A 552,785-nucleotide genomic window follows, 5' to 3' on the forward strand; every position below is an offset into this window, starting at 1 on the left:
TAAATTAACTAATTTTTTTAATTGAATTTCACATGATTTCTATGTTTAGGTTTTATATAAAGATGGATTAAACCATATTAACCACATATTAATTGTGTTTGTAGCTGTTAATTATCATAATAATGGGCATTTGCTATGATTTTCTTCTTTTATTAGGAAGGAATATTGGAAAAAAAAATGGGAACCAAAGGAAAGTACTTGAATTAAATAGGGGAAAATTAATTTGAAAATAGAATTATAATTTTTATCCAAATGGCAAGCATAAAAAAAAAATAGGGCAAATTCATGTGACCTGCACAATACTTATCTTTCTGTTCTGTATTTCCTCACTTTTTCCACTGGCATCAAAATTTTCTACTCATTTTCAATATCTCGATTTTCCGTTCACACTTAAGGGTCATAGTCCTTATTATTAGAATCCGTACAGTCAATGACTGGACTCGACTTCTAAGCAGACATCTAGTTAATCTACATTAATTTAAAAATATTTTATTTTAATTTTCTTGAAACTATATCAGAACATATTTTATATGAGTCAAGTCAATCAGTGAGATAATTTATTAGATTAATCATATTATTATTTTGAAATAAATAATACTATATTGATAATGCAATTATTTGTAATATTAACAATTATTTGTAATTCAATTTTTGTGCTAAGATTTAAATTTTTTTTATATATTTTAAATCATTTTGATGTACAAATCTTAAAAATAATTTTTTTTAAAAAAATATTATTTTAATATATTTCAGTATGAAAAACATTTTAAAAAATAACCGTAATTATACTTCCAAACAATAATTTATCACCATCTTCTTTAGAAGCCTAGAGAAATCCAAAGTATTGACAAAACATATGAAAAAAATTCAACTTATTTTTTTTATTAGACTTAAATTAAAATTGATCGTTATGGAGTTTAGATTAGAAAAAAACATGTCAAGTTTAATTACAAATCATATAGCCAAAGATTCATGCTTTTCAGTAAACGATAAAATATAAAAATTAAAATCCAAACTTGCATAAATTAGATAAAAATTAAAACAAGTTTAGTTTTTTAAGCATGAAGCTCCCGATCTAATGTTTTTTTTTTCGTTCATCTATTTCCTTTCCATTTCTTGTATGAGTTTATTTTAATATTTTATCCTTTACTGAAAAGCATGAATCTTTTTGGCTATATGAAACTGCGCTGCCCTTGTGCTCAAACCTTGTCTCGCCTCAAAATCTACTGCTTCGGAAAGAAGGAATGTAACAGAAAAAGCACACCGCCTTCCCAAAACTTTTCTACAAGTTTCGGAAGCCCCACCATCTTCTTTCTGTGTGAGGGTCAAGCAATTGCTAAGAGAATTTGAAAAAGAAAAGAAAAGAAAATTAAATGATAACTTTACGAGTTTCTAATTTTTAATCGTGCCAACTTAATTATTATTCTTAAATAAGTGAACTTTTTTAATTTTTATTTTTATTTTTCTATCTAATTTAACAAAATAATTATATAATTTATATATGAGGTATTTCTTTTTATCGTCTTTTTTAAATGCTTGTTTAAAAGCGCAGAAGAAATTAGTTTTTAAAATATTTTTTTGTTAAAAATTATATTAAAATAATATTTTTTATTCTTAAAATTTATTTTTAATATTAATATTTTAATACGATATAAAAATATAAAAAATTAATTTTAAAAAATAAAAACAGTCCAACGGCAGTTTCAAATTGTTAGAGTGATCTAGACTCCAGAAATCAAAATTTTTGACAAGACATGAGGACAAAATTCAACTTTTTTTGAATCGGATTCGCCCATGACAGTATTTATAACTATGGGATCATATTTCATCAAATCATTCAAGGCGTTTGAGTCACTTAAGAAAACAGCTAAATATTAAATCAATAACTATTTGATCATATTCATCAAATCATTCAAGGCATTCAAATAAATGTAGATGAACAATTTCAATGTATAATTAAATTAACAAAATAAAAAACTAAAAGATATCAGAAATTAATCTCTGTAGATTAAGAGTGTTTTTCCTATGGATTTAAGCAGTGTTTTTCTTCTCTTTATTTCTTTGACTTCTTGACGATATGGCTTCTTTGCTATCATAATTCTTTCACTTTTATGTGTTTTGGTCTCAAGATAGGGTGAGAGATAGACACCTGCGTACAACTTTCCTATCTTTTCCACGAAATTCCATCAAACTTCTTGGTGGGGGTGGGGGGGTCTCTCTTTTATCCAAGAACATTGGTTGTCAGCCAAAGAACAAAGGTTTTTGATCTCTGCTTTGCTTTTCTTTTAGTTTTTTAGGGTTAATTGACACAAATAAACTTTTAATTGTCTTTTACAGTGTGTGCCCTTTCTCTTTCTGTTTTGAAAATCACTCCAAATTTTCCTTATGGTTTTTAATATTTGTTAACCAAATAACACTATAATAATAAAAATAATATAAATTATATCTTGTGATCTTAATTAATAATTTAAGTTTTTAAATTAATATAATTTTTTAATATTATATTAACGCTTTCATGACCAAATAATAATATAAAATTAATAATACAAAATAATATGAGTATATTATTAATTAAAATATTTTATATATTCTTTATAGTTTTTTGATATTTAAAGAAAAAATTATTGACCTACAGTGGAGCACAGAGTAATTATAATTAGATATGCACTAACAATTTCATTTTTTATTTTTTTTTCTTTTCAAAAACTAACGATTTGATTTCTCTTCAGCAACGACAACATTGGAATGAAGCACCCAAGAAAACTCCAACGAAGTCTTGAGAATCAAGTTTGCTTTAAGACTATTATTCTAGGTTTTAGTGGAAAATGAAAAGTACCGACACCATACTGTCCCGACATTGGCTTGAAGTTCTGAGGAATTCAATTGCCAACTTACTTGAAAAGCTTGTCATAATTTAATTTAAAAGAAAACATATTATATTCTAAAGATATATGCATACAATTTATAAAAATATCTCATGCTGTAAATCCAGCAGAAAACATCACATTAGTTTTATATCATTAATTGATGACTAAATAGGAGAGAAACTTAGGAGTAATAATCACAGTTTTTAAACCTGGCCTGGTAACTAGCCCAGTTCAAGGTTTGGGTTTCAGGTTTTAACCGGATCATCCAAGTTAATTCTGATTTAAAAAAAAAATTAAAATGATGTTATTTTAGAGAACCTTCACTGGAGGGCAACCATCCTTTTTCATATTTCAGAAAGCTTTCAATGCTTCATCTAGCAGCCCTTCTTTGCAAAGTGCATTGCTATTGTAGTGTATATCCGAATATTAGGCTGCAACCTTTCAACGTTAAGTTTTGAAAGCAATTCCCTCCCTGACTTGCATATGGCATCAATCAAGATATTATATGACGTTGGTCACATTCTTTATTATTCTTGGCATATTTATGTTTATTGTATTATTTCCTTCATTGTTAAGATTTTGAGGAGTTTGAAAAAATCCAGAATGCATTTTGGTAAATCCAGAATGCAGCTTTAAATGGAATCACCTGCATATTGCTATGCTCTTCCAGCTCAGCTTCAAATTGTACACAGAAGTGGGCATAGTACATATTTCATACCTTCATTTTGTTGTTACGGGGCATCTGAAGCAGAGATTTGTCCAGTTATAGAACGAATTGCGCCAGCGGTTGCCAACACAAATACTAGGAAATTGTTCCGACAACAATATTTTGAAATGGCGTGTCCCCTGAATTCCAATTTTGAACAAAACACTAAAAATTGTAGCCGTGCTTAAGGAAATTGAGTTACTGTTCGCTTAAGGATATGAAGTACATGCTGACGACAATGTATAATGGCATATGACAATTTTTAGTGGAAAAGCTAAAAGCAAACCATGAGATAAATGACGATTTCATTTGCCCTTTTGAGCTTCAAATTGTACAACCTTCAAATTTTCACACTTTTGAATGCAGGGAAATATAAATTTCCTGAATCTAACCTCTTTTTGAGGTATCAAATAAAAAGCCTATGATGTGAAGAGCATAAGATTTTACATCAGTCTCTGCAATCTCTATACTGCTATATAGTTATCTAATTCATCTACCTGATTTCATAACTTGTATGTGATTGAGTAGAATAAGGCACAAGACCTGTGACATGATTCCCTTGCTGGAGCAATCCCACACCACAAATGAGCCCCCCCCCCCCACAGAAATTAAAACATTGGACAGAACTTCTTAATTTCACTGCCGCTACAAACACAATTCCGTCAATCATCGATTTTGTAGGGTAAATCCCTGGATTCTGGCCAATCTGCACGATTGATCAGTTAGAATTCTGTACGTTGACTCCCTTTCCCATGGAACAATCCCATAATCAAAACTCGTCCATTCCGTCAACAAACAACTGCCAGATCAAAGCACCGGCTCCAGCCTGCTTTTGTCTTTGCAGATTTATATATGATATCTAAAATGGTTTTGTAAAATCGGCCCTGCTGGGATGGCTGGAAGTCCTTGTGCAGGTTAAACAACCACATTCAGTGAAGACAAGTTTATTTAGCTCATAGTGGCCATCTTCAATATGAGATCAGAACCATTCATCAAGATGAACTATCATTTTTCTGGCTACTGGAAACATAATATAGAAATCTGATTCAATGTAAGACCAGAACCATTCATCAAGATGAACTATTAGTTTAGCAATTCCAATGATTTGGTGGCAGGTAACTGGCGCCATTGTTCAGATGTTGACAAGATTGAACTAAAAATAACTTCCATGTTGAGGAAAAATTACTTGATATTTTCCACATGAATTTGCAGCATCGAGAAATAAAAGTTTGCATCACCTTTTCACCCTGACAAACTTCACGTAAGCCTAGATACTTCTTCAAAACAAGATTGTCTTCATTAGACAACAGATCTTCTACGAGGTTGTGGTCCCACATCCGCAATGAAACCTCTGTCTCTCATTTCACCAATAAGTTGCATTGCCATTCATCCTTGTGCTGGAGAAATCCTTGGATAATAACATTATAGGAAAATTCATCTGGAGGGCAGCCATCCTCTTCCATATTTCAGAAAGCTTCCAATGCTTCATCTAACAATCTTTTTTTACGAAGTCCATTTATTATTGTAGAGTATATCTGAACACCACACTGCAACCCTTTGACAAAGAGTTCTGAAAACAGTTCCCTTGCATCTCTAAGATTCCTGAATTTGCACATGGCATCAACCAGGAAGTTATACATCACTAGAACAGGCTTCAAGCAATTACTTTTCATTGCTCGAAACAGTCTGAGCGCCTTATCATATTACCCTTGTTTGCAAATGCCATCAAGAAATATTCTAGGAGTTTGCCACTAGTGTGCATGTTCTTGAAAAGCTCTTGTGCTTCCCTAACTCTCCCTAATTGGCAAAAGCCATCAATAAGAGTGTTGTGACTGACATTGTTTCGAGTTAAGCCTTGACGAATCATTTCATTCAAAAGTTGCTAGGCCTCATGGCCTTACAATATCCATTAATTAAGATTTTATAACTAAGAACATCAAGTTTAGAGCCCATGGTTATCATGACATCAAATAGATTTCTAGCTTCAAGAACTTCTGTTCGCAAGGAATATTAACTAAAGTTGTTAGGCTCCACACCCATTTCAGTCATTGTTTTGAACACTCCTTCAGCCTCTGAAACCTTGCCTTCTTTACATTGTATCAATCAATCAACAGGCAGAAGATGACAATATTCGGAATGATATTCAAACTCCTTGTTTCATTTAGCATTGCCGAAGCCTCCTTCCATCGGCTGAAATTGCATAACCATGTATTAAAGAGGTGTAACTGACAACGTTGGGGGGATGCCTTTAGCCTTCATCTTGGAGAAGATATCGAAAGCCTCATTCACCAGCCTATCTTTGCAAAGACTGTCAACGAGTATACTGTATATCACCACATTCGGCTGGCAGCCTGCCTCTTCCATTTTCTTAAACAATCCAGCAGCCGCAGCAGTTTCCCCAAAATCTTACATAAGCCATTGATAATTGTATTATAGGTGTGGACATCAGGTTGACACCCTCTTGCCACCATGTCATCAAAGAATTCCACGGCTCGGGCTATTGTACCCACTTTTCAGAGCAGATTGATTGAGGTAGAAAATGTGACAATATCGGGTTGAAAACCAAGTTCAATGATTTTGGACAAGACAGAGAACCCAAGATCCACACGTTTCAAGCAAAGCAATTAATAGTAAAAACTTGATTGATTCCTCCCAATTCCATTTGTCTGGACAGAGAAAGCACATTCTCATAATGTCTCATTCTAGCAATTGCAGACAATAGTTTGTTGAATTGATCAATACAAGGCCGGGGTTTCCTATGAAGCATGTGATTGAAAGAAGCAAGGGCATCATCAATGTTTCTAAAAGAAGAAGAAGCATCATGATTTTTGGGCTTCCTACTGCTAGTGCTAGAAGAAGAAATGGATTTGGAGTGGTTGCTAGACAACAGTGACGAAGTAGTTGGAGATAAAAGAAACATACCCATTATTTTTATTTGGCATCGATGAATTTCGGACCCAGTAAAAAAGGCTTCTGAACCTCTTCTCACTTCAGCCGCTGCCGCCAACATCGATTACTCTTATGTATTTCCTTCTCCTAGTGGTTCGGTTTTCTTTTTCGGTGAATGTTGGACCAAAACAACAGACATAAGCACTTGAAATTCTTCGTTGATGCTCGACAAAGGATCGAAAAAAAGCCTAGAGCTCATTGTGGCTCAGTGCAACAACAACAATAGCTTATCACAAATTCACATATACATAATATAGAATCTTACTGAAGTAATCACATACGGCTCTTTGCCACCAATTTTTTTGACTATTTCCCTACGCCTCACAGAGCCTTCTAGACAAGGATACACCGGTGCATACATGTCAAAGCAATAGATGAGAAAAATTGTATGAAAACCATTTATCAAAGAATTCAAAGTGAAGTTACCAAAACAAGGGAGGGACTTGAGACAGAACATATAAGTTCAACTCCATGTCCATGTTAATTTTTAAAGATGATTACTTGGTCAGACTTGGGCTTTGTGACAGCAAGCCCTAGAGGTCTTTATCATTGGATTGTAATTTTCTAGCCTTTTCACTTTCTTTACTTCAACAACATTCAAGGCTGAAAATCGACTAAATCTGAGGTGCAATTGAATCCAACCTGAATATATGACCTTCTTCATAAACAAACTAAATTGAAATCCAATTGATTTAATATATTCAATATCATAACTTCATTACTGTGATATACCAAAAATCTTGGAGTTTAAAGAATCATACCACAAACAATGACTATTATATAATTGGCATATGGTGTACGATACAATGCAAATGCATGTTTGATTAGTTGATGTGGTTACAACTCAAATTGGATATCTTTAAGACTTCTATGCTGATTGCTCTCGTGTAGCACAAAAATCTATGGACTTTTTTAGAAACATATTTATGTTATCTTTATTTTTTTTTGGGGCCTAAAATTAATATGATGATAATTGAGTTCAAATCCTATGAAAAGATCCACTTCCTACTCTTAATTTGGCTGATCATATGTTTAGCAGAATGAGGGTAGAAAAATGCCACAATCTTCTTCGTGCCAACAGAAAAATCCCTTGAAATTTGAAGGGAATGTGAGCTTTGCTTACAACAGAAAGTTAAAATGTGAACGGTGAGACTTTCTTGGGATAATAAGAAATCAATTTACCTCACCTACAAGGCTACAACCTACATCGACATGACATAACCAAGCACAATGAAATCAATGTAAGGTTATTCCTCACCTCTACAGAAAGATCTAGATCAATCATGCATCGCCTCTCAGACCCTCCTGCAAAAGGGGCATGCTTTTGTTTAAAAAGAGCGTTTGGTTTTGACTTGAAAGTCCCAATCGTAGTACCATATTGCATAAAAACTAGCTTGAAAGCAAGCAAGTCTGAACGCATAATGGAGCCTATAATGTATGAATAATTCGCTGGTTAGTCATAGTCAATCTACCTATATCATAAGCTAACACCAAACGTTCAATCTATTGACTACACACTAAAAAAACAAAGAACATATGGTTAAATACAGTTGATGCACTTAAACAGAGGAAGAAAATGTACATTCTCTACATAGCATGCAGTGCGAGCAACTGTGATAGCGGAATTTTGATCACGCTCTCGGAACAAAATATAGCAAACTCACACAGTTGCAAAGGTTTGGGAGGATCTGATGTGGTTGGGCTCTTGGTTGTTCAAATTCTTCAATAGCAATCTTAATCCCCATGGAAGTCGTGTCAAGGTAGATAAGGAATAAGTTACCATAAAAAATAATATAAATTATATCTTGAGATCTTACTTAATAGTTTAAGTTATTTGATTGAGATGGTTCTTTGACATAGTATTAGAACCTTAATAATCAAACGGTTACGAGTTTAAATCTCACCATTTCCATTTATATGATAAAAATCAAGCACAAGATAGGTTGAGTTTGTGCAAATTTCAAGCCTAAAAAGCTTTCATTTAAGAAGGTGTGTTAGAGAATAATATAAATCATATCTCAAGACCTTACCTAACAAATTAAATTACTGAGTTGAGATGATTATTTCACAGTTACTACTTTAAACAACAAATACATATAGATAAAATTGTTCAGGAATTGAAGCATTTTCTAATTCATGCATTCAACATCGACACAAAAAAGACTTGCAGAATTAAGACAATGGCCAATGTCATTTAAAAAACTTTTAATACAAATTGAGGAGGAATATCAACCAAAACTAACTGAAAGAGAAAAGTATTGCTAATGAACCGTCTAAAAAAATTAAAGAACAAACAATAAATGCTTAAAACAAGGGAACTATCCGAAGAGATTACCTTTCAACTATAATTCTGTTCTCGAGAGGGATCACCTCCCTGAAAGAAAGAACAACCAAACCTATAAATTTATTGATGATGACAAGGATTATATAAAGACCCAGATGGACCAACAAGAGAAACAAAGAAAAAGTTCCAACCTTTATAGCCAAGATCAAAATTTTCATGTTCTAATCCAGTTTAGTATATAACATGAAAGTTTCAACATCATCCAATTTTCATGTCTAATGTTTAGCAAAGAGAAATGAAAAATGTTGATTTCTTTAGCTAGGAGTTGTTAAAGACACTTACAGAGAAAAGCTTGAGAAGAGGGAAAAAGGAAAGACAAGAAAGTAGTTGTTGATGATGTCGAACCATCACTTGAAACTGAGACACTTTCTTTTGTATCAGAGTTAGGAGATTTGACATGAAATTTGTTTCTGCAGACTAGTGTTTGCCCTTGATGATGGTGGAAGGCCTGGGTGTTTTGTAAGGTTATTTTAGGGTTCTTACCTGTCTTTTGTTTTTTCTTCCAGAGATTTGGCTGTCGAGTAAAAATTGTCATTCTGTAGATGCTGAATTTGGAAATAAAAAAACTGTTTTCATTGATCGAGAACAGTTGAGTAGTGCTAGTTTTTTTTTGTTTTTTCTTGCCACTTACGGTTTCTTTGCTCTTCAATTTTATCTTTTCAAATTCAGTTTATTTGAGACCAGGCTTGATTCTCTACTTTAATTAGCTTTGTATTGGGTTGTCGCAGCATTGAGAAAAAAAATTAAATACTCAGTTGATATTCAATTTAAAAATTAAAAAAAAATGATTTCATTAATTTATAAAAATTAAAGTTTTAAAATAAAATCTAAAATACATTATGAATTATAATAGAACTATTTTTTGTTTCCACTCAAGTTCTTTGCTATTCAATTTTATTCTTTCAAGTTCAGGAAAAAAGTCTTACATTTCATTGATGCTTGCTTTCATGTCTAACTCTCTCTCAAAAAAAAAAAAGAGATGTTATTTTATTTTTAAATGTTAAATGTTAAATTTAATTTTAATTTTTTAATTATATTTTTTAATATTAGAATGGTTAAAAATTGAGATTTATAATTTTTTTGTTTTATTTTTTATAAAATTAATCTCAGTATCAATTATATGTTTATTGGTAAATCAAGGTAGATTTGAGTTATTTTTATTTTTTTAATTAAATTTATTTTTTAATTTTGAATTAATTGATAATAAGAGTTAGTAATTGTTTTTACTATTTCAAGGCGCATTAAAATGTGTCTTGTCCACGGTACTTTTCCCACAATCTTCTGTTAATCCAATAGTTTTCTTAATCAGTGTCTTCTTACCATCAACAGGTTTTCACGCACCATAAATCTATTTTTATTTTTTTTTCAATCTCTCAAGTCTGATCTCGATGACAGAATGCAGGACTGCTTGGTCTCCACCACCTTTTTTTACTTTTTTTTTTTTTTTAATTTGGTAGATAAAAACATGGAAAAACTGGTGCACTTTGAATGCTCTTTTGAATTAATAAAGTGAGGAAAAGGGTATGGAGAAGAAGAAAAGTGAGAATGAAAACCATGGATGACGAGGCCTTGCTCTCAAATCTTATGAGAGAATGATGGGTGCTTCTTCTTAACAAGTTGATGGGTTTGATGAAGATCAAGTAGTTGAATGTGAGCGTTAAAATTTGAATTTTAATGCAAAAACAAGTTTTCTAATGAGTTTAAAGGACCCTCCCTCTAATAGTTAAGCAACCACTAATGTAAATGAAGAAAAGCATTTAAAATTATAATCTCGTTTGTTTGTTTTATAAGAAGTGATTTTATGAAAAAAAACAAAAAAAATTGTGTTTATTTACTATTAAAAAAATTGATCAATAAAAAATATTTTTTAGTCAAAAAAAATTTAACTTAAATTTCAAAAAAATATTTACAAAATAACATCTAAAAAAACAAATAAACAAAAGACCAAACTAATTAGTCAAGTTTAGAACACATTCAAGATTTCTAATCAAATCAAACCCTGTGTAATTAAAATTTCTAGCTAAGAATTTTAACAAAAAACTAACGTTAAAAGATAAGATATATAAAATATCACATCTCAATCAAGAGTTTTGATTAAAAAATGAGTCGATTGCAAGCTAACCAAATAAATCAATAAAAATCTTTACAGAAGAGTAACAGTCTAACATTGAAAGTTGTCTCTACCCAATCTGAACCATTTCTAAAGATTTTGATTGAGATTTCTAAATAAACAACTTAAATACTCGAAATAATAATATAAATCTATCACAAAAATTTCACATAATAGTACAATAATGAAACATAATTAATAGTATCAATTTAATCACAACAAAAAAGATAAACAACAAAAAGGATTTCACTGTACAAGGATCACTAGCATTACATTTAAGTACCAACTATATAAAAGGTTGGTGAGTTAAGTGACTCAAAAAGCTAAATCTAGACAATCTTACCCGAACCCAACTAGAAGAAGGCCTTAAGATGGTCTTAGGTTCTCCCTTGTATTGTGATATACCTCGTGGAGCGTGCTCAAGGGTTAAGGACCCTTGAGCCCTATCTTTAACCTAATGCTCATAGCATGTATAAATAAGAGAGATTAATTTAACTTATACCCATTGATTGCTTATTCCTGTATGTTTTGCTTTTCCTAAAAAGTACTTTCATCATTCATTGCATAATAAGAGAGATTGTTACTTTATGGATTTGATCTAAATGGATTAAACCAATTTATTTCTAAAAGATGCAAAGCTTTATTTTCTTTGGAAGTCTCTTTTTCATTAATCACTTTTTTGGAAAAAAGAAACATATTTTGTGAGCAAAAAACTATTATTCAGGATTAATGATGCATTTCGCTTTGTTACTTTTTTTTTTCTTGTGAATTGTTTTCCTCCATATTGTTTTTTTATGAATTTTGTATTTAAATCAAGAATCACTTTTTTAAAAGTTTATCTCTTTTTTCTAATTCAAGATTTCTTTTTTTTCCAATTTTAATAAATGGTTTTTTAGATAATAATCTTATTAATCAATGCATTGATTTTTGATACATGTCACACAATTTAATAAAATTATAAGAAAATTAAAGCACAAACACAATAATTTGTTTTTAAAACCACACAAAGTACTAGTGTTTATTTAAACCAACAGACACAAAACCAGCTACTATATTTATAGAATCTCTAACCAACCACCAACAACTCCAACATTAACTAGAAAATAAACTTTAATAAATTTTATATCAACAAAAAAACCTAAACCTACTGGGAGATGAAATCCTTAAACTATAAGGATTAAAAATTAATAACAACTTTGTTTAATTCCAACACCTTTTCCTTAAACAAATCTCGTTATGTCTGTATTTTTCTTAAATTTCAAAAACAACTCTGCTTTTAAAACCGGTTTTATGAAAATATATTTTTATTTTTAACTTTAGACGAATAATAATTGATTTGGAATCCAGTTAGCCAAGCTACTAGCTCAAAACAAATCTTAAAAAAAATAAAGATAAATCAAAGTTAATTTAATGAATCAATCCATAATACAATTAAAACCTGATTTGTTTTTTAAAAATTAAAAAATATTAAAATTAATTACAGGAAAAATAAAAAGAAAGAAACCAATCTTGAAGTTTCCATTTTCATAATTGAGCTTGAAAATGAAATGGAGCCCCGTTAATGATTTTCACCGAAAGAGAAACGAAAACCACTTGAGCCCCTTGTATTGAGCTTGTCTTAATCCATTTAACCAGAACGCCATGTGCACCTTTAAAATGACAAACAAGTTTCTCTTATCCATTTAATTAACAACTAGTTCAGTTTGTTTGGGACTAAACATTTATTTTACATTCAATTAACGTCATTATGCTTTCAATTAATAATCGGTCGAATTCCTTTAAAAACATTATATTAATTAAATGTCCATAAATGAATGAAGTAAAATGGTTTATTAATTAAAACTGCTTTTTTGTATTGCCTAATCATTGACCCTAAACTATACGGCCCTATCTTAGGTACCACGAGTATTTTTACTAACTCCACCTTGAAAAAGTTAAAATAACTCAGTTTTTATTTTTTAATGTGTTATTTTATCCTTTTTTTCATTTTTTAAAACGTGTTATTTTTCTAGATATTTCTTATGAGTTATCTTATTTGTTTTTAATTTTTAAAGTGCTAAAGTATAAAAAACACTATTAAAACGCGTGGGGTGATTACTATACATAACTCTGATTATTTGTTTAAAATTCATTTTAATCCTCAAAGTTTTATTTTAGACGATTTGATCTTGATTGAAAGCTAATTAATTTGGATTTCTTAGGTGGAGGTAGAATTGAAAAACTAAGAATCAAAATTAAAAAGATACCAAATATGGATGGCGTGCTAGAAATTTCAGGAAAAATACACTTTAATCCTCTAACTTTAAAAATAATACAAATTATATGATTTTAAGGCCTCTATTTTTTTTCAAATTTAATTTTAGTACAAATATTTATTTTTGTTATATTTTTTAATCCATAGTTGAGAAAGTATTGAGAGAGGTAGCTGAATTATGGTGGTAGAGAGAGAAAAATATTGTCGACATCGATTTAGACCACTAAAATGGTAGATGTTTGTTTCAAATGGTTCCATTTGATGAGGAAAGTTCATATTAGGTTTTTTTACCTTTAAAGCTCGTGAAAAAACATATCTAACATCGGTTTGATTTTTTATTTCAGGTTAATTTTGGTTTTTTAGATGGTTATTTGGTGCTTTTAGACTATGGATAGGTTTATCATGGTTCCTAAGATGTTTTGGGTTGAAAAACAGGTTTTTGGTTAAAAAAAACATAAGCCCTAATTTTCTGGTTATCACAAATGTCAAGAAATTAGTCAAATTAGACGACATGTCGTCTAATATTTTTTAAAAAATGTTGTCCACCCTAGTTGCAATGAAAAAAAATAAAAGCCTAGTCGTGTGGGCCCAAATAAAATGGCCTAGGTGGGCTAGGTTTTTTTTTTCTAAATTATTATTTTTTCTAATTCTTTTTGAAATTAATGCTTTTGTATTTTTTTTCTAATTTGTTTTATTTATATTTAGAATAATACTCTTTCTCTCTTTCATTTTGTTTAGAGAGTCTCTTTTAAATTATAATTATTTTTTTTGCTATACATTTAAATTTTGAAGAATTTTTTTAATTCATCTATAATTTGTTTTTCTTTAGTATAGATGAACTTTATTTTTGAAAATAAGAAAATTTTATTTTCAAATAATATTACTAATATGCACAACATTGCATAATGTTTTTTTATCTTTTATTTTATTCAATCAATTTATTTTGTGTTTTTATTTTTATTATTCTTTGCTTTAATAAAAAAAATTAATAAAATTTTTTTATCAAACATAACTGGGTAAATATCTCGGCTTACGAGATTAAATATCTTAATTTATATTTTTCTTTCAATTTGTTTTATTTTTACTTTTAGTTATCATTTATGAGTTTTTTTTTTCATTTAATAACATATATAGTTCTCGATTTATTTGATTATATGTATATATAAATTGTTTTATTTTCATTTAAAAAATTTTTAACTACAAAAACATGTTGAAAAAACCAGTGTATTCAATTCTTTTATTTTAAAAAAAATATCTAACTTGCAAAAATTCACGACTCAAATATCTATTGTTATCTATCATTTTTCTAGGTAGATAAATATAGAGTAATGGTGTGTTTATTTTTGTAATTTAGCTTGTCAAAGTATATTTTAAATTGGTTTTTTTACTTGAAAAAGTATCAAATTTATAATTTTTAGATTTTTTTTTATGATTTGATATACTTATATAAAAAAATAAAAAAATATTTATTTAATATATTTTTAATTAAAAATATATTTTTAAAAAAACATTCACGTGTTACCAAACACAATATAAATAAAGAAAACTAAATTATAGAATATCCTAGTAAAAATATCCTTATATCCCCTTGCAAGTAGCATTATGCATAACCTGATGGCATATGCCAAGACACTTCATCATGGTTCCTAGACCCCCACATTTGGATTAACCCATTAAAAAAAAACCCTAAAAAATGCCATGCCAAAACTCCTTCCCCACACGGCAACTTTCTATTTGTCTAATTTAATTATAACAGACCCCACAACCTCCTATTATTAGGATAAACCCTCAGAAATTTTCAAAGTAGTTAATGATCACTCCTTGTGTGATTATCTTAATAAACTTGACCAACACTCTGTAACATAATAGTATCTCATGATAGAATATTTTGAGCATATCCAGAGTTATCCAGCTAAACAATTATTGCTCAGACTGACGTGGATCACAGCTGCCACTGTAATAAACTTGCTCATGATCCAATGAATACTTGCCACATAAGTCACAGACAACCTTCATGTATGCGGCATATAGTACGTCCACCGAGGACTCAAAATCTTAATATAAATACGCCACTCTTTCAGGGACTTTTTCAAACCACAACCGAAACATTTCTTTCTTTGAAGCCTTGTTTGTTTAAGAATTACATGGCTCAAGTCATAGCCAGAATACCTTTAAACTACCGGGGTTTTGAGGAGGATGTCGGATTTTCTGATGATCCGGCGTATTTTACTGACATTGTTTTCGGATCTTGGGAAGAACAGGAGGTGTCACGTGAGAGTTCATGTACCTCAGGTGATTATAATGAGGGTGATGATGATGATGAGATTAGTCCTTGTAATGTTGAAGAGAACAACAAATTTTGGGAAACACAAAACCAACTTCTTCAGGTGAATTTTCATTTTCTTTTCAATTTACAATGTGCCAAAGGTACTTTGAGGTCACTGTGAGATTAAATTGTGCGTAATGGAAATTAGTATTGATTATTTACGGTTGCTTTTGCAGGGAACATTGTATAGAACAAGTTCTCTTGAGACCAAAATTCGTCAAGCTACAAAAGAAGCTATGAAGGAAATTGATGGGGTTGGCATGTATTGTTTGTGTGGGAAACCGATGGCCGGAGCTTGCCGGAATTGCTTGCAAAGAGAAATTTCAATTCGGCTTCAAAATCAAGGCTATAATTGTGCCATTTGCAAGTCCAAGTGGAAGAGATCTGAAGAAATTCCTTCAGGTTCAACAAATAAATCATTTCTTTCTATCTTCTTATGACAAAAATGTTCATCACTGTTAACCATAAGATGATAATCATGAAATAATCAGTATTGATCAGGATGTTATTAATGGAGCTATATAGACATGGATGATCTAAGTGACTGCTGGGGTTAAACATTTTTCTGCAAATTTATGCAGGGGAACACACTTTTTTGGAAGTGGTGGACAAATTAAATTCAAAGAAAGGAGAAGTGAGAGTGGTAATTGAGTTGAATTTTCGAGCCGAATTTGAGATGGCGAAAGCAAATCAAGAATACAAACAACTAATTAACCGGTTACCGGAGGTATATGTAGGCAAGACGGAAAGGCTAAAAGCCTTGATCAAGATATTATGTTCAGCAGCTAAAGAGTGCATGAAGGAGAAGAAGATGCACTTGGGTCCATGGAGGAAGCTTAAGTATATGCAATCTAAGTGGGCAGGCACATGTGAGAGAACAACACCAGCACCATATTTTCCTGGTGGATTTTCGGACCGGCCGCCTAAGTCTAGGGCATCCATGTTAACTTGTGATCTATCGGAGACTTTGCCTGTCTGGCACTGTACAGCAGTTCAAGTTTTGTGACTCAAATTTCGGAAGATTATGCCTAAAGGGATTCCTGCAATGGAGACCTTGGAGACAGCTTAATTATCCATTTCAATATCCATGCATGTAAACTTGGCTTGATGATCTTCCTTGACGAGTACTGAGACTCAAAAAAAAAACGTTTGACATGTTCAAGTTCAGACACTTGTGCGGCGCTAAATAACCCCAAGTTTTGCTTCTGTAGAGAAATAAAGTTAATTTGTCCACAGTTTAGTTTAGTCTATGTTTAATTGTAAATAAATACTAGCATTTGTGTTGGGTTTGAGAGTTAGGTGATTGAGTGGGGTTGGTTGATTGTATGATAAGGATACATAAAACTTTTTCTCTTAAAAGGAGATTTGTCTTACTTTTGCATATATTTTTAAAATGATTGTTCAAAAGCATGTATTTTCTTGTGATGTAATCATGGGTTATTTCTTCCGTCTAGACTTTTATTTTTATTTAAGTATGGATCCAAAAAATGCTCTAAGATTAGGGGAAAAAACCCTCTTGAACTCGGGCTTGGTAGCACGAACTTAAAGTATAGCGAAGGGTCAAGAAAAGTGGGAGCCCAACTCCCTAGAAGGCATGGGCTTGAGCTTCTCGTTTGAGCCCATGCTAACCTTGTTGGGTGTGTTGCCTAGTATACTTGGTGCGGGGACAAGTTTCCATGCTCAAATTCAATATGTTTGGATCTAAATAGCTTGTCCAGATTTTTTTTTTTTTATCTTTAATGGGCCTAAGCCCAAAACTTGCTAGAGATTTTTTTGATACCTCATGTGAGTCTTTTAATATTTTATATTAATCTAATATATATTATTTTGAGTAGAATACAACTTAAAATATCACAGGGATAAAATTATATTTTGTTCCTTCTCTCCATAACAGGACAAGATTCATAAGCTATAAATACACTATGAACCCTTTAAGTTAAAGATTCATAATCTCTTTAGTTTTATTATATTAAGCATACATTTTTTCAGAGTCTATCTCTCTAAAATATCATTGCACTTTCTTTCTCTATAAATTTACTAACTTTATGCTCGGAGAGTCCTTACATCCATCAAAGAGTGTTAGAGAATAATATAAATCATATCTGGGAACCTCACCTAACAACTTAAACTATTGGATTAAGATGATTTTTTGACAAAAAAGACTTTTTACAGATACTAACTAACAATCACGTGGCTTACCAGACACCACCTGCTACTACCACAGCTACCGGTAACCTTAGTTTACCAGTCATCACTTGCTACTAGTTATCAACCCCGTAAGCTTTTTATATCAAATACCTTAACTATGAAAAATTAATCAAATTACTTGAACTAAAATATTAATCAATTATTCAATACATCATTTTTATTTTTAAGTATCTTGAATTTTAGAACTTATCATTAAGTAAGTTTGTAAAGTTTTTAATTTATCATTTAGATGAAATTTTCAAGTCAGTTTATCAAAATCAATTACATGATTTGCACATGATGATAAGTTTAATTATACTTTAACATATATTAAGTTTATAAGTCATGTGTTTCTTATATGCAAATAACTTAACTAATTTCAATATGCTGATCTAAAATATCATAGAAGAATATATAAGAAACTTTATGTATACTCAAGGATAAAATTAACTCAATTAAAAATATAAAAACAAGTTAAAGAAATATCACATATTATATATATATATATAACGATAAATTTTTTTAAAATATAAATAAATAAAAAGTGATGATATAACATATTAATTAATAACAATCTTAGTCTCTATAAAAAAGTTAAACATAACGATATTTATAAGAATATAATTACTTGAGTGATGAAAAAAGAAGAAGCTATGGCTTGCTTTTGTATAACTAAGCTAAATATCTTGGTGGTAACATTTTAGATAAGTAAATTTTCTAAAACTATTTTCTAGGAATATTTTTTTCTTTTGAATCCAAAATCATAAATTATATTAAAAAAAAAACATTATTGTTCGAGCTAAATCCACTATAACAATAACTATCATGTACTCTCCTGGGATTGATCAACCATATCTTTTCGTTCAAAAGCTCTTTAGAAACTTGGTGACCAATCATTGTCCTAGCCTAGCACTGAAAATTCTGTAGCCCATAATCGATAGTCGATGCCATGAAAGGGATTGATAAAGTTCAAAGAGTTTCCTAGTGATCGGTAGGGAGGGGTTTGAGATTCAAAACTCCCCATGAGAAAAACTTGATAAAAATAATTATATTATTACAGTTAATAATGCCCACATGTGATGTCCCATGAGAGATTTCCATGTCTGTGTAGTGGTCGAGTCAGGACATAAAAGTCAGGACATCTCATCCAATTCTTTTGATGCCAAGTGTATAGTTTTTATCCTTGTTACTTGTCCCCTATAAATTTTTAAAATGAATGTAATTTAAAATAATTAATGCTATGGTTATGATGTATAGATTGCTTATGAATCAATATAAGTAAGTTTTAGCCAATAAAATTAAACATATATAATGGGTCCATCTTAAGTATAATGTATGCAAATAAAAATAGAAAAATCAAAATATTATATCAAGTCGGAAAAAAGAAGAAGAGAATATGCTAAATATTTTTAATCACAATTTTTTATCGTAGATTTATTGCAAGTTATTTTTCATTAAACAAATAGAAAGCTCGTACCATAAATTTTAGTTTAATTAAGATGCATATTATATATTTTTGGTAAAATAGAAAAACAAACTCATATATATTATATACTAGATCAACCAATATCAAAATAGTTCAACAGTTTTTGACAATATAGAAATTCAATTGTGTATTATTTGATTTCTTTTTTTAATAATTAAGCTCCTTTTCAGTAAAATAACAAAATCAAATGATACAATAGTATTTCTTATGAAAAAAATACTTAGAAATTTAAATTTGATATGAATAAGGAAAATAAAATATGTCATATATTTTTAAAAATACTTTATTACCTTTTGATTTTAGTTTGAGAAAAAAAATTCTAAATTTAATTTCAAAAAATAAAAAAATAAAAAGTCGGGGAAAAAAATAATACCCTATAAAAGTTATGAGATCTACTATTACTTGTGTTTAAATACACATAATTATAACAACTATAATAACACATAAATAAAATTATAATAATAGAATCAAATTACTTAATAACTGATTAGATATAAATAGTCACATAAATAAAAACGTATCCCATAATGCAAGACATACAACTAATTTAGTGTGTGTGTGTATATATTACTTAGTTCATATATTGTTTTTCCAACTTTAGAGCATATTATCTAAATAGAAAAATAAATGGTTTAATTATTCTTTTTCTCTTAGTTCAATATACATTAAATAAAATTATCGATCACACGAGTAACCATTAATTATTGTTAAAAAACTCTTATTCCATAAAATTTCAAGAGAAGCTAATTTAGATTTCTAAGGGACATGATTACATAATTTATATAAATATAAAAACCAAAATAAATCTTGGTGAGGGGGTGGAGGAACCCTTCCGCCCATGTTTATGAGACATTAGCAATTTTTTCATTTAAATACATAAGTTGGTCTAAATATCCATATTAATATATATAAAAAAAACTTAAAGATAAAATCAGCAATCCTAAATTTCGAACCTTTGAGTAAGTTTGCAATGGCTTTACATAGCGGGTCAAGTGAGTAGTATCCCATCATATAGTTCTTAAATTATTAAATTTTTTTAGTCCAATCCAAAATCCAATTCAAAGCTTAGTTTATACGTTAAAAAAATTAATCTGAGTTAATCAAAATAATATTACTTTAAAATAATATTATTTTAAATTTTTAATAAAAAAAATTAAATTAAATTTAAACCTAATCAAGAATAGAATTACCAAATCATCTAGATTTATTTAAATAAATTTTTATATATCTTTAAAACTTGACTTAGAATAGAATGTACCTGCTAATCCGGCTGGAGTTTAGTAACATTGCCTCTCACTTCGGAGTTGAATAGGATTAATTTAATAACTCTTAAAGTAATTCTATTAACTTAAATGATCCACTGAAAAAATAAAATAAAAAATAAAAACCTTGCATTACGCCACAAAGCCTAATATTTAATTTTCTCTCTTGTGATCTCTTTTCCCCCCGATGGAATGAGTGGTTTTGTCTCATATAGACAAGTAGTAAAATAAATGTAAACTTTTTGAAAAAATAAAAATAAATTCTAGTGCATAGAAACATAGACATCAATGGTCTTGTAGTGGTTTGATTTTCTTTGGATATAGACTCTTGAAGTCAAGACCTTACTTGGAAGATAGGAGCACCCGAGAAACAATTCACCATTAGTCTCATGTTAAAACAAAATGCATGACATTTCTCTTGCCCATTTATATTAAAAGATGAAAAGGTAAGGATAGTGGCGGAGACAGGGGGGCTGATAGGGGTCGGGTTCTGTAAAAAAATTGTTTTTCCAACTTTTTTTTAATAATATTTATAATTTTAACTAAAATAATAAAACAACTGAAATCTTGGCTCTTTTTAATTTTATTTTCTGGCTCTGGAAGGACCACAAAAAATATTGTGAGTACCAAATAATGCATTCGTGGCTAAATTTTTATATTTTGACAATGATAGAACGATAGAATTTTTGTTATGAATGAAACATTGTGTAGAAATATGTTAAATTTTGTAGCACCTTTAAAATCCAGGTCCTTAATTCGACCTTTATTGATCATGTGAAAATTATTATATAGAAAGTAAAATGATCCATTAGAAAAAGAAAAAAAAAGGACACGAATGCAAGAAAAAAGTTGAAGTTTGTTAAACGAAAAGCAAAAGGATCCAATTAAAAAGGGACTTGAATAAAAAAATCCAATAAAAAAAGGAACTCGAATGGAAAAAATAAAATTAAGGTGGAAAAAAGATTCAGGTTTTTTAAATGGGAAGCAAAAAGGACCCAATTAAAAAAAAACTTGAATGGAAAAAAAATCCAGTAAGAAAAAGGACTTAAATGAAAAAAATAATGTTGAGGTGGTTCCCTTTTCATATCAATAGTGATTTTTAACGGTGATTTTTTTTTCTGTATGAAAAAAGAGCATAGAAGGAATATATGCTTCCATGCCCGCCGGCTAATTCTTCGATGCGAAGAAATTAGTAGGTTTCTATGGTTCAGAAAGTTATGCGTGGAGTTCAAAGATACAGGCAAATATAAATCCTTTGAATTACCATAAATTCACATTCTATTTTTTAAAAGTAAAGAATAGAATTTTTGTTTTGGAAGAAGCTTTGTGTAAGAATATGCCAAATTAATTCTTTACATCTTTAAAATCTAAGCCCTTGGTTGATCATGGAGAAATTAAAAGGGAAAAATTCCAATATTCTTTCTTTTGTGAGAGATGCAAATCAATTTTTAGGCATATTTATGCTCTTGGTCTAGTCGGATAAATTAATATAAAACCTAGTTAACCCAGGTTAAATATAACAAACAAAACATAAAATTTATCTAGCGTGACCCAATTGATTCAGTAGATTAACTCATAATCTAGTTAAATTTTGATTTGATATTAAATTTTTTAAAAAATAATATTATTTTAATTTTAAAAATTAATTAAATATTATTTTAATCAACTCGAATTAACCTAAATTAATCCACTCAATCCTATAAATTATGTTTTGGATGAAGCTCAGACATAGCCAAGCTCAATTAATTATAGGTATAAGGTATAATTTTTCGTATACTAACTAGAATCGATGAAGGAAATTATCTTAATTGACATTTATAACATATGCTTCTCTTTTTCAACGATAACAAAATTCGTACGTCGTTTAAACGATGTATATTAAAATATTTTATGACAATAAATGCGTCGCTAAATCTTCCCATAGTTGTATTGTATTTTTATGAATGAAAAAAACAAAAAAAAAAAAACGATACAGAGATTTGCATCCAGAAATTACCACATTAATTAGAAAGAAAGGGGAGATAATGAGATTTGATTGAGATATTACAATGAGTTTTGAATTTGAATTAGGGATTGATAGAGATATTTTAAAATAATTAAAATTCAGTCTGATATAAATATTTATTTTATATCTTGTCTCTTTTTCTCTATCAAAAGTTTTCAGTATAATAGCCATTTGTGCAGCCCGTTCTTGACGCCAGAGACTATAATTTATCAGCGGTGGAGATATTTCCTGGATATGGTGAAGGATAAAAAAGTTTATATGCACCAATGGTTCTCTATTTCTTTGATGTTCTTTGGAAAGCCAGAAGGGCCCACCTTAAAGTCAGAACTTGACTTGGAAAGAAGGGAGTGCCCGAGAGACATTCCATGATTGTCTTGAACACAGATGAAAACATCTCATCTTTAATATTATTTAAATTAAAATCGTGGAGAATATTTCTCCTGCCCATTTCCATGAAATTATGAAGAGTTCAAAGCACAAAGGCCAGAACTAATTCGTGGTCGGTTCACGACAATATTATTATTTTCCTATTCTTTTTTCCATGGTTGTTTTGCCCAGTTAAGATATTTGATCTCTTATGTTAAACTTAAATTTTTAAGAAAATGATATCGTAAATTATTTTTTTAAGAAATTAAAATGATGTTATTTTATATAAGATTTAATTTATTTTTTTAAAAAATTAACTAGATTATACCTCACTCAAATTTAACCCGACAATATCCAAAATAGTTATATGAAAAACCTAATCCCAAACGTAAGTTTTGGATCGACAAATAAAGTCACTGAGACACAAAATCAACCCACTCTCAAACAATTAATGAGAGTTTAGCAATATGCTTTTGACAACGACGACAACACTTTACCACATATGTGCCCACTTTTATTTGGAAACCCAGTCTTCTGTGAGAACACTGAAGCCGCAATTTGCACAGTCAATTTCCATTGAAGGACCTCAGGCTTTCTTTGACAAAGTATACTACTGATCCTTTCCTATCCACATTGCGGGGCCGAGATAGGTACAGCAAATTTCCAAGAAACATTCAAGTATATTAAACAGTGTTCGGTATTATAGAATTGTCTGTGAGAAAATTTAAAAAAATATATTATTTTTATTTTAAATTAATATGTTTTTGATGTTTTTAAATTATTTTAAAAAATAAATAAAATATTATTTTAATATATTTGAGAATGAAAAATACTTTAAAAAACAACCATTATCTACTCCAAATACCTTATCAAATGATTTAGAATCATGTTAGGAGTTGTTTTAATGAATAATAAAAAATTAAAATGATTTAAAAATATTAGAAGAATTATTTTAAAGTAAAAGAGAATTTAAATTTTAACAAAAAAAAAACAAATTAAAATTGCCTTTTAAACATCTCTTATGTGAAGTCAAGAACATAGGAGCAAGTTTCGTCTATTTGCCACATGCCGCATTATTTTTATTCTCTTTGACCCCTTCGTATGATCCAGGAACTTGCCCTACGTACAACGTAAAGGGATTAATGGCGTTTCTCATGAATTGAAATAATAGATGGAAACACTCCATAACTAATATCATGCACCCTTCATATCAAGACAAACACGGAACATACAAAGGGACGAAGTTAACCTAATTACAAAAGTGGATGTTTTTCCTTACAAGATTGTAGTTTCAAATTACTTTAATTTGCAATAACTATTAGCGTTTGGAAATGCGTTTGAAAAGTGTTTTTTAAAAAGTTAATTTTTTTTTAATTTAAATTTATATATTTTTGATATTTTCAAATCATTTTGATATGCCGATCTCAAAAATACTCAACATCTTGTTTTTTGACATATCTTGAAATTGTTAGAAAATAATGTAATTTTTAAGTGGCAGCATCCTCTTTTCTCCTAATTAAAATAAAAATTAGTGTGTTTATAATAAATATTAGTATATGTTGAAGAATGACAATGATAAGAAGTTACTGGAAGAAAAAGGATGATCGTTTTCTTTTAGTTTCTGCTGTTAGTCTGTTATTCTTTTCCTTTCTGTTATTTTCTTCTTTTACTTTTCTGTTAGTCCTTTCTAACCTTACGTACAACTAGTGCAATGTGGGCAGTAGGTCATTCATTTCTCGTGAGATAGCAGCCCTGAGGTGTATATATATATGGTTGCGTTCATCTTGTAAAAGATATAACAAGAGAATAAATATATTATTGAATGAGCAGTGCTCTTCAGTAGAACAATCAAACTATCTCGTTCTCTAATTTTCTTCCTTCTGCAACTTTTATCGTTTCTCACATGGTATCAGAGCTTCTGGTTCTCTAGATAACTATGGAAACAGAAAACCAACAAACACCAACCTCAACTATGCATTCAACATCACGCTTCCACAACCTATCAGATCAAAATAACCCATATCAACTTGACAACAGTGATACATCGGTTCTCAGTCTGGTGATCGATCTACTAACTACAAAAAACTATGTTACTTGGGCAAGAGCCATGAAAAGGGCCCTTAGAGCCAAGAACAAGCTGAGTTTTGTTGATGGCAGCATAACAAAACCAACAGATTGTAACGATCCTCTTCTGGATGCTTGGGAAAGATGCAATGATAGGATTGTCTCCTGGATTCATAACTCTGTAAGTCCCTCAGTGAAATCCTCCTTCATCCTTGTAGATAATGCATATGAAATCTGGAGGGAACTCTGTGAGAGACTTACTCAACAAAACGGACCACGAATTTTTCAATTAAAAGGAGCTCTAGCGAATTTAACACAAGGAAATGATTTAGTCAACATCTATTACGGATAACTTAAATCAATTTGGGATGAGTTAGCATTGCATTGTCCCATGCCCGAATGTTCTTGTAGACAGATGAGGGTCTTGACTGATCGGTATCAAAAAGACTGTGTAATTCAATTCCTCATGGGATTGAATGAAACATACTCCAACATACGGGATCAAATCATGCTGATGGATCCAATACCACAAGTCAGCAAGGTTTTCTCTCTCGTTCAACAACAGGAAAAACAACATCAGATGTTACTTTGCACATCTACCCCTGATTCAATGGCCCTTTTCACCAAAAACATATCCACAAACTTCAAGACCTTCAATAGACCCTATTGCCCCCATTGCAAGATCCAAGGACATTCTTTAAAAGATTGTTTCAAAGCTGTAAATGCAAAACCTCATGTTTGCAGCCATTATAATATGAGTGGTCACTTGGTCGAAAAGTGTTACAAGCTGGTGGCATACCCTCCAGGACACAAGCTAAACAACAAAGGGAAGAAACCGAATATTCATACCAGACAAACCAACATGATCATAGCAGAAGATTTTCCAAAGCACCATGTTGACAAGATGGATTTGATATCAAATCAATATTAGAAAATCTTACAATTACTCCATGAGAAGCACAACTCAACAAAGACTCATTCCTCTATGGCTCCACATTCAACCGTTCCTATGGCCAACTCCACAAGTCTTCCATCTATGTCTGGTATCGCAACTTGTCTCTCCACTTCTGCACATAAAGTTTTTTATATTACTAACGTTCCTTGGATTATCGATACAGGAGCTACAGATCATATGATCTGTAGCTCTGTATTTTTTACACAAATTACAGCCACTGTGTCCTACAATATCAAACTTCCCAATGGATAAGAAATCCCAGTCACACACATAGGCACTGTTAAACTTTCAAATTTGATCACTCTTGAGAATGTTTTGTGTGTCCCTTCTTTTACTTTCAATCTTCTTTCTGCGCCAACATTAACTAAAAGCATCTGCTGCTGTTTTATTTTCCTATCCAATGTTTGTTTTCTGCAGGACCTTATGTCATAGACAACGATTGGATTGGGTGAAATGAAGAATGGTTTATACCAATTTCAGCACATTCAAGTATCTCCTACTGCCTTGATGTGTAAATTATCCAAGTATTTTGATACCCATTGTCTGCATTCTGCTTGTACCACAAATACTAGTCCTGTTTTTCATTTGTGGCATTACCGTTTAGGCTATATTTCCAACTCTAGATTGTAATTGATTAGAGATCCTATTGTAATAAAAAAAACTCATATTCTACTAAAACTCCTTGTTATGTTTGCCTCATGGCCAGACAACACAAATTTCTTTTTAATCACAACTTACACAAAACTTCTTTCAACTTTGAACTTATACACTATGACTTATGGGGACCATGTACTGTGACTGCCTATGATGGGAATAGATATTTCTTAACAATTGTTGATGATATGTCTCGTAGCACTTGGGTTTATTTGCTCAAAAATAAGTCAGACACACAAAGATCCATAGAGTCATTTTATAACCTTGTTAACACCCAATTTGGAACTAGGATTAAGTACCTAAGAAGTGATAATGGAACAGAGTTCCAGCTGACAGATTTCTATCGTAAAAATGGTATCATCCACCAAAAGACTTGTGTAGAAACCCCACAACAAAATGGGATAGTGGAGAGAAAACACCAACACATCTTGAATGTTGCTAGAGCCCTTAGATTCCAAGCTAATTTGCCCTTATATTTTTGGAATGATTGTGTTCTTACTGCAACTTATCTTATAAACCGCATCCCTACGCCTCTACTATAAAATACAACATCTTATGCAGCTATAATCAAACATGATCCTACCTATGATCACTTAAGAGTCTTTGGGTGCCTATGTTTTGCCACCACTTTAAGTCAGGGAAGAAGAAAATTTGATTCTAGAGCAAAAAGATGTATTTTCCTTGGTTATCCATTTGGGGTGAAAGGTTACAAGTTATTAGACTTAGAAACCAATGACACTTTTCTATCCAGAAACGTCACCTTCCATGAGTATGTTTTTCCTTTCCACACACCTGCAACTTTTTCTTCTGGTACAATTTCTCCCCTAGTACAACAACATAATCAACCTTGCTACTGCTCTACCTTAGACCCTTTGAGCACCATTCACACCTCATTTGATCCAATAACTCACATTTCTTATTCACCCTTCAAATCTGCTGACCTATCTCCAACTACAGCTATTTTGCCTGAAATGTGTGACACAAGCATTCCATCTCACCATTCACCATCAGGCCCTTCATTCTCAGATCACTCACATTCTCCCATTTCCACATCTTCATCTCCTCCTCACATTCCTATTCGTAAATCTAGTAGAAGGACACAGGCTCCCAAGTATTTACAGGATTTTCACTGTCAGCTGATCTCTCTCAATTCTCCCAATCCAATTCAGGCCACAACAGTTGAGGTTCTTCCTGGTAAACAATTTACCTTGAGTAACTTTCTTTCATACACACAATTCTCTTTACCTTTTCAGGTATTCGCTGCATCGATATCTTCTCATACCGAGCCACAAACATATGCTCAAGCTGTCCTCGAACCTCACTGGCGTACAACCATGCAAATTGAGTTGGAGGCATTGGAGTCTAACCAGATATGGATATTGACTGACCTACCTCCTGGCAAAAGACTTATTGACTGCAAATATATCTATAAGATTAAATACCATGTAGATGGTAGCATTGAAAGATTCAAAGCAAGATTAGTTGCCAAGGGATACACACAGCAAGTGGGTATTGACTACCACGAAACATTCTCCCTTGTTGCCAAGCTAGTCATTGTGCGTTGCCTCTTAGCCATTGTTGCTGTTCAAGGCTGGGGTTTGTATCAATTTGATGTCAATAATGCATTTTTACATGGATATTTGCAAGAAGAAATATACACGAGGCGTCCTCCTGGATACACCCAAGGATCACCTCACCAAGTTTGCAAACTGCTTAAAAGTCTCTATGGTTTAAAACAAGCATCACGACAATGGTACTCAAAATTCTCTACTGCCCTGCTTGATTTTGGCTTCTGTCAATCCAAGTCTGATTACAGTTTATTCATCAAGCGGGATACTTACTCTTTCACAGCACTGCTGGTATATGTCGATGACATCATAGTGGCAAGTGACTCCCCTACTATTATCGAAGAAATCAAGGTCTTTCTTAATAACAAATTTAAGATCAAAGACTTGGGAACATTGCGCTATTTTCTTGGGCTTGAAATAGCCAGAACAGCACAAGAAATACAAATATGTCAGAGGAAATATGCTCTGGCCATCCTAGCCAGCTCAGGTACTTTGGGGTCTCGGCCTTCCAAACTCCTCATGGATCAAAATCTGCGAGTTAGCAAAGACAAGGGTGACATCCTATCTGACCCTACCTACTACAGGAAGTTAGTTGGAAAACTTCTATACTTAACGATTAATTACCAGGCCAGATATATCTTATAGTGTGCAGATTTTAAGTCAATTCATGGACTGTCTCACTAATCTTCACTTAACAGCTGCATTCAAAGTCCTGAAATATCTTAAAGGAGCTCCAGGGCAGGGTCTTTTCTTCCCTTCTATCAACACTTTGGATCTCATCGCGCATTGTGATTCCGATTGGGTATCATGTCCTGACACCAGACATTCTGTTTTTGGTTTTTGCATATTTCTTGGTTCATCTTTGATCTCTTGGAAATCCAAGAAGCAATCAGTTGTATCTCGATCTTCAGCAGAGGCTGAATACCGTGCCATGACCACCACTGGTTCAGAAATTACCTGGCTACGTTATCTCCTCACAGACCTACAAGTTTCTCACCCTCATGCTGCTGCATTGCATTGCGATAACAAAGCTGCATTACACATTGCTTTGAACCCAGTATTCCACGAAAGGACCAAACATATCGAGATAGATTGTCACCTTATCCGTGACAAGATTCAAGAAGGAATTCTGAAGACTGCACATATTTCCACAAAGTTTCAATTGGCTGATGTATTTACAAAAGCTCTCCCTGCAACATTGCTCTTTTCTCATATATCCAAGATGGGCATCGTAAACTACTATGCTCCATCTTGTGGGGGGCTGTTGAAGAATGACAATGATAAGAAGTTACTAGAAGAAAAAGAATGATCGTTTTCTTTTAGTTTTAGCTGTTAGTCTGTTATTCTTTTCCTTTCTGTTATTTTCTTCTTTTACTTTTTTGTTAGTCCTTTATAACCTTACGTACAGCTGGTGCAACGTGGGTAATAAGTCATTCATTTCTCGTGGGATAGCAGCACTGAGGTGTATATATATATGGCTGCGTTCATCTTGTAAAAGATATAACAAGAAAATAAATATATCCTTGAATGAACAGTGATCTTTAGTAGAACAATCAAACTATCTCGTTCTCTAATTTTTTTTTTCTGCAACTTTTATCGTTTCTCACAGTATGTGTGAAAAGAAAAAAAAAACTAAAGTTGAATGGTTCATGTGTTTACAATCTAATTAGTGTGTTTACAAGCTACTTAGTGTGTTTATAATGATCCCGAAGCCAAGGAAGTCGACCCCAGTGGGAATTCTCATGGAACCCAAGACCGTGAGGCTTCGACCAAGGTGCATGGTGCATGTGAAATGGGTCCCGTGGGACCTCGTCCAGGAAAATTAGAAACAACAAAAGGTTAAATGTCTCAAGACAAAATGTTTGATATATATATATATATATATATATATATATATATATATATATATATATCAAACATTTTTAGAATTAGATAAAATTGGATAATGTTCTAATAAGAAAATACGGTGAATTCTAAATTATAAATGGTTTCTCTCTTACATTATCGAAATCATGTTCGTCATGCTGTGTTTTTAAAATAAACTTGAAATTAAAAAAAAACAAATTTTATATTTTTAAATTATTTTAACATGATAATAAAATCAAATTAAAAAAACAAGCATAACCAAAATCAATAAAAACCCCATCCATTAAAGTAAAAAATAGACAGGTAAAATGCTACTCTAGATTCCAAATTGGCAGCTGATGATGTAGAGGATGACTAGGCAAAGTGATGACCATTACGTGACGATTGCTTTGATGACCTCAGTCCAAATTATTATTTTTTTCTTGGACTTTTCGGGACCTGTCTAGATGGTGTCTATAAAGATATGCCAAGTAAATGGATCTGCCATCTTCACACGTCTGTTCTGAGGTTTCCGAAGGGAGTCATGGTTGCAAACACTGGAGGGACAATAATGCAGAGTAGGAGTAAGAGGTCTAATATTTCTTCTACAAAAACAGAGAGGAAAGTCGTTGAGAGAAATAGGAGAAATCAAATGAAAAGCCTTTACTCCAGTCTCAATTCTCTCCTCCCTAATCAAAACTTCAAGGTTCTCCATCTTTCACTCTCTCTAAAATCATGTCTTCTTGTATTATTTCATTCTAGCTTGCTGTCTTTAACCTCCCATGAAGAGGCCAAGCAGTCCTTGCTCTCATGTTATTGCAGACAGATTATTGCGTTTGGATTAGAAAGATTTGGGATTTACAAGTTGCGTTTGGATGATATTTCTTGTTCTTTTTTGTTTCTTGAATTGGCAAAATTATTGAAAATATTTTTCCTTTTGCTGTGGGTATATATGCAGGAAGCACAACCTCTGCCTGATCAGATAGATCGAGCAATAAACTATATAAAGAGTCTGGAGGAAAAGTTGGAGAAAGCCAGGGAAAAGAAAGAAAGCTTAGCAAGAAGCAGAAAAAGATCATATACATGCACTTTTGATCCGATATCAAGTGCTGCATCAAAATCACCTCAGCTAAAAATCCATGAAATTGGTTCAGCTCTAGAGATAGTTATGACAAGTGGGCTAGATAATCAGTTCTTATTTTATGAGATTATTAGCATTCTTCATGAAGAAGGTGTAGAAGTTGTCAGTGCTAATTTTCAAGCTCTTGGAGATTCCTTTTTCCATATAGTCCATGCACAGGTAATAATTATATTTGATCCATTATGCTGATTCATTTCTAATCCTCAACGTGTTTTCTTGACAATTGAATGATCAATTTGAATTTATTTTGCTCAGATGAAGGGATCTGCTGATGGTTTTGGAGCTGCAAGAGTAACTGAGAGACTGAACAGGTTTATTAGTGGATCCACAAGTGAAATAGAGTTGGATTCAGAGCTATGGGATTTTGCAGTTCATCATCCTCAGACTAATTGGGAATTCTAAACAGTACTAAAGCACCAAACTTAGCATAAAATGATAGTAAGACATTTGGCACTACAGTTTGGAATCTGAGTTCAATTTCTTGAAATCTGTAAGATATATAGATGTTAATTAGAAAGAGGTTTACACATGTATGGTAATATCCTGTATAACAACGAAGGCTTGTTCCTTGTTGGTTTTCCATTCAAGTTTGATACCACTTTACACTTTCTTTTGAATTTCTTTAGAGCAACATATTTCATTCTGATGAAACTGATATGATCTCTAGAATTACTTGGTGAAATCATTCTAGAGAAAGTAATGTTTGAGTGCAATATGGGAAACACTTAAATGGCATCAATATATATTGGTGGATTGTATCTTCCTCAGTTCTATAGGAGGAATTGTAAGAGAAGAAATCTGTGTGCATGTAACATGTTTTGGCTGTTCGTCATCTGATCATGAGCATTGTGTGTTCTAGAACCATGAACTTTCAGATAGTCATTTTATGTATCAAAAATGTGTTTCTTGCATTCGTTTCTTCACGAAAAAAATTTCAAGTTCTTGGAAAACTGATTTTAATTGCAACCATAGAACTCAAGTCTTCATATATGCATAATCTAGAGTATAATTTTGTTTCAACTAATACTCTACTTTGATAGCAGTGTATAGTTAATTAGCAATGGGAATTGGCCTAGGTAGGTTGATTTTTGTTAAATATGCCTTGAAGCTTTTTTAAAAAAAAAAACAAGATGAGACTCAATAAGGGTAGAAAGATGAGATTCATATGAAGAACATGTTTGTTTTTGTTCTAATATATTACCAGAAAATTAGCTAATAACAATAGAAATACCAACATAATTTTTTATAGAAATAAGTATGGAAAGTCTTCCTCGTGACACAATATTTTATTTTGTCTGTAATTTCTGATAAAATAAAAATAAAGATAAAAAATTAATAAAAATTCTGCCGGGAATTTTGTTGATATTATTTCAAAAATTAATAAAAATCTTGGGCCCTCAATGATGGAGGATCGGAAGCTATGAAACCAAGCTTGAAACAAGGAGACGAGTCACATATTAATTGGATAAGAAAATTTAGGAATTTAAGACCTTATATATAAGGATATAATATTTTTTTTATTCAAATTTAAAAATGATGTTGGTTGAAGATGTGGATTGCAATTAAAAAAAAATGGATACCAAGTTAAAATAAAAAAATGACTAAACTAAAAGAGAGGTTTTATATATATATATATATAATCCAAGTTGATTTGGTCAAAATGAGGTTGATTTTTAATTATTATTTTTTTAAAAAAATTATTTTCATATTTAAAAGAAAAAATCATAACCTAAATTAATCCACCCAATATATGATTCGAACTTAACATCGAGTCAGATTTAATAACTATGACTTTTTAGGCAAACAAACATAAAATTTTTATGATATAATTTGCACTTTTCCAAGTTTTTGGTATTAGATAAAATTGGATAATATTATAATAAAGAAATAAGATTAAAAAAAACAATTGGGGTAATGTGGATGAGAATAGTGTAATTATCATTTTTCCATTACAAGAGGAAAATTTTGTAAACTCCCATGTAAACATAAGATCAAAGGTAATAAAACTATGATGAGTAATAGAAATTTAGGATGAAAATAAATACATAAATGATGGAAATAGTAATAAACGAGATGTACATATAAATAATTTTAAAAATGTATTATCGAAGTTAGAATGAGGATCTGGAAAAATAGTTGAAAATTCATAATAAACTTGAGAAATCAGTAATAAGTTTCGACAAATAGAAGAATAAGAAAAATTTCAAATAAATGTGTTTTAAGAATGAGAATATAATTTCAAGGAATGATAATGAAAATGAGAAATAAAAGTTATGAAAGAAATGCACGAAAAAGTATTGGTGTAAACCCTAGGTAAAAAAATCGATAATGTTATTGTGAAACGATAATAAGTCCGTAAATGAAATAAATGATGAAAAAAATAAAAATAAGAAAATGGTCTCAAGGATTTATGAAATAACCAATATCATTTATGTAAGGATTTAACAAGAAAACTTAGATTTTGATGTAAAATCACCAATTATCTAGTTTTACAATATTAAGCATAACTCTCAATCCAATCATTGAATCAGGCTGGAGTTTTACATGGAGTCTTTTAATATATTGTTCTACCTTGGGTTAAAATTGTAAGGCAACCACAGTTTAGGAAGGCGTTGCGACTATTGGTCAAACATAAATATAGAAAATTATACATGAATTTAATGAGGGTTTTTTTGGTAAAGTGACCATAAAATTCCTTCTTTTTTCCTTTATAAGCTTCAAGCCAAGGCATGATAGAGGGAGATGGTTTAGAGAGAAATTAGAGAGAAAACATATTAAGAGTAGTACTTACAGTAGCTATATCTCCACTTTTCACCATTGGATTAGATTGCTTTTTGTGTATGTTGTTCTTATCAATGTCAAATGAATTTTGACCGGGTGGATTTTAAATATCACACTTCATTTCTGAGATGTTATTAGCCAAAAATATCTAGAAAAAAGCCATTTGGGAGAGTCTCAGTTGTCGGTTGTTTTCTCCTCCATATACCATTGGATGGTTCTAGATTTTCAATAAGTTATTCATCTAGGCATGCTCTAAATTCTATATGGTGAAGATATGAAACAAACACTCTGGAATAAAAACAATTCTTCCTAAACAGTAAGTTTTTAATTTTTAGGTTAGTTTAATTTTTGTTTCGATCTAAAGAGATTTGACCATTGGATTTATTTGAAAATTTGGATATGTTATGTTAAACATGATGATTTATAACTTTATTGTTGTGATTGATTGCATATTTAGTTTTCAGAGAGGAATGGTGGTTTGAATGTTTGCTTACAAACTCATTATGCATTGTTTCAACTCATTAATTACTATTTTGACTCATTACTATAGCAACTCAGGAACTATTATTTCATAAGTGATTTTTATGATTCATCGAAAAAAATTTTATTTAAGATGGTAAATGTGTTAATAAAGATGTTAAATGAATGAATTTAGTTAAATTGTAAAAAAAATAAAAGGAAATTCATACGTTCTTTTAACATCTTCATTAACACATTTACAATTTAATTGTTAAAAAAAGTGTTAAAGAAAACATGATTTTCCTTTCATTCTTTTTCACTATTTAACTAAATCTATTTATTTAACACCTTTACCACCCTAAACTAGAATTTTTCAGATGAACCATAAAATTCACTTCTAAAATAACAGTTCCCAAGTTGCTACAATATCGAGTTGGAATAATAATTTATGTTGTTGGAACGATGCATAATGCGTTTATGAGCAATACATTCAAACCATCATAACTCTTTGCAAATTTAATATTTGAGCATTCCAACGATGAAGTTATACATCATCATGTTTAACATAACATATCAAAAATTCAAATAAATCCAATGGCTAAATCTATCTAGATCAGAAAACAAACTAAACTGACCCGAAAATTAAAAACCTACTATTTAGAAAGATCAATTTCTGGCTGGATTGTTTGTTTTAGAACTTCACTATTCAGAATTTAGAGCATGTCTGAACGAATAACTTATCCAAAATTCAGCAAAATCCAGTGATGGACGTAGGAGTAAACGGTCGATGACTAAGACTATCTTAAAAGGATGTTTTTATTAATATTTTCCACCGGCAATATCTCTCATGTGGAATATGATGCTGACATTCCCTCTTATCAAAATGTAGAATACATTGAGAAGAACAACATACTAAAAAATTAGCTTAATCCAATAATAAACGATAGAGATATGGTTATTGAAGTTCTTGCCCTTAATGTGTTTTCTCTCTAAACTCACCCCCTATATCCTTCATTGGACTGAACTTTATAAAGGAGAAAAAAAAGATATTTTCTAGTCATTTTACCAAAAAACATCTATGTATAATTTTATGTAATTTTATTGAACCAACAATATTTTTGCGATGCCTTCCTGAACTTTGATTGCCTTGAAATTTTAACCCAAGGTAGAACCATGTATTAGAAGACTACGTGCAAAATATAAGTTTGGTCTAATGATTGGATTGAGAGTTATACTCATTATCATAAAACTAGTCAGTTGGTGATTTTATGTCAAAATTTGAATTTTTTTGTTCAATCCTTGCACACAAATCATATCAATTTTTCCACTAAATTCATGGGACCATTTTCATATTGTAGAATTTTTTTTCTTTTCATCATTTATTTCATTTAATATACTTATTATCATTTCACAGTAATGTTATCGATTTTTTACCTGGGATTTACACCGATACTTTTTCATGTAATTTTTTTTTTAACTTGAATTCCTCATTTCCATTATCATTCCTTAAAATTATTTTGTCATTCTTAAAACATATTTATTTTAAGTTTTTCTTATTCTTTTATCCATCAAAACTCATTAATGATTTCACCAACATTATAAATTTTTAACTAAAATTCCTAATCCTCATTCTAACTTCAATAATACCTTTTTAAAATTATTTATGGAAATCATCCCCTCTATCATACATTCTATTTATTATTATTGCCATCATTTATTTATTTATTTTCAACTCAAATTTTCATTACTCATCAAGATTTTATTACCTTATATCCTATGTTTACATGGAGGTTTACATTCTCTCCTCCTTCCAAATATTTTGTCCCTGTAATCTCAATGTGTGTGTTGAGCTTCATTGACTCTTTCTTTTATCACTTCCATTTTATCATTAGTGTTTTTCATCTGTTATTGCACCACTCCCTCATAGTTCGTAAAACAAAACAAGTTAAATCAATTCGTCTTTTTTACATGGATTAATTACTCCTTTATTCTTTTTTTACCTTTCAAAAGACAAGCTGTTAAATCAATTTCTATACTTATCTATACATGGAAAAATTGAATTGATTGTAACAGCAAGATTTTTTACATGACCTTGAATTTATCTGCAATGACAGAATTTATTATGTAAAGAAATAAGGGATCATCATGGAAAAGTTTAAAAAAAGAAATTAAATATACCACAATAGCAGAAATTTAATTAAAAAAAATGACTTGACTATAAATATATAATTTATTAAGTGACTTTGAATTTGTTTGCGATAACATATGATAAGGATTATTCAGTTTTTTTTATATTTAAAATACAGTATAAAGTTTATAATGATCAAAGCAAGATTTATCATGCTTGCATCGAAGTTTTTTTTAATGTTGTTTATTTTTTTATCAATTTATTTATTTTATTTATATTATTTAAATTAGCTAAATTTATTAAATTAAGTCAAGTAAATAATTTAATTTTTAATTTTTTTTTAAAAAAACCTCTTACATTTTGTCGATATCTTTTTTTGTTATGATTGAAAAAAACAAAGTACCCAAGGTATGAGTCAGCTCTAGATTCTAAATGATTTTTCTCTCGCATCATCAAATCAATCAAAACTCCTTCCATTAAAATGAAAAGGAGACAGGTAAAAATCTACTCTAGGATTCCGAATTGGCAGCTTATAATAGAGAGAGGATGACGAGAGGATGACAACACAAAGTGATGTCCAATACGTGACGATTGCGTTCATGCCCTCAGTCAGTCCACTGCTTTCTTACTTTTTCTTTTTTTCTTTTTATCTTCAACTTTTCGTTTCTTTTCATGGAAGCTGGGATGAAATATTCATTATTTTTTAAAGTATTTTTATTAAAACATAAATTTAAATAATATTTTTTATTTTTAAAAAATTAATTTTAATACTAGTGTGTCAAAATAATTTATATATATATATATATATATAATTTAAAAAGAAATTAATTTTTTTTTAAATTGAATTTTCATAGAATATTGTTTAGATGGTGTCTATAAATATTTGTCAAGTAAATGAATCTGCCATCTTCACCCTTCTGTTCTGAGGTTTCCGAGGGGAGTCATGGTTGCAAACACTGGAGGGACAATAATGCAGAGTAGGAGTAGGAGGTCTAATATTTCTTGTACAAAAACAGAGAGGAAAGTCGTTGAGAGAAATAGGAGAAATCAAATGAAAAGCCTTTACTCCACTCTCAATTCTCTCCTCCCTAATCCAAACTTCAAGGTTCTCCATCTTTCACTCTCTCTAAATTCATGTCTTCTTGTATTGTTTCATTCTAGCTTGCTGTCTTTAACCTCCCATGAAGAGGCCAAGCTGTGCTTGCTCTCATGTTATTGCAGACAGATTATTGCGTTTTGGATTAGAAAGATTTGGGATTTACAAGTTGCTTTTGGATGATATTTCTTGTTCTTTTTTGTTTCTTGAATTGCAAAATTATTGAAAATATTTTTCCTTTTGCTGTGGGTATATATGCAGGAAGCACAACCTCTGCCTGATCAGATAGATCGAGCAATAAACTATATAAAGAGTCTGGAGGAAAAGTTGGAGAAAGCCAGGGAAAAGAAAGAAAGCTTAACAAGAAGCAGAAAAGGATCATATACATGCACTTTTGATCCTATATCAAGTGCTGCATCAAAATCACCTCAGCTAAAAATCCATGAAATTGGTTCAGCTCTAGAGATAGTTTTGACAAGTGGGCTAGATAATCAGTTCTTATTTTATGAGATTATTAGCATTCTTCATGAAGAAGGTGTAGAAGTTGTCAGTGCTAATTTTCAAGCTCTTGGAGATTCCTTTTTCCATATAGTCCATGCACAGGTAATAATTATATTTGATCCATTATGCTGATTCATTTCTAATCCTCAACGTGTTTTCTTGACAATTGGATGATCAATTTGAATTTATTTTGCGCAGATGAAGGGATCTGCTGATGGTTTTGGAGCTGCAAGAGTAACTGAGAGACTGAACAGGTTTATTAGTGGATCCACAAGTGAAATAGAGTTGGATTCAGAGCTATGGGATTTTGCAGTTCATCATCCTCAGACTAATTGGGAATTCTAAACAGTACTAAAGCACCAAACTTAGCATAAAATGATAGTAAGACGCTTGGCATTACAGTTTAGAATCTGAGTTCAATTTCTTGAAATCTGTAAGATATATAGATGTTAGAAGGAAGTTTACACATGTATGGTAATATCCTGTATAACAACGAAGGCTTGTTCCTTGTTGGTTTTCCATTCAAATTTGATCTCACTGTACACTTTGTTTTGAATTTCTTTAGAGCAACATATTTCATTATGATGAAACCATACTTTTAAGGTCTGGTCAAGTGCGGTTTGAGTCCCGAGTTCTACGTTTTGACTGGATCATCAGGTCATTTAAGTCAATTTTTCTTTTAGAAAATCAAAACAGCGTCGTTTTAGTAATAAAACAAAAAATAAACAAAGATCAATGGGTTGCAACCGAGTTTTTAACAGGATTTTGCCGGGTTAACCGGGTCGCCGGATCAACCTGCCGGGTCATACCGGTTTTTTCTTTTCCTTGTTTTTTCTTTAACTTAGCTCTGTTCTAGTTCTGGATCGGTCTGTAAGGTCAAACCGGGTTAAAACTATAGATGAAACTGATACATTTGTTAAATGGTCCGAGTGAAATCATGCAAGAGAATGCGATGTTTGAGTGCAATGGGAAACGCTTAAATGGCATCAAGGACTATATATCTTCCTCAATTCTATAAGAAGAATCTAACATTTTCTAGTAAGGAATTCTTACAAAAGGATCCATTTGAGAAATCCAGATTTTATGGAGACAAAACTGATATAAAAAATTGTTTGGAGGAAAAAGTAATACTACCGAAATATTTTGGACTATGTTTGAGGTTTCCCTACTGCTAATCATTGAAGCTCCAGAAATGACTTGTGTGTTCAGAGAAAGCTCCGATCACTCTCCGATTACTTGATTAGGATGCTTAGAAGCGTATTTGTTGTTATTTTTTAAAAGATTTTTTATTTATAAATATATTAAAATAATATTTTTTAATTTTTAATATTTTTAATATTAATGCATTAAAATAATTTAAAAACATTAAAAATATATTAATTTAAAGTAAAGAAAAAAATTAAAAAATTTCAAAAGTTTTTAAATATATTTTTAAAATATAAAAACAAATAAAACCGAAATGAGCTCTTGAAATATCGATATAAGGTTTTATAAATTGTTTGTTCTACGTAGAAATAAAATTCCTTGCTTAATTTTGAGTTACCATTTTGAAAGCAAAAGCAATTGTTCTACTTTAGCATCATAAACTTATATTTAGATGACCAGATCATCCAATTCAATTTTTGAATAATACTTTTTTAAAAATAAAATCAGCACCAATCAAATTCCAGATCAATTCATAGAGGAGACAGGTTTAATAAATATACTACATGGTTTATTTATAACCTCATTCTCGCTTGATTCTATATTTATTATTGAGGTGACAGGTTTAATAATTATGTTTTATTTATGATCTATCATTTTATTAAGATTTGTTTTGTTTTGAAATCAAAACATGTTATACTTTTTTTCAAAGCAATTTATTACAGACTTCAGTATTTTTTAAATAAAAAATAATTGTTCGAAATACAAAAAATATTAGAAATTTAAAACGCGTGGAAAATTTATTGCACCAATCTATAGTGGAGTTGTTTTACAATTTAGTTCTCAAAGTTTATTTCTCTTCAATTGCATCCTTTTATGCCTTCCTTCATTACCAATTTTATCAAAAAAATGTTAAGCATGCTCATAACTGGGGAAAAAAAGGATACAAGGTGTAAAACAAGGAGAAATTGAGTGGTAATTTCAAAAATGGGTTGAAAACTTTACTTTGGTCATCTTAGTTTTTAAATGATAACAATTTGGTCCCTCAATATTTCAAAAATTCAATTATGGTATAAAACTTTATTTTTTTTAATTTTTCAGTTCCTAATTTAATAAAGAAGAGAAAAACTTGTCAAATTTTAATTGTAAGGAGGGAGATTGATTTTAGTATCAATGAATTTTATTTGAAGATAAGAATTTATTCTGGATTATTTTTCCTTCACTTTACTTGAGATGGTTGATTCGAACATGGAAAAGTTTTTAGTTTTGGATTGAATTTGTTTTGGATTATTTTATGGATTATATAAGGTCATTGATAGGATATATATATATATATATATATATATATATATATATATATATATATATATAATGTGTTTGAATTAAACTTCTTTTTCCACCACAAGTATTGAAACTCTATATTTGTGACTCCTCAATCAACTCAAAATACTATTAAAATAATTATTTTAATCTTCCAAGCAATATTTTAATATCTAAAACTATTTTTGAACAAAAATCAAAATTAATAATCTGGTTTTTATTTTTTAATTTAAAATTTCTAACTCTTAAAATAGTCAAATTTAGTGATGATTAAGATTAAAATTGATACAAATAATAAACTCATATTGCTAAACCCTTTTAATTAGTTTAGTGATGGTATCATTGTTAATATTGGTTGAAACCTAAAAGAGAGATCCCTCATCATAGTTCATATATTAAATTCAAAAAAAAAAATATATATATATATATAAGGGATGTCAATTAAAATTAAAATTAAAATATAGGGTCTATATATTAATTGTTTCATATAATAAAAGAGATGTTCATCTAAAAAAAAAGAGTCTCTATCTAAATGATCTATAATTTAAGATGTTAATTAATTTGTATGATTCACCTAAAAATAAATTAGTCATCAAAATTTACAAAATAACTTTGTTGCAACTGCACATTGAACAATTCATTAGAATTGAAATATTGAAAGGGTGGGAGAAATACCTTTGATTATTATTTCTTTTTTACTTATGTTTTATGATATTTGTGTATTTTTCAAAGAAAAAAAATCATTTCTTAAACCATTCATGTAGTTTCTTAGATAAGATTTTTAATTTCTTTAAAAGATTATTTAATTTAAGCTATGTTCTTAATAATAATTATAATTTGAGTGATTTTACTAACAACAAAACTTACGATTGATTACTATATAATTGGATGCTGGATGCCGGTAATGTTAATCTAGTATTAATTTTTAATTTTAAAATTTAAGTTTAACCCCTCGAAGAACTAAATATTTTGTAGTGGTATTTCTTCCTGCTCAGCTAAGTGTTTGCAAAGAATTTCTGGGCTAAAGCTTGGTAGTCTTCCTGTTAGATACTTGGAGACTCTCTCATTTCATGAAAACTTGACTTCATTAATAATGAATTCGTCAAAAAACTTCATATAAAAATATTAATTTTATTTGGCCGATAATTTCTGTACTTGTGTTGATCCTAATAAAGAAGTCCCTTGAACAATAAACCTTCAATATTTTTAAATGACAAATGCATAAAATTCAATAAAAAATAAAATAAATTTTTTATGTGTTGAGAAGAGATTCGTGTTATTGTGTTGGTGAGCCTCTCCAAACTTGATTGGATTCCACGCTTAAATCAAGAAATTATTCTTTGATTTACGCTACTGTAGCTTAGCGATAGGATATCGTAGCTTAGCTTTTCAGCTGATAGGGTGATGCTTTATACTTTATTTCTCCAGTGTGAACTAGAGAGCGATAAAAATAGATTCAATAATGTAAAATAATATTTTTAGTATAACACGCGTGTATCACAAAAATAATACTGAGAGGGGGCTGCTTGTGCGGCCCTCGTTTCTGGGCTGCAAGCAGCCTGCAGCCCAGACCGCAGACAAAAAGTTGTCTGGAGCCCAGACCGAAGACCTTTCTTTTTCTTTTTTCTTTTTTCGGTATCGTCAGTTGATTGCAAGTCTCTCGCGGATAAAATTTATGTGAAGCTGCAACGTTAGGCCTAAAAATGTTTTCTTATGTAGGAAGATTACAGTTGATCTCTTCAGTAATTTTTAGTGTTCAAAATTACTAGAGCTACATCTTTGTCCTTCCATCCAAGGTGGTGAGGCTTGTCGAAGAAGTGTAATTCTCTTTTCTAGAAAGGTAAAGATGCTTCTGCTCGTAGTGCCAAAGATGCTTGGAGCATTGTTACTCTCCCTAAACAAGAAAGAGCATTGGGATTGTTAAGGATACTGTATAAAAGCTGCTGATTGGAGTTCACCCACCCACGGCAGCAGCTGTGTTTAAGCCTTTGATATAAAGAAAGGTATATATATGGAGAGAGAGAGAGGGAACCTTACTGTTACGTTTTGACAGTATGTTATTTCACTCAATACCTTTCTTTATAGAGATTAAAGAAATTAAAAGAATGGAATGTTGCTGTTTTTCTAAGAAACATTTTGTATATTGTTTTCAATTATAGATCCTTGTGGGTGGCCTGGATGCAGTCTTACAAACTCAAGGGTGTCTGTGTTCGGAGTTTAAAAATCCTTGCTGATTGTTCCTGAATGTGGGGACAATTGCTGGAATTAAGAAGTACTGCTTGGTGTTTAATTGAGCATATTATTGGTAATTAAAAAGACACTCATCTTTGGTAGGATTTCTAGCATCTTTTGGGCCTTAAGAGAAAAATCTTGGAGCGAGACTTGCTAATGAATCGAGAGGTCCTTTGATGCCACGGTGGTAGTTGTTAATATTGCCCACAATGATTGGTTTTGGCCTCCTACAAGATCTGATGCTATGGTGGCTGTGTAGAGTGCCATTTGCAGTGCTGTTTATCCCTTTAAATTCGATGATTATATCATTTGGAAATGGAGTGCAGATGGAAACTACTCTTCCAAGAATGCTTGAAATTTTGTCAGAAGCAAAGGAGTTATAATATGTTGGTATAAACTAATATGAGCCCTTATGATGAAGTCGGAAAAGGATAAAAATAGGATTTTTCATGGTGGTCTCTTGGACGGTTGGTGTGGCTGAGCTTGATTGTAAGTTCACGAGCATTCTGACAAAACAAGATTTTTGTTGAAACATAAGACCCTTTCATGTTTTAAGTCAGTTAAGTATAAAAGGGGTATAGTGTGTATGAAAAAAATTACATATTTAAAAAAAAAAATTATAGGCTAGGCTTAGAATGACATGGCTTAAATATAAGTGAATGTTCCTAGTTTTCAATGGCTAAGTGAAATTTTGGCCAAGAATGGGATCTAGATTTTGTCATATGACTAGGTGTATTTTATACACTTAGTTCCCGAACTTCTTTATATATATATATAGGGAAGGAGATGTATCATTGGTAGTGAAATTAGTGTGCTATCATTTGGTACTTGTTCTTCATAGTAAAAGTTATGTGTGCGGAGGAAAATTATATGAAAGAAAAGTTTATGAGCGTGGCTTCTAAAAACAAAAAAAATAAATACATAAAAGAGCATACCCAAGTAGGATTTAACAGACCAAGATCGGTATTGTTCTCGTACTGAAATTCTAACTATTCAGGCTGGAAAGCCAGATTAGAAAAAGTCAAGCTGTTTGGGTTGACCCAAAAAGCTAAATTATTATTATTATTATTTAATGTGCACACTATCATTTTTCTTCTAGATCTTTTAAATAATTATGTTTAAAAGACTTTAACGAGCAATAGTAGAAGAAGAAATTGTTTATTATATAAACTTTATCTTTATTTGCATGAAAAATATTATCTTTATGATCTTTATTAACATGGGAGTTTTTTCCTGCAAAGAAATGAGATTTTATCAGGTTCTAGTAGAGAAAAATTTTATTTAGAAAATGAAAATTACTTTTGTAATCATGAAAGCATTGTTAAAGTATTGAGTATGGAGCTGTTATATTTTAATACATAACTTGCAATTGAGATTTTCCATGGAGTCATGTATTGAGATTTCAATAAAGACATGGATATATGGAGAATTCAATGAAGATTTGAGGATTTTACCATGAATAATTTTCATGGAGTCATGAGATTTTAATGGAGAAATTGAGATTTTGCAATAGAGATTCTTTATAGAGTCATGTATAGAGAAAGTCATTGTTTTTATTCAGAAAATTTAAAAAATGAAAATATAATTTTGAAAATTATTTTATCTTGGTTTATATATCAGGAAGATCTTTCTTTATTTGTTCATGTTGCATATCTCTTTCCTCGTAAACTATTGAAGGTATCATCTGTAAATAAATATTTCAAATCTTCTTTTTTAGGACATAGCATTTAATTATTAGTGTCATTATTATGATAACGGTGAAAGTGAAAGAACTTGGTATGATTTGTCGTGTTTGTGCCACACTTCATTGAATGTGAATACCACACAAAATTATTGGTGGAGAAATTAGTTTACCATTGGCTGGTCATCGTGATTTTATTGGTTGTTGTATCATGCAATGATTGTATCATTGGTGGAAATAATTATGATGGTCATTGTCATTGCATAAAATATCTGCTTTACCTAACAGAAATTGTGTTCATGAAAAGTTTCCAGGAAAAATACATAGAAGGATGCCTCCAGACACGACAGGCTAAGGTTGGTGTCAATCTCACACTAAAATTCCAGTCGTTTGGGATCGAACTTGAGCTCAAATTTTAGCCATTGAAGCTAGAATTCCAGCCATTGAAAACGCCAACCAGGTTGGAAAAAGTCCAACCGTCTGGGACATGTCCAAACATCCGGAATTATTATTTTTTATTTTATTTTTTTTCAAATCTGAGCATTGTCCATTTGGTTAAATGTAGATAGCATAAGTCCAACATCTTGCAAAAAGATATTAGCAACTCCCAAGTGTAAGTGTGTGTGTGTGTGTGAGACAGCAAAGGAGAGAAAAAATCAAATAAGAATCAATTAATCATTTGATTAAATTATTAGAATGATATATGGATTGTTGATTAAAATAAGCATTAAACGACAATATTGTTAAAGACGGAAGCTTTCATATTCCGAAGACAAGCTTGACAATGATGTCTTGATGTTTTGAGTCGGCCATGATAGCCACTGCACAAACACTTGCCATTATTTCGTTCTACTACTGGTTGTTGTCCACATTTTCATTTTCTAAAGTTGAGATTTTTAAAAAAGTCAGAAGACAGTTTAGTAGAATAAAAATAAAAAAAATCTTTGACTTTGATTTTATGTATCCCGATCGAGCACCACAAATGTGGAAAAATGGCCCCTCCCACTCTTTCAATTTTCTCTGCGGGGATCCGTTTCTTAACTTTCAATTTGTCATTTGAAAATGAAAGTTGTAAAATTCTAACATCATAAGTCTATGTGATTATCACATGTGTGACTTTTCAGCCTTCCTAGCACATGAAACCTAAGTGTAACACCAATTAGAGTATAGTTACAATCATAACAAAAATAATATATAGGTACAATATATTTTATTTATTTTAAAATTATTGTAAAAATAAATTTATTTTATATTTCTATTTTTATCTTTCCAATCAAACATATTTCTGTTATTTTTGTATGTCTTTTAATTTTATCTTAAAATATTAATCAAACACAAAGCACTTGTGACTTGTACTTGCTTCAGCCCACCTAAATCAATAGCTTTGTAATTTAAAAACCAAACCTTAGATATTATTGTTAATCCTAATGCGCATTTTAAACCAACCTTATATATTATTGTTAATTTTAATGCACATTTTAAACCTTTGAATCATGGTTATCAAATTTAGCTTGGATGGACTGGTTGATCTGATGATATGCTGATTCTAGACCTGATTTATTAAAAAATAATATAAATTATATTCTATGAATTTACTTAACAGCTTAAGCTTTTGGTTTAATATGGTTCTTTAACATAGTATCAGAGCCTTGACGATCAAGCGGTTACAAATTCGAATCTCACCATCTCTATTTATTTTATAAAAATTCAGCACAAGGTAATATGAGTCTGTGCAAGTTTTAAACTTAAAGGGCTTTCACTTGAGGGGGTGTGTTAGAGAAAAATATAAATCATATCTTGTGACCTCACCTAACAGTTTAAGTTATTGGGTTGAATTGGTTCTTTAATACGACTCGAGTCAGGTTTTATTTTGAATTAATTATGGAGTTAATATGGTTAAATCTGAGTGACTTGATGATCAATCTGCGAAAAGTGACCCAATTATTTTTTTTTTGTAAAATTTATCCAAAACAATATTATTTTAGATTTTCTTTTAAAAAAAATCAAAAACACATTATTTTAAATTTAAAAAAACCCTAATAAACATCCACAGGTTGGTACCTAATCCGTAACGCCAACCTTGTATCAATATGGTTGTTATAACTATACTTTGAAGCCCTCGTCTACACACTAGCTCTAGTCATTTCTTGGATCATGATTAGGTTCTCAAGAAATGACTTTTTATTAATATTTGGGTACACAATACTCGTTCTCGGTAATAGATAATTTAAGAAAATAATTGTGGTTAAAAATGATTTACACTAGCCTCAGAAGTTGATTGACGGTAATAGAAGTTACATTGTTAAGGATAAATACACACACAAGTTGTGGTCCTCAGCGGCACTTTACACCGTTACGGTTCCTCTACTTGCAAACCAAGATTCACAAGCTCTCCTAAAGTAAGTGTGTGCCATGGCGCGGAGGAGATATCAAGCCTTGAAATCGATACCTCTTGAGAAACCTGAGGCATCGTGGGGCGAGATTTTGGATCGGCATTGATGCATGTGAATCCGAGCTTGATAATTATGGCAACTTGGACAGCCAATTCACGAGCAGGAGTTTCTAGGCGTTTGTCCAACAAATCTTTCAACAACGTAGTACTCCCGGGATTCCATTCCGAAGATGTTGACAAAGTTGAAAGAGAACCTATTAGTTCACCAGGATGATGCCCCATAATTATTTCCAGTGCAACAACTCCGAAGCTATATACATCGCATTTCTCAGTGACCTTCATCGTGTAAGCGAGTTCTGCAGACCCACGATTTCGAAGAGAAATGAACCGTTAAAAATAGGAAAATAACGAGGGAAAATTAAGTTTGCATTTCAAGACTTATGATAAGATTCATGTTACCTGGTGCAATGTATCCGTAAGTGCCAGCAAGCCCTGTCCAGTTCGAAGAATCAAGCTTTATAAGTCTAGCAGTGCCAAAATCAGACACCCGAGCTTCATATTTGCGATCCAACAATATGTTGCTACTAGATATGTCACGATGAATAATAGGCGGCTTGCAATCGTGATGCATGTAACAAAGAGCATTCACAACCCCTTTGACAATATTGATTCTCTTAGACCAATCCAGCTCTTTAGCCTGTTCTACATTATCCAGGATCCGAGCTAAGCTTCCCCTTTCCAAGTACTCATAAACCAAAAATGATTGCTTGGCATGCAAGCAGAAACCATGAAGCTTCACAATGTTTCTGTGTCGAATTTTATTCAACGCTTGAATTTCACTCTCAAATGTCTTCAGATCGTCCGATCTTGTATACTGCAATGGGTGAAGCTTCTTCACTGCTACAATCTGACCTGTTGACAGCTTGGCTTTGTAAACACTTCCATGTCCTCCCACTCCAATGCAGTACTTGGCATTAAAACCCTCAGTTACTCCATTGATGTCTTCATATACTAGCTTCCCATCATAGCTCCAGATAGTAAACAAATTTCCTTGCTGTGAATCAATGAGCTTGTTTCTCATGCTCTTCCTCCATTCTTTTCTTAGAATACAGACAAAACCAATAAGAATGGTCAAGAAGAATGAAGCTCCAGAAACAGGAAGGACGATCAGGAGTAGTAGATGCTTGCGGTCTTTCGTGGTGTTTACGGGAGGAGGACAATTCATCAAGCTAGTACGGTTGCCACACAAGCCTTTGTTGTGTGTAAATGCTTCTGGTGGTGCTTCTTGGAAGGCTTTGCTTTTTGGAATTGGACCTTCCAACTCATTGTAGGATAGGTCAACTATTCTCAAACTCTGCATCTGGTCCATTGTGGATGGAATGAAACCAGTGAAGTTATTGTGAGAGAGTACCAAAACTTCCAATTTGATCAAATTCCCAAGTTGCCACGGAATTTCCCCAGAAAGCAAGTTTCTACTAAGATCTAGCAGAACTTGCAGAGACACCAAATTCCCGATTTCAGCAGGAATGCCATCATGAAAACTGTTGTTGCTCAAATTTAAGTAAAGCATCTTTGAGCATTTACCAAGTTGTTTGGGTATGGTGCCACTTAGATTGTTTGCTGCTAGATCAAGATAGGAAAGATCAGGCAACGATCCAATTTCAGGAGGAATCTTGCCTGAGAGACTATTGAAACTCAAAGTTAGATTGAACAGCGACTTCAGCTTTCCTAACTCATTTGGTATTCTGCCTTCAAGTTTATTTGAAGAAAGGTCTAAATAGTGCAGAGCTGTTGACTCTCCGAGCTCTGGCGGTATCACACCAGTGACATGACAGTTGGATATTTTCAAGCTTGTGAGCCGCTGGCATTTTCCCCAATTTGGTGATACTTGTCCATGAAAATTATTGTAGCTCAAATCAATGTAATCAAGATTTGGGTACACACCAAAGTCTTCTGATATGTTTCCAACGAGGTTGTTCCTGTCAAGTCGAAGTCTAGATAAGCTTGTGCAGTTCTTCAGACCTTTAGGAATAGTACCCGTAAAGCGATTGTTACTTGCACAAAAATCTTCGAGTATGCCTCCATGACAAATTTTTTCAGGTAACAAACCAGAAATGCTATTGTTTGACAAAAAGAACAACGTCAAATTGGTAAGCTTGTTGATCTCTGGAGGTAGTGGACCAGACAAGTGGTTTCCATAGAGAGACAAAACCTTGAGGCCTATGAGATCACCTATAGAGGCAGGGATTGCACCCGTCAAGTCATTTAAATTCAAGCGAAGCTCACTGAGGGATTTCAACCTTCCAAGCTCCGGTGGGATTGAGCCGGATAGGCGATTGTTGGCAAGGTTTAGTACTGAAAGATTGGATAAGTTTTCAACAGTAGCAGGAATAGAACCCAGAAGAAGATTGTTTGAGAAGCTCAAGACATTGAGTTTCGTCATAGTTCCTATATCCCGAGGAATATATCCGGTGAATTGATTATAACCCAGATTGAGAATGGTAAGCTTGGATAGATTACTGATATGAGGAGGGATATTTCCTTTGAGGGAATTGTGTTGGAGATCAAGACAAGACAGATTATGGAAGGATGAGAAGTTGAAGTCATCAAGCGTGCCTTTCAACTGGAAATTGGTTAGGTTTATGGTGAAGACACTTCCACCATCATTGCAGTGGATCCCAGACCAAGTGCATGGGCTCATGTTTGATCCGGGAACGGGTTTCCATGAAGAGAGAACAGATTGACCTTGGCCACTGAGGCTTTTTCTCCATTTGAGTAATGCCTCCACTTCTAGCACTCCTCCAGCAGCTTGTTGATGATCAGTACTTGAAGCAGAAACATGTTGTGAAGTAAGCATTAACAAAGTAATTAGAAACAACGACATGGTTTTAAGATTCTTCTTGATGGAAGAAGATAAAAGTTGAGCAAAGTTGCTTAATCTTGAGGGAGCAGGATTCATAGAATAAATCAATTGAGAGAATTGAAGAACATACAAACATAAATACTTGTGTGTGTAAACAAGCATGGTAGAATATGCTAGCATCTCACTTGATCAGTTAAGTCTCTTTCAAAGTCGCCGTAGACTTGGATATTCAAAGAGACTACTCGCCTTCTTATTATAGACTTGAAACTTTGCTAGACAATTGCTCACGACTTGAAGATCTTGTTGCCTGGGCTACACGTCAAGATCTCTATCGGTTATTGAATATTTCAAAGCAGTGTTTGATTGCTACTTGATGTAGCTATTGAGCATATTGCAAAGTAGTATATTATTTTCCAAATAAACTAATCCCCCGGCGATGTTTCAAGATGTATATTTCTATTTATTGTAATAGTATAATTACTATTTTACCTTTTCATCATTAGTCTTTTCACTATTTTGCCTCTTGTCATTTTATACGAAGGATTAGCCAGAATTAATTTTCATTTTCTAAAAGTGTTTTTTAATATTTTTTTTACTGATATTTTTTTATTTTTCTTTTTTTTTTAAATTCTTTCAATTTTATGTTATAAGTTATATATTTGATTTGTTGTCCCGGTCAAGTTCACTCAAAGTTTTTTTTGTTATTTTTTTTTTCTTCATAAGTTTTTTAAATTTATATTTTAAACTGATTTATAATAAATTTCTTAATAGAACCTGAATCCATGGTTTCATAAGTTGCGAGTTTTTTAAGATTTGATCATACTTAGGATGTTTGTTCAAATTTACTTGGTTTTTACAGATGTTTTCAATTTCATCCCCTATAATTTTTTTAATCTTTAAATTTTAGTTCTTATTTTTTTAATTAATATTTATTTTATTTGAGATTATTTTTATTTTTTTCATTAAATTGCATCCTCCTTTGGTTTTTCTTATCAAGTTTTATCCTTATTCTTTTTGTTGCTTTTACATGTTTTTTTATTAATATTTTTCTACTGATCCCATCCTTCAAAATTAAATTAGTGGAGAATTATACTTCTTGATTAAATCCAGGTAAAAGATTTCACAGGATTCAATTTTTAAATATTAGACTAGGTTTAAGAGGTTTACTTTTTTTTTTCTTTTTTCTGAATTGATAGGCTTAATTTTTATCCTTTTTTTTAACTTTTATTTTGTTATTGTTTTTCGGTTTAATTCTCTTTTTTTAACTTTTGGTTTCTTGTTTTTTTCAATTTGATTTTATTGGGTTAGCCCACAACAATTTTTTTTCTATTTCACCCCTACCGTTTTTCAATCTATAAATAATTTATCATATTACAAATAATTTATCATATTACAAATATTTTTAGTTTGCGATAATTTTTTTTAGATTTCATCCTTATTGGGTCTTTGCTTGTCAAATTTTAGCACCATTTTTTTTTTGTTGTTCCTTTTCTTTTGCAAGATTTTTTTTAATAGTTTTTTCAATGATTTTATCATTTAAAATCAAATTGAATGACATTTAAGTTTCTTAATTGAACTCGGGTTCATGATTTAATAAGTTGTATTTTTTTAGATTAGACTATGTTTAGAAAGTTTGTCTAGGTTTGCTTGGATTTTTTTCTCTATTTTTTAAGCTGATGTTTTCTATTTAGTTTTAGAAGTTCGACCTTTTTTTTTTGTTTTTCTTTAGGTAAGTTAGCATTGAGTTGTTTAATAATCCAAATAGGGTTGGGTATGGTTTTTGTTTTATTGATTTTTTTAGTTTATTTATTTTTATCTATTAAATTAGATTTAATAACACAGTTAAAAAATTATTCATGTTTTTAATATTTTTTAATATTTTAAAAAATTGATCCGCTCTGTGTCAGAACACAATCAACTGGTGATTTGGAGAGGAATTAATGAAAATTATGTTTTGGAAAGGAAAAAAAAAGAAATTGTCAATTGTCTTTTTTAAGAAAAACCTGGAGGCCCCAGAAAAGAATATTAATTATTTATAGAAGTAAATTACTGCAACAAATGGGAGGAGGGGCAGAGCAAACCAATGCAATCTGTCAGACTCATGAAGCAACATGAAGACAGAACTTAGGAAGCGGCATGATGAGACGTATAATCAACTCCATGTGATGAGTTAGTGCTACTTGAATATGAATATCTTTTACTCTCAAATAATGCTAGAAAACTAGCAAAAAATAAATATTTTGCAACCTCTAAGTGGTGATCATAAGAGAATGGTGTAGTCGAGGGAGAATACTTGAAAGACAACAGATATGAATATTGTTTGTGTAATTTATTATGCAATGTGATTGAATCTTTATGTGCTTGTTTGAAAACAGTTAAATAAGCAATTCAAAGTCGTAATTTCGATTCATGATACATATTGAACATAAAAAAAAACCTAATCTAGACCATGTGGACAAGGCATTAGAATCTGAAACAAAGTAAAAGATGTTTGCTTCAACATAAGCCAATCTACCCAGATCCCCACGAAAACTACTCATGAATATCCAAAATGAAGAGCAAGCAAGGAGTGCAGAGAGCTGAGTAAGCATGTCAAGAAAAGGTAGAGGATGAATGAAGCAGAACCAAGAGAAGATAAACATATTATAATAGTGTAAAAGAGACAACTTAATTGCTTGCTCATTGATAATTTTTCAATGCTTGACTTGCAATGAGTTTAGCCTTATAGATAGCTTCATTAAAAGGGACAAACATCCAAAAATTAAAGATAGCAAATGAGATATGTTTACCAGCATGAGTTTCTACCATGTAAATGATGGTAAAACAAATGATGGGTATGCATCATATTTGGATGCAAGGGCCTGCACAGAAGATAAAGCTGCTTCTTCTCCAAAACTATTGACTCCAAGTTCAGTTGCATGAATCCCACCAGTTATAAATGCTGACCGGATCCCAGAAGCATTTGCACCTTTGATATCATGGTGAAGAGAATCACCCACAGCTATAGAATCAAAAGCATCAACACCAGCCAATTCCATAGCAGATTTATAGATTATCTGCCAAAGAGTTGATACAGTAATCAGAGCAGCCAAAGGAAATGTATAACCAAGAAAGAAAAAAAACAGCAATGATATGATAAAGAAAGTGATAACAACAGCTTTTCCATAAGGGAATACACTAATTATATAAAATATGAGCAAAATGTAGATCATTCCTGAACATCTCAAACTAAAAAGTCAAATGCCAGTGAGTGATTTTAACCGCTTAATCTGTATTTCGTATAGAATATTTAAAAATAAAGGAAATAGCAGTAGTTCATAGCACAAAAATTAAAAATTCAATGCTAGTTTGTACTTGCAATTTGAGGCAAATACATTGTTGTCCCTATCACCAAAGGATATGATAAGCATTTCCGAATTAAGAGTAAGAACTAACAAGAATAATATGCAGAAACATCACCTTATCTGGCTTGCCCATCCATTTCACTTCACCACCAAGCTTCTCATACTTGGCAGCCAATGTACCTAACAAGATAGCACAACTTGTATCACAAGAGTTAACAAAATAAATCTCTCCATATTTTTATTTTTTTTAGTTTTTCTTACAAGTTGATCTATATATAAGGGGTGAGAAAATGAGAAAGAATGCAAAGAGTAGCTAACTCCTAAATTTATATTATTATTCAAGCAATAAATAGAGGAGTAGTTGTTCATATTTTCTTGACAAATTGATCACAAATTATCAAAAAAAATTGAAATTTTCCTATTAAAATCATATGCCAGACAAAGTCAATCAACCGCAATTTGTTCATTTCATCATAGAACATTAGGTTTATGGCTATGCATTTTGCTGCTTTATTTAGATAAAAGAAGAAACTAACGAAAGGAAAGGAAATACACTATGGAAGAGAAAGGATCCCCCAAAAAATATACCATTGCTACTAGATTACCAAGAAACATCTTCAAGGGAATTTTAGTAGAAAAGCCCATCTCATTTAATAAAGATTTCATACATGGCTTCTCTAATTTCACAAGGGCATTGGGATTTTTGGAAAAAAACCAAACATTTAGGTTATTAGAAACTAAACAAGAAACAGAACTACATCTCCATTGAAATGAGACTTCCATGCTAAGCTCCCATTCACAGAGACAGTCATTTCTGATTAAGAATGAATTCTGTAAACAGGAGGATAAGACGACTCAAAATATTTACCAGGCATGACTCGCAAGTCTCTAGCTTCAACAGTTACAAAGTCTGGATTGGCTACTACCATAGGAATTTGTTTAGCAGCACAGCGCTCCAATACTTTCTCAAGCTCCTCAAGAGTCATAGAGCAAGAAGCACCAGAAGACAGCCCCAATGCTTCAGTGCCATGAGCCAAAAGAAACTCAGCTTCTTCAACCTTGTCAACAACTTGTAAGCCTAAGCCCTGCAAGGAAAAAATGGGCATAAAAGCAGAGTATTAATTATGAGTCTGACTCTGAGTGTCTAAGGTCTTCTGACACTTGAATAATCAAGATTATCAACTGTAAGTCTGCTAATTAGATCCAATGGATCATTCATGGCTCTTGACACAATCACCTAGCATAACTAGAGAAAATGCAGTGATCAGTAGATTATCTACTCAAAGATAGTTCAGGTTGAACAGAAATCTATTCCAAAATTCTGTTCAGAGCCAAAGAAAAGAAAAATTACAGATGGAGAAATTGCCTACAAAAAGAGTTGCAGAAGATCTTGTGATCACGTAATGGGTGCTTCCTGGTTTGTTTAGTCATGTCCAATGTCTTTGTTTACTTAGGAAGAGAGAGAAGGGAAGGAGGAGAGAGGGGGCGGGGGTAAGGCAAACTAGAAGTGTAAATGAAAAAAAGAAACCAGAGAAACAGTGTGGAAAAGAATTCAACCAAACCACACACCTCAAGAGATATGGCACCTCTGCCCTTCCAAGTCATGTGAATGCAAGATTTTCCTAATGCTGCAAACCAATCATCATCTCTCCTATCAATTTCAACATTTGAATCAGGAAATCTATATGTATTTACGTGCATTTAAAAGATGTATAAACCATAAACTATGGCATAACTAAGTCAAAAGGAAGAAGCTTGGCTTATAAAATGGTTTTTTTAAAAAAAACAAAATCTTTCCCATTTTAGAAATGCCATTGATATCTTCCCTAAATGGCAGAATTATCAATCACTTTGAAGGATGGATCCTGGAGGAGGAGGGTAGAGATAAGTGTTCCCATCATTCTGTTTTTCAATCATTGAAGATGGATTCTTTTTCACAAATTTTCACAAATAAGGATATTGCAGGGTTTCAAACCAATCAACATTTCTGTAATAGTATTAGATATAAAGTCCACTTCTTTTCAACAAAATTTGGTACCCTATATGTAAGGATATTAGTGAAAATACATGAAAATTCAGTACACAAAATTGATACCGCATAAACACAAAAAAGCAACAGTCTTTTCAATCACCAAAACAACACCAAACATTGAACATAATTCCTCAACTCCATAAAGCTGAATAACTAACCTCTGCAAATATTGATGTGTTAATTCTCCACTGGTAATGGCTCCGAGAAATAAAGAAGTATCAAATCCAAGACTCTTCATTTTCTCCATTGTTGTAGATGCACGCCGCGAAGAATTACTTATAATCACCATTTTGGCACCGGTAGTAGCTAGCTTTTGCACTGCCACCAATACAAGAAATAGAAACCACTTTCAACATAAAATTTTATAGCAACATCAGCAAAGTACTGATCCAGATGCCAAAACTAATGAATAAGCACATACATGTTGAAATTGCACCAGGATAAGGTTGTTTTCCATCATGAAGTACTCCAAATTGATCTAAAAACCATGCCTGTGGTACACATTACCAAACTAATAAGCAAAACTTCTACTTCATGTACAATGTAATCCAAAAACAATAAGAAAGACCAACTGGCCAAGTTCTAAGCTTTATATAGAATTCAACGCAATTCAAGCAAACCGATTTGAACCCGGATCCTAAAAAATATTAAACTGTAAGATATAGTAGTATTTTGTGAAATTAACAAGAAACAAACTGAAATTAATCTTTGAAAGCATATAAAACATAAACACCAAAATCTGCAGAATTGACACATCTACAATCATGGTAAGTTTGGTTACCTTGAACTGATGGGTTTTAGCAATGCGTTGGAGGCCATTAAAGGTCTGGAAAAGCTGTAGTTCAGAGGACTGTAGCATTATCTTTCTCCTCTTATTCTTCTTCTTCTATCTTTTGAAATTGAAGTCAAAATCTGTTTTCATTTTTATCTCTATGGAGGGACAAATAGTCCTAGTTTGGTTATTTTACTAGATAATTATAACTTAATCCATGTAGTTTATCAAAATCAATTATTTAGTCCCTGTGGTTTTAAAATTAATTAAATAATTCATTTGCCTTCTTCGACTTAATAAGTCATCAAATTAACTCTTCGAGTTAGAGATTTAAAAATTGTGGCTTTTGAAAAGGTTACAAAACTCAAATTAGTTCTTACAAAACTCAAATTAACTCTTTGCATAGAACACAACTAGGGTCCAAGAAATGGAGCACAACTTTTTCATTAAATCAGCAAATAATTTTTCACGAAAAAATAAAAATATAAAATATTTATCACAATCTATAGAACGATAAACAAATTGAATTTTTGAACTCATTTTATATGATTTTTTTTGTTAGAAATTTGAAGTTTAATTGAAGAAAACATGAATTGATAGAAAGGCTGCTTATGAAGTTTGCTTATCTAAGAAAAGACTTATCTATGAGGAAATGAAGAAGAAAATACAAATGAGGATATATATAATTAAAAATAATTAAAAAAAAGTTATGATTTCTTAAATCCAAGTCAACATATCTTAAAATCCATGAAAAAAATAATGAATAATGCATGAAAGTGATGACTATTCATGGACTGTTCAATTACTTTTTTTTCTTTTTTTTTTGGGATTTAAGATTTTTAGTCTTGGATTTTAAGGGATTCCATGAAATCTTAATTCATTATATAGATAAAGGAAAACTCTTCAGAAATCAATGGATTACATTTCATGTGAATATATAAACACTCCAAGCCATAATAGTGTCTATAAAATTGAGTTAAATTTATGCTCAAAATCCAATCATTGAAAAAGTAGGATAAAAATAAAAAAATCCTAAATAATAGAAATTTTAACCAAATTTTAAATAACATATTTTTTCCATTAGTTTTTTAAAAAAATATCAAGTTTTTGTCAAAATAACTGCATTTATTGGACAAAAAATGCACTCCAAAATGGGTAAGGGATACAAAATGCATATTTTAGAAATCCAAATTGAAAACTGTTTTCTTTTGACAACTTAATTGATATGTAATTTATCATCAAATGTATGAATATGATTCATGTATGTTATTTCTAAATTGGAGCTAAATATATTTAGAAAATCTTCATCAACTCTCAACTCGAATCAAGAAATTAATTGGTCAAATCTTTAATCAATCAGTTAGATCGGGTCTAGTTTACCTATTTTTATAATGTCAATTTTATGTGAGAGTGAGGAATTTTAATGTGGTTTGATAATATATCTCCGTCCGTGAAAAAGAGAAGTTATTTCATTGTATGTTAAATTAGAGTTCCAATAATATAAAATTAGGTTTCCATAATATATATTTATAGTAAACCTTGACCATACAAGAGATATTAGTGATTTCCAATAATACCTCTTTACCTCTTTATTTGAATATATGAATATTACTCCTTGTCTTTCTCCCTCTCATCATCTGTCTTGGTTATGATGCAATAACAAAATGAATGACCCTTGTTGTGTTCTCACTCGTGCATTTGTTTCCCCTTCTTGTTTTCAAATTTCTTATAAAGCTATACGACATTATATACAATAATTTATCGTGGCCTGCCAACTGAAACATGCTAAACTCCTCCATAAAGCTCAAATGTTAATTAGAGCACACATTTTCCTCTCAACTCAAAGAAAATTTGGTAGATGATCGGAAAAGAACAAAAGCGGGGTGTTGTTTTTATTACTATTCAGATGGTTCGTTTATTGCCTTTCCTTTCTCTCTTAGTTTGGCCGCTGGCGGTGGAGGTGGTGGCCTTCTAGCTGCATTTGCATCCCAACCACCAATGTTCAAGCCCAGTGTCATTGGCCGGCAACATGGAGGCATGAACCCCCATGAAATATAAAATGCTAAGCAATATAATATCGGTGTACATTTGGCTAAAAGTATCAGCAAACTCATATTTCATTCAAGTATTTAGTGAGACTTGCAAGTATGTTAGCAGTTGTTGCACCAAATTCATCATATAGAAAACGTAGATTCATCTACATTATACAAAGGCTTAAATCAAGAGAAAGATGCCCACCTGCGATGAACAAGTTTGTTATCTGAAAATGGCTTTGAATCTCCATGGCAAGCAATCGTTCTTAGAAAGCCTAGAGATGGAAGAGAAGATCTTAGAATTGGCTGAAATTGGTGTTATTGTGGTCGCTGGTGTTGAGGTTAGTGAACGAGTCATGACTGCATCTCATACTCAAGAGGATTGATCGAATTCGGGAGGAAAAAATTGAAAGGCAAATTTATCATGTCAACAGTGCGTGGCATGAAATTATAAGTCGATCGTATTTTGAGCTCTGGTTGTAATGGGAAGTGGAAATCCGTTGGCTGACGGTTTTATTCTTGTGCTCTTTGGTTAGCATTGATATCCACGACACCCTTCTATGTGACTCTGGCTTGTGGCTTTGTGCCGAGGTAAAGGCTTAAAATTGGCACACAGGCATATTTCTAGCATTCGGGAGCTAATTTCTAAAATCAAATAGGGGTCAAGATTCTACAGCACAAAATCACGACAGTAAGCGAACCCTAGGGTACTCACAGCGTCAGTTTCATACTACACAAGTAACATCTGTTTAAAAAATATGCTTCCCATTTTACTTGAGCAATAGGATGATTCCCAGTCAGGAATGATTCTTAACAATAGATTATTAATACTATCTTAACACCTTGAATTTCAAAGTTACATTCTAGCGTAAATCCATATTCCAACAAGGGGAACCTCTTGTTCCTTCAAAATCTAAATTTTTTGATCAAGTTTTACAACATCAAAACGAATGATCACCAGCTTCATATCCACATAGCAATTATTTCAACAAACAAAAGTAATCCGGCATTTAATCAAGCAAATTATAATTAGCCAAGTCAAATTTGAAATTGCATTCAATATCAAGTTTTAAAAAAATCACAATCTTGTAATCTAAGAAAATTATACTTAAGGAGACAAAAATGGAGCCATAAGCAAAAATAATCTGAAGGACATAACTAGGTTTCAAATAAAAACTCAAAAGTAGCCTGTGTGCCACGGAAAACTGACATTAGAGCTCATGCATCAATGTTTCACTCATCATCTTCATCGTCAGCGGCTGAGTTGAGAGCATTCAATCGCTCAACCAACTTGGCTTTCCTTTCCTCATAGGTTAGCTTCTTCAAGTTGTACCTGTGATACACAGAAACAATTTGAAGGAAAATACTAAATATATAATTTCAAGTAGCTCCATGCAAAAATGGCATGAGAAGATGGACTTGCAACTTACAGGTAGATGGAAGTGGTGATTTACCATACAAACAAATAAGCTATCACAAAGTTGTGTGGGGTGCGTGCAAATAGTTATCAATTAAATAGCAACAAACCTCTTGTGCTCCTTGGGTGGCTGCTTCTCTGATTTCTTTGCAGTTGGATCAGCGCGAATGGCAGCATGAACCTTCTTGTACAATGCCTCCATACCATCAGCATCAATTCCTCTCTTGAGGTACTCACTAAAGTGGGATTGGTATTTCTCAGGTTCATCCTCCATCAATGTCTGGGGTGAAGAAACACAATAAATATCTGAAAATTATAATAGACAATATACAAGCACATTTTTTTACAGATGCAATTAAAGACGCGGAAACAACAAAATATAACAAATTGTGTTCATTAAAGCTAGCCACATTTACCCTCATGTATGCAGCAACATGGCCTCCATAAATATATTTGCGGTGAACTTCAGCATCAAGCTGCTTATTGTCCTTTGCAAAGCCAGCAAACCTCTTGTCACTGTGGGGAATATCTAAACCACCATCTAAAGCTCCCTACAAAAGAAAACAGAACGAATTAGTTCAATGAAACACATCAACGGCACCAATCTAACTATCATAATTCTCAAGCATAAATAATATGATAGGTGAATGGTGTTGTGCATTCAGATGCTGAATATTGAAATTCAAAGATAATGCAACTAATGTAAACTAAAAAGAAAAAAAAAAGAACAAGACCATAAATATTTGTTTAATGGATAAAAAAGGGCAAAAGTAAAACCACCAAACTGGTTTTATAGTGAAAATATCACTAGCAACTTCTAATGCATTTCAGATACAACGTGGCAATGACAGCAATAATCCAAATATCATTGCATGATAACATTTACAAAATAATTGATTGAATTGCATGCATTGGTGCTTTAACAAAAAATATACTACAATGAAGAATCATTTTATGACAAGCTTCCCAGAACAAACATAATGGAAAAGGATTTTGCAAAATTAATTGTCTTAATATACCTTGAGGGCACCAAACACACGGTTTCCAGTAGTGGTTCTGAGCAGACCAACATCAAGTAGGGCACGGAATGGCCTCCTGCTATCAGCTGGTTCAACAGAGAAATCCTCTCCAGTAGCCTGATATTCAAGTTCATAAGCCAAAAACTGTGTAAGACAGCTAATTTTTTTGAGTTAAGTTGTATCATGAAGAGTTAAAATTGGTTGTCAGAGAAGGTGAATCCTTTATCCCCACAATATACCTCCACATTTCCTTCATATTCATCATCCATCTCAAGCATTTTCAATACACGACGAGCCAAGAGAAGTCCAGTGCAGTAAGCTGAACGTGATTCCAAATCAAACAAAAGGTTAGAATAACATATTAGGTAAGCTCATAGTTTCCAGACCAAAGGATTACCTGCTGCATAGTTTGTAAGACCAGCTTCAAGCCCATATCGAGGAAGCTCATGAGCATAAGCAGAAGCAAGGACTATATCTCCAGCAATGCTTGCAGATGCTATTTGTGCAATAATGTCCTTGTTGGTCTAAAAACACAACGTTAAGGTGCAAAACATGTAGAACACAATCTATAACGGTACATAAATTGTTTTTTAAATGCCCTATTGAGCAGGAGCAGTACCCTACACCCAAAGTACACACCAAAAGCAGTTGCACCTTGAATAACATCTCAAGACCTAATGATTCAATTCAAACACAAAAACATCAATTCAAGTCAACATTCATGCACAATCCATAGCCTTATTTAAAAGCAAATGCAGTAATACTAATTATATTTCTACTGTTTTATAGCATATAGCAAATAAAGATCCAAAAAATTAGTGGCTAACAATGCTAACAAAAACGCAAAAAAAGAACAGAGTAACAAGAAATGAATATGACAACACGTTAAAGAACAAACCAATCAAAAGGATACAAATCGGACAACGAATCGGTACTTAGGCGTATTGTACTTGTTCTTGTCCTGATTAATCAGGCGAATCCTAGCCCTGTAGTCAGTCTTCCCAGCTACAAGAAAAGAATTCTCATCCATTGATCAAAAAAGGAAAAATCACCAAAACTCATTGAGAAGAATGAACTTTATCAGCAGACAATACATCTAATTAACCAAAAAGTTGAAATCTTTACCTCGCCTTCTCTTAAACTTGACTTGATACCTCTTGAAGTATGCCCTGCTTTTCTGCGACTTGGCAAAGGCCTGTCAAGCAAACAACAGAGAAAAACATACATATTAGCACAAGCCCATTTCTAAAAATTCAACAAAACCCTAATCTCTACTTAATTTATAGCTTTAAACAGAAAAAAAAAATGAAATTTCTATCGTAACCAAAGCTTTTTAAGACTAATAAAATAAAATCTAAAAAACAGTTCGTGTTTTTTTTTAAGAAGAAATGAAAGAACACATGTAATGTAGTTGAAAGCTAGGGTTTTGAGAGTCACCATTGTAGAAGCTTGATCTGGGAGAGGCTAGACGGCTGGTAGGGTTTGAGAGAGAGGTGTGAGAGATATAATGGAACTTGTTATAAACCCTATTCCCTAGTGACTGGCCTATTGGCTCCTCAGATGAACGGCTGAGATTAGATTTTTTGTAGCAGCAAGGGTTTTGTTGTTAAGCATACAAAGCCCAATTCGTTATTAAGGCTGAAGACCCAAAGTCCATGGAGCCATTAAAAGAAACAAAATTTCTTGGATGAAATAGAACATTGGAATCATAGTGATGGTGACGATAAAAGGAAATAATTTTATTTTATTTTTTATTAATATAAATATTTGGATTAGTTTGTATGTATCTTGACTAATTTCAAAGGACCTGAACTTAACAACCATATAAGCCTTTAGTGGTCTTGAGATTTATAAGACTCGAACTGGTGATCTTTAAAAAACAAATTTAAAATCTGACCAATTAAGTTACACCCCTTAGAGTTGATATAATATATTATTAAGTTATTAAGATGGTGATTAATATTACAGTTGTAATTATTTAAAAAAAAAATTATATTAAAATATATTAAAATATTTTTTTATTTTTTAAATTTATTTTTAATATTAACCTATTAAAACAATTAAAAAATATTTAAAAAAATTAATTTAAAGTATAAAAAAATTCAAAGGGCAGTTTAACTATAAAAATAAACAATATCTAGGTTAATTTATGGGGTTGCTGAATCATTTTTAATTAAAAAATAATTTTTTAGAATTAATCAAAATAAATCAATTATGTTATTATAAATTTAATCTGATGAATCAAATTTTACCAAATTAATATTTTTACCTTTTCAAATAAAAACTTAACTCGCATCAAACTTCTCATCACGGATTTTCAATTCAACCCGCTAAGAAAAGTGGGGTTTAATAACTATAATAAATGCATTTCTATTATGCAACCAAAACTTCAACGTATTCTTGAACCAGCCTGGGAAACCAAGTCCTCCTGTCATGATTTTAAATACACTTCTCTCAGTGGCATGACCTTGCAAACTAGTTTATTTCTGAATTTTTTAATTTTTTTAAAATGAAAGACATGAGGACATCTCTCCTTTTTCCCTAATGTCTCCGTCACCTCATAAGAATCACTGTAACCGAGAGCCTGTAGTTTTCACGTTAAGTGACTGTAATGCTATAAGCGTAGATCGAGTGAAGAGAAATGCAGACACAGGGTTAGCTATGGCAACACAAGAGGGACATTTTCAGGACTTCGTATTGTATCATGTGATCAGAATACAGACTCTGCAGACATTTTTAACTGCCATCTAATTTAACAGCAAGCTTCAGTTCTGTAGAATTAAGACTGCCATATACAAGAATAAATACACGGCTTAAAAATCCGCCGGTCGGGACTTTGAGACCATGTATTGGCAGCCACAAGGTAGTTCCATGCTTCATGTTTGAGCATCATCTCCCATGATGACTAGGAATTCGTAGTGAAGGGGAGGGGGAGGGGGAGATAGTGAAATTTAACATGTCTATATATGGAGGATAGAGATCCCAACCAAATGGGAAAAATTGAAATCTACAAAAACAAAGAATTGCTGTGTTCTTACAGAATTTATCAAGGCCTTTTGACAACTTCACGGTTGCTCCATAGTCCATTCAGAAGCCAACGCTTTTTAGAATTCTAGTCTATTTGGTATTTGGTAGGAGGAAATTATCAGAGGAAAATGTAAAACAGCAGGGGTAGCGAAACGAAGGAAAAGTTCTTGGTCAAAAACAAGGATAGAGAAGAAAGGAAGCCAAAAATCCAATGGCCGCACTCAATTTCCTCTCTCGTAGAGTAGAAAGAACATGAAAAGAGAAGAAAAAAACCTAGAAGAAGATTTTTCAACTTGAAAGATATTGTGTGAGTTTCATAACTTGCATATCATTTACTTGTGATGCAAAGAATAAGCAGATAATTACCCATATCAAGTCTTTTCTCTTGAAACTCAGAGGACTTGATCCACCATTGGAACTTGGACTCATGTTAGGAACTGGCTTGAGAAGGAAACCAGAAGGCCGAGAAGGCACCAAACCATGAATTGGATTTAATACACAACTAAATTGAGTACTTTATGAGCTGATTGATAGAGATCTTGGCACCAAACTATGAATCTGATATTTGCATTACAGGAATGTTTCCAACACAAGTTTTGAGGTAAAATAGAATGATAAGACATATGAGCACATCCTAGTTAAAGAACATGGAGTCAACGGAAAGTAAATGAACGAAAACATCAAGTGTCAGACATGATAATGTTATCAAATTCGAAATGCTTTGGGATTTAATTGCGAGGTGCTCTAAGCAAGGGTTATGGATATAAAGGTGCACAAAAGAAACTCCTTCCCTTCAAGAAAACAAAGATAACGAGGAAGAGAGCAGGCATGAAGAATAGAGCTAACCAACAAGTGACTTTATGGTCCTAATGAAACTGGTATTGCTGCTTTGGCAGGAGCAAAGAATCTACAAAAGAAAACATGGGTTGCGTGAAGGAATCCCGGAATAAGTAGCTGATATTGAGAATACACAACATACATTTAGAGGTTGAACTGGAACTGATGGAAGATGCTGGAAAAGTCTCATCCCAAGAAACATTTCCAGCTGCTTCTGACGAGAGCTATCTACAAAGTAACTGATATTGAGAATACAATACATGACATGTTATAAAAATAAAATAAATTAAAAAGTGTATCCTTTTAATTTGATTAAGAAAACCATCCTACAACTATTTTACATTTATTTAAAGCAAATTACAAGACATACATAAACTCTTTTGTAAAGTTGCAGGTCTCCATTCGGCCAGCCCAGAACGGTGAGAACCGAGAAGTGTGACTGTAAAACTTTTACGTGAAAAATTATAAATTGACTAGTTTCATGTAAAATAAAAAGAAAAAATTTGTAAATCTTGATCAGGTTATCAGAAAATTCTGAAAATTTGTGTGGAGCCTTCTAATATAATTCTTTAGCTTGGGTTAAAATTTCAGAATTTTTAGAGAAATTCAGAAATTTGATGAAAAATCACAATTTGACTAGTTTTACGTTATTGGACGTAATTTTAAATCTGACCATCAGATTAAGCTGAAATTTTATGAGGAACCTTAAAATATATTGAATAAAATCTGGTTAAAATTTTAGGATGAACGAAGCTCGGTGGTGCTATAAAAAAATAAGGACCGTCAAATGAAAGCAAAAAGACTCATTAAAGGTAAAACAGTAATTTGCTATTAAAAATAAAACAAGGCAGCCCCTTTTCTGTTATGAACTGCCAACTGGGCAGTAACAAATGTGGACAGAAAAAAAATAAGAGAAGAACATGAGAAGTTAAGAGAAAAACAAGAAAAAGTGAGAGAGAGCTTTGAAACTTGTAAGATTCAAAGGCTTAGAACATTAAATTAAGGAAGAATCAAGGGAAGGAAGATATAAGAAAGGTGAGGAGGGCTGACCACACTAGGAGGAGAAGAAAAGTTGGGAGAACTTAGATTGGTAAGCATGAAAAGTTTAGATTCTTACTTGAATGAAGTGTTTTTGGGTGTATTTGAGTAAGTTATCAAACAATGACAATTACATTTGATTTAATTTCTCATAATCTTGATTTTTTAAAATTAGGGTTCTTATGAGAATTTGGGGATTTTGAGAAAAATAGTAAGCATGATGTAATTGAGGTAGAATAGTATAAAAATAGTGAATGTAAGTAGTAATTAAGAAAGAAATTGAATAATGTTGAAGAAAAGAACTTGTAATTAAGGATGAGGAAATATAAGAATGAGGTTTTGATTGTTTTATGTTTGAGAAATGATGTTCTTTATCTTATTTTTATTTGAAGTATTCAAAATATAAATAAGTGAAGAAACATCATAAGAATATGAAAAAAAAGGAATAAATAAATGGTAGGAAAAGTTCATGGGAGAATTCGTTAAGTGAGTTAAAAGAAGAAAATTGATTAAAACTATATGTTGAAAATGAGGTGACAAATGAATGAAAATTTTGGTGTAAACCCCAATTTAATAAAAGATATTACGTGCTTCAAATTTAGGCACGTAGGAGAAATGATAATGGATTAATAATGTAGTGCAATCTGATTGATTCAGGAGTTGTACCGGGAGTAGAGCATCAGGCAGGAGGAGCTGGGCCATCACGAGCAGACGGTAAGTGATTCATCACTTTCTTTTAAAATTCAAAGTTTCATTATTAGTTATGAGTTGTTTATGACATGTTGATATGAAAGAAGTAGATGAAGAAATTGTTGGTATTATAATGGAATTACCGGTTGGTATGGAATTACCGGTTAGTTAATATAGAATTACCAGTTGGTTGGTATGAATTACCGGTTAGTATAGAAGTACCGGTTGGTTAGTAGGAATTACCGGTTAGTTAATATAAAATTACTGGTTGGTTAGTATAGAATTACCGGTTGGTATGGAATTACCGGTTGTATTGGCTATTGATAGAGAATAGCCAGATGTTAGGTAATTCGTATGGAATTACCGGTTGTATTGGCTATTGATGGAGAATAACCGGATGTTGGGTAATTCGTATGGAATTACCAGTTGTATTGGCTATTGATGGAGAATAGTCAGATGTTGGATAATTTGTATGGAATTACCGGTTTGATAGTTGGCTACTTAAGAGGGTTAGCCAGGTTTGAGGTAAAATTGAATTACCAAATTTAAAATTAAGCAATGAGTGTTGGTCATAGAGGTCCTATAAGTATAGGATTAATAAATTATGAATGAGTTATTAATGTTGATATATAGTAAGTTGGTGATGAAAGATAATTTGATATAATTTTGAAGAATTGTGAACATAATAGTTTTATCATCTTTAATGTGTTATCTTCCTTATTTCTTATTAATGTTAAGTATACAGATTTTTCACGAGATGATGCGGAGCTTTAAATATGGGCTTTGTGATTTAATCTGTTTATTTTGTGGAATGTAACATATTTGGTTTATATGTAATTTGTATTTTATGTAGATTGTAATATATGTATCCTGAATATGTTTTGCTTTTGGAACTAATATTATTAAATTATTAAGAAAATTAGTAATTATAATCTTGTATGTGTAGAAGATGAATGCATCTTAATGTAATAATTAGTTCAATATGAATCTTTTGAGTTTATAATTGTTTGTAGTTAATGTGTTATTTGTTGATGATGTAAAGTTGAGAAAATACAATGAAGTATAGTTATGTGAAATATTATTTGATGAGATGGGATATGATCCAGGATGGTTGGATCAAAGTGAAAGTTTTGAGTATTGTGATTGAATGAAGTCTAGTTGATAACTTGGTAATATAAGAAAATAAAGGAAACTCTGCTGAAATTTAAAAAAAAATCTCATAATCTTAAATATATTATTCAATACTTGATATTAATAAATAAATGTTTGAGATTTCATAACACTAGAGGGTGTTACAGTCACAGCAACTTGTAATTTGACAACAAAAAGAAAATTAATTGTAATTTGCTTGGTGACTTACAATTAACTTGGTGGACTCTTGACGGAGTAATTGGGGACTTCTTGACTCAAAATGTAATTTGGGTTAGAATTTTTTTTTTTTTTGCCAAATCAAAATCAATGTTAATCTGGTAAAATTAGAGTGGATCAATATATCAATTCATAATCTGATTAAATAACACTCAATTAAGTCAGTTTTAATGATTTTTTTAATTAATAGAAACTATAGAACATGTTACCAAAATACTATAGAAAACACTGCACACACAAAAAAATATTATTGCAATAGTTTAATTATATATATTTTTTCCCTTTCCCGGTCTTTTTAAATCGCCAGTGGTCATTTATTATTTGAGTGGGGGCATATGTAACCAAAGGCTTATGACTTAAGGATAATTTTTTGACTGGAGATACGTGACTTTTTTTATATTTTTTATGCATAGTAAAATAATTTTTTTAGCCTTTATATACAAAAATATAACGTTGTTAACAGTGAGTATTTAGGTCGTTTATTTTTTAAAGCAGTAAAAAGACATATATACTGCTTTTTAGGCCACACGTATTGACGTATCTAGTGGTTAAATTTTATCTTTTTAATGGAGGTTTGTTGGTTTGTGATCAGCGAGTAATTTTTTTTTTTAATTATAGGTTGAATTTTTGTTGGATGATATTTCAGTTTTCTTCCTTATTTTTTTTAATTATTTTGTAAAAATTTTTATTTGTTTTCAATGTAATCCTTTAATTTTAATCTGTCACATATTATTTTTTTCAAATTAATCCTTCAATTTCAATTTGTCATATATTTTTTTTTTCAACTTGATCATTGTTCTTTAATGTCTATTTTTTTTTCTTGCCCCATTTGTGAAAATTTTATTATTTTTTAATTTCATCATTCAATCAAATTTTATGGTATATTATTTTTCTAGTTTGATCCTTATTCTTCTAATTTTTTTCTTTTTATTAAAAATATTTTTATTTTCAATTTAACCCTCTAATAAAAAATTTTGTTTAGTCTTCTAATTTATTTTTTATTGCAATTTTCACCCTCATTTGTTTAATTACCATTTTTAATTTTTTTTATTCTTTTGCATTAATAATTTTTTTATTTATTCAATGTTTAATTTTTTGAGGATAAGGCTTCGTGATTTTTTTATGTATGGTACTTCTGGTCTAATAACTTAGATCATGAGTTTGAAAAGCTAACATGAGATAACAATTTTTTTTTGCTTATTTTTTTCTGATATTATCATTTGACATTAGTTTTGTTTTCGAAAAATAAAAAATAAAAAATTCACTTTTATTTTTTTTATTGCTATTTGGTTTGTTTTTTAGCTTCTTTTGATTTATTTTTTTCTTCAATTTCATTCCTAATTATTTGGTTTAATTTAATTTTTATATTAAATTTGATCTTCATTGTTTAATTTTTTTTATCCTTTGATTAAATGAGTTTTTTAGTTTTATCCCTATTATTTGATTTCAAATTTTTTATGTTGAATTTTGTCCTCATGTTCTTTGTTTAGGGTCCTCCTTTTTTTATTGCATTTTTCTTTGTTAATTAATCTCTCATCATTTTTTATGGAAGATTTTGCTTCTTCTTTTTTGACCTTCTATGGGGTTAATTTCAGCCTTTTGAGCAAGATCACAAATTTTGAAAGTTGACACAAGATGACTTTAGTTTTTTTATATCCCTCGACGTTTTGTTTTTTTAAATTGATCTTCGTGTTTTTTTTATATATAGGATTATCCTATTCTTATGGTTACAGTCACAAGGTTAACGTGTTAACTCGAGCTATCTTGAATTTTTTTTTCTTTGTTTTTTTTTAAGTTCTATTTGAGGTATCCTTTTATTGCAATTTTTTATATGTTGTTTATTAAGGTTTATCTTCTAAGTAGTCGATCTTTATGATCTCCATATCATAACCATGATCATGAATTTCAAATGTTTACACGAGTAAACTTTTATTTTTTTGTTTTTTTTTAATTTCATCTGTAATATTTAATTTTAAAGAAATGATCCTTGTACTTTTTTCTACTTTTCCTTTCACATTTTTTTTAATCAAATATCTTATTTCTATTTAGTTAATTATTAATCAAATATTAATTTATTCAATTTAATGCATACATAAAAATTTGAATTTATAATTAAAGTTTTTTTATATTAAAAAAACTTATGAAAAAGCCCATTTATCTATTTATTTTTATTAAACAAAATCTAATTCACAGCAAAATAAAAGTCAGATATCTAGTTTTTATTTATTTATAAAAAAATATTGTTTTTAGTTAAAAATAAAACACTAAAACCACTTAGTTTTGAAATTGACTTTGCTCAATCGGTTAATTAGCGAATCGGGTTTTGGATTCGATCAGACCCCGGGCCTGTATGATATCTGTAGTCGGTCCCCACCTGAAGAAACGAGAGGCGGAGAGAAACCAATATTCGAATTGGTTTCAGTTTCCTAGATTTTGAGCAAGTTTTAGTCCTTTTTTGCAGTGGGTGGTATGATTTAGCCTAGCTTACCGTGTTGTAAATTGTCATCTTTTTTGTTGAATGCTGTACTTCGACGTCACTTTTTGTAGTATCATGGTGTTAGTGATTGTATTGTGAGGAACCCAATTGGGGAATTGGTTTATTTGTTCTGAATCCACTCTGGTTTGGTTTGTTTTAGCTTAGTGTGTTTTACTTGTGAGTTATACACTTGAATATGTTGTTTTGTGGAACGAGTTCTTTGTTTTTCATTATTTTGTTTAAAAATGGAGCTCAAACTTGAGTTTTTAGAAGCCAACTTAAGGAGGGTTCATCTTGGTATAATGAATTGAAGCGGTCATGGTTCAGTTTTGCTTATGTTGATCCATTTCTCACTTGTCTTTCATAGTTTTGATGCACATTGATGCCATTTGTTTTCACTATTCGAGAAAGAGGTTACTTTTGTTTTATGAATTTCAAGGAATCCTCTTATAAGTTGATTGCTTGTCGGAAATGGAAATAACCCTTATTCAACTTAGCTTGGTTTAATTACTGCTCTTTTTTCCATGGGCGAATTTGGAGATTGAACTGCATTTTAATTGTAAAGTTTTACTTTCATGCAGAACATGGAAGCTTGGTGATTTTGATAACGTTTATATTGAGTTAACAAAAGATGTTGCCTGTTTGTTCTGCCACTCAGTGTTGTTCCTCTCATTCTCAGGTGAGTTTCACTTCCTAGACTGTAATTTAATTCGTGTTGTTGCCAAGTTTCTATCATCCCTGTACCTCGGATTTCATCTATGCCCTTAGTTTTGGGGATGCATGACCTCTAATTAGGTGGAGAACAAGCCGGTACTATAACTGAACTTTCGCTAAAGAGAAAAATTCTGGTGTCAAAAAATAAAAGAAATTTTTTTTTTGGTGTAACTAGACATGTCTGCCTCTTTATAAAATATGTTTGATGTATTTGAGTTGAAAAATCTGGGGTGCCTAAGTGAAGGTTTTGAATGAAGGTATAAATTGAGCTTCAACTGTTTAAGCATAAAGGTCAGTATGACATCATGTAGAGCTTATGTGCCTAAGTGAAGGTTTTGAATTGATTCTCATGCTCTAGCATGGTATCATCGTCCAGTGCAGCTTTCTCCTTCCTTCTAGGCCTACACATCAGAGGGATGCTGAGTAAATCCCTTAACAATCTAGCAGAAAGTTTTGCATGGCCTAATAATCTGCTTGTACATCTCCTTTTAGTAGTTTAAGCTTCTGGGTGTGATTCCCTAGCACCAACTTCCTTCTCATGTGCACTGGATTATGATGGCATTTTCTCTCCACTTGGAGGGTGTTTAGCATTGCTGTCAAAACACCGTTTGTCAAAAATATAATTTTTTTTGTTTAAAATTATTTTTTTGATGTTTCTGGATCGTTTTGATATAATGATATCAAAAATGTATTTTAAAAAATGAAGAAAACATTATTTTGATGTGTTTTTGAACGAAAAACACTTTGAAAAGCAACCGCTACTGCAATGTTAAACACGCTCTTAATCTGATTACTTACATCAAAATAGAAAATTAAGATATGAGGTCTGTGAGACTCTTCAATATACAAATTCTTTGTCCACCTTTAAAGAACAGAATTTGACAATTTTCAGTGAAGCCCTGCAGGTAGTAACTTCCATGCACATCGGTTATTAATTCGCCAAGTTTTGTGTTATCATGTCACATCTTTCTTCATATACCTATGGAATAGTATTTCTATTGTCAAAAATTTCGTTCATGTATTTGAAACCACAACTACTGCAGATAACATTCCATGGAGGTCTGCGACCATTTTGCTCAGTGTGGAAGGATTTCGAGTCCCAATGTAATGTAGAAGACAGGGTTCTTTCAGGAATGTCAAATATAACACATCACCAAAAAATTTCCTTCAAAACACAAGCTATAAAGTCTTTCTACTCCAATTTTATTGAAAGCTTTGCTTTCATTAATGATCATTCCTGCCCAAATGAACTAGGCAACATTAATTGCAACTTTTATAAGGATTGGGATTCTTCAGTGGGAGTAATAGATGAACTGCACCTACACCCTATGAGAGGGGGTAAACTGAAATTCTTAGAAAGTTATAACATATCTGATGTTGGAGAATGTTGAATATTAAACTCAATCTAGATGGTCAAGGAAGGCAACCACCAGCTGCCACCGACCAGCCGCCAGCCACCAGCTGCATGCCGCCAGCCGACTTCACACCACCGTCCACAGCCGCCTTCACACTTGAAGGTTGAATTATCTTGTTTTGAATTCGTGTATAAATAGCTAGCTAAGCTTATGTTATTTTGTATGGGAGATTAGAGAGAAACACTAGAGAGAAAAGAGAGGGCGTGTATTGTAAGCTTTTGTGTTAATTAATTGTAAGCTTGTGTTTTTGTAATAAAACTTTGTGTTTTATCCCCTCTGAGTGTTTCAAAGCCACCACCAGTGGTTCCTCCCACCAACAATTGGTATCAAATCCCCGTTCGTCAGGAAAACAGAAGTGTTTTGGGAGATATTCGAATTTTCAAAGTTGTCAAAAAACAAGTTTTGATTATTCCACCGTGTAGAGCTCATCCATACGAACTCACTGCCGCAAAGCTCAGCTCAATCGGACACTGGGTTGAGCAACACGCGCCGCCTGAAGATCCGGTAACTGTAGCCCAGTCGCACCCACGCGCGCCAGAGGAAGAAGACGAGTGACGTCCACGCGCGCCATATTTGAGCCGTTACGCCGAGCCCAGCCGAGCCGTAAGCCGCGCCTCCAGCCGAGCCGAAGAATATTCCCGAGAATATTCCCTTTCCAAGCCACGCCGTATGTCGCGCCGCATCCAAGCCGAGCCGAGCCGATATAATATTCCACAGAATATTCCCGGTTCAACCTAGAGAACCGCCCGACCCCCAGAATTGGTTTTTTTACCGGTTCACCCATTTTCGGACCTGATTTCTACAAAGTCAGACCGGTTCCCGACTATTTCTACCATTCCGGATCGATCTACAATGTCTGTTTTGCCAAATTCAACTTCCAGAAGGAGATATAGGCATTCAAAGAGCAAAATGACTACAGAAAGTACACAAACACTCATCCCGAAGCTGACCAAAGACAACTATGATAGTTGGTGCATCAGATTAAAGGCATTCCTTGGTTCACAAGAGTGTTTGGAGATTGTTCACTATGGTTATGATGAACCAGAATCCAAAGAAGAAGAAGATGCTTTACAAGAGGCACAGAAGCTAGCCCTGAAAGTCAACAGAAAGAAAGACAACAAAGCAAAGACGATCATCTATCAAGGTCTTGATGAAGACACGTTCGAGATCATTGCTTCCGCTGAAACATCACATGACATATGGGAGGCTCTCCAACAAAAATACAAAGGTGCTGACAGAATCAAGAAGATTCGTCTTCAATCTTTGCGAGGTGAATTTGAGTTATTGCAAATGAAGTCCTCAGAGTCTATTTCTGATTATCACACAAGAATTATGGTGATAGTCAATCGGATGAGGAGAAATGGAGAAGCCATCGTCGATTCTCGAATTACTGAGAAAATTTTGAGATCCCTAGATCCAAAATTTGATTTTGTTGTTGTCGCTATTGAAGAGTCCAAGGAAGTGGACAAGTTGACAATTGATGAGCTTATGAGTTCTTTGCAAGCTCATGAGCATAAGATTATAAAGCGAAATGGAGATAAGGCCATCGAGCATGCCTTACAAGCAAAGTTGTCTCTCAAGGACAGATATGAGCAAGGGAAGACTTCAACAAGTGGATATACCACTCAAGCAGGAAGTCAACAATCTAGAGGAGGATTCTAGAGATTCCAAGGAAGAGGTTCTTGGAATACAAACTTTAGAGGAAGAGGTTCTTGGAATACAAACTTTAGAGGAAGAGGTTCTTGGAATACAAACTTTAGAGGAAGAGGTGGTAGAAACACCACCAGAGGAGGTCGAGGACAACAAGCATTCACTCCTAGAGGAAGAGGAGGCGGTTACAATAACCGTGACAAGAGAAATATCCAATGTTATAGTTGCAATCAATTTGGGCACTATAGCACTGAATGTCAAAGGAAAGCTCCGTTGGAGATACGTGAGCAAGCCAACTATGCAGAGAAGGATGACAGAGAAGAAGCTGCATTTCTTGTCCAATAAGAACTTAGCGAGAAACAGGAAAATATATGGTATCTAGATACTGGAGCCAGCAATCACATGTGTGGCTACCGAGAGTTATTTGGTGATCTAGATGAGACCAAGCAAGGTCTAATTACTTTTGGAGATACCACAAAGGTTCCATTCAAAGGTAAAGGCAGCATCCCAATCAAGTTGAAGAACGACGATTCCAGCCACATTGCCAATGTCTATTATGTCCCAGCTATAAAGCAGAACCTGATCAGCTTAGGTCAACTTATGGAGAGAGGTTATACTTTTTACTCGAAGAATTGTCATCTGACAATTAGAGACAACAATTGGAGATTAATTGCCTATGTGAAAATGTCCAAGAATAGGATGTTTCCTTTGAACATCCAGTATGATGCAGCAAGGTGTTTGAGTGCCATCACCAACAGTGAAGAATGGCTTTGGCACATGAGGCTTGGACATCTGAATTTCACAAGTCTGAAGATGCTAGCAAGCAAGAAGATGGTCAAAGGTTTGCCCCACATTGATCATCCAGATGAAGTCTGTGAGAGCTGTGTCCTCAGCAAACATCACAGATCCAGTTTTGCCAAAGAAGTCAACTGGAGAGCAAAGAGGCCACTGGAGTTAGTGCACACAGATGTGTGTGGCCCAATAACGCCTATGTCGACTAGACAAAATAGGTACTTCCTCACTTTTATTGATGATTTTAGTAGAAAGACGTGGATATACTTTCTGAAGAGGAAGTCAGAAGTATTCAATTATTTTAAAGATTTTAAAGCAATTGTGGAGAAGCAAAGTGGCTACATGATCAGAACCGTGAGATCTGATCAAGGTGGAGAATATACAGCAAATGACTTTGAAGCCTATTGTACACAACAAGGCATCAGACATCAGACAACACCTGCGTATACACCACAGCTGAATGGTGTAGCTGAAAGGAAGAATCGCACGATTCTTGACATGGCAAGAAGTCTGCTCAAAGCAAAGAAGTTGCCCAAGCAATACTGGGCTGAAGCTGTATCATGTGCAGTGTATCTACTGAATCGCTGCCCAACCAGAAGTTTGCAAGGAGTCATTCCAGAAGAAGCATGGAGTGGTCACAAACCAAGTGTTACTCATCTACGAGTCTTTGGTTGTGTGGCATATGCAAAGATCCCAGATGCAAGAAGGAGAAAGCTTGATGATAAAAGCGAGAAATGCATCTTTGTCGGATATGGTGAAAGAAGGATGGGATACAAGCTGTATAATCCCATCACGAAGAAGGTGATTATGAGTAGAGATGTTATCTTTGAAGAAGATAAATCTTGGGAATGGAATGATGATAAAGAAGCAGTCAAATGGATCAACATTGATTTGATCCTTGAAGGTGAAGAAGTACCAATAGTACTTGTCGAAGAACCGATTGTGCCAGCAGCTGAACCACAAAGTCCGGTACACAGATTCCCTGTATTCAACAGGAGGAACACACCAGGAGCATCATCATCAACACCACCATCAACATCCTCATCAGAAGAACCAAGAAGGATGAGAAATCTTGAAGAGTTGTACGATGCCACTCAAGTAATGGAAGATACAAATTTGTTTTGTTTCTTTGCAGATAGTGACCCATTAAGCTTCAATGAAGCTGTCACAAAAGAGAAATGGATTAAAGCAATGGATGAAGAAATACATGCCATTGAGAAGAATGATACCTGGAAGCCGACTCATCCACCAGAAAACAAGAAAGCAATAGGTGTCAAAATGGTCTACAAGACGAAAGCCAAATTAGTGGATAAAGGCTACAAGCAGAGAGAAGGCATTGAAAGGAGAAGTGTTCATGCTTGGCATGACATCCCTCGATTGAGTTTAAAGGGGAGATTTGTTGAATATTAAACTCAATCTAGATGGTCAAGGAAGGCAACCACCAGCTGCCACTGACCAGCCGCCACTGACCAGCCGCCACCGACCAGCCGCCAGTCGCCTTCACACCACCGTCCATAGCCGCCTTCACACTTGAAGGTTGAATTATCTTGTTTTGAATTCGTGTATAAATAGCTAGCTAAGCTTATGTTATTTTGTGTGGGAGATTAGAGAGAAACACTAGAGAGAAAAGAGAGGGCGTGTATTGTAAGCTTTTGTGTTAATTAATTGTAAGCTTGTGTTTTTGTAATAAAACTTTGTGTTTTATCCCTTCTGAGTGTTTCAAAGCCACCACCAGTGGTTCCTCCCACCAACAGAGAAGGACCTTTGAACTCTGCACACCAGTTTGCTGATAATACAGATAGTTTAATATGACTTGTGGAACCTGAAATAACATCAACTATTTGATATTACACCAGAGAATCCCGCTTTGGGATCTGATTCCTTGGAAATGGGTAACGATTAATTATCTAGTGCATAAGGCTGGTTTTGATGATTTTTTGGGCGAGGTTAGGGACTCTATCAACACTTCAGTAAATAAGGGAGGAAATGTTGTGCAAAGCTCACTAGACACAATTACTTCTTCAATAACATCGATTAAGGAAGGTGCTTCAGAAGCAGTAGATGGTGCCTTGAGTAAAGTATTCTCAACTTTTGATCAAATAGGAGAATTAGTTGGTGATAGATTGACTAGCTTTTCATCTGGTTTGAGTGAAGCCACACAAAAAGCTACTGGCACTTCTGTTGATGTGCTCAGAGTGGGTAGATTTTCATCAAAGTGCAGATACACCCCACAGCTTTTCAACTTGAAAGGCCTTTGGATCTCATTACCTACCTTCCTCGCCATGTTGACCACTTCATGGTGGTAGAATTTAAATGTAACTTCATTGCCGGAATATTTACGTAAACGATTTACCAATTCGAGCTGGTAACGTAGAGCCATGTAATGTAGAACCATGTGATCCGAGTCACATGTCTTCATTTGAGATGGTAGATGACATCTTTCCCCGGAAGCTAAGACGACTTCATCATCACCATCATGCTCACCGTTTTTACTCTTAACATGGTAATCAAGATATAAATTAACATCAATATCATCATCGACTTTATAAGGCATGTCATGGGAGGGAAGAGGGAGTAGAAAGACAAGGCAGAAAGCAATTCCCTTGAGCTGATGACAATTGGACGGCAACTGCATGGTGAGTGAAGATCCAATTCCTTTGTCACCGAACCATTCTGGAATTTCACTCCCCGGTAGTACCATTTGAATACCGCCATCTGGGATCTCCTCTCCGGACTGTAACACAAAAGTCACATTTCGAAAATGTGATGAAGCAAGCAAGAAAGAGAGAAGAAAGAAAGACAAGGGGGTTAAGAGAGATACCTGAATTTTCAAATGCATTGCTGCTACCAGTGGTTTCTGATCCAATTTGAAGCAATTTGTAAAATCCAATCCTAACTCTAATCTACCGATATTGATGCTTGATGTCACGGTTTCTAGTGATGCACAGTCATGTGTTGTTAGATAACGAAGCGAAGGGGGAAGCTCAGGTAACGCTTTAATCGGCGTTCCATCTAAATTTAGAAACGTCAAAGATATCATATGCTTAATTAATGATGAGGGTATCTCTTTAATGCCTGTTTTACTCAACTTAAGGCTATGCAAAGATTCCATAGGCACTGTGATTTTTGGGAGGCTCTCAAGTTTTGAGCAACCACTCATATCCAACACTTCAAGTCTTGTGAGAAACTGGATTGACGAGGGCACCTCTTTAATAGCAGTTCCCCTTAGATCTAATATTTCTATATCCCCTGAAATCTCTGGAAACTTGGTGATCTCTGGGCAACCACTTAGACAAAGACGTTCCAACTTGCCAGTAACTGATTGTGGAACTTCTTTGATTGAAGTTTGTTCCAACCATAACCATTCCATATTTTGTGAAATCGTTGGACACGTGGTCACATCTAGGCACCGACTTATAAGAAGGAATCTGAGAACCTTTGAATCAAGCATTGGAAAACTTCTAAGATTATAGCAACGAAAGAGATAAATTTTTTCCAGCTTGTCAAGATATTGAAGAGATGACGGAACCTCGGTTAAACTTGGACAGTCCGTAAGATCTAAGGACACTAAATTTTTGGCCATTGATAGATCTGGCAATTCCGTCAAATGTGGAGAGTCAGATAGGTCAATTCTTCTTAAATTCCCAACATCCTGTCAACAGAAAAAGGCATGATTAGAAAGTTAGCACCTCCAGCTTCATATTTCTGATCATAATCTGTAGCTATTAAATCATACCTTTACTCCTGTCCAAAGTTTTACAAGCTTGCTTTTGCTTAGGTGAAGCTCGACAAGGTGTTCAGCACGAAAAGATGGCGGCAAGGATTTCGAAGGGAATCTAGACCATAAAAAATATCTCAGCTCATTAGGAAGATATTCAAGGCCAGTAGGAGGAAGGTGCAATATTTTATCTTCTTTGGAGTAACGACTGAAATAGATATTGAGAAATCGAAGACCATCCATCATTGCGAATGCATCAGATTTCAAGTGTATCTGTCTCGATAACATGGACATGTCCAAAGATATGCCTTTAATTTTTTGAGTTCCCTGTTAAACAAGAATAAAGAATAAACAAACAATAATACAATCTACTCAAACACATCAACTTTTGAGCAAATACATGAACGACAGTTAATGGCTGTAGCTTTAACCTTATTTTCCTCCAATACTTGAACGACATCAGGAGGATGACTTAACCTGCTACGTTCGCCAGGAAAATCAGATTCTGCACGAACAATGTTAAATGCCATTTCTTGTAGTAAATCATGCATTTCTAGCTTGTCACGATGAAAGTAATCCTTTGCAGTACTTATGAGACACTTATCAATAAGCGTGCTTATATCAAAATTCACAGATCGACCATATAAGCAATCTAATATTCCTGTTGCTTCGCCTTGCATCCGTCCTTTGAAGAAATGTGCTATGTCAAGAAATATGGGTTTTTGTTCTAAATCCAACCCATCGTAACTAATTCTCAATGCCCTTTCGATTTGAGGGTCCAGAGCTAGTTTCTTCAATGCACTGCGCCATTCTTCGATGCTTTTATCATAGAGAGAGGAACCCAAAACTTTAAGAGCCAACGGATTGCCTTGTACATGCCTTACATTCTTTATTATCAAGTGTCTTTGATCAATTGTGGGGATGCAATTCTTCAAGGCTTTTGAGCTAAAGAGTTGAATAGCGTCTGCATAGTTCAACCCCTCAACCTCGTATGTCTCATCAACTACATTCTTAAGCAGTTGCTTGTTCCTACTTGTTATGAGAACTTTACTGCCCGAACCAAATGAACTGTTTCGTCCATCAAGCAAATCTCTCCATTCATCCAAACGCATTGAATCATCCACGTCATCCAGAACAATGAAAACCTTAATTCGACGAAGTCTATCCCTCACAAAAGAATCTAGAAAACTCAAGGAGCCCATAGTGTTCAGAGTTTCTTGGCCAAGCAGCCGTTTAAGAAATCTTCTTGGCAAATCAGATTGTTGCCTACAGTTTGCAAAAAAGATTCTTTCAAATCGAGAATGAACCTTGTTGCATACAGCTTCAGCAATCGTTGTCTTACCGATACCACCCATTCCCCATATCCCTACAATGAGAACATCTGGAGATTCCATATTTAACAAAGACTCAACTTTGCTAACACGAACATCAATTCCAAATAGACCCGTCGTAGTGTGACTTGAAGACATGGCATGCAATTTTTTCAAAACATCTCCAACGATATTCTTAATAAATTCGGACTCCAGCCTGGCAAATAAGAAGAACACATAGAAACATACTCACTCCTTAGTAGCAGGCACGCATGAGTAATTGAGCATCATTATTGGCAATGGATAGTGCTAATGGAACACATGAATCGATGATAACATTGAGTTCAGTGATATGTAAAAATACATGACATTCTATATTAATCAAGCGTACGTTGAAAACTGGAAACTACATGTAATCAATTAAATGCAAATGCATATGATATTGTTTTCTCATATCATCCTTTTCACCTCAAATAAATAGAATATTATTTAACGACAAAAGAAAACATTGTCTGTCCTTGTAAAATTTACCGTAAGGATCAAAAAATATTTTTCAAAAATATATTATTTTTTATATAAATACATCAAAATAATCTTAAAAAACTAAAAAAATATTTAAATTAAAAAGAATAATTAAAAAAAACATTTTGAAACATAAAACAAACAACCACTTAATATATATCAATACAAGCCTTAATATTTATACCAGCGTTTCGCTACAAATAATATATTTTTTTTAAATCATTTTTAATATAAACATATTAAAATAATTTAAAAACACTAAAAATTAATTTAAAATAAAAAAATAAAGTTTTTACAAAATATTTTAAAACACAAAAACAAACAACCACTTAATATCTATACAAACATTTCGCTATAAATAATATTTTTTTATTGTTTAAATATTTTTTTAATATAAATACATCAAAATAATCTAAAAATATAAAAAAAAAATTAATTTTAAAAAAAACATTTTAATACACAAAACAACCAACCACATAATATCTATATAAGTGTTTCGCTATAACGTTTTCAAAATCAAATAAAATAAATATGGATTCACAGAGCTCATCATTCTCAATAATTTTAAATTAAATTTCAAATCCTCAACAAATGAACGAATATTTTCTCATGGGATATATTTCAAGAGCTTACTCAGAATTCCCTAAGCTCCATCCAGATAGATTGGCTGCAGCCGTCAAAGCGTCTCTGAAGCTCTGCTCTTTGTCCATCGTCAAAGCTTTCTTCTTTATCAATCTAGCCAATGCATCTCCAAAGCTTCGTGTTTGATTTCTTACATGGGATGGATCCACCTTGTAGAATACTGGAATAACTATCTGTCCATTATTTCTTCTACGCTCAATAATCTTTGCAAGCTCCTCCAAGCACCATTTGGAAGATGCATAGTTTTCAGAAAAAACAATCACAGAAAGCTTGGCCTCTTCAATTGTTCTCAGAAGTGATGCCGAAATCTCATCTCCTCTCCGAAGCTGATAATCTATGAAAGCTCGGATTTGTTTCCGGTCCAAAGCAGCATAGAGGTGGCTGGTAAAACCACCACGGGTGTCTTCTCCCCTGAAACTAAGGAAGACATCATGTTTAATTACTTGTGGCTGGGCGGTGGTTAAGGTGGAAGGAGTAGATGGCGATGGAGAAACATGGGGGTTTCGTATGATGAATCTCCAGATATAAGCAAACACTTCGAAGAAACAAGACATCAAATCCAATAATGGAAATTTTCTTAGGCTTTACGTGTTTAAGACCCTGGCTTAGGCATATTTATAGTTACAATAATGGGGGCATCAAATCCAAGAATTTTCTTAGAACATTACAAAGATTGCACATTGTTGATTCCATTGTTAAAAATCAAAAGCATATATATATATATATATTCTTGTTTATCATCTCACAGCTGTGGCCTGTGATAGATAACTTTTTTAATATTTCAAATGTATTAGGTATTCACTTGGCGGAGTAGCAGATCTTCTCTTTAACTTTTTTATTATATATTTTTTAAAAACACTAAACACTTCTGTCCCACGTCATTCTTTAGTCTATTAATTTTTACTTCAAATTCTTTTATAATTTTCCTGGAAATTACGAATTTCTTGTCAAAATGTGTCAGAACACTTTTTAGAAATATACTGTTTTTTTTTAATTTAATATTTTTATATTTTTAAATTGTTTTGATATACTAAAATTAAAAATAATTTTTTAAAAGATAAAAATAATATTTTAATACATTATAATTTCCCGTAGCAGCCCAGTGGAGCTGCCATGCACATGGAAGGAAAGGCGATTTTATCTTTGCCTATAAACAATGTTAATTTTTATAAATTTTGATTTTTTTAATTTTTTATTTAAGATTAATTTGTTTTAGTTTTTTTCGGTTTGTTTTAATATGTTGGTGTTAAAAATAATTCTTTAAAAATAAAAAATGCATTATCTTAATATATATTTAAATGAAAAACATTTTAAAAAACAATTCTACCATATCCGTAAACACCTTTTATATCTTCAGTCCAAGTATTTGCCTTGCGGAGGACTCTTTCGCCTTCATATTACATTATAATGGTTATGATGATTTAATTGAAAAGAACTTGTTAGAGAGCCTATTTCATATTATATTAATGGTTGTTTTTCAAATTGTTTTTTATTAAAAATACATTAAAATAATATTTTTTATTTTTTAAAATTTATTTTTGATATCAGAAAGTCAAAATAATATAATTAAAACACACACAAAAATTAATTTAAAGTAAACAAAAAATTAAAAAAATAATTAAATTCAAGTATTTTCTCAGGGCATCACAGAAGGTGAACATTGTTAGCTTCCTGGAAAAGGCTTACAGAGGGTGCACATCTACTTGGTAATTTTTTATTCAGTCCATTGAAATGATATAAAAATAATTTAAAATAAAAAAATCAAATCCTTTCTTGGACGTTACAGTGGGTGCACATCTACTTGGTAATTTCCCGTATATAAAAAGGCTTCAGGTCTTGTTCTGTGTTTATTTGTGATTTGGTAGGAAGGGCATCGAGTGTTCCTTAAGTCATCTGCCGATGATAGATTGTGTGTAATGAGCTGGAAGGAATCATGTAAAAAGAAGAAGTAATTATTGATGGGGACGACGACTTGATCTCAAGTCTTCCTTAAAAATTGAAATTACGTGTTTCCTTTTTCCAAATATTTTCTCATGTACAGAGGTGTTGACTTCCCGGAAATTTCCCAGGTACAAGAAGGCTTCAGCCTTCAGGTCTTGTTCTTTGTTTATTTGTGATCTGGTAGGAAAGGGCATCAAGTCTTCTACACGCAACAATCAAGTGTTTGTTCTTTGTTTTTTTTTTTTTTTTTTTATCTGCATCGGTTAAAAACCAGACCAGCAATTAGCCCAGCAAACCCGTTTTGTATATCCTGGATTTGATTTAATAATTATAGAGGATACATTCCTATTAAGACTAAGCTACTTTGATAGGCTCGAAACAATTGAACTCTTAGAGCAATTGTTTTGTCTGTTTTTATATTTTCGTTATGAAAAATTTAAAAATATTATATTATTTGTTGATTATATTAAATTTGGTTCTTAAACTTTTTATTGTTATATATATTTTGTTTTGAATATTTATTTTTCAATTTCATCTCTTAAAATTTAATTTTTATATTAACTTTGGTCCTCATTTTTATAATTATTATTTGCTTTTTTCCTTATTATTTTTTTATTAAATTTTTTTATTTATCAAATTTGATCCTCATTCATTCTTTTGATTGTTACTTATTTTATTTAAAATAATTTAATTAAATGTTAATTATTATTATTTTAATTTCTTCATCTTTTATTTTTTTTATTTTTTAGATTTGATCTCTATTATTTTGGTTATTATTTATTTTATTTGAGATAATTTATAAAATTATATTTTTTTAATTTTATTTTCATTCAACTTTTTAATTTGTAAGATTTGCTCCCTTGACCCTAGAAAGGCTAGGTCCACATGTGGAATTTTTTCATTGAGGGAATGACATGCATCCATTTTTATTTTTTATATAGCAAACTTGTTATTTTTTTGTTTAATTTTAACGTGTTGATAACGTAATGAAATGACTATAAGTGTTATAATCTTTTAACGTTTTGATTATGTAATGAAATGACTATATTGCTCGTAAATGCAAAAAAAATAAAATTAATATCCAAGTGTTTTTTTGTATATTTTTTTCATGGCTTTTTAGTTACAATCCATATGAAATCAAGAAAATTTAGTCTTTTATCACTTATAAATATAATTAGAGGCATATGTACAATTATAATAATAGAGGCATCAAATCCAAGTATTTTCTGAGGACATTAGAGAGGGTGCACACTGTTGACTTCCTGTAAATTTCTCATGTACAAAAAGCTTCAGGTCTTATTATTTGTTTTTCTGTGATGGGGAACAGGGGAAGGAAAGCGCATTTAGGTTTTGTTTATCTCTGTGGTATAAATAATATTTTAATAAATCTTGACTTTTTTAAATATTTTATTTGAGATTAATTTTTTTATTTTTTTCTATTTATTTTGATATATTAGTGTAAAAAATAATTCTTTAAAAGTGAAAAGATATTATCTTAATATATTTTCAAGTAAAAAATATTTTAAAAATTAATTATTATTACACTTACAAACACCTTCTATATCTTTAGTCCAAGTATTTGCGTGTGTTAAAGATTTTTTTTTTCTTTACATTATACTATAATGGTTATAATGATTTGATGGAGAAGAAATTGTTACAGATCTGTTTAGTGTTGTTGTAATACTTATTTTTTAAAATTTTAGTTTTGATATCGTTATATTAAAATGATATAAAAATATAAAAATTAATTTAAAATAATATGTGTGAGAGGAAAAAGGAAACACGTAACTTCGAAAAGGCATCTATTAATTTAAGCATCTAGGCATCCATCAAATTCACAAACAGTCAGTCAAATTCACAGTCAAGGCAGATGATAAGGTTTTTGTAAAATTTTGAGGAAGATGGCAATGATGATGTCTCAGACTCCAGAAAATACAACATTAAAAGAAGCAAAAACCTTATCATGAAATTCGTTTTCCGAACTGAAACACCCTAATTTTCAACTGGAAATGAAAACTATTAAATCAATTAGGAGGGGCAAGAACAAAAGGAAAGGTTGAGGTACTCTAGGCGTTTCCTACGATTGTTAAAAGTTGAAAAATATTTTAAAATAACTTTTTAAACTTCAATGTTTATAATATATATAATCCATTCATATAAATTGTTTTTTAAATTTTTTATATAAAATATTAAAATTCCAGATAAATTTTTTAAATTTTTTTTAGATTAACTTAACCAATATAATCCAAAACACTGCCTTTTGACCAAATCAACCTTAGATTTGGTTTCAAATCCAAATATTTTCTCATGTACAGAGGGTGCACATTGTTGACTTCCTGGAAAATTCCCCATGTACAAGAAGGCTCCATGTCTTGTTCTTTGTTTATCAGTGATGTGGCAGGAAAGGGCATCAAGTCTTCGACCCCGGAGGAATTATTTGCCTTCACATTATATTATTATAATGGTTGTCTTTGTTATTTGCTTTTTTTTTTTTATTTGTTTGGTGACATGTGGCCTTTGGCTGGATCTGTATCAATTAAAAATTAAACCAGTAATTGGCTTAACAAAACCCGTTTGACCTACCGGGTCAATCAAGAATCTGGATGACCCGGTGAAATTTAACCCATGAAGACTTTTTTATTTATTAAGAACCAGCCGATAAACAAGCGAACTGAAACACTAAATCCACCCCCACCCTAAATTTCAATTGGAAATGAAAACTAAACACGCGTCCATCTTTTATCTCTTATGCATGATAAGACCCATCAAAATTGAAATCATTGCTTTGTCTATTAAAAAAAATAACAGCTTAGTAGTTTATTGTACATTAAAGACACATATAATTGTGAAATAATGACGTCACTATTTTGCTCTTTTAAAATAAAATCATTTAATCAGTTATTAAAAACAATATATTTTTTTTATGTGATCCGTTTATTATTACCGTATTCAATGAAGATAAATAAGTTTTTAAACATTTTAAAAATATAGTAAAATAACTTAAATATCTTTAAAAACAAAATTTTTAAAACTAGGATTCATAGGTGTTTCATTCTTTTAATATTTTGAAAGTACAGTAAAATGACTATATTATTCTTAAATGTAAAAAAATTAAAATTGATGTTGAGGTTTTTTTTTGTATTTTCATTATGGCTTCTTAATTATAATCAATGTGAATTAGGGGCATTTTAGTTTTTAAAAAATATAAATATGATTAAAAAATAAAAAGTGGTTGATGCTAGTGTATGGAAGGTGCCCGCACTCTTTGAACAGCTCATGCAACATCTATCAACGGACAAACACTACCTTTTTGTGATGACGTTAAAAGCTTCACAACATCCTTTTTCTAGTGATCAGGTACATGTGCAAGGCTTTTTTTCGTTTCCTCCCTCTTCTCTGTCTCCTAACCTCAAGTTTCATGTCAACTTTTTTAAAAATTTAGTGGCGTATTCAATTTGTATTTTTATCAATTTTATTCCCATTATTTTAATTATTATTCTTTTCCATCCTCCTAGCCTTGAACACTCAGATAACCTTATCATCCGAAATAGAAGACGATGACGAAGAGTATGTTCTTGACACCCCACTAGAAGATTTCAGATCAAGAAGCCGGTTCTTGGCAAGTGTAATAAAGAAAGGTACACGATGCAACGCTGAGCGTAATAACATATGTAATGGCGTTTCAGCTAACAAGGGCACGGGCCTCCTTTATTGTTGCAAGAAACATTGCCGGAATGTTCCTGGAGACAAGAACAACTGTGGAATATGTGGTAACAAGTGCAAATTTGGAGAGTAGTCTTGCTGCAATGGAAGATGTACAAATATCATTTATTTCCAACGTTAATCATTGTGGAAAGTGCACCAAGAAGTGTGCTCCGGGGGTTAGATGTCAGTATGGAACATGTGGGTATGCTTAAATGTATTTAATTAATGGTACAAGCACAAGAATTCCTGGGCATCACAGTTGAAGTAAACAATAAATGGAAGTTTTTTACAATTAGAGACTAGTTTATATGGTTTTGGCAGTATTTTCTTTTGCTTTATTTTCACAAAGGGAATTAGTGGGTGCATGTTTTGTACTTTATGGTATAAACAATGTTTTTATAATTTTTTTTTTTATCTTTTAAGAGGGTGCACTTTGTTGACTTCCTGGAGATTCCCCTAGAGGACTTGTTCTTTATTTTATTTGTGATTTGGGAGGAAAGGGCACAAGTCTTCGACCCTAGACGCACCAATTAAGTGTTTGTTATTTTTTTTCTTTTTTTCTTTTATTTGTTTTGTGATGTGGAGCTTTGGCTGGGTTTGTATCGGTCAAAAACCAGACCAGTAATTGCATAGCAAAACCTGTTAATTTGCCGGGTCAACTTGGAATCTAGTAACCAACGTGATGAATCGTATTCCCGTGAGAAGTCATTTTATCGGACTGGAGACCCTGAGAAGTCAATTTTGATTATTACACTGTGATGAAATGTCATTATTTCTTACTGGATTTTATCTTAATTTTAGTGACAATTGTGATACAAATACCATTAAATAGCATATAAAACATATACCTTTAAGGTTGATGTCGGCAAAATCATGTTTTGTAGTTATTGTTATTTTTCAAAATATTTTTTATTTAAAAATGTATTGAAATAATATTTTTTTAATTTTTTTAAAATTTATTTTTCATATCAGCATAATATCAAAACAATCTAAAAAGATAAAAAAATAATTTAAAATAAAAAAATAAAATAAAATAAAATTTAATATTTTTAATACACGAAAGCAAATTGGCTCCAAGCAAGACAAATGCAGATTTTGGAGCTCGGGAAATGTGACTTTTGTGTTTTTTTTAGAGGTGGTTGTTCCATTAGAACTTATTTGAGAATTTTCAATGATAACTTAAAAGGTGGATGTTGGATCATAACTTTCATTATTGTTTAGCGAGAAATTTGTCCGATATTGTTTAAAAGAGATCCCAATTGTATAACAACGTGAAAAACATTAAATCAATTAGGAGGGACAAGAACAAAAGTGAAGGTTGAGACAGTATAGGCGTTACCTGAGATTTTTAAAAGCAAAAATATATTTTGAAATTTTATTATTTATACCATATATAGTTCATTCATATAAATTGTTTTTTAAAATTTTTATGTGGAATATTAAAACCCCAAATAAATTTTTTTAAAACTTTTTAGATTAATCCAAGCCAATTAATATAACCTAGACCTGATCTTTTAGCCAAATCAGCCCGTTGATTGGATTTGATAACAACATGATAGACTACCATTAAGAATTTTTTAGGCAGCGCATGCAACATCTCTCTTAACAAACAAACACTGCATTTTATGACGACGTTGAAAACATCACAACATCTTCTTTCCAACAGTCAAGTACGTGTGCATGGTGGCATAGCAGTTGGGCTATTTCTCTCCTTTCATTTCATCCCTCTTTTCTTTCTTTTAGCCTTGAGTTTCATGTCAACTTTTTCAAAAATTAAATATATCATGTTCAATTTGTATCTATATCAATTTTGTTTTTATTATTTTAATTATTATTTATTTTATTTTTGATGCTTTTTAAAGTTGATTTTTTTTTCAATATCATCTTTCGACATTTTATTTCATTTAGTTTTTGTATCCAATTTGGCCCTCGTTTTTTTAAATGCTATTTTTTTTTGTTTTTTATACTTTCCTTGATTTGTTTTTCAATTTCATCCCATGAAATTTATTTTATTTAATTTTTGTATCCAATTTGGTACTAATTAATTTGATTGCTATTTTTTTAATTTATTTTATTTCTCAATTTAGTCTCTCATTATTTTATTTCATTTTATTTTTATATAAAATCCGGTCCTCATCCTTTTGATTACTATTTATTTTGTTTTTTAATCTTGAATTATTAGGAATTTGGCTTCGTAAAATTTTCGTGTTTACCTTCTATATGATGATCCTGGTCTCATGACTTACATCACGAGTTTCAAATATTAACCCGATTTAACTTTAATGTTTTTAGGTTATGTTTTAGATTTTTTTTTTTAATTTCATCATTTGACATTAGGTTATTAACCCTTAAAATTCATGATTGTTTTTTGCTTTCTTTTCTGTGGGGTTAACCCGATCTCATATCACGGGTTAGTCAAATTAACCCGGATTGGCAAAAAGTGAACAGATAACTCTGTATGGCTATCAGCAGCAACAATTCTGTAAAATGCCTTGTTTTTGCATCCCAGCCTATGAAAATAAACGAATCTTCACCGCCATTTTCTTGGGCTGATCTTCTTCAAGTGAGAAATGGGAGAGTGAATTGCAGAGGGAGGGAGGGACGCAGTGTTTGTGGATATGGGTTTTTATCCGGATAAGGAGGGTTGGATGGTTTGCGGATATGGGCTTTTGTACTTCTTTCTTGTCAAAACTATGCCATTTTTATATATCAGCTGCCACATTGCGCCTAATTGATCCCTCTTTTTTTTAATAAAAAAAATTGGCCCTTTTGCAATTGTTCGTTTTGGTTCCCAAAGTGTTTTCATTTCAATTTCATCTTTATATTATGTTTGCAGGTTTAAAACCTAATAATTACTTTCAATTTGTTTGACACGTTGTTTTGTAATGTCAAAATAATTCTATGCTTGGGATTGAAATCTTTATCTGCCTAATCAAATTTTAAGTTTTAGAAAATGACCAAAATAGGTCATGCCTTTGAATTGAATGTTTGATTTTTAAGTTAAATAAAAAACAATTTAAAAAAAAACAATTAGCAAACCTAGTAGAGCATATAACTCGGATCGCAAAGTTATGAAAAATTTAATTGATTAACTTAAATTATTTGTAAATTAAATTTTATAATTTATTACATTTTAATATTTATGAAATTATCATGAATTTAAATAAATTAATCCACCTACTTTGAATGTGATATGGATACGATTGAGATTTATTCACTGGCTATAAGTAAAAAGCTGATGAAGTTAAATGGGAATAATTCCTCAATCCATCCTTGGATGGAAACCTCCGCATCACACGTCCTCGCGATTGGCAGATATCGAGATTTTACCATAAAGCGTCGGCTGGTTCTGCTTTCACGTTGAGATTGCAGAAGAGGGTTTTTTCATTTTAGTATTCCAAAGGAAGGAGATTGTCCTGAACGATGCAGAATATACTTCCAACCATCTGGCTTCAAGAAGCCAGCTTGAAGCTATTCATTCCTTGTGCTGTCAGTCATCATTCTTGCAAATCACCAAGTAAAGCCTTCTTATCAATTTAGTGCTCCAACCACATGTCCTGGGAAACGTTACAGCTCTTTCATATTTAGGTAGCGAGAAAAATCCAAAACTTTGAGGTTGAGTTTTTGTACAAGAAATATACTACATGTGTGACTGTACATCTGTAGTATTTCTTTCTTTCTTTCTTCAGACTCGGCAGAAACTAATCAACACTTCCTATTATTGCTTTCGCCGGTGTCTGTAAAAAGAATACTAAAATCATTGCTTTGTCTGTAAAAAAAAAAAAAAAAACTAACAGCTTAGTAGTTTATTATACAGTAAAGACACGTATAATTGTGGATTAAAATAATAACATCGCTATTTTACTTTTTTAAAACAAAATCATTTAATCAGTTATTAAAAACAACGTTTATTATTATCATGTTAAATGAAGATAAATAAGTTTTTAAACATTTTTAAAATATAGTTAAATAACTTAAATATCAAGCAAAATTTTTAAAACTAGGATTATGGGTGTTTCATTCTTTTAACATTTTGATCGAATAGTGAAATGACTATATTGCTTTTAAATGCAAAAAAATTAAAAATCATGTTCAGGGTTTTTTTGTATTTTTATCATGGCTTTTTTTAGTTATAATCAATGTAAATTAGGGTATTTTAGTCTTTTTAAAATATAAATATAATTAAAAAATAAAAAGTGGTTGATGCTGGTGTCTGGGAGGTGCCGCACTCTTTTGGCAGCACATACAATATCTATCAGCAGACAAACATTGCCTTTTATGACGGCGTTGGAAGCATTACAACATCCTTTTTCTAGTGGTCAGGTGTATGTGCATGGCTTTTTTTCATTTCCTCCCTCTTCTCTTTTTCCTAGCCTCAAGTTTTATGTCTGTTTTTTCAAAAATTAAATGTGTCATGTTCAATTTATATTTGTATCAATTTTGTTCTCATTATTTTTAATTACTATTTATTTTACTTCAAATGCATTTTAAAGTTGATTTTTTCTTCAATTTTTTCTTTTAATATTTTATTTCTCCTAGTCTTTCAAACAATAAAGTTAGGTTGTCTTTATGGTATAAAAAGTGTTTTTTATAAATTTTTATTTTTTTAGTTTGTTTTGATGTGTTGTTGTAAAAAAATAATTCTTTAAAAATAAAATAATTATATTAATATATTTTTAATAAAAAAACACTTTAAAAAATAATTATTAGTTGTTTTCATGTTATATTGTAATGATTATGATGATTTGATCGAGAAGAACTTGTTAGACACCTAATTTGGTAGTGTAATTATAGTTATTTTTTAAAGTATTTTTTATTTAAAAATCTATTAAAATAATATATTTTTTTATTTTTTAAAATTAATTTTTATATTAGAACATCCAAATATTTTCTCATGTACATAGGTTGCTTGACTCCTGCGAATTTAATATGGACAAAAAGCTTCAGGTTATTATGATTTCATTGGGAAGAACATGTTACTCTGCCCGAATAATAGGAATTGTTTTTTATGATACAGTTAAAGAAATAATACGGTTTAAATTGTTTTTAGAATAACAACATATAGTTTTAAAAAACCTGCTATTTTAAATCACGATTTTAATATATCCGTGATTTTGCAGAATCACAATCTATCCAACTAATTTGGCCTAAAATAGATGTTTAGCAATTAAGAATCAAAAACTAAACATGTTTATCTTACTAAACCTCCAGCATTACCCACGACACCTTAAATAGGAAGTGATCCTCTCATAGCATTGCCTTTAACTTAAATTCACTCAACAACCTGGAAAGGAAATTTAGCTCTCAACCCATTCAGTTGAGAGAAGAAACATAAAAGCAGCAGAGATGGTAATTTTTACAGGATAATTGATATCAGGAGATCAAAATAATATAAAAAATAAAAAATTAATTTAAAATAAAAAAATTAAAAAAAATTCAAATCCAAGTATTTTCTCACAAGATTGTAGAGGGTGCACATTGTTGACTTCTTATAAATTTCTCATGTACAAAAGGTTTAAGGTCTTTTTATTTGTGATGTGGTAGGAAAAAGCATTTAGGAGCTGTTTGTTTTTATGACATAAACAGTGTTTTTATAAATTTTTATTTTTTGATTTTTTTGATTAGTTTTTTTAGTTTGTTTTAATGTGTTGATATAAAAAGTAATTTTTTAAAAATAAATAAAATAATATATTGATGTATTTTTAATCGAAAAACATTTTAAAAAGTAACTGTCATGACACTCATAAACACCTTCCATATCTTGACTCCAAGTGTGTGTGTGTCGATGACATTTTTGCTTTCATATTATATTATAATGATTATGATGATTTAATTGAGAAGAACTTGTTTGAGAACTTGTTTTGTATTGTGTCAACTTACATGAAAATATATTAAAATAATAATTTTTTTTATTTTTAAAAATTTATTTTTGATATTAGTACATCAAAATAATATAAAAACAAAAAAAATAATTAAAAATAATTCCAAAAAATATTCCATGTACAAATGCTTCATGTCTTGTTATTTGTTTTTTTTTTATTTGGTAGGGAAGGGCATCAAGTCTTCGATCAAAGTGTTTGCTCGTACTGAGTGCTCTGTCGACTTCACATTATATTATAATGGTTATTATTATTTCAATGGGAAGAACTTGTCATGCATAACTTTTGAACCTGCATAAAGTGTTGCGTGGATATCGCCGGCGAGAAGGAAAAGATTAGCCAGCGGAGATAAAATTGTTGATCTCTTGAGCTCGTCAAATACCATGTCAAATCTCTTCCAAGGCTTATCTGGACATGGATGATTCCAGGTTGTAGTTCTAGTGCTGTGATCAATATAATACGTTTCCCCTGTTGCTGCGTCAGATCGCCTCTCCCAGCCTGGTGGCAATGGAGCAGTATATCCATCACCATAGTTATTGACTGACTGATATATAACAGTAAGCCAAATCACTATCAAGTGATATGGCCAACCTCCTGCGTTACTCCACAAAACATTGCAGAGCACCAAAATAACTAGCAGCATTCTAAGGAATCTGGAAAAATTAAAACGAATGACTCCATTTTGATGTGATCTTATGCAGAAAGCACCAGCAAAATCATCGGTGTAGATGATTTCACCCCTGCAATCCTATTTTTTAAATCATAAATACATGACATGCTATAAAAATAAAATAAATTAAAACTTTTATCCTTTTAATTTAACTAAGAAAATCATCCTACAACTATTTTACAGTTATTTAAAGCAAATTACAATATGATTAATTAATAGAAACAATTAAAACGTTACCAAAATACTATAGAAAATACTACGCATATAGACTCCAAAAAACTATTTATTGCGACAGTTTAATTATATTTTTCCCCTTCTAAAAAAATAACTGAAAACTCTTTATCTTCTATGCAGTCGAATTCCGCCTCATAGTCATCACGAGTTTTAGAATTTCACAAGGTAGAATTTTATCTTTTTAATTTTTTTAAAATTTTATTTTTCAATATTTAATTTTAAAAAAAATAATCTTCATATATATTTTACTTTTTATTTTGAATTTTATTTTCTTTTGGAATCAAATATCTGATTTATTTATTTTAATGCACATATATAAGTATTTTAATTTATAATTAAAAATTTATTTATATTAAAAAATACCTATATATTTATTTTTCTATTAAAAAAAACTAATTCAAAACAAAATGAAAGGCAGATATCTAATTGTTTTATAAAATAATATTATTTTAGTTTGAAAAAAAAACAAAACTAAAACCACTTTGTTTCGAAATTGGCTTTGCTCAATCGGCTAATCAGCGAATCGGGTTTTGGATTTGATCAGATCCCGGGCCCGTATGAAATCTATGGTCGGTCCCCACCTGAAGAAACGAGAGGCAGAGAGAAACCAAAGAGATGAGCTAACGGCATCGACAAGCCACACGATTTGATTCTCTACCATGATATATATATTGTTTCCTTTGACAAATCGCAGCACAAATTCCAATACCCATTTTCAGTTTCCTAGATTTTGAGTAAGTTTTAGCTCTTTTTCGAAGTGGGTGGTTTGATTTAGCTTAGCTTACCGTGTTGTAAATTGTCATCTTTTTTGTTGAATGCTGTACTTGGACGTCACTTTTTGTAGTATCATGGTGTTAGTGATTGTATTGTGAGGAACCCAGTTGGGGAATTGGTTTATTTGTTCTGAATCCACTCCGGTTTGGTTTGTTTTAGCTTAGTGTGTTTTACTTACTTGTGAGTTATACACTTGAATATGTTGTTTTGTGGAACAAGTTCTTTGTTTTTCATGATTTTGTTTAAAAATGGAGCTCAAGCTTGAGTTTCTAGAAGCCAACTTAAGGAGCGTTCATCTTGGTATAATGAATTGAAGCGGTCATGGTTCAGTTTTGCTTATTTTGATCCATTTCTCACTTGTCTTTCATAGTTTTGATCCACATTGATGCCATTTGTTTTCAGTACTCGAGAAAGAGGTTACTTTTTTTTTTTTGATTTTCAAGGAATCCTCTTATAAGTTGATTGCTTGTCAGAAATGGAAATAACCCTTATTCAGCTTAGCTTGGTTTAATTACTGCTCTTTTTTTCATGGGCGAATTTGGAGATTGAACTGCATTTTAATTGTAAAGTTTTACTTTCATGCAGAACATGGAAGCTTGGTGATTTTGATAAGGTTTATATTGAGTTAACAAAAGATGTTGCCTGTTTGCTCTGCCACTCAGTGTTGTTCCTCTCATTCTCAGGTGAGTTTCACTTCCTAGACTGTAATTTAATTCGTGTTGTTGCCAAGTTTCTATCATCCTTGTACCTCGGATTTCATCTATGCCCTTAGTTTTGGGGATGCATGACCTCTAATTAGGTGGAGAACAAGCCGGGACTATAATTGAATTTTTGCTAAAGAGAAAAATTCTGGTGTCAAAAAATAAAAGAAAAATAAAATGGTGCACCTAGACATGTCTGCCTCTTTATATAATATGTTTGATGTATTTGAGTTGAAAAATCTGGGGTGCCTAAGTGAAGGTTTTGAATGAAGGTATAAATTAAGCTTCAACTGTTTAAGTATAAAGGTCAGTATGACATCATGTAGAGCTTATGTGCCCAAGTGAAGGTTTTGAATTGATTCTCATGCTCTAGCATGGTATCATAGTCCAGTGCAGCTTTCTCCTTCCTTCTAGGCCTACACATCACAGGGATGCTGAGTAAATCCCTTAACAACCTAGCAGAAAGTTTTGCATGGCCTAATAATCTGCTTGTACATCTCTGTTTAGTAGTTTAAGCATTTGGGTGTGATTCCCTAGCATCAACTTCCTTCTCATGTGCAGTGGATTATGATGGCATTTTCTCTCCACTTAAGAGCGTGTTTAGCATTGCTGTCAAAACACCGTTTGCCAAAAATATAATTTTTTTTGCTTAAAATTATTTTTTTGTTGTTTTTGGACTATTTTGATGTGTTGATGTCAAAAATGTATTTTAAAAAATAAAGAAAACATTATTTTGATGTGTTTTCGAACGAAAAACACTTTGAAAGCAACCACTACCGCAATGTCAAACACGCTCTTAATCCGATTACTTACATCAGAATATAAAATTAAGATATGAGGTCTGTGAGACTCTTCAATATACAAATTCCATGTCCACCTTTAAAGAACAGAATTTGACAATTTTCAGTGAAGCCTTGCAGGCAGTAACTTCCATGCACATCGGTTATCAATTCACCAAGTTTTGTGTTATAATGTCACATCTTTCTTCATATACCTCTGGCATAGTATTTCTATTGTCAAAAATTTCATTCATGTATTTGAAACCACAACTACTGCAAATAACATTCCATGGAGGTCTGCAACCATTTTGCTCAGTCTGGAAGGATTTCGAGTCCAGATGTTATGTCGTAGACATGGTACTTTTGGGAATATCAAATATAGCACATCACCAAAGAATTTCCTTCAAAACACAAGCTATAAAGTCTTTCTACTCTAATTTTATTGAAAGCTTTGCTTTCATTAATGATCATTCTTGCCCAAATGAACTAGGCAACATTAATTGCACCCACACCCTATGGGAGGGGGTAAACTGAAATTCTTAGAAAGTTATAACATATCTGATGTTGAAAAAGGACCTTTGAACTCTGCAGACCAGTTTGCTGATAATACAGATAGTTTAATATGACTTGTGGAACCTGAAATAACATCCACTATTGATATGACACTAGAGAATCCCAGTTTGGGATCTGATTCCCTGGAAATGGATAACGATTCATTATCTAGTGCAAAGGCTGCTTTTGATGATTTTTTGGGCGAGGTTAGGGACTCCATCAACACTTCAGTAAATAATGGAGGAAATGTTGTGCAAAGCTCACTAGACACAATTACTTCTTCAATAACATCGATTAAGGAAGGTGCTTCAGAAGCAGTAGATGGTGTCTTGAGTAAAGTATTCTCTACTTTTGATCAAACAGGAGAATTAGCTAGCGATAGATTGACTAGCTTTTCATCTGGTTTGAGGGAAGCCACACAAACTGCTACTGGCACTTCTATTGATGTGCTCAGAGTTGCAATCACTGCAGTGGAGGAATCTATAGCAAAAGGGGCTTCTTTTGTTGTTTATTCTTATGGGCCTGCCAAGGATTTGCTTCCTCCAAAGATCAGAGGTGCACTGAATCTGTCTGAAGAAAGGGTAACACAGATTTTAAGGCCAATTGGTGCAACTTTTCAACAGGTACATTATGCTTGGCACGTTTTACTTTGATGGCCGTTGTACTCTCATTTAATTGTGTGGACTTGAAGAAAAAAAAATCTCCTGCAAAGATATATTTGGATTATTTTAGAAATCTTTTTGTTAGAGACATCAGTCACTGCTTTCAGCTTACAGGACTTCTAGTTGAAAACTCAATTGCGTCCATCTCTATTACACTGCTTAATTATGTGCTGGTCTAACTAATTTATGATCCAAAACCAAAGCTGAATTTCCTAAACCTGCTTTTACACCTTAAGCAGGTTTACATTGCTATTGAGGGGTTGGAGAAAAGGCTTGGCTTGGATCCAAATGATCCAGTTGTGCCTTTTGTTCTTTTCCTTGGAACCTCAGCCACTTTGTGGTATGGATGTCCTTTTGTGCATAAAGGATTTGTTTATTTAATCTGCATTACATGGGAAGCTTAAGTTTTCTACCAGATTTGTGCTCGGGTTTTTATAGGGTGTGGGTATATGGTGGTTACTCTGGAGATTTGTCTCCGTAATTAACTTTGGAGCTCTTGGCAGGGAAGGAAGACGCCATACTTATTGATGTTCGGCCTGAGGCAAGAGAGTAAAAAAATAAAACAAGAATTGGAGCTTGGCTGTATCCCTTTTTCATAACTATGGCTTATATTCTTCAACTTTATTCAGGTTGATGGCCAGTAGGGAAGCTTTTAAAGGGTGGACGGATCTTGATGACATCTTAACTGCTGCAGTCATTCGAAACTTGAAAGCTGTACATGTATAGCTTTATGTTTTAAGAGCTTTGATATAACTATTGTTTATGCATGCCGTCATTGTTTCGAGACATTCAGAAAAAAGAGAATTCTGAGTAGTGCAAGAAAGAAAGGAAATTCTCGGGGGGAGGGATTTGGGCTTGGTTTAATCAGTGTTGTGTGTTTTAGCATTTTAGCATCAGTGGCCTCTGAGGACACAAGAAATTGTTTTGGTATTACCATATGCAGTACAGTTGCTACATCACAATCTCCTGAGTGTTCCATTTTTAAATCCTGAAGCAGGAACATTGTCTCAAAGATTTTTTTTTTCTTATACTGTAGGACAGGTACCAGGTAATGGTTATGGATGCTGATGGTTCTCGTTCTAAAGGCATCGCAAGATACTTGAGAACGCTTGGGGTTAAGGCAAGTATTTGGAATCTCTAAGATTTTTTTTTTTATCACATAAAAGCCTAAACATCTAATTCATCATGGAACTAGAAGGGCAAAATGAATTTATCCACTCTCCCTTAGTCAAGTTTCTTTGGGATAAAAAACATTTCTGAAAGTTTTTCAGCATCAGTAACCTTAGAAACAAATAACAATATCCATATTAACCAGATTTGGGAAGAGTACATTAATGTCTTCTGTGCATTTACAATGTTGTTAAGTCAAAAACCGTTACTCCTTATGCATGTTTTTCTGTCGTATAAATGCTATAGATAGAACCCAATTTTCAGTCCAGTTGTTCTCAAGTAGTATAATTCAAAAAGCACATTAGTATTACATCTAACTTGTGCCCTTAAAATATCTCTCTCTGTCAAAAAAAAAAAAATGTCTTTACCTTGCTTGAATGGGAAGTTGCAATGTATTAATCAATGTCAATATTCTTTTATTTCACTCCATAGATTGCTGTAAATGGCTTGCAGAGAAACAAGTTAAATGCATGAATTCTAGATGATATCATGGTTCATTCCTGGACTAATCATATAATTTAGATAGAGAAGATAGTAGAATTTTGCAGAATTAAACCTTGTGACCTGCATTATAAGAAAATTTGAACTGCCAGGTTAGTTTATTGTTAATCTGGAACCACAACCTATTGTATCATATTGCTAATTGTTTGTTTGCATTTTTATGTGACAGAGACCATACTTGGTCCAACGTGGCTTCCAGTCTTGGGTAAAACAAGGTATCCAAGCCAAGGAGCTGAAACCTGAGACCGTGCTAACCATACTTAATGAGGTAAGGTTATTGCATGACTTGCATATTCTCTTAACTAGTATAAATTTCTAGAAATACAAAATTCTATTTGCCGAAAGCCATTGATAAACTCAAAGTATATGTGTGGACAATGACAAGCTGTAGATTATACAATAATATATTCGGCTAGCTGAGATAAACCTAGAGAGTTGATTAATTTGATATTTATTTCAAAAACATATGAAAAGAGTGAAATTTCTTTGCTGGGTGCACATTGGTGCACAATGGATACTATCAAAATGGTATCCACACCGCACAGAACAACATGCACACACAGAGGCATATGAGATGTACTTGTGTCTGTGCAGTGCGTGTGTAAATTTACGTGGAGAGACTTATTTCAAAAACAAATAAAAAGAGTGTGCTATGCAATCACACTTGTATGAACATGTGCATAAGGAGTGTTTGTATATATGTAATTGATGGGCTACCATAAACTGGGTATGCAGGCCATAAGAATTGTGTATGTTTCGACACACGATGGTTTTCTTTTTCTTTTCTTTTTTGTTGCTGTCCTCACATTCTTCTTGTCAACCAAGCTTGAACTTTGTTTCAAAGTGGGAGAAGACCTTACAATTTATTGCCATCATTGGCCTCAGTCAGGTATACTTTTATTTGTTATAGTGCTCTGGTTAATGTTTCTTTCACACACGCATATATGTCGATTGCTGAGCTGATAATGGTTAAAACAAACTTCACACATTCTGATACTGTGCTAGTACTCAGATCCTTTGATGTATTCTGTAAAAATAGCATGTATATGACTATTAAGCTAGATTCCCTTTGTCTATTTTGCATGTGTCCTAGGGAAAGGTTTATGTCATTGATAAATTTAGTTAAGTGAAACTTGAGTTTCTCTAATTATTGGTTTCTCACACTCTGCCAAACTATTTATCAGCGGGTTGCTTCTTACAATGGCCCTGAAGATTTTAAGCAAGATGTGAGGTATAACCTACTCCGGAAATCTTTTGTCCTTAGTGTATTTATGGTGTAATTGGCATAATTTTGTAAATCATAATGGAACCAGGTCTAAAATCAAGTCTATGTTTATTCATGCGCAATGAATTATATAAGACGCACCTAGTAGATAGATAGGTGTCATATGTTAGCACAACATTAACAAAATGAACCTTGGTGTTTGCACAGTAAAGGGCACGGAAAAATTTATATATGGCAAATCTCTTCTATGTCTAAATGTTCTTTCAACACTAGGTTCTTGACCATGTTCTGATCATGTTAAAAGCCCGAGTCGTGTTGATAAGCAAACTGCCTATGACATTATCAAGGTTCATATTTCCTAACCTCCATTAGACTTTTAGAAGTTATTTAATTATTTTTCACAGTTAGATTCTTTTCAGTAGTTGGATCATGTTTAATCAAGTTTTTGGATTGTTGAGATCTTTGATTAACTGAGATCTCAAATGCTTCTTTAAAGGCGTTTGCAATTAGTTTCTTTTCAGTAGTTGGATCATGTTTAACCAAGTTTTTGGATTGTTGAGATCTTGATTAACTAGGATTTCAAACGCATCTTTGAAGGCGTTTGCTCTCTCCTGTTAGACTTGGAGTCCAGACATTTTCATGGGCAGCAAGAAAACTGGAAAACAACCGCATTGGTTTACCTACATGACCTTCATCTTCAGATGTTCAAAACCGGGTGCTGCAAGCTGCTGCAAAGAATGAATCCCAACCATCTGAAACTGAAGTTCCGAATCCATCACCTGAATCAGTGACTCCATTAAGGCCATGTTTGTTTCCCGGAAAGTAATTTCCGGAAAACCACTTTCCAAACTTTCCCGTGTTTGTTTGTCATTAGAAAAGTTGGTCAACAGAAAACACTTTCCGGTCAACTAAAAACACTTTCCGGTAAAAAAAAAAATTTGGCTTGGTTTTCAGGAAAGTGTTTTTCTTTTTGGCTGTGTTTGTTTTCTGGAAACTGGTTTCCGGGAAATCACTTTCCAAACTTTCTTGTGTTTGTTTGCCATTAGAAAAGTTGGTCAACGGAAAACACTTTCCAGTCAAAGGGAAATTTGGCTTGGTTTTCAGGAAAATGTTTTCCTGGAAAATTTGGGCGGAAAACACTTTCCGGAAGTTGTGAAAAATTTAGAAATGTCATTATTTGCTGATTATATCAAATTTGATCCTTAAACTTTTGATAGCTATATATATTTTGTTTTGAATATTTATTTTTCAATTTCATCTCTTAAAATTTAACTTTTATATTAACTTTGGTTCTTATTTTTATAATTGCTATTTGCTTTTTCCTTATTATTTTTTTATTAAAATTTTTTATTTATCAAATTTGGTCATCATTTTTTTATTGTTACTTATTTTATTTGAAATAATTTATGAAATGTTGATTATTATTATTTTAATTTCTTCATCTTTTATTTTTTTTTTAATTTTTTAGATTTGGTCTCTATTATTTTGATTATTATTTATTTTATTTGAGATAATATATGAAATTATATTTTTTTTTCAATTTCATTCTCATTTGACTATTTAATTTGTAAGATTTGTTCCTTATTATTTTAATAAACTTGAGAAAAATAAAATATTAATAAGTTATTTTTCAGCTCATTTTCTATGACATAACCAAATACTAGAAACTGTTTTTCAATTTATTTTCATTACACTACCAAACATCAAAAAATAATTCACTTTTCTGGAATTTATTTTTAAAAAAATAAAAATTACATTCCAGCAAACAATCTAAATGAGAAAGTAGATCTTTCAGAAGCATAGTCATCGAGGCGGCATTTATTGGAGTGTGGGGTGTATAATTATTGGAGGCCGCATTAAATCTAAGAAGATCACTTGGCTAAATCTAAGAAGAGGTCTAGGTTGTGGCGAGTAATTAATCTCGTAAACACACTTGTAACTTTCAGAGGCCTTAAATTTTGTCAAGAGATTCTATGGATCCAATTTTATAATGAGGTTGGTTAGCTGTAAAGGTCCCCAATTCGGTTCAAAAAATTTTGTTTGAATTAATTTTGTTACTTTTTTTTTATTTTTATATTTCTTAGTTTTAAGTTTATTTATTTATTTAAAGAGTTATAATATATGCAATAACAGAATCTTGAATACTTACTGTTTTTCTTTTGTTGTTAGTATTCATTAGTTAGATGGTTGTTAAAGTTAGTTGAGGAATTAGTTGAATAACAGAGAGTTGGTTCGTTAGTCAGTTGCAAGGGAATAACAATATTTACAGCTATCTTGAAAACCAAGTAATAATTGAAAGATCAATTTGCAGTAATTACAGAACTCTCTCTCCCTTTCAGTCTCTTTTATTTCTCCCTCAATTTATTTTCTTCTGAACTTTTATCTCTCCCGTTCAATTTCTTTTATATCTCCAAAAATTTTCTTTTGAACTTTTTGTCCGCCCGTAGATTTTCATCAAAGTGCAGATACACCCCACAGCTTTTCAACTCGAAAGGCCTTCGGCTCTCATGATCTTCCATCCTTCCCCAGTAGAATTTAAAAGTAACTTCATTGCCGGAATATTTACGTAAATGATTTACCAATTCGAGCTGGTAGTGTAGAATCATGTGATCTGAGTCACATGGAGTCAACCAACGTAATAGAAGGCTTTTCTGGGAATCTAAGACGACTTCATCATCACCATCATGCTCACTGTTTTTACTCTTAACATGGTAATCAAGATTTAAATGAACATTAGGATCATCGACTTCATAAGGCATGTCCTGGGAGGGAGGAGGGAGTAGAAAGACAAGGCAGAAAGCAATTCCCTTGAGCTGATGACAGTTTGAGGGCAACTGTATGGTGAGTGAAGATCCAATTCCTTTGTCTCCGAACCATTCCGGAATTTCACTCCCTGGTAGAACCATTTGAATTCTGCCATGTGGGATCTCCTCTCCGGACTGTGACACAAGTCACATTTCGAAAATGTGATGAAGCAAGCAAGAAAGAGAGAAGAAAGAAAGACAAGGGGGTTTAGAGAGATACCTGAATTTCCAAATGCATTGCCTCTATCAGTTGTTTCTGATCCAATTGGAAGCAATTTGTAAAATTCCTTCTAAAATGTAATCTCAGCGAAGAGGGAAGCTCAGGTAACGCTTTAATAGCCGTTCCATGGAAAGTCAGATGTCGCAAAGATACCATATCTTTGATTGACAAGGGTAGCTCTTTGATAGGCGTTCCATCTAAAAATAGACACCTCAAAGATGTCATATGCCTAAATGATGACGAGGGTATCTCTTTAATGCCTGTTTTACTCAAGTCAAGACTCTGCAAAGATTCCATAGGCACTGTGATTTCTGGGAAGCTCTCAAGTTTTGAGCAACCACTCATATTCAAATAACGGAGTCTTGTGAGAAACTGGATTGATGAGGGCACCTCTTTAATATATTCCAAACATACCATATCTTTGATTGACAAGGGTAGCTCTTTGATAGGCGTTCCATCTAAACATAGAGTCCTCAAGGATATCATATGCTTAAATGATGACGAGGGTATCTCTTTAATGCCTGTTTTACTCAAGCAAAGAAAGTCCAAAGATTCCATAGGCACTGTGATTTCTGGGAAGCTCTCAAGTTTTGAGCAACCACTCATATTCAATATGCGGAGTCTTGTGAGAAACTGGATTGATGAGGGCACCTCTTTAATAGCAGTTCCCCTTAGTTCTAATATTTCTATATCCTCTAAATTCTCCGGAAACTTGGTCATCTTTGAGCAACCATCTAGATGAAGATATTTCAACCGGCCAGTAACTGATTGTGGAACTTCTTTGATTGAAGTTTGTTCCAACCGTAAGTATCCCATATTTTGTGAAATCGTTGGACACGTGGTCACATTTAGGCACCGACTTATAGAAAGGGACCTGAGAACCTTTGAATCAAGCATCGGAAAACTTCTAAGATTATGGCAAAGAAGGAGATTAATAGATTCCAGCTTGTCAAGATATTGAAGAGATGACGGAACCTCGGTTAAACTTGGACAGTCCATAAGTGTTAAGGACACTAAATTTTTGGCCATTGATAGATCTGGCAATTCCGTCAAATATGGAGAGTCAGATAGGTCAATTATTCTTAAATTTCCAACATCCTGTCAACAGAAAAAGGCATAATTAGAAAGGTAGCACCTCCAACTTCATATTTCTGATCCTAAATCTGCAGCAATTAAATCATACCTTTACTCCGGTCCAAAGTTTTTCAAGCTTGCTTTTGCGTAGGTGAAGCTCGACAAGGTGTTCAGCACGAAAAGATGGCGGCAAGGATTTCCAAGGGAATCCATTCCATTGCAAATAGCTCAGTTTATTAGGAAGATATTCGAAGCCAGTAGGAGGAAGGTGCATTGTAGCTGCGGTGTGAGAGAGACACAGAAATCTAAGACCATCCATCATTGCGAAGGCATCAGATTTCAAGTGTATGTGTCTCGGTAACCACTTCAAATACATGCCTTTAATTTGTTGAGTTCCCTGTTAAACAAGAAAAAAGAATAAACAAACAATAATACAATCTACTCAAACACATCAACTTTTGAGCAAATACATGAACGACAGTTAATGGCTGTAGCTTTAACCTTATTTTCCTCCAATACTTGAACGACATCAGGAGGATGACATAACCTGCTACGTTCGCCAGGAAAATCAGATTCTGCACGAACAATGTTAAATGCCATGTCTCGTAGTAAATCATGCATTTTTAGATCGTTATGAGCAGAAGTAGTTATGAGACACTTATCAATGAGCGTGCTTATATCGAAATTCACAGATCGACCATATAAGCAATCTAATATTCTTTTTACTTCGTATTGGTCCCATCCTATGAAGAAATGTGCTATGTCAAGAAATATGGATTTTTGTTCTGAATCCAACCCATCGTAACTAATTCTCAACGCCATTTCAATTTGAGGGTGCTGAGCTAGTTTATTCAATGCACTGCGCCATTCTTCGATGGTTTTACCATAGAGAGAGGAACCCAAAACTATAAGAGCCAACGGATTGCCTTGTACATGCCTTACAATCTTTTTTATCAAGCGTCTTTGATCAATTGTGGGGATGCAATTCTTCAATGCTTTCGAGCTAAAGAGTTGAATAGCTTCTTCATCATTTAACCCCTCAACCTCATATGTCTCATCAACTACATTGCTAAGCACCTGCTTGTCCCTACTTGTTATGAGAACTTTACTGCCCGGACCAAATGAACTGTTTTGTCGATCAAGCAAATATTTCCATTCTTCAAAACGAATTAAATCATCCACATCATCCAGAACAATAAACACCTTTATTCGACGAAGTCTATCCCTCACCAAAGAATGTCGAAAACTCAAGGAGCCCATAGTGTCCAGAGTTTCTTGGCCAAGCAGCCGTTTAAGAAATTTTCTTCGCAAATCAGATTGTTGCCTAAAGCTTTCAAAAAATATTCCTTGAAATCGAGAACGAACCTTGCTGCAAACAGCTTCAGCAATCGTTGTTTTACCGATACCACCCATTCCCCATATGCCTACAATGAGAACATCTGGAGATTCCATATTTAACAAAGACTCAACTTTGCTAACACGAACATCAATTCCAAATAGACCCGTCGTAGTGTGACTTGAAGACATGGCATGCAATTTTTTCAAAACATCTCCAACGATATTCTTAATAAATTCAGACTCCAGCCTGGCAAATAAAAAGAACACATAAAAACATACTCACTCCTTAGTAGCAGGCACGTACGAGTAATTGAGCATCATTATTGGCAATGGATAGTGCTAATGGAACACATGAATCGATGATAACATTGAGTTCAGTGATATGTAAAAATACATGACATTCTATATTAATCAAGCGTTGAAAACTGGAAACTACATGTAATCGTTGTTTATCTAAGAAAATCAATTAAATGCAAATGCATAAGATGTTTTCTCTATCAATATTATTTTTTAATATAGCATTATCCTTTTCACCTCAAATAAATACTCAAATAAATAGAATATTATTTAAGGACAGAAGAAAACATTGACTGTCCTGGTAAAATTTAAAGTAAGGATTCTAAGTATCTACTTTTTATCTCCTAAAACTCAGGTATTCAAAAAAATATATAGTAATGATTACATTTTAAAATAAATTAAAATAATATATTTAAAAAAAATATTATTTTTGATATAAATATATTAAAATAATCTGAAAATACTAAAAACCATAGTTTAAAATAAAAAAAATTATTTTTAAAAATATATTTTTAAAAAACATTTTGAAACACAAAAACAAACAACCACTTAATATCAATACATACAAACCTTAATATTTATACAAGCATTTCACTACAAATAAATTTTTATTTATTTTTTTAAAAAATTATTTTTAATATAAATATATCAAAATAATATAAAAACACTAAAAAAATTAATTTAAAAAAATTAAATTTTTTTTAAAAATATTTAAAAACACAAAAACAAACAACCACTTAATATCTATACAAACATTTCACTACAAATAATATTTTTTTATTTTTAAAAATATTTTTTAATATAAACACATTAAAATAATTCAAAAACACTAAATTTTTTTAAAAAACATTTTAAAACACAAAACCAAACAACCATTTAATATTTATACAAACATTTTGCTACAAATAATACTTTTTTATTTTTTTTAATTTTTTTCTAATATAAACACATTAAAATAATCTAAAAACACTAAAAAAATTAAATTTTTTTTAAAACAATTTTAAAACACAAAACAACCAACCACATAATATCTATACAAGCGTTTCGCTGCAACATTTTTCAAAATCAAATCAAATAAATATAGATTCATAGAGCTCATCATTTTCATTAATTTTAAATTAAATTTCAAATCCTCAACAAATAAACGAATATTTTCTCATAGGATATATTTCAAGAACTTACTGAGACTCCCTTAAGGTACATCCAGATAGATTGGCTGCATCCGTCAAAGCGTCTCTGAAGCTCTGCTCTTTGTCCATCGTCAAAGCTTTCTTCTTTATCAATCTAGCCAATGCATCTCCAAAGCTTCCTGTTTGATATCTTACATGGGATGGATCCACCTTGTAGAATACCGGAATAACTATCTGTCTATTATTTCTTCTACGCTCAATAATCTTTGCAAGCTCCTCCAAGCACCATTTGGAAGATGCATAGTTTTCAGAAAAAACAATCACAGAAAGCTTGGCCTCTTCGATTGTTCTCAGAAGTGATTCCGGAATCTCATCTCCTCTCACAAGCTGATAATCTATGAAAGTTATGATTTGTTTCCGGTCCAAAGCAGCATAGAGGTGGCTGGTAAAACCAACACGGGTGTCTTCTCCCCTGAAACTAAGGAAGACATCATGTTTAATTACTTGTGGCTGGGCGGTGGTTAAGGTGGAAGGAGTAGATGGCGATGGAGATATATGACGGTTTCGTAGGATGAATCTCCAGATATAAACAAACAAAAAGATGGAGAGAAACAAGAAAAACACCGCCATTGTTATGTGGAGAAGCAGTCGAAAGAAACAAGAGTAATTAGACTCTGGTGGTAAGGTAGGTCTGGAGGGAGAGAGCGGAAGTAACTCAAAGGAAAAAAGATGAGGCATATGTATAAATTTATAATAATGGGGGCATCAAATCCAAGAATTTTCTTAGAACATTACAAGATTGCACATTGTTGATTTCCTGGAAATTCCCCAGTTACAAAGTGATGTGATAGGAAAAGGCATTTATACATTGTTTTGTTTTTATGGTATTGACAATGTTTTTATAAATTTTAATTTTTTAAAAAATTAAAATTTTTAGTTTTTTTATTATTTTAATTTACTGATATAAAAATAATTTTTAAAAATAAAAAAAATATATATATATATTCTTGTTTATCATATCACAGCTGTGATAGATACCTTTTTTTAATATTTCAAATGTATTAGCTATTCACTTGGGGCGGAGTAGCAGATCTTCTCTTTAACTTTTTTATTATATATTTTTTAAAAACACTAAACACTTCTGTCCCACATCGATCATTCTTTAGTCTTTTAATTTTTACTTCAAATTCTTTTATAATTTTCCTGGAAATTACGAATTTCTTGTCTTTGTTCTTTAAGGAACGGTTGCTTTTGATAATGGTCATATCAAAACCTGTCAGAGCACTTTTTAGAAATATACTGTGTTTTATAAAAAAATTAAATTTTTAATTAAATTTAATGTTTTTAAATTATTTTAATATACTAAAATTAAAAATAATTATTTAAAAAATAAAAATAATATTTTAATACATTATAATTTCCCTAGCAGCCCAAGGGAGCTGCCATGCACATGGAAGGAAAGGCGCTTTTATATTTGCCTATAAATAATATTTTTATAAATTTTGATTTTTTTTTATTTTTTTTCTGAGATTTGTTTTTCAATTTGTTTTAATATATTAGTGTCAAAAATAATTCTTTAAAATAAAAAATACATTATTTTAATATATTTTTAAATAAAAAACACTTTAAAAAACAATTATTACCATACTCGTAAACATCTTCTATATCTTTAGTCCAAGTATTTGCCTTGTGGGAAAGTTTTTTGCTTTCATATTATATTATAATGGTTATGATGATTTAATTAAAAAGAACTTGTTAGAGAGCTTGTTTGATATTGTACTAGTAATTATTTTTAAAATTATTTTTTTATTATAAATGCATCAAAATAATATTTTTTAATTTTTAAAATTTATTTTTGATATCATAACATCAAAATAATATAATTAAAATATAAAAAATTTAATTTAAAGTAAACAAAAAAAATAAACAAAATTCAAATTCAAGTAATTTCTCTCAGCATTACGGAGGTTGCACATTGTTAGCTTCCTGGAAATTTTCCATGCAGAAAAGGCTTCAAGTCTTGTTATTTGTGATGCGGTAGGAAAAGGCATTTAGGCTTTTGTTTGTCTTTGCTATGTAAACAATGTTTTAATAAATTTTGAAATTATTTTATATTTTATTTTAGATTAATTTATTTTAGGTTTTTTTTGTTTGTTTTGATGTTTTGGTGTTAAAAATAATTCTTTAAAAGTAAAAAAAAAAACATTATCTTAATATATTTTCAAGCAAAATATTTTTTAAAATCAACTTCTACTACACTCATAAACACCCTTTATATCTTCAATTCAAGTGTTTGCACATGCCAAAGACTTTTTTGCATTCACATTATTGTATAATGGTTATAATTATTTGATTGAGAAGAACTTGTTAGAGAATTTATTTGGTATTGAGGTAATAATTGTTATTCAAGATAATTTTCACTTGAAAATACATTAAAATAATATATATTTTTTATTTTTTAAAATGTATTTTTAATATCAATACATTAAAATAATAGAAAAAATTAATTAAAAATAAAAAAATCAAATCCATGTATTTTCTCAGACGTTAGAGAGGGTGCACATCTACTTGGAAATTTCATGTGGACAGAAAGGCTTCATGTCTTGTTATTTGTTTTTTCTTTTTGTGATTTGGTAGGAAGGCCATCGAGTCTTCCATACAAGTGTTTGCCCCGAACTAGTATGGTGCGTGTAATAAAAAAAAAGTGTTTGCGCGGACTTTGTTGACTTCCAATTATATTATAGTGATTATAATGATTTCATTGGGAAAAACTTGTTACTCTGCCCCAATAATATGAATTTAAAAAAAAACAAATTGATACAGTTAGAGAAATATATAATATGGTTTAATTTTATTTTAAAAAAAAACATAGTTTTAAAAAAACTGCTATTTGAAACTAAGATTTTAATATAAAAGCTATTCAAAATCACAATAGTGATTCTGTTTACTGCTTCAGGCAACACAATTGGCGTGCAGCCATGTAATTATAATTACTTCTTTTTACATGCTTCCTTCCACCTCATTACACACAATCTATCCAAATTAGATGACATATACTTGCAATACCGCGGGCTTGTGGTATATTTGTGTATTGGATTTGTGAATATATATATATATATATATATATATATATATATATATATATATATATATATATATAGTCCTGTTTCCAAAAAAAAAACTACAAAGCTAAATTTTTAACTAGATTAATATTTAAAAAATAAAATAAATAAAAATTTTTTTATAAAAAATCTTAATAAAAAAACCAAAAGAAAACAAAAACCATGCAGAGAAACACTGTAGCAATCTATAGTGTTTCATGAAAAAATTTACAGTTGTAATTTTCAACTAGCTCAATATTAAAAATAATAAAATCGATGAAGATAATTTTGAAAAACATCATAACAAAAAAAAATCATATTGGGAAACATTATAACAATTCACAATGTTTTAAATAAAAAAATTACGAAGCTAAATTCTCAATCAGCTTAATATGAAAAAAAAAATCGACAAAGACAATTCTGGACAAAAAACAAAAAAAATCATAAAAAAACCATGTGGGGAAACATTGTAGCAATTCACAGTATTTTAAAGAAAAAAATCACAAAGCTAAATTTTCAACTAGCTCCATATTAAAAAAATAAAATCAACAAAAAAAATTCTGAAAAAAAAACAAAAAAATGAAAAAGAAGAAGAAGAAGAAGGCAATTTTGGAAAAAAAAAAGAGCAAAATAATTGGAAAAAAAAACATGTGGATGAAGTTAAAGTTGAATTCTCAACCAACTCAATATAAAAAAAAATTAACAAAGATAATTTTGAAAAAAAAACATGTGAGAAAACACTGTAACAAAATAAAAATCATGTGGGGAAACATTGTAACAATCCACAGTGTTATATAAAAAAAAACAACGAAGCAAAATCGACAAAAACCATTTTGAAAAAAAAAGAAAAAAATTCATAAAAAAAGGAAAAAAATCCATATAGGGAAACATTGTAATAATTCATAATGTTTTAAAGAAAAAAACTACAAAACTAAATTTTCAACCAGTTCAATATTTAAAAAAAATCAACACAGATAATTTTTTTAAAAAACACAAAATTAAAAAAGAATAAAAAAAAATAAGAAGATAATCTTAGGAAAAAAAAGAAAAATATATGTAAAGCAAAAAAAAACGAAAAAAAATGTTGGAAAAAAAAAGAAAGACAAAAAAAAACAAACAAATAAAAAAAATAAAAAAATAAAAAGCATATGGCGTGGAAAAAGCTAGTAATTTCATCATGCTTTTTAGAGAATTAGTTAATAAATCGGCAGATGCCTTTTCCTTTTTGCTTTTATATATATTTATTTATTGTGAAGAAGAAGAAGTCGTCTTGAAGGAGAGAGGAAGGGACGGGTGATGGGGCCAATCCTCTTCTTCATATTGACGGGGACGCCGACTTGACCTTAAGTACTCTTCCTGGCTAGTGCTTGGGCAGCGTGTTCGGGAAGCTGAGTTTGGAAATTACGTGTTTCTCATGTTGACGAGAAAAAGAAGAAGAAGAAGAAAAAGAAACAGTAAAATAATTATTTTTTATCATTTAATTAGTTATTGAATTTTTTTATAAGATTCATTTATTATTATCATTGTTGTAATTATTCAAAACAAAATAATTTTTAAACATTTTAAAAGTACAAAAAAATAATTTAAATATTCTTAAAACAAAGTTCTTAAAACTAATATCTATGAGTGTTTTGGTCTTTTGAACATTTTTATAACAGAAATAACTATATTACTCTTGAAAAAAATAAAATAAAGAAGTCGTCTTGACCTCGACTCTTCCTGGCAAGTGCTAGGGGCCCAGTGTGTTTGGGAAGCTAAGTTGCCTTGACATTACGCAATTATGTATTTCTTGTCCTAACGGTGGCTTTCGATAATTAATGGTCATAATGATTAGAGACAAATTAATTTTTAACCGTTTTAGAAGCACTGAGGAATGTTTCAAATATTCTTTAAAGTAAAATTTTAAAAACTAGGATTCATGGGTGTTTCGGTAAAATAATTAAAGTAAAATTTTTAGTTATAATCAAAGTGAATTAGAGGCATTTGCATCTTAAAAGCATCCATGTTTTTTCAGACAGCACATGTGACATTTCTCCGCAGACCAACACCACTATTTACGACTGTATTAAAGCATAACGACGTCATTTTTTTATGGTTAGACACGTGTGCATGACTGCGTAATAGTTTGCCTCCAACAATTATTGCTGTAATTAGAAGAAACATATATTATCATCATTGTTGGCTTCCTGGGAATTTCCCATGTACAAAAGGCTTCATGTCTCGTTAATTATCAAAACAAGACAAAAGAATGACGGGCAATAATTCTCCGTGTGAAGAAGAAGAACAAGTCGTCTGGAAGGATAGAGGAAGGGAACGGGGATGGGCCAATCCTCTTCTTCATGCTCCTGCAATAATTGCTATATTCATGGGGACGATGACTTAAACTGTTTGGAAGTATAATTATAATTTTTTTTGAAATGTTTTTATTTTAAAATAAATTAAAATGATATTTTTTTAATTTTTTTAAAAATCATCACATCAAAACGATCCCAAATATATAAAAAATATTAATTTTTAATAAAAAAATTAAATTTTTTAAAAACATAATTTTCACTACGTTTCAAACAGTGTCGGCAGATGCAGATGCCTTTTCTTTTTTCCTTTTTTATCGGCATATACCTTTTCCTTTGAGATGCCTTTTCCCTTTTCCTTTACATATATAAAGGAAAAAAGAAACAAGTAATTTCAAGGAAGACTTAAGGTCAAGTCGTCGTCCCCATCAATATGACTATTATTGCCCGAGCATCAAGAAAAGGATTGGCCCATGCTTTGGCAACTTGATAGAATGTTTTTGAATTTTGACCTATTTTCATGATGTGAGCTTGCATCTCATTTCTGGCCTCCATCCAACCTTATGCGGAAAAACGAAAGAGGAAAGAAATACTCCTTCTTAAAACCTTGATCCAGTGACCTTAGTTTGGACTAGATTTAAATTAAAATAGATGAAAATTAACCCACAAAACTACTATAACTAAGAACTATGAACATATTTTTGAGACTTTAACTGATGACAGAATGAACTATGAACCATCAGTGCTATCAATGGTCATATTAAACTACATATACATAAGAAAATAAAATTACAAATGCATTATCCCACAAAGTTTAAGTCTCGAGTAACAAAGTTATCTACACATACCATGCATTGATGATGTGAGAACCTGAAAATAAACCCAATAAGCCTTCAAAGTCCAGGTCTTTAAAATTAGAAAAAAAAAAATCTTCATGCGAACTGAGCATATGAAAATAATAAGAGTAGGGTGAGAAGAAGAGGGAACCTGTTAAGGGGTCGTAGAAACCAACAACTTGAAGGTGTTTGCCATCTCTTAGAGTATGACTATCAGCAGCAACTATTATGTAAAATGCCCTGTTTTTGCATCCCAGACCTGCTAAACGAATCTTCACCGCCATTTTCTCTATTAAAATAAATATTTTAGTATTGGGTTGTGACTGATTTTAAAAGCTTTTTTATTATCATATAGAACCAATGATATAAATTTATGTTTTCCATATTTTTTTTCTTTTCCTTTTCGTTGCTTTCCTCACATTCTTCTTGCCAACCAAGCTTGAACTTGATTTCAGAGTGGGAGAAGACCTTATAATTTACAATTTATTGCCATAATTGGCCTCAGCCAGATATACTCTTATTTGTTATAGTGCTTTGGTCAATGGTTCTTTCACACACATACATAGATGTTGATTTCTAAGCTGATAATGGTCAAAACAAACTTCATACTTTTCTGATATTGTGCAAGTACTCAGATTCTTTAATGTATTCCATAAAAATGGCGTGCATTCGACCATTAAGCTAGATCCCCTTTGTCTACTTTGCATGTGTCCTGGGGAAAGTTTTATGTCATTGTTAAATTTAGTTTAGTGAACCTTAAGTTTCTCTAATTATTGGTTTCTCACACTCCACCAAACTATTTATCGGCGGGTTGCTTCTTACAATGGCCCTGAAGATGTGAGTATAACCTACCCCAGAAGTCTTTTGTCTTTCATGTATTTATGGTGTAATTGGCACAATTTGGTAAATCATAATGAAACCAGGTCTGAAACCAAGTCTATATTTATCGTTCCGCATTAGTTTTCCAGGAAACTTAGATTTTACATGAACAATGCTAAATGCCATTTCTAGCATGTTATGAGAAGTAGTTATGAGACACTCATCAATAAGCGTGCTTCTATCGAAAATCACAAGCTGACAATAAAAGCCATCTAATATTCTTGTAGCTTGGTTTTGCTCAAATCTTCTAAAGAAATGTGCTATATCAAGAAATATGGATTGTTATTCTTGATCCAACCCATTATAACTAATTCTTTACGCGTTTTCGATTCGAGGGTTCTGAGCTAGTTTATTCAATGCACTGCACCATTCTTCAGTGCTTTTACCATAGAGAGAGGAACCCAAATCTATAAGAGCCAACGGATTGCCTTGTACATGACTTACAATCTTTTCTATCAATTCTCTATGATCAATTGTGGGGTTGCAATTCTTCAAGGCTTTCGAGCTAAAGAGTTGAAGAGATTCTTCATGGTTCAACCCCTCAGCCTCGTATATTTCGTCTACTACATTCTTAAGCACTTGGTTGTCCCCACTTGTTATGATAACTTTACTGCCCCGATCAAATGAACTGTGTCGTCCATCAAGCAAATCTGTCCATCCTTCCAAAGGCATTGAATCATCCACATCATCAAGAACAATAAAAACCTTTTTACGACGAAGTCTCTCCCTCACAAAAGAATCTCGAAAACTCAAGATGCCCATGCTCATAATTTCTTGGCCAAGCAGCTGTGAAATAAATCTTCTTTGCAAATCAGCCATGGAACCTGTTTCTAATTCTTGCCTAAAGTTCGCAAAAAAGATTCCTTCAAATCGAGAACGAACCTTGTTGCACATAGCTTGAGCAATAGTTGTCTTACCGATACCACCCATTCCCCGTATCCCTACAATGAGAACATCTGGAGATTCCATTTTTAACAAAGACTCAACTTTGTTAACACGAACATCAATTCCAAATAGAGCCGTAGTGTGACTTGAAGACATGGCTTGCAATTTGTTCGAAACATCTCCAACGATTTTCTCAATAAATTCAGACTCCAGCCTGACAAACAAGAAGAACACACCTAATTGTTAGTCAAAATGGACAGGACAAGAAGAAACATATAAACATACTCACTCCTTTAGTAGCTACATCTATACATAGTAGACACGTACGAGTAATTGAGTATCATTATTGGCAATGGATAGTGCTAATGTAACACATGAATCATAAACCTGGACAAGATTCTCTTACTTGGCCTCTCCAGAGAATGCATTTGAGTTCAGAAATATGCAGCAGCTGCCTACTTATCTCAAGCTACAGTTAATCAATCCTTGAAATTGGAAACTACTGTATATCTAAGAAAATCAATGAAATGCAAATGCATAAGATGTTTTCTCAAATCATCATATCATAGAATTATTTCAATTAAAAAAATTTAAGTTGTTAGGAGAAAATCTCAAAAAATATAATTTATATAATTTTTTAATGCATCATGATCTTTTTCACCTCAAATAAATAGACTATTAATGACCCGATTTCAAGTGAAACAATCGAAGAAAACATTGATTGTCCTAATAAAATTTAACATAAGGATTCCTAAGTATCTTCTTTCTGTCTCCTAAAACTTAAGATATGTACAAGTGTTTCGCTATAATGTTTTCAAAATCAAATAAAATAAATACGGATTCAAAGAGCTCATCATTGTCAATAATTTTAAATTAAATTTCAAATACTCAACAAAAGAACGAATATTTTCTCATGGGATATATTTCAAGAGCTTACTCAGAATTCCCTAAGGTCCATCCAGATAGAGTGGCTGTATCCGTCAAAGCGTCTCTGAAGCTCTGCACTTTGTCCATCGTCAAAGCTTTCTTCTTTATAAGTCTAGCAAACGCATCCCCAAACCTCCCTGTTTGATTTCTTACATGGGATGGATCCACCTGGTAGAATACCGGAATAACTATCTGTCCATTATTTTTTCTACGCTCAAAAATCTTTGCAAGCTCCTCCAAGCACCATTTGGAAGATGCATAGTTTTCAGAAAAAACAATCACAGAAAGCTTGGCCTCTTCAATTGTTCTCAGAAGAGATGCCGAGATCTCATCTCCTCTCACAAGCTGATAATCTATGAAAGTTAGGATTTGTTTCCGGTTCAAAGCGGCATAGAGGTGGCTGGTAAAATCAAAACGAGTGTCTTCTCCTCTGAAACTAAGGAAGACATCATATTTCATTCCTTGCGGCTGGGCGGTCGTTAAGGTGGAAGGAGTAGATGGCGATGGAGATATATGATGGTTTCGTATGATGAATCTCCAGATATAAACAAACAAATAGAGAGAAACAAGAAAAACACCGCAGTTGTTTTGTGGAGATACAGTCGAAGAAACAAGAGTAAGACTCTGGTAACAGGGTAAGTATGTAGGGATAGAACAGAAGCAACTCAAAGAAAAAAGATGTTGACTTCCTGGAAATTTCCGGTCTTGTTCATTATTTATATGTGATATGGTAGGAAAGGGCATCAAGTCTTCGACCCCAATAAAGACACGCAACAATCAAGTCTTCGACCCCAATAAACCAGTCTTAGCCGGGTTCGGTTAAAATCTGGACCGTAAAACCCATCAAAAACTTTTTTTATGAACCAAAAAATAAAACATCAAATCCACCACACCCTAATTTTCAACAAGTGAAAAATATTGGTTAAACGATCCCAATTGTATAACAACGTGAAAAACATTAAATCAATTAGGAGGGGCAAGAACAAAACTGAAGGTTGAGATAGTATAGGCGTTACCTGAGACTTTTAAAAGTAAAAAATTTTTTTTAAAATTTTTTTAAAATTTATTATTTATAACATATATGTTTTAATCATATAAATTGTTTTTAAAACCTTTTTATATACAATATTAAAATCCTAATTAATTTCTTTTTAATTTTTTTAATTAACTTAAATTAACCAATATAACTCGAGACACTGTTTTTAGTCAAATATACCCCTGAATTGGATTCCATAACTATGGGATAGACTGCTACTTAGATTGGCTAGAAACAATTGAACTCTTATACATGATAAGACCCATGAAAAGTGTTGAAAAGTACTGAAAACTACTACTTAGACAACTTGCTATGTCTTTTAATCAAAATTAAAATTAATAAAAAAAACTAACAGCTTAGTCATTTATTGTACATTAAAGATACATATAATTTGGATTAAAATAATAAAGTAATTATTTTACACCTCTAAAATAAAATTATTTAATTAGTCATTAAAAACAATACATGCAGTCTTTTCATGTGATCTATTATCATTGTCATATTAAATAAAAACAAATCAGTTTTTAAACATTTTAGAAACAAAGTATAATAATTTAAATATTCTTAAAAGTAAAATTTTTCAAACTAGGATCCATGGGTATTTCAATCTTTTAATTTTTGATAGTATAGTGAAATTACTACATTGTTCTTAAAAGCAAAAAAATTAAAATTGATATTCAGGGTTTTTTTTTTGTTGTATCTTCACCATGGCTTTTTAGTTATAATCAATGTAAAGTAAGGACAATTTAGTTATAATTATGCCTTGAAATTCGTGATTTGTTTCGGTTTTTTTTTCTGTGAGGTTATTCCAATCTCATATCTCAAATCACGAGTTAATCAAGTTAACCCGGATTGACTTGGTTTTTTTTTCAGTTTTGTCTTTAATCATTTAGTTTGTTTGAAAGTTAGTTTCCATTATTTTATTCAATTTGTTTTATATGAAGTTATCTCTGTCTCATAACTAAGTTATGAATTTGACATGTTGACTCGAGTTAGGATTTTTTATTCTTTTTTAAAATTAATTTTTTTTAGTTTGTCCTACAATGTTTGATTTTCTGGTAATTGAACTTCATTTTTTTTTAATGAGGTTATCTCGTTCTCTTTCAATTTTTACTTTGTTATCAAATAAAATCGTTGACACTTGTCGCAACCGACATCTCGGCGGCCCTAAAAATAATTCTTGATTTATGGAAAAAGAACAGATTTCTGGCATCTTGTTTTTTTGGGGGGAAATGTCTTGTTTTAGGAGTCGCCACCTAGTATTATGGTCACTAGAAACCCTAACTGGTCAACAGAGATTCTATGGTTCAGGACTGGTTACGTAAAAGGGAGATATTATCACCCCTTAAACGTTCTGCCTAAGGCAAACTGCATTGTTTTTTTTTGTTTTTGTCTTAAATTGCTAAAAATTTTATTGGTTTACGTTCTGATGATTTATTCACAATATTCCAGACTCTGGCGTCAGTGAATATTCGACCACGGATAATTCCAACTCTGGCGTTGGTAACTATTACGTAGTCATAAAATAAATTTAGATTAATATTTTTTATTCCTGACTCTAACGCTAGTAAATAAACAAATAAACTAAATTCATTTTATTACGCGTTCACATATTTTTTATATAGTTAAATAATAATAATAAAAAAAACTTAAATCAGTATTTTCGTTCCCGACTCTGGCGTCAGTGAATGAATCAATAAAAATAAAATAAGAAAATAAATAAATAAATTTTATTTTTTCATACATGCACATATATTTTTTTGCTAAATAAAATAAAATATAATAAAAAAAATAATATAAATTTAAACCAGTATTTATTCCCGACTCTGGCGTTGGTGAATAAACTAGTAAATTTATATTATTTTTATTCATGCATACACATATTTTTTATTTTTATTATTTTATTATTTTATTATTTTTTTTCTATTTTTTTCTATTTTTTATGTTTATGTTTTTGAGGCTGGGCGAGACCCAGCCAGCCCAGCCTGGTCACTGGCCCAAGCCAGTGACCCGGCTGGGCCACATGAGGTACGCGTGATCCAAATCACGTGTGCCTGGACTTTGTTAATTAATTCAAAACAAGCGGCGAAAACGAATTAACAAAACGCAAGGGAAAACAGAGTAGACTTACCTGATTCTTTTGCAGGGAATTTGCGCGAGGTTGCCGAAGATGACGCTTCTGTTTTCGAATTGCCTCTTACTCCTTATGCTTGTATCTCACGTTGTATTCCTTTCCTGGGTCTTCTGTTTCGTCTGCTCTCGTCTGAAAAACTATTCAAGTGCTCTGTTTTTTAAACTCTCTCTACTCTCTCCCGGTTTGTTTCTGTTTTTGTTGTTTTAAGGCCGATATTGGTAAGGGAAGGGTTCACTTCTGGTATGGGGTTCTAAAAAACACACTTAAAAATTCGGCTGGTATCTTTAGGTTTCTCTCTTCTGGTTTCGTTCGTCCTCTCTCTCTCCCTCTTCTGTTTTTTTCTAACCCCTTGCTCTTAGGTGCTGCTCGGTTTATATAGGGCTCAGCGGGTTGATAACGGTCGGTAGGCCAACGGTCGGCCATCATCAAGGTGCTCATAACTGAAGCCAACGGACGACGATTACTGCTGCAACGCACCTCCCTCCATTCCTGCAGAAACGGTCACTGGTTTAAAGGAGAAGAAGATGAACAACGTCCCTTTCAAAACGACACCATTTGGAGATAAAAGGTGGTATTTTACGTTTTGACCCCTGCAGTTTCAAAAGTCTCGTAATTAAGCCCCTGGTTTAAACTGTAATTGGCCCTGCATTTCGATACCTTTTACAAGTTAGTCCTTGGACTTTAATTTTGCAATTTTGACCCCCAATTAACCCCAAACTTTGCTATTTATTCAATTAAGTCCATGATTTCATTAATTTAATTAAATTCAAGTCCAATTAAATCTCAAAACTTATCAATTATCCAATTAAACCCTTGATTGGATTAATTAAATTAATTTCAAGCTTAATTAAGTCTCAGAACTTATCAATTCTCCAATTAAACCCTTGATTGGATTAATTAAATTAATTTCAAGCTTAATTAAGTCTCAAAACTTATCAATTCTCCAATTAAACCCTTAATTGGATTAATTAAATTAATTCCAAGCTTAATTAGATTAATTCCAAAGTTTAATTAAACCCCAAAACTTCCAATCATTTTGCCCTTAACCCAAATTTTAATTCATTCTTCATTTACTTGTTTTTCCGACATTATTATTTTTTTCATCATTCATTTTTTGTTAGTAAGTAAAATAATAATAATAATTAAAATAAAATAGTCAAAAATTGGGTTATGACAACACTTTTCAAGAATATATAGAGGGAATATTTTCATAATATTAGCAAATGTTTTTTTTTATTAATCTTCTGTGACTTTTTTTTTATTGTTGATTTTTTTAATTATATTATTAAATTAATCGAGATTATTGAAAGCATTTACAATGTTGTCAAGTCAAAAACCATTAGTCCTTATGCATGTTTTTCTGTCGTATAAATGCTATAGATAGAACCCAATTTTCATTCCTGTTGTTCTCAAGCGGTATAATTCAGAAAGGGCATTAGTATTACATCTAACTTATGTCCTTAAAATATCTCTCTCTCTCTCTCTCTCTCTCTAAAAAAAGTCTTTACCTTGCTTGAATGGGAAGTTGCAATGTATTAATCAATTTCAATATTCTTTTGTTTCACTCCATAGATTGCTGGGCTGTATTGTTGTGTAAATGGCTTGCAGAGAAACAAGTTAAATGCACGAATACTAGATGATACCATGGTTCATTCCAGGACTAATCATATAATTTAGATAGAGAAGATAGTAGAATTTTGCAGAATTAAACCTTGTGACCTGCATTATAAGAAAATTTGCACTGCCAGGTGAGTCTATTGTTAATCCGGAACCACAACCTATTGTATCATATTGCTAATTGTTTGTTTGCATTTTTATGTGACAGAGACCATACTTGGTCCAAGGTGGCTTCCAGTCTTGGGTGAAACAAGGTATCCAAGCCAAGGAGCTCAAACCTGAGACCGTGCTAACCATACTTAATGAGGTAAGGTTATTGCATGACTTGCATATTCTCTTAACTAGTATAAATTTCTAGAAATACAAAATTCTATTTGCCGAAAGCCATCAATCAACTCAAAGTATACGTGTGGCAAATGCCAAGCTGTAGATTGTACAATACTATATTCAGCTAGCTCAGATAAACCTAGAGAGTTGATTAATTTGACATTTATTTCAGAAACACATGAAAAGAGTGAAATTTCTTTGCTGGGTGCACAATGGTGCCCAATGGATACTATCAAAATGGTATCCACACAGCACAGAACAACATGCACACAAAGGCATATGAGATGTGTTGGTGGGAGGAACCACTGGTGGTGGCTTTGAAACACTCAGAGGGGATAAAACACAAGGTTTTATTACAAGAACAAAAGCTTACAAAACACAAAAAGCTTACAAATACACACCCTCTCTTTCTCTCTAGTGTTTCTCTCTATTCTCTCTACTCTCCCACACATAATAGCATAAGCTCAGCTTGCTATTTATACACGAATTCAAAACAAGAAAATTCAACCTTCAAGTGTGAAGGCGGCTGTGGACGGTGGTGTGAAGGCGGCTGGCGGCTGCGGATGGTGGCTGGCGGCTGGTCGGTGGCAGCTGGTGGTTGCCTTCCTTGACCATCTAGATTGAGTTTAATATTCAACAAATCTCCCCTTTAAACTCAATCGAGGGATGTCATGCCAAGCATGAACACTTCTCCTTTCAATGCCTTCTCTTTGCTTGTAGCCTTTATCCACTAATTTGGCTTTCGTCTTGTAGACCCTTTTGACACCTATTGCTTTTTTGTTTTCTGGTAGATAAGTCAGCTTCCAGGTATCATTCTTCTCAATGGCATGTATTTCTTCATCCATTGCTTTAATCCATTTCTCTTCTGTGACAGCTTCATTGAAGCTAAGTGGGTCATTATCTGCAAAGAAACAAAATAGAGTTGTATCTTCGATGACTTGCGTGGCATCGTACAACTCGTCAAGATTTCTCATCCTTCTTGGTCCTTCTGACGATGAGGATGTTGCTGGTGGTGTTGATGATGATGCTCCTGGTGTGTTCCTCCTGTTGAATACAGGGAATCTGTGTACCGGACTTTGTGGTTCGGCTGCTGGCACAATTGGTTCTTCGACAAGTACTGTTGGTACTTCTTCACCTTCAAGGATCAAATCAATGTTGATCCATTTGGTTGCTTCTTTATTATCATTCCATTCCCAAGATTTATCTTCTTCAAAGATAACATCTCTACTCATAATCACCTTCTTCGTGATGGGATTATACAGCTTGTATCCCATCCTTCTTTCACCATATTCGACAAAGATGCATTTCTCGCTTTTATCATCAAGCTTTCTCCTTCTTGCATCTGGGATCTTTGCATATGCCACACAACCAAAGACTCGTAGATGAGTAACACTTGGTTTGTGACCACTCCATGCTTCTTCTGGAATGACTCCTTGCAAACTTCTGGTTGGGCAGCGATTCAGTAGATACACTGCACATGATACAGCTTCAGCCCAGTATTGCTTGGGCAACTTCTTTGCTTTGAGCAGACTTCTTGCCATGTCAAGAATCGTGCGATTCTTCCTTTCAGCTACACCATTCAGCTGTGGTGTATAAGCTGGTGTTGTCTGATGTCTGATGCCTTGTTGTGTACAATAGGCTTCAAAGTCATTTGCTGTATATTCTCCACCTTGATCAGATCTCACGGTTCTGATCATGTAGCCACTTTGCTTCTCCACAATTGCTTTAAAATCTTTAAAACAATTGAATACTTCTGACTTCCTCTTCAGAAAGTATATCCACGTCTTTCTACTAAAATCATCAATAAAAGTGAGGAAGTACCTATTCTGTCCAGTCGACATAGGTGTAATTGGGCCACACACATCTGTGTGCACTAACTCCAGTGGCCTCTTTGCTCTCCAGTTGACTTCTTTGGCAAAACTGGATCTGTGATGTTTGCTGAGGACACAACTCTCACAGACTTCATCTGGATGATCAATGTGAGGCAAACCTTTGACCATCTTCTTGCTTGCTAGCATCTTCAGACTTGTGAAATTCAGATGTCCAAGCCTCAGGTGCCAAAGCCATTCTTCACTGTTGGTGATGGCACTCAAACACCTTGCTGCATCATACTGGATGTTCAAAGGAAACATCCTATTCTTGGACATTTTCACATAGGCCATTAATCTCCAATTGTTGTCTCTAATTGTCAGATGACAATTCTTCGAGTAAAAAGTATATCCTCTCTCCAAAAGTTGACCTAAGCTGATCAGGTTCTGCTTTATGGCTGGGACATAATAGACATTGGCGATGTAGCTGGAATCGTCGTTCTTCATCTTGATTGGGATGCTGCCTTTACCTTTGAATGGAACCTTTGTGGTATCTCCAAAAGTAACTAGACCTTGCTTGGTCTCATCTAGATCACCAAATAACTCTCGGTAGCCGCACATGTGATTGCTGGCTCCAGTATCTAGATACCATATATTTTCCTGTTTCTCACTAAGTTCTTGTTGGACAAGAAATGCAGCTTCTTCTCTGTCATCCTTCTCTGCATAGTTGGCTTGCTCACATATCTCCAACGGAGCTTTCCTTTGACATTCAGTGCTATAGTGCCCAAATTGATTGCACCTATAACACTGGATATTTCTCTTATCACGGTTATTGTAACCGCCTCCTCTTCCTCTAGGAGTGAATGCTTGTTGTCTTTGGCCTCCTCTGGTGGTATTTCTGCCACCTCTTCCTCTGAAGCTGGTATTCCAAGAACCTCTTCCTTGGAATCTCTGGAATCCTCCTCTGGATTGTTGACTTCCTGCTTGAGTGGTATATCCACTTGTTGAAGTCTCCCCTTGCTCATATCTGTCCTTGAGAGACAACTTTGCTTGTAAGGCATGCTCGATGGCCTTATCTCCATTTCGCTTTACAATCTTCTGCTCATGAGCTTGCAAAGAACTCATAAGTTCATCCACTGTCAACTTGTCCACTTCTTTGGACTCTTCAATAGCGACAACAACAAAATCAAATTTTGGATCTAGGGATCTCAAAATTTTCTCAGTAATTCGAGAATCGACGATGGCTTCTCCATTTCTCCTCATCTGATTGACTATCACCATAATCCTTGTGTGATAATCAGAAATAGATTCCGAGGACTTCATTTGCAATAACTCAAATTCACCTCGCAAAGATTGAAGACGAATCTTCTTGATTCTGTCAGCACCTTTGTACTTTTGTTGGAGAGCCTCCCATATGTCTTTTGATGTTTCAGCGGAAGCTATGATCTCGAATGTATCTTCATCAAGACCTTGGTAGATGATGGTCTTTGCTTTGTTGTCCTTCTTTCTGTTGACTTTCAGGGCTTGCTTTTGTGCCTCTTGTAAAGCATCTTCTTCTTCTTTGGACTCTGGTTCATCATAACCATAGTGTACAATCTCCAAACACTCTTGTGAACCAAGGAATGCCTTTAATCTGATGCACCAACTATCATAGTTGTCTTTGGTCAGCTTCGGGATGAGTGTTTGTGTACTTTCTATAGTCATTTTGCTCTTTTAATGACTATATCTCCTTATGGGAGTTGAATTTGGCAAAACGGACACTGTAGATCGATCCGGAATGGTCGAAATAGTCGGGAACCGGTCTGACTTTGTAGAAATCGGGTCATAAAATGGGTGAACCGGTCCAAAAACCAATTCTGGGCGTCGGGCGGTTCGCTGGGTTGAACCGGGAATATTCTGTGGAATGTTCTATCGGCTCGGCTCCGGCTAATAGCGGCTCGGCTTAACAGCTCGGCTTGAAAAGGGAATATTCTCGGGAATATTCTTCGACTCGGCTGGAGGCTTGGCTTGCGGCTCGGCGCGGCGCGGCTTAAACGGCTCAAATATGGCGCGCGTGTGGCTCAGTCGTCGTCTACCTCGGGACGCGTGGGATGCGCGTGGGCAAACAGTGCCGAATATTCAGGTGGCGCGTGTGGCTCACCCCGGTGTCCGATTGAGCTGAGTTTTGCGTCAGTGAGTTCGTATGGATGAGCTCTACACGGTGGAATGATCAAAACTTGTTTTGGACAACTTTGAAAATTCGGCTATCCCAAAAAATACTTCTGTTTTCTGACGAACGGGGCTCTGATACCAATTGTTGGTGGGAGGAACCACTGGTGGTGGCTTTGAAACACTCAGAGGGGATAAAACACAAGGTTTTATTACAAGAACAAAAGCTTACAAAACACAAAAAGCTTACAAATACACACCCTCTCTTTCTCTCTAGTGTTTCTCTCTATTCTCTCTAATCTCCCACACATAATAGCATAAGCTCAGCTTGCTATTTATACACGAATTCAAAACAAGAAAATTCAACCTTCAAGTGTGAAGGCGGCTGTGGACGGTGGTGTGAAGGCGGCTGGCGGCTGCGGCTGGTGGCTGGCGGCTGGTCTGTCATAGCTGGTGGCTGGCTGGTCAGTGGCAGCTGGTGGTTGCCTTCCTTGACCATCTAGATTGAGTTTAATATTCAACAAATCTCCCCTTTAAACTCAATCGAGGGATGTCATGCCAAGCATGAACACTTCTCCTTTCAATGCCTTCTCTCTACTTGTAGCCTTTATCCACTAATTTGGCTTTCGTCTTCTAGACCCTTTTGACACCTATTGCTTTCTTGTTTTCTGGTGGATGAGTCGGCTTCCAGGTATCATTCTTCTTAATGGCATGTATTTCTTCATCCATTGCTTTAATCCATTTCTCGAAGCTTAATGGGTCACTATCTACAAAGAAACAAAACAAATTTGTATCTTCCATTACTTGAGTGGCATCGTACAGTTCTTCAAGATTTCTCATCCTTCTTGGTCCTTCTGACGATGAGGATGTTGCTGGTGGTGTTGATGATGATGCTCCTGGTGTGTTCCTCCTGTTGAATACAGGGAATCTGTGTACCGGACTTTGTGGTTCGGCTGCTGGCACAATTGGTTCTTCGACAAGTACTGTTGGTACTTCTTCACCTTCAAGGATCAAATCAATGTTAATCCATTTGCCTGCTTCTTTATCATCATTCCATTCCCAAGATTTATCTTCTTCAAAGATAACATCTCTACTCATAATCACCTTCTTCGTGATGGGATTATACAGCTTGTATCCCATCCTTCTTTCACCATATCCGACAAAGATGCATTTCTCGCTTTTATCATCAAGCTTTCTTCTTCTTGCATCTGGGATCTTTGCATATGCCACAAAACCAAAGACTCGTAGATGAGTAACACTTGGTTTGTGACCACTCCATGCTTCTTCTGGAATGACTCCTTGCAAACTTCTGGTTGGGCAGCGATTCAGTAGATACACTGCACATGATACAGTTTCAACCCAGTATTGCTTGGGCAACTTCTTTGCTTTGAGCAGACTTCTTGCCATGTCAAGAATCGTGCGATTCTTCCTTTCAGCTACACTATTCAGTTGTGGTGTATACGCAGGTGTTGTCTGATGTCTGATGCCTTGTTGTGTACAATAGGCTTCAAAGTCATTTGCTGTATATTCTCCACCTTGATCAGATCTCACGGTTCTGATCATGTAGCCACTTTGCTTCTCCACAATTGCTTTAAAATCTTTAAAACAATTGAATACTTCTGACTTCCTCTTTAGAAAGTATATCTACGTCTTTCTGCTAAAATCATCAATAAACGTGAGGAAGTACCTATTTTGTCCAGTCGACATAGGCGTTATTGGGCCACACACATCTGTGTGCACTAACTCCAGTGGCCTCTTTGCTCTCCAGTTGACTTCTTTGGCAAAACTGGATCTGTGATGTTTGCTGAGGACACAACTCTCACAGACTTCATCTGGATGATCAATGTGGGGCAAACCTTTGACCATCTTCTTGCTTGCTAGCATCTTCAGACTTGTGAAATTCAGATGTCCAAGCCTCAGGTGCCAGAGCCATTCTTCACTGTTGGTGATGGCACTCAAACACTTTGCTGCATCATACTGGATGTTCAAAGGAAACATCCTATTCTTGGACATTTTCACATAGGCCATTAATCTCCCATTGTTGTCTCTAATTGTCAGATGACAATTCTTCGAGTAAAAAGTATAACCTCTCTCCATAAGTTGACCTAAGCTGATCAGGTTCTGCTTTATGGCTGGGACATAATAGACATTGGCGATGTAGCTGGAATCGCCGTTCTTCAACTTGATTGGGATGCTGCCTTTACCTTTGAATGGAACCTTTGAGGTATCTCCAAAAGTAACTAGACCTTGCTTGGTCTCATCTAGATCACCAAATAACTCTCGGTAGCCACACATGTGATTGCTGGCTCCAGTATCTAGATACCATATATTTTCCTGTTTCTCGCCAAGTTCTTGTTGGACAAGAAATGCAGCTTCTTCTCTATCATCCTTCTTGTTGCTACCCAATTTTTGACCCATGTTTTAATAAATTTTCAGAAAAAATCCAAAAATAGCGAAAAGCATTGAAAACCCAAAAAATACATTTTTTAATACATTTGCATCGTTTTTAGCTTTTTCAGCGTCGTCTAAAAAGAATTTAAATTTTCAAAGGTCTTTCGAACGCGTTCAACTTTTAACGCGTTAATTTTAAAATCATTGATTTTCCTCATTGAGTCGACGTTGATATTTGCTCGCTTTCAAAAATACAAAAAAAATAAGAAAAATCAAAATTTACAAAAAAAAAGAGGAAAAGAGAAGGAAAGGAAAAGTTGAGGGACTAGTTTGAAAACCTAGCAAAATTTTTCCTATAAATACCATGCTATACTGAATTTTCAAAAAGGGGGGGGCAATTTTGACAAGTAAAAAGGGAAAGAAAAACCCTAAACCTATCTCTTTCACACCCAGCCGCCAGCCTTCTCCGACCCCTACCCCTGTTTTGATTTTTTTTTCTCTCTTCTTCCCTCTCAGCCGTCCCCTCAATCTTCAACCCTACAGCCCCCACATTTTGCTTTCCTTTGGACAGAATCCGGGAGGTAAACCTTCACCCCCGGCCAATTTCATCTTCTCCACTCAACCTCCACACCGTTCCCCATCTTCTTTTCCTTTTCCAGCCAACAACACATAGCCAAGGACCCCCCTTTGCCGTTTCAGCTCCACCAGACCTCTCCACCCTCACAGCAGACCACCACAACTTCTACCCACAAACCAGCCACAAGCCTCACGTCTGCCCCTGACATCTCCTCCCTACGTTTCCTTCTCTTCCCCAAATCAGTTCTTCCCTCTCAACACAGAACAGCCTTTCCCTCATCAACAACCGCCTTCAGCATTTCCTTCCTTCAGCAGCCCACAGGCGGCTCCCCCTCACAGATCGTCTCCTCAGACCCACGGTCTCCCTCACCGGCCAGCAGCAGTCCTTCTTCCTCCACCAGCAGACCCCACGGACGACAGCAACAAGGCCAACCACCGCTGCCACCAACAGGAGCGATGACCACCGACGCGCCACCAACCCCGACAGCTTCTCTTCCGATCTTCAACCATCCAGATGGCAACAAGCAACGGCGGCGTTGGCCCCAGATGAAGAAGGGAAGAGTAGAAAATCAAGAGGAAGAAGGGAGGCCGAGACAGATCTAAAAAAAAAGGAGAACCGGAAACTGTTTGTGTTGATTGGGTTGCTTTGCAGGTGATTGGGAGATGCACCGCCGGTACGGACGGGAAGAGAAGAAGGAGACGATCCCGATCCAGCAGCTTGCTGGTCTTCGCCGGCGGCGGCGCGTGGGTCCACGCGCAGCCGCTGTTCAGACGGCACCAAGGCTGTGCAGCACTGTTCCCGATGATTTCTTTGTGTTTTTGTTGTAACTTTCAGATGATGTGTATATTTAGATATTATTATATTTGATTTATTTTGAATTTTTGTTATCTGTTTTACATGTAAAAATGGTGTATGTAAAAAAAAAAAACAAAAAAAAAGAAAAGGAAAGGAAAAGAAAAAGAAAATATAATGAAAGTGTATAGGTGTGTTTGTATTTGTTTCATGGATGTTTTATTTTTATTTCAGATAAAATTGTAAAGATTAAAGAAGAATTTAATATTTTGATTGGATCACGGTTAAGATTTATTAACTTACATGTAAGTTGTATTTCTAATATCCGATGAAAAGACAATTATTAAAACTTCTTTGACACGTCAAAGCCACGAAGCAGCTTACCTCAGGTAGGGTGCGTTAGGAGTGCTAATACCTTTCCTAACCACAACCAGTCTCTTACCTGCGAATCTCTGACATGACCAGTACATCCGGTTTCCTAGTAGCCTTGAATAAATTACTAGGTGGCGACTCCAACGAACCAATCAAACGCAATAACAACGATAAAATCGCCAGCCGACGCCGCGCGTGGATTTTCTGACGTGCGACAGAATGGCGACTCCACTGGGGAAGGTATTGTTTCTAACAATATTGGACTAAGCTTTGTGTAATTGATGTGTTTAAGTTTTTGCATTTTTATCTTGTTTTATTTTTGTCTTATCCATGCATTTTTAGAATTGTTTCATGCATCACCTGTATTTATTTTTGAAAGCACACACAAGCTTCTAAGTTAGGTGGTGAATTAGCGATCTGCCCTATGACTATTGGTCAGGGTTCAGATGCGTGAAAAACCGAACTCATATCTGAGTGCCTGCTTGGTAATGGTGGGTAGACGTACCTTAACTATTCCTTGCAACGCCCCCATACTGTCTTTACGAAGAACGTCACTGGGCAGATATGAGACCCTTTGGAGACCAGGTAGAGAACCTACCCATGTTCACATAGTGAATAGAACCTGTCCTTAGGTTGTATGTGCTATTTTTATTTGCATCAGGGCAAACCCTTCTTGAAGCATCTTGAACTCAAGACTTGTGGGTGACCCAATGGCCGTCACTCAGAAAATTTTTATTGTAGAGTTTGGGCAAGAATCAAGATTCCTGTTTCATCATACAAGAGTTACGACCATATGTCACCCCTCGAAGGGCAAGTTCTTCATATAGATTACATGTTCATACATTTATCATGCATGTACTGGGAGGAAAAATAGGTTCCCCTATCCAAGCTGTGCTACACGCGATTGAAGATGGAAGCAAAGAAAGATATCAAATAGAGGCTCATTATCAAAATGAAGTTGAGAGCATCAAAGGGGAAGTAGCTAGGCTCAGATCTGCCTGAACAAGTGTTAAGCGTCAAATTGAAATCTGCACAGTCTTCCGTGGGAACAATGCTTGTCCAGTCCAATTAAAGCTGCACCTCTCCTTTTCACTAATGAACAACGCCAACAATGCCTTCAGTCATCAGCTAATGACAACCTCTGTTCTTGTTCAGTTGTACTGTTAATTGTTCATCGCCTCCACATCTTCCAATGACACCAAATAACTGCTAGCCTTCTGTGCATGGTGCATTAGCCTTCTTTGATGTTACCCCAACTGTTATCTCAATTCCAGTTCAGCGGCACAAGATGCAAAAAAAAAAAAAAAAAAAAAAAAAAAAAACAAAAAAAAACCATGATTTGACCCTGAACTTCTACGTTGCAGAGCTCTTTGTAGAGATTTGTTTGTGGATCTGCCAGTGGGGAACGCAAGAGGGGGTGTAGTGGTTTCATATGCTTTAAAACTTTCTCTCACCAGTGGCACCAGCAAAACATTGTAGTAGGCAGAAGAGTGAGGCCTGGTCTGAAAATGTTAGCAGTCATCAAACTTCAATGTGGCAGAGCTCTCTCTACAAAAATCCGTTTATGGCTCTGCAAGTTGGGAATGCAAGAGGGGATTTATTAGTTGCATATGCTATAAAAATCTATCATCAGTTTCAGCACAAAGACACTGTGGTAGGTTGAAGAGCCAAATCTGGTTTGAAAAAACATGACTAGACACTGAACTTCTACATGGCAGAGCTCTCTCTATAGAGATTTGTTTGGGGATATGCTAGTGGGAAATGCAAGAGGGGATGCAGTACTTTCATACGCTATAAAAATTTGTCTCATCAGTTTCAGCACTGAAACACTGGAGTAGGCCGAAGAGTCAGACCTAGTCTGAAAACATGAGCAGTCGTCGAACTTTGACATGGCAGAGCTCTCTTCACAAAAACCTATTTGTGGCTCTGCAAGTGGGGAATCCAAGAGAGGATGTAGTAGTTTCAAACGATATGAAAAGTTACCCCACCAGTTTCAGTATCGAAACACTATAGTAGGCAGAAAAGCCAGACTTGAGCTAGAAAACAGGAGCAAATATAGAACTTCACCGTGGCAGAGCTCCCTCTACAGAAATCTGTTTATGAATCTGCAAATGGGAAATTCAAGAATGAATATAGTAGTTTTAGATCCTCTATGATTTTCCTCCTTACAGTGTCAGTATTAAAATGCAAAAGTAGAGAGAAGAGACATGCCTAGACTGAAAAACATGAAGAAGACTGAAACTTCAACAGAGCAGAGCTCCCTCTACAGGTGTCTGTTTGATGCACCGTCAGTGAGGGATCGAAGAGGAGACAAAGGAGTTTCAGATTCGTCAGTTTCTTCTCCAATAAAAACAATGCATCATTTCACACATTGACAGTGATAGCGCTGCATGATTCTATGCGCTGACAAGATTACCTAGCTGTTGGAAGGTTTCCAACAATCCACAAACGACCACAACAACATGGGGAGATTGACATGATGTTGTGAAGATTGTTGAAAGAATTGAACGAGCCATGAAGAAGTGAAAGATTGAAGGTTCTGCCATGAATTCCAGAACAATGAAGAGAGATGAATAAGAAGATAACTTTGAAGGCGGACAACCTTATTCATGTGGTTTAGCCAGGTCTCACTGTAGCATCCACTGCTCAAGTACTTTTGTCAGGATTGATTTCCCTTTGCCATTTGAGTTTATTTACCAGCATCTGCCAGATTCCAGACTTTTGCCTGACTCTGACAAATCTCATGCAACCACCGTTTTCTAGGTGGTATAATCCAGACAAGAGATGTGATGTCATGGTGGGATCCTCGACCATTTCAATTGAACAGTGGCAAGAATTTCAAGAATCAAGTCTAGAAGTTGGTAAGTAAGAGACAAGTAGAGTTTGTGAAGGAGGTTTGTCGTTGGTTATATTGTCACAGAACATTCTCAGAATGACAAGAGATTGAAATTGCTCGGCGAAACACAGATATTGCCAGAATAGTTGATCCAAGAAGGGCGTTGAACTGTCAATCATGTTGTTATGGAATTTTTGCCATTTTGTTTCGGGATCACATCCCACCCTTCAACGAAACATGTCTTTTCATTGTCTCTTTGTTGTTATGAAATCATGAGATGCTTCTTTCAAAGGGTATTTTGACAAAATATGTTGATCAAACTCCAACATGCAAAGTTTAATCATGAACATTAAAAGTGTTTTGATTGCAGAAATGACTTGATGCTTGAAAATGACATGAGGTGACCAAACAATTTTGAACTCATACCTCCTGAAACTAAACCACACATCATATAGCTAGTTTTAGCAGTATGCATAATGACATGTAGTGGATTCAATAGTTATGGACTCGTGAATCATGATTCTTACAAGTCCAAATCATTACACTGGACGAGGTCAAAATTTATCGGTTCTAACCGACCTTGCTTGAAATGAGAAAAGGCCATCTTTGTTATCCCTTCACTTTCTAAAGATTATATCCCTTGCAGTCCCATTTTGAGCCTGATAAAATATTTTCTTTCAAAAAGAAACCTTGACTAGGATCACACCCCACACTGGGGGCAATGAGAGATATGTTATTAGGAAGGATGAAGACACTGATAGAATCAATGATAAAAGAAAGGCTTAGAATAAAAGCCCAATGATTGAGAAAGGGAAGACAAGAAAAGCCATAGATTGAGGGCCATCCAAGAAAACTTTGAGGAAGGTTAGGTAAAAGCAAAAAAAGTGAAAATGAAGGAGAATGCCTATCAATTCTAATAGGGGCAAAAGGGGTTTCAATTGAAGAAAGACACAACAAATGTCAAAAGTCAACACAAAAAATCAAGTTTCATGTCTTTTGGTGTGTCTAGGATAAAGCCTTTAGTGTCTTCCAAAGGATTAGATTGATTATTCATCAAAGAAAAGTTGGATTAGCACTATGACTTATGTTAAGAGAAGTCTGATCTTTGATATTAACAAGGTTATATGTCACTTTCTCCACAAAGACAACAATAGAAAAGGAGTTGATGAATAGTGGATGTTGATCCTAGGTCTTTAAAACCCTCAAACACCTTTTGAGCCTGTGAATTTCCTTTCTTTCATAGCCATGAACCATAGCCTGCATTACGTGCTTTTAAAAGCCCTTTTTGATCAAGTAAGCAATTTGAACTGATAAATGGCGCTCTCAAAACTTGAAGAGCCTTTCCATAAGAGTCGTGGCTTCATGGATTAAGCTACTTGTTATTATGCATGCTAATAAAATTGGTGCTAAAAAAAGAAAACAATCTTTCTTGATGAATCCTCAAGTTTTGACTTGAGCCTTTTGTTTCTTGAAATTCACAGAAGGTCACCTCATCATAGACCATCAAAAGATATACCGGAAATCAGAGTCTAAAATGGATACAAAGAACCATGAAAAAAAAAAAACATTTTAGTCTTACAACGGGTCAATTTCTGTTTTCAAAATACATGACAATCAAAGGACTGTATATTTCGAATAACGTGTGTTGGATCTTTGAAAAAAAGCTTGATTTTCAAAAGGTCTTTTCAAAAAAGGACATCTCTGATTTCATTTCAACAAACTAGACTTTGAATATGACATGATCTTTGAAGTATGAGAGTTGATTCCAGAATAGAAAGATTGTCAAACAAGAAGAATATCGATCGAGTTTGCAAAATCCTTAACAAGAATGACGTCAACACTTCTTGACACTCCTTGAAAAGTTGACCACCTAGGGGCAATACAGTGGACCCTGAGAAGGAAAAACAAGCAGTATTCAGATCAGCTATGAGGCAATGAAAGATGATTAAATGATGAATCAATGCACTGAGGACAATGGTGTTTAAAGAAAGCTAATCAGCAGAACGAGCACATTCAGATCATTACCGGGGGAAATGTTGTTCAAAGATATGTCCATGATCTAGTGAACCCCGTCAACAATCAGGAAAGCAAAGATATACTTGAAGGATGTGGGCATACAATTGCATTTGAATGAATATCGAAAAGATGTGCACACCACCAAGACTGACGGTGGATCAAAGCTGCACTTAAAGGAGAATCTCATATTGTCATCTTTTGAAACATGGTTATCGACAGATGTTATCACACAATTGCATTGAATGAATGTCGGAAAGGCACCCACCCCGAAGACTGACTGTGGGACCATCTATTTTGAAGCCAAATGCGCACTTCACCATATGAATATGGGGGATAACATGAACATCATTGATGATGTCAAGACATTTCTTTCCACTATCTGATTTGACAAGCTAAGAGGAATCCATGAGAAAGAACATTGAGCATACAATGATGAGTCTTTCACTGCAAGCTATGAGATGCATGTGTGGACGACTGGATGATTTCCATGAAGACTGGTGATAACATATACTTGAAGAGTATTGTTTCAACTTTAGGCAAGTTCATGACTGGTTGACAATCTTGATGGGTGTTGGCATGATGCACACAATCAATCAGAGGATAATTCTCAGAAGAATCCAAAAGACAAAATCCTTCATGATGAATCAAGCAACACCGCACTTGGGGGCAGAGTCAAGCTTGATAAACAACAAGAGCAGTAACCGTCGAAGACAGCCCAGGATGGGCACTGCACTTACAACTGAGTGAATGGCTAGCACATGAATGAGCCAATGCATCGAAAGAACCAATAAAGCTTTGGAATGCAAACAAAGGCACCCTATGACGATGGAACATCGAAGAGAGGGGGACCTATATTTCAAATCAGGTAAGGATGCATGCATGTCATCTAACGTTAAAACATTGCACATATTTTTTATTTTTGTTGCAGGAAAAATCCTCAATGTAGTTTAGCAAGATTGGGGAACAAAAAAAAAAAACAACAAAAGAAAAAAAAGGGAGAATCATTGAGCTGATAATAACAGAGAATCATGGTTGTGACCTTGAAACGGGAAGAAGATGAGATAAACCTCTCTGTTAGGAAAATCTCAAAGAAATGAAAAGATCAACCTTGCAATCAGGAAGCATTGAGTTTTCGAAGTCCTGCGATCAGGAATTATCAAGAAGCACCAAGTTTTTTCGGCCCTTCTTCTATCATCCCTTCAGGACTTCGCCAGGTAAGTCCCATTTTTCACACTTGTCACATCACATCTTTCATTTGGGTAGGTCACCCATTACAATGAGACCATTCTCCATGTTTTTTATCTGGGTAGGTCACCCATTACAATGAGGCCATTCTTCCACTTGGGTAGGTCACCCATCACAATGAGACCACCATCTTCCATTTGGGTAGGTCGCCCATTATAACGCGACCACTTCACATTTTTTCCTATCTTCCACTCGGGTAGGTCACCCATTATAACGCGACCACTTCACATTTTTTCTATCTTCCACCTGGGTAGGTCACCCATTATAACGCGACCACTTCACATTTTTCTATCTTCCATCTGGGTAGGTCACCCATTATAACGCGACCACTTCATATTTTTTTTCTATCTTCCATCTGGGTAGGTCACCCATTATAACGCGACCACTTCATATTTTTTCTATCTTCCATCTAGGTAGGTCACCCATTATAATGAGACCGCACTTCACATTCTTTCCACCTGGGTAGGTCACCCATAACTATGAGACCACTTCATATTTTTTCTATCTTCCACCTGGGTAGGTCACCCATAACAATGAGACCACTTCATATTTTTTCTATCCTCCACCTGGGTAGGTGACCCATAATAATGAGACCACTTCATATTTTTCTCATCTTCCATCTGGGTAGGTCACCCATTACAATGAGACCACACTTCATATTTTTTCTATCTTCCATCTGGGTAGGTCACCCATCATAATGAGACCGCTTTCCATATTCTTTCCACCTGGGTAGGTCACCCATTACAATGAGACCACTTTTTACACATTTTTTTAGTTCCACTTGAATGAGGTCGCCAGATGGGATCTCATGTAGCTTTGGTTAAAGGGAATTGCCAGATGGGATTTCAGGTTGACCGAGCTACCACACTTTTTTCTAAGTTCCAGTTGAATGAGGTCGCCAGATGGGATCTCATGTAGCTTTGGTTAAAGGGAATCGCCAGATGGGATTTCAGGTTGACCGAGCTACCACACATTTTTTAGTTCCACTTGAATGAGATTGCCAGATGGAATCTCATGTAGCTTTGGTTAAAGGGAATCGCCAGATGGGATTTCAGGTTGACCGAGCTACCATATTTTTTAGTTCCACTTTAATGAGGTCGCCAGATGGGATCTCATGTAGCTTTGGTTAAAGGGAATCGCCAGATGGGATTTCAGGTTGACCGAGCTACCACACATTTTTTAGTTCCACTTGAATGAGGTCGCCAGATGGGATCTCATGTAGCTTTGGTTAAAGGGAATTGCCAGATGGGATTTCAGGTTGACCGAGCTACCACACTTTTTTCTAAGTTCCAGTTGAATGAGGTCGCCAGATGGGATCTCATGTAGCTTTGGTTAAAGGGAATCGCCAGATGGGATTTCAGGTTGACCGAGCTACCACACATTTTTTAGTTCCACTTGAATGAGATTGCCAGATGGAATCTCATGTAGCTTTGGTTAAAGGGAATCGCCAGATGGGATTTCAGGTTGACCGAGCTACCACATTTTTTAGTTCCACTTTAATGAGGTCGCCAGATGGGATCTCATGTAGCTTTGGTTAAAGGGAATCGCCAGATGGGATTTCAGGTTGACCGAGCTACCACACATTTTTCTAAGTTCCAGTTGAATGAGGTCGCCAGATGGGATCTCATGTAGCTTTGGTTAAAGGGAATCTCCAGATGGGATTTCAGGTTGACCGAGCTACACACATTTTTTAGTTTTGGTTTAATGAGGTCGCCAGATGGGATCTCATGTTGGTTCTGGTTAAAGGGGATCGCCGGATGGGATCTCAGGTTAGCCCAACCACGCAGATTTTGATTTTGGTTCAAGGAGATCGCCAGATGGGATCTCAAGTTAACAAAAAAAAAAAAAGAGAAAAAAAAAAGAGAGTGAAAGAAAGAAAGAAAGAAGAGGAAGAAAGGAGAAAAAAAAAAGGAAAAAAAAAAAAAAGAGAAAGAAACAGTTAGAGTTTTTCTTTACAAAGTTTACTACGCAAAACATTGAGGAGTTTTGTTTCGTAAGCATTGTAAAGAGGGGGCATCTGTTGCTACCCAATTTTTGACCCATGTTTTAATAAATTTTCAGAAAAAATCCAAAAATAGCGAAAAGCATTGAAAACCCAAAAAATACATTTTTTAATACATTTGCATCGTTTTTAGCTTTTTCAGCGTCGTCTAAAAAGAATTTAAATTTTCAAAGGTCTTTCGAACGCGTTCAACTTTTAACGCGTTAATTTTAAAATCATTGATTTTCCTCATTGAGTCGACGTTGATATTTGCTCGCTTTCAAAAATACAAAAAAAATAAGAAAAATCAAAATTTACAAAAAAAAAGAGGAAAAGAGAAGGAAAGGAAAAGTTGAGGGACTAGTTTGAAAACCTAGCAAAATTTTTCCTATAAATACCATGCTATACTGAATTTTCAAAAAGGGGGGGGCAATTTTGACAAGTAAAAAGGGAAAGAAAAACCCTAAACCTATCTCTTTCACACCCAGCCGCCAGCCTTCTCCGACCCCTACCCCTGTTTTGATTTTTTTTTTTCTCTTCTTCCCTCTCAGCCGTCCCCTCAATCTTCAACCCTACAGCCCCCACATTTTGCTTTCCTTTGGACAGAATCCGGGAGGTAAACCTTCACCCCCGGCCAATTTCATCTTCTCCACTCAACCTCCACACCGTTCCCCATCTTCTTTTCCTTTTCCAGCCAACAACACATAGCCAAGGACCCCCCTTTGCCGTTTCAGCTCCACCAGACCTCTCCACCCTCACAGCAGACCACCACAACTTCTACCCACAAACCAGCCACAAGCCTCACGTCTGCCCCTGACATCTCCTCCCTACGTTTCCTTCTCTTCCCCAAATCAGTTCTTCCCTCTCAACACAGAACAGCCTTTCCCTCATCAACAACCGCCTTCAGCATTTCCTTCCTTCAGCAGCCCACAGGCGGCTCCCCCTCACAGATCGTCTCCTCAGACCCACGGTCTCCCTCACCGGCCAGCAGCAGTCCTTCTTCCTCCACCAGCAGACCCCACGGACGACAGCAACAAGGCCAACCACCGCTGCCACCAACAGGAGCGATGACCACCGACGCGCCACCAACCCCGACAGCTTCTCTTCCGATCTTCAACCATCCAGATGGCAACAAGCAACGGCGGCGTTGGCCCCAGATGAAGAAGGGAAGAGTAGAAAATCAAGAGGAAGAAGGGAGGCCGAGACAGATCTAAAAAAAAAGGAGAACCGGAAACTGTTTGTGTTGATTGGGTTGCTTTGCAGGTGATTGGGAGATGCACCGCCGGTACGGACGGGAAGAGAAGAAGGAGACGATCCCGATCCAGCAGCTTGCTGGTCTTCGCCGGCGGCGGCGCGTGGGTCCACGCGCAGCCGCTGTTCAGACGGCACCAAGGCTGTGCAGCACTGTTCCCGATGATTTCTTTGTGTTTTTGTTGTAACTTTCAGATGATGTGTATATTTAGATATTATTATATTTGATTTATTTTGAATTTTTGTTATCTGTTTTACATGTAAAAATGGTGTATGTAAAAAAAAAAAACAAAAAAAAAGAAAAGGAAAGGAAAAGAAAAAGAAAATATAATGAAAGTGTATAGGTGTGTTTGTATTTGTTTCATGGATGTTTTATTTTTATTTCAGATAAAATTGTAAAGATTAAAGAAGAATTTAATATTTTGATTGGATCACGGTTAAGATTTATTAACTTACATGTAAGTTGTATTTCTAATATCCGATGAAAAGACAATTATTAAAACTTCTTTGACACGTCAAAGCCACGAAGCAGCTTACCTCAGGTAGGGTGCGTTAGGAGTGCTAATACCTTTCCTAACCACAACCAGTCTCTTACCTGCGAATCTCTGACATGACCAGTACATCCGGTTTCCTAGTAGCCTTGAATAAATTACTAGGTGGCGACTCCAACGAACCAATCAAACGCAATAACAACGATAAAATCGCCAGCCGACGCCGCGCGTGGATTTTCTGACGTGCGACACTTCTCTGCATAGTTGGCTTGCTCACGTATCTCCAACGGAGCTTTCCTTTGACATTCAGTGCTATAGTGCCCAAATTGATTGCACCTATAACACTGGATATTTCTCTTATCACGGTTATTGTAACCGCCTCCTCTTCCTCTAGGAGTGAATGCTTGTTGTCTTTGGCCTCCTCTGGTGGTATTTCTGCCACCTCTTCCTCTGAAGCTTGTATTCCAAGAACCTCTTCCTTGGAATCTCTGGAATCCTCCTCTGGATTGTTGACTTCCTGCTTGAGTGGTATATCCACTTGTTGAAGTCTCCCCTTGCTCATATCTGTCCTTGAGAGACAGCTTTGCTTGTAAGGCATGCTCGATGGCCTTATCTCCATTTCGCTTTACAATCTTCTGCTCATGAGCTTGCAAAGAACTCATAAGCTCATCAACTGTCAACTTGTCCACTTCCTTGGACTCTTCAATAGCGACAACAACAAAATCAAATTTTGGATCCAGGGATCTCAAAATTTTCTCAGTAATTCGAGAATCGACGATGGCTTCTCAATTTCTCCTCATCTGATTGACTATCACCATAATCCTTGTGTGATAATCAGAAATAGATTCCGAGGACTTCATTTGCAATAACTCAAATTCACCTCGCAAAGATTGAAGACGAATCTTCTTGATTCTGTCAGCACCTTTGTACTTTTGTTGGAGAGCCTCCCATATGTCTTTTGATGTTTCAGCGGAAGCTATGATCTCGAATGTATCTTCATCAAGACCTTGGTAGATGATGGTCTTTGCTTTGTTGTCCTTCTTTCTGTTGACTTTCAGGGCTTGCTTCTGTGCCTCTTGTAAAGCTTCTTCTTCTTCTTTGGACTCTGGTTCATCATAACCATAGTGTACAATCTCCAAACACTCTTGTGAACCAAGGAATGCCTTTAATCTGATGCACCAACTATCATAGTTGTCTTTGGTCAGCTTCGGGATGAGTGTTTGTGTACTTTCTGTAGTTATTTTGCTCTTTTAATGACTATATCTCCTTCTGGGAGTTGAATTTGGCAAAACGGACACTGTAGATCGATCCGGAATGGTCGAAATAGTCGGGAACCGGTCTGACTTTGTAGAAATCGGGTTAGAAAATGGGTGAACCGGTCCAAAAACCAATTCTGGGCGTCGGGCGGTTCGCTGGGTTGAACCGGGAATATTCTGTGGAATATTCTATCGGCTCGGCTTCAGCTAATAGTGGCTCGGCTTAGCGGCTTGGCTTGAAAAGGGAATATTCTCGGGAATATTCTTCGGCTCGGCTGGAGGCTTGGCTTGAGGCTTGGCTCGGCTTGGCGCGGCGCGGCTTAAACGGCTCAAATATGGCGCGCGTTGACGTCACTCGTCTTCTTCCTCTGGCGCGCGTGGGTGCGACTGGGCTACAGTTACCGGAACTTCAGGCGGCGCGTGTAGATCACCCCGGTGTCCGATTGAGCTGATTTTTGCGGCAGTGAGTTCGTATGGATGAGCTCTACACGGTGAAAATACTTCTGTTTTCTGACGAACGGGGCTCTGATACCAATTGTTGGTGGGAGGAACCACTGGTGGTGGCTTTGAAACACTCAGAGGGGATAAAACACAAAGTTTTATTTCAAGAACACAAGCTTACAGGAGCAAAAATAAATACAACAAGCTTAACAATACACACCCTCTCTTTCTCTCTAGTGTTTCTCTCTATTCTCTCTACTCTCCCACACATAATAGCATAAGCTTAGCTAGCTATTTATACACGAATTTAAAACAAGATAATTCAACCTTCAAGTGTGAAGGCGGCTGTGGACGGTGGTGTGAAGGCGGCTGGCGGCTGCGGCTGGTGGCTGGCGGCTGGTCTGTCATAGCTGGTGGCTGGCTGGTCAGTGGCAACTGGTGGTTGCCTTCCTTGACCATCTAGATTGAGTTTAATATTCAACAGGGTTTACATTCAATATGCTTTGTCAATCTGTGCTATTCTTTTCATGGATTGAAAATTATAATTACAAGTATTTTCTGGAAGTGCTTGATTTTCTTGTGCCAGTTCTAAGCTTTTCAAAATATACTTGTGAGTTGTGACAACTTGGCATCATTTCAGGAGGCTGAAGCAATTCTAGAAGATATCAGACCTTCGCCAGTGCAAACACTTGGGTATGGTGTGGTAAGAAATCAGATTGCTTTTTGTGATACTGCACTATGATTAGTCTATTTCAATCATTTCTACACTTGGATTTCTTTTCCCCAAAATTCATCTTTTTTTTAAAAAAGGATATCTTGTATCTAGAGAGACGTGTTTATGGGATGGGAATGATCTTCTTATTTTGTAGCAAGGACATAAAATAATTACAGGTTGATTTCTCTGTTTTGAATGTATGCTTCTGTATGGTCTAGAGACATGCTTCCACAAATATGTGTACATGATTAACTAGAACTATTCATGCTGTTTACATCAGGTCTTCATTAATCATCAATCCATGATTGATAAATATCTATTGCTTACCATGCAAATGTCCAGTGCATCCTTTACTTATACTATATTGACGCTGTGGACAGGGTTTTGCTGCAGCATCATATGCATTGCTAGGTTTGTACATTTTCTTCCTCATGGACAGGCTCTCTATTACTTTTCAAGAACAACTCCCCAAAATGTTGAAGAGTTTGAAATACTTCAGTTGTATTATATAGAACCAATGATATAAATTCTGGTTTTCTTTATTTTTTTCTTTTCTTTTTTGTTGCTTTCCTCACATTCTTCTTGCCAACCAAGCTTGGCCTCAGTCAGGTACACTTTCATTTATTATAGTGCTCTGGTTAATGTTTCTTTCACACACACATAGATGTTGATTTCTAAGCTGATAATGATTAAAACAAACTTCACACATTCTGATATTGTGCTAATACTCAGATCCTTTGATGTAATCCGTGAAAATAACATGTATACGACCATTAAGCTAGATTTCCTTTGTCTATTTTGCATGTGTCCTAGGGAAAGGTTTATGTCATTGCTAAATTTAGTTAAGTAAACGTTGAGTTTCTCTAATTATTGGTTTCTCACACTCTGCCAGACTATTTATCAGCGGGTTGCTTCTTACAATGGCCCTGAAGATTTTAAGCAAGATGTGAGGTATAGCCTACTCCAGAAATCTTTTGTCCTTAGTGTATTTATGGTGTAATGGGCACAATTTTGTAAATCATAATGGAAACCAGGTCTGAAATCAAGTCTGTTTATTCATGCTCAATGAATTATATAAGACGCACCTAGTATCATGTTAGATAGATAGGTGTCATATGTTAGTACAACATTATTTAGCAACCCAAATCACATGTTTACTGGGACGATGAGTTTTTATTAACAAAATGAACCTCGGTGTTTGCACAGTAAAGGGCACGGAAAAATTTATATATAGCAAATCACATCTGTGTCTAAATGTTCTTTCAACACTAGGTTCTTGACCATGTTCTGATCATGTCAGAAGTCTGAGTCGTGTTGATAAGCAAACTGCCTATGACATTATCAAGTTTCATATTTCCTAACCTCCACCAGACGTTTAGAAGTTATTTAATCATTTTCACAGTTAGATTCTTTTCAGTACGTAGTTGGATCATGTTTAACCAAGTTTTTGGATTGTTGAGATCTTTGATTAACTGGGATCTCAAATGCTTCTTTGAAGGCGTTTGCAATTAGTTTCTTTTCAGTAGTTGGATCATGTTTAACCAAGTTTTTGGATTGTTGAGATCTTGATTAACTAGGATTTCAAACACTTCTTTGAAGGCGTTTTCTCTCTCCTGTTAGACTTGGAGTCCAGGCATTTTCATGGGCAGCAAGAAAACTGGAAAACAACCGCATTGGTTTACCTACATCACCTTCATCTTCAGATGTTCGAAACCGGGTGCTGCAAAGCATGAATCCCAACCATCTGAAATTGAAGTTCTGAATCCATCACCGGAATCAGTGACTCCATTAAATGAGAAAGTAGATCTTTCAGAAGCATAGGCATCAAGGCGTCATTTATTGGAGTGTGGTGTATAATTATTGGAGGCGGCATTAAATCTAAGAAGATCACTTGGCTAAATTTAAGAAGAGGTCTAGGTTGTGGCGAGTAGGGGTGTTCACGGTTCGGTTCGGTTCGATTTAGACTCAAAAAACCGAATTATAGTAACTTTGTAAAATATTAACCGAACCGGACCAAAAACCGGTTCAAACCGAACCGGTCCGGTTCGGTTAAATCCGGTTTTTTGGCAAAAAACCGGGAAACCTAATCCCATTTTTTTTGGATTTTTTTAAAGCTTACATTAAATTGAGCTTTTACAACTTTGAATTCACATATTGTTGCCATAACTTGATGCAATGAAGAAACCCATATATGATGAAAAAATACCTTGCCAACTTGAGAATTACAAAACTCTTACAGATTAGCAACACAATTGTAGGTTTCAAGAATATCATTAGAAGCACTTAACAGAGAGTCTTGCTCGTAGATGGACATTTTTTTCAAACCTGGGTATAGGATCCATCCCAACTGCCTTCCAGTTAAGCATTACATTATGCATAAATTGCTAGCCACTGAAGAATACCCCACCAAAAATAGATAAAACCAAAGAGAAATTGTAAATAAATAATTCTCACAACATCCGTTACAGTAATCGCAACATGAGCATACTATGACAAATCAACAACCTTGTAAATAAATATAGGAAATGAATACATAATAGATCTACAGAAATCAGAAAAAAAGAGAGTAAAAAGGGACAAAAAATTAAGAGATAAAGATTGAAGAGAGGGGGGCTCCAGAGCTGCTGTTTGGTTGTTAATCCATGAGCTTAGTCGGCTATGCTTAAAAAAAAAAACAAAAAGATGAAGAGATGAGAGATAAGGATGGTTTGTTCACCAGATCTACTTTGAGGGAGGAGGGGGGTTGTGCTTAAAGCCTTAAAGAAAGGTTGAGAGAGATGAGAGATGAAGATGTTGGGTGGAAGGGGGGCTGTGAGAAAGGTTGAGAGATGAAAATGAAGATGGGGGGCTGTGAGAACGGTTGAGAGATGTGAGAAAGGTTGAGAGATGAAGTGGGGGGTTGTGCTGAGATGAAGATTGTGAAACATGGGTGGTGGCTAGGGTTTAGAATGTATCTAGCGGAGAGTAAACTGGAGAGAAGAGAGGGATGCAATGCAACTTTTTCTATTTATACTAGCCTAGCCTAAGTATCCTTTTTTTTAACCGGTCCGGTTAACCCGGTTTTTGCACTACAAAACCGAAAACCGAACCGAACCGGGGTTTTATGTCATTAATAAGTTTAGTTTAGTGAACCTTGAGTTTCTCTAATTATTGGTTTCTCACACTCCCCCAAACTATTTACTCAGTGGGTTGCTTCTTACAATGACCCTGAAGATTTTAAGCATGATGTGAGGCATAACCTACTCCACAAGTCTTTTGTCCTTCATCTATTTATGGTGTAATTGGCACAATTTGGTAAATCATAATGGAAACAAAATGAACATGTTGACTGGGACGATGGATTTTTATTAACAAAATGAACCTTGGTGTTCGCACAGTAAAGGGTATGGAAAATTTTGTTAATAGCAATTCTCTTCTACATCTAAATGTTCTTGATCATGTTTTGATCATGTCAGAAATCTGAGTCGTGTTGATAACCAAACTGCCAATGACATTATCAAGGCTCATATTTAGAAGTTATTTAATCATTTTCACATTTAGATTGTTTTTAGTAGTTGGATCATGTTTAACCAAGTTTTTGGATTGACTGGGATTTCAAATGCTTCTTTGAAGGCGTTTTCTCTCCCCTGTTAGATCACTTGGAGTCCAGGCATTTTCATGGGCAGCAGGAAAACTGGAAAACAACCGCATTGGTTTACCTACATCACCTTCATCCTCAGATGTTCAAAACCGGGTTCTGCAAGCTGCTGCAAAGCATGAATCCCAACCATCTGAAACTGAAGTTCAGAATCGATCACCTGAATCAGTGACTCCATTAAATGAGAAAGTAGATCTTTCAGAAGCATAGGCAAGGAGGCGGCATTTACTGGAGTGTGGTGTATAATTCTGAGAACTTAACTGAGCTGTACAAAGAATAAGAAACATTCTATCATTGCTGACATCTTGGAAAACAAATTTTGTATGTTAATACCAGATAAAGGAACAAGATTTGTACATTTCTCTAATCAAGGGCATTGATATCATGTGCTCAGGAACGCCAACACAGGATTGCAATTAATAATTTAATGAATTAGGAAAAGAGAATGTTTGCCTAATTCATTCCCTAATTTTCCTTGCCTTGCCGTCACTGAATCATACCGGAATCGGCAGTCTATCCAACAAACTATCAAGTTCGAAGCCTGTCAGCACTTCAGCCTTCAACCAGCACTGGATCACTTGGCTAAATCAAAGAAGAGGTCTAGATTGTGCAGAGCAATCAATAATTTAGTTAAAAAGCTCATAACTTTCAGACTCCTTAAATTTTGTCAGTATAATCAGCTGAGGTCTAAAATTTATAATAAGATTGGTTAGTTGTAATCAGCTGAGGTCCAGAATTTTTTTAAATTAGGTTTAAAAAATGTTGTTTGAGCTAATTTTATTACTTTTCATTTTTATTTTCATATTTCTTAGTTTGCTTAGGCAAGTTTTGAGTTTATTTGAAAGAGTTACAAAATATACAATAATAAAATCTTGAATTTAAAGTTTTTATGTACTTACTGTTTTTCTTGTAAATGGAAATCAAAGATCCAAAACATGACTAAATGTACTTATTCTGCATGTGCAAGAATAAATGCGCACATGATTGATCATTAGTTAGATTGTTGTTACAGTTAGTTGAGGAGTTGGTTGAATAACGGAAAGTTAGTTCGTTAGTTAGTTGCAAGGGAAGAACAATATTTACAGCTATCTTGAAAACCAAGTAATAAATGAAGAACAATTTGCAGTAATTACAGAACTCTCTCTCCCTTTCAATTTATTTTATTTCTCCCTCAATTTTCTTCTGAACTTTTGTCCGCCGGTAGATTTTCATCAAAGTGCAGATACAGCCCACAGCTTTTCAACTTAAAGCAGTCCACTCCATTGTAGAATTTAAATGTAACTTCATTGCCAGAATATTCACGTAAATGATATACCAAATAGAACCCGGGCTCGTAGTATAGAATCATGTGATCTGAGTCACATGTCTTCAAGTTATATGTTAGAGCACCGTAAGGCATGTCCTTAACATGCTCACCGTTTTTACTCTTTAACATGGTAACCATAATATACATTAGCATAAGAATCATCATAGACTTCATAAGGCATGTCCTGGGAGGAAAGAGGGAATAGAAAGACAAGGCAGAAAGCAATTCTGATGAGCTGATGAAAATTTGAGGGAAACTGTATGGTGAGTGAAGATCCAATTCCTTTGTCATCGAACCATTCTGGAATTTCACTCCCCGGTAGAACCATTTCAATTGTGCCATGTCGGATATCCTTTCCGGACTGTAACACAAAATTCACGTTTCGAAAATGTGATGAAGCAAGCAAGAAAGAGAGAAGAAAGAAAGAAAGACAAGGGGGTTAAGAGAGATACCTGAATTTTCAAATGCATTGCTGCTACCTGTTGTTTCTTATCCAATTTGAAGCAATTTGTAAAATCCAATCCATCCCTGTCGATATTGATGACTGATGTCACGGTTTCTAGTGATGCACAGTCATGTGTTGTTAGATTCCTCAGCGAAGGGGGAAGCTCAGGTAACGCTTTAATCGGCGTTCCATGCAAAGTCAGTTCTTCCGAACATACCAATAATTTTTGATCGACAAGGGTAGCTCTTTAATAGGGTATCATATGCTTAAATGATGATAAGGGTATCTCTTTAATGCCTGTTTTACTCAAGTTAAGATGCTGCAAAGATTTCATAGGCACTGTGATTTCTGGGAAGCTCTCAAGTTTTGAGCAACCACTCATATCCAACACGTAGAGTCTTGTGAGAAACTGGATTGATGAGGGCACCTCTCTAATAGCAGTTCCACTTAGATATAATGTTTTTATATCCCCTGAAATCTCTGGAAACTTGGGTCATCTTTGAGCAACCATTTAGAACCAGACTTTCCAACGTGCCAGTAACTGATTGTGGAACTTCTTTGATTGAAGTTTCCTCTAAACATAAGTTCAGATTTTGTGAAATCGTTGGACACGTGGTCACATCTAGGCACCGACTTATACGAAGTACTTCGAGAACCTTTGAATGAAGCAGTGTAAAACTTCTAAGATTATAGCAAAAATAGACATCAAGTTCTTCCAGCTTGTCAAGATATTGAAGAGATGACGGAGCCTCGGTTAAACTTGAACAGAACACAAGTTTTAAGCACTCTAAATTTTTGGCCTTTGATAGATCTGGCAATTCTGTCAAATATCGAGAGTCAGATAGGTCAATTTTTCTTAAATTTCCAACATCCTGCCAGCAGAAAAAGGCATAATTAGAAAGTTAGCACCTCCAACTTTATATTTCTGATCATAAATCTGCAGTAATTAAATCATACCTTTACTCCTGTCCAAATTTTTACAAGCTTGCTTCCGCGTGGGTCAAGCTCGACAAGGAGGTCAGCACGAAAAGATGGCGGAAAGGATTTTGAAGGGAATCTAAACCAGTGCAAATATCTCAGCTTACTAGAAAGATATTCGAGGCCACTAGGAGGAAGGCGCATTTTAAAAGGAAAGATCATTTCATCTTTGTCATCATAGAATTTGAGAAATCTAGGACCATTTATTATTGCGAAGGAATCAGATTTCAAGTGCATATGTCTTGATAACTATATTGTTAATTACTTATTTGTCCCTACTTGTTATGAAAACTTTACTATCCGGATCAAATGAACTGTTTCGTCCAATACAAAATATTTTTTTCAGAGCAACTATTAGTATTGTTGCAGCTATTATTTTTTAAAATATTTTTAATTTGAAAATATATTAAAATAATATTTTTTTTATTTTTAAAAATTTATTTTTAACATAAAAAACAAAAAAACAAAAAAATTAATTTGAAATAAAAAAATTAAAAAACTTCAAATCCAAGTATTTTCTCACGACATTACAAAAGGTGCACATTGTTGACTTCCCGTAAATTTTCCATGTACAAAAGGCTTCAGGTCTTTTTATTTGTGATGTGGGAGGAAAGACCATTTAGGAGCTGTTTGTCTTTATGACATAAACAATGTTTCTATAAATTTTGATTTTTTTTATATTTTTTTAGATTGATTTTGACATAAACAATGTTTTTATGTTGGTGTAAAAAAATAATTTTTTAAAAATAAATAAAATAATATATTAATATATTTTCAATCAAAAAAACATTTTAAAAATTAACTATCATAACACTTATAAACACTTTATATATCTTCAATCCAAGTGTTTGTGTGTGCTGATTTGATTGAGAAGAAGTCCTGCGTTGCTCCACAAAACACCCAGAGCACCAAAATAACTAGCAGCGTTCAAAGGAATCTGCAAAAATTAAAACGAATGACTTCATTTTGATGTGATCTTATGCAGAAAGCACCAGCAAATTCATCAGTGTAGATGATTTCACCCCTGCAATCCAATTTTTTAAATCATAAATACATGACATGCTATAAAAATAAATAAATTAAAAACTTTATCCATTTAATTTGATTAAGAAAATCATCCTACAACTATTTTACATTTATTTAAAGCAAATTACAAGACATACATAAACTCTTTTGTAAAATTGCAGGTCTCCATTCGGCCAGCCCAGCACTAGAGGATGGTGAGAATTGAGAAGAGTCACAACAACTGGGACAACAAATAGAAAATTACAAAGAATTGAAGGGGTTATGGCTAATTCCACAAAAATAAAGAGCCACCGCAAGAAAATAATACTATAAAAGAATCAAATTAAAAAAATTGATCCCTCGCACATATATTAAACTTGGTGGACTCTAGACGGATTAATTGGGGACTTCATATGAAAAAACACTAATGTTTTTTATTAAGGGTATTTAAGTTTTTTAAATACAAGCAAAAAAAATATATTTGCTTTTAAAAATCAAGAAAAAATCAATCATTAGTCTAGAGATTTTTTTGTTTGTTGACATCGGTTTTTTTTTTTGTTAATTCCAAAACTATAAAGGGCAATTTGGTTATTTTAAGATGATTAATTAATTTTTAAATTTAAAAAATTATTGACGCATGCAGTTCACACGTCATCGCATGAGAGACACTTGTGCTCTTTGGGCGATGTGTGCATGCCTCAGATGGTCAAATTTGTCTTTTTGATGGAGGTTGGTTGGTTTGTCGCTAATGAGTCATTTTTTTTCTTCTTTCTTCTCTTTCAACAGTTACAAGTTAGTCCTTTTTATTATTGATATTTCAGCTATGATCCTTATTCTTTCGATATTTAATTCTTTTCTTTAACCATTTTGTAAAAGTTTTATTTGTTTTCAATTTAGTTCTTCAATTTCAATTTGTCATATATTTTTTTTTAATTTGATCATTGTTCTTTGATTTCTAAATTTTTTTCCTTGCCCTATTTTTCAATTTTATTATTCAATCTAATTTTATGGTATATTATTTTTCTAAATCGATTCTCATTCTTTTGATTTTTTTCCTTTCGTTAAATTATTTTTCTTTTCAATTTAACACTTTAATAAAAAACAAATTGGTTTCACCTTCTAATTTATTTTTTATTTCAATTTTCTCTCTCGTTCTTTTAATTATCATTTTTTAATTTTTTTTTTCCTTTTGCGTTAATGATTTTTTTATCTCATCATTCAATATTTAATTTGTTGAGGATATGGCTTCATGATTTTTTCATATATGGTACTTTTGGTCTAATGACCTAGATCATGAATTTGAAAGGTTAACATAGACTAACATTTTTTTTTAACTTATTGTTTTTCTGATCTCATTGTTTGACATTAGTTTTGTTTTCAAAAAATAAAAAATAAGAATTTCACGTTCGACATTAGTTTTTTTCTTTCTTTTATTTTTTTATTGTTATTTGTTTTGTTTTTTAACTTCTTTTGATTTATTTTTTCTTCAATTTTTCTTCTAATTATTTGCTTTAATTTAATTTTTATATCAAAATTGATCTTCATTCTTTAGATTTTTCTATCCTTTTATTAATTGAGTTTTTGTTAGTTTCATCCTTAGCATTTGATTTTAATTTTTTTATATCGAATTTTACCTTCATTCTTTTTATCAATATTTATTTTGTTTAGGATCCTTATTTTTATTGTATTTTTCTTTGTCAATTTTATCCCTCATCATTTTTTTATGGAGGGTTTTGCTTCTTCTTTTTTTTTCCACCTTCTATTATGTTAATTTTAGTCTCATGATTAGGATCATAAGTTTTGAAAATTGACATGAGATGATTTTGGTCTTTTTTATGTCCCCCAGCGTTTGATTTTTTGATATTGATCTTCATACTTTTTTCTTTTCTTTTATTTATGTGGGATTATCTCATTCTTATGCTTATGGTCACAAGGTTAATGTGTTAACTCGAACCACTTGAAATTTATTTTTTTTCTTTGTTTTTTTTTATTTTTTTTCAGTTTAATTGGAAGCATCTTTTTATTATAAATTTTGCTTTGTTATTTTTTAGTGTTTATCTTCTATGCAGACGATCTTTTCAATCTTCGCCTCATAGATGATCACGAGTTTCAAAAGTTCACACGTGTAGATTTTTATCCTTTTTAGTTTTTTTTTAATTATTCTTTTTAATTTCATCTTTAATATTAATTTTTTTAGGAAATGATCTTCGTGCTTTATTTTTTTTAACATTTATTTGTGGTATCAAATATCTTAATTTTATTTAGTTATTTATTGATCAAATATTAATTTATTTAACTTAATGTATATTTAAGAATTTTAATTTATAATTAGAAGTTTTTTATACTAAAAAAATAATAAAAATCCTATATATTTAATATTTATATTAAAAAATCTAATTTATAGCAAAACACTAGTTAAATATGTAATTTTTTTTTTAAACAATATTGTTTTAGTTTTAAAAATAAAACTAAAAACAATTAGTTTGATGTATTTGAGTTGAAAAATCTGGGGTGCCTAAGTGAAGGTTTTGAATGAAGGTATCAATTAAGCTTCAACTGTTTAAGCATAAAGGTCAGTATGACATCATGTAGAGCTTATGTGCCTAAGTGAAGGTTTTGAATTGATTCTCATACTCTAGCATGGTATCATAGTCCAGTGCAGCTTTCTCCTTTTTTTTAGGCCTACACATCAGAGGGATGCTGAGTAAATCCCTTAACAATCTAGCAGAAAGTTTTGCATGGCCTTATAATCTGCTTGTACATTCCGTTTAGTAGTTTAAGCTTCTAGATGTGCAGTGTGATTCCCTGGCACCAACTTCCTTCTCATGTGCAGTGGATTATGATGGCATTTTCTCTCCACTTAGAGTGCGTTTGACATTGTGGTCAAAACACTGTTTGCCAAAAATTTAATATTTTTTGCTTAAAATTGATTTTTTTTTGGTATTTTTGAATCGTTTTGATGTGCTGATGTCAAAAATGAATTTTAAAAAATAAAAAAAACGTTATTTTAATACGTTTCCGAACAAAAAACACTTTGAAAAGAAACTGCCATCGCAATGTCAAACATGCTCTTAATCTAATTACTTGCATCAGAATAGAAAATTAAGATATGAGGTCTGTGAGACTCTTCAATATACAAAGTCCTTGTCCACCTTTAAAGAACAAAATTTGACAATTTTTAGTGAAGCCTTGCAGGTAGTAACTTCCATGCACATCGGTTATCAATTCACCAAGTTTTGTGTTATCATGTCAAATCTTTCTTCATATACCTCTGGAATAGTATTTCAATTGTCAAAAATTTCTTTCATGTATTTGTAACCACAACTACTGCAGATAACATTCCACGGAGGTCTGCGACCATTTTGCTCAGTCTGGAAGGATATCAAGTCCAGATGTTATGTAGAAGGCAGGGTACTTTTGGGAATGTCAAATATAACACATCACCAAAGAATTCCCTTCAAAACACAAGCTATAAAGTCTTTCTACTCCAATTTCATTGAAAGCATGGCTTTCATCAATGATCATTCTTGCCCAAATGAACTAGGCAACAGTAATTGCAACTTTTATAAGGATTGGAATTCTTCAGTTGGAGCAATAGATGAACTGCACCTGCACCCTGTGGGAGGGGGTAAACTGAAATTCTTAGAAAGTTATAACATATCTGATGTTGAAGAAGGACCTTTGAACTCTACAGACCAGTTTGCTGAAAATACAGATAGTTTAATACGACTTGTGAAACCTGAAATAACATCAACTATTGATATTACACCAGAGAATCCCTGTTTGGGATCTGATACCCTGAAAATAAGGGAGGAAATGTTGTGCAAAGCTCACTAGACACAATTACTTCTTCAATAATATTGATTAAGGAAGGCGCTTCAGAAGCAGTAGATGGTGCTTTGAGTAAAGTATTCTCAACTTTTGATCAAACAGGAGAATTGGCTGGCAATAGATTGACTAGCTTTTCATCTGGTTTGAGGGAAGCCACAAAAAAAGCTACTGGCATTTCTGTTGATGTGCTCAGAGGTACAATCGTTGCAGTGGAGGAATCTATAGCAAAAAGGGCTTCTTTTGTTGTTTATTCTTATGGGTCTGCCAAGGATTTGCTTTCTCCAGTGATCACGGGTGCACTGAATCTGCCTGAAGAAAGGGCAACAGAGATATTGAGGCCAATCGGTGCAACTTTTCAACAGGTACATTATACTTGGCATGTTTTACTTTGATGGCCGTTGTACTCTCGTTAAATTGTATGGACTTGAAAAAAAATAATCTCCTGCAAAGATATATTTGGATTATTTTAGAAATCATTTTGGTGGAGACATTAGTCACTGCTTTCAGCTTACAGGACTTCTAGTTGAAAACTCAATTACGTCCATCTCTGTTACACTGCTTAATTATGTGCTGATCTAACTAATTTATGTTCCAAAACCAAAGTTGAATTTCATATGCCTTCTTTTACACCTTAAGCAGGTTAACATTGCTATTGAGGATCCAAATGATCCAGTTGTGCCTTTTGTTCTTTTCCTTGGAACCTCAGCCACTTTGTGGTATGGATGTCCTTTTGTGCATAAAAGATTTGTTAATTTAATCTGCATTACATGAACTTGAGTTTTCTATCAGATTTGTGCAGGGGTTTTTATAGGGTGTGGGCATATGGTGGTTACTCTAGAGATTTGTCTCGGCAATTAACTTTGGAGATTTATCCACTATCCCTTGGTCAAGTTTCTTTGGGATAAAAAACATTTCTGATTGTTTTTCAGTACCAGTAACCCTTAGAAACAAATAACAATATCCATATTAACCAGATTTGGGAAGAGTACGTTAATGTCTTTTGTGCATTTACAATGTTGTTAAGCCGAAAACCGTTACTCCTTATGCATGTTTTTCTGTCGTATAAATATTAACCAGATAGAACCCAATTTTGATTCCTGTTGTTCTCCAGTGGTACAAATCAGAAAGTGCATTAGTATTACATCTAACTTATGTCCTTAAAATTTCTCTATCTCTTTCTAAAAAAAACAGTCTCTACCTTGCTTGAATGGGAAGTTGCAATGTATTAATCAATTTCAATATTCTTTTATTTCACTCCATAGATTGCTGGTGTGTATTGTTGTGTAAATGGCTTGGAGAGAAACAAGTTAAATGCATGAATACTAGATGATACCATGGTTCATTCCTAGACTAATCATATAATTTAGATAGAGAAGATAGTAGAATTTTGCGGAATTAAACCTTGTGACCTGCATTATAAGAAAATTTGCACTGTCAGGTGAGTCTATTGTTAATCCGGAATTACAACCTATTGTATCATATTGCTAATTGTTTGTTTGCATTTTTATGTGACAGAGACCATACTTGGTCCAAGGTGGCTTCCAGTCTTGGGTAAAACAAGGTATCCAAGTCAAGGAGCTTAAACCTGAGACCGTGCTAACCATACTTAATGAGGTAAGGTTATTGCATGACTTGCATATTCTCTTAACTAGTATAAATTTCTAGAAATACAAAATTCTATTTGCCAAAAGCCATCGATCAACTCAAAGTATATGTGTGGCAAATGACAAGCTGTAGATTATACAATAATATATTCAGCCAGCTGAGATAAACCTAGAGAGTTGATTAATTTGACATTTATTTCAAAAACACATAAAAGGAGTGAAATTGCTTTGCTGGGTGCACATTGGTGCCCAATGGATACTATCAAAATGGTATCCACACAGCACAGAACAACATGCACACACACAGGCATATGAGATGTACTGTGTCTGCGCAGGGCGTGTGTAAATTTACATGGAAACACATAAACATGTGTGAGAGAGAGAGAGATACTTATTTCAAAAACTCATAAAAGAGTGCTATGTGCACTCACACTTGTTTGAACATGTGCACCCTGAGTGTTTGTATATATGTTTTTTTTTTAGAAGTATATGATTTCATTGAACGCCATAACCTGGCGGCATGTGAAATTACAGAGCCTGCAGCATATCAATTTTGCAGGAACTACCAAACAAATTAAGCAAGGTCCATACAAAGAGGACAAAACAACAGATATAGCCTAAGAAAGCAACATTGGAATCTACACAAGATAACCATCACAACAAAATCCAGGGGAAACTTCCAAGAGTCTTCAATTCATCTCTCTAGTGAATCTGAACCTCTGAAGTGGAGCACCTTTAGCAGCCTGATAGACATAAGTTGAGAGAGAGATCAAAACCAAGCAATGAAGTCACTGGATCTTCGCACTTCCTGCTTAGCCATACAATCTGCCAGACTATTGCTCTCACGATACACATGAGAAAAAGTAATTGAGCCAAAAAATCTAGTCAATCTCTGAACTGTGGAGAAGAGCTCTCGGTGCATCCATGGCCTGTTATGAGGATTGTGCATCCAACTGATTACATTGGCAGAATCAGATTCAATAGTAATATGTTTATGATGAAGAAGACAATTTGAGGCTGAGAGCTCAACAGCTTTGACAACAGCTCTCAATTCAGCTATGTTCGAATCTAGTATCCCTACTGGCAAGGAAAATATACCAAGGAGATGATCATGGTGGTTTCGCAGGACACCACCTATACCTGAGTGTCCAGGCTTTCCAAGAGAAGAGCCATCCACGTTCCACTTGAAGCTGTCAATGGTTGGAGGAGACCATATCACACCGGTTCTAGTAATCTGAATATTGGACCAACGAATCAAACCTTCTGCCGATCTTAACAGGTCTGAAGGGGAGTAAGGAAAGTTAGGATGAAGTGCTTTCAACCATAAGCATAACTGAGTGATGATAAGGAAGAAAACTGAATCATAGTTTGGTGACTTTTGTTGAAAGATCAAGTCATTTCGAAGAAGCCAAAGGGACCACGCCACTGAGAAAAACAACATCAACCATGCTTTCTTTTGAAATTTACCATGGACCATGAAAGTCCACTGAGAGAATAAGCTTGACAAATTCTTTGGGCAACACCATGATAATCCCCACCACTTAATGATTTTGGACCAGATAATCCAATGCTTATGGCAATGTAAAATTAAATGATCAACCGACTCTTCCTCAACTAAACAAATAAGACAGTTAGAGTCTGAGCTATCCAAAACACCTCTTTTAACCAGCACACCTCGGGTGTTGAGTCTGTTAATAATAGCCATCCAACAAAAGATCTCCACTTTAGGAGGGACTACACCTTTCCAGATCCCAGCAAAAAAGAAGCCATTGTTAGGATAATGAGTGGGACTTAACAGCCCACATAGAGATTTAACGAAGAATCTTCCTAATTTGTTGTCCTTCCATATTAGTCTATCATCTGCCTCATTGTCTAAGTGCACCGTTGAGAGAACAACATATAGTTGTTCTAACAAGCCAATGTTTCGACCCCTCAAAGGTCTTGTCCAGGAAAAGAACCATGTCCATTCAAAACCATCCCACATTCTCATCTTGTCAATGCTGGCATCTTTATCATTGGATAAATGGTAAAGAGTAGGGAAACGATCTGCAAGACAATAATTGGCAAGCCAAGTATCATGCCAAAACACTGTGCTCTTGCCATTTCCAATAAGAACCATAGATTGATGAGACACAATCTCTTATAACCTGTTGTCTTTAACACAATGGTTGATCATACGCGTCCATGTGCTTCCAGCTCCTGAAATAGGGGCTTGCGGCAGGAAACTAGAGTAGTTAATGTTGTGTATGAATTTGACCACTTCCTTCCACAGGCTTGTGTCCTCGGAGCCCAACCTCCATAGCCATTTACACAACAGAGCTTTGTTTTTATCCCTTAAAGATCCAATCCCAAGACCCCCAATCCTTTTCGGAAGAGTAACTATTGTCCAACTGACATTGCATAATTTCCTGCTTTCCTCTTTTCCGGACCACAGAAAAGCTCTGAACTTCCTCTCAATTGCTGTTGCAACTGTTGCAGGCATGAGAAATAGAGATAAATAGTAGATGGGCAGGTTACTTAGGACAGATTTAAGTAGACACAATCTACCCCCAATGGATAGGGATCTGCCTTTCCATGCAGCCAACCTGCAGCTGATGTTGCGGATAATAGGCTTCCACATTGAAATTCTGTTCATATTTGCACCGATGGGGAGACCAAGATATGTGATGGGGAGTTGTTCTTGCTTACATCTAAGGATCTGCGCTGAGTGGCAACATACATGATCTTCAATACCCACTCCAATAATACTGCTTTTATAGAAGTTAACTTTCAGCCCCAATATAAGTTCAAAGCATAAAAGGATACGCTTTATGTTCTGTAAACTAGATAAGGAAGCTGAACTGAATATAAGGGTATCATCCGCAAACTGCAGGTGAGATAGGGTAGGACCAGTCTTGCCAAAATTTAGTCCCTCAATCAGTCCCATACCACAACCACGCTGCAGCATACAACTCAATCCCTGAACTGCAATATTAAAGAGAAAAGGAGAGAGAGGATCTCCTTGGCGTAATCCTTTTTCCAAACTGAATTCCTTTGTGGGAGAGCCATAAACAAGAACAACCATCTTTGCTGTGGAAATACATTGCATAATCCACCCTCGCCATCTAGTTCCAAAACCCATACTAGCCATGACTTCATTAATGTATTCCCATAGAACAGAATCAAATGCTTTGTGAAAGTCAAGTTTGAAGAGATAAGTTTTATCTTCGGTGTCGCGGGGTGCGCGACGTCGCGGCGATAGTCCACCCTCAAAGTGTGTACGGGGGGATATATCTGGTAAATATGGAGAGACAAGGAGTTCTTTGTCTCTTAGCAATAAAAAATGGTGTGGGAGTCGCCACCTAGTATTTTGGTCACTAGGAACCCTAACTGGTCTTAGAGATCGGGCACGGGGACTGGTTGCGTAAAGGGAAGGTATTAGCACCCCAAATACGCCCTACCTAAGGTAAGCTGCTTTGTTTGTTTGTCTGATAACATCAAGGTCTCGTTGTGCTTCCTAGTTGTTGGTTCGTCTATGGTTCAAGAAAAGTCCTCCTCAATAAGGAGGTCCTTATCTTATCGGGTAAAACCTAATCGTTCTAAAAATCTATGTAAAAACCATATTTTTAATATCAGGAAAAAAAACATTTTATGTATAAATTCGTAATCCCGAATACTAAAAGAAAACAAAAAGATTTTTTTAGAATTTTTGAAATATTGGCCTGGTTTTTCTTGTGCCAGATCTAAGCTTTTCACAATATACTTGTGAGTTGTGACAACTTGGCATCATTTCAGGAGGGTGAAGCAATTCTAGAAGATATCAGACCTTCGCCAGTGCAAACACTTGGGTATTGTGTGGCAAGAAATCAGATTGCTTTTTGTGATACTGCACTATGATTAGTCTATTTCAATCATTTCTGCTCTTTTGGATTTCTTTTCCCCAACTAAAGCCTTCTTTTTCAAAAAAGGATATCTTGTATCTAGAGAGATGTGTTTATGGAATGGGAATGATCTTTTTATTTTGTAGCAAGGACATAAAAGAATTACAGTTTGATTTCTCTTAAAGACATGCTTCCACAAAGATGTCTATATGGTTAACTAGAATTACTCATGCTGTTTACATCACGTCTTCATTAATCATCAATCCATGATTGATAAATATCTATTGCTTACCATGCAAATGTCCAGTGCATCCTTAACTTGTACTATATTTATGTCGTGGACAGGGTTTTGCTGCAGCATCATATGCATTGCTAAGTTTGCACATTTGCTTCCTCATGGACAGGCTCTCTATTACTTTTCAAGAACAACTCCCCAAAATGTTGAAGAGTTCAGTTGTATTATATTGAACCAATGATATAAATTCTGGTTTTCTTTTTTTCTTTTCTTTTTCGTTGCTTTCCTCACTTTCTTCTTGCCAACCAAGCTTGAACTTTGTTTCAGAGTGGGAGAAGACCTTACAATTTATTGCCATCATTGGCCTCAGTCAGGTATACTCTTATTTGTTATAGTGCTTTGGTTAATGTTTCTTTCACACACACATAGATGTCGATTTCTAAGCTGATAATGGTTAAAACAAACTTAACACTTTCTGATATTGTGCTAGTACTCAAATACTTTGATGTATTCTGTAAAAATGGCATGCATTCAACCATTAAGCTAGATCCCCTTCGTCTATTTTCCATGTGTCCTAGGGAAAGTTTTACGTCTTTGCTAAATTTAGTTGATAACCAAACTGCCTATGACAGTATCAAGGTTCATATTTCCTAACCTCCACCAGACATTTAGAAGTTATTTAATCATTTTCACAGTTAGATTCTTTTCACTTGTTGGATCATGTTTAACCAAGTTTTTGGATTGTTGAGATCTTGATTAACTGGGATTTCAAATGCTTCTTTGAAGGCGTTTGCTCTCTCCTGTTAGACTTGGAGTCCAGGCATTTTCATGTGCAGCAGGAAAACTGGAAAACAACCGCATTGGTTTACCTACATCACCTTCATCTTCAGATGTTCAAAACCGGGGGCTGAAAGCTGCTGCAAAGCATGAATCCCAACCATCTGAAACTCAAGTTCTGAATCCATCACCTGAATCAGTGACTCCATTAAATGAGAAAGTAGATCTTTCAGAAGCATAGGCATCGAGGCGGCATTTTCTGGAGTGTGGTGTATAATTCTGATAACTTAACTGAGCTGTTCATGTACAAAGAATAAGAAACATTCTATCAGTGCTAACCTCTTGGAAAACAAATTTTGTATGTTAATACCAGATAAAAGAACAAGTTTTGTACATTTCTCTAATCAAGTGCATTGATATCATGTGCTCAGGAACGCCAACACAGGAGTGCTATTAATAATGTAATGAATTAGGCAAAGAGAATGTTTGCTGATTAGTACTTAAAAATGCATTCTCATTAAGGCTTTATATCATCGTATTGCACTAAAGTATCGTTAAATTCCCTAACTAAAGCATGTTTTATAATAACAAGTCTAATAATATAATATATCTTTAATTTATGATAAATGCTTGTTTTGAATGCAGGTATATCTCACAATTCAAAGGATTGATTGATGTGATTAACAATTCAAAGTGAAGAGACAAAAGGAGGACTAGGCTAGGAGAAGAGATGCTGATTCAATTCTAAACTGGAACACCATTCGGTTATTTGATCATAACGGGAGTTGTAGAACTCGGATTTAGGTCCACTTTATATCGATGGAAAGGTAAAACATAGACCTAAAACTTTCATGAAGAGTCCAAGACTCAATTCTGCCTTTTTCAAGTTCAAATCTTAGCAACAACGGAGACATCGGAACCTGTCCTGCAGCTCAAACACTGTTCGGTTTTCAGCTCATATCTTGAGTTCTAGAAGTCCAAATGAGCTCTGGTTTTTTTGTTGGAAAGCTGAGACAATTGTCCACAGCTTTCATGAAACAAAGGGCTCAAATTCTGATGTTAGCAATGACGTTTTGGCCAGCCAACAATTTCAAGAACCAGCAGCCAACAATGTCAAAAACCAGCCACCAAATCAATGGTTGGCCACCAACTATTTCCTTAGTCCACCAATCAATAGTTCTGAATCTTAGCCTATAAAAAGAGGCATTTGCCATGTATTTAGAGATATTATTTTTCAGATCAAAATCATGTTCTTGCTTTCTCTCTTTATATCTTTGTAATGTTCAAGTTTTCTTTCATGTTATATTAATTTCTTATTTATGCTTTTTCATTTCCTTTCATATACTTAGTTAATTTATATCATAACCATGTTCTTATCTTGTTTATTTATGTTTTTCTTCTTCATTATGTTTAGCTAAGTTAATTATGTCAAGGTGAAAAGGTTTTACTAATGATGTTAGAATAGGTATAATATAAACTCAACATGGACTTTAATGTTTATATCCAAGATAAATTGTTATTAGCATGTCTTATCTTTTTATCTTACTAATTCTTAATACCTTACTTGTTAAATGGTTAATCTAGATTTATGTTGTATAACACTTGGTACATCGAATGCTTGATCCTTCATAGTTTTCGGCCGACATCGTTGTTATGATAGGAACTTGATTTGTTGTTAACATAAGCTAGCAACATGAATGCCTGATGATATTTATAAGTATGGTGTTACTTAGACAAGATAATTAATATGATCATGTTAATACTTTATAATGAGCCATTAATGATAAATCATCCGATTAGAACCTCCTTTGTGTGTGGTTTCTAGTTGAGTAATAAAAAGAGTTTATATTATATTTATTTGAAATACCATTAGTGAATCCTCTAACCTTGACATTTGTTTTTATCATTGTTTAATCCTTACATTAATCTTCCATCTCAAAGTTCTCATTAATTTCTTCCTCTTCTTCTTCTTATTATTATTACTACTACTACTACTACTACTACTACTACTATTACTACTACTACTACTATTATTATTATTATTATTATTATTATTTACATTCTTGTTATATGTTATATACGTTAAGTATGCTCTGTGTTTGATCAAGGATCCTGACATTGTTGGTCTTGCCTTGTTCATTCGCATCAGAAATCTGTTTATATTATATAATATATCTCTTTGATCTTTTCATAAAATCAGTATATAGGCTGGAAACCTGTGACCCGATCTTTTAGATCATTCTCAGGTATAACAACGCCACGTACTGAGTATTATTATTATTGTTATTGTTGTTGTTGTTGTTGTTGTTGTTGTTGTTGCATTGTTATTTATAATTTATACAATTAACCTCTCTGTGGTTCGACCCCGGTCTTGCCGGGTTATTTATTACTTCGACACTCCTGCACTTGGGAGAAGACATCAATCTTTTGGTCGTGTTATTTGCCTTATTCATTCCCTCATTTTCCTTGCCTTGCCGTCACTAAATCATGCTTGGGCCTTCACCAAGTTGGACATGACCATGGTAACTAGTGAAATGAACATAAACAAGACATAAAAGCTAGACTAGCTACCGGAATCGGCAGTCTATCCAACAAACTATCGAGTCCGAAGCGTGTCGGTAATTCAGCCTTCAACAAGCAATGGATCGCTTGGCTAAATCTAAGAAGAGGTATAGGTTGCCCAAGTAATCAACCTGGTAAAAAAGCTCTTAATTTTCAGACTTTTTAAATTTCATTAAGAGATTTAAGCATGGTTATTAAATTCGAACTCGCCCGGCGAATTAACTTGACACCTGGTTTACTTGGTGTTTAAACTAGTCTGAGTTAGATGAAAGATCAAAAAATTACAAAAAACTAATAAAACTCAGTTGACCCGGGCGAGAGCCGGCATATATGTGTGTGTATTAACATCACTAACAGCAAAAGAAAAGAAGTAAATAACCATGTATTATATGTGTGTGTATTAACATCACTAACATCAAAAGAAAAGAAGTAAATAACCATGTATTCTGCCCTAATTTCTTTCTTTGAAGTTTGAGCTAATTTTATTACTTTTCATTTTTATTTTCATATTTCTTAGTTTGCTTAGGCAAGTTTTGAGTTTATTTGAAAGAGTTATAAAATATACAATAAAATCTTGAATTTAAAGTTTTTATGTACTTACTGTTTTTCTTGTAAATGGAAATCAATGGTCCAAAACATGACTAAATGTACTTATTCGGCATGTGCAAGAATAAATGCGCACATGATTCATTAGTTAGTTAGATGGTTGTTACAGTTTGTTGAGGAATTAGTTGGATAACAGAAAGTTTGTTAGTTAGTTGCATGGGAAGAACAATATTTAATTACAGGCAGCTATCTTGAAAACCAAGTAATAATTGAAGAACAATTTGCAGTAATTACAGAACTCTCTCTCCCTTTCTAATTTCTCCCTTAATTTTCTTCTGAACTTTTGTCCGCCGGTAGATTTTCATCAAATTAAGTGCAGATACTGTTAAAAGGAAATGAATCTCATTAAGGAGAAAATTGTGGATCGGGATCAATGCACCAGATCAGCCTAGCATGATCTTAGGATCATTTTAATGTATAGTTGACATTCCTAGAATAGTTCGAATCTGTCTCTATATAATGGCTAGCCATTCTGTACAAATACACTCACTGCAATATACAACCCCTTTTTCATTACTCTGTTATTTTCAATTATTATTCTGCTATTTCGTTTATGGTATCAGAGCGCTGGTTCTGGTGTCTCTAGCCTAACATCTTCCGCTACAACCAAATCACAAACACCATTGTATTGACAACATGGCCAACACAGGAATCAACACAACTGAAATCCTAGACAAATCCACAGATTTCACACCACAAAACAGAGAAGAGAGAGGAATTTTCTTACCTGACCCTTTGGCTCTACATCATTCAGACACACCAGGACTCACCCTGGTCAGCACACTTTTGAATGGACGCAACTATGGGGAATGGTGTCGTTCAATGCGTCGCAGCCTCAGCGCCAAAAACAAACTTGGTCTCATCGATGGATCCATAGAAGCTCCACCAACAAATGATGCAAAATTTCCATTATGGCAATGCTGCAATGATCTGGTGGTGTCCTGGATCCTCAATTCTGTTCAACCAGAGATAGCTCGTAGCGTCATCTACTCAGATGCGGCAGCCGTAATTTGGAACGACCTCAAAGACAGATTTTCCCAAGGAGACGAATCCAGAATCTACCAAATACGACAAGAAATTGTTGAATGTCGTCAAGGGTCCCTCTCCATATCTGCCTATTATACGAAACTCAAAGGGCTTTGGGATGAATTAGGGTCTTACCAGGAACCCATCCCTTGCTCTTGCGACATGCTGAAAAAGCTTGCTGACAGAGAAGAGAAGGAGAAGGTGATGCAATTTTTAATGGGGCTTAACGAACCCTATTCCCAAATCCGTGGGTCGATCTTGATGATGAACCCCCTACCCGATACACGAAGAACCCATGGCCTTATTCTCCAACAAGAGAGGCAAATGGAGGTAGCAGCACGCAATTCCATTGTGCCGGCCTCCCATGCGATGCAGGTTGCACGACGGGGAGGATCACAGACGGTGACTTCGTTTGGCAGCAGGAAGTTCTGCACTCACTGTGAGCAAGGAGGACATTTGGTTGATCAATGTTATTATCTAATTGGGTTTCCAATTGGCCACAAATGGCATGGAAAAAACATGAAGCCAAGAAACAAGAAGACAACAATCAATAACATTGAGATGAAGAGGGAATCGACTAATGAAAGCCCAACCTTCACAGCTGAAGAGTATAAGCAAATCATGGCATTACTGAAAAACGGTAACAATCAACCATTTGCAAACGCAACAGGTATCGCTGCACCCAATTGTGATAATTTTAATACACATTCAACTTTATATTGGATAGTGGACAGTGGAGCCACAGATCATGTATCACAATTACCACCAACGCACAACAAAAAGAAATTGATTCATGACTTTGTTGGTTTACCTAATGGAGAACAGACACGCATCAACAGTATAGGGTCTATTCAATTGTCATCAGACTTATCTCTTGATGGAGTCCTCCATGTGCCTAATTTTCGTGTGAACTTAATATCTGTAAGCAAATTAACACGGGCTTTGAGATGTATAGTGATATTTTACCCAAATTTTTGTGTTGTGCAGGACGTGGATACGAGGAGGACGATTGGCCTGGGCAAGCAATTTAATGGCCTTTACTATCTCACCCCAGCCCAAAATCCTTGCCTCATCAATCACATCACTTGCACTTCAAACCTTTGGCATCAACGACTCGGACACCCATCTGCTGCTCCCCTCCACCATTTATCCCAATCTTTCCCTGATATTGTTTTTAATAATCAACATGTCTGCGAGATTTGTCCTCTGGCAAAACAAACTCGTTTATCTTTTCCTACCAGCTCAATAAATACCATTGCACCATTTGATTTAGTTCATTGTGATGTTTGGGGACCACACAAAATCCATACACATTCTGGGGCTCGTTATTTTTTAACAATTGTTGATGACTTTACTCGTTTCACCTGGGTACACCTCATGAGTCTTAAATCCAATACCCAATCATTGATAAAGTCCTTTTTCTCTTGGGTAAAAACACAATTTAATAGGGACATCAAAATTTTACGTGCAGATAATGGGGGTGAATTCACTTCACTACGTTCTTTTCTTGATGAACGTGGTACCATTTTCCAACACACATGTGCTTATACCCCTCAACAAAATGGAGTGGTTGAGCGCAAACACCGTCATCTTCTAAATGTAGCCCGAGCCCTTCGCTTTCAAGCCAATTTACCACTACAATTTTGGGGGGAAAGTGTCCAAACATCTTGTTACCTTATCAACCGTCTACCTACTCCCCTGCTTTCTCATAAATCCCCATATGAACTTTTATACCACACTCCACCCAACTACTCTACTCTTCGGGTTTTTGGTTGCCTATGTTATGCCACAAATCTCACCCCTGATCATAAACTTGATTGTCGTGCTCGCCGTTGCATTTTCATTGGATATCCCCATGGCCAAAAAGGATATCGTGTTTATGATCTTGAAAGCAAGAAATTTTTTACCTCACGAGATGTCACTTTCCATGAACATACATTTCCCTTCACTAAGCTACCACCAGAGAATCTAGACGACAACCCAGTTTTGCCTATCCCCAGTAGCCTAGCCACATTACCTGAGATCATCACCCATCCTCAGCCCACACTATCTAATCAGCCTTCCATCCAACCAAATCTTGCACCACCTTCCCCCTCCCACAATACATCTCCTCTCCTTGTTTCCCCTCCGATGGTTGCCACTCCTCACCCAACCCCACTCAAAGTTTACTCTCGTCGCCCTCACACCACAACCACTGTCCCATTAGAACCTCCTATGACGACACCACAATCATCTGTCCCGTCAACATCCATTGATCCATCTGTGTCCTCCTTAACCAACGTCACCGAACCCCCCATGGTCGACCCAATACAAACTCTCCCCGAACCTCGCCATTCCACCCGCCTTCATCGGCCTCCAGCTTACCTCCAAGATTTCCAAACCTATCATGCTACTGTCCTTGGCCATGATGTCTCCTCTGCATCCATGTCTGGCACACGTTATCCACTCCAACGGTATGTCTCCTACTCTAGCCTCTCTAGTCCATATCGTTCCTTTGTGAGTAATATATCTCGCCTGGTTGAGCCAGCCACTTATGAGCAGGCTCGTCATGATCCCCAGTGGGTTGCCGCCATGACTGCTGAAATTACAGCTCTTGAGGAAAATCACACTTGGTCCACAGTTCCTTTACCCCCTGGCCAACGACCCATCGGTTGCAAGTGGGTTTTTAAGATCAAATACAGAGCTGATGGCAGTATCGAGCGTTACAAAGCCAGGCTTGTTGCAAAGGGGTTTACACAACGCGAAGGTATCGATTACAAAGACACCTTCGCCCCAGTTGCCAAAATAACCACCGTCCGCTGCCTCCTCGCAGTAGCTGCTGTTAGGCACTGGCCATTACATCAGATGGATGTCCAAAATGCTTTCTTACATGGAGAGCTCAGTGAAGAAGTATATATGCTCCCACCTCCTGGTTATCGTCGACAGGGAGAGAATACAGTTTGTCGACTCCATAAGTCACTTTATGGCCTTAAGCAAGCATCTCGTAGTTGGTTTCGCAGATTCTCATGTGCAATCCAAGAAATTGGATTCCAACAATCTCGTGCTGACTATTCACTTTTTACACAGGTCCGTGGGGATTCCATTACAATCATATTACTTTACGTCGATGATATGGTTGTTACTGGGAATGATGAAAAGGCTATTAATGATCTTAAGGCGTTTCTCAACAGTTGCTTCAAAATTAAAGATCTTGGACCATTAAAATACTTTCTTGGGATTGAGGTAGCACGATCCAAGACAGGGATTACAGTATGTCAACGAAAATACACGTTAGACATATTAGAGGAAGCTGGGTTACTTGGAGCAAAGCCAGCTAAGGTACCCATGGAGCCTGACTTAGTATTAACAGATACAGGGAGTGCGGCACTTAAAGATCCTACTAGATACCGACATCTAGTTGGAAAATTGATCTACCTCACAATTAGCAGACCAGAAATCACGTACTCCGTGAACACACTAAGTCAATTCATGCAGGAACCAAAACTACATCATCTCAAGACTGCTCATCGACTCCTCCATTACTTGAAAGCAGCCCCAGGACAAGGGTTATTATTTCCTTCAGATAGCCCGCTCCACTTAATAGGGTATTGTGATGCAGACTGGGCAAGGTGTCCAATTACACGACGATCTGTAACAGGATATTGCACCTTCCTTGGAAAATCACTTGTGTCTTGGAAAAGTAGAAAGCAGACAACAGTATCAAGATCATCAGCGGAGGCGGAATATCGCTCCATGGCTGCAGCTGCTTGTGAGCTTACCTGGTTGAGGTACTTATTGAAAGATTTGGGAGTATCACACCCTGGACCAGCAAAGTTGTTTTGTGATAATCAGGCAGCTTTACACATTGCCGCAAATCCAGTTTATCACGAACGAACAAAGCATATTGAACTAGATTGTCATACAATTCGAGAAAGAATTCAAAGAGGAGAAGTCAAGACAGCGTATGTTCAAACTGGAAAGCAAATTGCAGATTTATTCACAAAACCATTGAGATCGCCAGCGTTTCATACACATCTCAGCAAGTTGGGTGTCATAGACATTCATACTCCAACTTGAGGAGGAGTGTTAAAAGGAAATGAATCTCATTAAGGAGAAAATTGTGGATCGGGATCAATGCACCAGATCAGCCTAGCATGATCTTAGGATCATTTTAATGTATAGTTGACATTCCTAGAATAGTTCGAATCTGTCTCTATATAATGGCTAGCCATTCTGTACAAATACACTCACTGCAATATACAACCCCTTTTTCATTACTCTGTTATTTTCAATTATTATTCTGCTATTTCGTTTAGATACATCCCACAACTTTTCAACTCGAAATTAGGCCTTTGGATCGGCCTTTGGATCGGCCTTTGGATCTCATGACCTACCATCCTTGCCATGTTGTCCACTTCATGGTGGTAGAATTTAAATGTAACTTCATTGCCAGAATATTCACGGAAAAAATATACCAATATGTTCTCGACATCGTAATGTAGAACCATGTGATCCGAGTCACATGTCTTCATGTAATATGTTAGAGCACATTTTTCCATGGAAGTTATATGCTCACCGTTTTTACTCTTAACATGGAAATCAAAACGAAATTCAACAGGAAAAAGATCATCGACTTCGTAAGGCATGTCATGGGAGGGAAGAGGGAGTAGAAAGACAAGGCAGAAAGCAATTCCCTTGAGCTGATGACAATTGGACGGCAACTGCATGGTGAGTGAAGATCCAATTCCTTTTTCACCGAACCATTCTGGAATTTCACTCCCCGGTAGAACCATTTTAATTCCGCGGTGTGGGATCTGATCTCCGGACTGTAACACAAAAGTCACATTTCGAAAATGTGATGAAGCAAGCAAGAAAGAGAGAAGAAAGAAAGACAAGGGGGTTTAGAGAGATACCTGAATTTTCAAATGCATTGCTGCTACCAGCGGTTTCTGATCCAATTTGAAGCAATTTGTAAAATCCAATGCACCCCATAAACTTATGATTTTGATGATTGATATCGCGGTTTCTAGTGATGCACAGTCATGTGTTGTTAGATAACAAAGCGAAGGGGGAAGCTCAGGTAACTCTTTAATAGGCGTTCCATCTAATTGTAGACGCTTCAAAGATTTCATATGCTTAAATGATGAGGGCACCTCTTTAATAGCAGTTCCCCTTATTTCTAATTCTTCTATATCCTCTAAATTCTCCGGAAACTTGATCATCTTTGAGCAACCACTTAGACAAAGACGTCTCAACTTGCCAGTAACTGATTGTGGAACTTCTTTGATTGAAGTTTCCTCCAACTGTAACCATTTCATATTTTGTGAAATCGTTGGACACTTGGTCACATCTAGGCACCGACTTATAACAAGTTTTCTGAGAACCTTTGATTCAAGCATCGGAAAACTTCTAAGATTATAGCAAGAAAAGAGATCAATTTCTTCCAGCTTGTCAAGATATTGAAGAGATGACGGAGCCTCGGTTAAACTTGAACACTTCGCAAGTCTTAAGCACTGTAAATTTTTTGCCATTGATAGATCTGGCAATTCCGTCAAATATGGAGAGTCAGATAGGTCAATTGTTCTTAAATTTCCAACATCCTGTCAAAAGAAAACGGCATAATTAGAAAGTTAGCACCTACAACTTCATATTTCTGATCATAAATCTGGAGCATTTAAATCGTACCTGCACTCCTGTCCAAAGTTTTACAAGCTTGCTTTTGCATAGGTGAAGCTCGACAAGGCGTTCAGCACGAAAAGATGGCGGCAAGGATTTCAAAGGGAATTCATACCATTTCAAATATCTCAGCTTATTAGGAAGATATTCGAGGCCGGTAGGAGGAAGGTGTATTTTATCTTCTTTGGAGGGACCATGGTGATTGAAATCGAGAAATCGAAGACCATCCATCATTGCGAAGGCATCAGATTTCAAGTGTATGTGTCTCGATAACTTATACGTGTCCAAATATATGCCTTTAATATTTTGAGTTCCCTGTTAAACAAGAATAAAGAATAAACAAACAATAATACAATCTACTCAAACACATCAACTTTTGAGCAAATACATTAACGACAGTTAATGGCTGTAGCTTTAACCTTATTTTCCTCCAATACTTGAACGACATCAGGAGGATGACATAACCTGCTCCGTTCGCCAGGAAAATCAGATTCTGCACGAACAATGTTAAATGCCATTTCTCGTAGTAAATCATGCATTTCTAGCCTTTTATCATACTTGTTAGTAGTTATGAGACACTTATCAATGAGCGTGCTTACATCGAAAATCACAGACCGACCATAAAGGCAATCTAATATTCTTGTTGCTTCGTCTTTCTTCATTCTATTGAAGAAATGTGCTATGTCAAGAAATATGGATTTTTGTTCCGAATCCAACCCATCGTAACTAATTCTCAACGCCCTTTCGATTTGAGGGTCCTGAGCTAGTTTCTTCAATGCACTGCGCCATTCTTCGATGCTTCTACCATAGAGAGAGGAACCCAAAACTTTAAGAGCCAACAGATTGCCTTGTACATGCCATGCAATCCTTTTTATCAAGTCTCTTTGATCAATTGTGGGGGTGCAATTCTTCAAGGCTTTTGAGCTAAAGAGTTGAATAGCGTCATCATAGTTCAACCCCTCAACCTTGTATGTTTCGTCTACTACGTTACTAAGCACTTGCTTGTCCCTACTTGTTATGAGAACTTTACTGCCCGGGCCAAATGAACTGTTTCGTCCATCAAGCAAATCTCTCCATTCTTCCAAAGCCATTGAATTATCCACATCATCCAGAACAATAAAAACCTTTATTCGACGAAGTCTATCCCTCACAAAAGAATCTCGAAAACTCAAGGAGCCCATAGTGTTCAGAGTTTCTTGGCCAAGCAGCCGTTTAAGAAATCTTCTTCGCAAATCAGATTGTTGCCTGCAGTTTGCAAAAAAGATTCTTTCAAATCGAAAACGAACCTTGCTGCACACAACTTCAGCAATCGTTGTCTTACCGATACCACCCATTCCCCATATCCCTACAATGAGAACATCTGGAGATTCCATATTTAACAAAGACTCAACTTTGCTAACACGAACATCAATTCCAAATAGACCCGTCGTAGTGTGACTTGAAGACATTGCATGCAATTTTTCCAAAACATCTCCAACGATATTCTTAATAAATTCAGACTCCAGCCTGGCAAATAAGAAGAACACATAGAAACATACTCACTCCTTAGTAGCAGGCACGTATGAGTAATTGAGCATCATTATTGGCAATGGATACAGTTAAAATCAAGCGTTGAAAACTGGAAACTACATGTAATCGGTGTTTATCTTATCCTTTTCACCTCAAATAAAATTCAAATAGATAGAATATTATTTAAGCATAGAAGAAAGCATTGACTGTCCTCATAAAATTTAACGTAGGGATTTCTACGTATCTATTTTTTTAAAATATACTGAAATAATATATTTTTAAAAAATATATTACTTTTAATATAAATACATTAAAATAATATAAAAACACTAAAAACAAACAACCACTTTAATTATATCAATAGAAACCTTAATATCTATACAATCATTTCAGTGTAAATATTTTTTATTTATTTTTTAAAAAAATTATTTTTAATATTAATATATCAAAATAATATAAAAACACTAAAAATATTTTTTAAAAAAAATATTTTAAAACACGAAAACAAACAACCACTTAATATCTATACAAACATTTCGCTACAAATAATATTTTTTATTTTTAAAATATTTTTTAATACAAATATATCCAAATAATCTAAAAACACAAAAAAAAATTAAAAAAAAAACATTTTAATACACAAAACAACCAACCACATAATATCTATGTAAGTGTTTCGCTATAATGTTTTCAAAATCAAATAAAATAAATATGGATTCACAGAGCTCATCATTCTCAATAATTTTAAATTAAATTTCAAATCCTCAACAAATGAACGAATATTTTCTCATGGGATATATTTCAAGAGCTTACTCAGAATTCCCTAAGCTCCATCCAGATAGATTGGCTGCATCCGTCAAAGCGTCTCTGAAGCTCTGCTCTTTGTCCATCGTCAAAGCTTTCTTCTTTATCAATCTATCCAATGCATCTCCAAAGCTTCCTGTTTGATTTCTTACATGGGATGGATCCACCTGGTAGAATACTGGAATAACTATCTGTCCATTATTTCTTCTACGCTCAATAACCTTTGCAAGCTCCTCCAAGCACCATTTGGAAGATGCATAGTTTTCAGAAAAAACAATCACAGAAAGCTTGGCCTCTTCAATTGTTCTCAGAAGTGATGCCGAAATCTCATCTCCTCTCACAAGCTGATAATCTATGAAAGTTAGGATTTGTTTCCGGTCCAAAGCAGTATGGAGGTGGCTGGTAAAACCAACACGAGTGTCTTCTCCCCTGAAACTAAGGAAGACATCATGATATTTAATTACTTGTGGCTGGGCGGTGGTTAAGGTGGAAGTAGTAGATGGCGATGGAGAAACATGGCGGCTTCGTATGATGAATCTCCAGATATAAACAAACAAAAAGTAATTGAGAAACAAGAAAAATACCGTCATTGTTTTGTGGAGAAACAGTCGAAGAAACAAGAGTACTTAGACTCTGGTGGCAAGGGAGGGGAGAGAACGGAAGTAACTCAAGGAAAAAAGATGAGGCTGATTTTGAATCAGTAGCTTAGGCTTTACGTGTTTAAGACCCTGCCTTAGGCATATGTATAATTTATAGGCATCAAATCCAAGTATTTTCTTGGAACATTACAAGATTGCACATTGTTGATTTCCTGGAAATTCGCCAGTTACAAAGTGATGTGATAGAAAAAGGCATTTATACGTTGTATTGACAGTGTTTTCATAAATTTAAAATTGCAAAGATTTTATTTTTATTTTTTGAGAAATTGTTACGGGTATTCAAGATGTCTTTCTTTTATTCTTTATAATAAATTATTTATATATGCCCCTTCAAAATAAAAATACAAAAGTCAAAACTAAAATAACTTAAATGGCGGAGGTAAATTCTGCAGGTATAATGAAAAAGAAAATGTGTGACAGACAAACAGATGCGAAGAGGTAAGGTCGGCGTACGATCATATTATAAAATATAATTAACGAAGGTAGACGGTAAAGAAAATATAAAACAAATAACTTTGTTTATACATTAACCGTCTGGATCCTTGAGAAGACATGGTAAAAGAATGGTTTGGCATGCCAACGTCACCGCGTCCGACCCCTTCTTTTTGCCCTTTTAGCTTAGCCAAGGATGCTAGGAGAGTATTAATTTTTAAATTATTTTTTCTTTAATAATATATTAAAATAATATGTGTTTTAATTTTTAAAAATTATTTTTAATTACCTGAATGAAAGATACGATGCTGTACCGCCATAAACACACCTTGCTCAGTTAAAAATCCCGAGTGAAAGTCCCCGGAGGGTAGGCGGGTGGGGTGCTAGCTAGCTAGCCAAAATGCCACGACATAATTTTATCCTATAAAGACTTGGTAAATCTTGAAGCACGTTTTTTGGCATGTATCAAGAGAAATTACTGTATGCTTCCGCTTTTTCTTTTTCTTTTTCTTTTATATATATATATATATATATATATATATATATATATATATATATATATCAAATCAAAAGGCTAAAGATATTACAAGTTTTTCGGCAATTTAGTTGCAACTTGCAAGTGTCAGCTATTAAAATATAAATAAAAAAAAATATTAAACTAAAATCCCTTTATGGAATAAAGATTATGGAAAGCATTTTGGAAAATCATCTCTAATTGTGTGTGTTACCATTCATGCTATAAAAGAGTCCAAAGAGAATCAAAATTCCCTAGTTATAAAATTTTTTATTTTTTAAAATTTATTTTTGATACCAGAAAATCAAAATAATATAATTAAAAGACAAAAAAAATTAATTTAAAATAAACAAATAATAAATTCAAGTATTTTCTCAAGGCATTACAGAAGGTGCACATCTACTTGGTAGAGAGTGTTTGGTTGTGTGGTTGCTTTTGCGTTTGAAGCAACCACAGCAACTCACCCGTTTGGCAATACTTCCACAGCAGATTTCTACTGGTGGGGCCTACTGTTAATTGTGGCACGTCCACAAGTTTGAAGAAGCAATTTGTTGCTTCTTGAGCTAGAAAACTCATGAACAGTGGAGCTAGCTCCACTGTTCATGGGTTTCCTTTAATGAACAGTGGAGCATGCTCTACTGTTCATAGGTTTTTTCCATGGACAGTGAAGCATGCTCCACTGTTTCGGTCAGACCGGTCCGGTTCAACACTAAAAATACATTGAACCGGGTCCGATCTAACAAAATAAAAAAAATATTTTTAATTGTGTTGTATTCGAAAAAATAGTGTTAAACATTATTCAATGACACTATATAAATTAGACGGAGCTCGCTTGATGACGTAATATTTGCAGAATTTGATCGCAATCCCAATTTTATTTCTGATTATATTTTACATATGTTGTTGCGCTCTTAAAAAAATTAATGGAACTCATGATATAATAATAATAGTTAAATCTATAATATTTAAATTAAAAAACATCAATATTAATATATATTTTTAAAATTATTTTATAACCTTAATTTCAAAAGCAGTTTTAACCAAACACCTATTTTTTCAAACCAAGCTCAACTAAAAGTATTTTTTATAAAACAATTTTTTCAAACCACAACCACAACAGCTACTGCAATACCAAATACACTCGTAATTTCCTGTGTATAAAAAGGCTTCAGGTCTTGTTCTTTGTTTATTTGTGATTTGGTAGGGAGGGAAGGGCATCGAGTGTTCCTTAAGTCATCTGCCGATGATAGATTGTGTGTAATGAGCTGGAAGGAATCATGTAAAAAGAAGAAGTAATTATAAGCCATATTGATGGGGACGACGACTTGATCTTAAGTCTTCCTTAAAAATTGAAATTACGTGTTTCCTTTTTCCAAATATTTTCTCATGTACAGAGGTGTTGACTTCCCGGGAATTTCCCAGGTACAAGAAGGCTTCAGCCTTCAGGTCTTGTTCTTTGTTTATTTGTGATTTGGTAGGAATGGGCATCAAGTCTTCTACACGCAACAATCAAGTGTTTGTTATTCGTTTTTTTTTTATCTGCATCGGTTAAAAACCAGACTAGCAATTAGCCCAGCAAACCCGTTTGACCTACAAGGTCAACTCCTGGATGTGATTTAATAATTATATAGGATACATTCCTATTAAGACTAAGCTACTTTGATAGGCTTGAAACAATTGAACTCTTAGAGCAATTGTTTTGTCTCTTTTTTACATGCTCCAAAATGCTATTTTATCATTTAAGATCATTGCTTTGTCCATGACAAGGGTTTAGAACTTTAGACAACTTGCTATGTCTTCTAATTAAAATTTTTAAAACTAGGATTGATGGGTGTTTCAGTCTTTTAATTTTTTTAATAATACATTGAAATAACTACATTGTTCTTTAAAAAAAAATTTGATATTCAGGGGTTTTTTAATATTTTTTTCAAGATTTTTTAGTTATAATCAATGTGAATTAGAAGCAATTTAATCTTTTAAAAAATAAAAAATAATTTAAAAATAAAAAAATAATTAATGTATGCGTCTGGAAGGCGTCCATACTCTACGAGCAATGCATGAAACATCTCTCAACCGACAAACACTGCCTTTTGTGACAGACCTGAAAGTGTCACAACATCATCTACTTGATAATGACAGAACAATCAGCAATAAATATTTTCTCTAGTACAAGGACATGCAGGAACAACAATCAGCAGATGTTCCAGATTCTCTCACACATTTGAAATGTATGCAGTCCTTTTAACAGTTAATCTGCATTGCATGGAACATGGAAAGTGAGCTCAGAATAGGAAAAAGATGCGCAGCCTATCATACTAGACTGGGCAATATTAAGCTGTACAACAGGAAATGATCATCTCAAAGCATTGTCTTTAACAGGTGGGTGGACATAAGCATAAAGAACAAATATAATGAACACAATAATGAATTAAGAGAATTTTAAACTTAAACTCATTCAACAACCTGGAAAGGAAATTTAGCTCTCAACCCATTCAGTGCTGGATCAAGCATACAGGTACAAAACAGAAGAAGCATAAAAGCAGCAGAGATGGTAACTTTTACAGGGTAATTGACTTCTCTGGATTCGAGGTCTCACCAGCTGGTCCCTTTTTCTGCCCCATAACAACCATCGGTGGTGGCGATATTAAACCAGCTCTCATAAGAATGCCACGCATGGTTTCTGTAGGGTGAGTTGTTAGGTTGGTTGCCATTGCATGTGCAGCAAATGGTTGGCACCAACCATTGACTATTGGCAGCCACCTTTGTTGAGAAGAAGAGGAGTTGGCAGCCATCTTTGTTGAAGAAGAGTAGGAGTTGGCAGCCATCAATGTTGACAACAAAGCAAGAAGGTTGCCATGAAATGCCTATAAATAGAGGCATTATGTGAGAGCAAAATGAGAGAGTTGTGAGAGTTGTAAGAAATGTAGAGAAGAAGAGAGAAAGTGAGGAGCTGCAATGGCAGCAACCTTGCTGCCATTGCAGCAGCTGCAAATGCAGCAAGAGAGTTGATGAGTTGAGTAGAGTGGATGTAATCCTCCTCCTCTACATGTATTTATTGTATCCTTTCTCTATCTCTAATAAAATGAACCTCTCCCGTGGATGTAGGCGGTTTTGCCGAACCACGTAAAATATTGTGTCAGTGTGCTTAAGCCTCCGATGAGCAACTATCAGAACATCACCGGTCGGAATTCCCAACATGAGCACCGACAGATAACCAATACCTGCAGAAGCAAGTAGAAGAATAACCAAAATCAACTAAACAAGATGAAAGACATTGCGCCAACCCATTTAATCAAACAGGCAAATAGAAGCAGCCATACAAGAGCTTCATGCAAACTAAAGATTGATCCATCAGTTTTCTCTTCCTTTAATTCAAAATTGGCAAAAAGTGAACAGATAACTCTCTCATTGTGAAGTTATCTCCTGCCTAAAATAGATGCTTAGCAATTAAGAATCAAAAGCTAAACATGTTTATCTTGCTAAACCTCCAGCATTACCCACGACACCTTAAACACCAATCTCCAGGTTAAACTTAGATACTAGGATAAATTTTTATTACCCCAAATACCAGAAACACAAACACAAACACAACAGAAACAAGGAGTGAAAGCATATAACTTAAAGAAGTAATACAGAATAAAATTGAACGTAATCAGAAAAAGAAAAAAACTTACTTTACAAGGTCAACATTAAGACCCAATCTTCTAGCATCGCCTTGGCTACCAAAAAGATAAGCAAAAAAGCAAAAATAATTAAGCAACTTCCAATATTCAAGCCACTGCAAAAGCTAAGCTCACTAATCAACATATATATCTTCCCCTAACAGCAAAGCTAAAAATTAAGCATGATCAGTGCTTCAGTGACGAAAGGGAACGAACTTTGTTTCGTTTCCGGGTTTATGGATTGGATTCAGTCAGCATTACAACATAATCAAAAGGAAGGAGTGAAGCTTTGGTTACCGGAATATAGACTAAATACAGTTATTTCACTTGATGATACATAGGCAATAGTATTAGTCCTATCAATAATGTTGGCCTAAACCCAAAACATTCTAACTAAAAATTATTTTTCCCTATTCTTGATGACCTTTGTGCTTTAAAAACATATTTTTGAGACTTTAACTGATGACAGAATAAACTATAAACAATCAGTGCTACCAGTGGTCATATTAAACTACATATACATAAGAAAATAAAATTACAAATGCATTACCCCACAAAGTTAATCATTCATAATTCGTATAGTAAACTGAATCCTTCTCAGAACTACTTGCTTCAAATCCTCATCAATAAGTGTGTTACAAATTGCAGGGTAAGGTCAAAGTTAGTTAGTCATAGAGAAGGATTACAACAGCAGAAAGTTAGTAGTACCAGAAGAAGCAGCTAGTACAGGTATCTTGAAAACTACTTGAAGAACAATTTGCAGTAATTGCAGAACTCTCTCTCTCTCTCTCTCTCTCCCCCTTTCAATTTCTTCTATTTCTCCCTCAATTTTCTTCTAAACTTTTGTTTGTTAAGGAAGATCCTTAACAAAGTGCCGGCCTGTAGATTTTCATCAAGGTGCAGATATACACCACAGCTTTTCAACTCGCAAGGCTTTCGAATCTCATGACCTACTTTCGTACTCCCGTTGTCCACTTCATGGTAGAATTTAAATGTAACTTCATTGCCAGAATATTTACGGAAATGATTTACTAATTCGAGCTCATAGTGTAGAAACATGTGATCTGAGTCACATGTCTTCAAGAAATTGAACATACTATAGCTTTTCTTGGAAACGAAGACTTCTTCATCATCACCATCATGCTCACCCTTTTTACTCTTAACATGGCAATCAAAATATACGCGAACTTCAGGATGATCATCGAATTCATAAAGCATCTCATGGGAGGGAAGAGGGAGTAGAAAGACAAGGCAGAAAGCAATTCCCTTGAGCTGATGACAATTTGAGGGCAACTGTATGGTGAGTGAAGATCCAATTCCTTTGTCACTGAACCATTCTGGAATTTCACTCCCCGGTAGAACCATTTGAATTCTGTCATATGGGATCTTATCTCCGGACTGTAACACAAAAGTCACATTTCGAAAATGTGATGAAGCAAGAAAGAAAGAGAGAAGAAAGAAGGATGGGGTTAAGAGAGATACCTGAATTTTCAAATGCATTGCTGCTATCAGTGGTTTCTGATCCAATTTGAAGCAATTTGCAAAATTCAATCCATCCCATAATCTGCCGATATTGATGGTTGATATCATGGTTTCTAGTGATGCACAGTCATGTGTTGTTAGAGACCTCAGCGAAGGTGGAAGCTCAGGTAACGCTTTAATATGTGTTCCATGCAAAGCCAGATATCTCAAACATACCATATCTTTGATTGATAAGGGTATAGCTCTTCAATAGGCGTTCCATCTAACCCTAGACTTCTCAAAGATATCATATGCTTAAATGATGAGGGTATCTCTTGAATGCCTGTTTTACTCAAGTTAAGATCCACCAAAGATTTCATAGGCACTAAAATTTCTGGAAAGCTCTCAAGTTTTGAGCAATCACTCATATCCAATACGCGGAGTCTTGTGAGAAACTGGATTGATGAGGGCACCTCTTTAATAGCATTTCCACTTAGATATAATGTTTTTACATCCCCTGAAATCTCTGGAAACTTGGTGATCTTTGAGCAACCATGCAGACCAAGATTTTCCAACTTGCTAGTAATTGATTGTGGAACTTCTTTGATTGAAGTTTCCTCTAAATATAAGCTTTTCATATTTTGTGAAATCGTTGGACACTTGGTCATATCTAGGCACCGACTTATAGAAAGTACTTTGAGAACCTTTGAATCAAGCATTGAAAAACTTCTAAGATTATAGCAAAAATTGAGATCAAGTTCTTCCAGCTTGTCAAGATATTGAAGAGAAAACGGAACCTCGGTTAAACTTGGACAGTCTACAAGGCGTAAGGACACCAAATTTCTGGCCTTTGATAGATCTGGCAATTCCGTCAAATATGGAGAGTAAGATAGTACAAATTTTCGTAAATTTCCAACATCCTGTCAACAGGAAAAGGCATAATTCGAAAGTTAGCACCTCCAACTACATATTTCTGATCATAAATCTGCAGCAATTAAATCATACCTGTACTCCGGTCCCAAGTTTTTCAACCTTGCTCCTGCTTAAGTTAAGCTCGACAAGATGTTCAGCACAAAAAACATGCGGCAAGGATTTTGAAGGGAATCCATCCCAGTGCAAATATCTCAGCTTATTAGAAAGATATTCGAGGCCAGTAGGAGGAAGGTGCATTTTATCTTTGTTATCTTGGGACAAATGACCGAAAAAGAATTTGATAAATCTAAGACCATCCATCATTGCGAAGGCATCAGATTTCAAGTGTATCTGTCTCGATAACCTGGACATGTCCAAAGATATGCCTTCAATTTCTTCAGTTCCCTGTTAAACAAGAATAAAGAATAAACAAACAATAATACAATGTACTCAAAAAATCAACTTTTCAGCAAATATGAAACCTCTCAGTTAGTATGTCAGAGCAGAAAAAAGAAGATATCTAAAGACTTCAACTTTAACCTTATTTTCCTCCAATACATGAACGACGTCAGTAAGATGACACAACCTGCTACGTTTGCCAGGAAACTTAGATTCTGCACGAACAATGCTAAATGCCATTTCTTGAACAAGTTCTCTGAGAACCTTTGAATCAAGCATTGGAAAACTTATAAGATTATAGCTAAATTCGAGATAAATTTCTTCCAGCTTGTCAAGATATTGAAGAGATGACAGAACCTCGGTTAAGCTTTGACAGCTCCCAAGCCTTAAGCACACTAAATTTTTGGCCATTGATAGATCTGACAATTCCGTCAAATATGGAGAGTCAGATAGGTTGATTGTTCTTAAATTTCCAACATCCTGTCAACAGAAAAAGGCATAATTAGAAAGTTAGCACCTCCAACTTCATATTTCTGATCATAATCTGTAGCTATTAAATCATACCTTTACTCCTGTCCAAAGTTTTACAAGCTTGCTTTTGCGTAGGTGAAGCTCGACAAGGTGTTCAGCACGAAAATATGGCGGCAAGGATTTCGAAGGGAATTTATGCCATCGCAGATATCTCAGCTCATTAGGAAGATATTCGAGGCCAGTAGGTGGTTTAGAGAGATACCTGAATTTTCAAATGCATTGCTGCTACCAGCGGTTTCTGATCCAATTTGAAGCAATTTGTAAAATCCCATTTGAAGTGATTTGTAAAATCCCATAAGCTGCCAATATTGATGATTGATGTCACGGTTTCTAGTGATGCACAGTCATGTGTACATAGACGGCTCAGCGAAGGGGGAAGCTCAGGTAACGCTTTAATAGGCGTTCCATCTAAAAATAGAGAACCCAAAGATATCATATGCTTAAATGATGACGAGGGTATCTCTTTAATGCCTGTTTTACTCAAGTGAAGACTCTGCAAAGATTTCATAGGCACTGTGATTTCTGGGAAGCTCTCAAGTTCTGAGCAACCACTCATATCCAACACTTCGAGTCTTGTGAGAAACTGGATTGATAAGGGCACCTCTTTAATAGCAGTTCCCCTTAGTTTTAATTCTTCTATATCCTTTAAATTCTCAGGAAACTTGGTCATCTTTGAGCAACCATCTAGAAAAAGACGTTTCAACTTGCCAGTAACTGATTGTGGAACTTCTTTGATTGAAGTTTCCTTCAAATTTAAGGTTTTCATATTTTGTGAAATCGTTGGACACGTGGTCATATCTAGGCACCGACCTATAACAAGTTCTCTGAGAACCTTTGAATCAAGCATTGGAAAACTTATAAGATTATAGCAACGAATGAGATAAATTTCTTCCAGCTTGTCAAGATATTGAAGAGATGACGGAACCTCGGTTAAGCTTGGACAGCTCCCCAGCCTTAAGCACACTAAATTTTTGGCCCTTGATAGATCTGGCAATTCCGTCAAATATGGAGAGTCAGATAGGTGGATTGTTCTTAAATTTCCAACATCCTATCAACAGAAAAAGGCATAATTAGAAAGTTAGCACCTCCAACTTCATATTTCTAATCATAATCTGTAGCTATTAAATCATACCTTTAATCCTGTCCAAAGTTTTACAAGCTTGCTTCCGCGTAGGTGAAGCTCAACAAGGTGTTCAGCACGAAAAGATGGCGGCAATGATTTCGAAGGGAATCCATACCATCGCAAATATCTCAGCTCATTAGGAAGATATTCGAGGCCAGTAGGAGGAAGGTGCATTTTATCTTCTTTGGAGGGACCATAGTGATTGAAATCCAGAAATCGAAGACCATCCATCATTGCGAAGGCATCAGATTCCAAGTGTATATGTCTCGATAACATGGACACGTCCAAAGAGATGCCTTTGATTTTTTGAGTTCCCTGTTAAACAAGAATAAAGAATAAACAAACAATAATACAATCCACTCAAACACATCAACTTTTGAGCAAATACATGAACGACAGTTAATGGCTGTAGCTCTAACCTTATTTTCCTCCAATACTTGAACGACATCAGGAGGATGACATAACCTGCTACGTTCGCCAGGAAAATCAGATTCTGCACGAACAATGTTAAATGCCATTTCTTGTAGTAAATCATGCATTAGTAGCCTTTTATGAGAAGATAAACGAGTTGCAGTACTTATGGGACACTTATCAATGAGACACTTATCAATGAGACACTTATCAATGAGCGTGCTTATATCGAACTTCACAGACCGACCATAAAAGCAATCTAATATTCTTGTTGCTTCGTCTGGCTCCCGTCCTTTGAAGAAATGTGCTATGTCAAGAAATATGGATTTTTGTTCTGAATCCAACCCATCGTAACTAATTCTCAACGCCCATTCGATTTGAGGGTGCTGAGCTAGTTTATTCAATGCACTATGCCATTCTTCAATGCTTTTACCATAGAGAGAGGAACCCAAAACTTTAAGGGCCAACGGATTGCCTTGTACATGCCTTTCAATCTTTTCTATCAAGTGTCTATAATCAATTGTGGGGATGCAATTCTTCAAGGCTTTCGAGCTAAAGAGTTGAATAGCGTCTTTATAGTTCAACCCCTCAACCTTGTATGTTTGGTCAACTACATTCTTAAGCACTTGCTTGTCCCTACTTGTTATGAGAACTTTACTGTCCGGACCAAATGAACTGTTTCGTCCATCAAGCAAATCTCTCAATTCTTCAAAACGCATTAAATCATCCACATCATCCAGAACAATAAAAGCCGTTATGCGACGAAGTCTCTCCCTCACAAAAGAATCTCGAAAACTCAAGGAGCCCATAGTGTCCAGAGTTTCTTGGCCAAGCAACCATTTAAGAAATTTTCTTCGCAAATCAGATTGTTGCCTAAAGTTTGCAAAAAAGATTCTTTCAAATCGAGAACGAACGTTGTTGCACACAGCTTGAGCAATCGTTGTCTTACCGATACCACCCATTCCCCATAACCCTAAAATGAGAACATCTGGAGATTCCATATCTAGCAAAGACTCAACTTTGCTAACACGAACATCAATTCCAAATAGACCCGCCATGGTGTGACTTGAAGACATGGCATGCAATTTTTTCAAAACATCACCAACGATTTTCTCAATAAATTCAGACTCCGGGCTGACAAACAAGAAGAACACATATAAATATATTCACTCCTTAGTTAACCAATCCTTGAAACTGGAAACTACTTGTAATCGGTGTTTATCTAAGAAAATCAATGAAATGCAAATAAATAGAATCATCTCAATCAATATTATTTTTTAATATAGTGTTATCCTTTTCACCTCAAATAAATACTCAAATAAATAGAATATTATTTAAGGACAGAAGAAAACATTTACTGTCCTAATAAAATTTAACATAAGGATTCCTAACTATCTACTTTTTATCTCCTAAAACTGTAGGATATTCAAGAAAATAGTAATGATTATTTTTTAAAATAAATTAAAATAATATTTTTTAAATAATATTTTTGATATAAATACATTAAAATAATTTAAAAACACTAAAAACAATAGTTTAAAATAAAAAAACATTTAAAAAAAATTTTAAAAAACATATTATTAAAAAACATTGTGAAACACAAAAACTAACCGCCACTTAATATCAATACAAACCTTAATATTTATACAAACATTTCACTACAAATAATTTTTTAAAAAAATTATTTTTAATATAAACATATCAAAATAATATAAAAACACTAAAAAAATTAATTTAATTTTTTTATAAAACATTGTAAAACAGAAAAACAAACAACCACTTAATATCTATACAAACATTTCGCTGTATATGATACTTTTTTATTTTTTAATATAAACACATTAAAATAATCTAAAAACACAAAAAAAAAAATTTAAAAAAAACAAATATTTTAATACACAGAACAACCAACCACGTAATATCTACAGAAGTGTTTCGCTACAACGTTTTCAAAATCAAATAAAATAAATATGGATTCACAGAGCTCATCATTCTCAATAATTTTAAATTAAATTTCAAATCCTCAACAAATGAACGAACATTTTCTCATGGGATTTTCAAGAGCTTACCCAGAATTCCCTAAGCTCCATCCAGATAGATTGGCTGCATCCGTCAAAGCGTCTCTGAAGCTCTGCACTTCTTCCAACGTCAGAGCTTTATTCCTTATAAGTCTAGCAAATGCATCCCCAAAGCTTCCTGTTTGATTTCTTACATGGGTTGGATCCACCTTGTAGAATACCGCAATAACTATCTGTCCATTTTTTTTTCTACACTCAAAAATCTTTACAAGCTCCTCCAAGCACCATTTGGAAGATGCATAGTTTTCAGAAAAAACAATCACAGAAAGCTTGGCCTCTTCAATTGTTCTCAGAAGTGATGCCGAAATCTCATCTCCTCTCACAAGCTGATAATCTATGAAAGTTAGGATTTGTTTCCGGTCCAAAGCAGCATAGAGGTGGCTGGTAAAACCAGCAAGAGTGTCTTGTTCGCTGAAACTAAGGAAGACATCATGTTTAATTCCTTGTGGATGGCCGGTGGTTAAGGTGGAAGGAGTAGATGGCGATGGAGATATATAAGCAAACATTTCTAAGAAACAAGAGTAAGACTCTGGTGGCAAGGTAGGTCTGGAGGGAGAGACCGGAAGTAACTCAAGGAAAAAAGATGAGGCTGATTTTGAATCAGTAGCTTAGGCTTTACGTGTTTAAGACCCTGCCTTAGGCGTATGTATAATTTATAGGCATCAAATCCAATAATTTTCTTAGAACATTACAAGATTGCACATTGTTGATTTCCTGGAAATTCCCCAGTTACAAAGTGATGTGATAGAAAAAGGCATTTATACGTTGTTTTGTTTTTATGGTATTCACAGTGTTTTTATAAATTTTGATTTTTGTTATTTTTTAAAAATTAATTTTTTTAGTTTTTTTATTATTGTAATTTACTGGTATAAAAATAATTTTTAAAAATCAAAAGCATATAGATTCTTGTTTATCACGTTTTAGTCTTTTAATGTTTTAAACTTGTTACTCTACTCCAATAATAGGAATTTTTTTTAAAACAAATTGATACAGTTAGAGAAATATATAATATGGTTTGATTTTATTTTTTTTAAAAAAAAACATAGTTTTAAAAAAACTGCTATTTTAAACTACGATTTTAATATAAAAGGGATTGAAAATCACAATCGTGGTTCTGTTTACTGCTTTAGGCAACATAATTGGCATGCAGCCATGTAATTATAATTACTTCTTCTTCTTTTTACATGCTTCCTTCCACCTCATTACACACAATCTATTCAACAGATGCCTTTTCCTTTTTCCTTTTTCCTTATATATATATTCAACGTCCACAAGCTCCAAGTCTCTTCACACTTTAATCCTATAGCTAGCTAGCTAGCTACGTACCCTTTTAATATTTCCCATAATATATGCTTTAATTTTATATTTTCCCAAACCAATTACAAATGGAATTAAAGGAATAGCCTCGATTGCGAGTTATTAAACCATTAAGTACCCTTGTGTATGGGTAAATGGTTTATATATTTCAAATTAAATTAGTATCAGCAATTAATGGTCTCAATTATGTAATTAATTACCACTAACATAATCACACAGATATGTTATTATATGTTTTGAAGGCAGAGTTTAACGTGACAAGTGGAGCAAAGATCACGGAGATAAAATCGGCTGCCTTCCTTTAAGTTCTTACTGCCTTAAATCATGGTGTCTTCCTTCAATTACTCCATGTAATTTATTGCCTTGACATTACGTGTTTTCTGGAAATTACGTTTTTCTTGTCTTAACGGTGGCTTTCGATAATGTTCATAGATAAATATTCTTAAAAGTAAAATTTTTAAGGATTCTTGGGTGTTTTTATTTTTTAATATTTTGATAGCTAAAATGACTATATTATTTTTTAAAATAAAAAAGTTTAAAAATTTCAAATTCAAGTATTTTCTCGGGATATTATAAAAAAATATTATTTTAATGTATTTTTAATTAAAAATAATTACAATATTTTTACTATCACATTATATTATAATGATGATGATGATTTGATTGAGAAGAACTTGTTAGAGAACCTGTTTAATATTATGGTAACAATTGTTTTTTAAAGTGTTTTTTTAGAAATACATTACATTAAAATAATATATTTTTATTTTTAAAATTTTATTTTTGATATTAACACATCACAATAATATAAAACTAAAAAAATAATAATTTAAAATAAAAAAATAAAAAAACTCAAATCCAAATATTTTCTTATTACATTACAGAGGTTCACATTATTGACTTCCTAGAAATTTTCATTAACCACAAAAGGCTTGTTATTATTATTATTATTTTGTAATTTGGCAGGGAAGGGCGTCAAGTCTTCCATTCAAGTGCTTGCGCGTAAAAGGAAAAAATATTATGTAATATTATTTTTTTTATCATTTTAATCAAGTAATTTTTTGAATTTACTAACTTCATAACATTTTTAATGTGGTCTTTTTGTCACGATATCAATATTTTTCTATTTATATTGTAATCATACAATATTATGTAATCTCATTAAAATAATAAATATTTTAATTGTATCAATAATTTATTTATTGGTTTAAATTAATTATAAAATCGTTTTCAGTCTTTATATAGATTACTTACCATGAACGAAACCAGTTTTTCTTAAAATAATTTATTTTAGTTTTTTTATAGGCATATATTAATTTTAATTTAAAATATTTTCATCTATAAAAAATAATCTTATTTTTTAGGGTACTTTTAATAATAAAAAAAACCATATTTGAAAATGAAAAATTCAATAAATTTCTTGATTGGAATAGTAAAAAAAAGAAGGTATATCTAAATAAATAAATAAATAAAGATTAAAGTGTATGCATTAACATTTGATCTCCTGCCTAAAATAGATGTTAAGCAATTAAGAATCAAAAGCTAAACATGTTTATCTTGCTAAACCTCCAGCATTCACGACACCTTAAACATGAAGTGATCATCTCATAGCATTGTCTTTAACATTAACAGGTGGTTGGACACGAGCATAAAGAACAAATATAATGAACACAATAATGAATTAAGAGAAAAAAAACTTACTTCACAAGGTCAACATTAAGACCCAATCTTCTAGCATCGCCCTTGGCTACCAAAAAGAAAAGCAAAAAAGCAAAAATAATTAAGCAACTTCCAATATTCAAGCCACTGCAAAAGCTAAGCTCACTAATCAACATATATCTTCCCCTAACAGCAAAGCTAAAAATTAAGCATGATAAAAATTGAATTTTTTGAGGTTATTGGGCCATGATCTTCGTATTTTATTTTTATTTTTATAGGATTATCTTGATTTCATAACTTATGATCACGAGTTAGTCAAATTAACCTGGATTGACTTGATTTTTTTAAAATGTTTTTTTAATTGATTATTTTTGTAATTGATTATTTTTTTAAAATTTTGCCTTTCATTATTTAGTTTACTTGAGAGTTAACCTCCTTTGTTTTATTCAATTTTTTCTATACATAGTTATTTTAGTCTCATGACAGAAACATGAATTTAACATGCTGGCTCGAGTTAGGTTGTTTTTAACACTATTTTTTATTCAGTATGTCATTCATTTGATTTGTTGGTAATTGAACTTTAATTTTTTTTTATTTATCTTTAAATGAGGTTAACTTGTACTCATTTAGTTTTTACTTTGTCATCAAATAAGATCATAGAAACCTTTAAAAAATATTTAAATGATATATTTTCATAATATTATTAAGTGGACAAAGTGATTTGGAGGAAAGGGCATTTAGTTGGTGTTTCTCTTTTTTCTATTGACAGTGTTTTTATAAATTTTATAATTTTTTTATTTGAATATTTTTAAATTTTTTTTAATGTGGTAATATAAAAAATATTAAAAAAAACAAAAAAACAGTATCTTTATATATTTTTTTTAAAAAAACAATTATTACTGTAATTAGAAGAAACATATATTCTTGTGTATCATCATATCACAATTGTGATAGATAACTTTTTTTAATATTTCAAATGGATTAGCTGTTCCCTTAGCGCATTAGCAGCTTTAGGATCTTTTGTTAATTTCTCTTTAATTTTTTATTATTATATAAACACTTCTGTCCCACATTGTTGACTTCCTGGGAATTTCCCATGTAGAAAAGGATTCATGTCTCGTTAATTATCAAAACAAGACAAAAGAATGACGGGCAATAATTCTCAGTGTGAAGAAGAAGAAGAAGTCGTCTTGAAGGAGGGAGGAAGGGACCGGGGATGGGCCATCCTCTTCTTCATGCAATAATTGCTATATTGAAGGGGACGATGACTTAAACTAAGTATCTTTTGGAAGTATAATTGTAATTTTTTTTGAAGTGTTTTTATTTTAAAATGAATTAAAATAATTTTTTTTATTTTTAATTTTTTTTTAAGATTAGCACATCAAAAATAATTCAAAACATATAAAAAATATTAATTTTTTATTAAAAAATTTAAATTTTAAAAAAATATGGTTTCCACCGCATTTCCAGACAGTGTCGGCAGATATTGATGACTTTTCTATTTTCTTTTTTTATCGGCAGATACCTTTTCCTTTTTAGATGCCTTTTCCCTTTTCCTTTACATATATAAAAGAAAAAGGAAACACGTAATTTCAAGGAAGACTTATTTTTGAGATTAGATTTAAATTAAAATAGATGATAATTAACCCACAAAACTACTAAAACTAAGAACTATGAACATATTTTTGAGACTTTTAACTGATGACAGAATGAACTATGAACAATCAGTGCTATCAATGGTCATATTAAACTACATATACATAAAAAAATAAAATTACAAATGCATTATCCCACAAAGTTTAAGTCTCGAGTAACAAAGTTATCTACACATACCATGCATTGATGATATGAGAACCTGAAAATAAACCCAATAAGCCTTCAAAGTCCAGGTCTTCAAAATTAGAAAAAAAATAAAAAAATATTCATGTTAACTGAGCATATGAAAATAATAAGAGAAGGGTGAAAAGAAGAAGAGGGAACCTGCTAAGGGGTCGTAGAAACCAACAACTTGAAGGTGTTTGCCATCTCTTGGAGTATGGCTATCAGCAGCAACAATTCTGTAAAATGCCCTGTTTTTGCATCCTAGTCTTGCTAAACGAATCTTCACCGCCATTTCCTGGGCTATTCTTCTTCACTGTCATTTTATCTATTAAAATAAATATCTTAGTATTGGGTTGTGACTGATTTTATGAGCTTTTTTATTATCATATAGAACCAATGATACAAATTCATGTTTTCTATATTTTTTTTTCTTTTCCTTTTCGTTGCTTTTCTCACATTCTTCTTGCCAACCAAGCTAGAACTTGGTTTCAGAGTGGGAGAAGACCTTATAATTTACAATTTGTTGCCATCATTGGCCTCAGTCAGGTATGCTATTATTTGTTATAGTGCTTTGGTCAATGGTTCTTTCACACACACAGATGTTGATTTCTAAGCTGATAATCTATGAAAGTTAGGATTTGTTTCCGGTTCAAAGCGGCATAGAGGTGGCTGGTAAAATCAAAACGAGTGTCTTCTCCTCTGAAACTAAGGAAGACATCATATTTCATTCCTTGTGGCTGGGCGGTGGTTAAGGTGGAAGGAGTAGATGGCGAAGGAGATATATGACGGTTTCGTATGATGAATCTCCAGATATAAACAAACAAAAAGATAGAGAGATACAAGAAAAACATCGCCGTTGTTTTGTGAAGAAACAGTCGAAGAAACAAGAGTAAGACTCTGGTGGCAGGGTAAGTCTGTAGGGAGAGAACGGAAGTAACTCAAAGAAAAAAGATGCTGACTTCCTGGAAATTCCCGGTCTTGTTCATTGTTTATATGTGATATGGTAGGAAAGGGCATCAAGTCTTCGACCCTAGAGGACTTCTTTGCCTTCATATTATAGTGATGATTTGATTTGGGAAGAACTTGTTACTCTACCCCAATCAAATGTTTGTTAATTTTTTTTTTATTTGGAGACGCAGGGTCTTAGCCTGGTTTGTATAGGTTAAAATCTGGACTGTAAAACCCATCAAAAACTTTTTTTTATGAACCAAAAAATAAAACCCTGGCTTAGGCATATGTACAATTCTAATAATGGGGTTTCAAATCCAAGTATTTTCTCAGACATTACACAGAGGGTGTGAAAGATTGTACACACACGGTCTCTACGTACGTTGATCAGCCGATGATAGTTCTAATCTCTAAGTTGTCTTGTTTAACAGGGTGCACTTTGTTGACTTCCTGGAAATTCCCCATGTACACAAAGACTTCAGGTCTTGTTCTTTGTTTTATTTGTGATTTGGGAGGAAAGGACACAAGTCTTCGACCCTAGAGGACTTCTTTGCCTTCACATTATATTATTATAATGGTTGTGATGATCTGATGGGGAAGTTCCTTGTTACTCTACCCCAATAATAGACACGCAACAATTAAGTGTTTGTTATTTTTTATTATTATTATTATTTGTTTGATGACGCGGGGCCTTGGCAAAACCTGTTTAACCCAGCAAAAACTCTTTTTTTATGAACCAAAAGATAAAACATGAAATCCCACCCACCCTAATTTTCAGCTGGAAATGAAAACTAAAAACGCGTTCATCTTTTATCTCCAAACAGGCTGAGTCAAATCAAGCGAAAAATTTGTCCGATATTGTTTAAACGATCCCAATTGTATAACAACGTGAAAAACATTAAATCAATTAGGAGGGGCAAGAACAAAAGTGAAGGTTGAGAAGGGTAAGAAGAAGAAGAGGGAACGTGCTAAGGGGTCGTAGATGTTAAATTAATTGAGATCAAATAGAGAAAGGAGGCTAGAATTCTGAACAATCTGTATATTATGAATGCTTAGTCTTAACCTAAATACAAATAGAGTATATATAGGTCAAACTGAAAGTACTATTCTACCCTTAATAAATAAGACCACATAAATATTATTTAACATCTCCCCTCAAACTCACGATGCGGCAGCTACAAGCATCGAGAGTTTGCCAACCAGAAAATGAAAACGAGAGATGGAATGCGCCTTAGTAAAGAAATCTGCAATCTGCAAGGAAGAAGGAACAAAAGGCAAAGCAATGGTGCCATGTTTGAGATGATGACGAGTAAGATGACAATCGATCTCAATATGCTTAGTGCGCTCATGAAAAACCGAGTTATGAGCAATCTGAATAGAACTCTAGTTGTCACAATACATAGGAGTAGGATGAGAAAAGGAAATTCCCATATCAGCAAGTAACCAACGTAACCAAACAATCTCTTTGGTAGTAGATGCCATGGCACGATATTCTGCTTCGGTGGATGATTGAGAAACAATAGATTGTTTCTTGCTCTTCCAAGAAATAAGAGAATCACCTAAAAAGATACAGAACCCGGTAACAGACTTGCGATCTGTGGGATCACTACCATGATCAGCATCAGAGTATGCACGCAACTCCAAGGAAGAGGTGGATGAAAGTAAAAGACTCTGAAAAACTGTACCCCGAAGATATCGCAAAATACGAAGAACAGCTGCCCAGTGAACAGTAGTAGGAGAAGCAACAAACTGACTAACAACATGAACAACATATGCAATATCTGGACGAGTAATGGTGAGATATACCAAACTCCCAACAATAGTGCGGTATAAAGTAGGATCTGTCAAAGGTAAACCATCAGAAGAAGAGTACCTTGCGTTAACCTCAATAGGAGTATCTACAGTTTTGTTATCAGTAAGTCTAGCCCGCTCAAGAATATCTGCAACATATTTCGACTGAGAAAGAAGGTAACCTCTAGGTGAGTATGCTACCTCAATACCCAGAAAATATCGAAGATAACCCAAATCCTTCATTTCAAATCGTCTAGCCAACTCTGTCTTCAAAACTGAAATACCATCAATATCATCACCAGTAATAATCATGTCATCAACATATAAAGACAGAATGATACGACCTGCATCAGTGCACTTAATAAAAAGAGCAGAATCATGACTGCTAGAAACAAAGCCAAGAGACGAGATCACAATAGAGAATTTCTCAAACCAAGCACGAGGTGCTTGTTTGAGACCATATAATGCTTTCTTAAGCTTACAAACATATCCAGAGTCATGTGAAATACCAGGAGGGGGTGCCATATAAACTTCTTCTTGAAGATCTCCATTCAAGAATGCATTTTTAACATCAAGCTGAGAAATATGCCACTGACGAACCGAAGCTACGGCAATAAGAGTGCGGATAGTAGTCATTTTTGCAACCGGGGCAAATGTCTCCTCATAGTCCATACCATACTGTTGAGAGTATCCTTTTGCAACCAGCCTAGCTTTGTATCGCTCAATAGACCCATCAGAATTAGTCTTGATCTTATACACCCAACGACAACCAACAACACTCTTACCAGGAGGTAGAGGAACCAGATCCCAAGTATCTGTCTTATGCAAAGCAGAAAGTTCCTCATCCATAGCTTGCTGCCAAAGCGGATCAAGAATTGCCTCTTTATAGGAAGAGGGCTCAAAGAGACAATGAATAGAAGCTAAAAAGGAAGTAAATGATGAAGAATAACAAGAATAAGCAAAATCTGGTAGTTTTGTGGACTTACGAATGCGGATGGACTGACGTGGAGGTGGATCAACAATCTCAGATGAAGCTTGAGGGGCTGTAGATGAGAATGGAGCTTCAGATGTGCTAGAGAGTAAAGTACCAGTACCTGCAGAGTTATGAGTACAAATTGATCGAACATAGGGAGAGGTATCATTACCAGAATCCTCAGAAAAAGGATCTATATGAATAAGATCAGATTTTGTCAGGCTATGAGTAGTGGATGGAATAGAAAAGAAAGGTATATGCTCAAGGAAGACAACATGACGAGACACATAAAGTTTCTGAGTTATTGGATCAAAACAACGATACCCCTTTTTACCTTCACCATAACCTAGAAAGACACAAATAGCGGATCGAGAGGATAACTTACTGCGTTCTACATGAGGACGAAGAACGAAACAAGTACAACCAAAAACTCTAAATGAGGAATAATCAGGGACATGCCCATATAACTTTTCAAAAGGAGATAGACCCAAACTATGAGAAGATGGAATTGTATTAATCAAACTTACAGCAGTAAGAACAGCTTCTCCCCAAAACTCACTAGGAACAAAGGTAGACAACAAGAGAGAACGAGCAGTTTCAACAATGTGCCTATGTTTTCTTTCAGCTACACCATTTTGTTCAGGAGTATCTGTACATGAAGTTTGGTGGATGGTTCCATCTAAGGCAAGCATTTGACAAAATTTATTAGAGGTGTATTCCCCACCCAAATCACATCTAAAGCATTTGATCACAGCAGAATGTTGAGTTTTGATAAGAGCTCGAAAAGCTGCATATATCTCAAAGAATTCAGAACGATGTTTCATTAAATAAACCCAACAATAACGAGTATGATCATCAATAAAAGAGACATAATATCGAGACCCTCCTTTTGTGGAAACAGGAGAAGGTCCCCATACATCAGAATGAATCAAATCAAATGGTGAAGATGAAACAGAAATACTTCGATTAAAAGGTAAAGCAGAAAATTTTGCCAATTTACATCCACTACAATCAGAAATGTCACAAGTTTTCAAATTTCCTAAAGCTCCTGTGGATGCCAAAAATCTCAAACGAGAAGATGAAACATGACCTAGACGGGAATGCCATAAATAAAAACTAGAAGATGAAAGACTCAAACGAAAAGAAGACAAATCAGCAGTAGCAGCAGCAGCGGTAGCAGCAGCAACTGGCACTTTTAACTCATCCAAAATATATAGTCCATTCTCCCTACGGCCTGTCCCAATCAGCTTCTGAGACTGCAGATCCTGTACACAACAAAAAGAACCAGAAAACATGACTAAATAATCACCAGAATCACATATTTGACCAACAGACGCAAGATTCAATTTGAGTTTTGGAATAAGATAAACATTAGGGAGAGACAAGTGAGGTGTGACAACAGAACCAACACCTGCTAAGGGCATGGGAGTGCCATCAGCAGTCATAACAGGAATGGAGGACAAAGGGGACACTGAGGTAAAAGATGAGGAATCTGGAGACATATGATGGGAAGCACCAGAATCCAAGACCCATTCAGAATGTGACATACCTGAGGAATTATGAGGCAACTGACCTATGGAAGAAGCGGACATTGCTTGTGGCTGCAAGGAGAGAAACTTCTGAAATTGCTCAGCCAAAGTATTAGGATCGGTAATAGAGCCTGGGGAAGCTAATGCTGCAGTATTGTGGTGTGGTGGTTTATAACCCTGAGGTGGTCGATGAGCATTAGATTGTGACTGACTGCTAGACTTCCAAGCTTGATTCTGCTGTCTCAACTTAGGACACTGAGCCTTCCAATGACCTTTCTGCTTACAGAAACTGCACTCATCAAAGCCAACCCTTGTGTAAGGCTTGTTCTGATGATTAGAGAATGGCTTAGAAGGTACTGCTAGTACAGAAGGATTTGAAGCAGAAAGAATTCCCTTTTCAGAATAAGACTGAAGACGTATTTCTTCATCCAATAACTCACTGACAACAGAGTCAACAGAAGGCAGTGGAGTACGATGCAGAATTGAACCTCTAAGTCCTTCGAAGTCACTGCGAAGCGCTGTTAAAAACTGTACCAATCGTTGCTGCTCTCTACGCTCAATATAGGCACCACATGCCTTTAATTCTGCTGATTCTGTAAGAGCCAATTGATCTCAAAGATCTGTCATAGCAGAATAAAACTCTTGAATACTCATATTCTTCTGATGAAGAGCTCGTATGCCATTCTCTAATTGGTACTGTTTTGCAAAATTTGATTGCGTGAATAACTTTTGCAGATGATCCCAAACCTCTTTTGTTGTCTCATACTTCGCCAACTGCGTACCTATCGAATGCTCAACAGAATTGTTGATCCAAGTAATGATCTTTGCATTATTTGCTTCCCATGTATCTATCAAAACAACATCCCCCTCCTCAATATTCTTAGGTATTATATAAGTTCCACTAACATACCCCCACATCTTCTTACCCCCGGCAGGGGCGCGCTGCCCCCTGCAAACCCCCAGCCAACTCACCGCAGAGTTGGATCCGCGAACTTGTGCTTGGGATTAAGCCTCGTTTCATAAAACCAGCTCTGATACCATGTTAAATTAATTGAGATCAAATAGAGAAAGGAGGCTAGAATTCTGAACAATCTGTATATTATGAATGCTTAGTCTTAACCTAAATACAAATAAAGTATATATAGGTCAAACTGAAAGTACTATTCTACCCTTAATAAATAAGACCACATAAATATTATTTAACAGTAGAAACCAACAACTTGAAGGTGTTTGCCATCTCTTGGAGTATGGCTATCAGCACCTACAATTCTGTAAAATGCCCTGTTTTTGCATCCCAGTCTTGCTAAACGAATCTTCACCGCCATTTTATGGAGCCATTCTTCTTCAAGTGAGAGATGGGATAGTGAATTGCAGAGGGAGATAGCAACACTGTTTGTGGATATGGGCTTTTGAACTTCTTTCTTGCCAAAACTATGCCGTTTTTATATATCAGCTGCCACAATGGGCCTCATAAATTCCTCTTTTTAAAAACAAAATTGTCCCTTTTTCAATTGTCCCTTTTTTCTTTTATTTTTTTCTTTTAATTTCTTCCTTTCATATTATATTTGTATAATTTAAAACCTAATAATTCCTTTCGATTTGTAAGACACATTGTGTTTGTGATGTTAAAATAAGTCCCTGCTTTGGAATGAATGCTCGATTAGCTAAATTAAATTTTAAGTTTTAGAAAATAGATCCTAGCTTTGAATTGAATGCTCGATTTTCTAAATTAAATTTTAAGTTTTAGAAAATATTTCCTAGTTTTGGATTGAATGCTAGATTTTTAAGTTAAATAATAAATAATTTTAGAAAAAAAAAGTATTTTAGTAGAATACATTACTTTGAATCATGAGTTTGATTGATTAACTTAAATTATTTAATAATTGAATTTCATAATATTTTTTTCAGATTATTTTTTATAAAGTTATCATGATTTTAAACAAATATTACAATATCTAGTTGATGATTGATTTTGTGAGTTTTTATTTTTATTATTATTATATAATTAAGTAAAAAAATCTTAAATTTTTTTTAAAATCCAATAGAATTCATGATTTAAGTTACAGGTTTGACGAATTAATCCATGAAACCAGGTCTTAATAAAAAATAATAATATCATCTTGAAGCTTTTTAAAATCAAATCAAGTTTTTATTAGTCATCCAAATTACTTTTGGATATGCTAAATCAACTAGGTTATATCAAGATAATTTTTGTAAGGTTTAATTTAAGAACTAGGCTAGATAAGAAGTGAAGTCATAAAGTTTAAGGTTACTTGTTGTGCCTAGTTTAATAATCAATTAGTTCTCCGCAGTCTTATCATTCTATTTTTACATTCAATATTTTTTTTATCTAAACCATAGCAGAACACGACACAAACCAGTTATCTATTGTAAATTAAACCAATAGTTATTATTAATTTTAATTTGATTAAGAGTCTACGCGTTCTCTTAAATTTTTATTTTTTTATGTTTTTGATTGTTTTCATATACTGATATAAAAAATAATTTTAAAAAAATAAAAAATTATTTTGATGTATTTGTTAATAAAAAATATGTTAAACCGCAATCGCTATCACAATCTCAAACACACCCTAAATTTCATCATTAATTGTGTAAAACAACTATATTACGAAGCAAAATGAAAAGTTATTTAGTGTCACTATACATTAAGCATCGAAAAGTCGGTTTTTCAACATTCAAATAAGCCAATTGAATTAATCTACCTGCTTTGAATGTAATATGGATACGATTGAGATTTATTCATTGGCTATAAGTAATAAGCTGATGCAGTTAAAGGGGAATAATTCCCCAATCCATCCTTGGATGGAAACCTCCACAACACACGTCGTCGCGATAGGCAGATATCAAGATTTTACCATAAAGCGTCGGCTGGTTCTGCTTTCACGTTGAGATTACAGAAGAGGGTTTTTTCATTTTAGTATTCCAAAGGAAGGAGATTGTCCTGAACGATGCAGAATATACTTCCAACCATCTAGCTTCAAGAAGCCAGCTTGAAGCTATTCATTCCTTGTGCTGTCACTCATCATTCTTGCAAATCACAAATGTTTCATGCCAAGTAGAGCCTGCTTATCAATTTTGTGCTCCAAGCACATGTCCTGGGAAACGTTACAACTCTTTCATATTCAGGTAGCGAGAAAAATGCAAAACTTTGAGGTTGAGTTTTTGTACAAGAAATATATAGATGGGTGAATGTACATCTGTAGTATTTCTTTCTTTCTTTTTTCAGACTCGGCAGAAACTAATGAACACTTCCTGTTGTTGTTGTTTTCTTCGGTGTCCATCGAATTGTTTCAAAGAATATCATGTTCAGGGGATGAAGAAGAACCTCATCCTCATTCCTTCTCCGCAATTACCACGAATACATCTTTCAGTGACCACCTACGTCAATCACTTTTGGCAGGCGGATTGATAACAGCCTTTTCAGCATTATAGCTGCACGGTAACCAATGACTATCTCTCTTCTCTGTCGGGCGCGTAATAGCACTTCATAGAAACTCAATTCCTCGCCTTCACTGAGGTAATGATCTGCTTGCCTTATTTGTAGCTCATTTCCCTGATGAAGGCAAAATGTTTGTGAATGATGAGTTTAACTGATTAAAGGATCTTAAATTCCAACATCATCAATAGGAACAATTTCACTAACACAACAAAGGAATCACTCTGATCAATGCTAGAGGGTTGTTCTAAGCAGTAAAGAGAGAACATGCTAGCAAACCCTTTGCTGTTGTGGTCCAACATATTAACTAGCTTAATTTATCACAACAATAATAACAAAATGATTATTTGGATGCAGGGCTCACGCTATGCCACTTTCTCAATATAAGAAGCAGGGCATCAAAGTCATTATAATATATGATTTAAAGGAGTGACCAACTAGATGCACTAGGGAACGAAGCTAATGATCACCTGATGTGTTTAAGATTTCGTCCTTTAGTTTAGCTAGCAAAGTTTCATGGGCTCTATAGTATACATGATGCAGATGGCTTTTTGTGTGTGAGAGAGAGGATTATGTGATTGTTAAAAGTGCTTTCAATATCTTCCCTCAAGCAAGAGGTGGGCAAAAAACTAGAGCAATCCTGTAAAGAACATCGCATGATAGTGCTTGTCAAACTACCTCCTACTGATCAGAACTTTCCAAATTTCTGCTGAATTGAGGAAAGCTATGGCACCTCATTTGTTTATCTTTTAACCTTTCACGTATGTTCATTCGAATTAAACATATAGATAAGGTACGTAGGCAAGCTATGAGAAAAGAAAACATTGCATGCACTTGTTGGAATTTTCTATTGCAATTTTGTAAGCCTACTTCAAAGAAATGTAGGGAGAAACAAGAAAAACATTGCTATTGTTTTCTATTGTTTTTATTCTAAATTAATAATTTTTAGTATTTTCATATCATTTTAATATGTTGATGTTAAAAATAAATTTTTTAAAATAAAAAAATATTTTTTTAATATATTTTTTTATTAAAAAACAATACACTTCATAATTGAATCCCAAAAAAAAAAATGAAAAGGTAATTCAGTACTGAGCCGAGGGTGAGACTCTAAGTTAGAAGGATCACACACTCTTCCTTACCTTCACATTATAATCATTGATTTGATTATGATTTGTGTTTGTTATTTGTTTGGTAACCGGGACATTAGCTAGGTAATTGGTGCAGTGAGTTTATTTGAAATTATCATATTCGTAATGGTTCAAAGTGTTTTTTATTTAGAAATATATTAAAATAAAATTTTTTATTTTTTTAAATTATTTTTTATATCAATACATCAAAATAATATAAAAACATAAAAAAATTATTTTAAATAAAAAAATTAAAATTTTTAAAAATATGATTTTCACCACGTTTCGTAACACACTCAAAATCCACTTTACCGGGCTAGTAAACGTGCCAACTGAAACACCCTAATTTTCAACTGGAAATGAAAACTATTAAATCAATTAGGAGGGGCAAGAACAAAAGGGAAGGTTGAGGTACTATAGGCGTTTCCTTCGATTGTTAAAAGTTGAAAAATATTTTAAAATAACTTTTTAAACTTCAATGTTTATAATATATATAATCCATTCATATAAATTGTTTTTTAAATTTTTTATATAAAATATTAGAATTCCAGATAAATTTTTTAACTTTTTTTTAGATTAACTTAACCAATATAATCCAAAACACTGCCTTTTGACCAAATCAACCTGAGATTTGGTTTTGAAATCCAAATGTTTTCTCGTACAGAGGGTGCTCATTGTTGACTTCCTGGAAATTCCCCATGTACAAGAAGGCTCCATGTCTTGTTCTTTGTTTGGACATCTAAATTTCACAAGTCTGAAGATGCTAGCAAGCAAGAAGATGGTCAAAGGTTTGCCCCACATTGATCATCCAGATGAAGTCTGTGAGAGCTGTGTCCTCAGCAAACATCACAGATCCAGTTTTGCCAAAGAAGTCAACTAGAGAGCAAAGAGGCCACTGGAGTTAGTGCACACAGATGTGTGTGGCCCAATAACGCCTATGTCGACTAGACAAAATAGGTACTTCCTCACTTTTATTGATGATTTTAGTAGAAAGACGTGGATATACTTTCTGAAGAGGAAGTCAGAAGTATTCAATTATTTTAAAGATTTTAAAGCAATTGTGGAGAAGCAAAGTGGCTACATGATCAGAACCGTGAGATCTGATCAAGGTGGAGAATATACAGCAAATGACTTTGAAGCCTATTGTACACAACAAGGCATCAGACATCAGACAACACCTGCGTATACACCACAGCTGAATGGTGTAGCTGAAAGGAAGAATCGCACGATTCTTGACATGGCAAGAAGTCTGCTCAAAGCAAAGAAGTTGCCCAAGCAATACTGGGCTGAAGCTGTATCATGTGCAGTGTATCTACTGAATCGCTGCCCAACCAGAAGTTTGCAAGGAGTCATTCCAGAAGAAGCATGGAGTGGTCACAAACCAAGTGTTACTCATCTACGAGTCTTTGGTTGTGTGGCATATGCAAAGATCCCAGATGCAAGAAGGAGAAAGCTTGATGATAAAAGCGAGAAATGCATCTTTGTCGGATATGGTGAAAGAAGGATGGGATACAAGCTGTATAATCCCATCACGAAGAAGGTGATTATGAGTAGAGATGTTATCTTTGAAGAAGATAAATCTTGGGAATGGAATGATGATAAAGAAGCAGTCAAATGGATCAACATTGATTTGATCCTTGAAGGTGAAGAAGTACCAATAGTACTTGTCGAAGAACCGATTGTGCCAGCAGCTGAACCACAAAGTCCGGTACACAGATTCCCTGTATTCAACAGGAGGAACACACCAGGAGCATCATCATCAACACCACCATCAACATCCTCATCAGAAGAACCAAGAAGGATGAGAAATCTTGAAGAGTTGTACGATGCCACTCAAGTAATGGAAGATACAAATTTGTTTTGTTTCTTTGCAGATAGTGACCCATTAAGCTTCAATGAAGCTGTCACAAAAGAGAAATGGATTAAAGCAATGGATGAAGAAATACATGCCATTGAGAAGAATGATACCTGGAAGCCGACTCATCCACCAGAAAACAAGAAAGCAATAGGTGTCAAAATGGTCTACAAGACGAAAGCCAAATTAGTGGATAAAGGCTACAAGCAGAGAGAAGGCATTGAAAGGAGAAGTGTTCATGCTTGGCATGACATCCCTTGATTGAGTTTAAAGGGGAGATTTGTTGAATATTAAACTCAATCTAGATGGTCAAGGAAGGCAACCACCAGCTGCCACTGACCAGCCGCCACCGACCAGCCGCCAGTCGCCTTCACACCACCGTCCATAGCCGCCTTCACACTTGAAGGTTGAATTATCTTGTTTTGAATTCGTGTATAAATAGCTAGCTAAGCTTATGTTATTTTGTGTGGGAGATTAGAGAGAAACACTAGAGAGAAAAGAGAGGGCGTGTATTGTAAGCTTTTGTGTTAATTAATTGTAAGCTTGTGTTTTTGTAATAAAACTTTGTGTTTTATCCCTTCTGAGTGTTTCAAAGCCACCACCAGTGGTTCCTCCCACCAACAGAGAAGGACCTTTGAACTCTGCACACCAGTTTGCTGATAATACAGATAGTTTAATATGACTTGTGGAACCTGAAATAACATCAACTATTTGATATTACACCAGAGAATCCCGCTTTGGGATCTGATTCCTTGGAAATGGGTAACGATTAATTATCTAGTGCATAAGGCTGGTTTTGATGATTTTTTGGGCGAGGTTAGGGACTCTATCAACACTTCAGTAAATAAGGGAGGAAATGTTGTGCAAAGCTCACTAGACACAATTACTTCTTCAATAACATCGATTAAGGAAGGTGCTTCAGAAGCAGTAGATGGTGCCTTGAGTAAAGTATTCTCAACTTTTGATCAAATAGGAGAATTAGTTGGTGATAGATTGACTAGCTTTTCATCTGGTTTGAGTGAAGCCACACAAAAAGCTACTGGCACTTCTGTTGATGTGCTCAGAGTGGGTAGATTTTCATCAAAGTGCAGATACACCCCACAGCTTTTCAACTTGAAAGGCCTTTGGATCTCATTACCTACCTTCCTCGCCATGTTGACCACTTCATGGTGGTAGAATTTAAATGTAACTTCATTGCCGGAATATTTACGTAAACGATTTACCAATTCGAGCTGGTAACGTAGAGCCATGTAATGTAGAACCATGTGATCCGAGTCACATGTCTTCATTTGAGATGGTAGATGACATCTTTCCCCGGAAGCTAAGACGACTTCATCATCACCATCATGCTCACCGTTTTTACTCTTAACATGGTAATCAAGATATAAATTAACATCAATATCATCATCGACTTTATAAGGCATGTCATGGGAGGGAAGAGGGAGTAGAAAGACAAGGCAGAAAGCAATTCCCTTGAGCTGATGACAATTGGACGGCAACTGCATGGTGAGTGAAGATCCAATTCCTTTGTCACCGAACCATTCTGGAATTTCACTCCCCGGTAGTACCATTTGAATACCGCCATCTGGGATCTCCTCTCCGGACTGTAACACAAAAGTCACATTTCGAAAATGTGATGAAGCAAGCAAGAAAGAGAGAAGAAAGAAAGACAAGGGGGTTAAGAGAGATACCTGAATTTTCAAATGCATTGCTGCTACCAGTGGTTTCTGATCCAATTTGAAGCAATTTGTAAAATCCAATCCTAACTCTAATCTACCGATATTGATGCTTGATGTCACGGTTTCTAGTGATGCACAGTCATGTGTTGTTAGATAACGAAGCGAAGGGGGAAGCTCAGGTAACGCTTTAATCGGCGTTCCATCTAAATTTAGAAACGTCAAAGATATCATATGCTTAATTAATGATGAGGGTATCTCTTTAATGCCTGTTTTACTCAACTTAAGGCTATGCAAAGATTCCATAGGCACTGTGATTTTTGGGAGGCTCTCAAGTTTTGAGCAACCACTCATATCCAACACTTCAAGTCTTGTGAGAAACTGGATTGACGAGGGCACCTCTTTAATAGCAGTTCCCCTTAGATCTAATATTTCTATATCCCCTGAAATCTCTGGAAACTTGGTGATCTCTGGGCAACCACTTAGACAAAGACGTTCCAACTTGCCAGTAACTGATTGTGGAACTTCTTTGATTGAAGTTTGTTCCAACCATAACCATTCCATATTTTGTGAAATCGTTGGACACGTGGTCACATCTAGGCACCGACTTATAAGAAGGAATCTGAGAACCTTTGAATCAAGCATTGGAAAACTTCTAAGATTATAGCAACGAAAGAGATAAATTTTTTCCAGCTTGTCAAGATATTGAAGAGATGACGGAACCTCGGTTAAACTTGGACAGTCCGTAAGATCTAAGGACACTAAATTTTTGGCCATTGATAGATCTGGCAATTCCGTCAAATGTGGAGAGTCAGATAGGTCAATTCTTCTTAAATTCCCAACATCCTGTCAACAGAAAAAGGCATGATTAGAAAGTTAGCACCTCCAGCTTCATATTTCTGATCATAATCTGTAGCTATTAAATCATACCTTTACTCCTGTCCAAAGTTTTACAAGCTTGCTTTTGCTTAGGTGAAGCTCGACAAGGTGTTCAGCACGAAAAGATGGCGGCAAGGATTTCGAAGGGAATCTAGACCATAAAAAATATCTCAGCTCATTAGGAAGATATTCAAGGCCAGTAGGAGGAAGGTGCAATATTTTATCTTCTTTGGAGTAACGACTGAAATAGATATTGAGAAATCGAAGACCATCCATCATTGCGAATGCATCAGATTTCAAGTGTATCTGTCTCGATAACATGGACATGTCCAAAGATATGCCTTTAATTTTTTGAGTTCCCTGTTAAACAAGAATAAAGAATAAACAAACAATAATACAATCTACTCAAACACATCAACTTTTGAGCAAATACATGAACGACAGTTAATGGCTGTAGCTTTAACCTTATTTTCCTCCAATACTTGAACGACATCAGGAGGATGACTTAACCTGCTACGTTCGCCAGGAAAATCAGATTCTGCACGAACAATGTTAAATGCCATTTCTTGTAGTAAATCATGCATTTCTAGCTTGTCACGATGAAAGTAATCCTTTGCAGTACTTATGAGACACTTATCAATAAGCGTGCTTATATCAAAATTCACAGATCGACCATATAAGCAATCTAATATTCCTGTTGCTTCGCCTTGCATCCGTCCTTTGAAGAAATGTGCTATGTCAAGAAATATGGGTTTTTGTTCTAAATCCAACCCATCGTAACTAATTCTCAATGCCCTTTCGATTTGAGGGTCCAGAGCTAGTTTCTTCAATGCACTGCGCCATTCTTCGATGCTTTTATCATAGAGAGAGGAACCCAAAACTTTAAGAGCCAACGGATTGCCTTGTACATGCCTTACATTCTTTATTATCAAGTGTCTTTGATCAATTGTGGGGATGCAATTCTTCAAGGCTTTTGAGCTAAAGAGTTGAATAGAGTCTGCATAGTTCAACCCCTCAACCTCGTATGTCTCATCAACTACATTCTTAAGCAGTTGCTTGTTCCTACTTGTTATGAGAACTTTACTGCCCGAACCAAATGAACTGTTTCGTCCATCAAGCAAATCTCTCCATTCATCCAAACGCATTGAATCATCCACGTCATCCAGAACAATGAAAACCTTAATTCGACGAAGTCTATCCCTCACAAAAGAATCTAGAAAACTCAAGGAGCCCATAGTGTTCAGAGTTTCTTGGCCAAGCAGCCGTTTAAGAAATCTTCTTGGCAAATCAGATTGTTGCCTACAGTTTGCAAAAAAGATTCTTTCAAATCGAGAATGAACCTTGTTGCATACAGCTTCAGCAATCGTTGTCTTACCGATACCACCCATTCCCCATATCCCTACAATGAGAACATCTGGAGATTCCATATTTAACAAAGACTCAACTTTGCTAACACGAACATCAATTCCAAATAGACCCGTCGTAGTGTGACTTGAAGACATGGCATGCAATTTTTTCAAAACATCTCCAACGATATTCTTAATAAATTCGGACTCCAGCCTGGCAAATAAGAAGAACACATAGAAACATACTCACTCCTTAGTAGCAGGCACGCATGAGTAATTGAGCATCATTATTGGCAATGGATAGTGCTAATGGAACACATGAATCGATGATAACATTGAGTTCAGTGATATGTAAAAATACATGACATTCTATATTAATCAAGCGTACGTTGAAAACTGGAAACTACATGTAATCAATTAAATGCAAATGCATATGATATTGTTTTCTCATATCATCCTTTTCACCTCAAATAAATAGAATATTATTTAACGACAAAAGAAAACATTGTCTGTCCTTGTAAAATTTACCGTAAGGATCAAAAAATATTTTTCAAAAATATATTATTTTTTATATAAATACATCAAAATAATCTTAAAAAACTAAAAAAATATTTAAATTAAAAAGAATAATTAAAAAAAACATTTTGAAACATAAAACAAACAACCACTTAATATATATCAATACAAGCCTTAATATTTATACCAGCGTTTCGCTACAAATAATATATTTTTTTTAAATCATTTTTAATATAAACATATTAAAATAATTTAAAAACACTAAAAATTAATTTAAAATAAAAAAATAAAGTTTTTACAAAATATTTTAAAACACAAAAACAAACAACCACTTAATATCTATACAAACATTTCGCTATAAATAATATTTTTTTATTGTTTAAATATTTTTTTAATATAAATACATCAAAATAATCTAAAAATATAAAAAAAAAATTAATTTTAAAAAAAACATTTTAATACACAAAACAACCAACCACATAATATCTATATAAGTGTTTCGCTATAACGTTTTCAAAATCAAATAAAATAAATATGGATTCACAGAGCTCATCATTCTCAATAATTTTAAATTAAATTTCAAATCCTCAACAAATGAACGAATATTTTCTCATGGGATATATTTCAAGAGCTTACTCAGAATTCCCTAAGCTCCATCCAGATAGATTGGCTGCAGCCGTCAAAGCGTCTCTGAAGCTCTGCTCTTTGTCCATCGTCAAAGCTTTCTTCTTTATCAATCTAGCCAATGCATCTCCAAAGCTTCGTGTTTGATTTCTTACATGGGATGGATCCACCTTGTAGAATACTGGAATAACTATCTGTCCATTATTTCTTCTACGCTCAATAATCTTTGCAAGCTCCTCCAAGCACCATTTGGAAGATGCATAGTTTTCAGAAAAAACAATCACAGAAAGCTTGGCCTCTTCAATTGTTCTCAGAAGTGATGCCGAAATCTCATCTCCTCTCCGAAGCTGATAATCTATGAAAGCTCGGATTTGTTTCCGGTCCAAAGCAGCATAGAGGTGGCTGGTAAAACCACCACGGGTGTCTTCTCCCCTGAAACTAAGGAAGACATCATGTTTAATTACTTGTGGCTGGGCGGTGGTTAAGGTGGAAGGAGTAGATGGCGATGGAGAAACATGGGGGTTTCGTATGATGAATCTCCAGATATAAGCAAACACTTCGAAGAAACAAGACATCAAATCCAATAATGGAAATTTTCTTAGGCTTTACGTGTTTAAGACCCTGGCTTAGGCATATTTATAGTTACAATAATGGGGGCATCAAATCCAAGAATTTTCTTAGAACATTACAAAGATTGCACATTGTTGATTCCATTGTTAAAAATCAAAAGCATATATATATATATATATATATTCTTGTTTATCATCTCACAGCTGTGGCCTGTGATAGATAACTTTTTTAATATTTCAAATGTATTAGGTATTCACTTGGCGGAGTAGCAGATCTTCTCTTTAACTTTTTTATTATATATTTTTTAAAAACACTAAACACTTCTGTCCCACGTCATTCTTTAGTCTATTAATTTTTACTTCAAATTCTTTTATAATTTTCCTGGAAATTACGAATTTCTTGTCAAAATGTGTCAGAACACTTTTTAGAAATATACTGTTTTTTTTTAATTTAATATTTTTATATTTTTAAATTGTTTTGATATACTAAAATTAAAAATAATTTTTTAAAAGATAAAAATAATATTTTAATACATTATAATTTCCCGTAGCAGCCCAGTGGAGCTGCCATGCACATGGAAGGAAAGGCGATTTTATCTTTGCCTATAAACAATGTTAATTTTTATAAATTTTGATTTTTTTAATTTTTTATTTAAGATTAATTTGTTTTAGTTTTTTTCGGTTTGTTTTAATATGTTGGTGTTAAAAATAATTCTTTAAAAATAAAAAATGCATTATCTTAATATATATTTAAATGAAAAACATTTTAAAAAACAATTCTACCATATCCGTAAACACCTTTTATATCTTCAGTCCAAGTATTTGCCTTGCGGAGGACTCTTTCGCCTTCATATTACATTATAATGGTTATGATGATTTAATTGAAAAGAACTTGTTAGAGAGCCTATTTCATATTATATTAATGGTTGTTTTTCAAATTGTTTTTTATTAAAAATACATTAAAATAATATTTTTTATTTTTTAAAATTTATTTTTGATATCAGAAAGTCAAAATAATATAATTAAAACACACACAAAAATTAATTTAAAGTAAACAAAAAATTAAAAAAATAATTAAATTCAAGTATTTTCTCAGGGCATCACAGAAGGTGAACATTGTTAGCTTCCTGGAAAAGGCTTACAGAGGGTGCACATCTACTTGGTAATTTTTTATTCAGTCCATTGAAATGATATAAAAATAATTTAAAATAAAAAAATCAAATCCTTTCTTGGACGTTACAGTGGGTGCACATCTACTTGGTAATTTCCCGTATATAAAAAGGCTTCAGGTCTTGTTCTGTGTTTATTTGTGATTTGGTAGGAAGGGCATCGAGTGTTCCTTAAGTCATCTGCCGATGATAGATTGTGTGTAATGAGCTGGAAGGAATCATGTAAAAAGAAGAAGTAATTATTGATGGGGACGACGACTTGATCTCAAGTCTTCCTTAAAAATTGAAATTACGTGTTTCCTTTTTCCAAATATTTTCTCATGTACAGAGGTGTTGACTTCCCGGAAATTTCCCAGGTACAAGAAGGCTTCAGCCTTCAGGTCTTGTTCTTTGTTTATTTGTGATCTGGTAGGAAAGGGCATCAAGTCTTCTACACGCAACAATCAAGTGTTTGTTCTTTGTTTTTTTTTTTTTTTTTTTATCTGCATCGGTTAAAAACCAGACCAGCAATTAGCCCAGCAAACCCGTTTTGTATATCCTGGATTTGATTTAATAATTATAGAGGATACATTCCTATTAAGACTAAGCTACTTTGATAGGCTCGAAACAATTGAACTCTTAGAGCAATTGTTTTGTCTGTTTTTATATTTTCGTTATAAAAAATTTAAAAATATTATATTATTTGTTGATTATATTAAATTTGGTTCTTAAACTTTTTATTGTTATATATATTTTGTTTTGAATATTTATTTTTCAATTTCATCTCTTAAAATTTAATTTTTATATTAACTTTGGTCCTCATTTTTATAATTATTATTTGCTTTTTTCCTTATTATTTTTTTATTAAATTTTTTTATTTATCAAATTTGATCCTCATTCATTCTTTTGATTGTTACTTATTTTATTTAAAATAATTTAATTAAATGTTAATTATTATTATTTTAATTTCTTCATCTTTTATTTTTTTTATTTTTTAGATTTGATCTCTATTATTTTGGTTATTATTTATTTTATTTGAGATAATTTATAAAATTATATTTTTTTAATTTTATTTTCATTCAACTTTTTAATTTGTAAGATTTGCTCCCTTGACTCTAGAAAGGCTAGGTCCACATGTGGAATTTTTTCATTGAGGGAATGACATGCATCCATTTTTATTTTTTATATAGCAAACTTGTTATTTTTTTGTTTAATTTTAACGTGTTGATAACGTAATGAAATGACTATAAGTGTTATAATCTTTTAACGTTTTGATTATGTAATGAAATGACTATATTGCTCGTAAATGCAAAAAAAATAAAATTAATATCCAAGTGTTTTTTTGTATATTTTTTTCATAGCTTTTTAGTTACAATCCATATGAAATCAAGAAAATTTAGTCTTTTATCACTTATAAATATAATTAGAGGCATATGTACAATTATAATAATAGAGGCATCAAATCCAAGTATTTTATGAGGACATTAGAGAGGGTGCACACTGTTGACTTCCTGTAAATTTCTCATGTACAAAAAGCTTCAGGTCTTATTATTTGTTTTTCTGTGATGGGGAACAGGGGAAGGAAAGCGCATTTAGGTTTTGTTTATCTTTGTGGTATAAATAATATTTTAATAAATCTTGACTTTTTTAAATATTTTATTTGAGATTAATTTTTTTATTTTTTTCTATTTATTTTGATATATTAGTGTAAAAAATAATTCTTTAAAAGTGAAAAGATATTATCTTAATATATTTTCAAGTAAAAAATATTTTAAAAATTAATTATTATTACACTTACAAACACCTTCTATATCTTTAGTCCAAGTATTTGCGTGTGTTAAAGATTTTTTTTTTCTTTACATTATACTATAATGGTTATAATGATTTGATGGAGAAGAAATTGTTACAGATCTGTTTAGTGTTGTTGTAATACTTATTTTTTAAAATTTTAGTTTTGATATCGTTATATTAAAATGATATAAAAATATAAAAATTAATTTAAAATAATATGTGTGAGAGGAAAAAGGAAACACGTAACTTCGAAAAGGCATCTATTAATTTAAGTATCTAGGCATCCATCAAATTCACAAACAGTCAGTCAAATTCACAGTCAAGGCAGATGATAAGGTTTTTGTAAAATTTTGAGGAAGATGGCAATGATGATGTCTCAGACTCCAGAAAATACAACATTAAAAGAAGCAAAAACCTTATCATGAAATTCGTTTTCCGAACTGAAACACCCTAATTTTCAACTGGAAATGAAAACTTTTAAATCAATTAGGAGGGGCAAGAACAAAAGGGAAGGTTGAGGTACTATAGGCGTTACCTACGATTTTTAAAAGTAGAAAAATATTTTAAAATAATTTTTTAAATTTCAATATTTATAATATATATAGTCTATTCATATAAATTGTTTTTTAAATTTTTTATATAAAATATTAAAATTCCAGATAATGTTTTTAAATTTTTTTTAGATTAACTTAACCAATATAATCCAAAACACTGCCTTTTGACCAAATCAACCTCAGATTTGGTTTCAAATCCAAATACTTTCTCATGTACAGAGGGTGCACATTGTTGACTTCCTGGAAATTCCCCATGTACGAGAAGGCTCCATGTCTTGTTCTTTGTTTATTTGTGATGTGGCAGGAAAGGGCATCAAGTCTTCGACCCCAGAGGAATTCTTTGCCTTCACATTATATTATTATAATGGTTGTGTTTCTTATTTGCTTTTTTGTTTTTGTGATTTGTTTGGGGACACGTGGCCTTGGCTGGATCTGTATCAATTAAAAATTAAACTAGTAATTGGCTTAACAAAACCCGCTTGACCCACTGGGTCAATTAGGAATCTGGATGACCCGGTGAAATTTAACCCATGAAAACTTTTTTTTTTATGAACCAGCCGAGAAACAAGCGAACTGAAACACTTAGAGGCTGTTTGGTATTGTGTTTGTAACTGTGTTTCATCAAATTTTAAAATTTTTTTTTTGCTAAAATTGAGTGCGGTTTGTACTTTTTGGATCGTTTTGATGTGCTGATGTCAAAAATAATTTTTAAAAAATAAAACAACATCATTGACATGTATTTCAGCATGAAAAACTATTTGAAAAGCGACCGTTACCACATTAACAAACACCCTCTTCACCCCACCCTAATTTTCAATTGGAAATGGAAACTAAACACGCGTCCATCTTTTATCTCTTATGCATGATAAGACCCATGAAAACTGAAATCATTGCTTTGTCTATAAAAAAAAACCACCAGCTTAGTAGTTTATTGTACATTAAAGACACATATAATTGTGGATTAAAATAATGACGTCACTATCTTCCTCTTTTAAATTAAAATCATTTATTCAGTTATTAAAAACAATATTTTTTTATGTGATCAGTTTATTATTATCGTATTAAATGAAGATAAATAAGTTTTTAAATATTTTAAAAATATAGTTAAATAACTTAAATATCTTTAAAAGCAAAATTTTTAAAACTAGGATCCTCGGGTGTTTCAGTCTTTTAACATTTTGACAGTACAGTGAAATAACTATATTACTCTTAAATTCAAAAATATTAAAATTGATATTTAGGGTTTTTTTATATTTTCATCATGGTTTCTTAGTTATAATTAATGTGAATTAGAGGCATTTTAGTCTTTTAAAAATATAAATATAATTAAAAAATAAGAAGTGGTTGATGCTGGTGTCTGGGAGGTATCCGCACTCTTAGAGCAGTGCATGCAACATCTATCAGCGAACAAACACTGTCTTTTGTTACAGCATTGGAAGCATCACAACATTCTTTTTCTTGTGGTCAAGTACATGTGCATGACTTTTTTTCATTTCCTTCCTCTTCTCTCTCTCCTAGCCTCAAGTTCCATGTCAGTTTTTTTTTAAATTAAATATATAATGTTTAATTTATATTTATATCAATTTTGCTCTCATTATTTTAATTACTATTCTTTAACATCCTCCTAGCCTTGAACACTCAGATAACCTCATCATCCGATATAGAAGACGATGACGAAGAGCATGTTCTTGACACCCCACTAGAAGATTTCAGATCAAGAAGCCGGTTCTTGGCAAGTGTAATAAAGAAAGGTACACGATGCAACGCTGAGCGTAATAACATATGTAATGGCGTTTCAGCTAACAGGGGCACGGGCCTCCTTTATTGTTGCAAGAAACATTGCCGGAATGTTCCTGGAGACAAGAACAACAGTGGAATATGTGGTGAAAAGAGCAAATTTGGAGAGTAGTCTTGCTGCAATGGAAGATGTACAAATATCATTAATTTCCAACGTTAATCATTGTGGAAAGTGCACCAAGAAGTGTGCTCCGGGGGTTAGATGTCAGTATGGAACATGTGGGTATGCTTAAATGTATTTAATTAATGGTACAAGCACAAGAATTCCTGGGCATCACGGTTGAAGTAAACAATAAATGGAAGTTTTTTACAATTAGAGACTAGTTTATATGGTTTTGGCAGTATTTTCTTTTGCTTTATTTTGACAAAGGGAATTAGTGGGTGCATGTTTTGTACTTATCTCGTTTGAATTTCTCAAGTTGAGTATACAAAATCATCAGTTTGTGCCACCAATAAAGAAAGCCTGTATGGAGGTGATTCTCTGCTCTTCGAGATCGTTTATCCATACGTATGTAGTTACCATAATTCAAAGTTCAAACCAGAGGGAACATTGATGTTTGATAATTGATAATTTCATTTGCCATTATTTTCCGTTTTTACTTGTTATCTCATTATCAATTTTATTTTCAATTTTATTTTTCAACATTTTATTTTTTTTAATCTTTCAAATAATAGAGTTAGGTTGTCTTTATGGTATAAACAAGTCTTCGATCCAAGTGTTTGAGCGTACAGAGGACTTTGTTGACTTCACATTATATTATATTGGTTATTATGATTTCATTGGGAAGAACTTGTTACTCTGCCCTAATAATAGAATTTTTTTTAAAAAAAATGATAGTATTAGAGAAATAAAATGGTTTAATTTTTTTTAGAAAAAACAACGTATTTTTTAAAAACCTACTATTTTAAATCATGATTTTAATTTAACCATGATTTTGCAAATCACAATGTATCCAAATAATTTGGCAGATGCCTTTTCTTTTTATATATATACAAGCATCAATAATAAATTTTTTTTTGAATTGTAAAAAATATAAAGAATAAAGAGAATATATTAAGTGTCTTAGATCTGATAGCAACCTAACTCTATGTGGTCCGGATGGCAGCAAAGCCAAACCCTATTGGGTCCTAACAGAGATAAGGCCCAACCTTATTGGATCCCGTTTTATAGCAGGGGCTAATGCTATTAGGTCTTGCTAGGCAGCAGAACCCAACACTGGCAGAAAAAAATTGAACCAACCCAATCTTAAATGAAAAAAAAATATATAATCACCAAACTTTTGTACAATATATAAAAAGTCTCATTAATTTATTTTAATTTTACAATATGAAAAAAATTACATAAGAAAAAAATTTAAAGAGGCAAAAAATTAAAATTGGTTATATCTAGGTCTGGCTAAGAGCCAGACCCAATAAATATATATATTATAAATAATTAAGTTTAAAAGATTATTTCAAAAGGTTTTTATACCACATTGAAAAGAAACTATCTTATTCTTCTAAGTTGAAGTACTTAAACCAAAAAAGTTTATTATCCCACGTTGAAAAAACATAATTTTTTTCTTGTGAACATAGAGTATATATACTAAAAGGCTTAAAATCTCACATTACAAAAATAAAACATTCTTCTAGCATTTATATAGTGAACTTTGAAATGAGTTAATAATCAATTGAAAAAAAATATAAAAAAAGGCATCTCTAGGTAGAATGAACTTTATTTTTGAAAATAAAAGGAAATTTATTTTCAAATAATATTTATAATATGTATACCCTTGCATATTATTTTTTCTTTTTTATTTTATTCAATCAATTTAATGTATGTGTTTATTTTTATTATCGTTTGATTGAATAAAAAAATTATTTTAACTAACAAATTAGCAAATACAACCGTGTAAATGTTATATTTTGTGAAATTAAATATTTTGATCTATGTCTCTTGATTTTTCTAATTTTTATATTTAGGCATCGTTTATGGATTTTTTTCACTTATTAACACAAATAGTTTTTAATTTATTTGATTAAATGTACATATAAGTTTTTTAATTTTCACTTAGATTTTTTTTAAAATACAAAAATATGTTGAAAAAGTCTATATAAATTTTTTATTGAAAAAAAATATCTAAACCATAATGAAACACGGGTCAAATATGAAGCACAAACTAAAGATCGATCCATTAGTTTTCTCCTTCTTTAATTCAAAATTAGCAAAAAGTGAACAGATAACTCTCTCATTGTGAAGTTATCTCCTGCCTAAAATAGATGTTTAGCAATTAAGAATCAAAAGCTAAACATGTTTATCTTGCTAAACCTCCAGCATTACCCACGACACCATAAACACGTAGTGATCATCTCATAGCATTGTCTTTAACTTAAATTCACTCAGCAACCTGGAAAGGAAATTTAGCTCTCAACCCATTCAGTTGAGAGAAGAAACATAAAAGCAGCAGAGATGGTAACTTTTACAGGGTAATTTACATGATCAAAATGATATAAAAAAATGAAAAAATTAATTTATTCACGACATTACAGAGGGTGCACATTGTTGACTTCCCGTAAATTTCTCATGTACAAAAAGCTTCAGGTCTTTTTATTTGTGACGTGGTAGGAAAGGGTATTAGGGAGCTGTTTGTCTTTATGGCATAAACAGTGTTTTTATAAATTTTGATATTTTTATTTTTTTTAGATTATTTTTTTTAGTTTTTTCGGTTTATTTTGATGTGTTGATATAAAAAGTAATTTTTTAAAAATAAATAAAATAATATATTGATATATTTTTAATCCAAAAACACTATACAAAGTAATTGTCACAACACTCATAAACATTATTTGAGTCCATATCCTGACTCCAGGTGTGTATATGTGTTGATGATATTTTTGCTTTCATATTATATTATACTGATTATGTAGATTTTATTGACAATAACTTGTTAGAGAACATGTTTAATATTATGATAATAATTATTTTTTAAATTTTTTTTACATGAAAATATATTAAAATAATAATTTTTTATTTTTAAAATTTATTTTTGATATTACCACATCAAAATAATAAAAAAATAAATTAAAAATAATTCCTATAAATATTCCATGTACAAAATGCTTCATGTCTTCTTATTTGTTTTTTTTTTATTATTAATATTTGGTAGGGAAGGGCATCAAGTCTTCGATCAAAGTGTTTGCTCGTACTGAGGACTTTGTTGACTTCACAGTTCACACTATATTATTATTTCATTGGGAGGAACTTGTTATGTATGGCTTTTGAACCAGTATAAGTGTTGCGTGGATATCGCCGGCAAGAAGGAAAAGATTAGCCAGCGGAGATAGAGGAGATAGAATTGTTGATCTCTTTAGCTCGTCAAAAGCCATGTCAAATCTCTTTCAAGGTTTTTTTTTTTTGGTTAATTCCAGAACAATAAAAGGCAATTTAATCCTTTTAAAAAAATTAACTAATTTTTAAATTTAAAAACTTATTGATGCATGCAGTTTACACGTCATCGCATGAGAAACACTTGTACGTTTTGGACGACAAGTGCGTGCCTCTGGTAGTCAAATTTGCCCTTTTGGTGGAGGTTGGTTTGTCGCTGACGAGTTATTTTTCTCTCTCTCATCTTTTAAAAATTATAGGTTGGTCCTCTTTATTGTTGATATTTCAGCTCTGATCATTATTCTTTCGATATTTAATTCTTTTCCTTAACCATTTTGTAAAAATTTTATTTGTTTTCAATTTAGTTCTTCAATTTCAATTTGTCATATATTATGTTTTTCAATTTGATCCTTGTTATTTGATTTCTAAATTTTTTCCTTGCCCTGTTTGTGAAAGTTTTATTGTTTTTCAATTTCATCATTCAATTCAATTTTATGGTGTATTATTTTTCTAGTTCGGTTCTCATTCTTTTGATTTTTTCTTTTTGTTAAAATTATTTTTCTTTTCAATTTAACCCTCTAATAAAAAAATTGGTTTCGCCTTCTAATTTATTTTTTATTTCAATTTTCATCCTCATTCTTTTAATTACTATTTTTTTAATTTTTTTAATATTTTGCATTAATGATTATTTTATTTCATCATTCAATATTTGATTTGTTGGGGACATAGTTCATGATTTTTTCATGTAACGTACTTTTGGTCTAATGATCTAGATCATGAGTTTGAAAGGTTAACGTGAATTACCATCCTTTTTAAAGCTTATTGTTTTTCCTATCTCATCGTTTGATATTAGTTTTGTTTTTAAAAAATAAATAATAAAAATTTCATGTTAAACATTAGTTTTTTGTCCTTTTATTTTTTTATTGCTATTTGTTTTGTTTTTTTAACTTCTTTTGATTTATTTTTTTATTCAATTTTGTTTTCTAATTATCTAATTTTATTTTTATATTAAACCTATTTTTCATTGTTTAGAATTTTTTTTATCCTTTTATTAATTGAGTTTTTTTTAGTTTCATCCTTAGCATTTGATTTCAATTTTTTATGTCAAATTTTCTCCTTGTTCTTTTTATTGATGTTTATTTTGTTTAAGATCCTTCTTTTTTATTGCATTTTTCTTTATTAATTTTATCCCTTGTCATTTTTTATGGAGGATTTTGCTTTTTTTTTTTCTCACCTTCAATGAGGTTAATTTTAGCCTCATGACTAGAATCATGAGTTTTGAAAATTAATATGAGACGATTTTGGTCTTTTTTATGTCCCTCAACGTTTGATTTTTTAGAATTGGTATTCATGCATTTTTTTCCTCTTTTTTTTTTTATGTGGGATTATCTCATTCTTATGCTTATGGTCACAAGTTTAACGTGTTAACCTGAATTAACTCGAATAACTCAAATTTTTTTTTTTCAGTTTAATTGGAGACATCATTTTATTGCAAAATTTGCTTTGTTATTTTTTAGTTTTTATCTTTTATGCAGTTGATCTCATCAATTTTCGTCTCATAGCCATGATCATGAGTTTCAAAAGTTCACACATGTAGGTTTTTATCTTTTTAGTTTTTATTTTTTTTAATTTCACCTCTAATATTTATTTTTTTAGGAAAAGATCTTTGTTCTTTTTTTACTTTTTTTCACATTTAATTTTTTATGTTATCAAATATCTTAATTCTATTTAGTTATTTATTGATCAAATATTAATTTATTTAACTTATTGTATATATAAACATTTTAATTTATAATTAGAAATTTTTTATATTAAAAAACTAATAAAAATCCTATATATTTAATTTTTTATTAAAAAAATCTAATTCATAGCAAAACATGAGTGAAATATCTGATTTTTTTTAAAACAATATCTTTTTAGTTTTAAAAATAAAACTAAAAACAATTAGTTTTGAAATCGACTTTGCTCAATCGGCCAATCAGCTAATCAGGTTTTGGATTCGATCAGACCCCGGGCCCGTATGAAATCTATGGTCGGTCCCCACCTGAAGAAACGAGAGGCAGAGAGAAACCAAAGAGATGAGCTAACGGCATCGACAAGCCACACGATTCGATTCTCTACCATGATATATATTGTTTCCTTTGACAAGTCGCAACACAAATTCCACTACCCATTTTCAATTTCCTGGATTTGAGTAAGTTTTAGTTCTTTTTCGAAGTGGGTGGTTTGATTTAGCTTAGCTTACCGTGTTGTAAATTGTCATTTTTTTTGTTGAATGCTGTACTTGGACGTCACTTTTTGTAGTATCATGGTGTTAGTGATTGTATTGTGAGGAACCCAGTTGGGGAATTGGTTCATTTGTTCTGAATCTCTGGTTTGGTTTGTTTTAGCTTAGTGTGTTTTACTTACTTGTGAGTTATACACTTGAATATGTTGTTTTGTGGAACGAGTTCTTTGTTTTTCATGATTTTGTTTAAAAATGGAGCTCAAGCTTGAGTTTCTAGAAGCCAACTTAAGGATCGTTCATCTTGGTATAATGAATTGAAGCGGTCATGGTTCAGTTTTGCTCATTTTGATCCATTTCTAACTTGTCTTTCGTAGTTTTGATCCACATTGATGCCATTTGTTTTCACTATTCGAGAAAGAGTTTACTTTTTTTTTTTGAATTTCAAGGAATCCTCTTATAAGTTGATTGCTTGTCAGAAATGGAAATAACTCTTATTCAACTTAGCTTGGTTTAATTACTGCTCTTTTTTTCATGGGCGAATTTGGAGATTGAACTGCATTTTAATTGTAAAGTCTTACTTTCATGCAGAACAAAGAAGCTTGGTGATTTTGATAAGGTTTATATTGAGTTAACAAAAGATGTTGCCTGTTTGCTCTGCCACTCAGTGTTGTTCCTCATTCTCAGGTGAGTTTCACTTCCTAGACTGTAATTTAATTCGTGTTGTTCCCAAGTTTCTATCATCCCTGTACCTCGGATTTCATCTATGCCCTTAGTTTTGGAGATGCATGACCTCTAATTAGGTGGAGAACAAGCCGGGACTATAATTGAACTTTCGCTAAAGAGAAAAATTCTGGTGTCAAAAAATAGAAGAAAAACATATTGGTGTAACTAGACATGTCTGCCTCTTTATAAAATATGTTTGATGTATTTGAGTTGAAAAATCTGGGGTGACTAAGTGAAGGTTTTGAATGAAGGTATAAATTAAGCTTCAACTGTTTAAGCATAAAGGTCAGTATGACATCATGTAGAACTTATGTGCCTAAGTGAAGGTTTTGAATTGTTTCTCATGCTCTAGCATGGTATCATAGTCCAGTGCAGCTTTCTCCTTCCTTCTAGGCCTACATATCAGAGGGATGCCGAGTAAATCCCTTAACAATCTAGCAGAAAGTTTTGCATGGCCTAATAATCTGCTTGTACATCTCGGGTTTGATTCCCTAGCACCAACTTCCTTCTCATTTGCAGTGGATTATGATGGCATTTTCTCTCCACTTAGAGTGTGTTTAGCATTGCTGTCACAACACCGTTTTCCAAAAATATAATTATTTTTGCTTAAAATTATTTTTTTGTTGTTATTGGACCGTTTTGATGTGCTGATGTCAAAAATGTATTTTAAAAAATGAAGAAAACATTATTTTGATGTGTTTTCGAACAAAAAACACTTTGAAAGCAACCGCTACCGCAATGTCAAACACGCTCTTAATCTGATTACTTACATCAGAATATAAAATTAAGATATGAGGTCTGTGAGACTCTTCAATATACAAATTCCTTGTCAACCTTTAAAGAACAGAATTTGACAATTTTCAGTGAAGCCTTGCAGGCAGTAACTTCCATGCACATCGGTTATCAATTCACCAAGTTTTGTGTTATCATGTCACATATTTCTTCATATACCTCTGGCATAGTATTTCTATTGTCAAAAATTTCATTCATGTATTTGAAACCACAACTACTGCAGATAACATTCCATGGAGGTCTGCAACCATTTTGCTCAGTCTGGAAGGATTTCGAGTCCAGATGTTATGTTGTAGACAGGGTACTTTTGGGAATGTCAAATATAACACATCACCAAAGAATTTCCTTCAAAACACAAGCTATAAAGTCTTTCTACTCCAATTTTATTGAAAGCTTTGCTTTCATTAATGATCATTCTTGCCCAAATGAACTAGGCAACATTAATTGCAACTTTTATAAGGATTGGGATTCTTCAATTGGAGCAATAGATGAACTGCACCCACACCCTATGGGAGGGGGTAAACTGAAATTCTTAGAAAGTTATAACATATCTGGTGTTGAAGAAGGACCTTTGAACTCTGCAGACCAGTTTGCTGATAATACAGATAGTTTAATACGACTTATGAAACCTGAAATAACATCAACTATTGATATGACACCAGAGAATCCCAGTTTGGGATCTGATTCCCTGGAAATGGATAACGATTCATTATCTAGTGCAAAGGCTGGTTTTGATGATTTTTTGGGCGAGGTTAGGGACTCCATCAACACTTCAGTAAATAATGGAGGAAATGTTGTGCAAAGCTCACTAGACACAATTACTTCTTCAATAACATCGATTAAGGAAGGTGCTTCAGAAGCAGTAGATGGTGCCTTGAGTAAAGTATTCTCTACTTTTGATCAAACAGAAGAATTAGCTGCCAAAGATTGACTAGCTTTTCCTCTGGTTTGAGGGAAGCCACACAAAAAGCTACTGGCACTTCTGTTGATGTGCTCAGAGTTGCAATCGTTGCAGTGGAGGAATCTATAGCAAAAGGGGCTTCTTTTGTTGTTTATTCTTATTGGCCTGCCAAGGATTTGCTTCCTCCAGAGATCAGGTGTGCACTGAATCTGTCTGAAGAAAGGGTAACAGAGATTTTGAGGCCAATTGGTGCAACTTTTCAACAGGTACATTTTGCTTGGCACGTTTTACTTTGATGGCCATTGTACTCTCATTTAATTGTATGGACTTGAAAAAAAAAAATCTCCTGCAAAGATATATTTGGATTATTTTAGAAATCTTTTTGTTGGAGACATCAGTCACTGCTTTCAGCTTACAGGACTTCTAGTTGAAAACTCAATTGCGTCCATCTCTGTTACACTGCTTAATTATGTGCTGATCTAACTAATTTATGATCCAAAACCAAAGCTGAATTTCCTAAACCTGCTTTTACACCTTAAGCAGGTTTACATTGCTATTGAGGGGCTGGAGAAAAGTCTTGGCTTGGATCCAAATGATCGAGTTGTGCCTTTTGCTCTTTTCCTTGGAACCTCAGCCACTTTGTGGTATGGATGTCCTTTTGTGCATGAAGGATTTGTTAATTTAATCTGCATTACATGGGAAGCTTAAGTTTTCTATCAGACTTGTGCAGGGGTTTTATAGGGTGTGGTTATATGGTGGTTACTCTGGAGATTTGTCTCCGCAATTAACTTTGGAGCTCTTGGCAGGGAAGGAAGACGCCATACTTATTGATGTCCGGCCTGAGGCAAGAGCGTAAATTTTCTGGCCTTTTATGTTCTTAAGTTTCTTTTTTGTTAGAAATTTTAGTACCTCAATGAAAGACACTAAAGCTGACTGCTCAGACATTTTTTACATCACAGTAAAAAAATCTCAAATCTGGCACCCTCATTAATTTCCTTTTTTTGCCCCTTAACTTGGCATTGAACTTGGTGGACATTGTTTATATGAAGGTTCTCAGAGAAAGAGATGGCATTCCTGATCTTAGGCGAGCAGCTCGGTTTCGCTATGCAATTGTAACTCTACCAGAGGTTGGTTTTATTTGATAATACTATTCAAAAGCTATGAGTGGAGAGGTATTGCTATTTGGTATGAGGATGATAGTTTAGAACAATTACTTTGTTTCTAAATGTCAAATAACTCTTTGAACCAACAATAAAAAATAAAAAAAAAACAAGAATTGGAGCTTGGCTGTATCCCTCTTTCATAACTCTGTCTTATATTCTTCGACTTTATTCAGGTTGATGGCCCAGTAAGGAAGCTTTTAAAGGGTGGACGAGATCTTGATGACATCTTAACTGCTGTAGTCATTCGAAACTTGAAAGCTGTACAGGTATAGCTTTATGTTTTAAGAGCTTCGATATAACTATTGTTTATGTTTATGCATGCCGTCTTTGTTTCGAGACATTCAGAAAAATGAGAATTCTAAGTAGTGCAAGAAAGAAAGGAAATTCTTGGGGGGGGGGGGGGGCTCTTAATCAATGTTGTGTGTCTTAGCATCAGTGGCCTCTGAGGACACAAGAAATTGTTTTTGTATTACCATATGCAGTACAGTTGCTACATCACAATCTCCTGAGTGTTCCATGTTTAAATCCTGAAGCAGGAACATTGTCTCAAAGATTTTTTACCAGGTAATAGTTATGGATGTTGATGGTTCTCGTTCTAAAGGCATCGCTAGATCCTTGAGAAAGCTTGGGGTTAAGGCAAGTATTTAGAATCTCTTAGATTTTTTTTTTATCGCATAAAAGCCTAAACATCTAATTCATCGTGGAACTAGAAGGGCGAAATGAATGTATCCATTCTCCCTTAGTCAAGTTTCTTTGGGATAAAAAACATTTCTGAGAGTTTTTTCAGTATCAGTAACCTTAGAAACAAATAACAATATCCATATTAACCAGATTTGGGAAGAGTACATTAATGTCTTTTGTGCATTTACAATGTTGTTAAGTCAAAAACCGTTACTCCTTATGCATGTTTTTCTGTCTTATAAATGCTGTAGATAGAACCCAATTTTCATTCCTATTGTTCTCAAGTGGTATAATTCAGAAAGCACCTTAGTATTACATCTAACATGTGTCCTTAAAATATCTCTCTCTCTCTCAAAAAAAAAAAGTCTTTACGTTGCTTGAATGGGAAGTTGCAATGTATTAATTGTGGAAATCAGTCTCAAAATCAGTTAGGATCTTAGAGAAATCTTAGTATATATGGTTTAGGAAAGAGAATCTGGTATTAACTATCCAGATTCTCTAGATTATTGTTTTCTAGTTTAGTGTAGGATACTTTCCTATCTAGTATTTATTTCTTGTTTTGAGGGTCAGTAGGTTAGCTTCTCTTCCCTATTTATTGTACAAACATACTGCTGGAAATATTAAGAAAAGAGAAAGACTTCTCTCAAAATTCTTCATGGTATCAGAGCCTACTCTTGAACCCTAATCTACTTCTCTAAGGCATGGCAGCAGCAGGACAAAGCTCTCTCTCTGAGGTGACCTCACAGCCAGGAACAACCTCTCATGGTAGCCTTTCAGGAGGCACTGAAGGCACATCACACCAAATCACAGGACACAAACTCAATGGATATAATTATCTTCAATGGTCATCATCTGTCATGATGTTTATTTGTGGAAAGGGCAGAGATGACTACCTCACAGGGGATATCATCATACCAGAAAAGAATGATCCCATGTTCCGAACATGGAAGACTGAAAATCATATGGTAATGTCATGGCTGATCAATTCAATGACCAACGAAATTGGAGAAAATTTTCTCCTATATGGAACAGCAAAGGAAATTTGGGAAGCAGCAAGAGAAACCTACTCAAGTTCTGAAAATACATCAGAACTATTTGAGATTGAGGCAGTGTTACATGATCTACGCCAAGGAGAACTTTCTATTACTCAATACTTCAACACTCTCTGCCGTCATTGGCAGCACCTAGATATGTTTGAAATTCACAGCTGGAATTGTTCTGAAGACACAGTCCTATATAGAAGAATTGTTGAGCAGAAAAGAACTTTCAAGTTTCTTCTTGGGCTCAACAAGAACCTTGATGAAGTCAGAGGAAGAATAATGGGAACCAAACCTCTTCCAAATCTCAGAGAAGCATTCTCTGAGGTTAGACGTGAAGAAAGTAGAAAGAAAGTAATGATGGGACCTCACAACTCAGCTCATATAATGGAAGGATCTGCCCTTGCTGCTCGAGGCTATTCAAACAGCAACTATGATAATCGACAGAGGAAAGGAAGACCCTGGTGTGATCACTGCAACAAACCAGGACATGTCAAGGAAAACTGCTGGAAGATTCATGGCAAACCTGCTGATTGGAAACCATCAAAATCAATAAATGACAAAGACAGACGTGCCAACAATGTTATCTCAGATAACAACCGAGATAAGAACACCACTCTGCCAACAGAAACAAGTCCTTTCAGCAAGGAACAGCTTGAGATCTTACAGAAACTCTTCAGTCAGAATTCACTATCTCAACCAAGTATGTCAGCCTCTGGTTCTGGATCTGGACTGTTAGCACAAAAAGGTAAATTTTCAACAGCCCTTACTGTTAGTAAGAAACACTCCAGCCCTTGGATCATCGACTCTGGAGCATCAGACCATATGACAGGAGATGCCACTCTTCTTAATGAATACAATCAGTGCACTAATAATTCTACAGTCCGTATAGCTGATGGGTCTTCCTCCCAAGTTAAGGGAATAGGCCTGAGTAGACTCTCAAGGGACATGATCCTAAACTCTATTCTCCATGTTCCTAACCTAGACTGCAACCTACTCTCAATTAGCAAATTGACTCGTGACCTGAATTGTGTTGCTAAATTCTTTCCTCATTTGTGTATATTTCAGGATTTGGATACGGGGAAGAAGATTGGCAGTGCTAAGATGTGTTCTGGGCTCTATCTACTCAAAAGTGAGATTCCTCTAAGGCAAACTCAAAACAGAAGCTATGTATCATCCAAGGGTCAGTCAGCTTTAAATTTTCATGTCAATAAAGATAGTGAAGTTCTATTATGGCACTATCGTCTAGGTCATCCAAACTTCATGTACCTTGAAAGGCTATTTCCATCCTTCTTTTCCAATAAAAGCTCACAATCCTTCAAATGTGAAATATGTCAACTCTCTAAACATGTTCGCAGTAGCTATCCCACCATTTCATATAAACCATCACATCCATTTGCAATGATTCATAGTGATGTATGGGGCCCCTCACAAGTGCACAATATAACTGGAACTCGATGGTTTGTCTCCTTTGTTGATGATCACACTAGATTGACTTGGTTATTCCTTATGAAAGAAAAATCTGAAGTCGGCCAGATTTTCCAAAACTTCCATGCCATGATACAAACCCAATTCCAAACTAAAATCCAAATCCTAAAAACTGATAATGCCAAAGAATATTTCAATTCTAGCCTTAATACTTATTGTCTAAATCAAGGCATTATCCATATAAGCTCTTGTGTTAACACTCCACAACAAAATGGAGTGGCTGAAAGGAAGAATAGACACCTATTGGAAGTTGCTAGATCCCTTATGCTTTCTACTCATGTGCCAAAACAATTCTGGGGAGAAGCTGTACTCACAGCAACCTATCTCATCAACAGAATGCCTTCCAGAGTTCTAAACTTCAGAACTCCCAGCCAAGTCCTTCTACAAGCCTTTCCACACACCAAACTACTCTCTTCCTTAGACCCTAAAGTATTTGGCTGCTCAGTATTTGTTCATATACACCATAGAGGAAAATTAGACCCTACCTCTCTCAAGTGCATTTTTATAGGATACTCTCCACACCAAAAGGGTTATAAATGTTACTCTCCTGTTCTCAAAAAGGTCTATACTTCTATGGATGTCACATTTTTTGAACATCAAGCATACTATCCCAAGTTTGATCTTCAGGGGGCAACCATGAGAGAATATCAGAATTGGGATATACAATCTGATCATGTAATTAACTCAGGAGACAACCCGCAGAATCTTGTCCAAAGTCATTTGAGTCCTTACACTACACCTCCAGCCTCAATCCAATCAGTCCCAGCACCACCAACCTCAGTCCAATCTCCTGACCAGATTCATCCTACACCAAAACAGATCACAAATCATGAGCTTCTTACTTATTCTAGAAGAAAAAAACTTGGAAAGGAGATAGAGCACACAATACCTCTTGCACATGACCAAGATTCAGAACCAAGTCCAGATTCTGCCCCAATATACTCAGGTATGGAAACTTCTGACTGTGAGAATACTGCCTCTGTTATTGATGATTCAAATATTCCAATTGCTTTGAGAAAGGGTGTTAGATCATGCACAAGTCATCCCATCAGCAAATTTGTTTCATATGAAGGGTTATCACCAACCTATCATGCATTTGTTTCAGCCATTGACAGTGTACAGATTCCTAAGTCTATTGAAGAAGCTCTCAAAGATTCAGGGTGGAGAAAGGCAGTGAGTGATGAAATCAGTGCCTTAAACAAGAATAGAACTTGGGAAATTTCTGAACTTCCACCTGGAAAGAAACCAGTTGGGTGTAAATGGTTATTTACTATCAAACATAAGGCTGATGGAAGTATTGAAAGGTTAAAAGCTCGTCTGGTTGCAAAAGGGTTTACTCAGTCCTATGGAATAGATTATCAAGAAACATTTGCTCCAGTGGCCAAACTTAATACAATCAGAGTGCTTCTGTCCCTAGCAGCTAACAAAGACTGGCCATTACATCAACTAGACATCAAAAATGCTTTCCTTAATGGAGACTTGGAAGAAGAAGTATACATGGAGATTCCTCCAGGACTAGAAACATCCTCCAACGTCAACAGAGTATGCAGACTGAAAAAATCACTATATGGACTCAAGCAATCCCCTCGGGCATGGTTTGACAGATTTACAAAGACAGTAGCACAGTATGGATATTCCCAATGCCAAACAGATCACACACTGTTTGTAAAAACCTCTCCAGAAAAGGAAATAGCAATCCTAATAGTATATGTGGATGACATCATCTTAACTGGGGATTATGAGGAAGAACTGGTGAGACTGAAGAAACTTTTAGCCAAGGAATTTGAGATCAAAGACCTTGGGTATCTCAAATACTTCCTTGGCATGGAAGTGGCACGGTCAAGGAAAGGTATATATGTTTCTCAACGAAAATATATCTTGGATCTGCTAAAAGAAACAGGAATGCTTGGATGCAAACCTGCAGACACTCCAATGGATTCAACAAAGAAGATAGGAGCAGAAAATGAGAGTATACCAGTGGATAGGGGGAGATATCAAAGACTTGTGGGTCGACTCATTTATCTCTCACATACCAGACCTGATATTGGCTTTGCTGTCAGTTTTGTAAGCCAATTCATGAACAACCCGACAGAAGATCATATGGCAGCAGTTAATAGAATCTTGAGGTACCTAAAAATGACTCCTGGTAGAGGCCTTCTATACAAGAAATGTGACAACAGAAATATTGAAATCTACACAGATGCAGACTGGGCAGGAAACATTATAGATAGGAGATCTACTTCTGGATATTGCTCCTATGTTTGGGGAAATCTAGTAACTTGGAGAAGCAAGAAACAACATGTGGTATCTAGAAGCAGTGCAGAATCTGAGCTGAGAGCTCTAGCTCTTGGTATCTGTGAAGGGATGTGGATACAAAGATTACTTAAAGAACTTGGCATGGAATCATTGACACCTATCCAAATGTATTGTGATAATCAAGCAGCCATAAGCATAGCAAAGAATCCAGTTCATCATGACAGGACAAAGCACATTGAAATAGATCTACACTTCATCACAGAAAAAATTGAGAAGAACATTGTTCACCTCATCTACACTCCAACAAAATCTCAGATTGCAGACATCCTCACCAAAGCTCTACCAAGAACTAATTTTGAAGAATTGAGTCACAAGCTGGGCATGTATAACATATACAACCCAGCTTGAGGGGGAGTGTGGAAATCAGTCTCAAAATCAGTTAGGATCTTAGAGAAATCTTAGTATATATGGTTTAGGAAAGAGAATCTGGTATTAACTATCCAGATTCTCTAGATTATTGTTTTCTAGTTTAGTGTAGGATACTTTCCTATCTAGTATTTATTTCTTGTTTTGAGGGTCAGTAGGTTAGCTTCTCTTCCCTATTTATTGTACAAACATACTGCTGGAAATATTAAGAAAAGAGAAAGACTTCTCTCAAAATTCTTCATTAATCAATTTCAATATTCTTTTATTTCACTCCATAGATTGCTGGGCTGTATTGTTGTGTAAATGGCTTGCAGAGAAACAAGTTAAATGCATGAATTCTAGATGATATCATGGTTCATTCCTGGACAAATCATATAATTTAGATACAGAAGATAGTAGAATTTTGCAGAATTAAACCTTGTGACCTGCATTATAAGAAAATTTGAACTGCCAGGTGAGTTTATTGCTAATCTGGAACCACAACCTATTGTATCATATTGCTAATTGTTTGTTTGCATTTTTATGTGACAGAGACCATACTTGGTCCAAGGTGGCTTCCAGTCTTGGGTAAAACAAGGTATCCAAGCCAAGGAGCTTAAACCTGAGACCGTGCTAACCATACTTAATGAGGTAAGGTTATTGCATGACTTGCATATTCTCTTAACTAGTATAAATTTCTAGAAATTCAAAATTCTATTTGCTGAAAGCCATCGATCAACTCAAAGTATATGTGTGGAAAATGACAAGCTGTAGATTATACAATAATATATTCAGCCAGCTGAGATAAACTTAGAGAATTGATTAATTTGACATTTGTTTCAAAAACACATGGAAAGAGTGAAATTTCTTTGCTGGGTGCACATTGGTGCCCAATGGATACTATCAAAATGGTATCCACACAACACAGAACAACATGCACACACAGAGGCATATGAGATGTACTTGTGTCTGTGCAGTGCGTGTGTAAATTTACGTGACTTGTTTCAAAAACAAATAAAAAGAGTGTGTTATGTGCAATCACACTTGTATGAACATGTGCATCATGAGTGTTTGTATATATGTAATTGATGGGCTACCATAAACTGGGTATGCAGGCCATAGGAATTGTGTATCTTTCGAAGCATGACGGCGCAGAGAGAGAGAGATTTCAAAAAAAAAGAAAAAAAAGAGCATGCTATGTGCACTCACACTTGTATGAACATATGCATCCTGAGTGTTTGTGTATATGTAATTGATGGGCTACCGTAAACTGGGTATGCAGGCCATAGGAATTGTGTATGTTTCGAAGCATGACGGTGCACAGATTTATAAAGTGAAATTATGCACAGTATCCAAGTGTTGATTCTTGAGAAAAATGATTACTTTGTCTTTATGCAATCTAATGGTGTTAGAATTGGCATCTCTTGTTAAAGACTTTTGGTTCAGATTGAATTATTTCCTTGGTGCACCAGATTGAATTATATGGAATTCAGTTGGAGAAGTGATTGTTAGTCGAACTGTAGTTTTCGTAAATTTTCCGTTGGGTGCAACTGATTAAAGAACTCTTGAAGCTGTTGTGCAGATAATGTAGTAAGAAATCAACAAGAGGTTGTGTCCCAAGTATCTGAGCCCAAGTCTACATGAACGTTTTGAAACATTCAATCAAACAAGTTGATATGATTCATTACAACTCAGAAAGTTATTTTGGTATATGCAACAAGCTGACTTGTTGGATCATTTTACAATCTGGGAGGAAGGTTGTTCTCCTTGGTCATACAAATCAACAACCTTCACATTTCAATCAACATTTTTCTTGTTGCTAAGACCATTTGGTCGTGTAGGATTTACATTCAATATGCTTTGTCAATGTGTGCTATTCTTTTCATGGATTGCAAATTATAATTACAAGTATTTTCTGGAAGTGCTTGATTTTCTTGTGCAAGATCTAAGCTTTTCACAATATACTTGATAGTTGTGACAACTTGGCATCATTTCAGGAGGCTGAAGCAATTCTAGAAGATATCAGACCTTCGCCAGTGCAAACACTTGGGTATGGTGTGGTAAGAAATCAGATTGCTTTTTGTGATACTGCACTATGATTAGTCTATTTCAATCATTTCTACACTTGGATTTCTTTTCCCCAAAATCCATCTTTTTTTTAAAAAAAGGATATCTTGTATCTAGAGAGATGTGTTTATGGGATGGGAATGATCTTTTTATTTTGTAGCAAGGACATAAAATAATTACAGGTTGATTTCTCTGTTTTGAATGTATGCTTCTATATGGTCTAGAGACATGCTTCCACAAATATGTGTACATGATTAACTAGAACTATTCATGCTGTTTACATCAGGTCTTCATTATTCATCAATCCATGATTGATAAATATCTATTGCTTACCATGCAAATGTCCAGTGCATCCTTTACTTATACTATATTCACGCTGTGGACAGGGTTTTGCTGCAGCATCATATGCATTGCTAGGTTTGTACATTTTCTTCCTCATGGACAGGCTCTCTATTACTTTTCAAGAACAACTCCCCAAAATGTTGAAGAGTTTGAAATACTTCAGTTGTATATATAGAACCAATGATATAAATTCTGGTTTTCTTTATTTTTTTCTTTTCTTTTTTGTTGCTTTCCTCACATTCTTCTTGCCAACCAAGCTTGAACTTTGTTTCAGAGTGGGAGAAGCCTTACAATTTATTGCCATCATTGGCCTCAGTCAGGTACACTTTCATTTGTTATAGTGCTCTGGTTAATGTTTCTTTCACACACACATAGATGTTGATTTCTAAGCTGATAATGATTAAAACAAACTTCACACATTCTGATATTGTGCTAATACTCAGATCCTTTGATGCAATCCATGAAAATAGCATGTATACGACCATTAAGCTAGATTCCCTTTGTCTATTTTGCATGTGTCCTAGGGAAAGGTTTATGTCATTGCTAAATTTAGTTAAGTGAACCTTGAGTTTCTCTAATTATTGGTTTCTCACACTCTGCCAGACTATTTATCAGCGGGTTGCTTCTTACAATGGCCCTGAAGATTTTAAGCAAGATGTGTATTTATGGTGTAACTGGCACAATTTTGTAAATCATAATGGAAACCAGGTCTGAAATCAAGTCTATGTTTATTCATGCACAATGAATTATATAAGATGCACCTAGTATCATGTTAGATAGATAGGTGTCATATGTTAGTACAACATTATTTAGCAACCCAAATCACATGTTTACTGGGATGATGAGTTTTTATTAACAAAATGAACCTTGGTCTTTGCACAGTAAAGGGTACGGAAAAATTAGGTTCTTGACCATGTTCTGATCATGTCAGAAGTTTGAGTCGTGTTGATAAGCAAACTGCCTATGACATTATCAAGGTTCATATTTCCTAACCTCCACCAGACGTTTAGAAGTTATTTAATAATTTTCACAGTTGGATTCTTTTCAGTAGTTGGATCATGTTGAGATCTTTGATTAACTGGGATCTCAAATGCTTCTTTAAAGGCGTTTGCAATTAGTTTCTATTCAGTAGTTGGATCATGTTTAACCAAGTTTTTGGATTGTTGAGATCTTGATTAACTAGGATTTCAAACGCTTCTTTGAAGGTGTTTTCTCTCTCCTGTTAGACTTGGAGTCCAGGCATTTTCATGGGCGACAGGAAAACTGGAAAACAACCGCATTGGTTTACCGGGTGCTGCAAGCTGCTGCAAAGCATGAATCCCAACCATCTGAAACTGAAGTTAGTTGAGGAATTAGTTATAACTTTCAGACTCCTTAGATTTTGTCAAGATCCAGTTTTAAAATGAGGTTGGTTAGTTATAATCTAGATTTTTGAGTTTATTTATAATCAGCTGAGATCTAGAATTTTTCTAAATTAGGTTAAAAAAATATTGTCTGAGCTAATTTTGTTATTCTTCATTTTTCTTTTCATAGTTCTTAGTTTTGAGTTTGTTTAGGCTAATTTTGAGTTTATTTAAAGAGTTATAAAATATACAATAATAAAATACAAATTTTGAGTTTAGTTTTGAATACTTACTGTTTTTCTTGTGTTGTGTTGTTAGTTTATGTAATCAAAGATCCAAAACATGACTATAGTATTCTGCATGTGCAAGAATAAATGCGCACATGATTCATTAGTTAAGGTGGTTGTTACAGTTTGTTTAGGAATTAGTTGATTAACAGAAAGTTAGTTGCAAGGGAAGAACAATATTTACAGCTATCTTGAAAACCAAGTAATAATTGAAGAACAATTTGCAGTAATTACAGAACTCTCTAACCCTTTCAATTTCTTCTATTTCTCCCTCAATTTTCTTCCCAACTTTTGTTTGTTAAGGAAGATCCGTGTCCGCCAGTATATTTTCATCAAAGTGCAGATACACCCCACAGCTTTTCAACTTGAAAGGCCTTCGGATATCACGACCTAACTTCCTCCCACTGGCGTCCACTTTAAGGTGGTGGAATTTAAATGTAACTTCATTGCCAGAATATTTACGCAAATGTTTTACCAATTCGAGCTCGTAGTGTAGAATCATGTGATCTGAGTCACATGTCTTCAAGGAAAATAATAGAGCGAAGCGGGAACCGAAGACGACTTCATCATTACCATCATGCTCACCGTTTTTACTCTTAACATGGTAATCAAAAAATACAAGAACTTGAGAATCATCATAGACTTCACAAGGCATGTCCTGGGAGGGAAGAGGGAGTAGAAAGACAAGGCAGAAAGCAATTCCCTTGAGCTGATGACAATTTGAGGGCAACTGTATGGTGAGTGAAGATCCAACTCCTTTGTCACCGAACCATTCTGGAATTTCACTCCCCGGTAGAACCATTTTAATTCCGCCATCTGGGATCTCCTCTCCGGACTGTAACACAAAAGTCACATTTCGAAAATGTGATGAAGCAAGCAAGAGAGAGAGAGGAAAGAAAGACAAGGGGGTTTAGAGAGATACCTGAATTTTCAAATGCATTGCTGCTACCAGCGGTTTCTGATCCAATTTGAAGCAATTTGTAAAATCCCATTTGAAGTAATTTGTAAAATCCCATAAGCTGCCGATATTGATGATTGATGTCACGGTTTCTAGTGATGCACAGTCATGTGTACATAGACGGCTCAGCGAAGGGGGAAGCTCAGGTAACGCTTTAATAGGCGTTCCATCTAAAAATAGAGACCCTAAAGATATCATATGCTTAAATGATGATGAGGGCATCTCTTTAATGCCTGTTTTACTCAAGTGAAGACTCTGCAAAGATTTCATAGGCACTGTGATTTCTGGGAAGCTCTCAAGTTCTGAGCAACCACTCATATCCAACACTTCGAGTCTTGTGAGAAACTGGATTGATAAGGGCACCTCTTTAATAGCAGTTCCCCTTAGTTTTAATTTTTCTATATCCTTTAAATTCTCCGGAAACTTGGTCATCTTTGAGCAACCATCTAGAAAAAGACGTTTCAACTTGCCAGTAACTGATTGTGGAACTTCTTTGATTGAAGTTTCCTTCAAATGTAAGGTTTTCATATTTTGTGAAATCGTTGGACACGTGGTCATATCTAGGCACCGACCTATAACAAGTTCTCTGAGAACCTTTGAATCAAGCATTGGAAAACTTATAAGATTATAGCAACGAATGAGATAAATATATTCCAGCTTGTCAAGATATTGAAGAGATGACGGAACCTCGGTTAAGCTTGGACAGCTCCCAAGCCTTAAGCACACTAAATTTTTGGCCCTTGATAGATCTGGCAATTCCGTCAAATATGGAGAGCTAGATAGGTCGATTCTTCTTAAATTTCCAACATCCTGTCAATAGAAAAGGCATAATTAGAAAGTTAGCACCTCCAACTTCATATTTCTAATCATAATCTGTAGCTATTAAATCATACCTTTACTCCTGTCCAAAGTTTTACAAGCTTGCTTCCGCGTAGGCGAAGCTCCACAAGGTGTTCAGCATGAAAAGATGGCGGCAAGGATTTCAAAGGGAATTCATCCCATCGCAGATATCTCAGCTCATTAGGAAGATATTCGAGGCCAGTAGGAGGAAGGTGCATTTTATCTTCTTTGGAGGGACCAAAGTTATAGAAATCCAGAAATCGAAGACCATCCATCATTGCGAAGGCATCAGATTCCAAGTGTATATGTCTCGATAACATGGACGTGTCCAAAGATATGCCTTTAATTTTTTGAGTTCCCTGTTAAACAAGAATAAAGAATAAACAAACAATAATACAATCTACTCAAACACATCAACTTTTGAGCAAATACATGAACGACAGTTAATGGCTGTAGCTCTAACCTTATTTTCCTCCAATACTTGAACGACATCAGGAGGATGACATAACCTGCTACGTTCGCCAGGAAAATCAGATTCTGCACGAACAATGTTAAATGCCATTTCTTGTAGTAAATCATGCATTTGTAGCCTTTTATGAGAAGATAAACGAGTTGCAGTACTTATGGGACACTTATCAATGAGACACTTATCAATGAGCGTGCTTATATCGAACTTCACAGACCGACCATAAAAGCAATCTAATATTCTTGTTGCTTCGTCTGGCTCCCGTCCTTTGAAGAAATGTGCTATGTCAAGAAATATGGATTTTTGTTCTGAATCCAACCCATCGTAACTAATTCTCAACGCCCTTTCGATTTGAGGGTGCTGAGCTAGTTTATTCAATGCACTATGCCATTCTTCAATGCTTTTACCATAGAGAGAGGAACCCAAAACTTTAAGGGCCAACGGATTGCCTTGTACATGCCTTTCAATCTTTTCTATCAAGTGTCTATAATCAATTGTGGGGATGCAATTCTTCAAGGCTTTCGAGCTAAAGAGTTGAATAGCGTCTTTATAGTTCAACCCCTCAACCTTGTATGTTTGGTCAACTACATTCTTAAGCACTTGCTTGTCCCTACTTGTTATGAGAACTTTACTGTCCGGACCAAATGAACTGTTTCGTCCATCAAGCAAATCTCTCAATTCTTCAAAACGCATTAAATCATCCACATCATCCAGAACAATAAAAGCCGTTATGCGACGAAGTCTCTCCCTCACAAAAGAATCTCGAAAACTCAAGGAGCCCATAGTGTCCAGAGTTTCTTGGCCAAGCAACCATTTAAGAAATTTTCTTCGCAAATCAGATTGTTGCCTAAAGTTTGCAAAAAAGATTCTTTCAAATCGAGAACGAACGTTGTTGCACACAGCTTGAGCAATCGTTGTCTTACCGATACCACCCATTCCCCATAACCCTAAAATGAGAACATCTGGAGATTCCATATCTAGCAAAGACTCAACTTTGCTAACACGAACATCAATTCCAAATAGACCCGCCATGGTGTGACTTGAAGACATGGCATGCAATTTTTTCAAAACATCACCAACGATTTTCTCAATAAATTCAGACTCCGGGCTGACAAACAAGAAGAACACATATAAATATACTCACTCCTTAGTTAACCAATCCTTGAAACTGGAAACTACTTGTAATCGGTGTTTATCTAAGAAAATCAATGAAATGCAAATAAATAGAATCATCTCAATCAATATTATTTTTTAATATAGTGTTATCCTTTTCACCTCAAATAAATACTCAAATAAATAGAATATTATTTAAGGACAGAAGAAAACATTTACTGTCCTAATAAAATTTAACATAAGGATTCCTAACTATCTACTTTTTATCTCCTAAAACTCAAGGATATTCAAGAAAATAGTAATCATTATTTTTTAAAATATATTAAAATAATATTTTTTAAATAATATTTTTGATATAAATACATTAAAATAATTTAAAACACTAAAAACAATAGTTTAAAATAAAAAGAATTATTTAAAAAAAAATATTTTTAAAAAACATATTATTAAAAAACATTTTGAAACACAAAAACTAACAGCCACTTAATATCAATACAAACCTTAATATTTATACAAACATTTCACTACAAATAATTTTTTTAAAAAATTATTTTTAATATAAACATATCAAAATAATATAAAAACACTAAAAAAATTAATTTAATTTTTTTATAAAACATTGTAAAACAGAAAAACAAACAACCACTTAATATCTATACAAACATTTCGCTACAAATAATATTTTTTTTATTTTTTAATGTAAACACATTAAAATAATTTAAAAATATATAAAAAAAAAATTTTAAAAAATATTTTAATACACAGAACAACCAACCACGTAATATCTACAGAAGTGTTTCGCTACAACGTTTTCAAAATCAAATAAAATAAATATGGATTCACAGAGCTCATCATTCTCAATAATTTTAAATTAAATTTCAAATCCTCAACAAATGAACGAACATTTTCTCATGGGATTTTCAAGAGCTTACCCAGAATCCCCTAAGCTCCATCCAGATAGATTGGCTGCATCCGTCAAAGCGTCTCTGAAGCTGTGCACTTCTTCCAACGTCAGAGCTTTATTCCTTATAAGTCTAGCAAATGCATCCCCAAACCTTCCTGTTTGATTTCTTACATGGGTTGGATTCACCTTGTAGAATACCGGAATAACTATCTGTCCATTGTTTTTTCTACACTCAAAAATCTTTACAAGCTCCTCCAAGCACCATTTGGAAGATGCATAGTTTTCAGAAAAAACAATCACAGAAAGCTTGGCCTCTTCAATTGTTCTCAGAAGTGATGCCGAAATCTCATCTCCTCTCACAAGCTGATAATCTATGAAAGTTAGGATTTGTTTCCGGTCCAAAGCAGCATAGAGGTGGCTGGTAAAACCAGCAAGAGTGTCTTGTTCGCTGAAACTAAGGAAGACATCATGTTTAATTCCTTGTGGATGGCCGGTGGTTAAGGTGGAAGGAGTAGATGGCGATGGAGATATATAAGCAAACATTTCTAAGAAACAAGAGTAAGACTCTGGTGGTAAGGTAGGTCTGGAGGGAGAGAACGGAAGGAACTCAAGGAAAAAAGATGAGGCTGATTTTGAAACAGTAGCTTAGGCTTTACGTGTTTAAGACCCTGCCTTAGGCATATGTATAATTATAGGCATCAAATCCAAGAATTTTCTTTGGCATTACGGAAGTAACCATTTGTTGATTTCCTGGAAATTCCCCAGTTACAAAGTGATGTGATAGAAAAAGGCATTTATACGTTGTTTTTTTTTTTTTTTTATGGTATTCACAGTGTTTTTATAAATTTTGATTTTTGTTTTTTAAATTAATTTTTTTAGTTTTTTTATTATTGTAATTTACTGGTATAAAAATAATTTTTAAAAATCAAAAGCATATATAGATTCTTGTTTAAAAATCAAAAGCATAAGAAAAAAAAAAGAAGGTATATCTATATAAATAATAAAAAAAAAGATTAAAGTGTATGCATTAACATTTGATCTCCTGCCTAAAATAGATGTTAAGCAATTAAGAATCAAAAGCTAAACATGTTTATCTTGCTAAACCTCTCCAGCATTACCCACGACACCTTAAACAGGAAGTGATCATCTCATAGCATTGTCTTTAACATTAACAGGTGGCTTGAAGGAGAGAGGAAGGGACGGGGGATTGGGCCAATCCTCTTCTTGATGCTCGGGCAATAATAACCATGTTGACGGGGACGGCGACTTGACCTTAAGTCTTCCCGGCGAGTGCTTGGGCAGCGTGTTCGGGAATCTGAGCTGCCTTGACATTACGTGTTTTCTGGAAATTACGTTTTTCTTGTCTTAACGGTGGCTTTCGATAATGTTCATATTGATAGGAGATAAATCAATTTTTAAACGTTTTGAAGCACTTAGGAATGATTTAAATATTCTTAAAAGTAAAATTTTTAAGGATTCTCGGGTGTTTTTATTTTTTAATATTTTGATAGCTAAAATGACTATATTATTTTTTAAAAAAAAAAGAGTTCAAAAATTTTAAATTCAAGTATTTTCTCGAAATATTATAAAAAATATTATTTTGATGTATTTTTAATTAAAAAATAATTATAATATTTTTACCATCACATTATATTATAATAGTAATGATGATTTTATTGAGAAGAACTTGTTAGAGAACCTGTTTAATATTTTGATAACAATTGTTTTTTAAAGTGTTTTTTTTAGAAATACATTACATTAAAATAATATATTTTTATTTTTAATATCAACACATCACAATAATATAAAACTAAAATAATAATAATTTAAAATAAAAAAATAAAAAAACTCAAATCCAAATATTTTCTTAGTACATTACAGATGGTTCACGTTATTGACTTCCTCGAAATTTTCATTAACCACAAAAGGCTTGTTATTATTATTATTATTTTGTAATTTGGCAGGGAAGGGCGTCAAGTCTTCCATCCAAGTGCTTGCGCGTAAAAGGAAAAAATATTATGTAATATTTTTTTTTATCATTTTAATCAAGTAATTTTTTGAATTTACTAACTTCATAACATTTTTAATGTGGTCTTTTTGTCACGATATCAATATTTTTCTATTTATATTGTAATCATACAATATTATGTAATCTCATTAAAATAATAAATATTTTAATTGTATCAATAATTTATTTATTGGTTTAAATTAATTATAAAATCGTTTTCAGTCTTTATATAGATTACTTACCATGAACGAAACCAGTTTTTCTTAAAATAATTTATTTTAGTTTTTTTATAGGCATATATTAATTTTAATTTAAAATATTTTCATCTATAAAAAATAATCTTATTTTTTAGGGTACTTTTAATAATAAAAAAAACCATATTTGAAAATGAAAAATTCAATAAATTTCTTGATTGGAATAGTAAAAAAAAGAAGGTATATCTAAATAAATAAATAAATAAAGATTAAAGTGTATGCATTAACATTTGATCTCCTGCCTAAAATAGATGTTAAGCAATTAAGAATCAAAAGCTAAACATGTTTATCTTGCTAAACCTCCAGCATTCACGACACCTTAAACATGAAGTGATCATCTCATAGCATTGTCTTTAACATTAACAGGTGGTTGGACACGAGCATAAAGAACAAATATAATGAACACAATAATGAATTAAGAGAAAAAAAACTTACTTCACAAGGTCAACATTAAGACCCAATCTTCTAGCATCGCCCTTGGCTACCAAAAAGAAAAGCAAAAAAGCAAAAATAATTAAGCAACTTCCAATATTCAAGCCACTGCAAAAGCTAAGCTCACTAATCAACATATATCTTCCCCTAACAGCAAAGCTAAAAATTAAGCATGATAAAAATTGAATTTTTTGAGGTTATTGGGCCATGATCTTCGTATTTTTTTTTTATTTTTATAGGATTATCTTGATTTCATAACTTATGATCACGAGTTAGTCAAATTAACCTGGATTGACTTGATTTTTTTAAAATGTTTTTTTAATTGATTATTTTTGTAATTGATTATTTTTTAAAAAATTTTGCCTTTCATTATTTAGTTTACTTGAGAGTTAACCTCCTTTGTTTTATTCAATTTTTTCTATACATAGTTATTTTAGTCTCATGACAGAAACATGAATTTAACATGCTGGCTCGAGTTAGGTTGTTTTTAACACTATTTTTTATTCAGTATGTCATTCAATGTTTGATTTGTTGGTAATTGAACTTTAATTTTTTTTTATTTATCTTTAAATGAGGTTAACTTGTACTCATTTAGTTTTTACTTTGTCATCAAATAAGATCATAGAAACCTTTAAAAAATATTTAAATGATATATTTTCATAATATTATTAAGTGGACAAAGTGATTTGGAGGAAAGGGCATTTAGTTGGTGTTTCTCTTTTTTCTATTGACAGTGTTTTTATAAATTTTATAATTTTTTTATTTGAATATTTTTAAATTTTTTTTAATGTGGTAATATAAAAAATATTAAAAAAAACAAAAACACAGTATCTTTATATATTTTTTTTAAAAAAACAATTATTACTGTAATTAGAAGAAACATATATTCTTGTGTATCATCATATCACAATTGTGATAGATAACTTTTTTTAATATTTCAAATGGATTAGCTGTTCCCTTAGCGCATTAGCAGCTTTAGGATCTTTTGTTAATTTCTCTTTAATTTTTTATTATTATATAAACACTTCTGTCCCACATTGTTGACTTCCTGGGAATTTGCCATGTAGAAAAGGATTCATGTCTCGTTAATTATCAAAACAAGACAAAAGAATGACGGGCAATAATTCTCAGTGTGAAGAAGAAGAAGAAGTCGTCTTGAAGGAGGGAGGAAGGGACCGGGGATGGGCCATCCTCTTCTTCATGCAATAATTGCTATATTGAAGGGGACGATGACTTAAACTAAGTATCTTTTGGAAGTATAATTGTAATTTTTTTTGAAGTGTTTTTATTTTAAAATAAATTAAAATATTTTTTTTATTTTTAATTTTTTTTTAAGATTAGCATATCAAAAATAATTCAAAATATATAAAAAATATTAATTTTTTATTAAAAAATTTAAATTTTTAAAAAATATAGTTTCACCACGTTTCCAGACAGTGTCGGCAGATACAGATGACTTTTCTATTTTCCTTTTTTGTCGGCAGATACCTTTTCCTTTTTAGATGCCTTTTCCCTTTTCCTTTACATATATAAAAGAAAAAGGAAACACGTAATTTCAAGGAAGACTTATTTTTGAGATTAGATTTAAATTAAAATAGATGATAATTAACCCACAAAACTACTAAAACTAAGAACTATGGACATATTTTTGAGACTTTTAACTGATGACAGAATGAACTATGAACAATCAGTGCTATCAATGGTCATATTAAACTACATATACATAAAAAAATAAAATTACAAATGCATTATCCCACAAAGTTTAAGTCTCGAGTAACAAAGTTATCTACACATACCATGCATTGATGATATGAGAACCTGAAAATAAACCCAATAAGCCTTCAAAGTCCAGGTCTTCAAAATTAGAAAAAAAATAAAAAAATATTCATGTTAACTGAGCATATGAAAATAATAAGAGAAGGGTGAAAAGAAGAAGAGGGAACCTGCTAAGGGGTCGTAGAAACCAACAACTTGAAGGTGTTTGCCATCTCTTGGAGTATGGCTATCAGCAGCAACAATTCTGTAAAATGCCCTGTTTTTGCATCCTAGTCTTGCTAAACGAATCTTCACCGCCATTTCCTGGGCTATTCTTCTTCACTGTCATTTTATCTATTAAAATAAATATCTTAGTATTGGGTTGTGACTGCTTTTATGAGCTTTTTTATTATCATATAGAACCAATGATACAAATTCATGTTTTCTATATTTTTTTTTCTTTTCCTTTTCGTTGCTTTTCTCACATTCTTCTTGCCAACCAAGCTAGAACTTGGTTTCAGAGTGGGAGAAGACCTTATAATTTACAATTTGTTGCCATCATTGGCCTCAGTCAGGTATGCTATTATTTGTTATAGTGCTTTGGTCAATGGTTCTTTCACACACACAGATGTTGATTTCTAAGCTGATAATCTATGAAAGTTAGGATTTGTTTCCGGTTCAAAGCGGCATAGAGGTGGCTGGTAAAATCAAAACGAGTGTCTTCTCCTCTGAAACTAAGGAAGACATCATATTTCATTCCTTGTGGCTGGGCGGTGGTTAAGGTGGAAGGAGTAGATGGCGAAGGAGATATATGACGGTTTCGTATGATGAATCTCCAGATATAAACAAACAAAAAGATAGAGAGATACAAGAAAAACATCGCCGTTGTTTTGTGAAGAAACAGTCGAAGAAACAAGAGTAAGACTCTGGTGGCAGGGTAAGTCTGTAGGGAGAGAACGGAAGTAACTCAAAGAAAAAAGATGCTGACTTCCTGGAAATTTCCGGTCTTGTTCATTGTTTATATGTGATATGGTAGGAAAGGGCATCAAGTCTTCGACCCTAGAGGACTTCTTTGCCTTCATATTATAGTGATGATTTGATTGGGAAGAACTTGTTACTCTACCCCAATCAAGTGTTTGTTAATTTTTTTTTTATTTGGAGACGCAGGGTCTTAGCCTGGTTTGTATAGGTTAAAATCTGGACTGTCAAACCCATCAAAAACTTTTTTTTATGAACCAAAAAATAAAACCCTGGCTTAGGCATATGTACAATTCTAATAATGGGGTTTCAAATCCAAGTATTTTCTCAGACATTACACAGAGGGTGTGAAAGATTGTACACACACGGTCTCTACGTACGTTGATCAGCCGATGATAGTTCTAATCTCTAAGTTGTCTTGTTTAACAGGGTGCACTTTGTTGACTTCCTGGAAATTCCCCATGTACACAAAGACTTCAGGTCTTGTTCTTTGTTTTATTTGTGATTTGGGAGGAAAGGACACAAGTCTTCGACCCTAGAGGACTTCTTTGCCTTCACATTATATTATTATAATGGTTGTGATGATCTGATGGGGAAGTTCCTTGTTACTCTACCCCAATAATAGACACGCAACAATTAAGTGTTTGTTATTTTTTTTTTATTATTATTTGTTTGATGACGCGGGGCCTTGGCAAAACCTGTTTAACCCAGCAAAGACTCTTTTTTTATGAACCAAAAGATAAAACATGAAATCCACCCCACCCTAATTTTCAGCTGGAAATGAAAACTAAAAACGCGTTCATCTTTTATCTCCAAACAGGCTGAGTCAAATCAAGCGAAAAATTTGTCCGATATTGTTTAAACGATCCCAATTGTATAACAACGTGAAAAACATTAAATCAATTAGGAGGGGCAAGAACAAAAGTGAAGGTTGAGAAGGGTAAGAAGAAGAAGAGGGAACGTGCTAAGGGGTCGTAGAAACCAACAACTTGAAGGTGTTTGCCATCTCTTGGAGTATGGCTATCAGCACCTACAATTCTGTAAAATGCCCTGTTTTTGCATCCCAGTCTTGCTAAACGAATCTTCACCGCCATTGTATGGAGCCATTCTTCTTCAAGTGAGAGATGGGATAGTGACTTGCAGAGGGAGATAGCAACACTGTTTGTGGATATGGGCTTTTGAACTTCTTTCTTGCCAAAACTATGCCGTTTTTATATATCAGCTGCCACAATGGGCCTCATAAATTCCTCTTTTTAAAAACAAAATTGTCCCTTTTTCAATTGTCCCTTTTTTCTTTTATTTTTTTCTTTTAATTTCTTCCTTTCATATTAAATTTGTATAATTTAAAACCTAATAATTCCTTTCGATTTGTAAGACACATTGTGTTTGTGATGTTAAAATAAGTCCCTGCTTTGGAATGAATGCTCGATTAGCTAAATTAAATTTTAAGTTTTAGAAAATAGATCCTAGCTTTGAATTGAATGCTCGATTTTCTAAATTAAATTTTAAGTTTTAGAAAATATTTCCTAGTTTTGGATTGAATGCTAGATTTTTAAGTTAAATAATAAATAATTTTAGAAAAAAAAAGTATTTTAGTAGAATACATTACTTTGAATCATGAGTTTGATTGGTTAACTTAAATTATTTAATAATTGAATTTCATAATATTTTTTTCAGATTATTTTTTATAAAGTTATCATGATTTTAAACAAATATTACAATATCTAGTTGGTGATTGATTTTGTGAGTTTTTATTTTTATTATTATTATATAATTAAGTAAAAAAATCTTAAATTTCTTTTTAAAATCCAATAGAATTCATGATTTAAGTTACAGGTTTGACGAATTAATCGATGAAACCAGGTCTTAATAAAAAATAATAATATCATCTTGAAGCTTTTTAAAATCAAATCAAGTTTTTATTAGTCATCCAAATTACTTTTGGATATGCTAAAATCAACTAGATTATATCAAGATAATTTTTGTAAGGTTTAATTTAAGAACTAGGCTAGATAAGAAGTGGAGTCATAAAGTTTAATGTTACTTGTTGTGCCTAGTTTAATAATCAATTAGTTCTCCGCAGTCTTAACATTCTATTTTTACATTCAATATTTTTTTTATCTAAACCATAGCACAACACGACACAAACCAGTTATCTATTGTAAATTAAACCAATAGTTATTATTAATTTTAATTTGATTAAGAGTCTACGCGTTCTCTTAAATTTTTATTTTTTTATGTTTTTGATTATTTTCATATGCTGATATAAAAAATAATTTTAAAAAAATAAAAAATTATTTTAATGTATTTATTAATAAAAAATATATTAAACCGCAATCACTATCACAATCTCAAACACACCTTAAATTTCATCATTAATTGTGTAAAACAACTATATTACGAAGCAAAATGAAAAGTTATTTAGTGTCACTATACATTAAGCATCGAAAAGTCGGTTTTTCAACATTCAAATAAGCCAATTGAATTAATCTACCTGCTTTGAATGTGATATAGATACGATTGAGATTTATTCACTGGCTATAAGTAATAAGCTGATGCAGTTAAAGGGGAATAATTCCTCAATCCATCCTTGGACGAAAACCTCCACGTCACACGTCCTCGCGATAGGCAGATATCGAGATTTTACCATAAAGCGTCGGCTGGTTCTGCTTTCACGTTGAGATTGCAGAAGAGGGTTTTTTCATTTTAGTATTCCAAAGGAAGGAGATTGTCCTGAACGATGCAGAATATACTTCCAACCATCTAGCTTCAAGAAGCCAGCTTGAAGCTATTCATTCCTTGTGCTGTCACTCATCATTCTTGCAAATCACAAATGTTTCATGCCAAGTAGAGCCTGCTTATCAATTTTGTGCTCCAAGCACATGTCCTGGGAAACGTTACAACTCTTTCATATTCAGGTAGCGAGAAAAATGCAAAACTTTGAGGTTGAGTTTTTGTACAAGAAATATATAGATGGGTGAATGTACATCTGTAGTATTTCTTTCTTTCTTTTTTCAGACTCGGCAGAAACTAATGAACACTTCCTGTTGTTGTTGTTTTCTTCGGTGTCCATCGAATTGTTTCAAAGAAGATCATGTTCAGGGGATGAAGAAGAACCTCATCCTCATTCCTTCTCTGCAATTACCACGAATACATCTTTCAGTGACCACCTACGTCAATCACTTTTGGCAGGCGGATTGATAACAGCCTTTTCAGCATTATAGCTGCACGGTAACCAATGACTATCTCTCTTCTCTGTCGGGCGCGTAATAGCACTTCATAGAAACTCAATTCCTCGCCTTCACTGAGGTAATGATCTGCTTGCCTTATTTGTAGCTCATTTCCCTGATGAAGGCAAAATGTTTGTGAATGATGAGTTTAACTGATTAAAGGATCTTAAATTCCAACATCATCAATAGGAACAATTTCACTAACACAACAAAGGAATCACTCTGATCAATGCTAGAGGGTTGTTCTAAGCAGTAAAGAGAGAACATGCTAGCAAACCCCTTTGCTGTTGTGGTCCAACATATTAACTAGCTTAATTTATCACAACCATAATAACAAAATGATTATTTGGATGCAGGGCTCACGCTATGCCACTTTCTCAATATAAGAAGCAGGGCATCAAAGTCATTATAATATATGATTTAAAGGAGTGACCAACTAGATGCACTAGGGAACGAAGCTAATGATCACCTGATGTGTTTAAGATTTCGTCCTTTAGTTTAGCTAGCAAAGTTTCATGGGCTCTATAGTATACATGATGCAGATGGCTTTTTGTGTGTGAGAGAGAGGATTATGTGATTGTTAAAAGTGCTTTCAATATCTTCCCTCAAGCAAGAGTTGGGCAAAAAACTAGAGCAATCCTGTAAAGAACATCGCATGATAGTGCTTGTCAAACTACCTCCTACTGATCAGAACTTTCCAAATTTCTGCTGAATTGAGGAAAGCTATGGCACCTCATTTGTTTATCTTTTAACCTTTCACGTATGTTCATTCGAATTAAACATATAGATAAGGTACGTAGGCAAGCTATGAGAAAAGAAAACATTGCATGCACTTGTTGGAATTTTCTATTGCAATTTTGTAAGCCTACTTCAAAGAAATGTAGGGAGAAACAAGAAAAACATTGCTATTGTTTTCTATTGTTTTTATTCTAAATTAATAATTTTTAGTATTTTCATATCATTTTAATATGTTGATGTTAAAAATAAATTTTTTAAAATAAAAAAATATTTTTTTAATATATTTTTTTATTAAAAAACAATACACTTCATAATTGAATCCCAAAAAAAAAATGAAAAGGTAATTCAGTACTGAGCCGAGGGTGAGACTCTAAGTTAGAAGGATCACACACTCTTCCTTACCTTCACATTATAATCATTGATTTGATTATGATTTGTGTTTGTTATTTGTTTGGTAACCGGGACTTTAGCTAGGTAATTGGTGCAGTGAGTTTATTTGAAATTATCATAGTCGTAATGGTTCAAAGTGTTTTTTATTTAGAAATATATTAAAATAAAATTTTTTATTTTTTTAAATTATTTTTTATATCAATACATCAAAATAATATAAAAATATAAAAAAATTATTTTAAATAAAAAAATTAAAATTTTTAAAAATATGATTTTCACCACGTTTCGTAACACACTCAAAATCCACTTTACCGGGCTAGTAAACGTGCCAACTGAAACACCCTAATTTTCAACTGGAAATGAAAACTATTAAATCAATTAGGAGGGGCAAGAACAAAAGGAAAGGTTGAGGTACTCTAGGCGTTTCCTACGATTGTTAAAAGTTGAAAAATATTTTAAAATAACTTTTTAAACTTCAATGTTTATAATATATATAATCCATTCATATAAATTGTTTTTTAAATTTTTTATATAAAATATTAAAATTCCAGATAAATTTTTTAAATTTTTTTTAGATTAACTTAACCAATATAATCCAAAACACTGCCTTTTGACCAAATCAACCTTAGATTTGGTTTCAAATCCAAATATTTTCTCATGTACAGAGGGTGCACATTGTTGACTTCCTGGAAAATTCCCCATGTACAAGAAGGCTCCATGTCTTGTTCTTTGTTTATCAGTGATGTGGCAGGAAAGGGCATCAAGTCTTCGACCCCGGAGGAATTATTTGCCTTCACATTATATTATTATAATGGTTGTCTTTGTTATTTGCTTTTTTTTTTTTATTTGTTTGGTGACATGTGGCCTTTGGCTGGATCTGTATCAATTAAAAATTAAACCAGTAATTGGCTTAACAAAACCCGTTTGACCTACCGGGTCAATCAAGAATCTGGATGACCCGGTGAAATTTAACCCATGAAGACTTTTTTATTTATTAAGAACCAGCCGATAAACAAGCGAACTGAAACACTAAATCCACCCCCACCCTAAATTTCAATTGGAAATGAAAACTAAACACGCGTCCATCTTTTATCTCTTATGCATGATAAGACCCATCAAAATTGAAATCATTGCTTTGTCTATTAAAAAAAATAACAGCTTAGTAGTTTATTGTACATTAAAGACACATATAATTGTGAAATAATGACGTCACTATTTTGCTCTTTTAAAATAAAATCATTTAATCAGTTATTAAAAACAATATATTTTTTTTATGTGATCCGTTTATTATTACCGTATTCAATGAAGATAAATAAGTTTTTAAACATTTTAAAAATATAGTAAAATAACTTAAATATCTTTAAAAACAAAATTTTTAAAACTAGGATTCATAGGTGTTTCATTCTTTTAATATTTTGAAAGTACAGTAAAATGACTATATTATTCTTAAATGTAAAAAAATTAAAATTGATGTTGAGGTTTTTTTTTATATTTTCATTATGGCTTCTTAATTATAATCAATGTGAATTAGGGGCATTTTAGTTTTTTAAAAATATAAATATGATTAAAAAATAAAAAGTGGTTGATGCTAGTGTATGGAAGGTGTCCGCACTCTTTGAACAGCTCATGCAACATCTATCAACGGACAAACACTACCTTTTTGTGATGACGTTAAAAGCTTCACAACATCCTTTTTCTAGTGATCAGGTAAATGTGCAAGGTTTTTTTTCGTTTCCTCCCTCTTCTCTGTCTCCTAACCTCAAGTTTCATGTCAACTTTTTCAAAAATTTAGTGGCGTATTCAATTTGTATTTTTATCAATTTTATTCCCATTATTTTAATTATTATTCTTTTCCATCCTCCTAGCCTTGAACACTCAGATAACCTTATCATCCGAAATAGAAGACGATGACGAAGAGTATGTTCTTGACACCCCACTAGAAGATTTCAGATCAAGAAGCCGGTTCTTGGCAAGTGTAATAAAGAAAGGTACACGATGCAACGCTGAGCGTAATAACATATGTAATGGCGTTTCAGCTAACAAGGGCACGGGCCTCCTTTATTGTTGCAAGAAACATTGCCGGAATGTTCCTGGAGACAAGAACAACTGTGGAATATGTGGTAACAAGTGCAAATTTGGAGAGTAGTCTTGCTGCAATGGAAGATGTACAAATATCATTTATTTCCAACGTTAATCATTGTGGAAAGTGCACCAAGAAGTGTGCTCCGGGGGTTAGATGTCAGTATGGAACATGTGGGTATGCTTAAATGTATTTAATTAATGGTACAAGCACAAGAATTCCTGGGCATCACAGTTGAAGTAAACAATAAATGGAAGTTTTTTACAATTAGAGACTAGTTTATATGGTTTTGGCAGTATTTTCTTTTGCTTTATTTTCACAAAGGGAATTAGTGGGTGCATGTTTTGTACTTTATGGTATAAACAATGTTTTTATAATTTTTTTTTTTATCTTTTAAGAGGGTGCACTTTGTTGACTTCCTGGAGATTCCCCTAGAGGACTTGTTCTTTATTTTATTTGTGATTTGGGAGGAAAGGGCACAAGTCTTCGACCCTAGACGCACCAATTAAGTGTTTGTTATTTTTTTTCTTTTTTTCTTTTATTTGTTTTGTGATGTGGAGCTTTGGCTGGGTTTGTATCGGTCAAAAACCAGACCAGTAATTGCATAGCAAAACCTGTTAATTTGCCGGGTCAACTTGGAATCTAGTAACCAACGTGATGAATCGTATTCCCGCGAGAAGTCATTTTATCGGACTGGAGACCCTGAGAAGTCAATTTTGATTATTACACTGTGATGAAATGTCATTATTTCTTACTGGATTTTATCTTAATTTTAGTGACAATTGTGATACAAATGCCATTAAATAGCATATAAAACATATACCTTTAAGGTTGATGTCGGCAAAATCATGTTTTGTAGTTATTGTTATTTTTTAAAATATTTTTTATTTGAAAATGTATTGAAATAATATTTTTTTAATTTTTTTAAAATTTATTTTTCATATCAGTATAATATCAAAACAATCTAAAAAGGTAAAAAAATAATTTAAAATAAAAAAATAAAATAAAATAAAATTTAATAATTTTAATACACAAAAGCAAATTGGCTCCAAGCAAGACAAATGCAGATTTTGGAGCTCGGGAAATGTGACTTTTGTGTTTTTTTTAGAGGTGGTTGTTCCATTAGAACTTATTTGAGAATTTTCAATGATAACTTAAAAGGTGGATCATAACTTTCATTATTGTTTAGCGAGAAATTTGTCCGATATTGTTTAAAAGAGATCCCAATTGTATAACAACGTGAAAAACATTAAATCAATTAGGAGGGACAAGAACAAAAGTGAAGGTTGAGACAGTATAGGCGTTACCTGAGATTTTTAAAAGCAAAAATATATTTTGAAATTTTATTATTTATACCATATATAGTTCATTTATATAAATTGTTTTTTAAAATTTTTTTAAAATTTTTTAGATTAATCCAAGCCAATTAATATAACCTAGAACTAATCTTTTAGCCAAATCGGCCCGTGTATTGGATTTGATAACAACATGATGGGCTGCGCATGCAACATCTCTCTCAGCAAACAAATACTGCATTTTAATGACGTTGAAAGCATCACAACATCTTCTTTCCAACAGTCTACGTGTGCATGGTGGCATAGCAGTTGGGCTATTTCTCTCCTTTCATTTCATCTCTCTTTTCTTTTTTCTAGCCCTGAGTTTATGTCAATTTTTTCAAAAATTAAATATATCATGTTCAATTTGTATTTGTATTAATTTTATTTTTATTATTTTAATTACTATTTGTTTTGTTTTTGATGCTTTTTAAAGTTGATTTTTTTTTTCAATATCATCTTTCGACATTTTATTTCATTTAGTTTTTGTATCCAATTTGATCCACGTTTTTTTAAATGCTTTTTTTTGTTTTTTATACTTTCCTTGATTTGTTTTTCAATTTCATCCCATGAAATTTATTTTATTTAATTTTTGTATCCAATTTGGTACTAATTAATTTGATTGCTATTTTTTTAATTTATTTTATTTCTCAATTTAGTCTCTCATTATTTTATTTCATTTTATTTTTATATAAAATCTGGTCCTCATCCTTTTGATTACTATTTATTTTGTTTTTTAATCTTGAATTATTAGGAATTTGGCTTCGTAAATATTTCGTGTTTACCTTCTATATGATGATCCTGGTCTCATGACCTACATCACAAGTTTCAAATATTAACCCAATTTAACTTTAATGTTTTTAGGTTATGTTTTAGATTTTTTTTTTAATTTCATCATTTGACATTAGGTTATTAGCCCTTAAAATTCATGATTTTTTTCGCTTTCCTTTCCGTGAGGTTAACCCGATCTCATATCACGGGTTAGTCAAATTAACCCGGATTGACTCATGTTTTTTTTTCAATGGTTTTTTCAATTGATTTTTTTTTTAGTTTTGTCTTTTATTATCTAGCTTGTTTGAGAGTTGGTCTCCATTATTTTATTCAATTTGTTCTATATGAAGTTATTCTACTTTCATGACTTAGCTATAAATTTAGCATGTTGACTCAAGTTAGGTTTTTTCATTCTTTTTTAAAATTGATTTTTTTAATTTGTTTTGAGCTTTTTTTTTTTATATATAAGATTATCTTGTTTTGATTTGATTTTTGTTTTGTTATCAAATAAGAATATATTCTCTGTTAAGAAAAGGAGTAAAGTTGAAGTATTAATACTGCAGTCATCTAATTGCTAATGACACAACAATCAGCAATAAATATTCTCACACATTTGAAATGTATGAAGCCCTTTTAACAGTTATTCTGCATTACATGGGACATGGAAAGCGAGCTCAGAATAGGAAAAAGATGTGAATTTAAGAAGATGCGCGGCCTATCTTACTAGACTGAGCAATTTTAAGCCGTACAACAGGAAATGATCATCTCATAGCATTGTCTTTAACAGGTGGTTGGACATAAGCATAAAGAACAAATATAATGAACACAAGAATTAATTAAGAGAATTTTAAACTTGAATTCATTCAACAACCTGGAAAGGAAATTTAGCTCTGAACCCATTCAGTGCTGGATCAAGCATACAGGTACAAAACAGAAGAAGCATAAAAGCAGCAGAGATGGTAACTTTTACAGGGTAATTTACTTATCTGGATTCGAGGTCTCACCAGCTGGTCCCTTTTTCTGCCCCATAACAACCATCGGTGGTGGCGATATTAAACCATCTCTCATAAGAATGCCACGCACGGTGTCTGTAGGCTGAGCTCTCATAACCAATACCTGCAGAAGCAAGTAGAAGAATAGCCAAAATCAACTAAACAAGATGAAGACATTGCGCCAACCCATTTAATCAAACAGGCAAATAGAAGCAGCCATACAAGAGCTTCATGCAAACTAAAGATTGATCCATCAGTTTTCTCCTCCTTTAATTCAAAATTGGTAAAAAGTGAACAGATAACTCTGTATGGCTATCAGCAGCAACAATTCTGTAAAATGCCCTGTTTTTGCATCCCAGCCTATGAAAATAAACGAATCTTCACCGCCATTTTCTTGGGCTGATCTTCTTCAAGTGAGAAATGGGAGAGTGAATTGCAGAGGGAGGGAGGGACGCAGTGTTTGTGGATATGGGTTTTTATCCGGATAAGGAGGGTTGGATGGTTTGCGGATATGGGCTTTTGTACTTCTTTCTTGTCAAAACTATGCCATTTTTATATATCAGCTGCCACATTGCGCCTAATTGATCCCTCTTTTTTTTAATAAAAAAAATTGGCCCTTTTGCAATTGTTCGTTTTGGTTCCCAAAGTGTTTTCATTTCAATTTCATCTTTATATTATGTTTGCAGGTTTAAAACCTAATAATTACTTTCAATTTGTTTGACACGTTGTTTTGTAATGTCAAAATAATTCTATGCTTGGGATTGAAATCTTTATCTGCCTAATCAAATTTTAAGTTTTAGAAAATGACCAAAATAGGTCATGCCTTTGAATTGAATGTTTGATTTTTAAGTTAAATAAAAAACAATTTAAAAAAAAACAATTAGCAAACCTAGTAGAGCATATAACTCGGATCGCAAAGTTATGAAAAATTTAATTGATTAACTTAAATTATTTGTAAATTAAATTTTATAATTTATTACATTTTAATATTTATGAAATTATCATGAATTTAAATAAATTAATCCACCTACTTTGAATGTGATATGGATACGATTGAGATTTATTCACTGGCTATAAGTAAAAAGCTGATGAAGTTAAATGGGAATAATTCCTCAATCCATCCTTGGATGGAAACCTCCGCATCACACGTCCTCGCGATTGGCAGATATCGAGATTTTACCATAAAGCGTCGGCTGGTTCTGCTTTCACGTTGAGATTGCAGAAGAGGGTTTTTTCATTTTAGTATTCCAAAGGAAGGAGATTGTCCTGAACGATGCAGAATATACTTCCAACCATCTGGCTTCAAGAAGCCAGCTTGAAGCTATTCATTCCTTGTGCTGTCAGTCATCATTCTTGCAAATCACCAAGTAAAGCCTTCTTATCAATTTAGTGCTCCAACCACATGTCCTGGGAAACGTTACAGCTCTTTCATATTTAGGTAGCGAGAAAAATCCAAAACTTTGAGGTTGAGTTTTTGTACAAGAAATATACTACATGTGTGACTGTACATCTGTAGTATTTCTTTCTTTCTTTCTTCAGACTCGGCAGAAACTAATCAACACTTCCTATTATTGCTTTCGCCGGTGTCTGTAAAAAGAATACTAAAATCATTGCTTTGTCTGTAAAAAAAAAAAAAAAAACTAACAGCTTAGTAGTTTATTATACAGTAAAGACACGTATAATTGTGGATTAAAATAATAACATCGCTATTTTACTTTTTTAAAACAAAATCATTTAATCAGTTATTAAAAACAACGTTTATTATTATCATGTTAAATGAAGATAAATAAGTTTTTAAACATTTTTAAAATATAGTTAAATAACTTAAATATCAAGCAAAATTTTTAAAACTAGGATTATGGGTGTTTCATTCTTTTAACATTTTGATCGAATAGTGAAATGACTATATTGCTTTTAAATGCAAAAAAATTAAAAATCATGTTCAGGGTTTTTTTGTATTTTTATCATGGCTTTTTTTAGTTATAATCAATGTAAATTAGGGTATTTTAGTCTTTTTAAAATATAAATATAATTAAAAAATAAAAAGTGGTTGATACTGGTGTCTGGGAGGTGCCGCACTCTTTTGGCAGCACATACAATATCTATCAGCAGACAAACATTGCCTTTTATGACGGCGTTGGAAGCATTACAACATCCTTTTTCTAGTGGTCAGGTGTATGGGCATGGCTTTTTTTCATTTCCTCCCTCTTCTCTTTTTCCTAGCCTCAAGTTTTATGTTCCTTTTTTCAAAAATTAAATGTGTCATGTTCAATTTATATTTGTATCAATTTTGTTCTCATTATTTTTAATTACTATTTATTTTACTTCAAATGCATTTTAAAGTTGATTTTTTCTTCAATTTTTTTTTAATATTTTATTTCTCCTAGTCTTTCAAACAATAAAGTTAGGTTGTCTTTATGGTATAAAAAGTGTTTTTTATAAATTTTTATTTTTTTAGTTTGTTTTGATGTGTTGTTGTAAAAAAATAATTCTTTAAAAATAAAATAATTATATTAATATATTTTTAATAAAAAAACACTTTAAAAAATAATTATTAGTTGTTTTCATGTTATATTGTAATGATTATGATGATTTGATCGAGAAGAACTTGTTAGACACCTAATTTGGTAGTGTAATTATAGTTATTTTTTAAAGTATTTTTTATTTAAAAATCTATTAAAATAATATATTTTTTTATTTTTTAAAATTAATTTTTATATTAGAACATCCAAATATTTTCTCATGTACATAGGTTGCTTGACTCCTGCGAATTTAATATGGACAAAAAGCTTCAGGTTATTATGATTTCATTGGGAAGAACATGTTACTCTGCCCGAATAATAGGAATTGTTTTTTATGATACAGTTAAAGAAATAATACGGTTTAAATTGTTTTTAGAATAACAACATATAGTTTTAAAAAACCTGCTATTTTAAATCACGATTTTAATATATCCGTGATTTTGCAGAATCACAATCTATCCAACTAATTTGGCCTAAAATAGATGTTTAGCAATTAAGAATCAAAAACTAAACATGTTTATCTTACTAAACCTCCAGCATTACCCACGACACCTTAAATAGGAAGTGATCCTCTCATAGCATTGCCTTTAACTTAAATTCACTCAACAACCTGGAAAGGAAATTTAGCTCTCAACCCATTCAGTTGAGAGAAGAAACATAAAAGCAGCAGAGATGGTAATTTTTACAGGATAATTGATATCAGGAGATCAAAATAATATAAAAAATAAAAAATTAATTTAAAATAAAAAAATTAAAAAAAATTCAAATCCAAGTATTTTCTCACAAGATTGTAGAGGGTGCACATTGTTGACTTCTTATAAATTTCTCATGTACAAAAGGTTTAAGGTCTTTTTATTTGTGATGTGGTAGGAAAAAGCATTTAGGAGCTGTTTGTTTTTATGACATAAACAGTGTTTTTATAAATTTTTATTTTTTGATTTTTTTGATTAGTTTTTTTAGTTTGTTTTAATGTGTTGATATAAAAAGTAATTTTTTAAAAATAAATAAAATAATATATTGATGTATTTTTAATCGAAAAACATTTTAAAAAGTAACTGTCATGACACTCATAAACACCTTCCATATCTTGACTCCAAGTGTGTGTGTGTCGATGACATTTTTGCTTTCATATTATATTATAATGATTATGATGATTTAATTGAGAAGAACTTGTTTGAGAACTTGTTTTGTATTGTGTCAACTTACATGAAAATATATTAAAATAATAATTTTTTTTATTTTTAAAAATTTATTTTTGATATTAGTACATCAAAATAATATAAAAACAAAAAAAATAATTAAAAATAATTCCAAAAAATATTCCATGTACAAATGCTTCATGTCTTGTTATTTGTTTTTTTTTTATTTGGTAGGGAAGGGCATCAAGTCTTCGATCAAAGTGTTTGCTCGTACTGAGTGCTCTGTCGACTTCACATTATATTATAATGGTTATTATTATTTCAATGGGAAGAACTTGTCATGCATAACTTTTGAACCTGCATAAAGTGTTGCGTGGATATCGCCGGCGAGAAGGAAAAGATTAGCCAGCGGAGATAAAATTGTTGATCTCTTGAGCTCGTCAAATACCATGTCAAATCTCTTCCAAGGCTTATCTGGACATGGATGATTCCAGGTTGTAGTTCTAGTGCTGTGATCAATATAATACGTTTCCCCTGTTGCTGCGTCAGATCGCCTCTCCCAGCCTGGTGGCAATGGAGCAGTATATCCATCACCATAGTTATTGACTGACTGATATATAACAGTAAGCCAAATCACTATCAAGTGATATGGCCAACCTCCTGCGTTACTCCACAAAACATTGCAGAGCACCAAAATAACTAGCAGCATTCTAAGGAATCTGGAAAAATTAAAACGAATGACTCCATTTTGATGTGATCTTATGCAGAAAGCACCAGCAAAATCATCGGTGTAGATGATTTCACCCCTGCAATCCTATTTTTTAAATCATAAATACATGACATGCTATAAAAATAAAATAAATTAAAACTTTTATCCTTTTAATTTAACTAAGAAAATCATCCTACAACTATTTTACAGTTATTTAAAGCAAATTACAATATGATTAATTAATAGAAACAATTAAAACGTTACCAAAATACTATAGAAAATACTACGCATATAGACTCCAAAAAACTATTTATTGCGACAGTTTAATTATATTTTTCCCCTTCTAAAAAAATAACTGAAAACTCTTTATCTTCTATGCAGTCGAATTCCGCCTCATAGTCATCACGAGTTTTAGAATTTCACAAGGTAGAATTTTATCTTTTTAATTTTTTTAAAATTTTATTTTTCAATATTTAATTTTAAAAAAAATAATCTTCATATATATTTTACTTTTTATTTTGAATTTTATTTTCTTTTGGAATCAAATATCTGATTTATTTATTTTAATGCACATATATAAGTATTTTAATTTATAATTAAAAATTTATTTATATTAAAAAATACCTATATATTTATTTTTCTATTAAAAAAAACTAATTCAAAACAAAATGAAAGGCAGATATCTAATTGTTTTATAAAATAATATTATTTTAGTTTGAAAAAAAAACAAAACTAAAACCACTTTGTTTCGAAATTGGCTTTGCTCAATCGGCTAATCAGCGAATCGGGTTTTGGATTTGATCAGATCCCGGGCCCGTATGAAATCTATGGTCGGTCCCCACCTGAAGAAACGAGAGGCAGAGAGAAACCAAAGAGATGAGCTAACGGCATCGACAAGCCACACGATTTGATTCTCTACCATGATATATATATTGTTTCCTTTGACAAATCGCAGCACAAATTCCAATACCCATTTTCAGTTTCCTAGATTTTGAGTAAGTTTTAGCTCTTTTTCGAAGTGGGTGGTTTGATTTAGCTTAGCTTACCGTGTTGTAAATTGTCATCTTTTTTGTTGAATGCTGTACTTGGACGTCACTTTTTGTAGTATCATGGTGTTAGTGATTGTATTGTGAGGAACCCAGTTGGGGAATTGGTTTATTTGTTCTGAATCCACTCCGGTTTGGTTTGTTTTAGCTTAGTGTGTTTTACTTACTTGTGAGTTATACACTTGAATATGTTGTTTTGTGGAACAAGTTCTTTGTTTTTCATGATTTTGTTTAAAAATGGAGCTCAAGCTTGAGTTTCTAGAAGCCAACTTAAGGAGCGTTCATCTTGGTATAATGAATTGAAGCGGTCATGGTTCAGTTTTGCTTATTTTGATCCATTTCTCACTTGTCTTTCATAGTTTTGATCCACATTGATGCCATTTGTTTTCAGTACTCGAGAAAGAGGTTACTTTTTTTTTTTTGATTTTCAAGGAATCCTCTTATAAGTTGATTGCTTGTCAGAAATGGAAATAACCCTTATTCAGCTTAGCTTGGTTTAATTACTGCTCTTTTTTTCATGGGCGAATTTGGAGATTGAACTGCATTTTAATTGTAAAGTTTTACTTTCATGCAGAACATGGAAGCTTGGTGATTTTGATAAGGTTTATATTGAGTTAACAAAAGATGTTGCCTGTTTGCTCTGCCACTCAGTGTTGTTCCTCTCATTCTCAGGTGAGTTTCACTTCCTAGACTGTAATTTAATTCGTGTTGTTGCCAAGTTTCTATCATCCTTGTACCTCGGATTTCATCTATGCCCTTAGTTTTGGGGATGCATGACCTCTAATTAGGTGGAGAACAAGCCGGGACTATAATTGAATTTTTGCTAAAGAGAAAAATTCTGGTGTCAAAAAATAAAAGAAAAATAAAATGGTGCACCTAGACATGTCTGCCTCTTTATATAATATGTTTGATGTATTTGAGTTGAAAAATCTGGGGTGCCTAAGTGAAGGTTTTGAATGAAGGTATAAATTAAGCTTCAACTGTTTAAGTATAAAGGTCAGTATGACATCATGTAGAGCTTATGTGCCCAAGTGAAGGTTTTGAATTGATTCTCATGCTCTAGCATGGTATCATAGTCCAGTGCAGCTTTCTCCTTCCTTCTAGGCCTACACATCACAGGGATGCTGAGTAAATCCCTTAACAACCTAGCAGAAAGTTTTGCATGGCCTAATAATCTGCTTGTACATCTCTGTTTAGTAGTTTAAGCATTTGGGTGTGATTCCCTAGCATCAACTTCCTTCTCATGTGCAGTGGATTATGATGGCATTTTCTCTCCACTTAAGAGCGTGTTTAGCATTGCTGTCAAAACACCGTTTGCCAAAAATATAATTTTTTTTGCTTAAAATTATTTTTTTGTTGTTTTTGGACTATTTTGATGTGTTGATGTCAAAAATGTATTTTAAAAAATAAAGAAAACATTATTTTGATGTGTTTTCGAACGAAAAACACTTTGAAAGCAACCACTACCGCAATGTCAAACACGCTCTTAATCCGATTACTTACATCAGAATATAAAATTAAGATATGAGGTCTGTGAGACTCTTCAATATACAAATTCCATGTCCACCTTTAAAGAACAGAATTTGACAATTTTCAGTGAAGCCTTGCAGGCAGTAACTTCCATGCACATCGGTTATCAATTCACCAAGTTTTGTGTTATAATGTCACATCTTTCTTCATATACCTCTGGCATAGTATTTCTATTGTCAAAAATTTCATTCATGTATTTGAAACCACAACTACTGCAAATAACATTCCATGGAGGTCTGCAACCATTTTGCTCAGTCTGGAAGGATTTCGAGTCCAGATGTTATGTCGTAGACATGGTACTTTTGGGAATATCAAATATAGCACATCACCAAAGAATTTCCTTCAAAACACAAGCTATAAAGTCTTTCTACTCTAATTTTATTGAAAGCTTTGCTTTCATTAATGATCATTCTTGCCCAAATGAACTAGGCAACATTAATTGCACCCACACCCTATGGGAGGGGGTAAACTGAAATTCTTAGAAAGTTATAACATATCTGATGTTGAAAAAGGACCTTTGAACTCTGCAGACCAGTTTGCTGATAATACAGATAGTTTAATATGACTTGTGGAACCTGAAATAACATCCACTATTGATATGACACTAGAGAATCCCAGTTTGGGATCTGATTCCCTGGAAATGGATAACGATTCATTATCTAGTGCAAAGGCTGCTTTTGATGATTTTTTGGGCGAGGTTAGGGACTCCATCAACACTTCAGTAAATAATGGAGGAAATGTTGTGCAAAGCTCACTAGACACAATTACTTCTTCAATAACATCGATTAAGGAAGGTGCTTCAGAAGCAGTAGATGGTGTCTTGAGTAAAGTATTCTCTACTTTTGATCAAACAGGAGAATTAGCTAGCGATAGATTGACTAGCTTTTCATCTGGTTTGAGGGAAGCCACACAAACTGCTACTGGCACTTCTATTGATGTGCTCAGAGTTGCAATCACTGCAGTGGAGGAATCTATAGCAAAAGGGGCTTCTTTTGTTGTTTATTCTTATGGGCCTGCCAAGGATTTGCTTCCTCCAAAGATCAGAGGTGCACTGAATCTGTCTGAAGAAAGGGTAACACAGATTTTAAGGCCAATTGGTGCAACTTTTCAACAGGTACATTATGCTTGGCACGTTTTACTTTGATGGCCGTTGTACTCTCATTTAATTGTGTGGACTTGAAGAAAAAAAAATCTCCTGCAAAGATATATTTGGATTATTTTAGAAATCTTTTTGTTAGAGACATCAGTCACTGCTTTCAGCTTACAGGACTTCTAGTTGAAAACTCAATTGCGTCCATCTCTATTACACTGCTTAATTATGTGCTGGTCTAACTAATTTATGATCCAAAACCAAAGCTGAATTTCCTAAACCTGCTTTTACACCTTAAGCAGGTTTACATTGCTATTGAGGGGTTGGAGAAAAGGCTTGGCTTGGATCCAAATGATCCAGTTGTGCCTTTTGTTCTTTTCCTTGGAACCTCAGCCACTTTGTGGTATGGATGTCCTTTTGTGCATAAAGGATTTGTTTATTTAATCTGCATTACATGGGAAGCTTAAGTTTTCTACCAGATTTGTGCTCGGGTTTTTATAGGGTGTGGGTATATGGTGGTTACTCTGGAGATTTGTCTCCGTAATTAACTTTGGAGCTCTTGGCAGGGAAGGAAGACGCCATACTTATTGATGTTCGGCCTGAGGCAAGAGAGTAAAAAAATAAAACAAGAATTGGAGCTTGGCTGTATCCCTTTTTCATAACTATGGCTTATATTCTTCAACTTTATTCAGGTTGATGGCCAGTAGGGAAGCTTTTAAAGGGTGGACGGATCTTGATGACATCTTAACTGCTGCAGTCATTCGAAACTTGAAAGCTGTACATGTATAGCTTTATGTTTTAAGAGCTTTGATATAACTATTGTTTATGCATGCCGTCATTGTTTCGAGACATTCAGAAAAAAGAGAATTCTGAGTAGTGCAAGAAAGAAAGGAAATTCTCGGGGGGAGGGATTTGGGCTTGGTTTAATCAGTGTTGTGTGTTTTAGCATCAGTGGCCTCTGAGGACACAAGAAATTGTTTTGGTATTACCATATGCAGTACAGTTGCTACATCACAATCTCCTGAGTGTTCCATTTTTAAATCCTGAAGCAGGAACATTGTCTCAAAGATTTTTTTTTTCTTATACTGTAGGACAGGTACCAGGTAATGGTTATGGATGCTGATGGTTCTCGTTCTAAAGGCATCGCAAGATACTTGAGAACGCTTGGGGTTAAGGCAAGTATTTGGAATCTCTAAGATTTTTTTTTTTTATCACATAAAAGCCTAAACATCTAATTCATCATGGAACTAGAAGGGCAAAATGAATTTATCCACTCTCCCTTAGTCAAGTTTCTTTGGGATAAAAAACATTTCTGAAAGTTTTTCAGCATCAGTAACCTTAGAAACAAATAACAATATCCATATTAACCAGATTTGGGAAGAGTACATTAATGTCTTCTGTGCATTTACAATGTTGTTAAGTCAAAAACCGTTACTCCTTATGCATGTTTTTCTGTCGTATAAATGCTATAGATAGAACCCAATTTTCAGTCCAGTTGTTCTCAAGTAGTATAATTCAAAAAGCACATTAGTATTACATCTAACTTGTGCCCTTAAAATATCTCTCTCTGTCAAAAAAAAAAAAATGTCTTTACCTTGCTTGAATGGGAAGTTGCAATGTATTAATCAATGTCAATATTCTTTTATTTCACTCCATAGATTGCTGTAAATGGCTTGCAGAGAAACAAGTTAAATGCATGAATTCTAGATGATATCATGGTTCATTCCTGGACTAATCATATAATTTAGATAGAGAAGATAGTAGAATTTTGCAGAATTAAACCTTGTGACCTGCATTATAAGAAAATTTGAACTGCCAGGTTAGTTTATTGTTAATCTGGAACCACAACCTATTGTATCATATTGCTAATTGTTTGTTTGCATTTTTATGTGACAGAGACCATACTTGGTCCAACGTGGCTTCCAGTCTTGGGTAAAACAAGGTATCCAAGCCAAGGAGCTGAAACCTGAGACCGTGCTAACCATACTTAATGAGGTAAGGTTATTGCATGACTTGCATATTCTCTTAACTAGTATAAATTTCTAGAAATACAAAATTCTATTTGCCGAAAGCCATTGATAAACTCAAAGTATATGTGTGGACAATGACAAGCTGTAGATTATACAATAATATATTCGGCTAGCTGAGATAAACCTAGAGAGTTGATTAATTTGATATTTATTTCAAAAACATATGAAAAGAGTGAAATTTCTTTGCTGGGTGCACATTGGTGCACAATGGATACTATCAAAATGGTATCCACACCGCACAGAACAACATGCACACACAGAGGCATATGAGATGTACTTGTGTCTGTGCAGTGCGTGTGTAAATTTACGTGGAGAGACTTATTTCAAAAACAAATAAAAAGAGTGTGCTATGCAATCACACTTGTATGAACATGTGCATAAGGAGTGTTTGTATATATGTAATTGATGGGCTACCATAAACTGGGTATGCAGGCCATAAGAATTGTGTATGTTTCGACACACGATGGTTTTCTTTTTCTTTTCTTTTTTGTTGCTGTCCTCACATTCTTCTTGTCAACCAAGCTTGAACTTTGTTTCAAAGTGGGAGAAGACCTTACAATTTATTGCCATCATTGGCCTCAGTCAGGTATACTTTTATTTGTTATAGTGCTCTGGTTAATGTTTCTTTCACACACGCATATATGTCGATTGCTGAGCTGATAATGGTTAAAACAAACTTCACACATTCTGATACTGTGCTAGTACTCAGATCCTTTGATGTATTCTGTAAAAATAGCATGTATATGACTATTAAGCTAGATTCCCTTTGTCTATTTTGCATGTGTCCTAGGGAAAGGTTTATGTCATTGATAAATTTAGTTAAGTGAAACTTGAGTTTCTCTAATTATTGGTTTCTCACACTCTGCCAAACTATTTATCAGCGGGTTGCTTCTTACAATGGCCCTGAAGATTTTAAGCAAGATGTGAGGTATAACCTACTCCGGAAATCTTTTGTCCTTAGTGTATTTATGGTGTAATTGGCATAATTTTGTAAATCATAATGGAACCAGGTCTAAAATCAAGTCAATGTTTATTCATGCGCAATGAATTATATAAGACGCACCTAGTAGATAGATAGGTGTCATATGTTAGCACAACATTAACAAAATGAACCTTGGTGTTTGCACAGTAAAGGGCACGGAAAAATTTATATATGGCAAATCTCTTCTATGTCTAAATGTTCTTTCAACACTAGGTTCTTGACCATGTTCTGATCATGTTAAAAGCTCGAGTCGTGTTGATAAGCAAACTGCCTATGACATTATCAAGGTTCATATTTCCTAACCTCCATTAGACTTTTAGAAGTTATTTAATTATTTTTCACAGTTAGATTCTTTTCAGTAGTTGGATCATGTTTAATCAAGTTTTTGGATTGTTGAGATCTTTGATTAACTGAGATCTCAAATGCTTCTTTAAAGGCGTTTGCAATTAGTTTCTTTTCAGTAGTTGGATCATGTTTAACCAAGTTTTTGGATTGTTGAGATCTTGATTAACTAGGATTTCAAACGCATCTTTGAAGGCGTTTGCTCTCTCCTGTTAGACTTGGAGTCCAGACATTTTCATGGGCAGCAAGAAAACTGGAAAACAACCGCATTGGTTTACCTACATGACCTTCATCTTCAGATGTTCAAAACCGGGTGCTGCAAGCTGCTGCAAAGAATGAATCCCAACCATCTGAAACTGAAGTTCCGAATCCATCACCTGAATCAGTGACTCCATTAAGGCCATGTTTGTTTCCCGGAAAGTAATTTCCGGAAAACCACTTTCCAAACTTTCCCGTGTTTGTTTGCCATTAGAAAAGTTGGTCAACAGAAAACACTTTCCGGTCAACTAAAAACACTTTCCGGTAAAAAAAAAAATTTGGCTTGGTTTTCAGGAAAGTGTTTTTCTTTTTGGCTGTGTTTGTTTTCTGGAAACTGGTTTCCGGGAAATCACTTTCCAAACTTTCTTGTGTTTGTTTGCCATTAGAAAAGTTGGTCAACGGAAAACACTTTCCAGTCAAAGGGAAATTTGGCTTGGTTTTCAGGAAAATGTTTTCCTGGAAAATTTGGGCGGAAAACACTTTCCGGAAGTTGTGAAAAATTTAGAAATGTCATTATTTGCTGATTATATCAAATTTGATCCTTAAACTTTTGATAGCTATATATATTTTGTTTTGAATATTTATTTTTTAATTTCATCTCTTAAAATTTAACTTTTATATTAACTTTGGTTCTTATTTTTATAATTGCTATTTGCTTTTTCCTTATTATTTTTTTATTAAAATTTTTTATTTATCAAATTTGGTCATTATTTTTTTATTGTTACTTATTTTATTTGAAATAATTTATGAAATGTTGATTATTATTATTTTAATTTCTTCATCTTTTATTTTTTTTTTAATTTTTTAGATTTGGTCTCTATTATTTTGATTATTATTTATTTTATTTGAGATAATATATGAAATTATATTTTTTTTTCAATTTCATTCTCATTCGACTATTTAATTTGTAAGATTTGTTCCTTATTATTTTAATAAACTTGAGAAAAATAAAATATTAATAAGTTATTTTTCAGCTCATTTTCTATGACATAACCAAATACTAGAAACTGTTTTTCAATTTATTTTCATTACACTACCAAACATCAAAAAATAATTCACTTTTCTGGAATTTATTTTTTAAAAAATAAAAATTACATTCCAGCAAACAATCTAAATGAGAAAGTAGATCTTTCAGAAGCATAGTCATCGAGGCGGCATTTATTGGAGTGTGGGGTGTATAATTATTGGAGGCCGCATTAAATCTAAGAAGATCACTTGGCTAAATCTAAGAAGAGGTCTAGGTTGTGGCGAGTAATTAATCTCGTAAACACACTTGTAACTTTCAGAGGCCTTAAATTTTGTCAAGAGATTCTATGGATCCAATTTTATAATGAGGTTGGTTAGCTGTAAAGGTCCCCAATTCGGTTCAAAAAATTTTGTTTGAATTAATTTTGTTACTTTTTATTTTTATTTTTATATTTCTTAGTTTTAAGTTTATTTATTTATTTAAAGAGTTATAATATATGCAATAACAGAATCTTGAATACTTACTGTTTTTCTTTTGTTGTTAGTATTCATTAGTTAGATGGTTGTTAAAGTTAGTTGAGGAATTAGTTGAATAACAGAGAGTTGGTTCGTTAGTCAGTTGCAAGGGAATAACAATATTTACAGCTATCTTGAAAACCAAGTAATAATTGAAAGATCAATTTGCAGTAATTACAGAACTCTCTCTCCCTTTCAGTCTCTTTTATTTCTCCCTCAATTTATTTTCTTCTGAACTTTTATTTCTCCCTTTCAATTTCTTTTATATCTCCCAAAATTTTCTTTTGAACTTTTTGTCCGCCCGTAGATTTTCATCAAAGTGCAGATACACCCCACAGCTTTTCAACTCGAAAGGCCTTCGGCTCTCATGATCTTCCATCCCTCCCCAGTAGAATTTAAAAGTAACTTCATTGCCGGAATATTTACGTAAATGATTTACCAATTCGAGCTGGTAGTGTAGAATCATGTGATCTGAGTCACATGGAGTCAACCAACGTAATAGAAGGCTTTTCTGGGAATCTAAGACGACTTCATCATCACCATCATGCTCACTGTTTTTACTCTTAACATGGTAATCAAGATTTAAATGAACATTAGGATCATCGACTTCATAAGGCATGTCCTGGGAGGGAGGAGGGAGTAGAAAGACAAGGCAGAAAGCAATTCCCTTGAGCTGATGACAGTTTGAGGGCAACTGTATGGTGAGTGAAGATCCAATTCCTTTGTCTCCGAACCATTCCGGAATTTCACTCCCTGGTAGAACCATTTGAATTCTGCCATGTGGGATCTCCTCTCCGGACTGTGACACAAGTCACATTTCGAAAATGTGATGAAGCAAGCAAGAAAGAGAGAAGAAAGAAAGACAAGGGGGTTTAGAGAGATACCTGAATTTCCAAATGCATTGCCTCTATCAGTTGTTTCTGATCCAATTGGAAGCAATTTGTAAAATTCCTTCTAAAATGTAATCTCAGCGAAGAGGGAAGCTCAGGTAACGCTTTAATAGCCGTTCCATGGAAAGTCAGATGTCGCAAAGATACCATATCTTTGATTGACAAGGGTAGCTCTTTGATAGGCGTTCCATGCAAATACAGATATTCCAAACACACCATATCTTTGATTGACAAGGGTAGCTCTTTGATAGGCGTTCCACCTAAACATAGAGTCCTCAAGGATATCATATGCTTAAATGATGATGAGGGTATCTCTTTAATGCCTGTCTTCCTCAAGCTAAGATGCTCCAAAGATTTCATAGGCACTGTGATTTCTGGGAAGCTCTCAAGTTTTGAGCAACCACTCATATCCAAATAACGGAGTCTTGTGAGAAACTGGATTGATGAGGGCACCTCTTTAATAGCAGTTCCCTCTAGTTTTAATTGTCTGATATCCTCTAAATTCTCCGGAAACTTGGTCATCTTTGAGCAGCCACTTAGACAAAGACGTTCCAACCGGCCAGTAACTGATTGTGGAACTTCTTTGATTGAAGTTTGTTCCAACCGTAAGTATCCCATATTTTGTGAAATCGTTGGACACGTGGTCACATTTAGGCACCGACTTATAGAAAGGGACCTGAGAACCTTTGAATCAAGCATCGGAAAACTTCTAAGATTATGGCAAAGAATGAGATAAATTTTTTCCAGCTTGTCAAGATATTGAAGAGATGACGGAACCTCGGTTAAACTTGGACAGTCCATAAGTGTTAAGGACACTAAATTTTTGGCCATTGATAGATCTGGCAATTCCGTCAAATATGGAGAGTCAGATAGGTCAATTATTCTTAAATTTCCAACATCCTGTCAACAGAAAAAGGCATAATTAGAAAGGTAGCACCTCCAACTTCATATTTCTGATCCTAAATCTGCAGCAATTAAATCATACCTTTACTCCGGTCCAAAGTTTTTCAAGCTTGCTTTTGCGTAGGTGAAGCTCGACAAGGTGTTCAGCACGAAAAGATGGCGGCAAGGATTTCCAAGGGAATCCATTCCATTGCAAATAGCTCAGTTTATTAGGAAGATATTCGAAGCCAGTAGGAGGAAGGTGCATTGTAGCTGCGGTGCGAGAGAGACACAGAAATCTAAGACCATCCATCATTGCGAAGGCATCAGATTTCAAGTGTACATCTGTCCAGAACCAGTCCAAAGATATGCCTTTAACTTTTAATTGAGTTCCCTGTTAAACAAGAAAAAAGAATAAACAAACAATAATACAATCTACTCAAACACATCAACTTTTGAGCAAATACATGAACGACAGTTAATGGCTGTAGCTTTAACCTTATTTTCCTCCAATACTTGAACGACATCAGGAGGATGACATAACCTGCTACGTTCGCCAGGAAAATCAGATTCTGCACGAACAATGTTAACTGCCATTTCATATAGTAAATCATGCATTTCTAGTCTGAACTGAGAAATAGTTATGAGACACTTATCAATGAGCGTGCTTATATCGAACTTCACAGACCGACCATATAAGCAATCTAATATTCTTGTTACTTCGTATGGCTCCCATCCTATGAAGAAATGTGCTATGTCAAGAAATATGGATTTTTGTTCTGAATCCAACCCATCGTAACTAATTTTCAACGCCATTTCAATTCGAGGGTGCTGAGCTAGTTTATTCAATGCACTGCGCCATTCTTCGATGGTTTTACCATAGAGAGAGGAACCCAAAACTATAAGAGCCAACGGATTGCCTTGTACATGCCTTACAATCTTTTTTATCAAGCGTCTTTGATCAATTGTGGGGATGCAATTCTTCAATGCTTTCGAGCTAAAGAGTTGAATAGCTTCTTCATCATTTAACCGCTCAACCTCATATGTCTCATCAACTACATTGCTAAGCACCTGCTTGTCCCTACTTGTTATGAGAACTTTACTGCCCGGACCAAATGAACTATTTCGTCCATCAAGCAAATTTTTGCATTCTTCAAAACGAATTAAATCATCCACATCATCCAGAACAATAAAAACCTTTATGCGACGAAGTCTCTCCCTCACAAAAGAATCTCGAAAACTCAAGAATCCCATAGTGTTCGGAGTTTCTTGGCCAAGCAACCATGAAAGAAAGCTTCTTCGCAAATCAGATTGTTGCCTAAAGTTTTCAAAAAATATTTCTTGAAATCGAGAACGAACCTTGCTGCAAACAGCTTCAGCAATCGTTGTTTTACCGATACCACCCATTCCCCATATCCCTACAATGAGAACATCTGAAGATTCTATATTTAACAAAGACTCAACTTTGCTAACACGAACATCAATTCCAAATAGACCAGTCGTAGTGTGACTTGAAGACATGGCATGCAATTTTTTCAAAACATCTCCAACGATATTCTTAATAAATTCAGACTCCAGCCTGGCAAATAAGAAGAACACATAGAAATATACTCACTCCTTAGTAGCAGGCACGTATGAGTAATTGAGCATCATTATTGGCAATGGATAGTGCTAAAGTAACACATGAATCGATGATAACTGTAAAAATACATGACATTCTATATTAATCAAGTGTACGTTGAAAACTGGAAACTACATGTAATCGGTGTTTATCTAAGAAAATCAATTAAATGCAAATGCATATGATATTGTTTTCTCATATCATCCTTTTCACCTCAAATAAATAGAATATTATTTAACGACAAAAGAAAACATTGTCTGTTCTTGTAAAATTTACCGTAATGATAAAAAAAAATATTTTTCAAAAAAATATTATTTTTTATATAAATACATCAAAATAATCTTAAAAGACTAAAAAAATATTTAAAATAAAAAGAATAATTAAAAAAACACTTTGAAACATAAAAACAAACAACCACTTAATATCAATACATGCCTTAATATTTATACAAACGTTTGGCTACAAATAAATTTTTTTTTTAAAAAATTATTTTTAATATAAACATATTAAAATAATTTAAAAACATTATAAAAATTAATTGAAAATAAAAAAATAAATTTTTTACAAAACATTTTAAAACACAAAAACAAACAACCACTTAAATATCTATACAAACATTTTACATTAAATAATAATTTTTTATTTTTTAAAATATTTTTTAATATAAACACAAATAATATGAAAACACTAAAATAAAATAATTTTTTTTAAAAAAACGTTTTAAAACACAAAACAACCAACCACATAATATTTATATATACAAGTGCTTACGCTACAACGTTTTCAAAATCAAATAAAATAAATATGGATTCACAGAGCTCATCATTCTCAATAATTTTAAATTAAATTTCAAATCCTCAACAAATGAACGAATATTTTCTCATGGGATATATTTCAAGAGCTTACTCTGAATTCCCTAATAAGGTACATCCAGATAGATTGGCTGCATCCGTCAAAGCGTCTCTGAAGCTCTGCTCTTTGTCCATCGTCAGAGCTTTCTTCTTTATCAATCTGGCCAATGCATCGCCAAAGCTTCCTGTTTGATTTCTTACATGGGATGGATCCACCTGGTAGAATACTGGAATAACTATCTGTCTATTATTTCTTCTACGTTCAAAAATCTTTGCAAGCTCCTCCAAGCACCATTTGGAAGATGCATAGTTTACAGAAAAAACGATCACAGAAAGCTTGGCCTCTTCAATTGTTCTCAGAAGTGATGCCGAAATCTCATCTCCTCTCACAAGCTGATTATCTATGAAAGTTAGGATTTGTTCCCGTTTCAAAGCAGCATAGAGGTGGCTGGTAAAACCAACACGAGTGTCTTCTCCCCTGAAACTAAGGAAGACATCATATTTAATTCCTTGTGGCTGGGCGGTGGTTAAGGTGGAAGGAGAAGATGGCGATGGAGACATCATATTGTTTTGTGGAGAAACAGTCGAGGAAACAATAGTGAGACTCTGGTGGTAAGGGAGGTCTGGAGGGAGAGAACGGAAGTAACTCAAGGAAAAAAGATGAGGCTGATTTTGAAACAGTAGCTTAGGCTTTACGTGTTGAAGACCCTGCCTTAGGCATATGTATAATTTATAATAATGGGGGCATCAAATCCAAGTATTTTCTTAGGCATTACGGAAGTAACCATTTGTTGATTTCCTGGAAATTCCCCAGTTACAAAGTGATGTGATAGCTTAGGATTTATACGTTTTATTGACAGTGTTTTTATAAATTTAAATTTTTTTTAAAATTAATTTTTTTAGTTTTTTTTTATTTTAAATTATTGATATAAAATAATTTTTAAAAATAAAAAACATATATATATATATATATATATATATATATATATATATATATTCTTGTTTATCATATCACAACTGTGATAAATACCTTTTTCTTTTAATTTTATCATTTGACATTAGATTATTGAGTCTTGAAATTCATGATTTTTTTTGTTTTTTTTTTATGGAATCATCTTGATCTCATATTTCAAATTACATGTTAGTTAAATTAATCCAGATTGACTCAGTTTTTTTATCAATAATTTTTTTTAATTTATTTAAGAGTTGTTCTCCGTTGTTTTATTCAATTTTTCTTAGAACATTACAAGATTCCATTGTTGATTCCATTATTAAAAATCAAAAGCATATATATATATATATATATCTTTCGTTGTTTTCTCTTTAACTTTTTTATTATATATTTTTTAAAAACACTAAACATATTTGTGTCAGAGCACTGTTTTTTTCAAATGTAAGGAACGGTTGCTTTTGATAATGTGTCAGAGCAATGTTTTTTTTTTTTAATGCAGATGTCATTAGCTTGCATTTGTTTATTAATATATCAGAGCACTATTACTTATTGCTGCTGCTGCTATAACTGCCGAGGGCTTGTTTAGAAATAAATATACTGTGTTTTTAAAAATTTTAATTTTTTATTTTAAATTTTAAATTTTAAATTGTTATAACATACTAAAATTAAAAAATATATTATTTTAATATATATTTAAATAAAAAACACTTTAAAAAACAAGTGTTACCATACTTATAAACACTTTTTATATCTTCAATTCAAGTATTTGCGAAGGACTTTTTTCCCTTCATATTATATTATAATGATTATGATGATTTAATTAAAAAGAAATGGTTAGAAGCCTCTTTGATATTGTACTAGCTGGTGGTTGTTTTTTAAATTGTTTTTTATTAGAAATGTATCAAAATAATATTTTTTATTTTTTAAAATTTATTTTTGATATCATAATGTTAAAATAATATAATTAAAATAAAAAAAAAAGCAAAATTCAAATTCAAGTATTTTATCAAGGCATTACGGAGGGTGCACATTATTAGCTCCCTGGAAATTTTCCATGCACAAAAGGCTTCAAGTCTTGTTATTTGTGATGTGGTAGGAAAGGGCATTTAGGCTTTGTTTGTCTTTCCTATATAAACAATGTTTTAATAAATTTTGAAATTATTTTATATTTTATTTTAGATTAATTTTTTTAATAGGAATTGTTTTTTTTTTAAATTGATACAGTTAGAGAAATATATAATATGGTTTAATTTTATTTTTTTAAAAAAAACATAGTTTTAAAAAAAATGCTATCTTAAACTAAGATTTTAATATAAAAGCGATTCAAAATCAGAATAGTGGTTCTGTTTACTGCTTCAGGCAACATAATTGGCATGCAGCCATGTAATTATAATTACTTCTTCTTTTTACATGCTTCCTTCCACCTCATTACACACAATCTACTCAACAGATGCCTTTTCCTTTTTCTTTATATATATATATATATATATATATTGTGGAGAAGAAGAAGAAGAAGAAGTCGTCTCGAAGGAGAGAGGAAGGGACGGGGCATGGGCCAATCCTCTTCTTCATATTGACGGGGACGACGACTTGACCTTAAGTAGTCTTCCTGGCGAGTGCTTGGGCAGCGTGTTCGGGAAGCTGATTTTGGAAATTACGTGTTTCTCGTCAACATGACTGTTGACGAGAAAAAGAAGAAGAAGAAGAAACAGTAAAATAATTATTTTTTATCATTTAACTTGTTATTGAATTTTTTTTATAAGATTCATTTTTCATTGTCGTTGTAGTAATTATCAAAGACAAAATAATTTTTAAACATTTTAGAAGTACAAAAAAATAATTTAAATATTCTTAAAACAAAGTTCTTAAAACTAATATCCATGTGTTTTGCTCTTTTTAACATTTTCATAACAGAAATAACTATATTATTCTTGAAAAAAATAAAATAAAAATAAAATAAAGAAGAAAACTTCATTATTTTTTAAAAATTTTCGGGTTGAACCGAGTTGACTCATGAAATCCGGAACTCGACCTCTTAGCCGGGTCAACTTCCAGTCCAGGTTTAATAACTATAGTTTTTGCATGTCGATAACATTTTTGCCTAACATTATATTATAATGGTTATCATGATCTGGTTGAAAAGAATTTGTTATAGAAAATGTTTATTATTGTAGTAATAATTATTTTTAAAGTGTTTTTAACTTGAAAATACATCAAAATAATATTTTTTTTATTTTTTAAAATTTATTTATGATATCAGCACATTAAAATGATATAAAAATAAAAATAAAAAATTTCACTTGATAAAAAAATTTTACCCCCATTATTTTCATGATGTGAGCTTGATTGTCATTTTCGGCCTCATCCAACCTTAAGCAGAAAAACTAAAGAGGAAAGAAATGCTCTTTCTTAAAACCTTGATCTAATGACCTTAGTTTGGATTAGATTTAAATTCAATCAGATGAAGATTAACCCTATTCATGAAAATTTAAGATTTAAATTATTAATCAGATGAAAAATTAAATTATTCTAGTGTTAGTGTAGGGTTTAAGTAATAGACTGCCACTAAACTAAGCTACTTAGATACGCTCAAAACAATTGAACTCTTATTCATGAAAATTTATATATTCTCGTGTATCATCAGATCACAACTGTGATAGACAATTTTTTTAATATTTCAAATGGATTAGCTGTTCCCTTAGCGTATTAGCAGCTTTAGGATCTTTTGTTAATTTCTCTTCAATTTTTTTTTATTATTATATAAACACTTCTGTCCCACATTGTTGACTTCCTGGGAATTTCCCATGTAGAAAAGGCAATAATTCTCCGTGTGAAGAAGAAGAAGAAGTCGTCTTGAAGGAGAGAGGAAGGGACCGGGGATGGGCCAATCCTCTTCTTCATGCTCCTGCAATAATTGCTATATTGAAGGGGACGATGACTTAAACTAAATATCTGTTTAGAAGTATAGTTATAATTTTTTTAAAATGTTTTTATTTTAAAATGAATTAAAATGATAATTTTTTATTTTTTATTTTTTATTTTTTTTAAGATCATCATATTAAAATGATGTAAAACATTAAAAAAATTAATTTTTAATAAAAAATTTTAATTTTTAAAAAATATGGTTTGCATGACATTTCAGAAAGCGTCGGCAGATGCAGATGCCTTTTCCTTTTTCTTTTTTTATCGGCATATGCCTTTTCCTTTTTAGATGCCTTTTGCCTTTTCCTTTATATATATAAAGGAAAAAGGAAACACGTAATTTCAAGGAAGACTTTTAAGGTCAAGTCGTTGTCCCCATCGATATGGCTATTATTGCCCGAGCATCAAGAAGAGGATTGGCCCAGGCTTTGGCAACTTGATAGAATGTTTTTGAATTTTGTACCATTTTCATGATGTGAGCTTCATCTCATTTCTGGCCTCCATCCAACCTTAAACGGAAAAACGAAAGAGAAAAGAAATACTCCTTTTTAAAACCTTGATCCAGTGACCTTAGTTTGGACTAGATTTAAATTAAAATAGATGAAAATTAACCCACAAAACTACTAAAACTAAGAACTATGAATATATTTTTAAGACTTTAACTGATGACAGAATGAACTATAAACTATGAACAATCAGTGCTATCAATGGTCATATAAAATTACATATACATCAGAAAATAAAATTACAAATGCATTATCCCACAAGTCTTGAGTTATCTACACATACCATGCATTGATGATATGAGAACCTGAAAATAAACCCAATAAGCCTTCAAAGTCCAGGTCTTTAAAATTAGAAAAAAAAAATCTTCATGTGAACTGAGCATATGAAAATAATAAGAGTAGGGTGAGAAGAAGAAGAGGGAACCTGTTAAGGGGTCGTAGAAACCAACAACTTGAAGGTGTTTGCCATCTCTTGGAGTATGGCTATCAGCAGCAACAATTATGTAAAATGCCCTGTTTTTGCATCCCAGACCTGCTAAACGAATCATCACCGCCATTTTCTCTATTAAAATAAATATTTTAGTATTGGGTTGTGACTGATTTTAAAAGCTTTTTTATTATCATATAGAACCAATGATATAAATTCATGTTTTCTATATTTTTTTTCTTTTCCTTTTCGTTGCTTTCCTCACATTCTTCTTGCCAACCAAGCTTGAACTTGGTTTCAGAGTGGGAGAAGACCTTATAATTTACAATTTATTGCCATCATTGGCCTCAGTCAGGTATACTCTTATTTGTTATAGTGCTTTGGTCAATGGTTCTTTCACACACATACATAGATGTTGATTTCTAAGCTGATAATGATCAAAACAAACTTCAAACTTTTCTGATATTGTGCAAGTACTCAGATTCTTTAATGTATTCCATAAAAATGGCGTGCATTCGACCATTAAGCTAGATCCCCTTTGTCTACTTTGCATGTGTCCTGGGGAAAGTTTTATGTCATTGTTAAATTTAGTTTAGTGAACCTTAAGTTTCTCTAATTATTGGTTTCTCACACTCCACCAAACTATTTATCAGCGGGTTGCTTCTTACAATGGCCCTGAAGATGTGAGTATAACCTACCCCAGAAGTCTTTTGTCTTTCATGTATTTATGGTGTAATTGGCACAATTTGGTAAATCATAATGAAACCAGGTCTGAAACCTGTTAACCACCTATTGCAACTTGGCACTGCTGGCACTGCCAACAATTGTGAGAGTCAATGGAGAAATAAGGATACACGAGATTCTTGAAGAAAAAAGGGTGGTGACTCTCACAATCTAGCATCAATTACTGGAGAGAGGTTGAGTGATCTTGGAGCTCTAACGACAATATTTTCAAACCAAGATGACAATCCAATCGAGCCTATAACTTCGGCAAGTTCAAACTTACAGTAACTCTGCATGGTAGTTCAGCAAACTTACAGGGATACTCTGCTGTCAAATTCCCTATTATCAAGCTATTATCGTAACAAACTCCTCTGCCATGAAGCTGTCATCACAATAAATCAGCACTGCCATCAACCAGATTTCATGGGATTTTTAAGTTTAAATACTTCACTTGTACAACCTAGTTGTTTACGTTGAAAAACAAACTGAATATTCATTTACAAAACACTCTGTCAGCTCAGTTTATTTTTTTCTTTATGGTATCAGAGCCTTTGTGAACACTAGGCACAACCTATCACAGATACTACAGCTTATCCTCTCTTAATCTTCCTTCTTATCTTCCGCTCATTTATTCCACAATGACTACCTTGTCACTCAATGTTGGGAACTTCATCACCCTCCGACTCACTCCAAACAATTACCCCTTGTGGCGTGAACAAGCACTGGCTCTTGCTGAGAGTCAAGAAATGGTCGGGCATCTCACAAATGAAGATCCTGCTCCAACAAAATACACAAATATAGAAAACTCAACCCCACAATTAACAGATGCTTTTATAGCATGGCGTAAGTCAGATCGTCTCCTTCAAGGGTGGATCATTGGAACACTCTCAGAGGAAACTCTCAGACTCGTTGTTGGTCTCGACACAGCTCATGCTGTTTGGGAGGCTCTCAAAAATGCATATGCGCAAGACTCACAAGAACGTGAGTTCACATTGCGACAACAAGTAACCTACCTTCGAAAGGAAGACAACACAACAATCATAGAACACATTCGAACCTTCAAAGGACTCTATGGCAACTTATCAGCCATTGGAAAGCCCGTACCAGACCAAGAAAAGGTCTTCTGCTTCTCACCAGCCTTGGTCCTCATTATGAAACATTCACAACAACCATGTTGAAACCCCCCAGGCCATCATACTCTGAGTTGGTCTCACAACTCCAAAACTTTGATCAAAGGCGTAATTGGTTCTCTAATCACACAGACATCACAACTCCTTCTCTCACTCATCAATTGGCTTTTTATGGACAGCAGCAACAACGTTCACAATCAAACTCTTCAGGCTATCGTGGACCCTCACAAAAATTCACTTCTAATGGTCGTGGATTCCAAGCTCAACAGCGAAGGGACTCCTCTTCATCAAACTCACAACGTAGACCTCCACCACCTGGTGAGCGTCGCATGACACCAGCAGAGAGGGACAAATACCGTGATCAACAATGCCAGTATTGTGGGATGACAGGCCATGTTGCTAAAATATGCTGGTGGGTGCCAAAGAAACCTGCTCAACAAGATGAAATTCCACAAGCACTTGCAGCACTCACTTTGGACACCACCATTGCTGACACCGAATGGACAACGGACACTGGAGCTTCCAACCATATGACAGGTAAGCCAGGTATGTTAACAAACATTCGTAAATACTCTGGTGCTGACTCTGTGCTAATCGGAGATGGGTCTTCCATGCCAATTCTTGCAATTGGTGATACTTGTATAAAACAAAAAGCATCTGCCTTACCTCTCAATGATGTTCTACTGGTTCCAAACTTAACAAAAATTTACTTTCCGTAAGCCAACTAACTAATCAATTTCCTGTTAATTGTGAGTTTTCTAATGTTGATTTTTATGTTAAGGAACGGGAAACAGGACAAGCAGTGATAATAGGGAAACGCAAGGGTGATCTCTACGTACTACCTGCTTCACCAGAATTGTATTTCTCTCATCGGTTCAAATCAGGCACAGCAGAAGTTTGGCATCAACGTCTAGGCCACCCACAGTCTTCAGCATTACAAATGCTAAAAAATAAAGGACTTATTGATGTCGTAGGGACAATAAAATTACAACATCTTTGTGATAGTTGTCAACTAGGAAAACGTAGTCGTTTACCTTTCTCTAAATCAGAACATACAAGTACTGGTATCTTTGAAAAAATTCATTGTGATTTATGGGGACCAGCACCTGTTTTATCAATTGCAAAATTTAAATATTATGCTTGTTTAGTAGATGATTTTTCTAAGTATACTTGGATTATTCCCTTGCGTAACAAATCTGATTTTTTTAATGCATACTTAGCTTTTGAAAAATATGTTACAAGACAGTTTAACAAGTAAATTGAAATATTTCATTCAGATGGAGGTGGTGAGTTCATCAATTCAAAACTACTGACTCATTTTCTTTCTACAAGCATTGTTCATCAGATATCATCACCATATACTCCTGAGCAAACTGGTATAGTTGAGAGGCGCCATAGGACCATAAGAGAATTAGGAATGACTATGTTGTTTCACAGTGGAGCACCCTTATTCTTATGGATAGAGGCCTTCACCACGGCAGTATATCTTATGAATTGCTTACCTTCTTCTGCTCTCAACTTTGAAACACTATATTTTGCACTTCATGGGACACACCCAAATTACTCCTCACTCAGAGCATTTGGATCTAAATGCTTTCCCTACACTTGGGATATACGAAAACACAAATTTGATCCAAAAACACTTCCATGCATTTTTGTAGGTTATAGTGAAAAACATAAAGCTTATAAGTGTTTTCATCCAACAAGTAAAAAAATTTTCATCTCTCGTCATGTTGTCTTTGATGAATTAATTTTTCCATATAAGCCTATTAAAAAATCTTGCAAGACAGCCAATCAACCACAAGTAATTAGTATTTTTTATTCTTGGTTACCACATACTAATATCTCTTCCTCTGCAGGAGCAATTACGGGCTCTGCCTCACCTCCATGTCAAAGTTTGTTACTGCCAAATGACATTAGTACTCCACAAAACTTCTCCCCATCTGCAAATCCCACAGAGTCACAACAGCAATATCCTATTGTTGCGTCACATGCTAGTCCAGAGATTGATGCCGATAATGGGTTTGCTCACAACACAATTTCACCAGACACATCTCTATCACAAGGATATCAAGAGTCTCACGGGTTAGCACAAGAAATTCCTCCTCTGATTATCAGTGAAACATCAGAATCCTCCCCACAAAATCTTGGTTCTTCAGCACCGCTGGCTCATTCCATGGTCACTCGGTCTAAACAGGGTATAGTAAAGTCAAATCCTAAATATGCCTTAACCACCAGCACCTCAGCTAATATACCCCGTGAGCCCCAGAATATTAAAATTGCACTGGCACATCCTGGTTGGAGAGCAGCAATGGAGGAAGAGCTGGCAGCACTATATCAAAATCAGACCTGGAAATTGGTTCCACGAACACCCAAAATGAATGTCATTGGTTCCAAATGGGTGTTTAAATCAAAGCTCAAACCAGATGGTTCTCTAGATCAACTCAAAGCACGTTTAGTTGCAAAAGGGTATCATCAAATTGATGGAGTAGACTACACCGAAACCTTTTCTCCGGTTATCAAACCAGGAACAATACGCATGATAATTACTGTAGCTCTTTGTTCAGAAGTGGCCCATTCGACAATTGGATGTAAAAAATGCTTTCTTGCATGGCTTAATTTCTGAAGATCTTTACATGCAACAACCACCAGGAATGGCAGACTCTCAACATCCGACACATGTCTGCAAACTTCAAAGAGCTCTTTATGGCCTTAAACAAGCACCACGTGCTTGGTTTGATCGTTTCAGTGCATTTCTTCTTAAATATGGTTTTTTCTGTAGTTTATCTGACCCTTCATTGTTTGTTCTCCATTCAGATTATGGCTCACTGATTTTGCTCCTTTATGTAGATGACATGCTGCTCACAAGATCAACTCCAGCACTGGTATCCAATTTTATTATGGTGCTAAGCAGTGAATTCGCAATGAAAGACTTAGGACCTATACACCACTTTCTTGGAATGGAAATCACACCAACAACAAGTGGCCTTCATCTATCCCAGTCACATTATGCATTGACAATACTTGAACGATCAAATATGGTTGACTGTAAGCCCATGAGTACTCCTCTTGAAGCTAAAACAAAAATATCTTCCAATGATATTCTCATGGAAGACCCAAGTTACTAACGAGGAATTGTTGGAGCTTTACAATATCTTACACTCACTCGTCCTGATCTATCATTTAGTGTTAATTATGTATCACAATTCATGCATGCTCCCACAATGACACATTTAAAAAAGGTTCGACACATTTTACGATATGTCAAAGGAACAATTGAAATGGAATTACATTTTTCTTCACACACTACACTTGATCTATTTGCTTTCTCAGATGCAGATTGGGCGGGGTGCACTATAACGAGACGATCCACTACTAGCTATTGTACATTCCTTGGAGGAAATCTTATCTCATGGTGTGCAAAAAAACAACACACAATTTCTCGATCAAGCACAGAAGCAGAATATCGTGCAATGGCTAACACAACGGCAGAACTCACATGGCTGGCTTTCATTCTCAAAGATCTTCGCATCACATTATCATCTCCTCCCATACTTTACTGCGACAATCTAAGCGCACTTCACATGACAGTAAATTCGGTATTCCATGCCCGAAGTAAACATATCGAGTTGGATTATCATTTTGTGCGCGAACGTGTTGCCCGTGGACTGCTTGTCACTCAACATATCTCCTCAGTTAATCAAGTTGCCGACCTCTTCACCGAACCAATGTCAAAAGCGGCTCTTCAATATTTCTGCAACAAACTTTGCCTCCAGCCCCGACAAAGTTTGCGGGAGGGTGTTAACCACCTATTGCAACTTGGCACTGCTGGCACTGCCAACAATTATGAGAGTCAATGGAGAAATAAGGATACACGAGATTCTTGGAGAAAAAAGGGTGGTGACTCTCACAATCTAGCATCAATTACTGGAGAGAGGTTGAGTGATCTTGGAGCTCTAACGACAATATTTTCAAACCAAGATGACAATCCAATCGAGCCTATAACTTCGGCAAGTTCAAACTTACAGTAACTCTGCATGGTAGTTCAGCAAACTTACAGGGATACTCTGCTGTCAAATTCCCTATTATCAAGCTATTATCGTAACAAACTCCTCTGCCATGAAGCTGTCATCACAATAAATCAGCACTGCCATCAACCAGATTTCATGGGATTTTTAAGTTTAAATACTTCACTTGTACAACCTAGTTGTTTACATTGAAAAACAAACTGAATATTCATTTACAAAACACTCTGTCAGCTCAGTTTATTTTTTTCTTTAAAACCAAGTCTATATTTATCGTTCCGCATTAGTTTTCCAGGAAACTTAGATTTTACATTAACAATGTTGCTACCCAATTTTTGACCCATGTTTTAATAAATTTTCAGAAAAAATCCAAAAATAGCAAAAAGCATTGAAAATCCAAAAAAAAATACGTTTTTAATACATTTGCATCGTTTTTAGCATTTTCAGCGTCGTTTAAAAAGAATTTAAATTTTCAAAGATCTTTCGAACGCGTTCAACTTTTAACGTTCATTGATTTTCCTCATTGAATCGACGTTGATATTGCTCGTTTTTAAAAAATACAAAAAAAATTAAGAAAAATCAAATTTTACAAAAAAAGAAAGTTAAGGGACAATTTTGAGGCCCAAACAATATTTTTACCTATGTATAGAAAATTTTGAATATTGGAGGGAGAGGCAACACAAAAAAAAAAGAGGAAAACTAAGAACTTTTTTTCTTCACCCGAAACTAGCCGCTCCCCCTGGCCCAAGACCATTTGAGCCCTCTCTTGCGGCTGAAAATGAGGGACTCAGCCCCCCCCCCCCCACCCACTTTCTTTTCCATTTTCCAGCCGACAGGAGGCCCCTCCCTTTGGTTTTTTCTTCTTCCCCACAGCAGCTGGCAACAGGACTGATGGTCCCCGGTCCCTCTTCCTTCCCCGCTGCTCCCTTTTCCTTCATATATGCAGACCTGACGTATGGGACAGGGGAGGGGGCAAAGAGAGCTGATTCTCTTCTGGTTTCTTCCCCAGCAGCCCCCTCCCCATTGGAAAATTTTCTCTTCTTCTGGCCAGCCAAGAGCTTGGCTCCTTTCACTGCTGACATTGTTCCCCTCTCCATCTCACTTCCTTGTCCCACAGCCAACAGACCCAGCAGCCCCTCCCATCGCCATTTTCCCTGCAGAATCAAGGACCACTCACACCGAAGCCTTCCCCAGCAGGTATTTCCTTCCCCAGCAGCCGGCAACAAGGGACAGCTCCCTCTCTTTCAAAACCAAACCGGGGCAGCCCCCCTCCCTTTCCTCTGATCTTCAACAACAGCCGCAGTAGCTCCCTGTCACAGAAACCAAGCCGGCCGTCCCCAATGACTCCAGCCTCTCCTCTCATAGCCAAACACCATAACAGCCGCCTCCAGCATTTCCTTCCCTCAACAACAGCACCAGCACCAGCATCGACACCCACCAGATCTGCCAAGAGGAGTGAAGATCAGACAGCCTTCCCCATCTCAAGAGCAGCTTCAGCTGCCACGGACGACAGCACCACCGGCCGGATCTGTCAACAGCAGAGGAAAACAAACCGAGAGGAAGAAATAAAACAGAGGATAATCAGATCTGTAAAGGAAAGAAAAATTTAAACCGACTGCCTTGTGTGTTATCTTTGGGTTTTTACAGGTGACGGTGACTCCCACCACCGGCGTGGGCTTTTTTCCCTGCACATTAAATTATAATGGTTATGATGATTTAATTGAAAAGAACTTGTTAGAGAACCTGTTTTATATTGTACTAGTGATTATTTTTTAAACTGTTTTTTGATTAAAAATACATCAAAATAATAATTTTTTTAAAATTATTTTTAATATTAGAACATCAAAATAATATAATTAAAATAAAAAAATTAATTTAAAGTAAAAAAAATAAATAAAATTCAAATTCAAATATTTTCCCAGGGCATCACAAGTCTTGTTATTTGTGATGCGGTAGGAAGCTTTGTTTGTCTTTGCTGTATAAACAATGTTTTAATAAATTTTGAAAATTTTTTATATTTTATTTGAGATTATTATTTTTTTTAGTTTTTTTTATTTGTTTTGATGTATTAGTGTAAAAAATAATTCTTTAAAAGTGAAAAAACATTATCTTGATATATTTTCAAGAGAAAAACATTTTAAAAATCAACTGCTACTACACTCACAAACACCTTCTATTTCTTTAGTCTAAGTGTTTGTGTATGCCGAAGTTTTTTTCGCCTTCACATTATATTATAATGGTTCTGATAATTTGATTGAAAAGAACTTATTAGAGAATTTGTTTGATATTGTAGTAACAGTTGTTTTTCAAGATAATTTTCACATGCAAATGCATTAAAATAATATTTTTTTATTTTTTAAAATATATTTTTGATATCAATACATTAAAATGATATAAAAATATAAAAATTAATTTAAAATAAAAAAAATCAAATCCATGTATTTTCTCGGAGGTTACAGAGGGTGCACATCTACTTGGAAATTTCATGTGTTGAAAAAGGCTTAATGTCTTGTTATTTGTTTTTTCTTTCTGTGATTTGGTAGGAAGGGCATCAAGTGTTTACACATCTACTACGACTTTCTTGACTTCACATTATATTATAGTGATTATTATAATGATTTCATTGGGAAAAACTTGTTACTCTGCCCCAATAATATGAATTAAAAAAAAAAACAAATTGATACAGTTATATTGAAGGAGAGAGGAAGGGACGGGGGATGGGGCCAATCCTCTTCTTGATGCTCGGGCAATAATAACCATGTTTGTTGCTACTCAATTTTTGACCTATGTTTTGATAAATTTTCAGAAAAATCCAAAAAATAGTAAAAAACATTGAAAATCCAAAAAAATACATTTTTGATATATTTGCATCGTTTTTAGCATTTTCAACGTCATCTCAAAAGAATTTAAATTTTCAAAGGTATTTGGAACGCGTTCAAGTTTTAACGCGTAAATTTTATGATCACTGATTTTCCTTGTTGAGTTGACGTTGATATTGCTCGCTTTCAAAAATACAAAAAAATAAGAAAAATCAAAATTTACAAAAAAAAGGAAAAGAGAAGGAAAAGAAAAGTTGAGGGACTAGTTTGGAAACCTAGAAAAACTTTTCCTATAAATACCATGTTACACTGAATTTCCAAGGGGGGGAATTTGGCAATTAAAAGGGGCAACAAAAAGAGAAACCCTAAAAATTTTTATCTTCTCTGCAGCCGCCCCCTTCTCCTTGAAGAAAAAAGACCTAAACCTAAAAGGGGAGGGGCTGCTGCCAAAAGAACCAAAGACTGCCCCCTCCCTTGGCCACAAAAAGGAACCAAACCAGCCCCTCCATTTTGATTTTCTTCTGTTGGGAGCTGCCGAGCGCAAACTCTCAGCCACTGCCCGCTGAGATTTTTCTTCCTTGCACACCGGCCTCTACTCCAAAACAGCAGCCCACCCCCTCTCATTTTTTGTTGAAACGCTGTGCCATTTCAGACTCCCCTTTATCCCTTTTAAGCCGCCTGAACACAGAGCATTCCCCTCAACCAAGGCAGCGGCCCTTTTTCCTAAAAAAAAAACTGAAGCCACACGTCCCTTCCCCTGCCATTTTCAGTCTTCCCTATTATCCCCATCTTCTTCTCCACCGAGACAAACCAGCACCGTAGCCTCCCTTCTTTTTTTTTCCTCTCCATCGTTTTCTCCTCCAAAAAACAGAGACCGGCCACTCCCCTTTGCCCTCTGGTTTCTTCTTCTTCCAGCAGCGACGGCCCCTCCCCGTGAAGCAGCACTGTCTTCCTCCAGCAGACCCGGTTGCTCCACCCAACAGCCTCCACAGCGGCTCCCTTCTTCCGCAGCTCCGACCCAGCTCCAGCAGCAAAAAAACCACGAACAACAGCAGCGAAGGAAGACCACCAGCAGCCCCGTTCTCACTAGTGAGCCAGCAGCCCACACACGGCAGCGCCGGGGCAACACTTTCGTCATCTCCTTCAACCGGTCAGCAGCAGCCCTTCTCCAGCAGCGGCACCCACAGACCCACGACTTCCTTCTTCAGCTGCAGAAGACCATTTCTTCTCTCAACAGTGACGGACAGAAGCCGACCCACCTCCAGCAAGCACCTTCAGCAGTTCGCACAGACCGACCACCAGAAGCAGCAGCCGATCTCCTTCACCACCGGTCGCCAGCCTCCAGCACTCCTTGCTGCCAGTACATGGAACAAGGGAGAAGAGGATGAGCAGTAGCAGCTGATCTGCAAAGAAGCAGACCCCAAAAGAGGCTGTGGTAGATCTGAAAAAAGGAGAGCCGGAATTGTTTGTGTTGTTGGTTTACTTTGCAGGTGACTGGGAGATGCACCGCTGGTACGGACGAGAAGAGAAGAAGGAGACGATCCCGATCTACTAGCTTGCTGGTCTTCACCGGCGGCGGCGTGTGAACCCACGCGCCGCCACTGTTCCTGCGGCACTGTTCCGGCTTGCAGAAGTCCTTCCATGCAATTTCTGAAGTTTTAGGGACTATTTTGTAATTTTAAATTATGTAATGTAATTTTTGTTTAGTGTTTAATTTTTTATAATTTTGTAATGTGATGTATAAAAAGAACAAAAAAAAAGAAAAGGAAAAGAAAGAAAAGAAAAGTATAGTGAAAAGGAAATGTGTGATTTGTATTTTGTTTATGGATGTTTTTTTTGTATGATAAAATTGTAAGAATAAAGAAGAATTTAATATTTTGATTTGATCACGGATAAAGAATTATGAACTTACATGTAAGTCGTATTTCTAAAATTCGATGAAAGAACAGAATTTTTAAAACTTCTTTAACACATCAAGTCCACGAAGCAGCTTACCTCAGGTAGGGTGCGTTAGGGGTGCTAATACCTTCCCTAACCACAACCAGTCCCTTACCCGCAAATCTCTGATAAGACCAGTACTCAGGTTTCCTAGTAGCCTTCAATAAATTACTAGGTGGCGACTCCAACGAACCAATCAAAACAATCAACATAACGAAAAATCGCCAGCCGACGCCGCGCGGATTTTCTGACGTGATAGTGATTATTATAATGATTTCATTGGGAAAAACTTGTTACTCTGCCCCAATAATATGAATTAAAAAAAAAACAAATTGATACAGTTATATTGAAGGAGAGAGGAAGGGACGGGGGATGGGGCCAATCCTCTTCTTGATGCTCGGGCAATAATAACCATGTTGATGGGGACGACGACGACTTGACCTTAAATCTTCCCGGCGAGTGCTTGGGCAGCGTGTTCGGGAATCTGAGCTGCCTTGACATTACGTGTTTTCTGGAAATTACGTTTTTCTTGTCTTAACGGTGGCTTTCGATAATGTTCATATTGATAGGAGATAAATCAATTTTTAAACGTGTTGAAGCACTTAGGAATGATTTAAATATTCTTAAAAGTGAAACTTTTTCAAACTAAGGATTCATGGGTGTTTTTATTTTTTAATATTTTAATAGCACAGTGAAATGATTATATTATTTTAAAAAATAAAAAAATTTAAAAATTTCAAATTCAATATTTTATCAGGATATTATAAAAAATATTATTTTGATATATTTTTAATTAAAAAATAATTACAATACTTTTGTCTTCACATTATATTATAATAGTTATAATAATTTAATTGAGAAGAATTTATTAAAGAACCTGTTTAATATTATGATAATGATTGTTTTTTAAAATATTTTTTTTTGAAATACATTATATTAAAATAATATATTTTTATTTTTAAATTTTATTTTTGATATCAACACATCAAAATAATATAAAAATAAAAAAATAAAAAAACTCAAATCCAAATATTTTCTTAGTACATTACAAAGGGTTCACATTATTGACTTCCTAGAAATTTTCATCAACCACAAAAGGCTTCATGTCTTGTTATTATTATTATTATTATTATTATTATTATGATTTTGTAATTTGGTAGGGAAGGGCATCAAGTCTTCCATCCAAGTGTTTGCGCATAAACTTTGTTGACTTTCACATTATATTATAATTTGGTAGGTGTTAAATTAATTGAGATCAAATAGAGAAAGGAGGCTAGAATTCTGAATAATCTGTATATTATGAATGCTTGGTTTTAACCTAAATACAAATAAAGTATATATAGGTCAAACTGAAAATACTATTCTACCCTTAATAAATAAGACTACATAAATATTATTTAACATCTCCCCTCAAACTCATGATGCGGCAGCTACAAGCATCGAGAGTTTGCCAACCAGAAAACGAAAACGAGAGATGGAATGCGCCTTGGTAAAGAAATCTGCAATCTGCAAGGAAGAAGGAACAAACGGCAAAGCAATGGTGCCATGTTTGAGATGATGACGAGTAAGATGACAATCGATCTCAATGTGCTTAGTGCGCTCATGAAAAACCGAGTTATGAGCAATCTGAATAGAACTCTGGTTGTCACAATACATAGGAGTAGGATGAGAAAAGGAAATTCCCATATCAGCAAGTAACCAACGTAACCAAACAATCTCTTTGGTAGTAGATGCCATGGCACAATATTCTGCTTCGGTGGATGATTGAGAAACAATAGATTGTTTCTTGCTCTTCCAAGAAATAAGAGAATCACCTAAAAAGATACAGAACCCGGTAACAGACTTGCGATCTGTGGGATCACTACCATGATCAGCATCAGAGTATGCACGCAACTCCAAGGAAGAGGTGGATGAAAGTAAAAGACTCTGAAAAACTGTGCCCCGAAGATATCGCAAAATACGAAGAACAGCTGTCCAGTGAACAGTAGTAGGAGAAGCAACAAACTGACTAACAACATGAACAGCATATGCAATATCTGGACGAGTAATGGTGAGATATACCAAACTCCCAACAATAGTGCAGTATAAAGTAGGATCTGAAGAAGAGTACCTTGCGTTAACCTCAATAGGAGTATCTACAGTTTTGTTATCAGTAAGTCTAGCCCGCTCAAGAATATCTGCAACATATTTCGACTGAGAAAGAAGGTAACCTCTAGGTGAGCATGCTACCTCAATACCCAGGAAATATCAAAGATAACCCAAATCCTTCATTTCAAATCGTCTAGCCAACTCTGTCTTCAAAACTGAAATACCATCAATATCATCACCAGTAATAATCATGTCATCAACATATAAAGACAGAATGATACGACCTGCATCAGTGCACTTAATAAAAAGAGCAGAATCATGACTGCTAGAAACAAAGCCAAGAGACGAGATCACAATAGAGAATTTCTCAAACCAAGCACGAGGTGCTTGTTTAAGACCATATAATGCTTTCTTAAGCTTACAAACATATCCAGAGTCATGTGAAATACCAGGAGGGGGTGCCATATAAACTTCTTCTTGAAGATCTCCATTCAAGAATGCATTTTTAACATCAAGCTGAGAAATATGCCACTGACGAACTGAAGCTACGACAATAAGAGTGCGAATAGTAGTCATTTTTGCAACCGGGGCAAATGTCTCCTCATAGTCCATACCATACTGTTGAGAGTATCCTTTTGCAACCAGCCTAGCTTTGTATCGCTCAATAGACCCATCAGAATTAGTCTTGATCTTATACACCCAACGACAACCAACAACACTCTTACCAGGAGGTAGAGGAACCAGATCCCAAGTATCTGTCTTATGCAAAGCAGAAAGTTCCTCATCCATAGCTTGCTGCCAAAGCGGATCAAGAATTGCCTCTTTATAGGAAGAGGGCTCAAATAGACAATGAATAGTGTCATAACCCAATTCTGGGTTATTCCCCAAAATTTCTTTTTCAAAACGAAAATAAAAAAATAAAATAAAGGCTGGCGATGCGGAGAAAGCTGACCAAGAAAGGCTGCAAAAATAGGCGAAAATCAAGCTGCAATTTTCGGAAGAATTTCAAGGCCCAAGTGTACGCTGTTATGCCCAAAAATAGAAAAATACAAATTCAAAGGTCAAATTAAATGAGTATTGGACGAATTTGCATAAAAAATTAAGTCCAATGACATAATTAAATTTTTAATGGGTCAATTTGATTTAATCATGGGCCAAATTGAATTTTAATTATGTTTAAGAATTAATTTAGGTCCAATTGAAGGAGTTAATTAAGTGCAAGGACTTAATTATACTTTAAGCGGGTCAAAATTAATTGGAGGGCTTAATTGGTGAAAATTAAGTTTGGGAGCTTAATTTGAACTTAATTGAAAAATCAGAATTTTAAGAGATCCAATTTAATTTTTACCAAGTGAATTGATTGAAATTACGGGCCAAACACAAAACTTGAGGGACCAATTTTGAAGCCCGAAAAAACTATTTTGCCTATAAATGGCCTTCATTTTCAGCTAAATAGAGGGGGGCAATTTTGACAATATCAGGAAAAAAATACAAAAAAACCCTAAACCAAAAAAAAACCCTAAAACCATCACTCTCTTCTCCATTTTTGGCAGCAGCCGCCGCCCCCCACCTGGTGGTTTCCATTCTTCTTCTCCCCTCAAACCAGCGCCACCATCTTCTTCTTCTTTCAAATCCACGCCATTTCCTTTCTCCTTCTTCTTCCCTCTTCGGCAACAAACCAGCCATTTCACCCCATGTTCTTCTCCTCTCCTTCGGCCAAAAACACAACCGGCTGATTCTCCTCATCCCCCTTTTCCAGCCGCTGACCAGCCACGGCCTCACCTCCGCCGACCAGAGGACGGCAGAGTCTTCATCATCTCCTTCGGCCGGCAGAAGACCCAGCTCACTGCTTCCAACAGCCCTCATCGTCTCCTTCGGCACCGTCTCCAGCTCCTCCACCAAGAGCAGCGGCAGCAGCACTCAACAACAGGAGCAAACACCACCGACGCGCCACCAGCCTCGACAGCTTCTCCTCCAACAGCAGCAATCCACAGGCCAGCGAACCCAGCTCACCGCCTTCAGCAGCGCCGCCAGTGGCGGTGGCGCGTTGGAACACGCGCCACAGCTGTTCCCGCACACCTTCCTGCATTTTCAAGGGTTCCTTTGCAATTCTGGAGTTTTGGGGGACTGATTTGTAAATTTTGTTTAATTTTGAATATTCTGTAATTTTTATTATGGATGTAAAAAAGGGAGAAAAAGAAAAAAAGAAGAAAAAGCAAAAAAAGAAAAAAGAAAGAAAAAAGAAAACAAAAGAAAAAATATAATAAAAAAATGTGTGTTTGTGCTTGTTTTTTTTTATTATGTTATAAAAAATAAAAAAAACAAAAACAAAAAACAAACAAAAAAAAGAAAATGCATGTTTGTATTTATTTCAGGGATCTTTTTATAACAAGACGGCAAAAGAATAAAGAAGGATTTAATATTTTGATTGGATCACGGTGTAGAAGTACAAACTTGTACGAAAGTTGTATTTCTAAATTCCGATGAAAAGACAAAATTCTTAAAACTTCTTTAACACATCACAGCCACGAAGCAGCTTACCTCAGGTAGGGTGTGTTAGGGGTGCTAACACCTTTTCTAATCACAATCAGTCTCTTACCCGCGAATCTCTAACAAGACCAGTCAACTTGGGTTTCCTAGTAACCCTCGTTTAAATACTAGGTGGCGACTCCTAAAAAAATCAATTCCAATAAAAGAGAGCAAAAACCGCCAGGACGGGACGCCGCTGCGCGGGGTGTTATCCGACGTGCGACAAATAGAAGCTAAAAAGGAAGTAAATGATGAAGAATAACAAGAATAAGCAAAATCTGGTAGTTTTGTGGACTTACGAATGTGGATGGACTGATGTGGAGGTGGATCCACAATCTCAGATGAAGCTTGAGGGGCTGTAGATGAGAATGGAGCTTCAGGTGTGCTAGAGAGTAAAGTACCAGTACCTGCAGAGTTATGAGTACAAATTGATCGAACATGGGGAGAGGTATCATTACCAGAATCCTCAGAAAAAGGATCTATATGAATAAGATTAGATTTTGTCAGGCTATGAGTAGTGGATGGAATAGAAAAGAAAGGTATATGCTCAAGGAAGAAAACATGACGAGACACATAAAGTTTCTGAGTTGTTGGATCAAAACAACGATACCCCTTTTTACCTTCACCATAACCCAGAAAGACACAAATAACGGATCGAGAGGATAGCTTACTGCGTTCTACATGAGGACGAAGAATGAAACAAGTACAACCAAAGACTCTAAATGAGGAATAATCAGGGGCATACCCATATAACTTTTCAAAAGGAGATAGACCCAAACTATGAGAAGATGAAATTGTATTAATCAAACTTACAACAGTAGGAACAGCTTCTCCCCAAAACTCACTAGGAACAAAGGCAGACAACAAGAGAGAACGAGCAGTTTCAACAATGTGCCTATGTTTTCTTTCAGCTACACCATTTTGTTTAGGAGTATCTGTACATGAAGTTTGGTGGATGGTTCCATCTAAGGCAAGCATTTGACAAAATTTATTAGAGGTGTATTCCCCACCCAAATCACATCTAAAGCATTTGATCACAGCAGAATGTTGAGTTTTGATAAGAGCTCGAAAAGCTGCATATATCTCAAAGAATTCAGAACGATGTTTCATTAAATAAATCCAACAATAACGAGTATGATCATCAATAAAAGAGACATAATATCGAGACCCTCCTTTTGTGGAAATAGGAGAAGGTCCCCATACATCAGAATGAATCAAATCAAATGGTGAAGATGAAACAGAAATACTTCGATTAAAAGGTAAAGCAGAAAATTTTGCCAGTTTACATCCACTACAATCAGAAATGTCACAAGTTTTCAAATTTCCTAAAGCTCCTGTGGATGCCAAAAATCTCAAACGAGAAGATGAAACATGACCTAGACGGGAATGCCATAAATAAAAACTAGAAGATGAAAGACTCAAACGAAAAGAAGACAAATCAGCAGTAGTAGCAGCGGCGGCGGCAGCAGCAGCAACTGGCACTTTGAACTCATCCAAAATATATAGTCCATTCTCCCTACGGCCTGTCCCAATCAGCTTCTGAGACTGCAGATCCTGTACACAACAAAAAGAACCAGAAAACATGACTAAATAATCACCAGAATCACATATTTGACCAACAGATGCAAGATTCAATTTGAGTTTTGGAATAAGATAAACATTAGGGAGAGACAAGTGAGGTGTGACAACAGAACCAACACCTGCTAAGGGCATGAGAGTGCCATCAGCAGTCATAACAGGAATGGAGGACAAAGGGGACACTGAGGTAAAAGATGAGGAATCTGGAGACATATGATGGGAAGCACCAGAATCCAAGACCCATTCAGAGTGTGACATACCTGAGGAATTATGAGGCAACTGACCTATGGAAGAAGCGGACATTGCTTGTGGCTGCAAGGAGAGAAACTTCTGAAATTGCTCAGCCAAAGTATTAGGATCAGTAATAGAGCCTGGGGAAGCTACTGCTGTAGTATTGTTGTGTGGTGGTTTATAACCCTGAGGTGGTCGATGAGCATTAGATTGTGACTGACTGCTAGACTTCCAAGCTTGATTCTGGTGTCTCAACTTAGGACACTGAGCCTTCCAATGACCTTTCTGCTTACAGAAACTGCACTCATTAAAGCCAACCCTTGTGTAAGGCTTGTTCTGATGATTAGAGAATGGCTTAGAAGGTACTGCTAGTACAGAAGGATTTGAAGCAGAAAGAATTCCATTTTCAGAATAAGACTGAAGACGTATTTCTTCAGCCAATAACTCACTGACAACAGAGTCAACAGAAGGCAGTGGAGTACGATGCAGAATTGAACCTCTAAGTCCTTCGAAGTCACTGCGAAGCGCTGTTAAAAACTGTACCAATCGTTGCTGCTCTCTACGCTCAATATAGGCACCACATGCCTTTAATTCTGCTGATTCTGTAAGAGCCAATTGATCCCAAAGATCTGTCATAGCAGAATAAAACTCTTGAATACTCATATTCTTCTGATGAAGAGCTCGTATGTCATTCTCTAATTGATACTGTTTTGCAAAATTTGATTGTGTGAATAACCTTTGCAGATGATCCCAAACCTCTTTTGCTGTCTCATACTTCGCCAATTGCGTACCTATCGAATGCTCAACAGAATTGTTGATCCAAGTAATGATCTTTACATTATTTGCTTCCCATGTATCTATCAAAACAGCATCACCCTCCTCAATATTCTTAGGTACTATATAAGTTCCACTAACATACCCCCACATCTTCTTACCCTTAAGAAAATTTCGCATTACATAGCTCCAATACGAATAGTTCTTCCCATCCAACCTCACACTCACAGACTGAAGCGAATCATCTCTTTCAGTAGCCATAATTAACAATCACAAAGAACCAAAATGCAAAAGCAACGGAAAACAAAATACCAAATTGCAGAAACTGAACAGAGATTGCAGAAACTAAACAAATATCTTCTCAAAATTATACGATTACTCCAAAACACAAAACCAATTTGCAGAAACTGAACGCAAATACTAAATTGCAAAAGCTGAAGGGTAGACGAAATACCAAAATAATTGCAGAAACTGACGAAATATCAAATTTTGCAGAAGCGGAAGACAAAATCTCACTCCAAAAAATTTTCGGGGCTCTGCTTTTGCAATTTGGTATTGCCCGCCATTCTTTTATCTCACCCATCATTGTTGGCTTCCTGGGAATTTCCCATGTAGAAAAGGCTTCATGTCTCGTTAATTATCAAAACAAGACAAAAGAATGACGGGCAATAATTCTCCGTATGAAGAAGAAGAAGAAGAAGTCGTCTTAAGGAGAGAGGAAGGGACCGGGGATGGGCCAATCCTCTTCTTCATGCTCCTGCAATAATTGCTATATTGACGGGGACGACGACTTAAACTAAGTATATGTTTGGAAGTATAGTTATAATGTTTTTTTTAAATGTTTTAATTTAAAATAAATTAAAATGATATTTTTTTATTTTTTTAAATTTTTTAAAAATTATCACATCAAAACGATCCGAAACATATAAAAATATTAATTTTTAATAAAAAAATTAAATTTTTTAAAAACATAATTTTTACTACGTTTCAAACGGTGTCGGCAGATGCAGATGCAGATGCCTTTTCCTTTTTCCTTTTTATCGGCATATGCCTTTTCCTTTGAGATGCCTTTTCCCTTTTCCTTTACATATATAAAGGAAAAAAGAAACACGTAATTTCAAGGAAGACTTAAGGTCAAGTCGCCGTCCCCATCAATATGATTATTATTGCCCGAGCATCAAGAAGAGGATTGGTCCATGCTTTGGCAACTTGATAGAATGTTTTTGAATTTTGACCTATTTTCATGATGTGAGCATCTCATTTCTGGCCTCCATCCAACCTTATGCGGAAAAACGAAAGAGGAAAGAAATACTCTTTCTTAAAACCTTGATCCAGTGACCTTAGTTTGGACTAGATTTAAATTAAAATAGATGAAAATTAACCCACCAAACTACTATAACTAAGAACTATGAACATATTTTTGAGACTTTAACTGATGACAGAATGAACTATGAACAATCAGTGCTATCAATGGTCATATTAAACTACATATATATAAGAAAATAAAATTATAAATGCATTATCCCACAAAGTTTAAGTCTCGAGTAACAAAGTTATCTACACATACCATGCATTGATGATGTGAGAAACTGAAAATAAACCCAATAAGCCTTCAAAGTCCAGGTCTTTAAAATTAGAAAAAAAGAAAATCTTCATGTGAAATGAGCATATGAAAATAATAAGAGAAGGATGAGAAGAAGAAGAAGGGAACCTGCTAAGGCGTCATAGAAACCAACAACTTGAAGGTGTTTGCCATCTCTTGAAATATGGCTATCAGCAGCAATAATTCTGTATAATTAGCTGTTCGGTTAGCGTATTAGCAGCTTTAGGGTCTTTTGTTATTTTCTCTTTAACTTTTTTATTATATATTTTTTAAAAACACTAAACACTTCTGTTTGTCCCACATCGATCATTCTTTAGTCTATTAATTTTTACTTCAAATTCTTTTATAATTTTCCTGGAAATTACGAATTTCTTGTCTTTGTTCTTTAAGGAACGGTTGCTTTTGATAATGGTCATATAAAAACGTGTCAGAGCACCATTGATTATTGCTACTGCTGCTACGATTATTGAGGGCTTGTTTAGAAATAAATTGTATTTTATAAAATTTTAATTTTTTATTTTAATTTAACTTTTTATATATTTTAAATTGTTTTGATATACTACAGTTAAAAATAATTTTTTTAAAATAAAAATAATTTTTTAATATATTTTATCTCTATTATACTCCAAAATACCATCAAATTATTATACAAGGCCTATAGATAACATGTCATTCATAAGCCATTAGTCATTAATTGTAAATTAAGATACATGTTATGTGAATTGAAATCATGACAACCAGCTCTGATACCATGTTAAATTAGTTGGATCCGCGAACTTGTGCTTGAGATTAAGCCTCGTTTCATAAAACCAGCTCTGATACCATGTTAAATTAATTGAGATCAAATAGAGAAAGAAAGCTAGAATTCTGAATAATCTGTATATTATGAATGTTTGGTTTTAACCTAAATACAAATAAAGTATATATAGATCAAACTGAAAATACTATTCTACCCTTAATAAATAAGATTATATAAATATTATTTAACAGGAAGGACATGATTATTATGATTTCATTGGGAAGAACATGTTACTCTGCCCCAATAATAGGAATTTTGTTTTAAAAAATGATACAGTTAAAGAAATAATACGGTTTAAATTGTTTTTAGAATAACAACATATAGTTTTAAAAAACCTACTTTTTTAAATCACCATTTTAATATATCCGTGATTTTGCAGAATCCCAATCTATCCAAATAATTTGGCAGATGCCTTTATATATATATATATATATATATATATATATATATATATATATATATTGAAGAAGAAGAAGAAGAAGAAGAAGTCGTCTTGAGAAGTGTGTTTGGGAAGCTGAGTTGCCATGACATTGAGTATTTCCTGGAAAATACGTATTTCTTGTCTTAACGGTGGCTTTCGATAATGGTCATAGCACTGCTGCAAGGCCGGAAAATGAACACATTTTACAACAACAGGTGATTTTGGGCCTGCTTTGGCAACTTGATAGAATGTTTTTGACCCTCACCATTTTCATGATGTGAGCTTGCTGTTAACTCTCAGCTTCTGATAATGGACAACTCTCAGTATTTAAAAGAATAAAGCATATTTTATTTAGTCACTAATGTATATATAAGCCTTTACATAAGAAAACAGAAAAAACAAACTTCACGTTATTACTTTCTAAAAACATGGTGAGAAATCTAGACCAATTCAAATGTTATTCTGCACTAACAGATTACCCCAACATCAGGGAATTATTAACTAAAAAACATTAAAACTTAATGCATGCTTCAACATATCCTCCCTTAAACTGAATTGCAGAATTGCAATCAGTTTACCAACTTCAAACACATACCAAGTCTGTCACACAACTTTAAGAACACTTTCAATTTGAGAGGCTTTGTCATTATATCAGAAAGTTGTTCTTGTGTGCTGCAGTGCACCAGTTCCACAGTTCCTTCTCTTGTCAAGTCACGTAAGAAATGAAACTTTACATCTATATGTTTGCTCCTCCCATGCATGACTGGATTTTTTGACAGTTTTATGACTGAACTGTTATCACAAAAAATGGTTGTGCATTTACTTTGAAAGTGTCCCAGCTTTTCAAGAACTCGTCTCAACCAAACTCCCTGGCATGCACAGTATGCTGCTGCAATGAATTCAGCCTCTGTAGTGGACAAGGTTACAACTGGTTGCTTCTTTGAAGACCAAGAAACTGGTCCAGTTCCAAGCATGAAGATGTAGCCAGAAGTGCTTTTCCTATCATCAATGTCTCCTGCATAATCACTGTCAGCAAACCCCACCAATTCTTCTTCTCCTCCTATTTTGTAAGCAATCCCCAGCTCAGCCGTTCCTTTCAAATATCTTAGAATCCTCTTTGCAGCTTGCAAATGTATTTCAGTAGGCCTCTTCATATATCTACTGATTAAGCAAATAGAGTACATTAAGTCTGGCCTGGTAGCAGTTAGATACACAAGGTTGCCAATCATTTGTTTGAACATTGTTGTATCTACAGCAGCTCCTCCCTTATTCTTTGACAATCTGGAACCTGGAACGATTGGATTCTTTACTGAGTTGCTATTCAGCATCCCAAACCTCTCCAGCACTTCATAAGCATATTTCTTTTGATTGATAAATATTCCATGATGATCCTGTATGACTTCTACACCAAGGAAATACTTCATTTTGCCAAGATCAGACATTACAAATTCCTTCTTCATAGACTCCTTAAATCTCTCAAACATATCCTCATTGTTTCCAGTAAAAATCAAATCATCTACGTAAAGGCTTACAATGAGAATCTTACCTCCATCTTCAGTTTTCACAAACAGTGTGTGTTCACAGTAGCATTTCTCAAAACCCTCTTTAATGAAGTACCCTTCAATTCTGTTATACCAAGCTCGGGGAGCTTGCTTGAGTCCATACAAAGTTGTTCTAAGTTTGTAAACCTTATGTTCTTCTCCCCTCTTTGTGAACCCTTATGGTTGATCAACAAATACATCTTCATTTAATTCTCTATGCAAGAATGCACTTTTCACGTCCAATTGATACACACACCAGCTCTTTTGTGCTGCAAGAGCAAGAACCATTCTAATAGTATCCCATCTGGCCACCGGAGCAAACACCTCATTGTAATCAATATCATGCTGTTGTGAATACCCCTTTGCCACAAGACGAGCCTTAAACTTGTCAACCTCACCCTTCTCGTTAAGTTTGGTCTTATACACCCATTTCACTCCTATTTTCTTTGCTCCTTCTGGTAATGTTGTTAACTCCCAGGTCTCATTCTCTTTGATGGCTTTGATCTCTAATTTCATTACTTCTCTCCACTTCAGACTTTTGAAAGCATCTTCGAAGCACGCAGGGTCTTCTGAAGCAGTGAACATCACAAAATTTTCAGTCTCATCTTCTTCTAATAACCCTTCACCTGACACATAATCTTGCATCCAAGAAGGCTCTCTTCTGTTCCTCACTTGGGCTGGATTTAAAGAACCTTCTGCATTTGCATTTAAGTCTCCAGATGGAGAATTAAAACCTCCTCTTTCTACTTCTTCAATCTCTGCATTCACACCATCTACTTCTTCAATCTCAGCATTCCTACCTTCTTCAGATTCTTGAGTCCTGATTTCTTCTTCATCACCCCACTCTGATACATCAACTTCTATCTCTTCATTGCTTCTTTTCCATTCCCATTTTTCATTTTCGACAAATACCACATCTTTACTAATTATCACCTTCTTTGAAACCGGATTGTATAGCCTATATGCTTTTGACTCCTCACTTACACCTAACAGGATACATTTCTCACTTTTATCATCCAACTTTGATCTTCATTTGTCTGGAATATGGACATGAGCAATGCATCCAAATACTCTAAAATAATGCACAGAAGGTTTGTTACCACTCCAGGCCTCTTCAGGTGTTACCTCTTTTACAGCTGAAGTTGGACTTCGATTCAATATATGTATCGCCCAGTTGATAGCCTCATACCAAAACTCCTTAGGAATCTGTTTTCCTGACAGCATGCTGCGTACCATGTTCATGACAGTGCAATTCTTTCTCTCAGCCACCCCGTTTTGTTGGGGTGTGTAAGAGGTAGTGAGTTGCCTAGTTATTCCATTTGTGCTGCAAAATTGATTAAACTCCAACAAGGTGAATTCTCCACCTCTATCAGTACGTAGGCAACAAATAGAATTACCAGTTTCTTTTTCAACAAGTGCTTTGAACTTCTTAAATACATCAAATGCCTCAGATTTATCTGATAAGAAATAAACCCAGGTCTTCCTACTATAGTCATCAATAAAATTGATTAAGTACCTTTTATGACTATGTGACTCAGGCTTGATAGGTCCGCAGATATCAGCATGAATTAGTTGAAGACGTTGTGAAGCTCTCCATAGGCTCATCTTGGGAATAACCTCACGATGTTGTTTTCCCACCATGCAGTCTGAACACACCTTTGATGAAGCTTGGAGATTTGGAAGTCCTCTCACCATTTTCTTGTAGATAAGAGTTCTCAATCCCTTGAAACTAAGATGTCCAAATCGACAGTGCCACAAATGTGAGTTGTCTTCAGTCACAGTTTGAAAACATGTTGTAACTTGAGGCATTACCGAAGCCAACACAACAAACATTCTATTTGTTGACATTCTGGACTGCATAATTAATCCCCTCCTTGGATGATAAATATTACATATCGCTTGTTGAATAAGAATTGTAAGACCTTTTTCTTGTAGTTGGCCAACACTCAGAAGATTATTTTTTAATTCGGGTGCAAAGTAAACTTCAGTAATTACCTGAGTCATGCCACCCACTTGAAGTCTGATATTTCCTTTCCCCATCACCATCATCTTTGAATTGTCTCCAAGTTTCACAGACTGTCTGAACTTTTCATCAAGGTTTGAGAAAAAACTTTTAATACCACACATGTGGTTACTGCACTCGGAGTCTGAATACCATACATTCTCTTGTGCTGTTGAATTATTCATCTTAATGTATGACATTAACAACATCTCCTCATCTTCATCTAACTCAGCGTAGTTTGCAGCATTTCTCAAATGAGGACACTCATATTGATAATGACCAAGCCTGTGACAGCTGAAACATTCCACAAGAGCTTTATTGAAAGGCTGCCTACCCCTGCTTCGACCTCTTCCTCTAAAATTCCCACTAGCTCTGCCTCTTCCTTCAAACTTGTATTCACTTCTTCCTCTATTATTTTCTGAATTAAAGATATTCAGAACATGTTCTTCCTCCTTCTGTCCATGCATTCTCTGTTCGTGGACCAACAGACTGCTCTGAAGTTCATCTATGGTCATAGCAGACAGATCATTAGACTCTTCAATCAAACACACAACATAATTGAATTTAAGAGTCATTGATCTTAAGATTTTTTCAATGATCACACTCTGCTCCATTTTTTCTCCATGTGTTTTCATCTTATTGGCAATGATCAGTGTTCTGGCAAAGTATTCATTGACCTTCTCACCCTCCTTCATGCCAAGAATCTCAAATTCTCTTCTCAAAACCTGTAACTGAGCACGTTTCACCTTTGTAGAGCCTTGATACTTTAATCTCATCGAATCCCAAATAGCCTTTGCAGTCTCCTTATTGAGAATGGTCTCAATAATATGTCTATCTATAGCTTGGAATAGATAGTTCTTGACTTTTAAATCTTTTAGTTTCAAATCTGCAATGAGCTTACATTGTGTTTCTGTTGCTGTAGGTATCTCGTTTTCTATCAAATCCCAATACTCCTTTGACCTGAGAAAGTTCTCCATGAGCATAGCCCAATGATCATAATGACCATTGAACCGTGGAATCGCCGGTTGAACAAAACTGTTGTTTTCTGTTGCCATAATTCTCCACTCTGTCTTTTGTTTGATCACTCACTCACTCTTGCTTCTTCCTTAAGAAACTGTAGTTTCTTAGAACACTCAATCAGGCTCCTGTGATGGTAGCTCTGATACCACTTGTTAACTCTCAGCTTCTAATAATGGACAACTCTTAGTATTTAAAAGAATAAAGCATATTTTATTTAGTCACTAATGTATATATAAGCCTTTACATAAGAAAACAGAAGAAACAAACTTCACGTTATTACTTCCTAAAAACGTGGTGAGAAATCTAGACCAATTCAAATGTTATTCTACACTAACAGATTACCCCAACATTAGGGAATTATTAACTGAAAAACATTAAAACTTAATGCATGCTTCAACACTTGCATCTCATTTTACGCCTACATCCGACCTTAAGCGAAAAAACGAAAAAGGAAAGAAATACTCTTTCTTAAAACCTTAGTTCTGACTAGAACTATAAACATATTTTGAGACTTCAACTGATGACAGAATGAACTATGAACAATCAGTGTTATCAATGGTAATATTAAACTACAAATACATAAGAAAATAAAATTACAAATGCATTACCCCCACAAAGTTTAAGTCTTGACTAACAAAGACATCTACACATACCATGCAATGATGATATAAGAACCTGAAAATAAACCCAGTAAGCCTTCAAAGTCCAGGTCTTTAAAATTAGAAAAAAATGTCTTCATGTGAACTGAGCATATGAAAATAATAAGAGAAGGGTTAGAAGAAGAAGAGAGAACCTGTTAAGTGGTCGTAAAAACCAACAACTTGAAGGTGTTTGCCATCTCTTGGGGTATGGCTATCAGTAGCAACAATTCTGTAAAATGCCCTGTTTTTGCATCCCAGTCTAGCTAAATGAATCTTCACCGCCATTTCCTGGGCTATTCTTCTTCACCGCCATTTTTTCTATTAAAATAAATATCTTAGTATTGGGTTGTGATTGATTTTATGAGCTTTTTTATTATCATATAGAACCAATGATATAAATTCATGTTTTCTATATTTTTTTTCTTTTCCTTTTCGTTGCTTTCCTCACATTCTTCTTGCCAACCAAGCTTGAACTTGGTTTCAGAGTGGGAGAAGACCTTATAATTTACAATTTATTGCCGTCATTGGCCTTAGTCAGGTATACTCTTATTTGTTATAGAGCTTTGGTCAATGGTTTTTTCACACATACAGATGTTGATTTCTAAGTTGATAATGGTCAAAACAAGCTTCACATTTTTCTGATATTGTGCTAGTACTCAGATCCTTTGATGTATTCCATAAAAATGGCGTGCATTCGACCAATAAGCTAGATCCTCTTTGTCTATTTCGCATGTGTCCCGGGTAAAGTTTTATGTCATTACTAAATTTAGTTTAGTGAACCTTAAGTTTCTCTAATTATTGGTTTCTCATACTCCATCAGACTATTTATCGGCGGGTTGTTTCATACAATGTCCCTGAAGATGTGAGTATTATAAGAGTAAAGGAATAAGTTCCTCGTATGTATCAAATACATCCACATTAGCTGCAAATCTCCATCAGCTATGACTCCACGTATAGTTAGGATATCTGTTTCCTTATTCTCAGGACATTCGGTTTCCTTCTTTGTGTGTAATTCTTCTTTCCTATTCTGATTGTAATTCTCATTGTAATCTCTATATAAAGCACACTGCAATACAAGCAATGTATCTTTTCATAAAACCCTACATGGTATCAGAGCCGTCACGCTCCCACGAGCATCTAGTTTCACAGGTTACTTTCATGGCAGAAACCTCTCAAGAAAACGCAGCTACTGTTGTGTCTAACCCTGCTATCACAGCACCAAATTCATTGATTGCTATCAATGCTACAGCACAATTACCCCTCAAACTCACGCCAATAAACTACTTGACATGGCGTGCTCAATTCAAGGCCCTTCTCATTGGCTATGATCTCCTGCGATATGTGGATGGCTCTTATCTGGAACCACCCAAACTTTTGCATGATGCACCTAATCCTGCTCACATGTTCTGGGTTCGCCAAGATCAGCTTCTGTTGCACTCCATCATCGCCTCTGTTTCAGAACAAATCATGCCACTCATTGCGTCTGCAACAACCTCCTGTATGGCATGGGAGAAACTTAACACTCTCTATGCAAACCGCTCACGAACACGATCACGAGTAATGAGTCTCAAGGAACGACTCACTGCTACCACTCGTGGCTCCAACTCTGTGGGTGAATTTCTTAATACCATGAAAAGTATATCTGATGAACTTTCAATCATTGGTGAGCCTCCCAGTGATATTGACTTGGTAGTTCATGTTCTCAATGGTCTTGGTCCAGCATTCAAAGAAATCGCTGCAGCCATTCGTGCTCGTGACAACCCCATCAGCTTTGAAGACCTTCATGATAAACTTGTTGAATATGAAAATTTTCTCAAACGTGAAGAGGTACGTGCTGTGTCTCCTCCAATCACAGCCCATGTCACTCAACGATCTGGCCACTCCAGCACCTCTACTCACAGGCACTACAATAATAACAAAGTCTCCTCCAACAGTCGTGGATATCAGTCATTCTCCAACTCTAATCATGGCTATCACGGCTCATATCAGCCTCCACGAAAACGCCCAGGCCAAGGATACAAAGGATTCTGTCAATTATGTGATCAACAAGGACATAGTGTCAAACGTTGTCCTCGTGTTCGCCCTGTTATCTCTACAGCTCCTACTGCCAATTACACTGCTACTGCTTCTCCAAAGCCACCAAACTGGCTTCTTGATTCTGCAGCATCTCATCATGTCACCGATGATCTCAACAATCTCTCCCTCACCTCGGCTTATGAAGGTTCGGATGCTATTGTTATAGGTGACGGCACAGGTTTGCAAATAACTCATGCTGACCATGCAACTCTTCCAACTCCCTCCAAAGATTTTGCCTTATCTAATGTTCTGTGTGTTCCTTCCATCAAGAAAAAATTGCTTTCAATTTCTCAATTTTGTAAAACTAATAATACCTCCATTGAATTCTTTCCTGCTTATTTTTTGGTGAAGGATCTTCGCACGGGGGCGACTGTCATTCGCGGCCGGAATAAAAATGATGTGTACGTGTGGCCTGAATCTTTGTCTCCTCTGACATCATTCCATGCTTTTGTTGGTGTTAAAGCCCCACTGATAGACTGGCATAGACGGATTGGCCACCCCTCTTCTCGTATCCTGCATCATCTTGTTACCTTCTGTACCCTTCCTCTATCTACATCATCTAGTAACGTCACTTGTGACTCCTGTCTCTGTCATAAAAGCCAACGACTACCTTTTCATGTATCCTCTCTAAAGAGTCATGGTCCATTAGATTTAATTTACACTGATGTTTGGGGCCCAGCTCCAATTTCTTCCACTGAAGGTTATCGATTTTATGTCATTTTTGTTGATCATTTTACAAAATATATTTGGTTCTATCCTATCTGTCATAAATCTGATGTTTCTCTCATCTTTCCCAAATTCAAAGTCATTGTTGAAAATTATTTTAAAAAATCAATTGTTTCCATGTACTCTGATAATGGGGGTGAGTACGTCAAACTTAAAGAATATTTTGCTACTCATGGCATCACCCATCTCACTACTCCCCCCCACACTCCTCAACATAATGGTACTGCTCAACGCCGTCATTGGCACATTGTGGACAGGTCTCACCATGCTCCATCAAGCCTCCCTTCCTCTTTCTTTCTGGTCCCATGCTTTTCAAGCTGCCACATTTCTCATTAATCGTTTACCCACTCCCATTCTTCAACTTAAATCCCCATTTGAATCTCTCTTTGGTCATTTGCCTAATTATCTTAAGCTTCATGTCTTTGGGTGTTTGTGTTACCCATGACTACGACCATATGCCAAACACAAAATTGACCCCCGCTCGTGTCCTTGTGTCTTTCTAGGATATTCCCTCACTCAGAGTGCCTACAAGTGCTTTGATCCAACTACTCAACGTTTATTCATCTCCCGTCATGTCCGCTTTGTTGAAACTGCATTCCCATTTGCTGCCTCCCCCCATGCACGTCCATCCTCTCCTTCTCTGCCCAACTGGGCATTATCATTTGACATTCCTTCCCCACCTCCAGTTCCTCCTTCATTATCTTCCCCTCCTCTCCTCCAGTCGGCCATGCCAGTCTCGTCACCTGCAGCACTCTTGCCCCAGCTCCAGCAGGCCACCGTGCACTCATACCAACCTTTGCCCCTGTGTGATGATCGCTCTTCCAATCCTGCCCATCAGTCCTTGCCACCACCATCACCATCCCTCGCCCTCGCCCCTCCACCGCCCCTTGTACCAAATCATCCCATGATCACTCGTTCCAAAAACCATATCTTTAAACCTCGCCAGCTCAACCTCACCACTAAACATCCCTTACCTGTCACTCTTGAACCATTCTGTGTGTCTCAGGCACTTCAACACCCAGAATGGAGAGCTGTCATGTCCGCTGAGTTCACTGCTTTAACCAGTAATGGCACCTGGGAATTGGTCCCTCCTTCTTTGCACTAGAATCTGGTAGGCTGCAAGTGGGTCTTTCGGCTCAAAAGAAAACCAGACGGCTCCATTGGCAGGTATAAAGCTCGCCTTGTAGCAAAAGGCTTTCATCAACATCCTGATCTTGATTATACTAAGACGTTCAGCCCCGTTGTAAAGCCTACCACCATCCGCATTGTTCTTTGTCTAGCCCTTCAGCATGGTTGGCCTATTACACAACTTGACGTTAATAACGCCTTCCTTCAAGGTTCTCTTTCTGAAGAAGTCTACATGGCTCAACCCCGGGGCTTCATTGATGCTCAGCTGCCTCACCATGTTTGTCGTCTCCGCAAAGCCATCTATGGACTTAAACAAGCTCCCTGAGCTTGGTATAATGAGCTGGCCACGTTTCTCATCTCACAGCAGTTTGTCAACTCCAAAGCTGATACATCTCTGTTCATCTACAATCATGATGGCATAATTGCTTATTTCTTGGTCTATGTTGATGACCTCCTTCTTATTGGCAACAATGGCAGGTTCTTATCTTCTTTTATTGCTGCACTGTCCTCTCATTTTTCTGTCAAAGATATGGGTTCTCTCCACTACTTCCTTGGGGTTGAAGTATTGCCCACCTCCACTGGCCTCATCCTGTCCCAACACAAATATATATATATATATATATATATATATATATATGATCTACTTGTCCGCACCAACATGGCTGGTGCAAAGGAGGCAACTACACCACTCTCCACAACTTCCAGTCTCACTCTAACTGACGAGTCTGCCTCCATAGATGCCAGTGAGTTTTGCAGTATTGTTGGGTCTCTCCAGTACCTCTCTCTCACCTGTCCAGACATCGTTTTTACAGTGAATAAACTCTCCCAGTTCATGCATAAACCCACTCAGCTTCATTGGCAAGCAGTTAAGCCTCTGTTACGTTATCTCAAGGGCACCATTTATCATGGCCTCTCCCTCACCCGCGGCACTTCCACTACATTATTTGTTTTCTCTGATTCTGATTGGGCAGACAATCCTGATGACCGCACATCCACTACTGCATATATTTTATTTTTGGGAGGTAATGTTGTCTCTTGGGCCTCTCGCAAGCAGCGTTCTGTTGCACGCTCTTCTACAGAAGTCGAATATCGGGCTGTTGCTGCCACTGCCGCTGAGTTATCTTGGGTTTAGCAGCTCTTACGTGAGTTGCATGCATCTCCTCCTGCTCCACCGACTGTTTTCTGTGACAATGTGGATGCAACTTACCTCTGTGCCAATTCTGTCTTCCACTCTCGCATGAAACATATAGCCATTGACTTCCATTTTGTACGTGATCATGTCAGCAAGGGTTTGCTTCGTGTCTCTCATGTTTCTACTACAGACCAGCTAGCTGATGCTCTCACCAAGCCTCTCTCTCGCCAACAGTTTACTCTTCTTCGGTCCAAGATTGGTGTCTCTGATGGAAGCACCATCTTGCGGGGGCGTATAAAAGTAAAGGAATAAGTTCCCCGTATGTATCAAATACATCCACACCAGCTACAAATCTCCATCAGCTATGACTCCACGTATAGTTAGGATATCTATTTCCTTATTCTCAGGACATTCGGTTTCCTTCTTTGTGTGTAATTCTTCTTTCCTATTCTAATTGTAATTCTCATTGTAATCTCTATATAAAGCACACTGCAATACAAGCAATGTATCTTTTCATAAAACCCTACAAGTATAACCTACCCCAGAAGTCTTTTGTCTTTCATGCATTTATGGTGTAATTGGCACAATTTGGTAAATCATAATGAAACCAGGTCTGAAACCAAGTCTATATTTATCGTTCCGCATCAATTTTCCAGGAAACTTAGATTTTACATGAACAATGCTAAATGCCATTTCTAGCATATTATGAGTAGTTACGAGACACTCATCAACGAGTGTGTTTCTATCGAAAATCACAACCTGACAATAAAAGCCATCTAATATTCTTGTAGCTTGGTTTTGCTCAAATCTTCTGAAGAAATGTGCTATATCAAGAAATATGAATTGTTATTCTTTACGGGTTTTCAATTCGAGGGTTCTGAGCTAGTTTATTTAATGCACTGCACCATTCTTCAGTGCTTTTACCATAGAGAGAGGAACCCAAAACTATAAGAGCCAACGGATTGCCTTGTACATGACTTACAATCTGCTCTATCAAGTCTCTATGATCAATTGTGGGGTTGCAATTCTATCAAGACTCTGGTGGCAAGGTAGGTCTGTAGGGAGAGAACGGAAGTAACTCGAGGAAAAAAGAGGAGGCTGATTTTGAATCAGTAGCTTAGGCTTTACGTGTTTAATTAAGACCCTGCCTTAGGCATATGTATAATTTATAATAATGGGGGCATCAAATCCAAGAATTTTTCATGAGATTCATTTATCATTTATCATTGTTGTAATTATCAGAGACAAGATAATTTTTAAGCATTTTAAAAATACAAAAAATAATTTAAATATTCTTAAAACTAATATCCATTAGTATTTTGGTCTTTTTAACATTTTCATAACAGAAATAACTATATTATTTTTGAAAACACTAAAAAAAATATGCTTGATGAGGGCTCTAAATTTAGAGTCATCAAAGATATCGAAGGTATCTTTTTAATGCATGTTTTACTCAAGTTAAGAAACAGCAAATATTTTATAGGCACTGTGATTTCTAGGAAGCTCTCAAGTTTTGAGCAACCACTCATATCTAAATAGCTGAGTCTTGTGAGAAACTGGATTGATGAGAGCACCTCTTTGATAGAGGTTCCACTTGGATAAAGACGTTTCAACTTGCGATTAACTGATTGTGGAACTTCTTTGTTGGAAGTTTGCTCCAAATGTAAGCGTGTCATATTTTGTGAAATCGTTGGACACGTGGTCACATTTAGGCACCGACTTATAGCAAGTTCTTCCAGCTTGTCAAGATATTGAAGAGATGACGGAACCTCGCTTAAACTTGGACAGTCCTTTAGTCTAAATACATTAAAATGATTTGAAAAGTTAAAAAAAATATTAATTTTTTTTTTTAAAAATTAAATATTTTTAAAATTAATTTTGAAACGCGAGCGAAAACAAACAGGACGTAAGATTACAGCACTCTAAATTTTTGGCCATTGATAGATCTGGCAATCCCGTTAAATATGGAGAGCCAGATAGGTTAATTTTTCTTAAATTACCAACATCCTGTCAACAGAAAAGGGCATAATTAGAAAGTTAGCACCTCCAACTTCATATTTCTGATCATAAATCTGCAGCAACTAAATCATACCTTTACTCCGGTCCAAAGTGTTACAAGCTTGCTTCCGCATAGGTCAAGCTCGACAAGGTGTTCAGCACGAAAAGATGGGGGCAAGGATTTCGAAGGGAATCCATCCCATCGCAAATATCTCAGCTCAGTAGGAGGAAGCTGCATTTTATATTCTTGGGAGGAACCACCGCGATACAAATTGAGAAATCTAAGACCATCCATCATTGCGAAGGCATCAGATTTCAAGTGTATATGTCTCGCTAACATGGACGTGTCCAAAGATATGCCTTTAATTTTTTGAGTTCCCTGTTAAACAAGAATAAAGAATAAACAAACAATAATACAATCGACTCAAACACATCAACTTTTGAGCAAATACATGAACGACAGTTAATGGCTGTAGATTTAACCTTATTTTCCTCCAATACATGAACGACGTCAGGAGGATGACATAACCTGCTACGCTCGCCAGGAAACTCAGATTCTGCACGAACAATGTTAAATGCCATTTCTTGTAGTAAATCATGCATTTCTATGTTGTCACGATAAAAGCAATCAGCTGCAGTACTTATGAGACACTTATTAATGAGCAAGTTTTTATCGAAAATCACAGACCGACCATAAAGGCAATCTAATATTCTTGTTGCTTTGTCTTGCCGCCATCCTCTGAAGAAATGTGCTATGTCAAGAAATATGGATTTTTGTTCTGAATCCAACCCATCGTAACTAATTCTCAACGCCTTTTCGATTCGAGTGTCCTGAGCTAGTTTACTCAATGCACTGTGCCATTCTTCGATTCTTTTACCATAGAAAGAGGAACCCAAAACTTTAAGAGCCAACGGATTGCCTTGTACATGCCTTGCAATCTGTTCTATCAAGCGTCTTTGATCAATTGTGGGGATGCAACTATTCAAGGCTTTTGAGCTAAAGAGTTGAATAGCGTCTTCATAGTTCAACCCCTTAACCTCATATGTCTCATCAACTATATTATTGAGTACTTGCTTGTCCCTACTTGTTATGAGAATTTTACTGCCCGAACCAAATGAACTGTTTCGTCCATTAAGCAAATCTTCCCATTCTCCCAAATCATCCACATCATCTAGAACAATAAAAACCTTTTTACGACAAAGTCTATCCCCCACACGAGTATCTCGAAAACTCAAGGAGCCAATTTCCAGAATTTCTTGGCCAAGCAGCTGTGACAGAAATCTTCTTTGCAAATCAGCCATGGGACGTGCTTTTATTTCTTGCCTGAAGTTTGCAAAAAAGAATCCATCAAATCGAGAACGAACCTTGTTGGACACAGCTTCAGCAATTGTTGTCTTACCGATACCACCCATTCCCCATATCCCTACAATGAGAACATTTAGAGACTCCATATCTAACAAAGACTCAACTTTGCTAACACGAACATCAATTCCAAATGGACTCGTAATGTGACTTGAAGACATGGCTTGCAATTTGTTCGAAACATCTCCAACGATTCTCTCAATAAATTCAGACTCCAGCCTGACAAACAAGAAGAAACAAATAAACATACACACTCCTTAGTAGCAGGCACGTATGAGTAATTGAGCATCATTAATCAATCCTTGAAACTAGAAACTACTGTAATCGATGTTTATCTAAGAAAATCAATGAAATGCAAATGTATTATGTTTTCTCATATCATCTTATCTTATAGAATCATCTCAATCAGTATTATTTTTTAATATAGCATTATCCTTTTCACCAAATTAAATACTCTAATAAATAGAATATTATTTAAGAACAGAAGAAAACATTGATTGTCCTCATAAAATTTAAAGTAAGGATTCCCAAGTATCTACTTTTTATCTCTTAAATCTCAGGGTATTTAAGAACATAATAATGATTACTTTTTAAAATAAATTAAAATAATATATTTTAAAAAAATATTATTTTTGATATAAATACATTAAAATAATTTAAAAACACAAAAAATAATAGTTTAAAATAAAAAGAATTATTTTTTAAAAAAATATTTTAAAACACAAAAACAAACAACCACGTCAATACAAACCTTAATATCTATACAAGCATTTCACTACAAATAATTTTTTATTTATTTTTTTTAAAAATTATTTTTAATATAAACATATCAAAACAATATAAAAACAATAAAAAAATTAATTTAAAAAAAAAATTATATTTTTTTTAAAAAAATTTAAAACACAAAAACAAACAACCACTTAATATCTATACAAACATTTCGCTACAAATAATACTTTTTTTATTTTTTAAAATATTTTGTTAATATAAACACATCAAAATAATTTAAATACACTAAAATTAATTTAAAAAATTAATTTTTTTTAAAAAAAATTTTAAAACACAAAAACAAATAACCACTTAATATCTATACAAACATTTCACTACAAATAAAATTTTATTTTATTTTTTTAAAATATTTTTTAATATACACACATCAAAATAATCTAAAAACACTAAAAAAATTATTTTAAAAAAACATTTAATACACAAAACAACCAACCACATAATATCTATACAAATGTTTCACTACAACGTTTTCCAAATCAAATAAAATAAATATGAATTCACAAAGCTCATCATTCTCAATAATTTTAAATTAAATTTGAAATCCTCAACAAAAGAACGAATATTTTCTCATGGGATATATTTCAAGAGCTTACTCAGAATTCCCTAATAAGGTACATCCAGCTAGATTGGCTACATCCGTCAAAGCCTCTGTGAAGCTCTGCTCTTTGTCCATCGTCAAAGCTTGGATCTGTATCAATCTAGCAAATGCATCTCCAAAGCTTCCTGTTTGATATCTTACATGGGATGGATCCACCTGGTAGAATACTGGAATAACTATCTGTCTATTATTTTTTTTACGCTCAAAATTAATCTTTGCAAGCTCCTCCAAGCACCATTCGGAAGATGCATAGTTTTCAGAAAAAACAATCACAGAAAGCTTGGCCTCTTCAATTGTTCTCAGAAGTGATGCCGATATCTCATCTCCTCTCACAAGCTGATAATCTACGAAAGTTAGGATTTGTTTCCGTTCCAAAGCAGCATGGAGGTGGCTGGTAAAACCAACACGAGTGTCTTCTCCCCTGAAACTAAGGAAGACATCATATTTAATTACTTGTGGCTGGGCGGTGGTTAAGGTGGAAGGAGTAGATGGCGATGGAGAAACATGGCGGCTTCGTATGATGAATCTCCAGATATAAACAAACAAAAAGTAATTGAGAAACAAGAAAAATACCACCATTGTTTTGTGGAGAAACAGTCGAAGAAACAAGAGTACTTAGACTCTGGTGGTAAGGTAGGTCTGGAGGGAGAGAGCGGAAGTAACTCAAGGAAAAAAGATGAGGCTGATTTTGAAACAGTAGCTTAGGCTTTACGTGTTGAAGACCCTGCCTTAGGCATATGTATAAATTTATAATAATGGGGGCATCAAATCCAAGTATTTTCTTAGGCTTTACGGAAGTAACCATTTGTTGATTTCCTGGAAATTCCCCAGTTACAAAGCGATGCGATAGAAAAAGGCATTTATACGTTGTTTTGTTTTTATAGTATTGACAGTGTTTTTATAAATTTTGAATTTTATTTTATTTTTTTAAATTAATTTTTTAATTGTTTTTTAATTTTAATTTACTGTTATAAAAATAATTTTTAAAAATCAAAAGCATATATATTCTTGTTTATCATATCACACGTCATTCTTTAGTCTATTAATTTTTACTTCAAATTCTTTTATAATTTTCCTGGAAATTACGAATTTCTTGTCTTTGTTCTTTAAGGAACGGTTGCTTTTGATAATGGTCATATCAAAATCTGTCAGAGCACTCTTTAGAAATATACTGTGTTTTATAAAAATTTAATTTTTTATTTAAATTTAATATTTTTATATTTTTATATTTTTAAATTATTTTGATATATTAAAATTAAAAATAAATTTTTTAAAAATTAAAAATAACTTTAAATACATTATAATTTCCCTAGCAGCCCAAGGGAGCTGCCATGCACATGGAAGAAAGGCGTTTTTATCCTTGCCTATAAACAATGTTTTTATAAATTTTGATTTTTCAATTTTTATTTTTTTTTTGTTTTAATACGTTGGTTTTAAAAATAACTTTTTAAAAATAAAAAATATATTATTTTAATGTATTTTTAAATAAAAAATACTTAAAAAAACAATTATTACAAACATCTATATCTTTAGTCCAAGTATTTGCCCTGCGGAGAACTTTTTACTTTTATATTATATTATAATGATTATGATGATTTAATTGAAAAGAACTTGATAGAAAACCTAATTGATATTATACTAGTGATTGTTTTTTAAATTGTTTTTTATTAGAAATATATTAAAATAATATTTTTTATTTTTTAAAATTTATTTTTGATATCAGAACGTCAAAATAATATAATTAAAATATAAAACAATTAATTTAAAATATACAAAATTCAAATTCAAGAATTTTCTCTTGGCATTACGGAGGGTGCACATTGTTAGCTTCCTGGAAATTTTCCATGCACAAAAGGTTTCAAGTCTTAGTATTTATAATGCGGTAGGAAAGGGCATTTAGGCTTTTGTTTGTCTTTGCTATGCAATCAATGTTTTAATAAATTTTGAAATTATTTTATATTTTATTTTAGATTAATTTTTTTAAGTTTTTTTTATTTATTTTGATGTGTTGGTGTTAAAAATAATTCTTTAAAAGTAAAAAAAAAATTCTTGATGTATTTTTAAGTAAAAAACATTTTAAAAATAAACTGTTGTTACACTCACAAACACCATCTATATCTTCAATCCAAGTCTTTGCACATGCCGAAAACTTCTTTACATTCACACTATATTATAATTGTTATGCTAATTTGGTTGAGAAGAACTTGCTAGAGAACTTGTTTGGTATCGAGGTAACAATTGTTTTTTAAGATAATTTTTATTTGGAAATACATTAAAATAATATATATTTTTTATATTTTTATATTTTATTTTAAATATTAGTACAATAAAATGATATTAATAAACAATATTTTAATAAATTTAATGTGAAGGAAAGGGCATTTAGGTTTTGTTTGTCTTTGCTGTATAAACAATATTTTCATAATTTTTTTTAAGAAATCATATAAAATCTATCGGCAGATGCACTTTTTAGATGCCTTTTCCTTTTTCCTTTTCTATCGGCAGATGCCTTTTCCTTTGGATAGATGGGGACGACGACTTGACCTCAAGTCTTCCTTGAAATTACCTGTTTCCTTTTTCCAGAGATATATCCAAAAGATCCTAAAGCTGCTAATACGCCAAGCCAAGGGAATAGCTAATGCTTTTGAAATATTAAAAAAGTTATAATACAAATAACACTAATTATTGGGAGGCAAAAAAAGGTCCTCGACACGCGCAAACACTTGGACTGAATACATGGAATGTTTCTTCTGTAAGTGTAGTAGGTAGTTCTTGTTTTTTTTTATTAAAACAAAATATATATATTATTTTTTATTTTTTAAAAATTATTTTTGATATTAGTACATACAAATATTAAAAAATAAAAAATAAAAAATTTATAAAAACACTATTTATACCAAAAAGACAAACAGCAAGTGTATATATATATATATATATATAAGGAAAAAGGAAAAGGCATCTGTTGAATAGATTGTGTGTAATGAGCTGGAAGGAAGCATGTAAAAAGAAGAAGTAATTATAAGCCATATCGATGGGGACGACGACTTGACCTCAAGTCTTCCTTGAAATTACGCGTTTCCTTTTTTCAGATATCCCCGAGCATCAAGAAGAGGATTGGCCCAGGCTTTGGCAACTTGATAGAATGTTTTTGAATTTTGTACCATTTTCATGATGTGAGCTTGCATCTCATTTCTGGCCTCCATCCAACCTTAAGCGGAAAAGCGAAAGAGGAAAGAAATACTCCTTAAAACCTTGATCCAGTGACCTTAGTTTGGACTGGATTTAAATTAAAATAGGTGAAAATTAACCCACAAAACTACTATAACTAAGAACTATGAACATATTTTTGAGACTTTAACTGATGACAGAATAAACTATGAACAATCAGTATCAAGGTTGTTAAAATCGCGATTCAACTTGTAAAATCGTACGTTTTTACGAGTTGAATCAGGCTTTACGTGCTAAATCGTTTACGAAACTCGAAACTGAGTAAAATCAAGTTAAAATCGGGTAAAATCGTTAAAATCGGGTGAAATCGCTTAAAATCGCGATTTCACTGCCGATTCAACGATTTTGCCCGCGGGAAATTAAATACAATTCAGGAGCCACGTGTCGACCGCGTATTGGATATACCAAATCAAATGCATCTCATTATTCTCTCTTCACCGAATCAATCAGTCACTTGTAAGGCGCATAACATGGTCCGTGTTGAAGGGGGTGTGCTTTGTCTGCCCTAAACCCTATAAACTAATTAATTAATAGCATACAGATTAGGGATTTGTTCACCTGCTTAGTCAAATCATTTAATTTATTGTTATTTTCAAAATTGGACATGAAACGGTCTTCAAAGGTAATTACATAAGTACTTCCTGTCATAAATTAATTCTCCTATAATATTATTGCATGTCTGCTCCTTGTTAGGTACTAAGTTATCTTATTACTTGTTTTGCAGGAACACCAAGAACTCATGCCCATGGAAATTATATGATCTACTGATCTTTTCCCTTTTATTTATTGCTAACGTGATCTTCTAATTACTTGTTTTGCAGGAACACCAAGAACTCATGCCCATGGAAATTATATGATCTATTCTTAGGTAAAAGCAGTTCAATGATCCAAATGAATATATCATCAGCTAGCATAGAAGATTGTAGTGAAGGATGGGACATTCCCATCGGGGGAACTATCCTGATCTCAGCATCCATCTTGACAAGGTAATTCATCGTATATAATTTATTTCAATTCAAATTCTAAGATAAAATAACTTGAAGTTATATAATTTAAATTTTAAATACAAATAAAAAGTGGAAGTTTAACCGATATGATTCAATTGACTCAACGAGTCCAAAGACAACCTGGACGACTGGTAAAAATATTATTTGACTCAAAAAAATTCACGGAAACATCTTTTTTTATATAAAATTATTAAGACGACAACATATTGGTGATATTGGTGTTGGTACTAGTAGTAGCACTAATGTTCATAATATTGGTGTTGGTACTAGTAGTGATACTAATAATCCTTTTGATGCTAATGATATTGATGAATGCTTGAGGAATGATAAGGAAGATGAAGGGAATGAAGCTGGTTTTAGTTTACATGACACACCAGCAGATTGTTTGTTTTAAGTTTGTTAATTATTAGTTAATGAAAAGTTATTTTAAATTATGTATGACTTTTATTTGAACCATGTATTTTAAGATGTTTAAACTATGTATGAATTTTTATTTGAAGGCTTGAAATATGTATGAATTTTTATTTGAAACATGTTTTGTAAGGTGCTTGAACTATGTATAAATTTTTATTTGAAGCATGAATTTTTTTTTTAATGTATTTTAAAATTCCTTACGATTTTACGATTTTACGATCCGTTTTTACGATCCGAGTTTGTATGTAGCTTTCCGTGCCGTGTTAAAATCACGATTTTAACAACCTTGATCAGTACTATCAATGGTCATATATATTAAACTACATATACATAAGAAAATAAAATTACAAATGCATTATCCCACAAAGTTTAAGTCTCGAGTAACAAAGTTTTCTACACATACCATGCATTGATGATATGAGAACCTGAAAGTAAACCCAATAAGCCTTCAAAGTCCAGGTCTTTAAAATTAGAAAAAAAAAATCTTCATGTGAACTGAGCATATGAAAATAAGAAGAGAAGGGTGAGAAGAAGAAGAGGGAACCTGCTAAGGGGTTCGTAGAAACCAACAACTTGAAGGTGTTTGCCGTCTCTTGGAGTATGGCTATCAGCAGCAACAATTCTATAAAATTCCCTGTTTTCGCTTCCCAGTCTTGCTAAACGAATCTTCACCGCCATTTTCTCTATTAAAATAAAAAACTTAGTATTGGGTTGTGACTGATTTTATGAGCTTTTTTATTATCATATAGAACCAATGATATAAATTCATGTTTTCTATATATTTTTTTCTTTTCCTTTACGTTGCTTTCCTCACATTCTTCTTGCCAACCAAGCTTGAACTTGGTTTCAAAGTGGGAGAAGACCTTATAATTTACAATTTATTGCCATCATTGGCCTCAGTCAGGTATACTTTTATTTGTTATAGTGCTTTGGTCAATGGTTCTAAGCTGATAATGTTCAAAACAAACTTCACACTTTTCTGATATTTTGCAAGTACTCAGATCCTTCGATGTATTCCATAAAAATAGCGTGCACTCGACCATTAAGCTAGATCCCCTTTGTCTATTTTACATGTGTCCTGGGAAAAGTTTTATGTCATTACTAAATTTAGTTTAGTGAACCTTAAGTTTCTCTAATTGTTGGTTTCTCACACTCCACCAGACTATTTATCGGCGGGTTGCTTCTTACAATGGCCCTGAAGATGTGAGTATAACCTACCCCAGAAGTCTTTTGTCTTTCATGTATTTATGGTGTAAGTGGCACAATTTGGTAAATCATAATGGAAACCAAGTCTATGTTTATCGTTCCGCATCAGTTTTCCAGGAAACTTAGATTCTACACGAACAATGCTAAATGCCATTTCTAGCATGTTATGAGAAGTAGTTATGAGACACTCATCAATGATCGTGCTTCTATCGAAAATCACATGCCGACAATAAAAGCCATCTAATATTCTTGTAGCTTGGTTTTGTTCAAATCTTCTGAAGAAATGTGCTATATCAAGAAATATGGATTGTTATTCTTGATCCAACCCATTATAACTAATTCTTTTACACGTTTTCGATTCGAGGGTTCTGAGCTAGTTTATTCAATGCACTGCACCATTCTTCAGTGCTTTTACCATAGAGAGAGGAACCCAAATCTATAAGAGCCAACGGATTGCCTCGTACATGACTTACAATCTTTTCTATCAATTCTCTATGATCAATTGTGGGGTTGCAATTCTTCAAGGCTTTTGAGCTAAAGAGTTTAAGAGATTCTTCGTAGTTCAACCCCTCAACCTCGTATGTTTCGTCTACTACATTCTTAAGCACTTGCTTGTCTCTACTTGTTATGAGAACTTTACTGCCCGAACCAAATGAATTGTGTCGTCCATCAAGCAAATCTTTCCATTCTTCCGAAGGCATTGAATCATCCACATCATCCAGAACAATAAAAACCTTTTTACGACGAAGTCTCTCCCTCACAAAAGAATCTCGCAAACTCAAGGAGCCCATTTTTAGAATTTCTTGGCCAAGCAGCTGTGAAAGAAAGCTTCTTTGCAAATCAGCCATGGAACCTGTTTCTAATTCTTGCCTAAAGTTTGCAAAAAAAATTCCTTCAAATCGAGAACGAACATTGTTGCACACAGCTTGAGCAATCGTTGTCTTACCGATACCACCCATTCCCTGTATCCCTACAATGAGAACATCTGGAGATTCCATATTTAACAAAGATTCGACTTTGTTAACGCGAACATCAATTCCAAATAGACCCGTAGTGTGACTTGAAGACACAGCTTGCAATTTGTTCCAAACATCTCCAATGATTTTCTCAATAAATTCAGACTCCAGCCTGACAAACAAGAAGAACACACCTAATTGTTAGTCAAAATGGACCGTACAAGAAGAAACATATAAACATACTCACTCCTTATATAGTAGCATCATTATTGGCAATGGATAGTGCTAATGTAACACATGAATCGATGATGACATCGAGTAGTAAAGACTAGTGACTCATCCAATAACAAATATAGGATCTGAATTATACGTTGGGAAAGAAAGGAAGAGCCTCTATCTATATTATGCTCTTTTATAAGGTGAGCATGTATTCATAAACCTGGACAAGATTTTCTTACTGGGCCTCTCGAGACAATGCATTTGAGTTCAGAAATATGCAGCAGCTCCCTACTTATCTCAAGCTACAGTTAATCAATCCTTGAAATTGGAAACTACTGTATATCTAAGAAAATCAATGAAATGCAAATGCATAAGATGTTTTCTCATATCTTATAATCAATTCAATTAAAAATGTTTAAGTTGTTAGGAGAAAATCTCAAAACATATGATTTATATTATTTTTTCAACGCAAGATATTTTCATCTCAAATAAACAGACTATTAATGACCCAATTTCAAGTGAAACAATAGTAGGAAACATTGATTGTCCTAATAAAATTTAACATAAGGATTCCTAAGCATCTTCTTTCTGTCTCCTAAAACTTAAGATATGTACAATGTTTCGCTACAACATTTTCAAAATCAAATAAAATAAATACGGATGCATAGAGCTCATCATTGTCAATAATTTTAAATTAAATTTCAAATGCTCAACAAAAGAACGAATATTTTCTCATGGGATATATTTCAAGAGCTTACTCAGAATTCCCTAAGGTCCATCCAGATAGAGTGGCTGTATCCTTCAAAGCGTCTCTGAAGCTCTGCTCTTTGTCCATCGTCAAAGCTTTCTTCTTTATAAGTGTAGCAAATGCATCCCCAAAGCTTCCTACTTGATTTCTTACATGGGATGGATCCACCTTGTAGAATACCGGAATAACTATCTGTCCATTATTTTTTCTACGCTCAAAAATCTTTGCAAGCTCCTCCAAGCACCACTTGGAAGATGCATAGTTTTCAGAAAGAACAATCACAGAAAGCTTGGCCTCTTCAATTGTTCTCAGAAGTGATGCCGAGATCTCATCTCCTCTCACAAGCTGATAATCTATGAAAGTGAGGATTTGTTTCCGTTTCAAAGCGGCATAGAGGTGGCTGGTAAAATCAAAACGAGTGTCTTCTCCTCTGAAACTAAGGAAGACATCATATTTCATTCCTTGTGGCTGGGCGGTGGTTAAGGTGGAAGGAGTAGATGGCGATGGAGATATATGATGGTTTCGTATGATGAATCTCCAGATATAAACAAACAAAAAGATAGAGAGAAACAAGAAAAACACCGCCGTTGTTTTGTGGAGAAACAGTCGAAGAAACAAGAGTAGACTCTGGTGGCAGGGTAAGTCTGCAGGGAGAGAACGGAAGTAACTCAAAGAAAAAAGATGTTGAATTCCTGGAAATTTCCGGTCTTGTTCATTGTTTATATGTGATATGGTAGGAAAGGGCATCAAGTCTTCGACCCTAGAGGACTTCTTTGCCTTCATATTATAGTGATGATTTGATTGGGAAGAACTTTTTTTTATGAACCAAAAAATAAAACATCAAATCAACCCTAATTTTCAACGCGTTCATCTTTAATCTCCAAACAGGCTGAGTCAAAGCAAGCGAAAAGTTTGTCCGATATTGTTTAAACAACGTGAAAAACAACGTGAAAGACATTAAATCAATTAGGAGGAGCAAGAAGAAAAGTGAAGGTTGAGATAGTATAGGAGTTACGTGAGACTTTTAAAAGCAAAAAATAATATTTTAAAATAATTTTTGAAATTTTATTATTCATAACATAAATATTTTATTCATATAAATTGTTTTTAAAACTTTTTTATATATAATATTAAAATCCCAATTAATTTTTTTTTAATTTTTTTAATTAACTCGAATTGATCAATATAACTCGAGACGCAGTTTTTTAATCAAATATACCCCTGAATTGAATTCGATAACTATGGGATAGACAGCTACTTAGATAGGCTAGAAACAATTGAACTCTTATGCATGATAAGACCCATGAAAACTGAAATCATTGCTTTTTCTGTAAAAAGGGTTTAGACAACTTGCTATGTCTTTTAATCAAAATTAAAATTAATAAAAAAAACTAACAGCTTAGTCATTTATTGTATATAATTGTGAATTGAAATAATAAAGTAATTATTTTACACCTCTAAAATAAAATTATTTAATTAGTCATTAAAAACAATGCAGTCTTTTCATGTGATCTATTATCATTGTCATATTAAATAAAAACAAATCATTTTTAAACATTTTAGAAACAAAGTATAATAATTTAAATATCCTTAAAAAAAATTTAAACTAGGATCCATGGGTATTTCAATCTTTTAATGTTTTGATAGTATAGTGAAATTACTACATTGTTCTTAAAAGCCAAAAAAATTAAAATTGATATTCATGGTTTTTTTTTTTTTGTTGTATCTTCACCATGACTTTTTAGTTATAATCAATGTAAATTAGGGGCAATTTAGTTATAATCATGCCTTGAAATTTGTGATTTGTTTCGTTTTTTTTTTTGTGAGGTTATTCTAATCTCATATCTCAAATCATGAGTTAATCAAGTTAACCCGGATTGACTTGGTTTTTTTTTTCAGTTTTGTCTTTCATCATTTAGTTTGTTTGAGAGTTGGTTTCTATTATTTTATTCAATTTGTTTTATATGAAGTTATCTCCGTCTCATAACTAAGTCATGAATTTGGTATACTGACTCGAGTTAGGATTTTTTATTCTTTTTTAAAATTAAATTTTTTTAATTTGTCCTAAAACGTTTGATTTTCTGGTAATTGAACTTCAATTTTTTTTAATGAGGTTATCTCGTTCTCTTTTAATTTTTACTTTGTTATCAAATAAAATCGTTGACACTTTTCAAGAATATATATAGGGCATATTTTCATAATATTAGCATATGTTTTTTTTTATTAGTGTTCTACGACTTTTTTTTTATTGTTGGTTTTTTTAATTATATTATTAAATTAATCAAGATTATTGAAAGCATTCAAATCTATAACTTAAGTCCCAAAATGTTTTTTTTTAATACTAATATTGTTTGAGTTTTTTTATCTTAAAAACAATTTGACGGCTCACGACTTAGCACAAGCCATCTATCTAGTTGGATGCTAAATGAGATGCTTGCAACTTATAGCACATTATAAGAATATTGGTTAACAATTTTTTTTTTTATCATTTTAATCAAGTAATTTTTTAATTAACTAAGTTCATAATATTTTTAATGTGGTCTTTTTGTCACGATTTCAATATTTTTCTATTTATATTTTAATCATACAATATTCATTAATCTCATTAAAATAATAAATATTTTAATTGTATCAATAATTTATTTGTTGGTTTAAATTAATTATAAAATCTTTTTCAGTCTTTATATAGATTACTTACCATGAACTAAACTAGTTTTTCTTAAAATAATTTATTTTAGTTTTTTTACATGCATATATTTTAATTTAAAATATTTTCATCTATAAAAAATAATCTTATTTTTTATGGTACTTTTAATAATAAAAAAAAACGATATTTGAAAATGAAAATTTTAATAAATTTCTTGATTGGAATAGTAAAAAAACTAAGGTATATCTAAATAAATAAATAAAAAAGATTAAAGTGTATTCATTTGATTGACATAAAATAAAATTTAAAGTACCAATAGTGATTTAAAGGAAAATAAGGCATCATTAAATAACAGGAAAATTGAGAAAAAAAAAAAAACAAAGTTCATATGCTCGATTAAGAAAAGGTGTAAAGTTGAAGTATTAATACTGCAATCATCTAATTGCTAATGACAACAATCAGCGATGAATATTTTCTCAAGTACTAGGATAGGAACAACATGACGCAGATGTTCTAGATTCTCACACATTTAAAATCTATGAAGCCCTTTTAACGGTTAATCTGCATTACAGGAAAGTGAGCTCAGAATAGGAAAAAGATGTGAATTTAAGAAGATGCGCAGCCTATCTTACTAGACAGCAATATTAAGCTGTACAACAGGAAGTGATCATCTCATAGCCATTGTCTTTAACAAGTAGTTGGACATAAGCATAAAGAACAAATATAATGAACACAATAATGAATTAAGAGAATTTTAAACTTAAACTCATTCAACAACCTGGAAAGGAAATTTAGCTCTCAACCCATTCAGTGCTGGATCAAGCATACAGGTACAAAACAGAAGAAGCATAAAAGCAGCAGAGATGGTAACTTTTACAGGGTAATTGACTTCTCTGGATTCGAGGTCTCACCAGCTGGTCCCTTTTTCTGCCCCATAACAACCATCGGTGGTGGTGATATTAAACCAGCTCTCATAAGAATGCCACGCACGGTGTCTGTAAGCTGAGCACCGACAGATAACCAATACCTGCAGAAGCAAGTAGAAGAATAACCAAAATCAACTAAACAAGATGAAGACATTGCGCCAACCCATTTAATCAAACAGGCAAATAGAAGCAGCCATACAAGAGCTTCATGCAAACTAAAGATTGATCCATCAGTTTTCTCCTCCTTTAATTCAAAGTTGGCAAAAGTGAATAGATAACTCTCTCATTGTGAAGTTATCTCCTGCCTAAAATAGATGTTTAGCAATTAAGAATCAAAAGCTAAACATGTTTATCTTGCTAAACCTCCAGCATTACCCACGACACCTTAAACTCCAATCTCCAGGTTAAACTTAGATACTAGGATAAACTTTTATTACCCCAAATACCAGAAACACATACACAACAAAAACAAGGAGTGAAAGCATATAGCTCATAGAAGTAATGCAGCATAAATTGAACGTGATAAGAAAAAGAAAAAAACTTACTTCACAAGGTCAACATTAAGACCCAATCTTCTAGCATCGCCCTTGGCTACCAAAAAGGAAAGCAGAAATGTAAAAATAATTAAGCAACTTCCAATATTCAAGCTACTGCAAAAGCTAAGCTAACTAATCAACAAATATATCTTCCCCTAACAGCAAAGCTAAAAATTAAGCATGATTAGTGCTTCAGTGACGAAAGGGAACAAACTTTGTTTCGTTTCCGGGTTTATGGATTGGATTCAGTCAGCATTACGACATAATCAAAAGGAAGGAGTGAAGCTTTGGTTACCGGAATACAGACTAAATACAGTTATTTCACTTGATGATACATAGGCAATAGTATTAGTCCTATCAATAATGTTGGCCTAATCCCAACAAATTCTAACTAAAAATTATTTTTCCCTATACTTGATGACCTTTGTGCTTTAAAAACATATTTTTGAGACTTTAACTAATGACAGAATACACTATGAACAATCAGTGCTACCAGTGGTCGTATTAAACTACATATACATAAGAAAATAAAATTACAAATACATTACCCCACAAAGTTAATCATTCATAATTCGTATAGTAAACTGAATCCTTCTCAGAACTATTTGCTTCAAATCCTCATCATAAGTGTGTTACAAATTGCAGGGTAAGGTCAAAGTTAGTTAGTCATAGAGAAGGATTGCAACAGCAGCAAGTTAGTAGTACCAGAAGAAGCAGCTAGTACAGGTATCTTGAAAACTACTTGAAGAACAATTTGCAGTAATTGCTGAACTCTCTCTTTCTCTCTCTCTCCCTTTCAATTTCTTCTAAACTTTTGTTTGTTAAGGAAGATCCTTAACAAAGTGCCGGCCTGTAGATTTTCATCAAAGTGCAGATATACACCACAGCTTTTCAACTCGCAAGGCTTTCGAATCTCATGACCTGCTTTAGTACTCCCGTTGTCCACTTCATGGTAGAATTTAAATGTAACTTCATTGCCAGAATATTTACGGATATGATTTACTAATTCGAGCTCATAGTGTAGAAACATGTGATCTGAGTCACATGTCTTCAAGAAATTGAATATACTATAGCTTTTCTTGGAAACGAAGACTTCTTCATCATCACCATCATACTCACCCTTTTTACTCTTAACATGGCAATCAAAATATACGCGAACTTCAGGATGATCATCGAATTCATAAAGCATCTCATGGGAGGGAAGAGGGAGTAGAAAGACAAGGCAGAAAGCAATTCCCTTGAGCTGATGACAATTTGTGGGCAACTGTATGGTGAGTGAAGATCCAATTCCTTTGTCACTGAACCATTCTGGAATTTCACTCCCCGGTAGAACCATTTGAATTCTGTCATATGGGATCTTATCTCCGGACTGTAACACAAAAGTCACATTTCGAAAATGTGATGAAGCAAGAAAGAAAGAGAGAAGAAAGAAAGATCGGGTTAAGAGAGATACCTGAATTTTCAAATGCATTGCTGCTATCAGTGGTTTCTGATCCAATTTGAAGCAATTTGCAAAATTCAATCCATCCCATAATCTGCCGATTTTGATGGTTGATATCATGGTTTCTAGTGATGCACAGTCATGTGTTGTTAGAGACCTAAGCGAAGGTGGAAGCTCGGGCAACGCTTTAATATGTGTTCCATGCAAAGCCAGATATCTCAAACATACCATATCTTTGATTGATAAGGGTAGCTCTTCAATAGGCGTTCCATCTAACCCTAGACTTCTCAAAGATATCATATGCTTAAATGATGAGGGTATCTCTTTAATGCCTGTTTTACTCAAGTTAAGATCCACCAATGATTTCATAGGCACTGCGATTTCTGGGAAGCTCTCAAGTTTTGAGCAGCCACTCATATCCAATACGCAGAGTCTAGTGAGAAACTGGATTGATGAGGGCACCTCTTTAATAGCAGTTCCACTTAGATATAATGTTTTTACAGCCCCTGAAATCTCTGGAAACTTGGTGATCTTTGAGCAACCATGCAGACCAAGATTTTCCAACTTGCTAGTAATTGATTGTGGAACTTCTTTGATTGAAGTTTCCCCTAAATATAAGCTTTTCATATTTTGTGAAATCGTTGGACACTTGGTCATATCTAGGCACCGACTTATAGAAAGTACTTTGAGAACCTTTGAATCAAGCATTGGAAAACTTCTAAGATTATAGCAAAAATTGAGATCAAGTTCTTCCAGCTTGTCAAGATATTGAAGAGATAACGGAACCTCGGTTAAACTTGGACAGGCTACAAGATGTAAGGACACCAAATTTCTGGGCTTTGATAGATCTGGCAATTCCGTCAAATATAGAGAGTAAGATAGTACAAATTTTCGTAAATTTCCAACATCCTGTCAACAGGAAAAGGCATAATTAGAAAGTTAGCACATCCAACTACATATTTCTGATCATAAATCTGCAGCAATTAAATCATACCTGTACTCCGGTCCAAAGTTTTTCAACCTTGCTCCTGCTTAAGTTAAGCTCGACAAGATGTTTAGCACAAAAAACATGCGGCAAGGATTTTGAAGGGAATCCATCCCAGTGCAAATATCTCAGCTTATTAGAAAGATATTCGAGGCCAGTAGGAGGAAGGTGCATTTTATCTTTGTTATCTTGGGACAAATGACCGAAAAAGAATTTGATAAATCTAAGACCATCCATCATTGCGAATGTATCAGATTTCAAGTGTATCTGTCTCGATAACCTGGACATGTCCAAAGATATGCCTTCAATTTCTTCAGTTCCCTGTTAAACAAGAATAAAGAATAAACAAACAATAATACAATGTACTCAAAAAATCAACTTTTGAGCAAATATGAAACCTCTCAGTTAGTATGTCAGAGCAGAGAAAAGAAAGATATCTAATGACTTTGGCTTTAACCTTATTTTCTTCCAATACATGAACGATGTCAGTAAGATGACACAACCTGCTACGTTTTCCAGGAAACTTAGATTTTGCACGAACAATGCTAAATGCCATTTCTTGTAGTAAATCATGTATTTCTAGCATGTTACGAGAAGTAGTTATGAGACACTTATCAATGAGCATGCTCATGTCGAAAATCACAGGCCGGCCATAAAAGCCATCTAATATTCTTGTAGCTTGGTTTTGCTCAAATTTTCTGAAGAAATGTGCTATATCAAGAAATATGGATTGTTGTTCTTGATCCAACCCATTGTAACTAATTCTCAATGCATTTTCGATTCGAGGGTTCTGAGCTAGTTTATTCAATGCACTGTACCATTCTTCTGGGCTTTTACCATAGAGAGAGGAACCCAAAACTATAAGAGCCAACGGATTGCCTTGTACATGACTTGCAATCCTTTTTATCAAGTCTCTATGATCAATTGTGGGGATGCAATTCTTCAAGGCTTTTGAGCTAAAGAGTTGAAGAGCTTCTTCATAGTTCAACCTCTCAACCTCGTATGTTTCGTCTACTATATTATTAAGCACTTGCTTGTCCCTACTTGTTATGAGAACTTTACTGCCCGGACCAAATGAACTGTGTCGTCCATGAAGCAATTCTTTCCATTCTTCCAAAGGCATTAAATCATCCACATCATCAATAAAAATAAAAACCATTTTACGACGAAGTCTATCCCTCACAAAAGAATCTCGAAAACTCAAGGAGCCCATTTTAAGAATTTCTTGGCCAAGCAGCTGTGAAAGAAAGCTTCTATGCAAATCAGCCATGGGACGTGCTTTTAATTCTTGCCTAAAGTTTGCAACAAAGATTCCTTCAAATCGAGAACGAACCTTGTTGCACACAGCTTCAGCAATCGTTGTCTTACCTATACCACCCATTCCCCATATTCCTACAATGAGAACATCTTGAGATTCTATATTTAACAAAGACTCAACTTTGTGAATGCGCACAGCAATTCCAAATAAACCCGTAGTGTGACTTGAAGACATGGCATGCAATTTGTTCAAAACATCTCCAACGATCTTCTCAATAAATTCAGACTCTAGACTAACAAACAAGAAAAACACACACATATTTGTTAGTCAGAATGGACCAGACTAGAAGAAACAACAAACATATAAACATACTCACTCCTTAGTAGCTACATCTATACATAGTAGGCACGTATAGGATCTGAATTATATGGTGGGAAAGAAAGGAAGAGCCTCCATCTATATTCTGCTCTTTTATAAGGTGAGCATGTATTCATAAACCTGGACAAGATTCTCTTACTAGGCCTCTCGAGTGAATGCATTTGAGTTCAGAAATATGCAGCAGCTCCCTACTTATCTCATGCTACAGTTAATCAATCTTTGAAACTGGAAACTACTTGTAATCGGTGTTTATCTAGGAAAATCAATGGCATGCAAATGCATAAGATGTTTTCTCATATCATCGTATATAGAATCATCTCAATAAAAAAAAAATCAAGGAAATCTCAAGATATAATTTATATTATTTTTCAAGAAACCATAATCCTTTTTCACCTCGAATTAATAGACTATTAATGGCCTAATTTCAAGTGAAACGATAGAAGAAAACATTGATTGTCCTGATAAAATTTAATATAAGGATTCCTAAGTATCTGCTTTCTGTCTCCTAAAGCTTAAGATCTGTACAAGTGTTTCGCTACAACTTTTTCAAAATCAAATAAAGTAAATATAGATTCACATCATTCTCAATAGTTTTAAATTAAATTTCAAATCCTCAACAATTGAACGAATATTTTCTTATGGGATATATTTCAAGAGCTTACTCAGACTTCCCTAAGCTCCATCCAGATAGATTGGCTGCATCCGTCAAAGCGTCTCTGAAGCTCTGCTCTTTGTCCATCGTCAAAGCTTTCTTCTTTATAAGTCTAGCAAATCCATCCCCAAACCTCCCTGTTTGATTTCTTACATGGGATGGATCCACCTGGTAGAATACCGGAATAACTATCTGTCCATTATTTTTTCTACGTTCAAAAATCTTTGCAAGCTCCTCCAAGCACCATTTGGAAGATGCATAGTTTTCAGAAAAAACAATCACAGAAAGCTTGGCCTCTTCAATTGTTCTCAGAAGTGATGCCGAAATCTCATCTCCTCTCACAAGCTGATAGTCTATGAAAGTTATGATTTGTTTCCGGTTCAAAGCAGCATAGAGGTGGCTGGTAAAATCAGAACGAGTGTCTTCTCCCCTGAAACTAAGAAAGACATCATATTTAATTACTTGTGGCTGGGCGGTGGTTAAGGTGGAAGGAGTAGATGGGGATGGAGAAATATGACGGCTTCGTATGATGAATCTCCAGATATAAACAAACAAAAAGATAGAATGAAACAAGAAAAACATCGCCATTGTTTTGTGGAGAAACAGTCGAAGAAACAAGAGTGAGACTCTTGTGGCAGGGTAAGTCTGTAGGGAGAGAACGGAAGTAACTCAAGGAAAAAAGATGCTGATTTTGAATCAGTAGCTTAGGCACATGTATAATTGTAATAATGGGGGTTTCAAATCCAAATATTTTCTCATGTACAGAGGGTGCACATCGTTGACTTCCTGGAAATTCCCATGTACAAAAAGGCTTCAGGTCTTGTTCTTTGTTTATTTGTGATATGGCCCTAGAGGACTTCTTTGCCTTCACATTATATTATTATAATGGTTGTGATGAATTGATTGGGAAGAACTTGTTACTCTACCCCAATAATAGAGACGCAACAATCAATTGTTTTGTTATTTTTTTTCTTTTTTCTTTGATTTATTTGGTGATGTGGAGCCTTGGCCGGATCTGTATCTGTCAAAAACCAGACCAGCAATTGGCCCAGTCAACCTGAAATCTGGATGATCCAGTGAAAGCTGACAAAGTTATCTACACATACCATGCAATGATTATTTGAGAACCTGAAAATAAACCCAATAAGCCTTTAAAATCCAGGTCTTTAAAATTAGAAAAAAAAAATCTTCATGTGAACTGAGCATATGAAAATAATAAGAGAAGGGTAAGAAGAAGAAGAGGGAACCTGCTGAGGGGTCATAGAAACCAACAACTTGAAGGTGTTTGCCATCTCTTGGAGTATGGCTATCAGCAGCAGCAACAATTCTGTAAAATGCCCCGTTTTTGCATCCCATTCTTGCTAAACGAATCTTCACCGCCATTTTCTTGGGCTGATCTTCTTCAAGTGAGAAATGGGAGAGTGAATTGCAGAGTGAGGGAGAGAGGGAGGGCGTGTTCGTGGATATGGGTTTTTATACGGATAAGGAGGATTGGATGGTTTGCGGATATGGGCTTTTGTACTTCTTTCTTGTCAAACAGTGCCGTTTTTACCACATTGCGCCTAATTGATCCCTCAGTTTTTTTAAAAAAAACAATATTGTCCCTTTTGCTTTATTGTCCCTTTTGCAATTGTTCGTTTTCGTTCCCAATGTTTTTTCATTTCAATTTCATCTTCATATAATTACTTTCAACTTGTTTGACACATTGTTTTTGTAATGTCAAAATAAGTCTCTACTTAGGATTGAATAATTCCCCAATCCATCCCTGCATGGAAACCTCGCGACAGGCAGATACCAAGATTTTACCACAAAGCGTCGGCTGGTTCTGCTTTCACGTTGAGATTATAGGAGTGTTTTTTCTTTTTAGTATTCCGAAGGAAGGAGATTGTCCTGAACGATGCAGAATATATATACTTCCAAGCATCTAGCTTCAATTATCATGCTATAACATGCTTCTGCGAAGCAAGAAGCCAGCTTGAAGCTATTCATTCCCTGTGCTGTCAGTCATCATTCTTGCAAATCACAAATGTTTCATGCCAAGTAAGCCTTCTTATCAATTTAGTGCTCCAAACACATGTCCTGGGAAACGTTACAGCTCTTTCATATTTAGGTAGCGAGAAAATCCATTACTTTGAGGTTGAGTTTTTGTACAAGAAATATACTAGATGTGACTGTACATCTGTAGTATATATTTCTTTCTTTTTTCAGACTGGCAGAAACTAATGAGCACTTCCTATTGTTGTTTTCTTCGGTGTCCGTCGAACTTTTTTCAAAGAATATCATGTTCAGGGGATGAAGAAGAACCTCATCCTCATTCCTTCTCCGCAATTACCACGAATACATCTTTCAGTGACCACCTAAGTCTCTCACTTTTGGCAGGCGGATTGATAACAGCCTTTTCAGCATTAGCTGCACGGTAACCAATAACTATCTCTCTTCTCTGTCGTGCTCGTAATAGTACTTCATAGAAACTCAATTCCTCGCCTTCACTGAGGTAAAGATCTGCTTGCCTTATTTGTAGCTCATTTCCCTGATGAAGGCAAAATGTTTGTGAATGATGAGTTTAACTGATTAAAGGATCTTAAATTCCAACATCATCAATAGCAGAAATTTCACTAACACAACAAAGGAATCACTCTGATCAATGCTAGAGGGTTGTTCTAAGCAGTAAAGAGAGAACATGCTAGCAAACCCTTTGCTGTTGTGGTCCAACATATTAACTAGCTTAATTTATCACAACCATAATAACAATACGATTATTTGGATGCAGGGCTCACGCTATGCTACTTTCTCAATATAAGAAGCAGGGCATCAAAGTCATTATAATATATGATTTAAAGGAGTGGCCAACTAAATGCACTAGGGAACGAAGCTAATGATCACCTGATGTGTTTAAGATTTCGTCCTTTAGTTTAGCTAGCAAAGTTTCATGGGCTCTATAGTATACATGATGCAGATGGCTTTTTGTGAGAGAGAGGGAGGATTTAACATAGCGTGAGCTATGAGAAAAGAAAACATATAGATAAGGTGCTGACAGGCAAACTATGAGAAAAGAAAACATTGCATGCACTTGTTGGAATTTTCTATTGCAATTTTGTAAGCCTACTTCAAAGGAATGCAGGGAGAAAAAGAAAAACATTGCCATTGTTTTTATTCTAAATTAATATTTTTTTAGTATTTTCATATTATTTTAATATATTAATATCAAAAATAAAAATTTTAAAATAAAAAAAATATTATTTTAATATATTTCTTATTAAAAAAACACTTTAAAAAACACCACACTTCATAATTAAATTCCAAAAATAAAGAAAATAAAAAGGTAATTCAGCGAGCCGAGAGTGAGACTCTAAGCTAGAAGGATCACACACTCTTCCTTGCCTTCACATTATAATAGTTGATTTGATTATGATTTGTGTTTGTTATTTGTTTGGTAACCGGGACTTTAGCTAGGTAATTGGTACAGTAGGTTTGTTTGGAATTGTGAAAGCTATAACGGTTTAAAGTATTTTTCATTTAAAAATGTATTAAAATAAATTTTTTTTTATTTTTTTAAATTATTTTTTATATCAGTATATAAAAACAATTTAAAAACATTAAAAATACATTTTAAATAAAAAAAAATTAAAATTTTTAAAATTTTTAAAAACATAATTTTCACCACGGACACACTCAAAATCCACTTTACCGGGCAAGTAAACGTGCGAACTGAAACACCCTAATTTTCAACTGGAAATGAAAACTATTAAATCAATTAGGAGGGGCAAGAACAAAAGGGAAGGTTGAGGTACTCTAGGCGTTACTTACGATTTTTAAAAGTTGAAAAATATTTTAAAATAATTTTTTAAACTTCAATGTTTATGATATATATAGTCCATTCATATAAATTGTTTTTTAAATTTTTTATATAAAATATTAAAATTCCAGATAATGTTTTTCAATTTTTTTTAGATTAACTTAACCAATATAATCCAAAACACTGCCTTTTAACCAAATCAACCTTAGATTTGGTTTCAAATCTAAATATTTTCTCATGTACAGAGGGTGCACATTGGTGACTTCCTGGAAAATTCCCCATGTACAAGAAGGCTCCATGTCTTGTTCTTTGTTTATTTGTGGTGTAGCAGGAAAGGGCATCAAGTCTTCGACCCCAGAGGAATTCTTTGCCTTCACATTATATTATTATAATATTGGTTGTGTTTGTTATTCGCTCTTTTTTTTTGTGATTTGTTTGGTGACAAGTGGCCTTGGCTGGATCTGTATCAATTAAAAATTAAACCAGTAATTGGCTTAACAAAACCTGATTGCCCTACCGGGTCAATCAGGAATCTGGATGACCCGGTCAAATTTCACCCATGAAGACTTTTTTTTTTTTTTTATGAACCAGCCGAGAAACAAGCGAACTGAAACACTAAATCCACCCCACCCTAATTTTCAATTGGAAATGAAAACTAAACACGCGTCCATCTTTTATCTCTTATGCATGATAAGACCCATGAAAACTGAAATCATTGCTTTGTCTATAAAAATCATAATAAAAAAAAAAACTAACAGCTTGGTAGTTTATTGTACATTAAAGACACATATAATTGTGCATTAAAATAATGACGTCACTATTTTGCTCTTTTAAAATAAAATCATTTAATCAGTTATTAAAAACAATATTTTTTTCATGTGATCCGTTTATTATTATCGTATTAAATGAAAATAAATAAGTTTTTAAACATTTTGAAAATATAATAAAATAACTTAAATATATTTTAAAAGCAAAATTTTTAAAACTAGGATCCTTGGGTGTTTCAGTATTTTAACATTTTGATAGTATAGTGAAATAATTATATTGCTTTTAAATTCAAAAATATTAAAATTGATATTTAGGGTTTTTTTGTATTTTCATCATGGCTTCTTAGTTATAATCAATGTGAATTAGGGGCATTTTAATCTTTTAAAAATATAAATATAATTAAAAAATAAGAAGTGGTTAATGCTGGTGTCTAGGAGGTGTCCGCACTCTTTAAGCAGCGCATATAACATCTATCAGCGTTATATCAATATATTTTTAATAAAAAAACAATTGTTATTTGCTTTCGCGTTATATTATAATGATTATGATGATTTGATTGAGAAGAACTTATTAGACAACTAATTTGATATTATAGTTATAGTTATTTTTTAAAGTACTTTTCATTTAGAAATTCATTAAAATAATATTTTTTTTATTTTATAAAATTAATTTTTATATTATAACATCAAAATATTTTCTCATCTATAGAGGGTGCACATGGTTGACTCCTGGGAATTTTATATCTACAAAAAGCTCTAGGGTTTTTTTTTTATGGTGATTTGGTAAGGAAGGGCATCAAGTCTTCGATCCAAGTGTTTGAGCGTACAGAGGACTTTGTTGTCTTCACATTATATTATAACGGTTATTATGATTTCATTGGGAAGAACTTGTTACTCTGTCCTAATAATAGGATTTTTTTAAAAAAATGATACTATTAGAGAAATAAAATAGTTTAAATTTTTTTTAGGAAAAACAACATATTTTTAAAAAACCTGCTATTTTGAATCATGATTTTAATATAACCGTGATTTTGCAAAATCATAATGTATCTAAATAATTTAGTAGATGCAATTTCTTTTTATATATATACAAGCAGTATACGCTCCTCAACATATCAATAACAATTTTTCTTTTAAAATGTAAAAATTATAAAGAATAAAGAAAATATACTAAGTGTCTTGAGTCTATAATAACCCAACTCTATGTGGTCTTGACAATAACAAGGCTCAATTCTATTGGGTTCTAACAAAGATAGGGCCCAACCTTATTAGATCTCGCCTTACAGCAGGGGCAAACAATATTGGGTTCTACTAGGCAGCATGACTCAACGCTAGTAGAAAAAAATTCAACCAACCCAACCTCAAATAAAAAAAAGTATAATTACCCAACTTTTGTACAATATACAAAAAGTCTCATCAATTTATTTTCATTTTACAATATGAAAAAAATTACACAAGTGAAAAGAAAAAAAATCTAAAAAGACAAAAAAATAAAATTGGATATATCTAGGTCTGGCTACAAGTAAGACTCAATAGCTATATATGTTGTAAATAATTAAGTTTAAAAGATTATCTCAAAAGATTTTTATACCACATTGAAAAGAGACTATCTTATTCTTCTAAGTTGAAGTACTTAAACCAAAAAGATTTATTATCTCACGTTGAAAAAACATAACTTTTTTCTTGTGAATATAGAGTATATATACTAAAAGGCTTCAAATCTCACATTATAAAAATAAAACATTCTTCTAGTATTATACAGTGAACTTTGAAATGAGTTAATAATCAACTGAAAAAAATAAAAAAAAACATCCCTGGGTAGAATGAACTTTATTTTTTAAAATAAAAAGAAATTTATTTTCAAAAAATATTTCTACTATGTGTAGCCTTGCATATTATTTTTTCTATTTTATTTTATTCAATCAATTTAATGTGTGTGTTTATTTTTATTATCGTTTGATTGAATAAAAACATTATTTTAACTAACAAATTTCGCAAATACAACCGCTTAAATGTGATGTCTTGTGAAATTAAATATCTTAATCTATGTCTCTTAATTTTTCTAATTGTTATATTTAGTCATTGTTTATGGTTTTTTTTTACTTATTAACATATATAATTCTTAATTTATTTAATTATATGTACATATAAGTTTTTTAATTTTCACTTAAATTTTTTTTAAAATACAAAAACATGTTGAAAAAGTTTATATGTAAATTTTTTTATTAAAAAAAAATATATCTAACCCGTGGTGAAACACGGTCAAATATGTAGCGCAAACTAAGGACTGATCCATCAGTACTTTTCTCCTTCTTTAATTCAAAATTGGCAAAAATGAACAGATAACTCTCTTAATGTGTTATCTCCTGCCTAAAATAGATGTTTAGCAATTAAGAATCAAAAGCTAAACATGTTTATCTTACTAAAAACCTCCAACATTAGCCAAGACACCTTAAACTGCAATCTTATTGTTAAACTTAAATACTAGGATAAATTTTTATTACCCCAAATACCAGAAACACAAACACAACAAAAACAAGGAGTGAAAGCATATAACTTATAGAAGTAATACAGAATAAATTTGAACGTAATAAGAAAAATAAAAAAACTTACTTTACAAGGTCAACATTAAAAACCTGCTATTTTAAATCATGATTTTAATATAACCGTGATTTTGCAAAATCACAATGTATCCAAATAATTTGGCAGATACCTTTTCTTTTTATATATATACAAGCATACAGATATACGCTCCGCAACAGATCAATAATAATTTTTTTTAAATATAAAAAATATAAAGAATAAAAAGAATATATTAAGTGTCTTGGATCTGATAGCAACCTTACTCTATGTGGTCCGAACGGCAGCAGAACCCAAACCTATTGGGTCCTAACAGAGATAAGGTCCAACCTTATTGGATCCCACTTTGCAGCAGGGGCTAACGCTATTGGATCTTGCTAGGCAGCAGGACCCAATGCTGGCAGAAAAAAATTCAACCAACCCAACCTCAAATGAAAAAAAAAAAGTATAATCACCCAACTTTTGTACAATATATAAAAAGTATCATTAATTTATTTTAATTTTACAATATGAAAAAAAATTACATAAGTAAAAAGAAAAAAAATCTAAAGAGGCAAAAAATTAAAATTGGTTATATCTAGGTCTGGCTACGAGCCAGACCCAATAGCTATATATATATATTATAAATAATTAAGTTTAAAAGATTATTTCAAAAGGTTTTTATACCACATTGAAAAGAAACTATCTTATTCTTCTAAGTTGAAGTACTTAAACCAAAAAGGTTTATTATTCCACGCTGAAAAAACATAATTTTTTTCTTGTGAACATAGAGTATATATACTAAAGGGCTTCAAATCTCACATTACAAAAATAAAACATTCTTCTAGCATTTATATAGTGAACTTTGAAATGAGTTAATAATCAACTGAAAAAAATATAAAAAAAAGGCATATCCAGGTAGAATGAACTTTATTTTTGAAAATAAAAAAAATTATTTTCAAATAATATTTCTAATTTGTGTAGCCTTGCATATTATTTTTTCTCTTTTATTTTATTCAATCAATTTAATGTGTGTGTTTATTTTTATTATCGTTTGATTGAATAAAAACATTATTTTAACTAACAAATTAGCAAATACAACCGCGTAAATGTCATGTCTTGTGAAATTAAATATCTTGATCTATGTCTCTTGATTTTTCTAATTTTTATATTTAGTCATCGTTTATGGATTTTTTCACTTATTAACACAAATAGTTCTTAATTTATTTGATTAAATGTACATATAAGTTTTTTAATTTTCACTTAGAATTTTTTTAAAATACAAAAACATGTTGAAAATGTCTATATATAAATTTTTTATTGAAAAAAAAATATCTAAACCGTGGTGAAACACGAGTCAAATATGTAGCACAAACTAAAGACTGATCCATCAGTTTTCTCCTTCTTTAATTCAAAATTGGCAAAAAGTGAACAGATAATTCAAAAAGGCCTAAAATAGATGTTTAGCAATTAAGAATCAAAAGCTAAGCATGTTTATCTTGCTAAACCTCCAGCATTACCCACGACACCTTAAACATGAAGTGATCATCTCATAGCATTGCCTTTAACTTAAATTCACTCAGCAACCTGGAAATGAAATTTAGCTCTCAACCCATTCAGTTAAGAGAAGAAACATAAAAGCAGCAGAGATGGTAACTTTTAAGAGGTAATTGAAATCATGAGATCAAAATGATATAACAAAATAAAAAAATTAATTTAAAATAAAAAAATTTAAAAAATTTAAATCCAAGCATTTTCTCACGACATTACAGAGGGTGCACATTGTTGACTTCTCATAAATTTTCCATGTACAAAAGGCTTTAAGTCTTTTTATTTGTGATGTAGTGGGAAAGGACATTTAGGAGCTATTTGTTTTTATGGCATAAACACTGTATTAGAAATTTTGATTTTTTTGATTTTGTTGGATTAACTTTTTTTTAGGTTTTTTTGTTTGTTTTGATGTGTTGGTGTAAAAAATAATTTTTAAAAAATAAATAAAATAATATATTAATGCATTTTCAATTGAAAAACACTTTTAAAAATAACTCTCATAAAATATCTTGACTCCAAGTGTGCGTGATGATGACATTTTTGCTTTCACATTATATTATAATGATTATGAAGATTTGATTAAGAAGAACTTGTTAAAGAATCTGTTTCTTATTGTAATAATAATTATTTTTTATAGTTTTTTTATATGAAAATATATCAAAATAATAATTTTATTATTATTTTTTAAAATTTATTTTTGATATAACCACATCAAAATAATATAAAAATGAAAAAATAAATTAAAAATAAATTAAAAATAATTCCTAAAAATATTCTATGTACAAAATGCTTCATGTCTTGTTATTTTTATTTATTTATTTATTTGGTAGGGAAGGGCATCAAGTCTTCGATCCAAGTGTTTGCTCGTACTGAGTACTTTGTTGGCTTCACATAATATTATAATGGTTATTATATATTATTTCATTGGGAAGAACTTGTTATGTATAGCTTTTGAACCAGTATAAAGTGTCGCGTGGATATCGCCGGCAAGAAGGAAAAGATTAGCCAGCGGAGACAGAGGAGATAGAGTTGTTGATCTCTTGAGCTGGTCAAATGCCATGTCAAATCTCTTCCAAGGTTTATCTGGACATGAATGATTCCAGGTTGTAGTTCTAGATATAATACGTTTTCCCTGTCTCTGCATCAGATCGCCTCTCCCAGCCTGGTGGCAATGGAGAAGTATATCCACCACCATTGTTATTGACTGACTGATATATAACAGTAAGCCAAATCACTATCAAGTGATACGGCCAAACTCCTGCATTGCTCCACAAAACATTGCAGAGCACCAAAATAACTAGCAGCATTCCAAGGAATCTGCAAAAACTAAAACGAATGACTCCATTTTGATGTGATCTTATGCAGAAAGCACCAGCAAAATCATCGGTGTAGATGATTTCACCCCTGCAATCCTATTCTTTAAATCACAAATACATGACATTAATCTGGTAAAATTAGAGAGTCAATTTTAATAATTTTTTAATTAATAGAAACAATAAAAATGTTACCAAAATACTATAGAAAATACTATGCATATAGACCAAAAAAAAACTATTTATTGCGATAGTTTAATTATATTTTTCCCCTTCTAAGAAAAACCCAAAAGCTTATGAGTTAAGGGCAATTCAATTTTTTGGCATCGGTCAATTAATTATTTGACCGGGAAACATATATATATGTAACCAAAAGCTTACGAGTTAAGAGTAATTTTTTGACTAGGACATATGTAACTTTTCTATTTTTTATGCATGCTAAAATGATTTTTTTAAACCCCGTATAAAAAAAAATATAATGTTGTTTATTAAGGATATTTAGGTTTTTTAGATACAGTAAAAAAACATATTTGCTCTTGAAAATCAAGAAAAAATCAATCATTAGTCTAGAGATTTTTTTTTATTCACATAGGTTTTTTTTTAATTCCAGAACTATAAAGAACAATTTAGTCCTTTTAAAATAATTAAATAATTTTTAAATTCAAAAACTTATTGATGCATACAATTCACATGTCATCGCATGGGAGACACTTGTACTCCTTGGACGATATGTTCGTGCCTCTAGTGGTCAAATCTGTCCTTTTAGTGGAGGTTAGTTTGTTACTGATAAGTCATTTTTTTTTCTTTTAAAAATTACAGGTTAATCATTTTTATTGTTGATATTTCAATTTTGATCCTTATTCTTTTCATATTTAATTCTTTTTCTTTAACCATTTTGTAAAAATTTTATTTGTTTTCAATTTAGTTCTTCAATTTCAATTTATCATATATTAGTTTTTTTCAATTTGATCCTTGTTATTTGATTTCTAAATTTTTTCATTGCCTTGTTTGTGAAAATTTTATTGTTTTTCAATTTCATTATTCAATCCAATTTTATGGTGTATTATATTTCTAGTTTGGTCCTCATTCTTTTGATTTTCTCCTTTTATTAAAATTATTTTTCTTTTCAATTTAACCCTTTAATAAAAAAAATTGGTTTCGCCTTCTAATTTATTTTTTATTTCAATTTCATCCTCATTCGTTTAATTACTATTTTTAAATTGTTTTTAAAATATTTTGCATTAATGATTTTTTTATTTCATCATTCAATATTTAATTTGTTAGGGACAGGGTTCATGATTTTTTCATATATGATACTTTTTGTCTAATGACCTAGATCATGAGTTTAAAAGGTTAACGTGGACTAACATCTTTTTTTTTATTTTATTGTTTTTCTTATCTCATCGTTTGATATTAGTTTTGTTTTCAAAAAATAAATAATAAAAATTTCACATTCAACATTAGTTTTTTTTCCTTCTTCTATTTTTTTATTGCTATTTGTTTTGTTTTTTAACTTCTTTTGATTTATTCTTATATTCAATTTTGTTTCTAATTATTTGGTGTAATTTGATTTTTTATATCAAACCTAGTTTTCATTCTTTAGAATATTTTATCCTTTTATTAATTGAGTTTTTTTTTTACTTTCATCCTTATCATTTGATTTCAATTTTTTTAAGTCGAATTTTATCCACGTTCTTTTTATCGATGTTTATTTTGTTTAAGATCCTTTCTTTTTATTGCATTTTTCTTTATTAATTTTATCCCTCGTTATTTTTTATGGAGGATTTTGTTTCTTTTTTTTTTCCACCTTCTATGAGGTTAATTTTAGCCTCATGATTAGGATCATGAGTTTTGAAAATTGACATGAGGTGATTTTGGTCTTTTTTATGTCCCTCAACGTTGGATTTTTTAAAATTGGTTTTCATGCCTTTTTTTTTTCTCTTTTTTTATGTGGAATTATCCCATTCTTATACACATGGTCACAAGGTTAACATATTAACCCGGGTTAACTCGAATCACTTGAATCTTATTTTATTTTAATTTATTTTTTTTCAATTTAATTGGAGGCACCTTTTTATTTCAAATTTTGTTTTGTTATTTTTTAGTGTTTATCTTCTATGTAGTCGATCTCCTCAATCTACGCCTCATATCCATGATCGCGAGTTTGAAAAGTTTACATGTATAGATTTCTATTTTTTTAGTTTTTTTTATAATTATTTTTTTTTAAATTTCACCCCTAATATTTATTTTTTAAGGAAAAGATCTTTGTTATGTTACTTTTTACTTTTTTTCACATTTAATTTTTTTGTGTTATCAAATATCTTAATTCTATTTAGTTATTTATTGATCAAATATTAATTTATATAACTTATTGTATATATAAACATTTTAATTTATAATTAGAAATTTTTTATATTAAAAAACTTTAATTTTTTATTAAAAAAATCTAATTCATAGCAAAACATGAGTGAAATATCTCATTTGTTTTTTTTGAAAACAATATTTTTTTAGTTTTAAAAATAAAACTAAAAACAATTAGTTTTGAAATTGACTTTGCTCAATCGGCCAATCAGCTAATCGGGTTTTGGATTCGATCAGACCCCGGGCCCGTATGAAATCTATGGTCGATCCCCACCTGAAGAAACGAGAGGCAGAGAGAAACCAAAGAGACGACATAACGGCATCGACAAGCCACACGATTCGATTCTCTACCATGATATATATTGTTTCCTTTGACAAGTCGCAACACAAATTCCACTACCCATTTTCAAGTTTCCTAGATTTGAGTAAGTTTTAGTTCTTTTTCGAAGTGGGTGGTTTGATTTAGCTTAGCTTACCGTGTTGTAAATTGTCATCTTTTTTGTTGAATGATGTACTTGGACGTCACTTTTTGTAGTATCATGGTGTTAGTGATTGTATTGTGAGGAACCCAGTTGGGGAATTGGTTCATTTGTTCTGAATCTCCGGTTTGGTTTGTTTTAGCTTAGTGTGTTTTACTTACTTGTGAGTTATACACTTGAATATGCTGTTTTATGAATTGAAGCGGTCATGGTTCAGTTTTGCTCATTTTGATCCATTTCTCACTTGTCTTTCGTAGTTTTGATCCACATTGATGCCATTTGTTTTCACTATTCGAGAAATAGGTTAACCTTTTTTTTTTTGAATTTCAAGGAATCCTCTTATAAGTTGATTGCTTGTCAGAAATGGAAATAACCCTTATTCAACTTAGCTTGGTTTAATTACTGCTCTTTTTTTCATGGGCGAATTTGGAGATTGAACTGCATTTTAATTGTAAAGTCTTACTTTCATGCAGAACAAAGAAGCTTGGTGATTTTGATAAGGTTTATATTGAGTTAACAAAAGATGTTGCCTGTTTGCTCTGCCACTCAGTGTTGTTCCTCTCATTCTCAGGTGAGTTTCACTTCCTAGACTGTAATTTAATTCGTGTTGTTGCCAAGTTTCTATCATCCCTGTACCTCGGATTTCATCTATGCCCTTAGTTTTGGACATGCATGACCTCTAATTAGGTGGAAAACAAGCCGGGACTATAATTGAACTTTCGCTAAAGAGAAAAATTCTGGTGTCAAAAAATAAAAGAAAAAATATTGGTGTAACTAGACATGTCTGCCTCTTTATAAAATATGTTTGATGTATTTGAGTTGAAAAATCTGGGGTGCCTAAGTGAAGGTTTTGAATGAAGGTATAAATTAAACTTCAACTGTTTAAGCATAAAGGTCAGGATGACATCATGTAGAGCTTATATGCCTAAGTGAAGGTTTTGAATTGATTCTCATGCTCTAGCATGGTATCATAGTCCAGTGCAGCTTTCTCCTTCCTTCTAGGCCCACACATCAGAGGGATGCTGAGTAAATCCCTTAACAATCTAGCAGAAAGTTTTGCATGGCCTAATAATCTGCTTGTACATCTCCGTTTAGTAGATTAAGCATCTGGGTGTGATTCCGTAGCACCAACTTCCTTCTCATTTGCAGTGGATTATGATGGCATTTTCTCTCCACTTAGAGTGTGTTTAGCATTGCTGTCACAACACCGTTTGCCAAAAATATTATTATTTTTGCTTAAAATTATTTTTTTGATGTTTTTGGACCTTTTTGATGTGCTGATGTCAAAAATGTATTTTAAAAAATGAAGAAAACATTATTTTGATGTGTTTTCGAACAAAAAACACTTTAAAAGCAACCGCTACTGCAATGTCAAACACGCTCTTAATCTCATTACTTACATCAGAATATAAAATTAAGATATGAGGTTTGTGAGACTCTTCAATATACAAATTCCTTGTCCACCTTTAAAGAACAGAATTTGACAATTTTCAGTGAAGCCTTGCAGGCAGTAACTTCCATGCACATCGGTTATCAATTCACCAAGTTTTGTGTTATCATGTCACATATTTCTTCATATACCTCTGGCATATTCTTCAATTCCAATTTGTCATATATTATTTTTTTTCAATTTGATCATTGTTAGTTGATTTCTAAATTTTTTCCTTGCCCTGTTTGTGAAAGTTTTATTGTTTTTTAATTTTATCATTCAATCCAATTTTATGGTGTATTATTTTTCTAGTTCGGTCCTCATTCTTTTGATTTTCTCATTTTGTTAAAATTATTTTTCTTTTCAATTTAACGCTCTAATAAAAAATTGGTTTCGCTTTCTAATTTATTTTTTATTTCAATTTTCACTCTCATTCGTTTAATTACTATTTTTAATTTTTTTTTAATGTTTTGCATTAATGATTTTTTATTTCATCATTCAATATTTAATTTGTTAGGGACAAAATTCATGATTTTTTGATATAGGGTACTTTTGAACTAATGACCTAAATCATGAGTTTGAAAGGTTAATGTGGACTAACATCCTTTTTTTAGCTTATTGTTTTCCTTATCTCATCGTTTGATATTAGTTTTGTTTTCAAAAAATAAATAATAAAAATTTCACGTTCAACATTAGTTTTTTTTTCTTTTTCTATTTTTTATTACTATTTGTTTTGTTTTTTTAACTTCTTTTGATTTATTCTTATATTCAATTTTGTTTTCTAATTATTTGGTTTAATTTGATTTTTATATCAAACCTGGTTTTTATTCTTTAGAATATTTTATCTTGTTATTAATTAAGTTTTTTTTTAGTTTCATCCTTAGCATTTGATTTCAAATTTTTTATGACGAATTTTGTACTCATTCTTTTTATCAATGTTTATTTTGTTTAAGATTCTTCCTTTTTATTGCATTTTTCTTTGTTAATTTTATCCCTTATCATTTCATTTTTTATAAAGGATTTTGTTTCTTTTTTTTTTCCCACCTTTTATAAGGTTAATTTTAGCCTTATTACTAAGATCATGAGTTTTGAAAATTAACATGAGGTGACTTTAGTCTTTTTTTTTTTATGTCCCTCAACGTTTGATTTTTTAGAATTGGTCTTCATGCCTCTTTTTTTTTAATGTGGGATTATTTCATTTTTATGCTTATAGTTACAAGGTTAACATGTTAATTTAGGTTAACTCGAATCACTCGAATCTTAATTTATTTTATTTTTTCAGTTTAATTGAAGGCATCTTTTTATTTCAAACTTTGTTTTGTTATTTTTTAGTGTTTATCTTCTATGTAGCCAATCTCCTCATTTTTCACCTCATAGCCATGAATATAAGTTTCAAAAGTTCACACGTGTAGATTTTTATCTTTTTAGTTTTTTTAATTATATTTTTTAATTTCACTTCTAATATTTAATTTTTTTAGGAAATTATCTTCGTGCTTTTTTTTCACATTTAATTTTTTATGGTATCAAATATCTTAATTTTGTTTAGTTATTTATTGATCAAATATTAATTTATTTAACTTAATGTATATATAAGCATTTTAATTTATAATTAGAAATTTTTTATATTAAAAAACTAATAAAAATCCTATATATTTAATTTTTTTTATTAAAAAAATCTAATTCGTAGCGAAACAAGAGTGAAGCATCTCATTTGTTTTTTGAAAACAATATTATTTTAGTTTTAAAAATAAAACTAAAAACAATTAGTTTTGAAATTGACTTTGCTCAATCGGCCAATCAGCGAATCGGGTTTTGGATTCGTCAGACCCCGGGCCCGTATGAATCTATGGTCGGTCCCCACCTGAAGAAACGAGAGGCAGAGAGAAACCAAAGAGATGAGCTAACAGCATCGACAAGCCACACGATTCGATTCTCTACCATGATATATATATATATATATATATATATATATATATATATATATATATATATATATATATATATATATATATATTGTTTCCTTTGACAAGTCGCAACACAAATTCCAATACCCATTTTCAGTTTCCGAGATTTTGAGTAAGTTTTAGTTCTTTTTCGAAGTGGGTGGTTTGATTTAGCTTAGCTTACCGTGTTGTAAATTGCTATCTTTTTTGTTGAATGCTGTACTTGGACGTCACTTTTTGTAGTATCATGGTGTTAGTGATTGTATTGTGAGGAACCCAGTTGGGGAATTGGTTTATTTGTTCTGAATCCACTCCGGTTTGGTTTGTTTTAGCTTAGTGTGTTTTACTTACTTGCGAGTTATACACTTGAATATGTTGTTTTGTGGAACGAGTTCTTTGTTTTTCATGATTTTGTTTAAAAATGGAGCTCAAGCTTGAGTTTTTAGAAGCCACCTTAAGGAGGGTTCATCTTGGTATAATGAATTGAAGCGGTCATGGTTCAGTTTTGCTTATTTTGATCCATTTCTCATATATCTTTCATAGTTTTGATGCACATTGATGCCATTTGTTTTCACTATTCGAGAAAGAGATTACTTTTGTTTTTTGAATTTCAAGGAATCCTCTTATAAGTTGATTGCTTGTCAGAAATGGAAATAACCCTTATTCAACTTAGCTTGGTTTAATTACTGCTCTTTTTTTCATGGGCGAATTTGGAGATTGAACTGCAATTTAATTGTAAAGTTTTACTTTCATGCAGAACATGGAAGCTTGGTGATTTTGATAAGGTTTATATTGAGTTAACAAAAGATGTTGCCTGTTTGCTCTGCCACTCAGTGTTGTTCCTCTCATTCTCAGGTGAGTTTCACTTCCTAGACTGTAATTTAATTCGTGTTGTTGCCAAGTTTCTATCATCCCTGTACCTCGGATTTCATCTATGCCCTTAGTTTTGGGGATGCATGACCTCTAATTAGGTGGAGAACAAGCCGGGACTATAATTGAACTTTCGCTAAAGAGAAAAATTCTGGTGTCAAAAAATAAAAGAATTTTTTTTTTTGGTGTAACTAGACATGTCTGCCTCTTTATAAAATATGTTTGATGTATTTGAGTTGAAAAATCTGGGGTGCCTAAGTGAAGGTTTTGAATGAAGGTATAAATTAAGCTTCAACTGTTTAAGCATAAAGGTCAGTATGACATCATGTAGAGCTTATGTGCCTAAGTGAAGGTTTTGAATTGATTCTCATGCTCTAGCATGGTATCATAGTCCAGTGCAGCTTTCTCCTTCCTTCTAGACCTACACATCAGAGGGATGCTGAGTAAATCCCTTAACAATCTAGCAGAAAGTTTTGCATGGCCTAATAATCTGCTTGTACATCTCCTTTTAGTAGTTTAAGCTTCTGGGTGTGATTCCCTAGCACCAACTTCCTTCTCATGTGCACTGGATTATGATGGCATTTTCTCTCCACTTGGAGGGTGTTTAGCATTGCTGTCAAAACACCGTTTGCCAAAAATATAATTTTTTTGCTTAAAATTATTTTTTGGGTGTTTTTGGATCGTTTTGATGTACTGATATCAAAAATGTATTTTAAAAAATGAAGAAAACATTATTTTGATGTGTTTTCGAACGAAAAACACTTTGAAAAGCAACCGCTACCGCAATGTTAAACACGCTCTTAATCTGATTACTTACATCAAAATAGAAAATTAAGATATGAGGTCTGTGAGACTCTTCAATATACAAATTCTTTGTCCACCTTTAAAGAACAGAATTTGACAATTTTCAGTGAAGCCCTGCAGGTAGTAACTTCCATGCACATCGGTTATCAATTTGCCAAGTTTTGTGTTATCATGTCACATCTTTCTTCATATACCTCTGGAATAGTATTTCTATTGTCAAAAATTTCGTTCATGTATTTGAAACCACAACTACTGCAGATAACATTCCATGGAGGTCTGCGACCATTGCTCAGTGTGGAAGGATTTCGAGTCCCAATGTAATGTAGAAGACAGGGTTCTTTTAGGAATGTCAAATATAATACATCACCAAAGAATTTCCTTCAAAACACAAGCTATAAAGTCTTTCTACTCCAATTTTATTGAAAGCTTTGCTTTCATTAATGATCATTCCTGCCCAAATGAACTAGGCAACATTAATTGCAACTTTTATAAGGATTGGGATTCTTCAGTGGGAGCACCCACACCCTATGGGAGGAGGTAAACTGAAATTCTTAGAAAGTTATAACATATCTGATGTTGGAGAAGGACCTTTGAACTCTGCACACCAGTTTGCTGATAATACAGATAGTTTAATACGACTTGTGGAACCTGAAATAACATCAACTATTGATATTACACTAGAGAATTCCGCTTTGGGATCTGATTCCCTGGAAATGGGTAACGATTCATTATCTAGTGCATAAGGCTGGTTTTGATGATTTTTTGGGCGAGGTTAGGGACTCTATCAACACTTCAGTAAATAAGGGAGGAAATGTTGTGCAAAGCTCACTAGACACAATTACTTCTTCAATAACATCGATTAAGGAAGGTGCTTCAGAAGCAGTAGATGGTGCCTTGAGTAAAGTATTCTCAACTTTTGATCAAATAGGAGAATTAGCTGGTGATAGATTGACTAGCTTTTCATCTGGTTTGAGTGAAGCCAAACAAAAAGCTACTGGCACTTCTGTTGATGTGCTCAGAGTTGCAATCGTTGCAGTGGAGGAATCTATAGCAAAAAGGGTTTCTTTTGTTGTTTATTCTTATGGGTCTGCCAAGGATTTGCTTCCTCCAGAGATCAGGGGTGCACTGAATCTGTCTGAAGAAAGGGTAACAGAGATTTTGAGGCCAATTGGTGCAACTTTTCAACTGGTACATTATACTTGGCACGTTTTACTTTGATGGCTGTTGTACTCTCGTTTAATTGTATGGACTTGAAAAAAAAATTTCTCCTACAAAGATATATTTGGATTATTTTAGAAATCTTTTTGTTGGAGACATTTCTGAGAGTTTTTCAGTATCAGTAACCCTAAGAAACAAATAACAATATCCTTATTAACCAGAATTGGGAAGAGTACGTTAATGTCTTTTGTGCATTTACAATGTTGTTAAGTCAAAAACTGTTACTCCTTATGCATGTTTTTCTGTCGTATAAATGCTATAGATAGAACCCAATTTTCATTCCTGTTGTTCTCAAGTGGTATAATTCAGATAGCGCATCAGTATTACATCTAACTTATGTCCTTAAAATCTCTCTCTCTATCAAAAAAAAAAAAAAAGTCTTTACCTTGCTTGAATGGGAAGTCGCAATGTATTAATCAATTTCAAAATTCTTTTATTTCACTCCATAGATTGCTATTGTTGTGTAAATGGCTAGCAGAGAAACAAGTTAAATGCACAAATACTAGATGATAACATGGTTCATTCCTGGAATTATCATATAATTTAGATAGAGAAGATAGTAGAATTTTGTAGAATTAAACCTTGTGACTTGCATTATAAGAAAATTTGCACTGCCAGGTGAGTCTATTGTTAATCCGGAACCACAACCTATTGTATCATATTGCTAATTGTTTGTTTGCATTTTTATGTGACAGAGACCATACTTGGTCCAGGGTGGCTTCCAGTCTTAATGAGGTAAGGTTGTTGCATGACTTGCATATTCTTTTAACTAGTATAAATTTCTAGAAATACAAAATTCTATTTGCCGAAAGCCATCGATCAACTCAAAGTATGTGTGGCAAATGACAAGCTGTAGATCATACAATAATATATTCAGCCAGCTCAGATAAACCTAGAGAGTTGATTAATTTGACATTTATTTCAAAAACACATGAAAAGAGTGAAATTTCTTTGCTGGGTGCACATTGGTGCCCAATGGATACTATCAAAATGGTATCCACGCAGCACAGAACAACATGCACACACAGAGGCATATGAGATGTACTTGTGTCTGTGCAGTGCGTGTGTAAATTTACGTGAAGAGACTTATTTCAAAAACAAATAAAAAGAGCGAGCTATGTGCAATCACGCTTGTATGAACATGTGCTTCATGAGTGTTTGTATATATGTAATTGATGGGCCACCATAAACTGGGTATGCAGGCTATAGGAATTGTGTATGTTTCGAAGCATGACACAAGAGGTTGTGTCCCAAGTATCTGAGGCCAAGTCTACATGAACGTTTTGAAACATTGATATATGCAACAAGCTGAGTTGTTGGATCATTTTACAATCTGGGAGGAAGGTTGTTCTCCTTTTTCATACAAAATAATGCTTACTGTTTTTGAGTTTATCTAAAGAGTTATAAACTTCTCAGGATAGATTACAAAATATACAATAATAAAATCTTGAATTTAAAGTTTTTATGTACTTACTGTTTTTCTTGTAAATGGAAATCAAAGATCCAAAACATGACTAAATGTACTTATTCTGCACGTGCAAGAATAAATGCGCACATGATTCATTAGTTAGATGGATGGTTGTTACAGTTAGTTGAGGAATTAGTTGAATAACAGAAAGTTAGTTCGTTAGTCAGTTGCAATGGAAGAACAATATTTAATTACAGCTATCTTGAAAACCAAGTAATAATTGAAGATCAATTTGCAGTAATTACATAACTCTCTCTCCCTTTCTATTTCTTTTATTTCTCCCTCAATTTTCTTCTGAACTTTTGTCCGCAGGTAGATTTTCATCAAAGTGCAGATACACCCCCCAGCTTTTCAACGCCAAAGCCCTTCGGCTATCCACATCATGGTAGAATTTAAATGTCACTTCATTGCCAGAATATTTACGAAAATGATTTCCCAATCCCGGATCGTAGTGTAGAATCATGTGATCTGAGCCACATGACACCAAGTGATGTAATAGAGAGAATCTTTTCCGGGAAGCTAAGACGTCTTCGTCATTTTCACCGTTTTTACTCTTAACATGGTTCTCAAAATATACATCAACAAGAGAAAAATCATTATTGGAGGGAATAGGGAGTAGAAAGACAAGGCAGAAAGCAATTCCCTTGAGCTGACGACAATTTGAGGGCAACTGTATGGTGAGTGAAGATCCAATTCCTTTCTCACCGAACCATTCTGGAATTTCACTCCCCGGTAGAACCATTCGAATTTTGTCATATCGGATCTCCTCTCCGGACTGTAACACAAAAGTCACATTTCGAAAATGTGATGAAGCAAGCAAGAAAGAGAGAAGAAAGAAAGACAAGGGGGTTTAGAGATACCTGAATTTTCAAATGCATTGCTGCTACCAGCGGTTTCTGATCCAATTTGAAGCAATTTGTAAAATACAATGCATCCCATGATCTATCGATATTGATTGGTGTCACGGTTTCTAGTGATGCACAGTCATGTGCATGTAGAAACTGCAGCGAAGGGGGGAGCTCAAGTAACGCTTTAATAGGCGTTCCATCTAAACATAGACATGTCAAAGATATCATATGCTTAAATGATATCAAAGGTCTTTAATGCCTGTCTTACTCAAGTTAATAACCTTCAAAAATTTCATAGGCACTGTGATTTCTGGGAAGCTCTCAAGTTTTGAGCAACCAATCATATCCAACTTTTCGAGTCTTGTGAGAAACTGGATTGATGAGGGTAGCTCTTTAAGTGGCGTTCCACTCAAGTGAAGAGACTCTAAAGATTTCATAGGCACTGTGATTTCTGGGAGGCTCTCAAGTTCTGAGCAACCACTCATATCCAAATAGCAGAGTCTTGTGAGAAACTGGATTGATGAGGGCACCTCTTTAATAGCAGTTCCGCCTAGATTTAATTTTTCTATATCCCCTGAAATCTTTGGAAACTTGGTCATCTTAGAACAACCCCATAGATCAAGGACTTCCAACTTGCCAGTAACTGATTGTGGAACTTCTTTGATTGAAGTTTGTTCCAACCGTAACCATACCATATTTTGTGAAATCGTTGGACACGTGGTCACATCTAGGCACCGACTTATAGTAAGGAACCTGAGAACCTTTGAATCAAGCATTGGAAAACTTCTAAGATTATAGCAACCATAGAGATCAATTTTTTCCAGCTTGTCAAGATATTGAAGAGATGACGGAACCTCGGTTAAACTTGGACAGTCCACAAGTCTTAAGGACACTAAATTTTTTGCCATTGATAGATCTGGCAATTCCGTCAAATATGGAGAGAAAGATAGGTCAATTTCTCTTAAATTTCGAACATCCTGTCAACAGAAAAAGGCATAATTAGAAAGTTAGCACCTCCAACTTCATATTTCTGATCATAAATCTGTAGCAATTAAATCATACCTTTACTCCTGTCCAAAGTTTTACAAGCTTGCTTCCGCTTAGGTGAAGCTCGACAAGGTGTTCAGCACGAAAAGATGGCGGCAAGGATTTCGAAGGGAATCCATCCCATCGCAAATATCTCAGCTCATTAGGAAGATATTCGAGGCCAGTAGGAGGAAGGTGCATTTTATCTTCTTCGGAGGAACCATCGTGATCGAAATTGAGAAATCGAAGACCATCCATCATTGCGAAGGCATCAGATTTCAAGTGTATCTGTCTCGATAACATGGACATGTCCAAAGATATGCCTTTAATTTTTCGAGTTCCCTGTTAAACAAGAATAAAGAATAAACAAACAATAATACAATCTACTCAAACACATCAACTTTTGAGCAAATACATGAACGACAGTTAATGGCTGTAGCTTTAACCTTATTTTCCTCCAATACTTGAACGACATCAGGAGGATGACATAACCTGCTACGTTCGCCAGGAAAATCAGATTCTGCACGAACAATGTTAAATGCCATTTCTTGTAGTAAATCATGCATTTCTAGCCAATATATTTCATAACTGTTGTCATCATAACCGTTACCAGTAGTTATGAGACACTTATCAATGAGCGTGCTTATATCGAACTTCACAGACCGACCATAAAAGCCATCTAATATTCTTGTTGCCCTGTCTTGCTCCCATCCTATGAAGAAATGCGCTATGTCAAGAAATATGGATTTTTGTTCTGAATCCAACCCATCGTAACTAATTCTCAACGCCATTTCAATTTGAGGGTGCTGAGCTAGTTTATTCAATGCACTACGCCATTTTTCGATGCTTTTACCATAGAGAGAGGAACCCAAAACTATAAGAGCCAACGGATTGCCTTGTACATGACTTACAATCTTTTTTATCAAGCGTCTTTGATCAATTGTGGGGATGCAATTCTTCAATGCTTTCGAGCTAAAGAGTTGAATAGCTTCTTCATCATTTAACCCCTCAACCTCATATGTCTCATCAACTACATTGCTAAGCACCTGCTTGTCCCTACTTGTTATGAGAACTTTACTGCCCGGACCAAATGAACTGTTTTGTCGATCAAGCAAATATTTCCATTCTTCAAAACGAATTAAATCATCCACATCATCCAGAACAATAAACACCTTTATTCGACGAAGTCTATCCCTCACCAAAGAATGTCGAAAACTCAAGGAGCCCATAGTGTCCAGAGTTTCTTGGCCAAGCAGCCGTTTAAGAAATTTTCTTCGCAAATCAGATTGTTGCCTAAAGCTTTCAAAAAATATTTCTTGAAATCGAGAACGAACCTTGCTGCAAACAGCTTCAGCAATCGTTGTCTTACCGATACCACCCATTCCCCATATGCCTACAATGAGAACATCTGGAGATTCCATATCTAACAAAAACTCAACTTTGCTAACACGAACATCAATTCCAAATAGACCCGTCGTAGTGTGACTTGAAGACATGGCATGCAATTTTTTCAAAACATCTCCAACGATATTCTTAATAAATTCAGACTCCAGCCTGGCAAATAAAAAGAACACATAAAAACATACTCACTCCTTAGTAGCAGGCACGTACGAGTAATTGAGCATCATTATTGGCAATGGATAGTGCTAATGTAACACATGAATCGATGATAACATTGAGTTCAGTGATATGTAAAAATACATGACATTCTATATTAATCAAGCGTTGAAAACTGGAAACTACATGTAATCGTTGTTTATCTAAGAAAATCAATTAAATGCAAATGCATATGATATTGTTTTCTCTATCAATATTATTTTTTAATCAAGCATTATCCTTTTCACCTCAAATAAATACTCAAATAAATAGAATATTATTTAAGGACAGAAGAAAACATTGACTGTCCTGGTAAAATTTAAAGTAAGGATTCCTAAGTATCTACTTTTTATCTCCTAAAACTCAGGTATTCAAAAAAATATATAGTAATGATTACATTTTAAAATAAATTAAAATAATATATTTAAAAAAAATATTATTTTTGATATAAATATATTAAAATAATCTGAAAATACTAAAAACCATAGTTTAAAATAAAAAAAATTATTTTTAAAAATATATTTTTAAAAAACATTTTGAAACACAAAAACAAACAACCACTTAATATCAATACATACAAACCTTAATATTTATACAAGCATTTCACTACAAATAAATTTTTATTTATTTTTAATATAAATATATCAAAATAATATAAAAACACTAAAAAAATTAATTTAAAAAAATTAAATTTTTTTAAAAAATATTTAAAAACACAAAAACAAACAACCACTTAATATCTATACAAACATTTCACTACAAATAATATTTTTTTATTTTTAAAAATATTTTTTAATATAAACACATTAAAATAATTCAAAAACACTAAATTTTTTTAAAAAACATTTTAAAACACAAAACCAAACAACCATTTAATATTTATACAAACATTTTGCTACAAATAATACTTTTTTATTTTTTTTAATTTTTTTCTAATATAAACACATTAAAATAATCTAAAAACACTAAAAAAATTAATTTTTTTTTAAAACAATTTTAAAACACAAAACAACCAACCACATAATATCTATACAAGCGTTTCGCTGCAACATTTTTCAAAATCAAATCAAATAAATATAGATTCATAGAGCTCATCATTTTCATTAATTTTAAATTTAATTTCAAATCCTCAACAAATAAACGAATATTTTCTCATAGGATATATTTCAAGAACTTACGGAGACTCCCTTAAGGTACATCCAGATAGATTGGCTGCATCCGTCAAAGCGTCTCTGAAGCTCTGCTCTTTGTCCATCGTCAAAGCTTTCTTCTTTATCAATCTAGCCAATGCATCTCCAAAGCTTCCTGTTTGATATCTTACATGGGATGGATCCACCTTGTAGAATACCGGAATAACTATCTGTCTATTATTTCTTCTACGCTCAATAATCTTTGCAAGCTCCTCCAAGCACCATTTGGAAGATGCATAGTTTTCAGAAAAAACAATCACAGAAAGCTTGGCCTCTTCGATTGTTCTCAGAAGTGATTCCGGAATCTCATCTCCTCTCACAAGCTGATAATCTATGAAAGTTATGATTTGTTTCCGGTCCAAAGCAGCATAGAGGTGGCTGGTAAAACCAACACGGGTGTCTTCTCCCCTGAAACTAAGGAAGACATCATGTTTAATTACTTGTGGCTGGGCGGTGGTTAAGGTGGAAGGAGTAGATGGCGATGGAGATATATGACGGTTTCGTAGGATGAATCTCCAGATATAAACAAACAAAAAGATGGAGAGAAACAAGAAAAACACCGCCATTGTTATGTGGAGAAGCAGTCGAAAGAAACAAGAGTAATTAGACTCTGGTGGTAAGGTAGGTCTGGAGGGAGAGAGCGGAAGTAACTCAAAGGAAAAAAGATGAGGCATATGTATAAATTTATAATAATGGGGGCATCAAATCCAAGAATTTTCTTAGAACATTACAAGATTGCACATTGTTGATTTCCTGGAAATTCCCCAGTTACAAAGTGATGTGATAGGAAAAGGCATTTATACATTGTTTTGTTTTTATGGTATTGACAATGTTTTTATAAATTTTAATTTTTTAAAAAATTAAAATTTTTAGTTTTTTTATTATTTTAATTTACTGATATAAAAATAATTTTTAAAAATAAAAAATATATATATATATTCTTGTTTATCATATCACAGCTGTGATAGATACCTTTTTTTAATATTTCAAATGTATTAGCTATTCACTTGGGGCGGAGTAGCAGATCTTCTCTTTAACTTTTTTATTATATATTTTTTAAAAACACTAAACACTTCTGTCCCACATCGATCATTCTTTAGTCTTTTAATTTTTACTTCAAATTCTTTTATAATTTTCCTGGAAATTACGAATTTCTTGTCTTTGTTCTTTAAGGAACGGTTGCTTTTGATAATGGTCATATCAAAACCTGTCAGAGCACTTTTTAGAAATATACTGTGTTTTATAAAAAAATTAAATTTTTAATTAAATTTAATATTTTTAAATTATTTTAATATACTAAAATTAAAAATAATTATTTAAAAAATAAAAATAATATTTTAATACATTATAATTTCCCTAGCAGCCCAAGGGAGCTGCCATGCACATGGAAGGAAAGGCGCTTTTATATTTGCCTATAAATAATATTTTTATAAATTTTGATTTTTTTTTATTTTTTTTCTGAGATTTGTTTTTCAATTTGTTTTAATATATTGGTGTCAAAAATAATTCTTTAAAATAAAAAATACATTATTTTAATATATTTTTAAATAAAAAACACTTTAAAAAACAATTATTACCATACTCGTAAACATCTTCTATATCTTTAGTCCAAGTATTTGCCTTGTGGGAAAGTTTTTTGCTTTCATATTATATTATAATGGTTATGATGATTTAATTAAAAAGAACTTGTTAGAGAGCTTGTTTGATATTGTACTAGTAATTATTTTTAAAATTATTTTTTTATTATAAATGCATCAAAATAATATTTTTTATTTTTTAAAATTTATTTTTGATATCATAACATCAAAATAATATAATTAAAATATAAAAAATTTAATTTAAAGTAAACAAAAAAAATAAACAAAATTCAAATTCAAGTAATTTCTCTCAGCATTACGGAGGTTGCACATTGTTAGCTTCCTGGAAATTTTCCATGCAGAAAAGGCTTCAAGTCTTGTTATTTGTGATGCGGTAGGAAAAGGCATTTAGGCTTTTGTTTGTCTTTGCTATGTAAACAATGTTTTAATAAATTTTGAAATTATTTTATATTTTATTTTAGATTAATTTATTTTAGGTTTTTTTTGTTTGTTTTGATATTTTGGTGTTAAAAATAATTCTTTAAAAGTAAAAAAAAAAACATTATCTTAATATATTTTCAAGCAAAATATTTTTTAAAAATCAACTTCTACTACACTCATAAACACCCTTTATATCTTCAATTCAAGTGTTTGCACATGCCAAAGACTTTTTTGCATTCACATTATTGTATAATGGTTATAATTATTTGATTGAGAAGAACTTGTTAGAGAATCTATTTGGTATTGAGGTAATAATTGTTATTCAAGATAATTTTCACTTGAAAATACATTAAAATAATATATATTTTGTATTTTTTAAAATGTATTTTTAATATCAATACATTAAAATAATATAAAAAATTAATTAAAAATAAAAAAATCAAATCCATGTATTTTCTCAGACGTTAGAGAGGGTGCACATCTACTTGGAAATTTCATGTGGACAGAAAGGCTTCATGTCTTGTTATTTGTTTTTTCTTTTTGTGATTTGGTGGGAAGGCCATCGAGTCTTCCATACAAGTGTTTGCGACTTTGTTGACTTCCAATTATATTATAGTGATTATAATGATTTCATTGGGAAAAACTTGTTACTCTGCCTCAATAATATGAATTTTTTAAAAAACAAATTGATACAGTTAGAGAAATATATAATATGGTTTAATTTTATTTTTAAAAAAAACATAGTTTTAAAAAAACTGCTATTTTAAACTAAGATTTTAATATAAAAGCTATTCAAAATCACAATAGTGGTTCTGTTTACTGCTTCAGGCAACACAATTGGCATGCAGCCATGTAATTATAATTACTTCTTCTTTTTACATGCTTCCTTCCACCTCATTACACACAATCTATCCAAATTAGATGACATATACTTGCAATACCGCGGGCTTGTGGTATATTTGTGTATTGGATTTGTGAATATATATATATATATATATATATATATATATATATATAGTCCTGTTTCCAAAAAAAAAACTACAAAGCTAAATTTTTAACTAGATTAATATTTAAAAAATAAAATAAATAAAGAAAATTTTATAAAAAATCTTAATAAAAAAACCAAAAGGAAACAAAAACCATGCAGAGAAACACTGTAGCAATCTATAGTGTTTCATGAAAAAATTTACAGTTGTAATTTTCAACTAGTTCAATATTAAAAATAATAAAATCGATGAAGATAATTTTGAAAAACATCATAACAAAAAAAAATCATATTGGGAAACATTATAACAATTCACAATATTTTAAATAAAAAAACTACGAAGCTAAATTCTCAATCAGCTTAATATGAAAAAAAAAATTCGACAAAGACAATTCTGGACAAAAAAAAAATCATAAAAAAACCATGTGGGGAAACATTATAGCAATTCACAGTATTTTAAAGAAAAAAATCACAAAGCTAAATTTTCAACTAACTCCATATTAAAAAAATAAAATCAACAAAAAAAATTCTGAAAAAAAAACAAAAAAATGAAAAAGAAGAAGAAGAAGAAGGCAATTTTGGAAAAAAAAAAAAGAGCAAACAAATTGGAAAAAAAACATGTGGATGAAGTTAAAGTTGAATTCTCAACCAACTCAATATAAAAAAAAATTAACAAAGATAATTTTGAAAAAAAAACATGTGAGAAAACACTGTAACAAAATAAAAATCATGTGGGGAAACATTGTAACAATGCACAATGTTATATAAAAAAAAAAACAACGAAGCAAAATCGACAAAAACCATTTTGAAAAAAAAAAAGAAAAAAATTCATAAAAAAAGGAAAAAAATCCATATAGGGAAACATTGTAATAATTCATAATTTTTTAAAGAAAAAAACTACAAAACTAAATTTTCAACCAGTTCAATATTTAAAAAAAATCAACACAGATAATTTTTTTAAAAAACACAAAATTAAAAAAGAATAAAAAAAAATAAGAAGATAATCTTAGGAAAAAAAAGAAAAATATATGTAAAGCAAAAAAAAACGAAAAAAAATGTTGGAAAAAAAAAGAAAGACAAAAAAAAACAAAAAAAATAAAAAAATAAAAAGCATATGGCGTGGAAAAAGCTAGTAATTTCATCATGCTTTTTAGAGAATTAGTTAATAAATCGGCAGATGCCTTTTCCTTTTTGCTTTTATATATATTTATTTATTGTGAAGAAGAAGAAGTCGTCTTGAAGGAGAGAGGAAGGGACGGGTGATGCGGCCAATCCTCTTCTTCATATTGACGGGGACGCCGACTTGACCTTAAGTACTCTTCCTGGCTAGTGCTTGGGCAGCGTGTTCGGGAAGCTGAGTTTGGAAATTACGTGTTTCTCATGTTGACGAGAAAAAGAAGAAGAAGAAGAAAAAGAAACAGTAAAATAATTATTTTTTATCATTTAATTAGTTATTGAATTTTTTTATAAGATTCATTTATTATTATCATTGTTGTAATTATTCAAAACAAAATAATTTTTAAACATTTTAAAAGTACAAAAAAATAATTTAAATATTCTTAAAACAAAGTTCTTAAAACTAATATCTATGAGTGTTTTGGTCTTTTGAACATTTTTATAACAGAAATAACTATATTACTCTTGAAAAAAATAAAATAAAGAAGTCGTCTTGACCTCGACTCTTCCTGGCAAGTGCTTGGGCAGTGTGTTTGGGAAGCTAAGTTGCCTTGACATTACGCAATTATGTATTTCTTGTCCTAACGGTGGCTTTCGATAATTAATGGTCATAATGATTAGAGACAAATTAATTTTTAACCGTTTTAGAAGCACTGAGGAATGTTTCAAATATTCTTTAAAGTAAAATTTTAAAAACTAGGATTCATGGGTGTTTCGGTAAAATAATTAAAGTAAAATTTTTAGTTATAATCAAAGTGAATTAGAGGCATTTGCATCTTAAAAGCATCCATGTTTTTTTAGACAGCACGTGTGACATTTCTCCGCGGACCAACACCACTTTTTACGACTGTATTAAAGCATAACGACGTCATTTTTTTATGGTTAGACACGTGTGCATGACTGCGTAATAGTTTGCCTCCAACAATTATTGCTGTAATTAGAAGAAACATATATTATCATCATTGTTGGCTTCCTGGGAATTTCCCATGTACAAAAGGATTCATGTCTCGTTAATTATCAAAACAAGACAAAAGAATGACGGGCAATAATTCTCAGTGTGAAGAAGAAGAAGAAGTCGTCTTGAAGGAGGGAGGAAGGGACCGGGGATGGGCCATCCTCTTCTTCGTGCTCCTGCAATAATTGCTATATTCATGGGGACGATGACTTAAACTGTTTTTTTGAAATGTTTTTATTTTAAAATAAATTAAAATGATATTTTTTTAATTTTTTTTAAAAATCATCATATCAAAACGATCCAAAACATATAAAAAATATTAATTTTTAATAAAAAATTAAATTTTTTAAAAACATAATTTTCACTACGTTTCAAACAGTGTCGGCAGATGCAGATGCCTTTTCTTTTTTCCTTTTTTATCGGCATATACCTTTTCCTTTGAGATGCCTTTTCCCTTTTCCTTTACATATATAAAGGAAAAAAGAAACAAGTAATTTCAAGGAAGACTTAAGGTCAAGTCGTCGTCCCCATCAATATGACTATTATTGCCCGAGCATCAAGAAGAGGATTGGCCCATGCTTTGGCAACTTGATAGAATGTTTTTGAATTTTGACCCATTTTCATGATGTGAGCTTGCATCTCATTTCTGGCCTCCATCTAACCTTATGCGGAAAAACGAAAGAGGAAAGAAATACTCTTTCTTAAAACCTTGATCCAGTGACCTTAGTTTGGACTAGATTTAAATTAAAATAGATGAAAATTAACCCACAAAACTACTATAACTAAGAACTATGAACATATTTTTGAGACTTTAACTGATGACAGAATGAACTATGAACCATCAGTGCTATCAATGGTCATATTAAACTACATATACATAAGAAAATAAAATTACAAATGCATTATCCCACAAAGTTTAAGTCTCGAGTAACAAAGTTATCTACACATACCATGCATTGATGATGTGAGAACCTGAAAATAAACCCAATAAGCCTTCAAAGTCCAGGTCTTTAAAATTAGAAAAAAAAAAATCTTCATGCGAACTGAGCATATGAAAATAATAAGAGTAGGGTGAGAAGAAGAGGGAACCTGTTAAGGGGTCGTAGAAACCAACAACTTGAAGGTGTTTGCCATCTCTTAGAGTATGACTATCAGCAGCAACTATTATGTAAAATGCCCTGTTTTTGCATCCCAGACCTGCTAAACGAATCTTCACCGCCATTTTCTCTATTAAAATAAATATTTTAGTATTGGGTTGTGACTGATTTTAAAAGCTTTTTTATTATCATATAGAACCAATGATATAAATTCATGTTTTCCATATTTTTTTTCTTTTCCTTTTCGTTGCTTTCCTCACATTCTTCTTGCCAACCAAGCTTGAACTTGATTTCAGAGTGGGAGAAGACCTTATAATTTACAATTTATTGCCATAATTGGCCTCAGCCAGATATACTCTTATTTGTTATAGTGCTTTGGTCGATGGTTCTTTCACACACATACATAGATGTTGATTTCTAAGCTGATAATGGTCAAAACAAACTTCATACTTTTCTGATATTGTGCAAGTACTCAGATTCTTTAATGTATTCCATAAAAATGGCGTGCATTCGACCATTAAGCTAGATCCCCTTTGTCTACTTTGCATGTGTCCTGGGGAAAGTTTTATGTCATTGTTAAATTTAGTTTAGTGAACCTTAAGTTTCTCTAATTATTGGTTTCTCACACTCCACCAAACTATTTATCGGCGGGTTGCTTCTTACAATGGCCCTGAAGATGTGAGTATAACCTACCCCAGAAGTCTTTTGTCTTTCATGTATTTATGGTGTAATTGGCACAATTTGGTAAATCATAATGAAACCAGGTCTGAAACCAAGTCTATATTTATCGTTCCGCATTAGTTTTCCAGGAAACTTAGATTTTACATGAACAATGCTAAATGCCATTTCTAGCATGTTATGAGAAGTAGTTATGAGACACTCATCAATAAGCGTGCTTCTATCGAAAATCACAAGCTGACAATAAAAGCCATCTAATATTCTTGTAGCTTGGTTTTGCTCAAATCTTCTAAAGAAATGTGCTATATCAAGAAATATGGATTGTTATTCTTGATCCAACCCATTATAACTAATTCTTTACGCGTTTTCGATTCGAGGGTTCTGAGCTAGTTTATTCAATGCACTGCACCATTCTTCAGTGCTTTTACCATAGAGAGAGGAACCCAAATCTATAAGAGCCAACGGATTGCCTTGTACATGACTTACAATCTTTTCTATCAATTCTCTATGATCAATTGTGGGGTTGCAATTCTTCAAGGCTTTTGAGGTAAAGAGTTTAAGAGATTCTTCATAGTTCAACCCCTCAACCTCGTATGTTTCGTCTACTATATTATTAAGCACTTGCTTGTCCCTACTTGTTATGAGAACTTTACTGCCCGAACCAAATGAACTGTGTCGTCCGTCAAGCAAATCTTTCCATTCTTCCAAAGGCATTAAATCATCCACACCATCCAGAAGAATAAAAACCTTTTTACGACGAAGTCTATCCCTCACAAAAGAATCTCGAAAACTCAAGGAGCCCATGTTCAGAATTTCTTGGCCAAGCAGCTGTGAAAGAAAGCTTCTTTGCAAATCAGCCATGGAACCAGTTTTTAATTCTTGCCTAAAGTTTGCAAAAAAGATTCCTTCAAATCGAGAACGAACCTTGTTGCACAAAGCTTCAGCAATCGTTGTCTTCCCGATATCACCCATTCCCCATATCCCTACAATGAGAACATCTGGAGATTCCATTTTTAACAAAGACTCAACTTTGTTAACACGAACATCAATTCCAAATAGAGTCGTAGTGTGACTTGAAGACATGGCTTGCAATTTGTTCGAAACATCTCCAACGATTTTCTCAATAAATTCAGACTCCAGCCTGACAAACAAGAAGAACACACCTAATTGTTAGTCAAAATGGACCGGATAAGAAGAAACATATAAACATACTCACTCCTTAGTAGCTACATCAATACATAGTAGACACGTACGAGTAATTGAGTATCATTATTGGCAATGGATAGTGCTAATGTAACACATGAATCATAAACCTGGACAAGATTCTCTTACTTGGCCTCTCCAGAGAATGCATTTGAGTTCAGAAATATGCAGCAGCTCCCTACTTATCTCAAGCTACAGTTAATCAATCCTTGAAATTGGAAACTATTGTATATCTAAGATGTTTTCTCAAATCATCATATCATATAATCATTTCAATTAAAAAAATTTAAGTTATTAGAAAAAAATCTTAAAAAATATAATTTATATTATTTTTTAATACATCAGGATCTTTTTCACCTCAAATAAATAGACTATTAATGACCCGATTTCAAGTGAAACAATCGAAGAAAACATTGATTGTCCTAATAAAATTTAACATAAGGATTCCGAAGTATCTTCTTTCTGTCTCCTAAAACTTAAGATATGTACAAGTGTTTCGCTATACTGTTTTCAAAATCAAATAAAATAAATACGGATTCAAAGAGCTCATCATTGTCAATAATTTTAAATTAAATTTCAAATACTCAACAAAAGAACGAATATTTTCTCATGGGATATATTTCAAGAGCTTACTCAGAATTCCCTAAGGACCATCCAGATAGAGTGGCTGCATCCGTCAAAGCGTCTCTGAAGCTCTGCTCTTTGTCCATCGTCAAAGCTTTCTTCCTTATAAGTCTCGCAAATGCATCCCCAAAGCTTCCTGTTTGATTTCTTACATGGGATGGATCCACCTGGTAGAATACCGGAATAACTATCTGTCCGTTATTTTTTCTACGCTCAAAAATCTTTGCAAGCTCCTCCAAGCACCATTTGGAAGATGCATAGTTTTCAGAAAAAACAATCACAGAAAGCTTGGCCTCTTCAATTGTTCTCAGAAGTGATGCCGAAATCTCATCTCCTCTCACAAGCTGATAATCTATGAAAGTTAGGATTTGTTTCCGTTTCAAAGCAGCATAGAGGTGGCTGGTAAAATCAAAACGAGTGTCTTCTCCCCTGAAACTAAGGAAGACATCATATTTAATTACTTGTGGTTGGGCGGTGGTTAAGGTGGAAGGAGTAGATGGGGATGGAGAAATATGACGGCTTCGTATGATGAATCTCCAGATATAAACAAACAAAAAGATAGAGAGAAACAAGAAAAACATTGCCATTGTTTTGTGGAGAAAAAGTCGAAGAAACAAGAGTGAGACTCTTGTGGCAGGGCAAGTCTGAAGGGAGAGAACGGAAGTAGCTCAAGGAAAAAAGATGAGGACGATTTTGAATCAGTAGCTTAGGCATATGTATAATTGTAATAATGGGGGTTTCAAATCCAAATATTTTCTCATCTACAGAGGGTGATCGTTGACTTCCGTTCTTGTTCTTTGTTTATTTGTGAGTGGCAGGAAAGAGCATCTGATTATATTATTATAATGGTTGTGTTTGCTTTTTTTTATTATTATTTGTTTGGTGAAGTGGGCGTTAGCCGGATCTATATCAATCAAAAACCAAACCAGCAATTAGGACAGTAAAACCCACTTGACCTTCATCTCGGAATCTAGATGTTCCAGTGAAAAACAACCGATAAACAGGTGAACTGAAACACCGAAACCACCCCACCCTAAGTCCATCTTTTATCTCCTAACAAGGTGAAAAACAAGGTGAAAATTGCTTAAACGATCCCAATTGTATAACAAGGTGAAAAACATTAAATCAATGAGGCGGGGCAAGAACAAAAGGGAATGTTGAGATAGTATAGGCGTTACCTAAAACTTTTAGAAGAAAAAAATATATATTTTAAAATAATTTTTAAAATTTTTTATATATATAAATTGTTTTTTTTAACTTTTTTATATAAAATATTAAAATTCAAACAATTTTTTTAATTTTTTTTAAATTAACCCAGACCCATCAATGTAATTCAAGACCTGGCTTTTTTGGCCAAATAGACTCTGGACTCTTATGGCTTGGATTTAATAAATATGGGATAGACTACTACTAAGACTAAGCTATTTAATTAGACAACTTTTGGAGCCATGTGGTTTCTTATACGATGGCAATTGAAGGTTTACATGGTCGTTAACTTTGGGGCCCGTGAGATTAGTCGAGGTGCGCATAAACTGGTCCGGACACCCACATTAATAAAAAAAAAATAAACAACTTGCTATGTATTTTAATTAAAATTAAAATTAATAAAAAAAACTAAGAGCTTAGTCATTTATTATACATTAAAGACACCTATAATTGCGGGTTAAAATAATGAATGATTATTTTGCTCTTCTAAAATAAAGTTATTTAATTAGTTATTAAAAGTGATTTATTGTCATTATAATAGGACAAATCAGTTTTTAAACATTTTAGAAATAAAGTAAAATAAGTTAAATATCTTAAAAGTAAAAATTTTAAAACTGGGATCATGGGTATTTTAATCTTTTAATATTTTGATAGTACAATGAAATGACTATATTTTTTAAAAACAAAAAAATTAAAATTGATTTTCAAGGGTGTTTTTATATTTTTATTATGGCATTTTAGTTATAATTAATGTAAATTAAAGGCAATTTAGTCTTTTGAAAAATATAAATATAATTAAAAAATAAAAAGTAGTTGATACATGTATATGTATATAGGAGGCAATATGTGCACCATCTCTCAGTGAACAAACATTGCTTTTTATGATGGCATTGAAAGCGTCCTATCATTTTATTTTTTTTATTTGTACAGCAGCACAGAGCGCAAGCATGTTATCTATTGTAAATTATTATTTTTAATTTGATTAAATTTCATCATTATTTGTGGAAAACAACTATATTATAAAGCAAAATGAAAAGTTATTTCGCGTCGCTATACATTAAGCATCGAAAAGTCGGTTTTTCAACATTCAAAGAAGCCAATTTAATTAATCTACCTACTTTGAATGTGATATGGATACGATTGAGATTTATTCATTGGCTATAAGTAATAAGCTGATGAAGTTAAAGGGGAATAATTCCCCAATCCATCCTTGGATGGAAACCTCCACAACACACGTCGTCGCGATAGGCAGATATCAAGATTTTACCATAAAGCGTCGGCTGGTTCTGCTTTCACGTTGAGATTACAGAAGAGGGTTTTTTCTTTTTAGTATTCCAAAGGAAGGAGATTGTCCTGAACGATGCAGAATATACTTCCAACCATCTAGCTTCAATTATCATGCTATAACATGCTTCGGCGAAGCAAGAAGCCAGCTTGAAGCTATTCATTTCTTGTGCTGTCAGTCATCATTCTTGCAAATCACAAATGTTTCACGCCAAGTAGAGCCTTCATATCAATTTAGTGCTCCAAACACATGTCCTGGGAAACGTTACAACTCTTTCATATTTAGGTAGCGAGAAAAATCCATAACTTTGAGGTTGAGTTTTTTTACAAGAAGTATACTAGATGTGACTGTACATCTGTAGCATTTCCTTCTTTCTTTTTTCAGACTGGCAGAAACTAATGAACACTTCCTATTGTTGTTTTCTTCGGTGTCCATCGAAATTTTTTCAAAGAATATCATGTTCAGGGGATGAAGAAGAACCTCATCCTCATTCCTTCTCTGCAATTACCACGAAGACATCTTTCAGTGACCACCTACGTCTCTCACTTTTGGCAGGCGGATTGATAACAGCCTTTTCAGCATTAGCTGCACGGTAACCAATGACTATCTCTCTTCTCTGTCGTGCTCGTAATAGTACTTCATAGAAACTCAATTCCTCGCCTTCACTGAGGTAAAGATCTGCTTGCCTTATTTGTAGCTCATTTCCCTGATGAAGGCAAAATGTTTGTGAATGATGAGTTTAACTGATTAAAGGATCTTAAATTCTAACATCATCAATAGCAACAAGTTCACTAACACAACAAAGGAATCACTCTGATCAATGCTAGAGGGTTGTTCTAAGCAGTAAAGAGAGAACATGCTAGCAAACCCTTTGCAGTTGTGGTCCAGCATGTTAACTAGCTTAATTTATCACAGCCATAATAACAATATGATTATATGGATGCAGGGCTCACGCTATGCTACTTTCTCAATATAAGAAGCAGGGCATCAAAGTCATTATAATATATGATTTAAGGGAGTGACCAACTAAATGCACTAGGGAACGAAGTTAATAATCACCTGATGTGTTTAAGATTTCATCCTTTAGTTTAGCTAGAAAAGTTTCATGGGCTCTATAGTATACATGATGCAGATGGCTTTTTGTGAGAGAGAGGGAGGATTTAACATAGCGTGAGCTATGAGAAAAGAAAACATATAGATAAGGTGCTGACAGGCAAACTATGAGAAAAGAAAACATTGCATGCACTTGTTGGAATTTTCTATTGCAATTTTGTAAGCCTACTTCGCCCTTCAAAATTTGGTTTTCCATAGAGTGCAATAAGATCTCAGAATTTAACAGAAGTGAGACAAAAGAATACCTCATCTGCAAAGAGCTCTTCTAATACATCATTTATTTGTTGATCTTCTGCAACCATGGCCAATGCCATGCTGACAAGTTCATTTGATAAAACATAATCACTGATCTTCGACATGGATAATAAATTTTTAGTTCTTGGGTCCAGAATTTCACTTATTATTACAGATTTATCTGAAGCCTGCTGCATCTCCCCAATCCACGAACCTTGAGAGAAGGTTCCTCTGCGAACCTGGTTTACCATTGGGAGACGCTTTGACTGCATGGATCATGAGAATAAGAACACATGAATACAAAGGATCGAAAAGCACTAAATTGCACCATTAACACCTGGATCCTGTACAATTATCTTCTTGGGTTCAGGAGAAAATAAACAAAATCTTTTTGGCTTTTCCTTAAAGTTGAAGAGGAGTTGGCCAAGTACTCTTCAGAAAAGAAAGCAAAAGGCTATTCTAAACCTAAGATTACAGGGCATCTTGGAGGATGGCGTGAAACTTCAAAGAAGGCTGAAAGGTGAAGAGCCCATCTCGAGTCAAAGTAAATGTAAAAGAATCTCTCTACACCCCCCCACCCCCCCCCCCCCAAAAAAAAAAAAAAAAAAACCCCAATAAAAAAGACAAAAAAATGTGTTTTTTGAAACCCAAACAGACTGTCTCTTCAAACTACACTTATCCTACTTGGGAAGCCCCCCAAACATTAATTCACTTTCACAAAGCTTACATTGCAGTAGCTGCGTGGCAGAAGCCAACTGTCATGGATAATAAATAAAGGTTTCAGTTGTCAGTGTGAAATGTCTTTTTAAGTCGTGAAATTTATACTGGTTAATCAATAGAACTTATGTTGTATGAATGAGTAATAGCCTATCCACCAGAACTTTAGTTAGATCAAGTACCTGAATATCACGAATCAATAATAATGTGGCAAGAGATCGGGAGTCGGCTTGAATGGCTGAATCTTCCACTGACTCATCAGCCAAAATTAAAATCTAGACACACCAAATACTGCATCAAAATCTTTTTAACTAAGAATAAGGATAATTACATTCAAAAAATACAATCCCAAATGTCATATAGTTTGATTCAACCCACTACTATTTTAGTATTATTCACTTACTGAATCAAAAGATTGCAAAGGAAGGCTTTCTAAATGACGTCTTATGACCGCATTTCCCTCTCGATTGACAAGTTGTATATTTTCCAATCTACTTAAGTCTAGACCACCATCAATGAGCTTCTTTTCCCTCTCATTTTCGGGAACATCATTGAACATCCAGAGCTCTGAACCTGGTGCTAGAAATGCATCCAACACCTAAACATGAAGAGATGAGTAACTGATAATTACTTTTGTTATAGAAATGAAATAGTCTAAATGAGACAAAAAAGAGAGCTCATTGTTGCCCAAAAAAAAGTACATGTAGAAACTGGAAAGAATGGTTTCAATAGGCACACTTGTTGCAACTACAACTGAAAATCCTGCAATAATAACACAGAAGAATTCTGAAATGTCTACCACCACTTTGCCGCAACGGAGAAGTTATGATTTCATAATCCTTATAACATTACCATAATCATATCTTCCATGTCACGTCTCCAACCACAGAATAATATCTTTTCTGCAGACTTTGGACCAATAAAGTCTTTGGGTAGACTTCCTCTCCATACCTGCAGCATCCAGGCGAAGAAAAGAAAGATTAGGGGCTTCACAAAAGAGCTTACCACAATCATATCATCAATGTCCCTCCTCCATCCACAAAGTAGAATCTTCTGTGGCATTCTTGCAGGTCGGGCAATGTGCATGAATGATGCCTCTTTGACCTGAATGATGAAATTTATTATATTATGTAAGTTCTTCTTTTATGGTGCATCCACTTACCTAATTTCCACTGAAGGCATCATTCTAATGTTCACAACTGAACTTGTCCTTAACCAATCCGAGCATGATCTGCTATTTTCACTTTCATTTTTTCCCTTATCAGTTTTATCAGCCCCTTTACATCATGTATTATTTTTTATTATTTTTTTTTGATAGTCTTACATTATATCAAAAGCTATATCCTTTACTAAATTACACAATTTAGTAATCAGAGAAAAGAACCATCCATAAACGGTCTATGGTAGACACATCAGGTCCAATGTGATAGTTTTCACCAACCACACAGCATCATGTACAGCACCAAAGACTTCATGCATATCTGTGCAATAACATACTTTGCTAAAACTAAGAAACTATTTATCTATGGGTATGCATTGGTGCCTATAGCTAGGACGTTGTTTTCTTTTGTATACAGATATTTGCTGCCTTTATCAAGGCCTTTTCATTTTCATTTTGTAATTTATCTCCAATAAATGAGCATCCTGGATCTGGTAAGGGAAGACGACTTTCTTTTGCACTGGGTCAGGTGTAGGTCCCGTCTCTTATCATGCACATACAACCTAGGATGACAGAACAAAGACACAAGCTAGGGAAAAGAAAGAAGCATGCAATCTATAAGAAATCTTTATTTATGAAGGAAAATGAAAGCACCGTAGGTAATGCTGCTGGAGCATAGCTATCATCATCTTCCGCAATGACAAGGATTTCATCATCTTCTTGAAGAACATACGAGTCTTCAGGATTTAAGATAATTTTACCATCACAAGAAGCAACCTTGATCCCACAAGGTATAGCGTCGGGAAAACTGATTAGTATGTCCTCGAATTGCATGCCGTGCAACTGCGGCCATCTTTTGATGTAAAACTCACAATTTTCAAACCCAAGTATGTCTTCCCATATCTGTCATAACCAATCCGTAATTGATCACATGCACAAGCAAGCAGGAAAGAGTTTACAGCAGAATAATAAACAGCGGTAAAAAATCATTGTGAAATAAATCAGCCAGGCAATAACGCTTACAATGATGTTAACAGAACGTGACAAGAGTTTTAAGAGTGCAGAATTAACCTGTGCAAGTCCTGGCTGCCGAGCACATTGAATCATCAAGCGGCCAATAACATCATGAGCTACAACAGTTTTGACAAGATCTCCACCAACAAGTTTCACAAGAACCTCATTGTCAAGATCACTTAGCTCCACCACAATGTGCCCTTTTAGACCTTCTTTCACTCCTGTAAGACTTAAGACGGTTCTCAATGCGCGAGCATCACTCTGTATACAACCATAAACATCAATGGCTATCAATGCTTGTCAATACCATACATGAAGAACATTACTTATGCACTCAAGTAGCTGACCTGGTCAGCATTTCCATCTTCAGCAAGGACAACTATTGCACGGGCCTTGGAGACAGATACCTGAAACTCAGGCATTACCATATCAAGAAAAGCAACAGATAAAATAATGGTTTCACCACTCATGACAAGGTAGATACTAACATCATTAAAACTGCTAGCTGCAACAACTTCACAGAAGCCCAAACACAGGCAAGTTGCACCATAGAATGATTGTGGGAAAGAAGATTATAACAAGCCAGTGTACTTGGGAAAACAATAGCCATTAGAAACACCCCCCCCCCCCACCAACCCAACCCCAACGCAAAAAGAGAGGGAAAGGAAGTAGAAGGTGGACTCAAAGAATGTACAGAGAAATAATATTCATAGCAGAAATCATGACAAGAAATGCTATGTGCAATCTTCAAGAATATGAAGTAACATTGTACAATAAAATGCTTAAAGCAAAATTTTAATCATAGAATTCTTTCTTGGGAACTGCCATGCTTTAGCTACCACATAGTACAACTGAAGAAGACCGAATCCATCCCGCTACCACAGCTTTTCAGTAGATAAGACATCTCTATGTTACAACTTATAAGCAATATCACAGAAACTATGCATACCTTTTTTAGGTCAGCCAGAATTAGGGGGCTCCCACTTCTGCATATGACAGATGTTCCTTTGAAGTCGAACTCCATTTTAGCAATATCCATTTCCATCTCTTCTTTGTCTCGTTCAGCCATCACTACTACAATTCCTCCACCCAAACTCTCATTGGCTATTCCAAGTTGATTCAGCAGTGATCCCTAGTTTCAGAACAAATTACTTGGTTATTGAGGAAAATATTGCAAAAAGATTCTTCAAGTACCTAAATATATTTGTTTCGTTATCCACGCCCTTTTAGGAATTTCTTCAGAGATTTTTAAATTAGGATGGAGATTATTGTTCCCAGATTATATTAAGGTTCTCTTTGAAATGACCTGCCTTCACTACTCACAACTAAGTCGTTTTAAAAAGTGCGAGCACACGTATGCTCAAAAACAAGCTTCATCACACTGAAAAGCTGTGTAATCAGAATCTTACTAGTTTATCGCTCCAGCCAAGAATTAGAGTATGGTTTTGCTCAACCACTTCGCTTCTTCCTTTCCTTAATGAATCAAACTTCTCAGAAATAGCATCAGACACAAGTCCAAGCATCATAGCAAAAATAAGCATCCCACCAAAGCTAATAGAAACAGAAACAAGCCTTGGACCAATCCCCTCGGTATTAGCATGATTGCCTGAATCCGCTACAAACGTCCAAGACAACCAAAGACAATCCGCTAAATTATCATCTGTCACACCAAACAACGCCAATCCACCAAGGCAAATAACCAGCAATGTCGCAACCAACAACGCCAAAGGCTTGGCATATGGATGAACTGATAAAAAAATATCCACCCGATATGCAAGCTGCTTATTCAACAACGCCTCTTCCGAAACACTATCCGATGATCTGGATTTCGATACAAAATCAATGTACTTGAAAGCAAGAACCGGAATAGACAATAGCGTAACTGAAACAATCAAAGCCAAATTCTTTAACCCGTTATCACTACCATAACCAATATCATCAAGCTCCTGCATAACTGAATCAAAAGTATCTACATTGGATAACAAATTACACGCTCGTAATCTAACATTTAGTTTCAGTATTTGATCCTGCAATCCGACAAATAAAAAATCCCAGTTAACTAACAACAAAGCCGTGCATTAAGGTCAAAGTCAACTAGTAAATACTTTAAATGATCAATAAAACTACATACAGATTTAAAATCACCAATCTTGATAATAAAAATCAAAACTTTTAAGTGAAAAACTCACCTGCAAAACAATTACTTGGTTATGTAAAGTAAAATTCTTGTGCACTAATGAAGTCAAAGCTGTAATCACAATCTGCAACAGCCCAAAAACAAAACCCACTTCAAAAAACAGCTTCTTCTTTTACTTTCACACAATCAAGTTGTCAGAAACATTACTATATAAATACTCACAGCTACTGTAATGGCCAAATTCCATCGGACTCTGACCCGATGGCCCAATGATCCAGAAGAAACCTTCACAGTAGACTGCTTCTTCTCACTGGAAACAACAGGTTTGCGGTCCAAAACGGAGTCATTTTGGTGTTGTATTGAATATTTATCAGGTGGTCGAGGTAACTCCACGCGCCGGCGAAGTCTTCCATATTTAGAAGTGGTGGTGGGAGAGAGAGAGGGTGATGAACGAAACGAGGGAGGATTGGAGATGTTGGAACCTGGAGAATGTTTGGAAGCAGTGGAGAATCTGCGGTGGGGTTTAGGAGGTTTAGGAGGTGATTGGTGGATGAAGGAAGGTGAAGGGAAGAACCAGTCCCTGTTGAAGGAAGGAGAAGTAGAGTCTTGGGAGTCAAGGGACATGGTGGGGCTTTTTTGAAATGCTTTCTCAGTTTCTCTCTTTGTGTTTGATTAGTGATTAGAGATGCTTTTAGGAAGGCTAATGTTCTCTTTTTCTTTTTTTCTTTTATTTATTTATTTTTTAGTGTTTCTAACCATAGTTACAAGTCTTTACCCGTGAGTTGACTTGCTTCAAAGGCTGGTTGTTTTACAGAAGAGTTAAATCTATTTTTTTAAAAAAAAATTAATGATATTATTTTAAAAAAATCAGGTTTTTTTTTTAGTAAGTTGACCCAAAACAAGCGTTAATATGAGTCGAAACTTGGATTTCTAACTCGTTCTTACTTGAATTTACTTAAATGAAAACTTTCTATTTTTTTTATTTAAATGCATTTTTGATTTAATTTCATTTTATTTATATAAATTCAAATGGTACTATAATTAAATATTTTTATATTAAAAACATAATAATTAAATTCAATCCAAATCACAAGTTTAGATGCAATTTAACAGCAATTTTAATTTAAAATTGATATGGGTTAATTTTTTAAGTTAAATGATATTGTATTTTTTTAAATCAATTTAATTTTTATTAAATTTTAATTGAGTCAATTTATTCATAATGATTATAAGTGTAAGTTAACTCCATTAAATTAACTTGTTTAGAAGGGTGGTTGTTTTTCAAAGTGTTTTTCATTTAGAAATATATTAAAATAATATTTTTTTTATTTTTAAAAAATTATTTTTGATATCAGCACATCAAAATTATCTAAAAATATTAAAAAATATTAATTTAAAGTAAAAAAATAAAAAATTAAATTTTTTTTAAAATATTTTTAAAACACAAAAATAAAAACAATCAAGAATATATTTAAATTAATTTTACCGGCCACTTGACCTGGTTAGAATGTGAATTAGTTAATTTTAAGGTTGAGTTAACTGGGATTAATGAAGGAGACTTAATCAAATGATTAGGAGCGTTGTATTTAATAAAACTTAATGTTAATATTTTAAAAAGTTGATAGTGAAAGAGGTTGTTTGTAGTGATTAGTTTTGTGGTTTTAAAAATAATTAATGTGTGCAAATTTGTCCTTAGTAAGTTGTCTGTAAAGTAAGTGCCTTCTAAAGTCAAAAGTAAACACAAAGAACAAGTTTAAAATTTGGAACTTGATTATTTTCTTAATCATTCTCCTTTTGAGCTATAATACTTCATATTTATTAAACTTTCTTCTAATTAGATTTGTTTTATTCAAATATAACTTGATTTAGGTTAAAAAAAAGTTGACTTGAAGGATCTAATAAACTGATTTATAATTTGATTTGTTTAATTAAAACCTAATATTTTTTAAAAATAAAAATAATATTATTTTAATTTATTCAGATTAACTTGTCACTGCATAATTTAAACTTTAGATTGAAATTTTTTATTTTCTGTGATTGTATTATATTATATTATATTGCTTTACCATAATCAAATTAGATTTTATTAGATCATGGTTCTAAGCCAATCTTCCATGATTTTATATATATATTTTTTGTTTCCCTATAACATTTTATGTTATAGTTATAAAATTTAGTTTGGTAAATTAATTTAGGACCTCCGGATTTGAAAGCTATATTAGGCTGATTTCATGGCAAACTAAATTATTTTTTATTAAAATGATTTAATTTTAATAATAATAAAAAATTGCTGGATTAGCAGCTGACAAGCCACCCATGTTTTGGGCTTAGGGCTCATGATTCGATACTCATATACTAAGCTCTGACCCAAAACATGAGGCTTGGGTCAAACAGCCTTGTCAGTGGCACTTCATTAAAAAGAAAAAAAAAAGAACAAAAAAAAAGGGGCTCATAAAGAATAGATCGCCTCCATTCCAGGCCAGGGTTTAGCAGAGAGAAGAGAAATCTCTCACCGTCATCACAAGGTACTCTCCTCTCTTGTTCTCGCTCTCAAAGCTCTGTATTTCACCGAAAGAAGAACCCTTTAGCCGTAGAAAAGATTATTTGCCTTCCTTTTTTTTTTTTCCTGTTTTGATAAGTTTCGAATCAAATCACACTGTCCTAAAAAACTGATGGGATTCTTCATATTCTGTTTTGACCTAACTTAGCTGCCTAATTCGGGGGAGCCCTCTTTTCTCTTTTAGTTTAAGAAACCCTAAAAATGTTAACATAAAAAAGTCTTCGTTCTTGATACATTGTTCCTGTCATTTGCTTGTTTTCTTGAATTTCACAGTGTAAATAATATTTAGCTTGATTGATAGATATATTATTGTTTCTTCATTTAGTTTAGGATGGATTATAGGGGAAAATTTATTATTTACCTATTAAACATGAGACATCTCGAATCTCACCCCACCTAGCAGCTGGTGATTGATTATATTTCAAGATGAAGCTGAAATGTTTCTATGTTTTTCGAACACAAAATGCTTGTTGATTTTCTTTTTATTCACACCATAAAGGAAAAGGGAAACATGTAAGAGTCAAGTTTTTTTTTTTTTTTTTGATGAGTCAAGTATGGTTTCCAATAGCTGTGATTAGTGTTTAGCCCAAGTTCTTCTTTGAGCTGTTGCTCCAGTTTTTGTTCTTGCTTGTCAATTGTAAGTTGTGAGATTCCACTGTGTTTCATTGGGCGGGCTTTGTTTTTAAAAATCTCATGCTGTGTTTTTTGGAAGAATAACACTAATTTAGGCTACTGAAGTCTCTATCTGGGAATTAGAAATGGATTGTAGTGTGGATTTTGTTTTTTTCACTTGTGCGATTCATTTCCATTTTGCTATTTCACTTTTTGATTTTTAGCTCTAATGCACTAGTTGTTACTTGTTACATGTCTCTAACCCTGAGGCCTTGACTGGCTTTATTTTTCACTCTCTGGCTCTTTTTGTCTTGTGCTAACATGTGACTCTGTCATTAGTTGAACTTCATTATGAGATTACTTGGCTTGCATTTGATGCGATTTTTATGTCTTTCATTGCACTCATAGGATTTCTTTCAACTTCTGAAACTTTGTAACTCTTATTCTTTTTCCCTACCTGGTATGCAATTGCAACAAGATATTCTAAAACAGCATGCGAATTGATTTTGTCTTTTTAATGTACAGGCTAGAAAAAAGAAATATGGAAGGGTCTAGTCAATATCTTTTCTTTCAATGGGTTAAATGTGGCTTATGTTAGTTGTTATTAATGTATGGTACTGATCTTCTCTTTTCTCATGTTTGGTGAGATGGTGGTTCTTGCTGGTCACTGGCAAGCTGAGTCATGCTTGTTTTGGTCTGAGCATTACCTGCTTCACCATTTATGAGTGTAAAGATCACATCCTGCAAGTGTTTATGTTACTCTTGCCTTGTTGAAACTTTGTACGGTACATTACCCTGTCTTTGGTTGGTAGAGGGGGGTTTTAGATTGCATCGTGTTATCTTTATGTGAGATTCATGTTCATTTTGCGATTTAAATCTTTCTCCATTTCATTAGGTCTGGATGTTAAATGCTTTGAGGCCTTAGCCTCCTCTCCCCTCCGGAGTCATATTTATCTTTTCAGTAGTCAACTTCAGTAGGATATCAGTGGGTTTGCAGTTGATGTGACATGCCGTTTGTTATACGCCATTGGCTCTTATGATCATTTTGGAAACAAGCAAGAAAGGGGGATTTATCTACTTCTTAGTCTGAAATGTTCGTAAACCTTAGCTAAGAGTCCCATAGATCAGAGTGTTTAGGCATGCCTGGTTTGCAATTGCAATAAGATGTTTCTCCTATTTCATATTACTTATTTAATTTGGCACTGGATATTAACTTTATGCTGTATTCCCATTCAGGATTTTAGTTCTTTCATATAGCAGAAGTCAAGATGCAAGTTGTGCCTAGGGAGAGTGAAAGTGCTTTGTCTGTCTCCGGTCCAAGGCCAATGGAGTGGTCTACTGTTCCATATACAGGGTCACAAGGACCTGGACATAATGGTAAGCAGCGTAGATCTAGCTTGGAATCACCTATCATGTTGCTTACTGGTCACCAGAGTGCTATATATACTATGAAGTTCAATCCAGCTGGAAATGTCATTGCATCGGGATCTCATGACAAAGAAATTTTTCTGTGGTACATGCATGGGGAATGCAAAAACTTCATGGTTATGAGAGGGCACAAAAATGCAGTTTTAGATCTTCATTGGACTGCTGATGGGTCCCAGATAATATCAGCCAGTCCTGACAAAACTGTCAGGGCATGGGATGTCGAGACCGGAAAACAGATAAAGAAAATGGCAGAACACTCCTCTTTTGTGAATTCATGTTGCCCTTCCCGTAGGGGGCCTCCACTTGTTGTAAGTGGATCTGATGATGGAACTTCAAAACTTTGGGATTTGCGCCAGAAGGGTGCCATCCAAACATTTCCAGATAAATACCAAATCACAGCTGTCAGTTTCTCTGATGCATCGGATAAGATATTCACAGGTGGTATAGATAATGATGTCAAGGTATGGGACATCCGCAAGGGTGAAGTGACCATGACACTAGAGGGCCATCAAGATATGATAACAAGTATGCAGTTGAGTCCTGATGGCTCATATCTGCTTACGAATGGCATGGACAACAAGCTTTGCATTTGGGACATGCGCCCCTATGCACCACAAAATCGATGTGTAAAGATTTTTGAAGGGCACCAACACAACTTTGAAAAGAACTTGTTAAAGTGTAGCTGGTCACCAGATGGAAGCAAGGTCACTGCTGGTAGTGCAGATCGCATGGTTTACATATGGGACACAACTTCTCGACGCATCTTGTATAAGCTTCCTGGTCACGCTGGATCTGTCAATGAGTGTGTCTTCCACCCTACTGAGCCTATCATTGGATCATGCAGCAGTGACAAACAGATTTATCTTGGGGAAATCTGATCACTGCTTTGTCAGCCTGTCCAAAATGAGTTGTTAGTAACGGGGAAGATATTTTGGGGCCTGCTTGTCAGTACCCAACTAAACGATTGAATAGGTTGTACTACTTATGTAGCTTTTGAGCTGAATTCAACTTATGTGATGTTGATGTATGTTTTACTGATCTTTCTTATATCTTGCTGACTTGTTTGTAGTCCTTATTACTTGCTGGCTATCTTGTTCTACTGAAGTATCAATGAATATGCGCACAGTGAGTGTTTGTTGGATATGAAATAAAGTTTTTGGACTTGTATGTACTCTTTGATCTAAGCAAGTTTCCAACTATTTTCACTGTCCAAGCATGGTGATATAGCTGCAACAATTTGTATCTTACAGTTTTGTCAGTCTCCCTGGAATGATTTGTTGGCAACAACGAGAGCATTTCCTTAGGAGCATTTCTGGAATGATTGCCTTGTCGGCTGGAGTATGATAATACCGTTAGGTATAAGACTGGTCCCAGCCCGGTCTAGTCAGCTCGGGTCCATGATTTGCTTACTTGGGGTCTGACCCGGATGAGGTCAACCTAACCAACCTACAACCCAGACCTTGGGCCAGTTGACCCATGGATCGGGTCATATATCTGTGCTTAAAACTAGCCGTTGATAAGCAAACCACCCTGCTAGAATTATTGGTGACCAATGAAATCACAGTAGGAAAACTAGCCGATGGCAAACCCTCTTTTAACGGTCACTTCCCTGCTGCACCAGCTTCTACCCCTTGCATATATATATACTTGCCATCCCATTTTCGTTTCAACAAATCAGTCACAATCTCAACAAAAAAAAAGAGTTGTATTTCGATCTTCAAAATCCAGCTTCTCATTACAGCAAATCATCAGTTTTCTCAAATGGGTCTCATTAACAATCACAAATCTTGTCCAGTGACTGAATCCCACCACTCAACGCATATATTCTTCACCATATGCAACTACATTCTCTTGTGTGCAGCCTCTAGTTGCATATTCCTCACTCTTTCTCTCCGTTTATTCCCTTCCCTCTGCGGCTTCTTTGTCGTTCTCCTCCACATGTTCACCATCATTTCAGCTGTATCTGGCTGTTCTGTGGCCTTATCTGGATCCAACAAATGGTATGCAGCTCACATGATCAGCACCTCTCTAACAGCAATATTTCAAGGATCAGTTTCGATCCTTATCTTTACACAGACTGGTGATTTCTTGGGGTACTTGAAGTCTTACGTGAGAGAGGAAGATGGTGCTGTTATCTTAAAGTTGGCTGGTGGGCTTTGTTTGCTGATCTTTTGCTTGGAATGGGTTGTGTTGGTTCTTGCTTTCTTGTTGAGGTACTATGCTTTTGCAGAAGGAAATGGGAGTGGCGCTGGTTCTTTTGATAGAAATGGAAAAGTTCAAGAAGAGGAGTTGAAAAACTGGCCTTGGCCTTTGCAATTTTAGAGATTCGCTTACTTTTAATTTTTTTCAATTTGATTTGTACTTGTCATGTTCTTACAGTGGAAGTTCGTTTTTTAAGCAGAAATTTTTATTTTTTTTAAAAAAATACTTCTTTTATTTGAAATTATTTTTTTAATTTTAAATATTTTTAATGTACTAATATTAAAAATAAATTTTTAAAAAGTAAAAAGAAAGTAAACTCACAATGTAAACTATGCTGGGCCAAGTTTAACAAATCCTCAATCTAATTAAAGGCAAATTCATGCTTCGGGCTTCTGATAAACCAGCACCAAAAAGAGGAGGCCTAGTAACAGATTCGCAGCCCATAGCCCATCTCGATCTTATAACTGGCCCATATACCATTATAGCAGGCCCAACAATGGCAAGCAGATTACATGCCGTGTTTGTCGGTATTCTGTAGCCACCACCTGTTGTCGTTCGCAATTCTCAAGAACCCAAGAAATCATAAAAAGACAAAAAGAAGTCACAGTTCTTAGGGTTTATTAAAGGGTTTTGAGCTTCACAGAAAGAACTCCACGATTTCAGGTTCGTTTTTAATTTGCAAGGCTGTAACTTATTGATGTTCGAATTCATTTTCTTGATGGTATTTTGTTTGGTTGCTTATTTTTCTACTTTAGTTTGATTTAGCTGTCTGGATTAGTAAAATTTCATCTTCAGCTGCTGGGAAGTTAAAAGTCAACATGATGTTCAAAACCCAGATTTTTTTTCTTCATTTTTCTCTGGTTTGAGGTGCCAAACTGTGGATTAAGTGTCATTCTAGTGTTGGATTGATGAGTGTTTTATTGAATTTTGGATTCCCTGATTTTTACATGGTGTGATCGGGTTTTTTATCGTTAATAGTAGGCCGATGAGTTATTACTTTACTATTGTTGTGAAGAGGAATGAGTGTTTATGTTGCATTTCTGCCAAGGAAAGAAGTTGAATTGGGGTTTTGGTTGTCAAATGGTGATTCATATAGTTGAATGAAAACTTTAAATTTTGAGAAATCAAATCATATTTGTATTGAAAATTCCGAAAACAATTGGAAAGGACATATATGTGTGTGTGAGCAATGATAAGTGTTGAAAGAACAAACTATTTCTTTACCAAGTAGGGCCTTTGTCTTTCTTGTTTATTCCAGAAGCTAGACTGATCAGTAGGGCCTTTTTTTTTCAGTGTCAACTTTCAAGGTATTTTTACATGTTGCTAGCAGGTGCATTTTTGAAGAAAAAAATACGTTTCATGTTGAATTTCAAGGTCCTTTCTTTTTCTTCAATGCACTGATGGTTGATGAAGGAGATTAAGAGAGAGGAGAGCTAGATTAGTGAAACAGAAAAATAACAGTGCAGGTGTAGAGCTGATGATAGCAATGTACTTGTGAGGGAGAGAAACTATCGAAAACATTTCTGAGTTTCATGTTGAATTTCAAGGTCCTTTCTTTTTCTTCAATGCACTGATGGTTGATGAAGGAGATTAAGAGAGAGGAGAGCTAGATTAGTGAAACAGAAAAATAACAGTGCAGGTGTAGAGCTGATGATAGCAGTGTACTTGTGAGGGAGAGAAACTATCGAAAACATTTCTGAGTTTAATTGCATGAAGTTTTAGGATTAGTGAGATTTGTTTAGTCCATGGGTGCAATTCAATGTGCAATTCAATTGGGTAATATCTTCATTAGCAGTCGAGAATACCTCCTGTAATATTTTCCATTTTTGCCAATGAAAGAATTTGAATCCGGTGCTATAATTCCCTTCCATGGAAGCATGTTTTGTTTGCCACAAGATGCCTAGAAAAACAGATTAATTCATATATTTCCTTTCCTACTTCTGCAACTTTGGCAGTATAACACATTTTCTGCTACAAGTTTCGGTTACAAGATGGCTGGATTCAGTAGCCTTGCACCTAAGACCAAGAATCTGGTAGTTGCTGGAGGCTTGTCAGCATTTGTTTTTGGGGTTTATTTCTACACCATGAGAGCTGTTGGAGGGACAGACGAACTTCAGACTGCTATTGATAAGTTTGAACAGCAGAAAAGCAAGGAAGAGTCTGAGGCAACCATCCCATCTAAGGCTTGACCATATGATGCATGGTGTAATAATGTGATCAGAAACAAGAGAGTGGTTAATTTGTGAATGTGCTGTTTCTACTTTTGATTTTGCACTTTTACTGTACTTGATAGGCATTAGAGTCTGAGGCAACCATCCCATCTAAGGGTTGACCATATGATCCTTGGTGTAATAATGTGATCAGAAACAAGAGAATGGTTAATTTGTGAATGTGCTGTTTCTACTTTTGATTTTGCACTTTTACTGTACTTGATCAGCATGATAATGAAAACACGGGAGAGTAACTTTAATCTGAATTCGCATGTCAGTCATCATTTGCCTGGAAAATATTTGAGTACATGATACAAATAAGGTCATCAGAATGATGATTGCTTTTGTTGCTTAACTCTTCAATTTTGCAGTCTTTTGTTGTAAAATATTGTATATTTTCCCTTAAAAATAATTTATGACAAATTGGTTATATCAGCGAAGGCGGTTCTATACCAATTAGGAGAGGGTAGCAGGTTTAACTCTAGCCTATTCTACCTTCCCTTCATTTGACAGAAAACAAATTTGTACACATTTTTTCCTGGAGTCCATGTGTATTGAATAAATTGTATATGATACTGCTGTATAGAACTGCAAGTCCATTTACATGATTTGCTGATGTTCCTACTTTTATCTCGGTTCTTATTTTGCTTAGCAAGCATGGTTATGTGAAGCAGAGTAACTATAAAGTCTTAATCTTCAATGAGAATGTTCCTACATTCAAACTCAAATATGTTCTTTGCCGCTTACTTGTTTCAGCTGTTCCATAATGCCACGAAGTTTCACTTGTAGAACTCTACTGCTCTCGCTCCTCTCCAGTCTCAGTTAAGCCGTAGGTAGGCTATGCACAGTGGGAAATGCCAAAATCTCTGTAACTAATCCCCTTTCCTTTCAAATTGGATGCCCCATGAGACATTGCTTGATGAATTCAGCGTTAGAGTGTAGACTAATCCAATAACAATAAAGTTAACACATTTTGACTGGTCTCTTGAGACCATGGAGATGGTGCGAGCAGCAAACTCATGCCAGACATGACAAATGGTTGATTTGATACCAATTCCACGGTGCCTGCCAAACACATCTACTTAAACGACACAGCAAGTACTGGAAGGGGATATTTGGAAAGGAACTTCCCAACTTCAATATATAGCAGATCCTCAGCCAAACTAAATCCTATGCATGTGCACTTTCTGTTATGTGAGCCCGCTTAGCTCAGAGGTTAGAGCATTGCATTTATAATGTCATGGCCATCGGATCGCGTTACTAAGAAGAGACAGCATGTAGCCACGTTGCAACAATTTTCTACCTTGCTCTTCTTGTTCTTGGCAGCAACCAGTTGCATTTTCGCTTGAAAAATTGCAGGAACAAGACCAAAACTCCGAGCAACTTTTTGTTTGGAAGCAATCTGAACATCAAGACATGAACTTCTTTTCTTTTGAAATCTTACAAGCCCTGCATAAACCTCCATCAAAACTATAAAAGAATTAAAACCCAAAAATCCATCAGATCTTATCAGACAAAAGAACCCATAGAAGAAATTGCTCTGGTTTTTTTTTTTCCCTGATACCAAGGTTTTGATGACAGATCTCATAACTCTGAATTTGATCTCCAAAACGTCAGGCAACTCATTATACATCTTTTGACATTCCACATCAATCTCAAATGTTCCATTATTATAAACCCCATTGTTCCCAGCTTCCGGAATTGTATGACCCTTTATCATCCCTTTCACCCCAACCCCATAACCACTGCATTCCTCCCTCAACAATATCCTGGTGCCAATTTTCCTCACAACTGCGTTGTCAGATTCTGCAATGCATCCTGGCTCTAATACCACAAAAGAACGGGTTTAATACCAAGGAAAGTCAAAAGGAACCCATCAAAGACATCCTCTTGCTTTCCTAGTCCAACACCCTCACTCTTCATTTCATTACTTAATCTGCTAAACAATACCAATAAGCTAAATTCTCTACCTTCTCTGACCCTGTATTAATCACATTCCTCAAGTGGAAATGTATTCTACGAAAAAAAAATTAAAGGGCACCACCACACGAGCATTATAAAGATAACTTTGATGAGGATGTCCAACATAGAAGATCAGTACAGCATGAGATAGCAGAGTAGGAAAAACAATTAGTGATCCCAAGCTTAATAGAATCAGTATAAAGGGATTCAATTAATAATTATTCAATATAAAAGGTAGTTGTTAAACAAGAAAATTAAAAATAAAAACTAGTTTCTGGATAATTAAAAACAGTATAGATCAAATATTTTCCATCAGAACCTCCTCCACTAGTAGCGCACCTTGACCAGCTGCAGACAAGTTTCTCTTTTACTTAATCGCATGTTCCAATGCAGCATTACGCATCCAAAATCTAAACCTCCATTGCAGCCACTGCAGTGACAGTGGATGTGTTCTTGTCCACGGTATTTGACATCGAACGCTTAGTTATGGGCAGGCTCCATCTTATGCATATTTCCAGTAGTAGCGTGACCAGTAGCAAAGTTAGTATTATACCACTGTAGGTAAGCCTCCAAAATCTTGCGGCGTGCAATATGTCAAATCCTTTGTATATGTTGAATATGCTTAGGATAAGTGTTGAGCAACCCGCCAGGAAGTGGAACCAGTTGAAGAAGGGACGATACTTGCTATCTTTGTCAGGTCTGACCAGACCACCAAACACCTGCGCTGTTGCAAGACAGAAGAGGACAATGCCGATGATTTTGTGACAGCTATGTTCGATACCATGAGACCTTATGCCAAGAAATATTCCAGTCCCAAATCCAGACAGACCACCAAGAATATAGGCCAGCAGTTGACAACTGACATGCAAGTAGAACCATAAAGGGCCTGCAGATTCGAACCTCTTCAAGTATCTTGCAATGACGGCCCCAACAGGCATTAGAATACCCCAGCTTACTGTGTTCAACGTTCCATGGACATTTTTCAGTGTTGTTGAAGAACTTCTTGTCGCTTTAATCCTTCCTGAAAGGAAGTCCAAACTCCCCATGGATTTAACGTTGGGACTGGATGGAGCAACACTATGCATCATTGGAGTGTTTTCAGACATTGGCCCTACTTGCCAGAGATGATTCACTGTGCTGATGTTTCCATGGAGCTCCAAGCTTGCATAGATTATCATCTCATTGTTCTGATTAGTAGCGGACAAGTCCAAGACAGGAAAGCTAAGATTTCCTTGTTCCAATCGCGTTCCATAACTTGTTATAGGCGAAGTATAGACTGCAAGACTTCCATCCTTTCTTGGAAAAGAAACGATTGCTTGCGAACCAATCATCCCTCCTGAAGTTGGATTGATAGCCCAAGCAATCCATCTGCGATCGGTCACGCCAGTATGCCTGAAGGCAACCTCAACTCTGCTGGATAATGGATGGTAGTTCCAGTGAAGAGAGGAACTCAAAACAGGCAAGTCGCTGCAAGAAGAGAACTGTTTGTTGTTTGAAAATTTATAGGTGGTGCATGGTTGTTGTTGTGCTATGCATGACAGTGCGCAGAAAGAAAGAAAGAAGGCGACCAGAAAAATCACAGAACGGGCCATGTTTATGCAACAAATTAAAGGGATTGAAAGAAGAAAGATCGGTGATGACTCGAGACTACGGAGAACGGAGAAGGAATTGTTTTTGGATAGAGAATTGTAAGGCTGGTTGAGTGAATATATAGGGATCTTGTCTTCCGTTTGCGACTCGGAAAAATATTTCGATTGCTTTGGTTTCTTGAAGTAGTTAATGTCCGTCTTATATTCTTAAAACCAATAGAGATATATTTCAGTAGCCGGTCTATCTTTTTTTTCCAATCGGATTAGGATGCAATTTATTATTTTAATTAGTTTTTTTTTTCATTTGACTTTGCCCAAATAAAGGAAAAGTATAAAAAGTCCTGGATGTTAGTTTGTTTATTTTTTTTGTTATTAAAAGTATCAATATAATTTTATTGTGTGTATAATATTAAAAAAAGTCCCCAGACAAAAGATATATATTTTTGTGCTTTTAGGGGCAACAAACTCATTTTATTGTACTAAAAAAAAGTGTTGACCAATTTATCTCTAATTCATTTTCTAACGCCTAATTAATCCATTGAAAAAGATAATTTTACTTTCCCTTTGTTAGATTTTTTAAAAGGGCAAAAGCGTTATTTTAATGTTCCAATATACAATGAAATATATCTTGATTTAAAGTGTTTTATTGTTGACTTTTAGTTTTTTTTTTATAATTATTTTGTTTTCAAAACACATAAACAAAACATAGTGAAAATAATAATTTTGAAATTTTATAGGGGATAAGGATCCCTTTAAATAATTTAAAACTCTTTATAATTTATATAAATATTACTTGAAGATCAAATATTCTTTCTAGTATTTGATCAACCATTAAAAATTATAAACAATTTTTTCAACCAAAATATTATAATTGATTTATAGTGACTAATTAAAGAATGATAATGATAAAAATTAATTCTTATTATGATCATAATAAATTCTTTAACCATTTAACTTTCAAAATTCATTATAAAAAAAGGATTGAAGAAAGAGTTTTTACAGTGTTTTTTTTTTAGAATTTTCCACACTCTTCATCACCTCATTTTTAGTATTATCCGTCTCATTTTATCTTTTGTTTTCCTGTCAAATTTGATAATTGTTCTTTTAATTACTATTGTTTTTACTTTGTTAAAATTTTTAAATTTATATTTTTTTCAGTTTTATCTTTCAACATTAAATTAGTTGAGAACTGAGCTTCTTGATTAAGCTTAGATTTAGGATTTCTCAAGTTATAATTTTGGGAGATTAAACTAGGTTTAAGAGATTCATTAGAGTTTGCTTGGTTTTTTTTCTTTTTTCTAACTTTTTTTTTTAATTTTATCATTCATCATTTATTTAATGAAGATTGAGTTCCATTTTTTTTTTTTATCTTCTATTGAGTTTCTCATTGATTTTGAAAATAATCAACGTTTGTCTCACTCTTCAACATTAATTGGATTGTTTGATAATTAAGTTTTATAGTTTTATTACATTTGCTTTCGACAAGGTTACCTCAATAACACAACTAGATCACAAATTTTACATTCTAACCCGGGTGAACTCAGGTCAGAGTTTTTTTTTAATTATATTTTTTTTTCAATTTCTTCCTTCAATATTTTATTTGGAAATTGAGTTTTGGATTTTTTTTCATTGTACTTTCTACGAGGTTATTGTGTTCTTAATTAGTTTTTTTTATTCATTATCAAAGAAGATCCTTCAACATTTAATTTTTTTTTTAAAAAAATCAATTTTATCCTACAACATTTGATTGATTGAGAATTGGTCTTTATGTTTTTCGTTTTTACTTTTCTTTCTATGGAGTTATCATAATCTTATTCTCATGGTCGCAGGATTAGCGGGTTAACCTAGTTTGACTTCATGATTTTATTCAATTTTACTTTTGAGGGGTTTATACCTCAGTGTCACGACCACGTCGTATATTTGACATATTAACCAGGATAAGCTTGAGTTGAGTTCTTGACTTGTTTTTTATTTTATTTACCCTTTTTTTAGCTAAGTTTATAAAATTCAATCAAGTCAATGACTCAAATCTTATATTTTATTTTTTAAAGTGTTTTTCATTTTATATCGATTTAATGTTTTTTATATATAAAAAAATTAGAACGACTTGTAGGCTGCGTGAACCACTAGTTTGCCTCTGATAAATATTTAAAGTGTAGTAGTAGTTGTTTTTAAAGTGTTTTTTGTTTAAAAATATATTAAAATAATTTTTAAAATAAAATAAAAACAAAAAACAAATTTTATCCCATCTCTATTTAGCCAACAATAACATGAAAGGGATATAAATAACATGATGGTCGCCTAATCTATCTACCACACTTCTTGTTGAACGTAGAGATAGGTTTTGATATTGTTGTTTGCTAGTCTAATAGCTTTCATAATTATTATCAAATTAATTAATAGATTATGAACATTAATAAGATCGAGACAAGACAAATGGGACCCAAAATAAATCTTGATTATGATTTTAGGTTAAAACCACAACATAACACGAACAAATTCTTGTGAATAAATTAATTTATATGTAGATAGTTAATTTAAGATTTAATTTAAATACAGAGCTAATAAAAAAAATATCACAATTACTAAAAAAAAAATTGCTTATAAATTATTTCATTAGGTACTAGCTCTAATTTATTATTACTTAGGTTAAAGTCTCCCCAACCATAAATCCTACACGTAAAATATATATCATGGAACTATCTAGGTGATGGCCTAGTGATAAAAGCTTGAGACCAAGGGGTTTGCTCCCTCTGTGGTCTCAGGTTCGAACTCTGCGGTTGCTCATATGATGGCCACTGGAGGCTTACATGGTCGTTAACTTCAATACCCGTGGGATTAGTCGAGGTGCGCGCAAGCTGGTCCGGACACCCACGTTAAACTAAAAAAAATATATATATCATGGATTCGAGTTAAGCAATCTTGAACTCATCTCCCCCAAGTTTAGTCTAGGTTATTGTAACTAGAAATCCTATCACACCATGTCTCCTATATTTATAATCTTCATTTATTATATCTGCAATGAACAACACACATCTTTCAAGGCAGCATTTCTCCAACATTTTTACCGACTTAAACATTGAAAGATTTCCCTAAATCATACGAAGAACTTTTTTTTGTAGGAGTTCTATCAACCTTCAAAGCCCAATAACCCATTACATCATATCCTTGAAACCAGTTTCCATTATCAAGCCCATAATTAATGACACCTGGGCCCTTTCCCTTTTCAGCTCTTTCCTCAAGTTATGTCTTTGGGTGCTCGTCATCGGAGTGCGGTTTAACTTTTCAAATCATGAGTGTCGGTGAAAATTCGGAATACAATTGGAAAGGACATGTATGTGTGAGCAATGATAAGTGTTGAAAGAACAAACTATTTCTTTACCAAGTAGGGCCTTTCGTCTTTCTTGTTTATTCCACAAGCTAGACTGATCAGTAGGGCCTTTTTTTTTTTCAGTGTCAACTTTCAAGGTATTTTTACAAGATGGCTGGATTCAGTAGCCATGCACCTAAGACCAAGAATCTGGTAGTTGCTGGAAGCTTGTCAGCATTTGTTTTTGAGGTTTATTTCGACACCATGAGAGCTGTTGGAGGGACAAACGAACTTCAGACCGCGATTGATAAGTTTGAACAGCAGAAAAGCAAGCAAGAGTCTGAGGCAACCATCCCATCTAAGCCTTGACCATGTGTAATAATGTGATCAGAAACAAGAGAATGGTTAATTTGTGAATGTGCTGTTTCTACTTTTGATTTTGCACTTTTACTGTACTTGATCAGCATGATAATGAAAACATGGGAGAGTAACTTTAATCTGAATTCGCATGTCAATGGTCATTTGCCTGGAAAATATTTGAGTACATGATACAAATAAGGTCGTCAGAATGGTGATTGCTTTTGTTGCTTAACTCTTTAATTTTGCAGTCTTTTGTTGTAAAATATTGTATATTTTCCCTTAAAAATAATTTATGACAAATTGGTTGTATCAGAGAAAGCGGTTCTATACCAATTGGGAGCGGGTAGCAGGTTTAACTCTAGCCTATTCTACCTTCCCTTCATTTGACAGAAAACAAATTTGCACACATTTTTTCCTGTACTCCATGCCTATTGAATAAATTGTATGTGATACTGCTGTATAGAACTGCAAGTCCATTTACATGATTAGCTGATGTTATGTGAAAGCAGAGTAACTATACAGTCTTAATCTTCAATGACAATGTTCCTACATTCAAACTCAAATATGTTCTTTGCAGCTTACTTGTTTCAGCTGTTCCATAATGCCACGAAGTTTCACTTGTAGAACTCTACTGCTCTCGCTCCTCTCCAGTGTCAGTTGAGTAGTTGGTAGGCTATGCACAGTGGGAAATGCCAAAAGCTCTGTAACTAATCCCTTTTCCTTTCAAATGGATGCCCCATGAGACATTGCTTGATGAATTCACCGTTAGAGTGTAGACTAATCCAATAACAATAAAGCTAACACATTTTGACTGGTTTCTTGAGACCATGGAGATGGTGCGAGCCACAAATTCATGCCAGACATGGGTCCTTACCCTTTATCACTGAGGAAAAACCCAGAGTAAAATATTAGTACAAACATATTCTAAACCCGAAATAGATACATAAATTATAATGAAGAAACACAATCCCAAGTACTGTTCTATCATTATAAGCTCCATGGATCCCAGCTACCTGAATTGTGTGCCCCATGATCATTCCCCTTCATCCATGCAGCAAACGTAGACACATGTTCAAGAGAAGAACAGTCACAAAGCTTTTCCACCGCATCCGAAAATTTCCTCTACCAAGCCACTGCATTCCTCCCTCTACAGCACCCCACAATTCAAACTACCAAACCACCATAATCAAGTTCTTAGTCAAAATCGAACTCCATCAATTAATTTTTTCTTTTGGTCCTCTATCTGGAATCAACAACTCAAGCCATTCCTAACTGTTTTTTTTTTTTTCCTGATACCAAGGTTAAGGTTTTGATGACAGCTCTCATAACTCTGAATTCCTGTTGATCTCCAAAACGTCAGGCAACTCATTATACATCTTTTGACATTCTACGCCAATCCCAAATGATCCATTATTATAAGCCCCATTGTTCCCAGCTTCCGGAATTGTATGACCCCTTATCATACCCTTCATCCCAGCCCCATAACCATTGCATTCTTCCCTCAACAATATCCTGGTTTCAATTTTCCTCACAACTGCGTTGTCAGATTTCGCAATGCAGCTATCCTGGCTCTAATACCACAAAAAACGGGTTTAATAGCAAGGAAAGTCAAAAGGAAATCCATCAAAGACATCCTCTTGCTTTCCTAGTCCAACACCCTCACTCTTCATTTCATTACTTAATCTGCTAAACAATACTAATAAGCTAAATTCTCTACCTTCTCTAACCCTGTATTAATCACATTCCTCAAGTGGAAATGTGATCTCCCAAAAAAAAAATTAAAGGGCACCACCACACGAGCATTACAATAAAGATAACTTTGATGAGGATGTCCAACATAAAACAACAGTACAGAATGGGATAGCAGAGTAGGAAAAACAAATAGAGATCCCAAGCTTAATAGAATCGGTATAAAGGGATTCAATTAATAATTATTCAATATAAAAGGAAGTTGTGCATCAATTACAGTTAAACAATGAAAATTAAAAAGAAAAACTACTTTTTGGCTCATTAAAACAGTGTAGATCAAATATTTTCCATCAGAACCTCCTCCACTAGTAGCGCTCCTTGACCGGCTGCAGACAAGTTTCTCTTTTACTTAATCGCATGTTCCAATGCAGCATTACGCATCCCAAATCTAAACCTCCGTTACAGCCACTGCAGGGACTGTGGATGTGTTCTTGTCCACGGTATTTGACATCGAACGCTTAGTTATCGGCAGGCACCATCTTGTGCATATTTCCAATAGTAGCGTGACCAGTAGCAAAGTTAGTATTATACCACTGTAGGTAAGCCTCCAAAATCTTGCGGCGTGCAATATGTCAAATCCTTTGTATATGTTGAATATGCTTAGGATAAGTGTTGAGCAACCCGCCAGGAAGTGGAACCAGTTGAAGAAGGGACGATACTTGCTATCTTTGTCAGGTCTGACCAGACCACCAAACACCTGCGCTGTTGCAAGACAGAAGAGGACAATGCCGATGATTTTGTGACAGCTATGTTCGATACCATGAGACCTTATGCCAAGAAATATTCCAGTCCCAAATCCAGACAGACCACCAAGAATATAGGCCAGCAGTTGACAACTGACATGCAAGTAGAACCATAAAGGGCTTGCAGATTCGAACCTCTTCAAGTATCTTGCAATGACGGCCCCAACAGGCATTAGAATACCCCAGCTTACTGTGTTCAACATTCCATGGACATTTTTCAGTGTTGTTGAAGAACTTCTTGTCGCTTTAATCCTTCCTGAAGAGAAGTCCAAACTCCCCATGGATTTAACGTTGGGACTGGATGGAGAAACACTATGCATCATTGGAGTGTTTTCAGACATTGGGCCTACTTGCCAGAGATGATTCACTGTGCTGATGTTTCCATGGAGCTCCAAGCTTGCATAGATTATCATCTCATTGTTCTGATTAGTAGCGGACAAGTCCAAGACAGGAAAGCTAAGATTTCCTTGTTCCAATCGCGTTCCACAACTTGTTATAGGCGAAGTATAGACTGCAAGACTTCCATCCGTTCTCTGAAAAGAAACGATTGCTTGGGAACCAATCATCCCTCCTGAAGTTGGATTGATAGCCCAAGCAATCCATCCGCGATCGGTCACGCCAGTATGCCTGAAGGCAACCTCAACTCTGCTGGATAATGGATGGTAGTTCCAGTGAAGAGAGGACCTCAAAACAGGCAAGTCGTTGCAAGAAGAGAACTGTTTGTTGTTTGAAAATTTATAGGTTGTGCATGGTTGTTGTTGTGCTATGCATGACAATGCGCAGAAAGAAAGAAAGATGGAGACCAGAAAAATCACAGAACGGGCCATGTTTATGCAACAAAAGGGATTGAAAGAAGAAAGATCGGTGATGACTAGAGACTACGGAGCACGGGGACGGAATTGTTTTTGGATAGAGAATTGTAAGGCTAGTTGAGTGAATATATAGGGATCTCGTCTTCCGTTTGCGACTCGGAAAAATATTTCGATTGCTTTGGTTTCTTGAAGTAGTTAATGTCCGTCTTATATTCTTAAAACCAATAGAGATATATTTCAGTAGTTGGTCTATCTTTTTTTTCCAATCGGATTAGGATGCAATTTATTATTTTAATTAGTTTTTTTTTCATTTGACTTTGCCTAAATAAAGGAAAAGTATAAAAAGCCTGGTGCTAGATTTTTTTTTTCAAGGCCGTGGTGCTAGTTTATTTTTTTTTTTGTTTGCTTTTAAGGTATCAACATAATTTTACTATACAAATAATATTAAAAAGAAAAAAAGATATATATTTTTTTGTTTCTAAGGCAACAAACTTATTTTATTGTGCTAAAAAAAATGTGTTGAGCACTAATCAATTTTGTAACGCCTAATAGATCCCATGAAAACCATGGTTTTACCTCTCATTGCAAGCTTTGTTAGTTTTTATAAAAGGGTAAAGGTGTCATTTCAATGTTCAAATGAATTATGAAATATCTCTTGGGTCACTTAGTTTTATTGATGCCTTTTAAATTTTTTTTTCTTGTAATTGTTAAGTTTTTTTAAAACATATAAATATAGTGAAAACAATAAATTTGAAATTTTATAAGTGTCTCAAGGACCCCTTTAAAGAATTTAGGACCTTTTAGATTTATGCGAAAATTACTTGAAGATCAATTCTTCTTTTTAAGATTTGATCAACCCTTCAAAGATCTGAATAATTTTTTCAACAAAAAAATTATGATTGATTTATAGTGGCTAATTAAAGATTACTAATGGTGAAAATTAATTCTTATTATGATCATAATAAATTCTTAAACCTTTTAACTTTCAAAATTCACCATAAAAAGAGGGTTGAAAGAAAAGTTCCTATAGTGTTTTTTTTTAAAAAAAAATTACATACTCTTCCTCACCTTATTTTTAGTATTTTCCTTCTTATTTTATGCTTTTGTTTTCCTATCAAATTTGATAATTGTTTTTTTAATTACTATTGTTTTTACTTTGTCAAAAATTTTAAACTTATATATTTTCCAGTTTCATCCTTCAACATTAAATTAGTTGAGACCTGAGCTTCTTGATTAAGTTCGAATCTAAGATTTCACAAGTTGCAATTTTAAGAGATTAACCAAGGTTTATTAGTGTTTGCTTGGTTCCCCCCCCCCTCTTTTTAAGCTTTTTTTTTCAGTTTCATCCTTCATCATTTATTTAATTGAAGATTGGACTCTGTTATTTTTTTATTTTATTTTCTATTAGGTTTCTCACAGATTTTTGAAATAAACAACGTTATCTCACTTTTCAACATTAATTGGATTGTTTGATAATTAAGTTTCATAGTTTTATTCAATTTGCTTTCAATGAAGTTACCTCAATAATATAACTAGGTCACAAATTTTGCATGCTGACCCGGGTAGACTCGGGTCGGGGTTTTTTTTATCTGTGTTGGATCATATATTTTCTTTAATTTCTTCCTACAATATTTTATTTATAAATTGAGTTTTGGATTTTTTTTTCATTGTACTTTCTATTGAGCCATCGACAAAGTGAAAAACACATTGTCCAAGAAGATATGGCTTCATCTACATTCACCAATAAAGATAGTTGGTGGTCATAAGCTTCAATGAGACCACTTGATAAGTGTTGGACAACACAACGATAAAAGGAGTTGTTGTCCCCATGACGACATAAACATGGGAGAAGGAACAATAGTTCTACGCTGTAAGATGGGGCTGCTGCTGGTGGGAGAAGGAACCAGCGGCAACAGCTTCTGAATGGCTGGCCAGCTGGGCTGGACCGCCGATTTGGTGGGGGGAGAAGGTGGCAGTAGTAGCAGAGTCCATTTAGGAGAGGGAGAGAGGAGGCTGGCTGCATGTGGGGAGAGGGAGAGAAGAGTTCTGACAGCAGAAGACTCTGATACCAAGTTGAAAATAATTGGGTGGCTTAACCTATTGGTTAGCCAACCTTTTTTATATATATGTGTAGGGCAATATACAATAGTAATGGTGGAGATTACAACACAAGAGTATAACTATAATATTTTCAATATAGTATACATTCTATAATAGGAAGCAGCATACAATTGCTGACAAAATTCAAAGGAGAAATGCAAGATGTATTTGAGATGTCTGACCTCGGCATCATGAATTACTTTCTTGGGTTGGAAATATATCAATGCAGGACATGTATCTCTATCTCACAACCAAAGTATGTTGTTGATATACTCAAGAAATTCAAGCTTGAATCATGCAAAAAAGTAGCAACTCCAATGGTAAAAAATGAGAAGATTTTAAAGAATGATGGTGAGAAACTTAAGGAACCCTCTGCATATAGAAGCTTAGTAGGTAGCCTACTATACTTGACAACAACCAGACCTAACTTGATATTTCTAGCTTGATATTTCTAGCTGGTTTGATGTCAAGGTTCATGAGCTCACCTAACAATGTTCACATGGGAGTTACTAAGAGGGTGCTGAAATACATTAGAGAGACAACTGACCTTGGCATCTAGTACTCAAAGGCAAGAGGAATTAAATTAAATGAATATGCAGACAGTGACTAGACAGAGAGTGTTGATGATATGAAAAACAATTTTTGGATATGTTTTCACAATCAGTTTAGGTGCAATTTGTTCGAATGCAAAAAAGAAAGAAGTGATGGCGCAATCAACTGCTGAAGCAGAGTACATCTTCTTAGCAGCTGCTACAAATCAAGCAATATGATTAAACAAGTTGCTTGCTAATCTGGGCCAAGAACAAAGCTCACCAACTGAGCTTTATTATAATAACAAGTTTGCCATTGTCATTGCTCAAAATCCAGTTCAACATGGTAGGACAAGACAAAGCACATTGATGTGAAATTTCATTCCATAAAAAAAGCTGAGAAGAATTTACTTATAAAGCTTCATTATTGTCCAACTAATATTCAACTTGCTGATATAATGACTAAAGCACTTTCCTAGATCAAGGCTGGAATTTCTAAGGATGAAACTTGGTTTATCCGAGATAAATCTCAAAGAGGAGTGTTAGAATCTATTTATGAGAAGCTGCCTTGAAAATAGAAGATAGAGATAAGTGCACCAATTTTTTTGAATCAGTCTTTAATATCATTGTTTTTCAAATCAGATTCTGTCGCGAGATTTGCTGCAGATTCTGTTGTTTGAAGTCCAATAATCTCTCATGTTTGTTGAGAGTTTTTATCACTTTCAAGTTGTTTGTAAGCCTTTGCATTCTCAATTAATAAAAGTATTGATCTTTTCTGATATAACTCATCTCTTAATAATTTTTCCTACTCTTCTCAAAATAAGTAAACTGTAAAACTGGAGAGCTAAAACATTGTTACTTGTAAACTTCAATTTCTATTAGAGAATACCTCTTGTAATATTTTCCATTTTTTCCAATGAAAGAATTTGAATCTGGTGCTATAATTCGCTTCCATGGAAGCATCTTTTGTTGGCCACAAGATGTCTAGAAAAACAGATTAATTCATATATTTCCTTTCCTACTTCTGCAACTTTGGCAGTATAACACATTTTCTGCTACAAGTTTCGGTTACAAGATGGCTGGATTCAGAGCCTTTCACCTAAGACCAAGAATCTGGTAGTTGCTGGAGACTTGTCAGCATTTGTTTTTGGGGTTTATTTCTACACCATGAGAGCTGTTGGAGGGACAGACGAACTTCAGACCGCGATTTATAAGTTTGAACAGCAGAAAAGAAAGGAAGAGTCTGAGGCAACCATCCCATCTAAGGCTTGACCATACGATCCTTGGTGTAATAATGTGATCAGAAACAAGAGAATGGTTAATTTGTGAATGTGCTGTTTCTACTTTTGATTTTGCACTTTTACTGTACTTGATCGGCATGAGATTCTGAGTCAACCATCCCATCTAAGGCTTGGCCATATGACCATTGGTGTAATAATGTGATCAGAAACAAGAGAATGGTTAATTTTTGTGAATGTGCTGTTTCTACTTTTGATTTTGCACTTGTACTGTAATTGATCGGCATGATAATGAAAACATGGGAGAGTAACTTTAATCTGAATTCGCATGCCATGGTCATTTGCCTGGAAAATATTTGAGTGCATGATACAAATAAGGTCATCAGAATGATGATTGCTTTGGTTGCTTAACTCTTCAATTTTGCATTCTTTTGTTGCAAAATATTGTATATTTTTCCCTTCAAAATAATTTATGACACTGCTGTATAGAACTGCAAGTCCATTTACATGATTTGCTGATGTTTTTGGTTATTATTTTGCTTAGAAAGCGTAGTTATGTGAAAGCAAAGTAACTATAAAGTCTTAATCTTCAATGACAATGTTCCTACATTCAAGCTCAAATATGTTATTTGCCGCTACTTGTTTCAGCTGTTCCATAATGCCACGAAGTTTCACTTGTAGAACTCTACTGCTCTCACTCCTCTCCAGTGTCAGTTGAGCCGTAGGTAGGCTATGCACAGTGGGAAATGCCAAAATCGAACGTCCTGACTCTTCATTTCATTACTTAATCTGCTAAACAATACCAATAAGCTAAATTCTCTACCTTCTCTAACCCTGTATTAAGTGTTAAATTAATTAAGATCAAATAGAGAAAGGAGGCTAGAATTTTGAATAATCAGTATATTATGAATGCTTAGCATTAACCTAAATACAAATAAAGTATATATAGGTCAAACTGAAAGTACTATTCTACCCTTAATAAATAAGATTACATAAATATTATTTAACATCTCCCCTCAAACTCACGATGCGGCAGCTACAAGCATCGAGAGTTTGCCAACCAAAAAACAAAAACGAGAGATGGAATGCGCCTTGGTAAAGAAATCTGCAATCTGCAAGGAAGAAGGAACAAAAGGCAAAGCAATGGTGCCATGTTTGAGATGATAACGAGTAAGATGACAATCGATCTCAATGTGCTTAGTGCGCTCATGAAAAACCGAGTTATGAGCAATCTGAATAGAACTCTGATTGTCACAATACATAGGAGTAGGATGAGAAAAGGAAATTCCCATATCAGCAAGTAACCAACGTAAACAAACAATCTCTTTGGTAGTAGATGTCATGGCACGATATTCTGCTTCGGTGGATGATTGAGAAACAATAGATTGTTTCTTGCTCTTCCAAGAAATAAGAGAATCACCTAAAAAGATACAGAACCCGGTAACAGACTTGCGATCTGTGGGATCACTACCATGATCAGCATCAGAGTATGCACGCAACTCCAAGGAAGAGGTGGATGAAAGTAAAAGACTTTGAAAAACTGTACCCCGAAGATATCGCAAAATACGAAGAACAGCTGCCCAGTGAACAGTAGTAGGAGAAGCAACAAACTGACTAACAATATGAACAACATATGCAATATCTGGACGAGTAATGGTGAGATATACCAAACTCCCAACAATAGTGCGGTATAAAGTAGGATCTGTCAAAGGTAAACCATCAGAAGAAGAGTACCTTGCGTTAACCTCAATAGGAGTATCTACAGTTTTGTTATCAGTAAGTCTAGCCCGCTCAAGAATATCTGCAACATATTTCGACTGAGAAAGAAGGTAACCTCTAGGTGAGTATGCTACCTCAATACCCAGGAAATATCGAAGATAACCCAAATCCTTCATTTCAAATTGTCTAGCCAACTCTGTCTTCAAAACTGAAATACCATCAATATCATCACCAGTAATAATCATGTCATCAACATATAAAGACAGAATGATACGACCTGCATCAGTGCACTTAATAAAAAGAGCAGAATCATGACTGCTAGAAACAAAGCCAAGAGACGAGATCACAATAGAGAATTTCTCAAACCAAGCACGAGGTGCTTGTTTGAGACCATATAATGCTTTCTTAAGCTTACAAACATATCCAGAGTCATGTGAAATACCAGGAGGGGGTGCCATATAAACTTCTTCTTGAAGATCTCCATTCAAGAATGCATTTTTAACATCAAGCTGAGAAATATGCCACTGACGAACCGAAGCTACGGCAATAAGAGTGCGAATAGTAGTCATTTTTGCAACCGGGGCAAATGTCTCCTCATAGTCCATACCATACTGTTGAGAGTATCCTTTTGCAACCAGCCTAGCTTTGTATCGCTCAATAGACCCATCAGAATTAGTCTTGATCTTATACACCCAACGACAACCAACAACACTCTTACCAGGAGGTAGAGGAACCAGATCCCAAGTATTTGTCTTATGCAAAGCAGAAAGTTCCTCATCCATAGCTTGCTGCCAAAGCGGATCAAGAATTGCCTCTTTATAGGAAGAGGGCTCAAAGAGACAATGAATAGAAGCTAAAAAGGAAGTAAATGATGAAGAACAATAAGAATAAACAAAATCTGGTAGTTTTGTGGACTTACGAATGCGGATGGACTGACATGGAGGTGGATCCACAATCTCAGATGAAGCTTGAGGGGCTGTAGATGAGAATGGAGCTTCAGGTGTGCCAGAGAGTAAAGTACCAGTACCTGCAGAGTTATGAGTACAAATTGATCGAACATAGGGAGAGGTATCATTACCAGAATCCTTAGAAAAAGGATCTATATGAATAAGATCAGATTTTGTCAGGCTATGAGTAGTGGATGGAATAGAAAAGAAAGGTATATGCTCAAGGAAGACAACATGACGAGACACATAAAGTTTCTGAGTTATTGGATCAAAACAACGATACCCCTTTTTACCTTCACCATAACCCAGAAAGACACAAATAGCGGATCGAGAGGATAGCTTACTACGTTCTACATGAGGACGAAGAACGAAACAAGTACAACCAAAGACTCTAAATGAGGAATAATCAGGGGCATACCCATATAACTTTTCAAAAGGAGATAGACCCAAACTATGAGAAGATGGAATTGTATTAATCAAACTTACAGCAGTAAGAACAGCTTCTCCCCAAAACTCACTAGGAACAAAGGCAGACAACAAAAGAGAACGAGCAGTTTCAACAATGTGTCTATGTTTTCTTTCAGCTACACCATTTTGTTCAGGAGTATCTGTACATGAAGTTTGGTGGATGGTTCCATCTAAGGCAAGCATTTGACAAAATTTATTAGAGGTGTATTCCCCACCCAAATCACATCTAAAGCATTTGATCACAGCAGAATGTTGAGTTTTGATAAGAGCTCGAAAAGCTGCATATATCTCAAAGAATTCAGAACGATGTTTCATTAAATAAACCCAACAATAACGAGTATGATCATCAATAAAAGAGACATAATATCGAGACCCTCCTTTTGTGGAAACAGGAGAAGGTCCCCATACATTAGAATGAATCAAATCAAATGGTGAAGATGAAACAGAAATACTTCGATTAAAAGGTAAAGCAGAAAATTTTGCCAGTTTACATCCACTACAATAAAAAATGTCACAAGTTTTCAAATTTCCTAAAGCTCCTGTGGATGCCAAAAATCTCAAACGAGAAGATGAAACATGACCTAGACGGGAATGCCATAAATAAAAACTAGAAGATGAAAGACTCAAACGAAAAGAAGACAAATCAGCAGTAGTAGCAGCGGCGGCAGCAGCAGCAACTGGCACTTTTAACTCATCCAAAATATATAGTCCATTCTCCCTACGGCCGATCCCAATCAGCTTCTGAGACTGCAGATCCTGTACACAACAAAAAGAACCAGAAAACATGACTAAATAATCACCAAAATCACATATTTGACCAACAGACGCAAGATTCAATTTGAGTTTTGGAATAAGATAAACATTAGGGAGAGACAAGTGAGGTGTGACAACAGAACCAACACCTGCTAAGGGCATGGGAGTGCCATCAGCAGTCATAACAGGAATGGAGGACAAAGGGGATACTGAGGTAAAAGATGAGGAATCTGGAGACATATGATGGGAAGCACCAGAATCCAAGACCCATTTAGAGTGTGACATACCTGAGGAATTATGAGGCAACTGACCTGTGGAAGAAACGGACATTGCTTGTGGCTGCAAGGAGAGAAACTTCTGAAATTGCTCAGCCAAAGTATTAGGATCGATAATAGAGCCTGGGGAAGCTACTGCTGCAGTATTGTGGTGTGGTGGTTTATAACCCTGAGGTGGTCGATGGGCATTAGATTGTGACTGACTGCTAGACTTCCAAGCTTGATTCTGCTGTCTCAACTTAGGACACTGAGCCTTCCAATGACCTTTCTGCTTACAGAAACTGCACTCATCAAAGTCAACCCTTGTGTAAGGCTTATTCTGATGATTAGAGAATGACTTAGAAGGTACTGCTAATACAGAAGGATTTGAAGCAGAAAGAATTCCCTTTTCAGAATAAGACTGAAGACGTATTTCTTCAGCCAATAACTCACTGACAACAGAGTCAACAGAAGGCAGTGGAGTACGATGCAGAATTGAACCTCTAAGTCCTTCGAAGTCACTGCGAAGCGCTGTTAAAAACTATACTAATCGTTGTTGCTCTCTACGCTCAATATAGGCACCACATGCTTTTAATTCTGCTGATTCTGTAAGAGCCAATTGATCCCAAAGATCTGTCATAGCAGAATAAAACTCTTGAATACTCATATTCTTCTGATGAAGAGCTCGTATGTCATTCTCTAATTGATACTGTTTTGCAAAATTTGATTGCGTGAATAACCTTTGCAGATGATCCCAAACCTCTTTTGCTGTCTCATACTTCACCAACTGCGTACCTATCGAATGCTCAACAGAATTGTTGATCCAAGTAATGATCTTTGCATTATTTGCTTCCCATGTATCTATCAAAACAACATCCTTCTCCTCAATAATCTTAGGTACTATATAAGTTCCACTAACATACCCCCACATCTTCTTACCCTTAAGAAAATTTCGCATTACATAGCTCCAATACGAATAGTTCTTCCTATCCAACCTCACACTCACAGACTGAAGCGAATCATCTCTTTCAGTAGCCATAATTAACAATCACAGAGAACCAGAATGCAAAAGCAGCGGAAAACAAAATACCAAATTGCAGAAACTGAACAGAGATTGCAGAAACTAAACAAATATCTTCTCAAAATTATACGATTACTCCAAAACACAAAACCAATTTGCAGAAACTGAATGCAAATACCAAATTACAAAAGCTGAAGGGTAGACAAAATACCAAAATAATTGCAGAAACTGACGAAATACCAAATTTTGCAGAAGCGGAAGACAAAATCTCACTCTAAAAAATTTGGATCCGCGAACTTGTGCTTGGGATTAAGCCTCGTTTCATAAAACCAGCTCTGATACCATGTTAAATTAATTAAGATCAAATAGAGAAAGGAGGCTAGAATTCTGAATAATCAGTATATTATGAATGCTTAGCGTTAACCTAAATACAAATAAAGTATATATAGGTCAAACTGAAAGTACTATTCTACCCTTAATAAATAAGATTACATAAATATTATTTAACATTAAGCACATTCCTCAAGTGGAAATGTATTCGCTGAAAAAATAATTAAGGGGCACCACCACACGAGCAATACAATAAAGATAACTTTGATGAGGATGTCCAACATAGAAGATCAGTACAGCATGGGATAGCAGAGTAGGAAAAACAAATAGTGATCCCAAGCTTAATAGAATCAGTATGAAGGGATTCAATTAATAATTATTCAATATAAATGGAAGTTGTGCATCAATTACAGTTAAACAATGAAAATAAAAGAAAAACTACTTTTTGGCTAATTAAAAACAGTGTAGATCAAATATTTTCCATCAGAACCTCCTCCACTAGTAGCGCACCTTGACCAGCTGCAGACAAGTTTCTCTTTTACTTAATCGCATGTTCCAATGCAGCATTACGCATCCCAAATCTAAACCTCCATTGCAGCCACTGCAGCGACAGTGGATGTGTTCTTGTCCACGGTATTTGACATCGAACGCTTAGTTATCGGCAGGCACCATCTTGTGCATATTTCCAGTAGTAGCGTGACCAGTAGCAAAGTTAGTATTATACCACTGTAGGTAAGCCTCCAAAATCTTGCGGCGTGCAATATGTCAAATCCTTTGTATATGTTGAATATGCTTAGGATAAGTGTTGAGCAACCCGCCAGGAAGTGGAACCAGTTGAAGAAGGGACGATACTTGCTATCTTTGTCAGGTCTGACCAGACCACCAAACACCTGCGCTGTTGCAAGACAGAAGAGGACAATGCCGATGATTTTGTGACAGCTATGTTCGATACCATGAGACCTTATGCCAAGAAATATTCCAGTCCCAAATCCAGACAGACCACCAAGAATATAGGCCAGCAGTTGACAACTGACATGCAAGTAGAACCATAAAGGGCCTGCAGATTCGAACCTTTTCAAGTATCTGGCAATGACGGCCCCAACAGGCATCAGAATACCCCAGCTTACTGTGTTCAATATTCCATGGACATTTTTCAGTGTTGTTGAAGAACTTCTTGTCGCTTTAATCCTTCCTGAAAGGAAGTCCAAACTCCCCATGGATTTGACGTTGGGACTGGATGGAGCAACACTATGCATCATTGGAGTGTTTTCAGACATTGGGCCTACTTGCCAGAGATGATTCACTGTGCTGATGTTTCCATGGAGCTCGAAGCTTGCATAGATTATCATCTCATTGTTCTGATTAGTAGCGGACAAGTCCAAGACAGGAAAGCTAAGATTTCCTTGTTCCAATCGCGTTCCATAACTTGTTATAGGCGAAGTATAAACAGCAAGACTTCCATCCGTTCTCTGAAAAGAAACGATTGCTTGGGAACCAATCATCCCTCCTGAAGTGGGATTGATAGCCCAAGCAATCCATCTGCGACCGGTCACGCCAGTATGCCTGAAGGCAACCTCAACTCTGCTGGATAATGGATGGTAGTTCCAGTGAAGAGAGGACCTCAAAACAGGCAAGTCGCTGCAAGAAGAGAACTGTTTGTTGTTTGAAAATTTGTAGGTGGTGCATGGTTGTTGTTGTGCTATGCATGACAGTGCGCAGAAAGAAAGAAAGAAGGCGACCAGAAAAATCACAGAACGGGCCATGTTTATGCAACAAATTAAAGGGATTGAAAGAAGAAAGATCGGTGATGACTCGAGACTACGGAGAACGGAGAAGGAATTGTTTGTGGATAGAGAATTGTAAGGCTGGTTGAGTGAATATATAGGGATCTTGTCTTCCGTTTGCGACTCGAAAAAATATTTTGATTGCTTCGGTTTCTTGAAGGAAGTAATGTCCGTCTTATAGTCTGAAAAGCAATAGAGATATATTTCAGTAGTCGGTCTATCCTTTTTTTCCAATCGGATTAGCATGCAATTTATTATTTTAAATAGTTTTTTTTTTTACTTTGCCTAAATAAAGGAAAAGTATAAAAAGCCCTCGTGATAGTTTTTTTTTTCAAGTCCCTGGAAAGTATCGAAATAATTTTACTATATAATTAATATTGAAAAGAAAACGATACTTTCCAGATATATATATTTATTTCTTTTAAAGACAACAAACTCATTTTATTGAGCTAAAAAAAAAGGTGTTGACTAATTTATCTCCAATCAATTTTGTAACACCTAACAAATCCCCTGAAAAAAATGGTTTTACCTCACATTATAAGTTTTGTTAGTTTTTATAGAAGGGCAAAAACATCATTTCAATTTTCAAATTAACAGTGAATTATCTCTTCGGTCACTTAGTTTATTGATGTCTTTTTTTTTTCTTGTAATTGTTAGGTTTTTTGAAACACATAAATGTAGGGAAAACAATAATTTTAAAATTTTGTAGGGGTCTCAACGATCTCTTTAAACAATTTAGGATCCTTTAGAATTTATGCGAAAATTTCTTGAAGATCGATTCTTCTTTCTAAGGTTTGATTAACCCTTCAAAAATCTGAACAATTTTTTCAACAAAAAAAATTATGATTGATTTATAGTGGCTAATTAAAGATTAATTATGATAAAAATTAATTCTTATTATGATCATAATAAATTCTTTAACCTTTTAAATTTCAAAATTCATTATAAAAAAGGGGTTGAAAGAAAAGTTTTTGTAGTATTTGTTTTTTTTAAAATTTACATACTCTTTCTCACCTCATTTTGAGTATTTTCCTTCTCATTTTATGCTTTTGTTTTCCTATCAAATTTGATAATTGTTTTTTTTAATTACTATTGTTTTTACTTTGTAAATTTTTTTAAATTAATATGTTTTCCAGTTTTATCCTTCAACATTAAATTTGTTGGGAATTGAGCTTCTTAATTAAGCTCGGATCTAGGATTTCACAAGTTGCAATTTTAAAAGATTAACCCAGGTTTAAGATATTTATCTGGGTTTGCTTGTTTTTTCTTCTTCCTTTTTTAAGTTTCATCTTTCATCACTTATTTAATTCAAGATTGGAAACCGTTATTTATTTTTTTTTTTCTATTGAGTTTCTCACTGATTTTGAAAATAAACAGCGTTATCTCACTTTTCAACATTAATTAGACTGTATGATAATTAAATTTCATAGTTTTATTTAATTTACATTCGATGAAGTTACCTCAATAACATAACTAGGTCATAAATTTTGCATGCTTACCTGGGTGGACTCGGGTCGGGTTTTTTTTTCTGTTTTGGATTATATTTTTTCTTTAATTTCTTCCTTCAATATTTTATTTAGAAATTGTGTTTTGGAATTTTTTTTCCATTGTACTTTATACAGGGTTATCGTGTTCTCAATTAGTTTTTTTTCATTATCAAAGAAGATCCTTCAACATTTAATTTTTTTTAAAAAAAAAATTTAATTTAATTTTTCAATATTTGATTGATTGAGAATTGGTCTTTGTGTTTTTTTTTTTGCTTTCTTTTATATGAAGTTATCTCAATCTTATACCCATTATCATAGGATTAATGGGTTAACCTAGTTTAACTTCATGATTTTATTCAATTTACTTCTGACATGTTTATACCTTAGTATCACGACCAAGTCGTATATTTGACATGCTAACCTGGATGAGCTCGAGTCAAGTTTTTTGACTTGTTTTTCATTGTTGGTTTTTTTTTCATTTTTTTTACCTTTTTTTTAGCTAAGTTTATAAAATTTAATCGAATCAATGATCCAAATCTTTTTTTTTTACTTTTTGAAAAATATTTGCGTCGATTTAATAATTTTTTATATAAAAAAATTAATCAGCTCATGGGCTGCGTGGATCGCTAGTCTGCCTCTAACAAGTGCTTGGAGTATTGTAACAATTGTTTTTCAAGTACTTTTTGCATAGAAATGCATCAAAATAATATTTTTTTAATTTTATTTTTAATATCAACACATTAAAATAATCTAAAAAATAAATAAATAATTAAAAAAAATAAATCTTAGCTGTTATTATTTAGGCCACAATGCCATACAAGGAATATGAACAACTTAAAGGTCGCCTAATATATCTACCACACTACGTGTTGAACATAGAGATAGGTTTTGATATTTTTTTTATTAATGTGGGTATCCAGGCCAGCTTACATGCACCTCGAATAATCCCACGAGTCCTAAAGTTAACGACCATGTAAGCCTCTAATGGCCCTGAGAGTACTTAAACTCGTGATCATTAGAAAGTAAACTCAAGACCTGACTAGTTGAACAACCCCTTATGTTTAGGTTTTGATATTGTTGTTTGCTAATCTAATAGCCTTTATAATGATTAACAAATTGATTAATAGATTCTGAACATTAATAGGATCGAGAGAAGACAAATGGGACCCAAAAAAGAATCTTGATTATGATTTTAGGTTAAAACTACAACTTGAACAAATTCTTGTAAATATATCAATTTATATGTAGATAGTTAATTTAAAATTTAATTTAAATGCAGAGCTAATAAAAAAAAACGCAATTACTAAGAAAAAAATAAACAAATTTGCTTATAAATTATTTCACCAGGTACTAGCTCTAATTTGTTATTGCATAAATGTTAGGTTAAAGTCTCCCCAACCATGAACCCTTCACGTCAAACATATATCATGGCTCCGAGTTAAGCAATCTTGAACTCATCTCCCCCAAATTGAGTCTAGGTTATTATAATCAGGAATCCCACCACTCCATGTCTTCTATATTTATCATCTTCATTTATTATATCTGAAATGAACAACACACATCTTCATTTATTATATCTTAAACATCGAAAGATTTCCCTAAATCATACAAAGAACTTTTGTTTTTTTAGGAGTTCTTGGACTATAAGCTAATCTCTTCTTCTTCAACCTTCAAAGCCCAATAACCCATTACATCATATCCTTGAAACCAGTTTCCATTATTAAGCCCATAATGACACCTGGGCCCTTCCCTTTTCAGCTCTTTCGAAAATTCGGAAAACAATTTGAAAGGACATGTATGTGTGTGTGAGCAATGATACGTGTTGAAAGAACAAACTATTTCTTTACCAAGTAGGGTCTTTGTCTTTCTTGTTTATTCCACAAGCTAGACTGATCAGTAGGGCCTCTCTTTTTTCAGTGTCGATTTTCAAGGTATTTTTACATGTTGCTAGCAGGTGCATTGTTAAAGAAAAACATACGTTTCATGTTGAATATCAAGGTCCTTTCTTTTTCTTCAATGTACTGATGGTTGATGAAGGAGATTAAGAGAGAGGAGAGCTAGATTAGTGAAACAGAAAAATAACAGTGCAGGTGTAGAGCTGATGATAGTAGTGTACTTGTGAGGGAGAGAAACTATTGAAAACATTTCTGAGTTTAATTGCATGAAGTTTCAGGATTAGTGAGATCTGTTTCGCCCATGGGTAAAATTCAATCGGGTAATATCTTCATTGGCATTAGAGAATACCTCCTGTAATATTTTCCTTTTTTGCCAATGAAAGAATTTGAATCTGGTGCTATAATTCGCTTCCATGGAAGCATGTTTTGTACTTCTGCAATTTTGGCAGTATAACACATTTTCTGCTACAAGTTTCGGTTACAAGATGGGCTGGATTCAGTAGCCTTGCACCTAAGACCAAGAATCTGGTAGTAGCTGGAAGCTTGTCAGCATTTGTTTTTGGGGATTATTTCAACACCATGAGAGCTGTTGGAGGGACAAACGAACTTTCAGACCGCGATTCATAACTTTGAACAGCAGAAAAGCAAGCAAGAGTCTGAGGCAACCATCCCATCTAAGCCTTGACCATATGATCCTTGGTGTAAGAATGTGATCAGAAACAAGAAAATGGTTAATTTGTGAATGTGCTGTTTCTACTTTTGATTTTGCACTTTTAGTGTACGTGATCGGCATGATAATAAACATGGGAGAGTAACTATAATCTGAATTCGCATGTCATTGGTCCTTTTCTTGGAAAATATTTGAGTACATGATACAAATAAGGTCGTCAGAATGGGGAGTGCTTTTGTTGCTTAACTCTTCAATTTTGCAGTCTTTTGTTGATAAATTGGTTATATCAGGAAAGGCGGTTCTATACCAATTGGGAGTGGTTCGCAGGTTTAACTCTAGCCTCTTCTACTGCTCTCGCTCCTCTCCAGTGTCAGTTGAGTCGTTGGTAGGCTAGCACAGTGGGAAATGCCAAAAGCTCTGTAACTAATCCCTTTTCCTTTCAAAATGGATGCCCCATGAGACATTGCTTGATGAATTCACCGTTAGAGTGTAGACTAATCCAATAACAATAAAGCTAACACATTTTGACTGGTTTCTTGAGACCATGGAGATGGTGCGAGCCACAAATTCATGCCAGACATGGGTCCTTACTTATTATCACTGAGGAAAAACCCAGAGTAAAATATTAGTACAAACATAATCTAAACCCGAAATAGATACATAAATTGTAATGAAGAAACAGAATCCCAAGTACTGTTTTGCAACATATATACTTTGAGTTGATCGATGGCTTTCGGAAAATAGAATTTTGTATTTCTAGAAATTTATACTAGTTAAGAGAATATGCAAGTGATACAATAACCTTACCTCATTAAGTATGGTTACAGAGTCTCAGGTTTAAGCTCCTTGACTTGGATACCTTATTTTACCCAAGACTGGAAAGCACCTTGGACCAAGTATGGTCTCTGTCACATAAAAATGCAAACAAACAATTAGCAATATGATACAATAGGTTGTGGTTCCGGATTAACAATAGACTCACCTGGCAGTGCAAATTTTCTTATAATGCAGGTCACAAGGTTTAATTCTGCAACATTCTACTATCTTCTCTATCTAAATTATATGATTAGGGAATGAACCATGGTATCATCTAGTATTCGTGCATTTAACTTGTTTCTCTGCAAGCCATTCACACAACAATACAGCCCAGCAATCTATGGAGTGAAATAAAAGAATATTGAAATTGATCAATACATTGCAAATTCCCATTCAGGCAAGCAAGAGAGAGAGAGAGAGATATTTTAAGGACATAAGTTAGATGTAATACTAATGCGCTTTCTAAATTATACCACTTGAGAACAACAAGAATGAAAATCAGGTTCTATCTATAGCATCTATACGACAGAAAAACATGCATAAGGAGTAACAGTTTTTGACTTAACAACATTGTAAATGCATAAAAGACATTAACGTGCTCTTCCCAAATCTGGTTAATATGGATATTGTTATTTGTTTCTAAGGGTTACTGATACGGAAAAACTCTCAGAAATGTTTTTTATCCCAAAGAAACTTGACTAAGGGAGAGTGGATAAATTCATTTTGCCCTTCTAGTTCCATGATCAATTAGATGTTTAGGCTTTTGTGTAATAAAAAAAATATTAGAGATTCCAAATACTTGCCTTAACCCCAAGCTTTCTCAAGGATCTAGCGATGCCTTTAGAACGAGAACCATCAGCATCCATAACTATTACCTGGTACCTGTCCTACTAGTATAAGAACAAAAAAATCTCTGAGACAATGTTCCTGCTTCAGAATTTAAACATGGAACTCTCAGGAGATTGTGATGTAGCAACTATACTACATATGGTAATACCAAAACAATTTATTGTGTCCTCGGAGGCCAGTGATGCTAAAACACACAACATTGATTAAACCAAGCCCAAATCCCTCCCCCCAAAGAATTTCCTTTCTTTCTTGCACTACTCAGAATTCTCATTTTTCTGAATGTCTCGAAACAATGACGGCATGCATAAACAATAGTTATATCAAAGCTCTTAAAACATAAAGCTATACCTGTACAGCTTTCAAGGTTTGGAATGACTGCAGCAGTTAAGATGTCATCAAGATCTCGTCCACCCTTTAAAAGCTTCCTTACTGGGCCATCAACCTGAATAAAGTTGAAGAATATAAGACAGAGTTATGAAAAAGGGATACAACCAAACTCCAATTCTTGTTTTATTTTTTTTATTGTTGGTTCAAAGAGTTATTTGATATTTAGAAACAAAGTAATTGTTCTAAACTATCATCCTCAAACCAAATAGCAATACCTCTCCACTCATAGCTTTTGAATAGTATTATCAGATAAAACCAACCTCTGGTAGAGTTACACTTGCATAGCGAAACCGAGCAGCTCGCCTAAGATCAGGAATGCCATCTCTTTCTCTGAGAACCCTCATATAAACAATGTCCACCAAGTTCAATGCCAAGTTAAGGGGGGGAAAAGGAAATTAATGAGGGTGCCAGATTTGAGATTTTTTTACTATGATGTAAAAGAAATGGGGTTGCAAGGTGGATGGTAAATAATATTTCCTAGTGAAAAGAAATTAAATATTGAAAATATGAAACGGGGTAGCTAAAAGATAGAAGGTATTAATGAACAGAGTTGAAAAAACAGTACTGACCCTTCAGTAAATGTCTGAGCGGTCAGCTTTAGTGTCTCTCATTCAGGTACTAGAATTTCTAACAAAAGAAACTTAAGAACAAAAAAGGCCAGAAAAATTTACTCTCTTGCCTCAGGCCAGACATCAATAAGTATGACGTCTTCCTTCCCTGCCAAGAGCTCCAAAGTTAATTGCGGAGACAAATCTCCAGAGTAACCACCATATACCCACACCCTATAAAAACCCCTGCACAATCTGATCCAAGCCAAGACTTTTCTCCAGCCCCTCAATAGCAATGTAAACCTGCTTGAGGTGTAAAAGCAGGTTTAGGAAATTCAGCTTTGGTTTTGGAACATAAATTAGTTAGATCAGCACATAATTAAGCAGTGTAACAGAGATGGATGCAATTGAGTTTTCAACTAGAAGTCCTGTAAGCTGAAAGCAGTGACTGATGTCTCCAACAAAAAGATTTCTAAAATAACCCAAATATATCTTTGCAGGAGATTTTTTTTTCAAGTCCACACAATTAAACGAGAGTACAACAGCCATCAAAGTAAAACGTGCCAAGTATAATGTACCAGTTGAAAAGTTACACCAATTGGCCTCAAAATCTCTGTTACCCTTTCTTCAGGCAGATTCAGTGCACCCCTGATCTCTGGAGGAAGCAAATCCTTGGCACCCATAAGAATAAACAACAAAAGAAGCCCCTTTTGCTATAGATTCCTCCACTGCAACGATTGCAACTCTGAGAACATCAACAGAAGTGCCAGTAGCTTTTTGTGTGGCTTCCCTCAAACCAGATGAAAAGCTAGTCAATCTATCGCCAGCTAATTCTCCTGTTTCATCAAAAGTTGAGAATACTTTACTCAAGGCACCATCTACTGCTTCTGAAGTAATTGTGTCTAGTGAGCTTTGCACAACATTTCCTCCCTTATTTATTGAAGTGTTGATGGAGTCCCTAACCTCGCCCAAAAAATCATCAAAATCAGCCTTTGCACTGGATAATGAATCGTTATCCATTTCCAGGGAATCAGATCCCAAACTGGGATTCTCTGGTGTAATATCAATAGTTGATGTTATTTCAGGTTCCACAAGTCGTATTAAACTATCTGTATTATCAGCAAACTGGTCTGCAGAGTTCAAAGGTCCTTCTTCAACATCAGATATGTTATAACTTTCTAAGAATTTCAGTTTACCCCCCTCCCATAGGGTGTGGGTGCAGTTCATCTATTGCTCCAACTGAAGAATCCCAATCCTTATAAAAGTTGCAATTAATGTTGCCTAGTTCATTTGGGCAATAATGATCATTAATGAAAGCAAAGCTTTCAATAATATTGGAGTAGAAAGACTTTATAGCTTGTGTTTTGAAGGAAATTCTTTGGTGATGTGTTATATTTGACATTCCCAAAAGTACTCTGTCTTCTACATAACATCTGGACTCAAAATCCTTCCAGACTGAGCAAAATGGTCGCAGACCTCCATGGAATGTTATCTGCAGTAGTTGTGGTTTCAAATACATGAAAGAAATTTTTGACAATAGAAATACTATTCCAGAGGTATATGAAGAAAGATGTGACAAGATAACACAAAACTTGGTGAATTGATAACCGATGTGCATGGAAGTTACTACCTGCAAGGCTTCACTGAAAATTATCAAATTCTGTTCTTTAAAAGTGGACAAGGACTTCGTATATTGAAGAGTCTCACAGACCTCATATCTTAATTTTCTATTCTGATGTAAGTAATCAGATTAAGAGCGTGTTTAACATTTTGGTAGCAGTTGCTTTTCAAAGTGTTTTTCGTTCGAAAACACTTTAAAATAATTTTTTTTCATTTTTTAAAATATATTTTTGACATTAGCACATCAAAACGATCCAAAAACAGCAAAAAAAATATAATTTTAAGCAAAAAAATTATATTTTTGGCAAACGGTGTTTTGAAATCAATGCTAAACACACTCTAAGTGGAGAGAAAATGCCATCATAATCCACTGCACATGAGAAGGAAGTTGGTTCTAGGGAATCACACCCAGATGCTTAAACTACTAAACGGAGATGTACAAGCAGATTATTAGGCCATGCAAAACTTTCTGCTAGATTGTTAAGGGATTTACTCAGCATACCTCTGATGTGTAGGCCTAGAAGGAAGGAGAAAGCTGCACTGGACTATGATACCATGCTAGAGCATGGGAATCAATTCAAAACCTTCACTTAGGCACATAAGCTCTACATGATGTCATACTGACCTTTATGCTTAAACAGTTTAAGCTTAATTTATACCTTCATTCAAAACTTCACTGAGGCACCCCAGATTTTTCAACTCAAATACATCAAACATATTTTATAAAGAGGCATACATGTCTAGTTACACCAATATTTTTTCTTTTATTTTTTGACACCAGAATTTATCTCTTTAGCGAAAGTTCAATTATAGTCCCGGCTTGTTCTCCACCTAATTAGAGGTCATGCATCTCCAAAACTAAGGGCAAGGATGAAATCCGAGGTACAGGGATGATAGAAACTTGGCAACAACACGAATTAAATTACAGTCTAGGAAGTGAAACTCACCTGAGAATGAGAGGAACAACACTGAGTGGCAAAGCAAACAGGCAACATCTTTTGTTAACTCAATATAAACCTTATCAAAATCACCAAGCTTCCATGTTCTGCATGAAAGTAAAACTTTATAATTAAAATGCAGTTCAATCTCCAAATTCGCCCATGAAAAAAAGAGCAGTAATTAAACCAAGCTAAGTTGAATAAGGGTTATTTCCATTTCTGACAAGCAATCAACTTATAAGAGGATTCCTTGAAAAAAAAAAAAAGTAACCTCTTTCTCGAGTAGTGAAAACAAATGGCATCAATGTGGATCAAAACTACGAAAGACAAGTGAGAAATGGATCAAAATAAGCAAAACTGAACCATGACCGCTTCAATTCATTATACCAAGATGAACGCTCCTTAAGTTGGCTTCTAGAAACTCAAGCTTGGGCTCCATTTTTAAACAAAATCATGAAAAACAAAGAACTCGTTCCACAAAACAACATATTCAAGTGTATAACTCACAAGTAAGTAAAACACACTAAGCTAAAACAAACCAAATCGGAGTGGATTCAGAACAAAGAAACCAATTTCCCAACTGGGTTCCTCACAATACAATCACTAACACCATGATACTACAAAAAGTGACGTCCAAGTACAGCATTCAACAAAAAAGATGACAATTTACAACACGGTAAGCTAAGCTAAATCAAACCACCCACTTCGAAAAAGAGCTAAAACTTACTCAAAATCATCCATGTCCAGATAAACCTTGGAAGAGATCAGCAATTTTATCTCCTCTATCTCAGCTGGCTAATCTTTTCCTTCTTGCCGGCGATATCCACGCAACACTTTATACTGGTTCAAAAGCTCTACCTAACAAGTTCTTCCCAATGAAATAATAATAACCATTAAAATATAATGTGAAGTCAACAAAGTCCTTATAATGTGAAAGCAAAAATGAAATCGGCACACACAAACACTTAGAGCCCAGACATGGAAGGTGTTTATGAGTATTATGAGAGTTATTTTTTAAAATATTATTTTTAAATGTTTTTTTGATTGAAAATATATTAATATATTATTTTATTTATTTTTAAAAAATTATTTTTTATATCAACACATCAAAACAAACAAAAAAACTAAAAAAATTTAATCTAAAAAAAATCAAAATTTATAAAAACACTATTAATACCATAAAAACAAATAGCTCACAGGTGTCCTTTCCTACCACATCATAAATAAAAAGACCTGAAGCCTTTTGTACCTGAGAAATTTAAAGGAAGTCAACAATGTGCACCCTCTATAATGTCATGAGAAAATACTTGAATTTGAATTTTTTTAATTTTTAATTTTTAATTAATTTTTTTTTGTTTTTATATCATTTTGATCTCAATTACCTTGAAAAAGTTATCATCTCTGCTGCTCTCATGTTTCTTCTCTCAACTGAATGGGTTGAGAGCTAAATTTTCTTTCCATGTTGTTGAGTGAATTTAAGTTAAAGACAATGCTATGAGATGATCGCTTCCTGTTTAAGGTGTCGTTGGTAACTTTTTGCCAATTTTAAATTAAAGAAGGAGAAAACTGATGAATAAGTCTTTAGTTTGCGCTACAAAACTGTAGCCTGTAGGTAACGCCTATAGTACCTCAACCTTTCCTTTTGTTCTTGCCCCTCCTAATTGATTTAATAGTTTTCATTTCCAGTTGAAAATTAGGGTGTTTCAGTTCGCACGTTTACTTGCCCGGTAAAGTGGATTTTGAGTGTATCTGAGAATGAGGTGAAAATCACGTTCTCAAAAACTTTAATTTTTTATATTTAAAATAAATTTTTTTATATATTTTTATATCGTTTTGACATATTGATATCAAAAATAATTTTTTTAAAATAAAATAATTTTATTTTTATATATTTTTAAATAAAAAATACTTTGAACCGTCATAACTATCACAATCTCAAACAAGCCACTATACCAATTACCTCGCCAAAGTCCCGATTACAAAACAAATATAAAAAAAAACAAATAACAAACACAAATCATAATCAATTGATCACAACCATTCTAATGTGAAGGCAAAGACGAGTTTGTGATAATTTTAGCTCAGAGTCTCTCACCCTCGGCTCACTGACCTACCTTTTCATTTTCTTTTTTTTTATTTGAAAGTATGAAAGTGTTATTTTTTAAAGTATTTTTTTAAAAAATATATATTAAAATAATATTATTGTTTTAAAAAAATTATTTTTAATATCAACACATCAAAATAATATAAAAATATCAAAAAAATATTAATTTAAAATAAAAAATATTAAATTTTTTTAAAAACACTTTTAATACACCAAAACAAATCTCAAATTAACAAATAAATAACGATAACTGAAGCCTTATTTTACACGGGAAATTTCCAGGAAGTCAACTTCTCTGTACATGTGAAAATACTTGGATTTGAAACGCCCATTATTACAATTATACATATGCCTAAGTCAGCGTCTTAAACACGTAAAGGCTAAGCTACTGATTCAAAATCAGCCTCATCTTTTTTCCTTGAGTTACTTCCGTTCTCTCCATACAGACTTACCCTGCCACCAGAGTCTTACTCCTGTTTCTTCGACTGTTTCTCCACAAAACAATGGCAATGTTTTTCTTGTTTCTCCCTACATTCCTTTAAAGTTGGCTTACAAAATTGCAATACGAAATTCCAACAATGTTTTCTTTTTTCATAGTTTGCTTGTCAGTACCTTATCTATATGTTTAATGACTTTGATGCACAGCGTGAGCCCTGCATCCAAATAATCGTATTGTTATTATGGTTGTGATAAATTAAGCTAGTTAATATGTTGGACCACAACAGCAAAGGGTTTGCTAGCATGTTCTCTCTTTACTGCTTAGAACAACCCTCTAGCATTGATCAGAGTGATTCCTTTGTTGTGTTAGTGAAATTGTTGCTATTGATGATGTTGGAATTTAAGATCCTTTAATCAGTTAAACTCATCATTCACAAACATTTTGCCTTCATCAGGGAAATGAGCTACAAATAAGGCAAGCAGATCTTTACCTCAGTGAAGGCGAGGAATTGAGTTTCTATGAAGTACTATTACGAGCCCGACAGAGAAGAGAGATAGTCATTGGTTACCGTGCAGCTAATGCTGAAAAGGCTGTTATCAATCCGCCTGCCAAAAGTGAGAGACGTAGGTGGTCACTGAAAGATGTCTTCGTGGTAATTGCAGAGAAGGAATGAGGATGAGGTTCTTCTTCATCCCCTGAACATGATATTCTTTGAAAAAAGTTCGATGGACACCGAAGAAAACAACAATAGGAAGTGTTGATTAGTTTCTGCCGAGTCTGAAAAAAGAAAGAAAGAAATGCTACAGATGTACATTCACATGTAGTATATTTCGTGTACAAAAACTCAACCTCAAAGTTATGGATTTTTCTCGCTACCTAAATATGAAAGAGCTGTAACGTTTCCCAGGACATGTGTTTGGAGCACTAAATTGATAAGAAGGCTCTACTTGGCATGAAACATTTGTGATTTGCAAGAATGATGACTGACATCACAAGGAATGAATAGCTTCAAGGTGGCTTCTTGCTTCGCCGAAGCATGTTATAGCATGATAATTGAAGCTAGATGGTTGGAAGTATATTCTGCATCGTTCAGGACAATCTCCTTCCTTTGGAATACTAAAATGAAAAAACCCTCTTCTGTAATCTCAACGTGAAAGCAGAACCAGCCGACGCTTTATGGTAAAATCTTGATATCTGCCAATCGCGAGGACGTGTGATGATGAGGAATTATTCCCCTTTAACTGCATCAGCTTATTACTTATAGCCAATGAATAAATCTCAATCGTATCCATATCACATTCAAAGCAGGTAGATTAATTCAATTGGCTTATTTGAATGTTGAAAAACCGACTTTTCGATGCTTAATGTATAGTGACACTAAATAACTTTTCATTTTGCTTCGTAATATAGTTGTTTTACACAATTAATGATGAAATTTAGGGTGTGTTTAAGATTGTGATAGCGGTTGCGGTTTAATGTATTTTTTATTAACAAATACATCAAAATAATTTTTTAATTTTTTAAAATTATTTTTTATATCAGCATATGAAAACAATCAAAAACATAAAAAAATAAAAATTTAAGAGAAGGCGTAGACTCTTAATCAAATTAAAATTAATAATAACTATTGGTTTAATTTACAATAGATAACTGGTTTGTGTTGTGTTGTGCTATGGTATAGATAAAAAAAAATTTTGATAAAAAATTTTTTGAATATAAAAATAGAATGTTAAGACTGCGGAGAACTAATTGATTATTAAACTTGGCACAACAAATAACCTTGAAACTTTCTGATTCAACTTTTTATCTAGCCTAGGTCTTAAATTAAACCTTGTAAAAGTTATTCTGATATAATCTAGTTGATTTAGCATGTCCAAAAGTAATATGGATGACTGATAAAAACTTGATTTGATTTTAAAAAGCTTCAAGATGATATTATTATTTTTTATGAAGACCTGGTTTCATGGATTAATTCGTCAAACCTGTATCTTAAATCATGAATTCTATTAGATTTTAAAAACAAATTTAAGATATTTTTACTTAATTATATAATAATAATAAAAATAAAAACTTATAAAATCAATCACCAACTAGATATTATAATATTTGTTTAAAACCGTGATAACTTTATAAAAAATAATTTAAAAAAATATTATGAAATTTAATTCTTAAATAATTTAAGTTAATCAATCAAACTCATGATTTAAAATAATATATTCTACTAAAATACTTTTTTTTCTAAAATTATTTATTATTTAAATTAAAAATCTAGCATTCAATCCAAAACTAGGAAATATTTTCTAAAACTTAAAATTTAATTTAGAAAATCGAGCATTCAATTCAAAGCTAGGATCTATTTTCTAAAACTTAAAATTTAATTTAGCTAATCGAGCATTCATTCCAAAGCAGGGACTTATTTTAACATCACAAACACAATGTGTCATACAAATCGAAAGGAATTATTAGGTTTTAAATTATACAAATATAATACGAAAGGAAGAAATTAAAATAAAAAAATAAAAGAAAAACGGCAGCTGATATATAAAAAGAGACAATTTTTTTTTAAAAAAGAGGGATCAATGAGGCCCAATGTGGCAGCTGATATATAAAAACGGCATAGTTTTGGCAAGAAAGAAATACAAAAGCCCATATCCACAAACACTGTTGCTATCTCCCTCAGCAATTCACTTTCCCATCTCTCACTTGAAGAAGTATGGCCCCATAAAATGGCGGTGAAGATTCGTTTAGCAAGACTGGGATGAAAAAACAGGGCATTTTACAGAATTGTAGGTGCTGATAGCCATACTCCAAGAGATGGCAAACACCTTCAAGTTGTTGGTTTCTACGACCCCTTAGCAGGTTCCCTCTTCTTCTTCTTACCCTTCTCAACCTTCACTTTTGTTCTTGCGCCTCCTAATTGATTTAATGTTTTTCACGTTGTTATACAATTGGGATCGTTTAAACAATATCGGACAAATTTTTCGTTTGATTTGACTCAGCCTGTTTGGAGATAAAAGATGAACGCGTTTTTAGTTTTCATTTCCAGTTGAGAATTAGGGTGGGGTGGATTTCATGTTTTATTTTTTGGTTCATAAAAAAAAAAAATCTTTGCTGGGTTTTACGGGTCACCCAGATTCCTTGAGTTACTTCCGCTCTCTCTCTACAGACTTACCCTGCCACCACAGTCTTACTTAATTGTTGACCCAGTAGGTTAAACAGGTTTTGCCAAGGCCCCGCGTCATCAAACAAATAATAATAATAAAAAAAAATAACAAACACTTAATTGTTGCGTGTCTATTATTGGGGTAGAGTAACAAGGAACTTCCCCATCAGATCATCACAACCATTATAATAATATAATGTGAAGGCAAAGAAGTCCTCTAGGGTCGAAGACTTGTGTCCTTTCCTCCCAAATCACAAATAAAACAAAGAACAAGACCTGAAGTCTTTGTGTACATGGGGAATTTCCAGGAAGTTAAACAAGACAACTTAGAGATTAGAACTATCATCGTCTGATCAACGTAGAGACCGTGTGTGTACAATCTTTCACACCCTCTGTGTAATGTCTGAGAAAATACTTGGATTTGAAACCCCATTATTAGAATTGTACATATGCCTAAGCCAGGGTTTTATTTTTTGGTTCATAAAAAAAAGTTTTTGATGGGTTTTACCGTCCAGATTTTAACCTACCCGGCTAAGACCCTGCGTCTCCAAATAAAAACAAAAAATTAACAAACACTTGATTGGGGTAGAGTAACAAGTTCTTCCCAATCAAATCATCACTATAATATGAAGGCAAGGACTTGGGTCGAAGACTTGATGCCCTTTCCTACCATATCACATATAAACAATGAACAAGACCGGAAATTTCCAGGAAGTCAGCATCTTTTTTCTTTGAGTTACTTCCGTTCTCTTCCTACAGACTTACCCTGCCGCCAGAGTCTTACTCTTGTTTCTTCGACTGTTTCTCCACAAAACAACGGCGGTGTTTTTCTTGTTTCTCTCTATCTTTTTGTTTGTTTATATCTGGAGATTCATCATACGAAACCATCATATATCTCCATCGCCATCTACTCCTTCCACCTTAACCACCGCCCAGCCACAAGGAATGAAATATGATGTCTTCCTTAGTTTCAGAGGAGAAGACACTCGTTTTGATTTTACCAGCCACCTCTATGCCGCTTTGAACCGGAAACAAATCCTCACTTTCATAGATTATCAGCTTGTGAGAGGAGATGAGATCTCGGCATCACTTCTGAGAACAATTGAAGAGGCCAAGCTTTCTGTGATTGTTTTTTCTGAAAACTATGCATCTTCCAAATGGTGCTTGGAGGAGCTTGCAAAGATTTTTGACCGTAGAAAAAATAATGGACAACTAGTTATTCCGGTATTCTACCAGGTGGATCCATCCCATGTAAGAAATCAAACAGGAAGCTTTCGGGATGCATTTGCTAGACTTATAAAGAAGAAAGCTTTGACGATGGACAAAGAGCAGAGCTTCAGAGACGCTTTGAAGGATACAGCCACTCTATCTGGATGGACCTTAGGGAATTCTCAGTAAGCTCTTGAAATATATCCCATGAGAAAATATTCGTTCTTTTGTTGAGTATTTGAAATTTAATTTAAAATTATTGATAATGATGATCTCTATGAATCCGTATTTATTTAATTTGATTTTGAAAACGTTGTAGCGAAACACTTGTACATATCTTAAGTTTTAGGAGACAGAAAAAAGATACTTAAGAATCCTTATGTTAAATTTTATTAGGACAATCAATGTTTTCTTCTATTGTTTCACTTGAAATCGGGTCATCAATAGTATATTTATTTGAGGTGAAAAAGATCATATGTGTTGAAAAATAATATAAATTATATGTTTTGAGATTTTTTCCTAACAACTTAAACTTTTTTTAATTAAAATGATTATATGATATGAGAAAACATCTTATGCATTTGCATTTCAATGTTTTCTTCTATTGTTTCACTTGGAATTGGATCACTAATAATCTATTTATTTGAGGAGTAAAAAATTATGATGTGTTGAAAAATAATATAAATTATATTTTAAGATTTTTTTCCTAATATCTTATAACTTGGATTTGGATAACTAATAATCTATTTATTTGAGGTGTAAAAAATTATGATGTGTTGAAAAATAATATAAATTATATTTTAAGATTTTTTTTCTAATATCTTAACCTTTTTTGCATAATGTTTTTTTATTGAGATGATTATATGATAAGATGATACGAAAAAACATCTTATTTATGTATTTGCATTTCATTGATTTTCTTAGATATATGCTTGCAAGTAGTTTCCAATTTCAATGATTGATTAACTGTAGCTTGAGATAAATAGGGAGCTGCTGCATATTTATAAACTCAAATGCATTCTCTCAAGAGGCCCAGTAAGAGAATTGACGCGGGACAACAAGCAAAAGAATTAAAGCCGGGAAAAGAAAGAAGCCTAGAGGAAGAAGAGGAGAAGAAGAAAGCCAAAGAAGAGAGGAGAGGAGAGTAGGGAGATGCAAAAATCTGCAATTTTCATTAATCATCAATAATTGTCCTTACATTTAGAAAAGTAGGGTTTTTATACTAAAACCCTAACTAGAATAAGCAATTGGGCTTATGGCCCATTAAATAAAATATCCAACAATAATTAAATCCAACCCAACAAATAAAACCAAATTCATAAACCTTAACTAAAAGTCCATATGAATTAAGCCCAAAAACATAAGCTAAAACCCAATTTCTCAATGGTTTGGGCTATCCTCCATCGTCTATAATTATACGTGTGCGTAACCAATGTTTCCGGTTCGATGTCCCCATCAATTCTCCCGGGGTTGGAAGAACTCGACCCCGTCGAGTATAGGTCAAGGCAACTCCGATAATGCTCTCAAAGATAAGGATCAAGCTGTTATGATGTCTCTCTAATAATCCAAGTACAGTCTGAATCTGGTCGTCGAGCCCATATACTAGGATTTGCTGAAGTTCATCAACCCTGGTAAAAACAACTTGTGCATTCAAAGTAGCATTAATATATTCCTTTTGTGCCAAAGTCATGGGTAATGAGGTAGGGGTATCAAAAGGAGCATCAATCATAGGTTGTATTTTATAAAGAATGAGGTCCTTCATGTTAAAAGTAGAACTAATATCAAAGTTTAATGGCAATTTAATGACATAATTATTTGATTTAATCATTTGCAACACTTTGAATGGTCTAGCACTACTTACTTGCAATTTATGATCAGTTTCCAAAGGACACCGTTCAGGTCTAATCTGTATCATGAAATAATCTCCAACATTAAGTGCATCATGATACTTAAGTAAATCAGCTTGAAATTTGTATTGTTCATTACTTGCTTGAATTTGTTTCATGATCTCAATATGCAAATTATGAACCCTACATGGTAACGACTCAGCTGACTTAGACATCCTATCGTAAGGAGATATGGAAGGGTGTTCTATAGGCTTCTCAGGTTTGTAACTATGAACACTAAATGATTGAGGGTGTGGAATGTGACAAACATTGTTTGAAACCTGTGTAGATATGGTATGAACACGATCAAGTAAACTAGGATTATCTTCATCTTCCTCATCACGTGCATGTGGTAAGGGGTCAAAAAGCTCAATATGTTGCTTTAAACTTATGATGTGCTGGACACCAAGCATGTGGGATGAGGAATCAGGTAGTTTAAGAGGACTAATATCATGAGACTCTTCTAAGACCATACGTATCTCTACAGGCGATTCCACTGAAGAGTTCCCTAAAACTTCCTCTACTATTGAAGCAGACATATCAGACTCTTTTTTAACCTCAGTCTCAAGCTCATGTGGACTCATTGTGTCAAGTCCCTCTTTTTGCACATCCTCGTCATCCAGGTCACTAAAATCCTCAAGATTAGGCTCATACACTTCAACACTACAATATTCCTCTTTACCTATATCCTTATGTTTTTGGATGACTAAGGGTTTAGAGGTGCAATCTAAGGAGATATGACCAAAACCTAAACAATTAGTACACTTAACCTTTGAACTTACCTTAGACACTTCATTGACAACTCGTTTACCTTTATCTCTCTTACAAAGTTGGGTGCTACTAGGATTAGGTCTGTGGGGTGGAGCACCTAACAAAGAATCACTGTTTCTGAATTGGGACCTAATAGGGATACTATAAGAGCCCTGACGATTTATCCACTGATTCTTCATGACCAACTTGTAATTTTGAACTAAGGTATAAGCTTGGTTAATGGTAGATACACCTTGAAACACAACTTCTCTTCTAAGATCATCATTTAAGCCTTTACAAAATCTACGCAAAGTCATGGCTTCATTCTCTCTTATGGCACATCTAATCATGTAATCGTTAAACTGTGTTATATACTCATTGATAGACTTATTCCTTTGTCTTAGATTGTTCCATTGGTCTAAGAGTTTATTCCTATAAGATTGGGGTAAGTACTTCTCCTGAAGTTTTTGTTTCATTTTGATCCAATCAGTTATAGGAGGTTTACCTCTCATCTCTAAACAATCCTCAATATCTCTCCAATAAATTTTGGCTTCATCAATGAGCATCATCTTAGCAAATCTAACTTTCCTATTATCAGACAAGTTATGCCACTCAAAGAATCGATCCATATCACGAATCCACATATCAAATATCCAAGGATCATGACGACCATCAAAAGTGGGGGGTTTTATTTTGCTAGGACTCAAGATTCGCTCATCAAAGTCATCATGTTTAGAGTAACCTAAATGATAGTCATACTGGTGGCGCTTAGAGTGAACTTGTCCATAATGATTGTCCTTGTGATATTCAGTAGTCTTTGAGTGCCTTATTCGAAAACTCTCTTGGGGCTCAATTCTCTTAAACATGTTGATCACCTAAGTTTGCAGTGCCCTTTAAGTGGTCATAAGAATATGACTAAGGGTTGAGACTACGGTAAGTGTAAACTTAAGTTTGGACACTGGATGATCATGACACAAAAGCATGCAACACTCACTTAGAAATGAAATTGAGATCACAAATGGTTCTTACAAGTGAAGTCACAATACAAAAATAAAGCTAATTTTTTTTTTATTAATATTTTTTTTTAATGTGGAGATTAATCAAGAACAAATTACACTAATAAAATTGTAAGCATGTAATACTAGATTCTTAAGTGTAAATGATTAATCAAACACAATGTCATAGGAAAAAACTCGTAATTATCAAATAGAATAAGATATTAGCTATCACTGATGTAAGGGGTTGATGAATAAAATTAACAAAAATGCTAGGTGAGATTTTTTTTTTCTTTTTTTTTTCTAGGCACAAAAGTAATATTAATAACAACTTAAATGACAAGTGAAAAACCAAGAAAAGTAAACTTCAACAAACATGGGAGAGTGATTCACTAACGCTGAGAGGAAGCTGGAATTGCTGGAGCTGGCGTGGCAAATTAGATGAATTGATGGATGACGTGGCAGATAACATGGCGGGGTCTGCTGACGTGTCAAACGACGTGGCAAGAACTGATGCCGTGGGGGCTGACGTGGATGATCTGACGTGGCTTGGTTAATTATTTTACCAGCTTCTGTTTCCTTCTCTTCTATCTCCTTAGGTTTGTTACTGGCGGCGCACGCGTGACTGCTGACGGCGAGGACCACTGCAGTCCGTTGAAGATGGTGGTTGCCACCGGTCGGTTCTACTGATCTGTCGGTCGCTAATGGCGGGGGGCGACGATGGTACTGTGGACGGTCGCTGGCGCTGAAGAGGACGACACTGGTTGAGGCGCTGCCTTTGCTGCTGTAAACCCGAATCGATGTTGGTTGTTATGGGTGTTGTGGGTAGCGGCGTCTGGTGGTTTGTGATTCTGATTTGGCTGCTGAAGCCGCAGGTCTGCTGTGGTTCTGTGGAGGCGCCGCTGAAGGTGGTTTGTAACGCTGTTTTGGGTTGCTGAAGACAACCCTGCTGTGGCGGCGTTGCAGGACTGTGGAGACAGCAAGTCGGTGCGGCTCTGTGGGCTACTTGTGGCGTGGAGTGGTGGTGGCGGCTGGATGTTCGATCTGTCGATGGCGGGGAGAGGATGAAACTGGTAAGTGCGCCGCCGCCGACGAAGATCTGCTGCTGCTGGTGTGAGCGACCGGTTGTGGCCGCGGGTAGTTGACAACGTGTACCTATGGATTGATGTGGTGGTGTTGGCTGTGATCGACGTTGAAGGCAGACTGATCGGCGTTTCCAGATTGCTGCATTTTGAGGATGAACAGTAAATTCTTGTAATCAGAACAGTAGGTTTTGAACATGGATTTTTTTTTATGGATCGTTTAATTTACTATTCACGTCTACGGCACTATTCACCTATACGGCACTATTCACCCATACGGTACTGTTCACATAAGTTACTGTTGGCGTATATAGAAAGTCAGTGCGGTGATTAAATACAGTCTAGGAAGTTCTGTCTAAGGAGATTGGGTTTTAAGCGGGACCGTTTGTGACCCCTCCAATCTTTCCTTGGAACTTACTTAGTGAAGTATTATTCACACGATACTATTTCTGTATATGTTACAGTTCTGTGAAACAGTGATAGCTGAATAGATCACGGTGAATAAAATGGCAGCAAAGTACGAGATTGAAAGGTTTAATGGGAGCAATTTCTCACTCTGGAAAATGAGAATCAAGGCAATCTTAAGGAAAGACAATTGCTTGGCAGCAATTGGGGATCGACCCGCGGAGATCACTGATAATGCAAAATGGAATGAGATGGATGGCAATGCTATTGCTAACATACATTTAGCATTAGCCGATGAAGTATTATCAAGTGTGGCGGAGAAGAAAACAGCTAAGGAGATATGGGAGACTCTAACAAAGCTATATGAGTCCAAGTCTTTGCACAATAAGATTTTCTTAAAGCGGAGACTTTATACCCTTCGAATGGCAGAAACCACGGCGGTGACTGACCACATCAACACAATAAGGACTCTATTTTCACAACTCACTACGTTGGGTCAACAAATAGAGGAAAGTGAACGTGCAGAGCTTCTACTTCAAAGTCTTCCAGATTTGTATGATCAGCTCATTATCAACTTGACCAATAATATCCTCACAGACTATTTAGTCTTTGATGATGTTGCAGCCGCCATCTTGGAAGAAGAAAATAGGCGCAAAAATAAAGGAGACAGAAATAGTTCAAACCAAGCAGAGGCATTGTTGGTGTCAAGAGGGAGATCAACGGAGCGTGGCTCTAGTGGGAGTCAAAGGCAAGGGAGGTCCAAATCAAGAAGTAAGAAGACTGTGAAATGCTACAACTGTGGCAGAAAAGGGCACTTCAAAAAGGATTGTTGGTTTAAAAGGGGTATAGAGAATACTGCAGAGTCATCAAAACCTCAAGGATGTGTCGCAAGCACCTCAGAAGATGGAGAGGTTTTATATAGTGAAGCAGCGACAGTCTCTACAGATAGAGAAGAGCTCACTGAGGTCTGGCTAATGGATTCAGGAGCAACATGGCATATGACTCCTAATCGAGATTGGTTCCATACATATGAACCCATCTCTGGAGGCAAAGTGTTCATGGGTGATAATCATGCTTTGGAGATTGCTGGCATTGGCACCATCAAATTGAAGATGTATGATGGCTTAATTCGTACTATTTCAGGAGTGCGGCATGTGAAAGACTTGAAGAAGAATCTTTTGTCTGTAGGACAATTTGATAGTCTTGGCTGTAAGATCCGAACAGACAATGGAATAATGAAAATTGTCAAAGGAGCGCTGGTGGTTTTAAAGGCGAAAAAGACAGTTGCAAACATGTTTGTATTAATGGGAGAAACACATCATAGGGCAGAAGCGTCAATCGCATCAGCCAGTCCTGCAGAAGAGAAGACGATGATGTGGCATCAAAAACTAGGCCACATGTCAGAGAAAGGTTTAAAGGTTCTCTCTGATCAGAAGTTACTCCCTGGGCTTACAAAGGTTACTTTACCTTTTTGTGAGCACTGTGTTACAAGTAAACAGCACAGGTTGAAGTTTGGCACATCAACAACTAAGAGCAAATGCATCTTAGACCTGATTCACTCTGATGTTTGGCAAGCACCGGTTGTATCCTTAGGAGGAGCAAGATACTTTGTATCATTCATAGATGACTTCTCCAGGAGATGTTGGGTGTATCCAATTAGAAGGAAAGCAGATGTGTTTGCAGTCTTTAAAACTTTCAAAGCGCGGGTGGAACTTGAATCTGAAAAGAAGATCAAGTGTTTGAGGACTGACAATGGAGGAGAATATACCAGTGATGAATTTGATAACTTCTGTCAACATGAAGGTATCAAAAGGCAGTTCACAACGGCATACACTCCACAACAAAATGGAGTGGCAGAGCGGATGAACAGAACTCTATTAGAAAGAACAAGAGCAATGTTGAAGGCTGCAGGTCTAGAAAAGTCATTTTGGGCAGAAGCAGTCAATACCGCCTGTTATGTGATAAATCGATCTCCATCAACTGCAATTGAGCTGAAGACACCGATGGAGATGTGGACTGGGAAGCCAGCTGATTATTCTCGATTGCATATATTTGGAAGTCCTGTGTACGTGATGTACAATACACAAGAAGTTAGCAAACTGGATTCAAAATCCAGAAAATGTGTATTCTTGGGATATGCTGATGGAGTGAAGGGGTATCGCTTGTGGGATCCCACTGCCCACAAGGTAGTCATCAGCAGAGATGTCATATTTGCAGAAGGTAAAATGCAAATGGAAGAACATAATAGCATTCTAAAGGAGACTACAGCAGTCCATGTGGAAAATACTCAGAATCATGCTTTTTCTGAAGTTGTACCAGAGCATGAAGAGCAAGAACAAATAGAGACTGAAACTCCTGAAGTTCGGCGGTCGACTCGTGAAAGAAGACCACCGGTTTGGCACTCAGAATATGTTACTGAGAGTAACATTGCATACTGTCTTCTAACAGAGGATGGAGAGCCTTCAACTTTCCATGAGGCTATCAAAAGCACAGATGTATCTATGTGGATGACAGCAATGCAAGAGGAGATTGAAGCTCTACACAAGAATAACACTTGGGATCTTGTTCCGCTTCCACAAGGAAGAAAGGCCATTGGCAACAAATGGGTTTACAAGATAAAGCGTGATGGCAATGATCAAGTGGAGCGGTATCGTGCAAGATTGGTAGTGAAAGGATATGCTCAGAAAGAAGGAATAGACTTCAATGAGATATTTTCTCCGGTGGTACGACTTACTACAATCAGAGTAGTCTTGGCAATGTGTGCTATATTTGATCTTCACTTAGAGCAGTTAGATGTGAAAACTGCATTTCTTCATGGAGAACTTGAAGAAGAAATTTATATGCTCCAACCAGAGGGTTTTGCTGAAACAGGCAAGGAGAACTTGGTTTGCAGGTTGAACAAATCTCTATACGGTCTCAAACAGGCGCCGAGGTGTTGGTACAAGAGATTTGATTCCTTCATAATTAGCCTTGGGTACAACAGACTCAGTTCAGACCATTGTACGTATTACAAGAGGTTTGAAGAAGATTTCATCATTTTATTGTTGTACGTGGATGACATGTTGGTGATAGGCCCCAACAAAGATCGAGTCCAAGAATTGAAGGCACAGTTGGCTAGGGAGTTTGATATGAAGGACTTGGGACCAGCAAACAAGATTCTAGGGATGCAAATTCACCGAGACAGAAGTAAGAGGAAGATTTGGCTTTCTCAGAAGAATTATTTGAAGAAGATCTTGCGACGCTTCAACATGCAAGATTGTAAGCCAATTTCTACCCCACTTCCTGTTAACTTCAAATTATCCTCAAGTATGTCTCCTAGCAATGAAGCAGAGAGGATGGAGATGTCTCGAGTACCGTATGCATCAGCAGTGGGAAGTTTAATGTTTGCCATGATATGTACAAGACCAGACATTGCACAAGCAGTGGGAGCAGCTAGTCGATACATGGCAAATCCTGGTAGAGAGCATTGGAATACTATTAAGAGGATCTTGAGATACATCAAGGGTACCTCAGATGTTGCATTATGTTATGGAGGATCAGAATTTACTATCAGAGGTTATGTTGACTCAGATTTTGCCGGTGACCTTGAGAAAAGAAAATCCACTACAGGCTATGTGTTCATAATTGCAGGAGGAGCTGTGAGCTGGGTCTCTAAACTTCAGACTGTTGTAGCATTGTCCACAACAGAAGCTGAGTACATGGCAGCTACACAAGCTTGCAAAGAAGCAATATGGATGAAGAAACTTATGGAGGAGCTCGGGCACAAACAAGAGAAGATTCTTTTGTATTGTGATAGTCAAAGTGCCTTGCATATTGCAAGGAATCCAGCATTTCATTCAAGAACAAAACATATAGATGTTCAATATCACTTTGTTCGCGAAGTTGTGGAAGATGGAAGTGTGGATTTTCAGAAGGTTCATACAAAGGAAAACCCAGCAGATGCTTTGACTAAACCGGTCAACACTGATAAGTATATATGGTGTAGATCCTCTTATGGCCTAGCAGAAACGTAAGCAGCATGAAGATGGCAAGTATATAAAGGATAGAAGAAGAATCACAGATAATCAAGTGTGAAGACTTGATTAAATCATCAAAGTCTTCAAGTGGGAGAATGTAAAGCCACTTTAATTAGTTGGCATAATTGATGGAATTTGAGTGGGAGATGAGTTGTAATTGGTGGAGTGTGAGTGGAGGATGAGTTGGTATAATTGGTGGAGTATGAGTGGAGGATGAGTTGTTAGGCATATATTCCTCCTAAATTTATGACCATTATACCCTCACTCTTGCCTATAAATAGGCAATGCATTCAAGCCTATACGCACACCAAGATAGAGAAGAGAAGAGTAGAGTGAAGAGAGAGTAATCCCATAAAATTGTGAGGTATTTGTAAGAGAGTAAGTGAGGTGTTTTCTCCTAATAATAGAGAGATTCTTAGTTGTTCTCCTATTATTTGAGAGAGGTTGTAATTCCCACATTACTTAGTAAAATCCTTCTATACTTGCCTGTGGACGTAGCCCAATTGGGTGAACCACGTAAATTCTTGTGTGTCTCATTTCTCATTTTATCTTATTCCTTGCCTTTTGTCTTGTCGGGTTTGCATGCCAGTATCCTAACAGTAATCCTCCCCTCAAACAAAGGACCACCGAGCCTCCCCTCAAACCGATCATTCATCCATCCACTCTCAACCAACCAGGATTCTTCATTCTCTACTTCACCGTGTTAGGATCAGGACACGTCCATGAAGCATCCGGAGAGCACTACCTGACTTGAGAGTTTGCTCTTTCTAGGTCAACTCCTCTTCACCGTGTTGGGATCAGGACACGTCCATGAAGGGAGCACATCGCCTATCCAATAGAGCTGATCCATGGATTACATCGTGATTGGGGGCCCACCACCTTTTGTTCGGCATTATTCCGAGGATTCATCCATCATGGCTAACTCCGGGGCCTGGCTCCGCTACCACTTGAAAGGACTATGGACACCACTTATCTCCACATTGGTATGATATTGTCCACTTTGGGCCTAAGCCCTCATGGATTTGCTCTTGGGCTATACCCAAAAGGCCTCATACCAATGAAGATATTTGTCCATCCTTATATACCCATGATCCTCCCCATTTCTAGCCAATGTGGGACTTTGGTTGTATACCCAACATTTTATTGTTAGACTGTGATTTTCGATATAAGCACGCTCATTGATGAGTGTCTCATAACTACTTCTCATAACATACTAGAAATGACATTTAGCATTGTTCGTGCAGAATCTAAGTTTCCATTATGATTTACCAAATAATACCATAAATACATGAAGGACAAAAGACTTGGCTTGCAAAATGCCGTTGTAAGATTGATAATCTGGTGGAGTGTGAGAAATCAATAATTAGAGAAACTCAAGGTTCACTAAACTAAATTTAGCAATGACATAAAACTTTCCATCAAAGGGATCTAGCTCAATGGTCGAATGCATGCCATTTTTATGGAATACATCAAAGGATCCGAGTACTAGTACAATATCAGAAAAGTGTGAAGTTTTTTTTTTTTTTTTTTTTTACCATTATCAGCTTAGAAATCAACATTTGTGTGTGAAAGAAACTTTGACCAAACCACTATAACAAATAAGAGTATACCTGACTGAAGCCAACGATGGCAACAGTTTGGCAAGAAGAATGTGAGGAAAGCAACAACAAAGAAAAGGAAAAAAAATAAAGAAAACCAGAATTTATATCATTGGTTCCATATAATACTGATGAAGTATTTCAAACTCTTCAACATTTTAGGGAGTTGTTCTTGAAAAGTAATAGAGAGCCTGCCCATGAGGAAGAAAATGTACTGATAGCAATGCATATGATGCTGCAGCAAAATTCTGTCCACAGCGTAAATATAGTATAAGTAAAGCATGCACTGGACATTTGCATGGTAAGCAATAGATATTTCTCAATCATGGATTGATGATTAATGAAGACCTCATGTAAACAGCATGAGTAGTTCTAGTTAACCATATACACATCTTTGTGGAATCATGTCTCTAGACTATACAGAAGCATACATTCGAAATAAAGAGAAAATGGCGGTGAAGATTCGTTTAGCTAGACTGGAATGCAAAAACAGGGCATTTTACAGAATTGTTGCTGCTGATAGCCATACCTCAAGAGATGGCAAACACCTTCAAGTTGTTGGTTTCTACGACAACTTAGCAGGTTCCCTCTTCTTCTTCTTACCCTTCTCTTATTATTTTCATATGCTCAGTTCACATGAAGACATTTTTTTCTAATTTTAAAGACCTGGACTTTGAAGGCTTACTGGGTTTATTTTCAGGTTCTTATAGCATCATTGCATGGTATATGTAGATAACTTTGTTATTCCAGACTTAAACTTTGTGGGGGTAATGCATTTGTAATTTTATTTTCTTATGTATATGTAGTTTAATATGACCATTGATAGCGCTGATTGTTCATAGTTCATTATGTCATAAGTTAAAGTCTCAAAATATGTTCATAGTTCTAGTAAGTTTAAGAAAGAGTATTTCTTTTCTTTTTTGTTTTTCCGCATAAGGTTAGATGCAGGCGTAAAATGACATGCAAGCTCACATCATGAAAATGGTGAGGGTCAGAAACATTCTATCAAGTTGCCAAAGCAAGACCATTATTTCTTTCCTCTTTCGCTTTTCTGCCCAAAATCACCAGTTGTCGTTATCAACAGTCACCAGTTGACGAGAAACACATAATTTCCAAACTCAGCTTCCCGAACACGCTGCCCAAGCACTCGCCAGGAAGACTACTTAAAAACATGTCTCTCACCATTTTCGTGATGTGAGCTTGCATCTCAAAATCACAAATATATTAAAATCAAGATTTAAAATAGCAGATTTTTTAAAACTATGTTGTTTTCTTAAAAAAAATTAAACCATATTATTTCTCTAACTGTATCATTTTTTTAAAAAAATTCCTATTATTTGGGCAGAGTAATATAACATCATAACTCATTATTTCTTCCCAATAAAATCATAATAACCATTATAATATAATGTGAAGTCAACAAATTCCTCTATACGCATTAACACTTGATCGAAGACCTGATGCCCTAATAAAAATAAAAATAAAAAACCCAAAGCCTTTTATACATATTAAATTTCCAGGAAACACAGAATTTACAGGAAACACGGCTTTTTGGAGACACTGTTTAAAAAAGTATTGGTTTACAATTAAAATACTGTTATATTACTGGAAGGACGAGGATCCAAATTTAATTTTGAGAAAACATACCTATTAAAAGAGGACTCTGAATGATATTAACCCAACCTTTTAAAAGGTATGGGAATATCCAGATAAAAAAAAAAACTCAGCTTCCCGAACACGCTGTCCAAGCACTCGGCAGGATCGAAGACTTAAGATCAAGTCGTCGTCCCCATCGATATAGCAATTATTGCAGGAGCATGAAGAAGAGGATTGGCCCATCCCCGGTCCCTTCCTCTCTCCTTCCAGACGACTTCTTCTTCTTCTTCACACGGAGAATTATTGCCCGTCATTCCTTTGTCTTGTTTTGATAATTAACGAGACATGAAGCCTTTTGTACATGGGAAATTCCCAGGAAGTCAACAATGTGGGACAGAAGTGTTTATATAATAAAAAAATTGAAGAGAAAATAACAAAAGATCCTAAAGCTGCTAATACGCTAAGGGAACAGCTAATCCATTTGAAATATTAAAAAAATTATCTATCACAGTTGTGATATGATGATACACGAGAATATATGTTTCTTCTAATTACAGTAATTATTGTTTTTTAAAATATATATATATATATAATATTTTTTATATTTTTAAAAAATAATTTTTATATTAGCACATCAAAACAATCTAAAAAAATTAAAAAAATTATAAAATTTATAAAAACACTAACAATACGATAAAGAAAAACAGCAACTAAATGCCTTTTCCTGTCACATCACTTTTACACTTGATAATATTAAAAAAAATATCATCTAAATATTTTTTAAAGATTTTGATAATCTTATTTAATGACAAAATAAAAATTAAATGAATAAGAGTTAACATCCTACTGGGATAAACAAAATAAAAATTTGAAGTTCAATTACCAACAAATCAAACATTAAATAATACATTAAATAAAAAAATAGTGTTAAACACAACCTAACTTGAGCCAATACATCAAATTCATGATTCATGAGATCATGATAACTCTATATAGAAAAAATTGAATAAAATAAAAGAGGTTAACTCTCAAGCAAACTAAATAATGAAAGCTAAAAATTAAAAAAATAATCAATTAAAAAATATTTTAAAAAAATCAAGTCAATCCGGGTTAACTTGACTAACTCGTGACCTTAAGTTATGAGATCATGATAACCTCATAAAAAAAATACAAAGATAATGACCCAATAACCTAATAATAAAACTTAGAACTTTGTTTTAAGAATATTTAAATTATTTTTTTGTACTTCTAAAATGTTTAAAAATTATTTTGTCTTTGATAATTACAACGACAATGAAAAATGATTCTTATAAAAAAAATTCAATAACCAGTTAAATGATAAAAAATAATTATTTTACTGTTTCTTCTTCTTCTTCTTTTTCTCGTCAACAATCATGTTGACGAGAAACACGTAATTTCCAAACTCAGCTTCCCGAACACGCTGCCCAAGCACTCGCCAGGAAGACTACTTAAGGTCAGGTCGTCGTCCTCGTCAATATGAAGAAGAGGATTGGCCCCATCCCCCGTCCCTTCCTCTCTCCTTCGAGACGACTTCTTTTTCTTCTTCTTCTCCACAATATATATATATATATATAAAAGAAAAAGGAAAAGGCATCTGTTGAATAGATTGTGTGTAATGAGGTGGAAGGAAGCATGTAAAAAGAAAAAGCAATTATGCCAATACATGGCTGCATGCCAATTATGTTGCCTGAAGCAGTAAACAGAACCACTACTGTGATTTTCCATCCCTTTTATATTAAAGTCGTAGTTTAAAATAGCAGTTTTTTTAAAACTATGTTTTTTTAAAAAAAAATTAAACCATATTATATATTTCTCTAACTGTATCAAAATTTTTAAAAAACAATTCCTATTAAAAAAATTAATCTAAAATAAAATATAAAATAATTTCAAAATTTATTAAAACATTGTTTATATAGGAAAGACAAACAAAGCCTAAATGCCCTTTCCTACCACATCACAAATAACAAGACTTGAAGCCTTTTGTGCATGGAAAATTTCCAGGAAGTTAATAATGTGCACCCTCCGTAATGCCCTGATAAAATACCTGATAAAAAATATATAATAAAAAAGTTAAAGGGAAGATCTGCTACTCCGCCAAGTGAATACCTAATACATTTGATTTATTAAAAAAGTTATCTATCACAGCCAGCTGTGATATGATAAACAAGAATATATATATATATATATATATATATATATATATATATATATATATATGTTTTGATTTTTAAAAATTATTTTTATATCAGTAAATTAAAAAAATAAAAAAACTAAAAAAATTAATTTAAAAAAAATTCAAAAATTATAAAAACACTGTCAATACAACGTATAAATGCCTTTTTCTATCACATCACTTTGTAACTGGGGAATTTCCAGGAAATCAACAATGTGCAATCTTGTAATGTTCTAAGAAAATACTTGGATTTGATGCCCCCATTATTGTAAATTTATACATATGCCTAAGGCAGGGTCTTAAACACGTAAAGCCTAAGCTACTGACTCAAAATCAGCCTCATCTTTTTTCCTTGAGTTACTTCCGCTCTCTCCCTCCAGACCTACCTTACCACCAGAGTCTAATTACTCTTGTTTCTTCGAAATGTTTGCTTATATCTGGAGATTCATCATACGAAACCGTCATGTATCTCCATCGCCATCTACTCCTTCCACCTTAACCACCGCCCAGCCACAAGGAATTAAACATGATGTCTTCCTTAGTTTCAGCGAACAAGACACTCTTGCTGGTTTTACCAGCCACCTCTATGCTGCTTTTGACCGGAAACAAATCCTAACTTTCATAGATTATCAGCTTGTGAGAGGAGATGAGATCTCGGCATCACTTCTGAGAACAATTGAAGAGGCCAAGCTTTCTGTGATTGTTTTTCCTGAAAACTATGCATCTTCCAAATGGTGCTTGGAGGAGCTTGTAAAGATTTTTGAGAGTAGAAAAAACAATGGACAGATAGTTATTCCGGTATTCTACAAGGTGGATCCAACCCATGTAAGACATCAAACAGGAAGCTTTGGGGATGCATTTGCTAGACTTATAAGGAATAAAGCTCCGACGTTGGAAGAAGTGCAGAGCTTCAGAGACGCTTTGACGGTTGCAGCCAATCTATCTGGATGTACCTTATTAGGGAATTCAGAGTAAGCTCTTGAAATATATCCCATGAGAAAATATTCGTTCATTTGTTGAGGATTTTAACTTTAATTTAAAATTATTGAGAATGATGAGATCTGTGAATCCATATTTGTTTTATTTGATTTTGAAACGTTGTAGCGAAACACTTCTATAGATATTATGTGGTTGGTTGTTCTGTTTATTAATTTTTTTTTTAATTTTTTTTAGTGTTTTTAGATTATTTTAATGTGTTTATATTAAAAAATATTTTAAAAAATAAAAAAGGTATTATTTGTAGCAAAATGTTTGTATAGATATTAAGTGGTTGTTTGTTTTTCTGTTTTAAATTGTTTTATAAAAAATAAAAAAATTTAAAATTAATTTTTTTAGTGTTTTTATAATATTTTGATATGTTTATATTAAAAATATACTTTTTAAAAAATTATTTATAGTGAAATGCTTGTATAGATATTAAGGTTTGTATTGATATTAAGTGGTTGTTAGTTTTTGTGTTTCAAAATGTTTTTTAAAAATATATTTTTTAAAAACTAATTTTTTTATTTTAAACTATTGTTTTTAGTGTTTTTAAATTATTTTAATGTATTTATATTAAAAATAATATTTTTAAAAAAAATATTATTTTAATATATTTTAAAAAGTAATCATTATTATTTTCTTGAATATCCTTGAGTTTTAGGAGATAAAAAGTAGATTTATTTTTATGAGGGCATTAAATGTTTTCTTCTGTCCTTAAATAATATTCTATTTATTTGAGTATTTATTTGAGGTGAAAAGGATAATGCAATAATAAAAAATAATATTGATTGAGATATGAGAAAACATCATATGAATTTGCATTTCATTGATTTTCTTAGATAAACACCGATTACATGTAGTTTCCAGTTTCAAGGATTGATTAGCTGTATCCTTTGCCAATAATGATGCTCAATTACTCATATGTGCCTGCTACTAAGGAGTGAGTATGTTTATATGTTTCTTCTTGTTTGTCAGGCTGGAGTCTGAATTTATTGAGAAAATCGTTGGAGATGTTTTGGAAAAATTGCATGCCATGCCTTCAAGTCACACTATGGCGGGTCTATTTGGAATTGGTGTTCGTGTTAGCGAAGTTGAGTCTTTGTTAAATATGGAATCTCCAGATGTTCTCATTGTAGGGATATGGGGAATGGGTGGTATCGGTAAGACAACGATTGCTGAAGTTGTGTGCAGCAAGGTTCGTTCTCGATTTGAAAGAATCTTTGTTGAAAACTTTAGGCAACAATCTGATTTGCGAAGAAGCTTTCTTTCATGGCTGCTTGGCCAAGAAACTCTGAACACTATGGGCTTCTTGAGTTTTCAAGATTCTTTTGTGAGGGATAGACTTCGTCGAATAAAGGTTTTTATTGTTCTGGATGATGTGGATGATTTAATGCGTTTTGAAGAATGGAGAGATTTGCTTGACGGACGAAACAGTTCATTTGGTCCGGGCAGTAAAGTTCTCATAACAAGTAGAGACAAACAAGTGCTTAGTAATGTAGTAGACAAGACATACAAGGTTCAGGGGTTGACCAATGAACAAGCTATCCAACTCTTTAGCTCAAAAGCCTTGAAGAATTGCATCCCCACAAGTGATCACAGACACTTGATAGAACAGATTGGAAGGCGTGTACAAGGCAATCCGTTAGACCTTAAAGTTTTGGGTTCTTTTCTCTATGGTAAAAGCATAGAAGAATGGCGCAGTGCATTGAATAAACTAGCTCAGCATCCTTCAATCGAAAGGGTGTTGAGAATTAGTTACGATGGGTTGGATTCAGAACAAAAATCCATATTTCTTGACATAGCACATTTCTTCATAGGAAGATCGGAGCCAGACAAAGCAACAGGAATATTAGATTGCTTATATGGTCGGTCTGTGAAGTTCGATATAAGCACGCTCATTGATAAGTGTCTCATAACTCGTACTCATAAGATTTCCAATAACGAGCTAGAAATGCATGATTTACTACGAGAAATGGCATTTAACATTGTTCGTGCAGAATCTGATTTTCCTGGCGAACGTAGCAGGTTATGTCATCCTCCTGATGTCGTTCAAGTATTGAAGGAAAATAAGGTTAAAGCTACAGCCATTAACTGTCGTTCATGTATTTGCTCAAAAGTTGATGTGTTTGAGTAGATTGTATTATTGTTTGTTTATTCTTTATTCTTGTTTAACAGGGAACTCAAAAAATTAAAGGCATATCTTTGGACATGTACTGGTTATGGAGACATATACACTTGAAATCTGATGCCTTCGCAATGATGGATGATGGTCTTAGATTTCTCAATTTCTATCACGATGGTTTCTCCAAAGAAAATAAAGTGCACCTTCCTCCTACTGGCCTCGAATATCTTCCTAATGAGCTGAGATATTTGCGATGGGATGGATTCCCTTCGAAATCCTTGCCGCCATCTTTTCGTGCTGAACACCTTGTCGAGCTTCACCTACGCAAAAGCAAGCTTGTAAAACTTTGGACAGGAGTAAAGGTATGATTTAATTGCTACCGATTTATGATCAGAAATATGAAGTTGGAGGTGCTACCTTTCTAATTATGCCTTTTTCCGTTGACAGGATGTTGTAAATTTAAGAACCATTGACCTATCTGACTCTACATATTTGACGGAATTGGCAGATCTATCAATGGCCAAAAATTTAGTGTCCTTAAGACTTGACGACTGTCCAAGTTTAACCGAGGTTCCGTCATCTCTTCAATATCTTGACAAGCTCGAAAAAGTTAGTCTCCTTCGTTGCTTAAATCTTAGAAGATTTCCAATGCTTGATTCAAAGGTTCTCAGACACCTTGAAATAAATCGGTGCCTAGATGTGACCACGTGTCCAACGATTTCACAAAATATGGAAACGTTAATATTGGAAGAAACTTCAATCAAAGAAGTTCCACAATCAGTTACTGGCCGGTTGAAATTACTTTTTCTAAAAGGTTGCTCAAAGATGACCAAGTTTCCGGAGAATTTAGAGGATATAGAAATTTTATCTCTAATAGGAACTGCTGTTAAAGAGGTGCCCTCATCAATCCAGTATCTCACAAGACTCTACAATTTGAATATGAATGGTTGCTCAAAACTTGAGAGCTTCCCAGAAATCACAGTGCCTATGGAATCTTTGTGGAGACTTAACTTGAGTAAAACAGGCATTAAAGAGATACCTTTGATATCATTTAAGCATATGATATCTTTGACGTCTCTGTATTTAGATGGAACGCCTATTAAAGAGCTACCCTTATCGATCAAAGATATGGTACATTTGGAAGAACTGACTTTGCATGGAACACCTATTAAAGCGTTACCTGAGCTTCCCCCTTCGCTGAGGAAGCTAACAACACATGACTGTGCATCACTAGAAACCACCAATATCGGTAGATTAGAGTTAGGATTGGATTTTACAAATTGCGTCAAATTGGATCAGAAACCACTGGTAGCAGCAATGCATTTGGAAATTCAGGTATCTCTCTTAACCCCCTTGTCTTTCTTTCTTCTCTCTTTCTTGCTTGCTTCATCACATTTTCGAAATGTGACTTTTGTGTTACAGTCCGGAAAGCAGATCCCACATGGCAGAATTAAAATGGTTCTACCGGGAAGTGAAATTCCAGAATGGTTCGGTGACAAAGGAATTGGATCTTCACTCACCATACAGTTGCCCTCAAATTGTCATCAGCTCAAGGGAATTGCTTTCTGCCTTGTCTTTCTACTCCCTCTTCCCTCCCAGGACATGCTTTATGAATTCGGTGATCGTTATGATGCTAATGTATATTGTGATTACCATGTTAAGAGTAAAAACGGTGAGCATGATGGTGATGATGAAGTCGTCTTAGCTTCCGGGAAAACAAATGTTATAACATTTAACATGAAGAAATGGGACTCGGATCACATGGTTCTACATTACAGTAATTTCAATTTGGTAAATCGTTTACGTGAATATTCTGGCAATGAAGTTGCAATTAAATTCTACCATTCTATTCACAACCATGGAATTGGGAAGGTAGGTCATGAGATCCGAAGGCCTTCCGAGTTGAAAAGTTGTGGGGTGTATCTGGACTTTGATGAAAATATACCGGCGGACAAAAAGTTCAAAAGAAAATTTTGGGAGATATAAAAGAAATAGAAAGGGTGAGAGAGTTCTGTAATTACTGCAAATTGATCTTCAATTATTACTTGGTTTTCAAGATAGCTGTAAATATTGTTATTCCCTTGCAACTGACTAACGAACTAACTTTCTGTTATTCAAGTACTAATTCCTCAACTAACTATAACAACCATCGAGCGCATTTATTCTTGCACATGCAGAATACTATAGTCATTTACTAACCAAATTACATAAACTAAGAACGCAACACAAGAAAAACAGTAAGTACATAAAAACTTTAAATTCGAGATTTTATTATTGTATATTTTGCAACTCTTTCAAATAAACTCAATATTAGCTCAGACAATATTTTTGAACCTAATTTAGAAAAATTCTAGATCTCGGCTCATTATAAATAAACTCAAAAATTCTAGATTATAACCTCATTTTAAAACTAATTCCTCAACTGACTGTAACAACCATCTAACTAATGAATACTAACAACAAAAGAAAAACAGTAAGTATTCAAGATTTTGCTATTGCATATTTTATAACTCTTTAAATAAACATTTTTTGAACCAAATTTAGAAGAATTCGGGACCTTTACAACTAACCAGCCTCATTATAAAACTGGATCCATAGAATCTCTTGACAAGATTGAAGGCGTCTGAAAGTTATGAGTGTGTTTACCAGATAAGTTATGAGTGTGTCTACCATCGCCACAACCTAGACCTCTTCTTAGATTTAGCCAAGTGATCTTCTTAGATTTAATGCCGCCTCCAATAATTATACACCACACTCCAATAAACGCTGCCTCGATGCCTATGCTTCTGAAATATCTACTTTCTCATTTAATGGAGTCACTGATTCAGGTGATGGATTCTGAACTTCAGTTTCAGATGGTTGGGATTCATGCTTTGCAGCAGCTTGCAGCACCCGGTTTTGAACATTTGAAGATGAAGGTGATGTAGGTAAACCAATGCGGTTGTTTTCCAGTTTTCCTGCTGCCCATGAAAATGCCTGGACTCCAAGTCTAACAGGAGAGAGCAAACGCCTTCAAAGAAGCATTTGAAATCCCAGTTAATCAAGATCTCAACAATCCAAAAACTTGGTTGAACATGATCCAACTACTGAAAAGAATCTAACTGTGAAAATGATTAAATAACTTCTAAACGTCTGGTGGAGGTTAGGAAATATGAACCTTGATAACAATATCATAGGCAGTTTGGTTAGGAAATATGAACCTTGATAATGTCATAGGCAGTTTGGTTATCGATACGACTCAAACTTCTGACATGATCAGAACATGGTCAAGAACCTAGTGTTCAAAAAACATTTAGACACAAAAGAGATTTGCTATATATAAATTTTTCCGTGCCCTTTACTGTGCAAACACCAAGGTTCATTTTGTTAATAAAAACTCATCGTCCCAGTAAACATGTGATTTGGGTTGCTAAATAATGTTGTACTCACATATGACACCTATCTATCTAACATGATACTAGGTACGTCTTATATAATTCATTGAGCATGAATAAACATAGACTTGATTTCAGACCTGGTTTCCATTATGATTTACAAAATTGTTTAATTACACCATAAATACACTAAGGACAAAAGACTTCTAGAGTAGGTTATACCTCACATCATGCTTAAAATCTTCAGGGTCATTGTAAAAGCAACCCGCTGATAAATACTCTGGCAGAGTGTGAGAAACCAACAATTAGAGAAACTCAAGGTTCACTTAACTAAATTTAGCAATGACATAAAGCTTTCTCTAGGACACATGCAAAATAGACAAAGGGAATCTAGCTTAATGGTTCGTATACATGCTATTTTTACGGATTGCATCAAAGGATCTGAGTACTAGCACAATATCAGAATGTGTGAAGTTTGTTTTAACCATTATCAGCTTAGAAATCAACATCTTTGTGTGTGTGAAAGAAACATTAACCAGAGCACTATAACAAATAATAGTATACCTGACTGAGGCCAATGATGGCAATAAACTGTAAGGTCTTCTCCCACTCTGAAACAAAGTTCAAGCTTGGTTGGCAAGAAGAATGTGAGGAAAGCAACAAAAAAGAAAAGAAAAAAAATATAAAGAAAACCAGAATTTATATCATTGGTTCTATATAATACAACTGAAGTATTTCAAACTCTTCAACATTTTGGGGAGTTGTTCTTGGAAAGTAATAGAGAGCCTGTCCATGAGGAAGAAAATGTACAAACCTAGCAATGCATATGATGCTGCAGCAAAACCCTGTCCACGACATAAATATAGGATAATGATGCACTGGACATTTGAATGGTAAGCAATAGATATTTCTCAATCATGGATTGATGATTAATGAAGATCCGATGTAAACAGCATGAGTAATTCTAGTTAATTATATACACTTCTTTGCGGAAGCATGTCTCTAGACCATATAGAAGCATACATTCAAAATAAAGAGAAATCAACCTATAATTCTTTTATGTCCTTGCTACGAAATAAAAAGATCATTCCCATCTCATAAGTATTTTCGCACGTATGCGGCGTCGCGATGAATATTCCATTTCAATCTAAAATGTATAATATCTATCTTATCTGGCAAATATGGGGGGACAATAAAATCTAGTCTTTTATTGGTGAAAAATGGAATGAGAGTCGCCACCTAATATTTTGGTCACTAGGAACCCTAACTGATCTCAGAGATCGGGCACGGGGACTAGTTGCGTAAAGGGAAGATATTAGCACCCCAAAATACGTCCTACCTAAGGTAAGCTGCATTACTTTATTGTCTTATAAAATCTAAAGTCTTGTCGTGTTTTCTAGTTGTTGGTATGGTTTTAAAAAAATCCTCATCGGTAAGGAGATCCTTATCTTATCGGGTAAATCTATCCTCAAAAAAAGAATTTAATATCCGGAATACGTCCTACGTATAAGGCCGTAACCCCAGATATTAAAAGAAAACCAAATAATTTTTTTGGAATTTTTGAAATATTGGCCTAGTTCTCGTGGCTTTAATAAACTGGTTATTAGAGCCAAAACGCATGTTAATACATAAATGTTTTTTGAAATTTTTCTCTATTGTATGAAAATATGATGCAAGGATTTTTTTTGTTTTTATATATTTTGGAGAGACTAGGCCTTATACATGAAAACAAAACATTTTTATTTTAAAATTCTTTTTGATGACTTAATGAAAACCGGGTATTTTAATACTAGATTTGTATATTTACAGTATAAAAATACAAACCGATATTGATCAAAATTGCAGTAACAAAATTGCAGAAAATCACAGATTCTTTGAAATAATTTTTGAAGAATTTTTATTTATGTTTTTTTTTTGTTGGACCTAGTTCGGTCCATGTGGCTGGGCTGGACCCAACAGGCCTAACCAGGTCACTGGCCCAAGCCAGTGACCCGGGTGGGAAAACAAAAGGCACGCGTGAACTTCCTCACGCGTGCATGTTCAGTAACATATTCAAATATTACTGTTCAAGTGAATTATAATTCACTTGAACAGTGAAATGCAAAGAATGGAATTACATACACAGAGATGAGGGGAGCAAACCTGGTGGCGGAAATGATGCTAAAGACGATGGTAATGGCGTACGCTTGCGGTGATGCTAGTGGCGGCTGACCAGAAGATGGCTGGGACGGTGGTCGGTGGCTGGGGAGCCCGGTGACAACATCTGTTCTTTCTTCTTCTTCCCCGTGTAGAGGCGTCAGCCTCTGTTTTCCTTCCCCGTTTGCTTCTGTTTGCTTCTCACGGTGTTGTTGTCTACTGGGAGGGCAGTGTTTTGCTGCTATTTTTTCGTCTACGTAGAGGTGCAGGTTCCTGTTTTTCTTCAATGGTGTCGCGACGTGTGGGAGGAAGATGATGAGCTGAGGAAGGATGACGATGGCGTGGGTAATGCTGTTGTGTTTGCGCTCCTGGTGGCGTTGGTGTCGCGGCAGCCGGCTGTGGTCGCTCTTCCTCTTCTCTGCTGCTTCTGCGTTACTTCTTCTCCTTGTTCAGTCACCTTGCTTCTCTGCTTCTTCTTCCAAGCAGTGGTTCTAAGAGCAAGGTAGGCGGTGGCAATGTTGTTTCAAACGGTGGAGAGAGAGACCAGAGAGAGAGGTTACAGTTCTTCTCTTCCCCTCTGTTTTCCTTCTTTCTCATTTGTCGTGTTTCTCACCTCTCTATGGTCTTTCGTTAAAAAAAAAACTCCTCCCTTCTCTCTTCTTTTCCCCCTCAGTTTCCAAAAAGAAAAAACCCACACTCTCTCGTTCTCTCGTTCAAAAAAAACTTCCCCTCTCTTTCGTTTCTTCCTCCACGATAGTACTGGTGTTGAGAGCAGTATTTATAAGCAAAAGGGGAGCGGCCTGCTGTTGTGCATGGGGAGCAGGGGACACCGATGAGGTTCCAACGAGCGTGGCTTTGCAGGGCACGCCTGCACTATTTTCTAGCCATAGGGTTTTGGGTTTTTTTGCAGCAACATGCGAGGAGAGAGAGAGAGGAACAGTGTCTCTCAAAACGACACTGTTTCGTTTTTTTCTTTTTATTTTATTTGTGGGGTACCTATAAATGGGTTACAACAAGTATATTGTGAAAAGCTTAGATCTGGCACAAAAAATCAAGCACTTCCAAAAAATACTTCTAATTATAATTTTCAATCCATGAAAAGAATAGCACAGATTGGCAAAGCATATTGAATGTAAATCCTACACGACGAAATGGTCTTAGCAACAAGAAAAATGTTGATTGAAATGTGAAGGTTGTTGATTTGTATGAAAAGGAGAACAACCTTCCTTCCATATTGTAAAATTATCCAACAAGTAAGCTTGTTGCATATATCAAAATAACTTTCTGAGTTGTAAAGAATCATATCAACTTGTTTGATTGAATGTTTCAAAATGTTCATGTAGACTTGGGATCAGATACTTGGGACACAACCTCTTGTTGATTTCTTACTACATTATCTGCACAATAGCTTCAAGAGTTCTTTAATCAGTTGCACCTAACATGTCGGAAAATTTACTAAAACTATAGTTCGACTAACAATCACTTCTCCAACTGAATTCCAAACAATTCAATATGGTGCACCAAAGAAATAATTCAATCTGAACCAAAAGTCTTTAACAAGAGATGCCAATTCTAACACCATTAGATTGCATAAAGACAAAGTAATCATTTTTTTCTCAAAATCGCTTCAGATTTGGTGCATTAATTATCCAAGAATCAACACTTGGATACTGTGCATAATTTCACTTCATAAATCTGTGCACTGTCATGCTTCGAAACATACACAATTCCTATGGCTTGCATACCCAGTTTATGGTAGCCCATCAATTACATATATACAAACACTTAGGATGCACATGTTCATACTAGTGTGATTGCACATAGCACGCTCTTTTTATTTGTTTTTGAAATCTATCTCTCTCTCTCTCTCTCTCTCTCTCTCTCTCTCTCTCTCTCTCTCTCTCTCTCTCTGTGCACTGTCCTGCTTCGAAACATACACAATTCCTATGGCCTGCATACCCAGTTTATGGTAGCCCATCAATTACATATATACAAACACTCATGATGCACATGTTCATACAAGTGTGATTGCACATAGCACACTCTTTTTATCTATTTTGGAAATAAGTCTCTCCACGTAAATTTACACACGCATTGCACAGACACAAGTACATCTCATATGCCTGTGTGTGTGCATGTTGTTCTGTGCTGTGTGGATGCCATTTTGATAGTATCCATTGGGCAATAATGTGCACTCAGCAAAGAAATTTCACTTTTTCCATGTGTTTTTGAAACAAATGTCAAATTAATCAACTCTCTAGGTTTATCTGAGCTGGCTGGATATATTATTGTATAATCTATCATTATAAGCTCCATCGATCCTAGCTTCCTGAATTGTGTGCCCCATGATAATTCCCCTTTATCCATGCAGCAAACATAGACACATGTTTAGGAGAAGAACAATCACAAAGCATTTCCACCGAATCTGAAAATTTCCTCGACCAAGCCACTACATTCCTCCCTTTACAGCACCCCACAATTCAAACTACCAAACCACAATAATCAAGTTCTTAGTCAAAATCGAACGTGAAATCCCCAATCCATTAATTAATTTCTACTTCTTTTGGTCCTCTATCTGGAATACATAAGGCATTCTTAACTCCGTGTGTGTGTGTTTTTTTCTTCTGATTCCAAGGTTTCGATGACATCTCTCATAACTATGAATTCATGTTGATCTCCAAAACGTTAGGCAACTCATTATACATCTTTTGACATTCTACATTGATCCCAAATGTTCCATTACTATAAGCCCCCATTGTTCCTAGCTTCCGGAATTGTATGACCCATTATCATCCCCTTCATCCCAGCCCCATAACCACTGCATTCCTCCCTCGACAATATCCTGGTGCCAATTTTTTTAACAACTGCGTTGTCAGATTCTGCAATGCAGCTATCCTGGCACTAATACCACAAAAGAACGGGTTTCCGGCTCCCCAATCAAAGGAAATCCATCAAAGACATGTTGGGGATTCCGGCTCCCCATGCGCGGACCGGTGGTGTACTGATAGTTGCTCAAAGGAGGCTAAGCATACTGAGACACAATATTTAACGTGGTTTGGCAAAACCGCCTACATCTATGGGAGAAGTCAATATTATTAGAGATATAGAGAAAGGGTTATAACACACATGGAGGAGGAGGATCACTTCACTCAAACTCAACTCTCATTGCTCTCATACACTACTGCATATGGTAGCAGGGCTGCTGCCCTTGGCAGCCCCTCTTTCTCTCTTGTTTTCTACTGGTTTTCTCTCACCCTCTGCTCAGTTTGCTCTGCTCTCTTGCTGCCTATTTATAGGCAAGAATGGTGCCACCAGCTCCAGCTCTTCTTCAACAAAGGTAGCTGCCAACTCCAGCTCTTCTTCAACAGTGGTGGCTACCAACCGTTGACATCTTGGATGGGTGCACATGGTTGGTGCAACTCCAGCTCCAGGCTCTTGACAATGGCAACCCTCTCCTAGAGTAGGGCTGCTACCACATAAGTGACAATATCACAACAATCACCCCCTTTGCCATTTATGTGGGGCAACTATCATCTTGCTTCTTCAGCACAAGCTTGCATCTTGCAGCTCTTCCAAGCTTACCATCCTGAAAGCATCTTCGATCAAGTTTACAGGTACTTGCCACATCAATCACCAGAGTCACCAAAGCACACCTTTTCTCACACAAAAGGACCACTACAACCAGATGGCCTGCCACTTCACATCTGAAGAGTGTTAACGCTTGTCTCGGGGACACACAACATTTCCCTTCGAGCTTATCAACCATGCTCGATCCGGAATGATTTATCAAGCTTCACATCAAGGCTTACAACACCCCCTCAAACGAAAATTTCTATTTCCAAGTGCGACAATCATTATTTAAGTATCTCAATATGATCACGAGCTCACCACTCTTCCAAGAGTCTACTCATCCCAGAGTTGTGTCTGCCCTCTATTCCACCCTAAGAACCACGCCTTACTTCTCTGTGAGTCTCTCGCTCTTAGTCCTAAGAATCCTGGTAGCTTTCCACCTTTAACCATGGGGGTAGCCCATTAAAGGTTGATCCATATATGTCTTGATACTTTGAGTATTACAATGCCTTCATCGAGCTCACCACTTTGACAAGAGTCAACTTGTTTCGAGAACCTGCACATGCCCTCTGCTCCTTTATAGCAATCACGTCTTAATGCTCCACAAGTCACCCACTTATTGTCCAAGGCAAATGTCTTCTAGCTCATTGATTTTTAGCATGGGGGCAATATCCTTGAAAGTCAATCCTGCATTTGTCTCCATACTCAACATAGCCACTTCATTAGCTATATATTTGTCCACTCATATCCAGTCATCACATTGGCTCTAGGGCATTCTGAACTGGGCTCATATCGTGGCCCATACACCTTCTCTAAGGTGTCTTTCGTCGTCATGCGGCGGTCTGAAATGGGGCTCCTATCACGGCCCTCACACCTTCTCTAAGGTGTCTTTGCCTGTTGTCATGAGGCGGTCTGAACTGGGGCTCCTATCACGGCCCTCACACCTTCTTTAAGGTGTCTTCACCTTTCATAGGCGGTCGCATCCTCCTTCAGCTGAGGTGTTTTAAAGTGGCTCCAAAAGTCTTTATCACCATGTGCACTATGGCAGAGATTACTGCCACTTATTACATAGAAAGAGAAAGTTGTGGTATACTCCTCGCAATCCTCCACCTCGATTTCTATGTTTGGAGCTTCTGTGCCTTTTCTGCTTGACAGTTCCACCTACACCAACTCTCTTTGGTGTCTTCGCCTTTCAACATAGGCGGTCGCCTTGTATTATAGGCGTTTGCACCCCCCTCAATTAGGTGCCTCTACAACAGCTCTCTTTCCATCCTTGCATGCATAGGAAAGGTCTTCGCATGTTGTCTTCATCAAGAGCACAAGAGACTTCCTGTTGTACAACTTCTACATAGTCTCTGCTCTGAGCTTCATCTGGGAACACTTCTTCTTCTTGCACCTGTTGTCTCATAACAGTACCTTATTGGATCCTACGGGTACTCCTGCACAATCTCTGTGTGCCCTCGTGCAATTTCTGTTCTCCAGATTTCTCCCTATTTCTTGCTTATGTTTGACAGCAGCTCATCCTGTCACAACATCTGTCCAAGTCAAAATAGGGTGCCAATCTTTATCTCATTCCTGTATTTCTCTTCCATTATCAGGGTCTTCATTAATTCTCCCCTCGAGAAATCACAGTCACCGAATCTAACTTCTTTGGAGAAATTACCACTCCATCAGATCCTTGAACATATGGAACCTAACTGTTCCCTTGTGTCGTCATCTTGCTAGTCTTCAACTGTTTCATTACAAACTGCTATATATACGAAAATAGTACCGTATGGATAATCATTCCACTAAGCAAGTTCCCAAGAAAGATTGGAGGGGTCATACTGGTCCCGCTTAAAACCCAATCTCCTAGCCAGAACTTCTTAGGCCATATCTATCCATCGTACTGTCTTTCCGTATATACATCCATTTGTTAGCTTTGTTGCGGCTTTCCTTTACATGTGATCTGGAATATACTGGTTTAATACATGATTTCTCAACATCTAGCGAGACTACCAGTTCTTAAATTCGTCAAGATTGGTCTTAATCAATTTTCACTCTCCACCTCAAATTGTCCACATAACCGAGTGTCCATAGTGTCCCAATTTTGTCTTCCTTCAAAGCCATTAAAATCTCCTTACTTAGCAGTTCAACACATGTAATTGGGCAAACATATGAGTCTTCTTCTTCTTCATTTCCATCGACCACCATGATGACCTTCAGATGCCTCCTGATCGGGCAATCTCTCTTTAATAATTCACCGTCACCACTTTCAATCACAAATCTCAACGATCGGATCGTACCATTGCATCCAAAACGATCAAATTAGCTAGAAACAAGTCTGAAATCGTCCAAATCGCATTTCAGACGGCTAAGATTTGATCAAAACAATTCTGGCCTGATAAATGGCCCAAATTCAATCTTAGATCCGGTTGCATGTAGGATCCGCTACACTGGATCCTATCCCTCAACTCGCGGCTTGGCTCCACTCGGCTCGGCGCAACTCAGCTTGGCTCGCGGCTGATGACGTGGCAGGTGGGTCGCACTATGCTGACGTGTCAGCTGATTGGACGCTGACATGGCATGCTAACGTCATGGTTACAGCATGTTGACATCATCCTGGGCATGCCTACTGTGCATGTTGATGTCGTAATTATGTCATGCTGACGTCATCCTTATCCAGGTTAGCCACGTGGGTCAGGTCAATTGATATTTGGGTCGGGTCAGCCCATCCGGGCGAAGAAGACGCGTGTGGCCAACCACCTCGTCAACGCGTGCGGCCGTTTTCGACATTCGATTTCGACATCCGATTTCGACACGGTTTTCACCAGTGGTTTCATCTCTTCCTCCTATACACATTGGTATGGTCAAAACACAATTTTGACAACTTTTATTTTTGAGCAAAAATCAAACACCACTTTAAACCATATGCTCTAATACCAATTATAGGGGATTCTGCTCCCCCTGCGGAATGGTGGTGTTCATGATCATTGCTCAAAGGAGTCTAAGCACACTGAGACACAATATTTAACGTGGTTCGGTAAAACCGCCTACATCCACGGGAGAAGTCAACATTATTAGAGATATAGAGAAAGGGTTACAGCACACATGGAGGAGGAGGATCACTTCACTCAAACTCAACTCTCATTGCTCTCATACACTGCTGCATATGGCAGTAGGGCTGCTGCCCTTGGCAGCCCCTCTTTCTCTCTTGTTCTCTACTGGTTTTCTCTCACCCTCTGCTCAGTTTGCTCTGCTCTCTTATTGCCTATTTATAGGCAAGAATGGTGCCACCAGCTCCAGCTCTTCTTTAACAATGGTGGCTGCCAACTCCAGCTCTTCTTCAACAATGGTGACTCCCAACCTTTGACATCTTGGATGGGTGCACATGGATGGTGCAACTCCAGCTGCAGTCTCTTGACAATGGCAACCCTTTCCTAGAATAGGGCTGCTATCACATAAGTAGCAATATCCCAACAAGACATCCTCTTGCTTTCCTAGTCCAACACCCTGACTCTTCATTTCATTTCTTAATCTGTATTAATCACATTCCTCAAGTGGAAATGTATTCTCCGAAAAAAATAATTAAAGGGCACCGCCACATGAGCATTATAAAGATAACTTTGATGAGGATGTCCAACATAGAAGATCCGTACAGCATGGGATAGCAGAGTAGGAAAAACAAATAGTGATCCCAAGCTTAATAGAATCAGTATAAAGGATTCAAATAATAATTATTCAATATAAAAGGAAGTTGTGAATCAATTACAGGTAAACAATGAAAATTAAAAAGAAAAACTACTTTTGGGAAAATTAAAAACAGTGTAGATCAAATATTTTCCATCAGAACCTCCTCCACTGGTAGTGCACCTAGACCAGCTGCAGACAAGTTTCTCTTTTAATTAATCGCATGTTCCAATGCAGCATTACGCTTCCCAAATCTAAACCTCCATTGCAGCTACTGCAGCGACAGTGGATGTGTTTTTGTCCACGGTATTTGACATCGAACGCTTAGTTATCGGCAGGCACCATCTTGTGCATATTTCCAATAGTAGCGTGACCAGTAGCAAAGTTAGTATTATACCACTGTAGGTAAGCCTCCAAAATCTTGCGGCGTTCAATATGTCAAATCCTTTGTATATGTTGAATATGCTTAGGATAAGTGTTGAGCAACCCGCCACGAAGTGGAACCAGTTGAAGAAGGGACGATACTTGCTATCTTTGTCAGGTCTGACCAGACCACCAAACTGTTGAATACTAAACTCAATCTAGAAGGTCAAGGAAGGCAACCACCGACCAGCCAGCCACCAGCTATGACCGACCAGCCGCCAGCCGCCTTCACACTTGAAGGTTGAATTTTCTTGTTTTGAATTCGTGTATAAATAGCAAGCTGAGCTTATGCTATTATGTGTGGGAGAGTAGAGAGAAACACTAGAGAGAAAGAGAGAGGGCGTGTATTGTAAGCTTTTTGTGTTTGTAAGCTTTTGTTCTTGAAATAAAACTTTGTGTTTTATCCCCTCTGAGTGTTTCAAAGCCACCACCAGTGGTTCCTCCCACCAACAATTAGTATCAGAGCCCCGTTCGTCAGAAAACAGAGGTATTTTCTGGGATAGCTGAATTTTCAAAGTTGTCAAAAACACGTTTTGATCATTCCACCGTGTAGAACTCGTCCATACGAACTCACTGCCGCAACAATCAGCTCAATCGGACACCGGGGTGAGCCACACGCGCCGCCTGAAGATTCTGCACTGTTTGCCCAGACGCAGCCACGCGCTCCAGAGGTTGAAGACAACTGAGCCACACGCGCGCCATATTTGAGCCGTTTAAGCCGCGCCAGCCGAGCCGCAAGTCGAGCCTCCAGCCGAGCCGAAAGAATATTCCCGAGAATATTCCCCTGTCGAGCCGAGCCGTACGCCGCGCCGCATCCAAGCCGCGCTGAGCCGATAGAATATTCCACAGAATATTCCCGGTTCAACCCAGCGAACCGCCCGACGCCTAGAATTGGTTTTTTGACCGGTTCACCCATTTTCGGACCTGATTTCTACAAAGTCAGACCGGTTCCCGACTATTTCGACCATTCCGGATCGATCTACAGTGTCCGTTTTGCCAAATTCAACTCCCAGAAGAAGATATAGTCATTCCAAGAGCAAAATGACTACAGAAAGTACACAAACACTTATTCCGAAGCTGACCAAAGACAACTATGATAGTTGGTGCATCAGATTAAAGGCATTTCTTGGTTCACAAGAGTGTTTGGAGATTGTACATTATGGTTATGATGAACCAGAGTCCAAAGAAGAAGAAGATGCTTTACAAGAGGCACAGAAGCAAGCCCTGAAAGTCAACAGAAAGAAGGACAACAAAGCAAAGACCATCATCTACCAAGGTCTTGATGAAGATACATTTGAGATCATAGCTTCCGCTGAAACATCACATGATATATGGGAGGCTCTCCAACAAAAATACAAAGGTGCCGACAGAATCAAGAAGATTCGTCTTCAATCTTTGCGAGGTGAATTTGAGTTATTGCAAATGAAGTCCTCAGAATCTATTTCTGATTATCACACAAGGATTATGGTGATAGTCAATCAGATGAGGAGAAATGGAGAAGCCATCGTCGATTCTCAAATTACTGAGAAAATTTTGAGATCCCTAGATCCAAAATTTGATTTTGTTGTTGTCGCCATTGAAGAGTCCAATGAAGTGGACAAGTTGACAGTGGATGAACTTATGAGTTCTTTGCAAGAGAGCAGAAGATTGTAAAGCGAAATGGAGATAAGGCCATTGAGCATGCCTTACAAGCAAAGCTGTCTCTCAAGGACAGATATGAGCAAGGGGAGACTTCAACAAGTGGATATACCACTCAAGCAGGAAGTCAACAATCCAGAGGAGGATTCCAGAGATTCCAAGGAAGAGGTTCTTGGAATACAAGCTTCAGAGGAAGAGGTGGTAGAAACACCACCAAAGGAGGTCGAGGACAACAAGCATTCACTCCTAGAGGTAGAGGAGGTGGTTACAATAACCGTGACAAGAGGAATATTCAATGTTATAGTTGCAATCAATTTGGGCACTATAGCTCTGATACCAATTGTTGGTGGGAGAGTAGAGAGAAACACTAGAGAGAAAGAGAGAGGGCGTGTATTGTAAGCTTTTTGTGTTTGTAAGCTTTTGTTCTTGAAATAAAACTTTGTGTTTTATCCCCTCTGAGTGTTTCAAAGCCACCACCAGTTGTTCCTCCCACCAACACAAACACCTGTGCTGTTGCAAGACAGAAGAGGACAATGCCGATGATTTTGTGACAGCCATGTTCAATTCCATGAGACCTTATGCCAAGAAATATTCCAGTCCCAAATCCAGACAGACCACCAAGAATATAGGCCAGCAGTTGACAACTGACATGCAAGTAGAACCATAAAGGGCCTGCAGATTCGAACCTCTTCAAGTATCTTGCAATGACGGCCCCAACAGGCATTAGAATACCCCAGCTTATTGTGTTCAATATTCCATGGACATTTTTCAGTGTTGTTGAAGAACTTCTTGTCGCTTTAATCCTTCCTGAAAGGAAGTCCAAACTCCCCATGGATTTGACGTTGGGACTGGATGGAGCAACACTATGCATCATTGGAGTGTTTTCAGACATTGGGCCTACTTGCCAGAGATGATTCACTGTGCTGATGTTTCCATGGAGCTCTGAGCTTGCATAGATTATCATCTCATTGTTCTGATTAGTAGCAGACAAGTCCAAGACAGGAAAGCTAAGATTTCCTTGTTCCAATCGCGTTCCATAACTTGTTATAGGCGAAGTATAGACCGCAAGACTTCCATCCGTTCTCTGAAAAGAAACGATTGCTTGGGAACCAATCATCCCTCCTGAAGTTGGATTGATTGCCCAAGCAATCCATCTGCGATCGGTCACGCCAGTATGCCTGAAGGCAACCTCAACTCTGCTGGATAATGGAAGGTAGTTCCAGTGAAGAGAGGAACTCAAAACAGGCAAGTCGCTGCAAGAAGAGAACTGTTTGTTGTTTGAAAATTTATAGGTGGTGCATGGTTGTTGTTGTGCTATGCATGACAGTGTGCACAAAGAAAGAAAGATGGCGGCCAGAAAAATCACAGAACGGGCCATGTTTATGCAACAAAAGGGCTTGAAAGAAGAAAGATCGGTGATGACTAGAGACCACGGAGCACGGAGCACGGGGAAGGAATTGTTTTTGGATAGAGAATTGCAAGGCTGGTTGAGTGAATATATAGGGATCTTGTCTTCCGTTTGGGACTCGGAAAAATATTTTGATTGCTTTGGTTTCTTGAAGTAATTGATGTTCGTCTTATAGTCTGAAAAGCATTAGAGATATATTTCAGTAGTCGGTCTATCCTTTTTTTCCAATCGGATTAGCATGCAATTTATTATTTTAAATAGTTTTTTTCTTTTTTACTTTGCCTAAATAAAGGAAAAGTATAAAAAGCCCTGGTGACAGTTTTTTTTTTTTTTCAAGGCCCTGGTGCTAGTTTATTTTTTTTGAAGGCCCTGGTGCTTGTTTATTTTTTATTTTTTTTTGTTTTCAAAGATATCAACATTATTTTATTGTGCAAATAATATTAAAAAAATAATGATACCCATAAAATATATATATTGTTTTGCTTTCAAGGGCAACAAACTCATTTTATTGTGATAAAAAAAGTGTGATAACCGATTTATGACCCATCAATTTTATAACGTCTAATGGATCCTGAAAATAATAGTTTTACCTTCCATTGCAAGTTTTGTTAGTTTTTATAGAAAGGCAAAAGCATCATTTCAATATTCAAATGAACAGGGAAAAATCTCTTGGGTCACTTAGTTTTATTGATGCCTTTCATTTTTATTTTTATTTTGGTAATTGTTAGTTTTTTTAAAACACATAAACATAATGAAAACAATAATTTATAAATTTTATAGGGGTCTCAACGGTCTCTTTAAACAATTTATGATCCTTTAGAATTTATACAAAGATTTCTTGAAGATCAGTTTTTTTTTTTAAGGTTTAATCAACCCTTTAAAAAATTGAACAATTTTTTCAACAAAAAAAATATAATTGATTTATAGTGGCTAATTAAAGATTAATAATTATGAAAATTAATTCTTATTATGATCATAATAAATTCTTTAACCTTTTAACTTTCAAAATTCACTATAAAAAAATGGTTGAAAGAAAAGTTCATGTAGTGTTTTTTTATATAAAAAACAATTAACATCCTCTTCGTCATCTCATTTTTAGTATTTCCTTCTCATTTTATGCTTTTGTTTTCCTATTAAATTTGATAATTATTTTTTTAATTACTATTGTTTTTACTTCGTAAAAAATTTTAAATTGATATGTTTTCTAGTTTCATCCTTCAACATTAAATTAGTTGGGAATTGAGCTTGTTGATTAAGCTCGAATCTAGGATTTTACAAGTTACAATTTTGAGAGATTAACTCAGGTTTAAGAGATTTATCCGGGTTTGCTTGGTTTTTTTTCTTTTTTTTAAGCTTTTTTTTTTAGTTTCATCATTCATCATTTATTTAATTGAAGATTGGACTCCGTTATTTTTTTATTTTCTATTGGGTTTCTCACGGATTTTGAAAATAAACAGTGTTATCTCACTCTTCAACATTAATTGGATTGTTTGATGATTAAGTTTTATAGTTTTATTCAATTTGCGTTCGACGAAGTTACCTCAGTAACATAACTAGGTTACAAATTTTGCTTGCTTACCTGGGTGGACTCGGGTCACGGGTTTTTTTTATCTGTTTTGGATTATATTTTTTATTCAATTTATTCCTTCAATATTTTATTTAGAATTGAGTTTTGGATTATTATTTTTCATTGTACTTTCCACGGGGTTATCGTTTTCTCAATTAGTTTTTTATTCATTATTAGAGAAGATCCTTCAACATTTAATTTTTTAAAAAAATAAATATTTTTTTAATTTCATCTTTTAATATTTGATTAATTGAGAATTGGTCTTTGTGTTTTTCTTTTTCGCTTTTCTTTTTATGAAGTTATCTCAATCTTATACCCATTATCATAAGATTAACGAGTTAACCTAGTTTAACTTCATGATTTTATTCAATTTACTTCTGACAAGTTTATACCTCAGTGTCATGACGAAGTCGCAGATTTGACATGCTAACCTGGATAAGCTCAAGTCGAGTTCTTTTACTTGTTTTCCATTGTCAATTTTTTTCATTTTATTTACCTTTTTTTTAGCTAAGACTATAAAATTCAATCGATTCAATGATGCAATTTTTTTTATATTTTAGAAATAATTTCATTAATTTAATATTTTTTTATAAAAGATTAGCTCATGGTCGCGCGAACCGCTAGTCTGCCTCTAATAAGTACTTGGAGTGTTATAGCAATTGTTTTTCAAGTATTTGTTTGCTTAGAAATACATGAAAATAATTTTTTAAAAAAAAAATTATTTTTAATATTAATATATTAAAATAATCTAAAAAAATAAATTTTTTAAAAAATTAAATTTTAGCCGCCCTTGTCTGGGCCGCAATGTCATACGAGGGATACGAACAGCTTAAAGTTAGCCTTATCCATCTACTACCATACTACGTGATGAACGTAGAGAATAGAGATAGGTTTCAGTAATGGTTGTTTGCTAGTTTAATAATAACCTTTATAATGATTAACAAATTAATTAATAGATTCTGAACATTAATAAGATCGAGATAAGAAAAATAAGACCCAAAAAAAAGTCTTAATTATGATTTTAAGTAAAACTATAACATAACAAGAACAAATTTTTGTGAATATATCAATTTATATGTGGATAGTTAATTTAGAATTTATTTTAAATACAGAGCTAATAAAAAAAATCACAATTACTCAGAAAAAAAATAAACAAATTTGCTTATAAATTATTGCACTAGGTACTAGCTCTAAATTGTTATTACTTAGGTTAAAGTCTCTCTAATCATGAATCCTACACATCAAACATATATCATGGATCCGAGTTGAGTTAAGCAATCTTGAACTCATCTCCTCCTAAATCATACAAAGAACTTATTTTTGTAGGAGTTCTTGGACTATAAGCTGATCTCTTCTTCTTCAACTTTCAAAGCCCAATAACCCATTACAGAAACACTCAAAGTTTATTGAAATTTGCTTCACATTTCATGTAATAAATTTTCTTGTGATCTGTTTTTAAATGGCCTATCATGGATAGGTAATGACGTAGCTTGTGGTTAGTGGTAAGATAGGATGGATGGGTTCGACTGGTTCCATGACATAGCTAAACCTATGCTATGATTCTTAGACCAGGTGAGATCTCCTTAATGATTTTGGCATTTGATTGACTGTGGGTGTCTGAGAGACAGAGAGAGCAAGTGATTTTATTTTAGGGTTCCAGGGGCTTTGCTAAGTGGTTTATGAGTCATTTGGCAGCTTGCCTCCGCGATCTGGGAGAAGAGCAGAAGGAAGAAATTGCGTGGGGTCTAAAGAGGAGAGACCTCAACTCCTTGTGGGTGGTCCAAAAACTGGAAGAGCCAAAAATTCCAGGAAACTTTGTAAAGGGCTCATCAGAGAATGATAAGAATATCCAGGATCAACATTAGTCATTAATGATTAGAAGAATCATATCATCACTAAAGAAGAGGTGGATGGGTGTACAAGGAAAGTCGTGGAATGTGAAAGAGGAGATGGGATGATAAGGAATTCAGAGAATAAAAAACCGTCAGGAAACAGAGCTATCTAAATTGTGAAGGTGGATTGCTTTATATTAGATTATGCAAATGAGGTGTTTGATAAAAAGCCTAAAAGGAATGATTTATGGAACATCATACCTGTCATAGAGAGAAGATAAAATGTTTTAAAGCAATCCAAAACCTGTCACATGTTGTTCTTTAAGCAAATCCTGTTACATTCACACCATCATTTCCTATTTGTCTCTTCATTATTTTTACACCACTATTTTGTAACTCAATATCACCATACACACAATCACATAACAAGAAAAATATGAAGAAAAAAGATGTTAAGAATATAGGAAAAAAGATCACACGAATCGGTTAAATGGCTTTCGCGTGGCAGGCATCGAGACGGTTGAATCCACACTCAAGTTTCCTATGGATTGAAGTGACTGATGCCTATCTAAACCCCTTTGAGAACTTGAATCCTTGCTAGTGAAGGAGCCTTTGTTCCACTTGAAAGACCCAATGCCCTGTGTAAGAGGGAATGACAGTCTCCTCTTTTCACTGGTTGGGGTCCCTGGAAACCTCTCCTTGGGATTGCTATTAGCTCTCTCTTTGGCTTTGGCTGAAACTGTAGGGCTCATGTAGTTTGGCACTGAAAATGGTGGGCAGCTCATGAGGCTATCGTCATCCTTCAATGGCAAGTTAAAAGGAGAATTTGCTGCACTGGCTCTTGCCATTGAATATTTTGACAAGCTAGGGCTGTTGGCTTGTGGTGTTCTATGTAGAGGAGTTCGCGCTTGTCTCGTTGGCACAAAAGCAGTTGATTTTGAGGATCTCGGTGTTGGAGTATCCATATTATCAAACCCATAATGTTGTTGCTTGTGGCTCCTGGATGGGGGCCTAGGGCTAGCCTTCATATCGGAACGTGGCCTTGGTGGTGTAAGTTGAAAATTCCTCAAGGCTTGGCTTTCAGGAGGATTAGTTGGAGGTAGCTGACGCTCTAACCAGTTCCACCACCATGGAAACCCATTGGAACGGATATCCATTAGAGCTGACTGAGCAGATTTTGGAGTGGCTTTCCACAGCTATAGCAAAATAGAAAAACAAATATATTAAGATGTTTTCCTTTTCTGTTAATCAATAATAGGCTTCAAAGTGGTATTGATCATGATGGTTTCACTTAGCACCCAGGAAGATGCAGGCAATAAGCTAATACTGCTACATCAAGGGGTAGGTGCAAGTCGTGCATAGGGTGATAACTCTGGGTTTTGAAGTTCATATATCATGAACAATTGTGTCTCCAGCTCATGGGAAATTTCATCCCTGATAGCTTATCTTGCAACTGTTCTATCATTTGCTTCTCAGGCAGTTGGATTAAATCTTTTAAAACAACTTCCAATCTACTAACTACATAATTCTAGTGCTTACAATGAGATCTTGAAATCTTAACTCAAACAGGAAATGTCAAATCACCTAAAGAGTATGTTAAAGCAAAAAACTCATTTTGCTGCAAAATTGAAATATGATTGTAGCTAAGAAGAAAAGGAAAGAAAGAATGAGCTAGAATGCCACTTTTAGGAGGTATGAGGGATAATTTAGTGCAATTACCTGGTGGGAATATGCATAAGCCATGGCTCTTTCTCTCTTGACGACTGCCTCCACCCTTTTCTGCAACCTTGCGTCAATTTCCTCCTTTGTCAGCACGCTGTCATCCCAGTCTTCGTTATTACCTGCCTCAGACTATACCAATATCCCCAGTAATTATCTCTACTTTGTAGAAGTACAGAACATCATTAATTGACAGACACGGTAGTAACAAATATTATGATTTAGATCCCAGTACATGTGACAAAAGGATTGTAGTTGTCAAGTTAAACTTTATTTTTTATCAACCACCTTTTGCTGTGAGCATTGGCAAGTTAAAGACATACTTTAGTATTATTCCCGATGGACAACCTAGTGACTAAGATTTGGTATTCCCAATGGACAAACCTAGTGACTAAGATTTGGCATTTATACATGGGGGTTTGAAGTTCAAATCCTGGGAGGGACGGGGAGAGGGCTGGCCTTCATTTAGCATCCCAACTGCCCATGGCCTATTGAACCTTTGTTGGACCGAAAGAAAAGGATGTGCCTTAGCACCTTTATGAGTGAGAAATTCTAAGATGTTTACTCTAAAGGAGCCATGCATTGCTTAAAAGGATAATTCTCAACTTGTTCCATGGAAATACCATGGCCTGAGGAAAAAACAGGGACTCTGTTTTGGTTACCAACAAACTGGCACCGAGACATGTTGCATAAGAACAAGGCAGAGACCAAAACCATGAGCTTGAAATGGGAGGCCAAATCATAAATTGCAGAGGTAGTTCGGTAAGTTATTTTTAACCCAGACCAAATTGTACAGCTCAACACATTGATTGATCTAGGCTCTCAAACATATAGATATTTAATGGAAAGGAACATAACCACGAGCAAAAAATGGACTTACCAACTGGCCCCATTTGCCCAAGGTACTCTCCACTTCTTTATCATTTCTGTTTTGAGCTTGACGTCGTGCTTGGTTTTCTAACATCTGGATCCTCCGAGACTGAATCTGAGACTGGACCCGCACCACGAGCTGCATGTGTTTCATCGCATTCATTGTCTGCCGCTTCACATTCTGTCCTCTTATCACTCCTTGAAGCCTCACAAGACCCTTCAGTGCTCTGAAGCTCCTCCTTGCCTTCATGACAAGTACTGTATAGTATTAGTTTGACAGTAGTCCAAAATTAATGAAGAGCACAAGAATCCTATGGAATTGCCCATTTGGGATATTGGGATTGCCTATAATGTTAGATTTGGGATATTTAGAAGCAAAGGCATCCACAACCATTGGCCAGAAAATTGGCAAAAGAGACGGCACAAAAGCAGCAAAAAATAATTTGCAGGATTCAGGATAAAAATCCCACTCTGGCCATCTATAGCACCACAAATATCAATGACAGACATTTTTGCTTTGTGGTGCATCTTGATAGCCAAATTTCTTGTTATTTGTCTTGCATCAGTTTCCTATATTATGCAAGCTATGAGTGAAGAGAATCTTACAACATAGCCTCTATAGGCTGCTTGGATCTTGGTAGCCGAAGCATGATGGTTTCTTAGAGTTGGTTCTGGTCTGTAATATATCTCCTTATGGCGTTGAGCATTCCTAGGAGAAGCTGCTCTAGGGGAAGCAACCCTTGGAGATGCCGCTCTAGGGGAAACAGCTCTTGGAGTAGCAGCTCTTGGAGAGGTGACTCTTTGAGAAGCAACCCTCGGAGAATCGGCTCTTGGAGGCACAAAAGGTGGTGTTGTCAGTTCCTCAGGAGGCGTTGGAGGCCTGAAAATTAATTTATTCTCTCTTTCAGCCTCATCCAAAATTTTCTCAATACTGCTTGGTTCTCTAAACAGGGGAATGAATGAAGTGGTCTCTCCATGTCTTAGTTTTCCAAGACCCTTCTTCTTCTTTTCTTTCGTGCTTCTCTTATCTGATTCCTGCAATGTAATTAACAGTAAAGAAGATAAGTCTACAATTCTGCAAGCAGTTTTCAAGTACATATTGTGCACAAAGAAGCAAAGAATGAACAAGAAGAAGAAGGCCATATAAAAACTAATAGAGAAAACGACAAGAAAATCTAAAACATCAAGTATGAACAACAAATATTAAATGTCAGGAAACAGGTTATCTAATTCTCTTCCTATACAATGGAGACATATAGAAGGCCATGAGCAAGCAAAAAATGAAAGCAGCCTTGTACATGTTCTGCTTCCTCACGCATCTGGACAACTTTCATCTTAATTTTTTCAATCCTCCCAAGCTCCACTAATGTATTACATTTTTATAAGCATCAAAAACAAAAATTTCAATTTAGCAGGAATCACTTGACTTTTAGGATAGCTTATCAGGCCAGAAAATTAGAAGATTACTGAATTACAATTAAACTTCTAGCCACCATTATAACAACCTTAATTCATTTTCCTCTAAAGATTGAGAAAGATGGTCTGATTAATCAAACGTAAAGAACCTGACAAAGCACATTTGAGGTCGGTAAAACTCATTTTGATAGAAGCTGATTTCAAATTTAGCATCAGGAATAGCAACTTACACTAGCTAGTTTGTCCTTGGAGTGGGGTGAAAAGACCCTCTTGATTGCTGAAAACCAACTCCCTTTCTTTCCCATGTTCCTAGCATTACTGTCTCCACCTAGACGGGGAAATAAATCGTCACAATTAACTGCCTGCAGGTCCAAATAAATCTGTCTTTACCTGTGTAAGCATGTATTGGGTTACAAATCTATACATATCACATCACAATCAAAATATTGATGCAAGACAAACAACTTTAACCAGTAAAAGAAAAATTTAGGTGAAATTACTCAGATATGAAGCTTATTAGCATGTAGTTAGTTGGCTACACGCCATTGACAGACTACACAGCAAGAAAATATGAGTTGAAATACTACCAGCTAAACACATGAAGATCGATATACTCATCTTCCCAACTTCCAGATTTATAACAGGTAGATGGTCTTAACCAAGGAAGAACAAGGTAAAAGAAACTCCATTTGGGACAGAAAATAACAAATAATCACAACAACTGCAGTCAACTAGTTTGATGAAAAATCCCAGCATGTAATTAGTTGAAGAATTCACATAATGACATACACTCAGCCCAGATACAGATAAATAAGAAGCAAAATACAGGTATCTTCAAATTAGACTCAGATCATTTGAGCCAAAGAACAAAGACATCCTCCATGTTTTCATGTCACAATTAAATAAGTGGATATGCTTCAACTTGTTTGTCAATTAAGGGATAAACTTAGAGGTCAAAAGCTGGTCATAGATACAAACACACGCAAAATTGCCAAAGCAAAAACTATTTCCCAGAACACCCATCAAAGATGCTTATATTTTTTTTTTTAAGAATAAAAAAATCAGAGAAACAAATCCCTTGTACAAGGTTGTGTATCCAAAACCAGGAAAGGAAAACAGCCAAATTGTGGAACCACCCCAGATTCGAGAGAGAGGGGGGGGGGGGGGGGCTTGCGGGGGCTTGTGACTATAGTTATGAGACATCCCTTTTCTTAGGTGCTAAATTACCACACAATTCACCAAGATAAATAATTGTTTATAGTTTTAAAGATAATCAAAACCCTTCAAGAAAACAAAACCTGACACTTGAAAGACAAAGGGAGAGATCCCAAGACAAAAGGAATTTAGTAAGAAAAATCACCTTAAGATCACCACCAGTACCAATTCTACAAAAAGGAGAAAATCTTCACCTTTTAAACCACCACACAACCCTTTACATCTCCATAGAATAAACACAATTAACAAGCAACAAAAAAAATCATATGATCATGAAAAAAACAAATACAATTCACACACCCCCCAACAAAAGAAAGAAAAAAGCTTACATGAACAGAAGAATTCACAGAGAAACTAAAATCATGTGTTGAAACATACCTTATAATTAAAGAAAACCCAGTTTTGTAAAGACCTTGAAAAACAAAAACAAAAAAAAGGCTGTTCAGAAACAAGAGTAGAAAAGATGCAGCAGCAGCAGCAGCCAGAGAAGACTATCTCTTTTTCTAGCCACCCTCATAAAACATCTTGATTCTGCTTTTTTCTACAGAAATCTTTTCACATATATAATATAAACATATATTTCTTTAGTATCTGCTTAAGTGTCTCTCTCTCTTTCTTTTTTGCTTCTTCGAATCAGGTTCTTGGTGCTTGCTTGTAAGAATTTTCAACTTTTCTTTACCACCTTTCACCTTTTGTTGGATTTATAATTCTTTTTCTTTTTGGCTAGATGATCATGATTATGAAAGAGAGAGAGGGAGAGGGGTAAGAGTTGGCCGCTTTCTCACTCAATGTGGCCAGCAACTTCAACAAACATTACTTATATGGGAAGACTATTTTGGACAGCAACAATCCCCACACGGATTAAAACAGTTTGGTTTGGTACTCTCTGTAACATTTGTTTGTTTCTTTGATCAGTACTATGATCATTACACATTATTATCTTCCATTGCACTAGTAGATTATAGTTAGATAGATGCTTGTATAGATAGTCAGATCTTAATTATTATTTTGCTCTTGATGGGGATGTTACAAAGGTTTTAAACCTGCCGGCTCTATTAACCTGGTCAAGAGTTGGATGAAATAATCTAGAATGAAGTGGTTTTATTTAAAAATAAATAAATGATATCATTTTAAAATAAAATTAAAAATTAAATTAATAAATTGAATCACTCGGGTTTCACTTAATGAACTCTCACCCGAGTTTTTTAAGAGGGCATTTGATTTGGAGACATAGTAGTTTTTTTTCAAAGATATAACCTTTTTAAATTATAAATTAAACCTTCAAAAACTAAAAATACATGCTTAGCCACCTCCAAATCAAATACTCTCTAAAACTCAATCCAAATTAACTAAATTATAAGTCAATCATCTTTAATAACTGAACAGTTATAAATTTGAAGTTTTTAAAAAATATTTTAAAAATAATATAAATTATATTTTAAAAATTCATTTAAATTTTTAAATTAATTTAATTTTTTAATATGATATTAAAGTTTTAATGATCAAATATATTTAAAATTTTAAAAAATATTATAAAAAATAAAATAAATCATATCTTAAAACCTCACTTAACTATTTAAATTTGTAAATTAAATTATTTAAATTATTTATTTATTTATTTTTAAACGTTGGTTGATATAATAATAATAATATATTCAGTGAAGAATTTATTTGTTAGACAAGGTAGGTTGTCATTTTGTTGCAGACAGCCCGCTTCACTCCAGGACGTGTGTTACACTTTGCAACTTGGAAGTTGATGAATACCCCGTACTATCCCTTTGTCCCCCCTCCAAAAAAATAAAAGTCAAATGTTTTATTTTATTTTTTCAGAGTCGGAAAAAAATAAAACAAGATTTAACTAATTTGTTGAGAATGGAATAGATTAAATATACTTTTTTTTGTTTTTCATATGGGATTAATATTTTTGGAACATAGGTAGGAGTGGGGTGAGGATTCAAAAAACTATGAGAGGCAAACATTATAAAAAAAAATGATAAATTTGGAATATTAAAGATGGCTATATTTAATATTTCGAAAAAATCAAGAGAGCAACGCCCTCTTTACTCTCTATAACTCCACGCTTGAACTTAATCTCTCTTAAATAAATGCTCAAGTTAGATTTGGGTCTAAGTTATTAATGTAAAAACATGATTCTTGTGAAATGAATGACACTATGATATTTAAGTTAATATTTAAATTTAATTAATCAAGTGATAAAAAACAGAATTTAGTTATGTGTAAAAAAGCTCTTTATACTCTCTGTGTTATTGAGATGAAAAGATATCCTCCCTCTCTCTCTCGCTAAACTTGAAAATATATAATCTATCTTGAAAAATATCTAGAAAATATCTATAATGGCTTACCATGAAAGATGATATTTTCCATTATGATAGCGCTAGCTAAAGTTGCAGCTTGTATAATAAATCAACATAATGGTAATTCAAAAAACAAATCAACATAGTGTAATTCAAAAAACAATAGAATCAATTCATGCAATTAAAAAAAAAACAAAAAAAAATTAAGAACAGAAAAAAAGATTGATGAGCTTGTTGGGCTCCGCCAAAAAAACCCAACAATTACAAGGTATCCAACAATTACAAGGTAGCTCGGTCAGGTAAAGAACTTGTCGAGTTACAAGGTAGCTTAGTTGGGCTGATTCTTTCATGCTCCCTCTCCAACCCCCCCCCCCCACCCAAAAAAAAAACCCTTGGGTTTGAGTAGTGTTATATTTGCGTTTCTCAAGATGTCTCATAACCTATATAGGTAGCATGATATGGTTGGCGTTCCCATAGACAACGCCAATGATAATGCATGTCCACTTTTGTTTATAGTAAGATCTTTAAAAGATATTATTCCAATTGATGTAGGTTCAACCGCATAGTAAGTTTTTTCTTTGAAAATTTATCTCTTGAAAAAAGAGGGAGGCTATTGTCTTCTAAATGATGAGAAATAGTGACATAATCATAGCCTTTCTCGAAGTAAAGCTTGGGTAGCATATCATGGCTGACATCCCCGCAGACAATGACATCCCCACAGACAACGCCGATGATGATATATGTTTAAATCTGCATGTAGTATATTTTCTCAACTAATATGAGTTCAAACACGTAGTGATTTTTACCCTTGAAAATACATCTCTTAATGAAAGAGAAGATCTTTGTGTTATATAAAGGATTAAAACTCTCGTCTTCTAGCCAATAGAGATAGCCGCATCATCATAAATATATCAATCTTTTAATAAATTAGGGACAACACTTGATTATGAAATTTAAAACTAAATAAATATTTTCCCGGCTATTCGAAACCAACTACTTAAAGGTGTATATATTTGCAATTGTAACGATGCTAAAAGAAGAAAATAAAATTCAAGTTTCAAAGAGCTCTTCACAGCTTCTCTGGTCTTCTTGGAAACGCTGCAATGCTCATACGAGTTGGAAGAGTCAATTCGGTGAATTTTCGATGGGGTTGACAAATGTCAATTCAACAAGTTCAACAACTATTATTTGTTTCTATTTTATGGTCCATGCAAAGGATAGTTGGCCAAGTCCACCATTTCAAGGTGTGATTATTTTTAAAGTGCTTTTATATAAAATATATTAAAATTATTTTTTATTTTTTAAAAAATATTTTTAATATTATTATATCAAAACGATTGAAAATTTAGACTAAAATATTTATTGCTTCACTTGATGAAAACTTAGTTAACTTGTTCTAATTAAATTATGATTCATGCAAGATCGGTTAACAGTATAATTATCATTTTGTGTTTTTTTTTTAATAATTGATCTCCCTTTGCTTGACTCGGTAATGAATACAATCAAACAAAGATTGAGTAGAGACATAAAATTCTTCACCAAAATTCAAGTTAGGGTTCTGTTTTGTTGTTATCCTTGACCGCAACACAATTGTTTTTTGGTTCAAGACTTTCTAGCTAGACTGAGTCATTTGTGCTTAACATTTGGTCTCCGCAGACCCAATCTCAGCCACTCTTTAACGTTAGGTGTTCTCCGAGAAATTCTTGTCTTCTATTTTGAACACAACATTATGCCCATCTGCCTTCAACAAGTTATTACAAATAATTAAGAATATTCATGAGCTTCAAATCCATAATATAATTATGTATGTTTATTTTTGTGTTTTAAAAAGGGTTTTAAAATAATTTGAATTCTATTTAATTTTTTTTTACTTTAAATTAATTTATTTCATGTTTTCATATCAAAATGATTTTTTCAAAAAAATAATAATATTATTTAATACAAAATATTAAAAAATAATAATTAACACAATATTAAAAACCCAGAAAAAAAAAAACAGGGGACAGAAACAAGCAAGAGAATGTGGAGATTTGACAGAAAAATAATAATATACATAGACATGCTGATTTTCTAAATCCCTATCACATTCATATATGATAACATGACATAATGTGTCATGTCATTGGTTTGTGTTTATGATATTCAGCCATTTCATCAAAATAAAATATTTTTTAATAACAATATATGGAAAAAAATACTAAAATTATAAAAAAAATTAAAACTAAAAAAATTCAAAAATTCTTGAAAATAATTTTTGAAGGTAAAACAAATATACTCTTAAAATATGGATATAGAATTAAGTTTCCACCATGTCCTAATATATGGGTTAATTGCTTAATTATAACTACCTTTATTTTCTCTGTGTCCTTTTCCCATAGTTGTAAATGGTGACCTGGAACTTGGCCGACATGTTTTTGTCAAAAAAAAATTATTATTTTAATTTTTTAAATAATAAATTTAAACCGAATTAATCATCTTAGATATGAAACTTGTATTGAATACACTTGGAGTTGAATTTAATGACTCTGCTCTTCCCCACTTGGGTTTTGGGTCAATTATCAATTTGGCACCCCAATATTGAATAAACGTTAAATAGAAATTAAAAAACAATTAGCGACGCTCCTCAAATGGAGCGTGCAAAATGTGTCATGATACAAAGGAAAAGACTAAAAGAGACCCTTAAACAGACTGCCCTTAAAGAGCATGATTTATTGCTTTCTTATCAGTTTCGGAGCGTGTCTTTTACCTTCCATGTGTTGCAGTGAGGACACAATAAAAATAAAAACAATTTTAAAGTATTTTTTATTTAAAAATATATTAAAATAATATTTTTTTATTTTTAAAAAATTATTTTTAATATCAACACATTAAAAAAATTAAATTTAAATAAAAAAAATTAAAATTTTATAAAATATGATTTGCACTGCTTCTCCAAACCATACCTCAATGTGTTTAGATTATAATTTCATCATGAGTTTAAAAAAATTATAATTTTTTAATTTTAAATTATAATTTTTTATATTTTTAAACTATTTTATGTGATAATATTAAAAATAAAAAAATATTTTAAAAACAATCTATACCACTTAACAGAGCATAGAAGGTATCTTATACGGTGTCACCAGGCAATGACATCTTGGACGAGGACAGTGGACCCATTGACAATGATATAGAATCCATGTGATATTAGCCATTGGATCAGAATATCATATGGGGTCTGAAAAGCTGCTATCGTACACGATTGAAAATGATCCTTGTAACATCAGCCATTCGATCAGAATATCTTTGTGGGCCCGCAAGAGTATTGTAATTTTGCAGACATGGGTTGCAGAAGGCGTTGTGATCACTCATTGTTGTCCCATCTACACACCCTGTCTTTGCACGTGAGAGCAAGAAAATCATGGTATTTTCAAGATACATGGGATGGGACATGGAGCTACAGAATTCCCCCATTTGTTTTGTGCATTATTAAGCTGGTTGGGTTTGGATGATCCAACACATCAACATGTGGCCAGATTAATTTCGACAAATCCGAGTCATGTTAAGTTTAAAGAACTTTTTAAAAAATATATATCTAAAATAATATCATTTTATTTTTTTAAAAAAAATAAAGATCAGTAAAAAAACTAAAAAATCAGTTAAACCAAGAAAACAAAAAAAATAACCAAAAAAATCAAACTTTTAAAAAAACAATTAAATCAATTATAATATTTAAAAAACCGACCACTTTAGTTTTGGTTTCATAAATCTAAAACTAAAAGACCAAACGAACTAAAATTTTAATAGCCGAACCAAACCGAAAAAACCGAGCAAACCGAGACCAAACCCATTAGAAATTACAAAAAAAACCTCAAAAAACAATATAGTTTTTTGTTTTTAATATAAAATAACTGAACCAAAAACCAACCAAAACCAGTCGGTTTGAAACGATTTCTGTTTTTTAAAAAAAATTGGCTTGATTATTTTTTTAGATAAAAACTAAAGAACTAAAAAATAATCACCCCTAAAAAACACAACTAAAACAAATTTTTTAGAGCCGATTAGTAATTTACAAGTTGATTCAATAACTAATAATCTCAAGTATTTATTTATGTAAATCAATTCTAGCAATTATAATTATTTTAAAGCTAAATTATCTGAAACTATCTCGATTTTTGTATTAAATCCAACTTAATCTATAAACTTTAATTAACTTGTTTGATTTGAGTATCCTGAAATGTTTATATATATATATATATATATATATATATATATATATATATATATATATATATATATATATATATATATATATATATATTGGTGTTTCTAGACTTAGACTTATTTAGAGCTTGAGGCATTTTCTCAGCCCCTTCTCACCTTGAAAGAACAAGGACATTGTGCATTCTTAAACCGATAATCTTCTTTCGACTAACCTAACACCCAATGTCCACAAGTAGAATAGAAATATTCACATGTTGACCATTGACTACGCCATTTAGCCAGATCCTGTGCCCTAACTGACCCTCATTGAACGAAGAAACTCAGATTTTCTGGGCATTGGATTCTCACCACTGTTTGCATTCCATAAGCCGACATTCTTGCTTTTTTCTTCATCCATCCCTGCTCACATGGATGCTTCCATCTAAGTGATGAAATGCTCATTTACTGATGCATTTCCACACCCCCACGGCTTCAACAAATCGACTAGCCTCGTTCATCTTCAACATAAGAGCGCAGATTAGTGAATCATTACACAGATTGTTATTTTGAAGTTAATTATGTCTAAGTATTCGGAGTTTGCCCCAGATTTGGTAAGCTTTCACTTCCAGCACTGTAATAGTGCTTTACCTCTAAATATTCAGTCAACTACCACGTCTCATCAATGCATTTGAAGGGGAAAAAATCTAATAAAAAAAGCTCGAAGTAATCAAGTCAAAAAAATAAAACTGAGAAAACCCTAAGTTTAGGGCCATATGATCATTTGCACACGGATACCAAAAACGATAATCTAAAGACAGCATTGGATGCCTTTTATATATCCATGTCCTTGTTCTCTTCTCTACTTTATAGTTTTCCATCGGATGGATTACTGGAATCCAAGAACAAGAATTTAAACTTTAAAGGTACTTTTAGATTAATAAAATTAATGCCAAATGGAATCTCCTATGGTGTTTCCAAAAGCTTGTGTTGTGTGCCTGATAGCAGCAAATTACATGTGATCCACGCTAATACATGGATGAACTGCTTAACCACTAAAAATATCAAGAAGAAAAGTATTTAAAAGTATGCTAGTAGTTGTTTTTTAGAGTATTTTTATTTGAAAATTTATCAAAATAATATTTTTTAATTTTTAAAAAATTTATTTTTTATATTAGTACATCAAAACAATTTAAAAACATAAAAAATTTAATTTTAAATAAAAATTCCTTTTTAAATTTTATCCGACCGTTTAGAATACAATACAAAACCAGGTGCATTCCATCATTGCTTGAGAATGGAATCCCCACTAACTTCTTGTTGACGATGATAGATTCCTATTAGATCAAAAGAAAACTGTCGGAAAATTATCTTCTCCATTAAATTAAAATCGTGGGATTAATTATTTATTTGAGTTTAGTCAAATAATCTGAACCAAAATTATTAAAAGATTCTAAAGAAATTTTTGATGCTGTAGCCTTTTCATTTGTTTGCACAGAGGTATCTTAGTCTATAAGAACAAAAAGAAATTGAATTTTGCCTAATCCCTATTGGAAACGCAATTACAAACAACAACTTAACCCCAACACTTAGATTTATTTTTTTAAAAAAAAGAGATAATATTTTGTAATATATTAAAACCAAAACATGTACGAATGTTCAAGGTTAAGCCAAGAGGAAGATCCCAGGCCACTATAAAGGGTGATGTTTGGTGAGATAGGTTGCCCACAAAAGTTGAAGGAGGTGAGGTATGGAATAGTTCTTCCTGTCGAAACATTAAAAATTGCCTTTATGAAGCTAATCGGCCTTACTAGTCAATGGTGGCTTTTGTTAAGACTTTTCTCAGAGGCCATGTTAGAATATTAAATTGAAGCAGGATTTCACCAGGATACTCTCGAGGGCACTAACGAAGCTCTATGTCATGAACAATCATTGCTGCGACGAAAATGATATATGCTTCCCTGATTTCTTTTTTCTTGCGTGAGCAATATAACTATTTGAAGTTAAGTTTTGAGGTTGAATCAAGGCCAATAAGACAATGAAGGTCAGTTTTCAGCTTGCAAAAGCCTAATCTACACGTTATCATCTTGTTTTTGTAGTCTATTAGGTCAACTTTGTAATCTATTGTCTTAGAGTTTAGTCTAAGTAATTTTTTCTTCATAACCATTTTGAAAATTAATCTATCCAAATTCAAATGATTTAACGGTTAATTTATAATTTGATTGACCTGGTAAAATTAATTAGCCGGATAAACTTGAAAGATTTTTAAAAAACTTTATTTAAAAATATACTTTTTTTATTTTTTTTCCAAAAAATAAAGTGTTATTTTAAAATAAACTCTATCAACGAGACAAACCAACTACTTAAATCTTGGCCAGATATGATAATTATGGTTTGTAGCTTGAGAAACGCAACTTATTAACCCAGAAAAAGTTTAAGAAAGCATGGCTTTAAAACACGGTTAGGCTAAGTTCATCCAAAGGGAAAATCTTTCTGACAAAAAGTTTAAACAAAATAGTTCATAATTGTTGGCATATTCAAGGGTTCTTCTTTAAGATTATATATAGGGGTGGGCAAATTTTCTGGGAACTTGAGTTAATACTATTTCTTAAGAAAGACATGGAGGTTAAAAAAACTAATTAAACAATTCCAAACCCTCAAATCAGTCGTTTTCTTACTTGAAACTCCAGCCCAATTGCGAAGAAAATTACCCTTTAGAAAAAAAAAATCTTTTTTTTATTTGATGGTACGAATTGATATTTTGTTTCTCTAAAATACGTATAGGTACATTGATTGATATAGTATATTCAATACATTTTTCTAAACATTGTATACAAATTTCAAACCAAGAAAGGTAAAGATATGAACATTCTTCCTCGGCTGCTAGGTAAATCTCTTAGAATTAAGTGGTATTTAGAAGTGTAGCAGCGGGTATTTTTTAAAATATTTTTTGTCAAGAAATGTGTTAAAATAATTTATTTTTTATTTTTTAAAAATTATTTTTAACATCAGCATATCAAAATAATATAATAAAACCAAAAAATATTAATTTGAAATAAAAAAAATTAATTTTTTCTAAAATACTTTTAAAATACAAAAATAAATAATTTGAATATTCTACACAAAATTATAGATAGGCCTTTTATTTTCAATCTCTTTATTACTGTCACCATAACCATATATCTTAACAAACAAAAAGGCACATAAATTCTTTTTCTGTATCTTGACGCAACAACACAAGAAGCCTCCATGGGTATCTAAAAGGTCCGTCCTCGACAAATAGTGTCGTGCTATACAGGGTAAGTGCTATATAAGGCTGTATTAATTTTCTTTTATAAAAAATAATGTTTAGGTTCCACACATTCATTTAAAAGAAAAACAAATCTACAATTCAAGTTATAGATATAAATTTAAATTAAATGATGAAGTTAAAAACAAATAAAAATTATATAAAAAAATAAAAATAATAAGTATCATGTTAAAAAACATATGACAAATTAAGATTAAATGATGAAATTAAAAATAAATAATTTTTTTATAAACGGATCAACAACAAAAAATAACAATTAAAATAATAAGGACTGAAATTAAAATATCAATAACTAAAAAGACAACTCTAAAATTCAGAATAATTAGCGTGATTTTTTAGAAGTAAAGAGAAAAGAGTAGGGGAAGAAAGTCTCGTTAGTGACAATCCACCCCACCATCACCACCACACACCCCCACTAGAAAGAAGACATCTAGACAATCTCATTAGCATGGCAAAATGGCATTTTTGGCCATTAAAAGATGTCGCACATACCAGTAACTTGTCCATTTTAATAATATTTTAAGTTCATTAAAAAAACTAAATTGTTCTCAACCAACTTGAGAATAACTAAAAAGTCAGGTTGAAAAGATGAAAAAGTCTCTAGCAAACTTTAAAAATTTTGATTTTAAAAGTAATTGAGTTATTTTACCTTGTTTTTAAAAGTAAAATGACAAAAAAAACCCTTAAATGTCAGTTTTAAGAATTTTTTAAGGGTAAATTAGTAATTCAACCTACTTAAAAAATTAAAAAGATAATTATATTCTTGTTTAATTTGACAATAACCAATAGAACATCTAAAAAAAAATACTCGAAAATCAAGCCATTGATTTTTCTCAGAATGGCAAAAGAGTAATTATATTATCAATGGCGAATAATAAAATATGTATATAGCGACATTGTCTTTACCTGTAGTTTTAGCTTTGTCGCTATTTGTTTCAATAATTTTGTGGTTTGAACCACAAAAGACCTGTTTTGGATACAATGTTGTCTTGTCTCCCTGTCAAATCTATTACCACTGTAAGTGTACCCTCTTTTTTTAGTGTAAAGATCACTATTAAACGGAAACCGTATTTAACCCCATATATTCCTTAAACATAGGTAGCACTCACTAAGGATCATATATATATATATATATATATATATATATATATATATATATATATATATATATATATATCTTCGCGTAACACTAACCAAGCACAATATATAGGAAATTACATGCTTGAATCAAATGTTTAAAAGAATTTGAGCATAAGTTGAGCTTGGATACCCACATTTATAATTTAAGTCTTCAACAATATCATTGAGTGCAAGCAATCTCATGTTATTGTCACCTGTCCAGATTTTGATCCACCGTTCATTATTAGGACTTAACCACCTATAGGTGTTCTTCTTATAAAAAAAATAATAATTAATAAAGATAGTTCTAAATTCTTGATAGCGTGTGGATATAGTGTAGCCTAAGAGGAAACAAGATTTGCTCCGAGAAAACCAAATATCGAAACGTGCAGGCCTTGGGGAGAGTGGGATGTCAGCTAGTAGCATAATACTGGAGGTCTGCTAAGAGGATGGAATGGAGTTGAAAGCGGATTCAGGCGGTGGTTGACAAAGAAGAGAAAAAGGAAACATTTGTCTGTGTTGAAGGAGACAGAAGTAGCCATCGCAGATAAAACAACCTTATAACTATGTTGAGTTTGATGTAGATTAGATAACCACTCGATCCATAACTTGGCCTTAGAGTGGCGTATAAGCAAAGTTTTCAGTCCAGATGTTGAAGTAGGTTAGCTACGAAGGCCCTGAAGATCATAGATTAAAGAAGAGGAAAACATATATTTTCTCCACAGGCATGCATGTAAAGGGCTGCATGCATTTTCAGATTTGCTAAAGGGATCGTCAACCTAAAATTAATTAATCATCTGCTTGATTTGATGATTAAGCATATATATTAGAATGCTATTTTCTTTGATTTCTTGCCGTAAGTTTTCCATCGCCACCCAAGCATCTAATACAAATGGCAGAGATCAATTTCCTTTGAAAAGTACAAACCACCTATCCCATTGGAAAAAATGGAAGATAAAAATGAAAATCAAAGGGGAAATTTCAGGATTTGTTGTTTTGACAGAAGCAAATTATTCTCAATTAAATTAAAATTCTTCTATAGTAGCCATTACCATTCTACTAAGAGGACTTGGTCCAAGCTTTTTCCTTCGCAACATAGTCCTTCTCCAAATAACTTCCATTTGATTCCTCCTTTTAGTTTGCATCATCGCTTCTTCTTCCAAGACAAATCTCCTCATCAAAACATCATCGGTCAACGATTTTCCTCGAAAAATCACTCTTCTTCCTTCCATGCTAGGTCTCGCACTAGGTACTCTTTCTTGCACGGCAGGAAATGGCTTCGACCTAGGATAGCTATTGCTTCTTCTAGGAGGAACGTCAGCTCGGAAAACCTCATTGTATGAAGAGATAGGTGCGCAAAGACAAACACGAGTAAATGTCGTCGCGACCCTAACAGAGCTGCATTTCCTTAGCTTTGCTCTATTAGGGTTTGTTGGTGGGATTTCCGTGGATCTTGAAATAGTTTTCCACAATGTTCTGTTCTTGTTTGGAACTTCCTTAGACTTGGAAATGGCCTTCCACAGTCCAGGGTTTGTCGTCGTCGTCGATATTTCTGTAGACTTGGAAATTGTTTTCCATTGAGTAGCCATCTCTATTGCTTTTTGATACCAAGGCTTCCTGGAGCACAACAAATATTGTACATCATGCATGAGCTCCCCATGAGTGATGATTTGCTTTTTAACATGCATTTAAAAAATCTAGACACGCACAAGGAAAATCAAGAAAACGAGCTTTCGATTTGGGTTTGGAAGAACTAGAGAGTTGTAATTTTTATAACCGAATCAATTTTCTAGCTTATCCAAATTGTGAGGTTCTCCTATATATTCCATTCATCAAGATTTCTAACTTTAGATCCTAATTTCAGCTCGAGTTTTTCACTTTTTTCTGTCGAAATTGATTCTCAGATTGGTATAGTCCCTAGATTGTAGGCAACCATATAGTAATTAAGGACAAGGTCAAGTACTTACAGCTCAAGGTATTTGACAAGGTCTAATGTACAGCTAATTAGTATAACATATTAAGCACAGAAATTTCCAAGAACACCCATAATTCTTATGTACGACTATTTCCTTCTTCTTTTTTGACGAATCCTGCGTGTTATATTGGTTATTTCCCCGCTAAATTCAATGTAATCTAGAGCATTTCTTTTTAGAACAACGACAGAAAAACATGCGATGGGATCACCAAAAAGAGATAGTATTAACTATTAACATGGGCTTTGATCGAATTTGATGAGAAATAAGATGAGCTTGTAAATGGAGTCCATTTCTTCCTCTGTCATTGGTCAAAATGGGCCTGGACGCTCTTCTAAAAAGAGCCTGATCATGCTGGTCCATGTTGAGATTCCTGGCATATTTTGAACCAGGGGGCCCTAAAGCAAAATGGACACGTTCTTCCATGCAATGGACAGAAAGTGGGCAAGAGACTGGTTGCTGCTTGGCAGAAAGAGACATCTAATGAGGTTTGAACGATGTAAAGAACATGCCAAACTTGCATAATCTGGTAAAGACTTTGCTATATTTCATAGGTTATAATTAACACTGCATGTCAGAGAAGCTAGATGCTGAATGGCTTCCAATACATGCACTTCCAATTATATATAGGGTAAGCAAGATAAACACCAAAATGATAAAGTTCAGCTTAGCAATGTTGCAGAATTTGATTAGTTGAGCAAAGAAATAACTTGGTTGATCAGATTGCGAGGAGGGAGGGAGGGAGGTGACATACCTTGTGTGTGAGTTCTTTGGATCTTGCATGAACAAAGCAAATTGAAGTCCGTGGAGAAGCTAGAGAAGGAGGAGAAGGAAGTTTCATTTCAGGGGTGGCGAGAGGGAAGAAGAGCCTTTCTTTGCCTTCAATTTTGTGACTGAAAGATGGGTTGGCAATGTGCTTCTTTTCTTTTTCTCCATTCTTTATTACAACACCACCTCTTTTGCTTTGGCAGGCATGATTCCTATCGATTTAGAAAGAGAGTGAGGTTTTCAAATTTCAAAGGCAAAGTAAATTGTTGCTTTTAATGCAATTACTATAGTGCCCCCTCTGATCACTTTAGAAAAGGAAAACTCTTGTGCAATTGATTACTTTTTAGGGTATAAAGTGTATCCAGACACTTGATAATCATGCTTATCTCCTATTGTGCATGATTGTGAGCAACTGTGATTAGTTATGGCATTAATTTGCCTCAGACATGCCTGCCCTCTCCTTGTATTGTAAGAATCATTCAAGTTTATTTTGAGTTAAAGAAACGTCGAGAAAATAATAAAATATTTTAATCTTTAGATAATTTTAAAGGGAATTTGTATTCTTTCAAAGTACATTTATCTTTTAGTTATGATATTATAACGTTTTTTATACATTTGATTCTCTAGTATGCTTTGGCGTTCACTTTAGTTTTTTAGCAGCCTCTAATTTCATACACAGCAAAGGTGTTATTCGTTCCACTGAGGGAGAGTAGGCTTTGTAATATAAGTGAGAGTTGAACCTCAGAAAGATATCAAAACACTTCAAAAAGTGGAAAACCTTAGCGAAGGAGTGGGCATGGCTAAGATCCAGTCAGTGTGTATATATATTATTTGCTAATATGGATGGCATAATGATTCTTTTGTGGCTCATGTTATATCTAGAACTCCAAAAGCTGCTGCAAAGAGAGAAAGACATGATGATTGCTCATGTTGGATTAGATATTTCCTCCAGCACAGTAAAACCCTTTTCCAAATTTTACAAGAAATTTTGATATATAGTTTATGCAATCAGATTGCTTGTTTTGATAACTATTCAGAGCTCATCATGCCTAATCTCATGCATGTAACTCGCTTGAGCAATGCCCGTAAAACATCTCCACTCAAAAACTTTGTTGATTAAGCTATTAATACCCCGTTTAAGAGGGTAACTTCTGTTTTTAAATGTTTTTTAAGAGTATGTTTACCTTGAAAAAAATACTAAATTATGGAGTTGTGGGAGATATACAAATGGAGCAAACGAATATTACGAGAATATTACATTAAATTGGCTGGATTTCATGCTCTAGAACGAAAGAGTCATAAACTCCAGCTATGTTAATGGAGTTTGTGAAGAGATTTACTAATGGAGCAAACGAATAAGAGAAGAGGTGATTGATTCACACATACTTTTTTAGGTCAAAAAGGCACTACGGTTTCCAGTCATCTTTTGCTTTTGTACATTGTAGACCAGAGCATCATTTTGTCCACCTTGGATTGGAAATGTGATCCCCCACACCAAGAAGAAGAAGGAGGAGGAGGAGGAAGAGGAGGATATTTATAAAGGGATCACTAGTAGCTTCATAAGGTTCAGAACTTTACTGAAATTAAGGTCTTCGGTGAAAATACGTGCATCCAGTGTATGAAATGTGAAGCTATTTTTGAAGTTTTGTCCACCAAAATAAATGGCATGGAAGTTAATGATGCATGCGTTTCCTTTTCCTTTTCTTTATGAGTTCTAACCCTTTTCTTTAAGTTATCACATTCACATGAAAAGAAGGGTGCAGTTGCAGTGCAACAGAGGTACGTGTACGTGCAAAGTTCTGTCACCAATCAATTGCTTAGAACCACCTGAGCCCACACCAAAGCCTGCAATTTCTGAGACAAAATTTACCCCCCTCTCCTTTTCTGCTGCCCAAATTTTATCATTTACAGCCATTTTAAAGGGAATGTACACCAGAATATTTCTTGTTTTCGGTAATTTCTTGTTTTTGGTTTTGGTACAGATGTAGCTGTAAGAATGTGAGAAACAGCAGTTGATGATTGATCAGTAGTCGTAATTTTTAGATCACTTGATATTTTAGGCTTTGGGCCACAATTGCACTAGATTATGATCTTTAGATCCATGGAGATGATTTGAGCCATAGGAGAGGCGAACTACTATAGTTAAATTCACATCAATAAACTACTCAATCAAGTTCCAAATCTCTCCAGTTTACAACCCTCATCATGTTGTGCAGTTAAAAAAAAAAAAAGCTCGAGTTCTCACCCATCATGGCATATTTTCCATTTCTCCTTAGCCTACTTTCCTATTTAGGTTTCTGTGCTGTCATTTAAGCTCTTGCAATAATGATTTGCAGGCCTTCTTTTTGGTACAAAAGAAGAGGTGAGAGTTAGAGACTTTTTAGGAGGGAAAACACTAGTGTCAGTTGAGCTGTAATTCATTGACCTGCAAATAATTTGCAAGCTATGAACCAGATTTTCAGGCATATTATGATTTTCAACATTCATGGTCCTGACTCCTGACAGCTCCAAAGACAGCAGATTTTTCTATTGATACCTATGCATGCATGTATCAGAAATCTAAACTTTCATCTAGTCATTCAGATTCAATCAGAAGACAAGAATTGTATAATTGTATGGACTATGAAAATACTGACTATAATGAATTCTTACATCTTCACTTGAATCTCCAATTTGTTGCTGATGGAAGGTTACATCAGCAGCAGGCAATAGTCCCACTGTGCTTTCAATAATGTCAGGCACGTGAATAGCCCCACCAAAACAAGACATGGCGCTTTCAGGCATAACCAGATCTCCAGTGTTATATCCAGGAATATTTTGAGTTGCAGGATAAATAGCTCCTGATATCGCATCTCCATTTCCAGCAGAGAATGTAGGACTAGAAGCAGAGCTAGCCTGTGCATCACAAGCTGCAAGAAGCTCAAATTCTCTCGAGGATGAAAACTTGGAGGCATTCTTTGATATCACCATGTCAAGTTGATTCTTCAGCTTGCGAACCCGAAAATGCACTATTTCAATTTTCCAAAGGACATGCTCCAAGAATTTACACTCGATAAACAATTGGTCATTGTCAACGCCAGATTAATCATCGCCATCAGCATGTTGTTCTGTAATTGCTGCTCAAGATAACAAACAGCCAGCAACCAGTATTAATAATGATTACTTAAACCATGTCTATATAATTTGTTCCTAGGATAAATATCATAATATGGAATAAGAACACCATGCACCAATCTTTACTGGTAAATGGGGAGTACAGAACAAGAGAACAAAAAAGACGTGTAACATGAGAATCCACATGAATATACAAAAGATATGAAGAAGAAATAAAATCAATGTACAGCAAAACACTTTACCAGTATTGCTAAAATCATCTATCATGAGAAGTGCCCTCTGGATTGGATTTCTTGTTTTCTGCAATTTATCACAAAGTGAAGTCAAAGAATTTCAAGGGAAAAGAGAGAGAGAGCAAAGAAATTCTTAATGGCCTTTCTTCTACAACATTCATTTGAAAAGGACAAGGACTTTGAACAAAAACCTTCAAACGTAGATTGGTAAATTCCTGAATGTTTCCTCTGTTCACATGCTGCAATTTCTCTGGCATATTTTGATGCTTGAGACTCAATTTCTTTGATTTTCAATTGTATCCATTTGCAGCGCGCCACATTAGAGGATGAATAAAACCCCTCCAATGACTCGATAACTTCTTCTTCCTAGATGGGAGTAGAAGAAGTTGCATACCTGCTTTGTATTTTAGCACAAAGTTGCATGCCTGCTTTGAGAACACAACACAGTTCCACACACACCCCACAACGAAACTTGCCACAGCATGTAAAAAAAACATAAACAAAGTTGAAATTCTCCCCAAACAACCACATTACACTTGTACATTCACGTGTACAGCATAGTGATATCTGTGATAAACACGTGATCAAGCTATTTCACAAAAATTCATATGCTTTTTTAAAGCTGTGTTTGAATGATTAAGCCCATTAAGCTAAAGAAAGACTTTAACATGACAAGAAACAGAGCAAGCAGCCCATATATAGAGAAAGAAATAAATACCTCTGTGTATTGATATTTGCGGAGGGTTAGAGAGAGGTGGCCGAGAGAGGGGGAGAAAGAAAAATATTATTATTATTTTTGGTGTTCGAAAGTATAATAATAATTATTTTTAAAAGTAAATTGTTATTTAAAATTTTTTTAAAATAATAATTTTTAATATTAAAATGATTAAAAAAACAAAAACGAAGTTATTTTTCAGATTTTCATGAAATACTGTTTAGAATGCAATTATAAATAACATCTCAGTTTATATTAGATATCATGACACATGATATTTTTTAACTTAAAAATAAATTAAAATAATTTTTATTATTTTTAATATTCATTTATCAAAAAAAATGTAAAAATTTAATTTTTTTAAAGTAAAACACCCGCAAGAAATTATTGCAGTACAGAACACTTAAAATTAGTTGTAAACGTTAGAGATCTAAAGTAGTTGTTGTAATGTTTGAGTAAATTATGGTTTCATCCCCTTATTTTGATAAACTTTGTAACTTAGTCTCAATTGCTTAAGACCTCGTTATTTAGTTCCTTACCTTGTGTAGTTCTAATCCAGTGACCAACTTATTTTTTTATATATTTACACTCAAATTTATTTTCTATAAAGAAGATAATAGATTTTTATGGGTTAAAAATTGTTTGTTTATTTAATTTTATAGTGGGTGAGATTAGAAAAATTATTAATGGAACAATTATTACTAAAATATGTGATATCTCAGCACCTTATTGATGGATAACTGATAAACGGATTAAATATAATGTTTTAAAACATAGGGAGCATTTTATAATCACATTAAAAGTATAGGGATGAACATATAATTTTCCCTTCTTCTCATTCCATGCTTCCGGCGGCTCTATTGGTTTTAGCCATCTGGCTTGTTCTTATTGGATCAGGTGAGACTCCTATGTGGCCACACTTTCTTTTTTTGGCACAACCACAAGACCAAACTATCTTCCAAGTCTTTTTCTTTTTTTTTTAATTCCAAAATCTATAATACATTTTCTTGGTTCCGATGGGAATTATTATTTCTATACTAAAAAAAAATAGAATCATTACGCAGCTTCATTATTTATAAAAATTTTAGGAATTATTATAGATCTTAAATAGTGAAGCATCTTTCTTTCTTTTTTTCAATTCAGCCACTTAATATTTTCTATTTCCTTCCTTTTTATTTTAATTTGATTCTTTTTTTTGCATTTAATCTTTTTATTTTTCTTAATAATCATTTTGATTATTTTTGAATTAACCAAGTCGACTGAATCACTTCAAAGCAATTTTTACATGATTTAATTTTAAACTCGAGCTAAATATAAAAAAAAATCGAAATAATTTTTTTTTTCAATAGTTAAATTTGACCCTAGATTCAAGTCAAACTTTACTCGAGATATATAAATTGATATCATATAGATATATAATTATAATATTTACATTTTTTAATCTAGTGTAATATATACACATCATGATATTTACATAATATACATGTGTATATATTATATATTACTATTTTATTTTAGATTGAATAATAAATATTATTTAAATGATGAATACTTGAATCTCAATGAGTAGAATATAAACATCTAATTATTATTATTTTTATAATTAAAAGATAAGTTATGAATATAATAAAAACTCAACATATAAGTATCTAATATATCTCTAAAGATATAAAAAATTTAAATTAAATTACAATAAGCTGAGAACTAGTTTCCGTTTTTAAAAAATTAAAAACAATTACATAAATTTTATACATACAAGTATATCAACTTCAAGGTCCTTTGGAGGCTGGAGCCATAGATTTTTCATCCATCAAAGTGTTTACACCACAAATAGTTTCCTCGCAGTTGCAGTTGTTCATGGACCTTAAACCCAGACCATCTGGACATTTTTTGTTCTATACATAAATCACAACATGCAGTTGACAATCTGGTTTGATACCCATCATTGGTTGTGCATGAAGCATGGCACATCCTTAACCAAGCTCACTTGGACTCGTTAATGCCCAATGCTCTCAACTATATCAACTTTACATCTTGCGTGGACTGATCTTCAATTATCTTTGAATATTCGAATTTTTTTAGAAGAAGTCTAATTGCTAAAATGAAAAACTTTGGATAGGGGTTTCGCTCGAATCCGTTAAAATATAAACGTCATGTCGTCTCTCCCTCCACTCTTATCCGAGACGACGCCTTGTTTTCTACAGTGAACTCCTGAAAATTGGCACAGCAAAGCATCCACCCGCATCAAGATCAAATCCGTACCTTCGCTGATCTAAAAGAGTGAAACTTTGCACAAAATAGTTGGTAGGAAGTGAGATATTAGACATGAATGTGTATAAAGCTTGTGGAGTGTTGGTGTTTTTTACTTTTGTTTTACCAATTGTGAAATCAAAAGAGCAATTGAGTTCAAGAGAATGTGAGGATCTGGGATTCACAGGACTTGCACTCTGCTCAGATTGCAATACTTTAGCTGAGTATGTTAAAAACCAAGGTGAGTTGTAAAGACCCTTTTGATCTTTTATCTGTTTTTGCCTTTTTGGTCATAAAGTTTGTGTCTTTTTGGAATTTTTGGGGAATTGTGGTTATGCGTTTGTTTTGTTTTGGTTGTTTGTTTTTTCTTTCTTTGGTTTATTGGTTTCTGTGGTTTTGAAGGGTTGTTTGGGTTAAAACTTGGGATCTTGTGTGTTTTATGGAATGCAATTGGTGGTGACACCATGTGAGGAAGTTTATGTTTGTTTCTAGTTAATTAGTGATGGTGTTGGATTCTCAAATAGGTGTGTTTATTTAACTTGAAAGTGTGGAGAATTTAAGATTTTCCCTGTGTTTTTACCAAGTTCGATGAAAAAGAGCTGGCACTTCTTGTTGGGAGGAGATTGCCTTCTATGGATAGTGATGGCCATTTCGATTTTCTTTGACAATGTTGTTATGGATTGGTGAACTAGAGCTGTGAGAACTTTGCTTATGAAGTAGGGCGGCATAGATATTTGCGTGATGAAAACATGTTAATGGTTGAATGATTCTCCTCGTTGGTTTTGTTTTTGGTGTGGACGGATTGGCTGTTTAACTAATGTAGATGACTTATCTAGAACTCAGGACGCAAACAGTGCATATTGTTCTAAATGACTAGATCGTGCTATAGAAATTTGTTGTATGGGTGTTATGTCCACCAAAAAGCTTTATGTTAGCTTATTGTCTGCTCTGTTTCTTCAACTGAGATGTTGACATTACCATATGCATTATGCATTCCTGATGATAAAAGTCTGTGAACTGAAGTTATTGAGCTTTTGGGAGTCGAAAGACAAGACAGGATGAAGTATAGTGTGTGGTAGCATGCCCATGCCCATGCCATGACAAGCGAGGAGAATGAGAATTGTTAACATAATCTGATTTTAATATGAAACCACGCCTGGTGGAAAGATACTTATGTAATGCAATGTGCTTAACCCAAAAGGAGATCAAGGCAAAGTCCATAAGACCGGAACTGGTTATTTAAACCAGTGGCCATGCACAGTCTATTTCTTCTCCTTCTATAGCACTACACTAGCTGCTAACAGTCAGAGGCTGTCTTTTAGTTTATGGAGTTAAATGACGGGATACTTGACTTTGCTTTTATGGAGATAAAGTGACTAAATTTAAGATATTGTACTTATTTATTGGACTCAACCTTTCGGATGGGCATGATAATGTAGAAGTCTGTAATATTGCCTTGTGGCTACAAGAAGTTTTAACGCTAAAGTTTTGGTTGCAGAGTTGGTGTCTGACTGTTTGAAGTGTTGCACAGAGGATTCTGATGATTCCATAAGCAAGGTAGGTATTATATTGAGGGTAAAATAATATTTGAAGCTCAAATAAATGTTTTGAATTTCCCTCGGGCACCTTTTTTTATAATTTCATGACTGCACTAATCTCTCATTTCTAATTCAATTTCAAAAGGCCCATGATTGGAATGGACTATGGATAAAATATGGTCAATTGTATCCTTGGATGAATAAAGAACAGATTTCTAGGTCTTTGTTTCCAGTTTTTAATGGACATGCAATTGTGAACGACTCCAGCTTTGAATGCTAAACAAGTTTACTGCCTACTTTTGTATGTGCATGCACACATACATGTATATGCAAATATCAAAGAGAACACTAAGTTTCTCCTTCTTATTGGAACTGAAAGATGTATTTAAATTGCTGCAGATTACCTACTCTGGTGCAATAATAGAGGTTTGCATGAGGAAATTGGTTTTCTATCCTGAAATTGTTGGTTTCATTGAAGAAGAGAAGGATCAATTTCCCACCGTTAAAGTCCAATATCTTTTCAATTCTCCACCAAAGTTGATCATGCTGGATGATGAGGGTCAGCATAAGGAAACCATTAGGTGAGCTGCTTTTATTATGTATTATACTTTTACTCCTGCATGACAATAGGTGAAATATTACAGAAATTTGCTTTGATGTCCATTTGGCCTTGAAAATAACATGAACCTTGTGTAATCATCTTTCATATTTGCATTTCAAGAAAAATAATGAAGTTCTATTGGCTTCTGTACTGAGAATTTCTACTGTTATTTTACTTGCAGAATTGACAATTGGAAACGTGAACACGTGCTTCAGTTCTTGCAGGAGAAGGTTAAGCCTGCTTCAGCAATCTAAGAGAGAGGCATTTTTTCCCTTGATAAAAAGTTTCTTAATTCAATGCTGATATGCCTGTATCTTAAGTATTTGTTTGGATTCGTAAACTAACTTGGAGCAATATGTGTAGCGTGATGAGCAATGTTAGTTTCCTTCTGCCCCCCTTTAAGATTCCATTTGACAGAGTGGCTCGAAATGATGGTTTATGGTGAGGTCATGCTTTTAGAGCATCCAATGTGGGTGGTGGGTGCCCTGCTTTGAGAGCATCCACAAACGCATCCCCGTGAACACATATTTTTGTTGTCATGAGAATTCAGTTCATTTTGGAATCCATCATTGCAATTCAGGATCTCAGCTGAGCTGAGAACCAGGCCATTGAACTTATTGTTCGTCGCTTAATGCTTAAAACTGGAGGAGAACCTACTTGTCAAGTTTCTGAAATTCCAACATGTAGCCTGGCTTCGTGACTTTTAGTTTTGCAGTTGCAAGCATGCAAGCCGAAGCCGTCAATTTTTTCTCTCTTCTACAAAATCACCGAAGTTACAACCATACAGGCACGATCTGGTTTTCCACAGTGGTTCAATCTTATGCTCAGGTGAGAGTTTCGGGACTCAAATCACCCCCACCATACATGGTTGGGATTAAATTACACAAAAAATAGTGCAAAAGAAAATTTGGAAGTTAACAGCACACGTTTCTAGTTGACAACAGAAGCCTGCTAGATCGAACTTTCAAGGAAAAGGCAGGGAAAATCTAAACCATAAATGCCTCCCCATATATTTGATTAATCCTCTGTTAATGTTTATTGTACATCTTAGGTTTGTAAATATACATTTTGCTAATCGGGAAATACATATACCGTTGCCTTGTCATCACTTAAAACTAGAATAGGGACTTGACATTTTACATCATTCAGAGCTTGGCTAATATAACATACGAAGCTCCATTTTTCCGATGTTGAATTCTGTTACAGAGTTGCATCTGCTGGACAAAACTTTGTCACGCTTCCCGAATGTTGGTTACCCTTAACGCCACCTTATCTAGAAACTTGAAACAACCTTCAAGTTGCTGAGCTAAACTGTGTCAATGAAATTGTTAAATAGACTTATTACATTTGGGAGAAGGGCTCTTGATGGGGGCCCAGATATCTGCACCATTGCTACGAGCAATGCCTGCAGTGTAAGAGATTGGTACAAGACATAAACCTTTGCTTTCTAGACTGTGTTGCCCTAACCCCTGCACAGCAGCACAAGTAATCAAACCCGGCTGTAAATTTCAATTAAGGATGCTTTTTTAATGGTGCAATGGTTTAAAAACATAATAGCATTTTCAATGGGGGCAGTGGCATGTTTTCAAGGGGACCACATGCAACTAGTTTTTGGAAGTATCAGGAAAATGCACTTCAAACGACATTGCTCTCGAGAAGTAAAGTGTGTAATAGGAAAATGTCATGTAATCTAGGTCCAGCTCATGCTCACCTGCATTTGTGCTGTCGATGTACCTTGGAGGTATGGAGCACTCAACACCTGAAACCACCACAAAAAGGTCAAGTTTAAATGACAAAATAGTCATGTTAATGTTCAAACAAAGGTGCAGACATGCAATGATTCCACGACTGCAACGTTCGACAGTTCTAAAACTACAATAATGAGAAATTAACATCCTATCACCACCATTTCTTAAACTACAAATTGTATTTGCAACAATATTAAAAAAAAAAAACATATTTTTAGCATTATCAGATACTCAGTCTTAGCCATCAAACTTGCACAACGAAGCAGCAATAACAAAAGCTTACCATAGCCATCTCAAAGTAACAAGTTAAAAAAAGGGTAAGAGTTGTCTATTATAACCTAAATCAATGGAAAGCAACAGTTTATTTTGTGGGGGTACTATTTTAAGATGACATGTCTTCAAACAGAGATTGGAGCCCCAATCACAATAGCTCGCAGGTCAGATATTGAAAACAAATCTGCTTATTCAACACACCATTGCATATGCTTGATGCTTCCACAAAAATTGCAATATGTAGAACCTATTTAAGAGCTCAATATTACATTTTGCAAGTCAAAAGTGTTTCAGGGGGGAAAATTCCCTCATTTTGCAAGCACAAGGTTTCACCTTACTAATTTCCATTTCATTTAGAGTCCAGCTTGTGAATGCATTTCCAGATTGCAAAAGTACTTCAAGAACAAGCAAGCTGACAGAATAGTGTGCAGGGCAAAAAATAAGCAAGAGAAGGCCAAAATCCAAACCTGAACTTGTTCATGAAGGAACCGTATGTATTCCATCGCCTCCATAAGGACAGATGCAGTATCAGTCTGCATTAAATGGTAAAGGTCTTAAAATGACAATCATTCAAGACAATAGATGATGTGTGAGGAAAAATAATATAATAAATTCCCCTGTCAAATCTTAGAGGGGCCATCTACACAATTATTAAAACGCTCATGCAAGCTATAAAATGGTTTCTTATTAACAGAAAAAAGTTGTCATCTGTACCTTTCCATACGGTGAAACAAGCTGCTGCAGAGCTACGATGCGTTCCCCAAGTTTCTCTTTTCGTTCCTATTACCAATTCGAATAAGGCACACATGAGCACTAAATCTTTTACAGTGGATTAACTTGACCAGCAATATAATCCCTTTAGGAGGAGATATTAGATTTAACTCAGGGACTCTGGGTTTGCAGGATGTCAACAAGCACCAAGGTCTGACAATCTGCTTCTTGGTGCATCTTGACCTACTTTGAGTGAAAATTTAACCACATGACCACCATAGAAAATCACTAAAGCACCCAAATGCTTTGCCTAACAAATACCTCCAACTAAAATTAAACTGTCTCAGCTAAGCGATTTCTGTGTATTAGGCTTGATTAAAAAAACTTATCCAAAAGTACTTTCTTCCCTGTTTTGAGTAACCACGCTCCAATTTAGAATTGTCTCGTTGCTGGAAAAAATTGGGGGTGTAACTTCAAACTCCACCAACAGTATTAACTAGGCACTTAAAGAGAATGGCTTGCCTAACTGCAGAATGAAAACTTAGGCATAGACTGTATGGCAGACAAGAATATTAAGAAAAGTAACATTTGATGAGGACCAAAAGGGGCACGTAAGTCTAGATAGAGAATGCCAGAGGATCCATGAAACTGGCCACATTTTTTTTTTTGGAATTGGCTATGACGTAGGTTAGATAGAGAAGGCAAGCATCCATGAAACCGACCACCTGTTTTTTTTTTTCTTTTTTTGAAATTGGCTTTGTCGTGGGTTTAAATAGAAGAGGGCAATGCCAAACTATCCGTGAACTGACCACATAGATTTTGGAAATGACTTTCTTAAGCCAATAATTCAAGTTAATATTGGTAGTCATCCTTCATCCATTACACTCGGTAAACATGTCAAAGAAATGAGACAGGTGCTGTATTCACAACAGGAGATAAGTGCAGGAAAAAGATGATAGGGAGGAAAAACCTTGGTGGAGATAGAAAAATCAGCCTTGTGTCTTTTAGTTGCAAGAGAAGTGAGAGTGCCATGGTCAACTGAGCAAGGGCTTCTCTTGTTTTCCATCATCTTCAAACACTTCTATCCCTTACTCTCCCTAAATGAAATAGTAAGGAAATTAGCATGTGCAATTAAAGATGAAGGAACCCAATTAGGATGTTTGCAGCAACTTTGCCACTGAGATATAGCATTATATCTAAAAGAAAAGGATAGAGAGTAATCATCTGAACTCATCCACTAGCCACATATAATCACAAAAGGGCCAAACCAGAAGAGCACGTCAATCAAATTGACTAGTCTTTCTTACCATGCATGTTCACTAAACTCAGCTGCAGATTAGTACATTCAAAATGTTGAGTATCATTGTATTTATAATTATAGCACTGTCATTTCATACTTATTTCCCACACCAGTATCCTTTTTCATTTGACATTATTTAGAAAGAAAAATATGCTCCTTTTGCAGACAAGAAACCCGGTAACAGACAGTTTTAGATCTAAATATGTTGTTATACCAATAGTTGACATTTCACTTCTAAATTCCTTGATCAGAATTTTACATCATGACCAGCAATTAATGACCCATATGAAATTTTTTACTTTCCATTATAAGAACTATCTCCGTACTGACATTTCTTTCGAAGGAAAAAACAGACAGATGAAACAATTGAGACTCCCTAAGAGTACAGATTTATCGTTGAAAATCAATGCCTACGTCAGGAGGATGGTTTTGTTTTATCATTTGTGATGTAGGACTGCCAGTCCAGGGATCCTCCCCCAATGAGCACAGGGATCAAGCAACCACTGGGAAACTAATAGCAGAACAGCTGCCTATAGAAACAGAAAATTTGGTTGACCAACCAAAAGATCTATTTTTATTAAAAGAAGCATCCAAGAAAGAACACAGCCATTATAGACCCACCATTGAGCTTAGTGTTAGTCTCAGTATGACATAAAATATACACGGCTGTTACACAAGGTGCGCACATCAGGGGGGAATTCAATGCAATGTTAATGTTTTGTTATCATAAAAAAGAAAAAAACACTGTTTTCGCCAGAGATTAACCATCGATTAGAAGCTTGTGACATAATAATATATGCATCTGCTTATCAAACAAATGTCCTCTCCATAATTAAATAATTGGGTGCACAGACAGACAACAGTTCCATGAATCAATGAAACACGCAATCAATTACTTATAGTTAAAATATTAACAACAAATAAGAAGAGCACACAATCAATTAACAAAATCCTTACCATCCACCAATTTTTTTTTTTAACTGGCAAGAATCCATCATTTGATCAATCACCCCAAATCAGATAAACTAATCCAAAGGCTAAAAATTGCACCAAATAAAATCAATCAGCAAAGAACACGGACGTTATTGAATGATTTATTATAATGATTTTGAAAATGCGATAGGGAACAAACCCAACTTTAATAGTAGAGGATTTCTTCCGGACCCACCAAATAGCATAATATTCAAACCATGCATGAATGTAAATATAACCTACCCTTCCATCCACTTATATTTAATACCAGCATAACTGCTTACTGCTACTAAATTCCATAGATGTGCCCAAGAATCCCGAATAATAGAAATCTAAATGACCCAGTAAAAAAAAAAGCACTTCGAATACAAAAACAAAATAATTAGATGATTTGGTGCATGAAAGGAACAAACTTTTAAGACCACTTATCGCAATAAAAATGAAATATTTGGCACCTCTGCTTGATAATAGTTCATTGATAAGTAAAACAAGTAAGTTACACCAATTACGAAAATAGAAAGAGAGACATGGATAAGATAGAAACTCACCGAGAAAGCAGAGAGAGCATTGCCAGTGGAGCTCAAAATGAAATCTTTAAACCTTGTAGAGGAAGCCCTTGAAAACCCACCTCCAAAATCACTCTAAATTCAACAAAAGCTAAGTAAAAGCCAACAAAAATGGCTTTAATCGCAGTTTTTGTCAACAAACAAATAGCCCAAAAAACCTTTATTGGGGCGTCTTAAAGCTAAAAACTTTACTTCCGGTAAGCAAACAAGCTCTTTTTTATTTTTGACAAAGCAGCACGAAAATCAACAGTCAATCACCAAAAAGGGTGGGGCTCTCAAGAATAACAGAATGATGAGTCTATGTCATTTTCAGAGCTAAAAGAGACTGAAACGAAAACTTTGAAGAAGGTGGATGGCTTGGTTGATGAGTTGCAGAAACTATGAAAGGAAGGGTGTGGAAAGTTGGGGGAGGCTGAGAGAGGTTCTGAAAGTGGTTTTATAAGGTTTTGGAAGTAATAATAAATGTTTGAAGAAACAAACACTCATTGAAATACTTTTACATGTTTCCTTTCTTGTTTTTTTCATATGTGACAGCTAATATCCAACCATGCCAGAGATAGAGATCGATTTGTATAGTTTAAGAATATATTTTTGTTCATAGTTAGATATTTTTTATTTAAAAATATATTAAAATAATATTTTAATAAATTATGATTTCACTGGAATATTAAACATGCTTTGAGTTTTTATTTAAATTATTTTCTTAAATTAGTTTTAATTAACTTGTAAATTAGTTTAATTATTTTTATCATAATCATTACTATTAAATCTAGCCATCAACTTCTAATTTAGTTTGGATTAAATTTCAAATTAAACCAAATAAAAATTAATTTAACATAATCTTGCTAACTTAGTAGATAAACTTGTTATTCATTTAACTTGTTTAAAATTATATTTAATTTTTTATAAAAATTAAAATAATATTATTTTAACTTAAAAAAAACTTCAAAGATCATTCTTTTGAATTGACTTGGACTTTTAATTTATTTATTTGGGCACTTTGAGGGAAAATAAGTTTTTGATGGAACCAATTTATCATTTCAGTCAACATTTAAAAGATGATATGTTTTATGTCTTAACAATAGAGAGATAATTACCGGTATGTTCTAATTAATTTGTAGGTAAAATTACACGACATTTCGGAAAATAATTCAGGGCTGGGTTTCCTCGTATAATTCGGGGCAAGTATTAGCCTTTGAAAATGCCTGTTTACCAAAATTAAAGGTAAGTTGAGAAAAATCACTATCAATTCCAAAAAAATATGTAATTCAAAATCTTTAAATTTTTATAAAATATAATGTGAAATTTATTGGAGTGACATTGCTCTTATTTTTTTTAAAAAAAAAAACTTTTATATATTGAATGAGTAGATCCATGGAGGAGTTTTTTTTAGGTAAATGGATATTTTTTTAATTTTTATCGTTTTATGTTTTTTTCTATATGTGTTTTTCCTAATTTTTTTCTTTTTTATTAGTCTTATTAAAATTTTATAGTTTTTTTTATTTATTTATATAAGGTTATGATAGTTTTTTAATAGGTGGAAACATGAATGAATACAATTAAATATTACGAGAGTCTCTATGTAATTATGATGTTATTTATATTTAAAAGTTTTGACATGTAACAAATATTTTTATTTTTATTTGCTACATGCAGTAAAACAATCATGACAAGAAGAGAGCCCAGCGATTATCGGTAGTTATTTTGTTTTGTTGTGTGATGCATGATAATATGGTTATAAGAGAGCTTAACATTTTTTTGTGGTTATTTTGTTTTACTATGTGTTATGTTGGCTATAAAATGTTGTAGAACATGATGTGTCGGTTTACGAGAGCAAGGAAAGGTTCTTTCCTGTAAAAAGGATGTCTAGAAACTATTGCGAAGTTTTTATCTATGTTAATTATTGTCATCTGAAATCTCTAAGGTGAGACTCCCAATAGGTCATTTACACAAAGGTGTTCGCTCAATAGTGTTATGTCAGGACCCAAGATGAGTTGGCTCATACAAAGATATCAGAAACTTAAAATGTGATGGTCAACACACAAAATAATATTATTGATAGAGGATAATTCTTAACCGAAGACTGAACTCAATAACGAGTTTCTTCTAAGTTCTAACTCGAGGAGACAACCATATGAGTTTTTTTGGAGAAATATATTTTATTTTTATTTTTATTTCTGTATTATTTATCATGATGCTTTTCTATATTTCTTTTCCTATTTGAAATGAACATTTTTCCTTGTTTATTTTTTTTATCCAGTATTATTAAGTTTTTTTGTTTTTTTTTATAAAAGTTTGTAATAATATTTTGAAAGGTGATAATATGAACGAGTAAAAACAATTATTTTAAGAGTTTCACTATAAATCTAGTATTCTTGATTTGAGATTTGTTATCTAACAAATCTAGTTATTCTTCACTTTTATTTGTATCAAGTTTATAGTCCAAAGTTATTAAACCTAGCACGAGCTATGACTCGGCTAAAGGTTTTGATTGTGGATTAAATAAGTTAAATCATGTCAATTTAAAATGATATTATTTCAAGATTAAAAAATAAAAAAAATAAAAATATGGTTTGGTCTATAAAGATGCTCGGTTTTAATCAAATCAATTTTCACTAAATGTTTTTAACCCACCCATGCCTGGTTTCGAGTTAACTAGATATAAAATTGTACTCAACACGGTTTAACAAGAGTCCCTAGCAGTAAAAGAATTAAATAAACTCTCTTAATGAAAATTTTCCACATTGCTCAAGAAAAAAAAAATCTTCGAACGGATCCTACGTAAACGTCAAAGAATGGTAATTAGCACAAGCCCGATTCAATCCTAAATCAGCAATTATTAGTTAAGAAGTCCTAATTAACAACGAACTTAGTCTTTCTAACTAGTCATCCATAACTCTATTATCAGTATTTTCTTCTTACACTAAGTAGTAAATAACATAGTTATTCAAGTTAGGTTCACACAAAAACTTCAAAAAACCAAGTTTAAAAAAAAATAAAAAAAGTTAATTTGATTTGATTCCATTATTCTGGTTAATCCAATCAAAAGTTAAATTTATTTTTAAAAAATAATATAATATTAATTAATATAAGTTAACTCGATGTATTCATAATCTAGAACTTGAAATGTTTATGTATCGATTTATAATACATGACAGAATGTCTTTGTTTTTATATTTAAAAAAGATTTTTCAAGATTTTTTTAATTTTTTTATTATTTTAAATTATTTTAATGTACTGAGGTTAAAAATATATTTTAAAAAATTATAAAAAATATTACTATTTTAATATATTTTTAAATAAAAAATACTTTAAAAAACAAAAAAAAACAATTTCAAACTATACTTAAATTAAAAAAAAAAAAAAGAAACAGTAGCACGGAGAAAACGACATTTTCATCTAACATAAAAAATGACCATTTATAGATTTAAAAAAGAAAAAGAAAAAGAAAAGTTTGAATTATCAACCTCTGTGTTCTTGTCATAGTCCCTACTCCATAGACGAGACTTCCTTAGCTCGACAACCTTGCAGCCTCCCTATGAATATGGGGTCTTGGAAGTTCCCCCACCAAGGTACTACTAGTGGTACTTTATGTTCTCCTAGCTCAATCAAGGATTCTTTGATAATAATAAAAAAATTAAGTATTGTTAGGATTTGTAATCCGTGATCTGTTTTCACAAGACTAAATTTATTCAATTTAAGTTGATTAATAATTAAATATAGATTTTATATCAAGTAAGTAATTACAAACTCGAAAAATAAAATGAACATGCATATGGAGCAATAAAAAAAAAATAAACTATACCATGATACAGGATGTAAATGCAAATTGTATTTCAAGATTCATCAATCATATTATTGGGTGTTTATGCACTTTAACACCAAGGCTAAGTGAATTTAATAAAGCTTACCCCCTTTCTCTTCACATGCAATCTAAAATAACTAACATGCAATCTAAAATAACAACAAAGAAGATAAAACAAATTGAAATTTATTTTTATATCGAGAAAAATATTTTTAAAAAAATAAATTATTTTTTTGTTCATGATTTTAAAATGATGGTAATTGAACAAGAAAATTTATATTTTTTTTACCATGAAAGTGACAGAGGTGGTTGCGACAATGATGTTAGTGATAGTTCTGGCTATAGTATCGACAGTAATAACAATGATGATATTAATAATAGTAATCATGGGTAGATGAATTATTGTGATAGTAGTGACAATGATAATTATGATGAAAAGAATGTTTGGAAATGTGATAGCATTTGCTTTTCAAAATGTTTTCATTAAAAAAATATATACTTTTTATAAATATATTATTTTTGTTATCAACATATCAAAACAATCAAAAAAATATAAAAAATAATTCAAAATAATTTTTTTCAAATTTTAACAAAAAAAAAACAGAATAAAACCCACTCTCAAATACCTCTAGAATAATAATTGTTTTAATAATAAAGCAGCGACAATGATGACGATTGGCAATGCAGGTGAGTTGCGGTGATCATAATAGTGTTAGAAATGATAGTAAATAATGGTTATTGTTGTGAGGGTTAAAAGTTAAAACTATGTTGATAAAATGATATTATTTTAATTTTTTAAAGCTAAAACGATGTCAAGTAAAAAATTAAAGAAAAAAATAAAATTAGATTTTAAATAGATCACAAATTGACTCATCAAGCGGTCATAATCAATTTTAAATTGATATTTCTTTAACATATAGTAGTGATAAAGACATATCAACTAGATAGATCAATTCAAGTTTAATAATTTTGACATATTTCTCCGCTATATTTAATTTCTATTTAAAAATTAATATGAAAAACAGCACAAAAAAAAAACATAATAAAGGTTTTTTTTTCTAAGTAGCACACTAGGAAAATAAATTTGAGGAAATAGTACAATCAAAAACTTGCATGGAGAAAAAACATAATTTGAAGAGTCTCGGGTGTATACAATTTTATTAAAATTTCTTAAAAGCCATTTTAGATTTAGAATTTATCCAATTTTGTTTACTGTACTATTTTTTTTATATATATAAAAAAACCTCTAAATAAAGTTTATATTGGCGGGAAATCACTGTCAGAGCAGTTTCTACGTTTTCAGGTAGATGTTTCTGACGGTGGATCCCACTTGTCTCTTTAACACGATCCTGTACCTTTTCTTACACTCCTGCCTACACACCCACGAAATACACTCGCTTCACTGGCCAAATACGTGTCTGTGTTGCACGTGGCATGTTATTACTTGCTCGTGTCCTGTCAGCATGTCTCCGATGGAAAACTACAGTGTATGGAGTTCGTGCTCAAACAGATTTTGGGTTGTAGGATGGCCCCACAAAAGACACAGCTAAACTGAACGCAAAAGTCTACGTTCTGGTCATACGTGGGACCCACACGGTTTTCTGTTTGTCTGATTATACTTGGATGGATACATTGTCAAACTCGAGTACGGTCACACCTTGCATAATAGTTCTTTTTTTAATGTTGGATTCAGCTACTAAAGATTAATTATTATTTTTTTCATGTTAGTACATAGTTTATACATAATTAAAACAATTATAAGTAAAGAACATGTTGGATCAAAACAAATATTTTTTTAATAATAAATGGAGTATAAGTTAGAATTCAAGACTCAGAAATTTACTTCTTATTAAATTAAAAACTTGACTCAATTTTTTTTAAATTTTTTTATTTAAGTCAAAATTCATTTCTAACTAAATACATCCATGGCCTTTTTCACGTGTTAAAAATTAAGGAACAAATTAAATCAATCTGTGAAAAAATCATACTGAACAGAAATTGAATTTCCACAATATATTCATATAATACTTGTCATAAATGACTAAGATATGCTCATTGGGCCGAAAACTATATTGTTTGATTATCGTTTTCTTTCATTTTCCTTGATTTTGTTTTTTTAAATGATCTACGAAAGTGAGAGTTGGATTGATAGTTCGTGGGTCATCATCGTTGACCGAGAAGGCATGACCGTCGGATAGAGTCGTATAACAGTGAAGCCATCGGAAATCATGGCAGAAATCATGGGTTCCTGTGTCTTGTGAGCTCGAATGAAAAGGACAGAAAATCTTGAAAATTGCACGGATCTTGTTCATAGAATATAATGAAAACCATTCACATTCACAATAATTCAGGTAGGGGTATTTAGTAGTATAATAGTGATGATTTTTTTAAATATATATTTTAAAATTATTTTTAAAATTAGAATATCAAAATGATACAAAAATATTAAAAAAATATTAATTTTTTAAAAAATATTTTTTAAAAAAATATTTTTTAAAAATAAACATACCCTTATTATTGAACCACAAGAATAAACACATTGTTCATCAATTATTTAGCTAAATATTTGAATGTAAAAGATCCTTGTCAGGCATAGCCAAGTTTCTTGCATCCTCATTCTAAAAAAATCCATTGCTTTCTTGAATCGGTTTCCCATTTCATCGTAGAAAAAGGAATTACAACAAAATTTACATTAAAATTCCATACAATTTGGTTTGTTAGCTCATAGATGATAGAATGTAACGATAAATGATTGATCTCTTGTAAAAAAAGAAAAAAAAATCAAGTTTAAAAAATAGCAATCAATTTTGAAATAAAATGGAAAATAAAATAGCAATCAATTTTGGAATAAAATGTCAATTTATTGATATAGTTTCTACATGTTCCAAAGATGATTATCGCCTCGAATTATTAACTCTACGTTTTCAGCATTTAGGTTTAGATTAGACAGATCTCGAGGTTAATATTTTTAAGTTCAATTTTATTCTTTTTCATAAGCATGTTCTACCAACCTCAATAAATCAATTTTCTTTCACCGACTTCCATTCTAATCACACGATATTATTTATTTCTCTGAATTTTAGTGCCCCTTTTAACGAGTTATTTTTTAGAATATTTATTTTTAATATTAGGATATTAAAATAAAATAAAAACATAAAAAAACTTATTTGAAACAAAGAATAAATAATTTTTTTTATTTTTTTAAAAGTATTTTTAAAATAAAAAACAAAAGGTTTTAATATTTACCTAGTGCTTAAAAAAAGACAAAATCAAATCAACTCACTCTATTTCTTTGCTTTTGTTTTTTTCTTTAAAAATATATGGTGGTTAAATAATGTCAAACGTTGATGGGGTCAACATCTACCTTTAGAGTTCCAAAAGGTTTCTCGAATGTGCAAAAATCATTTTCAAGGCACAAGATTTTTTCCAACAAAGCAACCTACCCCTCGTTTCTTTCTTTCTCTCTCTCTTTTTTTTTCATTTTCTTAATGATTATGGCAAGATACCTTCATTCATTTTTAATTTGTTTGAAAATATAATTGTGGTAGTTTTCAAAGTATTTTTTACTCAAAAATATATTAAAATAATATATTTTTTATTTTTTAAAAATTATTTTTGATATCAGCGCATCAAAATGATCTGAAAATATTAAAAAAATATTAATTTAAAATAAAAAAATAAAACTTTTTATTTTTTCAAAAATATTTTTAAAATACAAGAACAAACAGGAAAAAACATACACGTAATATCTTCTTCTTGTACGCATAATTCTGAGTAGGAATCATATTATTTAACGAGGTTTGACAAAATTGCCTCTTCTCCTTCCATATTTCATGACAAGATTAGCGGAAAGAGTGGGATGATGCTCTTGTTTTGTCGGTAAATTATTTGATAAATGTTTTGAAATTGTTTGTATTCTTGTTGGATACGTACATTTGTCAATTAAAATTAAGTCACTATCTCATTTGAAGAAAGTTCCGTCGATCTTAGCTTGCTTTATTGTCCCTTTATTTTCATCATTATCATGTTATATTACAATCACTAAAATGAATTTTCATTGTTTAATTTAAACTAAGCTAGTTTGCCTAGAATAAAACAAAGTATAAATATTCCTACTTGACAAAGTCTTAGCAAAATGGGGCCATGATTAATATATATATATTTTTTTTTTCTAGGCCACAAGACTAGAGGCTACAAGTTTCAAGTTGGCCCAAACGAATCTCTATGAGGTAATGGAAGTTAGTTGTGGCTTGAATTTACACCGAAATCAATGAGCCCAACCACATGTAATTATAGAGATGGTTACCGTCTTGAAAAAACAAAAAAAAGGTAAAGATAATAAAGGGGACAACTTCTCTTATACCTTTTATTTTAAAAAGATATAAATTTATTTTTGATGAGTTTTAAAATTTCATATGTTTAAAAATAAAACTCATATCTTAGATAATTGATTGATCTTTTAATTCAAGTTACATGATTCATTATTTATAATCAAAGTATCTGGTGACTTAATATAAAAAACCTAGAGGGTCAGTAAGTGATAACAGGTGACGTATGGTAAGGTAGATGACCAATAATTATGGTAGTGTCTAGTAAGCCGGGTAAAGGTAGTTGGTACTTATAAAATATCTCATTTGATGGATGTAGAGATTCTTCGATGGTAAAGTCAGTAACTTTGTAGAGAGAGAAAGTGTAATAATATTTTAGAAAAATAGACTCTGAAAATATGCATACTAAAATATTGAGAATACAGAGATTGTGAACATTTAATTTGAATTATTCACGGTGTATTTATAGGCCATAAATCTTATCTTTTTGCGGAGAGGAGAGACTGGAGTATAATTTCACCCTTATGATATTTTGAGTTGTATTCTAATCAAAATAATATGTATTGGATCAGTATAAAATACCGAGAGACCCACGTGGGGCCCAAGAAAAATTCTCTGGCAAGTGTTGGGCTTGGGCAAGGCATCCGAGCCTATTAGAGGTGAAAATGGGTCTAGATGTGTTGCTTGGATCCAAACACGTTGAGCTCGAGCGTAACAACCTGATCCCATTAGAAGTGAATGTGGGTTTAAGCGTGCTGCCTAGACTCGTGTGTATGCCCTGCATGGTATACACTGGGTGTACGTCTATGCACTAGGCACTCATATGCCCATGCAGGGAGCATGGGCTCGGGCTACTTGCTCCTTTAGGTCAGCAAGGCCATCGTTGTTATCCAGACTCATTTTTGTGGAAATATAGTCCTTAGAGAGTCAATTATTCAATACTCTTTTGGACAAGGGAGAACTTCTCCACTGATAGGGGTTTTAGTCATTCTCTTGGGTAAACTCATGTATATATTTTCTCTTAGTTATTTATCTATTGGAATCTTGGGAGTCCGATGAGTTTGATATGGAACGATGATTATGATAATTGGTGTCTATCTCACGGTAGCTATGTGGAAAATATTTAGAGTAGAGGTTTTGTACATGAGTATCGCAATAGCACGAGCAACCCCTTAAGGAACTTCCAAGATTGTCATTATATTTAGTCTCCCTTGAGTAATGTATTTATCTACAGGCGTTTGATACGACCAATGATTATGGTGCTTTCTAGATCCAAGCTATATATATACAAGAACGTTTGTATATATAAAAGAGCAATGACAAGATACCCTAATCAATGTAAAGATTTCCAATGCTGATGTGAAATAGATACAACTATAAGAACTATGCAGGTTGATATTACTAAAATATCGGACGTTTGTATCTAATTTGGTTTGAGTGGATTGTTCAATACGAGTCCGTAGGATTTCTGTCACACTAAGAATTTATTGAATTGATAACTTTGATTTTTTTTAATGGAAATTATAATGCCAAGAAAATAGGTAAAATCAAGTTTAATTTTTTAGTGTTTTATAAAAAGGTAAGAAAATAGGTAAGAGCCCACCACAAGGATTTAAACGAATTGTGTCTATTTTGTTCACAGCTGTGATTCATGATGCGTTTGTTTTTCAGAGTAAAAATGCTTTAAAAAAATTAAAATTTAACATTTTTTTATTTTAAATTAAATATTTTTGTGTTTTTAAATTGTTTTAATATATTAATATAAAAAAATTAAAAAATATTATTTTGATAAATTTTCAAGTAAAAAATACTTTAAAAAACAACCGTTCCTATAATATTAAATAAACACTTATTTTTTGAGGATTAATGAAAAATAAAGTTATTATCGTGAAATATTTTTATTAAACAATATTTTTTCTCTCTGGATAGTAGCTCAATCAAATTTATATAGAGTTTGATTGAGATGATTAAATCATTAAAAAGTTAATAAAGTTGAACGAATTTAACCAAGTTAATATATTATGTGATTCAATTAAAAATAAAACTAAAAATGAATTGTTTTAGATTCTAGATTTTCAAAATTAATCCGTAAGACTATGTTTTTTTTTCTCCACAAATTCGGTATGTTGTTATATGACACGACTGTTTCTTTCAAAACAGTTCTCATAGAATATAATACGGCGGGTCGTTTTAAGATTTGTATGTTGTGTGAGATATTGAAGTAAATTAATAATAATTAATATAACAGTCATTTGTAGAATTGTTTTCTGTAGCTAAATGTTTAAATTTTATCAGCAATGTGTTTATTTTGGACAATAAAAAATCTGTAAAAAAACAGATGAATTGTGGTATAGGGAAGCTAAGTTTTCTTCAATAATGGTGTTAATTATCCTAATTTGGAAGTAAAAATATTGGTGGATGTGTTGGAAAATAATAACTAGAATATAATAAAAATATATTAAAAAAATTAAAAAATCAAAACAGAGAAAACAAGTCCATCTGCCTAGCAACTCCACACAGAGAACATGAATATACGGGCATGGACAATTTGTTCCGGGCCTCCGATTTACGGGCCTCGAAGAGCTGTATGGCCCAATAACCAAGCTGGAGCCCAACACAAACAGCTGAAGCGGACCGCTCCTCATTATATACAGCATTAACGAACAAGCAGGGTTTTAGCAAATCCTTAAAACCCTAAAAAGATGAAGACGGTGACCGGCAAAATCACAGATTCAACACCGGTGTCAATCTCCAAAGCGGCTTCTATACTCTCCAAGTTCGTATCCTCTGAGAACGGCGCTTCCCAGGCCTTAAACGCTTACCTTCGTCGCGCCACCGCCGCTTTCGATGAGCTGTCACGGCTTCACTCAAAATCCGATCGACGGAAACACAAAAAGGATTCATCTTTGATTCGGAGTGTGGAGGCGAGTCAATCCGAGTTAGTGAATAATAGTGAGCAGATGGTGAAGAAGGAGGTTAAGGAAGAGGGTAGTGTGGGAGATGAGGAGATAGAGAGTAAGAAGGAAAAGAAGAGGAAGAGGAAGGGTGATTTGGCAGAGCAAACTGAGAAGAGCAATGGGATAAAGAAGGAAAAGGCAGAGGTTGAGGAGAATGGGAGTGTGGTGGACAAAATTGAAATTAGAGAAGAAGAGGAAAAGAAGAAGAGGAAGAGGAAGAGGAAGAGTGGAGAGGTAGAGGTAAAGGAGGAGAGGGAGGAGGAAGAGAGGGATGGATTGGAGGAGGAGGGCCAAAGGAAGAAGAGGAGGAGGAAACAAGTGGATGATAATTGAGTGAAAAAGGAGGTTACTTCTTGTAATCGGATAATTGGGTATTTCAATTGTTGTTGGGAATGAAATTTACTGCTTTTCAAATATGTTTATGTGCTTTGAAATTTACATGTTCAGCTTAGATTGTTTTGTTCTTTGAACTTTATAGATTGCTTGAGAAATTTTGGTCGCAGTAGTTGTTATTTGTAAAGCAGAAACCAGAATGCTGACTGCTGATCATCATACAGTTTGTTAAAAGCAGACTCTATATAATTCTAAAACTAGCCAGGTTTGGTGCTGCGGGTCTTCTTGGGCAGGTTTGGCCTGACCCTGACAGCAGTGGCTACTAACTTAAACTTGGCTGGTCAACTCAGTGAACCTGCCAATGTGCTGTCTTTGCCTGCATGGGCTGTACACGTTTCCTGTCTAGTTGAGTGGTGAGCTTTCCTCTTTATTTTTCAAAACAAACCAGTTCTCGTGGCTCTGTTCCTGCGTTCTTATGATTATTATTGCTTTGCTTTTGGATTTTTCTGGCAATCTAACTTAAGACTTTTTATTCTTTTGTTAAGTTTTGAGTTGATTATATTGGATTATCGTTATAAGGAAATTGAATAATTTAGCTAACTACTAGATGCATTAGCCTTCATTTGCTTGATTTATGTTTAGTTGCTGGGACAAAATGAGGAGAAAAAACTAAAGTTTAGTGCTTTCTTGAAAACACAGTAAAATTCTGCACAACTTTGTTTCAATGGTGTTTGCTTGCCTGGGGAATGGCGAGTTATTCCTTCAATGTATTGCAATGGTTTTGCGATTCTTGTGTTTGGATACGTTGGTATGTTTTAAAAGTGATGAAGCAATGAAGGCTGTTTTTATGAAAGTCCACATTTTGTTGTCTTCAAACCATGTTGTCAATTTCATATATTTTATACTAATTTACAAAATAAAATAAAACAAAATAATTTTCATTTTATTTCAAATCTCCATCTATTCCGTATTTTTCAGTTACATTTCGGTCAAAATGTTCGAGTTTCATTTCACATGTTCCGTTCCGGTCTTGAAAAATTATTGAATCAAACTTAACCTGGTTTAATTTAATTAATTAAACCATCCAAGTATAAAAAGCTATTTTTCATTACTATTTTCAATAACAATGATATTAATAATAATATTGAAAATTATTATTACTATTTTCATTAATAATAATATTAATTTTTTAAAATTAGATTTATCACTAATATATATAGTTTATATTCATGTTGTTTTTTTCAAGTTTATACTTTGTAGGAATTTGAGCAAAATAAAAGATGATTTAGATCCTATTAGCCTTGATAACATTGACTTAACTTTATATTTAAAATATTTATGTTAAAATATTTTACTTTCATAATATTTTGTTTAAGTTAAATTACTTTAAGTTAAATATCTATTTAATCTTGACTATTTAGAAATATTTTAAAATTTAAAATTATATTTGTTTTATATTATCTTTGAATTGCATACTTCATAATTAATTTATATTAAATTTAAATTATATTTGTTAAATATATATATTACAACCTCAAAATAACATGTTTAAACATTCAAGAACTAAAATATTTCATTCTAATTTAAAAAATAAAACACCTAACAAAATATATTTGATAACCTTGCTTCAAAGAATGGATTACTTTACTATGTCCTTGTGGCTTGTAAGATTTCAATAATTGAAATGCAGTTGTGCTGAGCTGCTGATTTGAAGGCTCCAATTTACAGATTAGAACAAAAAACATTATCCACTGCAGCAAGCTGGTCCGATTGCCTGATTTTATAAAATCCACCAAGGCTCCCCGAGGCGATTTGAGACTGACTGCTTGATTGTGATTATATATCGATTTACTGGAGGTTTTATCGGCAACTCCAATGGCACTTATGCGATGATCTAGAGGTAGTATTTTTGTGCAGATGTTAGAATGTTTTTTAAAAGTATATATATTTTTTTATTTTTTACATTATATATTAGAGTTATTAAAAAATATTAATTTAATGTTTTTTCAAACCAATCATATTAAAAAAAAACAATTCCAAACACAAATAAACAAAGTCAATTAAGATAAATTAGCCTGTTTAAGAGTATAATTATAGTTGTTTTCAAAGTGTTTTTTCATGCTAAAATATATTAAAATAATATTTTTTTATTTTTTAAAAATTATTTTAATATTATCATATTAAAATGATTCAAAAAATATAAAAAAATTAATTTTTAACAAAAAAATTAAAATTTTTAAAAACACGGGTTGTCCAATGTTTCTCAACATGCTGAAAAAATAAGTGAAAACTCAACGACAACCTCCAATTTTATAGATTATTATCTTGTATGGTTTTTAGACTAAAAAACAATGTCACGATAGGGAAAAGAATCGATTTTTCAGTATAATGCAAAATAGAGGTGAGAGAGTATGGTTATGTAATTATCACTTTGCTCTTTATATATTTTTGAAATAAAAAGGAAAAAGCAGAAATGATTATCGTAGAAAATTAATGTTTTGCATTGCGTTTTCATAATTTTTTTTTCCAATGATTTTAATATATTAATATGAAAAATAAAAATCTAAAATATTTCTAGATGAAAAAATATTTTTTAAAAATACACCAAAACCCACTCAAATGGAGCGGATCCAAAGAACAACATTTGTTTTAAGAGGAGAAAAAAACAGGGTGGTGTGGACAATCTTGCTTCTGATGAGAACAAGGTCTCCCATTATACGAGCAAGAACAGGCATAGCAAACTAGGCTGCCAATGCGGCGAGAGCACTTGAGTGCTGAACCTCGTCATGTTGATGCTTCCTGGGACCAGGCGTGGTGGATTAGATTTAGCTTAATGGCCAAGACTGTTCATGGCCAGTTAATCATGCCATCCAACCAGGTGTTTTTCCAAAGAAACCAAGCATTGAGCATGATGTAATCGACATCATCCTCTTCTAGACATGTGTAATCATTTCTTGCACAAACCACTCTTAAGCTACTAATCAATGCATCCCATGATATCCAACAGGATGCTTTGTTGCCTCTAACACAAGAAATATAATGACTAATGAACTCGTTTTTTTCACATTTACATCTTCTTTTGAGTTCTTAGGTAGCTTGGGTAAACCCTAATACTTAAAATGCCTTTCCAGTGCTGTTCTTTTCAACCATTTTGGTAGCTGTTACTTTAAATACAACATGGCAAATTGCCATGGGCAAAAGAGCTTGCCCGTCAGAGGCAAGAAGAGACGCAAAAGCACAAAAACCATGCCTCTCTTAACCCTGTGTCAGAAAAAACAAAGAATAAATTAAACACATCAGCAGATGAATAGCAAACCAGGTAGAGTAAATGATCAAAGATATACATGTCTCCTCCTTCGGCTTTGCGCAATGTACCAAGTGCGGGCCATCACATAGCATGGCAAAAGAAATCCAGCGAATTGAAGAAGCGAAATCTGAAACTGAAAATGTGATATCTCTAAATTTAGCCATAAAACCACCTGATTTTTCAAGGATAGGGATGTTTGTGGAGTGCATAAACATGCATGTTCACAAGTGTATCCGACGTATTAAGGGCAGCATAACTTACACCGAAGAATGATGAGGTTTCTTGCACCATCCCTGAATCCCTTGTTACCATTAGAGCTTGGCGGAGTAGCAAGACTATAAGCAACTGCACATAATGTTGACCGAAATTAGCTTGAAAGCACATAAAAGAGCATCGATATACATAAGAATGTTGTTCAGAAACAGTTTGCTTACAATGAGAGCAACAGAACGAAGACAAGCAAGGCTGCTTGTATTAGTGACAGCATAATCCTCATACTCTGATTGCAGCAATTGATGTTCAAGAGCTAGAAGATGAGAATCATGCAGATCAATGTGGTGGCCCCACGCTTGCCTATTTGAGAAAGTAGAAACACGCACAAAAAAAAAACATTTAGAAGAGATTTTACTAGAATACATAATATCTTCTGAAAAGATGTTAAAAGCAAAACAAAAAAATGGAGAAAAAATGTGGAAGCTGCATCGGTATATAGAAACTCAAAGCATATTCTGCATAAAATTACAATAGAGCTCTATTCCTGATTACAACAGAGTTGGACCAAGTTACTTCCTCTTATGCAATCACAAACCAGTATTAGCCTAAGAAACTGGTATTTTGGAAGAGAGCTTCACACGGATTTGGCATTTTCTATAATGGTAGTATCTAGGTTTTCCTAGAAATATCCTATAATTCCCCCCTACTTTTCATTCTCTCTATCACATCTGCATGATGGAGAACCCAGTAGTCAGTTATTACCTTATATCAATCGCTATAACATCAGGATTGCTGCGGGCTGGTGGAAGGGAATAATTTGGTGAGAAAACCTGCCAACCAGAAAGCCCATTTTATTCAAAATCATGCATCACAAAAATACTTTCTGGAAATGTACCTAGCATACAAAACTGCAGCAATAGCTTGCAGAACCCCTTGCCTGATTGCAGATTTCACAGGTAATGTCACCTTTTTTGTTGCACCATCTCTGAATGCACTTTCTATGAGCAAACTGTAAGTGAAACTTATAAAAATCAGTGGAAATGGCATACATGGCAGCCAGCAAAGACTGCCAGAAACTATAGCAAACCATTCTTAGACCGTGCATTTGGGCATGGAATATCTTGAATGCCAAAGTTGATGATTAGCATAAGGGGAACTACACGCACATATTTAAAAGAGCAGCATTTACTAACAAGCACAAATAGGGATGCAGCCCATTTGCTAAAAATAAGAAAAAAAACAAACAGAATTCCATACTCTCAACCAGAGCAAGTTGCAATTTATCTAGAAATACAAGGCAACTCCTCTAGCCCAACACCTCTCTTATTTTTCCCCGGCATGCTAGCCAAAATACAGCTAGAGGACATAAGAAAAGAAAGCATCTTTAATCTAAAGTTTGATTATATACCCTTCCAAGCCAAAACCAGCCTTCAATTGGAAATCTTTATAAAGAAAGATACACATTATGAGCAACCAACATCTAGAAGCATAGTATAATATCAAAACTCCATCAAATCCAAAATGCTTCAACTCTATCAAATTCTATGCATTTGTGTTAATCCCACCAGGTGAAGAACTCTAAGATAAAATTCCATTTGGTCTTCTTACTGCTGATGAACGTGGAAAATGCCTTTACTTCCCCCTGGGTTGGTTTATTGCATACAAAAAGAAAAAAGGTAAACAGCAACTTTTATGAAATACGGGACTTGTGGCACAAAATAGGAAACTTGTTAGAAAACCTATTGAAAAACAAGGAACTTTCAACAAAACAATACGTGGTGACGGTGGATAAGATAACTGTTGTACAAATTGAAAAGTGCTAGTCCCTTGATAAATTCTTTCAAACCAAAAAATTAAGTCCTTTCACACAAATCTATTCAAGCTAATAAGGAAATTCAGGTAAAATACACCTTAATATTCACATTTTGTACAAAGAAAATATTCAGAATGTGTTTGTTTCTGCGTTCAAAAAACACTTTTGAGAATTTTTTATTTTTTTTTACTTCAAATTAAATTTTTTAAAATATTTTTTATTTAAAATACATTATTTTGATCCATTTCCAAGTTAAAATCACTTCAAGCAACCGCTACCAATAATCCCCAGTAACAACTGAAAACGTGAATAATTCTCAACTATATGAGCCGAATTACAAAACATGGACTTCGTTTAAAAGCTCTTTATCAGTTTATCACCAAAACATGTCTTCCCTGTTAATCAAACAGTGGTTTATAAAATCAAAACCCACACAAAAAGAGAAGGTCAACTGTACAACAAACACACACCAAAATATGGACAATCATTAAATGCACACACCCACCAGCACCTAAAATGTCCAATACACAATGGTACACCACAAGTAGCTGATAACATGCATGAAAAAACCCCAACTTTGAAACGCAAAACATAACCGATTCTCAAAGCATCATCATGTTCAGAAAATTGAAGTTCAAATTTGGAAACTAAAGCTATATACAACTCCCAGACAGGCAAGGACCTTGAGAGTTGTGATGAAAAACAAAGTGAAAGAAAAACCTCCATATCCAAGACGAGAGAGAGAGGGAGGGAGCGAGTTGAATGTAAAACTAAAAGACAATCAACAAAAATCTCAGAACCGAAGGAACCAACATCCCGAAAGCACACCATAAAACAGAAAGAACGCAACTTTAAGCTTAAAAAGAAGGAAAACAAGTAGAAAAATCCATTCAAAAAATCGAAATCCAGAAACATGTTAGCAAAAAAAAACAATTAAAACCCACTACCAAAAATAAAAAAAAATATTCAAAATTCAGAAGAGAAAAGTAAAGACCTTGAGGGTGCCATTACAAGAACAAGGAGCTTCCAAAGCAAGAACCTCATCTTCCTCTTGACATATCCTGCATTCAACCATCTCTACTTTCTTCAAAGAACATGAAGACCCTTCTTCGTTTCCTTTCACAGAACCAACACTCTCTTTCACATTACCATCCTTACTTGTTGCTTCAACTCCAACAACATCACTACCATTTCTTTCTCTTTCTCCATTATTAACTGGCTCAAAACAACTCGAGGCCACTATGATTCTGTCTACACACACCATCAAATCATCAACCATCTCTCCCCACCCCCCTGTCCCTCTCTCTATAATGTGAAAGATGTTTTTATACTTTCTCTCTCTAGTTCTTCTTGGCTCGTGTCGCTCTCTCTCTCTCTCTCGAAGTGGAGGAAGATGGCAGGAGAGAGGGGGAGTGGGAGAGTGGGGCTTTCAAAAGGTGAAGGTGGGTGCGCGGAATTTACGAAATGGACCTCGTCTCTAATGTTTGGCTGGACTTGAGTGGACTTGGTCGTAGAGTTTACTTACATTTTCGCCAGAAATTTTTTGCTAGTGCTCGCCTGACATGGAAGTACGTCACTGATCTTGACTGAAAGTACAATATAAACAATTCTTTAAGGGGTAATATTAAAATATCTTCCAAGATTACAGCTTAACAAACACTAAACATCCATAAAAAAGAACAAGAAAAAACCCAGGACAAATTTCTTATTCTGATTATGATAAATTATTATTTTATTAAATTGTTTAGGGATAGTTTATATCATAAGAAATTGCCTTTTGCGTTGATCGAATTCTACTGGATGTTTGACTGGTTGTAAACATCAATTGAAGCTTTGAGTGTTCAATTTTGTGTTTTTCCCTTTAACGAGCATGAGAGAGGTCGACTGAATGAGTGCTGATCAATGAACAATGAAATATTGCCTCAATAATTAGTTGTTAATAGCAACATTTAATCACATTAGACTGACCGTTGCTTAACATTTGATTAATAAGTGCGACCCAATGCAGTAAAAACAACCAAAAACGTTAAGAAAACACTTTAAATCTACCATTTTGTTTTTATTATATTATTTTTTTTATTTTTAGATATTTTTTTAAAGTATTTTTATCAATTTAATTTAAAGGAGCGGCAAGCATGCGTGGAGGAGTGTGCATGCATGCCAAAGGAACGTTGACGACATGTTTTTAATAAAAAAAACCCTATGATCTGTTTGATCACAAGAATTCTCAAATCAATTTATAATTTTCTATTGGGTTTTCAATCTCTCTCCAAGGAATATATTTTTATCCATGGTTTTGGCCTCTTGCGCTTTACACTAATCTAAATTTGTAAGATATTTCTTTCCCGAATATGTTTTTTGTTTTGTTTTTGGTGCGTGACAGTATATAATTCAATAACATGTTTAGAAACTTAATTGAATTCAATTATAAAATTATAATAAAATCTAATGCTTAGAATCCTTTTAAATTTTAAGAATTGAATTCCATTTAAAATTCAATATTTAAAAATACCACAAAAAAAAATAAATCAACCCTTTTGATTTGCAAATCCAAAGATATGAAATTTAATATTAAAACTAACATTTTCAAAATGCCCATCTACCCTTTTTTATATAAGAAATCTTTGAAAAAAATAAAATAAAAATAACAAGGGTAATATTTGAAACAAAATGAATTGAATTTTATTTTTTTCAAATATTTAAATTTAACTTATTTATAAATTGAATTCAAATCAAATATTATAATAAAATTCAATTCATTTTGTTTCCAATATTACCCTTGTTATTAATTGATTCCAAAATAATAAAATTCATAGTAAATCCTTTTGTTTCCAATATTATAATAAAATTCAATTCATAGTAAAAAATTAATTCTAAAATAATTATTAATTTATCAAATCCGTTTTGGTAAATGACAAATAGCATACCAAAACCAAGACTAAGGTATGTTTTGAGGGGAATTAGTGAAAAAGAAAAAGAAAAAAGACGATGCGATATCACGTGATATTTTATGCCTGAGAGTAACAAAAAGATCACAGGACAAAAGGGTAATTCTAATTTGGTAGCCATAGCAATTCAAGATATGATTGCTTGTAATTGCCTTCATATTGTTAGTTTATGTGGTTGCTGTACTTATTTTTTCCATTATCAATTTTGATTGAATCGTAAGTTATCATCTTAGAAATCTTTTGGGAATGCTGGTGTAAATTGTATTTTTAAAAAATTTAAATTTTTTTATTTTTTAAAATTTAATATAATTTTTATATTTTGGATTGTTTTGATATGCTAATGTCAAAAATAATTTTTTTAAAAATAAAAAAATATCATTGGCATGCATTTCGACACGAAAAATTATTTGAAAAGCAACCATTACCATACTGTCAAACATATTAATTAGGTTTAAATCCAAGAAACAATTTGATGAAATAAAATCATTGTAGATAGATACAATATTTCAATTGTAAATGATACATCTAAAAGGTATAACAAAAAACGCTTCCATATAAAAACACTTGACCTATGAATATCATGAAAAATCCAATGAAAGTTTGATTACACCATAAAAAATAATTTTGTCCCATCATTATAATTGATTTCAAACCTGTCGGGTGTTTGATTCTCGAATATTGGATCTAGTTTTTTTTAAAATTTGATTTGATTAAACTCGAGTGATACGAGAAGTTAACCCATAAATATTTAAATAACTTAATTATTTTATTTTTAAAATAATATTAATTGATCTAGATTAACTTGTTAGATACATAAATTTATCTATCTAATTCGTGAATCAGATTTTAAATCGTGTCATGAATGAGATTGTGTTTCAAAACTATAAGTGAGACCTTTTATAATAATACCAAGTCTTGAGTAATGTTTAGTTAGTACCAGGAGATGTAAAATACATAGATAATTATAATTGAAATGATGTATCATTCTTGTTTTAAAAATAACATAAATTTACTTTAAAAATGCAAAGGAGATATTTATTTTTATATATTTTTTCTAACAAAATACATTTTTATTTTTTCTAAATTAATTTTTTTTATTATCAATCACTAACCATACACCACTTTAATTTAAAATTTTATCTTTTTTAAAAAAATGCACTGTTAAAAGTTAAAAAACTTGTTATTAACGCTTATTTTGACAGACTGTTTTGAGACACGTAGCGTATTTTAATGCACTCTAACGTTGGATGAATAACGATTGAATTCATATTTTTTATTTAAAAATATATTAAAATAATATTTTTAAATTTTTTATTTTTAATATTAACTTGTTAAAATTATTGAAAATATTAAAAAATATTAATTTGATATATTTTGAAAACAAATATATTTTCAAAATACACTAAAATACAGATGTAAATGCAATACAATAAAGTCTTTCAAACTATCATCAAACAGATAAAAAAAAAAGGTGGATGGTTTATACTTTATGTGGTTTAGCGTAAAGAATGCCTACATAACAAGCCATCTCTGTCAATGCAAACGAGCATCATCCAGGCAGGCAGCACTGCCATCATTTTATATAAAAAAAAAAACACGAAAACGAAAAGCCTTGACATGGATGTTTCACATTAAATTTCAACATGTTTTTTTTTTTATTAAAATTTCATTTTTTCATTTTAAATTATTTTTTTAAAATTTTTTAAATCGTTTTAATGTACTAATATCAAAAAAATTATTTTAATATATTTTCAAATAAAAATCATTTTAAAAAATAACAACTACACCTACATGAACCCTAAACCTTGCTGCAATTTGAACTTTAAGTTTTCGTAGCTTATACATTTCAAGTAATCGCTGCTGCTGCTGCTATTATTATTATTATTATTGAATATTAATTTCGTACTATTTATTAGGGGGAGTTATAGATGATTAAAGTGCTTAAAAGGCCCAACTCATTTTAATTACCGAGTTGATTAGTTATGTGCCTTTATGATTTCAAGGCTGTTTTATAATTTTGTTTCGGCCATTTAATTTTTCAATTCAAAAAATCGTTGCACGGATTGAGTTTTTATGGATCCAACTCTTCTTTTTTTTTTTTTTTTTGCGTGGGGTATTCAGGCCAGCTTGCGCGCACCACGACTATTCCCCACGGCCCACTGGACATCCTGCAAGCTCAGGAGCAGGTAAGACACCGCGGGGGTGACAGGCATGCACATAGAGGGTCGAACCCGGAACGGGAGCGGAACAAGTCACACGATTGATATAGTGGTGCAGCTTGTTATTACATCTGACCATGTTCATATGATAATTTTTTTTTTTTCATATGATAATTTCTCCTACATATGATAGTTTTTTTTTTCCCCACACAAGTGACCTTTTGATACTCTACGAATGATGGGCTTTTCAATTAAAAAAAAAAAACTAAAAATCATCAAGTTTTCAATTAACACTAGACTCCGTTGTATTGGAAATTGTAAATTTTAAATAAGTTTTTTTTCAAGACCCAACCAGTCTATAATTTAGATTTTAAATTTTAACCAGGTCATTGGATCAATTTTTTTTAATCAAAATAATATTAATTACAATTGAATTTTTGACTAGGTCTTACTAGATTAACTAACCAGGTTACACCGAGTTTTTCTTTTCTTTATTCTTTTAAACTTGACCTTATTCCAGTCTTGAGTCAATCAAGTTCTAAATCAACCCGCTTAGCTGACCGAATTTCCAAACTATGTTAGAAAAACAGTCCACAAACTTTTAGTACTTTTTGTCGATAAATAGGAATGACTTTCGAACATAGAAATTATGCTAGAACATAGAAATTACGCTATTTTGACTTTTCAATATAGCTTTTTGCTTATAGCAATAAAAATAAAAGATGAAAAAAACGTTTGTTTTTGTCTGTTTTCCATTTAACGCATCCATTGGAGATGCCCTAGGAGAAATGGTATTGTGATATTTTGTTTATTTTAGCACTTCCCACATGCCCTAAGAGATGATTAGAGCTCTATTCTGTATTTTACTGAGGTAGTTTGTTCTCGATTATCATGACATGATGAGAATTATATATGCAAAGATTTCTTTGAGATTTCACATTCCTATAATGTATAATGCTTTCATCAAACCAGACAACAGAGTTGATGGAATACAGAGCTGCAACTATCTCTGAAGAACAAGCTGCTCGTCTACAGGATAAAACTAACGTAGACGACAACCACTTACAGAAATTACACACTTCTACAAGTTACATAAACAGTTCCTGCAAGGCCATTGTTGGAGTGGACTTGCTCTGTAAGCATCTGTGACGCATCATCCTGAGAGAAATCATCAAGGCTATAATCCTGTTGATCATATGCAGGGAACGATCGCAGATGTGGACTTGCTCTGTAAGCATCAGTGACGGATCATCCTGAGAGAAATCATCAAGGCTATAATCCTGTTGATCATAAGCAGGGAAAGATTGCAGATGTGGTAGTATTTCAGGGTCTACCTGCAGAGAGAATCAAGAAATCAAGCATTAGGCTTTTATCAAAGATTGAAAAGTGCCCATGAGACTCCACGCTCGAGTCTGTACTGATCTTCTCGAGTTGTAAAATCAGCAAGATGGTAGACAGAAGTCTTTAGGCAATATGTTCCACCATTATCACGGGTTCATTTTTCAGTCTGTGCATTGATTTTCAAGATGACATTATTATTTTTGTTTTTTTGATGAGGAGACTTCTAAGACGATGATTATAACAAATTTAACCACCTACCTCATCTTTAATATTGACAATTATATCATTATAGGTTGAAAGATTTACTCTTATCACAAGTCATCCAGTTTTCAAAATCGGAACCTTCATCATATACTGGAGTGCTACATCCTTTTTCTTTCTGTAGTGTTTGTTTGTGCGGATGGATCGTGTGCTTTTGAAGTTTTTTTTATTGATTTTTAAATTGATTTTTTTCTGATATTTTTAGATTGTTTTGGTATTAAAAATAAAAAAATATTATTATTTTATTATATTTTTTTTAAAAAATAATCTTTACCAAACATAACAAGCTACGCGTCGTCGGCTCCACAGACAAACACCTCACAAGTTTCTTTTAAAAAAATAAAAAGAGAAAGACATGTTGTCTGCCTTTTATAAAAGAAAAATATTAGGAGTGTGAGTTGACCTAAACCAAAGCCACACGCCTGAGCATTTTTAATACTTTGACACACTAGACCAATTAGGCTTATGTGCTTGGCTAGCTTCCTTTTTTTAAAATAAAAAAAAAACCTTTGTTATTGAGTTTTTGATGATTTTTTTATTTTATTTTTTAAAAAAATTATTATTTAATATTAAGAATCAATTCCAACTAATTTTTTTATACATATAAAAAATGCCAACTCCTGTTTTCATTGGCCTGAGAAGTTGAAGAATTGAAGTAAGCCAAGCTTAATAACTGTATTTATCTCATTGATTTATTTTTACATTTTAAAAGTATTTTTTAAAATTATTAATTTATGTTTTATTTTTTATTTGCTTCAAATTAATTTTTTTGATGTTCTGATGTTAAAAATAATTTTTAAAAAATAAAAAAAATTATTTCGATGTATTTCTATGTGAAAAATACTTTAAAAACAACTACAACCATACTCCCAAACATATAAAGACATTTATTGAGATTTGAGGTCAGATAAATTATGAATAATACACAAATTGTCAAAACAAATTACCTATTAATCCATGCAAATCAACTCTTTTACAGTTGATTGTCAAAAAAATTACCTTATTTACATATGTGATGTTATTGAAATATTTATGACATTACTTCGATACAATTAGGTGCACCATCTATCTCATGACAGTGGAGCAATTTCTTTCTAATATGTATTCGGATTTAATTTAATGTTTTAATTGCAAGTTAATTTTAGAGTAAAATATACCATGTAGGCGTCGTTAATTTTTTAAAAGAATTAAAAAAAATTAAATTGAAATAAAATAACTTGTTAATATAATTCCTTCACTTTTTATTGATTTGACTTTTCTCCATGATGGGGTCCCTTGCATGGCTTGGACGTCAAATCCAACCATTTTGGAGATGGCTTTGGCTTGTCATAGACCGTTCAACCTAGCATTACCAACCACGACCTAGTTTATCCCTTTCTGAATTTGACATGTTACAAAAAAAAAAAAATTAAAAAAAATTCAAGTCATCATTATTTTATTTTTCTTTTTATAAATTTTTAAAATTACATCATGTTTTTATTAACTTTAATTAATCTAAGCTAACCAGCCATAAATTACCTGATTAGTTTAGCAAATTTTCTTTAAATCAAGTTTATAATCTAATTATATACTAATAAAAATAAACATGTACAGAAAAAGAATTGCATTAAATGTCAAGAAAAAAAATATTATACAAAGATGTGCAAAAAACATGCTTGTTAATATGTTGCCATCCTATTAAAAAAAAATAGGAATTGAATAATACCCTATCAAATGATATCCTAAGAACATTTTTAATTAATTCATTGATAAGAATCTCAGAGCGTGTTTGAAAGTGTGATTATGATTGTTTTTTAAAGTAATTTTTTCTCAGAAAAATATATCAATAATATTTTTTTTTATTTTTTAAAAATTATTTTTGAAATCAACATATCAAAATAATTTGAAAACTTCAAAAATATATTAATTCAAAGCAAAAAAAAATTAAATTTTTTTTCAGAAGCGCTTTCCAAACATATTATCAAATTACCTCTCAATCAAGAAATTTTGATTCAAAACTTGATCTTTTCAAGATAATGTTGGAATAAAAAATAAAAAAAAAATCTAAAGGTGTCGTTGTTTCATTTTTATTTAAAAACAATATTAAGATAATCATGTTTTAGATCAAAACATATCAATCTATCTAGTTTATAAAATACATACTTTGAGTGAATTTGTTTGAGTTTAATGATTTTTTTAAGAATAAACATATCATTTTATTCTATAACATTAAAAATAGACATTCACAAAAAAAATAACTAAACAAAATTAAAGATGTAATCAAAGAAAATTAATGCATTTAAATTTAAACCCTAAAGAGAAAAAATTCATAGTTATCGACCTGAGTTTAGATAAGTAAATATATGAATTGGTGTATTAACCTGGTTTCGTGTATCTCAAAACAACATTGTTTAAAAAAAGAAATAATAAAAACTAAAATGGCATCATTTTTTTTAATAAAATTTAAATATGCAGTCGGACCTAACTCAAGTCACAAGCTAATTTGGTGTCATCCCAGATTAATAAAAGGTAACTTAGTTTCTGGTAGATGAAGAGAAAGATTCAACACCCTAACTACAGATAATTCAGATCAAATATTTTATTTCGCAAATTTTGACTGCACACCATGCTGTTCTACTCAGACTTGAATCTAGACTAACCAATTCAGAATTTAAGTCCACATGGAATCGGACTGGAGTTTGTAATTTGTCAAGACTCAAAACTAAATCCATTTATTTCACGAGGATTCTACAGATTTGTATATCATATTTCATGGTCCATTGATGGCAACAACAAAAGGCCAGTTGAATGGGAAAACAATGGGGTAGAAGCATCCAAGTTCTAAACACTGAGTCAATGGAAGAACAGGGGATTCCAAGAAATTAAAAACAAAAAGCAATGAAAGGATTCATGCTTACAAACCCAAATTGCTCACAAGTTACATAGTAGTTAAAAGGCTCGCGGTGAAATTGGATCTCCCTTACTAAAAATCAGAGGGAAAGGTCCAACACACATGTAACAAGGAAGAACTACTGACATATAACATCATAGATACATGAAGACTCAATAACTATATACACAGCACTGGAGAACACCGTGCATTATAAATGCCTTTATTCAATTGAAAACGAGCAAACTGTCCCTGAAATTTAGGTTTAGAACATGGGTAATGGTGGCTTCAACCTGACCATCCTCCCCTCTGAGAACCCCCGGATGACTGCACATTCAACCTATCAAGCACAGCATTAAAATCCACAGGCTCACCACTCTCCTCCATCCTCTGAATCACGCTGGCAGCATGATCACCCCGGAAACCCATGCTTACCAATTTCTCGATCAAGTCACTGTAGGGATGGTTACGAAAAAAGTGTGAAGGGCTTGAATGGCGGGGCAGCATACCTGTGCCTGCAGCTGGCTGAGGAGGGTATCCACCCTGTGGGAAGTGAGATTGTTGAGGTGGATGGTGTGTTCTCCCACCTTCACCATCATAGACCATGTATGCACTTACTGGAGGCTGGCCTGGGTGAGGTCCAGCAGTTGCATATGCATCACTGTGCTGTCCTCCAAAAGTGCCCTTAATTTGCTGAGGTGAAGGTTGCCGTGGTTGCTGTGGAACAGCTGTTCTTCCAGCTCCATATCCATATGGCATGGTGTCAGCACGACTAGCTAAGGATTGAGGAACACCTGAATATGAAACTTGCATGGGCAAGCTGTTAGGCAGAGTTTCTTGTGGAGAGGGATTTGTTGGCTGACATGGTGGTTGGTAGGGAGTGTAAGCTGTTGTAGATGGAGGCTTGATCTGGGGCTGTGTCTGTTGAGGTGGTTGTACTTGCAAAGGTAACTGCTGGGGCCACTGTTGCTGATACTGAGGAAATTGCTGGCCTTGTAGCGTCTGGTTTACTTGTGGCTGTGCAGGCTGTGGTGCCACTCTAGAGACATCTTGCATTTGGGGTGTTCGGTACTGAGGATCAGAAGGTAGATATTGGTTCTGAGGGTGTTGGATCGGAGCTGCTGGAGTTGGTAATTGGGCAGGAGGCAAATAATAAGATTGCTGTTGAGTCACATTCTGAGGTGGGGCTTGAGAGAGTGGAGGCACAGGTGGTGCATGTTGCTGTGGTGCTACCTGGTGTGGTAGAGCAAGAGCCAATTGCTGGTTACGTATATCAGATGTGTTGTCAGTTGCTTTGGGATCAGAGGCAGCTGGTGGTGCTTTTTCCTCATTAGATTGGGACTGGCTTGATGAAGAGGGTTGCTGAAGCTTGGCTAATTCTTTCTGAGTCTCAGCAAGCTCTTGCTTATCTCTTAGGATCTGGACAGACCTGTGCACCTGCATCAAGCATCATAAAACAAGACATGCTCTAGTATCATACGGCCAGAAGAACATAAAATACTTGGAAGTCAAGACATGTAGTCGGCAAAAAGAAGTGATAAATGCATTTGTAATTATATTTTAATACTTTGAAAGTTTAAGAGAAAAGTAGAATTGCCTTCCCACATAAACCCATAATTCTTTTCTGCTGAGGCTCCAGACAGCACAAACAGAAAACATATAATACCCTGATATTACATTAGTACTAACATCACACCTACCCATTTAGCCTCCCTAATGTTATCTAGGTACTAATATCACTCAAATATGCATTTCACCTCATTCAATAATGGAATGAACATCATTAACTAATCTCGAAATAGTCTCTCTGAAGAGCTGTACCGATCCACATCTGCAAATGTGAAATGGATTGATACACATAAAGTTATGACATTCACATTTCTCTTTCTTCATTTGAAAGCTGCATTAGTTTCATAGGGTTAGTTAAAGTCCTAGAATATCCTAGTTTTTAATGACCTGCACAAATGAAATTTAAAGATGGAAAAGATTATCATTGCAGCCTGTAATTATGGTCTGATTACATTTAACTTTAAACTTTTTCCTTAGAATTGTTCCAAAGTTAATATGTTATATTTTATGATTTTATTTTTAATGCCAAAACGACTTTTCTAGCCCAAGCACTGGCACCTTCTCTCTTACTCTTTCAACCATCTGCCAGTGCCTCCCCCCATCTACCTCAATAACTCTTCTTGTAAATCCCCACCACTTGGAATGAAAAAATGGACTGGAAAATTGAGACCTAAAAGACAAATTAACAAGTTTTAAAATGGCATGCCTGTCCAGTACGTGTCATAAGACCAAAAGGTTGAAAATCTGGTAACCCTATGCACTTCCAAATGTCATTCAAAGACCAAGGGAAATGAACAAGATTACCATATGCAGATACTAAAAGGAAAAGGGTTTGAAAAACACATGTTTGTGAATGGAAAATTGAAACCTTAGAGAAATGAAACAGACATGTATCATGAATTCACAATACAGAGCTCAATACATGTAAAAGACAAAGATGAAAGCAGTATGGCCCACAATTTTAAGTGTCCCAATTAAATCCATCAATAATCTTTAAAGAATGCATCTAACACTTCTTGCTGGTAATGCCTAGACAATAATCAATAAATCTTAGCTCTAAAAGAAATGCAAGTGCATAAAAACTAAAAACCTTGACTTTTTGAAGTACTAAAGTTTGATGGGAAACAGCTTATCTAAGATCAGCTCATCAGGCATAGCCTTGGAAGTGAGTTCCTAGTGCATAACAAGCATAAAACAAATACTGTTAGGACATTATTATGGATCATAACCTCAACTATCCATTGTGATTTAGCTGTTTTGTCTAATTTTTCAAGGTTCAACTTTCTAGCATATATTTAGCCATCAAACACAACCACTTATGAATACATGATAGTGAAAACACAAAAGCAAAGTAAACTCACCTCTTGAATATGCTTCTCAAGAGATTTAAGTTTTAAATCTGCTTCTTCATTGTCACGAATAGAATCCGATCGCATATCTCCAATTGCTTTATCAAGGTTGTAGCAAGACAATTCCAACTGGGACAGTCGTGAACTGATACCCTCAAGAAAACGCATGATGTTGTCAGTATGTTTTTTCATGCCTTTCTCAACAGTAGAGACAACATCTGGACTGAAATGGAAAGAATCCTCTGGCTGGCTATAGGAACTAGCAGGATACACTGATGACCTTGTCATTTTGCTTTTGTGGAAATCCTGCTTGAAGTAGAAAATAGCAATTCTTCATAAGTGATGTGATAATAATTCGCTTATACTGATTGGATGTGAAAAATGCATTCCAGTTTGAGCATATAACTTGAGTTGAAAGTAAGAAACTATTGCAAAGATCTAAGAAAGCAATCTGAATTAGGCTCTCAATTCTCAAACTAGAAGGACTTCTCCCATCATGTACACCAGAAATATCAATTGGGTGCTTTCTTAGCAAACAAAGTACCAAAGAGAAAGGAAAAAAAAAAAAACTATCTAGTGGCTAGCGATTTTGTGGGTGCGCAAACAAGCTTTGCAGGAAAATTTTTAAAGTGCAGCCAGTTATCATCACCAAAAAATTTAAATTTGCAGAAAAGAAAGATATGTAAGATCTAAACAATTCAATTGATAGAACATCAGCTCCAGAGGACTCCTCTAAATTCTTTGTTTTCCAATGTCGCTAGTGTGCTATCCAAATTAGATACTTTGAGCTAATGAATAGCCAAGTAAACACAACCACACCCCTTCCCCTTATTGTCCTCATGAAAATCTTGGCATTTAAAAAGCAGTCAGATTGACTGTCATTTTAAAACACATTTTTTACTCCAAAGAAACTTCAAGGTGTTTGGTTCCAAAGTAACAAGGTCTCCTTGTGCTCAACAAGGATTGCCAACCAAAGCAAGCACGAGACTATGTGCAGCTAAATATCAAGGCCTAAAACTTCTTTTTCAATTTGCAGTAAAAACTCCAATACATAGCCTAAGGTTAGCATCCTTACAAATCATCTTATTTCATCTAAAACTCAACACCCTCACTACGCCAACTTCACACACTTATCTTAAGAAATGATATAAACAACGAAACTTGGCCAAAACTCAATTAAATTTCATATTCTATTTTGCAAAGCAAGGAAATCCCAATTCAACCAAACCCACAAAGTCTCTGATTTTTCAACAAAACCTGTAAACTATAATACCAATCTTTTGCTTTCCATAATCCACACATAGCAAAATTGTTAAAGAAGCTAAAATCAAGACTTTCACTAAAAAAATGAGGGCTCAACTGCCAAATGCCCCCCAAAAAACCCATTAATCATCCCAAAATTAGTCAGCAAAATTCATAACCAAATCCAACAATCTTCAACCCTGACTCCTAAAAACGTACAAAGAAATTTGAATATTTACAGCTAAAACAGTAAGAAAAAAAAATTAAAAATTTCATTTCAAAGTCAAGAATTCAACTCATGATCAAAAACCCACAAACAATCAGCACTAACCAAACCCCACCAAAAAAAAAAAACACAATCGAAACCCTAAATCCTCAAATTCCAAAAAAGGGGCAAACAAATTCAATAATCACACTTGACCCAAACCAAAAAGATCAAAGCTTTATCAAACCAAAACAGCTACCTTGCTCGAATTGGACACGATCACAGGATCCGAATGAGACCCATTTGATGAATCTTGATTGTTGGGACCGTAATCTTCATAAGAGCAGAGAATGTCATCGGTCCCAAAATCGAATCCCTTTGAACCCGAGTTCGCCCGACCCGATGACCCAGATGCCATTTTGGGAAGTGGAAAATTGAAATTATAGAGATTGAAGCGAAAGAGAGATGGGTTTTCAAAGGCTTTTTGGAGAGAGAAATGTGGGGATTTTTGAAGAGGATAATACAGAGAAAATTCAGCTGGGCTTGCGTGATTGAAATTATGGCAGAAATTATTTTTATATATATTTTTAATTTTTAAATATATTAAAAAAAATATTTTTTATTTTTAATATTAAAAAATAAAAACACAAAAAAAAATATTTAAAAAAATATTTTTCTTTTCTGAAAAGCATCATTCAACTGCACAATTTAATACTACTTTCTATGTAAGTTTTGTTTTTTTTTTTGTCTAGTTGTATTTGTATGGTAGTTGAGATGACATTGTTAAGAGATTTCTTTTTATTTTAGTGCATAAACCACAAATTCTTTCAATTGTGTCATAAATTATTAATTTTGACAACACAATTGTGCGAGTTAGGTGGATGACATAGTTAATATTTACGGTGGAGTAGTAATCGTTTTTTAAAGTATTTTTTATTTAAAAATATATTAAAAATTATTTTTTTATTTTTTAAAATTTATTTTTAACATCAATACATTAAAATAATCTAAATATATAAAAAAATTAATTAAAAAACAATTTTAAATGTTTTTAAAAATATAGTATCACCGCAAAAACAAACTATTTTTATAGACACCCTCATAATTATCAGATCTGCATTGAGACCCGATCTAGACTAAGATTTGGATTTCAAATTTATTAGGTCAAATTTTAAATAAAATTATTTTCAATAAAAATTTAAAATAAATTATTAACAATATCAATTTTTCAAATTAATTCAAGATAAAACTTGATGCAGCATAGATAGATTTTAGATATATGTGTTATTTGATCAATTCACTAATCTAGGTTAAGTTAGATAATGTTTCGAATATGCTATTGATGATTCGAAAATCAATTCATCTTTTACCTAAACAAATTAAAGTATTAGAGAGTACCAAACCCTTATAAAAGCTTGTTTTTGCAGGTGTTGTAACCCTTCAAAAATCTCCCCTTCTCCTCCTTCTCCTCTCCAAGCTTTCTCTATTGATCTTGTCCAAATAGAACCCCACCATTGTTATGATAGTTGTCCATTATCTCTTCATGATTTGAATCAGATAGAGATCACAAGGAGCTGAAAAAAAGGTTGCATGATGAGCATGCTAGCTCATGAAAATGTCCATCTTCTGTCCCTGCATACCTGAAGAAGCTTATGCTGAATCATATTGTGAAACATGGACACTGCTTTTGGATGATAATGTCACAATATAGAACCAGGATTGTCCTCGATTTGGATTTTTTCAAACGAGAAGCAGATTAGGATCCAATTATGACGACTCTTTAATTCCCATTAAAGAAACATGATATCTTGTGTTTCATGAAGTCTACAAGCCAGTTTCCTAGAAAGTTATTCATTTACTGTGTGCCCCTCATTTGCATCACCTTCCACAGAATTCTCATGATGATGCAAACCAAACATGAATACAAGCTAATAAGATAAGAAGTTCTCCATTTTTATTGAAAAACAGAGTTGTTTACTTATCTTCTTTCTCTATTGAAAGTAATCCAGAAGTAATAGATCTGTCCAGATAACTCGTCCCTGTCACAAACCATCTGTATTTCCCGTTCTGTGAGTTGTGCTTGGTTGCCTTACTAGAAAAACAGATTCATCAGATTTCCAGTCAAATTAGTAGAAAAACATATTCAAAAACAGATTCATCAGATTTCCAGTCAAATTACTAGAAAAACAGATTCTTAAAATAGCAAATTCCGTGACCCCATGTCAAGTCAATTGCTACTGACCAATTTATCAGATTTCCAGTCAAATGAGTTCATCATTTAAGAGAGAATGCAGGAGACCCACCAGAAGAAACATTCACACTTGATGCCATCCCTCTTCGAATTGCATTTTTATTTATGTTGGTGTCAGGTTGACGGGGGGAAAATGAGCTGTGGACTTGATTATGAACAGCCTAACTAGTTGAAGCTGACATGCTTATGTAATTTAGCATAATTGATAACGAGTATTGGACCACCAATCTTGCTCACATTTAATACATATATATTTTGCATTTTTGGTTAGTGATGAGTTTATAGGCCTCAGCAGAAGATAACACACCTCGTCATGAACTTGAGCAAGTTTTGAATTTTTATTTTAAATTTATTTTTTATATATTTTTAAATTATTGTGTTGTGTTGTTATTAAAAATAATTTTAAAAAAATAAAAAATATATATTTTAAAATATTTTCAAATAAAACACTTTAAAACCAATCACATCTTTTCTACACCAGCAAAGCAATCAAGGCAAACAAGGATAGTTTGTCTAAATTAAAGCACAGTAAAATACAAGTCCAGATTAAGTTTAAATTAAGGCCCATTGACTATATGAGCTACTCGTCTTTGAATAAGCTTCAAGATCCACAACAATCTTGTGCCCACATTCACTCTGTGTCTAAGCAGGTAAGAGTTATTGTAAATCATGCCTATCATTGGGTGATTATTTTGGATTCAATTTGATTTTTAAAAAAATAACTAAATTCATTTTTTTAAAAAACCAAAACCGGCTCAAACCGATCGATTTCGGTTCGGTTCGGTTTTTTAGAACAAAAACTAGTTCAAACCGACCGGTTCCGGTTTGACTCGGTTTTTTCCGATTTGACTCGGGTTTTTTTCGATTTGGGTTCGGTTCAGTTTTTTTGATTTCAAGCTTATAAAACCGAAACCAAACCAAACCAATCGGTTTTTTAAAAATTCTAATCGATTTAATCAATTTTTTTTTATGATTCAGTTTTTTCAGTTATTTTTTTCTGATTTTCTCTGTTTAATCAGTTTTTTTATTTTTTTACTCATCCCTAACTGTTTCTAGAGATAATCTTATTTAGCCTATCCAAGTAGTGTAGAATGGGAAAAGGATAACCAAAGTAATTAGGGCACTCGTTAAGATGGTATTCATTGACAAGTTTTATATCAAAATGCAATTCATTAATTTAACGCAGCAGTATTAATTTTCAATTCATTTATTATATACATCAATCTAAAACAGAGTCACAAATTTAGTAACTTCATTTAAGATAATTCAAAACAATGTTATTAAAAAAAATTAAAAATTAAATCAGGTTTTAATCAAAGCTAGATCGGGTTTAATAAAGTGATATAAAATAAGTGGTCGGTTAATATCTCATGCATGCTAGCATGGCAAAGATCATGTGGGTTTAAAAGTTATTTTTCATACATATAGCAAATTAATGACTATGAAATTAGTTTATTCATGAAGTTGTCCTTCTCATAGCGTCGCATTTGTGCCTCCTGATTCGGTTTGGTCATGTTTTGCATTGTCGGGTCCGACTTTATTATATGGTGCCCACTAAATTATTGCGAGGTTTTGACGTAGATTAAATAAACTTTATTCTAATTTTCTGTCATTTCTAATAGTTCATATGCGGTTAGCTACAAAGATATAACTTTTGATTTCAACTTCGATACTGTTTAAGAACACGGTACAAACTATTATGTTTCTAAAAAATTTAATTTTTTTGAGTTAAAATTTATTATATTTTGTATGTTTTAGATCGTTTTGATGTGTTGATATCAAAAATAATTTTTAAAAAATAAAAAAATATCATTAACATGTATTTCGATAACAAAAATTATTTGAAAAGTAACCACAACTATACTATCAAACATAATCTTGTAAATAAAAGTGAATATTTTTCTTGGCTCTATGCAACTGTTAAAGGCTTTTGGGATGATGAAATCATACCGTGCATGCACTCGATAGTGAAATTTTGTTGGATTTCATTACACAAAGTGATAGGTACCCTGATTACATATGATTATGTAATGGTTCACTATAGAAATTGAGTTTTTTAAGGCTGAGTTCATGGATGGTGGACCGACTTAATCATTGGTTGATGGACTTTAGTAATAGTTGTATGATTTGCCTAGGGAATAAGGAACTCTCCGATATGTCAATAAATGCAAGGAAAGGAAAGAAAATATATAGAAATTAAAAAAAAATACAGGTATATGCATGTATTGACCTAAAAACTGTATAGCCTAGCTTGGTTTTGGTAAAACTTTCAATGATATAGCTCTGGTTGAGTTTCAATGTGTTGAGGGTGGTTTTTACGGTCGAGAATGCCTTGTATAGCTATAATGGTCCTGACTTGTAAGCCTAGCTTTGCTCTGGCTTGACTGAGTGTATTTATATAGCTAGGCCTTGAAACTTTTTAATGGAGAAGGAGATTATATCATTGTTCAAGAGATTGATATTAAACCTTGTTTGTGAAGTTGGCCTTCTATTAAAGAAAAAATGGTGTGGTGCTATCCATGCTTTATGTAAAGGAAAAAAATCATTAGGCATGGTTGCTTGCTAGTTGATGTGTCATGCATGTTATTGGTGAAAATATTACTTGTGGACAATGTTATTGGCACTACAAATTGTGTCTGCATTGCATAGAAAAACTCGTGCGCGTAGAAAAATTATGTGCATGAAAAATTTATACATATTATTTTTGACAATTAGAAAAAATACATAAAATAGCTTGCTAAGTAGGATTAGATCAGTTCAACACTTAATTTTAACTTGTTTTAAGTTAAAATGGGTTGGAGTTGAACGAGATAACCTTATCAAAATTCAAGTGAGATGTTGATTGATTTTTTTTAAAAAAATTCAAAATAATGCTATTTTAACTTTTAAAAAAATAACTAAAATGATATTATTTTAATTAATCCAAGCTAACTTATCCAATTCTTAACCTAGATCTTATATTGGTAATAAGTCAAATTAAATTTTATAGTTTGATGGTTTAAAAGTTTTGCTTGAATTCGAATATTAAAACAAACAGCTAGCTTCTACAAGAATTTATTTACATCAATTCAATATAAAATATATATTGTTAATATTGCTGGAAAAACAAAAACAGTATTGAATGATGTAAAAATTAAAGGAGATATATTTTTTATATAATTGAAAAGAAAAGAACATTTAACCCAGTAAACCACTATGAGAAGGGGAAAAAGTAACATCACTTTGTTATGTAATCAAGTGTATGACACAATGAAGAAAGTGCCCTTGGGACTGATCGAGTGTTCCAGTTTCCTCACAGTATCTTACATTGAAGACAAGGAAGGGTGAGTTAGAAACTAAGGACGTGTTTGGAAATCATGTTTTTTTTTTTTAATTTTTTTTTATGTTTTTAGATTATTGTGATATGCTGATGTTAAAAATAATTTTTTTTATTTTGATATATTTCTAAGTAAAAAGTACTTTAAATCACTACCATTACCACAATTTCAAACACACCCTAAAAAGCAAGCTAGACAATATATGATGGTATTTGAAAGAGTAATAACGATTGTTTTTTAAAGTATTTTTCGCTTGAAAATAAATTAAAATAATATTATTTTATTTTTAAAAAATTATTTTTAATTTCAACACATTAAAATAATTTAAAAATTTTAAAAATAATTTAAAACAAAAAATAAAATAAAAATTATATTTTTTTAAAAATACTTTTTTAAATATAAAAACAACAAAATGCTACTTAAACACGTCTCTTTGCTCTCTTGAATCCATACAAAAACATGTTCCAAATATCCCACCTGTCAGCAGAAGCTTTGTTTGGAAGTTAACAGCAGTGACAGCTTCACCTTGGAAACCTGGCATCTGCTCTCTCTCGTCAGCTGAAAATAACCTGCGCTTTGTTTTTGTTGTGGAAGTTTCCTACCTTCTTCTTTAACTGCCAGGCCTCTCGACCAATGCCAGCCAAACCCACCTCTAAAAATATACAAAATTTTGGGATAAAAATAGTGGTTGACAAAATAATTGGTCGGCACGTGTCATGAGCCCAGATGGCTGATGATCTTTTCTGTCGAGTAAGTACAACCTCAAGAGTTGAAAAATCTTGAGCTCGTGTCGCTTGCCAGCATAATACCTTAACAACATGACAAAAGTACCCTTCAACACATTACTGTGAGTTTAAACCCGATCAACTCTGAATGATATTTTAAATTAAATAAGTCGAAGGTGGCTTGGTGTATCCCGTGACATGAAAAGTTAACTTATGATATAATTAAAATTTAATTTAATTTTTAAATATTTTTTAAAATAATATTATTTTAATTTTTAAAATATTAAATAATATTATTTTAAATTAATATTAATCATCACTTAACTCATAATCATCGAGTAAAGTAATTAACCAAACAGGTTTAAAGTATGTTTGGGAATACGATACAAACTATATTTCCTTAAATTTTTAATTTTTTTATTTAAAATGAATCTTTTTATATTTTCAAATCATTTTAATAGGCTGATGTTAAAAATAATTTTTAAAAAATAAATTTTATTTTTATTTTAATGTATTTCTAAACAAAAAATACTTTGAATCACCACCACTATTATAATTTTAAACACACCCTTAATAACTTTACAAAATAGCATATTATTCATGTTATTTTTTTTAAAAGAACTTTTCATCCTTTCTTTTCCTTTTCTTTTATGCTCTGACATAAAATGCTGTTTTTGGCAGGATATTGTATTACTTTGGATAATTATTGTCTATTCTGAATGTTTTAATCCTATCCACCAAGATCATCCCTTTCATGTGTATGGTGTTGTTTACTTGGATTATTATTAGAAAAGTGGAATTCCATAATACGTTTTTGTCATCTTAGTAACTTGTCCTTTAGTTTACAACTATCAATCCCTAGTTTTTTTTTTCTTTTTTTTTTGGAATGTTTTAATAAAAATTAGATTTAAATCAAATAAATCTTTATTTTAAACAGTGTTTGGTATGCGGTTGGAAAACGCTTTTAAAAAAAATTAAATTTTTTTATCTTTTTTACTTTAAATTAATATATTTTTGATGTTTTTAGATTATTTTGATGTACTGATGTTAAAAATAATTTTAAAAAAATAAAATAAAATATTATTTTAATGTGTTTTGGAATGAAAAATACTTTAAAAAACAACCGCTACCACACTTCCAAACACCCATTTAGAACAATTTATTTCATAAAATAACTTGACTCTCAAATTTCATGTCAAGAATTCAAGCATCAACAATGCCTACAAACTTAAACCATGCTCTTACTCTATGATTAATAAGGGATACAATACATAATTTCCTATTCTTTTCCTTTAAATTAATCTCAACAGCAGTCATAATAGAATTAAAAGAATAAATAAATTAAAAATAATGAGAAGGAATCGATTTTGTATGTTGATAAACAACTTAAATATATAGTAAAATTTATGTTTTTAATGTATAAATATATAATAATGACTGTAACTTGATAACAACAAATTTTTAGCTCTTTGAAAATCACATGAAATTGGTTTATATGAGTGTCAAATAATTTGATAAATATTGATATCCAAGAAAATGCTATATTTTCCCTAATTACATGTATAATATCTAATTTGTACACCCAATTGTTTTTTAGAAAAAAAAAACAAAAAGAATTTTGGGATAACTATGAGAAAATAAAATGGTATAATAGGAAATTGAGACCACATCTTACAAATAAAAATAATCCTGTTTATCTTTGTGTCCACACCATGTTTTTAAAAAAAAATTAAAATATTACTTTAAATTAAATTTTTGAATTTTTTAGATTATTTTAAAGTGTTGATGTAAAGATAAATTTTAAAAAATAAAAAATATATATTATTTTAATATATTTTTAAATAAAAAAATTAAAAAAACAACCTAAGCACCTACAATAAAAATCACGACGATAAGTATCTTCCAAATTATAAAGCTCATTCATTTCCAAAACTTACAAATCTTGGCCTTTTCCAAATCACTTTCCAGTTTTCATTTTCAATAACTTTGTGAAAATGAAAATATGTTGTCCGTACACTTGTCGTCCAATAATTGACTATTTAATAAAAAAATCAACCAATCAGGACACACACCCGACACACTCCCGACACGTCGTCTCGAAAAAAAACAACATCGACATGCCGCGGAAAACCTCTACCCGTTTGTGTTATTACTATTTGCCCCTTTTCAATTTTTTATCGGGTTCTGGAAGAAAAGTCTCCCTTTTACAGGATTACCCTTCCCTTTCCTCTTCTTTTAGTTTATCTAAAAAAATCCAGAAATCCATACGAATGAGAAAGGCATGAAGTGAATTCTTTGAGTCTTCTAAAACATTTATCCCAAGATTAATTCAAATAATTTTAATCATTGCTAATGAATTTCAACGGATTTATTAATTACTTCAAAACCATTATTATTATCATTATTATTAAAAAAAACTTGTAATAATTGATTTGACAACAAATAATATGATCCTAGCAGACTTTAAATTGAGAATAAATGATGTATATTAAGTATATTTATGATGATGTTAATCGGTATAAAAACTCTTTTATCTATGTTAATATTACAGGTTCTACGATTCTTTCTTATTCTTGTTAGTATTATTTTATGAAATGTTATTGTAGAATTTTTATAATTGTAATATAAATTATAATATTTGAAAATTAGAAACATTAGAATGCAATATATATATATAAACTCAATAAATTTCTTTCATTCATATATATATATATCTCATGAAATATAAAACAATCCAAGCAACTTAGAAACAAAACTTTTGAGTTGGATAATCGGTTAATTAACTGATCATAGCAATCTCATTTATTTTTCCTACCCAATATGTTTAATAGTTTATACTTAGTGCTTTGTAGGCTAAGATAACTTGTAGCTAGTATCTTTTTTGATGAATGTAGGGACTCTTAAATATTTAAATAAGTATATTTTTAGAGAGAGAAAGTACAATAATATTCTAGAAAAAAATAATAGAAAATAAAGATTGTGAGCTTTTATTTTGAAAGATTCATGATGTATTTAAAGCTCATGAATCTTGTTATTTTGTAGAGAGGATAAGCTGTAGTGTAATTTTATCTTTATAATATTTTAAGTTGTATTGTTAAATGTATTCCATTCATTTTATCCATAAAAAAGATGGAGACATGGTAGGCCATAAGATACTTTAATACACCTAATGATATTGGTGAAGTATAAACTTGTTTAATTAAGCCTATTTGTTAAGAAATAATTCATTTTAGATTTTATGTAAAAATATATAGAATTAATGATATTAGATTCATGTATTATGTTTGAATCCATAAATATAATGAATCTAGTCATACCGGCCATACCTAAGGTATGCTGACAAAAGTCTTCGAACTTAACATCATTGGATAACGCGCAACAATCTTACCTCGTTGGTCTGACAGTGCCCCAGACCAAGCTAGTGGGCACAGAAACACTTGCCAAACCTAAGAGTTCGGTTTGACAAGTGTTAGATCTAAATGGTGTCACATGTCAGACCCAAGTTATGTCTAGGTCTGACGCAATGCTTAACCTATATGCGAGGTTCGACGCACACTGCCAGGCCCAACGTCATTTGGGTTTGGTAGTGGCCAGACCCATAATCACTTGGTTCTAGTGGTTGCTAGATCTAACAACTTTTGAGCTGAATTTGACTAGATCTAATAGCACTTGGGTTTACCTAGCACGTCTTCATGGAGACATATTTGGTGATGATGCATGTCAGTCCAACGCATCTAGGAATACAAAAAAATTATATCTGTATATTTTTTTTGATTTAATATTTTTTAGAAAAGATATATAAAAATATATTTATAAAATCTTATTTTATCAATATCTATATGAGTCATGCTCCAAACAAGTATAATTTGGATTCCTTCAATATTAAGCTTTACCAAGTAAACTCAAACTTGATTTTCAAGTTTAGTTGATAGATAAATTCATGAATAAAACAAACTTGTTTTCTTGAGTTAACTTCACCAGATAATTTCTTATAAACTATAAAGAAATTGAGTTTATAGTTAAAGGGGTTTGTTTCCTTCTTTGTCAACGATGTTGGATTTTCAAATTCTTCAATTCAATTTTCGATTTAAGAATTAAAAGTAAAATTCTCATGAATTACTACATCAAATTCATGTTTGATAACATCACTCTAAAAGAACAAATTCAAACCCAAAATTGTAAATTCAATACCCGGAGAAGGGGATAGTTGCCGCGTAAATATTCGAAAGTTACCCTCACTGACTAAAAATCCTTTTATATATATATATATATATATATGCGCCATGACTAACTCCTTTCTTCACAAGTTTCAACTCTCTGCCATCTCTCTCTCTCTCTCTCTCTCCCCCCCCCTCTCTCTCCAAGAAACTATTTTCCAATTTCTTGGCCTTGACAAAATTTCAATAATTTGAATTCCAAACAAATCACCATGCCGATGAAGAAATCGAGCCTCTTTGCAGCCTTTGTTGCTGCTGCTACTGCTACTGCTACTGCCTTCTCTGCTTCCTCCTTATCTTCTAGCTGTAACTCCAATGTTAAGGTAAGACAGTTGACAAAACAATTCTGGGTTTGTGTATTTTCTTGAATTTTTTCTCATGGGAATTGGTTTCTTGTGTTCTTATCTCTGTTTTTTTTTTTCTGGGTCTTGCCTTGTCTTGTGGTTCAGTAATTGATTCCAGAGAAGCTTGGGATCTCTTTTACCTCAAAGATCCTGCCTTGTACTTTCTTGTAAACCCATAAATGTTTTTAACAAGAAATTCAATTACTCAATTTTGGGTTTCTTGAAAACTAATGGAATTTTAAATCACCCCTTTTGGTGCTTGGTTTCTTCAATTTTTTTTCCCTGATTGATTGATATAGTTTAAGCTTACTTTTTAGTTTGTGATTGATCTTTGTTTTTTCTAAAACTATTAGTCTTAAAGTTTGATACCTTTTCTTTTATAGGAAGCTGGCTCAAACAAAGATCACCAGAGATCGGCTTCCATGGATAAATTTGCACCAAGGTATGATGGGTTGAGGTTTATTGAAACACTGGTCACTGCTCACAGATGACGAGAGAGTCAACATCTGGCCTTTATAGCTCCATGGATGATACTGATTAGATGTACTAATTTTAGCTAGCACCCATCTTTTCTCTTAAATTATGAGAGAAAAGGATGGCATAAAGAAGGTTTGACCTTTTTTCTTTAGTTTCTTTGAGTGGATCTGATTAGGAGAACATCTGTAATGCTTGAGTTGAAATTTTGTAATGGTGTTTTCACTCAAAAATTGCTTGTCCTGATCATAATTCATGGCTGATTTTCTTTGTGCCATCGATTTTTCTGGGATTAGAAAATGATTGCTTGCTAAATTAGTCATGTTCCATTACTTATCTTTTCACAGCAATATTTTGTACTCGGCAGGCATCGTTAGGTTACGCGTGGATGTCTGTTGGATGACAATGTTTTGTAGCACTACGAGTCCAAGATGTGGTTCTGTGGAAGTCCCAAAGGGGAATTCCAAGTTATGAACAATTTTCTTTCAAGTATGGGAACAAAATACTTTGTCCTTATTGACCTTGCTAAATTAGAGCATTGAGAGCCAAAAATCAAGTACTTCCATGCTTGGATGAATTTGGAAGCTCATTTGGGATCAACCAAGTTCAATTGGCATGTTGCTTGCATCCATTTTTTTTGTTGTTCTTGAGCTGACAAGTAGGCCACCTAAAGCCCTATTGGGTTTACTTCAAAATTAGTTCTCATGGAATGACATAGCCAAATTCTTGATTTTGCACCAGTCTCTTGCTTGAGTATTTTGGGTTACCAAAAATTTGATCTGCTACCACCATGAAGTGTGCCAAATTCTTGATCAAGCACTATGCTTTTGCTTGAAATAGTTTGCCAGCATCATCAAAAGACACGAGACCAGTCTGCAGACAGCATTGGAACAAGAATGTGGTGATCAATGGCCCAAATGGCCTAGTGGTGTCTCGGGCTTCCAAAAGAATGGTAAAAAATTGAAGCAACTTTTTTGAACTTGAACCCATGATAATGGGAAGGACGAGTTGTGTATTTTCAATGGTCGAACAGAGAAAAAGAAGTAAAAAAGAAAGAAAGTGATGGAATAAGTATATGCATCTTCTTGAATGCTTAAAAATTGGAAAATGGATATTCTTGATTCCACTCATCGGTATGTATGTTAACGCAATCTAAATTCTATAATTAATTCACCACTTGGTTTATTGATCACACTTGGTTTAGGGTTTGTTTGGCTTAGAAATTGGACCATGAATTTAGATGTAGCTGTAATGATAATAATCTAATCAGAATTTAGATGTAGCAATTTCAGACCCGTTGCCGCATGCATTGCAAGCGCTAGTCAAGTTTCTTTGATTACCTATCCTAGTCCCTATACTTGTTCAACTTTAAATTTTAATCCTTTAACACTTAATTATTTTAAATTAACTGAATTTTATTTTATTGCAACACCCCTTATCAAAGCAACAAAAATAAACTATCAAGTCAAACAACAAATAAAATCAATTTAAAAGGATCAAATTCTTTTAAAAAATTGTGGACCGGAAAAAACTTACCTTGACCGTCCAAATTATTCATTGATTTTGATAAAAAAAGATTGAATATTTATTTAAACTTTAAATTCAGTCCTTGAAGTTTTAATTATTGTAAATAAGTTAAATTAAAATTTATTTTGTAAAATCGAGAATTACCGAGAAACATAATATTTCATTGACACCTAGAGATCCCCATAAACATGCATTAAAAATAAATTACCAAGACCAATAACAAATCAAATAAATTTTTAAGGATCAAATTAAAAGATAAAATAATTAAGAGACTAAAGTGTAAAAAATCCCAGGGACAAAAGAAAAAAATCACTACGCAGATTCACAGTATTTCTCCTCACAATGAGGATTAGTTTTTTTTTTAAAAAAATAAATAAAAGCTAAAAATGAAGCTTTTGAGAAAAACACATTGATTTTTGAGTTTTTGACATGATGTCTACACATCTTCAATCGATTTTTTTCCTTTATCAAACAAGGTTGGCTGACTTTTGATTCATATAAAAAAAAAACCTATTTAGTCAACATAGAGATCTCAAAACTGGATTTATTCCACATGAAACACCTTTAATTTTTGAATCACAAGGCACAAATATCAGTTCTCTATTTAAAAAAGCTAGCGGGCACCACTTTGCCAAGAATGAGTGGTTAGAAACTGGATATGTATCACAAGCATTTTGAGCGAGCTATGGACATAGTAACTGATAAACTGGTTGACCATGTCACCATGAAAGATGCTAGCACAAGAATTATACTACAGTGCCGTTCTCTTGCCATATTATTGATCTCGGCTTCTTTTCTTCATTGTGATGTTGATGGGCCCCAGAATTATATCCTTGATCATCTTATACATGACATAGAACATGAGACAATACTCACAAGACACAGTTCAAAATCTTCATTGGTCATGAAACTACTACGAGCATCTAGAACCCTAGCATAGATCACACTTTTTCGAGCCTGGGCACATTATGTGGCTCATTCCTTTATTGGATTCGAGGAGGATGACTCAACTCTCTATACTGAATCCAGGGTGTTGACAGAGCCCAACAAGGCCAGGCAACCTCCCAAATGGAAGAGTTAACTATGACCCCTCAAAGGCTCAAGTCTGGATTGGACAGACTATGTTTATATATCTTGATTTGTCCTTTGTGTAATCAGGCATCGTTGTATTGCAGATTGTTTTAAGCTATCAGGCTCTTATGTCCATCATAGCCTTCCTCTTTTAGTCACTTCCACGAGTAATCAATGCTTCCCTTTCCCTTTCAATGAAACATTGAATGGGAGAGCTAAAGGTGACAATGACTAGAAAGATACATGGAGTTTGCTGGTAAAGTTACATGGTAATCACCTCAAAAAAGATAAGGGATCCGATTCTTTATTGTTGCAATGAATGGACAAGTATGGTTCCATATCCAATTATTCTGGGAATAGAAAAATCTACCCTTATCCATAGAATTTTGAGCCTTTCAGCTAGGAATTTGATACAGAACAGATCCAGTAAGCAAGGGCCATGACATGAAAGTCACAACTGTTTTGAAAGCAATAATAGATGTTGTCCGGATGCCTTTTCATCCAATTGTCCTATCATGCGTGGCCCTCCCTCTAAAATCTATATTTTTCTCAAAAAACCTCAATTCATGACTTTATGATTCCATAACTTATCTTTGCTACAAAGATTCATGTTCACCCTTTCATTTATTACATAGAGAGAACACTGTTAAAAGATGTGCAAACTTTTATGACATTGCAATTCCAAGTGCATAGAGGGACAACAGACATTGACATAACACCAGAATCTTCAATTATGTCAGGGGGCAAGTGAAAAAATCAAATCTCAGTACCCCAGCTTGATAGCAGATTGTTATTCTCTCAAATTCAATTTAACAAATTGACAGTAGAACTTAGTCAATAGCAATGATACACCAGCATTAATAATTCAAGAATTTCTTCTGAATGTCACATAGCTGCACATGTTTACACTAAGAACAGCACATGGCTTGTCGAAGTCGAAAGAATCTGATAGCGAACTATGCACCGATTAGTAGTTAAAAGAATGCCAAATTGTAGCACAAAGGTGGAGAAAACAATGATGGTGGAACCGCAATTTGATGAAGCGATACTTTGGGACTGGAAGGTGTAACAGTTAGGAAATGAATGGTTATCCACTCTTGACCATCTAGAATAATTGGAGTAACAACACTATGAGCCCTGCTGTGAGCGTCAACAATGAGGATTGAGTAGCTGCAATTTGAACTCCTCTACTTTTCTTGGATTGGTCCACGTTTTGGCAATCAAGACCATTCTTATCTTCTCTGCACTCATTGGCAAACAAGCCAGGAGGGTATTTCCCATAGAGATTTATGTAGCTGAACATGGTTGAGGCACAGTCAGTTTCCAGGTCATTTATGGCATCGCTAAAAGGGCAAGCAAATTCCTTTAAAGCATTACAACATGATTTTGCTGGGTATTGTGGTCCTTTGCATTTATCTGTGAGGACACTGTAATCCAAATTCTCAAAGCTTACGTTGCAGGCTGCAGACAAGGAGAAATGGAGGAAAACATGAAAAATCAGTGTGTTTATTATAATAACTAGATTATGCATCAAGTCTAATATCTTGTCTATTGGTTTATGTTTCCTCAAGAAAATAGTCCCACTGCATAGAAATGTATAGGCAAGTGATGTCAATGGCAGAAAATCAGCCTCAAATTTCTGTCAATCGGCCTTGTAAAGTCCTATATAACGATGGTTCAGATGGTGCCAAGAGAGCACGTCCAATTCCAGATCTATGTGTGATATAACTTGAGCATGAGTACAATGCTGTTTTCCTCCCGTGTGGTCATATGTGCTGTTGTATAACATGCTGTTCGCATTTGAGCAACTGTCCTCTTCGCTGAAGATGGATAGAGCAGGTAGTGAAGACTTTCCGCCATCGAAGATTTCCTTCAACAAACTTCTTTCAGACTTTTGTGTCATTTTAACAAGTGATTCTATGTAATGTATAAAGATATTCATTTCCCTTTGATCACCTTAACCAATGGGATGAACAGTAACATTCTATGCTCAACATTGCCAATCAAGCCATTAAAAAAATCAGTTCAAGAATCAACAACAAAGAATCAACAGAGGGAATTTGGAATGGAGAAATGTTTCCCATCTGCAAAAGCATTCATTTGCTGATCAAAGTTTGTCCTAACTTTCTTGTCATTGAGATATTAATGGAGGCAAATCCTCGAAATCTGCAGAAACATACAGATTTCCGAGAATTTTCCCAAAGACAGGGAAACATAAAAAGAAAACTTACTTTTTTTCATCTGGAGAAGGTTACGGCCAGAACCTCCATGAACATCAAGTGCATCATCTGCAGTTTTTAATGGTAAACAAAGGGAAAGAAAACAAACCTGAGAATTAATGAGAAAAAAATCAGAATGCTACGCTCATACAATATCATGAAGTGATGTGAAAGGTATGATTCTTACTGGAAATAAAGGAGGAAGAGGTGGCAAGTCCAGCCATGAAGAAGAAGCAAATGAGATAAAACCATGAATTAAGCTTCCTAGCCATGCTTCTGTTTTCTTTTTTGTCCCCTTTCAGCTTTAGTTTGTAATCTTCTGGAGATCTAAATCAATCTCCAACGCTCCTTACACCAGCAATGGCCCTCCTTTTCTTTTCTTTTTGCTGCCAAAAAACAGCCTTTGCCTATTTTTCTTCTTTTACTATTTTTAGCCAGAAAGAACATGATTGCATCATCGCATGAATGGTGATGGAAACGTTTAGGCAAAGAACAGCGTGAAGGTGTCATGGTGGCAAGCTTTCTAGCAGTAACACACGCATATTTTCTCATGTAATTCACATAATTAATTAGCATTAATTAATAATATTATTATCATTAATACTGTAAACTGAAATAGAACAGATTTTCACTGTGCACATTAAAGGCCAAACATGCGCAGGCTGTACTTTCAAACTTAAGTGCTTCTGGACTTGATTTTCTTGGCCTTTCATCTTTTTTTTCCTTTATTTTTTTTTTGATATTTAAAAGAGAATTCTCTTTAAATAGAATAACTACTATGATATTTTTAAAATTATTTGGTTATACCATGCTTTTTAAATAAAATTAGAGATTTTATGATAATATTAGAAATTACTTTATGAATAATTATATATTAACCTAAAATACAAGAAAAAACTTAAAAATTGCTCATTAATATTTAATGAGCATATAATATCTATTTTTTAATTGTAATTTTTTTATATATTCTTCTTAAATTAGTTTTTTTTTTATATAGCCACATAAAAATCATCAAGACATGATTTTTTTGTTTTGGATTGAAATTCGCTTTTCTAAACATGATAAGTTTTTATTTAAAAAATCATACTACTAATAAAATTGATGTTTTGTATAAATATTTTTTATTAAAATGTTTTTTTCCCCATAATTTTAATCATTTGAATTCTTACTGGCTATCATTTACTTTAATTACTGTGGGACAGATTGTTACTAGAGAAGCATTTTTTTTCCCAGTCTTTTCTCCTCTTGAAAATTGTATTGGCCATTTATCTTTTTAATTATTGATATTTTAACTTTAATTTTTATTTTTTTGATTTCTAGTTTTTTTTTTGATCTTTTTATATAATTTTTATTTATTTTAAATTTCATCATTCAATTCAAATTTATAATATATTATTTTTTTAATTTGATCTTCATTCTTCTAATTTTTTTCTTTTTGTTAAAGTGAATTTTCTTTTTAATTTTTTCCTCTAATTTATTTTTTAATTCAGCTTTAATCCTCATTCTTTTAATTGTTATGTTTGGTTGTGGATCCTTTTGTCAATTGATTGTTTTTCGAAATTCATCCTTCAACATTTAATTGGTTCAGGATTGAACTTCGTGTTTTTTCATATATAATGCTTTTAATCTAATGCTCGAGTCACGGGTTTGAAATGTTTATATGAGTTAACATTCTTTTCTTTGATTTATTTTGTCTTTCTATTTCATTGTTCAACATAAGTTTTTTTTTTTAAGAAATATAGGCTTTGTGGTTTTTATTTATTTATTTTTTATTATGATATATCAATTTCATAACCTGAGTTACAGGTTTGATAAGTTAATCTGAGTTGACTCGTCTCTTATTTCTAATATAACATGTTTGTCATGCTAACTTGGGCTGACTATAGCATTTTTTTTTGTTCCATTTAATCCAATTTTATCCTTTCATATTTAATTGACCAGAATTTAAACTACATTATTTTTTTACTAAGTTATCATGTTTTTTTTTTTTAAAAAATTTAATTTGCTTACTATTATTACTATTTTTTTTATCATTTAATTAAAATAAAATCAACTTATTTAACCTTAATGCATCTATTCCTCATAGATTTTTCTACTTACAAAAGAATAATACAGCCTGGCGACGCAACGTAATCCCACATTTAGTAAGCCTAGCATACTAATTAGGTGATAAGCACAAGTTTTGTGATAGGGAATGCTTTCTTCATGTTTTTGTGCATGTTAGAGTTGACTTTCTAGATATTAGATAATCATAATAAGACTTAATGTGGTTGGTAGGTTAATTTAATGATATCATTAATTCAGAATTTTGCCCCAATTGAGTTTTATTTTAAATTAATCTTTTGCACTAAAACTTCATCGTACTAAAAATAAAAAAAAACCATCAACTCGCAGTTTGACCTAAGCAATCCAATGGATTAATTTGAAACTTCAAGACATAGGTGTGTTATAAAACTTAGACTTAAATTTTTGTAATAATGTGGACAAATCAATATATGAATAACAACATGTATTATATGTGTGGTTTATTACAATCCCTAATCGCCAAGTTGTTTTCACAATCTTAGCTGCGTCTCCAATCCTCGTGATTGGTTCAAGATCATCACCATCATCACCAAAAACATGAAATCAATGGTGATAAGAACACTCAACTATTTGTAAAAAAATATTTTATCTTTTGTTTTTGTAGTGTTACTCAATGGCTATCTTCTCAGGACATTATTATATTGGAAGTTGTTATAATGTCAGCATTGATAAACATTGATGGCCATCAAATTATTGTATTTTAATTTACGAGTTGCTGATTTGATAAGTTAATCTAGTTTAATTTATTTTTTATTTTTAATGTAACATGTTTCTCATGCTACTTGAATTAATTTAAACATTTTTTTTATCCATTTAATACAATTTTGTTCTTTCATAAGTCATTGATTTCATACTATAAAATAATCACTCCATGGTTTATACTTTATACCCACACCCACAGATTTAATAACTTATGATTACTCTAATCCAAACCAGCAGTGATAGCTATGTGCAAAATTAGTTTGCCCACCAAAATTGCAGAGCTCACTTTATAGTAGAGTTAAATAGTACGATATGGGATCGATTTTATAAAAAAATTCATAATAAAAGAAGTAGATTTTATGTAAATCTGTTAGAAATTCAAGTTCACTTATATATTTTTTTAAACCATTTAAAATCTAAATTTGTATTCCTCAAAAAAATAATATTGTTTTAATATTAAAAATTAAAATAGTGCTTTGCGATTCAAAATATATTAACCCGATTAATTCATAAGCTGAAATAAGAACTTGGTTATTTTTGTGTTTTAGAAGTATTTTTTAAAAAAATTATTTTTTTTATTTTTTTTCTTATTTTAAATTAATTTTTTTTTTATTTTTAGATTATTTTGATGTGCTGATCAAATTTTTTTTTAAATATTATTTTAATATATTTTTAAATAAAAAAAACTTTAAAAAATAATAATTATTATACTTTTAAACACCCCAAACCCGCTCCATCTTCCTAAGCACAAACCAAAAGCAAATTTTAAAGATTTTGTGTTGTAATAATATTAAAATATTTGGGATTGTAGTAATAATTATTTTTTAAAATATGTTTTACTTGAAAATATATTAAAATAATACTTTTTAAAATTTATATTAACATTATATTATCATATTATTAAAATAATAAAAAATATAAAAAAATTAATTTTTTAAAAATCAAATTTTATAAAAACAAAAAATGTATGTATAGTTAAGGTTTATAATTGTGTTATATCTATTCTCAATCTCAATTTCGAACACATTCACAAACACAGTACAAGTAGAAACTGACATTATTCGTTAATAACAGAGAGAAATCATAGCATCTCTGCCCACTTTCAAAGCTTTGTCGTGCCACCTTCTTCTTCTTCTTCCTCCTCTCCAAACCAAAGACACAAGGCAAACCCAACTTTCAACAAAAAGCTTTCAAAATGGACTCATCGATGGCTTTATCCTCTTACTCTTCACGCCTAAAATGCTCCCTCCTTAATCCCCCGCCTATGATGATGGTGCCGTCACCTCAGCTCCCAGGTGTGCTTCCTTTATCCAGCCGCCGTTGTGGAATAGCTTCCTTTGCGGAGTTCAGAGGATTGAGGATCCAAATGGGTTCAAAATTGTCAACTTCGTTGGTTTCGATTGGTACGAGGAGAAATCCTAAGGTTTTTTCTCGTATTGTGTCTGAAGCTCATGAGACTTTTGTTGATAGTAAGTTTTTATTTGTTAATTGATTTCTAATTTTGGGTTTTGTTATTTGGTCTTGTTTATTTTAGTTCTTATGCTTTTGTTTGATTCATTGTTTGTGATCTTGTGCTATCTCATATTTCGATTATTGCACCAAGAGAGTCTCTTTAGCTCAAGATTTCGAGTCTTATTTGATCGCCCTTGATTATAAACATGGATAAATCACCGATAAACAATATTAAAAACAAGATTAAATCACTGATAAAGAACAGTAAATTTTCAAAGATCTAATCTAGTTTGTAAATGGGGTTTAAGCAAATTAGAGTTTTTCTAGATGTCCAAGATATGATCTTTGATTGGGAAGGAGGACCAATATTACCCAGAGTAGGGTTCAAGTAAGAGTTGCATTTGAGAGTGTTAAGAAGAGAGCTGTACTATCATATGAACAGGAGATTGAAACCTAATTTTTAGTGTGTGTTAGGGCTTTTCTAGATGTAACGAAATTGATTCGCTAGGAGGGATTAGGGACTGATATTCGAAAATGGAGTTTAAGGAATTTAGTACTGAAATTGCAACTCTAAAAACCAAAATTGCATTGGAGAATGTTAAAGAGACCTTCATGATTATCAAAATAGGAGATTCACACTTATGTTGAGTGTGAGAAAAATCTGAAGAGGAACGGGTGGTTGTAATTTATAGCAGGTGGAGAATGCATATGCAAGCAATGCACTACAATGTTAAAGCTTGAATTTATCAATTATCTGGTTTGCAATCTTGCAGCGTTTTGCAAGTACCAGAGTTTCAGGCCTGAAGAAGAAGGGACTTTTTTTTTTTTAAAGTGAAATTTGCAGTTGAGAGAGGGGAGGGGTGGTGGAGTTTGTGTGGTAGAGAGGTGTGATTTTCAGAAGGTGTGATTATAAACATGAATAAATCACCGATAAACAATATTAAAAACAAGATTGAATCACTGATAAACAACAGTAACTTTTTGAAGAACTAATCTAGTTTGTAATGGGGTTTAAGCAAATTAGAGTTTTTCTAGATGCCCAAGATATGATCTTTGATTGGGGAGGAGGAGTAATATTACCCAAAGGAGGGTTCAAGTAAGTGTTGCATTTGAGAATGTTAAGAAGAGATCTCTATTATCATCTAAACAGGAGATTGAAACCGTTTTTTAGTGTGTATTAGGGCTTTTCTAGATGCTCTTTATCATCAAGAAACAAAATTGATCAGACAGGAGGGATTAGGGACTGATATTCGAAAATGGGGTTTAAGGAATTAAGAACTGAAATTGCAATTCTAAAAACAATAATTGCATTGGAGAATGTTAAAGTGACCTTCATGATCATCAAATAGAAGAATGAACCTTATGTCAAGCGTGAGAAAAATCTGAAGAGGAATGGGTGGTTGTAATTGATGGTGCGTGGAGAATGCATGTGCGAGCAATGCACTACAATGTAAAAGTTTGAATTTATCAATTATCTGGTTTGCAATCTTGCAGTATTTTGCAAGTATCAGAGTTTCAGGCCTGAAGAAGGGACAATTTCTTTTGTTAGTGAAATTTGCAGTTGGGAGAGGAGAGGGCAGGGGTGGTGGAGCTTGCATGATAGAGGGAAGGTGTGAGTTTTGGAATAGGGAAGATCGTGAATGTTGAAAATGAGCTGTGTCACTTCCTTTGTCAAAGACTAGGAGGTTGTCTGGATCCTAAAGAGAAGTACTCTGTTGATGGAATAAATTTCTGAGATTCATTGCGATTAGATGGCAGAAACTTATATTAGTTGTTTAACGTGCTTGAAGTTGATTTTCTTCTTTTGGAAAAAAAAGATGTTCATTTGTTTTTTCTTATGTATCTTCCAATTTGCTGAGAATCCTGCAATTTTTGTTTTCCTAGTCTTTTTGAAATTGGTATTTCTGTTCTCTAGGGTTCAGAGGATTCAAAAAGAACAAAACCACCTGTCTTTTTCTCAAGTAAATGACGAAACATTTATGTGGGTGTCACCTTCTCAGTATTTTTTTTTTATCTTTTAAAAAGACGAGCCTAAAATAAAATCCTCGCTGAATTTATGCACTTATAGGCTGTATACATCCAAACTGCTGTGGGGTGTTTACTTGTGATTTCATCAAATCCAGGAAGGTCTCCTAGTAATTTTGTTTCCATTTTGGATGATTTTGTGTCTCCAAATGTTTCAAGTTTAGATGCTTAGGAATGCGGGTAACTGCAAATTTCATACACTTTTCAATAAATTGATACTTCTTCACTTGATTAGGTATGGTTAGAGAAACCAATGTGAGAAGCATAACAACCAAAGACAAGAAACTTCTTATTAAATTGTCTTGATTTTCCCTTCGTTCATAGCATATCTAACCACCATTGAAACAAAAAATCTTTTCAAGTTAAATTTCGTCTCAAATGTATTCCTCAAAATTTTATGGAATCATCCTTGAGAATTTTTGTTCGTCTCCATTAAATATGATTTTAGAGTTCCTGCGTTATGTTTCGATGAAAGCATAAGTCACCTCTTCTTATCTAGTTATCCATTCAAATCTAGAAACACTGCACTGTGGCCTGATATTTGGAATTTTATTTTCTGGTTGATATTTCTATGAGCCCCGTGAACTTTGTATTGCTAACTTAGCTACTGCTTTGAAACTTTATTTAGCTTGACAAACTCATGCTTGGTCACTAGCCTAGAAAAATCAAGTTTGATCATGGTTGAGAATCCTGCATGACATTCTAATGGCAGTATAAAGTGAATATTTGGAACAAGTTCATGCTTGAAATGAAAAAACTCTTCAACTGGCCAGTCTGGGACTGGACTTCTCATGTGTCTTTAAGGCTTAGTTTGGGTTGCAATATCACACAAAGGTTATGAAATACTGGATTATGGCCTGCATTTTGCAGATATCTATTTAGGTCTCAAACTAGCCCAAATTCTCAGTGCATTAGTACCCTCAATTCCCTAAGTGACTCACGGCACTGATTATGCACTGATTATGCTCGTGCTCTCCAGATCATCCCCTGTATGGTTATTTATTTTATGATCCCTTGAATTATCTTCATTTACTGATGGTTATCTGCTGATGGAAAAATGTTATTTAACCTGGTTGTATTATTTGTCTATCGTATCCTCCTAGTTGTTGTTGTTTGCTCAAAGTACTATGAATAATTGGGCTTGTTTATCTCCTTATATGGACTCTTTTTTCTTGGGGATATTGGTGTATCAACTGAGTGAAGCAACAGCATCTGATTCTCTGATTTGGTGTTGGTCTGAGAGTACCTCAAAAAAACTGGCCTTTTACTTCTACATTCCATAACTTCTGACATATTAAAACCTTCTGAATATCCTCCAGTCATCCTTCTAAAATATAATTGCCAATAATTGGTCATATAAGGAGCTAAACTGATTGAGTCTTTCGTCACCTATTCTGCCCTTGCATTTCAGAGCTCTCTTTATCTTTCAAACCATGGTAAGGGACAGGATGATATATTTTCTTGTAGAGTGGGAAGAAGCTAAATGGTTTAATTTGGAAATGAAATGAATGAAAATGTTAAACAAGTTCACCAGCTAAACAAAGTCTTTGAGGAAGGAGGAAAGGTGATTGCTGTGAAACTGACTATTATGCTACTGTTTTTAGTTGTATTTTATTTATTCTATTGAGATATCTCTCAAAGCAGTTAACATTTTTATGAAAAATCTTTACGGACCTTTATGCAGGAAAAACTTCCAGGTTAGAATTTTAATTACCTCTACATGTTGCTACTTCCCCTTGAAATAAGTCGAATATTTATGCCACTAATCTCTAATTCTATTTACCCCACTCCAATTCTAATCATGTTGTTGCTGTTATTCTTTCTTACAATGCACTCCAAATGAGTTCTCTACATCACAGTGAAAATTGACATCTTTCCTTGAATTTCAAAATTTCAGTTCCTGCAGTGACGGATGAAACATGGCAGTCGCTCATCATCGAGGCTGATGGGCCCGTGCTGGTTGAGTTTTGGGCTCCGTGGTGTGGACCCTGCCGGATAATCCATCCAGTAATTGCTGAACTATCTACCGAATATGATGGAAAGCTCAAGTGCTTCAAATTGAATACTGATGAAAGTCCTTCTACCACAACCAAGTATGGAATTCGAAGCATCCCGACAATCATGATCTTCAAAAACGGGGAGAAGAAAGATGCAATTATTGGTTCTGTGCCCAAAACCACACTAATTTCCAATATGAAGAAATTCTTATAGAGGAGGGTAACATAAATCCTTTGAAAGGGTTAAACTTTTTTATGTTCTCAAGTTGTTTTTTTTTGTGAATTTTGAATAAAAGTTATCTCCTAGTTGTGTATTCTTGGTTACTTTTTGTGAAATTCTTATAGAGGAGGGTAACATAAATCCTTTGAAAGGATTTGCTTTCTGAAAGTGCTGGTGGAAGACCAACCCTGCAAATTTGTCAATGCATGGTTTGAAGAGTACAGTTCATTAGAACATGGCATGGAACCAGCTCCACCCTTCTTTTGTTCCATCAAGTAGAGGCTTTTCATATTTTCTTTAAATCTTAAGACCTTTTGACTTGTTAACTCCATTCTTCAAATAGATCCAGTGACTGAATGGCATGGTACGCCAAGTGCTGTGATTTGGTCTAGGGAAAACAGGCTAATGCTCCTGGCATTTCCCTTCTTTAGTCCTTTCAATACCAGGCATTGAAGAGGGAAATCATGTCAAGAAGTATCGCTCCTAGCAAAATGCAAACTTGAATGTCTTTTTCTGGGCCTTCCTGCTCTCTCTCTCATTTCTTTGTGCAATGCAGCTTTCTTTGGACACTCGAATGGTAATGATATGGAGCCTATTGCCTATTGGTCCACTTTGAGTGTGATTGAAAATGTGTCTTGGTGGCTAAGGGTTAAGGGAGGATGATTTCTTTTTCTTGATTTCTTAAGAGTTAACATCAAGAAAAAAGTTATAAAATCTTTCTAAACACTTTGGATCAATGTGGAACATGCATTCAGAAAGAAAATTTGATCTTAGTTGACGTAAAGCTAATCCAAAATATCTCTTACCGATGAAACAATACGATGTATATATACATTTTAGTTGTATATGATCAAAAATTCTAAAATTATTTGAGCATTTGTTTTTAGATTTTTTTTTAAATATGATGTATATACACACTTTGACATGTTTTAAGAAATATTGCATGAATTTTATAATAAATTTATTCTTTTTTAATATGCAGGTTTATGAATTTATATTTATATAAGATATATTATCGATATTAAATTAAAAAATAATTTTTTTTATTTTTATTTTGGTATTAGAATGATTATATTTTTAACCATATAGGATACAAATCTTTTGACTAAGGAGAACTTGTTTTCAATTTTAAACAAACTAATAGTTAGGAAATACAATATTTTCTTAGTTTATATCAAATAAATAAACAATACAATTTACCTTAGGTAAAGTGTATTATGGGTGTTAATGTATTCTCTTTACACGATAAGTCCCATCACTCAAATTATAAGACCAGTTAAAGTTTCTAGTAACCAAAATATTAAATGACGACTCTTATTTTTTTTTTGTTACCAAAAAAAATAAGAATTTTTTATTCTTTCTACCTACATTATACTCAAATATCTTGTTGGAACGAGCATAAAAAATATATATATATATATATATATATATATATATATATATATATATATATATATATATATATATATATATATATATATCTTGTTGGAACGAGGATGAATTGGTAAAGAGGTATAACATGGATGCTCACATTTCCTTTTCCAACCTCTGGTAATCTCTTACAGCATCCTTGCAAATACAAACAACATAGCCTCAGAGGCTTTCCTCCTATATTTGTGACAATTAACCATCTTACGGTCCTTGAGCCTGACAAGAAACTTATATTACAAGTGTTTGTGAAAGTCTAACCTCGTGTCCCAATCTCCCAGCTCTTTCACCAACCTTTGAAAGATCGATATTAATCTTTTCATGATCCTTTGTCACTTACAATCTGACGTAAAAGCATTACCTAACACAGTAGAGGTGTTCAAAAAACCCTTAAATTTATAAAACTTGCATTTTCTTATAATTCCCAATCCATCAAAGTTACATAATAAAGATATTACAAATAACAGTTGATGAAATAAATCTAAGAATGATATCACAGGTTGGATGACATCTCCAGATTTTTGGAACCCAAATTATCTAACCCAACTTGTATATCCTATATTTATTTTGTTTTTATATTAATTTGATAGTTTGCAGATTGTGCATTTAATTTTATTTTATGTAAAAACGTTTCGGCTCCAAAAATATTTACTCTTTACCCAACTTATATGTCTACAATATTTACTATTTTTTTTAACTTAGCGTGACATATCAATTGCTGGGAGTAAAAATTATACTAATGCCTTTGAAGTCTTGGAGTCGTCGGTGCTGGCTGCACAAGCTGTCCATATTAAAGACTTGTTGGCGTTTTCATCACTCACAAACTGTGCAGTACGAATATTCATAATATTTAACTTTGCGCTACATATTCTCAGATACCAAATTTGCTTTACTCTTCAAATTGCATTGTTAGCTCACAACGCAAACTGAAATCGCCAGAACAAAGACTAAGATGGATGGTGGGCAAATACTGCTTTCTTATACAAAAGTATGGGTGATCCTCCTTTTGCTCTCAGCTACGTTTCGGAACTCAAAGCTAGCTGCCAAAAATACCGAACAGCATAAAAAAAGAAAGCTTGCTACAGAAAACTCAGGTACTTCTGCTAGCTTTAAGACTAGAATACTGGTTCATCAAATTGTTGTAATTTGATTTGTGCTAAGTTTTTTTTTTCGCATAGTTTCTCCTAGCCAAATTACCCACACCCTGCATGGTAAAAAAATTATGCTTAAGTTCCAAGTCTAAACTAATTATTTGTATTATACAAGCAACGCGTGTCCATGGTTGATTTTTTTTCTCTAATTACTCGAAACTTTAAATTTGAGTTGTAAATAAATCATGGATTTGAATTTCATTCAAAATTAAATATCATACATCCTTTACAATCATCTTCCAAGTTTAAGTTGGTGAGATCATCTTTCAAGTGGCCTATTAGTTCTTTTCTGAGAGAGTTGGCCCATGTCTCTGAATTGCTATTAAAGCAAAGTTCGTTTCCCAGAAGTAGCTTGTGCATTAGTGTATTGACTATCTATATATATATGACCCATGATTCTTGTGGGTTAGATTTTCTTTCATCATAAAAAAATAATAGGGAAGCTTTTTCAACACATTTTTTTAATATAAAGTCAAAACTAATATATTTTCTTTCTTAAAAAAGGAAAAACATTAGAATCTAGAAAAATGATCAAGATCCTATAATTGTAACGAAGGGAATCTGACCCATAAAAGAGACATATTTGATCTCAAAGAGTAATAAAGCTTTAATTAAACATATAAGAAATTCCTAATATATAAAATCAAAAATATTAATCAGTAACTAGTAATAAATAAAAAATTATAAAAAAGTTAAGTGGTGTGAGGATTTTATTGCAGCTCCAGACATAAATTATTGTGGACCACTGATAATGAAATTACATGGTGTGTGAGGATTTCACCCTACTTGAATCACATCAAAATTGCAACATGTAGCTCCATATATATATATATTTTACTGATTTTTAATATAGAACTTGGTGAAACCATGATAAGTTTGGTTGAAACTCGTGCTAAAATTCATTAATTTTTTTTTGTTAAAATGATATTATTTTAATTTTTAATTTTTAAAAGGTTAACTAGATTAACAATTCTTGTGTGTAACGCAAGCCTTACTCCATATTGATTTTTCCAACTATGATATTGCAACATAGCTGTTTAGACATAGATGTGTGTGCATTTTCCTTCACAGGTAACTTTATAGTAGAGATGAGTAAAAAAAATTAAAAAAACGATTAAATTGAGAAAATTAAAAAATAAATAGTCGAAAAAATTGAACCGTGAAAAAAAATGATTAAACTGATTAAAATTTTTAAAAAACCGATCGATTCTGTTTTATAAACCTGAAATAAAAAAAATCAAACCGAAACATAAACCAAACTAATTTGAATCGGTTTTTATTCTAAAATAACCGAACCGATATTTTTTGGCTTAGTTTTGAAGTGAATTTTTATATTTTTAAAATCATAAAGTACAGGAAAATGTATCTTATCTGTCTCCAACATTTGTTTATTCTGAAATAGTAATTAAATGCTAGTGATTGTTTAATGCCCTAGAATTTTCCTGCTTCCCCATGAATCATCCAAAAAAAGAAAAAGGTTCTTATAATTAAACTCATGAACGTATGGATCGATTGCTACTACATAAAATTTCTTTTTCAAGTTCTTGGTCTGCATTTTTCAATAATTCCTTGCTCTTATTTTCTGTCCTGATCTTCAAGTTGGTGCGTTGCCTCTTCATGGTTTAATGAATATTTGGCTTATTAAGAAAAAAATGGCAATTACTAACAATATGTTGGAGATAATCAGTCTAATCGTTTGGTTTTTTCTTCTAACCAAAATTCTGAAGGTTTCATCAGCATTGATTGTGGGGCGGAGGAAGATTATCTGGATAGGAATACTGGAATATCTTACAAAACCGACAAAGATTTCATTAGTACGGGCAAGAATATGATCGTAGCACCAGAGTATAACTTGCAGACTCGTTTCAAGAATAGCGTGAGAACCTTTCCTGAAGGTAAAAGGAATTGTTATACGTTGAAACCTAGACAGGGTAAGAACCAAAACTATTACGTCAGAGCTTTCTTCTACTATGGAAATTACGATTCTAAGAATAAAACTCAAATGTTTGATCTATACCTCGGGGTAAACCGTTGGGCAACAGTGGATATTAATGTCGAAGATATGTTTACGACATATTACGATATTATTCATTATTCAATAACTGATACCATTTATGTGTGTCTCGTAAATACGGGTTCCGGAGTTCCTTTCATCAATGGATTGGATTTACGGTTCATGAATGATTCTCCGTATAGAAGTATGAATGGATCGTTGCTTCCTAGGGTGCAAGCTGACCTTGGCGGCCATCAAACCCAAAGCTCCACGAGGTAAATTAATTGTCCCTATTATCGTTTTTAACAAAATCATGCATGTGCCACATCATGCATCAGATATGATAAAAATTCTCATCATAGGTACCGTTTAAAAAAGCTTGAGAATTTAATGAGCGTTTTACAGTAATTTTTTTTAATATAAGGAGGACATTTATGTAAAATATATATATACAATCTTTTGGATAAATATCTATAATTTCACTATATACCTTAGGGGATATTGTATTTTATTATGGTTTTTAGAATGATTATCATTTGTAGACATTGAAAGATCGATGTTTTGTTTTTGTTTTTCTTGTTTCTCTTCCACTTCTAAACCATGATTTTTTGGAGCTAACTTTCTCAACCCTTATCCAGAATCTTCCCCCAAGTCAATAATTCTGAAAGTAAATTTATTACTTTTAATCTTGGGCAGCAAGTTGAACAGTCGTTGGCGAGGGATAGCTAGCAAATCTCTTCCATTTTTTAGTGCAACTCCAGCTGATTTGATCTAAAATTAAGTTCGACAAAAACTGAATCTATTCATAAGAAGTATATCTTAATTAATCTTACTACAGCTCATCATTTGTGCCAAATGATGTGTTTTTTCTTTTGTTTTCTCCCCCTTGAGGATGCATAAAATATTTTTAAATTATATACTTCACGTTGATAGATTCTTGATCATTAAATCTTTATTAGTTGTTTTTTCTTTAATTACTCGGATGTGAATATTTTTTTAATAGTGCTTAGAATCAATGAACATCAAGAAATAGCAATTTTGGAGAATGAGAATATCACTACATTAGTTAATACTTGTGTTATTGTTTCTCACATGCATTTAGGTACGAAGATGACGTGTATGATCGCATCTGGCAGTTTGACGTCAACCTCAACGATTCAGTGTCAATTAGCACCGAAACAAATATTGATATCCAGGGCAGTGATAATCCCTGCCGTCTACCAGTCGAAGTCTTGAGAACAGCGGTTCAACCTCGAAATGGCCTTAATTCATTGAGCTACAACTATACACGGTATACAGAGAATTCTGAGTTTCTTGTCTTCTTTCACTTTGCTGAAATCGAGCAGATTGCACCAGGCGAAATACGAGAATTCACCATTACTTTGAATGGTTTAAACTATGGGCTCTTTACCCTTGAATACTTGAAGCCATTGACCATAGGTCCATATAAATTACAAGATCAAGTTAGGTTTTCTATTGATGCAACGTTGCGGTCTGACCTTCCACCTATCCTAAATGCCTTTGAGATCTTCAAACTAGGGCCACTCCCTGATTCACCGACAAACCAAACAGACGGTATGTTTTCTATTTCAATTCTGTTGAATGCTATAATAATCGTCATTAATGAATTGCTAGACTACTGGATTGAAGGATTTTTACGTTTTGATCCCTCGGGCTAGGGCCTAAATAATGGCAAATTACTTGGTGATTGTCTTACTAGTACAACAATGGCTGGCCTTGTCTTTTCCTTTCTTCGTTTTTTTGAAAGAGGTTTCCTCCATTGTGATTTGGTGTTGTAGATGTTTACGCGATTATAGTTTGAAATTTTTTTTTTTAAAGAAGTTATAATATGTAGTTTTTTCTTAACTAAATGATGTAGACGGAAGTTGAAAACAACAACTAAACAAAGAACATAAAATTTATTTATGTGCAAAAGGGGTTATATATATAAACCTTAAATTCATAAGTTTATTCTCTAAAATAATTCTAATAAAGTTTGTCTTTTTAGGAAGTTTATAAGTCTTAAATAGATTAGAAAGCTTACCCTATCAAGGAAACAAAAATAAAAATCCAAAATTATAAAGGAAAGAAGCATCAATTTCAAAAATAGCATGAAATCCAAAAAAAATAAGAAAAATCATAAAAACTGATAAAACAAGGGTCATGGGGCGAGATTTGCAAAATCTAAAAATTTGACTATCCACATAGCAACACAGAGACAACTTCAAAGGAAAAAAACCTTTGGAATCTCTTGTAAAAATTTAACCGCGATTCAATGATCAGATTAAAAATTATGGTCATTTTGAACTGTTATTCTGATTTGATGCTATCAGATCTCTTCTTGGACCTAGACCTATCTCAATAGTCTATAAATACATCTTCTAAGCCATCCACATAATCTATCTAGAGTATATCCTCATTTAACCTACACGTAACTGTTCAAATCACTTGTTATTGTAGGTCTAATAACATCATTTAGTTTTTAAGAGAGTTTTTAGTGGGGTCTATATAAAACTATGATATGTGTTGATTAACTAAATACTTAAATCTATGATTGAAACAAAACATAGAACGCACCACACCATACCATAAAAATAAAAGGAGCCTAAAACTATTAATGTTATTAAAGAATACCAACCACTGATGTTAATTGACTACCATATTAAAGTTCATATGATTTGATCTAAGACCTTTTTGTATCCAAATGTTGTGGGGTTTGATTCTCCAAAGATTTCCAACCTAAATTCTCTATCTTTCAAAAAACAGATCTTGAACATTTTATGCTTATTCTTTATTAAGATTGTATAGTGATTTATTGGATATTATCGAATAATTTAAATTTCTAAAGTGGTTTTTGATATGGCATGAAAGTTTCAATGATCAATGGTTGATTTTGAATATAATTATTTTGATTTTTCTAATTAAATTAAAAATAAATTAGCACATAATAACTTTGCAAATTTTAAGAAAGACTTTCTATGTTATAGAACAATTTTTTTTTTATAATAATCCATAAATTTATTAAAACACATTCTAGCCATTTAGAGGATGGCTATCATGAAAAGTTAAAGTCTTACATAAGAAATACATAAAATAAAAGATCTAGGAAATAGTGTCTGACTTCAACAAAAACATTTGGCCACCTCTTTTAGAGTTTGTCCAATGATAAAGACAATTTAATTATAGCCACTAAGATCCTAGATAGCATGTTGGAGTTTGTTGAAAAGAATATTTGCACGAACTTTATAGATACCATGAATCTAACCAATTAGCCTATAGTCTGAAATTTCAATTGGAATCTTATAAAATCATACAAATGATAATTGTTTGATAGCCACCATACAAATGATAAAGCCTAATGGCTAATAGAGATAGTTTTTTTTTTATATATATATATTCATCATAAAAAGGCGGGCTCGAGATTTTTTTGGATATATAGGCCTTTACCCAGTATATAGCGATTCTCTCTTATAAATCTAAAGCTATGCACTTCTCACCCTTTTTAACCTAAATTATCATAGTTGATGCAATCATGGCCATCAAGAAAGCATATAAAATAGATCGAGTTGACTGGCAAGGAGATCCATGTTTGCCATTTACTACGTGGTCTGGTTTGCAGTGCAACAATGATAATCCTCCAAGGATCATCTCGCTGTGAGTTCCCTCTTAAATTCAGTATAACTATAAGAATATTCTTTGGAATTTATTTTTGAAGAACATCCACTTAGATATGACATTCAGTATCTCAACGTCTTACTCATTTACAATTAACTATGAGCAGGAATCTAAGTTCAAGTCAATTATCAGGGAATATAGCTCTTTCACTCTTGAACCTCACAGCAATCCAATCCTTGTAAGTGTTAATAACCAAGTTATAACAGGTTTTAATACTAATAAACTACCTTGGCAATGGCTACTAGATATCTAGCACTGAAATGACAGTCACTGCTAGAATTTCTTACCAACTTCAGACATTCATCATTCTATTTGAAGAGAACTATTGTTTATTGGGTCGAGACCCTTGAAATTAGAGGGAACCTCAGTCCTATGATGAGACATTGTCTTATGGAAGTTTGAAGGTGAGGTTACGAATATACCATATGGAAATTGGCTAGAGGTGTATGGAGGGCTCATGCATCTTATAAGCTTGAGGCATAACCTCTCTTCCTATATGCATCTTTTCTGGACGAAATCCTCCAAGCCAATGATTGGGATTCTGGCTCCACCAAGGTTGCAAAAATGGGTGTCCAAACTTCAAATCAATGGAGGAATAACCTCTATTTTTTCCCAACTATTGAATACTCTTGTCATCTATTTCTTTACAAAATGTGATTGTTCGTTATTTTTTTTCACATTTTTTTTCAGGGATTTATCAAACAATGAATTGACAGGGACAGTGCCAGAAGCTTTTGCGCAGCTGCCAGATCTTACAATCCTGTAAGTTAACATGCTCTGGTATTTACCACATGAAGTTTTTACAAAGATTACCATGGTGAATGGTGACTTTGTTTTTACTATTTGCAGATATTTGAGCGGGAACAAACTCACAGGTGCAGTTCCCCGTAGTCTCAAGGAAAAGTCTAACAGCGGACAGTTGCAGCTGAGGTTCGGTTATCATCTTCAACGATTACAACTTATCTTTTAATTAAACAATCATTCTCCTTTGGTTCTTCTCTAACTTCTTTTCTTACATATGAAGTGAACGCTGTTTTAATTTTTCATAAATTAAAATTAAACGTTAAGGAACAAAGAGGAGTCAGAAAATAGATTATGCAAATCCATTTCCTTTGCATGCTAGTACGAGTTTAAGGAATTACGTAACTGATACAATTCTTTGGTATATTTCATAGTGATCTTGCTAACTTTCTAAAGCTAACCATTCTCACTCTGATTGGGTTATTTGTTACTGGTATATAATCATTGATTCTCAGTTACATCTAACAATATTTTACTTAATGCAAGTTTGGAAGGAAATCTGGATTTATGCAAGATGGATACATGTGAAAACAAGAAGCGAAGTTTTCGTGTTCCAGTTATTGCATCTGTCATATCAGTTTCGGTGCTCCTTAGCATTATAACCATCTTCTGGAGGTTGAAAAGAGGTGAATTCTTTCTCTTTCACTTATGTTTGTAGTATTCTTTCCTCTCTTTTGAGGTGAATAACATAAAGTAATTTTGGCTTAGAAGATGCTTTGTGTTTTTTGTGAAATCATCTGATGGCTTACATATATGATCATACAATGTCTTTAACTTAAAAGCCTATATATAAGCACTTCAGTGTGTGTGTGTGTGTGTGTGTGTGTATATATATATATCATTCATATTATGTGCACCCAACAAATTTTATATTACCTATCATGTGATAATTCTAATCTGGATGCCACCCCCAATACCTCATTTCCTACCTGCAAGTTAGCAGATGAGAATACGATTCAGCATGTGATCAGTAAGCAATAACATATTGTTTCATACTTTAGTATCTCTGTTAAAATATTGGAATATTTATCGCTTTAAAAAAAACAAAATTTTCTTTTGCAGGGAGATTGAATGTGTCATTATCTTCTTTAGTGGGCTTATCTAGAAAAGAATTGTCACTGAAATCAAAGAATCAACCATTTACATACACTGAAATAGTTAGCATTACCAATAATTTCCAAACCATTATTGGAGAAGGAGGATTTGGAAAAGTATATCTTGGCAACCTAAAAGATGGCCGTCAAGTTGCTGTCAAGTTGTTTTCTCAATCCTCAAGGCAAGGTTATAAAGAATTTCTAGCGGAGGTAACAAATTAGTTAGCTTTTTCCTTTCCTGTAGAGGACATAAGCACCAAATATTTTTCTTTTAGCTATGACAGAGTAGTGTTTCCAAATGCAGGTCGAACTATTGATGATTGTTCATCACAGAAACTTGGTATCCCTGGTTGGTTACTGTAATGAGCATGAAAATATGGCACTTGTTTATGAATACATGGCAAATGGGAACTTGAAGGAGAAATTGTTAGGTATTTATAGAATTACTCTCAGAAACATAGAATTCTTCAATTTGTTTTGGACACAAACTAGTTTAGATATAGAATTCTCACTTAGATTTGTATGAATTTATCATTCTTAACATGTAATATAAATCATATCTTGGGATTTAACCTAGTAATTTAAGTTTTTAAGTTAAAATAGTTTTTGGCATGGTATCAAAGTCTTAATAACCAAACGGTCACGAGTTTAAATCTCAACACCCCTATTCTATTCGATAAAAATTAAAGACAAGATAATATAGGTTTGTGCAAGTTTTAAGTCCAAACGACTTTCACTTGAGACAGTGTAATAAAGAATAATTTAAATTATATCTTAGGACCTCATCCAATAATTTAAGTTTTTAGGTTAAGATGGTTGTTTGACAATCATCTAGTACTGATGAACTTCTATGTTTAATGAAATGTAATTCCTGTTGTATTCATCACATTGCAAAGTTTATTGTTTAATTTATGATATTAGTGTGTTTCTGTGGCTGCAGAAAATAGCACAAATATGTTGAATTGGAGGGAAAGGCTGCAAATTGCAGTAGACGCAGCACAAGGTCTGACTCTAGTGCCTGAGTCATTTTTTCTTCATTTTTGTTTTGCAAGCTCTGTTGGATTAACTGGCATTATCGAACTCCCAGGTTTGGAATATCTGCATAATGGTTGCAGGCCGCCAATAGTCCATAGAGATTTGAAATCATCCAACATCTTATTAACTGAAAACCTTCAAGCCAAGATTGCTGATTTCGGGCTGTCCAAAGCCTTCGCAACTGAAGGAGACTCACATGTCATAACTGATCCTGCAGGCACGCCCGGATACATTGATCCTGAGTACGTATTCAAATTTAATGTTAATATTCTCTCACAGTGTTTGTTCTCCTAGCATAATTATCATTATATTCTGTATGCAGATTTCGAGCATCAGGAAACTTAAATAAGAAAAGTGATGTTTACAGCTTCGGTATTCTTCTGTGTGAGCTAATAACCGGTCAACCGCCTTTAATAAGGGGCCATCAAGGCCACACTCACATACTTCAATGGGTGAGTCCTCTAGTTGAAAGAGGGGATATCAGGAGCATTATCGATCCAAGGCTGAAAGGTGAATTCAACACTAATTGTGCTTGGAAAGCTCTGGAGATAACACTGTCCTGCGTGCCCCCGACTTCAACACAAAGGCCCGACATGAGTGATATTTTGGGAGAGCTAAAGGAATGTCTGGCCATGGAGATGTCATCTGAAATGAGCATGTGCGATTCCGTCAAAATTAGCTTGGTGCTTGGCACAGATATGGCTCCAAATCTTAGGTAGTTAACAATAACGGTTTGTTTGTTGTTAAAACCGCTACCGCTAACGGTTTGCACTGAATATATATATGCATAAAACATTATTATAGTATAAATTTATCAGTCTCTAACAGAGTGATATCCGCTGTTACATGCTCATTTCTCTTAATAAAAAGTGGGTTTTTAAAAAAAAAAAAGAGAAAGAGAAGAAGCTGTAAAGAAAAATGAACATGACAGTTCTAAACCCCTTGTTAGCGAAGGTGGAAATCAATACTTTCCGATGAGTTGGAAAAATGAAGCTGATTTTGATTTATTCAAGGTGTAATGGTTCGTTTTTTATGTTGAAACTTTGTATGTGAATGTGTGTTTGTTGTGCAAGCTTAGCGAAAAAAAAAAGGTTTTTTTTTTCCAACATATAAATTTATTTTGATGAATAAAATGGTAGTTTATTTTGTATAAATATAAAAAAATGAGTTTGAATTTTCCCCTTATTTATGTAATTTTGTGTATATATATGCTTGTAACAGGAAAGCCCCGAGCGTGGTGGCCGATTATGAGTTTGCCTATTGGCTGAAATTTGTGTGAATGATTTCTTTTTCTTGATTTCTTAAGAGTTAACATCAGAAAAACTTATAAGTTCTTTCTAAACACATTAGATCAATGTGGAACCTAATCCAAAAATATCTTTTACCGATGAAACAATACAAAGGTTTTCCTAGCATTAAAAGTTTATTTATTTTTGCTTTTAAAAGTTTTTTTTTGAAAAAAAATGATTTTTTTAAAAAAATTCTTCAAATTAAATTTTTTTAATATTTTAAAATTATTTTAATGTAATAATATTAAAAATAATTTTTTTTAAAAAAATATTATTTTAATAAATTTTTAAATAAAAAATATTTTAAAAAATAACATCTACTCAAATATCAACTATCACAGTAAAAAATTTGGTCGTGATAAATAGAACTGGCTTAACTGTACTAGACAGTAAACCCAATCTCTAAAGCCAATCCTTATCTCAATTTGCATATCCTTTATCTTTTGGTGAAAAATGTCACATACAGACGCCGAGTATCGGTAAAAGTAATGTGAAAAATGAACAAGAAATGTGGTGACTTCTAGTGTTTAGAAATGTAATATTTATTAAAGTGTTTTTTATTTATAAATATATTAAAATAATATTTTTTTATTTTATAAAAATTATTTTTAATATAGTACATCAAAATAACTTGAAAGCATAAAAAAATTAATTTGAAGTAAATTTTTTTTTAAATGCTTTTGAAATAAAAAACGAAACAAGCTATTCATGGTAAAAAAAAGAAGAAGATGTGGTGACTTAATCAGATATGATAAAGTATAAAATTGAAGTTTTTTTTGGCTAATTAGCATATACATAAATCTATTTTGAAAAATAATTAACCATAATAGCAGTAAGAAATTGTGATATTTAGTGCTAATTTTTTTTATTTTTTAAAACATGTTTCCAGATCGGAAAAAAAACAACCTTTAATTAAAAGAGTGAGAATATTTGCTTGCTCCAAAGAAGCAGAAGAAATTAATGACAGCATATGAAAGTAACATAATCTTCTCCCATGGTAAAAAATGATGGGTAGAAAGATAAACCTGACTTGATGATCATTTCACTTCTTTAGTACAGATATCACTGGCTTAGGATTAGTCTGGAAAAGCGATTAAAACTGTACTTTTTAAAATTTTAAATTTTTTTATTAAAATTTTTTTTTGTTATGTTTTCGGATCGTTTTGATATGCGGATCTCAAAAATATTTTTTAAAAATAAAAAAATATTATTTTGATACATTCTAAGTGAAAAATACTTTGAATCATAACCATTATTACAATCTCAAACAGGTCCTTAGGCTGCAATGACAATCTAATCCGTAATTTAGAGGGTGTTTGACAAGTTGTTTTTTAAAGTGTTTTTTTGTTCAGAAATGCATTAAAATAATATATATTTTTTTAAAAAAATTATTTTTAACATCAACACATTAAAACGATATAAAAAAATTAATTTAAAGTAAAAAATTTTTAAAAAATTATTTTTTTTTAAAAAAATTTGAAACACAAAACCAAACGAATTATTAGTATAAAATGGATAAAAAAATTAATTTAAAACAAATAAAAATTAAAAAAAAATTAAAAATACTTTTAAAACACAAAACTAAACAAATTATTAGCATAAAACGGATAAAAAAAAATTAATTTAAAGTAAATACAAATTAAAAAAAAAATCTTCTATAAAAACACTTTCAGACTAATTCATCCTCTTTCTGAATGTTTTTAATGTTTTTTTCTCGTGATTCTGGTCATTGCACGCGTCAACATTCAAAGGGAGCCCCAACTCGGGATTATGTTTTCTTGTGGAGAAACCATCTGTCCTTACTAGAAGAGCTTCACAGTTCAGACTACCTTCCTTTTGGATTATATTAAGACGTGCTTGCTAGGTTGGAGTTGTTTGAGGGTAATCCCCTGACTGGCTGTGTTTTTTGTTTGTTTACCTCTCGCATTTCTTAATATCTTCATAATAAATTTGATCCCGAAAAAAAAGAAGAACCTTAAACGTTACGATCAATTATCCATTGTCGTCATCCCTGACTTGGAAACCATCTGTTTGTGCATAATATCTATTAAAACATTCTCAAAATAATGTCATCCTGACTTTGTATCATAAATATAGGTAACAAAAGTAAAAGCAACCGTTTGTGTGTTTTCCTTACTTTGCAGGTGATGGTGTATGTCACATTTTCTGCTTCACTGGCAATGGCATATGAGTTCATGCGCCACCAGTGGTCACCACTATTCCGCCATTCCTAAAAGCTTCCAGTATGATTTCTGAGTTTCTCACGGTCTCTCCAACACATTCCCTAATATTTGGAAGGAAAATTTTTGCACATTTTAAATTTTTAGTGTGTTTGAATTTAGTTTTAAAATTTTGAGTTTGTATTATTTTGTAAATCGTGTGTAGTGTGTAATTTGTAGGTGTAAAATACTTTGACATGTTTTAAGAAATATTGCATGGATTTTACAACAAGTTTGTAAAATTTCAAATGATTTTGGCTTACATTTCAAAAAATACAAAAAAATTATTTGTTTCTTTTTAATATATGAGATTGATAGTTT

The 552,785-nt window shown here is 33.7% G+C and overlaps 39 protein-coding genes, 8 long non-coding RNA genes and 3 pseudogenes across 90 annotated transcripts; 19 read left to right on the top strand and 31 right to left on the bottom strand.

Moving 5' to 3' along the window:
* Positions 1–3,861: 3,861 nt before the first annotated feature.
* LOC133668183 (putative pentatricopeptide repeat-containing protein At1g12700, mitochondrial) lies at positions 3,862–9,493 on the bottom strand (annotated as a pseudogene).
* A 5,813-nt stretch (positions 9,494–15,306) lies between these two features.
* Positions 15,307–16,929, top strand: LOC133668765 (uncharacterized). Its single transcript, XM_062088755.1, has 3 exons — positions 15,307–15,617; positions 15,733–15,958; positions 16,138–16,929. Exons 1-3 carry the CDS (start codon positions 15,375–15,377, stop codon positions 16,560–16,562), a joined length of 894 nt encoding a protein of 297 aa, XP_061944739.1. The 5' UTR covers positions 15,307–15,374; the 3' UTR covers positions 16,563–16,929.
* Positions 16,930–30,417: 13,488 nt separating this feature from the next.
* Positions 30,418–31,671, top strand: LOC133668800 (transcription factor bHLH162-like). The gene is made up of 3 exons (XM_062088808.1): positions 30,418–30,654; positions 30,907–31,248; positions 31,345–31,671. The coding sequence occupies exons 1-3, from the start codon at positions 30,433–30,435 to the stop codon at positions 31,489–31,491; spliced, it is 711 nt and encodes a 236-aa protein (XP_061944792.1). The 5' UTR covers positions 30,418–30,432; the 3' UTR covers positions 31,492–31,671.
* Positions 31,672–37,356: 5,685 nt separating this feature from the next.
* Positions 37,357–38,644, top strand: LOC133706169 (transcription factor bHLH162-like). Its single transcript, XM_062131646.1, has 3 exons — positions 37,357–37,562; positions 37,815–38,156; positions 38,253–38,644. Exons 1-3 carry the CDS (start codon positions 37,401–37,403, stop codon positions 38,397–38,399), a joined length of 651 nt encoding a protein of 216 aa, XP_061987630.1. The 5' UTR covers positions 37,357–37,400; the 3' UTR covers positions 38,400–38,644.
* A 7,944-nt stretch (positions 38,645–46,588) lies between these two features.
* LOC133668062 (probable leucine-rich repeat receptor-like protein kinase At1g35710) lies at positions 46,589–52,212 on the bottom strand. The gene is made up of 2 exons (XM_062087805.1): positions 47,282–52,212; positions 46,589–47,178 (listed from the first exon to the last, which is right to left on the bottom strand). The coding sequence occupies exons 1-2, from the start codon at positions 49,863–49,865 to the stop codon at positions 46,784–46,786; spliced, it is 2,979 nt and encodes a 992-aa protein (XP_061943789.1). The 5' UTR covers positions 49,866–52,212; the 3' UTR covers positions 46,589–46,783.
* An 87-nt stretch (positions 52,213–52,299) lies between these two features.
* Positions 52,300–55,983, bottom strand: LOC133668063 (uncharacterized). The gene is made up of 7 exons (XM_062087806.1): positions 55,843–55,983; positions 55,483–55,552; positions 55,220–55,379; positions 54,599–54,680; positions 53,898–54,114; positions 53,145–53,209; positions 52,300–52,741 (listed from the first exon to the last, which is right to left on the bottom strand). Exons 1-7 carry the CDS (start codon positions 55,918–55,920, stop codon positions 52,487–52,489), a joined length of 927 nt encoding a protein of 308 aa, XP_061943790.1. The 5' UTR covers positions 55,921–55,983; the 3' UTR covers positions 52,300–52,486.
* Positions 55,984–58,895: 2,912 nt separating this feature from the next.
* On the bottom strand, positions 58,896–61,879 carry LOC133706378 (large ribosomal subunit protein uL18). The gene is made up of 9 exons (XM_062131903.1): positions 61,740–61,879; positions 61,428–61,497; positions 61,216–61,307; positions 60,700–60,826; positions 60,542–60,621; positions 60,303–60,419; positions 59,700–59,834; positions 59,394–59,563; positions 58,896–59,199 (listed from the first exon to the last, which is right to left on the bottom strand). Exons 1-9 carry the CDS (start codon positions 61,740–61,742, stop codon positions 59,100–59,102), a joined length of 894 nt encoding a protein of 297 aa, XP_061987887.1. The 5' UTR covers positions 61,743–61,879; the 3' UTR covers positions 58,896–59,099.
* Positions 61,880–76,091: 14,212 nt separating this feature from the next.
* On the bottom strand, positions 76,092–81,181 carry LOC133667893 (disease resistance protein RPV1-like). The gene is made up of 4 exons (XM_062087593.1): positions 80,493–81,181; positions 78,459–79,554; positions 78,046–78,354; positions 76,092–77,961 (listed from the first exon to the last, which is right to left on the bottom strand). The coding sequence occupies exons 1-4, from the start codon at positions 81,053–81,055 to the stop codon at positions 76,405–76,407; spliced, it is 3,525 nt and encodes a 1,174-aa protein (XP_061943577.1). The 5' UTR covers positions 81,056–81,181; the 3' UTR covers positions 76,092–76,404.
* Positions 81,182–93,396: 12,215 nt separating this feature from the next.
* Positions 93,397–261,265, top strand: LOC133667900 (uncharacterized). 14 transcript variants are annotated; one of them, XR_009833582.1, is made up of 14 exons: positions 93,397–93,664; positions 94,290–96,359; positions 96,638–96,738; positions 152,512–152,531; positions 218,666–218,759; positions 218,944–219,043; positions 219,253–219,345; positions 219,644–219,715; positions 225,499–225,597; positions 227,400–227,430; positions 258,834–258,880; positions 259,176–259,222; positions 259,490–259,563; positions 259,814–261,265. XR_009833582.1 is itself a non-coding variant. In XM_062087608.1 (14 exons), exons 3-14 carry the CDS (start codon positions 95,886–95,888, stop codon positions 259,902–259,904), a joined length of 1,269 nt encoding a protein of 422 aa, XP_061943592.1. In that variant the 5' UTR covers positions 93,397–93,664; positions 94,290–94,387; positions 95,854–95,885; the 3' UTR covers positions 259,905–261,265. The 14 variants fall into 14 exon arrangements, 10 of the variants coding, with proteins under 10 accessions (XP_061943592.1, XP_061943596.1, XP_061943597.1 ...); XR_009833583.1 differs by having other exon boundaries at positions 259,835–261,265; XM_062087608.1 differs by lacking the exon at positions 259,490–259,563 and having other exon boundaries at positions 94,290–94,387; positions 95,854–96,359.
* LOC133667909 (uncharacterized) lies at positions 96,738–101,343 on the top strand. Its single transcript, XM_062087624.1, has 5 exons — positions 96,738–97,118; positions 97,435–97,518; positions 98,239–98,337; positions 98,895–98,958; positions 99,892–101,343. Exons 1-5 carry the CDS (start codon positions 97,032–97,034, stop codon positions 100,083–100,085), a joined length of 528 nt encoding a protein of 175 aa, XP_061943608.1. The 5' UTR covers positions 96,738–97,031; the 3' UTR covers positions 100,086–101,343.
* LOC133667891 (disease resistance protein RPV1-like) lies at positions 101,557–183,246 on the bottom strand. Of its 5 annotated transcripts, none has more exons than XM_062087590.1 (5): positions 182,524–183,246; positions 103,894–104,977; positions 103,502–103,789; positions 102,319–103,416; positions 101,557–102,233 (listed from the first exon to the last, which is right to left on the bottom strand). In XM_062087590.1, the coding sequence occupies exons 1-5, from the start codon at positions 183,036–183,038 to the stop codon at positions 101,697–101,699; spliced, it is 3,522 nt and encodes a 1,173-aa protein (XP_061943574.1). In that variant the 5' UTR covers positions 183,039–183,246; the 3' UTR covers positions 101,557–101,696. The 5 variants fall into 5 exon arrangements, with proteins under 5 accessions (XP_061943574.1, XP_061943573.1, XP_061943575.1 ...); XM_062087589.1 differs by lacking the exon at positions 182,524–183,246 and adding an exon at positions 170,360–170,982; XM_062087591.1 differs by lacking the exon at positions 182,524–183,246 and adding an exon at positions 115,087–115,592.
* LOC133667910 (uncharacterized) lies at positions 153,132–158,785 on the top strand. Its single transcript, XR_009833586.1, has 3 exons — positions 153,132–153,326; positions 157,739–157,785; positions 158,198–158,785. It is a non-coding gene; the product is annotated as an uncharacterized LOC133667910 (long non-coding RNA).
* Positions 161,682–163,181, bottom strand: LOC133667911 (uncharacterized). The gene is made up of 2 exons (XR_009833587.1): positions 162,518–163,181; positions 161,682–162,414 (listed from the first exon to the last, which is right to left on the bottom strand). It is a non-coding gene; the product is annotated as an uncharacterized LOC133667911 (long non-coding RNA).
* On the bottom strand, positions 176,089–177,306 carry LOC133667906 (protein SUPPRESSOR OF npr1-1, CONSTITUTIVE 1). Its single transcript, XM_062087619.1, has 2 exons — positions 177,100–177,306; positions 176,089–177,015 (listed from the first exon to the last, which is right to left on the bottom strand). The coding sequence occupies exons 1-2, from the start codon at positions 177,205–177,207 to the stop codon at positions 176,431–176,433; spliced, it is 693 nt and encodes a 230-aa protein (XP_061943603.1). The 5' UTR covers positions 177,208–177,306; the 3' UTR covers positions 176,089–176,430.
* Positions 191,980–193,484, bottom strand: LOC133667912 (uncharacterized). 2 transcript variants are annotated; one of them, XR_009833588.1, is made up of 2 exons: positions 192,612–193,484; positions 191,980–192,303 (listed from the first exon to the last, which is right to left on the bottom strand). It is a non-coding gene; the product is annotated as an uncharacterized LOC133667912 (long non-coding RNA). The 2 variants fall into 2 exon arrangements; XR_009833589.1 differs by having other exon boundaries at positions 192,588–193,484.
* On the bottom strand, positions 199,662–204,751 carry LOC133667894 (disease resistance protein RPV1-like). Of its 2 annotated transcripts, XM_062087596.1 has the most exons (5): positions 204,063–204,751; positions 202,029–203,124; positions 201,616–201,924; positions 200,701–201,531; positions 199,662–200,613 (listed from the first exon to the last, which is right to left on the bottom strand). In XM_062087596.1, the coding sequence occupies exons 1-5, from the start codon at positions 204,623–204,625 to the stop codon at positions 199,975–199,977; spliced, it is 3,438 nt and encodes a 1,145-aa protein (XP_061943580.1). In that variant the 5' UTR covers positions 204,626–204,751; the 3' UTR covers positions 199,662–199,974. The 2 variants fall into 2 exon arrangements, with proteins under 2 accessions (XP_061943580.1, XP_061943579.1); XM_062087595.1 differs by having other exon boundaries at positions 199,662–201,531.
* Positions 216,961–218,773, top strand: LOC133667904 (uncharacterized). Its single transcript, XM_062087617.1, has 2 exons — positions 216,961–218,182; positions 218,723–218,773. The coding sequence occupies exon 1, from the start codon at positions 217,113–217,115 to the stop codon at positions 217,944–217,946; it is 834 nt and encodes a 277-aa protein (XP_061943601.1). The 5' UTR covers positions 216,961–217,112; the 3' UTR covers positions 217,947–218,182; positions 218,723–218,773.
* LOC133667896 (disease resistance protein RPV1-like) lies at positions 229,121–233,980 on the bottom strand. Its single transcript, XM_062087600.1, has 5 exons — positions 233,295–233,980; positions 231,247–232,357; positions 230,837–231,142; positions 229,908–230,753; positions 229,121–229,820 (listed from the first exon to the last, which is right to left on the bottom strand). Exons 1-5 carry the CDS (start codon positions 233,807–233,809, stop codon positions 229,284–229,286), a joined length of 3,315 nt encoding a protein of 1,104 aa, XP_061943584.1. The 5' UTR covers positions 233,810–233,980; the 3' UTR covers positions 229,121–229,283.
* Positions 248,073–248,740, bottom strand: LOC133667914 (uncharacterized). The gene is made up of 2 exons (XR_009833590.1): positions 248,451–248,740; positions 248,073–248,352 (listed from the first exon to the last, which is right to left on the bottom strand). It is a non-coding gene; the product is annotated as an uncharacterized LOC133667914 (long non-coding RNA).
* On the top strand, positions 253,332–257,238 carry LOC133667907 (uncharacterized). 4 transcript variants are annotated; one of them, XM_062087621.1, is made up of 4 exons: positions 253,332–253,593; positions 254,219–256,288; positions 256,567–256,667; positions 256,754–257,238. In XM_062087621.1, the coding sequence occupies exons 2-4, from the start codon at positions 255,773–255,775 to the stop codon at positions 256,806–256,808; spliced, it is 672 nt and encodes a 223-aa protein (XP_061943605.1). In that variant the 5' UTR covers positions 253,332–253,593; positions 254,219–255,772; the 3' UTR covers positions 256,809–257,238. The 4 variants fall into 4 exon arrangements, with proteins under 4 accessions (XP_061943605.1, XP_061943606.1, XP_061943604.1 ...); XM_062087622.1 differs by having other exon boundaries at positions 253,333–253,593; positions 256,831–257,238; XM_062087620.1 differs by having other exon boundaries at positions 253,333–253,593; positions 256,567–257,238.
* A 165-nt stretch (positions 261,266–261,430) lies between the features above and the next one.
* Positions 261,431–323,499, bottom strand: LOC133667895 (disease resistance protein RPV1-like). Of its 3 annotated transcripts, XM_062087599.1 has the most exons (6): positions 322,693–323,499; positions 263,629–264,709; positions 263,234–263,524; positions 262,243–263,148; positions 262,118–262,157; positions 261,769–262,028 (listed from the first exon to the last, which is right to left on the bottom strand). In XM_062087599.1, exons 1-6 carry the CDS (start codon positions 323,268–323,270, stop codon positions 261,967–261,969), a joined length of 2,958 nt encoding a protein of 985 aa, XP_061943583.1. In that variant the 5' UTR covers positions 323,271–323,499; the 3' UTR covers positions 261,769–261,966. The 3 variants fall into 3 exon arrangements, with proteins under 3 accessions (XP_061943581.1, XP_061943582.1, XP_061943583.1); XM_062087597.1 differs by having other exon boundaries at positions 261,431–262,157; positions 322,693–323,488; XM_062087598.1 differs by lacking the exon at positions 322,693–323,499 and adding an exon at positions 265,658–266,318 and having other exon boundaries at positions 261,431–262,157.
* Positions 282,418–283,708, bottom strand: LOC133668618 (uncharacterized mitochondrial protein AtMg00810-like; annotated as a pseudogene).
* Positions 300,949–314,607, bottom strand: LOC133667899 (disease resistance protein RPV1-like). 2 transcript variants are annotated; one of them, XM_062087603.1, is made up of 4 exons: positions 313,870–314,607; positions 303,815–304,913; positions 303,426–303,710; positions 300,949–303,340 (listed from the first exon to the last, which is right to left on the bottom strand). In XM_062087603.1, the coding sequence occupies exons 1-4, from the start codon at positions 314,604–314,606 to the stop codon at positions 303,206–303,208; spliced, it is 2,256 nt and encodes a 751-aa protein (XP_061943587.1). In that variant the 5' UTR covers position 314,607; the 3' UTR covers positions 300,949–303,205. The 2 variants fall into 2 exon arrangements, with proteins under 2 accessions (XP_061943587.1, XP_061943588.1); XM_062087604.1 differs by lacking the exon at positions 313,870–314,607 and adding an exon at positions 306,077–306,695.
* A 19,784-nt stretch (positions 323,500–343,283) lies between the features above and the next one.
* LOC133667905 (disease resistance protein RPP2B-like) lies at positions 343,284–344,316 on the bottom strand. The gene is made up of 2 exons (XM_062087618.1): positions 344,101–344,316; positions 343,284–344,015 (listed from the first exon to the last, which is right to left on the bottom strand). The coding sequence occupies exons 1-2, from the start codon at positions 344,314–344,316 to the stop codon at positions 343,524–343,526; spliced, it is 708 nt and encodes a 235-aa protein (XP_061943602.1). The 3' UTR covers positions 343,284–343,523.
* Positions 344,317–344,330: 14 nt separating this feature from the next.
* On the bottom strand, positions 344,331–357,456 carry LOC133667897 (disease resistance protein RPV1-like). Of its 2 annotated transcripts, none has more exons than XM_062087602.1 (4): positions 356,646–357,456; positions 345,561–346,668; positions 345,151–345,456; positions 344,331–345,065 (listed from the first exon to the last, which is right to left on the bottom strand). In XM_062087602.1, exons 1-4 carry the CDS (start codon positions 357,221–357,223, stop codon positions 344,331–344,333), a joined length of 2,727 nt encoding a protein of 908 aa, XP_061943586.1. In that variant the 5' UTR covers positions 357,224–357,456. The 2 variants fall into 2 exon arrangements, with proteins under 2 accessions (XP_061943586.1, XP_061943585.1); XM_062087601.1 differs by lacking the exon at positions 356,646–357,456 and adding an exon at positions 347,889–348,564.
* A 1,874-nt stretch (positions 357,457–359,330) lies between these two features.
* On the bottom strand, positions 359,331–366,187 carry LOC133668552 (ion channel CASTOR-like). 6 transcript variants are annotated; one of them, XM_062088475.1, is made up of 12 exons: positions 365,724–366,186; positions 365,554–365,625; positions 364,774–365,391; positions 364,314–364,496; positions 363,712–363,771; positions 363,422–363,625; positions 363,005–363,253; positions 362,197–362,295; positions 361,595–361,789; positions 361,374–361,466; positions 360,486–360,740; positions 359,331–359,833 (listed from the first exon to the last, which is right to left on the bottom strand). In XM_062088475.1, the coding sequence occupies exons 1-12, from the start codon at positions 366,123–366,125 to the stop codon at positions 359,615–359,617; spliced, it is 2,649 nt and encodes an 882-aa protein (XP_061944459.1). In that variant the 5' UTR covers positions 366,126–366,186; the 3' UTR covers positions 359,331–359,614. The 6 variants fall into 6 exon arrangements, 4 of the variants coding, with proteins under 4 accessions (XP_061944459.1, XP_061944457.1, XP_061944458.1 ...); XM_062088473.1 differs by having other exon boundaries at positions 362,044–362,295; XM_062088474.1 differs by lacking the exon at positions 362,197–362,295 and adding an exon at positions 362,044–362,142 and having other exon boundaries at positions 365,724–366,185.
* Positions 366,188–367,890: 1,703 nt separating this feature from the next.
* On the top strand, positions 367,891–371,272 carry LOC133667968 (uncharacterized). The gene is made up of 2 exons (XM_062087687.1): positions 367,891–368,026; positions 369,910–371,272. The coding sequence occupies exon 2, from the start codon at positions 369,942–369,944 to the stop codon at positions 370,977–370,979; it is 1,038 nt and encodes a 345-aa protein (XP_061943671.1). The 5' UTR covers positions 367,891–368,026; positions 369,910–369,941; the 3' UTR covers positions 370,980–371,272.
* A 406-nt stretch (positions 371,273–371,678) lies between these two features.
* Positions 371,679–372,505, top strand: LOC133667969 (uncharacterized). Its single transcript, XM_062087688.1, has one exon. It carries the CDS (start codon positions 371,863–371,865, stop codon positions 372,421–372,423), a length of 561 nt encoding a protein of 186 aa, XP_061943672.1. The 5' UTR covers positions 371,679–371,862; the 3' UTR covers positions 372,424–372,505.
* A 133-nt stretch (positions 372,506–372,638) lies between these two features.
* Positions 372,639–374,708, top strand: LOC133667970 (uncharacterized). The gene is made up of 2 exons (XM_062087689.1): positions 372,639–372,966; positions 374,259–374,708. Exon 2 carries the CDS (start codon positions 374,295–374,297, stop codon positions 374,490–374,492), a length of 198 nt encoding a protein of 65 aa, XP_061943673.1. The 5' UTR covers positions 372,639–372,966; positions 374,259–374,294; the 3' UTR covers positions 374,493–374,708.
* A 6,696-nt stretch (positions 374,709–381,404) lies between these two features.
* LOC133706319 (uncharacterized) lies at positions 381,405–381,877 on the top strand. Its single transcript, XM_062131823.1, has one exon. It carries the CDS (start codon positions 381,546–381,548, stop codon positions 381,741–381,743), a length of 198 nt encoding a protein of 65 aa, XP_061987807.1. The 5' UTR covers positions 381,405–381,545; the 3' UTR covers positions 381,744–381,877.
* Positions 381,878–383,056: 1,179 nt separating this feature from the next.
* On the bottom strand, positions 383,057–385,053 carry LOC133668646 (cytochrome b561 and DOMON domain-containing protein At5g47530-like). The gene is made up of 2 exons (XM_062088596.1): positions 383,878–385,053; positions 383,057–383,305 (listed from the first exon to the last, which is right to left on the bottom strand). The coding sequence occupies exons 1-2, from the start codon at positions 385,051–385,053 to the stop codon at positions 383,057–383,059; spliced, it is 1,425 nt and encodes a 474-aa protein (XP_061944580.1).
* Positions 385,054–394,979: 9,926 nt separating this feature from the next.
* Positions 394,980–396,161, bottom strand: LOC133668647 (cytochrome b561 and DOMON domain-containing protein At5g47530-like). The gene has a single exon (XM_062088597.1). The coding sequence runs from the start codon at positions 396,159–396,161 to the stop codon at positions 394,980–394,982; it is 1,182 nt and encodes a 393-aa protein (XP_061944581.1).
* Positions 396,162–399,865: 3,704 nt separating this feature from the next.
* Positions 399,866–400,335, top strand: LOC133668648 (uncharacterized; annotated as a pseudogene).
* A 41-nt stretch (positions 400,336–400,376) lies between these two features.
* On the bottom strand, positions 400,377–402,849 carry LOC133667955 (uncharacterized). 5 transcript variants are annotated; one of them, XR_009833602.1, is made up of 4 exons: positions 402,547–402,849; positions 402,248–402,341; positions 401,042–401,925; positions 400,377–400,834 (listed from the first exon to the last, which is right to left on the bottom strand). It is a non-coding gene; the product is annotated as an uncharacterized LOC133667955 (long non-coding RNA). The 5 variants fall into 5 exon arrangements; XR_009833599.1 differs by having other exon boundaries at positions 401,042–401,937; XR_009833600.1 differs by having other exon boundaries at positions 401,042–401,940.
* A 296-nt stretch (positions 402,850–403,145) lies between these two features.
* Positions 403,146–406,360, bottom strand: LOC133667954 (uncharacterized). The gene is made up of 3 exons (XM_062087668.1): positions 406,120–406,360; positions 405,402–405,499; positions 403,146–404,326 (listed from the first exon to the last, which is right to left on the bottom strand). The coding sequence occupies exon 3, from the start codon at positions 404,059–404,061 to the stop codon at positions 403,462–403,464; it is 600 nt and encodes a 199-aa protein (XP_061943652.1). The 5' UTR covers positions 404,062–404,326; positions 405,402–405,499; positions 406,120–406,360; the 3' UTR covers positions 403,146–403,461.
* Positions 406,361–411,235: 4,875 nt separating this feature from the next.
* On the top strand, positions 411,236–432,050 carry LOC133668465 (disease resistance protein RPV1-like). 4 transcript variants are annotated; one of them, XM_062088333.1, is made up of 5 exons: positions 427,115–427,800; positions 428,786–429,881; positions 429,986–430,294; positions 430,380–431,028; positions 431,098–432,050. In XM_062088333.1, exons 1-5 carry the CDS (start codon positions 427,253–427,255, stop codon positions 431,916–431,918), a joined length of 3,423 nt encoding a protein of 1,140 aa, XP_061944317.1. In that variant the 5' UTR covers positions 427,115–427,252; the 3' UTR covers positions 431,919–432,050. The 4 variants fall into 4 exon arrangements, with proteins under 4 accessions (XP_061944320.1, XP_061944317.1, XP_061944316.1 ...); XM_062088335.1 differs by having other exon boundaries at positions 427,116–427,800; positions 430,380–431,267; positions 431,355–432,050; XM_062088336.1 differs by lacking the exon at positions 427,115–427,800 and adding an exon at positions 411,236–412,492 and having other exon boundaries at positions 430,380–432,050.
* Positions 432,051–433,771: 1,721 nt separating this feature from the next.
* LOC133668466 (uncharacterized) lies at positions 433,772–434,176 on the bottom strand. The gene is made up of 2 exons (XR_009833712.1): positions 434,121–434,176; positions 433,772–433,917 (listed from the first exon to the last, which is right to left on the bottom strand). It is a non-coding gene; the product is annotated as an uncharacterized LOC133668466 (long non-coding RNA).
* An 8,079-nt stretch (positions 434,177–442,255) lies between these two features.
* On the bottom strand, positions 442,256–446,120 carry LOC133668649 (cytochrome b561 and DOMON domain-containing protein At5g47530-like). Its single transcript, XM_062088598.1, has 3 exons — positions 445,236–446,120; positions 442,942–443,241; positions 442,256–442,510 (listed from the first exon to the last, which is right to left on the bottom strand). Exons 1-3 carry the CDS (start codon positions 446,118–446,120, stop codon positions 442,256–442,258), a joined length of 1,440 nt encoding a protein of 479 aa, XP_061944582.1.
* Positions 446,121–449,816: 3,696 nt separating this feature from the next.
* Positions 449,817–455,566, bottom strand: LOC133668000 (protein IQ-DOMAIN 13-like). 3 transcript variants are annotated; one of them, XM_062087730.1, is made up of 6 exons: positions 455,148–455,566; positions 453,785–453,882; positions 452,745–453,173; positions 452,149–452,382; positions 451,269–451,400; positions 449,817–450,745 (listed from the first exon to the last, which is right to left on the bottom strand). In XM_062087730.1, the coding sequence occupies exons 2-6, from the start codon at positions 453,857–453,859 to the stop codon at positions 450,023–450,025; spliced, it is 1,593 nt and encodes a 530-aa protein (XP_061943714.1). In that variant the 5' UTR covers positions 453,860–453,882; positions 455,148–455,566; the 3' UTR covers positions 449,817–450,022. The 3 variants fall into 3 exon arrangements, with proteins under 3 accessions (XP_061943714.1, XP_061943713.1, XP_061943712.1); XM_062087729.1 differs by having other exon boundaries at positions 453,785–453,916; XM_062087728.1 differs by having other exon boundaries at positions 453,785–453,944.
* An 11,010-nt stretch (positions 455,567–466,576) lies between these two features.
* On the bottom strand, positions 466,577–468,664 carry LOC133668208 (uncharacterized). Its single transcript, XM_062087973.1, has 2 exons — positions 468,420–468,664; positions 466,577–467,309 (listed from the first exon to the last, which is right to left on the bottom strand). The coding sequence occupies exons 1-2, from the start codon at positions 468,446–468,448 to the stop codon at positions 466,718–466,720; spliced, it is 621 nt and encodes a 206-aa protein (XP_061943957.1). The 5' UTR covers positions 468,449–468,664; the 3' UTR covers positions 466,577–466,717.
* A 2,318-nt stretch (positions 468,665–470,982) lies between these two features.
* Positions 470,983–472,439, bottom strand: LOC133706241 (uncharacterized). Its single transcript, XR_009844472.1, has 3 exons — positions 471,972–472,439; positions 471,790–471,847; positions 470,983–471,549 (listed from the first exon to the last, which is right to left on the bottom strand). It is a non-coding gene; the product is annotated as an uncharacterized LOC133706241 (long non-coding RNA).
* A 1,916-nt stretch (positions 472,440–474,355) lies between these two features.
* LOC133668518 (uncharacterized) lies at positions 474,356–477,293 on the top strand. The gene is made up of 4 exons (XM_062088422.1): positions 474,356–474,986; positions 476,244–476,302; positions 476,683–476,864; positions 477,066–477,293. The coding sequence occupies exons 1-4, from the start codon at positions 474,821–474,823 to the stop codon at positions 477,136–477,138; spliced, it is 480 nt and encodes a 159-aa protein (XP_061944406.1). The 5' UTR covers positions 474,356–474,820; the 3' UTR covers positions 477,139–477,293.
* A 578-nt stretch (positions 477,294–477,871) lies between these two features.
* On the bottom strand, positions 477,872–482,918 carry LOC133668519 (transcription factor bHLH153-like). The gene is made up of 6 exons (XM_062088423.1): positions 482,437–482,918; positions 480,587–480,713; positions 479,620–479,685; positions 479,373–479,438; positions 478,596–478,643; positions 477,872–478,353 (listed from the first exon to the last, which is right to left on the bottom strand). The coding sequence occupies exons 2-6, from the start codon at positions 480,683–480,685 to the stop codon at positions 478,213–478,215; spliced, it is 420 nt and encodes a 139-aa protein (XP_061944407.1). The 5' UTR covers positions 480,686–480,713; positions 482,437–482,918; the 3' UTR covers positions 477,872–478,212.
* A 10,336-nt stretch (positions 482,919–493,254) lies between these two features.
* LOC133668322 (uncharacterized) lies at positions 493,255–494,046 on the top strand. Its single transcript, XM_062088103.1, has one exon. The coding sequence runs from the start codon at positions 493,290–493,292 to the stop codon at positions 493,875–493,877; it is 588 nt and encodes a 195-aa protein (XP_061944087.1). The 5' UTR covers positions 493,255–493,289; the 3' UTR covers positions 493,878–494,046.
* A 2,655-nt stretch (positions 494,047–496,701) lies between these two features.
* LOC133668229 (uncharacterized) lies at positions 496,702–500,894 on the bottom strand. 2 transcript variants are annotated; one of them, XM_062087999.1, is made up of 7 exons: positions 500,205–500,890; positions 498,335–498,406; positions 498,160–498,227; positions 497,619–497,757; positions 497,446–497,529; positions 497,222–497,317; positions 496,702–497,138 (listed from the first exon to the last, which is right to left on the bottom strand). In XM_062087999.1, the coding sequence occupies exons 1-7, from the start codon at positions 500,487–500,489 to the stop codon at positions 497,133–497,135; spliced, it is 750 nt and encodes a 249-aa protein (XP_061943983.1). In that variant the 5' UTR covers positions 500,490–500,890; the 3' UTR covers positions 496,702–497,132. The 2 variants fall into 2 exon arrangements, with proteins under 2 accessions (XP_061943983.1, XP_061943982.1); XM_062087998.1 differs by lacking the exon at positions 496,702–497,138 and having other exon boundaries at positions 497,210–497,317; positions 500,205–500,894.
* A 7,886-nt stretch (positions 500,895–508,780) lies between these two features.
* On the bottom strand, positions 508,781–513,717 carry LOC133668403 (transcriptional regulator DEF1-like). Of its 2 annotated transcripts, none has more exons than XM_062088217.1 (3): positions 513,413–513,717; positions 511,719–512,015; positions 508,781–510,225 (listed from the first exon to the last, which is right to left on the bottom strand). In XM_062088217.1, exons 1-3 carry the CDS (start codon positions 513,569–513,571, stop codon positions 509,077–509,079), a joined length of 1,605 nt encoding a protein of 534 aa, XP_061944201.1. In that variant the 5' UTR covers positions 513,572–513,717; the 3' UTR covers positions 508,781–509,076. The 2 variants fall into 2 exon arrangements, with proteins under 2 accessions (XP_061944201.1, XP_061944202.1); XM_062088218.1 differs by having other exon boundaries at positions 511,719–512,012; positions 513,413–513,716.
* Positions 513,718–523,754: 10,037 nt separating this feature from the next.
* On the top strand, positions 523,755–525,666 carry LOC133668290 (uncharacterized). 2 transcript variants are annotated; one of them, XR_009833666.1, is made up of 3 exons: positions 523,755–523,986; positions 524,391–524,616; positions 524,849–525,666. It is a non-coding gene; the product is annotated as an uncharacterized LOC133668290 (long non-coding RNA). The 2 variants fall into 2 exon arrangements; XR_009833665.1 differs by lacking the exon at positions 524,849–525,666 and having other exon boundaries at positions 524,391–524,758.
* A 2,126-nt stretch (positions 525,667–527,792) lies between these two features.
* Positions 527,793–529,800, bottom strand: LOC133706236 (GPI-anchored protein LLG1-like). The gene is made up of 3 exons (XM_062131723.1): positions 529,486–529,800; positions 529,311–529,367; positions 527,793–528,540 (listed from the first exon to the last, which is right to left on the bottom strand). The coding sequence occupies exons 1-3, from the start codon at positions 529,568–529,570 to the stop codon at positions 528,185–528,187; spliced, it is 498 nt and encodes a 165-aa protein (XP_061987707.1). The 5' UTR covers positions 529,571–529,800; the 3' UTR covers positions 527,793–528,184.
* A 3,297-nt stretch (positions 529,801–533,097) lies between these two features.
* On the top strand, positions 533,098–537,947 carry LOC133706382 (uncharacterized). The gene is made up of 2 exons (XM_062131909.1): positions 533,098–533,554; positions 537,460–537,947. Exons 1-2 carry the CDS (start codon positions 533,281–533,283, stop codon positions 537,771–537,773), a joined length of 588 nt encoding a protein of 195 aa, XP_061987893.1. The 5' UTR covers positions 533,098–533,280; the 3' UTR covers positions 537,774–537,947.
* Positions 537,948–540,144: 2,197 nt separating this feature from the next.
* On the top strand, positions 540,145–549,776 carry LOC133668650 (putative leucine-rich repeat receptor-like serine/threonine-protein kinase At2g19230). Its single transcript, XM_062088599.1, has 13 exons — positions 540,145–540,301; positions 542,086–542,626; positions 543,454–543,926; positions 545,873–546,005; positions 546,133–546,204; positions 546,717–546,788; positions 546,876–546,956; positions 547,314–547,453; positions 547,890–548,131; positions 548,226–548,352; positions 548,862–548,924; positions 549,009–549,198; positions 549,279–549,776. The coding sequence occupies exons 1-13, from the start codon at positions 540,160–540,162 to the stop codon at positions 549,673–549,675; spliced, it is 2,673 nt and encodes an 890-aa protein (XP_061944583.1). The 5' UTR covers positions 540,145–540,159; the 3' UTR covers positions 549,676–549,776.
* The last annotated feature ends 3,009 nt before the right edge of the window (positions 549,777–552,785 follow it).

Source organism: Populus nigra, chromosome 11 (assembly GCF_951802175.1).
Source record: "Populus nigra chromosome 11, ddPopNigr1.1, whole genome shotgun sequence".
In the NCBI taxonomy this organism is placed as follows: domain Eukaryota; kingdom Viridiplantae; phylum Streptophyta; class Magnoliopsida; order Malpighiales; family Salicaceae; genus Populus; species Populus nigra.

Excerpts from the sequence above, each read along its gene's own strand:
- LOC133668765 (XM_062088755.1), top strand. The coding sequence starts at position 15,375 with ATGGCTCAAGTCATAGCCAGAATACCTTTAAACTACCGGGGTTTTGAG. Across the intron at positions 15,618-15,732 it reads CACAAAACCAACTTCTTCAG|GGAACATTGTATAGAACAAG; the intron begins GTGAATTTTCAT and ends TTGCTTTTGCAG. Across the intron at positions 15,959-16,137 it reads ATCTGAAGAAATTCCTTCAG|GGGAACACACTTTTTTGGAA; the intron begins GTTCAACAAATA and ends AAATTTATGCAG.
- LOC133668800 (XM_062088808.1), top strand. The coding sequence starts at position 30,433 with ATGCCAAGTAAATGGATCTGCCATCTTCACACGTCTGTTCTGAGGTTT. Across the intron at positions 30,655-30,906 it reads TCCCTAATCAAAACTTCAAG|GAAGCACAACCTCTGCCTGA; the intron begins GTTCTCCATCTT and ends GTATATATGCAG. Across the intron at positions 31,249-31,344 it reads TCCATATAGTCCATGCACAG|ATGAAGGGATCTGCTGATGG; the intron begins GTAATAATTATA and ends TATTTTGCTCAG.
- LOC133706169 (XM_062131646.1), top strand. The coding sequence starts at position 37,401 with ATGGTTGCAAACACTGGAGGGACAATAATGCAGAGTAGGAGTAGGAGG. Across the intron at positions 37,563-37,814 it reads TCCCTAATCCAAACTTCAAG|GAAGCACAACCTCTGCCTGA; the intron begins GTTCTCCATCTT and ends GTATATATGCAG. Across the intron at positions 38,157-38,252 it reads TCCATATAGTCCATGCACAG|ATGAAGGGATCTGCTGATGG; the intron begins GTAATAATTATA and ends TATTTTGCGCAG.
- LOC133668062 (XM_062087805.1), bottom strand. The coding sequence starts at position 49,865 with ATGCTAGCATATTCTACCATGCTTGTTTACACACACAAGTATTTATGT. Across the intron at positions 47,179-47,281 it reads TTACGGATACATTGCACCAG|AACTCGCTTACACGATGAAG; the intron begins GTAACATGAATC and ends GTGGGTCTGCAG.
- LOC133668063 (XM_062087806.1), bottom strand. The coding sequence starts at position 55,920 with ATGCTACAGTCCTCTGAACTACAGCTTTTCCAGACCTTTAATGGCCTC. Across the intron at positions 55,380-55,482 it reads TCCTGGTGCAATTTCAACAT|TGCAAAAGCTAGCTACTACC; the intron begins GTATGTGCTTAT and ends TATTGGTGGCAG. Across the intron at positions 54,681-55,219 it reads ACACATCAATATTTGCAGAG|GAGAGATGATGATTGGTTTG; the intron begins GTTAGTTATTCA and ends TGAAATTGATAG.
- LOC133706378 (XM_062131903.1), bottom strand. Across the intron at positions 60,827-61,215 it reads ACCGATTCGTTGTCCGATTT|ACCAACAAGGACATTATTGC; the intron begins GTATCCTTTTGA and ends TTGTGTTTTTAG. Across the intron at positions 60,420-60,541 it reads AATATGAAGGAAATGTGGAG|GCTACTGGAGAGGATTTCTC; the intron begins GTATATTGTGGG and ends CTTGAATATCAG.
- LOC133667893 (XM_062087593.1), bottom strand. The coding sequence starts at position 81,055 with ATGTCTTGTTTCTTCGAAGTGTTTGCTTATATCTGGAGATTCATCATA. Across the intron at positions 78,355-78,458 it reads AAGTATTGGAGGAAAATAAG|GGAACTCAAAAAATTAAAGG; the intron begins GTTAAAGCTACA and ends CTTGTTTAACAG. Across the intron at positions 77,962-78,045 it reads AACTTTGGACAGGAGTAAAG|GATGTTGGGAATTTAAGAAG; the intron begins GTATGATTTAAT and ends TTCTGTTGACAG.
- LOC133667900 (XM_062087605.1), top strand. The coding sequence starts at position 95,844 with ATGACACTAGAGAATCCCAGTTTGGGATCTGATTCCCTGGAAATGGAT. Across the intron at positions 218,760-218,943 it reads CTTATTGATGTCCGGCCTGA|GGTGGACATTGTTTATATGA; the intron begins GGCAAGAGCGTA and ends GGCATTGAACTT. Across the intron at positions 225,598-227,399 it reads TGCTAACCATACTTAATGAG|GGTTTTGCTGCAGCATCATA; the intron begins GTAAGGTTATTG and ends CGCTGTGGACAG.
- LOC133667909 (XM_062087624.1), top strand. The coding sequence starts at position 97,032 with ATGGCCAGTAGGGAAGCTTTTAAAGGGTGGACGGATCTTGATGACATC. Across the intron at positions 97,119-97,434 it reads GAAACTTGAAAGCTGTACAT|GACAGGTACCAGGTAATGGT; the intron begins GTATAGCTTTAT and ends CTTATACTGTAG. Across the intron at positions 97,519-98,238 it reads TGAGAACGCTTGGGGTTAAG|AGACCATACTTGGTCCAACG; the intron begins GCAAGTATTTGG and ends TTTATGTGACAG.
- LOC133667891 (XM_062087589.1), bottom strand. The coding sequence starts at position 170,940 with ATGACGGTATTTTTCTTGTTTCTCAATTACTTTTTGTTTGTTTATATC. Across the intron at positions 104,978-170,359 it reads TGGAGCTTAGGGAATTCTGA|GCTGGAGTCTGAATTTATTA; the intron begins GTAAGCTCTTGA and ends TTTATTTGCCAG. Across the intron at positions 102,234-102,318 it reads CAATGCATTTGGAAATTCAG|TCCGGAGAGGAGATCCCACA; the intron begins GTATCTCTCTAA and ends CTTGTGTCACAG.
- LOC133667906 (XM_062087619.1), bottom strand. The coding sequence starts at position 177,207 with ATGATATCAACCATCAATATCGGCAGATTATGGGATGGATTGAATTTT. Across the intron at positions 177,016-177,099 it reads CAATGCATTTGAAAATTCAG|TCCGGAGATAAGATCCCATA; the intron begins GTATCTCTCTTA and ends TTTGTGTTACAG.
- LOC133667894 (XM_062087595.1), bottom strand. The coding sequence starts at position 204,625 with ATGTCTTGTTTCTTCGAAGTGTTTGCTTATATCTGGAGATTCATCATA. Across the intron at positions 203,125-204,062 it reads TGGAGCTTAGGGAATTCTGA|GCTGGAGTCCGAATTTATTA; the intron begins GTAAGCTCTTGA and ends CTTATTTGCCAG. Across the intron at positions 201,532-201,615 it reads AACTTTGGACAGGAGTAAAG|GATGTTGGGAATTTAAGAAG; the intron begins GTATGATTTAAT and ends TTCTGTTGACAG.
- LOC133667904 (XM_062087617.1), top strand. The coding sequence starts at position 217,113 with ATGCACATCGGTTATCAATTCACCAAGTTTTGTGTTATCATGTCACAT.
- LOC133667896 (XM_062087600.1), bottom strand. The coding sequence starts at position 233,809 with ATGTTTGCTTATATATCTCCATCGCCATCTACTCCTTCCACCTTAACC. Across the intron at positions 232,358-233,294 it reads TGGAGCTTAGGGGATTCTGG|CCCGGAGTCTGAATTTATTG; the intron begins GTAAGCTCTTGA and ends CTTGTTTGTCAG. Across the intron at positions 229,821-229,907 it reads CAATGCATTTGAAAATTCAG|TCCGGAGAGGAGATCCCAGA; the intron begins GTATCTCTCTAA and ends TTTGTGTTACAG.
- LOC133667907 (XM_062087620.1), top strand. The coding sequence starts at position 255,773 with ATGACACTAGAGAATCCCAGTTTGGGATCTGATTCCCTGGAAATGGAT. Across the intron at positions 256,289-256,566 it reads TTGGTGCAACTTTTCAACAG|GTTTACATTGCTATTGAGGG; the intron begins GTACATTATGCT and ends CACCTTAAGCAG.
- LOC133667899 (XM_062087603.1), bottom strand. The coding sequence starts at position 314,606 with ATGCCCTTTCCTACCATATCACATATAAACAATGAACAAGACCGGAAA. Across the intron at positions 303,711-303,814 it reads ATGTATTGGAGGAAAATAAG|GGAACTCAAAAAATTAAAGG; the intron begins GTTAAATCTACA and ends CTTGTTTAACAG. Across the intron at positions 303,341-303,425 it reads CACTTTGGACCGGAGTAAAG|GATGTTGGTAATTTAAGAAA; the intron begins GTATGATTTAGT and ends TTCTGTTGACAG.
- LOC133667895 (XM_062087597.1), bottom strand. The coding sequence starts at position 323,270 with ATGGCGATGTTTTTCTTGTTTCATTCTATCTTTTTGTTTGTTTATATC. Across the intron at positions 264,710-322,692 it reads TGGAGCTTAGGGAAGTCTGA|GCTGGAGTCTGAATTTATTA; the intron begins GTAAGCTCTTGA and ends CTTATTTGCCAG. Across the intron at positions 262,158-262,242 it reads CAATGCATTTGGAAATTCAG|TCCGGAGAGGAGATCCCACA; the intron begins GTATCTCTCTAA and ends CTTGTGTCACAG.
- LOC133667905 (XM_062087618.1), bottom strand. The coding sequence starts at position 344,316 with ATGATATCTTTGACATGTCTATGTTTAGATGGAACGCCTATTAAAGCG. Across the intron at positions 344,016-344,100 it reads CAATGCATTTGAAAATTCAG|TCCGGAGAGGAGATCCGATA; the intron begins GTATCTCTAAAC and ends TTTGTGTTACAG.
- LOC133667897 (XM_062087602.1), bottom strand. The coding sequence starts at position 357,223 with ATGGCAATGTTTTTCTTGTTTCTCTCTATCTTTTTGTTTGTTTATATC. Across the intron at positions 346,669-356,645 it reads TGGTCCTTAGGGAATTCTGA|GCTGGAGTCTGAATTTATTA; the intron begins GTAAGCTCTTGA and ends TTTATTTGCCAG. Across the intron at positions 345,457-345,560 it reads AAGTATTGGAGGAAAATAAG|GGAACTCGAAAAATTAAAGG; the intron begins GTTAAAGCTACA and ends CTTGTTTAACAG.
- LOC133668552 (XM_062088473.1), bottom strand. The coding sequence starts at position 366,125 with ATGTCCCTTGACTCCCAAGACTCTACTTCTCCTTCCTTCAACAGGGAC. Across the intron at positions 365,392-365,553 it reads ACCAAGTAATTGTTTTGCAG|GATCAAATACTGAAACTAAA; the intron begins GTGAGTTTTTCA and ends GTCGGATTGCAG. Across the intron at positions 363,772-364,313 it reads TTCTGGCTGACCTAAAAAAG|GTATCTGTCTCCAAGGCCCG; the intron begins GTATGCATAGTT and ends CCTGAGTTTCAG.
- LOC133667968 (XM_062087687.1), top strand. The coding sequence starts at position 369,942 with ATGCAAGTTGTGCCTAGGGAGAGTGAAAGTGCTTTGTCTGTCTCCGGT.
- LOC133667969 (XM_062087688.1), top strand. The coding sequence starts at position 371,863 with ATGGGTCTCATTAACAATCACAAATCTTGTCCAGTGACTGAATCCCAC.
- LOC133667970 (XM_062087689.1), top strand. The coding sequence starts at position 374,295 with ATGGCTGGATTCAGTAGCCTTGCACCTAAGACCAAGAATCTGGTAGTT.
- LOC133706319 (XM_062131823.1), top strand. The coding sequence starts at position 381,546 with ATGGCTGGATTCAGTAGCCATGCACCTAAGACCAAGAATCTGGTAGTT.
- LOC133668646 (XM_062088596.1), bottom strand. The coding sequence starts at position 385,053 with ATGGCCCGTTCTGTGATTTTTCTGGTCTCCATCTTTCTTTCTTTCTGC. Across the intron at positions 383,306-383,877 it reads CTGCAGTGGCTGTAACGGAG|AGCCAGGATAGCTGCATTGC; the intron begins GTTTAGATTTGG and ends TTGTGGTATTAG.
- LOC133668647 (XM_062088597.1), bottom strand. The coding sequence starts at position 396,161 with ATGGCCCGTTCTGTGATTTTTCTGGTCGCCTTCTTTCTTTCTTTCTGC.
- LOC133667954 (XM_062087668.1), bottom strand. The coding sequence starts at position 404,061 with ATGAACTGCACCCACACCCTATGGGAGGGGGGTAAACTGAAATTCTTA.
- LOC133668465 (XM_062088332.1), top strand. The coding sequence starts at position 427,253 with ATGTTTGCTTATATCTGGAGATTCATCATACGAAACCGTCATGTATCT. Across the intron at positions 429,882-429,985 it reads AAGTATTGAAGGAAAATAAG|GGAACTCAAAAAATTAAAGG; the intron begins GTTAAAGCTACA and ends CTTGTTTAACAG. Across the intron at positions 430,295-430,379 it reads AACTTTGGACAGGAGTAAAG|GATGTTGTAAATTTAAGAAC; the intron begins GTATGATTTAAT and ends TTCCGTTGACAG.
- LOC133668649 (XM_062088598.1), bottom strand. The coding sequence starts at position 446,120 with ATGGCCCGTTCTGTGATTTTTCTGGCCGCCATCTTTCTTTCTTTGTGC. Across the intron at positions 443,242-445,235 it reads CAGCACAGGTGTTTGTGTTG|TTTGGTGGTCTGGTCAGACC; the intron begins GTGGGAGGAACA and ends AGTATTCAACAG. Across the intron at positions 442,511-442,941 it reads CTGCAGTAGCTGCAATGGAG|AGTCAGGGTGTTGGACTAGG; the intron begins GTTTAGATTTGG and ends AATGAAATGAAG.
- LOC133668000 (XM_062087730.1), bottom strand. The coding sequence starts at position 453,859 with ATGGGAAAGAAAGGGAGTTGGTTTTCAGCAATCAAGAGGGTCTTTTCA. Across the intron at positions 453,174-453,784 it reads CCAAGGACAAACTAGCTAGT|GAATCAGATAAGAGAAGCAC; the intron begins GTAAGTTGCTAT and ends ATTACATTGCAG. Across the intron at positions 452,383-452,744 it reads CAGCCTATAGAGGCTATGTT|GCAAGGAGGAGCTTCAGAGC; the intron begins GTAAGATTCTCT and ends CTTGTCATGAAG.
- LOC133668208 (XM_062087973.1), bottom strand. The coding sequence starts at position 468,448 with ATGCAAGATCCAAAGAACTCACACACAAG. Across the intron at positions 467,310-468,419 it reads CCAAAGAACTCACACACAAG|GAAGCCTTGGTATCAAAAAG; the intron begins GTATGTCACCTC and ends GTTGTGCTCCAG.
- LOC133668518 (XM_062088422.1), top strand. The coding sequence starts at position 474,821 with ATGAATGTGTATAAAGCTTGTGGAGTGTTGGTGTTTTTTACTTTTGTT. Across the intron at positions 474,987-476,243 it reads TGAGTATGTTAAAAACCAAG|AGTTGGTGTCTGACTGTTTG; the intron begins GTGAGTTGTAAA and ends TTTTGGTTGCAG. Across the intron at positions 476,865-477,065 it reads CAGCATAAGGAAACCATTAG|AATTGACAATTGGAAACGTG; the intron begins GTGAGCTGCTTT and ends TTTTACTTGCAG.
- LOC133668519 (XM_062088423.1), bottom strand. The coding sequence starts at position 480,685 with ATGATGGAAAACAAGAGAAGCCCTTGCTCAGTTGACCATGGCACTCTC. Across the intron at positions 479,686-480,586 it reads ATTTTTCTATCTCCACCAAG|GAACGAAAAGAGAAACTTGG; the intron begins GTTTTTCCTCCC and ends AATTGGTAATAG. Across the intron at positions 478,354-478,595 it reads CATCGACAGCACAAATGCAG|GGGTTAGGGCAACACAGTCT; the intron begins GTGAGCATGAGC and ends GCTGCTGTGCAG.
- LOC133668322 (XM_062088103.1), top strand. The coding sequence starts at position 493,290 with ATGAAGACGGTGACCGGCAAAATCACAGATTCAACACCGGTGTCAATC.
- LOC133668229 (XM_062087998.1), bottom strand. The coding sequence starts at position 500,489 with ATGGTTGATGATTTGATGGTGTGTGTAGACAGAATCATAGTGGCCTCG. Across the intron at positions 498,407-500,204 it reads CTTGTAATGGCACCCTCAAG|TTTGCTCATAGAAAGTGCAT; the intron begins GTCTTTACTTTT and ends TTTCACTTACAG. Across the intron at positions 497,530-497,618 it reads TTCGTTCTGTTGCTCTCATT|TTGCTTATAGTCTTGCTACT; the intron begins GTAAGCAAACTG and ends CATTATGTGCAG.
- LOC133668403 (XM_062088217.1), bottom strand. The coding sequence starts at position 513,571 with ATGGCATCTGGGTCATCGGGTCGGGCGAACTCGGGTTCAAAGGGATTC. Across the intron at positions 512,016-513,412 it reads TCGTGTCCAATTCGAGCAAG|CAGGATTTCCACAAAAGCAA; the intron begins GTAGCTGTTTTG and ends TTCTACTTCAAG. Across the intron at positions 510,226-511,718 it reads TTGAGAAGCATATTCAAGAG|GTGCACAGGTCTGTCCAGAT; the intron begins GTGAGTTTACTT and ends TGCTTGATGCAG.
- LOC133706236 (XM_062131723.1), bottom strand. The coding sequence starts at position 529,570 with ATGGCTAGGAAGCTTAATTCATGGTTTTATCTCATTTGCTTCTTCTTC. Across the intron at positions 529,368-529,485 it reads CTCTTCCTCCTTTATTTCCA|ATGATGCACTTGATGTTCAT; the intron begins GTAAGAATCATA and ends TAAAAACTGCAG. Across the intron at positions 528,541-529,310 it reads CCTTCTCCAGATGAAAAAAA|CCTGCAACGTAAGCTTTGAG; the intron begins GTAAGTTTTCTT and ends CCTTGTCTGCAG.
- LOC133706382 (XM_062131909.1), top strand. The coding sequence starts at position 533,281 with ATGGACTCATCGATGGCTTTATCCTCTTACTCTTCACGCCTAAAATGC. Across the intron at positions 533,555-537,459 it reads TCATGAGACTTTTGTTGATA|TTCCTGCAGTGACGGATGAA; the intron begins GTAAGTTTTTAT and ends TCAAAATTTCAG.
- LOC133668650 (XM_062088599.1), top strand. The coding sequence starts at position 540,160 with ATGGATGGTGGGCAAATACTGCTTTCTTATACAAAAGTATGGGTGATC. Across the intron at positions 543,927-545,872 it reads ACCGACAAACCAAACAGACG|TTGATGCAATCATGGCCATC; the intron begins GTATGTTTTCTA and ends AAATTATCATAG. Across the intron at positions 546,205-546,716 it reads CTCACAGCAATCCAATCCTT|GGATTTATCAAACAATGAAT; the intron begins GTAAGTGTTAAT and ends ATTTTTTTTCAG.